At 37.6% G+C, this 576,716-nt stretch overlaps 3 protein-coding genes across 5 annotated transcripts; 2 read left to right on the top strand and 1 right to left on the bottom strand.

Moving 5' to 3' along the window:
* Positions 1-177,836: 177,836 nt before the first annotated feature.
* PLK2 (polo like kinase 2) lies at positions 177,837-183,864 on the bottom strand. The gene is made up of 14 exons (XM_079145364.1): positions 183,474-183,864; positions 182,763-182,870; positions 182,504-182,620; positions 182,191-182,320; positions 181,881-181,968; positions 181,310-181,405; positions 181,006-181,204; positions 180,769-180,916; positions 180,317-180,414; positions 179,870-179,999; positions 179,397-179,637; positions 179,147-179,276; positions 178,783-178,893; positions 177,837-178,630 (listed from the first exon to the last, which is right to left on the bottom strand). Exons 1-14 carry the CDS (start codon positions 183,732-183,734, stop codon positions 178,439-178,441), a joined length of 2,049 nt encoding a protein of 682 aa, XP_079001490.1. The 5' UTR covers positions 183,735-183,864; the 3' UTR covers positions 177,837-178,438.
* Positions 183,865-242,975: 59,111 nt separating this feature from the next.
* GAPT (GRB2 binding adaptor protein, transmembrane) lies at positions 242,976-246,809 on the top strand. Of its 2 annotated transcripts, none has more exons than XM_079143409.1 (2): positions 242,976-243,026; positions 245,020-246,809. In XM_079143409.1, exon 2 carries the CDS (start codon positions 245,028-245,030, stop codon positions 245,892-245,894), a length of 867 nt encoding a protein of 288 aa, XP_078999535.1. In that variant the 5' UTR covers positions 242,976-243,026; positions 245,020-245,027; the 3' UTR covers positions 245,895-246,809. The 2 variants fall into 2 exon arrangements, with proteins under 2 accessions (XP_078999535.1, XP_078999536.1); XM_079143410.1 differs by having other exon boundaries at positions 242,982-243,026; positions 245,249-246,809.
* A 57,364-nt stretch (positions 246,810-304,173) lies between these two features.
* On the top strand, positions 304,174-552,012 carry RAB3C (RAB3C, member RAS oncogene family). 2 transcript variants are annotated; one of them, XM_079144047.1, is made up of 5 exons: positions 304,174-304,391; positions 328,106-328,333; positions 430,481-430,599; positions 526,446-526,570; positions 550,013-552,012. In XM_079144047.1, the coding sequence occupies exons 1-5, from the start codon at positions 304,374-304,376 to the stop codon at positions 550,198-550,200; spliced, it is 678 nt and encodes a 225-aa protein (XP_079000173.1). In that variant the 5' UTR covers positions 304,174-304,373; the 3' UTR covers positions 550,201-552,012. The 2 variants fall into 2 exon arrangements, with proteins under 2 accessions (XP_079000173.1, XP_079000172.1); XM_079144046.1 differs by lacking the exon at positions 304,174-304,391 and adding an exon at positions 305,011-305,197.
* The last annotated feature ends 24,704 nt before the right edge of the window (positions 552,013-576,716 follow it).

Raw genomic sequence — 576,716 nt, 5'->3', positions numbered from 1 at the left:
CCCACAGGGACCAATATGTCATGGTGAAGACACGAGTGGGTTGTGAAGTAGGAGTCAGGGGTAGCTTCTTTGTAAAGATGGCATTCTTCTTTTGAGCCAAGACATGTATTGAGACTGACTGATGGAGTGGATGCCAGGCTAAGAGGCAAAAACAAGATTCATAGATGGCCTCAGGATTTTTGGCCTGTTGATTTGAGTGCAGGCTTGTGACATTTATTTTATTGGAAGCACAGTGGGAGGAGTGGTTTGGGGGAAATCTAAGAGGTCGTTCGGGGACATGTTATCCTTAACTTGCCTAAGATCAAAGGGGAATCTGGCTAGAAGGCTGTTCAACTGGAAGCCGGGGCTCTTTGTCTCCACTACCAAGTGTCTGTGCCGAATTGGATCACTTGTGAGACTCTTCCAATTCCAATAGTCTGTTATTCTATGAATCAGAAATCAAAGCAAATGAAAGGAGTCTAGATTAAAGAGGAAAAGACTATGAAAGACAACCAAATAATCAGTGGAGAGGAGAAAAGACCATTCACTTAGAAAAAAGGCAGAAGTAATTGTCCAATAAAGGAGAAGACATAATGAAAACGAAATAAGAACAAAATAGCTGCTGAGATGTACACCTTTTATTTCCATGAAAGATAAAATTTACCAAGGTAATTGATAGCAAACTTCTTGTTATCAAATGGCATTAAGATACTAATCTACACATGATGGTATTTCAAAGAGCTTTAATGTACACATGGTTTTTATCAAATGAGATATTCCCAAGACATCTCTTTCCCAGGACCAAGTGGATCAACAAACACACACCTGTTTTACATGTTTTCTGTGGTTTTTCAACATTTTCACTGAAATCATATACCTGACTTTGTATCTGAATATGACACCTTCCCCTTCTTAAGCCCAAGGCAGTAAGAGATATTAATAATTCATAAAAGTCTATCATTTTTAAAAAGAAGCAGAAATATGATAAAAAGGAAAAGATTATGACTATTCTCATTTAATAATTCTAAAAAGCATATTTCTGTGACCAAGAAACTGAAAAGTATGGGAGATGGAATAGATGCCTGAAAATGAATAGACTAATATTTTTGCCTTCCTATAGTTTCCATGGCTACAGGCCCATCTGAATTGCATTAGTCACACACTGCACCAAGAGAGAACAAAAGGAATTGGAAGAATAAATGACATCAGAGTGTCACAGAAAGGTAAAAGCAATCACAGATTCTTATGTTCTTGTTAAGGAACATAATTCCCAATATCAAGACCCCTTTGCTTACCCATCTCTTAAGTGGGAAATGCTTCTAGTTGTGCTTGGAAATGCTTATTAGGAGCCCAAAATTTTAAAACTGACATCAGGAAGAATTATCCAGTGTTGCAAACAAATTAATCTATTAGAGTCTATGTGGTAATTAGGACATTCAGAAAATTCTAATGTATTTATAGAAATTATAAATTAAAAGCATCCAAAGGGGAAAATGAACTGATTCTATTGATTTTATTCATTGCCTTATTGTATCAGTGTTAGTAATGCAGGTGAGCTACTGGCTTTTATTAAAATATCTGTCATATGTATCTTAAAAAAACAAATAGAAAATATGGATCCTAAAAATTATATATATACATATACATATATATGTATATATATATATATATATATTTATACCAATGGAGCTATTTGAACTATTGGTACAGATTTTCTGCTTCTTTTATGCATAAGTACGTTTCTGAAAAACAAAATAAAAATATAAATGAAAATCGAGGGTGGGTCCTGAATGAAATTCTCCACCTTCCAACATATTAAACACAGAATGATAAGAACCAGTTTGACCCCTTAAATGAGGTCAAGAATTCATGAACTCTCAACACCCCACTTCACACAGTGAACTGAGGTTCACAAATCCTCGATAAAGGAATAAGTGAATGAAGGTAAATGCAATCACTTCACTTCTCTTATTCTTCATTTTACCTATGGAAACCACCAATAATAGCAATAGTAAAAGACATACCATGGTTTGATATTGTTTAGTGAAATAAACCCCCAATAGACACAATGTCAAATGTTTATAAAGCTGTGTGTTATTTGCATTAAGTCATGCTAATCACAATGATGGTTTTGTTGATCAGATTGGAGGATGGATGCAATACCCTGGGAGAGATTTTTCCCTTAGAAGTCTCTGCTTTTTTGTGAGAGCATGATTCCCACATAAATCTTTGTCTTGTTGGTTAATGATATTGTCAAGATTTTTATCTTTGAAGGAGTTTTGGAATCTAAGTGTTCTCAATCATAAATGGAGCTTTTTGGCACTTTTCAGATGCTCAGGGAAGTTAAGATACCATGGCTATATCTTATAGCCTTCCATTCATGATTCAGACTTTCTTAATGAATTCAGATAGTCATGATTTGTCTTCATTTTTCTTTCTCTAGTTCCCCTTCCGTATGCACTTTTTATTGACACACCTCTCCTCTCTCCTCCTCCTTCTTTTTTATCATTTCCTCTATATCCTAGGTTCTTAACAGTTCCGTAGAGCAGATCTGGTAAGCCATACACATCTAAATATTTGCCTTTCAAATTCTAAGGTATGGACTTGGGAAATACAGGCTTAAAGGGCAACCTGATGGTAAATTTCCTTATTTTCAAGCTGTTGCGAATGACTGTTGGCCTTCTTCATCTGTCCGAAATTGTATTTCATACATGCAAACTATACTGATCATTAGAATACAAAGAAAAGTTTTGTTGTCTTGACTTGCTCATAATTCTTTAATTTCTCCAGGGCCAGCACTCTACTACCATTAGCTTATTAGGGCAAATGATGATTCTCCTAATTAAAGGCAGCTTTGATCTGGAAAGTAGTATACTTAGACTCTGCATGGGCCAGTTGAGGTCGTTAAACTCTATCTCAATGGTATTGGGCATTAAATCTGAAGCTCTGTGTCAAGTGAGGGAGTTTCGCAGCTCCTCCAGCTTCCTCTGCGTCACTGCTGCAACCTGTTTCCTGCTCACCTTGGCCTCTGCGGGAACCCAGTTGAGCATTTGGCAATTCTCCATCCATGTGGCTGGGGATGTTTCATAACAACTTCCGCCCTCTCTTCCCCACCCACCCACACAGTAAGCAAAGTTGCAAAGATGACTTTGGATTTTTCCATAGGGACTGAGGTGCATATAGTTTGGATCTGGCGCAGGCACTAATTAGTTTTCCATGAATGTTGTAGGTCTAAAATGAGAATAATTTACTGTTCTGAGCATCCTTTAATAATTACATGCATTGGAAACAATAAATAAATAAACTATGCTCCTTGATCTCATTCTTTTCAAGTTTCTGAAACTTAGAAGTCTCTTAATAAAATATCTCTTGAATGAACAAATCTCCAAAACTGGGACTATGGGATTTGCAAAGTGTGGGATGACAAGAAAGAGAAAAGGGACTCTTAGAATAGCAGAATACCAAATCAAGCAAGAGGTATTTATGGGGTAAATAATATATGTATAGTTTCTGATAATAGTAGGTTTTTTCTTCTAAATGCCCCTGAATATTTGAAGATTAATCTGACTACGTAAGAACATTTATTAGACAGAACCTACCTCATTGAGTTCCTAGCATTAGGCAATAATGGAAACATGATACAGACTTTTATTAGAGGGAATTTATGATTTGGGTTAAAAGAGAATTTTAACCAAATGCAGTAATTAGATGTTCAAAATTGAAGGTTCTGAGTATAAGACCTGGAGAAGGGGGAAATAACAATAAAAGATAGGATGATGAGAAGCATGTCACTGAAAAGTAGGTCTCCAGAACTGTGAGAAATAAATGTCTGTTGTTCATAAGCAAAAAAAAAAAAAAAGTAGATCAGTGGACTTTCATTATATACACAGCTGGTCTACACAAGCTCAATTGTATATGCTTGAAGAAAATCTTTTTTGAGATGGTGAAATAAAACAAATAATATGGGACATTCTGTTGTCCAACCTCCGCAGTGAACATGAGGCTGGCTTCTCCTGCAGTGCTTCTTTTCCCCTTCTGCTTGGCGCTTTTGAGCTCCTCTTCCTTTGGAGTCATTTTAGTACTTAGAACTTTCCTATCAGTGAGAGAGGGGAATTTCCAAAATAAGTTAGATATACTGATGATTGCTTTTAAGACCATAATTCACACACTAGGTTCAGCTTTACTTTTCAGATTATAATAATAAACAAAACAATATATTTTCTCCATTTGTAATCAACCAACTGTATAAAAAAATTAAAAGGAGGTAACTATTGTAGCAATTCATTGAGTGGTTGCTTGATTGCTTCACTTACTCATTCACAGTCATGTAAAGATCAAAAAGTTCTGCTTTTGCAAGACATACTGGGTTTTGGATATGTGTTTGGATTTAGTTTTTATGGAACACTAAAATGAGAGGATTTTGTGTTTTTTTTGGTGGGCATTGGTGTAAAAGCATACTTTAACATGTTTTTGTATGTTTACATAATAAAGAAATTTTTTTCTTGGCATTTTTAACATTTACAAAGACAGGTGACTTAATGTTCAGAAGACTTCATTAACAGACTTTTTTGCATCGGTGGAGTCAAGGCCTGGGATACTGATGAAGATAACTTTCATTATTTCTTTGCTGAGAGCATGACTTTGTATTTACCTAAGGATGTGAGATGTTTTGTCTATATTCACAGAGATGCAGAATAATCCAAATGCACAGAAGGGAATTTTTTCCTTTGCTTTGGAGTATGGTGATGGTGAGGGTTTACAAGCCATAGAAGATCGACCACTGTCTTTCACAAAGATGGCTGTACTTCCATTACCCCTCAGTGGGAAATCAGCAGACAGGGCTGCTGGCTCATGGGTGAAAGCAACACATGGAGAAAATGAGGAAGAAGAAAACCATTTCCACTTCTGACCCTGTCTCCTCACTCTCATATCTCTCTTCAGAGCATCTAAAAAGAACATTTGACTTTTGATGAGGTCCAATACCTCACCATATTAAGTATATGTAGTATAAAGGCTAAAATACTGTCAAATTTTACGTGAAATAATCCTCTTCACATACTATCCTAAGACAACTCCTTCAGGAGGCCCGAAATTTACCTGACTCTCTTAAAATAGACAGAAACAAAGCTAAAACATATTTGCCTGTATGAATACACCTTTGTTCAAAATTTAGTAAAACAAGTTTAAAAAACAAAACTAGGCAGAAGCAATGTGAATCTACAACTTGTACAGTCAGAAAAAGGAGAAAATGTACCCCAATTATGTATGATATATCAAAGTGCATAAATGCATTCTACTGTCATATATAACTAATTAGAACAAATAAAAAATTTAAAAAATTAAAAACTAGGCAGAAGCAAGTGATGTATGAGGATTCTTCCCTGAGATAGTCTGTTATAACCCTTGCTGTTATGTGCTCTACTGAGAATAGTATCACTTTTCTCTTCACTAAAAAGGGAATCAAAACATTTTCTTACAGCTTTTTCTACTGAGGCAAAAAAAATGATAGTTTAAACTTTCAAAGAATAAGATGATTCAACAATAGGAAAAAATAAAATCCAAATTTATTTTTAAAGAATACAGTATGATATAATTTCACAATACTTGGTCCTACCCTGTGCAGAAAAATAAAAAAGGCAAGTATTGCTGGAGTTGTAACATTTTAGTTTAAATTCTTCTGAAAATCAGAAATACATGTTTCAGAAAACGAATCATACTGATTTTACAATAAAGTCATAAAAGCCAAACTGAGTACCACGCATAAGTCTAGATATTCTTAGAGCAAAGCAATTTCAATCAGAGGGACAAATAATTCATAGAATAACATTTATTTTAAAAGTAAGGCCATATCAAAAAATGAAACCTCTACCCATAACAGCAAATTGTTAACCTTAAGTTCCAAATATAATATAGAAGCAGAATTCATAGTGGGGAGGGCTGGCCTTAATGAGCTTTTGCTGTAAGAAACTTGAATGCCTCCTAAATCAGGACTAAATACATAGTTGTACTACATAAATCTTCTGAATGGATGTTGTGATATACTTTGCCTTTCATAGTTTTGATTAGACTTTAAATTTTCCATGGTGGTGGAGTTATTTTAGAAGCTTTGAAGGAGACCAGCTCATGTTAATGAACAAGTTCAAGTGTATTAAGTATAAGAACGTTTGTTTTCTCTTCATAAGAGCTGGGAGTGTGGAAGTGAAGGAGTTTGGGTGGTTGAGTATGGTTCCTTTCCTCTTTAAACAGGATCAGCATTTTAAAAATAAGGGGAAAAGAAATGCAAGGATCTCTGGCAACTAGACAGCATTTATAATCTACTTCAGCAGATTTCTGCTAGGAACATCTGCCCCTAAACTAATGTTAGGCTGACTAAGATTGATTGTCACCCTTCCGAAAGGAATTCCTGTTTCCCATACACACACACACACACGCACACACACACACACACACACACACACACACACATATCTTATCTGGCAATCTTGAGAGAACCCAAAGAAATCTGGGAAACTAAGGAGTGAAATCTCAACGCTCCCTTTGTCACTCACCATCTTCCTTAGCAGAAAGGAAATGTATTTTCAGATTCATTGAAATTACAGACAATACTACCACTGCAGCTGTGTTTCAAAAATCTGATGTTAATACTACTAAAGACTTGTTTTCTTCTTGAGCAAAACTTATCAAAAACATACAGAACCAGATTATAAGATTCTATTGAAAACAGCCTACAGAATATATCACTGTTCCTGGACTGGAATTGTGGCTCAGAGGAAAAGCACTTGCCTAGCATGTGCAAGGCACTGGGTTCGATTATCAGCACCACATAAAAATAAATAAAATAAAGGTTCATTGACAACTAAAAAATATTTTTTAAAAAAGAAATATGTCACTGTCCCATCTGTCATAATAACACATGGGTTTATTGTTAGTTGCTGCTAACATACTTATTTAAGAGTGATTAGCTGCCTTGTGGGTATAGCAAAATGAGATTTTAGGAGCAAGAACTTGAATCTGAAGACAATTTCACACTTTTTATCTGACCTTCATCATTATGTATTATTGTATTATAACTGCTAATCAAGAAAAGAGCACTTAACACTTTGTGAAGTCTTTACTATGCAAAAGAAAAGGTAATATCAACTAGAAAAATATTAAGACTCATTAACATTCATAAAGCAATGTGTTCATATAGCTTTCACTAGGCTTGAAATTAAATTATTTTTTCTTCTAAATAAATGCATTTATTATTTGTGCAAGATATATAGGGAAAGCTATTGTCTCCACCTGGGAATGAGCTAGCCCATTTATACACAGCCAAGGAATGGATCAGCAGCAACAGGAAAGTGCATTTGAAGTGTCTCAGACCAGTGTCTTTCCTCCTTCTGTGTCATGTTAGCAACTGGAGTTGCTGCATTACAGGGGAAACTTTTATGAAAAGCAATTTAGCAACATTACAACAATCTTTAAAAGATTCATATGCTTTGCTTCTGTGCTTCCATATCTACAAAACATTAAAAATGTCACATAAAATATCTGCCTAAAAATATTAGGTGTGTAAAAACTGAAAACATAAATACCTAGCAATAATAAGAAAATAAGTAAAAAAGTTGTGGAACAGACATGTTCTGGAATTTATTGTAACCATTAAAATCATGTTTAACGACATGAAGAAATTTCAAAAGTGCATGGCAGGTGGAGAAAGATTCAGAAATATATATATATATATATATATATATAGAGAGAGAGAGAGAGAGAGAGAGAGAGAGAGACAAAGAGAGAGAGAGAGAGAGAGAGAGAGAGAGAGAGAGACAATATATAATCCTATCAACATAAAAGGCAATATATACAAACCTATATGTTTATATGATTAATAATATAAAAGGACATACTAATAGTATGAAAGAATATATGATAGTATAATATAGTATGCAAATATTAAATGACAAATAATTAAAATGGTTAGTTTTTAGTGGCAATATTGGGTGATTTTATAATATTCCCTTTAAACTTCTCTCACATTTTGTGCATTTTTTAATAATGACATGTAAGGCATTTTATTTTAATTTTGTTGTTTAAACTAAACTCCGTTGAGTTCATGTGAAGCCCTATACTTCTTACAAAAAACGGAAAATACTAGAAGTCTTTTATAAAGCACTACAATACTATTTCTATGGGAACTACAACAAAATTAATACTCAAACAAAAGAAAGTAATTCTACATTAATAAAAAGACTAAAGCATGGCAAAGAAGAAATCTTCCAGTATTTGGAATTTTGGAAGCACAATTTTAAATATTGCTTTTGTTGATCTGAGCAATTCCTGTTTACCATCAATACTGTAACCTTACTTAAAAATAGGTGTTAAAGGCAGTTTGGCAGTCAATTGAAACTTTCTTCCAAATATAAGAAGTTTCAAAAAAAGAAAACTAAAACAGAGAACACAGAACTCAATTCAAATAATCTTGTTTTAAAATCAAACTTTCAGAGATTCATTATTTACAGGTATTGATGGAACATAAAATTCTAAGAGAAAGTTCTCTGTGTTAAAAAAAATAAGAAAAATTCATTAAGATAATTGGGAGGATTTTTTAAAAATTTAAACTGCAACAAAAATTTAAAAAAAAAAAATTCTCTCAAGCAATTGATGGGAAAAGAAGCCTTAAAGCACAATTCTCATCAGAGAATTAAACATTTGTCATTTAATTTTTCTTGTTTTGTTATTTTCTTAATTCTCTCTTTCATATAGAATATAAAGATTTCAAAATTAAGAGAATTATAATATTTTACTATGCCCTACAACCACTCTCTCAGAAGAGGCAGGTGCAATTTTTAAGTTTTGCCATTTAATACGCATTTTAAAATTTTTGTAGCAAAACTTTTAAGGCTTTGGAATGATTTTACTGAGCTAGATAGTTTCTGGGTTTTATGAAGTTTGGGAGTATAACTTTTAACTTTTTCTCAAATAATTCTATGAGACTGCATGGATCCCAAGAGTTATATACAAATGCACATCACTGCTCTGGCTTTGCAGTGTGGGTATGTGGAGAGGTCGATCAAAATACTAACCTGCAGTTAGATAGGAGTGGGAAGTTCTGGGTGCTATCATAGAGTAAGGTGACTATGGATAACAACAATGCACTACATATTTTTAAAAGCTAGCAGAAAGGATGTTGAAAGTTTTTATCAGAAAGAAATGATGTGTTTGAAAAGATAAAGTTTAATTTAAAAATTGTGTCATATATATACATGTATTTAATCATTACTGGTACCCCAATCGTAGGTATAAGTTTTGTGTTTTTCTGTATCAGTTAAAAATAGATTTTTAAAAATATCATAAAATGCATATATCATAATCTTCATAGTATATTATTGAAATAATAAAGAAGTACATATTATAAACATGATTTCCCCATCTAAAAAGAACTTTATGTTTTTCATGTCCCTTACAGGCCTTTCCCTTACTTCTTCATCTTGAGAAAGAATCTCAGATAGAGGAAGCACCCAGGGAGAACTTACCCACTATTTTATTGTATCTGAGGATTATAAACAGGTGTGACATTATTGTATTTGAAGAGGATGTAAAGAACAAAAGTAAATTCTAAAAATGGCATTTATGGAATAATATTAAGGTGTTTGAAAATTTCTTAGAGGACCAGAGAAGGAGGAGATAGGAGCAAAATATTTAGAAACCTATTTAAAAACATGTCACAGAATTGACTCAATAGAGACTTCCTTCTTGTCCCCTCAATACCATTGTGCTGGATCACTGGTCACACTCATCATATTCCTTGCACAGTCCTTTCTGAAAGCTGGAGGTATCTACTACCAAATGGATATGAGAATATGTAGATACCAGAAAGCGTCAGGATACATTCTACATTACTTCTGCTTCTTAGTGCCTCACGTTTTATGGCATTTATGGTGAAGAATAAGGACTCACATAATATAGAATTTCCAGGCACCTTAAAGAGCAAACAAGCAAAGATTCTGCTGTCAGCATCATGAATGGCTAGGAGCTCTGACAAAACCTTCTGTTGCAACAACTAGTAGCTGAATAGGACATTCTCTGAAATAGTTTCTATCTCACAGTGTCCAGAACAAACCACTGTGAACAGAACCCATAGTTGTCGAGGACTATTCTGGGTGCTAGCACCCAGGACATTGGAAGGAGTAAGCCTGAGATGGAGCATGTAGTAGTCAAGGGTAGAAAACTAGGGACACCAGATGCAAATGCAGTATGCTGAGGTCAGCCGTGGATAGTGAGAAAAATTGGGAATCAGGGTAGTAGGACCTGTGGGCACTAGGGAGGGTGGAGTGGGGTTTCTTTGAGGTAAATTCCTACAGAAGCTCTTGTTGGGGTAACGAGCCTCATAACAGGTAGAACATGGAGAATTATAACATGGTATTCCTGCTCTAATCCAAAATTTACAAGAGGTATATTCATTACCTGCAAAAGTAGAGAGAAATCCCACAATTGTCCTTAAGGACTGTCAAAGAGTAAACCCTGGAGGTTGACAAACAAACAGAAACACCAGAGGGCAAGCCACTGTGAATTAAGATCAGGAGGAAGGAACAACAGGTATGTTCACCCTGCAAAGACTACAGATATTGAAATTGCCAGACATAAAATACAGAATGACTCTATAGGGCAACAGAAGAAATAGAGGTATGAGCCATTACAAGAATGACTGAATAACAGAAAACTTTCCAAATGAACACATTCATACAAAAGAAAAATCATTCATATGGAGTTTCTAGAAATGAAAATAAAGTTGTTGAAATATTTAAAATTGAACAGGTTGAGTAGAAACATTCAAAATTTGAGGAAAGCTAGTAAACTAAAATGAACACCTGGAATATTTACCTAGAATGAATACTTCAACATAGGTGCAAACAATGAAAATGAGATAATGATTCATAGGGGATTGAATGAGAAGGAATAACCTACAACTAATTCGAATACCAGGAGGAGATAATTCAGAAAACAGGCAATTTTTAAAATAAATTTAAGTATAGAGGGAAGAGGGGTGAGAGGGGTGGGGGGAAGGGAAAAATAACAGGTTGAGACAAACATCGTTACCCTATGTACATTTATGGTTATTACACAAATGGTATGATTCTACTTCATGTATAACCAGAGAAATAAGTTTTGCCCCATTTGTTTACAATGAATCAAAATAAATAAATTAAAAAATAAAAATAAAAAAACTCACCAAAATGAAAAAAAAAAAGAGTAAAAATATATTGCCTTAGCTAAAAACTAGAATAGAATTAGTAATTCAAAAGGAAAAGGGGAATATATAAAATTTCAGATCATTAAAAAAAGAGCTAGTTTATGGTATTTTTAAAAATATATCAAGATGAATATCAAATCACTATATCTTGATTCTTTCGAAAATATTTTTTATGTAATATCATGGCTGAATTTTAACATGTGTACTTTTAAAATTTGCTAGAAATTATGGACTTTGCTTATATTTAAATTTAATGAAAATAATACACATTAGCTTTTAAAAGTAAATAAATAAATTTAAAAAGTAAATCTAGTTATCTTCCAGGTCTGGTCAAAATATAGATATAAAGGTAATGAAACTAGAGAAGAGCACAGACAGAAGAGAACTTCTTAAAAGCAAAGAACAGAACATGAAAGCACAGAATAAAAGTAGACTTCACAAGAGCAACCATAGAAGTCAGAACACAGTGGATAATTATTAGAAAAATGAAAATTAATCCTTTTAAAATTGTTTTTATTTGTTCTTTTTAGTTATACATGATAATAGAATGCACTTTGACATATTATACATAGAGGGAGTACAATTTCCAGTCTTGGGTTGTATATAGTGTGGAGTTACACTGGTCTTGTATCATATACGATAATAGGAACGTAATGTCTGTTCCATTCTACTGTCTTTCCTATTCCCATCCTTTCTTCCCTTCCTTTCATTCCCCTTTGTCTAAATCCAAAGTACTTGTTGAATTTCCCCGACTCTGACTTAGCATCCACATATCAGAGAGAACGTTCAGCCTTTGTTTTTTGGGGATTGGCTTATTTTATTTAGCATGATAATTGCCAGTTCCATATGTTTACCAGCAAATGTCATAATTTCATTTTTCTTTCTGGCTGAGTAATATTCCACTGTGTATATATTCCACATTTTCTTTATTCATTCATCTGTTGAAGGGCACCTAGATTGGTTCCATAGTTTAGCTATTGTGAATTGAGCTGCTCTAAACATCCATGTGGCCACATCACTATAGTATGCTGATTTTAAACCCTTTGGGTGTAAACCAAGGAGTGGGAAAACTGGATCAAATAGTGGTTCCATTCCAAGTTTTCTGAGGAATCTCCACAGTGCTTTCCAGAGTAGTTGTACCAATTTGAGTCGCACCAACAATATGTGAGTGTACCTTTTCCCCCACGTCCTTGCCAGGATTTATTGTTACATGGAAAATCAATCCTTAATCTAGAATTGTGTGCCTAGCAAACTATAATTCAAAATGAGGACAAATGGTGATGCTATAGATAATCAAAATCTATGGCCAATTACAACCATCAGGAGACTTGCTCCAAGGGAATTTTTACATGAAGTACTTGAATTAAAAAAGAAAATTATCTAAGAACTATCGTCTGTAATGAAAGAAAAATGGTGAATCAGTAAACTAACGTTTATAGAAAAAATACTAATTTGAGTATTCAGTAAAAGAAAGGGAATTACTGAAATATTGAACAGCAAAAATGTGTACATTAGAAGTTGGCTAATTGGGACTAAAATGTTCTATAAATCTTAGTTTTTAAGGAAGGTGTTATGCTTTGAATATGAGGTGTTCCTCAAAAGCTCACATAGGAGAAAATGCAAGAAGATTTGGAGGAGAAAAGACTGTGTTACAGCCTTAACCTAATCAGTAAATGAATCCCTGATGGGATTAACTGAGTGGTAACTAGAGGCAGGGAGGGTATAGCTGGAGGAAGAGGTTCATTGGAGGTGGGGCTATGGGGTATATTTTGTATCTGGAGAGTGGAGTCTCTTTCTTTCTCCTGCCTGACCATCCTGTGAGCTGCTTCCCTTTGCCACACCCTTCTGCCATGATGTCCTGTCTCACCTTGAGCCCTGAGGAATGGAGTCAGTCACTTACGGACTGAGACCTCTGAAACTGTGAGCCCCTAAATAAACCTTTCCTCCTCTACAGTTTTTCTGGTCAGGTCTTCAAGTTGCAGCAGCAAAAACAGAGTTGCAACTGACTAATACAGAGGAAGTGGCAGATATTGTTCAATTTCTGACTTAAAGTTAAATAGCCTGGTAAAAATGTAATGGTAATGATTAAAAGAGTAATAATACATTCCTGGAATAGATATATAAACTTCTGACCATGTGAGGAATAAAAACATTTTTTAAAGGTAAGAAAGAAGTAAAAATATACTTAGAAAAAGCCAGACTAACAAATTAAAGAGCAAAATGGCAGGAAAAACTCCAGGTTTGCCAATGATAAAAACTACATACAAGTCACCAATTATGTAGAAACATACACATAAACATACACACATTTAAAATCATGAAAATCATTACGTAGGATTTTCTTTAAAATCCAGTTAGATGTTGTCTATAGGAAATATTCCTCACGAATAAGGCAAGTGACATGATGAAAGTATGTCGCTAAAGGAGACACGGCAGGCAAATAATAACCAAAAGTGAGCTAGAGAAGCTCCATTACTCACAGACCAGACATCCCTTAAAAAGAAAGAGTTGCCAGGATACACAATGTGTCCCCATAATGAAAGGTGGACTCCTCTAGGAAGCTCTGAAGGTCTGAAAGGACAGTTAAAACAAACACTTCAAATGTAAGTAGCAAGAACTGTTAAAACTGTATGAAAATTTGGCAAATCAGTCAACATAATGCAAAATATTATTAACAAGTGGACCTGAAAAATTAATAAAAATAAAGACTAGAACACTTTTGGTAAGCTTAATCTAATGGCTCTATATGGAAATCTCAGCCAATAGTTGGAAAATACTTGTCCTGCTCAGGGATGTTCATATTGTTTTTGAAACAGAATGGGTGGAAGACCATAGAGCAAATCTGAACACCTTTCAAAATTGTTAAAACTTATTAACATATGTGTAGGAGAAGCAAGTTCCACAAGACACTATGATACCATTTTTGTAAAATTTGAAAATAAGTAAAATACAGTCTATTTTATGCTACATGTATGTACACAATTTATGAAAGTATGTGACATAATTACATACAAAGAAACATGTAAGGCTATATATGTGCATGCATATGTCCGAGTATATATTCAGAGTATTTTCATTGGAGATTTAGGTGGTAGATTCATGGATATTAATTATATTATTAAATAATAAGAAAAAAATAAGTAAAATAAAAGTAACCATGTCTGGACAAATAATGATAGTTTTTTCACCAACGACTCTGATTAACCCAATTACATTCATGCTCAATTGAATCCAAAGAAGTTTAATGAATGAAATCTGTCCTACTGGAATTCCACAGATTTTATTCAATTCTGTTTTTTCTGTAATTATTTTACATTGCATTATTTAAAAAAAAAAATAAGGCATAGCAGTAGTATGGTGCATTTACTAGTGAGAGAAGGATGAATTTATTAGGGAGGGAAATCTGAATAATAAAACATGTATATTCAAAATTTGAAGTGACAGATTCATGTAAGTGGAAAATCTAGGCTTCCTGTGAAATTAGTCATATTTTAATAATAATAGCTAATATGCCAAATAGCTGCAAATTATTTACTCTGTGTACAATGATTCTACTGTTACATTCCAAGTTTGTGATGACTCTAAATGAGTAAGAGAGAAGGGGTGAAATGTTAAGGCACAGCTTAGTTTTTCGTCATTTCTCAGAGGAATCTTCACTGCCTATTTCATGGTAGTGTGGAAACATTTGCAGTGAGATTTGGAAGGCCAGGTAGATGAGCAGCCATATTGCTTTATCCTCAGGATGTCTGTGCATGGCATCCTACTGTTGCTTCTTCCTGACTCTTTTGATTAGGGGACACTGTACTCACACCTCCTGCAGCAGCAACCTCCAGATTTCCTGCCTTAGGGGCAGGAACATGTCAAGCTCAGTAATGACCAGCACCAGCTTCTCCAGTTAGTTCACCCCAGTCATCAAAGTGGGAGGCATGGCGGCAATGAGAGACAGATACGGGTTCCGGTCAGTCTTGTGGGTCCAAGCTCAGTCTTGCAGGTTCCAGCTTGACCTTGCTTCTCCCATTTCATTCTCCTCTGCCCTTCCTGGTTCTGTCCTCTGAACTTCAGGTGTCAGCAACAGACAGATCCTCATACAGACTGTGAAATCCACTCCTTGATGGTACTACATCCAATTTTCATAAAAAACCCTTTTTACATATTCCTCCCAGTTCTTCTGCTTTTCTGATCAAAGCCTGAATAGCACAGAGATCAGTCAAGAAAACAGGATTTTCATGGGTGTCACCAATTTAAGCTTCTATTTAGAAGCATTTTGGTATAGAAGCCTTTAGAGTACGGTTGGTCAGGGATCAAATTCCAAACTCCAAGTTATACCTTCATTTCTCTTTACTTTCATGTGTAAAATTCTGGTGATAATCACTATTTCCTACAGTTGATGAGAGAATCAAATTAAATACTATAAAGCCATTAGCCATTAGCCTGTTCTGGCTCTTGGTAAATGTCAGTTTCCTTCAACCCAGGGCTTTGCAGTCTTTAGAGAACAACTGGATGATTTCATTCATGCAGCTGACCCTTTTGGGGGGGGGGTTTTCTCTATAACTAATAGATTAATTCATTCCTGTGAGGGACCTCTTCTACATATTTTAGATCACTAAACGGAAGAGGCTTATTACTTTTTAAGCATATAAGGATACATCTCAAATCTAGGTTCCCATGACATCCAAAGTTAGTTTCCATGATGACTTCTGAATTGAAACAGAATTTCAGCAAAACTTCCTTTTTTCCAAATTACTGTGAATAAGTGAAACAGGGTACAAAATAAGGGAAATGTGATAAGCCTGGAAAAACTAAAAAATGCATTTTATGCATCCCAAAACAGTGGCCTAAATATTTCTGTGTGGATTTGTGTTTTGTTATCTAACGGAAAGTCCTTTCAGGATTCATGATGTCCATTTCCAAAAGTCTTCCCTGCTCCAACACTGAAGCCACTGCTTGGTATGTTAGGTGCTAAAAGAGACAAAGAATTCCTTTCCAAATATCAGGAGGCCATGCTATGTCCTCTGTTATGGTTCAGATGTGAGGTGTTCCCCAAAAGCTCATGTGTGGGACAATGCAAGAAGATTTAAAGGATAAATGATTTAGTTCTGAGAGCCTTTACCCAATCAGTGAATTCATCTCCTGATGGGATTAACCAAGAGGTAATAAGATGGCTACGGTGTGGCTGGAGGAGGTGGGTCCTGGGGTCACGGCTTCGGTGGTATATATTTTGTTTCTGTCTAATGGAGTCTTTCTCTGCTTTCTGATCATCATGGGTGCTGCTTCTCTCTGCCACACTCTTCCACCATGATGTTCTGCCTGAGGAATACAGCCAGCTGTCTATGGACTGAGACCTCTGAAACCTTGAGCCCCAAATAAACTTTTCCTCCTCTAAAATTGTTCTTGTAGGTCTGTTAGTCACAGCAGTGAAAAAGTTGACTAAACACCCTCTCAGAATGATGTACTATCCTGCCACTCAGACTCGCCACCTCCCATGTGCTATGCTAGAGGCAGCATTACATAAGACACACCAATGAAAGAGAAAATGCTTCCTTTCCCTTTTGGGGTCTGTGAACACCATTCCTTAGGTAAAATAAAAGAAGTTTTTATAGAATAATTTCAGTCCTATCAAGAAGAAGAATTATACTTCGAAATAGTTCGATGACATTAAGGAATGTTTAAGCCCATGGTTTTTGTACTGATTTTAGCTAAGGAACCCTGTGTATAAATGAAATACTAGGTTAGAGTCTGGTATGAAAATACAGGTAATCTGGTCACAGAGCTCTGCTCCCTGACCTCTCTTCCCCCTCTCCACCCTGACCATTCAAGGAGCGCTACTGAAAGTATTTTTTCAGATTCCTAAGGGCAATAGGAAGTACTGTTTGAAAAGGTCTCTTTAAAGGATACTGGCACAGGAAAGCACCATGATATGCTGAACTGAAGAGACAAAAGACCTGGAGTTGGTCTTTTTGTTTTGATTATACCTACCACTTACTAAGTGTCTTAGTCATGTTTTTTGTTGCTACTACAGAAAGCCCCAGACTGAGTCACTTATAAAGAAAAGAAGTTTATCTTAAAGGCTCATGTTTCTGAAGACCAGCAAGTCCAAAACCATGGCACTGGCATCTGTTCAGCTTCTGATATAGACCTTGTGTTGTTTCAACTCACGGCAGAAAGCAGAAGGGAAGCAGATGCACATAGAGAAGAGAAAAAATGGCCTAACTCCTTGGAAGCTTAACCAATTTCCCTGAGAAAAGCAATAATTCATACATGAGGTCTCTGGCCCCCATCCCATGATCTAAATGAATCCCATGAGGTCCCGTCTCCTTCCACTGCTGTACTGATGAACCAAGGTTCCAAATGCATGAAACTTTGGGGACACATCCAGTCCATAGCACTGCAAGACCCTTGGTAAGTCACTGAACATATCTGGCCACTCTCTTCTCAGGGTCAACACCATTTACTCACTAAGGGTTATCCCGTTGGTCACATCGGGAAATGCACGAGGAATCACTTTCGACACTTCAAGTGGAATATAAGTTGTTTGCACCTGCTTTTTCTCAAGTCCTTAACTGACAAGCATTCTCCAGAGTATTTCCTTCCACCCTTACCTCATTCTTTGCCTACCTTTTATTCACTTCTCTGGTGATTTCAATAGCACTTATGGCTTAAAATATCACCACTAGGCATATGATTTGCAGATTGATATCTACATCCCCAAATTTTTTCTCAAATTCCATATCAGAACTTCCAGCTGTGGCCTAAACAGCATACACTGCCAACCCCTCAGATTCAGCTGGTTTCATACCTATCTTCCCACCTCCTCTTCATAATTTCCCTTTATCGAATCACTATTTTCACCATAGAGGCTAAAATATCCCCGTAATATTTTTATCTTCTTTCTCTTGCCTAAACTCACCTCCCCACATGTATGTTCACAGCTGGTTAATTCATACTGTCCTCCAATTTCTACCTTTATTGCCACAGATTTTTCATGTTCCATCTTTATTGCCATAGATTTTCATGTAGGTAGTGAGTATCTCTTGCCTGAATCACTGTGACAGTTACCTAATTGATCTCCAGAATATCCTCCAATCAATGGGTCCTACAAACTACTCCAAATAATTCTTCATCATATACAGCATAGATCATGCTACTTCCCTTGCTCAAAAACATTTATTTTTTTCCTCTTACCTAAAGTGCTGAGTTCTTAGCATTGTTAATATAATCTTGGTAGGTTGCATCTTTACCTCTTGGAGGTATTTGTTTAAGCAAACAAGCAATAATTGTTACACATTGCTGACTAATCTCTCTGCTAGAGCTGGTTACTTCTGTTTCTGCATTCTAAGCCTACAGAGAGAAGCAATCAAGTGTGCTACATAATTTATACCCATTCAACCTTACTAACTGTAAATTCCACCTTTTTGCCCTCAAATTCTGAATGTCTTCTTTGCCTAGGACTTTACTCAAAAACATTGCTCTGTCAACTGTCCATGCAGTTTGTCTTGCCACTCTTCATAGCTGAAAAATTTTTATTTTAAAATTTTAAGTGCAAATATTTGTCCTTATAATGGAGCATGCCTTCAAATCTAAACCTGGAGCTGAGGAATATGCCTGAGTATGTGTCCCATCACACATGCCAAGATCTGATGTGTTCTTGCAAAGGAATTGAACACACATCAAGATTCTATCACTCCAGTGTGTTTCTTTGCACATAAAATGGCCTAATAATAATTGTAGCCTGATTTATTTTAGGATTTAAAATGAGAACATGCTCATTTTTTTAACTTCTTGGTCTTTGAAAAATGTCAGTATTCATTTATTAAATAATATTTTTAAAAATCTAAAGGAATACCTTTGCATAATATGACACCATAAACATAAGTATACATAGATGTCATCACATAGGTTTAGGATGTGAATGACCCAAGGATTTACCTAACAAAGAACCAATTAATGTATTTCTGCATATGCAACAAGAATACCTTTGTATTTTCCTTCGTGGTTTAGTGACTTCCAAGTTGCAATTAACAGAAGTGTCAGAGAAGATGATGTAACAGCTTCTTCATTTTGTACATAGAGAGCTATACCATCCATGAACCATCACCTCATGTTATTCCACCTACACACCCTTCAGTGCACCTGTGAATGCTGGGTGTTCTAGCATGTAAAAGCAAGGCATCCCCACGGACATGTAGGATTGAGTACTGTTGTAATGTCTACCACTCACCTGACTATGGGAGTTTAGACAATAAAGGAGGGGGAAATGCTCATCATTGCCTTTGTCCAGTGCCAGTAGGAACAGCTAGTTCTCTGAGTAAAGGACAATGTTTGTTGTTCACCAGTTGCAACAGGACACTGATGGCATACTCTAAATGGTTTAAACGAACACAACTAGGGATGGGAACAGGCACAGAAATGTGGGTGTGGTTAGGGAACTAGTAATGCACGATAAATACCCTAGTGACCACCACCAACAGAAAGCTGTTACAAGTCCTGGGTCTAAGGCAATAAGAAGCCAGAATAGTTACCAGATGCCATCAGAGATGGAAATAGGGAGGTGAGCCCACCTGACAGGAGCTCTGGCTGTAACAGAAACCTTGATTTACTGCTGACACTTCCCAATGGTAAAATCCATAGGTCAGCAGAGGGCTGAGGACCAAAGGGGTGCAGTCCATAATGGTCAGTCTCTAATGCAAGTTGAGAAAGAGAAGAATGGGTGATGATAAGACAAAGGGCAGGTCCAAAGAGAGAAAAAAACACATCTTTTGTAAGGGGATTAAAAACTATTTCGTACAATGGGAAATATTAGTTGCTTATCTTTCATAGCAACTAATGGTAAATCTTAACCATCAGTTTCAACAAATATATCTGACATTGCAGCAGCAACTTGACCTGTAGCAAGGCCAATAAACTTGGCTAACTTTATGTTTTCTGGATACTCTGGTATTTTGAGAGTGTTTATTCAACACTTACCATGTCCTGGACACAACTCTATGTGATAGATATGATTATTACCCCATCTCCTCTGTGTGCTGTATTCATTCAGTCAGTTCTGAGTACCTACTTGTAGTAGGCATCTTCTAGGAGATTAAGATGCATGAGAAAACAAGATCAATGAAGTGCTTGTCCCAGGAAGCTTACATTTCACAGTCTAAGAGTGATTAAATAATTTGTACAAGGTCACATATTCAGGAAGTAGTGGAACCTGAACCAAAACCCCGGTCACTTTGTCTTCAGTTTATGTGCTTCACCACTGCACTCCAGTGAATTGCACAGTTTTGCGAATCATCAATGATGTGACATTTATGGTAAGATGGAAATCCCTGGGGACATTTTCCCTTTCATTGCATTGTGACTGGGGGTAGTTAATTGTTTCCATAGGTCTAAGGCTAACTAACCACATCCCTTCCATAAACTTGAATGCAACTGTCATTAGGAATAGTAGGAGACAATGTCCTCAATACTTAAACGCCATGATTGTTTAAATGCTACTTTTAAGTTATATATGCATTCTACACTTATTGTATTCATTCTACACTTATTGTTTAATCTACATTAGCTCATGTACTACAGATGAGGAAATGAGATTACATAGAGGTTAAATGATATGCCCAGAATCCCAAAGATAGTAAGTGATGGAACCAAAGCTTAGACAGGTGGTACACCAGAATTACCTGTAGATTTTTTGAAAACATAGAGCCATCAGTTCCACCCTAGAACTTCTGAAGAAGTGTCAGGATTGGGTTGTGTGTGGGTGGTGGAGATGTAATAACTGGGGACCGCATTTTTAAAAACCCCACAGAAGTGCTGATGTGCTAGCACAATTGTAATTGCTAAAGACACAAAGCAGTCAACACCACAACTGCAGATTCAAAGTCTACCCACTGTGTTCTTTTCTTAAATGAATGCTATGTCTTCAAGTGGATTATTGATTATAACTAGGAATCTTTTCTTCATGTCAATATTCTGATGGGAATCTATATTCTGAGTCATGTTATTTGACCTGTTACTACCAGTTCATAAAATGCAGTTGAACAAAATGCTTTCTCTAAGACCTAATGTGAAAGTTTAAAAACCTTCTTATTTCACCTTTTGATTCACTGTGATCTGCACAGAAAAAATGGGAACATAGTTAAAAATAAAGACACCCCCTCAAGGTTTGGAACCGAGCACCTCATTCCTCTTCTACTTATAACCTGGGTTTCTCCTAATAATTCAGCTATGATAAAGACAAATTCACAAATAAAATACTTGAACATGGAGAAAAGTCTCATTCGTCATGATTACCACTCCCCACTCCACCAAGCAAACATTTGCTTCAAGTTAAGACTTCTTCAAAGAATGAGGATATGGCCAAAATAATAGAAGAAAAGTATAATAAAAAATGAGAATTGGTAGATTGGGACGTCCCTACTATGGAGACAAGGTAACTGACAGCAAAGCCACCTCTGATCCTCAGTTAGTAGTATACCGCCTGATGAGTTGAGAGACTTCTGCACACTGATTTTCGTACTCAGAGTGACCCTAACTGATATTCTTCATCTGTTCCTTACCTCTTTTAAATAACTTGCTGGACTAGCCTGCTGGTGATTTAGTTGCATTCAAAGGAAGGAGTTTTTAAAAACAACAATTCTTCTTTTGCACTGACCTTTAAAATCACCAGCATTTTCTACCTGTTTATTGTTAATGTCCCTGTGCAGCATAATATGGTTTGAAATCTGGTTATTCTTGGAAACATTAGTCATCACTAATACAGCATGTACTTTGGTTGAATTTAAGAGTCAGCACACCATTAGTACTCAAAAGAAAATTTTAAAAAGAAGAAGAAAGAATACCAGCAATAAACCAATTGCCCTTCTAATATTTGGATGACAGCTTTCTGGAAGACTAGTCACATGAATTTAAATTATTCTGTGTCAGGATAGATAAAGAACCATGGCAACTCAGATGAAAGACTACCATAAGTGAACAACCTAACTTTGAGCAAAGGACCTGCCTACACACAACAGGCATATAAGTGAGCACAGCAATAACCCCTGGGGTGATTGACAGCCCCAACATGTGGTCACACAGGACGTGTGTCAACTCAGAGCTCGGTCCTTACACCTGGATGCTTTTCCAACTCGAGTGCTCCTGTTTCCCCATTACTTTCTAATGGAAGCTGAGAGAGGAGTGAGGAGTGATACCAGGCAGAGTTGCTCCTTTGAGTTACTCACTGCCCACTTTTTCACTGTTTCTTGATGTTAACAGACCTGGTTTCCTTCAAAGACAGCCAGCTCTGGTCATCTTAAAGAAGAAACTCCATTCACTTGATCCAGATCTAGAGACTTCTGAGGCAGTATGATTGATGTTTTGCATACAGAAAATATTCTAATGTATTCAACAAGGAGGGAGCAATAGTAAGAGTGACGAGAAAGCACAAGTCAGAGTCAGAAATGTCTATCTAGATTCAATGTCACTCTGCCACCTGCCACATAGTCACTTCTCCACTTGCTCTCTGTTTCCTCATCTGAATTTGTGATCCCTTAAACCTATTTGAGAGGGGTAGTGGAAGAGAAAGAAAGATTGCATATAAGCCTGAGGAAAAGGCAGTTATTAATGAATACAAATAATAGTAATAATTAAGCAACATTATGAAACACACTGGTACCTTTCTCCTGCTAGTGCTTGCTCCATTACCTCACACCAGCCATGAGCACAAGCAGAAACTTTTGTTCCCTGTCTCCACGCTGGGGCATTTCCCATTTGCAGTGCAAAGAGAGATGTCTATCACAATGATGAAAATGGATTTGTCCATAAAGCAAGACAATTTTGCATGATTTCAGAAAACATCACATTGTGTCAGTTAGCAAAGTACTATTTTATACTGAAAGAGTCTCTTTCCATACTTCCTTGCATATGCTTAATGAGATTGCTTCTGAAATGTGTTCAATTTAAAGGTTACCTCAAAATAACTTTTAAATATGCCTGTCAGATTTAGGCACATTAACTTAAAATCAATCTTTTTCTTTGACTATTAAGCAATTGAGTCATATCCCTCCAAGAAATTAATCCCAAGCCCTAAACCTCACTTTTAGCTGAACTCATCTTTATTATTATTAGTTGTGTTTTTCTTATATAACGAAGTATAGCGATTAACTTTTTCCATTCTGTTTGTTTGAAAATAACTAACCTGGAGTACTTGAACAAGATATATGGTGAATTAAAAAAATACATTTCCTCAAATTTATTAAACAGTGAACATGCGCCTCAGGGCTCTGCTTCTCCTGCGTGTGCTTAAGTAAGAGCACTAGCATAGGAAGCCCAGTGTGCCAGGTTCCGGCTGCAGGGGACATACAGAGTCACTGTTGCAACACCCGCTATGATAGCATCAAGCTGCAGGCAAATTGTAACTAGGCAAAGAATCTTCTATATTATCTTCTTAAAACCATGAAGGTCATCTTTAAATGCAGAATCATCTTAAGACTTGTCATACTATTTATTGAATCACCTGGAATACTTAATTCTCACTGCACAACCAATGCCTTCCTCTCTCCCTACACACTTGTTTTGCTAAGGATGATGATTTGTAAGAAAAATATCTTGTGTGTTAGCTACTTGTCCAGCACTGTGACAAAATACCTATGAAAAACAACTTAAAGGAAAGGTTTATTTTGACTCATGAGTTCAGAGGTTTCAGTCTATGGTTGCTTGGTCTTTGGGGCAGCACAGTACATCACAGTGGCAGTGTGTGGTGGAGTCCTGTTCACCTCACGGCAAGGAAGAAACAGAGAAGAAACAAGAAGGGGCTAGGGTCCCAATGTCCCCTCCAAGGGCACTGTCCCAGTGACCTAACTTCCTTCTACCAGGCCCTACATCTCAATGATTCTACCACCTTCCGGTAGCAGTAGAAACTATTATCAAGTCTTTGTGTGGGAACGCTTCCAAACCATAGCATGTTGGAACCATGAGTCTAAGAATGTTAGTCTATTCCCTTTAAGGGTAAACATCAGCACTTATTTAAAGTGGCTGGGCTATCCTATGGACCACACTGTGTCTCTGAAAGTGATTCTCTGAACCTTGCATTATTTCCCACCCTGCTTCCATACAGAAGGAAAAATAGGTAACAGCAGAACTCCTCCTGATCTGGTGAAAATAACTTCAAATAGTGAAGGGGAGAAAATCACACAACAAATCCCAGAAAAGCATGTTAATCACTAAAAAAAAATGAGAAAAACTAAGGTGAATTTAATAATAGAGGAATACAGTTACTTCTCAAAGAAAAGGGAAATTAATGTATTTAGTTTGAAAGATATTGACTCATCCAAGTTAAATAATTTTTTTTTTATAATTAAAAGAAAAGTGCAGTGAACTAAATGCGGCCCCACCCAAATTCAGGTGTTAAGACCTTAATCCTGATGTGATATTATCTGAACATGGAACCTTTGGGAGTGATTGGGTTACGAAAGTGAAACCCTAATAATTGGGATTAGTGACCTTATGAAAAGAAGCCAGACAACCAGTTCACCCTCTTTCCACCAGTGAACACACAGCAACCTAGAAGAGGGCCCTCACCAGAGCTCTACCACGTTGCCACCCTGCACCAGAACTCTTAAGAAGTAAGTTTCCCTTGTTAATAAACAGTGCATGACACTCTGTGTTAGCAGCTGTACTGACTAAGGCAGAAGGCAGCTCCCACAGTGAACACCTGAGAAGGTGAAGCTGAAGAATGGCTGGCTATCGAGGGGGAAGAGTAGAGCCAGGATGTAAATGATCAGCCTGTGCAAACCCTTTCTAGGGCTACAAGGGTTATCTAAGTGGAGAGACAGATTATGTTCATCCGATATTTACGTATATCAGGTACAGTTCTGTGTTTTTCTCATGCATTATTCTAACTCAAAAAAGTCAATATTATATGATTTCCTATTTCATTTGAAAGGTAAATTAAAATGTGGCAAGATTGAGTATTTTTGTAACATCACACAAATGCTAAACAGAAAGTCTGCATTTAAACCTACACCATCTCCCTGATCCCAGCACTTTTATTCCATGACAACACTGGCTCCGCATGGAAAGTCTATTATTATGTGTCACATAGAATGCAAAGAACATTATCAGGATATTGTGATTCTTGGCATTTTCTAGTTATTAGCACTTTTTCTTTCTGTAACTGTATGCTTCTATTCCCAGACTTCAACATTCCCAAGAAGATAGTGAAAAATGAAGTTTGCCCTGTAGGCATACATGTATGCAAGGGATCAAAGTCAAAATAAAAAATGTAGAGATTTACAAAAGGATAAATATGAAAAAGAGATTTGTCAGACTCAGAGAATTTAAAATAAAAATTAGCAAATGATTTGATCATAGTGTCAGAACTCTGAAAGTCAGTAATATAACTTCTATATATATGCATCCAAGAATATTGATGTGTGAAGAATTCCACTGGCAGTTCTATGTATGTATTTGTGAAAACCTCTGGTTGAAGTATTGTTGTATGTTACCATACCAAAGCTAAGGCTAACAAGTTAAACACCAAATGACAATTTCTTGAACATGTTTTACATTAGCCAGTGAATGAGAGCTATGTAGCAGGTAAAGTTTGGGCAATTTTCCTAAGAGTCACAACCTGGTCACAAGGTCAAAAATGGGTTTTCCAAATGTCCCATTCCTTCCTTTCATCTGTCAATTTTCTGGGAGTTTTATTTTTATTTTTTTCATTTAGAAACATGCTACAAAATGGAACTTGGTTCTGAGACTAGACTTACAAGGAGAGTAGGGCTGAAATACTTTGAGAATGTGCTGTTATCATTCACTTGAAGATGAGGAAGTGTCTGTCCAAAGTCAAGCACTTGGTAAGTCTTAGAACCAGAACAATATGTCCTGGAAACCAGTGATTCTCAACTGGCCACAAAGGTTTTGTTCTCCCAGGGGACATTTTGGATTCCCACAACCAAAGGGAATAAACTGGCATTTAATGGGTAGAAGCCAAGGATCCTGCTACACATCTTAAAATTCAGAGGACAACCTCTCACAGCAAAGGATTGTCTAGTTCAAAATGTCAATAGTCACACAGTTGAGAAACTGCTCTAAATAATAAATTCAATACTCTTTCCCCTGGACCAAGCAGCTCTTCCACAATAACATATTTATTTTTAAAACATATTTATTTTAAAAACATGTGAACTCTGGAAAGTACAGAATCCCCAACTACCCATTATCCATCTTCTTTCCCAGGGATTTTGGTTTTGCTGTTGTTTTGTTGTTGTTGTTCCTTCATTTGAATAAATTTTTACTTAATCATAACTTACAGAAAAGAAAATGCACACCTCTTATGTTAGCATCTCAAATTGTCTTCATGAAATAAATAGACCTGTGTACTATCACCCAGATGGAGGTCGGGCACACTTTTACCATCGCAGAGACTCCCTTTTCTGAATGCTTCCAGGCACCGAAGTTCTTCACCAGAGTTTCCCAGTATCTTGACTTCCAACAACTTTTACCTGTATTCAAATTTTATATTGATAAAATCAGACAGTGTGATGATTTGTTCAACATTAAGGCTGTATGTTTTTTCATGTAGTGGTAGTACATTTTCACTGATGTATAATTTTCTATTAAGCATATATGCCATGATCTATTTATCTACATACAGGCTATTTACAGATAGGACAATTATGAATATTTTGGTTCACATTTATTGGTGAACAATGTATGCCTTTTCATGGATACAAATAGAAAAGATTATATACTTTAATGCTTACATACACTTGAATGGCTTTCCAATGTTTTACTACTTGACCTTCCTAGCAACAGTGTATGACTTCTCTCTCTCTCTCTCTCTTTTTAGACTTTCTGATGTATGTATATGAGCATGTATACATATGACATATATATCACTGTGATTTTAATATGCATCCCCAGATGATGAAAGGTGTTGAATAATTTTTATTCATCATATTGTATTTTTCTTATTGGCATGAACTTTTGGTGGTGTTTTAGATTGCAAATGTCTGCTCCTATTCAGTAACTTGTGTTTTTACTTTCTTAATGGTATATTTTCACAAATACAAGTTCTTAATTTCAATATGCTCCAATTTCTAAACTTTCCTATTTGTTTCCTGTGGTTCTCTATTGAAGAACACTTTTGTCCAATGAAAGGCGACAAAGATATTCTATATTTCATTGCATACATGTTTTTGTGCTCAATCTTTTACATTAAAATCGACAAATAACTTATAATTGATTTTAAATATAGCATGAGGTAGGAGTAAGTTATTTTTCTTTCTGTAATTTAATTCAGTTGGCCCAGCATCATTTGTTCCCAGACTGCTCTGCAATTCCACCTTTGTCACAAATCAAGTCCCCATGCATCTGTTTTTGGACTATTTTATCCCTTTGATGTATTTGTCTATTCTTGTGCTGATTTCATATTCTCTTAATTACCGTAGCTGTATAGCATATTGACAAGTCTTGTGTAAGTCAGGCAGCTTTATTCTTCTCCATAAATATTGTCTTGGCTATTTTGAGCCTTCTGGGTTTTCATTTGTGGCCACATTTATTTAATAAGCTAATTTGGAAAAAACTGACATGGTAACAATGTAAATTATTCTCTCAATTTGATTTTGTGTTTTGTGTTGAAATCTTGTACAGATTTCATCTGATTTATTTATAGGCATTAGGTATTTTTGATATAATGTTTTTATTTTAATTTTCTACTTCTTGTTATCACAGTGGAAAGATTTGTTGCTTATATATTAAGTTTGCACCCTGATAATTTGCTTAATTCACTTAATTGCTTAATAGATTTTCTACATAAACTATTATTTGATAGTGACTAATGATAAAGTTTTGTTTTCTTCTTCTTTCTGTGTTCACCTTTGTTTGTTTTTCTGGCTATCTTACACTGGCTAGATCTCTGACAACGCCAAACAGAAGTGATAATAAAAATCATTCCCTTATCACAGGGTAAAAAATTTTAATAATTCAACATCAAGAATAACATTTGTTTCATAGTTTCTAGGTATAAATATATATGTATTTTTATCAGAATAAGAAAGTTGTCTTCTATTTCCAGTTCAGTACAAGTTTTCTTTTGTTATCAGGGCTATTCAATTTTATAAAAATATTCATTTTGTATTGATTCAGGTGATAATGGATCAAATGGATGTTATTGTTCATTTGCTATTAATGTGGCAAATTATAATAGTATTTGCTTTTTGAATATTAAAGCAACAAATCCAACTTGCTCATAATGTATTACCTGCATTATACTGCATATTATTGAACGTGATTTGCTAGTATATTGTTCATATTTTTGCATATGTCTTTATGTAATAAAATAAATTCAGTTTTCTTTCTTTCTAGTCTCAGAAATACTTTGTATAATATAAATATTTCTTGCCTAACTGTTAAAAAGAGTTCACTGATAAAACATTCAAGCCCAGAGTTTTCTTTCCAAGACATACTTTTAAAATACATATAGAACATATATAATAAATATAAGCCTCTTTCAGTGAATTTTTTATTTTGGTTTCAGTTTTATAATTTATTTAGTAAGTAATATGTAAATATATCTAAATCTTCAAATTTATTATTAAAGTCATTCATAACACTCATTAATATATTAATGTCTATAGAATGTCACCTATAATATTTATTTTTCCTTCTTTTTATTTTCAGTCTTGCCAGAGAGTTAAATTTCTTTTATCTTATCAAAGAACAAATTTTAGCTTTTGTTGATTCTGTTATACATTTATTTGTTTGTTCTCATTCATTTCTTTTCTACATATATTATTTTATGTTTTTCAATTTTCTCTAGGCTTCATTTGGTATTCTTTTTGTAACATTTTGGGTTGTATTTTAAGATCGTTTGATATTTTTTTACTTCTCTCTTTTTTTTTTTTTTTTACTATGTGCACCTAAGACATACTTTTGTTGGATTTTCACTCTATGTGTTTCCCTCTACAGAATACGTTGCCTCACAATTTTTGAGTTACATCATTTGGTTAAAAATATTTTCTAATTTTCTCTAAAAGTTTTGTTCTTGACCAAATGACCAATGGGATATTTAGAGGTATATGTTATGATTTTAATATGAGGTATCCCCTCCAAAACTCATGTGTGGCACAATGCAAGAATTTTCAGTTGTAGTGATGAGATTATGAGATTTTTAATCTAATCAATGGATTAATCTACTGATATGGATGGGTGGTAACTATAGGCATGTAGGGTAGGATGTAGGTCATGCCTTTGGGGTTTATGTTTTGTCCCTGGTGAACCAGAGCACCCTATCTCTGTCTCTCTCCCTCCTTCTCTCTCTCTCCTTCCTGGTTGTCATGTCCTGAGCTGCTGTCCTCCTCCATGCCCTTCTGTCATTATCCTTGAGTCCAGAGCTAAGGAGTCAGTTGATCATGGACTGAACCTGTTGAACTTTGAGTCAAAATAAAGATGTCCTCCTCTACATTGTTCTGGTCAGGTCTTTGGTCACAGTGATGGAAAAACCAAAACAGTATATTACTTTATTTTTTAAACTCTGGGAAATATTCTAGAATTTATCTTTCAAAATGTGTTGAGATTTCATCTCAACACATTTTAAATTTTGGTTAATGTCAGGTACTCTTGCATGGAATTTATATTCTGCAACTTTTGACTACAATATTATACATAAGTCAATTGACTGAAATATATTATGATTTGGCTCAAATTTTTATGTGCTTGCTAACTTTTTTGATGAGTTCAGGCCACTAACATTCAGGGTTATTATTGAGATATGATTTGTATTCCCAGTCATTTGGGCTGATTTTTGGTTTTTAACTTGATTTGGTTTCCTGCTTTCATTAGTTTTTCCTTTAAGGTAGTTCCTCCCTTTGCTGACCTATGTTGTTATTTTTCATTTCCTCCTCATGGAATATTTTGCTACAAATGTTCTGTTACACAAGCTTTCTATTTGTAAATTCTTTTAACTTTTGTTTATCATGGAAGGATTTTATTTCATCTTCAAATCTGAAGGTTAGTTTTGCTGAGTATAGGATTCTTGGTTGGCAACCATGTTCTTTCAGAGCTTGAAATATGTTGTTCCAGGCCCTTCTAGCTTTTAGGGTCTGGACTGAGAAATCTGGTGATATCCATATTGGTTTCCCCCTATATGTAATCTGATGCTTTTCTCTCGTGGCCTTCAAAATCCTCTCTTTATTTTGTATTTTAGGCATTTTCATTATAATGTGCCTTGGTGTGGTTCTGTTGTTATTTTGTGCATTTGGTGTTCTGTAAACCTCTTGTATTTGATTTTCCATTTCATTGTTCAGGTTTGGGAAAATTTCTGATATTATTTCATTGAATGGTTGCTCATTCTTTTGGTTTATATCTCTGTGCCTTCCTCAATCCCAATAATTCTTAAATTTGTTCTTTTCATGATGTTTGGAGGTTTCATTCATGATTTCTTACCATCTTCTCTGTTTGGTCAACTTTATTTTCAAGATTAAATATTTTGTCTTGATTGTCTGAGGTTCTGTTTTCCAAGTGATCTAGTCTGTTGGTGATGCTTTCCATTGAGTGTTTTTTATTTGGTTTATTGTTTCTTTCATTTTAAGGATTTCTGTTTGGCTTTTTTTTTTTTTTTTTTTTTTTGAGAATCTCTCTTTGCTAAAATGATCTTTTGCTTCCTGCAGTTGCTCTTTAACAGTTTATCAAAGTGATCATTCATTGCCTGCATTTGCTCTCTTATCTCATCCTTTACTTCATGAATCATTTTAATTACGTAAATTCTGAACTCCTTTTCTGACATTTCTTTTACCGTGCTGTCACTGGATTCTATTAATTTAGAATCTAGGTTTGTTTGGAACATTTTCTTCCCTTGTTTTTTCATGTTGTTCACGTATCTTCCCCTCTAGCAGTGCAAATCTAGGGTATTGCAGTTTCCCCTCTGTAGACTTATAGTGACCCTACAGGTTTCCAAAACCTCTTCTTTATGGGGGATATCAATATTAGCAGCACCCAGTACAGACAATATGCAGCCCTAAACCCAATAGCCCAAATGAAGATGTTAACAATATTGTCATAATAAACAGAAAGGATGATTTCAATTATTATCTATGGTATAACAAATAGATTTATAATAAGGTCTGCAGTTTCTAATAGAGGACAAAGAGGATGGGGAGGAGTGTAGGATGTAACTGTTAATGGGATAAGAAAAGAGTATATAGAAGTTCTAGATTGTAGAAACAGTGAATGTAATCAAAAGAAGTTGGTTGTTAGCATGAGAAAAGGGAGAAAGAGACTCTGAGGAAACAGGTAAATAAAAGGAAAATAGAGAGAGCAAGAAAAATAAAGAAATAAAAACTTAAAAAATTTCAAAAAGGAGAAAAAAAATCTACACAATAACAGTCATATAGTATTCAAACCTCCCAGTCTTCAGTAGCCTGATGCATGAGAGGTACTTGACAATGAGCTTCCAGTCTCCAGGGGGCATCTCAAGATGGGATTTGCCCCACCTAAAGATGGGAGCTACCACTTCCAGGATAATCCAAGATGGATGAACTCACTTTCAAAGATGTTGGTGAATGGGGAGCTGCAGCTTGGGGGTGTGGACATGGTCCGCCGGGGGTCCTGGAGGCAGGGTGTGGTCGGTCTGGTTGAGGGGTCCTGGTGGCAGCAGCAGATGAACCTCAGCGGTGGATGATGGGTAGGTGAAGGGCAGGCAATGGGCAGGCAAGAGGCATGCGAACAGGCAAATGGCAGATGATAGGCACCAGTCAGTGAGTGATCTGCACTCAAAAAGTAGTTGATATGCTGGCAGACTGCAGGTGATCACAGTGGACAAATGGGGTAACCAGCAGGGGATCGATAAGCAGCAAAGACTGCCTCACAGAGAAACTGATATCCTCTACTTGAAACCCGAGTTATGGAGCAACAAGGAACGCAGCCTTCCTCTAATCCACCATCTTGGAGCGCCCCTTCTAACTTTTTTTTTTTTTTTACTGATTCCTCTGTTAGTTACTCAGAGAAGTGTTTTAAAATCTCTCATCGTATGTGTGTGCTTTCCTACATTTCCATTTCTGTGATTTGGGCTCTATGTGTTTTCAGAACACTTTCTTAGGTATACATATAGTTTGAATTATTATGTTTTCCTAGTGTATAATAATTTTATCTTTGTGAATTTTTTTTACATTTACCAGTGATTTCATTTTTTTTTTAATACTAATATAGCTATGCTGCCTCTCTTTGGGTTACAGAGGAACTAGAAAACATGAATAAGACTCAGTTGTAGACAGTGGCCAAGCTTAAAACACAGGACTCTTGACCCCTATAAAATTGTTATTTTGAGCCAGAATTTGCCAAATTCTGCATGTTTTCTGTGATATAACTGTTTTCTAAAAATTACCAATGTCATTCTGAAAAACTGTTTTCATTGATCAAATAGCAAAAAGTCAACTTATATTTCCTTATTAATAACTTATGAGAACTTTGAATATCTTAAGGTGCATTATTAATGTCCAACCTGGAGGGATGGTGTCCATCAGTTCTTCTATTTGCTAGACCATGGGTTCATTTTGTATTTTCCGAGAGGACCTGTCTGGGGTCAACATTCTACAGAAAAAGTGGTCAAGACTGCTGTAGACCATTAATAACAACATTGGCAAGAGCTAATATTTGTACAGCTTTTGTAGTTTTTTTGGAACATTTAAAATACTAAATAAATATGTCCAGTTTTTTTTTTTTTGCTGATTTCCTAGTGTGCCAAGTTTGTGTCTTCAAGTGGCAGTGCAGGTTTCAGAAGGATATATCGGTGGAGCAGTCACTCCATGATTGCATAATTACAAAGAAATATCTATGACACATAAAATTCTCATACATAAAGAAAGGATTGTCACTATTCATGGCTCATTAATTAAAGAGAAAAAAATCTGTAAAAAAAGTATATACTTTTTTCTGTACTGAGGATTGAACCCAGGGCACTTAACCACTGAGGCACATCCCCAGCCCTTTTGTTACATTTTATTTTGAGACAGGGTCTTGCTACATTGCTTGGGGCCTTGCTAAATTGCTAAGGCTGGCATTGAGCTTACCATCCTCCCTGTCTCAGCCTCCCAAGCTGCTGTGATTATAGGTGAGCACCTCTGTGCCTGGCAAAAGTGGAATTTTTACTGACACAAACTAGTCAGAAATCTGTGTGCGCACAAAATTAAGCAATCCATTCCCCAGATGCATATTAAGTGCCTACTTTGGGGAAGACACTGTCAGATATCATGAGAAAGGCAAAGCTGAGAAATAGACCACACAGTGACTGAACGTGGTGGATTCTCAATGGATGTTGAACAAATGTCTACAGAAAAAGAAAAAGAAAAAAAAAAAAAAAAAAAAAAAAAAAAAAGGGTGTGTTTTTCAATTAGTTTTCTTTCTAGAAGAATAAAGACAAATATAGAGATGAGAATAAATGACCAGGCTCAGTGGTGCATATCTCACCCGTAATTCCAGTAGCTCGGGAAGCTGAGGCAGGAGGATCACTAGTTCAAAGCCAGCCTCAGCCACTTAGAAGGCCCTAAGAAACTCAGCAAGACCCTATCTCTAAATAAAATACAAAAAAGACCTAGGGATGTGGTTCAGCCCATGGGTTCAATCCTGAGCACCCCCCCAAAATAAAAAGATAATAAGTTACACTAGAATCAAAAGGTACCTTGGAAGGAGAGAAAAAGAATCATAGTAAAACACAAAATAGTTAATATTTATGGAATATTTTCCATTTTCTAAGATTTCTATTTAATACCTTAGTCATTATTCACATGTTGCTATTGAACACTTAAAATGTATTCAGTGTAAATTGAGATGTTCTGTAAGCATAAAATGTCCATCAGAATTAATATGAAAAAATGCAAACTATTTCATAAGTAGCATTTATATTGCTTAAATTTTAAAATGATAATGCATTTTAAAACGTTAAATCAAGGCAAATATCAAAATTATTGCCACTTCCTTTTCATACCTTTTAAATTTGGTTTAGAAATCTTAAAATTATCTATGTGGCTCACATCTGTGGCTAGCATTACGTTTTTATTGGACAGCACTACCAATCTAAGAGCATCATGCTGTCTTATTTAATCTTCCAAATCATCCGAGGGGAAAAAAAAAAAAAAAACCTTGATATAAGGTGAATTGTAAATAAACTCTCTAACTTACACCATGAGTAAAGAACTTGCTCCACAGTCAATTACCTGGACACAGAATAAGGCTATGGGATGGATGAAGACAATGAATGAATTGCCAGGTGGAGTCAGTTAAATATCTTTCTTTAACCAAGTGTATTAATATGAACTTGTCAATTCTAAACTCAGTAATTTTTACAAATTGTAATGATGAGGATTTCCATGGGAAAGAGCAAAAGAGTGTTACTAGGTGTTATTTAAGAAACTAAGCTGTTCATCTCAGGTATTTCTGTTGCCATTTCCACAGTAATATCATTTGAAGACTGCCTAACGAGCTGTTTCAATTCTCCCAAAATGCAAACAGTAATTTTGCATGAGAGCACCACCCAGTATTCTCTTTCACTATGGAAAGGTCCTTCTTAGCCTTTGAACTTCTGGAAGTCTTCATTTAGATTTCCCATGGAGAGGAAGCCTCAGTGTAAGTTTCCACAGGTTTCTACTTCCAGGTGATATGCAAATATCAGCACAAAAGGCCCATGAGAGCAAATGATGGAACTTCACTGTGCAGCCAGTCATGTCTTGGCCCTGAAGTTGTTTAATCACAATGCCACATACAGTTAGGCACTGGCCAAAGGGACTCTGGGGATCACTCAACTGAGTGCCCTAAATCAAAGCCTAGAAAGTAGACTTCTACGGGTTAATGAAAAGACTTGGTTGATTCTCTCATGCAAAGAAAGAAATGGTATTTTCTGTAAATTAATGCAATATATATTATGGAGAAATGTTCATCCTGAGAGTTTCCAATCCTGCTTCATTGCTGGGAGTCAGCAGGGGTGACTTATTTGTGTGGTGCTAGCGTCTGTGCTGTACCTCATGTGTCTGAGTCGTCCCCTTCTAAACAAGGCAGAAAGGATTCTTGGCAGTACCCAAGGAAGCCGCTAGACATCAGGCAGGCTGTGCACTAATATTCAGCAAAAGGAAGCAGAGAGTCAGAATTTCACCTTGTGGTGAGCTTGGGAAATGAAGAGAGTGGATTTGAGATGACTTGCAGCATGGATGTGATTGGATTTTCTAACGTGGTGATAAAAGAATGATTGACCTTTAGGCTTCTGATGCTCTCTATGTTTTAGGGTCAAAACATACTCCAAATGGTCTCCTCAGGTGTCCATATGGAGACAAGTAGTTTACATAAATTTCTCCACTTAAGGAAAATACTTTATATGACATTCTCAGTTCTTGAATTTCAGTCAATTAAAAATTAAAAGAAAATTAATTCCCTGTCACTTTTCACATTTTCACATATATGTACACTTTAGGTTTCTTTGAATAATAAACTTTCTCAGAACATTTAGCATTTGATTTAATTCCACAAGTATTTGAATATAAGTAACAGGCTGTATCTGATGGGGAGGAGAACCATAAAAACTCTCTCCTCTGCTCTAGGAATTTGTGATAAACAACAAAACTATTCAAGAATGTGATTTTATGATAAGGATTAAAGCAGTTGAGTCTACATTTTGACTTTGATCTAACAATTTAATTTCTGGGAATTTAGATAATAGCCTACAGATATTTGCATACATGTGAAGTACCATATACTTTAGTGCATTTACTGCAACATCTGTCTAATAGCAAAAGTCAGGAAGAGAGTTCCAAATGTCTGTCAATAAGCACCTAGTAAAATAAAGTATATTATAGTTATATGATAGATATAACATAGTCATATTTTTAAATGTGAAAACTCTATGTGTATTAAAATGGGATTATATTCTTTAAAATAATATTTTCAAGAGCAAATGGCAGAATAATGTCTATGGTATGTTTCTTTTTACATTAAGGAAAAAGAAACATTCTTGTATTCTTTTACTAACAGTGTTCTCTTGCAAGGTGGCTAGAGTGGAAGGCAAGGTACTAACTTTCCAAATCAACTAGCCTTTCAAAGTTCTTAACATATCTTTGTGTTATGTATTCAAATAGTTACATAAAGTTTTATAGAGTTTTTTTGTTTTAAAAAGTTATAGAATTTGTGTTTTAAGGGAGAGGTGGAAGAAAAAGAAATAAAGGAAGCAACTCTTTAAAAGTTAATTATCAAAATAGTCTTTCATAAGCAAAGATTCAGGAAAGGCAATTTTACTTTTATGCCAGTAAAATACATCAGGCATGGGAGTGTTTAAGAATGTCTTGGTGATAAATAATATATTTAGTTGAAGGTACAGGAAAAAAGATAGATGTCCAGTTGAACAGATTTTCTCCATTATTCATATTGCATCACAGATTCTGGGCAGAACCTTCTACAAGGAAATCCCTCTAATGGAGCAAACACTACCCTGGGAACATGAGCAGGAAGTGGGAGAGATAAATCAGAAAAGCAAAGGGAACATAATTGACGCTGGTGGCAGCTAGAGGAAGGCAGGAGGATATCAAAGTTTTCAAAGAACAAGAAAAACAAGTCCGTTTAGATGACATCAGTGGGAAGAAAATAACTTAGAACACACCAACAAAAGATGCTCAAAGACCATTTGACAGCACTCATGAGTGCTATGTAGGGTAGCAAACTCTCCATATTTATTTGCAAGAAGATCTACTGTAATGAAAAAAGGGGGGCAGAGATTTTAATCTCTCGGCTGGAAAATATTTCCTAAGCACCTACTTTGCAAGGTACTGCCCCTGATGGGAAGATTTCTAAAATAAAGATCTGCCATTGGGGGGTTTACAGTTCACTTCCAAATTGAAAACCCTCAGATAAAAACCTACATTTAAATGGAAAAACTACATTTAAATGGAGTAAAATTGAAAGCATTCCCCCTAAAAACTGGAACAAGAAAAGGATGCCCTCTATCACCACTTTTATTCAACATAGTCCTGGAAACTCTAGCCAGAGCAATTAGATGAAACATATTAAAGGGATAGGAATAGGAAAAGAATTCAAACTATGACTAGAGCCAATGACATGATTCTATATTTAGAAGATCAAAAAAAATTCCACCAAAAAACTTCTAGAATTAATAAATAAATTCAGCAAAATTAGAAGGATATAAAATCAACACCCATAAATCAAATGTGATCCTAAACATCAGTGATGGATCCACTGAAAGCGAAATTGGGAAAATTACCCCATTCACAATAGCCACACAAAAAAATAAATACTTGAGAATCAATCAAATAAAAGAGGTAAATGACCTCTACAATGAAAACTACAGAACACTAAAGAAAGAAATTGAAGGAGACCTTAGAAGATAGAAAGATCTTCCATGCTCCTGGAAAGGCAGAATTAATATTGTCAAAAAGGCCATACTACTAAAAACACTGTACACATTTAATGCGATTCCTATTAAAATCCCAATGACATTTTTCATAGAACTAGAAAGTAATCATGAAATTCATTTGGAAAAATAAGAGACCAAAATAGCCAAAGCAATCCTTAGCAAGAAGAGTGAAGCAGGAGACATCACAATAACAGACCTCAAACTATAGTAGAGTCATAGTAACAAAAATAGCATCATATTGGCACCAAAACAGACATGTAGAAGACACAGAGACAAACCCATACAAATGCAGTTATCTCATACTAGACAAAGGCACCAAAAACATTCACTGGAGAAAAGATAGCCTCTTCAACATATAGTGCTAGGAAAACTGGAAATCCATACGTAACAAAATGAAATTAAACCCTTATCTCTCACCCTGCACAGAACTCAACTCAAAGTGGATCAAAAAATTAGACACTAGAGCAGAGACCCTGCACCTCATAGAAGAAAAAATAGGCCCAAATCTTCACCATGTCGGCTTAGGAATTGACTTCTTTAAAAAGACTCCTAAAGTACAAGAAGTAAAATCAAAGTCATTAAATAGGATAGATTCAAACTAAAACTTCTTCTCAGCAAAGGAAATAATCAATAACCTGAAGAGAGAGCCTACAGAATGAAGAAAATCTTTACCACATGCACCTCAGATAAATCATTAATCTCCAGGATATATAAAGAACTCAAAACACACACACACACAAATAACAATTAACAAATGGGCTAAGGAATAGACACTCCACAGAAGAATAAATACAATCAATCAACAATTACATGAAAAATGTTCATCATCTCTAGCAATTAGAGAAATGCAAATCAAAACTAAGATTTCATCTCACTCTAGTCAGAATGGCAATTATGAAGAATATAAGCAACAATAAGTGTTGGTAAGGATGTTGGGGGAAAAGGTACATTAATATATTGCTGTGGAACTGCAAATCGGTGCAACCATTAGGGAAAATGGTATGGTGATTCCTCAGAAAACTTGGAATAGAACCACAATTTGACTCAGCTATCCCACTCCTTGACTTATACCTAAAGGACTTAAAATCAGCATGAAACTACAGTGATGCAGCCACATCAGTGTTTATAGCAGCTCAATTCACAATAGCAAAACTATGGAACCAATCTGATGCCCTTTGACAGATGAATGAATAAAGAAAACATGGTATATATGCTTAATGGAATATTACTCATCCAGAAAGAAAAAAGAAATTATGACATTTGCAGGTAAATGGATAGAACTGGAGAATATCATGGTAGGTGAAATAAGCCAATCCTGAAATACCAAAGGCCAAATGTTTTCTCCCATATGCCCATGCTAATTCACAATAAGCAGAGGGGGGCACCTAGGAAAATATAGAGGTACTTTGGATTAAGCAGAAAGGAATGAAAGGAGGGGTGGGGGTATGGAGAGAGAAAGGATAATAGAATGAATCAGACATTATTACCCTATGTACATATATGATTAGATTGGTGTGATTCTACATCATGTGCAACAGAAGACTGAGAAGTTATATTCCTTTTGTGTGTCATGTGTCAGAATGCATTCTACTGTCATGTATAATTAGAATAAAAATAAAATTGGGGGGCTTTCATTTTAAAATATTAAGCCCTTTTTTCTGAAATCATCCCCTTAGGTTCTAGACTACAAAGATTTGTATCAAACAAGACTTTCTTTATTATTTTTCTCAGTTACTTATCTTTATGAATAATCTAAACTTTCACATAGATTCAATCTACTTTTGTCCAATGCTCAAAATACTTCATCTCTATACGTAAGATGTCTTTGAGTGTGTAAGTCAGCAATATCTCAGAGGATCTGAGATCATGAAAAGGTTAGGTTGAAAAAAGAATTCATTTCAAGGAAATACATACAAAAACCTAGTATCTGTTTAATCAAAACAGCTTTCCTTAAACCTAATCAAAATTCTTCCTGCAGCAATTCTGACTCACTTACTTGGCGTCTGCATAATTTAGCTCATCCCTTCATCAGAAGTATTCTTAACATAAACTGCAATCAAATTCTTCATCTAAACAAAACAAAGAGCATCAGTTCCCTAAACATCTACCCACCATGTCTCTAGAAGATGCATAACTTGAGTAAGGTTGCCTGAAAAAGATGTAGGATAGCCAGATAAACTTGAATTTCAGTAAAATAAAAATAATTTGAATATATTTGTCCCAAATACCACAGGGAACAAACATTGCATGGAATACACGTATACTAAAATGTATTCATTGTTTCTCTGAAGCTCTACTTAACTGGGTGTTCTGTATATCTATTTGCCAAATAGATTAAGGAATCTTAAATCTCAAAAAATTACTCAAAGGAAAGTTGAATATAAAAAGTAATCCAAATGTTTTTATTTTTAAATAAAAAAGAATGAGTATTACTTAATGCACAGCCCATTTAAAATTTAAATTATAAACTGCTTATTGGGCAGCTCAGAAGATCAGAAGTAAAAATTACCATTTCAGGAAGGTTTGGAGCATTTTACTTTCATTGGCTATCCAGAATCAAGGATAGAGGATCCTCTGGTTGGAGAAATTTCATGTCATGGACTATTGAAAGTTTTAAACCAACTCACTGCTTCATGTTCCCTTATTTGTAAGGAGGATAGTGTGTGCTTTCCTGATCATCTAAAGTATCAACATCAAGGAGTATTGTTCCTTTTGGGACAGGTTGCTTAACTTAGAAACTCTGTCAGATACTTAGAGATTCACTGATTCCTCCCTGATATGTGGCCCCAATACACTTGTGAGCACACTTTTCTATCTACCAAAAGATTTCTTTCTAGAGATCATAAAACGAAAACTGAGAAAATATCTGTTTAAAAGAAGAGACTAGATAATGAAATGAAATCTGAACTATATGCTAAGAAGTTTTCAGAGAAAGTAGAATACAGAGTAACAAATGAAACTCATTAAAAGACATGTATGAGGAAGCTGAGGCTGAGGGAGCAAAGATAAAATTGAAAAGTGACTAAAAAAAGTTTTTAGGGGAAAAGGTACAAACTCACATTGCTTGTGGGACTGCAAATTGGTGCCACCACTTTGGAAAGCAGTATGGAGATCCTCAGAAACCTTGGAACAGAATCTTCATTTGACTCAGTTATCCCACTCCTTGGTATATACCCAGAGGATTTTAAATCAGCATACTACAGTGATGCAGCTACATTAATGTTTATAGAAGCTCAATTCATAGTAGTGAAACTACGGAACAAACCTAAGTGTCCTTCAATAGATGAATGGATAAAGAAAATGTGGTACATATACACAATGAAATTTTACTCATCCATAGAACGACTTTATGACATTTGTCAGTAAATGGATGGACCTGGAGATTTTTATGCTAACTGAAATAAGCCAATACCCAAAAATTAAAGGCCAGATGTTCTCTATGATATGTAGATGCTAACACACAATAAGTCAGGGGAGGGAAGAATAGAAGTCCTTTGGATTAGACAAAGGGGAATGAAGGGAAGGGAGTGGGGAAGGGGAATAGGAAAGATAGTGGAATGAATTGGACATAACTTTCCTTTGTTCATGTGTGAATACAGGACCCGTGTAACTCCACATCATGTACAACCTCAAAGGTGGGATTCTAATTAGAATGTATGAATAATATGACAAAGTACTCTCTACTGTCAAAAAATAAAAATAAAAAATAAAATGTTTTGAGGGACTTGAGAACCATTAAATGCTAGAAGCAAGTATGTCTAATAATAGTAAAACAAAAATCAACAAATGTGATTAGTACTCAATACAATCAGATGGAGTAGATTTTAAAAGACAGTAAAATATGTAGATTTGACACTGTTCATTCATTTATCCATTCATTCATTTGTTTACTACTGAGTCAGTAAATATTTGCTGAGAATCTATTACATGTCACATATTTTCCCAGGTTCTGGGGACACAGCTGTAAATACAATCCACCCAGTTTCGGGTCTATGCAACCTGTTTAGAAAACTTGAAAATTAAATTGTTAAAAATAAAATGTGAATATTACAGTCCAGAATGTAAGAAATCATCACTCGATCCTTACAAGTAAAAAGCCAAACAAACTGAAGAAGTAACAACTCTTCTTGGATCAATCACAGAAGTGAACTCACTGGATAAACCATTCCTCTAAAAGTTATAACTTTTGTGTATTTTTGAATACACAAAAATCACAGTTTATGAGAGCAGAAACCCAGTAGCAGACATCTCTGTGGGAACTTGAGTCAGGGTAGGAAGACCCATCCTATAGCTAATGAATTGCAGGGCAGTGTGGGCAATTCTGAGAGTCAGCGACCCCAGCAAGACCCGTCATCAGGAGCCTGCACACTTGGTCATCTCCAAGAGTTCGACTAAAGTCCCACAGGAAGTAATTGAGAAAAATCCCTTCATGCTTCTGGCAGAGAGAAGGGAAAGGTAACCATTTCAAAATATGTCAGAGCATCCTGCTCTTCTTAAGGAAAGGACTTCCCAGCATTTGCTTTTGCAGTGTTCTGGATTTTTGCCATTCTAGTAGGTCCACAGTGGTATCTCATTATTGTTTTAATTCGCATCTCCCTAATGAAAAATCATATGGAATATCTTTTCATATATTTATTTGCCATCTATATTTAATTTTTGATGAGGTGTCTGTTCAGGTCTTTAGCTTATTTTAAAATCAGAATGTTTGATTTTTTATAGTTGATTTTTAAGAATTTTTGTCGATATTTTGGGTTAGCCTTTATTAGATGTGTCTTTTTTAAATAGTCTCTTCTGATCATGGCCTATCTTTTCATTCTCTTGAAAGTGTCTTTCACAGAACAAAAGTGTTCAATTTTGCCAGGCATAATGGTAAACACCTGTAATCCAGTGGTTCCAGAGACTGAGGCAGGAGGATCACAAATTCAGAGATAGCCTCAGCAATTTAGTGAGGCCCTAAGAAATATATTGAGATCCTGTCTCTAAATAAAAAAGAATAAACAGGACTGGGGATATGACTCAGTGCTATGGCACCCCTGGCTTCAATCTCTGGTACAAAAAAAATTAAAAAAAAGTTGTTCAATTTTAATGAATTCCAGATTACCAATTATTTAATTTATAAATTACATCTTTGATTTTGTATCTAAAATGTTATTACCATACCCCAAATCTGTCTTCTCTTATATTATTTTCTAGCAGTTTTACTGTTTCACATTTAACACTTAAGTTTATATTCCTTTTTGAGCTCATTTTTTTGTGATAGGTGTAAACTCTGTTTAATATTTTAATAATGGATACCTAGTTGTTCCAGTACTATTTGTTGAAAGACTATATTCACTGTATTGTGTCATCTTTGCTCCAAATGAGTTTTGAAAATGATTTCCTTCCAATAGTTAATGACAAAATCAAAGAATCATTTGAGCTTATTAAACCAAGAGATATTTGATGAAGAGCAGGAAAAATTTTGAAGGATAGCCTTATCTTGTAAGCCTCCTTCATATTAGGAAGCATTTATTTTGGGAAGATGGAAAGAGTATTCATAGAATTTTCCCTTTGTTTCACAATTTTGAGCAACTACCAAACACTGATCCAATTGTAACCAAGAGATCTAACAAAAATATTTTATTTCAGCACCCCCACCAAAAAGAAAAGAAAAATAAAACCTACACCAAAAGAATGATTTTTTTATACTATTTTGCCTCATTTCTAGTGTAGCTCCAAGCTTCAAGAACAATGGCTCATTTTCAAACATATCTGAAATCACTGAACATCAAAGAGGCCAAGGGGTAGCTAATATGGATTTCTGTGATTTTCAGTTTTATTGGTCTGTTTTGACCAAGGGCAGTAAGAAGTAGATTGGTTTGGTTGGTGATATTTGAAAACTATTGGAAAACATATGAAATAGAACAATGTTAGAGCATTCTTTATGAAATCCAGGAATTCTTGTAACTTCTTTTATCTGATGAAATTAAAAAGTAATCCATGATACAATGATCATAAAAGTGGGCTCAGCTCCCTTTCCTCTGAGAGAGCTCTGCCCTGTATTTTTTCTTTCATAATTTTATGTTGAAAGGTTTATTACAGATTTATTAAGATTTTATCCAGGAGAGAGTGATCAGGAAGCTGTAAGAATTTTTTAGAATTTTTAAAAACTTGGAAACATAACTAATAAACAAAAACATAGTCTTATTTCAATAGGTGCTTTGAAATGACCAGATTATTTTTCTTAAACCTAAGCCAGATTCAAACACAGAGATAAGATGTTTCTTCACTACTTAGAGCAAAAAGATATAATTTTCTAAAATCTTATGTGATCATCAAAAGAATAATGACCACAGAGATATGTATTTTGTTTTCTTCTGTTTTGTTTGCTTGTTGCAAAAGTATCAACAGAGGTTGCAAATTGTTGAAACTAAAACTTTTACTAGCTGAATTATATCTTTTTCTCTGTCTTCATTTCTTCAAGTGATTGAAATATTTACCTCTACCTAGAGCTTACTTGATTTTAAAAGGAGGTGGTTTTCAAGCAAGAATTTTGAATATTAGAATAATCAGCATTTTCTATTTTGGATGGCCAAGGTCCAGTGAGGCAAATGATCCCAGATTTTGAGCCAAAACCTAAAGCCTACAGGTCACTCATGTTCTATCTCCACCTCGAAAGATGTGAATACTGTCCACAAGATATACAGAATGGTTTGAATATGTTCTTAAAGAGATTAACATTAAAGGAAAGTCAGAATCCCTTGAGTTTTACTTATGTGTCAACAGGGTGCTCCCTCCTAGTGGGAGACCATGACACCATGATTGTACCCACCTGGAGGGCAGATGGATGAAAAGCCTGGGCAGCTCCAGAGGCAGTGTAGAGAGATCTCTCCAAACAGCTTTAATGGGAGGGCTCAGTGGACTTTCCATCCCACATAGGAAGCAGGAATGTGTTTAAGAAACAGGAAGCAGGAAAGAGTTTAAGAGACATCAACATGGATCCGATTTGCTCTTAGATGGCCTCATTGAAACTTGACCATCCAAAATATAAAATTGGGTTGGTTGATGACATGTCACTTGACATGGTTGGAGTTTTAACAAAGACAAGTTGGAAGTGATGCAAAGGAAGAAGAGATTTTCCAGGCAGAGAACAATATTTTCAACAGAGCAGAGCCTCTTTTTGACTCTCCCTACCAGACACCAACCCAACCAGGAGGCAGTAGTAAAAGGGAGACAACTCAACTTTCATTTTATGAGCAGTCTTTTTTAAAAAAAATTACATATTTTTAGTTATTGATGGACCTTCATTTTATTTATTTATTTATATGTGGTGCTGAGCACCTCACACATGCAAGGCAAGCACTGTACCACTGAGCCACAAGCCAGTCCCTCGTTTTATGAGCATTCATAAGCAGAAAAATAAATCATAAATCTCTGATATCACTTTTTCTTTTACCCTCACCAATGAAGAGAAAGAACCCAGCTAATGTTTTAAAATGCACCCCTCAGGCAAGCATTGCAAACTTCCATGGAACGTTTTCAGTACACAGGTCATTTCTACAATCACTACTGCATGTCAAGTGTGAACAACTTTGGGGCAAGGCAGTTTAAAGACAAGAAGAAGAGAAGAATCCAAAATGGAAGGTTGGTGAGATAGGATAACTTTCTTTGACTAGAAATCATCTTTCCTTTAGAAGATATTTAAGGGCCGGGGAAGGTTTACTTAGATCTTTGTCTTCTTAGTTCTTGGTAAATTGATTACTTTTCACAAATAAGATCTGAGAAATGAAATAATCCTTATTGTTTTGTGGAATTATGTTCCTATCTAGATGCTGAATTTGACTGTGACTTGCTGCCTAAGACAAATAGTTGTAAATGAAGAGCTGTATATTCAGCATCATGTATGTCACGTGTATGTAGTAGATGAAAAGCAGGATCAACTACAATGTCTGCCTTTAAATTCTGAATTATAGGAAGACTACTAACTATATCAGAACAGCTTAACTGAGAGCTGAACTGTGGTAGACCTATCAAAACAGCCAATTCTGTTCTTTATTTTATCATTTAAATATATTTTAAAATGTATTTGACGTCTGGAACTTAGGTGTGATAAAAGGTGCATCAGAATTTTTGTAAGATACTGTAAACATTTGTAAGAGATTTTGACTAGATCCAAGATGGCTGACTAAAGGGAGGCTGCGTTCCTTGTTGCCCCGTAACTTCAGTTTCAAGCAGAGGATATCTGTTTCTTGGTGAGGCAGTTTTTGCTGCTAATCGATCCCCTGCTGTTTACCCCATTTGTCTGCTGTGATCACCTGCAGCTGCCAGCATATGGATGCATTTTTCGAGTGCAGATTGCTCACTGTTTGGCACCTATCATCCACCATTTGTCTGTCTCTCACCTGTCCATCACCTGCCTTATACCTATCCATCACCAAAGCACGAGGTCCACCTCCTGATCGTCCAACAATAGTCAGCAAACTGATGGCTGACTGCTAGTGGAGCACCAGCTGCCTGCTGTTGCCTGGAAGTTCACTGTTACAGTACCTGCAGGTTTGATTACACGTGGCTGCTGCCATTTTGAGACAACAGCCAGGCCCCATAGGATCCCTGGCCAGACTGACTAAGTGCCATCTCCAGGAACCCTAAGCCCAACTGATCACTTCCTGCCTCTGGGACCCTCCACACCGACTGACTGCTCCCTGCTGCCAGGACCTCCAGACCAACTGATTGCACCCTATCACTGGGACCCCAGACCAACTGCACCCAGCCTCCAGGATCCCACAACCACACCAAACACACCCGAACTCCAGGACCCCTGCCTGACCAACTGCACCATGCCTCCAGAACTTCCAGATGACCCTGTCCACACACTGAGCTGCAACTCCCCATTTGCCAACACATTTGGAAGCCAGAGCAGCCATCTTGGATAATCCTAGAACCAGAGCTCTGATCTTTGGGTGGGGCAAATCCCATCCTGAGGTGCCTGCTGGACACATAAAGCTCATTGTCAGGTACCTCTCAAGCATCAGGCTACTGAACTCTGAGAGGTTTCATTACTATATGACTGTTATAATGTAGATTTTTTTTTTTTCTCCTCATTGAAAAATCGTAAGTTTTTATTTCCTTACTTTTCTTTTTTTTCCTTCCCCCACCCCTCCCACCCCTCTTTTCCCTCTATACAGTCCTTCCTTCCTCCATTCTTACCACCCTCCTTATCCCTAAACCTAAACATAACCCTAACCCTAACGCTAACACCTCCCACCCCCCATTATATATCCTCATCCACTTATCAGAGAGATCATTTGTGCTTTAGTTTTTTTGAGATTGGCCTATCTCACGTAGCATGATATTCTCCAATTTCATCCATTTGCCTGCAAGTGCCATAATTTTATCATTCTTCATGGCAGAGTAATATTCCATTGTATATATATGCCACAGTTTCTTTATCCATTCATCAATTGAAGGGCATCTAGGTTGGTTCCACAATCAGGCTATGGTGAATGGAGCAGCAATGAACATTGATGTGGCTGTATCTCTGTAGTATGCTGATTTTAAGTCCTTTGGGTATAGGCCAAGGAGTGAGATAGCTGGGTCAAATGGTGGTTCCATTCCAAGCTTTCTGAGGAATCTCCATACTGCTTTCCAGAGTGGCTGCACTAATTTGCAACTCCACCAGCAATGTATGAGTGTACCTTTTTCCCCACATCCTCGCCAACACCTATTGTTTCTTGTGTTCTTGATAATCGCCATTCTAATTGGGGTGAGATGGAATCTTAGTGTAGTTTTGATTTGCATTTCTCTTATTACTAGAGATGTTGAACATTTTTTCATATATCTGTTGATTGTACATCTTCTTCTGTGAAGTGTCTGTTCATTTTCTTAGCCCATTTGTTGATTGGATTATTTGTACTCTTGGTGTAGAATTTTTTGAGTTCTTTATATATTCTGGAAATTAGTGCTCTATCTAAAGTATGAGTGGCAAAGATATTCTCCCACTCTGTAGGCTCTCTCTTCACATTACTGATAGTTTCCTTTGCTGAGAGAAAGCTTTTTAGTTTGAATCTATCCAAGGTGTTGATTCTTGCTTTTATTTCTTGGGCTATGGGAATCCTGGTAAGGAAGTCTGATCCTAAGCCAACAAGTTGAAGATTTGGACCTACTTTTTCTTCTATAAGGTGCAGGGTCTCTGGTCTGATTCTGAGGTCCTTGATCCATTGTGAGTTGAGTTTTGTGCAGGATGAGAGATAGGGGTTTAATTTCATTCTGTTGCATATGGTTTTCCCAGCACCATTTGTGGAAGAGGCTATCTTTTCTCCATTGCATATTTTTGGCCCCTTTGTCTAGTATGAGAAAATTGTATTTATTTGGGTTTGTGTCCATGTCCTCTATTCTGTACCATTGATCTACCTGTCTATTTTGGTACCAATACCGTGCCATTTTTGTTACTATTGCTTTGTAATAGAGTTGAAGATCTGGTATTGTGATACCCCCTGCTTCGCTTTTTCTACTGAGGATTGCTTTAGCTATTCTGGGTTTTTTATTCTTCCAGATGAATTTCGCAGTTGCTTGCTCTATTTCTGTAAGGTACATCATTGAACTTTTAATTGGAATTGCATTGAATCTGTATAGCACTTTAGGTAGTATGGCCATTTTGACAATATTAATTCTGCCTATCCAAGAACATGGGAGATCTTTCCATCTTCTAAGGTGTTCTTTAATTTCTTTCTTTAGTGTTCTGTAGTTCTCATTGTAGAGGTCTTTCACCTCTTTTGTGAGATTGATTCCCAAGTATTTTATTTTTTTCAATGCTATTGTGAAAGGGGTAGTTTTCCTAATTTCTATTTCTGAAGATTCTTCACCTATGTATAAAAATGCATTGGATTTATGAGCATTGATCTTGTAACCTGCTACTTTACTGAATTCACTTATGAGTTCTAAAAGTTTTCTGGTGGAATTTCCAGGTTCCTCTAAATATATAATCATGTCATCAGCGAACAGGGATAGTTTGAGCTCTTCTTTTCCAATTCGTATCCCTTTAATTTCTTTGGTTTGTCTAATTGCTCTGGTTAGAGTTTCAAAGACGATGTTGAATAGAAGTGGGGAAAGAGGGCATCCCTGCCTTGTTCCAGTTTTTAGGGGGAATGCTTTCAGGTTTTCACCATTTAGAATGATATTGGCCATGGGCTTAGCACAGATGGCCTTTACAATGTTAAGGAATGTTCCCACTATCCCTATTTTTTCTAGTGTTTTGAGCATGAAGGGGTGCTGTATTTTATCAAATGCTTTTTCTGCATCTATTGAAATAATCATGTGATTCTTAACTGTGATTCTGTTGATATGGTGAATGACATTTATTGATTTCCGGATGTTGAACCAACATTGCATCCCTGGGATAAAACCCACTTGATCGTGGTGCACTATTTTTTTAATATATTTTTGCATGCAATTTGCTAAAATTTTGTTAAGAATTTTTGCATTGATGTTCATTAAGGATATTGGTCTGAAATTTTCTTTCCTTGATGAGTCTCTGTCTGGTTTAGGTATCAGGGTGATATTGGCTTCATAGAATGAGTTTTGGAGGATTCCCTGCTCTTCTATTTCATAGGATACTTTGAGAAGTATTGGAATGAGCTCTTCTTTAAAGGTTTTGTAGAACTCGGCTGAGAACCCATCTGGTCCCGGATTTTTCTTTGTTGGTAGGCTTTTGATGACCTCTTCCATTTCATTGCTTGAAATTGATGTATTTAAGTTGTGTATGTCCTCCTCATTCAGTTTAGGTAATTCATATGTCTCTAGAAACTTGTTGATGTCTTCGAGGTTTCTGTTTTGTTAGAGTATAGACCTTCAAAATAGCTTCTAATTATGTTTTTTATTCCACTCATGTCTGTTGTGATATTTCCTTGTTCATTCTGAATTTTAGTAATTTGAGCTTTTTCCCTCTTTCTCTTTGTTAGGGTGGCTAAGGGTTTATCAATTTTTTTTTTTTTTTTGCAAACAACCAACTATTTATTTTGTTAATTTTTCCGATTGTTTCTCTTGTTTCAATTTCATTGATTTCGGCTCTGATTTTTACTATTTCCTGTCTTCTACTACTTTTGGTGTTGGTCTGCTCTTCTTTTTCTAGGGCTTTGAGCTGTAGTGTTAAGTCGTTTATTTGTTGATTTCTACTTCTTTCATTGAATGTGCCCCATGAAATAAATCTTTTTCTAAGTACTGCTTTTATAGTGTACCAGAGATTTTGATATGATGTGTCTTTGTTCTCATTTACTTCTAAGAATTTTTTTATTTCCCTCCTGATGTCCTCTGTTATCCATTCAACATATAATAGTGTATTATTTAATCTCCAGGTATTGGAGAAGTTTCTGCTTTTTATTCTGTCATTTATTTCTAATTTCATTCCATTATGATCTGACAGAGTACAAGATAGTATCTCTGTCTTCTTGTATTTGTTAACCGTAGATTTGTGGCATAAAATATGGTCTATTTTAGAGAAAGATGCACGTGCTGCTGAGAAGAAAGTGTTTTCGTTCTTTGTTGGATGGTATATTCTATATATGTCGGTTAAGTCTAAATTGTTGATTGTGTTAGAGATCTATGGTTTCTTTATTCAATTTTTCTTTGGAAGACCTATCCAGTGGTGAGAGAGGTGTGTTAAAATCGCCTAGTATTATTGTGTTGTGGTCCATTTGATTTCTGGAATTGAGAAGGATTTGTTTGACGTACATGGATGAGCCACTGTTCGGGGCATAGATATTTATGATTGTTATGTCTTGCTGATTTATGCTTCCCTTAAGCAGTATGTAATGTCCTTCTTTATCCCTTCTGACTAGTTTTGGCTTGAAGTTCACATTATCTGAAATGAGGATGGATACTCCAGCTTTTTTGCTGTGTCCATGTCCATGGTATGTTTTTTCCCATCCTTTCACCTTTAGTCTATGGGTATCTCTTTCTATGAGATGAGTCTCTTGCAGGAAGCATATTGTTGGATTTTTCCTTTTTTTTTTTAAGTTTTAATTTTATTTTATTGTAAACAAATGGGATACATGTTGTTTCTCTGTTTGTACATGGCGTAAAGGCATACCATTTGTGTAATCATAAATTTACATAGAGTAATGTTGTTTGATTCATTCTATTATTTTTCCCTTCCCCCCACTCCTCCCACCCCTCATTTCCCTCTATACAGTCCTTTCTTCATCCATACATGCCCCCCTCCCTAACCCTAACTCTAACCCTAACACTAATCCTTCCCTCCCCCCATTATGTGTCATCATCCACTTATTAGCGATATAATTCTTCCTTTGGCTTTTTGAGATTGGCTTATCTCACTTACCATGATATTCTCCAATTTCATCCATTTGCCTGCAAATGCCATAATTTTATCATTCTTTATGGCTGAGTAATATTCCATTGTATATATATATATATATATATACCACAGCTTCTTTATCCACTCATCAATTGAAGGGCATCTAGGTTGGTTCCATAGTCTGGCTATTGTGAATTGAGCAGCTATGAACATTGATGTGGCTGTATCTCTGTAGTATGCTGATTTTAAGTCCTTTGGGTATAGGCCAAGGAGTGGGATAGCTGGGTCAAATGGAGGGTCCAGTCCAAGTTTTCTAAGGAATCTCCACACTGCTTTCCAGAGTGGCTGCACTAATTTGCAGTCCCACCAGCAATGTATGAGTATACCTTTCTCCCCACATCCTCGCCAACACCTGTTGTTGCTCGTATTCTTGATAATCGCCATTCTAATTGGGGTGAGATGGAACATTAGGGTGGTTTTGATGTGCATTTCTCTTATTACTAGAGATGTTGAACATTTTTCCATATGTTTGTTGATTGCTTGTACATCTTCTTCTGTGCAGTGTCTATTCATTTACTTAGCCCATTTGTCGACTGGATTATTTGAATTCTTGGAGTAGAGTTTTTTGAGTTCTTTATAGATTCTGGAGATTAGTGCTCTATCTGAAGTATGATTGGAAAGATTTTCTCCCACTCTGTAGGCTCTATCTTCGCATTGCTGATAGTTTCCTTTGCTGAGAGAAAGCTTTTTAGTTTGAATCTATCCCAGTTATTGATTCTTGCTTTTATTTCTTGTGCTATGGGAGTCCTGTTGAGGAAGTCTAGTCCTAAGCCGACATGTTGAAGATCTGGACCTACTTTTTCTTCTATAATCTGCAGGGTCTCTGGTCTGATTCCGAGGTCCTTAATCCATTTTGAGTTTACTTTTGTGCATGGTGAGAGATATGGGTTTAGGTTCATTCTGTTGCATATGGATTTCCAATTCTCCCACCACCATTTGTTGAAGAGGCTATCTTTTCTCCATTGCATATTTTTGGCCCCTTTGTCTAGTCTGAGAAAATTGTATTTATTTGGGTTTGTGTCCATGTCCTCTATTCTGTACCATTGATCTACCTTTCTATTTTGGTACCAATACCATGATGTTTTTGTTACTATTGCTTTGTAGTAGAGTTGAAGATCTGGTATTGCAATACCCTGTTTTACTCTTCCTGCTAAGGATTTCTTTAGCTATTCTCGGTTTCTTATTCTTCCAGATGTATTTCAGAATTGCTTGCTCTATTTCTGTAAGGTACGTCATTGGGATTTTAATTGGAATTGCATTGAATCTGTATAGCACTTTAGGTAGTATGACCATTTTGACAATATTAATTCTGCCTATCCAAGAACATGGAAGATCTTTCCATCTTCTAAGGTGTTCTTTAATTTCTTTCTTTAGTGTTGTATAGTTCTCATTGTAGAGGTCTTTCACCTCTTTTGTGAGATTGATTCCCAAGTATTTTATTTTTTTCGAGAATATTGAGAATGGGGTAGTTTTCCTAATTTCTCTTTCTGAAGATTCATCACTTATATATAAAAATGCATTGGATTTATGAGCATTGATCTTCTAACCTGCTACTTTACTGAATTCACTTATGAGTTCTAAGAGTTTTCTGGTGGAATTTCCAGGTTCCTCTAAACATATAATCATGTCATCAGCGAACAGGGATAGTTTGAGCTCTTCTTTTTCAATTCGTATCCCTTTAATTTCTTTGGTTTGTCTAATTGCTCTGGCTAGAGTCTCACGATCGATGTTGAATAGAAGTGGTGAAAGAGGGCATGCCTGCCTTGTTCCAGTTTTTAGGGGGAATGCTTTCAGTTTTTCACCATTTAGAATGATATTAGCCATGGGCTTAGCATAAATGGCCTTTACAATGTTAAGGAATGTTCCCACTATCCCTATTATTCCTAGTGTTTTGAGCATGAAGGGGTGCTGTATTTTATCAAATGCTTTTTCTGCATCTATTGAAATAATCAAGTGATTCTTGACTTTAAGTCTATTGATATGGTGAATGACATTTATTGATTTCCTGATGTTGAACCAACCTTGCATCCCTGGGATGAAACCCACTTGATCATGGTGCACTATCTTTTTAATATGTTTTTGTATGCGATTTGCTAAAATTTTGTTGAGAATTTTTGTGTCGATGTTCATTAAGGATATTGGTCTGAAATTTTCTTTCCTTGATGCGTCTCTGTCTGGTTTAGGTATCAGTGTAATATTGGCTTCATAGAACGAGTTTGGGAGGGTTCCCTCCTCTTCTATTTTATGGAATACTTTGAGAAGTATTGGAATGAGCTCTTCTTTAAAGGTTTTGTAGAACTCGGCTGAGAACCCATCTGGTCCCAGACTTTTCTTTGTTGGTAGGCTTTTGATGACTTCTTCTATTTCAGTACTTGAAATTGGTCTATTTAAATTGTGTATGTCCTCTTCATTCACTTTAGGCAATTCATATGTCTCTAGAAACCTGTTGATGTCTTCGAGGTTTTCTGTTTTGTTGGAGTATACATTTTCAAAATAGCTTCTAATTATGTTTTGTATTTCAATCCTGTCTGTTGTGATATTTCCTTGTTCATTCCGAATTTTAGTGATTTGGGTTTTCTCTCGTCTTCTCTTTGTTAGTGTGGCTAAAGGTTTATCAATTTTGTTTATTTTTTCGAAGAACCAACTATTTATTTTGTCAATTTTTTGTATTGTTTCTTTTGTTTCAATTTCATTGATTTCAGCTCTGAGTTTAACTATTTCCTGTCTTCTACTGCTTTTGTGGTGGTCTGTTCTTCTTTTTCTAGGGCTTTGAGCTGTAGTGTTAGGTCGTTTATTTTTTCAGTTTTACTTCTCTTATTAAATGCACTCCATGAAATAAATTTCTCTCTAAGTACTGCTTTCAAAGTGTCCCAGAGATTTTGATATGATGTTTCTTTGATCTCATTTACCTCTAAGAATTTTTTAATTTCCTTCCTAATATCTTCTGTTATCCATTCATCATATAATAGCATATTGTTTAATCTCCAGATGTTGGAATAGTTTCTGTGTTTTACTCTTTCATTTATTTCTAACTTCAATCCATTATGATCTGATAGAATACATGGTAGTGTCTCTATCTTCTTGTATTTGCTAACATTAGCTTTGTGGCATAATATATGGTCTATTTTAGAGAAGGATCCATGTGCTGCTGAGAAGAAAGTGTATTTGCTCTTGGTTGGATGGTATATTCTATAAATGTCCGTTAAGTCTAAATTATTGATTGTGTTATTGAGATCTATGGTTTGTTTGTTCAATTTTTGTCTGGAAGATCTGTCCAGTGGTGAGAGAGGTGTGTTAAAATCACCTAGTATTATTGTGTTATGGTCGATTTGGTTTATGAAATTGAGAAGGATTTGTTTGAAATACATGAATGCGCCACTGTTGTGGGGCACAGATGTTTATGATTGTTATATCTTGCTGATTTATGCTTCCCTTAAGCAGTATGAAATGACCTTCTTTATCCCTTCTGACTAACTTTGGCTTGAAGTCCACATTATCTGAAATGAGAATGGATACTCCAGCTTTTTTGCTGAGTCCATGTGCATGGTATGTTTTTTCCCATCCTTTCACCTTTAGTCTATGGGTATCTTTTTTCTATGAGGTGAGTCTCTTGCAGGCAACATATTGTTGGATCTTTCTTTTTAATCCAATCTTCCAGTCTATGTCTTTTGATTGATGAATTCAGGCCATTAACATTCAGGGTTATTATTGAGATATGATTTGATTTCCCAGTCATTTGGTTCATTTTTTAAATTTTGCTTATTTTTTTGACACAACTTGGCTCCTCCTTTATTTGACAATTCCTTTAGGATAATTCCTCCCTTTGCTGATTTGCTTCTTTGTTTTTCATCTCTTCCTCATGGAATATTTTGCTGAGAATGTTCTGTAATGCTGGCTTTCTTTTTGTAAATTCTTTTAGCTTTTGTTTATCATGGAAGGATTTTATTTCATTGTCAAATTTGAAGGTAAGTTTTGCTGGGTATAAGATTCTTGGTTGGCATCCATTTTCTTTCAGGGCTTGAAAAATGTTGTTCCAGGCCCTTCTAGCTTTTAGGGTCTGGATTGAAAAATCTGCTGATTGGTTTCCCCCTGAATGTAATTTGGTTCTTTTCTCTCACAGCCTTTAAAATTATGTCTTTATTTTGTATGTTAGGCATTTTCAATTTGATATGCCTTGGTGTGGGTCTGTTGTAATTTTGTATATTTGGAGTCCTATAAGCCTCTTGAACTTGGTTTTCCATTTCATTCTGCAGATTTGGGAAATTTTCTGATAGTATTTCATTGAATAGATTGTTCATTCCTTTGGTTTGTTTCTCTAAGCCTTCCTCAATCCCAATAATTCTTAAATTTGGCCTTTTCATGATATCCCATAGTTCTTGTAGATTCTGTTCATGATTTCTTACCATCTTCTCTGTTTGTTCAACTTTGTTTTCAAGGTTAAATATTTTGTCTTCAATGTCTGAGGTTCTGTCTTCCAGGTGTTCTATCCTATTGGATATGCTTTCTATGGCATTCTTAATTTGGTTTATTGTTTCCTTCATTTCACGGATTTCTGTTTGGTTTTTTCTCAATATCTCTAACTCTTTATTGAAATGATCTTTTGCTTCCTGTATTTGCTCTTTTAACTGTCGATTGGTGCGATCATTCAATGCCTGCATTTGCTCTTTCATCTCATCATTTGCTTCCCTGATCATTTTAATTATGTACAATCTGAACTCCTTTTCTGTCATTTCTTCTGCCATGCTGTCATTGGATTTTATTGATGTAACATCTAGATTTGTTTGCAGCATTTTCTTTCCTTGTTTTCTCATATTCTTCAAGTATCAGTGGACTGCTGAGATATTGCAGATTTCCTCTATTGACTTACAATGTCCCTGAAGATTTCTATATATATCCCCTCTTAGTCTTCAGTAGGCTGAAGTCTTGGAGGAAGTTGATAATGTGGTGCTCCACAAGGAATCTGCCTCTCTAATAGTGGTGGCCTTCAGGTAGGGTATATTCCCTGCTAGTGGGCAGAGGTGCCTCCACTTGTTGACCAATGGTCATCCAAAGGGGAACTAGGCTGCGAGGCTGAGGCAAGGCCTGTTTGGGCCTGTGTCTCTGGTTTTACCGTCCTTGTGGGGAAACCTCACCAGGCAGGGAAGACTCACCCGGTGTGAAGGTCTCGCTGGTCAGTTCCCTTCTAGAGGTTCCCCTCAATTTACAGCTACTGCCTGGGCTGGGCTGCCTTCCTCTGCAATGTTCCCAGGGGCCCGGCCCTACCTCCTGGGCCTGGGAGCTTCACCCTTCGCAGATGAATCTCCTTAGGCTGCCCCTCCTCAGAGAATCTGCCCGCAGGCCTGGAACCTTCGCTCCGCCCCTAAGCCTGTCTCTGTGCGGCTCTTCCACCAAGAAGCCTCGTAGATTCTGGGACCCTGCTGTTGCACCTAATCACCTGTATGCGGCCCCTCCTCTGAGCAGCCACCTGGGGCCCCGTACAATCGCTCTGAGTCCCAGAGACTCGCCACACGCCTCTTCCTCCAGACAGCTGCCCAGTATTCCGGCGCAGTCACTAGGAGACCAAGCAACTCACTGCATGCCTCCTCCCACCGACTACCCGTAGCCCGGGGCAATCAATCACTCCAAGTCGAAATGACCCTCCCTGTTCCTCCTCCTCCTCCAGGTAACCCCTCAGGTGTTCAGGAGCGGTTACTCTCAGTGGCTCTGAATCCACGTGACCCGCTGCACGCGTCCTCTGGGCAACCGCCCCGGAGCTCTGGTGCGGCCACTCGAGACCAAGCGACCCACCGCGTTCCTCCTCCAGGCAGCCCCCCTGTGTTCAGGAGCGGTCGCTTTAAGTCCAAACAACTCACCACTCGCCTTCTCCTCTGAGCAGCCACCTGGAGCTCTAATGCAGTCACTGCGAGTCCACACAACCCACCGCGCTCCTCCTCCTACTCCTCAGGGCAGGCCCCGGGGTTCAGAAGTGGTCTGAGTCCAAACAGCTCGCCACGCAGCCCCTCCTCTGGCAACCACCTGTAGCTCTGGTATAGCCACTCTGAATCCAAGCGGCCGTGCTCCTCCTCCTCTTCATCCTCAGGGCAGGCCCCGGTGTTCAGAAGCAATCGCTCTAAGTCCAAACAGCTCGCCACGCGGCTTCTCCTCTGGCAACTGCCTGTAGCTCTGGTATAGTCACTCCGAATCCAAGTGGCCATGCTCCTCCTCCTCCTCCTCAGGGCAGGCCCCGGTGTCCTGAGTCCACACAGCTCTCCTCGCCGCTCCTCCCCTGGGCAGCCACCGGAGCCCCGGTGGTTGCTCTGAGTCCCAGCGCTGTGCTGAGCGGCCTTGTTTACTATGCTCCCAGTTGTCCAAGTTCACTGCTCCAGCGGGGGGAGGGGCGTCTCGCCGGGCAGGTCTACTTCACAAGTTCCCTGCGTTCCGGGACCACCGTCCCATCCGGGACGCCTCCCCAATGGGAGAGACTCACCCGGCTGCTTTGAGTTGGTCCCAAGTCTCTCAATTTCTCATCTTTTGAATCCTGAGTCCTGGAGCAACATGAAATGCAGCCACCCTCTAGGCCGCCATCTTGAAACTCCCCTGGATTTTTCTTTTTAATCCAATCTGCCAGTCTATGCCTTTTGATTGATGAGTTCAGGCCATTAACATTCAGGGTTATTATTGTGATATGATTTGTATTCCCAGTCATTTGACTCATTTTTGTTTTTTGACGTGATTTGGTTTCTCTTTTATTTGGCTATTCCTTTAGGCTAGTTCCTCCCATTGCTCATTTGCATCCTTGTTTTTCATCTCTTCCTCATGGAATATTTTGCTGAGAATATTCTGTAATTCCGGCTTTCTTTTTGTAAATTCCTTTAGCTTTTGTTTATCATGGAAGGATCTTATTTCATTGTCAAATCTGAAAGTAAGTTTTGGTAGGTATAAGATTCTTGGTTGGCATCCATTTTCTTTCAGGGCTTGGTAAATGTTGTTCCAGGCCCTTCTAGCTTTTAGGGTCTGGATTGAAAAATCTGCTAATATTCTTATTGGTATCCCCCTGAATGTAATTTGATTCTTTTCTCTCGCGGCCTTAAAATTCTGCCTTTATTTTGTATGTTAGGTATTTTCATAATAATGTTCCTTGGTGTGGGTCTGTTGTAATTTTGTATATTTGGAGTCCTATAAGCCTCTTGTACTTGGTTTTCCATTTCATTCTTCAGATTTGGGAAATTTTCTGATATTATTTCATTGAATAGATTGTTCATTCCTTTGGTTTGTATCTCTGTGCCTTCCTCAATCCCAATAATTCTTAAATTTGGTCTTCATGATGTCCCATAGTTCTTGGAGATTCTGTTCATGATTTCTTACCATCTTCTCTGTTTGATCAACTTTGTTTTCAAGATTAAATATTTTGTCTTCATTGTCTGAGGTTCTGTCTTCCAGGTGTTCTATCCTATTGGCTATGCTTTTTATGGAGTTTTTAACTTGGTTTATTGTTTCCTTCATTTCAAGGATTTCTGTTTGTTTGTTTTTTTTCAGTATCTCTAACTCTTTATTGAAATGATCTCTTGCTTCCCATATTTGCTCTTTTAACTGTTGATTGGTGTGATCATTTAATGCCTGCATTTGCTCTTTCATCTCCTCCTTCAATGCCTGCATTTGCTCTTTCATCTCTTTGTTTACTTCCCTGATTGTTTTAATTATGTACATTCTGAACTCCCTTTCTGACATTTCTTGTGCTGTGCTGTCATTGGGTTTTATTGATATAGTATCTAGGTTTGCTTGGGACATTTTCTTCCTTTGTTTTCTCATATTGGTCAGATGTCAGTGGGACTCTGAGATATTGCAGATTTCCTCTATTGGCTTATAAGTGTCCCTGTAGATTTCCAGTGTATCACCTCCCAGCCTTCAGTAGCCTGAAGTCTTGGAGGAACTTAATAATGCAGTGCTTCCGAAGAAAGCTGCCCCTAGCTTGCTACTGGTTCCAGGCCTTGCAGCTGGCACTGTGTGGAAAGGCTCCCTCTGGGGGGGCCTGCTCTGAGAAGCAGGCTGTGTGGAAGGAGCCCACCCCCGGAGTGAGCAAGGCTACCTGGGGAAGATTCTAGTTGCCCTGCCCTGCTCTTATCAGGGCCTGCCACCCAGCCTGAGCTTCACCCAGTGGGGGAGACTCACCCTGTTGCTCTATTTTAGTCTGAGTCTCTCAATGCTTCCCCTTCTTGAAGCCTGGGTTCTGGAGCGACAGGGGATGCAGTCACCCTCTAGTCCGCCATCTTGGATTGCCCCGTGGAAAGAGCCTGCAGCCGGAGGGGGCAGGGCCGCCTGGAAAGTCTCTGGCTGCCCTGCCCTGGTCCCAGAGGCTGCCTATGGGTTGGAGCTCTCCACCGGCTCTTGGACTTGTGGCTGGCTCTGTGTAGAAAGGCTCTCACTGGGCAGTCTACTCCAAGAAGGTAGCCTTGAAAGGCGCCTCCTGCCAGAGGTAGCCTGGCTGCCCTTGCCTGGTCCCTGAAGCTGCCTGGGGGCCAGAGTTCGCCGCGCTGGCTCCAGGACTTGGAGCTGGTTCTGTGCAGAAAGGCTCTCACTGGGGGTCCTGTTCCAAGAAGCTGGAGAAGCTGGCCGTGTGTGAGAAGCGCACCACCAGAGTGAGCAGGGATACCTGTGGAAGGTTCTAGCTGCCCTGCCCTGCACTGCTAAGCCACTCCTATCCGGGCCTGCTGCCCAGGCCGAGCTTCACCCGGTGGGGGAGACTCACCCTGTGGCTCTATTTTGGTCCAAGTCTCTCAATGCCTCCCCTTCTTGAATCCTGGGTTCTGGAGCGATAGTGGATGCAGTCACCCTCTAGTCCGCCATCTTGGAACACCGATATCATTATTCATTTCTTTACTTTTCTTGCTCTCTTTTCCTTTTGTTTACCTGTTCCCTCAGAGTCTCTTTCTCCCTTTTTTGCATGCTAACATCCATTTTTTTTATTACACTCTCACCCTTTCTATTATCTAGAACTTATGTATATTCTTTTCTTATCCCATTAACAGCCACATTCTACATCCCTCTGCATCCTCTTTGTCCTCCATTTGAAAATGCAGATCTTATTGCAAATCTGTGTTTTTACTGAAGATAATATTTGAACTCATTCTGTTTATTATGACAATTTTGTTATTGTCCTCATAGGGGCTATTTGGTCTAGGATTGCATAGTGTCTGAACTGGACACTGGTAATATTGATCTCCCTTTAAAGAAAAGGTTTTGGAAACTTATAGGGCCAGTATAAGCCTATAGAGGGAAATCTGCAATACCCTAGATCTGCACTGCTAGAGGGGAAGATACATGAACAACATGAAAAAACAAGGGAAGAAAATGATCCAAACAAATCTAGATTCTATAGTAATAGAATCCAATGACAGTATGTTAGAAGAAATGTCAGAAAAGTACTTCAGAATATACATGATTAAGATGATTCGCGAAGCAAAGGATGAGATAAGAGAGCAAATGCAGGCAATGAATGATAATACCAAGAAGCTGAAAGAGCACCTGCAGGAAGCAAAAGATCATTTCAACAAAGAGATAGAGATTCTCAAAAAATACCAAACAGAAATCCTTGAAATGAAGGAAACAATAAACCAAATAAAAAACTCAATGGAAGGCATCACCAACAGACTAGACCACTTGAAAGACAGAACCTCAGACAATGAAGACAAAATATTTAATCTTGAAAATAAAGTTGCCCAAACAGAGAAGATGGTAAGAAATCATGAATAGAATCTCCAAGAACTATGGGACATCATGAAAAGACCAAATTTAAGAATTATTGGGATTGAGGAAGGCACAGAGATACAAACCAAAGGAATGAACAACCTATTTAATGAAATAATATCGGAAAATTTCCCAAACCTAAAGAATGAAATGGAAAATCAAATACAAGAGGCTTATAGAACACCAAATGCACAAAATCACAACAAATCCACACCAAGGAACATTAAAATGAAAATGCCTAACATTCAAAATAAAGTTAGGATTTTGAAGGCCATGAGAGAAAAGCATCAGATTATATATAGGGGGAGACCAATACAGATAGCAGCTGACTTCTCAACCCAGACTCTAAAAGAAGAAGGGCCTGGAACAACATATTTCAAGCTCTGAAAGAACATGGTTGCCAACCAAGAATCCTATACCCAGCAAAAGTAACCTTCAGATTTGAAGATGAAATAAAATCCTTCCATGATAAACAAAAGTTAAAAGAATTTACATATAGAAAGCCTGCGCTACAGAATGTTGTCAGCAAAATATTCCATGAGGAAGAAATGAAAAACAATAATGGAGGTCAGCAAAGGGAGGAACTACCTTAGAGAAAAAGCACTCAAAAGAGAAACCAAGCCAACTTAAAAACCAAAAATAAGCCAAATGACTGGGAATATGAACCATATCTCAATAATAACCCTGAACATTAATGGCCTAAACTCATCGATCAAAAGACATAGACTGGCAGAATGGATTAAAAAGAAGACTCAACAATATGCTGCCTGTAAGAGACTCATTTCATAGAAAAAGACACCCACACTAAAGGTGAAAGGATGGGAAAAAACCTACCATGCACATGGACTCAGTATAAAAGCGGGGGTTTCCATCCTTATATCAGATAAAGTAGACTTCAAGCCAAAGTTAGTCAGAAGGGATAAAGAAGGACACTTCATACTGCTTAAGGGAACCATAAATCAGGAAGACATAAAGATAGTAAATATTTATGTCCCAAACAATGGTGCATCCCTGTACATCAAACAATCCTTCTTAATTTCAAGAATCACATAGACCACAACACAACAATTACGGGTGACTTTAAGGTGCCGCTGTCACCACAAAATATATCTTCCAAACAAAAACCAACCAAAGAAAACATAGAACTCAATAACACAATCAATAACCTAGATTTAACAAACATATATAGATTATTCCATCCATCAACGAGCAGATTCACTTTCTTCTCAGCAGCACATGGAACCTTCTCAAAAATAGACCATTTGTTATGCCACAAAGCAGCCCTTAGGAAATGTGAAAAAATAGAGATACTGCCTTGTGTTCTATCAGATTTTAATGGACTGAGAGTAGAAATCAATGACAAAATAAAAAACAGAAATTACTCCAATACCCGGAGACTAAATAATATGCTATTGAATGAAACATGGATAACAGAAAACATCAGGGAGGAGATAAAAAATTCTTAGAGCTCAATGAGAATGATGATACAACATATCAAAATCTCTGGGACACTATGAAAGTGGTACTAAGAGGAAAATTCATTGCATGGAGCGCATTCCAGAAAAGAATGAAAAGTCAACAACTAAATGACCTAACATTACAGTTCAAAGACCTAGAAAAAGAATAACAGCAAAATTACCAGAAGACAGGAAATAATTAAAATCAGAGCTGAAAGCAATGAATTGAAACACAAGAAAGATTTCAAAAAATTGACAAAACAAAAAGTTGGATCTTTGAAAGAGTAAACAAAACAGACAAACCCTTAGCCATACTAACAAAGAGCAGGAGAGAGAAAACTCAAATTACTAAAATATGTGATGAAAAAGGAAATATCACGACACACCACTGTGATACAGAACATAATGAGAAGCTACTTTGAAAATCTGTATTCCAACAAAATAGAAACTACAGAAGACATTAACAAATTTCTAGAGACATATGCTCCTCCCAAACTGAACCAGGAGGACATTCACAATTTGAACAGATCAATGTCAAGCAATGAAATAGAAGAAGCCATTAAAAACCTACCATCCAAGAAAAGCCCGGGACCAGATGGATTCGCAGCCGAGTTCTACAAGACCTTCAAAGAAGAACTCATTCCAATACTTCTCAAAGTATTCTAGGAAATAGAAAAGGAGGATACCCTACCAAACTCATTCTATGAAGCTAATATCACCCTCATACCCAAACCAGGAAAAGACACATCAAGGAAAAAAAATTTTAGACCAATATCCTTGATGAATATAGATGCAAATATCCTTAACAAAATATTGGCAAACCGTATTCAAAAACATATTAAGAAAATTATGCACCACGATCAAGTGGGGTTCATCCCTGGAATGCAAGGATGGTTTAACTTCCGTAAATCAATAAACATAATCCATCATGTCAATAGACTTAAGGATAAGAATCATATGGTTATATCAATTGATGCAGAAAAAGCGATTGACAAAATACAACACCCCTTCATGCTCAAAACACTAGAAAAAATAGGGATAGTAGGAACATACCTGAACATTGTAAAGGCTATTTATGCTAAGTCCATGGCCATCATCATTCTTAATATAGAAAAACTGAAACCGTTTCCTTTAAAAATGGGAACAAGACAGGGATGTCCTCTTTTACCACTTCTATTCAACATTGTCCTCGAAACTCTAGCCAGAGCAATTAGACAGACTAAAGAAATTAAAGGATACAAAGAGGAAAAGAGAAACTTAAGCTGTCACTATTTGCTGATGACATGATTCTGTATTTAGAGGATCCAAAAAACTCCTCCAAAAACTTCTAGACATCATCAATGAATTCAGCAAAATAGCAGGCTATAAAATCAACACGCATAAATCTAAAGCATTTTTATATTCAAGCGACGAAACATCTGAAAGGGAAATGAGGAAAAGAACTCCATTTGCAATAGCCTCGAAAAAAATAAAATACTTGGGAATCAATCTAACCAAAGAGGTAAAAGATCTGTACAATGAAAACTACAAAACATTGAAGAAAGAAATTGAGGAAGTCCTTAGAAGATGGAAAGATCTCCCATGTTCTTGGATAGGCAGAATTAATATTGTCAAAATGGCCATACTACCAAAAGTGCTATATAAATTCAATGCAATTCCAATTAAAAGCCCAATGATGTACCTTACAGAAATAGAGCAAGCAATTGTGAAATTCATCTGGAGGTATAAGAGACCCAGAATAGCTAAAGCAATCCTTAGCAGGAAGAATGAAACAGGGGGGTATCACAATACCAGAACTTCAACTATACTACAAAACAATAGTAACAAAAACGGCATGGTATTGGCACCAAAATAGACAGGTAGATCAATGGTACAGAATACAGGACACGGACACAAACCCAAATAAATACAATTTTCTCATGCTAGACAAAGGGGCCAAAAATATGCAATGGAGAAAAGGTAGCCTCTTCAACAAATGGTGCTGGGAATACTGGAAATCCATATGCAACAGAATGAAACTGAACCCCTATCTCTCACCCTGCACAAAACTCAACTCACAATGGATCAAGGACCTTGAAATCAGACCAGAGACCCTGCATCTTGTAGAAGAAAAAGTAAGTCCAAATCTTCAACTTTTTGGCTTAGGATCAGACTTCCTTAACAGGACTCCCATCACACAAGAAATAAAAGCAAGAATCAATAACTGGGATGGATTCAAACTAAATAGCTTTCTCTCAGCAAAGGAAACTATCAGCAATGCAAAGAGAGAGCCTACAGAGTGGGAGAAAATCTTTGCCACTCATACTTCAGATAGAGCACTAATTTCCAGAATATATAAAGAACTCAAGAAACTCTACACAAAGAATACAAATTACTCAATGAACAAATGGACTAAGGATATGAACAGACGCTTCACAGAAGATGATCTACAAGCAATCAACAAACATATGAAAAATGTTCACCATCTTTAGTAATAAGAGAAATGCAAATCAAAACTACCCTAAGATTCCATCTCACCCCAATTAGAATGGCGATTATCAAGAATACAAGCAACAGTAGGTGTTGGAGAGGATGCAGGGAAAGAGGTACAATCATACATTGCTGGTGGGGTTGCAAATTAGTGCAGCCACTCTGGAAAGCAGTGTGGAGATTCCTTAGAAAACTTGGAATGGACCCACCATTTGACCCAGCTATTCCACTCCTCAGCCTATACCCAAAGGACTTAAAATCAGCATACTACAGAGATACAGCCACATCAATGTTCATAGCTGCTCAATTCACAATAGCAAGACTGTGGAACCAACCTAAATTTCCTTCAATTGATGAATGGATAAAGAAACTGTGATATATATATATATATATCACATATATATATACATATATGTATATATATATATACACACACAATGGAATATTAGTCAGCTATAAAGTATAATAAAATTATGGCATTTGTAGGCAAATGGATGAAATTGGAGAATATCATGGTAAGTTAGATAAGCCAATATCAAAAAACCAAAGGACGAATGATCTCGCTGATAAGCAGATGATGACACATAATGGGGGGTAAGGGGGCAAGAATGGAGGAAGCGGGGACTGTATAGAGGGAAAAGAGGGGTCGGAGGGGCGGAGGGGAAGGAAAAAAATAACAGAATAAATCAAACATCATTATCCTATGTAAATGTATGATTATGCAAATGGTATGCTGTTACTCCATGTACAAACAGAAACATCATGTATTCCATTTGTTTACAATAAAAATTTTAAAAAGTATAGAGAGAAGAAAAAAAAAGAAATTTTGTAAGACATGAAGAACAGAGAGAAATACACATTTTTCTGACACTTAAGAAGTCCTATCTCAAAAATGAAACTAACAAATATGTACCAGAATAAAAGTGATAAAAATATCTGCCAGTTATAGAAACATCTCTTTTGTCTAACTACTACTTATGTTTAAGTTTCTTCCATCCCTGAAAAAAATATATACACACATACACATACATACACACAGTCTCCATACACATACACCATGTATATGTATACATGTAAGCATGTGTACAAAATGTGTGTATGTGTATATATAGTATATATATGCATAGATGCATATGGAGTGTGTGTGAATGTGTGCACATGTGTGTATGTGAAGTGTGGGGGGATTAAAGTCAAAAGACCTGGGCTTAAATCTCAAGCTCGGCTACCTATAAGCTTGGTAACAATATCTCTAACAACACTGCAGGCACATCTCCTCTTGAAGTCTGGGCTCGCTGAGATCCTCAGTCACGGAGTATAAGACAGCCTTTACTCCTTTACCTTGGAGAGGTGTTGTGAACATTAAGTTAGATAATAAATAGTGAAATCACATTCTGGAGCTTGATTCCAGCTTCTGACTTACTGCTGTGTATGGTGAACAAGTTACTTACCCTTTCTATGCCTCAGTTTCCTGTTCAGTAAAATGAGCTTAAAATGGTGGGCCTGCATATGATTATGGGAGGATTTTACTTAGTAACACACTTAGTAACTTTTTCCTCCTAAAAGGGTTCTTTTAGGAGAATGCCTGGGACACAGTAAGATCTCCATAACTTCCATGCCCACCTTCACCACCATTGCCACCATCAGTGTATGAAATCACCTAGTGACATGCCCAATATGAAGTAGACATGCATTGGATGTTCTTGGAAGATCCCTGCTCTGTCTCACATTTGAGTTTTTATTCTAGTGGAATATGTCTTTCTTATTCTTTGTCAGGAACAAATTAGGTACTAACAGGAGCAGTTGGAATTTTTTTTTTTCCTTTCCAGTAAATAATTCCATGACTCTTCATTTCTGCTTCCTTTGACCATCTATTGTATAATGCAAACCAAGTTAACAGGTTGAAGAAAATGAAAACTCACTAGAAAAAATGGATCACCCAAATCAGAGGAGATTAATGAAATAGTTTTTCTTTATGTCCCCTTTTCTTTGGTGTTGAGTTTTCATTGATTTCTCAATTTCTTAACTTTTATGTAGTTTTAAGTTCTCAGATTTTCATTTTTTATTAAATTAAGTATATTACCATTTCCATTAAAGAAGTTACAGGAAACCTGACAGAGGGAAGACTGCTGGCTGTGGAGTCTTAAAAATCCACAAACCCTACAGACAAAGCAAGCATCACAGAGCTGGGCAGCTTAATTTAAATTATCTTCCTTATGAGAAATGATCCTGCATATTTAACAAGGAAACCAAGTGACATTCCCAGGACTTACCCACCTGATCATTAGCAGAGACAAGACAGGAACTTAATTTTCTCTGGTCAATTTCTGTCTTCTATTCCTTGGAGCTAACATACTTGTAAAATGGAGAAAAATGTACCTTCCCAACGAGGCTTTGGCATTTTAATTATAAGAATTATTATTAATTTGTAATAATAGTCAACAGAATGAAAGTCATTGAAGACTGCAAGGTGCTAAAACAAATAAAGCAGCAATAGCATAAGATTCCTAAGACTAGTAAAATCTTTTCTCTTTATAGAAAATTTCTTATAATAGTTACTGAAAATAAACCTGATAGCAACTGAAGTTTTAAAACAAGTTTCATATGGATAGTGTGATTAATTTAATATTTTTTAACTATAAAATTTGTGAATACAAATAGATGTAGGAAGAGTTTATTCTCTGGAATTATCAAGGTAGTGCTTGTTCTACAAAAATCTTTCCGATGGCATGTTTCCCTGCCTCTGCAGAATCAACTTTTCTGTCTTTATAATTTGACTACAAGTATACTGCAAGAGATTATAAGGAAAGGAGAAAGAATTCATGGTAATAGCGCACTATAAAAGGTGAACGCATTTATCTTCCAAGTCATAATGAGCTAGTTTCAGAAAGGCCTTTGAACTTGTTTCTGGCGAGTGGAAACATTAACGAGCTGGTTGTGAGAAGAGCTTTTGAACTTCTGGCAAGTGGAAACATCAGTCCTAACAAATCATCAGGAAAGCTCAGGTCAAAAGTGCAGCAGCAGGAAAGTATTTCCATCCATGGTTCAGGAAGATCGACAGAGCTGCATGAGCTATCATGTTTTTGCATATTTTAATCAATTTTCATGGAGTCTTCATATCCAGAAATGGATACAGATAATTACAGTATTGCTCAAGGCAATATTTTTCAAACGGCAGATTGCAGTAATCATGAAAGCAACTCAGTGAGTCTCAACTAAAACTTTAAAATAAAGATATAGAATGGAATAAATAGAAAACATTAACAGAAAACCCAGTAAAGGTTTATATATTCATAAGGATAAAAATTATTTTTGAAAATTCTACTTCACGTGTGTTTTTCCTTGGTCCCCCTGTAAAATGTCCTATTTACTGTGAGTGGTAGTCAACAAAACAGAAAAAAACAGTCTGGGGAATGTGCATTCTGACATGTTTGAATACAGATGGAGAGACAAAGGGCTTTGGATCTGAAGTCTGAGCCAGAGAAACTGCAGAATTAGATTGCTTTTAGCCCATTTTTCTCCAAAGTAAGATAGCACATTAGGAGAAGTGTGGTGAGATGAATTATTTTCTCTGTCATTTGTCTTAGACAAATTCCAGTATCTAGGAAATAATTTCTTCAATTTCTAAATGTAACACCAAGTTACTGTGTTTTCCTTCAAAGGGGCAATGGTGGTTTGAAAATCAGAATGACATGTGTCTACCTGTCATAACTCTTTTGCTTTGATAGAATGCTGCAGTAAGTTCACTATTTTGATGGAGACAGAGGGTTGCATTTTGCAGCTTGGATATTACTTAAGCCTCCACAAAAATTCCTTCAGTTATCAACATTTGCCTTTGCCCCAATTATTTCGTGAAGTGAGGGAGTCACTTGACACTCATGCTGGCTAATCATTTCAAACAATTGCACTTAAACGTGGAGGAAAGTTTGAAAAATCAGCTTAAAGAAAACCAATTTAACTCCACAACCAACTCATTTAGTTTGCATGCCTTTACTTTTCAACTTCTCTAAAATTGGTGTTGACTGGCTGATGACAATTATTCCTTATTGTATTTTATAAAAGACTATAAAATATGAATGAGTTACTTTTATACAGTTGGTATATGGCAATTTTAATTTGTCCTCAAATATGATTGAAAAACCTCAAGAGAAAATATTACTAGAGTAGCACAGTCCCAAAACTCTTACCAAGAGAATGGAAAAGCTCTTTATCTATGTTGTTCAAATGTCAGCTGTTAGTCACACATGACTTCTAAATATTTTTTTAATTTATTTAAATAGAAACTGTAAAATCTACATAGAGCCAGTGCTAACATATTGGACAGCATAGTTCTGGAGACTTTAATTTCTCTACTAGTTCAAAATAAATAAAAATCCTTTTTTAAAAAAAATTAATGTCCCACAAATGAAATCACTTATTCTTGATAGGGTGACTTTTGACTCCACTGTGTCAAAAGACACAGTGACTTATGAGACTTCCTCCTCACTGGTATCTCTTAATGGTGTCTTCCACATAGCAGGTTCTCAGTGAACCTTAGCATTGCTATTGTTACTACTATTATTAATTATATACTACCTACCTTTTCCCCTAAATTAATCCTTAAAACATAGGTTTATCAGCAGGTCGGGAGGATCTATTGTGATTGATTCAAACACTGAGCAGCCTTATTTGGGACAATGTTTTTCTAATTGCAGATCAAAACCCATTTAAACCTGTCTTATAGTAATCTTAGTAACATATAGTAGGTGGAAGGTGTATAAATTGTTTTCAACTTACTTGAGCAAGTCCTTTCACCTCATTAAAGACCAAGTGGATTTACTTATTAAATGAAGATTTAACTAGATCAAATGTCACAGATGTAATGCCTAGAGAATTCTGATGATCATTGAACAAATGAAGTAGACTGAGAATAACACCATAACTTATTGGTATGACTTGAATATTTAGGTCCCTCCAAAATTCATATGTGATTGTATTGAGGCGATAATATTAAGAGGTGGGGCCTTTGGGGAAGTGATTAAGTCATGATGGTGCTTTCCTCATGTGTGGATTAGCACACCAATAAGAGAAACTTCAGAGAACTTTTAAATCTTTTTTCCTTTCCATCCCTTCTGCCATGTGTGTCCCCTCCAAGGGACACAGCCTCCAAAGTGCCATCTTAGAATCATAGACCTGGCCCCCACCAGGCACTGAACCTGTCAACACATTTATCTTGGACTCTTCAGCCTCCATAACGGTAAGATATAACTTTCTGTTGTTTATAAATCACTCAGTCTTGGCTATTTTATATAGCAGCACAAAGACAGGTATGGAGGAGTCTATGTCAAACTCAAAATTTCATACCACACCTAAAAATATAATAATACCAACCAATTTTGGCATAGGAAAAGTTAGATCTTGTGTTCCTAAATAAATTGGCTTTTCAAGATAAGTCAAACTTTTAGATATTATGAGTGCTGAAACTAAATCCATTTCAAAGATGGGAGTAAAACCCAGCATGGTGGCCCGTGTGTGTAATCTAAACTACTCAGGAGGCTAAGGCAGGAGAATCGCAAGTTGAAGACCAGCCTGGGTAACCTAGCAAGACCCTGTCTCAAATTTAAAAAATAAGAATGGTTGGAGGGTTTAGTTTGGTTATATAGCATCATTGGTCTCAATTTCCAGTATTGAAAAAAAAAAAGTGAGTAAAGTAAATTTTGAGGTATGGATAAATATTACATTTCAACAAAGCTATTGAACAAACAACAAAAAATATGTGGGCCTGAGGTTCACCAGTTACAGCTTCTAGACCATTTTATCTTTAAGAATTTTTCTAGCTCTACTACTCTGGCCTTCTAGTACCTCTTCATTTCTTTCTTGAAAATATTAACTACATTTGTTTCTGAGAAGAAAATTTACTTCAAAGAGACACTTTTTGAGGAAAGAAACAATCTAGTAATGATCCACCTTTTCAAGTCTAGAAAGCAAAAATTCAAACTAGTTGTCAAAGAAATGTAAGCTCAGTAAGGACTGAGGTAATAAGCAACAAAAGTTTGAAGGAACAAAATGTGGAAACATAATCCATATGAACAGGTAAAGAAAAATAATCTGATTACAGAATAGTCCTGAAGGATTTTAAGGATATTTAAATATTCCAAAAATCTCATTCTTTTGAAAATGCTGAAATGCATGTTAATTTACATCTTTCTGGAAGTACATCATATTCTAAATCTTGAATAGTAAGTAGTTACAAAGGCGAGCTTTAACCAATTTCTGAGAAGGTAGGTATACAAATTAACCAAGGTGAGTTTTTTTAGACTAATCTCAAATAACCCCTACTCTTATTTAGACTTCACGTAAGTTCTCTGTATACATGCAGTAGTTACCTCTAGAAGATAATATATCAACACCTGTGAGCTCTAATCAAGTCAGATATGGGAATATAGGATGGAAACCAAATTTGGCGATAGAGAAATCTATGTACATTTTAGTTGTACTTGTCTTTAGTCCCTTTCTTCCCCAATTCTAGTTTAATCAATTTACCGAAAAATGTGTAATTCACAAACATATGAAAACTTAGTCTCAGTTTAAATACTATAAGTACTGAGTACTATTAAGTGATAATAGTACTGGGTAAAAGTACTATTAAGTACTGGGTAGAGATGTGGAGACTTCAAGTGCTGACCAACAACTCGTATAAATAATTTTCTTTTATGGAACTTTGACTTGTTCATTTGATTGAAACCTAATGTAAACCCTGATATTTTTTCATATGTCTTCTTCATCATTATAACCATAAATGATCTTTTTAATCTTTGGAACATCCTATGAAGCTGCCATTATTTTCCATAGTCTATAAAAAAAAATTAGAGAAAAGGAGAAAGAAGAGAGAAAGACTATCTTGTTCGATGACACAAAAATGGGTTCAGTTTCAGGAGCAGAACATTCTTAAATTTAAATAATTGACTAAGATTAAAACTATTAGAAACAGAACAAAACAAATGTTCTATTTAACTCCTTAATTTTATTCAAATAAATTATGTATTTAATATCAACCATAAGCCTTGCAAGGTGTGTCAATGAACACCATGGGGACAAACACTTGACCCTTGCATTCAATGTTTTCATTTTGATCTGTAAAAAAGAAAGCAGATAAAGGAAGATGAGAACGAACTGTGGGGGTTTCAGAGTCAGGACACAGAAGTCATCCTAAGCTAGGCCTAAGAAGGAGACAGGGCTCACTTTGCAGAGCCCCTGTGGCCCAATTCATTAGAATAACAAGGAGGTGAGAGTGTAGACAGGTAGATTGCATGAAGCCACTGGGCTCAGAACTGAAACTCAGATTCTGGACTCCCTGCCCCAGGCTCTGTATAAATCATATGCAAAACATGTATAAATAATATTTTATTTATTATTTTCCCTTGGTCCCAGGTTATAATTGAAGACTGGAAATTATTATACTTACCTGGTTCACTAGGTAATTTTGAACAATACTTCCCAAGAATATTAGTTACATTTTTTTCAAAGGGGCAAAAAAGTTTAAAAAGTGTATACTGTGGTGATTATAATTAACAGAGTATTATATATTTGAAAAATCATAAGAGCAGATTTAAAGTGTTCTCATTACAAAGTTATAACTATGTGAGGTTATACATATTAATTAGCTAGATTTATTCATTCCATAAGATATGTATATATATAATGTATATTTCAAAACATCTTTGTGTACACAGTAAATACAGACAACTCCACCTACTAATGTATGAAAAGAAAAAGTAAATTCTTTTCTCCCTCCTATAAATAGTATTATGTGCCTGATAGACACTACTCTGGGTATCAGAGGCTGCTAGATTTAAGACGCTACCCCTGCATCAGGGAGAGGACTTTTCAGAGGTAGGGAAGGAACACCGTGTATTATTGAATGCATGATGCCAGGGGTCAGAAGATACAGCATCGATTTAAATATCATTGAAAATGAAAACAGGCTGTAAAATAAATATTGAGACAATGCCTTAGCGAAAGGCACGTTCCACATATTAATGGCTAATACCAGCCTGTGCTGTTTCTGAATTATATTTCTCATATCAGCACATGTGGTCATTTTCCTGTCTTGAGCTACAGTTCTTAGCACTTGAAAGATCCTCCTTCTCAAATCACTGTAATGAAAACAGATCTCTACTCCATCCAGTTTTATTTTCCTTTCTTAATTCTTCCTTTTCCCATCAAGCAGTGCTTTTCAAACGCTAATAGACATATGAAATTGGGATCTTTTTGGAAAAACAGAATGTTTTTCAAGATGTCTGGGGTGGGGCCTGAGATTCTATAATTCTAACAAGCCCCCAGGTTCCCAGATGCTGCTGGTTTGTGGGTCACACTTTAAAGGAGCAAGTACATACGGCAGATTGGTGATTGCTTTGCAAGAGAGAATTGCGAGTATTCCTGAAATGATTAATAAATGCTTCAGTAAAATCAAATGACACTCCACTGCTCTGCATAAAAATCTTTTTTTGTTTCAGTAATGATTGTGGTCCTCCAAAAGACAACAATCACTCTAGTATATATGTATTGATGATGTAAAAAAGCACATGTTGGAAATGATAAAATACAGGTTCAATATGTCCATCATTGAATTGTGCTAAGCACCAAGCACACAGAAGGGCAGCTTATCAGATAATCGACTAAGACCACATCAGACCTGTACAGGGTACTATGAAAGCACACAGGAAGGACACCTAATCCAGTCTTAGAAGTGAAAGATTCACAATTGGGTGTGGAGAAAAATGGTTTACTGCAGGAAAAAAATAATGGTCATGATTCATATATGACCCCAAGGCTAACAGCTTTAGAATTCTTATATCCAGGGTAATATTTTTCTCCTCTCTGTTTTTACTACTTTGCCTAAATCAAGATCTGGACGTATATTTTCAACAGGTGTTCTCCTTGTCCATGGGGGCAAAGTTGACATAGTGCAAGGTAACAAATCATCATGCATCAGGAAATTAAGAAAAATTGGGACCTCGTTTTGTAAAAATTTCATACAGATTTTAAGTTTACCTTCCTGAAATGAAAGTCTGGCATGACAAAATATGCAACTGCAATCAATGACCATAGTTACTGAAGGTTTTTTGTCATTTGGTCTTCGGTGTTTTTTGTTTGTTTGTTTTAAGGTGCTAGTGAACTAATTACTTAGTGGCCTCCAAAAATACCCTGCACTCTCCATTTCAACTTTTTCTAAAAAGGTGAATTTCTTTTTCCTTTTTGAAATCTGCTTATAAGTAATAGATTTCAAAACTAAATAACCTGAGGTAGAATTGTTTACAAACTTGGATAGTTAAAAACTATGTATCCTTGGCTTTGAACCTATGAATTTAAGAAAATATATTTACAAAAATAGAGACAAATCTACTTTTAGAAGAAATTTAATCTTTTATGTCTATAAATTCACAAATATAAATGTATATGTGTACATATGTATATATCATCTTAAGCAACTTCTATTCAAGACTGTCATGAAAGCATTGACAGCATTTTAAATACTACATTTTTAGTTATATACATGTCAATGAAAATCCTTGATTATAACTTTATAAAAATTATCTTAATTCACTTTATCTTTTCAATGAAAGAATGTTTGCATCATGCCGAAAGTCATGTTTTTTATTTACTGGCCTTATACTATGCTGTGTATCAGAGTTCTTAACAAGATTAATAAATCATCTGTCTTAATTAAAAAAAAAAAAGAATGTTTGCATCATTATTTCCACCACTATCCATCAGATAGCAAATGCAAATGCTATCCAATCCATCAAAATTGTAGCATATGCATTGGCAGTCAAACTACTTGTTAAAATATAAATGATTAGATTCCAAAAAGACAAAGATTAGTGGTGCTATTTTTTTTTGTTTTGGTTTTAAATAAGAAAAATGTCCAAATTTGGGCTTAATGTATACTTTACAAGAGATCATAGGAATATCTAAAACATGATTCTTATGGTTTGTCTTAGACATGCTCATTAACAGCAAATGCCATAACCATATATGTTCTTTTAATAAAAGAGAAGAATAATGAATGATGTAGCCATCACTGTCACTTTCTGGTAAGAGGCGTAGGCTACCTGCCTTACTTCTCCAGGTAAGGATTACTCATTTCCTCTGACATCTTCAATGTTCTTCAACTTCAGGTGACATAATCTGTTGCTGTGGTAACTTTTCAAACTGTATCAAAAGACTGCAGATTGAAAGGACTCAGTGCCAACTTAATTTTGCCATGGCCTAGAGCCGCTGTTCTCTAAGTCTTCCAGTTTAGAAAGCATCCTGTTTAGAAAGCATCAGATGTGAGGTTGCCAACCAGCAATCCATTAAAATATATTAAGCAATCATTCATCTCTGTTAATGGTCCAGCTACAGATATTTTCTTCCTGCTGAGATCAGAAAGTGCTGTAGCTGTAGAAATCATGAGTTATTTTGGATGGCAGAATTCTTTGATTGTGTGCCCTATCTTTTCTTATAAGTTCAATGAGGCAGTAAGTACAAAAGAAGTCTAGAAAATGGAAAATAAAGAAATAGAAAAGCAAAATTGACTGTTTAGGCTGACCGGATTCTTCTTCTTTGTGATGTCAGGTCTCACCAAAATGTCAAATTTTAATTTTGAAAATCATCTCAATGCAAGTTTTCCTCCAAATGCATGACTCAACTACAATTACAAGGCCATCAGTTTTGTTTGTTTGTTTGTTTGTTTTGTTTTAGTTGGTTTGCCATTTGTAGTCAAATGGCCTGTAAGATATTCTTGACAGAATTTTCCCCTTCTATTTTACTGAACTTTCTTTTTGTTCTTTCATAACAGTAACTGAATTTGAGGTGACCATAAGTCTGACTTCAAAACATAAATAATTTTCAGAATCATCATGACATATTCATGAGATTAAGACCAATTAAAGTATTAGCATCAAATTTTTAAATAATTGAAATGGATCATTCTAAAAATTTCTGCATCCTCAAGTTTTTCCCATTTGTCTTCAATATCTTGGCTATTACTTATCCCTGTTGGATTTGTAATTGATTTCTGCAGTAGAACTGTGAACTATGTGAGGACAAGAATCATGTCCTCTTTACCCGGGGTCAGCAGAACATAGTACCAGCTCTTAGAGATATTTGATGACTATTGAAAAGAATGATTTTTTTAAAAAAGAACATTATTCTCTTCAATAAAAGATTTTGTGGTCTGGACAATAAACATACTGGTTATTTAACTACTTAATAAATGTGAAGGGCAGACATTTAGGAGTTTTGACTTCATAGGCTATTTGTGCCATTGTTTATTTTTTTTAAATAACATACATAAGCATTTAATTATTTGCATGCTAAGAATGTGCAATGACTGAATATACCTTCTTTTTCCAAATGCAGAACTTGGTATATTACTTTGCTCTTGGTTTCATCAAACAGATAAAGATACTATTTGGTACAGGTAAAGTGAAAGTATTTTTTCTACTTGATAGGTGGGTTCTCGAACTCTTCAACCACAGGAATTTTTATCAAAGCTGGCTTTGAAAACATATTTGGGAGCTATCCATGAGTGTTTTTCTATTTCATATTTTAGTTTTATACAATCAGTTTCACAGGGGCTCTGTTGTCATGGAGTCTAGAACTTTATCCAAGAGGACAATAGAATTCTCAATTATCCCAGAATGCCAATGCCATGTTGCTCGGATGCTATGATAATGTATGCTTTTGTATACAAGGATTAATTGTTTTCCTCTAAGTACCAGTGGGAAATAGAAATAGCATTATAGAGAGCTGTAAGGAATCTCAGGAAATAATCAGATCCATTCTCCTGTCACATCTGTGTTCAAAGCCCTTGTACATTGGAGAATTACAACTCACTATCCTGGTAATACCTGAACCTGGAGCAAGGAGAAGAAACTAATGTGTTGTGGTGGTGGTGGTGGTGGGGGGGGGGGGGGGGGTGATTATCTAAATCACTCAGAAGAGAAAAATTCCTGGGAGATTACATATGGGAGATCTTAACAGGCCAGGCCTGGAAATGACCCCCACCCTACTCACACCAGTTCACAGGTTCACATCTCTATGAAAGGGAACCTGAGAAATGCCATGTTATGTCTCTAGTTCAAAGCAGAATTAGAATTTATAGTCACATGAACTCTGTTTTCCCATGGTATTAATACAATAAATGTCTGTAAAGTCCTAATCTTTTATTTCTATAATCTAGTTGGCAGAGAAATGTATTAATTATGCATTCACAAACTATGTAATTCTAAACTGAGGTGAATGCATGAAGGAAAAGTACAGAGAGTACTATAAGAGTTTATAGCAGGATGTCTGATGGAGGGAGGGAACAGGCAAAGCATCTCTGAGGGAGGGACATCTGAGTTGTCACCTGAAGAATGAATGCTCTTGAACTATCATATCACCTCCTATAATTTGTACAGGGCAGAGTTGTCTTTCTTTCTTTTGTAGAATTGTCTCTCTTGTTGGTAACAAAGATGTGATAATAACCACTTAAGAAAATAGGCACATATCATATCTCCCATTACAAGGTCCCATTGTATGGTTTTATAGCAGTTTAACAGTATGTATTCATGCTTGGCACCCAGTCCCATGTTTCAACCAACTGCCATAACCAAAATGCAAACAATGTGGGTGTCCAGCTCTTTTGGAAACAGTATGGTCAGGTCCTCAAATCATGAGAGTTACTAGAAAGACTCAAGAAGAAGTAAGAAAGTGTCAGGAACTCTTGAAAGCAGTAAAGTTCTATGGAAAATTGGAAAATCATTTGGAACACAACAGAATCTCTAGTCTGCCTTCTCCAAGACCCTTCTCTCAATTTTTGTTTCTATCTGTTTCCATTCAAGCTACCCACACCACCTCTCCTTTCCTCTTTTCTCTGCTTCATAATTAATTCTTACCTATTATGTCTACTGACACATGGTTTCTGACTGCCACTTTCTTTCTGTGAGTTTCTTGGTTTGGAGTTATTTCATTGCCTGGGTCTGCTCATCTTTCTGCTGCCACTGTCTACCTGGAGGTTTTATATCCATTGTCCCCAAAGGGGTTGGTAACATGAATCATTGTTTTCTGGGCAACTTTTAGGTAGCAACCTTAGGATTATAAACAAATCTCTGATTAAGTAAGTTATGTATAGCAAAGATACATACATGCTTGTGACTTTCAGGATAAAGTATGAGGGCTCATTTTTGTTTCTAGCCAGACATGCCAGAGTTGTTCTCTTGCCTAAACTATTTAAAAATCAGGTACAATGTATAAAATAACAATGTTCAGGTGTTGAGCATCAGTCAGCAAAGAACAGTTACTCCTGAAAGAGGGGAACCAAATGAGGTGAGGCCTACAACCGATCCTGTTTACTATCTGGAAAAGTTGCTAGACCACAGCTAAGAGAGAGGGCCCAAGGCAGAGTTCAGTGGTTTCTATTATTTGGAGACATGGAGCTCAAAATCTGGGGAATCCAGAACATCTGTAGTTTGTGGGAAAAGAACTGGAGAGGAGAGCTGCACAGAAAAAGAAAGAAAAAATTCCAGAAACTTAGAGAGGGTTCTCCCCTTGGTATTAAACTAAATATAAATCAAAGCACACATGTGAGTAAACTACTCAAAGATAGAAAAATAATTGTTCAGAATTAGAGGGCACAATCTTTGTATCTAAGCCTGACTCTGACTTGGGAAAAATTTGTGTTCATACAGGCTAGAAATTTATATACTTAATGCAGAACCAGAGTACTCTAAAGATATTGCCTCAATAACAGGGAAAATGCAGCCCGACCCCAAAGGTCTAGTTCTACCTGACCAACCTGAAGATTGATTCATTAAATATCCAAGTGTTCTCAGATAACTGCATCCTAGAAAAAAGCTTAGGAATATTTAAGAGAATATAAAAATATCTAGCAATAAGAAAGGTAAAATTAACATTGTCTGGCATCCAATAAAAAACAAAACAAAAAAAATAAATAGATCATCCATGGACTATGGGGCAATTTATAACACCAAATATCTGTGTAATGGCAACTCTACAAAAGAAGGATTAACAGAAAACTATTTAGAGAATAATGACCAAGATATTTCCAAATGTAATGAAGACTTCAAAGGCACAAATCCAAGAAGATTAATAAATACAAGGGACAGGAGATCCCTTGTATAGAGGAAACTATAAAAAATCTTATTGGAATAAAATTATACACAACTGGGAGCAAAGAGAAAATCTTAAAGAAGACAGATGATATGTTATGATTTATATGTAGTGAGACAATGCATGAAGTTTCAGAGGATAAATAAGTGGGTTGTAAGAGTCTTAACCCAATCAGTGAATCCCCTGATAGGGATTAATTGTGTAGTAATTGAAGAGGTAGGGTATGGCTGGAGGAGGTAGGAAATGGGGCATGACTTAAGAGTATATATTTGCATCTGCCCAGAGAAGTCTCTGCTCCCTGATTATCTTGTGAGCTGCTTCCCTCTGCCACACTCTTCCACCATGATGTTCTTCCTCACCCTGAGTCTCAAGGAATGGAGCTGGCCTTCTGTGGACTAAGATCTCTGAAACCATGAGCCCCCAAATAAGCTTTTCTTCCTGAAATTTTTCTGGTCAGATCTTTTAGTCACAGCAGTGGTAAAAAGCTGACTGAAACATATTATATCATATATATATTTCATCTTATATTATTTCATCTTATAGGTGACATTTCAGAAACAAAGATAAAGATGGTGGCAGATTTCTCATCAGAAACAATACAAATCAGGAGATAACCAAGCAACATCTTTAAATTACTTGGAAAAAAAAATGGACAACTTGGAATTCTCCACCTAGTTAAAAAAATTAAAGGGGAAATAAGGACTTTTTCAAATGTGAATAAGCTTAAAGAACTCATCACGAACACACCTGAAGGAAGTCTTTCAGCTAGGAGGAAAATGATTCCATATGGAAGTGTGCAGGAAAAATGAAACAGGAAGGAATGTCTATTCATGTGTGGGTAAACAGTAAAGACTCTATTTTTCTTATTTTAAAAATAACTTTAAAGGACACGACTACTTGAGGCTGCATATGAGAACTCAAGTACATGGAATGCCTTTCTCAAAAGACTGAGTAGTTGATCATTTTGGTCTTTGTGCTTATTTACAAAGAAAGGGAATAAGAAGATTGTCACAGGAATCAATGCAATCTTATAAACCAAACATAACCAAATGAGAACCTCACTCCACAGCCTTTCTCCACTCTCTTACCTGTACCTTCCTTTCCTGAGAGCCTTTTCTCCACAAGTCTTTACCCTATCAGAGCCCTGAATTTTATAACTGGTTCTGGGTCTCTTTTCCCTAGAGGAGCCCTGAGTTCTAAAATAAATATTTTCCAATGAAGATGCTATTCTTTGCATATGTTAGTTAAGGGTTAGTCTTTTTCCCATTCTCTTATTTTACATTTTCTAACAGTTATAATTGTGTGATAAGATTTTATTTATTTAATCATGCATTTTAAAAAAATTGTCCATGGAGTTAGAAATATTTCTGTTCTGTTCAATTTGTTCCACTGTGGCCTAAAACAATGTGTACCCCCCAAAAGTGCTTGTGAGTAGGAAGAATGGAAGAAGAGAAGGAGGGGGTTGGGAGAGGAGAGAGTTATTTCACAGTATGACCATAGTAAGTAACTGGCAGTTTAAACCCTTTGGGTATTTGAATTTTAAAATAGAAGCTAATTTTTAAAAATCTAGACCTATTAAGATTTGTGAGGAGATTAGGACTTGTCCAAAGAAGTTCTTTGCTCAGAGTGAGACAGAAGTGCCAATTTCCAGGAAAGGGAATTTGTGAAAGAAGTTACCTCTTCCTAATAGTTTTGGTTTGTCCAATATTTCTGATTAAGAGAATTAGTTTTCTAAATGCATGAAGTTTAGCTTATATATGCTTTACTACTAAAACAGTTTGAACAAGGACAACAACTAATTGAACTGGCAGAGATCTTGGGGCACTTACCAAAGTTGGAGCAAGCAGTGGAAGGGGACAGGAAAAAAGAAAAGTTTGGGGATATCTAGTTTTAGGAATAAGTATTAAAGGTTAAAACACTACCTTCTTCCATCTCCTTGTAAGGGAAGCAGAATTGAAACCACAGCTATGTGGTCTTTGACAAAATTCAGGATGTTTTAAGTTTCCCAACATTTATTTCCAGTTTGACACCCTTGAGGATTTTCAATAAAGGTCTTATTATGGGAAAAGTCTGTTTTTCTCTCCGTATGGGGCAAGGAAGGAGGATTAGGGAAATCTGCCTCATTCTGCTTTGAGGTCTTGGAGTGAGAAAGGAAACAAAGACAAAAATTCCAAATGCTCAGATAAGTAGAGATAAGGGAGAAGCTTCTTCAAGAAACCCCAGAAGCATCTCCCTGACTTGTCTTTAGTACTTCTCACCAGAACAACCTCCCTCAAGTCAGGGTGAGAAGAAAGAAACATCCAGTTTGATCTCTAGCCCTATAAGTTGCTTGTTTAAATGCAGATTCCTGGAATCTACAGCAAATCAAGTAAATCAGACTCTTGGGAGGGCAAGCTCAGGAATCTGAATTTTTTAAAATGACTGCTTAGCCATCCTAATGCACAGTCAAGTTTACATCAGAATTCTAGAAAACAATTAAGATGATTTGAACAAGTGACATCACTTGTCCTTAGGTGGTGTGTTACTGGTAACACTGAAATAACTTTAGTGCCTAAATAGAACCTTACGGCCTAATTTTAAGTGTTTTGACTCTTTCTAATTTTAATATCATTTCATGAAGGTAGGAGCATTTTTCTTTAGGTCAATTCAGAAATTATTCTAGAACTGAAGTTAAACTAGATAAATCACATAAAAGAGACTTCAAAAACTGAGGTGAGGAATGGACTTTCACTGGCCCTTTTAAAATTAGGAAAGAGTGAACAAGAAGGCACATTTCTGAGAGTAAAAAGTGACATTTGCAGCAGAACCTTGTTATACCACATATAGTAAGTTTTGGAACTGGCTCTGTACTTGAGCCCTGGGCATTTACTTTGGCTCCAAGAACAGTAATTACTTCCTGCCAACTATTGGTTCTCGGGGCCTAAAACAGTGTGCTGTGTTTTCTTTTTTCATTTCTTTCTAATTAAAGGACTGGATAGACTACAAATGAGATTTATTCCCTTTATAACTCATATAATATATTCCAATTCCAAATGCCACTCTCCAACTGTGGCAGGAACCAGCATGTCAATCCTGAGAGCACTCTTTGTTTTTAATCAGCAGAGTGGAGACCTGAGGACAGAGGAAGGATATAATAACTGTTAATATACCAACTAATCTGTTGCTACATGTGTCTAACCCACAGGTTTTTTTATTAACCTTTTGCAACATTCTTAGAGAAACTCTTCAAGTTATAATTATTATACTGTGTCTTCATGCTTAATGTTCAAGCAAATTTTTAAGAATAATTTCTTTTTTGATAGTATTTGCAGAATTATTTAAGAATTAGTTACTTTTGTTGAGGCCAGTGCTATGGAATTTAGTCTTACTTCAGAGAAAAAGAGAAAGAGGTTATATCTCAGTCATATCTCTTGCTTCAAAGAAAAGCAATGAATTTTTTGTGATATGCTCACACTTCATTTATCAAAAGAGATTAAACCAAAAGGAAACAAAATTAATCTAAGATCTTTCTTCATTCTTTATCTCGAGACCAAAGTAGAGTTGGATATACTGTATCTTGTGCTCCTCAGTGTGGGGTGGGTAGCATTCATAATGGACTCTGGTTCTTGAAGAAACTGTAGAGATTATAGAACATTTTTTATTCTCTTTAGATTGTTAAAGTCATCTTTGAGAATTAAAAAGAAAACAACTTATATTCCTCCCCATTAAATTTCCATTGGTTATCAGTGAAACTAAGACTCAAATTCAGATTCTCTGATGATTTATCCTGTAAGCCAACCAATTATTCAAAATTAAAATGGACAAAGCCCTCCTCCTGTTTAGTACCAAAGAGGGAGCATATGGAGGCTGATGTACCTGAGCACAGACTCTGACTTCATTTACCATTTATGAGATTTTAGGAAATTATTCAAGCTCTCTGAGTTTTAATGCTTGTTGCACAGTGGTCTAGTCAGCACATATTTCAGCAGTTCCTTGGAGTCAGTCACTCCTTTATGGCACTGAGAATGAAGCAGTGAACGGGATGAGATTCTTGCCACCAGAGTGCATGTCCTAATGAGTAAAGACAGTAAACTTTGGAGTTTATGGAGTGCTATGGAGGAAAAGAGAGAATGGGGCTAAAGATTGCCAGGAAAGAGGAAGCACAAGCTTGTGTCATTTTAAAAGTAAGAGAGTCTGGGCTGGGGATATAGCTCAGTTGGTAGAGTGGCCTTGGGTTCAATCCCTAGCACCACAAAAAAAAAAAAAAAAAAAAAAAAAATTATAGAGAGTCTGAGAAACCATAGAGATAAAGGGACAGTTGCTGCGATATATGAGAAAGTGAGGGATAAGAACATTCTAGAAAAATAGCAAACCAACCTCCCTGTGGGGGAAGCATACTTGTCTATTGATGTGAGAGCCTGAGGTGGTATGACTGCAGTGAACTGAACCGGAATGAAATGGTAAGTGGGGTACGGCCTTGACGGGCGATTGGGGTGAATGCATTATAAGGTCTGTGGCCAGTGTTAGAACTTTGGCTTCTATTTTACATGACATGGGACGCTACTGCCATGTTTTGAGCAGAGGGGTAACATGACTGGACATGTATTTTCCAAGGACTACTTTGCTCTGTTAGAATAAACAAGAGTGGGACGAGAGGGCCTGTTAGGAGGATTTTGCAAAAACCCAGGAGAGAAATGATAATCAAAAGAGGGCAGGTTTGGAGTATAATTTCAAGAAAGAGCCAAGAAGATTCCTTGAGATTAGATGTACATTATCAGAGGGGTCAAATGTCAATCTAAAATGCTTTGCCCATGCTACTTGAAGGATGGGAAAGAACTCAGGAGATGTGATGTGGGTGCTGGGTGGATTTAAAATATGCTAATGAGAAGGATTTTAGTCATGCTAATTTTGAGATGTCTGTAGATCATCCGAGTGAAGAGAGTATGTGGCTTTGTACCTGGCATTGGAGTTCTGTCTAGGTTTCCCTTGGAGAATCATTAGCCTATGGTGGTTTAAGGCCATGAAACTGGAGAAACCCATCGGGGTACAGTGGAACTGGACTGATTCCTGGGATATATCAATATTTAGAGGTAGGGAAGATGTGCAAAACACAAACAATTAAGTTAGGTAGTCCAGGGCAATGAGATGACAGGAGAAATAGGTGTATATGATAAGCCAGAAATCAAGTGAAGACTGCCTTTCTGGTAGGAGGGTGTGGCTAGCTATTTGCCTTGTTACTGACAGGTCAGATAAGATAAGACCTAGGAAATGATCATTGATTTTAGCTACTGAAGGTAATGTGTAACTTTATTGGTATAATGGGGGAAGCAAAAACCTAACTGGAGGGTGTTCAAAAGATAATGTATACTTGGAAAGGAAAATTCCTAATAAACCCATAGCAAAATGAGCAGAAGTATATGTAAAATAGCTCTCAGAGAATGAAATGTATGTGTTAGACAAAGTTAAAAATCACAAAAATAACCTCAATTTCACTCATAAGAGGAATACAAAAATAAAACAATATTGACATACATTTCTTACTTAACAAATTAAAAACACACACACACACATAAAAGAAAATACAGAAGTCTGACATAATGCTATGGAGAACTAGGTTCTTCCATATATTGTCAGAAGGCAAAATGATAGAAGTCCTACAGAGGGAAATTCTACAATATATGTGAACATATTTTCTTACTCAGCAATCTCACTTCTAGAAATTAATCTCAAGTATAATCGGGCATATATATGAAATGATAGATGCCCCAAGGTTTCTTCATTGCAGTGTTACTTAAAAATGCCAAAACCTGGAAAAAATTTAATAGCCAGAATACTATTCAGAGTGAAACAGTATATATAAAGCTGAGTCCAGCAATATATACCTATAATCCCAGTAGCTTGGGAGACTGAGGCAGGAGGATCACAAGTTCAAAGCCAGCCTCAGCAAAAGTGAGGTGCTAAGTAACTCAGTGAGACTCTATCTCTAAATAAAAAATAGGGCTGGGGATGTGGCTCAGTGGTTGAGTGTCCCTGAGTTCAACTCCCAGAACCAGAAAAAAAAAAAAGTAAGGAAAAGAAAAAGAAAAAGAAAAACCCCAACTATGTATAGGATAAATAGATTGATATATAGATTATAGTAGATAGATGGATAGATAGAAGATGTAGACAAGACAGATAGTAGGTAGCCAACAGATAGGAGATGGATAAGAGTAGCTATATAGGCAGTAGACAGTAGATAGCAGAGAGACAGAGATAGTTATACACTTTAAAAAGAATAAAAAGCAAAAAAAAAAAAAAAAACCTATAAAATAGTTACCTATATCTGGAGGAGGGATATACAGAACACCATAGAAGGGCCGCAATTGAAATTTGACTTACCTACATGTACCTCATTTTATAATTTTGATTTTGAAACTATTGAAAGGTTTTACAAAATTATGAAACAAATCAAAAACTGAAAAGAATAAATAGGAAATAAATTTAGGTAAAAACAATTTTGGAAAACCATGAGAATAAAATGGACCCCAACTGTATGTCAAATCTTACATGCAGAGAAGAATCACTTCAACTGACTTTCCAATCTGTACTTTGTCTGAAAATCACAGGTGCATCCTTACTGGAATATATTCTAAAGGTAAAAAAGACAGGAAATAAAACTTAAACTATATTCATCAATATTATTGTAATATTGTAATATATTGTGAAAGCATTTTACACATCAGCATAAAGAAAATAATTATGTTGATATGATTGGTAATGACTTTTAGGTTAAAAGAAAATATATGAAAGTAAAAATTCAAAGAGGTCAGGTGAAAAGCCTATAATTTTGCATTTGAATTTGTAATAGCAATAAGAATTCATGACTAATTTTGTCTTTCAAAAAGAAAAACAAATCCCAAATATTCTATAGCTGTGTTCACAGAATAGGCTAAGAAGCTATGAAATACTAATTGTCACTAGTACCTCTAATGCCCAAATTGTGGTCTCAAAGGCCATTTCCAATGAAGGAACCAAGTTCTATGAAGATACTTCCCAGTTCAAATCTGAGGAAGGAAATATACAGGATGAGCCAGGAAAAAAAAATTTTTTTAACAAATAAGAAAGGAATAATGGGATCATTTTAAAAGGTCAGAGGAGCCTAAATGAAGAGGCTTTCACGAGAAAGAAAAGAGGGGCAACATAAATGTCAAAAAGAACAAAACATCAATAGTTCAAAAGGCATTAAGTATATAAAAATCAACGAATTCATAAAACACTCAAGAGAGAACATGTAAGTACAGGAACTGGAAAAAACAAACTATACAATCATTTTGAAGGTGTGAGTGCTCTAAGGGGACCGTGGAGAGTTTTGCTTGTTTGCTTCAGTGTGAGAGCTGTGACAGCACCCTGCAGGCTGATGGAAATGACCAGTGACAACGGGAGCCACAGCTTCCTGCAGCCAAGTCCAGGAGTAGGTGAGCTACAAGGGGATCCAGCACACCAGGCGAGAGCTGGTCTGGGTAGGAGCAGGGGCTCTGCGCCAACAGTGACAGCAGCAAGGGAAGAGGCAGCAGCTCACGGCAGGTGGCTGGTAGATGGGTGGGGAGGGTTTCTTCTGATTGCTTCAGTTTTCTCAGAGAAATAGAAATGGGAAGGACAATTGTGGAAATGGTATTTGAGGATTCAATAAGAGTAAAGATACGAAGTAGTTGTGTAGGGAGAGGAGAGAGGGAATGACTGAGGAAATGTAGTAGAATTGTTAGGCAGCACCAATAGCTCTGTGGGAATAACTGCTTGTGACTTTGGAAAAAGCCCAGGTGAAATGGTGGTGTGCTGTCCTTCAGTCACACTCAGTGAGTAGACCGCAGGTATGTGCACAGGTAAGTAAGGAAGTGTACTTAGCCATCTGTTTGAAGGTTGAGTTTCAAAAGTCTCACATAAATAATGCTTTTGTCAAGTGCTTTCATACTTATTTTTCTTCACTTCAATTTATTTCTCTATCAAGGAAATACAAAAGGGCAGGGAAAAATATAAAGGAAAAGAGATGGCATTCAAAATTACACACATAAAATATTTAGTAATACATTTAAAAAGGAATGGACGGGTCATTTATTAAAAAAAATGAAGCTAAGTTTTTAAAGAATAAATGTTGTCATGTCAATACTCTTCAAATTAATGTATAAATTTCAAGCAATCCCAGTAAAAAGTTTTTAAGACAGGACACTTTGGAATTCTAGAAAATAACTCTATGATTTTTTTGGAGAAAGTAAACATGCATGACTATGATAAAAATGGCCAACATGTCGAGGCCTCCCAAGCAGAGGACATCTAGCGACTTGGTAAGGACTGGGGCCTGCAGTATGCGCGGGTTGAATCCTGAATTCCGCTCTTGCATATTGCCTGGCTTCCCTGTGTTAGCAGTTTCCTCATCTGTAAATGAGTCTTCTGTTTATATCATCCACTAGAGTTTCAAAGACCTTGGGATAATGCCTGGCTCATCGCTCAATGATAGGTAGCATTTACTGGGTGTTATACATGAGGCATTGTTCTAAGCACCTTACATACATTTGTTTTTCTTCATAGCAACCTACAAGGAGGCTGAAGCAACAGGAGGGCAAAAAAAAGGTCCTAAGTTCACATGGTTAATAAGGGAGGGAGTCGATATAAACAACTGAACCCTTAGCCACTGCACTGTATTATAACAGGGAATAATATGAGAAACAAGAGCAAAGGGAAGTTACCTTACCAACAATAATACACAGTAAGAGAAAAACTATGAAAACAACTTAGCTACCAAAATGGATACATACGACAAAGTAGAATATCTAGAATTATATTCAGCACTATATCATCGTTATATAATAATTTTACTTTAAATAAAGCAAGTTTTTTAAAACAATGTTTATGTTGATCAGATTCATATACATGTGCTATATATGAACTGTTCACAGATAAAGGACAACTAGGCATAAAAAATCAATGAGTTGTTTATTTAGATTCATTTCATTCTGCAAAATGCTACTATGTGAATTAATTCCTTTTTAAAATGAATGGTAACCCAGATACTCTAGGTTCAGGAAGTTAAATTTGACTTACTCAAAGTATCAAGCCTGTATTTTAGAATTTTCAGTATACGTATTAGTTTTCTCCGTCTACCTTGAAGTGCTATAAACTGCATGGCTTAAATGATAGAAATTTTAATCTCACAATTCTAGAGACCCGAAGTCCAAAATCTAGGTGCCACGAGGGTTGCTTCCTTCTGAGGGCTGTAAAGAATCCCTCTCTTCTCCAGGTCTCTTTCCTTGACTTACCAATGGCCATCTTCTATGTCTCTTCACATCGTCTTCCCTCTACACGTCTCCAAATTAATATTTTCCCTTTTGATGAGGACACCATTCATATTGGATTAGGCCCATCTTAATGACTTTATTCAATTTGCTCACCTCTACAAAGACTTTACCTCCAAATAAGTTCACATTCTTAGGTACTGAGGGTTAGAATTCTAACATATCTTTTCTTGAAGGACTAACGATGCAATCTATAACACTTTGTTGTTTTTGTATAAGTAGCCAAGGACTCTTTTGAGAACTGTCCTGTTGACCTCCTTGATGTTTGCTAAAGCAGGTTCCTGTCAATTAATTATGTATTATCTAATCCTCTCTGAGAAATTAGTCAAGGTATATTTAAAACCCCAGCTCAACATTCTCCCAAGTGATATTTTGCATAAAAGCAAATCCTATCAAGATGAGCAAAACAGATTTCTTGGGCCTGGTCCAATACTTCAGCAGTAGTATAGAACGAACTTAGTGTTTCAAAAATTCCACCCTGTGAAATAAGCACAGCAATTCATATACAACACACTCCTTCACAACAACATGGAAATCACAACGGGGAAACAACCACTTCACATCCAAGGCAGAAGGAAATGGGTTAGGGAAACAGAGTTTGGGTGTGGATGAGAATCAGTGGAAATATGAAGGGTAGGTGGAATGTTTGTACCACAGTCTCAAAATATCTGGTGTCACAGTCCAAGAGCCAGTCTTGCCACACCCCCAAACCCAAGCAACACAGCTCTTCATACTACTCAGTGGAATATCTATTTGATTTGAAAGTCCTGTCAGGGTCAGCAAAATTATTCTCCTCATCAAAAAAAACTTGTAGAATTGGGGGATCTTTAGCTTCATCTCTTAGTCTCTTTCATTGCATTTTACTGGCAAGCACTCCCCTTTACCTCCATCCATTGAACCCACCCATTTCTCTACTTTTACACTGTCATCACTGTTGTCTAGGACTCTATCTATAATCCTGCCTCTGGCTTCACAACAGTCCCGGCTAATCTAGCCCCACAGAGCTACCACTCACCTGTTGCTTGCATGAATCAAAAGCTCATGTCGCTCCCAAGGTTCACCTCGCACCACTGCCTAACCAGATCCACCGCCTAACCAGATCCACCCGAAGCAAAAACAGATGCTCCAAATTGCTCAGGATTTTATTCATTCCCTCTGTACACACACTATCAATCTTTCTCCTCTTTTCTGACCCAACAGATTGTTTAGGAGTTGTCTACACTTAGGCCCCTTGTTCTGTGCTTGAATATTGGCCGGTAGTGCCTGGTTACATCAGTGGACTTCTTCATAGGCTGAACGAGGATTTTATGACATTTCTCAAGCAAGTACCTCAACCCCGCTGCCTTACCTGCTAGCAAATAGAGGCCTGATCTGAGACACCAGTGAAGAGGTCTACAAGGATTTGTGCATTTGAGGGTCTTTGCATCTTTCTCACTTTCCAAAGTTAAGTAAGGAGATAACTAGTTATTATCAAAGAAGAACTTCATGTATTGGGACAAATATAGACAATTTTAGGACATGATGAAATTATTTTGGTTCATAAAAGAATTGCATGGTTCTGTTGCAGACACAATGATGACCCAAGATTAAGGAGAGTAGTTTGTGGTTTAGAGTGAAGCAAGTCATTAGGCAAATATATGCAAATAAAATTCCTCCCATGTCCCTAATTTTGGCCAATCACCCTTCCTGATCTGTTTATTTATTGTTCTGTCGAGAATATGAAATATTACAATATATGGCCAAGATGAATTGGAAGAGTTAACTTTAGTCTCTCTGGTTAAGTTTTATAAAAACATATTGGGTGCCCCTGACAATCTTCCATGAAAGCAAACAACACCACAACCCACAGAAAATTGCATCTACCTTGACATGGATACTTGTCAGACAAAACTGTGAAATAGATGAAGTTTGAGTGTGAGGCTTCCAGTCCAAATACAAACTGTTTCTTTACTTCATCATTCTTTAGATTTTTCTAAAGAACATAGATTCAAGTCTTGCAGAATTCCACCAAGTATCATTGTTTCTTTTCCTGATTCCTATTGCTCGTCATGCCAACTTGTTCTGTTATCTTTCTTTATATATTAATTTGTTTTCCCATGTCAGATTATGAATCACTGGAGGGCACGACACCATTTTCTGTCTTTGTTCCTCCCACCTCTTCACACAGGTATTTTGACATAACCTGGTGGACTAAAGATGGAGTTCTGGCAGGGACTACTCAGTTGTTCATCTAGATTTGCTTTTTCTTCTTGGTCATAAAGCTCGACTACATTTCCTAGCCTCTTCAGCAAGAAAATGAAGTTCAGCAATATGTCACTTCCCTGCTTGTTCCAGTTAAGCCTCTGAAGTCTCTCTCTCCATGTTTCTGTCTCATTCTGTAAGAATGAGTCCTTAGGGTTTGATAAAACCACAGAAGAGAAGATTAGATCCTGAAATCACCTTGCTGTGGAAGCTGTCCACAGACCAGTAGCATCTTCCTGCAGCTATTACATAAGTAAGAAATAAACACTGATTTTGCCAGAGTCATCATAATGTAGATCTGCTTGTTATAGCTTCTCAAAGTAATTTTAGTGTTTCTAATAATTCTAGTAGAAGAAGCTTGAACTGAGCTTAATACTTGGCTGTACCACAATGACAATGATTTATGGCAAGTTACTTAATTTCTCTGGGCCTCAACTTTATAGCAACTACTTCTGTTAGTTTGTTGTTAAGAATTAAAATAAGTGCATGCAATCACTTCAAAACAGTGTCTGATATTTAGTAGCACTCAGTAAATATCACTTCAATAACACTCATGTCTGCTTAGAATTAATTCTTGACAGAATTAATTAATTAAGCAGAAGCTATATTGCAAGAGAAGCCAAAATATTGGCATCTTACTACTTTATTTTTGTTTTATAATAACAATTATAATAGAAATTCCTTGAAGATGAAAAATATGCTTATGAATAGAGTTACAAACAAAACTAAACAGGACTAAAAATGAATATTTAAGAATACTTTTTGAATTCTTAGAACTTTCCTACTGACAAGGGCTCAGATTTCAGCTTAGAGTTGCAATGGCTTTGCACTAGGCCAGATTGTGTTAAACAGAAAATTAGAAATAGACAATTACACTGTTTAGGTCAAAACTACCATCCCTTCTAGGTTGACTATTCAGTACTTGGAAAGTTAGTATGATTTCCTTTGAACATTGATGACTAAATGGCAAGTTGTTCACCTAGTTACTGGTTTCCAATATGGCAAAGCTGGAAGAAGTTGATGTTTGCTTGATCTGTTCAAGTTAAGTTTGGATGAAAGAATGAAGCAGTCATAATCTCTACTGTTGGGTCCCCCATACTCCTAAGAGCTCACAATGCACAACAATATCTGATGCAGCATGCAATAAGCAAAACTGAATAAAGCAAAATTTAATTAGGCATATATCTGAAGTCTGAATAAATCCTTGACATCTGCTTTTAGATAATTTTAGGCTTCTCAAATTAGTATGTTCATTCCTGTTTTATTTAACTCTATCTTCATGTTCAAAGTTGGAATATATACCTTATTATCATCTCCTAAATCTATTCATTTTATTTTCAGGAAAGTTAACATTAAAAAAAATGGGGAGTGGAAAAATGCAAGTGTGCAGAAATTTGTCCAAAGATGAAAGTGGTATATCTAAGTAAAACTAAGTATGTGATTTGAAATTATGCTATCCTCTGCTGTGATTTTTCTATCAAGAATGCCACAGATTAGATTTGGCATCATTTCTCTTTTATGTAAGAAAAATTATTTTTAAAGGCTAATTTTCAGTCTTCACCTCCATATCTGGAAACCAAATAACAGATTTTTAAAATTCACCAAATAAAGGTGACTGTTTAATACAGTGTAGCTTGAAATTGCAAAACCAAATAAGACAAAACAAAAACTAACCACCTAATGTCCAATATTGGGAAATGATTGAGTGAATTATGCACACACATACATAGTCACAGAGTGGGTTAATATTCAGCTATTGAAAACAGTGAAATGAATCTATATGTGGTTAGCAGGAGAGATATCCAAGATCTATTGTTTAAAAAAAGTTATAGAGTTATATGTATAGTCTAATTCCATATTCATAAAAACACAAAAACAAAATCTCCCCATATGAGTAAACGTTCATAAAGAAAGCTTTGGGAAAAGAAGCATAAAATCTTTTATGCTGATTACTCAGGGACCTGAATGAGCAGGGGTTGTGAGTAGGAGCCTGTTCACTTTTTGTTTGCCCTTTGTATTGTTTGGCAAATACAATAGGAAGGTGTTACAATCACAATTTTAAACTAAGAGTTTTAAGGTCTTTAAATATGGAAGGCATTCTTGAAATGTAAGAGGACAAGAGTTTCGACAGAAATGGTATTTTTTACACTTCCTAGATTTCACAAAGCTTAAGTACTCTAACTAGTACTTGGCTCACAGGTCCTACTTCCTGGAATCTACAAAATGTTCATGTGTCTGACATTCTATCAGAAATGAGGATTGCTGGAAACAATCATGGGAGCAATAGGTATATTCCTTTCAAAAGTAATGTGAAAATTTATTGAAACTTTGCATATAAAAATAGCTAAAGACAAGTTTATGTTAAGTAAAAGAGAATGATTTTTAATTATTAATAAGAAAAAGGACTCCCATGTTCTGTTAATTAAATGAAAGGAAAGGAGGGCAAATAAAAGAGGGAAGGAAAGAAGGAATGGAGGAAAAAGCATAAACAGGGTAGCTTGCTGCCATTTCTGCTGCTAGGGATTGTGGGGGGTCTTAAGAAATTAGGGTTAAAATGGAAGAGAAGCAGATGTGGTAGCAGCAGCCTAAGCATCCATAGGAGGTAGAGAGGGAGGAGGTTGAACTAAGAGGAATTTGAGGACTTGCTTATTTCTTCCTCTCCCCCACCAAAGCATGATGCATTTAATTGGAACTAAAGTTCTAGAAATTGCAGTGGCCCTGCAACTGGGTTGGTCCTACTTCCACCTCCATTACAGATGTGGCCACAGCCTGGAGGCATCGTGCATGTGCAAGAAGTACAGTGTCAGCTGGGGTGGAAAATTACAGCCAGCCATGGGAGATCCCAGACACCCTGTGAGTGTATGGAATGCCTGTGGGTGCCATGCTGATGACCTTTACCATCTTGTTGCTTCCAGTCTACAGCAGCTACAGAACAGAACTAGGTGCATACAGCAGAGCCCCTCCCCAGCACTGCAATGAGGAATGGAAGGAACATAACCTGGATTAAGAAACTTAAAATTTGAAGTGTGCCAGAAACAGAGAGGTCCAGAGGGAGGGCATCAGGGAATCACAAAGAGAAGGAACAGTTGTTTTGACTATCAACGTAGTGTGAGGAAGAGAGAATATAAAATATGAATTATTTAAATTTGAGGAATGGTCTTGAGGAAGGCAGACATTTCAGAAAGAAAACAATGTGATTAAAGAAATCAAAAAGGATTGTGAAATTTTTTATCCCTGCATTTTGGATGGTTTGAAGGATAGTACATTTAAAAAGCAGACCAGGGTAAAGACTTAGTTTAAACCTAAGAGGTCGAGAATTTGCATTTAAACAGTGAGGTCTATGTAAAGATAAAGAAAATGAGAGCTTTTCAGGAGAACAGGTTGGCAAGGAACCATGCCCCATGGGATTTTTAGATTTCCTCTCCAAATCTCATGTATTTGTATACTTGAGGATTTGGGGACCAATTCAATCTTTTGTTTTCAAACAATGCTTTATTCTAGAATAAAGTTTTTTTGAGGAGAATCCTGCCTTCTGGCTGGGCTTGTCATCTTACTAAGTGAGCTCAAAAAGCCTTCCCTAGGGTCACAAAAAGTGAGAACCTGGCCTATAAACTTTCTAAGCTTTTTTGACAACGAACTGAACATGGAAGCCACAGGTCACGTGCCCAGACAGCCCATCGGTGGGAAAGCTGGATTCCAGCTGAGCAGTGGCCAGTCTCTCTGACCCTGTCCTCTGCCTCCCCAGTTAGCTAAAGAGAAGCCTTCTGAGAGTGACCAAAAGGAAAATCACCCTTGTGACCCAGGCATTTAATGTTCATTTTTGGTCTGTGCCCTTCAGATTTCTGTTTTTATAATTCATTCTTACAGGCAATGAAGCTCAATTAACTTGTCTATTATAGGAACCAGAACCGACAGGGATCTAACAGAAAATGATGATACAAGAACAATGATCATATTGTTCTATGTTACCTAAGAGTCTATATCTAAATTCAAAGAGACAGGAATAAATATTCATCTAGGGCTTACTCTGAAGCGGAAGGAAATGTAGACGAATCACTAAGAAACAAAGATGCCAATGAATAGTCAACTAGTAAGACTCTCATATATCTGGCTATATCAATCTTCTCCACCTTCATCCTTCTGCTACCTTTAAGCTTTTAAAGTTTTGTTAATTTTTCCTAATGTGAAAGTATTTTGGACTGATGCTTTTAGTTGCACCTAAAAGGAAGGTAAATAAAGTTGAATACCCACTTTAAACTAAAATAACTAAATGCATGAATGTGAAAATTATTGAAAATATCTAACAATATTCAAAACAAAGATTATTATCATTTTAGCAGAATTAGAAAATCTCAGAGAATTCACTTAATTGTGGCTCTCTGAAAATACAAGTTACCCTGCCCAAAATCTCACAGATAAATCTTAGTTAAAATAGATCTCAAATTTAGACTTAGTCTCAATTTTCAAGGTCTTTGGACTTAGTTGTGTGGTATTGGAAAAAATTATTGAACTTAATGGTTGTTTCCTCAGTTGTGAAATGAGTGTCATACTAGTGACAGACTCATGGAACTGTTTTGAGTATTAAATAAATCATTGTATTTAAGGTGCATAGATGAGCAGGCAGCACATGGTGAATACTCTGTGAATATTAGTTATTATTACTTACTATCTGGTCTCTCTTTAATTTACTACTTAAAACAACATTTTAATGTGTTTGTATATTTAGCCACTAGAAATGTAGAATTTGGTAGTAATGAATTTTGGATGGAAATCAGGATTTTTTTCTCATTTCTTTTCTTTCCTTATTTCTAAAAATGACTTTGCCAGTGGTCCTCCTTTTTCATACATGCTTATTAGATAATCAATAAAGTTTGTAGTGAAGTAGATAAAATAAATGGAGGATGAAATTCATCTCTGTCTCCTGTTCCAAATTAGACATTGACTCCAGGGTGTGACATTCACTGCCATCATAATTATCATGACAAACTGATTAGGAATAAACTGAGCTGACAAATTGAAATAAGAAAAATACATGTTTGTTACTCATGCCTCACTTCAAAAGCCACCTCCTCAAGAAGCGTCCTCTAATTCCATCCATTAGAATGAGTTGCTCCCTGTTCCATGTTCCAGTAAAACTTTATTTTCAGGACTAATCATATCAGGTTGTGCATCACTCTCTCACTATCCTGGATTACAGACTCTTGGAACGCAGGGTCTATATCTTAGTCATACAGTTTCCAGAGTCCAGAATACTTCACAGAATTAATAGATGCACAATAAGTATTTGTTGAATCAAATTCAGGCCTAACTCAAAAATATATTAAAATATAAGCTTCTTTTCAAAATACTGCTATTTTCTAATTCTCTATCATGGACCCCAAACTGCTAAGTCTATAATGACCATGTGAAAAACATTATTTTCACTTTATGAGAAAAATTGAAGCTCAGAGTCTTTAAGGTTTTATTCAAGTGCAAAAATAGAATGTAAATTCTGATGCTATCTGATGCTGCTCATTGTTAAGAGGAAAATAGGGATTTAACAGATGTAATTTTTATTATTTAATCCCATATAATCCCTTCTGAAACAGGTTCTGACTTCAGGAATGATACCCCTTTTGGACAGTCATTTTGTACTATCTTAACCTTATTTTCTTAGATGAATAACACCAACGTTAAGATTGCTAATGCCATCCTGCATGAGGCAATACTGAAAACTCCACCGTTTTAGCCCTTGGAAAAGTACTTGTGGACAGACATGAATTGGTGACTTGAGTTGCTTTATTTGGTTGCAGTTGATGACCTGCCCCTTCATCTGCTGTGATACACCTCATGTAGGCTATCACAACGGTGCCCATACCGGTAGAGCTGGTCTGCTTGTGCTCATGGGATTGCTATCCAACTTTTCAGAACTGGAAGATTAACCAACTCTTTTCCAGCTAGAAATTCCACCAGCACTGCACAAATTGATGTATTAGTATCCAAGACAAGTTTGTTAAATTACTCTGGGACCTTGCAAAAGGTATCATACGGTGTCCTTTATATTCACTGCTTCCACTGGCTTTTTCAATCATATAATTTTGTCTACAGTTCTTTTTGTTTAATCTCTTAGCCATTGTATAGCCTCCATTTGAATATCCTTCACAAAGTTTCTGCCCCAAATTACTTATATAGCTTTCTCACTAACAATGCTGTCCATTTTAGCTATGAATGTATTGGGATCTGACAAAGCCAATCAATTAACTGCATGTTAACAAAACAAAACAGAACATACAAAAATGAAATAAGTATTTTAAAAGTGATTTAGTCTTTGAATTCAATGTTACCAACTAGCGTATCCAACTTGGTTTTCTTTCTTTTTTCTTTTTTTTTTTTTTTCTTTGAATGCCATGGTGGTTACCCATGGAAAAGCAAATGAATGCTGAGAAATGTTTGATAGTTTAAAGAAATCTTCTTTTAGGCAAATAAAGCCTAAAGCATTTCCTATTTTCAGTTTAGAATCAGTGTGAAATTTAGATAATCACGCCAAGAGAGCGATGGAAGCCACCCTGGGAGGAATGTAAGAGCATATCTATTAAAGCCAACTGAGGAAATGGCAGGCAATCAGGACAAAACCTAGCACACACCCCTTCAAACCAAAGGCAGTCTCTACGTGCACGAGCATGGGACAGCTGTGCAAATGCCCACACAGCACCAATCTCTAGTCCCTCCACCTCCAGCTGGAGAAGACTAGGCCAAGGCTTATGTTATTACCACTCACAGCAGAAAGCAGCGCCCCTACCATTCCTATTCTCCCTTCTCAGTGGGTCTGTTCAGCTCCATTTCCCCTGAGAGACCATTTCCTCACAGGAGCTTCAGTCACATGCTGTGAGCTTGTCTATGCTAGGGGCATGACGTACTGATTTGCAGTACAATTCTGTGGACTGTTGCCTGACTACCAGGGAATCAGGCAGACACTTCCCTGTGGATCATCTTCCCCAAGGAGACTGTACGTAGACCTTCAAACCCCAGTGGAACAATAGCTTACCTTGAAGAACCTTTTCAAGGAAAGAGCATCAAAGACATTTCCTCTTCTTCATCTTCCTGCTCAAGATGTATGTCATGTCTGGGTTTAACCTAGGGAAAGAAACAAAATAAGGAAGGGTGGAAACAAAATATATGGACAGGAGGCCCTAAATGACCAAAGCACCACTGTGCAGATGGTGGCGACAGGGTAAGGCCTGTGAGCTAATAAACACAGCTGGCCTTGGTTATTCTTCATCTGCTATAAATGGCTAAACATAAACTGGAAAGTTCATCCTTCAAGATCATGTCGATCAACATGTCACAATTTTATCAAATATTGGAAATGTTAAGTCTCTAAAAGGCAGTAGACAGGGCCAAAGGAAACCAAGTTGGGTTTCTTGAGGTTCTACTTGCATGTTCTTCTTAGCTTTTCACTGGATAATCACTTTATATGTGTAGTTGTTTTCATATGTAAAAATGGAAGTGGAAATGTATTGCTTAGGTGCGGAGAGGCAGTACAATTTAATATAGCACCAAGAAACACATAAAGAGTGGGTTCAACTGGGTGCACATCCAGACAATAAAAGGCAACTTTGGTGAGTCCTGTGAAAATGTGTTAATTATTTTTCCACCTGGGAGGCATCTTAGTGTCTAAAATCCAAAAAGGATAATGATCTAGACTGCTTGCAGCTGGGATGTATGTGGGCGTGTTTTTAGAACTTCACATAACTGAGAACTTCATAAGCTTTGGTTCCAACACCACTATGGCCTGCTTTCAACTTGACTCTAAACTGCCTCCAGTCCTTCCTGGGGCTGCTGTTTGCAAGGTCTGCATTGTCTGTTGCTTTAGGCTTAGTTCTTCTTCTAAGTCTAGTCCACCCTCAGACAGCAGCTAAATAGTTGACCAGTCTCCTAAATGTGAAGCCTTTACTTCATTTCAGTTTCTTGCTTGATTTTTATTTCAGTTTCAAATACAAAGATACTGTTACATTCATTTTAATTCTATCGAGATGAGCCCAGTCCTCATCTCCACCTATGTCCGGAAGCACAGGTACACATGACATATATTTATGAGATCAGGAAGATGAAGAAGAGGAAGCATCTTGGATACCACAACAAGTGCACAGGTGTGCACATGCATGCATGCACAAACACACACACACACACACACACACACACACACACACACACACAAACACCTCTTGCTTTATCTCTGAAATGGCCTGCTATCTCAAAGATACCTTTCCTTTAGATGTGGTCGGACATGAGAAGTGGGCTACAACATCATAACTATCAAGGCACCTCTGTACCCTAAAGGGCCTTCTGTTAGCATGTTCTTACCTGATCTTTTTCAGTTCGTGGTAAGTAGTAATATTTAAATTCCAGAATGATAGATGTCATAGGATTGCTTAAAGAGATAATTGACATTTTAATAGGTGGACACTTTTTTCTTTTTTGTAGCACTGAGTTGGCTTGTCTTAAAATATTCAGGTAATACTTTGTGAGTATCACAAAGGACTGGATCTCTGTACTGGTCTTGGCTCTGTTGCATGAGAAAGACTCATTAGAAATAGAAATGTGGGGGAGTACCTACTTGTCCTTACTGTCCCTGAGCTGTCCTGCCCAGCAGGTGTCACCTCCCACTCAATGACAAATAAGGAGCTCACAGTAGTTCTCCAGTAGCAACTCTGTTGTCATAATTATCAAGAGAGGGTTGGAGCCAAGAAGCCCAAATGCCATTCTAAGTTTGTAAATCACACAGGAATCCACCAGGTAGGGGTGATCCAGCAGAATCTAGCAACACACTGTGTAAACAGGGAGGAAGTGTTTGAAGTTACTCAGAAAAACTGACTATGTAGAGAGTCCCTTAAGGACAAGAAGAACAAAGTTGATGTGATCAGTTGGAAGAAGGACAATGTGATGATCCTGAGCAGACTTTGTTCATTCTCTTGATTTATCAGATCACAATTCCCCATCAAATCCTTCAAAATATCCCTATACCTGTGTATCACTCCTGTTCGTATTTCATAGACTCTTCATTGCTGGTTTTTAACAGTTTTAAAACTGATTTTGCTACCATATTCAGTAACCACATAGAGACTGTGGACCCCTGGCATGGTCAAGTTTCTTAAAAATAAATGTGTCCAACTACTTTAAATTATTCTGACTTCTGTGAAACAGTGTGAAAACAACCAAAGGATGATGAAGAGTTGTTTAGTTACCCTGTTTACTTTGTTACTATGAAGAACCTAACCATTTGGCTAATTCAGAGCCTTTCATTCTCTATGGAAAAAAAAAAAAATAGCCAGGTACAAATTACTGTATTTTCTTGCTTTGTGGGCATATTTTGCCAACATGGTAATGTCTTTGAAATCAAGTATTCATTGCATAATTAAATGAAAAGCAACATGCTGGCTCCTAGAGCATAAGTCGTGCTTTGTGGTAACTGCCTGAACATGTGCAAATTTAACTGTGTATAAATAAAGGTGTCTGTCTACCTATTGTCACCTCTATTGGGATATTTGCAATTGTAGTACCACCTATGGTTGAATTTTAATCACAATTGTGTTTCACTAATTGCTTTTGAAATACCTTAAAAATTACCATGATCCAGCAGAGAAATGAGAAATTATTAAATGCAGAAGGTTGTCAGCTTCCAGGCAGTGCAAAAAACAGGCAGTGGAAACCACTGAACACTCAAATGGCAGCACAGATTTTCAAAGTTTGGTGAGGTTGGTATGATCCACTCCAATGCTGATTAGCCTTATTACCAGGGGATTGATCCATTCCAGTAGCTTCTAACTGAAGTTAAAGAAAAGCTGTTTAATTTTCAGAACTACATGTCAATTAAATGCAAACTAACCAACAAGTTCAACAAATAGAAGCAATAAGGAAAAACAGTTGTCCATACTGAAGTCCTAGCAGTGCTAAGAATTTCAAGACTGTGAACAAAAGTTATAAAAATTACAGAGTAAGTTTAAAGGTGTTTTAAAATTGATAATGCATCTTAAAAGTTCTGTGAAAAGAAATAGGAGAATGGAAGGAAAGTTTACTCATAATACCCTGGTGGATGTTGATGGAGAAAGTGACAAAATCATAAATCTCACTTTTGCTTTGACATTGGAGATGGTTTGGTAATGTGTTCTTTAGGGCATGAATGAGAATATAGTCCCCTCTGCCTCATCTTCTATCTTTCTATACTCACCTCAGTTGAGCTAACTGAATTCAAATGCTAGCAATTACCTTTCTTACACTTTTAGTGATATGCTATGATTTGGTAAATAAGCATAGCAGAAGAAAATGGGGGCATCCTATACATCGCATTCCCTTGAAGTCCTGCTTCTTTTTTTGACCAAGAAATTAAAACAATCCTTAGGTATAGACTTCATAATCTATGTCTTAGTTGAGAGGAGGATGCAATTCTCTTCCATACTTCTTACTTGTATAATGTCTGAAATACTGCCCCATGTCTCCCGACTCATTTGCTCACAAGTAGGCTGACACAGTCTTAATTTGCTGGAAAAGCCCCAGTATGTGTCCAAGTGTTTCTTTCTACATTAATATTTTCTCAAACAAAAGCTTCCTTGATTGAATAATAAATTTTTATGCTCATGCTATACATACATGATTGCTAAATACACTAAAGAACTAAAAATAAAGAACAATCCCAAGCAAATACATGTCAATTCACTCAAATTCTTCACATGTAGAGTCAACCAACTGCCTAGAGAAAAATCTTACATACACATCTTGCACACCGACAGTACTTCCAAAGCAAAGGAGATAAGTATAAAACACTTTCATATTTCCAAAGCCTGACCAAACTTTTGGTGATAGAATGTATACTTATCGCATGTTAGATGGAATCAAATTTAGCACACAAAGTATATTACCATGAGTCATCCAGATGCTACATTCTCATAATGCCTCAGCCTGCTGGGTGAGTAGAAGACCAAGAACACATTGCCAACCAGAGCACATCTGGTGGTGTGCTCCAGATTCACTCGCTTCTTTAGGCAACACATGCATTGCTGAAAAAGGTGGCAATAGAGTGTAAATCTGTCCTCTTCTTGCCTAAGGACACTAAATACACTCAATACCAGGTCCAACTACTTCAAGAAACAGGGGTTTCTTGAAAAGCAGATATACCTTCTTTCTTCCTGGCAATGTTAAAACAAAACACTCTATTTATAGTTAATATTAGCAAGTTATCTTGTACAATAATTCATTTCTAAACAAATAGTCTTTGTCTAGAGTAACCAGGAGAAGAAGAATACAGAAAAACTCATCTAGATTGCTCTGTAAAGAAGAGAGGGAAGTGGGAACCCAGTCCTCCCACTGTTGCAGGAGACGTGTCATCTCTGTGACATTCCTACTCTAGGGAATCATTTCTCTCAATACAAAATTAAATTTGGGGGCTGCATTTCTTTCTTTCCTCACTGAAGTAATTCCATGTGTATGCACTTGCTCTTTTCTATTTTCTAGAGCTTTATTAAAACATTAACTGAGTTGGGTGGGTGGTAGAGTTTTTGCTTTAGAATTTTCTTCTACCTTTTATTTCACCACCATCTAGGATAATTGAATGTAAAAGGGTATGCTACTGGCAAATTTTAGAGATGCCAATTTTGTTAACTGGGTAGTTGATGGTTGAGGAAGACAAATTCATCTACTGCTCCATCTTTTTCCCTCTAGAGGAGCTGAACTGTAGACAAATGGAGCTTAACTTCCTTATCTCTTAAATCCCCTTCCTCGGGGCCTAATCCTTCAGGTAGACTTTTGCTCTTTGCCCAGAGTAGGACATAGTCCTTGCAAGCAGAATTGGTAACAAGTGGAAAGGACAATGATGAGCAATTCCACCTTAATGCGCCTCAGAATCTTGACCTATCCCTCCTCACCCAGTTACAAGGAACCCCACCCTCTACATCCACCCTGGCTTGGCATTTTTAATGTCTGTGGGATTTTCCAACTCCCCAAGTGACAGATGCAGAATGGTTAGGTATCTGCCGATGCCCTCATAACCTGAAGAGGGTTAGAATCAACCCAGGAAGGGGAAGTTTGATAAAATTCATTTCTTTTCTGCACTGAGGTGCCATTTCATAGAAAAATCAAATAATAAAATTAGATGCTCTTAAAGAACTTTTATAAATCTGGAGTTCTAGATAGTAAGGTAGCTGTAAATGTTCTGATTTCTTCTAGCACGCAAGATATATAATCCTGTATAATCTCAAGAATTTTGCAATTTAAAGATGCATTGATTCCCATAAAGTTTTGTTTTGTTTTGTTTTTTTACAAAGTTTTGTTGCTGCTGAGCATCTGATTAAAGCTAGATAGTTTTGATAATGCAATCTTTTCTATCCAAATCTGGGATATAAAAAAAGGCAGTTTAGACTTTCAAGACTAAAACCAGGATAAGCAGAACTTAACTTCCTTATGTCTTGTTTGTATAATAGCTCAAGTCTTGCCTATGAAGATGAAGAAATGAAGAACTTAGATTTCTGATCTGTGGTTATACAGTAATAGCTTTAACCTATATTGCTGCTAAATAAAGAACTGAAATCTACTTTCCAAAAGAGATGAAATAAGAACAGAGATTACAATGGTAAAGGCATTCCTCCTTCAAGAATAGTTATTCCAGATAGACCACATTCCTTGTCCTAAGACTGGTGGAAGGTGTTGGGAATGCCTCCTAAAGAATATGTATTTCCTGAGCTAGATTCCTTTAAGGATAGGTCTTTCAACATATGAGCTTGTATTAAAAAGGCACAGTGCCATATTCCAAATCCTTAGAGAATCCAGATCCCATTCAAATACAAATACACCAATTACAGATATATTCCTCTTAGAATCTAACATTTTTCTCCTTGAAAAAAACACTGGAGGCAGTAATCAAATCAAGTTTCAATATATTATAACTGGAATTAAAATAAATGTGCTAAAATCTTTCTAAAAAATCTTTGCAAACTTGGGTTTGTTGATTGTATTCTATGTTTAAAGAACTAAATAAACCTAATCTTATAATTGAGAATCAGTCTTTAAAAGGTGCTTATTATCTTTAGGAAATTGCTAGAAAACTAATTTTTAGGGGAATAGGCACTTCCTTCCTTCCTCAAGCATTTGCAATAAAGTCAGCTTATTTCTTGTAACAGTCATTTTAAATTAGGATTTTTTCAAAATCTGCTCTACTGACATATTGGGTTTAACAATTTTTTTATCGGACTTTCACATTGTAGAATATTTGGCAGCATCCCTCACCTCTACCCTTAAAGCCAAGTAGAATATTCCCTTTTTTTCCATCTGGTTGTGATAATCAAAAATGTCTGCAGACATCAACATGGTAAGTGTGGGAAAAATGGGTCACATGGAGTATTAGGTGAACACAGAAGATGGATAGGAGCAGACAAAAACTGGGAGAAATAGAATTAACTAGGGCACAGAAGTGAGTAGTAATGTGACATGAATTAAGGTAGGCAGTGTACTGCCCTCTGAGGGTCATGGTCAGGAGAGGTAACCGATCATAAGGGTGAAAGACCAACTTCAGTTAGTTCTTTTGAAACTGAATTTTCTCACACTCACACCTTTGTCATGGGACTTTTAAAAGCATCTCATAAAAATATTTTTGAATATTGACTATAAAATATCAAGTTCATCTTTGTAGAGGATAAATTTCATCATGTTTATGGACCAAGTATCTTTCTTTGCACAGATACATTTAGTTAAATGAATTTTTTTTTTTTTTTTTTTTTTTTTTTTTGTAGTATTGAAGATACACTGCTTCCTTTGAAATCCACTTGGAATAAACCCAAATCTACTTTGTCATAAATCCTTGCCCCACATTTTATTTTTTTATCTCAACAGGTGTATTAGCATCTTAGTTGATTTCTAGCTATGCTTGGTATTACATCAAAATTCTGGCTTTGAGCAGTGCTTGAGAGAAGCGATTTATCCATCTGCATTCTATTTTGGGCAGAGCCATTGACTCACAGAACAAGACACTTGACCTAATTGTGGCTCACTTGGGCCCAGCAGGAGATCTGTGGAAGCTGGGAGGTGGATTGTGACAGCATGGGCCTGTCATTTCCTGGTAAAAGGAGATTAGATTTAAACAGCTCAGGGCTCCAACACTATCATTCTGTGACTGCACTTGGGTTAGTCCTGTGGAAGCATTGCTAAAACAAGTCAAGTTCCAAAACACACAGTAAGAAACAGCCTATGAAACTGTCTGAAACCATCTGTCTTCCTTTTTTCCCTCACAGAAGTGAAACCTTTGCTCTCTGGTCTTGGCTTTCTCCGTTTTTGAAAGATACGGGAAAACTTCAGTTTCTCAAATATTTGCTAAATCCATTCTGAACTGAGCACTTGAAATTGAATACAACCTGGTAGATGGAAAGTTGACCAAGGCTTAATAGAGTAGAGGATAGGAATAAAGAAATATCATTTTGAGTCTTTGTAGTAAATACATGATGGAGGAAAACACAAAAGAGAACCAGCCAAGCAAGTCGGGAAGATTTGCAGTGGAAAAATCTTTAGGAAAGAGAGGCAAGGCATCCTGGAAGAAATTCTCTAGAAGTTGACTCTGTAAAATGGCAGGTAGTAAACCAGGTGAAGAAGATGGAGGAGAATGGAGAGCAGAGCAAGAACAAGAAGCAGCTCTGGGAAGCTGAGCATGTCCAGAGGGTGCAACCTGAAAGGAGGAAGGCAGGAAGCGTCAGGGTGATGACATGACAGAGGAGCCTGGGAGTCAGTGGTGCTGTATTTCCCAGGGCTGGGGAAGTGCTGAAGAGTTTTAAGCAAGAGCATGACAAATACAGACTGGGGTTTGTCGAACTCACTGTAGTAATCGGGGAGAAAACTCACCTAAAAGTGATACACCTAGAAATAAAGAGACTAGTTGGCAGCTTGCTGCAGTAATTGAGGCAAGGAATAACCCAGGTCTGCGCAACCACAAAGTACAGTGGAGAGAGAGAGAACAGCTCTGAGAAGTGTTGGTGCAACTAAGTTTGTGACGTGGTGAACTCCAACATGGTAGAGACTTCTTAAGAGGAAAGTTGGAAAGTGTACTTCTAATTAAAGTTAATATAATTATTCCACCTGAAAAATAACAATTCATGACGTTAGATAAGCACAGGAAATAACTCAGGGGTAAAGAGTAGAAGAAAAAGTTGCAAGAAAGGATAAGGAAATATAAAATTAGGAGTTAAAAAAAAGAGAGAGAATAGGCCAGATGTGGCAAGTCACATCTAAAATCCCAGCAGCTTGAGAGACTGAGGCAGGAGAATTGCAAATTCAAAGCTAGCCTCAGCAACTTAGCGAGGCCCCATCTCAAAATAAAAAATAAAATGGGCTGGTCATGTAGCTCAGTGGGTAAGCTGCCCTGGGTTCACTTTTCCTGGTTCAAAAAAAAAAAAAAAAAAATAAGAAAAATAAAAAAAATAGGAATAAAAACCATACTAGTTTGGTAACATCAGCTACCAAAAAAAGTACTAGAATGTGTATGTTTAAATATGTCACAAAGTATTCCACTATTATGTATAATTATAATGCACCAAATTAAAAAATATACTAGATATAAATCCATACCAGCAATTCAATTAGTATTCTTGCTAGAATTGCCAAATAAATAAATGTCAAGTATATGTGAAAAACTTAGTTCTAATTTATATGAAATGATTTTGTGTCTATTAAAAAACTGTGCACAGAGCTGGGCACAGTGGTGCACACCTGTAATCCCAGCAGCTCAGGAGGCTGAGGCAGAAGGATCAAAAGTTCAAAGCCAGCCTTAGAAAACAAAGAACTGTTCATAGGGTAGTGCTCACTGTATCCACATCAATAAGAAGACAAAACAGAAAATACAAAATCTGATTAAAGAGATGAAAATAGGTTTACAAGGAAACAGCCTAAATAGAAATACGACTGAAGAAAATTTGAAGAAACGTTTCTCTATGAGGATTATAAGACATTAAAAAATGGGAATAACTTAATTAACATGCTCAAGAGTTGGAATACTGAAGCCCTTCTGCCCAATTTAGAATCCTGATTCTGTAAGTTCATAGCTGTATGAACTTGAGCAACTTCCTTATCTACTCTCTCAGCCTCAGTTTCCCCATATGTAAAATGTGAAGAAATATTAGGAGGATACCTATGCTGTTGAGCTTTGTGAGAACTGAGTTTGCACAGAACTGAGTGCTTAGAACAGTACCTGGTACAAAGAAGTATTCAATTCTAGTTAAAATTAATATTTTTAGAAATGGAATTTGTTGCAGTTATAGTATTTGTTCCAGTCATTGATGATATTTTCATGTGTATGTGTGAGGCTAGGGAGCAGATTCTAGTTATTTGTGACAAAGCCAATTGTTTTGAGGATTTTATTATTCTAGGAAGTTGATTTCTAGCTGGGCATAATGGCACATGCCTATAATCTCAGAGACTTGGGAGGTTGAGGCAGGGGGATCACAAGTTCAAAGTCAGCCTCTACTTAGCGAGGCCCTGAGCAGCTTAGCAAGATCCTGTCTCAAAATACTAAACATAAAAAGGGCTGAAGAGTTGGCATGGATGTAGGGAAAAAGGCACACTTGTACATTGCTGGAGGAGTTGCAAATTGGTGCAGCCACTCTGGAAAGCAGTATGGAGATTCCTCAGAAAACTTGAAATGGACCCACCTTTTGACCCAGTTATCCCACTCCCCAGTTTATACTCAAAGCACTTAAAATTAGCATACTATAGTGATGCAGCCACATCAATGCTTATAGCAGCTCAATTCACAATAGCTAGATTATGGAACCAACCTAGATGCCTTTCAAAAGATGAATGGATAAAGAAACTGTGTTACATATAAACAATGGAATATTATTCAGCCATAAAGAAGAATGATGTTATGGCATTTGGAGAGAAATGGATGGAATTGGAGAATATCATGCTAAGTGAAATAAGCCAGTCTCAGAAAACCAAAGACCGAATGTTTTCCCTGATAAGTGAATGATGGTACATAATGGGGGTGGAGATTGCGGGGGTGAGAGAATAATGGAGGAAATTTAGATTACTTAGAGAGAAATGAGAGGGAGGAGGGGGCAGGGGTATGAAAGACAGTGGAATAAGACAGACATCATTAATCTATGTACATGTATGATTACACGAGGAGTATGCATCTACATTGTGTACAACCACAGAAATGAAAAGTTGTATCCCACTTGTGAACAATGATCAAAATGCAGCCTGTAAAAATAAAAAACAAATAATTTTTTTTAAAAAAGGACTGGGGATGTGGTTCAGTAATCAAGCGCCCCTGGGCTCTGTTCCCAGTACCAAATAAATAAATGAATAAATAAATAGATTTTTAAACAAAGTAACCTAATAATCTTCCCTATTACCTCCAGTCACAAGGTCCAGGTATTTTAAAGTAAGAGGCAATCCACAAAGAATGTGGTTTGCTCACATCAGGGTCCATTATGCAAGAGAGACTACCTGTTCCTCCATAGGAAATCTACTTCCTTCCCAGACATTTTGCAAGTGCAGCTTACAGGGCAGTGTTAGAAGCCTTTGTAGTTACCTCAGGTTTCTGAGGACAAAATGTAATATGTCTCCAATCAATCAAAATGCAATCACCATAGTTCTGTCAAATTGGATTTAGCCCAGTTTTGCTCAGTGTCAAGAAAAGATCATTTTTTGCTGCTGCAAACAGATTATAAAATATTAGGGCATACGAAACTAATTTTAGCTCTGTTGCATGGAATCTGTATATTATCTCTTGCTTTTGAAATTGACCCTGGAAGCCACTGTCAGACACATGTGAACAACCCAGTTCTATGGGATATATCTGCATTGAAAGATCAGCAACATAACTGTTTGCCTCAGTGAATATAATTGTCTTAAATGAGGCAATGACAGGGGAAAAAAGCAGCCATTTTACAGCATTTACAACCCACAATACCAGGAAAATTATGCTTTCAATCTGATGGACCCTTTTAAACTTGAGAAATACAGAACACACATTTACAACTGCAGTTTGTCTTAGCCAGTGTATGCTTCAACTAATGCAAGTGAATGACCACCTTTAAATAACAAAATTTTAACAAAGAAAAAAAAAAAAAACCACTTGTTTTGGCACCAGACATAATTAAAGATTTTGATTAAGATGCCATTTTTCATAGACAACACTTCTCCTTTCTCACAAGCAGATACCACCAACTGCAGTGCTTTAGGTTGATAAAAGCCAGAGTTCCACACTTAAGCTTTAGTGTATATGTTAATGTGTGGTTTGATTCTTATTTAGTTTGAAGCAACAACATGTGGAATGCCTCGTTTAATATGGCCACTATCTTTTAGAACTTTACAGAGCAGAAAAAGGGAAAGTCAATCTTGTCTTGGATATGTATGTGTTTCTTTGTGTGTGTGTGTGTGTGTGTGTGTGTGTTTCTCTGTGTATCTGTATTATTGATAATGTTGGCACTCCTACAGACTATCATAATAGACATTCTATATAGATAAAATATCTCCTAGTACTTTATATTAGAATATTATTTTATATTAATTGTCAGTAACTAAGTCCTTATTCCAAAGCAAACAACCATAAATTTCCCCTGTAATTGGGCTCATTTTTATCCTTCGTATGCCTGTCCCTCACTTTTTTCTCCTCCGCCACCACTCCTAATTCCTTCACCCTCGTTTTACATCATTTTTAATGCTTTTGTAACAGGGAAAATTATAAAGAATGTGTTTGTCTAATCTTCCAGAGCTTTCCAAAGTCTTAGCAAGCAATAATTTTTACGGAGATCCCATATTGTGTCCAGTGCTTCCTGGTGTTCTAAGAATAATCCTCGTGTACACAGTGTTTACAAACTGGGGAGAAAATGTAATGTATGTTTAACCACAAAATCTGAGAAACTTCCCAGTCAATCTTTTTCATGGAAGTCCCTTCTGCAATATACCAAAAACTGTAACTCCATCCTACTGATAAAAAGCATCTCAGCTCATGTTCCTGTGTTTCCTAGAATGGAACAGACTCTGCTTATTCACAGATCTAGTTATTATGTTTCTCTCCCAAATGAGATGTAAGAGGATTCTCTATTCTTCCCATTACTCCTAGTTTTGCTAACTTAATTCTTCTGGTACACAGGAGTTTCTTAAGGACTGGAAGTTTTCTAATTCTCTCAGGGCTAAGTCCTAGATGATTTCTTCTCAGTCTATAAACTTTCTCTGGGTACTCTGATCTATCTTCTCGTCTTATAGCTCTCTGTGACAGGACTCCCAGACGTTTCTGCCTAGCTCAGATCTCTCTTGAGCACCAAATGTGAGTACCCATTTACGAGCTCTCTCAATGCCTCAGAGGTCCTTCCAGCTCAGTGGCCTTCCTCATTTCCCTCTTGCCCCAAACCACTCTCTCTCCTGGGTGTTGTCTTGGTAACACCTTCACCCACTAGTTAGGAAAATCTCAGTTATCTTTGACTTCTCATTCCCTCTCATTCCATGATGGAAATGGAAGGCCATGAAGAATTTTTAAATATTTGGCATAAAGAATTAATTTCTTAAGTAGAAATGGCTTATAGTGATATATCAACTATATTGAATATTGAAGTAATCAACAAAAGGAAAACAGAAAGGAAACAGGTTTTAGCACGGTAAATGGGGGAATTTTTTGGACAAGAATTTTGGAAATAAAACATAAAGGAACAGACAAAAAGACATTTGAAGAGAAGAAGAGGTAGAAAATTCACATAAGAATATAACGTAAATGATGTAACCTAAATCTGATTGGTTTCAAAATGGTGTGGAAAATCTTGTTTTTGAAATCTTATCACTAGTAATTTTAACACCCTTTTTCCCCTGTTAGGAATTCATATCTACCATGAATGATTTTCAAATTTCCACTCCATATTCTGATTCTATTCTTTTAAAAATAAGAGTAGCATTTTTATTATCATTTTCTGAGATTCATACCAGATTATTTCATGCACTAAGTGACTGAATACAGTCCCAGACTAGTTTATGGGATATGAGTTTCCATGATACTAATATTTTGCTTTGAAGGTTATTTTACATGCTAATAATTCTGATGGGTAGGAAATTCTATCATTCATTCAAACCATAGCTCTCATGGGAACTAAATAATTATTATGAACAAATTGTGCTGGTTAAACCTTAAGTGGGATATAATAATGGTGATCCCTAATAGTTGTACTGCATTTAGCTAAAGGAATCCTCAAAGAACTATATGATAAAACTAACAGCTGAGAATATTTCATAAGCTTTAAAAAACAGGAGCAGTGAGTCTGTCAGCTGAAGTGTTGACAGGAAGGACAGGTACCAACTGGATATTTTAATTGATGGTTGAAGCTGCATGAGAAATAGGATTAATTGCCAAGGAACTGAAATGTAGCAGAGGCAAGAAGGAAAAGACATTTTTCTCCTCTCCAAGGAGTTGGGATTGTGGTTATTCAAAATTTATGATTATTTTCCTTGTCTTATCCCTCAAAATCAGAAGGTGCATTATAGAATAAAATAGATGGTAGCAAGAGAGAAATTGCAGGAGTTAATCAGGTTGGTTATTTCGGGACACCACATCATTATACTCTCAATCTGTTTTGGCTCTAACAAAGACCAAAACAGAAAAAAACAAAAACAAAACAAAAACAAAAACACAACAAGAAAGGACCCCAAACATAGCAATCTAATCAATAGATTTTTATTGAGAATATCCTACAAAGTCATCTTGGGGTAAATGCTGTGTGAAATGACATTCATGTAGCATTACAAAATCTTTAATATGAATTATTTTATTCAATCCTCATTAAAATCCTATGGAGTAAAGTAAATAGAATTAGAAAGTTTTGATCACAAATGCATAAAGTTCAAGGAGCCCTTTCACTTGCCCCAAGCTCCAGAGTCATTAGGTAGTAGTAAAGAACTTCTAACTAAACACTCCATGCTTTCCTCTATAAGACACATTATGTCCCAAGGCAAGCTTAAAATGAACCCTCAAGAACAGAGATTCCTATGTATGTTTAGTATTCAATATTGAGACACAGAAATAAAAGGAATAGGAAAAAAAATTGAGGACAAACGTTATTGGCAATTGGATAATTTTAATGCCGACATTCTGTTCTGGTTTTGATCTAAAACTTAATTACCCTACAGCAACATAAGCCTAAAGTCATAATCTCAGTTTCTACTTTGGCTCATTCACATCACCCATGATGTTCAACTGTCCTTTGTGTCCTTTGTGTCTGTGATGTTCTTACCTGCTGGACCCTAAGATGGTTAAGGAAGGGGTGACTAAGTGACTTGTGTAATGTCACGTGGTTTGCGAACAGTAGCACAGGGAGTTGAAGCTGAGCTGACAAAATATAAAACTTATACTCTTAACCACTATGCAATACTATATACTAATCAACAATCAAGTAGGTGTGCACATGATGTGTGTATATGCATGTGCGCACGCGTGTGTGTGTGTGTGTGTGTGTGTGTGAGAAAGAGAGAATAAAAGGTGATAACTTTTTTTTTTTTTCCCTGATTCTTACTTTAAAAAAAAACTAAATTCCTTCTGGCTTCTTTAATAAAAATTGAATGTATATTTTCAGCCATCTTAAATTCTCAATCTATAAATCATCTTGTGCACAGATACGTGAAATAGATCCCCGCTTTTAGCTTTCATCTCATTGTAAAAATTATGGCTACTATTTGTCTTTAAAAGATGATAGAACTTTACTTAAAAAGATGGCATTCCTCATTGACCTTAGAAAGCGTTTGAGGCTAAGGCAGTTCAGGAAGATGAAAACAAACATGCAAATTAAAACAAAAAAGAGAATGGCAAATGTCACAGTAGACTAGAATGAATGAGAGCTAACGGATTAAAGGTGTGTCTGTTCAGCTACATATTTTAAACCTCACGCAGAGACTTAACCAAACGTGAGTTTGTATTTTTCATGTAACAAGGGGTCCATAAGTAGGTGTTCTAGGCTTTACAGAAGTATGGGATGTCACCAGGGATTTATTATCTTTCCATTCTGCCATCCTCAGCATGGATTCTCATCTTCATAGTCACAATATAGCTGCTGTACTCCTGAGCATCACATGCACATTCCAGACAGGAAGAAAAGGGAAGGATGAAAGGCAAGGGAGGAATGCCAAACAAAACCTTTCCTTTCAAAACACCCAAAAGCCTCTGGAAGATTTCTATTGATGGCAAATGTATCGCAACTATGCATCCTCAGCATCTCCTCTTACATAACAATCAGAAAGTTTAGAGAAGTGGCCTCAGTGAACAAAATTAGGACTATCATAAAGAGAGTAGGAATGGATTTGGGGGAGGTAAGCCTCTTTATCAATCATGAAAAGATATTATTCATAAATAATATGAATAAAAATTCAAAAAAACCTACAGAGAACCTACAGAGAAACCACTTGAACTAAAAATATTAGATATAGGTATAGACATAGATATAGATATACCCGAAATTGAATTTCCATTACCAGTACAATTAGAAAATATGTAAAATACAAATTCCAAAGCAACTGAATTTATTTTATACCTAGAAATAAATAAATCTAGCAAAAGATGTAAGTACTCCTGAAGAATCATGTAAAACTTTATTTTAAAAGCATAAATAGTAGTAGAGAGCTCGACTAGCACACTGGTTTCAATCCTAAGCACAACGTGAAGGAAGGAAGGAAGGAAGGAAGGAAGGAAGGAAGGAAGGAAGGAAGGAAGGAAGGAAGGAAGGAAGGAAGGAAGGAAGGAAGGAAGGAAGGAAGGAAGGAGGGAGGGAAGAAAGGAAGGAGGGAGGGAGGGAGGGAAGGAAGGAAGGAATAAAAGGTAGGTAGGTAGGTAGGTATTGTGTCCATCTACAACTTTAAAAAATGAGAAAAGAAACATAAACAAATACCTGTATAAATGGACAGTTAAATCATGTTCATGAATGCAAGGAGTCAATGTTATTCTCATAGTAATTCCAAGTTTATTTATAAATTCCATGCAACAAATTATTTTTGTAGAGCCATTTTTTATAATTCTATTTTCTGTTAAAACTGATCCTAAAACTGAATTTTATGTTGCATTTTACTTTACAAAGGTTACTAATTTTAATGTAGTCAAATCTACCATTCTTTTCATCTACAGTTGGGAACTTCTATAGTGGATTATAATATGTTCTCTCCTACACTGAGGTCATATGGCCTTTTCAAATGAATTTCCCTGTTTTCCTTTCAGAATGAACAGTGACCTGGTGGAAACTGGTGACCAAATGTTAGGTTATAAGATAAAATTCTACAAATTTCATTGAGGAAGCATATCTGATAAATCCTCTTTGAGACCTTCTGAGTGAATAAAATGCAGGCCGTGTACACTCAGGTTCTCATCAGGCCCAGTGGCTAGTTGAGGCGGCCAATGCCAGCCTGTTCTAGAACAACAGCAAAATGTTTACCAGGAAGCTGAGGCTCCAGAGATGAGCACAGGCGGCTCTTCCTCAGCCCTCCGACTCTCATCTGGAACTGCCATCTTTGGCATGGAGTCCTCCTGAATTGGGACCACGCTACATCAGTTCCATTTTTATTTTTAACCAACATTCCCTTTCTCTTTAGGCTTCACAAATAATGCTTGCCCTCGATCCTTCAATATTTCTGTACATCAAGTTTTAGTCATCCTTTTAAATAATTCTCTTTCCTGAAATAGATATTGAAATATGTATGTTTTTGTGTATACACACATATAAATTTCTTTTTAAAATCCGATCCCTTGACTCTTCCATTTTGACTTCCATCAACAATTATAGAAATAATATCTACCAATATTGCTACCAGAAATATTTAGAGGCTGCCAAGCTCCTCTTTGGGAAACACTGATTGGCAGAACTATCTCTCAGCATCAAGTATGAGAGAGTTTTCTTCTTCCTCTTGCAATTTTCCGAGTGTTTATTCACTTTTACTATTTACTTCTCCCCAAACTTCCCAGGGCACCACTCTCAGCCTCCACCTCTACCTGCCTTCTCCTCCATTCACTCAGGAATGGCTAAACTGACATGGTAAACCAATCTGCACTGGTCGGTGGTGGTATGTTTGCATTTTAAGAGGACTTTTAATCCATCCTAACACAAATAACTAACTTTAATATGGATTATAAGGATGAAATATCTCATTCAGAACAGTTGTTGGGAGGCAAAAATAAAATCATGCATGTGAACATTTGTAAAAAAAAAAAAAAATGATAAAGCGCTAGGTGGATCTGAAGAGGGATTGTGTTCAATGCTATTACTGGCAGGCAGAGCGGGGGAGGGAGGTCAATGTCCAGACTTCAAGATGCACTACTTAGATGCTTCATACTGTAAGCTCAGGGAACTGGGAACAAGGTGCAGATCTAATTGCAGGAAGTCCAACATGATAGAAAAATTAAAACCAGTAAGGAAGTTAGAACATAAAATATATGCCTAGAGACCTTATACATAAGTCTAGTAAAGAGATTTGAGATGATCAGCTTGCTCTTACACATTCCACAATTACTGCGGATATACAATTGATCATCCATACAGCATGAACAGAGTGAGAAAGGAAGGGGCCTCCAGCTAGAAATCTGGGAAGCAGCTGTACATAAGGGTCAGGGCACACAAGAGTAGCCTGCAAAGGACACACTCAGAGAAAACGGAAGACAATCAGGATAAAAGGTCAGTACACCATCACTGTTGTTAATTGGCATTTTCTTTGTACCATAATATCTGCTAATCTTTTCAAATGCACTTCTTTTCTTCTAATTACCAAAACAACCCTATGAAATAAGAATTACACCATCTCTAAAATATAGACAAGATTTAGAAAAAGGAGGTAACTTACCTAATCCACTGAATTGATAACAGTCCTCTTGGGTTCTCTGGAAAATTAAACCATCCTCCCCAGTACTTCATATCAACCTGATCAACCAGTTTGCCATGGGTTTTGTCATCCCTCCCACCAGAGACAGAGTGTATTCCCTGTCTCTTTGGCTTTGAGGTTGGCCATTTGAGTTTTATAGCCAAAAGGAACGTGAGCAGAAATTGTAATGTACCTGTTCAAATTAGAACATGAAAGGCATTTGATATTTTCACTGTCTTTCTTGTACTTCTAGCATCATTTCCAGCTGGCTCTCCTCAACCTGGTTTTCAAAATGATTATACAGGAAACTTACCTGAGTTTCATCTGTACCTAGTTAGACCTTAGCTTAAAAAACACACACCTACCCAACATAGACTAGATCTGCAGATCCTGAGTCGACCCATAGTCCCGTGACTAAATCCACCTGAAATCAGCAAAGCCATTCCAGCTGTTGCCCTGACATATGAGAAATAAGTGCTTCTTGCCATATTCCATCAGGAGTACATGGTTCCTTGTTACTTGCATTATTGAAGGAAGAGCCAACTGATGCATGAATGAACCTAAGCAGGATGATTCCAGACTCTTGTGTCCTTCTCATACCTGAAAGATATCAGGAATATCAGAAGAGCTGAATCTTAAGAGAGAAATTGAAGACATCATGGTCAAATGCTGAAAGAGTAAATAAGATCATTATAAGGTGTATCTGCATTTTTCTCTGCAAATAGGTTTGAATTACAATGTGATACCTCAGTCAAACCAACCCATAGAAAAGCAGAAGGCACAGAAGTTTCACATAAGAGCAGTGGGTGTGGCCAACAAGCAATGCCTCCAGAAAGAAAACTTCCTTTAGACACCAGCAGAAGGGATGCTGTGGTTCCAAGTACAGCACAGCTATGTATTCCAACCCTAATGCTGAAACCCCTGGCAAGGACAACTAAGCAACACCAAGTATAGAAATCAGGCTTCAGTTAATTTGCTGTACACTAATGCCATTGCCTTGAAAATCCCCATGGGTAATGTATAATCCACATCCAATCACCACAGAGAACAAGGCAGAAACATAATCAGACCAGGTGGGTCTTATTCCACTCATTTTTATTAGACCATCATAGTATTAGACCTAGCAATATAACAACAGTGTATAACTTACTGTACAAAGTTTTTAACTTTTTGAATACAATCCTCAATAATGTACAATATTGCCAAAAAGATTATTTTCCTATTTGATACACAGAGAGTATACACATATTTGACTTGAGCCAAAAGCTAAGAAACAAGATTATAGCACAAGAAAATCCAGTGAGAGTATCAGGACATCTGAGTTTGAGTGCCAGCCAGGCCGCTAATGAGCACCGTGGCCTGACCTTACCCTCTAGATTACCGATATCTATAAAAGAAAGAACAAGTCAATTGTAATAGTTACTTTCAATTTGGATTGATTATGCAAGAGTCTTTCCATTCTAAAATTAAACAAAGCCCTTAAATATAAAATGGAACTCTTTGGATTAACTGAACTCCTAAGAACATTTTACTGAAAGAATGTAGGAATTCCTTAAAGACCATAATATCCAGAACTTTATAACCCATGACAACATTGTAATATGAAGAATAATATAACAAAAATCTCAACAAAAGAAACAATAAAGGTCAAGGAAAAAATTTTAAATAAAAATTTTAGTCAGAATTGGTAGTAAGAAACTTTGAAAAACCCTTGCCACAAAGTAGGAGGAATTTTGATTGACTATATTATATTTGGAACAATATCAGAGACTATATCATAAATCCACTGCCCACAGGTTACAGCGACCTTACAAGAAATAAATAAAGGCAACCCTGGGATTAGAAACCCTGGAATATTCCAGAAAGCTTTTTTGGAGGGCTTGGTTGAGTCCTGGAGGCCACCAGAGAATCAGGCATCACCAGCATGGATTAGGATGAGGAGCAGCTTGAGACTTAGGAGGGGAGCTTTGAGAGAAAGTGACAGACACTGAGGGATGGTGTGGACATGTTATTTTATGGCCTATCTTGTCAGTGTAGTCAAGAGGTAATGCTAACATGAGAAAGCACTTGGGGGGACGGAGAGGAATCCCCAGTTTGAAGGGAGACCTAAAGAGGATGATGTTGGACTGCGGAAAGATGGAGATCACTTTTATCAGAGCTTCACCAGGTGAAAAGCATGCGGAAGTGACTCTACTGGAGGTGGAGTGAGGCCAGTGCTTCCCTGAGGCAGGAGTTCTCACCAGTGTGACCAGGTCACCCTGATCTGGGAAGAATACTTTTTAAAAATAGAGGCATTCCTGGCATGAGACATAAAGTTTCTTCTTACCCAGAAGTCTTCAGCTCCATAATACAAAGGATCCAAAGGGCATAGCTACATGTTGTGTCTGAAGTAGAGATTAGACCTAGTGAAAGCCAGTCAGAAAGCTAGTCCCTTGTATGTGCAGTGGTCCCAGCCAAAAAGAAATAAATCGGCAGAGAAAAACCACCCTGCTGAAAGTGCATCCCATTCCTACTCCCACCTCCCCTCTAACTGGAAAGACTCATGATTTTGTTTTCATGATTTTCGTTCAGAATTCCAGGTTTATTTCTTTTCTTTTCTTTTTTTTTTTTTAGATTTCACATCTTCCCATTTGCCTTTCACCGAATCGAAATGTAATCTGTAATAAATAAATAAGTAAATTAATAAATAAACAAGAAAAAAAAAAGTAAGGCATTGAAAATAGGTCAAGTTCATTTCTTAACTGAAGATCTTGATTGGAGTCCAGAAAAACTGGAAAGAAACTAAAGATAATTTTTGTAGAATATTTGGGGCCATCTACCACACTTGGATAAGTTTGTCTTCATTCATGAGGAGTAATCAAAAGAAGGAAAAACACCACCATGGAGTCTATGAAGAGGTTCCATGACACGAGATAAACAAAGCATGGAAGGACACGGTGAGGAGGACACTTCTCAAGATGTATTCCAGGAAACAGAAGAAGATTGGTGGGAGAAAATGTCTTGCCTTTGCAAAGAAACTAAAGAAAATATGGTACAATGAAAAGAAAGCAATAAGACAAAGACTTAAGATAAAGTGGTAGCAGAGCTGAGATAGTTTTAAGGAGCAAAACCACTGCAGAATTTTAAAGAGTATTATTAAACAAACATCATACACTCAGTTTGCTTTGCAGAAAGTTGAATTGGAATGAACACTGCCTAGAAAATAATCTCTTAGGTTTCAGAGGAAAGAAGATGGATGAGAACATCAGAAAAAGATGAAACACATAGAGAACAGAATAAAATTAAATATAGAATTATTTATTTATTTATTTATTTATTACCAAGGATTGAACCCAGGGCCACTTAACCACTAAGCCACATCCCCTGCCCTTTTAAAATATTTTATTTAGAGACAGGATCTCTCTAAGTTGCTGAGGCTGCTTTGAACTTGAGATCCTCCTGACTCAGCCTCCTGAGCCACTGGGATTACAGCCACCATGCCTGGCTAATTTATTTTTTTTTAATATGAAAATAAATAAAGATCACAATCAAAACTACAGTAACCTCCCCCAGTCTTAAAAAAGAATCTTTTAGTTGAAAGGATTCTCCCTATCAGGCAGATTTTATAATATTTAACTGACATCTAAACATTGTCTAGGTAACATAGTAAATTAAATAAGACTATGAAAACAAATACTCAAATATAAAATAGGAAAGCTAATATTGTAATGTATAAAGCTGCTCCCCCACCCTTTCCATTGCAGCCATTTTCCCCGCCTCCAACCACTTGTCAATCTGTGAACATCCTAGCTAGCTATTGGTTCATCAGTCAGCTTGCAAGTATCCTTCTCCAATATTGGTCCCCTGTTAGCCCAGCGGAATTCAATTGCTTTACTGTAGCTACCCCTGCCATCTTTTCTCATCCTTCTGTCTCTCCTCCTCACTTTCTCTATCCTCCTGGCTTTCACACTCTCTCTAGCGCGCGCCCTTTCTCTTTCTCTTTCTTTTCCTCTCATTTTCTCTCTTACCCTGCAGGGAGACACTCTGTTTGCTTAATAAACTCCCTTATGTGATTTCCGGTATCCGGCGTGGTTTCCATGGGATTTCTTACAAATATCATCACAGAGGAAAAATTAGACATCTCATACAGAATATCAGATACCACTCACTGATGGAAATCATTATGTAGAGATTTGAGGAAAGAAATTAAAATCTGGAAATTTTACATTCATTCAAATTATGGTTCATATGTATAAGAAACAGAAAGACATTTTTATATTTGCAAAGGCTTCAGAAGAAAACCTTCAAAATGCAGTTCAAAAATTGTTGGTTTTTCCTCCCCACCATGAATAAAGTTATAAACTGAATGAACAGCGGAACTGATGAGAAATGAGCAATGAGTGCAGAAACCAGATAAATTACCACTAAAAAAAGGGTTACAAACAGAATGCCCTCCATATTTTTTTTGGTAAAACAAGGTAAATAATGTAAAACTTACAAGAATATAATAATAATTAATTGGAATAAATACTACAGAATTTATAGCAAAGGAAAAAAATTGGGGAAAGAGATACTTAAGTATATTAATTCTTTCTTCATGCTTAGTTCAATGAACACATTATATTACTGGCATTGGTAATTAGCCATTCAAATGAGTAGATTACATGGCAATCTTACTTCTTTTGGGTACCAATATTTTTTTCCCTTTTGTGGGGATAACAAAGTGACTTTTGGGTTTTTCTTCTAGATTATACTTTTCTTCTAGACCAGAAAAAATTTCACTGTGAATCAAAATCAGATCTTGAGGAGTATGATCGAGTGTAACAAAGCAAGATGCATAGCTACTATGAAAATATCCACTTTGTTAGCATCACTATTAATTTGTAAGGTATGAAAAGTAAAAGAACTTCAGAAATTTCCTAATTGTTCTTTATATCACTTGGTGAAAAGAGATTAATATTAATTTAACCAACAAGGAGATAAGATAAAAAGAAAGAAAAGCAGAATTGCTGAAGATAAAAATTATGCATTTCCTTTAATGGAAACTCATCTCTTGTTTTGGTACTGGGGATTGAACCCAAAAGCACTTTACCACTAAGCCACATGCCAAGTCCTTTTTTTTAATATAATTTTTTGATTTTTAATTTTGAGACAGGTTCTTGCTAAGTTGCTTAGGGCCTCACTAATTTGTTGATACTGGCCTTGAACTTGCAATCCTCTTACCTCAGCCTCCCAAGTTGCTGGGGTGGCATATGCCACTGCAACTAGCAGAAACTCATCTTTAATGCTATTCAAAAATACTTTTCAGAATATCAGATAAAATCTCTCATTTTGTTCCCTCTTCCTTATTGCCTGGCTTGTTATGGAACTTAGAGAAAGTGGTTATAAAATACAAGGATAATCCACTGGTGTTTCAACTTTTGCTTTGAACTAGAATATGTCAAGTCAGGCACAGGCAGAGTGAAGGCAATCACAGAAGTTCAGGAAGTCACACAAATGACACACCAGGTGACTCTCCCCTCTCCCCCAGCACATTTGATGCAGGAAACGATCTAATTAGCCTTACCAAATATGTCCTGGAGCATCTTAAGTGTCCTCTGGGGTAGCTGGTCCTATTGCTTTAGGTGTTACTCTGGAGCAATCTTTTGCTAATAGGTTACCCTAACCAGGGTCCAAAGGCAAGAAATATCCATTCTGAGTATCACTTTGAAAATAATAATACACCTTTTCTAAAAGCTCAGAAGAGTTTTCTGAGACAAAGCTCAGAGAAGTTCACTTACAGGGGTTGACACATTAAGTGGTAATTGTGGCCTTTTGATCCAAGTTTGAATGCAAAGCCTGGCACTCAGCACTATAATCTACTACCTCTTGAATTCACTAGAGACTGGGAACAATATTTAAAAACTCAAAAAAAGAGGCAAATCACATATATGTCTACTCTGTTCATAATAATTCTTGGGATAGGAGAAATCCTCAAAAATTTGGAAATAGGGTTTATATTTGGCAGGTCTTTACAGTGGAAATCATTTGGTTTTTACCTACTTTGAAATTTTAGAACTATTTAAATTGTTTAGTGTTATAAATTTTTATTATTAACTGATACACAAATAACACTAAAGTGGTACATATTAATGGTACAAATAATATTTGATACATGTATACGCTGCATTTATCTCTATTCACTCATTGAAACTATATGCACATCATTAAGTAAAGTGTCAATTTTTCTTTTCCTTTTTTTTTTTTTTCTTTTGGTACTGGGGATTGAATTCAGGGGCACTTGGCCACTGAGACACATCCCCAGCCCTATTTTGTATTTTATTTAGAGACAGGGTCTCGCTGAGTTGCTTAGTGCCTCACTTTTGCCAAGGTTGGCTTTGAATTTGAGATCTTCCTGCCTCAGCCTCCTGAACCACTGGGATTACAGGTGTGTAACACTGCACTCAGTAAGTGCCGAATTGAGTTATATCAAAGCAGATAACCAAATCAGATCATTCTTACCCCAAATTGTAAGGTGATTTTTGCTTAATTTTGTTTCTAATGTCTTTATTATCTTCTACATTAATCAAATTAACTAAATAACTATAATAATCTTGTGAGGTGTAGACTGCTGGGCATGAATCCTGATTGGCCTCATAGGAGTCTTCCACAGCATCATTCCTTACAGCGAATTATCCACCAAGCTATACCCATCTGACTTCCATGTATGCATGAAGTTCCATGTGCACATCCACAGTCCTCCCTTTCCACTATGATAATATCTTCCTAATTAAGTTTTCTGTAGTTACTTTTGCATTGCATATAATCCATTTTCAGTATCATAGAACTGCAATAATTTTATACAGGAAAACCTGCTTGTAATCTTTATCTTACAGCAAATTTAAACCCTTAAGAAAAAGAAATCATATTTATTAACCCCTCCTCATTGCCTGGCTAACACTCATTTAATCACCTTGCATTCCCTGTGGGAAGCCATTTCTGTATTCTAACAGCTAAATCCCTACCACACATTCACCAAGTATGCTGCTTTCCATGTTGAGGAAGGTTTTTATTACACTGATAAATACTCACTCAGTAATTTGTCTTCCTGACTGGACTGTAAGCCCCAAGAAGGTAATAGGAGTCTCTGTGGTCTTGTTACTGCTCTGTTTTCAGTCCTTAATGCTTGTTGCTCAATAAATATTTAATTGACTTGTTAGATTATAAGTATATAAATTTGATGATAGGCAGATGAATATTTGTTATCTGATATTTTCATGAAATATCAAAGGGGTCTCTGAGCTTTATTTTATAAACAGTGGTCAGCATTTATTGCTGGCTAAGGAGGCAAATATTACAAAAAAATTAAGGCTGTAAGTAAATCCCCACTGAGAGCTGTTGAAATCTCAAGTAATCTGCACAATTTCCATTCAAGTGACCAAAGCAATTTTAGCAACCTCAAGAAAAATCTACCTGTGCCAATAATTAGATTAAAATGAACTATTTCCAGAATGTTGACTCTGAACACTCTAATTTCTGCCAGGAATTGATCATTCTAACAGAACTATTTGTTCTGAAGAGAAGCACAAGTTCTTTGATACGTACTTAGACAAATTGTGGAAAAATAAATAATTGTCCAGGTCATAACCTCTACTTTTCCCAGCTAGACTGTTTACCTGGCAGTGTCTCAACTAGAAGTTTTGTGAATTTCTAAATTCTTTTGGTCAACCCTATACCACAATTACTTTTAGAAAACATGCTATTGTACTGTGAATTAGAAATACATATTAGACTGCTCAGTTTCCTTTATGAGAAATAAGAACTAAAAGCACAGAATAGAATAAACTACCGCATCTAACCCTAATTATTCAGGGCTAGTAGAAAGAAATATTAATTCAGAAAATGTAAAACTTAAGAGTTTACCCATCTATTTTGGGGTGGCCTTCTACCCCCCTGCATGTGGCCTTCATCCTCACAGCTTGTCCATGAGTTGAAGTGATGAGCATCACTTGACCTTGTAGCAAAGCAGAGGCAGCTCCCTGCCTCCAGCTTCAGGCTGGGTTTGGGTTCCAGCCAGTGATCTCTTAGTTCAAAGCAAACATGTACCGAATGCATTCTATGTGCCAGGTACTTTCATAAAGTGTGTTAACTCCATCCACCAAGCAACCCTTGATTATGTAAGTCAGTTACATCTCCGAAGCAAGCCCATGTGACAAGTCTAGATCACAGAGTACTGGACAGATCCAGTGTAGGGACTACAGACTTTGAGTCTGCTGAACCATGACTTCCCTTTGTTTGACTTCAACTGTTGATCTCTCACAGTTCCCTGGAGCACGTAGCATCTAGAGAATGCCATGGAGATTGAACAGGATTCATCACAGAGTGGTGACTAGTGAGCAGGAAGCTCTGTAGAAGGCAGCACATTTCTCTATCTCTCTCTGAATAAAGGAAATGTCCCACCTCTGCCTATGACTCTGGAGCTTCCTTGGGCTTCTTAGGGCTCTCTTAAGTAGGTCCTGTGGTTGCAGACTCCTCCTCACACACAGCTTAGCAAGCCTTCCTCCTGTTTACCTCATCACTGGAAATGACCCAAAGGTAGCAGGTGGCCATTTCTCCCTTAAATCTGGGCCTTAACAGAAAAAATAAAAAAGAAAAAAAGAAAAGATGAAAATCAACTTTTTTCTCTATACCCGAGATTCCTCCCCTACCACTGCACTCCCCCAAATTCTGAGAGTCATGGATGTAGATACCAAAAGAAATGATGATAGGGAAAATTGATCATTAAACGTTCTTTGCACATCCTGGCAGGTGAGGTGCCTTAGTTATCCTTGCATTTCCTGTCCTGCAACATGGTAATTATTGAAAAGCTTTGAATTGGATTGATAAATAAAACTTGAGTGTCAGCATGCTGAAGTTTTAGAATTTTATGCAGATAATTTACTGGAGTAGATACATAAGGAAGGAAACTGAGAGTAAATTATGTTGCTTTTGCTCCATTTCTTCTGTTTCCCATTATTTTTGTCCCTTGCATTAGTGTTTCATGATGTTTAATGCATGGGTAACCTCTGAAATGTCTTTACCAAGTTCTCCCTCATGCCATTTCTTAGCTCACCTTCAGTGGTCCCAGAACCAGTGTCATTATGTGCTTGAAAGACAACCAGATATGTGGAATTGCACGGCCAACTGGGGAATAGTTATTTATAGGAATTCAAGCTAAAGGTGAGAAAGTAGCATAGAAGGGGAGTGGAAGTACAGATGTGCACACAGGAAAAAGAAGTAAGAAATTGCAGAAAGAAAAGGGAGATTCTTGTTCCTCTGTTGTTAAGTACTTGTTATGGAATTCATTTAGTCAAATCTATTTCATTAAAGTGTTTTAGTTTACATGTACATAGTTGTCATAGAAAATAAACTACTTATATGTGGTGAGTAATTAAAAATATGTCTTGGATCCTTATGCTTGTGCCATTCAGAGTGGTAAAGTGACCTAGAGTTGCCTTGAATGGAAAGTGAGGCACAGTAAGTTGCAGATAAACATTCCAACTCTTATTAGAGCACTAGCCAGAATCCATCCCAAGATCAACAATGTCCCACTAAGTTATGATGGGACAGTTTTTGCTGTTTTATTTTCACTGTTCCTTTGCTAGTCCCTATACTTAAGTCTAGAAAGAAATCTTATGAAAAAAGGAAATCTTATGAAATAAATAATTTTATGTTCCTGTCTCATTAAGTGCCCATTTGAAATACATGCAGACCTTGCTGGCTACACCTAACATCTTGATTTTGCCTTCACCAAAATAAAATCACCTAAACAACAATACAGTTTTTGTTGTTGTTTTGGAACCTGGGATTGAACCCAGGGTACTTAACCACTGAGCCATATCCCAGCCACCACCCCCGCTTTTTTTTTTTCTTATTTTGAGGCAGGGTTTCACTAAGTTGCTGAGGACTTCCCTAAGTTGCTGGTTTTGAACTTGCAATCCTCCTGCCTTAGCCTCCTGAGCCTCAGATTGTAGAAATGTGCTCCCATACTCAGCAACAATACAGACTTACAGGTTCTTTTTTAATAATCGAGTAACTTTTTCCTGTACATATTCTTTTGGTATGAGTTAGTTAATTCCATTAAGCTATATTTGAAACCTATTTGTTCAGGGTAAGAGACTTTCCCAGAATTAAGATCACTAAATTGTACAACTGCAGAGGGTGCTATAAATTTGCAAGACTCCAGATCTCCAAACAATGAAGTCAATGGATTGCTTTATGACTTTATGTAACTCTCCACTAAGGGATCTCTAATTGTTCACAAGACCCTCCCCACCAGAGTCTTCATTTGGAAAATGATTCATTGAATTATCAACCTGACTGTCTACTAGAAACTCTTACCAACACTAAATGTTCTTTGCTTAAAGATATGAAAGATTTTTTGTGATAGAGTCTTCTCTTGGTCTCTTAAAGGCCTGACTCGTATAGTGAGCACTGGCCATCAATAAAAGGAAAAATACATTCCAAGAGAGCTAGAGAAAACTTTCCACTATTCTAAGAAAAATTCCTAAGAGAAAACCTTTCACAAATTGTCCCCCAGTTGGGCATGCTTCTGTTATGTTTCTGCACTTGGTTGTCCTAGAGGGTACCAGCGTGGACAAGCTTATGTTGCCCATTCAGCTAGAAAGATGTCAGCTTGGTCATTGATCTTGCCAATCTGAATATTGGAGGGCTGGTAGAAAGGTTTCTCATAAATCTTTTACACATAACAAGGAAATACAGGCCATCATAATTTTTATGATGCTAGAGAATGAGGCGATATAGTCTCTATTTGCTTATCTAAATGAAATTCAAGCATTTAAATCATAAACCTTTGTGAGTAGCAGGTAGATTCTCACTGTAAAACTGTACCTATGTAATGAGACATGCCAAGACATGAAGCATTATGAAATGATTCAAATATTTTATTGCTCAAATCTCCAGTGGAAGGGATGTGTGTGACATGGATGCAGCTCTATTGTATGAATGTATCGGTATGGAGCCCTTCAGAACATGAATAGCTGAAAGCTTTTGGATGCATACCAGTGAAAATATTTCTCATTGTCTATCATCCAAGCCCCTTTACCACCATACTTTCAAACTGACTGTATAGATTTGTGCTTTTGCTTACATCAAAATGTTGCTTATTTAAAACATGTTCATTCTTTAAATTAGTCATTAGCATTATATAAAGAATTACTCTACACTTGCCATTCAACTCCAAAAATTAAAGATGGTAGTCTATATTCTTTTATATGTCTTTCATCTAATAATGTTTCCAAGGCAACCATTATTTGCATGGAAGAGTCTGCAGTTCTTGTCAGATTGGGAATAAGTGGCTGGCTACTGGGTTTGGCACAAGGTGATAAAAATACCACATTAGGAACTGACACTTTTCAGTCTCCTTTTGTTTAGGTTTTAACGCCTTGAAGAAATTTGAATTTGCTGGTAAAACTAAGGCTTACATATTATAATTTTGACTGAGAAAATAAGCTATCTGCCAACAAGAAAAACCGAAACTCCACCCAAGGGTAATCATTGCTTTGTAGCTTGACACAGTGTTTTACTGGAAAGATGATTATCTCCTTTGGAGAACAGTCTTTTTCACATGTGAATTCCATCTGGTTTTATGAACAGAAGTCCAAACTTTTCATCAGCATTGTGATGTAAAAGAAGCCAGGTAAGGCTATTAAACCAAGTGTGTTATTGAATGCCATGGTTAGCAAACAAGGAGAGAAGGGTATTTCCAGCTTGGCAACTCTAGTTCTGGAGAGAAGCTTACAATCAATTTTCAATGGAGAAAACTATGATGGAGAAATAGACCCTCAATCCACAATATAAAACACAAAATCTGGGTGAACAGTTTTTGAAAACTGTTAGAAATAACAAAGTTCTCTGGGTCTGTTTTCTTCAAAGTGAGGAAGAGGAAACTGATTAGCAGCCCCATGGCCTGACTTTGGCAGGGTTAGGAGTCCTTGCTTGTCAGAGTTTCATCTTTGCCTGCCTGTGCAGGCAATCGCTGACTTGAGTGAGGAAATAGATAATGCCTGCAGCAGGGGAAGAACCAGCTATTCAGTCTTTCTACCTTCTTCCTCTATTTCCACCTCCTTCTCCTTTCTCTACTTTCTCTGCTGCCAAGAAAAGCCTATGCATGAGGCAACAATAATGCAACTCAGTGACAGAGGTAGGAAGGGCAGTTATGTGTACAGATATGTTGGGGTGAGGGGAAGTCATACATTATGCTGTCTTGGAAACTTGTTACTTTCCCTTCCACTAAAAGGACTTAGTAACGTATAAGTACTTAGTGGAAAGAAAAGTAGGAAGAATAAAGAAACTTCTTTAATTCCTAATCTAAGAGGATATTTGCGGCAGTATGCAAAGGGCCAGAATCCACTAGAAGACCCTCCTGAGTGGGTGCCAAGAAGAGCATCTTTTTTGCGCCTGCATGTGTTCACCCCTTTCCTAAGGTCCACTTACGTATTTGATTTTCTAACTAGAGTTCAGAAGTTTGGTCTTCACTTTCACTCCACCCTTCTGACAGATTCTTGTGTTACTTCATCATGGTTACTGAAGACTTTCTAAGCATCGACAATGAACTAAGAACAATGCAGACTTCTCTGCCCTTGCTTAACTGATGTATTCAGCAGATCATGCATTTGTCCAATTAGATTTTGAAAACTTGGTCTCTGCTCTGATATTCACCAATGGTACCACCTTGAGTACATTCTTTCACCTTTATAAGATCAGTAAATTCTAGTGTAAGAGTTTTTTAGACATTCAACCAATGCTGTGCATCCATAATAGTTAGTTGCTATTTATCTCCCCTTTTGAAAATTAAATAATTGTGCTGAGCCTCATTACAGGAAGATCCCATCAGAGGCAAATTTGTGAACTTAAGAAGAACACAAAGAGATGTGTGAATGGAATAACACTCTACAGGCACTAAGTAGAGGCAGGGATTAATGCTAATTCTGTGTTTTGTTATCCTGGTAATGTACCTGCAGTTTTACGAAGTTCTTGGAATCAACATCCCTTAACATCAAAGAAAGTCTCTAATGGAATGTCCAATAATGACAGACGGCCGTGACTGGAAGAGGTCTTCTCATGGAATGCTGGAAGATCTAAAGCTGAAAACTCAGTGGCCCATCCAGTCTCACAGATGGATGCAATCCTGCCTTGCAGCCCTGCTTTAAAAGATTCTGCTGTAGAAATCAAAAGCCCCTGCACGTGCAATATCACCTGAATTATCAGAGAAAACGTCTTTGCCAAGAAATATCTAAGAATTCATTCCCATGACCAATGTTCTCTATTGTGTTGCAGATCTCATCTGAACCAGAAGGTCAGGGAAGAGTTTATTACCATGTTTCTTGTTCCCATTTTGAATGAGCAAAAATCTGGGACATCAGGTACAGCTTAGTTTCTAAAAAACGTTGTTTTAGATTGATTACTCATGCAGTTCCAATGCTTACCTGTTCATCACAAGTATGCCTGATGTTATATCAAGGTAAGTATTTAAAGACATTTATGCTATTACCTTTTTTAACATTCAAGTCACATTTTAAATGCTTTAGAGATTTTCGGTATATAAGAAATTTTCTACTGGGAAGATTTTTCTCAGAAGGAAATGGTTCCCTAATTTACCAGTTTTGTCCACTTACGTTTTTATAGGTTGTGTTTGTTAAAGAAAAATACAAATATTTTGAGGAAAGTTCTTGCATACTCTGGATCTTATTGTGATGAAGTCTCTAAGACATAGTTTCTTATGTAAAACTAGAAGTATTTCTTCTGTAAATAATTCACATGAAAACATTTTCCTGGTCTGGCCTTTCCTTTTATGAAAAAAGAGTCATTTGTTAAGTATACTCTATAGTGTAACTACAGATGCTTTGCAAGATCAAGGGTGATTACTCATATGACATTCACCAAAGGTGGGGGGATCTAGAAACTAGAGGGGCTGTGGCTGGAAGACAGAAGGACGTAAACAGGGAAGGACTAGAAGGACCTTCAAGGTGGAGAATCGGGTGAAAGGTGTGAGTGCATCTGGGCAAAGGCTACAGACAAGGCTAAACACATGCTTTTCCAATCCAAAAACTAACCACCCCTTTCCTATTATTGTTTTCCATCAATGAAAGGATGTTCTTCCAACTACCCAGGCTTGCGACCTTTGAGTCATCCTTGAGTCAGAGATGCCGAGAATTTTAGAACTGAGTAAATTCTTAAAGGACACCTAATCCAGTCCCTTTACCTTGCAATAAGTATTGAGAACTCCTGCTTTCCGCAAGTTCACTTATGAGCAGTAAAACCAGGCCCAATGCTCTTAAATCTCTTAAATCCCTAATGAGTGTGCCCCTTGGCTGCTCCACCTGGTTTTCCCCATTTCTTCGCCTGTTATTCAGTCAGACACCAAATCCCACACAACCTCCTCAGGAAGCTCTGTCAAGTCCATCCTTTCTTTTGCTCCTACTCTAGGTTCTACTCTGAAATTACTTCCAAAAGTTGTTCTCTGCCCCAACCTTTCCATTCCAGTTCACCATAGCTGCTTTAATGCTACTTTGACATTAATCTGATCATGTTTCTCAAGAAGCCCCTTGTTAAATTCTAGTATTGGAATAATAAAGTGTTTGGATTTTAGATAACTTGGGTGCAAGTTTTACCTACTTCTAACTTATTTAAGCATCTTGGAATTCATTTTTCTTTAATAGTAAAATGGAAATCACAATAGTAAATTAAAACCTTAAAATGTGATTATAGTGAGGATGAAATGACCTTATGCCTATTAAATCACCTAGCAAAGCAAAGATGTTCAAAAAATGTAAAGTCCCTTTCTGCCATCTGACTCCAACCTACTTTCCAGTCTTATCTTTCACTGTCCCCTGAGCACACAGACCTCAGTGACTATTATATATTATTATATTGTATTATGTATTATGATATAATTATATGTATTATATCAATTATTGTATTAATATTATATATAAATATTATTCCTATTTCTTGAGCATACCCATTCCTTCCATGCAGTTGGTACAAATACTTCTAATTTATCATAGTCTGTATCTCATTTCCAGAAAAATATATTGTTGAAACAGGAAAAAAGTCTGAAGTTCTTAATCGCTGAACTCCAAACATGTCCTCTTGGGGCAGCAGCCTGTGGCCACATACCACATGGTCTTCTAGATGGGACCATGTCACCTCTTCACTGCCAGTGCTTCTGATGCTTACTGCCTCTCCTTGGCAGTCACCCAAGCTCATTGCAGTCACTGCTGCTGTATGCCTTCTATGGTCCCCCGTCTGACATCACCACATCCCCAGTGTGGCCCTCAGCTTTTCTCCCTTGCTCTATCTCTTGCTCGCTGACATATCTCATGCCCCTGATTAGTCTTAGCAAACACTGGAGTCTGTGAGTAACTTTGACTCTTCATCTTATCCACTCTGGTACTTCAGTTTCACCAAAGGGGAACATGGCTACAGGGATGTGGCCCCCGAGCAATCAATGACGCTCTCGCCCACCTCTTTCTGAGACTCTAGGAACTTGTCACACCTCCTTTATTAGGCTGCTTTCCCAGTTCATCACAAACTCCGCTCCTTCCCTCCCATGCTTGTGAAATCAGGGCCTGAGCTGCCCTTGGTTCTGATGAATGTCTACGCACATGTCATGTTTTCTTTTACTGTGGAAGAAGCGCTGAGCCCAACTGGAGCCCTATCCAGGACACCAGGCAGTCATTTTGCCCTCCATTATCATCTCTTCCCTCTTAGGTGCATTATTTAATCCCACTATCCTCACAATAACTGTTCTCAAGTCAGGGTTCCCACCCTCCCAGTCAACTGTTTTAACCCACATTAAGCACTTTACACTGTACGTAGATGTGTGGGTTGCACAGTGAAGCTGGGTACCTTGTTGAGGAAGCAAGCAGTGGCTTAAATCCAGTCCACACTCTTCTCCAAGCCTGACTGACTGTGGGCTAGCCCGGCCAGAAGCTGAGGCACGTTTTTAAAATATACACAAAGGTGTCAAGCCCTGCACTGATCAGATCAAGTAATATTTTTTCCAGGTTATACGAAGGCTCTGTGTGGGTCAGTACAGGCCATGTTAGGACAGGTGGAAGTTTGATAAATCCTAGCTTTTATAACTGTTATTACTGAGCCCGAGTAGGAAACGCCTTGAAGGGATCATCTCAGAACAAATTAGTGATTTATCAAGTGTTAAGGGCTTTAAGTTGATGGAAACATCCTGTATCACAAAAGAGAAGTATATTGTAATCTAATCAGACTGTCCTCAATCTTATTTTTATTGCCCCATAAACTAGACAGAAATAATACCTTAATATGGTTGTTCAAATTCAAGATCTTAAAACAGAAATTTTCTTTTAAAGAAGAAACAAGATCCTTATTTTAATTTTGAAACATATTATCTCTGACTTAGTTACCAGCCTGCACAGAGACTTGACTCATAGTAGTCCTATAGGCTTCCATAGAGTAACCATCAGGCATAGCACACTTTATTTTAGACAAGAGTGAGGAATAGTATGCTGTTTCATACAAAGAGGGACATGGAAAAAAATGTTTTCCTTCCCACTGTAAATGGTGCACAATGAAATTCTCAGACATGACATCACCAGTTTCTGGTTTCACAATGAAGAGTCTTGGTCGATGGGGCTGGTCAGCCCAGAAGGAGGAGGATATAGAACCAGTAAAAGAAAAGACAACTTCCAGCATCTGAACTTTTTTAACACTGGAGAACTGTTATTTTTTAAAATGTATCCATTTGAAATAACCTCTCCAGGAATTCTACAGTCTTTTTATGGGAATTCTACAGTCTTTTTAATCACCCTAAAGAGGTGATTAAAGTATTAGGATTAAGAAAAGCAAGTTATTCAACAGTTATCTAATGTGTAATATGTGATTATAATAAAAATGTAGAATACTATATTCCCATGTGAGACTTTGGTTTAGCTTCAAGGAAATTAAACAGCCATCAGGTAGATTTAAAGAAATGCCTAATGCCTATTGCTATGAACACTGTTTATGTTTGTGCCACTTTCAAAGTAGATGAAGAAAAGAGATATAAATATTTTAGTTTCAAAAAGTGGTTTAAAAATTTCCACTCAGCATACTGTATTCAGAGTCCAGGATTTTGAGAGACATGGAAGAGGTTAGCTGTAGTTCAAGGATGGATAAATCATGCATCAAAAGAGACTTTATGCTCAAATTTATTGCTCATAGTATATATGATTTAAGAAAAAATGGACAAAATATGCAATCATCAGGTAAGCCAATTGAAATATAATGAAATGTGCCTAATTCTGCAGTGAGTTTATTTGTTCAGTACCTCAAAATAGATTAAACACTTGAGCTGAGAAAATGCAGTCACAAAAACTCTAAACTGTTTGAATGGGTTTTAAGAAACCTCTGTGACCTAATAAACAAATAAGGTGTGGTGGGAACCTGAAGTGGAAAATCAGGATCCCAGCCACCACCTAACAGCACGTCCTCTGCAATAGGACACCCTAAGCCAATATCAACCAAAACAGCAGTAAAAATTTTAGGAGTCAAATTCTGACTAAGAAGAATGCTAATGTCTCACCACAGAGTCAGTAGAAAATGAGGAACCCTGTTTTTCCTGACCTCTAGTGGGAAGGAGAACCACTTCTTTTCCTCCATTTGCATACACCAAGTCTCCCTATACTACCACATGGAGGTATCCCTCTTGGAAATGGCTTGCACAGTGTAAGGGTTTTCTTTTTATAACAAGATGTCCAGAGGTAGGCAGCTCAGGGGACTTCACTGTGTCATTCAGGACTAGGCTCCTTCTACCCTTCTGTTCCGTCATTTTAACAAATGGCTTTCACCTTCCTGCTTTTTGCACTGTGGTTGCAAGATGACTCTGTCCAAGCAGGAAGGGCAAAAGTGGGGCATACCCAGTGGGGCAGCCGCTCTAAAGAACTTTCCCACCTAGAGACTTCCACACATGTTTCATTGGACAAAATAATGTCATATGGACACTCCTTACTGCCTGGGAAGCAGGAAAAAAAATACATTTTTTTTTTAAAAAAATCTGAATATATTACTTCTCCTTGCCAGATAGTAAGGAAGAAAAATAGGAATGGATAATGGGCAAACAGTAATCACTGCCTACCACACCCTGGTACCCAATAGTAAGTCATGACCAAAAGCAGACAGTTCAGTTTCTGTAAGCCAACAGCCAGCCTCAAGCCTGTCTAACCAAATCCAGGCAAGTTCCCTGATGAGTGCTACACATTTTAATAATGTTATGTTACCTTTATAACCACGTTGCAAAATAACATAAACCCTTCCAGCTGCAAACTTGGAAAATGAGAGAAAAGATTAAATCAAGAGAATGTTTCTGTTCTCACCTGCAGACACTGTTCCCTTGCTAATAGTTAAAGGTAATTTGGTTGGGTGGCAATGCACCAAGTTCCTGGTTAGGAGTCAGTCAACCAGAGCCACAACACAAATCTGTACTGCTGCCTGTTTTTGTAAATAAAGTTGTTTTTGAGCCCAGAGAAGTCACTCATTTATCTATTTTTACTATAAGATGTGCATAACTGAATAGCAACTAGAGACCATGTGGATTACAAAGCCTTAAACATTGACTGTGTGGCTCTTTACAGAAAATATTGCCTGCCTCCCACACTGCATGATGGACCATGGTTGGACTGACCCATTTATCATATGGTTCTCTTTCTCACTCTCCTTGGCCTTTAGGGTGGTCATAAAACTAAACAACTACTGGGACACTTACAGTGAAATTTTATTGTTTGCTCCTAAAAGGACAATGATAAATGCTCCATATTCCTCCCTCTTTATTCCTGTCTTGAATGGGGATACCAAAGCTAACAACTTGAAACATAGGGAAAAAGAAAAAAAGCACAGTAATAATAATAATAAACACAAAAATATTATCCTAGTATCCTTCCTCCACTAAATCCATGTTGAGAACCTCCTATTTTGTGAGAATCATAAATCCCTATTTGTATAGGTACTGTGGACTGTTCATATGATTGAGTGCTTCCCTGATGCTATGACTTAGGCCCAGAAGGGCCTTCAGATAACACCCAACTAAGCCCTCAGGAAAGAATGAAACCCAGTGCCTGTTATACACTATAGTGTAGTTATTTGAAGGGTTCCATACTTTTTCTTCTTAACAACAAACTTCATGGCATTGTAGAATAGCAGTTTGAGTACAAAGAACATCAGTTCTGCTCGGGTTGAATACTCTAACACTTACTACTACCTAATGTAGAATCAGTCACTTGACTTTTCCAGAAACCACATCCTCTGTAAAGTGGAAAAGACAATATTTCCACTTCATGTGGTTTTTATGAGGATTAAATAAAGTTATGACTGTACAACACTCAGCTGAAATAGTTTAAATTCTTGTTATCTGATTAATAAACTAATTTGAATTATTTTAGTTATCTCATTTATTTATTCAAAAGAAAAAGTGTTTAAGAAGTGATAAGTGTCCCGGACTAATTTTAAGCCCAGGGTGAAAAAAATCAATTTTTTGTTTTCTATGAAAGAAAGGGTATTTTAAAGAAGTCTTCTATTGGAAGCCTCGCCTCTTGAAATTCTACCTCCTCAAACCTTACTCAACTGGAAAATTAGTTGTGTTTCCTTCACTATGAAGGTATGTCTTTTTCTTCCTACATTTCCATGTATTCATTTAGGCCTCTTCTTTGCCTTCAGCTATAGTACTCAACCATAAATCTAGTTAATAATATACATTGAGCATCTATCATGTTAAACACAGTTTTACAGGAGATTAAAAAAAAAAAAAAAAAAAAAAAAAAAAAAAAAGAAAGTGTTTGGTTTTTCTGTAAGAAAGAAGCCAGAGTTCAGTAGGTAATTTTCTGCTGTTGACACAGGACCACAACCTGAGACACTTTGAGAATATGATAATTTGGGAGCCAGATATTTTTGTATATGTAATTGAGAGATGTTCAAATTGTTATATTGCATTTACTATGTATCCCATACCATATATACCCTCCTGTAATGACCCATCAGAAATTTGGGATTTCTTATAATTCCCACCCTCCTGCATTAAAATATGTTAATATTCTCTGAGAAGAATGAATAAATGCTATAAATAGACATGTCAATTCATGTCAACTTTAGCTGCCAAGTGATTCAGGCCAAGTAGCATTTTGTCACCATATGAATTATAATTTTTTTCCATTTTTTTCAGAACTTTAGGATTTCAGAATTGGAGAAAATATTTTCAACTTGTATAGACATTTCAGTAGCTAGACAGATGAACTAGCCGAAGTCAAAATGTCTTTTTTTCTCTTTGATCATTTTATCATTTAAATTAAGCCAAGCACATACATACTTGTGCTCTGATCTCTTTTTGTAAACTACACCGAAGACACTCAGAAAGATCACTGAAGTGCTTTTCAATATCTACCCCCCGACTCCAAATTTAAACCTGAGAAAATCCCAGCTCCAACAGCTTGGAAGGAAAGTTGGCTTTCTACTGACAGAAGTACATAAACAAATGTGACAAAGACCCTACTCTTACAGTTTGGACGAAATAAAAGTTATCTTTGTTACTTTTTTTGAGGATCTTGAAATTATGACCTGAGTAAACAGAATGAGCTCCTGTTCCATGATCCCTCCCCCTCCCCATTTTGGAAGAGCAATAGATATATGTCTAATGCCCAACAAACCTGAAAGGAATCAACTTCAATCATTCCTTCCTATAATTTCTTCAGTTTCAAATTCAGCTGGGTGTTGGGGGAACTATTCTAAACTTAGAAAAACATGTACTGAGCCTAACAGTTTTGAAGATCTCTGAAACCAAATAGTTACAAGACTGGAGGACAGACTGTTATTTATAACTATTGTTAGTGGGAAAGTGAGGTAAGATAAAGTTTGATAAAGTGTCACTTCAGGATAAACTGGAGTCAAAGTCAAAATAACAGACCTCTTGGGAAAATTGTGAGTCTGTAAATTGACCTCAATCTATGAAAACCATAAAGCTTTCATTTGAGTAAGCGTTCCACCTCTGGTGGCCCATTCTCCATAAACATTCTCAATTCAGTCTTACCTTAACTTTGAGTTTCTGGTTTTATTCATCTTCTTTTGAGTTAAAAGGCAAATTATTGTGTTTTCTTTTTTTTCTATGTTTTTTAGGCAGTTGGTTTTTGTGACATATTACCTTCGTACATATTAGAAAATGATGCTGACTCTGGAAAGATGATTCAGAGCAAACCTGAGGCCAAGTTGGCAGCCCTCATCTGCAGAGCACAAATCCTCAGGGGAGCTGCCATCAAAGAGATAAAAGTTTTGCATAGGAGGACAATTTCACAATTGGATCAAACTTTTAAAATCACTATTTAAAATTTTTGTTTTCTAAATTTCAGAGCCATGGTGTAAAGCAATTGTTCTTCCTCTTTAGTTACTATTGCAAATGTCATTGGTCCCAAGCCTCTTGTGCTGGTCAGTCTCCTTTCCCATCTAGATCCTACCTCCACTCTTTCTTACCCTGCCCTGGACTCCAAGGGGTTGACCTTTACTAATTATGACACAGGTCCCTTTTCCCCTGGTTAAGTTTGACCAATGGGACAAGAGAAGACTGGAATTAAAAGAGAGATAAAGGTTATTAGTTCCCCGGCCCACCCCACCTCACACACATGATTTTCCCCTGCTTTGCTGGATTCTAGTGTTCCACTAGGATTGTGGCTTTTCAACACTCAGGGGCCTTCAGTTCCATATCTCCATCTCTCTGACTCTCTAGCTTTCTTGAGATCCAACAACACTGCTCTCTCTGGTTGCCCCAAGTGGTAATGGTTTTCCATGGTTACCATTTCCAACAAGCTGAGCTATCCACTGCTACTTCCCTCAACCCAGCCCACTTTTGTCCAGAGTGGAGCCCATTCATTAAATTCTCCTCAGTTAGACCAGTGAGTATTCCAGCACACTCCTACTTCTATCCCAGGGACTCTTATGTTGATCCCATTCTTTCCATTTCCAGTCCCACTTGTTTACCCTGCTAAATGTCCCTCTCCTGGTTTCACTTCTTCAACACTCCTCATATTGCTTGCAGCACGATCTGATCATGTCCTTGTCCTCAAACCAGAGAGAACCAAGTCCCATACATCAACAGCATCAGCTGAGGGAAATTATTTCCAGGACCCCGATGGATACCAAAATCCACCAGTACTCAAGTCCTTAAATAAAATGGTGCTTGTTGTGTATACCCTATACATGTCCTCTGATATATTTTAAATAATCTCTAGGATATTTATAATACCTAATACCTTACCTAAAAAATGTGAAAGTTATGTAAACAGTTACAGTGTATTGTTTAAAAAATAATGACAAGAAAAAAATCTGTACATATTCAGTACAGATACAATTAAGTTGGCAGGGGGGGCGGGCATGGGTGGTTGAGTATTCAATCATTGATGCAGAAAGCTCAGCTAGAGATGGACTACCACTGCACTACATTTGACCTCTGCCCCTTCTCCACCCTTAACTCTGAGCAGCTGCAGCCCTGCTAAACCACTAACTGCTTACAGAACCAACATTCTGGGCTCATCTCAGCTCCTTGCTCTGCTCCTTCCACCTGAAAATCCCCCCACCCCATGTGAACTCACTGCTGAACACCTACTAAATATGTGAAGCCTCGGTCAGGAGTTTCCCTCCATGGTATCTTAGAGGGCTATCTTGATCCTTCACCATCTTCTTCTTACTGATATGCTGCTCTCTTCCATTTTATTGCTTTTGTTCCAGTAGCCTGTGGATAAATCTATCAGAACACCTGTAGGATTTTATTGTACTTATTTGTTCATTTGTCAATTTTCCCCTATCAGCACCATGAATATGACAGCCCAAAACCACATGACTGGAAGCAAAATATAGGCCCTTAATACATCAAAAGGAAAAAGTAAATTGAAAAAGGAAAGCAGGCACACCTGAAGAAAGTAATTGCCTGTCCCTTGTTGTAAACTCCCACACAGGACTTTCAGTGTGAAGCATGAAAACACAGTGAGTTTGCAAGTTATGAAAGGCATTAACATTTGTTGTCACAGAGATTTGGGGATACTTACTAAATCTTTGCCAGGATTTGAAAAGTACCATAGTACAATTAGATTTCTTATTGTGAAACTTGAAAAAATATAAAATTACCAAAAAAAAGTAAGGATCTTAAAAATAACAAATTTAGAAACAAAGAAACTTGAAAAATTAAATGGTCCATAATCCAAATAAGAATCAGAATATCTAAATGTAACTGCTTTTTTGCACTCAGTGTTCATTATTGCTGTACCAAAATGGAATTCAGGATGTTTTGGGTAAATTGTGGTATCATGGAGAATTTGCTTAATTAAAAAATACAAATTCAGATTAAAGAAACTAGAGTTTTTTTTTAAAAAATGACTTATTGAATCAATACCTGCTAAGCATCCTTTATAGGCATTAGTAATAAAATTGTGAGAGTAGTCATGGTTCTAGTTCCTGCTGTCAGTTTACCATCTAAAAGAGAAAGATATTTCAGCCAATTATTACATTTTTTTTGCTTAATATGTTCCTCTAATTGTTCTAAGAAATTTACAAAAGTTTTGTTTATTTAATCCTCTTCACAATAGATTTGCTGTTATTATCTCCCAATTTACAGATTATACAACTGACATACGGAAATTAAGAAACTTTCCCTAGGTCAGGAAGATAGAGAACCAGGATTCAAATTCAGGTAGTTTGAGCCAAGAATTTGTGTCCCTAATTACCTTGCTTTGTTATAACATCTAATAGGAAATTATCTGTTACAAAAACCCTCCTCCCAATTTATGTTAGTGTTCATGAGAGACCTGAGTCAATGGTGTAGAAAGATTTTACTCTTTGTCTAGACCCAAGACCTAAATAAAACATAGCCATCATTACATTTCCTCTCAGAATTCATTTATACCCTCTGTTGAACCAATATTTACTAGCTGCCCCATATGTACTAGACCCTGCCTATTATGGTCTGGATGTGAGGTGTCCCCCAAGAGCTCACATGTGAAACAATGCAGGAAAATTCAGCAAAGTGATTGGGTTTTAAGAGTCTTAACCCAATCATCAGTGAATTCATCCCTGATGGGATTAATTGAAGTGGTAGGATGTGGCTGGAGGAGATGGGAATTGAGGCGTAGCTATGGGGTATATATTTTGTATTCGGAGCGTAGAGTCTTTCTCTCTGCTTCCTGATCTCCATGATGTGAGCTGCTTCCCTCTGCCACCTTCTCCCATCATGATGTTCAGCCTCACCTCAAGCCCCAAAGTATGGAGCTGGTCTTCTATGGACTGAGACCTCTGAAACCGTGAGCCCTCAAATAAACCTTTCCTCCTCTACAATTGTTCTGGTTGGCACTTAGTCACAACAGTGAAAAAGGTGACTAAAACACTGCCCTAGGATGAAAACCCAGGAGAAGAGTGTCCTTGACTTTAAAGTGTAGGGGGAGGGGAGGAGGGAGTTGGAAAGAGCATAGCTATCCCCAGGAGTCGCTACCTCCTGTCAAGACAAACCTGTTTTTCCTGAGGCCCCCAAATTCTTTTTCTCCAAGGCCCCAATCTGCCCTCAGTGTGGTGGTCTACTGATAATATGGAGCAGGGGAGGGAATCCACAATAAAACATAACCAGTTTTGTGCTTGTATGTGCACTCTCAGTTAAACAAGCAGAGAGAAGGGATAGGAACCCAGTGGATTGGTCAGAGAGGGCTACTGAGAGCAGGTGAGGATTAAAGTGGTCTCAGAAAAACACACAAAATTATACAAAAGAAGCAGAGAAGGACAATTGTTTGCAGATCCTGTCTAAACCCTGTGTGATCCTTTAACTTTCCTGGTAAATTCAGACATCACAGCAGGTACAGATACAGTCTCTGTTTTCCTGACTCTTTTCTGAGAAGATGGTTAGAGAAACTCCTCTATCCCAGTCACTTCCATAATGGTTGAGAGCGTCCATTTTAGATTCATGGAGACTGCAGTTTGAGAATCACCTTATTACTTTTGACTGTATAATTTTGAATGAATTAGTTCTCCTTTTCTGATATCAATTTTCATAACTATGAAGACTTGATTCTAACAGTAGTATGTGTTTTTTGAAGTGATTGCAAAGGTTTAACATCATAGCACAGGTACCATGCTTGGCATTTGAGAAAGTGCCCCTCTGAATAACTGTTGAAGTTTTCAAAGACCTTAAGTTATTACTTGGATCTTTTTCATTTACAAAAACAATAGGAAAAACATAACACAGCACTTCTAAATGTGAAAAGGACTCACTTTTGCCATCAAGTCTGTGCGAATGCTGGTTGGGGCCTTTTTGTTTGAACTTGGTGTCCTACCTCTTCAGGCTTCCCTTTTCCTCTTGTGACCATGAGGCTTAAGTCCTCATTGTCCTGGAGTCCCCATTCAGGATGTGATCCTGGCCAATTTTCACAAACAAGTAAATCATGGTATGTGTCCCTGATGCCCAAGAAGCTTGACTCACCCTTCCTTAAGTGAATGAATAGTCACGTAAAGAAACATCACTTGAATTAAAGAAATTTTAACTAAATACTCAGAAAAATTCAAAGCATAACAAATTATGGTCTTACAATGTTTCATTTTGGCCATATTTTCAGTATTTATTGATAAAGTCTACTGATAAAGACTGTGTTGTCTTTATAGGACACCTTCATATTTTATTGTTCCTATTATTATTATTATTGTCTGCACACTCTGTATCCAGATGTCTTGAAAATTTATTAAACTTATTCTGTGGATATTAATACTGAAGCCTAATGGAATACCAGTGGTTAGATACAAGTTGATGTACATCCTGTGTGCATGAATACATACTCTTCACATAAGTTTCACTTTGCAAGTAGAATCAGTGTACATCAGCAAGGCAAAGAAGACTACCCCTTTTTTAAAAAAGTAAATTTTTTGTTCCCAATTTATTAGAACACCCTTTCTGCCTCCATGTTACCAATTGTATTTTTTTTTAAAAATCACAAAAAAGGAAGATTTTTGCCTTTTCATCAGCATGCTAGTGCTGAATTCAGAGTATTTTTGAAGATTGAACCTACATTGCTTTACATGTTTGTCTTGCAATCTAGTGAAATTGTCATGATAATGGCTTTCAAATCATGCGTTTTGTGACTTCATATTTCATGAACACTTAGTTTGCACCCTTTCAATGTGTAAGTGTACACTAAAATAAGCTTATGATTTACTTTATATTTTTAATTTTTAAAATTATGTACTCATGTGTTGCTTAACAATGAGGATACAATGAGTAATTTGACAAATTCTGTGTGATGCACTTTGCAAATAGAGATTAAGAAATAAGAGCTTATCAGAGTATGCTCCAGGATGTTAGAATGATAGAACTATTATGAAAAACAGCATGGAGCATTCTCAAAACAGTTAAAAGTAGACCTATTATGTGATCTGGCAATTCTACTTCTGGATATCTACCCAAAGGAAAAGAAATCAGAATCTTGAATACCTATGTGCATTCCTATGTTCATTTACAGTGTTGCTCACAACAGCTGTGTCCATCAGTGGATGAATGGATAAAGGTGTGTGTGTGTGTGTGTGTGTGTGTGTGTGTGTGTGTGTGTGTTATTTAGCCTTAAAAGAAGGAAATCCTGTTGTTTGTGGCAACATGGATTGACATTTAGGACATTATGTTAAGTGAAAAGTCAGAAACAGAATGACAAATATTGTATGATCTTACTTATATGTGAAATCTAAAGAAAATTCAACTCTTAGCAACAGAGAATAGAACAGAGATTGTCAGAGACCTGAGTTGGAAGGGAGTCTTTGCTCAAAGGACACACGGTTTAAAATGTAAGATGAATAAACTTTGAAGACTGAATACAATACAGTGACAATAACTAAAAATATTGTATATTTGAAATTTGGTAGAAGCATAAATCATAAGCGTACTCAAAAAGAAAAGAAATGCTAATGAATTCTGTGATGGATAAGTTAATTTGCATTATTGGAAGAATCATTTATAATATATATGTTTATCAAAATATCACATTATACCTCTTGTATACAATGTTGCCAATCACATTTCAGTCTTAAAAAGAATAGTGGAGTGAGGGACAACGAGTAGCAGAGTGGGATTAAGAAACTGGAAAATAATTAAAGGAACAGCAGTGCTAGTCCTTGGAAAGAGAAAACATGGTTGGACATATTGCCCATTTGAAAGTAAATGGGAAAAAATTTAATGCTCACCAAGTCTCTTTATCTGAAGGTTTGAAAATTTTACTTATTGCTTATGTTTCTTAATTAAAACTTCTTTCTACCTACTTTATGCATTATAAAAAGAATGAGTGAGAAAATCCTGTCCCCAAATGAATCCCAAGTCAAAATCAATTCACTGATTAGTATCTGTATAGTATCTACAAGATGCAAAGAATTGAAACTTGAGAAATTGAACATGCATTATACATTTTCTCATTTTCTCTTTGCTATAAAGAATAATGATAATTAAATGGATATTTCATTCTAACATCGTGACCTCATTTTAAATGTGTTATCTTTAGTAAGAAATTACAACAAACTATCTCCCATAATTTATATAAATTTAAATATTTTGCTTAATAGATAAAAGTTTGTTGTTTTGTTTTATACTAGTGTAGACATATCTTCTCCAGAAATGCAGAAATTCATTACTAAAGCTCTCAGGAGGTCGCCAGGCAGCTTATAGCTCAGAGATGAGAGGGAGTCATGTGGGAAAAAGTGGATGACATTTTTTGGCAAAACATTGACAATTCAATGTGAGAGCCAGGATGGGGCCAGAGTAATTGTGAACTTTCAGACTAACAGGACTGGTTGAATGGATAAAAAGAGTTAGTCACTGGAAAAGGAATACTAAAATAAACCTGAGAATTAGACGAACAGACCATAAGTTCAGTTTGGGATATGTCGCTTTTAATCTAATTTCAGGTCTCCAAGATGATTTTTCAAATAGACAAATACGTGGGTGTGAAGTTCTGAAAAGGCGTCAAAGCTAGAGGTTCATCACGTGTGTAACAATTGAAGCAAGGCTAGGGAAGGGCGTTTCTCAGCCTGTGTCTCAAAGAGCTCCCTCATGGAAAATGGAGAGAGAGGGAAGAATCTCGTAGTGGGAATTCAGTAGAAGTGAGATGGTGGAAAACCAAGACCAAATATTGAGTGTTTCAAAAGTCAAGGAAACTGATAGTTTCAAAAGTGAAGTTATGAGTGTGTCAGCCACCAGAGAGACATCACACAAGAATATAAAATAAAGAATCGGTTCTTCTGTGCTTATCGAAGTTTCAAAGCTTTTTTTCCTGGAGGAATTTAGTTCTACTTTATTGACTCCCTAAATCTCAGAATCATAGGAAGGACTGAGATTTTTAACCTCTTAGGATCATCATGAAGGACCACAGGAGGCTCAATATTATATATTCAAATCCAGAACAACATACAGTACTATTGTTTCCACATGTGGAAAATGATTTTTGTGAGGTTTGACTTTACCCAATTCTTTCAATTAAATTTGAGTGGTCCCTGTAGTTATCATGCTGATTTCTTCCTGAAAATGTAGAGTGAGATGAGCCTGATATTTCTAACAGTTCTTTAGGAACTTTGATAGAAATAAAAACAATTTTTAATAGTGTGCATATGAAAAGGAGGAGGGGGAAGGTTGAAGAATGACAGTAAGCAAATACATCATCTGAAGACTCAAGAGTACCTTTATTCATCTCTTTGTATTTGTTGTGATGTGTGGGGATGGAATGCAATAGCTTAGTTAATTTCTGGTACTCAATGCTATGACACATTGCTTTTTAAAGCATAATAAAAAAAGAAAATGCAAACTTGAACCAGAAAAGCCAAAATTTACATTTTAAGCAATAAAAAAATGATATTTCATCTTCGAAAGAAATACTGATGACTTTTTCAAGGAAATGAAAATTATTGTTGTTTGAAATTTTTTGATATTTTTCTGTTTATATGGTGCATTTCTTGATTCTCTTGCTTTGTTTTCATTTATTATTAGAACAATAATTTTAAAAAATTGTTTACCCTGTAGGCCAGGGATGAGCTCTCTGATGCTGTAGGGAGAAGAGGGGAAGGGGAGCTGCAGAATTTGAAAATGTGCCTGAAGCAAGAACAGAGCTGTATAATCTATACATCTGCAGTTAACACATGAGGTTGGTCATAGTTCCCCTTATCTTACAGATTCAGAAAGTAATAGATTATGTATGAAACTCTCCTGCTCCAGGGTGTGCTATGAGTAGAAGTTTTCCCACCTCTGAGCCAAAGTCCTCACTGCTCACTCCATGTGCTGCTTCCCACACAGAGCTTCAAGGCTGCCTGGGAGAATGTTCTATACCCCCAACATGACCTTTACTTACCTGCTAGGGAAGTTCCAGTTCTTCTATGTGATGATACAGGTATATTCTAATTTAAACCTGAAGAGATAATACATTTAGTTGAAAAAGTATGACATGAAATTGTCTTTTATGGCAGTTTAGGATGAGATAGAGAAATAAAACTTTATTGGACATCTGAGAGGGATGAAATATGAAACAAGGGAAAAAGAACATATCAAGGAAGACCTGGGATATCAAAAACAATTTCGTCTTAATTTTGCCTCCAATCAACACTGCTGAAGGAGGAGTCGCTGTGTTCTGATGGAACATTCCTTCCAGCTGAAACAATAGTAGGTTAGTACTAATACTATTTTCCCCTTACATAGGGTCCAAAACAATAGTTCTCCATTTCTGAAGCTATAACTGCAATCCAGGAAATAATGAGGACTTCTGGATAAGTTTTCTTTATGCAGTTAAAATAATCCAGGACACAATCCATTGAATAACTCTAAAACTTATTTTTTTTCAAGGTCATGATAAAAGAAAATTTAAAAAGAACGGACTAGTTCATGACCAGATAATGCCAGTTTTAGCTAGTGTCTTTTTTCATAATTTCCCAAATAGGACCTCAATAAATAGTCATCTTCTACCCAGCAGAATCTGATTCAGAAACTAACAGGTAAACATAAAAGAAAGACAAAGTATTTGGGAAGCAGCTGCAAAGTGCATGACCACATGTCACAAACGTGTGACCAGTTTTGAACTACAGCACACTGTTCTTTCTTGTATGTGGCATGACTGTTCCTAAAGGAGAACACTGCATCCTTAAAGTAATCACAAAGCTTTTTTAAAACATAGCCTCACAATGTTAAGTCTAAAAAGCTACAAGGCCAGATACCTGACTGAATGACACATCTTCAATGATCACAGAGTGATAACCCCAGGTTTGTTCTACTTGGTAATCTGAACTCAGGACTTTGCTTTTTCTTCATGAAGCTTTGCCTCAAATAGAACAAGAAATGGGGGTTCAGCGGAACCTGAATTCTTCTTAAGGCATTGCAAGTATTTGGAGATGAGGCTGTCTTTTCTCTGTGTGACAGAGACACAGGCCATAACCACAGGGCTGCTATTAGACCTCTGTAGCGATGGCAGCATTTGTTCAAATGCTTTGGGTTTATTGAAATGTTTCACATGCTTAACTTAATGTTTCACATCCTTAACTTCCTGCAGTCCCTTTACAGCTTTGTGTGTCCTTTCCTACTTAAAATTCCTACAAGGGAGATATAGCTGAACCCATAGCAGTAAGGAGGATTTGCACATGGGCTGATCAGAAGCAGGATTATTTAGTTACTGACCTGAGCTCAAGTTTATCATTTTACCATCTTTGCCATCATCATAGTTGCCAGTAGTTACAGGGTGCTCACTTTGTACCAGATATGGTGATAAGCACATATTAGCTCATTTAATACTTAAAATGATTAAAGTGGGTGCTATGATTGTAACAGTGGAAGTGGAGGTGCCCAAAAGGGTTAATTGTACCAAAGATCACAAAATGACCAAGTGGGACACTGGAATTCATCCTGTTTGAACATGAAGGTGTATGCATAAAAAGCACTGAAGATAGGGCCAGATAAATTGATTCAAAGCACTGTGGGTAACCTTAAATATTTTAAATGCTTAATTTTGTTAAAACTTTTATAGTTAAAAGTATCTGTACACTTTTAGGAAGTTGCAAAAAAGTAACAGAGAGGTCTTGTGAACCCTTTACCCAGGTTTCCCTGATGGTAACATCTTACGTAATTATGGTGCAATGTCAATACCAAGACATTGATCTTAATACTCATATTAACTAGGCTACAGATCTTATCCAGATTGCATCACTTTTTACATTTACCTGTGTGTGCATGAGTGCGTGTGTGTTTGTGTGTCTATGTATGTAATATGATAAAAATAATTATTTTAAACCCCAAAGCTTAACTCTGCAATTTTAATATGGTCTAACTGAATTTCAAGCAGAAAAAGCTTTTCCATGGTACAAACTCAGAATTAGTTAATATGACATGATCACTGAAAACTTTTTTAGACTGCCTTAATAGAAATTCAAGGCTCAGTGGCAACAGTTCAACTGTAGTACACATTGCTTAGGCCTCAGCTGGAAAGTGGTAGTCATTTAAGCCAAAAGTGACAGGACAAACCAGAGGAATATTTTTAAAAAGTGACTGAATGTTGAAGGTTGATAATCAATGTTCTGAAATTCCTTTCATTCAAAGCAGGGCTGAGAGAACAGGTACTGTTTGTCACTGAGAAACAATGAGCTAGCAGGCATCAAGTCAGGCTGCTTGTCCAACACCGTGTCTCACGTTTACCCATGATGCTTAGACAAACTGAGCACCACTCACCTTACCTTTCTTACGTGGAAAGTCCTATTTTCAGGAATTCTTCCATGACTCTTTTAGACCCTTCCGGGGTCTATATAGCACTTATGAAAAGACCCATGTAATTTAACCTAGTGTTTTTCAAAGATCAATGGCTTCAGTAATACCTGGAAATTTGTTGAAAATGTAAAATCTTGGGCTCTACATCAGACTTTCTGAATCTGAAACCCTAGACTGGAGCTCAGAAACGGTATTGTACAAGCCATCCGGTGAGCTGATGCATGCTGATTCCAGTTCTACTGATCCAGCACTTAACTTCTTGGAGCATTGTCACTTTAAGTATTAATATTCTCTCTCCCCAACTACTCTGACATTGGAATTGACCTTACCTGTACATACTCTTGCCTGAATGACTGTGGGAAGGTCATGGCCAGAGAAAAGCTAATGTGCCTCGGACACCAAGCAGTTTATTGGCTGGCTTCCTTATCAAAACTCAGGTCAAAGAACCCTGGACTGTCCTCGTAACCTCCTCCATCCATCTGCTATCTAAGAACTTTGCTCTAAATGCTTCCAGCTAAAGCTGTCTGGTTTCCAGAAAAGTATCACATAGTCAGGAAGTATTTATTAAGTAATTATTTCTAAGTGACAAGGTACATGATCTCTTCTCTTTAAGAATTATTTTTAGGGACATCAAGGTGCATCTGAAATTAGCTGGCAGGAAAATCCTGTCTCCCCTTTTCGGAGTCTGTGGGCTGTAGCAGTGAGGGCCAGGCATGAAGGAATAGGTGCTATCTGGCATGTGATTCTGGATTTCCTGAAGGGGTTCCTTGCTTCTTCCCTGGCCAAAAGGAAAGGTCGGTGGTTCTCAATCTTTTTGTTCCTGAGGACCATCTAGAAATGTGTTTAAGATATGCATGGTTTCTTCTGCAGAAATTCTGATAGTAGGTTAGTGCCCAGACTGACTTCAGTACAGGAGGTCTCCAAATGACAGTTGAACAAATCCCAACAAAACAGCCAAACTTGGAGTGTTCAGCAGAGCATGATATCCCTGTGACATGGTAGAAAGCAGAGGTGGCCATAAGTCATTTCCAATTCTTCCCAGGCAGGCATTAGGAACAATGCATATGCTGCCTCATAATGTACATGAATATATATCAACTCAATAGAATTTGTTCATTCAACAGATGCTATTATACATATTATGAGGCAAGATCAGTGCCAATGTGGTTACTGGGGGAACAAGAGGACCATGACACTTCCTCCACTCAAGAAAGGCAGGCAGATATTAACCATGTTAATGTAGGGAGGTGAGAAATACAAAAAAAAAAAAAAAGCAATATGAAGAAAATAGAAGAGGACTTACCTATTGGCCAGAGTTGAGGGGCAAAGAGATTGAAAGGACTGACCAAGGACTATAATTTATTCACTTAAATAACTCTCCAAATAAAGATGATTTTGCGAATACACTGAAAAATCACATCACTTTTATAACTTCCTTTGGAAAAAGGCTGAAGCAATGTAAATTTTCTTAATCAGCTAAAAAAATTTAAATGTTATAAAAGAAACAGCCATTTAAAAATATGTGTGCAGGCACATATATTTGTTTAAAGATAAAGACTATGTATAAAAAAAATAAACCAGAGAAGGCAACAAAGTTTTGATTTGGGGATTTTGTAATTACTGGTAATTTCTATGTTGTCTTTGCTGGTTGTCTGTATATTACACAGTACCTTTAATAAATAGATACTATTTTTGCAATCAGAGAAAAATAGTATTAGAAACAAAGCTAAGGCAGGCTATGCAAGAAAAATGAAGAGCATTCATATAAGGCAGTTATGAAAAAATATATTGAGTCAAAACATTAAGCATATCATCTATAGAAGTTAAAATTCCTAAAATTCCTAGAAATGTAGTCCACAGATCTAATTTTCAGTTGTGTGATGTTGGACTAATTACTGTATCTTTGTGCCTCAGTTTCTTTATCTGTAATATAATTCAATTGCACCTATTTTACTATGGAAATTAAATGAATTGATGCATATAGTAGGTTAGAACAAAGTTCTAAGCTTGATAAGCCCTCAGTAAATTTTAGCTATTACTATCTTACTGTTATTATGTGAAGAATCACCATCTTACTCCATTTGTGAGTCACCAGGTTGCTCTATAATATAAATAGATCAAGAGCTCCTTACGTTCTATGATAGACCATTACATTATTGAACAGCTTTACTTATTGACAAGCTCTGCTTTATGCTGAATTAAATATGCTTCCTTGGGATTTACCTCCATTGGACCTCTTTATTCCATTATATTGCAGACTACTACAACTTCTTTTTACAGACTTCTCCCCTGCTTGGCAACAGTTTTTCAAATGCTATAACAAAAAGAAAAAAGCAATAACACTTGCCTTATTCTTTTAAAGCTCTATCACATATATTATGTCATTTGAACCTCTTGGTACATAGGAAAAATATTACCACCATCACCATTTTATAGGTCAATAATTCAAACCTGGAGAAGTTATGGACTCATGTACGACCACAGCTAGTAAGTGAGGTGCTGAGAATTAAACATAGGAAGTAGAATACTTGCACACTGAAGGAATCTCCTGTGTCTTCAATTGCGTTCTTTTACTATTGTAGCTTGAATTTATTGTCAGTCAGAATCCGGTCAGGAAAATAAAAACAAGTCTACAACTTCCAAACATGGAAACTATAATACAAGAAATTTGGTTACATATGTGATGGAAGACTTGAAAAGTCAAACAGGGGATGTACAGGCCACCAGGAGATTAACAAAAGCAGGAACTCATTACCACCCCTAGGACCCAGAATCAGAGAACAGCAGTCAGGACTATACAATAGAAGTTGTAAACTAAAACCTAGCATGGACTTCCCTGCCCATGGGAATGAGACTCATAAGAGCAGAAGAGGGAATAAAAATGCTCTCGTTCCTCCTCCCTTCCCCCCTCAATCCTTAGCCAGAGTCCTGCCTTGGGCGAACATAACTGGAAACCAGGTTCTGAGAAAGTTAGGAAATACAGTTACTGAATACAGTTAATGAATTACACAGCAGAAGCAGAGAAGAGTCAGGAATGGACCTAAGAACAACCTGGTTGTTGGAGGCCCAATTCTTGGTGGCCATTCTGTCCTAATTCATATCGAGTTCATTCTCAAGATAGGCTCAGGTCCTTTTTCCTATGAACTTTTTTTTTTTTTTTTTCCTGTACTGAGGATCAAACCAAGGACCTTTCACATGCCGGGCAAGCATTCTACCACTGAACTACATCCCCAGACCTGTTTTTCAATTTTTATTTTGAGATAGGGTCTTGCTTACTTGCCCAGACTGATCTCAAACTTGTGGTCCTCCTTTTCAAAATCAAACTAATGCAAACATTCAAGTTAAAAAGTATCAAAATTATAAATAAGGACAGGAAGCAGGAGTAATTACAAGTTGTCAATTTTTAAGCCAGTTGCAAATTCTCCCTTCCATACATGTTTTTTCATCTATAACTGAAGAATATGATAATGTATTCACTATCTTTAAAATATTTTGATATATTATGTTCTAGAATCTGAACACTAATTTACTAACAGATGGAGAGGTACAGAAAAAATTCAGAATCATATCTAAAGCTTACGCAAAGGGGGATTGTATGTTTAAGAAAAAGAATTCAAATTTTCCTAAATATGTTCATATATGTATATAAAATTCATATATCTGTTATAGATGCATGTAAAAACCACTTTATACTAAATGTATCATCAACTCAACATCCTTTGCCGAATGCCCCAAATGTGGCCAACTCTGATGCTTCCTGAAAAAAGGGAATGTGAAGCACGAGGTGGGATGGAAATGGTGGTTTTAACTGAGTGCGGTTAAAACATTTTGCAAATTTTACAAAATGCATATGAACATGTTCTTGTGAACATGTTCTGCTGTTTACAAGGCCATGGAAGGGACCCTTGCAAGTAAAACTTTATTAATTTTGTGGTGAATCCCATTCTGAATTTAGAAAAAAACTTTAAAAATTCACTCACATCAAGTAAATTCCAGCACCCCTTCCATTGTGCATTAGACAGATCTTCCGTTGTGCATGACTAGAAAGATCTCATTTCTCCCTATATTTTTTTCTGAAAAAAATCCTTCTCTAAACATGAATGAATTGAAACCAAATATTTTGGTGGGTCCTGTAATGTCAAAATCCTACTCCATGTTGTATATCAAAGAGTTGGCTATTTCAGAGGTAGTCCAAAACAAAGGTGAGAGTCAACGTGGGTTTTATAAAGAAAATCTGCAAATAAAGAATCTCACTTTATCAAAATGTCTTATTTATAAAAATTCTTTCTCAATTAGCAATAAGAGACAAGTTCACAGTCAACTTTTACTAAAGAAAACAAGTATCTTGGTATAGCTTTATCTAGTCACCAATTGCAGAAGATCAAAGTGACCCAGCTTTCAATTTCCCAAAGATGGTCTTACTATTGGTACTTGTTTAAGGGGAGCTCATCTAAAAATAAGCATGCCTTTGAATAAGATTTGGATTTTAAAGATGTTTTTCAAAAATGCTAAATTAGATTACATAGAGGGAAAAAAGAGAGGGGAGTGGGTAGGGGTATGAAAGATGGTGGAATGAGACAGACATTACCCTATGTACATATATGATTACATGAATGGTATGAATCTGCATCGTGCACAACCATAGAAATGAAAAGTTGTACCCCATTTGTGTACAATGAATCAAAATGCACTTTATAAATAAAAAAATAAATATTACAAAATACTAATACCATAAGCTTAATTCCATAAGTGTTGTATTTTTTATGGTTTGAAATTCATTGTTTTCTGAGATAGTATCATTACTTTTTAAACAAGTTAGATACAGATAAAGGCAAAATCCTCTACAATGAACACTGTAATCAATGTGACAAGGTATGACAAGTGATAAGAAAATCTGAACAAGATGATCTATGTGTAAGAGATATTTTGGGCTGTTAATCTTGGAGATGGTAAATGCCCATTTTAGAACAAGAGGCACAGTCTGACTCAGCTAATCAAAGTACATTTCATTATTACTATTAAAACCACCCACAAACAAAAGATAGCTCCTCTTTGCTCAAATCATAACAACTTCTTCAATACCCCTAAATTTGTAAAATTTCCAGTTGACTCTGATAAAATAAAATAGGCATAGTCTCCTACTACTTGATATTTAAGCACTGAATTTGGTTATTTAATTGATGCTGAGTTTTGAACCTCAATGTTTAAAGAACAACCTGGAAAATTAAGATGTAATGATTTAGAAGTATGTCTTTGACACCTTAAGTAATGTAACACCCATGTCATTTTTATCAAGAGGGTGGTGTTACTTTGACAAGGACCTGATTTTTGTCAGTAGCATATAAGCACTATTTCTTGTGATTGCTATTCATTTTAATAAATGTTATCTATACTTTCAATACATTTTATAATTCTTGGTTTATCAGTACTATACCCATAATTTAATCTTCTTAGTTGTCCTTAGGGCATCTCTAAATCTTATCAGATTAAATATAACTAAAATTTTATTTCATTTTTTTCTCAACATAACTATACCTATCGATGGTAAGTATAAGTAATTTTTATGTAGCTAATGACTTCTTATCTCAAAATGATGGAATCATGGTAGCAAAAGGTGGGAAGTCAAAATATACTGATATTTGATACTAACAAATATCATTCAGTTGGATTCCGTTGACATGGGGCGAATATAGACATGGCACAAATATATTTATAACAACTTGATTCCTCATTGTCTTGTATATGTAGAAAAGACCAAGGAAACCACTTAAAATTCTCTCAGTTCACCATTCACATTGTGATAATGAGCTAGTTCTCATCCACATGATATTCAATTACTTGTGGATAGAAACAAAATTTATATCAGCATATTCATCATTGCACTTTGAAATAAGTTTTGGCACTCATTACTCATGAATAAAAGAATGTCAATGCGGTAAAGCCCTTTGAGGCAATTTTCATAACAGGAGGATTTATATCTTCAACCAAAACCTTCACCACCAAGGCATACTTGGGAATTGAACTTAATGCTTCCAGGTATCTATTTGAAATGAGGATAAAATTTAATTTTGAAGCTTTGTTTTTTTATTTTTTATTTCATATATTCACCCTTGAGGAAATGCAACAGATAAAATAAAGCAGATAAAAATTACTCTCTGGTTTGCTTTATAATAATTAAAATGTCTAGATTCTCATGCTGACCATATTCGCATATACTGAATGTGTGGAAAAAGATCAGATTACAAATCCTAATTGAGCATAATTTCCTATCTCCTGTAATATTAAATAGTTTATGGGCAAAGATTATTTTCAGAGACAAACAAGGTCCTCAATGTTGTACCTGCCATACATTATCATATACTAGAGGACTTTGCATCTTGGAGCATTTTTTTTTTTTTTATTGTAAACAAATGGGATACGTGTTGTTTCTCTGTACATGGCGTAAAAGCATACCATTTGGGTAATCATAAATTTACATAGGGTAATGTTGTTTGATTCATTCTGTTATTTTTTCCCTTCCCCCACCCCTCCCACTTGGAGCATTTTGATGAGTTTTACCAGTTGTTTCTCATTGTATCCTTTGCAGATTGTGTGATTACTCTCATCTGATATATAAAGAAATTCTTGAATAAAAATATTAAAACTATTGTTTACATTTTACACTAGGCCAAAAAGATCATTCTATCAGTGCAGCTAGTCCAATAATAGAGGTGGAAAAAGAACAGCTCGATGAAGACATTTGATACTATATGAATAACAAACAAACAAAAAGTAAATGTTTGTAGAGATGGCCTAAATGAACTGATTATGGTTCCTCAGTTTATAGGTCTGTAACACAAAAACTTCAGACATTGCCCCTGCCCATTTTGTGAATTACCTCATGGAGAAAAGATGCTCTCTGAAAGCTACTTTTTAATTTTTTTAAATTTTTAATGAATTTATTAATTTGTTCTAATTTGTTGTACATGAAAGTAGAATGCATTTATACTTTTTGGTAGATCATACATAAATAGAGTGTAATCTCTCATTTTTCTGATTGTACACATTGCAAGTCCCATTTTATGTACATGAGGTAATAATGTCTGTTTCATTCTACTATCATTCTTTCCCCCATACTCCTTCCTCTCCCTTCACTCCCCACTACGTAATATAAAGTAATTCTATTCTTTCCTATCCCCACTCCCCTTATTGTGAATTAGCATTCATATATCAGATTTGAAAACATTCAGCTTTTAGTTTTTTGGGATTGGCTTATTTCTCTTAGCATGATATTCTCTAACTCCATGCATTTACCAGCAAATGCCAGACTTTCATTCTTCTTTAAATCTGAATAATATTACATTGTATATATGCACCACATTTTCTCTATGGATTCATCTGTTGAAGGGCATCTAGGTTGGTTCCATATTTTAGCTATGGTGAATTGAGATGCTATAAACATTCATGTGGCTGTGTCACTGTAATATGTTAATTTCAAGTCCTTTGGATATAAATCCAGGAGTGGGATAACTGGGTCAAATGGTGGTTCAATTCCAAGTTTTCTGAGGAATCTCCATGCTGCTTTCCAAGGTGGTTGCACCAATCTGCATTTCCATCAAAATGTGTGAGTGTACGTTTTTCCTCACATCCTCATCAACATTTATTATTGCTTGTATTTGATAATTGCCATTCTGACTGGGGTGAGATGAAATCATTGAGTAGTTTTGATTTGCATTCTCTAATTACTAGAAATGTTGAACATTTTTTTCATATATTTGTTGAATGATTGTATTTCTTCTTCTGTGAAGTGTCTGTTCAGTTCCTTAGCCCATTTATTGATTGGGTTATTTGGGTTTTTTTTTGGGTTTTTTTTTTTTTTTTTTTTTTTTGGTGTTAAGTTGTTTGGGTTCTTTATATATCCTAGAGATTAATGCTTTATCTGAGGTGCCTGTGGTAAAAATTTTCTCCCAATCTGTAGGCTCTCTCTTCGCATTGTTGATTTTTTTTTTCCAAAAAGAAGCTTTTTAGTTTGAGTCCATCCCATTTATTGATTCTTGATTTAACTTCTTGTACTTTAGAGGTCTCATTAAGGAAGTCAGATCCTAGGCTAACAAAGTGAAGATTTGAGGCCTACTTTTCCTTCTAGTAGTCTCTGTCCCAGGGCCTAACTCTTTGATCCACAGTGAGTTGAGTTTCATGCAGGGCGAGAGATAAGGGTTTAATTTCATTTTGTTACATGTGACTTTCCATTTTTCCCAGCACCATTTGTTGAATAGGCTATCTTTTTTCCAGTGAATGTTGTTGGCACCTTTGTCTAGTATGAAGTAACTGTATTTATGTGGGTTTGGCTGTGTCTTATATTCTGTACCATTGGTCTACACATCTGTTTTTGTGCTAATACCATGCTGTTTTTATACTATAGCTCTGTAGTATAGTTTGAAGTTTGGTATTGGGATGCCTCCTGTTTCACTTTTCTTGCTAAGGATTTATTTGGCTATTCTGGGTCTCTTATTTTTCCAAATGAATTTGATGATTGCTTTTTCCAGTTCTATGTAAAGCATCATTGGGATTTTAATAAGAATTGCATTAAGTTTGTATAATGCTTTTGGAAGTATGGTCGTTTTGACAATATTAATTCTGCCTATCCAGGAGCATGGGAGGTTTTTCCATCTTCTAAGGTCTTCTTCAATTTCTCTTTTTAGTGTTCTGTAGTTTGAAGCATCCTTTTAAAAATATTTCTATATTTTTAGTTGTAGGTGGATGCAATGCCTTTGTTTGTTTGTTTGTTTGTTTTTATGTGGTGCTGAATATTGAACCCAGCGCCTCATACATGCTAGGTAAGCACTCTACCACTATGCCACAACTCCAGCCCAAAGGCTATTTTTTAGCCCCTGAAAGTACATAGTAAGTTTCATCCTGTGCATTAAAAAAAAAAAAAAAAAAAAAAAAAAAGCTTCTCGAAAAGGAGATTGTACCATGTTCATTTGAAATTGCTTTACATTAAGAATCACATTTTCTCCACCTGTGAATAGTTTGAAAAAAATAGTGGCTGTTATTTATTGAACCTGGACTCTGTAACCAGCCATTATTATAGAATAGCATACCAAATTCTCAAAAGGTTCATAGTCCTGCGACACAGATTTTATTCCTTATTTGCAGGGAATATGACCAAGAGCCAAACAAAAAAGTCAGACAACTTGCCTAGCCATGAAAGAGTTGGGATACACCTTGAATCTGGATTCAGTAGTCTGACTTTGGACATCTTCTACCATTAGCATGAGGTCAGTCACACAGATACGCCCAGAGGCCCACGACTTGATTCCAGGTAGAAAAGATACTGTGAGTAAAATGTGAAATAGTGGGTTTTCACTAAAAACTCATAAAAGAGAATACTTTGATATCCACACAACAGAGCACAGAGAGTGGGGTGGGTGGCACATTCTACAATGTGAATGTGCATTGTCACTGGAGATTCTGGCATATGTACCCTCACCTTGGCATAAAGAACAGGAAATTGCTTATGAGGGTACCTAGGAACAGTAGTACTGGGTGCATGGACCCTGTGCATGTCTGGACATACAGTGGTTGCAAGAGCAGAAGAAATCAAATGTCCAATAGCTAAAGAATCTAGAAGAATTTACATCAGTGTTTCAGTGAAAGAACCCCTTCAGATTCCAAAACCAAATAGAAGAGGAGAATTTCACTGGAAGCTGAAGGTTCCAAGAAGTTGGATTGAGAGCTCGTAACTTTAGCCATAACAGGTTAACCATAACTTTATCTTACCTATTACTCTGTTCCCTCTCTCACACACTGGAGCAATATAAGAACATGGATTTAGTTCCTAATATGGTTTAGACATGTTCCTGAAAATGCATGTGTTGCACTTATACATTGCTGGTGGAGTTGCAAATTGGTACAGCCACTCTGGAAAGCAGTATGGAGATTCCTCAGAAAGCTTGGAATGGACCCACCATTTGACCCAGCTGTCCCACTCCTCAGTTTATACCCAAAGGACTTAAAATTAGCATACTACCATGATGCAGCCCATCAATCTTCATAGGAGCTCAATTCACAATAGCTAGATTGTGGAACCAACCTAGATGTCCTTCAATTGATGAATGGATTAAGAATCTGTGGTATATATACACAATGGAATATTATTCAGCCATAAAGAAGAATAAAATTATGGCATTTGCTGGTAAATGGATGAAGTTGGAAAATATCATGCTGAGTGAAATAGGCCAAGCCCAAAAAACCAAAGGTTGAATGTTTTCTCTGATAAGTGTGTGACAATATCTAACGATGTGGGGTGACAGGGGGAAGAGAAGAATGAAGGAACTTTGGATGGTGTAGAGGAAAAAGGGATGGGAGGGGGTGGGAATGGAAAAACAGTAGAATGAAACAGACAGTATTACACTATATATTTGTATGATTCCATGAATGGTGTGAATATACATTGTGTACAACCATAGAAATGAAAAGTTGTACCCCATTTGTGTAGAATGAATCAAAATGTGTCTGTAAAAATAAAAAAATATTTTACTATAAATAAATAAAATGCATGTGCTGGAAATGATCCCCAAAGCAATCGTGTTGGGAGGTGGAATCTTTGGAGAGGTGTTTAGATCATGAGGGCTCTGCTATCCATGCTATTATACAAAGGACTTGCAGGAGAGTGTTCACTCTCTTCTGCTCTTCTGCCACCTGAGGACACAGAATGCAGCATTCAAGGCTCCATTGTGTAAGCAGACAGCTATCCTTGTCTGATGGCATTGCCTTATCTTGGACTTTCCAGACCCCAGAACTGTAAGGAATAAATTTCCCTTCTTTATAAATTGTCTAGTCTGTGGTATTCCATTATAGTCTGACAAAGACAGTCCCCAACAATGTTCCTTTTACATCATCTGATAAATAGCATTTTAAACATTCTTACTCTACTCATGGTATCTTTATTTTCAGTTTTTAATTATATGTGGACTCACTATGCATTATCAGAAGAATGCTATACTTTGATTAGCAAGGACTGAGTTTATCTCTTTAAAACAGCATGTAATTGTCTAGCCAAAGAAGTAAATTGACATTATAATTACTTTCAAAATTAATGCATGGGTTTAGGAAGTAATAAAAAAAAAAATCAATAGCAGCCATGGAGCTGTCAGGAAAGGGCTAGACCAGGGCTGTTACCCAAATCTTATCATTGGTATTTTTATTTTGCTTTATGTTTTGTTTTGTTTCAAGCTTCTGACATCTTTAGTGGTGCTGGGGCAGGGTGGTTATAGATAAAATAACTTTATTGCTTTTTGTGACCATGACTATTCTCAGCAATTCCTACTAAAGAGAAGAAAGAAGTACAGACATGGTCTGAAGGATTTATCTTCAAGAACAAAATTTTAGACAGATTGCAATAAGAGAATAGTTATAGCCTATGTCCACGTGCATACACACACATGTACACCCTTGAAGCATTTTTGTTCAGCATTAGCAGTATCAATAGTGGCATCATGGTAGGCAGCTGAGACAAAGGAACCCAAAGGAAAACTCTCATGAATAATGCCAAGGTTTCAATTCCCCACTGGCATGGAGGACACCGTCTACAATTCACTTATCACCTACCTGCCTTGAATGAGGTCTGGCCAATGAAGAGTGGCCTTGATGAAGATGAACTTTGGGTTCCTCAAGCACCACATGAATATTGTCACATCATCCTCCCTAAGATCTTCAATAGAGTAAGTTTCTGCCTGTGTTTGCTTTGCTGATGACATCCTTAGCACTCATACCACAACAGTAACAGCACTTTGTATTCCACAAAAATATTTTAGGCCTGTTGTCCCTTGAGATCCTCATAATACCTTTGATGTAGAGTTAAAGCAGCATAGTCCTCAAGGTCTAGGTGAGGACTTGAACTCAGGGAAAATCTTGGTCTGAGTCAAATAGTTGGTAAGGGACAAAGCCAGCTTCAGGACGACCTGCATACTTCTTTCTCTTGCCACCATTCCATTCTGGCCTTCCAGGTGTGGCCAAGATTCTGAAAAAAATTGACATCTAAGCTGCTGGGAAAATCCATCTAAGTGTTACTTCTCCCAGTGAATTCAATGGCAGTATTGTTCTTCAATTTTTTTGGATGAAGTGAGCAAAGAGATGAACTTCATTTTATTTTCTTTCTTCATCTTCAGGTCCTATTTATCACTGACTCTGCAATGATGAATAAATTGTTCTCTTCTGTGATGATCAATGTGTTTTTAAAATGGAGAAGATGATACTTACTGCTTACTACCAATACTTGAATGAAGAAACTAATGTTTCTGGAAGATTGTGAAAGGTGCTTTAGAAGCATAAATGTGACATTTATATTGAATACATCTAAATGTGATTTTTAAACTGAAATTAAAATTTCATCAAAATTCTGCCACACCAAGATATTCACAGTTTGCCATATTATTGCTATGTTTTCTTTTGCACTTTAAGCACCATGACAGTAAAATGGACACTGTAATTTTAGAGATTCTGCCACTTAAGAGCTCACATCTGGGGACTTCAATTCCCTTGTATTGCAAACTCTGCCAGATTCTCTATTTTACTTTCTACAGATATAAGCATTGTCTGTTTTGCTCTACATAAGTAACGACATGTTCTTTAGACACTGACTCAGAAAAAAAGTATAAGATGATGGTGCAGATTTTGCTTTGACACAAGAAATACTGCTGCACTACATAATCCAGCAATGGCACAGTGTTCTTGCTAGGCCTGGTGACTGTCGCATCTCAGTGACAGTCTTCATTAGTCAGGCTGGCAGGCCTCCCACTCAGGGGAACTCTAGGATGTATAATCTCTCCACAAAGAACCAAAGGTACAGCAGGCAGACAACTGATGTCTTCAAAATGAATGGCTCTACTTGAACAAGCCAGTTACTGGGGATAAAACCATTAAGCCACGGTAACCGCTGCAACTTGGGAATTTGATGTGGTACACTAATTCTTGAGAGGGTATTTGAAGATAAGAAGTGCAAACTGTTCACATTGGATTGGATTACCTAAAGCACCTGAACCAACAAAATATTTTCCATAAAGTTGCTATAGGCTATCAAGTTGAACCTGGAGATGCCCTAGATGCCACACAAGCATTTTTCTCAAAGAAACTGAAATTAACAAAGATTTTCATGAATGATCTTATACTATATTGACTGTTTCATATGCAAGAAATATTTTCTAAAGTGAGTGTGTCTTTTAGTTTTCCATGTTACTTTCATTTTTGGCGGATGAATTAATACACATTCTGAAAGTTTTCTAAGAAACTAAATATTCTAACAACTAAATATTCTCTGTAAAACACCTGTAGACGTGCTTTACTTACTCCTAATCAGTAGTGTTTGAGGCAAACAAAAAATTCATTCCATTAGAGGGATTTAATTCATTGATTTTGTTAAATATAGAAGGCCTAGTTCAAAGCACTAAAAATATCCATTTTCCCTCAGGTTACCTGTCATATTTTTTTGACACTTTGTTTAGGGATGTGCCATTTGTGTTGTTTTGCTTTATTTTATAAAGTGAGCAACATTTTCCCACAAACTTCTCAAGAAACTGTCCTTTCACTCATTTTTTACTCTCTAAATCAAGAACACAGGGCTTGGAAAATAATCCACAATAATTCCAATGGGGTCAATAGATTGGAATAAAAATAAACATTGAGATTCTCTCCACTTTATTGACTGGAAATTGCTTTGTAATCTCAAAAAACTTGCCCCCAAAGATATTTGATGTGTTTTCATAGCATACAATGGCAACAGTGCTAGATAAATAATATCAATAGGTTTAATACATTTTCTGAAAATTTCATAGTGCTTCATTGAAAAAAGTCACTGAAAAACAGTACTATTAAAACCATGTCTGTGTAATTGAAACAAATGACTAAGAAGAATTTAGTTACTATGGCCATTTTTCTTTCCTATGCTGAAACCCAAGGTCTCTTGCACGCTCTACCAGGGAGCTAGACCCTCCAGCCCCTACTTCGCCCATTATAATGCTGAACTAATTGCAGTTAAGAATAAGAACTTGGGCTAGGGAGATAGCTCAGTTGGTAAAGTGCTTGCCTTGCAAACATAGGGCCCTGGGTTCAATTCGAGCACTGCAAAAAAAAAAAAAAAAAAAAAAAACTCATATTCATCTTCTTTATGAGAATTTGAGTTCTGAGATGTGACTATAATATCTGTTATTTTTTAATTCACAACTTTTTAGGTTTTCAATAAAAATAATGACACAGTCCAAATACTTTTAAAAATATGTTGTTTTTTACATTCTTAAAGACCTAAACATATATAGCAAATCTTATTATTTAACCATTGTAATTCCCAATTTTCATGTCTACTTTTGTTCTTATCTCCAATACAATAGAAAGGAAGCTTCAAAAACCATGACATACTATTCTCATGCCATGAATGCTTAGAGAAAAGCCACTTAAAAACTGAGAAGCTCAAATAAAAACTTTAAATTGTTGTGTAGTTCATTACAGTATATTAGCTATGTCAACAAAACAAGCCAGCTGTTATAGGCCTATTTAAAGCACATTTTTACTTTTAGTTTTTAGCTAAGCCCATAAAAGATATCAATTCAATTGCAACTCTAAGTGAATAAGTAAATTGATAATGTTAGTAAGTTCAAGGTGAAATTTTTTGATGTATCTAGGGACTCAGAAGAATATCATTTTATAACTTCCTTTCCTAGATAAATAATTCTGACATCTTGGTATGTTTAGTTAGCACTGGCATTTCAGCTAATATTGACCAAAGAAGCTAATGTGGCTATTTTTAAACTCTTATCTCCATGTGAGTTTCACTACCACCCCACAGCATATTTTAAACATTTTAAGAACAATGAGATCTATTATTCCCAGAGCACTTTTCAAATTCATTCATTTATCCTCTCAAATTATTTTTCCATTTGTGTCCATGTAAAGTGAAGGGAACCACTTTTATTTCAAAATAGAACTTCACATTTTTATTTCACTCCATCCTCTTTGAAACTAGGGTGAAATAATGTTGCTGTTTAATATAACCATAGACCTCCAAGTTAAATTGACAAGTACTTGACTATGAGTCAGAGTTTGCCAAAGTTTAATGGATGGTGAAACTGAATCCTGCCCAAATACACTTCTTTCATTCTCATTTACCAGATGGTACCTGTGCCATTGACCCGTTAATAATTTTTATCACCGCAGTCACAGTGGTCTTAAGCACAGAGGGTTGAACTTCATATATTATGTAGCATGATCCAAATAAATTTGTGTAATCTCAATACACTTTTCTGCTCTCTGCTTAATGAAGCATAAAAATAAGATCAAAGACACAGAATGCAAAAATTTTAACCTGCCTTTCATAGGATAAGTGATTGAAATTAAAGGTGTGATAACGTGGGGAATGGATCATGCTATGTGAATATTAGCTACCTTAAATTCACATGGGATAACAATGAATATTTCACAGGGTAATCATATAATTCATCTTCTAGTTCTGGACACCTTTGACAGGAACAGGCATAGTTAAGATTTTCCCAAGTAAATAGATACACTATCATTCTCCAGGTATATGTGTCATATTTTTGGCAGTAGGGAATCATTTAATACTACTAATAAGAAAAAAATTGAACTATTTCATGAATAGCTAACCTAACATGTGCAAATCATGTAGTCAACATTGAGGGACATGTCTCAGTTGAACTGAAACTGTAAAATTTTGTTACAATTTTGTATAAGTAACAGCATGAGATTTCTTCAGTTCACATTTCCTGACTTCTTCACAGAACTGTATTACTATGTCCCTTCTGAAGGCATAATTCCTTTCCTTATTGTGTCATTAAAATAAATCAATTGAACTCTGCCCTTATACAATAATTTTTTAAATTTTAACTTGAAAATCTTGCTCTAGGCACTACTTGACCTTTTGACTAAAATCAAGCATAAAAATCATGCTCTATATGTTAAATTATACTCATTCACAAACTTTAATGGGTGGGTTCTTCCCAGGAAGCAACTTCATAATCTCTACAGCTGACTATTCAGCATAAAGGATTACCATTACACTCTCTTCTAAACCCTGAATGCCTTTTGCAAATCAAAGTGTACATGGACTAAATTTATTTAAAAACATTTCAATTTTGCCTTTATAAGGAAATAAAAATATGCAAATGTCAAGTAGTTCACCTCTTATTAACTGGGTGGAATGTCTGCATTGCAAAGTTATCTTAGCTACCTGGCCATCTGGTACATTTCTGGGCCATGAATTTCTTCCTCTATAAGGGAATTTTTCTTACTGAGAGAGATAAGAATCTAAGAACTCTAGAAGTGTGATATCATAGATGATGCTAAATTCTCTGTCTAAATAGTGTCTTTCTATCAGAAATTGCATTCCAGCCTATTTACAGGTTCATGATCTTTTCAAACTAAATTTGGCTTACAGAGGACTACTACTACATACTTGAAAAACAATCTTCCCAGGGGCATTCCGTATGATCTCAAAAGTTATTCCAAGAGGGCTGTGGGTGTAGCTCAGTGGTAGATCATTTGCTAGGGATGCATGATGTTCTAGATTTGATCCCCAATGCTGGGGGCGTGGGCAACAGTTATTCCAAGAAAAATAATGTGTAAGGGAAAATAAGTTTGAAAAACCCTTCACACATGATCCCTCTCTGAGGGATCATAATGCAGATATAGGATACTGAAGTTTCTGAGAAGTCTCAATGCAAAAAAGTTTGTTTAATTTTATTTATACCGGTGTTTTTCAACAGTTTGCCGGTAAGTACATCTTTCATGGAATATTTTAGGATATCAAAGAAATCAGGTATTCACACTTCAGTTGGGGAATTTTTTTCTAAAATACTTGACAAGGAACTGTAACCAAGAAAAGGCACAAAAGGAGGACTCCAAATGGGGGGAATGTTGATGTGACTAACCTTGAATTTTGTCAGTAACAAGAGAGTAAGTAATTGCTTTCACTTTGGGGCATTCCTTAACTTGGTTTCCTGAGGAATATGATGAATAAAGCAATTAATAATTGAACAGCCCTAATAATAATTCAATTGTTAGTTTAAGATAAATCTTTCATAACTTAATGTTATTATATGATATGAATATCAATGCCTAATCAGGTCAATATTAAAAAAGAGGTAATTAGCACAAAGAAATATTAATAAAGATAATGTTAAAAGAGGCAGAGGAGAAAACTTCACATTTTCATTTCTCCTCTTTAATATTTTTTGAACAATAAGAGATGACTTTAGTTGTAGGTAAAAAAAAAAAGTGGTCATGTTTTATGAATATCCTATTTTCAAACCAATAAAATCTAATACATTTTTTTCACTGTTCTGGGGTCCAAAGTTACTCTGTCACTGAGCTACCTCCCAGCACTTTTGATTTTTCTATTTTTGAGATAAGATATTGCTAAGTTGTCCAGGCTAGTCTACACCTGGAGATCCTCCTGCCTCAGCTTCCCAACTAGGTGGGATTACCACCTACTAGGTGGGGTGTACCACAGAGTTCAACTTAAATTTTTATTATTATCCTTGTTTCACAGAAGAGAAAAATAAGAATTGGTGTCTTCATGAAAACTCAACAAACAATTGGCCCAGTTGCTTCAGATTTGATATATTTGGTTAAAATTTCAAGCTTTACCTGCTACATCATGTATTTTCATAATTTGCTTATTTTTAGCTATGTTTTGATCTCATTGGGAATGAAATTTTTGTCATAATTTTTGTATTTTAAACAAAATGTAACTTGCATATTTTATTTGAGATTAACCATGTTTTTTTCACACATTAGATTTTTGAAAATAATATACATATTTACATATTTAATTAGATCAAATAATTTGGGTTTACTGCTATTCCTAAATGCATTTATAAAACCCCATTTGCAAATATGCTTCTAATTCAGTTTTTGAGTTTTTGCATTAAAGTAAAATAAAATTTTCGGCTGTTACCTATATCATTTTAACTTCGTGCGCGTGTGTGTGTGTGCACGTGTGTGTTCATTTGTTCCTGGAGAAGGAAAACCTAAGAGAAATACATTAGATTCTAGAAAACTTGAGACTTATTCCATTTCATTAATAGTCTGGAAAGAATATTTGTGTTTGGGGCTGGGGTCATAGTTTGGTGATAGAGTGCTTACCTAGCACATGTGAGGCACTGAGTTTGAACCTCAGCACCACATTAAAATAAATAAATAAAATAAAGGTATTGTGTCCATCTACAACTAAAAAACGTATTTAAAAAAAGAAAAATTGGGGGGGTTTCAAGATGGCGGCCTAGAGGGTGGCTGCATTTCATGTTGCTCCAGGACTCAGGATTCAAAAGAGGAGAAATTGAGAGGCTTGGGACCAACTCAAAGCAGCCGGGTGACTCTCTCCCGTTAGGGAGGCGTCCCGGATGGGGCGATCGTCCCCGAACGCAGGGAACTTTGTGAAGTAGAATTGCGGGCGAGACACCCCTCCCCCCGCTGGAGCAGTGAACTCGGACAACTGGGAGCATCATAGAGGAGGCCGCTCAGCACAGCGCTGGGACTCGGAGCAACCACTGGGGCTCTGAGCGGCGGCCCAGAGGAGGGGCTGTGAGGAGAGCTGTTTGGACTCGGAACGACCACTTCTGAACACCAGAGCCTGCCCTGAGGAGGAGGAGGAGAAGCGTGGCTGCTTGGATTCAGAGTGACTATACCAGAGCTACGGGCGTTTGCCGGAGGAGCTGTTTGGACTCAAAGCAACCTTTCCTGAACACCTGCCCGGAGGAGTAGGAGGAGGAGGAGGAGTGCGGTGGGTCGCTTGGACGCACAGTGACTGCATTGGAGCTCCAGGCGGCTGCTCAGAGGAGGAGGCGAGTGGTGAGTTGTTTGGACTTAAAGCTACTGCTCCTGAACACCGGGGGGCTGCCTGGAGAAGGAGCACGGTGGGTCGCTTGGGCTCCAGTGGCTGCACCAGAGCTCCGGGCGGCTGCCCGGAGGAGGTGTGCAGCGGATCACGTGGACTCAGAGTGACTCAGAGTGACTCACAGTGATCACTCCTGAACACCCAGGGGGCTACCTGGAGGAGGAGGAGGAACGGGGTGGGTCACTTGGACTTGGAGTGACTGCCCAGGGCTACGGGTGGTTGGCGGGAAGAGGAGGCTCGCAGTGAGTTGCTTGGACTCCTAGTGACCGCACCGGAACACCGGGCGGCTGTCTGGAGGAAGAGGCATGTGGTGGGTCTCTGGGACTCAGAGCGATTGTACGGGGCCCCAGGTGGCTGCTCAGAGGAGGGGCCGCATAGCCAGGCGATTAGGTGCAGAGCAGGGTCCCAGGACCTAGGAGTCTTCATGGTGGAAGAGCCGCACAGAGACACGCTTAGGGCGGAGCAAAGGTTCCAGGCCTGAGGGCAGATTCTCTGAGGAGAGGCAGCCTAAGGAGACTCATCTGTGAAGGGTGAGGCTCCCAGGCCCTGGAGGTAGGGCCCGGCCCTGGGAACTTTGCAGAGGAAGGCAGCCCAGCCCAGGCAGTAGTTGTAGATTGAGGGGAACCTCTAGGAGGGGAACCGACCAGCGAGACCTCCCCACCAGGTGAGTCTTCCCTGCCGGGTGAGGTTTTTCCACAAGGACGGTAAAACCAGAGACACAGGCCCAAACAGGCCTTGCCTCAGCCCGCAGCCTAGTTACCCTTTGGATGACCATTGGTCAACAAGTGGAGGCACCTCTGCCCACTAGCAGGGAATATACCCCACCTGAAGGCCACCACCCCTAGAGAGGCAGCTTCCTTGTGGAGCACCGCACTATCAACTTCCTCCAAGACTTCAGCCTACTGAAGGCTAAGAGGGGATATACTAGAAATCTTCAGGGACATTGTAAGTCAATAGAGGAAATCTGCAATATCTCAGCGGTCCACTGATACCTGAACAATATGAGAAAATAAGGAAAGAAAATGCTACAAACAAATCTAGATGCTACATCAATAAAACCCAATGACAGCATGGCAGAAGAAATGACAGAAAAGGAGTTCAGAATGTACATAATTAAAATGATCAGGGAAGCAAACGATGAGATGAAAGAGCAAATGCAGGCATTGAATGATCGCACCAATCGACAGTTAAAAGAGCAAATACAGGACGCAAAAGATCATTTCAATAAAGAGTTAGAGATATTGAAAAAAAACAAACAGAAATCCTTGAAATTAAGGAAACAATAAACCAAATTAAGAACTCCATAGAAACCATATCCAATAGGATAGAACACCTGGAAGACAAAACCTCAGACATTGAAGACAAAATATTTAACCTTGAAAACAAAGTTGAACAAACAGAGAAGATGGTAAGAAATCATGAACAGAATCTCCAAGAACTATGGGATATCATGAAAAGGCCAAATTTGAGAATTATTGGGATTGAGGAAGGCTTAGAGAAACAAACCAAAGGAATGAATAATCTATTCAACGAAATAATATCAGAAAATTTCCCAAATCTGAAGAATGAAATGGAAAATCAAGTTCAAGAGGCTTATAGGACTCCAAATACACAAAATTACAACAGACCCACACCAAGGCACATTATAATGAAAATACCTAACATACAAAATTAAGACAGAATTTTAAAGGCTGTGAGAGAAAAGAACCAAATTACATTCAGGGGGAAACCAATACGGATATCAGCAGACTTTTCAATCCAGACCCTAAAAGCTAGAAAGGCCTGGAACAACATTTTTCAAGCCCTGAAAGAAAATGGATGCCAACCAAGAATCTTATACCCAGCAAAACTTACCTTCAAATTTGACGATGAAATAAAATCCTTCCATGATAAACAAAAGCTAAAAGAATTTACAAAAAGAAATCCAGCACTACAGAACATTCTCAGCAAAATATTCCATGAGGAAGAGATGAAAAACAAAGAAACAAATCAGCAAAGGGAGGAATCATCCTAAAGGAATTGTCAAATAAAGGAGGAATCAAGTCGTGTCAAATAAATAAATAAATAAATAAATAAATTTTATTTAAAAAATGAACCAAACGACCGGGAAACCAAATCATATCTCAATAATAACCCTGAATGTTAATGGCCTGAATTCATCAATCAAAAGACATAGACTGGCAGATTGGATTAAAAAGAAAAATCCAACAATATGTTGCCTGCAAGAGACTCACCTCATAGAAAAAGATACCCATAGACTAAAGGTGAAAGGATGGGGAAAAACATACCATGCACATGGACTCAGCAAAAAAGCTGGAGTATCCATCCTCATTTCCGATAATGTGGACTTCAAGCCAAAGTTAGTCAGAAGGGATAAAGAAGGACATTTCATACTGCTTAAGGGAAGCATAAATGAGCAAGATATAACAATCATGAACATCTGTGCCCCAAACAGTGGCTCATCCATGTATGTCAAACAAATCCTTCTCTCAATTTCAGAAACAATATAGACCATAACACAATAATACTAGGTGATTTTACACACCTCTCTCACCACTGGACAGATCCTCCAAACAAAAATTGAACAAAGAAACCATAGATCTCAATAACACAATCAATAATTTAGACTTCACGGACATTTATAGAATATATCATCCAACCAAGAGCGAATACACTTTCTTCTCAGCAGCACACGGATCCTTCTCTAAAATAGACCATATATTATGCCACAAAGCTAATGTTAGCAAATACAAGAAGATAGAGACACTACCATGTATTCCATCAGATCATAATGGATTGAAGTTAGAAATAAATGAAAGAGTAAAAAACAGAAACTATTCCAACATCTGGAGATTAAACAATATGCTATTATATGATGAATGGATAACAGAAGATATTAGGAAGGAAATTAAAAAATCCTTAGAGGTAAATGAGAACAAGGAAACATCATATCAAAATCTCTGGGACACTATGAAAGCAGTACTTAGAGGGAAATTTATTTCATGGAGCGCATTCAATAAAAGAATTAAAACTCAACAAATAAACAACCTAACACTACAGCTCAAAGCCCTAGAAAAAGAAGAACAGACCAGCACCAAAAGTAGTAGAAGACAGGAAATAGTTAAACTCAGAGCTGAAATCAATGAAATTGAAACAAAAGCAACAATACAAAAGATTGACAAAATAGTTGGTTCTTCGAAAAAATAAACAAAATTGATAAACCTTTAGCCACACTAACAAAGAGAAGAAGAGAGAAAACCCAAATCACTAAAATTCGGAATGAACAAGGAAATATCACAACAGACAGGATTGAAATACAAAACATAATTAGAAGCTATTTTGAAAATCTATACTCCAACGAAACAGAAAACCTCGAAGACATCAACAGGTTTCTAGAGACATATGAATTGCCTAAACTGAACGAGGAGGACATACACAATTTAAATGGACCAATTTCAAGCAATGAAATAGAAGAGGTCATCAAAAGCCTACCAACAAAGAAAAGTCCGGGACCAGATGGGTTCTCAGCCGAGTTCTACAAAACCTTTAAAGAAGAGCTCATTCCAATACTTCTCAAAGTATTCCATAAAATAGAAGAGGAGGGAACCCTCCCAAAGTCATTCTATGAAGCCAATATCACCCTGATACCTAAACCAGACAGAGACTCATCAAGGAAAGAAAATTTCAGACCAATATCCTTAATGAACATCGACGCAAAAATTCTCAACAAAATTTTAGCAAATCGCATACAAAAACATATTAAAAAGATAGTGCACCATGATCAAGTGGGTTTCATCCCAGGGATGCAAGGTTGGTTCAACATCAGGAAATCAATAAATATCATTCACCATATCAATAGACTTAAAGTCAAGAATCACATGATTATTGCAATCGATGCAGAAAAAGCATTTGATAAAATACAGCACCCCTTCATGCTCAAAACTCTAGAAAAAATAGGGATAGTGGGATCATTTCTTAACATTGTAAAGGCCATCTATGCTAAGCCCATGGCTAATATCATTCTAAATGGTGAAAAACTGAAAGCATTCCCCCTAAAAACTGGAACAAGGCAGGGGTGCCCTCTTTCACCACTTCTATTCAATATCGTCCTTGAAACTCTAGCCAGAGCAATTAAACAGACCAAAGAAATTAAAGGGATACGAATAGGAAAAGAAGAACTCAAACTATCCCTATTTGCTGATGATATGATTATATACTTAGAGGAACCAGGAAATTCCACCAGAAAACTTTTGGAACTCATAAGTGAATTCAGTAAAGTAGCAGGATATAAGATCAATGCACATAAATCTAATGCATTTTTATATATAAGTGATGAATCTTTGGAAAGAATAATCAGGAAAACTACCCCATTCACAATAGCCTCAAAAAAAATAAAATACTTGGGAATCAATCTCACAAAAGAGGTGAAAGACCTCTACAATGAGAACTACAGTACACTAAAGAAAGAAATTAAAGAAAACCTTAGAAGATGGAAAGATCTCCCATGTTCTTGGATCGAAGAATTAATATTGTCAAAATGGCCATACTACCTAAAGTGCTATACAAATTCAATGCAATTCGAATTAAAATCTCAATGACGTATCTTACAGAAATAGAGCAAGCAATCATGAAATTCATCTGGAAAAATAAGAAACCCAGAATAGCTAAAGCGATCCTTAGCAGGAAGAGTGAAACAGGGGGTATCGCAATACCAGATCTTCAACTCTACTATAAAGCAATAGTAACAAAAACGGCATGGTATTGATACCAAAATAGAAAGGTAGATCAATGGTACAGAATAGAGGACACGGACACAAACCCAAATAAATACAATTTTCTCATACTAGACAAAGGTGCCAAAAATATGCAATGGAGAAAAGATAGCCTCTTCAACAAATGGTGCTGGGAGAATTGGAAATCCATATGCAACAGAATGAAACTAAACCCATATCTCTCACCATGCATGAAAATAAACTCAAAATGGATTAAGGACCTCGGAATCAGACCAGAGACCCTGCAGATGATAGAAGAAAAAGTAGGTCCAGATCTTCAACACGTCGGCTTAGGACCAGACTTCCTCAACAGGACTCCCATAGCACAAGAAATAAAAGCAAGAATCAATAACTGGGATAGATTCAAACTAAAAAGCTTTCTCTCAGCAAAGGAAACTATCAGTAATGTGAAGAGAGAGCCTACAGAGTGGGAGAAAATCTTTGCCAATCATACTTCAGATAGAGCACTAATCTCCAGAATCTATAAAGAACTCAAAAAACTCTACACCAAGAATGCAAATAATCCAATTGACAAATGGGCTAAGGAAATGAATAGACACTTCACAGAAGAAGATCCACAAGCAATCAACAAACATATGGAAAAATGTTCAACATCTCTAGTAATAAGAGAAATGCAAATCAAAACCACCCTAAGATTCCATCTCACCCCAATTAGTATGGCTATTATCAAGAATACAAGCAACAACAGGTGTTGGCAAGGATGTGGGGAAAAAGGTATACTCATACATTGCTGGTGGGGCTGCAAATTAGTGCAGCCACTCTGGAAAGCAGTGTGGAGATTCCTTAGAAAACTTGGAATGGACCCTCCATTTGACCCAGCTATCCCACTCCTCGGCCTATACCCAAAGGACTTAAAATCAGCATACTACAGGGATACAGCCACATCAATGTTCATAGCTGCTCAATTCACAATAGCCAGACTGTGGAACCAACCTAGATGTCCTTCAATTGATGAATGGATAAAGAAACTGTGGTATATATATACAATGGAATATTACTCAGCCATAAAGAATGATAAAATTATGGCATTTGCAGGCAAATGGATGAATTGGAGAATATCATGCTAAGTGAGATAAGCCAATCTCAAAAAAACAAAGGTCGAATGATATTGCTAATAAGTGGATGAGGACACATAAAGGGGGGAGGGAAGGGTTAGTGTTAGGGTTAGAGTTAGGGTTAGGGAGGGGGGCAAGAATGGAGGAAGGAAGAACTGTATATAGGGAAAAGAGGGGTGGGAAGGGTGGGAGGGGTGGGGGGAAGGGAAAAAAATAACAGAATGAATCAAACAACATTACCATATGTAAATTTATGGTTACACAAATGGTATGCCTTTAGTATGCCTTTACGCCATGTACAACATGTATCCCATTTGTTTACAATAAAATAAAATTAAATTAAATTAAATTAAATTAAAAAAAAAAGAAATTGTGTTTGAAAGAAGATTTAATTACTTCAACTGTGTATATGATTTGAACTAAACTGAAAATGCTGGAGCTCCTCTTGTGTCTTCTAGTCAGTTATCCCAGCTTATGACTAATTTATATTGAAAATATTATCATATACTATAATGTTAAATATAAATGCCATACATTTTTAGCTTAAAATTCTAAGCCTATTTTAATTACTAAGATTTCACTTTTTTTCCCTAATACTGCAGGTTGAACCCAGGGCCTTGTGAATGCTAGGCTAGGCAAACACTAGATGACATCCCCAGTCTTAAAATTTCATTTCTTGATTTGAATTATACTACTAATACATTGCTATGTATGATGTACTACCATAGAATTCCAATGCCCCACCTAATATGTATAGATTCTTTAACCAACATGGATTCCATTATTTTGATTATCTTTAATATTTACATGCTTAATACTTTTTTATTAAATTAAAAGAAATTTCACTTCTAAATAAACTATCCTGTTACTTAAACACTTTTTGTTTGTAACCTAGCTGATATTTCATATATAATCAGAGATACAGACAAGGATACTTACGGGAGGACTCTGAGAAAAGGAACATACCACACCCCATTAATTACTCAGTATAGCAGTGGTTTCCTCTCCTCAGTATGTATCTTCCACATGCCCAGGTTTGAGTCATTACTATAGCTATTCCGGAGCTGGTCTGTACAAGTTTGTGAAAATTGGTTGTTAAAATTTGAAGAATTGTGCAAGCCAGTTGTTAAACACAACCATTATTAAAAAACCAAATTGCATTTTAAAAAGGCAATAAACACTCAAAATTTATGATTACCTAATTATTTTTCTACTACATTTTATTATTATTTATTTCTTGAGGTCATTTATATCTGTTCCTCATCTGTGTGATGGAAATACAATGGCATGCTGCTGTGAATCTCTTTCCATCTCTATATTCTCCAGAGTGACATCACTCTGGTGTCTTGAAATCAGTCATGGTGAAAGAATTCACACTACAGAATCAGCAAATGCCAAAAATCAGGATCTTCAGCACCTCCCAACAAGCTTGTGGTGAAACATTCACCAGTGTAGCATGAGCTATGTCCTTATCTAATTCTCTGTCCACACTCCTCTCCAGGTTACTGCATCACTTGCTGGGACTTTGCATTTCTTTAGATCTTGAAATGTTTGAACATCTTCCCTGTAGTTACAAAATTCTCAAAATTCACATAATCCTATATTTTCACATTCTTTCATTTAGCAATGCCATGCAAAACATACAATAAGTTGATATCCCAGTGAAACTCTGGCACGTCCAATTACAGGTCCACAACTAACATTTTTCCAAAACTGATCTCAGGGGAATACAAAAGAAAGGTATTGTGCATTGTAATTCATTTAGGCCTGCTGCCTGATTTCTTATATACATTTCTTGATTCATTTCAGGTCTAGAAGACAGAATTTCTTCTAACTTGCATGATTGGGTTAAAATATCTAATCATTCCATACTTCATAGCGGAAATAAATAAATAATTTTGTTATTTTGTCTCATCTGAGAAGTGAGGTTATTATGCTTTGATCTATCATGGAACTCAACTTTGTTTTATATATAAGGTAGTATAAGGCTGATCCCCAGAGGTAAAATGCATGTATCTTATTCAATTGAATTCCAAACATTGATGAGCCATGATATTATATTCCAACACTGTGTATGGAAGTTTAACTTTTTAATTTGGGTGCACTAATATAATTAAATTGTGGCAATTCAGAGATGCTTTCCATTATAAAAGTTAATAAGGCATAAAGGAATGTTAGAAAAAAGCATGAATCTAAGCATAATGTAGACTAGAATTTCTTCCAAATCAAAGTAAAACAAAATGGAATCCATAGGTTTTTTTGTTTATAGAAGAGTTTTATTACAAACCTTTAAAATACACAGACTCCCCATGCACAGAATTGCACTGAATACCAATATTGACTTACTTGTACACCTTATGAAAACGCATCTATTCATTTTTAGTCTCACATATTTTCACTAGATTAAAATATCTATAATGTAAAAAAGTCCTGATAATGTTACAAATCACAAAGGACTAAAGCAAGAAAGAATTCAGTTTTAAATCACATAGGCCTATAGCAAATATGTCTTAATGCCCTCTACCCTGTGTTGTTCATCTTCCAACCTTCCACTGCCTGTCCTCCTGTTGCCTATTATAGCTCTTAGCAATTATGTCACTTTGGGATTTAAGAGGAAGAGAAGATAAAAGTAATATAAAGTTAATGGAAGAGAAAAATTAAGAAAGGTAGGGAGGCCATCCATTTGCTTGTCAAATAAGAAATTTGACAGGGAGATTTCAGATTCTTCCCCTCCTTTGTTCTGCAATGTAAGAAAGACCCTGGCAACATTTCTCAGACTGTGCTTCTACTGTCTTCAAGTTCATTTGATCGATGGGAGTCTGGAAGGTAAGAAGAATGAAAAAATCTAGACTATTTCTTCTCTTTTCTTTCATCACCCAAAAATGTAGGGTCATCTCAATCAGTGGCTATATCTGCTCCATGATCTCAATTTCCTGATATGCAGTGGCCACCATGGTTCTAGTTTCTGCCAGAAGATCACAGTTCTGAACTCCAAGAAATTCATTGTTTCTCTGTGTCTCTCCCAACCACTGGATAGTAGTGACATCCTGCTACTGCTAATATCTAGGTTGTCTCCCCACTGCCCAGGCTTCTGAGCCATTCCATCAGTTGTATACTGAAGAATCTCCATTAGGTGCCTTCTCTTTCAGAGGCCTAAAGGGAATTTTGTATTCCTGACTTGACCATGATTGACACAGAAAGGAATACTGGAAGAGGGAGAAACAAGAATGAGTCAATTATTTTCTTTTCTAGGTAATTAGGGTTCTTGCCATTATGGGTGTGGAAAGAGGCAGGGGAAACGCCATACAAGGATGGCTGTGAACACTTATTGAGCACCATTGGTGTATAAGAGCTTTATTATCTTTTCATCCCCACAGACAAGGAAACTGATGCTTAGAGAAATTAGGTACTTACTGCAGATCACATTATTATTCTATGGCAGAATAGGAATTTGAATTCAGGACTGATTTCAAAACTTTTCTATAGGAATATGTTTCCTACAAAGAAGACATAAAATTATAGTTCAAAATAGGAAGGATTGATAAGGTGTTAAAGAAGTAAATATTAAATAACCCAAGATCTAGGTGACCATCCTGGCCATGCCAATCTCAGTCGATAGATCAAAACTAGTACTTCTTTAAAGTTTATCTGTTTTTCTCAACTGATACCCTTCTAGGATTTGTGATGGCAAATGGAGAAATATTCTTGGGGATAAAGATGTTCATTAAAAACACATGTTTTTTTGGAATTGCTCTTATGGAATTCATTCAGGGTGTCCCTGTTTAGAAAGAGAATTTCTTTGAGAATTTTTTGGTCGTCCTCCATAACAAAGATTGATCAACAATGTTGTGTTTTGTAGAGAAGTCCTCTAAACTGAACACAAAAAGCAATGCTTTTGGGTGGAAGGGGTAACAAGAATTCATCCTTACATGTCTGTATACACTCCCTTTTAAGGTTATTCAAAATGCAAATTACTCCAAAATCTCTTGAGATACAGACATCCATATCCAAGTGTTTTCTAGATGTATTCAGGCATCCTGGTATGAGACTAAATCAGAATATCCTAAATTCACTAGATTTATCAGGCTATTGCTTCTGTCATCCTTATTTCAGGCCATACAGTACATACCACCTTTCTCTCCTTGACAGCTCCAACCAATCATCCTAAACACCATACTTTGTCTCAGTTTCCATATTCACCTAGGCTCCAAATCCTGTTAAAATCAACAAAGTCCCTCCAAAATCTATCTTTATTCATTCATTCAATATTTGACTGTTTCTTGCCAAGTCTGGGGCTCAGTGCTGAGAATACTGAAATGAATCAGATGGGCCAAAGGAGATACTAATCCATCATTTGCTCCCTTTTATTAAGTCTCAGGTCCTTTCTCACCTGGATCACAATATTAATTAATTTACTACTTGGGCTGTCTCTCTCCCTCTTGTTCCCCAACCAACGTAGCTTTGTACTCAGAATTAATTTTACAAATCTGTTATACAACACCATCTTGCTCCTTAAATATGTGTATGTGTGTGGGAGGGGAGGGATGGGTTCTTGTGGTGCGAGGGTTTGAGCCCTGGGCCTCATGCATGCTAGGCAAGTGCTTTGCTGCTGATCTACACCCCCAGCCCCTAGGTCTGAACAGCCTTCCAGATACAGTCTAAATGCCTTGGAATGCAGGTGAGACATGTTACATCTCTCTCCTCACTTTTACCTATGATACTTCAGACTACCACACCTACTTCTACCATGAATGCTTTCTTCCTTCTCCTTCTGGACATGTTATTCCCTTACTTAAATCACTCTTCGCCATCTTGTACTATTTAACCTCACTGATCTTTCAAAATCCAATACAAAGAATTTCTGCTCTGGAGTGTATTCTGAGTCCTTCCCATGCCTGGAGCTCTTTCCTCACAATTCCTGTTCCCTGTTCTCACAACACCCAGTGCATACCTTTAACATAATATCACACTTACCAGACTAAGAGGCAAATCTACTGCCTCCACCACTCTGCTGGGACTTCCTGTAGGGCAGGCAGAGGCTCAGATTCACTCTACAATGCCAGTGCCAGGCCCTGCCTCTGGTTCTAGTAGAAAGTAAGTACGTAAAGAGATGGGTAAGCATGTTCTGAAACCATAAAGAAATATACAGTCCCACAGTGTGAATCTCAAAAGGAAGAACATTTCTATTTGCAGATTCTTTTAAAGTTTCTCTTCTACTAGTAAAAATAAGATTCTACACTTTTGTATACCTGGTTTTTACTCAATTTTCTTCAGCTGTTACTTAAAGCCATTTAACAGAGGTTGAATTTGTGTGCACTAGAGAACACTGACCAACAGAAGTTAATGTAAGACTTATGAAGTATTCATAACAGATTCAGTTTGACTAACAAAGTATGCAAAGTGCAGAGTTTGTTAACAATTTTAGAAAAATTTAAGTGTACAACTATCATTTCTGTACTACCCTGGGAGATCAAATGTAAAGTCTTAAACCAAAGTGGGTTGTTTTTTCCACATGATAGTATTTTCCTTACAGTGGAATTATATTTGAACAAAGAAATTATTTACATCTTATGCAGGTCACTGTGAGTTCAGAGTAACAGGATGAGCAGCTTTTCTTTACACCTGTTGAAGAGTAGATTGCACTGAAAGAGAAAATCTTATCAGATTTGCCTCTTGGATAACTTATATAGTTTAAAAATTGGGCCCTGAAACAAAATTTGATTCCCATACCACTCAACCACCAGGCATGAAAAGGAAAATAAAATGACTTACTTTCAAAGCATTTCCCACTACTGGAATTATGTCCTACTACTGCCAGCGGCACTGGAAGTGTTTAGGCAAGTTTAAGCTGAGTAATACATTTAGGTGGTGTGCATATTATATAGCATAGAATTTTGCCAATGTTAAGATAAACTTCCTGTGCCTCTTGACACCTAATGACAGAGGTCTGTTTACACAGGATTACTCTGCCTTTCAGTTCTAAGTTAAATAAGTTTTGAGGAAATACTTCAGGGTTTTGGATTTAGTAGGAGGCTAATAGTTTAGTTGTAACAAATAGCATTTTTGTTATAATCTTCTCAAGAAAGTTTATAATTCAGGCATTAAAGACTGACTTCCTAGAAGCTATGTTTAGAAAAATTGAAGATCTAACTTTCTAGTATGCCTCTGTACCTAATGTCATGTCAAACAGTGCCAAGAACTGGCTACAAAATGAGGTGATGCAGTGGTGCATCGTACTAAAGACAGAAGACCACTATTTCTGCTTTTTCATACTCTTTATTGCCAACAGTTTAAAATGGTCAACATAAAAAAAAAAAAGTTTCATAATAAATACTGCTCTTTGGGCTGTAATAAATAAAAAGTTTATTAACAAGGAATGCACTTTTCCAGCCACAAGTGTATTCAAAAATAAACAAAAAAAAATTATATATGGCCATAGTTCACAGTTAAGCAGCCAAAAGCTGCTCTGATTACAGCCTTTAAACAACATGGGAGCTTCCTCCCTTCTCCCTCCCCTTCAGGAAGTATATTCACAGATCCAAGTCCTCTGGCTGAAATGCTCTCAACAGAGAGAAGTTAAGAGTCAATGCGCCTTTCTGCAAAATTGACTGAAAACCCCTTTAAAACAGGTATCTCAAGAAAACTGCACTCCGGTTCTCTCTTGGATTATCCAAAGTCAAGAACTGTATGCCTCAGCCTGGTCTGGTCCCACACAGTCCAGCAGGCCACAGAGGAATTGTTTTCGTACCACCACCTGTCCATCTTCCTCAACATACTCTAGATCATTCTACTGGCTTCCCTGTTGATCTCACAGTGGAAAAGAGGAGTCCCATAGGGTCCATTCAAAAAGTCTTTCTTTCAGTTACATCTCTGTAAGAGCATGTTCAGGGCATATTCCATTCGATTTTTTAATTCTAATGAACAGCCAGACATCAGTAGAGTTGTCAGTCTGAAAGTTGTAGATATCCTATCTTCATTGATGTAAGTGAGAAGATATTCTTCATTTTGGCTACAGATGATTATTTTTGTATGATCATGGTAGAAATTCACCTGAAAAAATAAATGCAAATGTTAGAACTCTCTAAATATTCAAGAATTTGAAAGTTTGGTCAAAAATTAAACTGGTTAGGTAAATACTATTTTTCTTTTTTTTTTTTTTAAATTAGGACCTGAACACGTACTTCTATATAAGGTTTACTTACCTGAAAGGTGCCGTCATTGAAAAGCATCATTAAGGCCTTATCAGATTTTAGCCACTGAAGGAGGTAGAGCCGAGGTCTTCGAATATCAGTAACACTAGGAAGATCGCCACCCTGGAAAAGATTAGAAGAGTGTTAATGCCTATGAAAATTCTGCAGTGTGCACTCTATTCTTCTAAGAAAATGCCTCTCAAATTTAAGTAAAGCATCCAAATGGTCTCAAGATTCCTAGCTTCAACTCCTAGAGATTCTGACTCAGTAGATCTAGGGTAGTGAGAATCTCTACTTCTACCAAGCTTTAAGTAATGCAGATGCTACCAGTTTGTGACTACTTCAAATATCACTGTTTCAAAACTATAATACTTACATCCATGAGGTTCTCCTCCATGTAATGAGAAAAGTATTTCAGCACCGTCACTTGACTAATGAATTGTTCAGGGGCATCTGTTGCAGGAAAAACAGAGCACTGGCCGAGCTCTGCATAATAGTGTACTGTTCTAAAAATCAGGAATGGTAGAGAAAAGGAAAAGAAAACAGAAACAGTTAGTCACTGTTTTCAGATTTCTTTAGCACAAAACTAGACAACTAATAGGTCTTCATTAATTGCATGCACTTACTTTTTGTCTGGAAGGAGGCTCATGTGAGCACCATTGTTGAAAAGGACACCTACAGTGTGGTCAGAGAGCTGGTACCCAAAGCCGTATTTGTTAGAGTAATCGACCCATTTGGTGACCCACTGAAATGATGTGCTCAGCTGCTCTTTGGGAATGCAGTCAGCTTCTGGCATGTTTTCCAGACATCCTCGAAGGACTCTTGCCACTGTGTCTGCAACACTTCCCATTGTGCTGTCTTCAAGGCCTGAAAAGTCAGAGCGATAAGTCACAAAATTTTTAACAATAACACCTTAGGCTCTGGTAGTTTCTAAGTCCTCCTCCCACTAATTTTAAAGACACAGATACTCAGGGTTATTTCCTGTCTTTTCCTCTAATTTGCTTCTATGTTAAATTGAGTTACAAAATACATTGACTTCAGTTACTTAGTATTTTGCATTGCACTTTTATTATTTAAAATATGATTAACAACCACTTACATTCACTGCTACTGCTGCAGCTGCCAAGCGTCCCTCTAACTATCATCCGAATGGCATCCCCAATCTGCTGCTTGTTTTCTACTGCAGGGGTTCCGGATCTGGCAACTGTAGTGGTAGGTGGCTGGAGTTCCTTAAAAAAGAGAAGAGTCATGCGATGAGTCAAGTATCTAAATCAATTAAAGGCTGAAATTCCAGGTTAGGATGACATTGTGGCAATTGCTGGGAAAGCTCATCAAAAAGCAATGGATGTAAGTCAGGTTAAAAGATACCCCAGTTACCCAAATGCATGCATTGTTAAACTAAAAGACATTATCTTTCCTTTCAAAAGTTAGGGAAAAAAATCTTAAGTAAATAAAACATGCTTGAGCCACAAATGTCCAAGTGCCAATTAAAAAAACTGGAAATGACCTAGAGTGTTTCCATACATTTCATTCTTTCCCAACATACCTCATCTGTCCTATGTTTGCTGGGTTGCTGAGTTATTGAAGTCTTTTTCAAATCATGCCTAAGCTTGTAAATTTCTTCATCTTCTTTAGACACTCTATCTGTAGATCAAGGGAAAAAATTAAGAGGGTCAGTCTATTTTAATAAGGTAGGAACCAAGTTAGCCCTATTTCCTCCCTGTGCATTATTACCTAGCTTATGAGCATCCAAGGCAAAAACAGCATTTTATCATTGCCATCAATTGCAATCATGCAGGAAGCACACTTTAGTGTTTACAAAACAAAAAGCTATTAATCACGACTCAAGGTGTAGATTTATTATGCCATAAATGTCAAAGGTCAATAGTATACAAACATACTGACTAAATTATACTACCATAAAAGTCTCTTTTAACTAATTAATCAAATTTAGATGTAATATTGGACACAGAAAGGGGGGGAAGTCTTATAACTTACTGTGTGTGTCAATATATCTTGCTTTGTCCTTTTTGCCACCAAAAAGAGCAGCAGCAGCTTTCTTAAAGAAATTCTTAGCTGGGCTTGATAAATGGAAATCTGGAACAGTATGACAACAGCTGGAAGAAAGTCTGTCTGGAGTAAAGCCCTGTGGAGTATCAGAAAAGACTTCAGTAACCTTTCGGGTAAGTGGGATCAATAACATGTAATAAAAAGTACACAAGACAGTGCACCAACCTGCAAAAAAAAGTCATGTCGAATGATGTCATCCAAACTGGGACGATCCTCCGGGTTTTTGGACAACATGCTAGCTATTAGGTGCTTAGCAGGAGCCAGCAATGAAGATGGCATTGTATATCTTGCTTCTCTTATACACCTGTAAGTTTCTTTCAGGTTTGTAGTTTCAAATGGGGGCCTTCCTAGCAGCATTGTGTACCTGTGTACAAAGAAACATATCTTTAGAAATGGTCCTAAAGGAACTCTGTAAGTGTTAAAATCTAAACCACATTTGCTTTTTATTCATTCTGGTGCATTTACTTACATTACACAGCCTAAGGCCCAAATGTCTGATTCACAGCCATGTCCTTGTTTATTAAGGACTTCAGGAGAAAGATAATTTGGGGTACCACATATTGTTCTGGAAAAACAAAATATTGAGATCTTGTTAAAAGCTATTCCATTGTTTAAATTTATTTCTTCAAATTAATTCAATGAGAAATAAAACCTTAAAAGTGCTATATTAAATTTCTATTTGGAAACATTTGACTTTTGATATTTGAACAATTGACATTTAATTAAATGTTGTTGGTAATTTTTTAATACTTGTATAGTATTATCAGTCCACATGACCAAGTGTTTCTAATGAAATGAAAATAGGGACAGTGTGGCATTTTTATACATTTCAGTAAAATATAAGACTTCTGTTTGCCTTAATTATCCATTTATATACATATAATATCCTGTCTAATCCATAGTGGGCCCTTGATAATTCTTTCTTTAAAAAATTGTTGGGGCTTACAAATTTTAATAACTTTTTTTGAAATATTAATTGGAAAACCATAAAGGCATATTTGGTACCCATGAAATGCTTATAGGATAAGTCTGATTCCTACCTCCTCCTGTGTTCCAAAGGTTCCAGTCTGGCTGCCAAACCAAAGTCTCCAACTTTTAGTTCCATGGCTTCATTAATAAAAAAGTTCCCTAGATTATAAACAAAAGAAAATGTGAATACCCTTGAAAAGATGTTCTAATTAAGCATGCACATATCCGCTTTGGAGGTAGCCAGTCAGTTATTCAATTAAAGTCATCCATTCAAAGGTGACTTACGTAGGCTAGATTCCAATTAAGAACACTTGTAGGTGAAATGAAAACCAAGAAAGAACACCTCTAACTTCAAAGTCTATATTGGAGTCAAGAACTTACCGAGTTTGAGATCTCTATGCAAAATTTCTTGTTCATGAAGGTACTTCAGTCCAGACACAATCTGCCTGAGGTAGTATCGTACTTCTGGCTCTGTCAACACCTTTCTTGCTTTTAAGATATGAGCCATCGACTAGGAAGAGAAGGGAAAAAAGAGGATCTGTCAAAGAAAGTTACCAAAATCAGTTTCTCTTTGCAGGATGAGTGATGAAAATGGTATAATTAAATTCCAGGGCTAAAATCCCAAATAAAATGCAATTTGAATATCACATCAGTTTTCAATAAGTGAATGTACTGAATAGGAGTTAGCACTTACCCTTCTACTACAGTATTCCAAGAGAATGTAAATGTTTTCTTTGTCCTCAAAGTAGTGGTAAAACTGCACTACATGCTTATGATGAAGTATTCTGTGAAGCTCTATTTCTTTGTCAATCTAAAAGAAAGAGCAAGATAAGACTTATTAGCCTCCCATCATCTCTGAAAGGCAGTGCTTACACATGCAGAAGACATTTTCCTAACAGGGTAGGGCCATCCCTGCACACAAAGAAAATACTTTGCTCAACAGTCATACACACCTTTTCCCTTTGATGAGGTTTAGCTACTCTGCTGTGAGGAATAATTTTTGCAGCGTAGACTTTGTTGTTCGTCAAATCTGTCATTTCATAACATTTTGCAAAGCCACCCTGAAAGGAAACAAAGCCGAGATGGAATTGAGCATGGTAGAAAAATGGAAGACCGATGTTTAAAATAAATAAATAAATAAACAAATAAAAAATTTAAAAATAAAAACGGGGGAAATACGGAGAATGGAGGGTGGACAGAGATGCAGTCCACTTTATAAAAGGTCCTTCACAAAAGGAAACACAATCTTGAAAACAGTAAGTCCAAACAGTTTCTCTTCTTCATTTACAAAGGGGAGCTTGATGGAGGGGTTTGGAATGGGGAAAGACGTAAAATAATAATAATAATAATAATGTCTGAAAAGACTCGTCAGAAAAATTCTCCGAGGAGCAGGTGCAGGGAGCTAGGTCCGGCAGGGAAGGACCATGCTCCTAGACTCCAGATGAACGCTTTTGGGCTGCGGGAGGCACGCACAACCTCCGCTGATGATGAAAAGCCGATCCCAAGCACACAAAAGCTGAAGGAGGGCAGGTGAGAGGCCCACCTCGCTCTGGGACCAGACGCCCGAGAAGCGACGGGAGCGGGGACGCGCGGTCCATCCCGCCTCGGGGTTGCCCGGGCAGACCTCCCTCCCGCCCGGCAGCCTGGCGCCCGCCGCTCATCACCTTTCCCAGCACTTTGCCCCGGCAGTAGCGCTTCCCCGTGGTCGGGTCGACGATAATCCGCGAAATCTCGGGTCCCGAGTGGGAGTGGTGGTGATGGTGGTGCGGGACCGCCGGGGGCACCTGCGCCTGGGGCTGCGGCTCCTCGGGGGGCTGCTGCGGCCGCTTCTTCTTCGAGTCCCCGCCGCAAGCCTTGCCCAGCGCCTGCTCGCACATCTTGGAGCTGGCGGCCGGCTGGTAGGTGATAGTCCGCAAAAGCTCCATCGTCGCCTCGCAGCCGGGCACCGCTTGCCGCCGCCGCCGAGGCGAGGACACACGCTCAAGTTGGCCCTGACCCTCGAGCCCAGATCCCTACAGCCCAGCCTCGCCTGACGCCCCACTCCACTTGTGCGAGTGGGACCGCGCGGCGAAGCCTTATATACGGGCCTGGCGAAAGGGGGCGGAGACCCGAACCGGGATGCGACGTCATGGACGACGCTCCGCCCACAGGCCGCCCGGGTGCTTGGGGCCGAGACGAAGGTTCAGACTGGTCGCTCGGGTTCCCCTTCGGGGCCGCGCGGCCCAGACGCGGGATCGAGAGTCGCTCGCAGCGACGTGGAGGCCGGCAGCGGCGTCCGGCCGTTCGCGAACCGCCACTCCAGTCTTCGAATGCTCGGAGCTTTGGTGTTGAAAACAGAAACCCGAGGGCCGACGCCCGGCCCCGCCCCCGCTGCCCTCCCCCTGCCCTGCCGCGGGGTGGCGGGGCCCGCGAGTGACCAGAGCCGGTTGGCGGCTGGTGTAAATGCAGGTTTCCTCCCCTGTCCAGTCCTTCCTGACCGACCCGCGACCTGACACCTGTGTCATTATGTGAGCGCCGGCGTCCATAGCACAGTCACGCAAGGCCGCACCTGGCCATCGGAAGAGTGGGAGCAGCTGCCTGTCGCTGTCACTGAACTTGCCGGGGTCTTGCGGAGGGCAGTGTGCAGGGGCCATGCGAGGTGAAAGGCCAGGGAGCAAAGAGCCGGACATTCCGGTCTCAGCGCAGTTTGTGAATGAGGGGCACTCCACCTCGCAGACTGGGATCCCCAGGGTCACCTGAGGCTCGTCTGGCCTCTACCCATCACCTTTGAGCGCGACCCTCTGTCGGAGGTCAGCCCTTAACCTTGGAGAGTGTTGCTGGCGCCCTGCGAAACCTTGGTCTCGCGTTGCCCAAAGATCCGAAAGCAAGGGCGCCATCCGGTGGAATTTCCCAGAAATGCGGTTAGCGGTCTGAGTAGGCAGTGGTTAAGGACAATGTGGGCTTTGTCGGTAGTGGTAAAAGTGTGCCCCGTGCTAATTAGGATTTTGCAACCAAAGTCATCTATGACTTATTCCGAGTGGGTTATTAAAAATGCGTGGTTCAAATGTCTCAGTAGGCCATGTATCAGCCCTGATGCCAAGAGAGTTAATTCAGGGCTTCCGGGATGGGGGATTTGTAGGGTGAAAGGAGTGAGCTAAATAAAACATGGCTTAATTTCTAGCTTCCAGATTTTGCTGTTCAGTTATACTAACCAAGGAGTACACCTTTTTTTTTTTTTTTTTTTTTTGCTCTGATAGCAACAGTGTAAATATTTATTGAGGACTCTTCAATATTTTGGAATGCCTTATGTAATCCTACAACAATTCTGAGGGAGAATTCTTGCTATTGTAGAGAAAGAAAAAACAATTTTCCCTCTGCCCTTCTAAGTTCTGGCTGTAGTCCCTGAAACAGAACAGATTACAAGAGAAAAACAAGTTTATCAACATGTATATCTTGCACATGTGAGAAATGATCAGAGGATGAATACCTCAGATAGGGCTTAGAATTTGGGCTTAAATGCCATGGTTAGCTACAACAAATGGCTGGGAAGACAAGTTTAGTGAAGGGAACCAGGAAAATTATGGTAAATAGGAATAAGGTTTGTTATTTCTTTGTTAAGTCTCTGATGTAGAGTCATTTCTTCTTTGTATAAAGGAGATGCTCTTAGGAGTAGAGATTTCTTCTAATAAATATGAATTACCCTTAAAAATGATAAATGCCATTTTCAGGGCTTCTCCTGTGTCTGCCATTTCTTAAAATAATTAGATCAAAAAAATCCTGATTCCAGAAGTATATTTTGGGTGACATATTCTGGTCTCGTGTGGTCATATCTTGAGGTGGCACGTTCTGCTCTCCCACATTATTCCCATTTTACAAATGAGAAAACTGGGGCCTAGAGAATTTTGGTAACTCTTCTCTCTATATATTTTTCATAGATCATCCAAGCTGTGTTAATTCAAATACGTGGGAATGGTTATATCTAACAGGATATGGTTAAACAGGTTTTGTCATTAGGTTCTAGAGACATTTGGAATATCAGATTAGTAATACACTAAAAGTACTTAGAATAAGGGTATGGTATCAATCAAACATTTACAAAGGCATTCTATCCCCAAACTTCTAACACAGTATGGGAAGGAGGCGTCATTGGCATTACAAAGTAGAAAGGGAAAGTCTTTTTTGTCACTTTCCTTTATGGTGACTTCTACAGTTCAGGGCAAGTCCAGACATGTTTTTCACAGGTGACAATAGACTTTAACCCCAAGATTATCAGGGCTTGAATAAAGGGAGGAGCTGGAGGTGGAAATGAGGAATTACATAATCTTCCCCTTTATTCATAAACCTAGGGATGACCTTTGCTCTCCAGCTTTATGCAAACCTGTTTTCTTCAAAAAAGGACCTTCATTTTCCAAAGCTACTTAGGTAGTTTTACACCATGTCTTTATTTTATTAGGTGGAAACACCTAATAAAACACACACACACACACACACACACACACACACACACACACATACAGCTACTTGTTTATGGCCTTCCAAGAAAAAAATTACTGAAGAATAGGTTGGTAAGAATTTTCTCATTATTTCAAGTATTTCTTTACCATGCACTGTTTTATATGCATTTTATCAAATTTGCTTCAGTATCTGATAGACTATTGGACACTTTATGAACATGAAGGCATTTAATAAAATATTATCCCTGTATAAGTCTTACCATGTCTCTAGTTTCTTACTGTGAAAATGTGATTTTTCGGGTTGTAGTGCCACCATGTGGACAGAATCAGAATTGTGATCTTCAGAACAAAAAAGTAAATAAATACACTTTCCATCTGTAAATGTATGAATTTAATGAAGAATCCCAGTAGGGATTCAGCCAAAATCCCAGTAGGGTTTCAGTGACAATTTTCAAGTTGACTGTAAAATTTATATAAAACTGTAAGGGATTAAAAATAGCAAAGTCACTTTAAAGAAGGATAAAAGAGAGAGAGAAAAAAGACCTCTATCAGCAATTCCGGTTTAAAATGCTACTGTAACAACTAAGAAAGCAACCAAGAAAGTTTTCTTCTCTCACCTTGATAGGTAAACTGACCAAAGGAATAGATTCATGTATATGTAGAACTTCGATATATGTCAGAGAAGTTATGATAATAAGAGAATGTTCAGTAGATGGAATTAGAATTGAATAGTTTTTCCATATAATAAAATTATTCAGAAATTCACATACCATTCCATATTACTTTTCTAGGGCTGTCAAAAAAATACCATAGATTGCGTATCTTAATATCAGAAATTAATTTTCTTACGATTCTGGATACCGCAAGTCAAAGATCACAGTGTTGGCAGGTTTGGTCTCCCCTGAGACCTCTTTTGGCTTTCGGATGGCAGCTGCCTTAGTGTCAAATGGTCTTTCCTCTATGCATACATCCCTGATGTTCCCTTGTGATCCAAATTCCATCTTACAGGGATGACACAGACTGAATTAGGGTCCATCCATACGAAGTCATTTAACCTTAATTATCTCTTTAAAGTCCCAGTCTCCAAATACAGTCGCATTATGAAGTACTGGGGATTAGGGATTTAACAAATTTTGGGAGACATAATTCAGCCCAAAATGTACACCATATACCAAAAATCTTCAGATGGAGTAAGGACTTCAGTGTCAAGAGCAAGCTTGTAAAATATTAGTGAAAGATAAAGGAAACTTTTTGAGCATACGTAGAGAAAGATTTCTTAAACAATAAGCAAGAAGCACAAACCATAACAAAAGCTTGGTAAATTTGACTAAATTAAAATGAAGGACTCTTATTCATTAAAAGACACCTTAAAGTAGAAAAACAAAAGATAAGCTATAAGGTGGTAGAAAGTATCTGCATACTGTTAACAGGTAGGCATAATAAAAGTTAAACACACTTATTTGAGCATTTGAAAGGTCATGCCTCAGGCAGCACCAAGCTGCAAGCATTTCAGCCCTCTATTCCTGGGACACAGGAGCAAGAGTAAGAACACACATTTGATTCCTTGAAGTGGGAAGTCCCTAGTTAGATGTTAGCTGGTGATTTCTCACGAGCAGGAGCTCTAGTTAGAGGTTATGTGGCAGTTTCTGATTGGTTGAGCTTGAGTTTGTTTTCTGTTTACATCAAGATTTCATTTGCTTAAGTAAAAACCTGAAGGATTATAGCTCTCAATCTAATGGACTCCCAAATACATTCTATATTTACAATGTATATGGCCATAAAATTTGGTACAAGAATATTTAAATAGCTCCTAGCAATAAATGAAGGGAAAAAAATGAGTTAAAGACAGGAACAAACATTTTCTAAAAGAGGAACTACTTGGATCCAATAAATGAGATTGTCCAAGTCATTAATAATTGGAAAATGCAAATCAAGACCATTTAAACTCATTCATTTCATAAAAATTAGCAAGCCTAACAATATCAAATGTTGGAAAAGATAAAGATCAACAATTTTTACAAATTCATACGTGAGTAAATTGATCATTCTTATACACTACAAGCCAGCAAGTGAAATGCCTACAGATGTTCACCAGGAGACATAAACAAGCATATATCATTTTTAGTAATATTGAAAAAATTTTAAAAGGAGATACAATACAAATACCCATAGATAGGAGAATGCATAAATAACTCATGATTCATACACTGTAATATTATAAAAAGCAATAAATGACATATCTATAAAATATGAATGAATTGATAATTTTGAGTTTTAAAAGGCAAATAAATGATTATTCCTTATAAATTCAAAAATGTGTTTCATTTTTAATATATATTTTTAGTTGTAGATGGACAAAATACCTTTACTTTATTTTTATGTGGTGCTGAGGATCAAACCCAGTGCCTCACATGGTAGGTAAGACTGTACCACTGAGCTAAAACCCCAGCCCTGAAATGTATTTGTTTTAAATATTTTTTTAGCTGTTGATGGACCCTTATTTTATTTATTTATATGTGGTGCTGAGGATCGAACCCAGTGCCTCACACATGCTAGACAAGTGCTCTACCACTGAGTTACCCCAGATCCTGAAATGTATTTCTTTAGGCATGCATATGTATATGATTTAAAATTGTTGTTGAAAAAATATAAACTTTGGGTACAAATTTTAGAAAAGAAAGAGGAAAGAATACATAAGTCCATGTATGTTACTGTCAATGATTGCATCCAGGGTTGGATTATAGGAATACTAAAAAAGGACATGCTGCAGAGACCAGTGGTAGCTATGTGATGAGCCAAGGCGTATGTTTAGTCTAAATCCAGGTTAAAGAAAATGACTTCCGATGAGCAATAATCTTTGATGAAGACTTATATTATACAGCTATTGAAATATTTAACAAAAACTATCTCCTTTCTTATTTCCTTTATCCATTCATCTGTGTAGCTACTATCATCTATTTTCTGCTTATGGTAGTCTTGTTTGAAAGTTAAACTTACCCCATTTGCTGTTAAACAAACTGCACTTACTAATCTACTGGAATGGATTTAGATCTCCCTCTGCTGGTACAAAGTGATAATGCCAATCAATGCTGTGAACCTAAAAGTTTAAAACATATTATCCTTTATGTCCTGCTACACAGCATCAGCAGAAAAGGTAATGTTCCTTTTAAAGTCTTTCTTCAGGACATGATAACTTTGTAAAGTCGATTTGTTTAAATTTCATAATTAAAAAGTCATTAAATGAGTATGACACAAAAATAAACTAAAATGTTCAGCTTTTGCTTGTTTTTTTGCATTCTTTATTAAATATTAACATGGGAAATTTGTCTCATTCAAATCTATTTTCTCATGGTACTGTGAATTGAGCACAGAGGTACATACTGTAACAGTGACTCCTTACTGTAACAGTAAGTGCTCTTACTCTGCCACGGTGACGTTTCTCTTCATCTTTCCCTCCTCCTCCCTAATCTGGGGAAATAGGATTACCTTTCTTCCTGATCCTAGGCAGAGTTATCTGCCCTTGAGCACACACTCACCAGAGGAAGGAAGTAATTCAGACTTGGGATATGGCATCTGAAGATCTAAAAAAAAAATACTCCCAAATTAACAAATGGATTCTGACTCTGGACAGAGAACACCCGAAATATAATCTGTGACTCACCTCTTTAAAAGCCCCTTCTCTCTCCTTCCTGGTCATCATGTGAGCTGCTTCCCTCTGCCACACTCTTCTGCCATGATGTTCAGCCTTACCTCAAACCCCAAGGCATGGAGCTGGCCTTCTATGGACTAAGACCTCTGAAACTATAAAGAATTACTGGCCATTTGCCTGTCTCTCGCCTGTCCATCGCCTGCCTTACACCTATCCATCTCCCAAAGCACAAGGCTCACCTCCCAATTATCTGACAACAGTCAGCGAACTGATCGCCGACCGCCAGTGGAGCGCCAGCTGCCTGCTATTGCCTGGAAGTTCACTGTCACAGTACCTGCAGGTTTGATTACACGTGGCTGCTGCCATTTTGAGACAACAGCCAGGCCCCATAGGACCCCTGGCCGGACTGACTGAGCCCCGTCTCCAGGATCCCTCAGCCCAACCGATCACTCCCTGCCTCTGGAGCCCTCACATCGACTGACTGCTCCCTGCCGCCAGGACCCCCAGACCAACTGACTGCGCCCTATCACCGGGACCCCAGACCGACTGATTGCACCCGGCCTCCAGGATGCCACAACCACACCAAACACACCCGACCTCTAGGACCACTGCTGGACCAACTGCATCCTGTATCCAGGACCTCCTGCTGACCACATCCACACCCTCAGCTGCAGCTCCCCATTTGCCAACACACTTTGAAGCCAGAGCGGCCATCTTGGATAATCCTGGAAGCCGGAGCTCTGATCTTTAGGTGGGGCAAAACCCATCCTGAGATGCCTGCTGGAGGCTTGAAGCTCATTGTCAGGTACCTCTCACACATCAGGCCACTGAACTCTGGGAGGTTTCATTACTATATGACTTTTATACTGTAGATTTTCTTTTTTCTCCTTATTGAAAAAATTCAAGTTTTTATTTCTTTACTTTTCTTGCTCTCTTTTCCTTTTGTTTATCTGTTCCCTCAGAGTCTCTTTCTCCCTTTTTTGCATGCTAACATGAAATTTCTTTTGATTACACTCTTACCCTTTCTATTATCTAGAACTTACGTACATTCTTTTCTTATCCCATTAATAGCCACATTCTACATCCCTCTGCATCCTCTTTGTCCTCCATTTGAAACAGCAGATCTTTTTGCAAATCTGTTTGTTTTACAAAGATAATATTTGAACTCATTCTGTTTATTATGACAATTTTGTTATTATCCTCATAGGGGCTATTTGGTCTAGGATTGCATAGTGTCTGATTTGGGCACTGCTAATATTGATCTCCCCTTAAAGAAAGGGTTTTGGAAACCCATAGGGCCACTATAAGCCTATAGGGGGAAATCTGCAATACCCCAGATCTGCACTGCTAGAGGGGAAGATACATGAACAACATGAAAAAACAAGGGAAGAAAATGATCCAAACAAATCTAGATTCTATAGTAATAGAATCCAATGACAGTATGTTAGAAGAAAAGTCAGAAAAGGACTTTAGATTATACATGATTAAGATGATTCACGAAGCAAAGGATGAGATAAGAGAGCAAATGCGGGCAATGAATGATAATACCAAGAAGTTGAAAGAGCAACTGCAGGAAGCAAAAGATCATTTCAACAAAGAGATAGAGATTCTCAAAAAAAAAAAAAAAAAAAAAAAACAAACAAAAATCCTTGAAATGAAGGAAACAATAAACCAAATAAAAAACTCAATGGAAAGCATCACCAAAAGACTAGACCACTTGGAAGATAGAACCTCAGACAATGAAGGCAAAATATTTAATCTTGAAAATAAAGTTGCCCAAACAGAGAAGATGGTAAGAAATCATGAACATAATCTCCAAGAACTATGGGACATCATGAAAAGACCAAATTTAAGAATTATTGGGATTGAGGAAGGCACAGAGATACAAACCAAAGGAATGAACAACCTATTTAATGAAATAATATCGGAAAATTTCCCAAACCTAAAGAATGAAATGGAAAATCAAATACAAGAGGCTTATAGAACACCAAATGCACAAAATCACAACAAATCCACACCAAGGCACATTATAATGAAAATGCCTAACATTCAAAATAAAGATAGGATTTTGAAGGCCATGAGAGAAAAGCATCAGGTTACATATAGGGGGAGACCAATACGCATAGCAGCCGACTTCTCAACCCAGACACTAAAAGCTGGAAGAGCCTGGAACAATGTATTTCAAGCTCTGAAAGAACATGATTGCCAACCAAGAATCCTATACCCAGCAAAAGTAACCTTCAGATTTGAAGATGAAATAAAATCCTTCCATGATAAACAAAAGTTAAAAGAATTTACATATAGAAAGCCTGCGCTACAGAATGTTGTCAACAAAATATTCCATGAGGAGGAAATGAAAAACAACAATGGAGGTCAGCAAAGGGAGGAACTACCTTAGAGAAAAAGCACTCAAAGGAGAAACCAAGCCAACTTAAAAACCAAAAATAAGCCAAATGACTAGGAATACAAATTATATCTCAATAATAACCCGGAACATTAATGGCCTAAACTTATCAATCAAAAGACATAGACTGGCAGAATGGATTAAAAAGAAAGACCCAACAATATGCTGCCTGCAAGAGACTCATCTCATAGAAAAAGACATCGACAGACTAAAGGTGAAAGGATGGGAAAAAACCTACTATGCACATGGACTCAGTAAAAAAGCAGGGGTTTCCATCCTTATATCAGATAAAGTAGACTTCAAGCCAAAGTTAGTCAGAAGGGATAAAGAAGGACATTTCATACTGCTTAAGGGAAACATAAATCAGGAAGACTTAACGATAGTAAATATTTATGCCCCAAACAATGGCATATCCCTGTACATCAAACAAATCCTTCTCAATTTCAGGAATCACACAGACCAAAACACAATAATTCTGGGCAACTTTAACACACCGCTGTCACCACTAGCTAGATCTTCCAAACAAAAACCAACCAAAGAAACCATAGAACTCAATAACACAATCAATAACCTAGACTTAATAGACATATATAGAATATTCCATCCATCAACAAGCAGATTCACTTTCTTCTCAGTAGCACATAGAACCCTCTCAAAAATAGACCATTTGTTATGCCACAAAGCAGCCCTTAGGAAATGTGAAAAAATAGAGATACTGCCTGTGTTCTACCAGATCATAATGGACTCAGAATAGAAATCAATGACAAAATAAAAAACAGAAATTACTCCAATACCTGGAGACTAAATAATATGCTATTGAATGAAATATGGATAACAGAAAACATCAGGAAGGAGATAAAATTTTCTTAGAGGTCAATGAGAACGATGATACAACATATTGAAATCTCTGGGACAATATGAAAGTGGTACTAAGAGGAAAATTCATTGCAAAATGGAGCGCATTCCAGGAAAGAATGAAAAGTCAACAACTAAATGACCTAACATTACAGCTCAAAGCCGTAGAAACAGAACAGAATAACAGCAAAAGTAGTAGAAGACAGGAAATAATTAAAATCAGAGCTGAAATCAATGAAATCGAAACAAAAGAAACAATTCAAAAAATTGACAAAACAAAAAGTTGGTTCTTTGAGAAAGTAAACATAGACAAACCCTTAGCCACACTAACAAAGAGAAGGAGAGAGAAAACTCAAATTACTAAAATTTGTGATGAAAAAGGAAATATCACGACAGACACCACTGAGATACATAACATAATGAGAAGCTACTTTGAAAATCTGTATTCCAAAAAAATAGAAACTACCGAAGACACTGACAAATTTCTAGAGACATATGCTCCTCCCAAACTGAACCAGGAGGACATATGCAATTTAAACAGATCAAACAATGAAATAGAAAAAGCTATTAGAAATCTACCATTCAAGAAAAGCCCAGGACCATACAGATTCTCAGCCAAGTTCTACAAGACCTTCAATGAAGAACTCATTCCAATACTTCTCAAAGTATTCCAGGAAATAGAAAAGGAGGGTACCCTACCAAACTCATTATATGAAGCTAAGATCACCTTCATACCTAAACCAGGAAAAGACACATCAAGGAAAGAAAATTTTAGACCAATATCCTTGAAGAATTAGATGCAAAGATCCTTAACAAAATATTGGCAAACCATATCCAAAAACATATTAAGAAAATTGTGGACCATGATCAAGTGGGGTTCATCCCTGGAATGTGAGGATGGTTTAACATCCGTAAATCAATAAACGTAATCCATCATGTCAATAGAGTTAAGGATAAGAATCATATGGTTATTTCGATTGATGCAGAAAAAGCGTTCGACAAAATACAACACCCCTTCATGCTCAGATTCAATGCAATTCCAATTAAAATCTCAATGACGTACCTTACAGAAATAGAGCAAGCAATCATGAAATTCATCTGGAAGATTAAGAAACCCAGAATAGCTAAAGCAATCCTTAGCAGGAAGAATGAAACAGGGGGTATCGCAATACCAGAACTTCAACTATACTTCAAAGCAATAGTAACAAAAACGGCATGGTATTGGCACCAAAATAGACAGATAGATCAATGGTTCAGAATAGAGGACATGGACACAAATCCAAATAAATACAACTTTCTCATACTAGATAAAGGGGCCAAAAATATGCAATGGAGAAAAGATAGCCTCTTCAACAAATGGTGCTGGGAATACTGGAAATCCATATGCAACAGAATGAAACTAAACCCCTATCTCTCACCCTGCACAAAAATCAACTCACAATGGATCAAGGACCTTGAAATCAGACCAGAGACCCTGCATCTTATAGAAGAAAAAGTAGGTCCAAATCTTCAACTTGTTGGCTTAGGATCAGACTTCCTTAACAGGATTCCCATAGCACAGGAAATAAAAGCAAGAACAATAACTGGGACAGATTGAAAATAAATAGCTTTCTCTCAGCAAAGGAAACTATCAGCAATGCGAAGAGAGAGCCTACAGAGTGGGAGAATATCTTTGCCACTCATACTTCAGATAGAGAGCTAATTTCCAGAATATATAAAGAACTCAAAAAACTCTACACGAAGAATACAAATAACCCAATCAACAAATGGGCTAAGGATATGAACGGACGCTTCACAGAAGATTTACAAACAATCAACAAACAAATGAAAAAATGTTCACCATCTTTAGTAATAAGAGAAATGCAAATCAAAACTACACTAAGATTCCTTCTCACCCCAATTAGAATGGCTATTGTCAAGAATACAAGCAACAGTAGGTGTTGGAGAGGATGTGGGGAAAAAGGTACACTCATACATTTCTGGTGGGGCTGCAAATTAGTGCGGCCACTCTGGAAAGCAGAATGGAGATTCCTTAGAAAACTTGGAATGGACCCATCATTTGACCCTGCTGTCTCACTCCTCGGCCTATACCCAAAGGACTTAATATCAGCATACTACGGAGATACAGCCACATCAATGTTCACAGCTGCTCAATTCACAATAGCCAGACTGTGGAACCAACCTAGATGTCCTTCAGTTGATGAATGGATAAAGAAACTGTGGTATATATATATACAATGGAATATTACTCAGCTATAAAGAATAATAAAATTATGGCATTTGCAGGCAAATAGATGAAATTGGAGAATATCATGCTAAGTGAGATAAGCCAATCTCAAAAATCCGAAGGATGAACGATCTCACTGATAAGCGGATGATGACACATAATGGGGGGTGGGATGGGGGCAAGAATGGAGGGACTGTATAGAGGGAAAAGAAGGGTGGTAGGGGTGGGGGGGAGGAAAAAATAATAGAATGAATCAAACACCATTACTCTATGTAAATGTATGATTACGCAAATGTTATGCTGTTACTCCATGTACAAACAGATACAACATGTATCCCATTTGTTTACAATAAAAATAAATTTTAAAAAATAAAAAAATAAAAGCCCCTTGTTCCTCCACATGGGGAGAATCACAGCCTCTGCAACATGAGTCCCTGTGTTTCTTCTTTGCTAGCAAAATAATAAAAACTTCTTTTACCTTTTACTCAAAACCATGTCCTCATTATTAGGTTGACAGTAGGGACAAGGAACAAGCTTTTGGTAACACTACTTTAACAGTGTTTTACTCTAAACTTTGAATATAGCCCTTGCTGCTCTGCAAATTCAATTTATTTTTTAAATGGATATGTTTATTTCTCTTCCTCTCTCCCTGCTCCTAACTAATCTCAGGGGAAACAGGATTACCTTTCTTCCCCATTTTATGCAAATTTTATCTGTCTTCAAGTACACACCCACGATAGGAACCAAGTAATCCAGACTTTGGGGATTGTACCAGAAGATCTCAGAAATGACTATCTCTCAAATTAACAAGTGAATTACAACGCCAACAGAGAACACGTGGAATATGGCCTTTGAATCACATCTTTAAAAGTCCCTTTCTCCCTGAGGGGCAGAATCACAGGCTTTGGGACAGGAGTCCCCTATGTTTCTCTTTCACTAGCAAAGCAATAAACCTTCTTTATCCTTTTCCTCAAAATCATGTCCTTATTATTGAACTGGCATCAGAGACAAGGACCGAGATTTTAGCCAACACTGCTACTCAGCCTGATACCCAGTCCTTTTCATTTTTATTTATTTTGAGTCTCAGTCTTGATAACTTGCCTAGGCTGGTCACAAATTTGTGATCCTCCTGCATCAGTCTGGCATTACAGGTATGCACCACCACACCCAGCTCATCTGTGTGTGTGTGTGTGTGTGTGTGTGTGTGTGTGTGTGTGTGTGTGTGTGTATCTGTAATATGTTACAGATATTCTTGTTCTTTTGGATTCTTGTAGTTAGCTTATCCTCCACATATATACTTCTTATATACTTCTGACATTTGTCTTCATTTAAGAGCATTTTTTTCCAAATGTGCACTTGAAAGATAACAGGAGAATTTTTTTTTGCTTATACTATCCAGTTCATTTAATCTAGACTCTTCAGAGTGTTAACAATCTTCGCCATGAAATCACATTCACTTGCAATTTTAGACATAAATGAGCATCAACTGGTAGTCCTGTTGCTGAAAGCTTGGTCCTTGTCCCCAGTGCTAATCCAATAATGAGTACATGATTTTGAAAAAATGGAAAAATGTTATTGCTTTACTAGTGAAGGAGAAAAACAGGGGACTCCTGTCTCAGAGGCTGTGATTCTGCCATCAGCAGGAACAGGGAGCTTTTAAAGAGGTGATCCAAAGGTGATTCCACGTATTCTCTGTAGGAGTTGTAATTCACTTGTTAATTTGAGAGATAGTCATTTCTGAGATCTTCTGGTACCATCCCCAAAGTCTGGGTTACTTCATTCCTATGATGGGTGTGTGTAAGGACAGATAAATCTAAGATAGAGAAGAAAGATAATCCTATTTTCTCTGAGATTAGGGAGGGGGAGAGATTAGGGAGGAGTAGGGAGAGGAAGAGAAAGAAACATGTCTTTTTTAAAAATAAATTGCTGTGACAGAGCAGCAAGGGCTATATTCAAAGCATGAAGTGGACCACTATTACATATATATGTTAGAAAACTTTGTCCTGTGATCAAAATACCTTACAAGATCGACTTAGAAGAAGGCACATTTATTTTGGCTCATGGTTTCTGAGGTTTTAATCCATGATCAGCCAGTTCCATTACTTTGGGCCTGAGGTGAGGCAGAACATTGTAGCAGAAAAGTGAGGTAAAGAAAACTGCACAATGTATGGCAGCCAGGAAATGAGTGGGTGATGAGCAGGGGTAAGATATATTCCTCAAGGACGTGGCCCCTATAACCTCTGTATCCTCTCACCATGACCTACCTGCTCACAGTTTCCAGCATCTCCCAGTCACCCACCCAGCAATCCACAGATTATTCCACAGATGAGGTCTGAGCCCTCATGATCCAAAGTCCCAACAGTGAACACCTGAGAATTTGTGAAAAATTCCAAATAATAACCATACAGCTTATTAGATTAATAGAACTATTGCAAAACACTGTTCTTAAAAAAGAAAAATTTAAATTATTAAACTTTAAAATGTAGAGTGTTTATCAAACTCACACTTGAAAAACTAAAGATATAGAGAACGCAGTAGCAAAGAGCACTCCATCTCTCTGGATGAGAGTTTGCTGACTGGTTTAACCCACGCATGCCCACTCTTTTGTAACTTCAGGGACTTCTTCCCCAGTAACAAAGCGATGCATGTGTAAAGTTGTTCTTTGTTTCAAATGTCCTTCTCTCCAGTACTTTTTGTTTCTCCCTGTGAAGTCTCTTCTGTAATAAGCAAGACAATCACAACTCACATTTGCAAAAATTCTTCAGACCAGCTACTCTGGAACAACCATTAGCAGGAGTCAGAATCTATGCCCATCTAGCCATCAGCTGTTGTTGACCTTATGTTATTCTTCTCCCATGGAATCGAGCTGTGTTTACAACTACAGTCACTCTTTAGAATGATTTATGCTTCACGTATGAGCTATGAGTATTTTCAAAAAGTTAATTTGAATCTCTCTCAATCTAGAAATGGGATAATAACCCACCAAATAGGGTTGTTGTGAGGATTAAATTAAGTAATCTATAGAAAATGCTTTGCAAGTTCTTGGACTATATTGTGTCCAATAGATATCAACTCTGAGGAACTTCTATGGCAATGACTGTATACTTTAGCCTTTTCCCTTTCTTCCCAGAATTGCTGTGGACAGAGAATGGAAAATAAAACCACAATCTTCATTTTAAGTGAAACTAAGAAGAAAGATTCTAAAATGGTGTGGGTCACTATCAGAAACAATGATAGTTGTTCAAAAATTGTATCTAAAAGGCTGTCTTAAATAAAAATTGGCTCACACAGAAAAATGCAAACCTAAGCCTAAACTGCAGAATATATGAAAAAAAAATATGGAGACTGTAATGTACAAAGCTGCTCCCCCGCCCTTTCCGGTGCAGCCATTTTCCCCGCCTCCTAACTACTGTCAGTCTGTGAACATCCTAGCTAGCTATTGGTTCACCAGTCAGCTTGCAAGTATCCTTCTCCATTACTGGTCCCCTCTTAGCCCAGTGGAATTCAACCGCCATCTTTTCTCTCTTGCTTTTCTCTCCCCAGACTCACTTTCTTTCTCCTCCTCGCTTTTCACACTCTTTCTTGCGCATGCCCTTTCTCTTTCCTTTTCTTTTCCTCTCATTTTCTCTCTTACCCTGCAGAGAGACACTCTGTTTGCTTAATAAACTCCCTCATGTGATTTCCCACGTCCGGCGTGGTTTCTGTGGAATTCCTTACAGAGACAACACTGCTATCAGGATCTATGGTTTATAGATGAAGCAGTGGCTACCAACTAGGACAGCTGTGCCCCCTTCTCCCCAAGAGGACCTTTGAAAATATTCAAAGTCATTTTAGGTTGTCACAACTGGAGAAGGGAATACCACAAAGGCTGCTAAACACCCTGGAATGCACAAGAAAGCCATCCACAGCGAGGGATTACCTGACCTCAAATGACCCCAAATGCAATCGTACTACGGGTCAGAAACCCTGAACTAAAATAGTGCTCAGAGGTAAATTCATAGTCTTTTTATGAGTATTTACTTATACGGATATGAAGAAAAATCAAAATAAGCCTGCACATAAAAAATAGTAAAAATAAACTGTTAGTTAACCCAGACTCCACTAATCTCCCAATCCCCCATCAAAATAAAGGGGAGGCAGAAAGAGAAAATATATTTACACAAATTAACCACAGAAGAAATTTAATTTAATTTTTTTTTTTTATTTTTACAGGCTGCATTTTGATTCATTGTACACAAATGGGGTACAACTTTTCATTTCTATGGTTGTACACAATGTAGATTCACACCATTCATGTAATCATACATACACATAGGGTAATACTGTCTGTCTCATTCTATTATCTTTCCTTCCCCGACTCCCTCCCGCTCCATTTTCCTCTACACCATCCAAAGTTCTTTCATTCTTCTCGCTCTGCAACCCCCACCACAACCCTCCCTTGTTATGTATCGTCATCTACTGATCAGAGAAAACATTCGGCCTTTGCTTTTTGGGCTTGGCCTATTTCACTTAGCATGATATTTTCCAGCTTCATCCATTTACAAGCAAATGCCATAATTTTACTCTTCTTTATGATTGAGTAATATTCCATTGTGTATATATACCACAGATGCTTTATCCATTCATCAATTGAAGGGCATCTAGGTTGCTTCCACAATCTAGCTATTGTGAATTGAGCTGCTATGAACTTTGATGTGACTGTGTCACTAGTATGCTGATTTTAAGTCCTTTGGGTATAAACCAAGGAGTGGGATAGCTGGGTCAAATGGTGTTTCCCTTTCAAGTTTTCTGAGGAATCCCCACACTGCTTTCCAGAGTGGCTGCACCAATTTGCAACTCCACCAGCAATGTATGAGTGTGTCTTTTTCTCCACATCAATGCCAACACTTATTGTTGCTTGTGTTCTTGATAATAGCACTTCTAATTGAAGTTAGATGAAATCTTAGGGCGGTTTTAATTTGCATTTCTCTAATTACTAGAGATGATGAACACTTTTTCATATATTTATTGATCACCTGTATATCTTCTCTGAAGTGTTGCCCAGTTCCTTAGTCCGTTTATTGATTGGGTTCTTTGTATTTTTGGGGTAAAGTTTTTTAAGTTCTTTATAATCTTTGGAGATTAGTGCTTTGTCTGAAGCACTAATATAAAAAAGATTTCCTCCCACTCTGTAGGCTCTCTTTTCACATTATTGATTATTTCCTTTGCTGAGAAAAAGCTTTTTAGTTTGAATCTATCCCATTTATTGATTCTTGCTTTTATTTCTTGTACTATGGGGGTCTTGTTAAGGAAATCTGGTCCTAAGCCAACATGATGGAGATTTGGGCCTACTTTTTCTTCTATTTGATGAAGGGTCTCAGGATTAATTCCTAGATCCTTGATCCATTTTGAGTTGAGTTTTGTACAGGGTGAGAGATAAGGACTTAATTTCATTTTATGGATTTCCAATTTTGCAAGCAACATTTGTTGAAGAGGCTATCTTTTCTCCATTGTAAGTTTTTGGCACCTTTCTCTAGAGATAACTGTACTTATGTGGGTATATCTCCATGTCTTCTGTCCTGTACCATTGATCTACCTGTCTATTTTGGTGCCAATATCATGTTCTTTTTGTTACTATTGCTTTACAGTAGAGTTTAAGGTCTGGTATTGTGATACATCCTGCATCACTCTTCCTGCCCAGGATTGCTTGGCTATTCTGGGTCTTTTGTTCTTCCAAATGAATTTCATGATTGCTTTCTCTATTTCTATGAGAAATGTCATTGGGATTTTAATTGGAATTGTGTTAAATCTGTATAGTGCTTTTGGAAGTATGGCCATTTTTATAATATTAATTCTGCCTATCCAAGAACACAGGATATCTTTCCATCTTCTAAGGTATTCTTCAATTTCTTTCTTTAATGTTCTATAGATTTCATTGTATAGATCTTTCACCTCTTTGGTTAGATTGATTCCCAAGTTTTTTTTTTTTTTTTTTTTTTTTTTTTTTTGAGGCTATTGAACGGAGTTGTTTTCCTCATTCCCTTTCAGATATTTCATCACTTATGAATAAAAATGCTTTCAATTTATGTGTCTTGATTTTATATCCTGTTATTTTGCTGAATTAACTTATTAGGTCTAGAAGTTTTCTGGTGGAGTTTTTTGAATCCTCTAAATATAGAATCATGTCATAGGCAAATAGTGACAGCTTGAGTTCTTATTTTCCTATTGATATCCCTTTAATTTTTTTAGTCTGTCTAATTGGCTCTGGCTAGTATTTCAAGGATGATGTGGAATAGAAGTGGTAAAAGAGGGCATCCCTGTCTTGTTCCAGTTTTCAAAGGGAATGCTTTCAGTTTTTCTCCATTAAGAATGATGTTGGCTGTAGGCTTAGCATAAATAGCCTTTGTTGTATTTCATCAAGCATTTTCTTGGTATCTATTGAAATAATCATATGATTCTTAACTTTAAGTCTATTGCTGCAATGAAATACATTTATTGATTTCCAGATGTTGAACCAACCTTGCATCCCTGGGATGAACCCCACTTGATCATGGTGCACTATCTTCTTAATATGTTTTTGTATGCAATTTGCCAGAATTTTGTTAAGGATTTTTGTGTCTATATTCATCAGAGATATTGTTCTAAAATTTTCTTTCCTTCATGTGTCTCTGTCTGGTTATGGTATCAGAGTGATATTAGTTTCATTGAATGAGTTTGGAAGGATTCCCTCCTTTTCTATTTCCTGGAATACTTTGAGGAGTATTAAAATGAGTTCTTCTTTGAAAGTCTTGTAGAACTTGGCTGAGAATTCATCTGGTTCTGGGTTTTTCTTGGTAGATTTTTAATGGCTTGTTCTATTTCATTGCTTGAAATTGATCTGTTTAAATTGCATATGTCCTCCTGGTTCAGTTTGGGAGGAGCATATGTCTCTAGATATTTGTCGATGTCTTCTATATTTTCTATTTTTTTTTTTTTTTTTGGAGTATAAATTTTAAAAGTAGCTTCTCCTTATGCTATGTATTTCATGGTGTCTGTCATGATATTTCCTTTTTCATCACAAATTTTAGTAACTTGAGTTTTCTCTCTCCTTTTTTGTTAGTGTAGCTAAGGGTTTATCTATTTTGTTTACTTTTTCAAAGAACCAACTTTTCGTTTAGTCAATTTTTTGAATTGTTTGTTTTGTTTCAATTTCATTGATTTCAGCTCTGATTTTAATTATTTCCTGTTTTCTACTACTTTTGGTGTTGTTCTGTTCTTTTTCTAGAACTTTGAGATGTTATGGTAGGTCATTTAGTTGTTGACTTTTTATTCTTTTCTTGAATGCACTTCATACAGTGAATTTTCCTCTTAATAATGCTTTCATAGTGTCCCAGAGATTTTGATATGTTGTATTATCATTCTCATTTACTTCTAAGAATTTTTTATCTCCTTCCTGATGTTTTCTGTTATCTATGTTTCATTCAATAGCATATTATTTAGTGTACAGGTGTTGGAGTAATTTCTGTATTTTATTTTGTCATGGATTTCTAATTTCACTCCATTATGCTCTAATAAAACATAAGGTAGTACCTCTATTTTTTGCACTTACTAAGGGCTGCTTTATGGCATAACATATGGTCTATTTTAGAAAATAATCCATGTGCTGCTGAGAAGAAAGTGCATTCCCTCATTTATGGATGGAATATTCTATATATGTCTGTTAAGTCTAAGTTATTGATTATGTTATTGAGTTCTATGGTTTCTTTGTTTAGTTTTTGTTTGGAAGATCTATCCAGTGGTGACAGTGGTGTGTTAAAGTCACCCAGAATTATTGTGTTGTGGTCTATTTGATTTCTGGAATTGAGAAGGATTGTTTGATGTATATGGATGTGCCATTGTTTGGCGCATAAATATTTATGATCATTATGTCTTCCTGATTTATGGTTCCCTTAAGCAGTATGAAATGTCCTTTTTTTATTCCTTCTGACTAACTTTGGCTTGAAGTCGACTTTATCTGATATAAGGATGGAAACCCTGCTTTTTTACTGAGGCCATGTGCATGGTAAGTTTTTTCCCATCCTTTCACCTTTAGTCCATGGATGTCCTTATCTATAAGATGAGTCTATTTAAAGAAGCATATTGTTGGGTCTTTCTTTTTAATCTAATTGGCCAGTCTATGTCTTTTGATTGATGAGTTTAGGTCATTAACATTCAGGGTTATTATTGAGATGTGATTTCTATTCCCAGTCATTTGTGTTTATTTTTGGTTTTTAACTTGACTTGATTGATTTTTCCTTTAAGGTAGTTCCTCCTTTGCTGACCTCCATTGTTGTTTTTCATTTCCTCCTCATGGAATATTTTGCTGAGAATGTTCTGTAGCGTAGGCTTTCTGTTTGTAAATTCTTTTAACTTTTGTTTATCATGGAAGGATTTTATTTCGTCTTCAAATCTGAAGTCTAGTTTTGCTGAGTATAGGATTCTTGGTTGGCATCTCAGGATGGGATTTGCCCCACCTAAAGATGGGAGCTTCTGCTTTCTGGATAATCCAAAATGGCTGCGCTGGCTTCCAAATATGTTAGCAAATGGGGAGTTGTACCTCTGGGCGTGGGCATGGTTGGCCTGGGGTCCTGGAGGCAGGGTGAGGTCTATCAGGTTAAGGGATCCTGGAAATGGGGCTCTGTCAGTCTGGCCAGGGGTCCTGCAGGTCCTGGTTATTGTCTCGAAATGGTGGCAGTCATGTGTAACCAAATCTCCGGGTACTGTGACAGTGGACTTCTAGGCCAGTAGGCAGCTAGCAATCCGCTAATGGTCTGTGGTCTGTCTGCAGTCTACTAGTGGACGATCTGTAGGTGGACCACCGGTGGTGTGTGATGAGTAGGTGAAAGGCAGGCAATGGGCAGGCAAGAGGCAGGCAAAAGGGCAAATGGAGGATGTTAGGTGCCAGTCAGTGAGCAATCTGCACTCACAAAGTAGCCAATATGCTGGTAGACTGCAGGTGATCACAATGGACAAATGGGGTAAACAGCAGGAGATAGATAAACAACAAAGGCTGCCTCACTGAGAAAGAGATATCTTCTGCTTAAAACCAGAGTTATGGAGCGACAAGGAACGCAGCCTCTCTCTAGCCAGCCATCTTGGATCTCCCACAGAAGAAATTTAAAGACAAACCAGAGAATACATTATTCTATGTGAATAGCTTGTGTTTAAGATAAGAGTTCTTAAATAAATATTTGTTAAATATGACTCCAGAAAAAGCCAAAAACCGAAACAAACACATTCCCACAAAGAAGTACAGGAAATTCTCAAAGATTTCCATCATCTGAACAGACCTGAAGTCCAGATGACTTCACAGGGCAATTCTTTGAAATTGTTAACAGGCTTTCAATACAACTTTAACTGTTTCAGGTCATAGAATGAGAGCAAAACTTAGAATTATTTCTATGAACCAGGCATTAAATCAACAGCAAAACAAAAATCACACAAATAAGACAGCAGATAATCTCACTTATATCCTTGAATGTCCCCCAAAGGTCTGGGTGTTGAAGGTTTAATCCTCAGAATGGTGATATTAGGAGGAGAGGTGGTCTAATAGAAGGTATCTAGATCATTGGGGGCATATCCCCAAAGAGGAATGTGAGACCCTAACACTTTCAAAAGTTTGTGTGAATACACCGTATTGGTGAAGTTTTGAAGAAGCAAGTTTTTCACACATTGCTGGTGGAACGGAGGCAGGTACAATCTCCATAAAAAGTGACCGGGCAGAATCTATCAAAACCAGGAGTTTACATATTCTCTTACTGATAAGAATTTATCCTATGGACATGATCCCATATGTAAAATGATAACTAAGAGATATCAGTAAGTGATAAAACATGCAGGCTTAATCAAGGCTGATGCCTGCTTTATAAATAAGGTTTTATTGAAAAACAAGCATCCTCATTCATTTGCTTATATAGACTCATTGACTATGGGTGTGTGCATACTACAAAAGCAGAGTATAGCTGTGACAGAGATGGTCTGGTCCTTACAGAAGGCCTGCCAACACCTATGGCACAAGATTATCCACTGCAATATTGTTTGTAACAAAGACTAGAGTCAGCTAAGGTCCTGTCAATGGAGCACGGGTTAAATGAGTAATGGTATATCTGCGTTTCCATCATGCAGTGGTAAGAACACATGAAAAAGCTTTTTAAGGATCTCCAATGTAAATACTGCAAAAAGCAACTATATAGCAGTGTATAATTTAGCAAAGCATGTTTCCTTGGAATAAAAAAAGAAGTTAAAAGCAGATTTTTAGTCTTTTTTTTTTTTCTTTTTGTAAAATTTTTTTTTTAAATTTATTTTTATTGTAAACAAATGAGTTTCATGTTGTATGTTTGTACATGAAGTAAAGGCATACCATTTATGTAATCATACATCTACATAGGGTAATATTGTTTGATTCATTCTGTTAATTTTTCTCTCCCCCCACCCCTCCCACCCCTCTTTTCCCTCTATACAGTCCCTCCTTCCTCCATTCTTGCCCCCCTCCCACCCCCCATTATGTGTCATCATCGCTTATCAGCAAGATCATTTGTCCTTTGGTTTTTTGAGATTGGCTTATCTCACTTAGCATGATATTCTCCAATTTCACCCATTTGCCTGCAAATGCCATAATTTTATTATTTATAGCTGAGTAATATTCCATTGTGTGTGTGCATATATATATATATATATTTATTTATCACAGTTTCTTTATCCATTCATCAATTGAAGGACATCTAGGTTGGTTCCACAGTCTGGCTATTGTGAATTGAGCAGCTAGAACATTGATGTGGCTGTATCTCTGTAGTATGCTGATTTTCAGTCCTTTGGGTATAAGCCAAGGAGTGGGATAGCTGGGTCAAATGGTGGTTCCATTCCAAGCTTTCTGAGGAATCTCCACACTGCTTTCCAGAGTGGCTGCACTAATTTGCAACCCCACCAGCAATGTATGAGTGTACCTTTTTCCCCACATCCTCACCAACACCTATTGTTGCTAGATTTTTAGTCTTAAATATGCATAACACAAAAGTTCTGAAAGGATAAATAAGAAACCGACACTAGGATTTTTCCACTAACTCATTTTTATGTTTCTTTTTTGCAAGTTGATTGTTTTCTTTCCTGGTCCTTTTTGTGTTTTAATGTTTGAACTGAGAGTACATCTCTATTCAAAAATATATACAGAGATAGTTTTTAATAATAGAGTGAAGTCCTCAAAGAGCCCTTCCTGGCCTGGACTCTGTTACTCTCTACTGTCTGATCAAGATTTATGAGAGGGGGGTGGGAGGGAGGCAAGAATGGAGGAAGGAGGGACTGTATAGAGGGAAAAGAGGGGCGGGAGGGGTGGGGGGAAGGAAAAATAATAGAATGAATCAAACACCATTACCCTATGTAAATGTATGATTACACAAATGGTATGCCTCTATTTCATGTGCAAACAGAGAAACAAGTTGTACCCCATTTGTTTACAATTAAAAAAATATTTATGAGATATGCCTTGCTGTATATTAATTATTTAGTAGGAATTTTCCCACCACAGGTAAGGAAATTTCATGAGTACAGACACATTGATTAGGTCAGTGCTAAATTCCCTGTCTAGAACAGTATATGACAGACTAAGAACTACATTATTAAACATAAAACTATTGGGAACTACAATACTAATACTAATAATACTAATAATAACTACATTATTAAATATAAAACTATTGGGAAGACTAGCAACTGAAAGAATGGACATTTTTTTAAGCTGTCTGTTTTATCTCAACTCCCTAAGGTTTCCCTCCCAGTAATGGGAACAAAGCCCTTAAAGCTGTTCCAGGAAACAGCCCCAAACAGAGAGTAAAAGAGTAAATTGAGCCTGATAGCCAGATAGTGCTCAAACAGTAGGATTACCAGAAACTATTGACCAGAATCTACAGCCTGTTGTAAAACATTGTGAAACATTTTGTCAGCAAACCCAGGCCCCCTTTGAAATTTCCTGGCAGCTTTGTTCCCCCTTTTCCCCCTTTCATGTGTGACCCCTCCCGATGTGTGGTTTCTGCCTTTATAAACCTACAAGATTTTCTGCTAGGGACTCGACTCCTCGAGTTGGGTCCCAGCGCGCTGGAATAAACACCTCTTGCGGTTTGCATCAAGTGACGCCTCCTGCGGTTGATTGGGGTTGCCGTCCATCCATGGGACAGAGTTGGGGTTTCCTTTTTGGGGGCCTTACACAACCACCTAGGTATGATCTTGCACAGATTACTTAACCCAGTGTCCTCTTCTGTAACAAGGGAATTATAGTATTTTATGAGGTTATTGTTATGGTCTGAATCCTCTCCCTCAAATCACATATCAAAATCCTCACCCCAGATGATGGCAGAATAGAGGAGGTCACATTTCTGGATGCTCCATGGAATTGATACCACTGGTGATGAGGCCTGCTTCTTCAGATGTTGAAGTGTAACACCAGAGAAGCACCCTGAGGCAAGCAAATGAAGGCGGTTTTATTTAAAGGTAGTAACAGACTTCTCCTGGGAGGGAGAAGAGGGCCATGGCTGGTGTTCTGGTATCCCAAGAGATGACAGTACCCTGCCCCTCTTATAGACTAAAGTTTTCTTTGTTCTCCTACTCTCTCTCCCCACTTATCCCTCTCCTTCCTGCCTACATGACTAGGCCCAGGAGATGCAGGTGAGATGGTAAAAAGGTCAGACACAGATGGGCAGGGGGAGGGCCAAATGGAGTGATCAGGCAAGTAGGGGACCAGGAGGTATTAATTAGCAATTCTCTGCCTGCAGCCTTTTGGAAAAGGTAGTATAGGCAGATAACCTTGGTGATCAAAGGGCTCTGGAGACTGACATTCCGTTCTCCCAGGGGCGATTTCTGACTTCCCAGACTCAGATGGCCTCCATTTCCTCCATTTGACCTGATCACCTATAATTCTGGCTTCAGAGTGAAACCAAGAAAGCAGACAGGCAACTTCTCTGCAAGGTGGATGAACAAAAAATGGGGAGGGGGGATTTTACAGGAACCTAAAACTGGACATTCAAAGTAGACTTGGGATACAGGTTGGATATAATAAAACAAGGAAAAAATCCCCAGCTGCACAGCCATTGCCACAGCAGGGCGGGAAGCTCCAGTCAGAGGGGTCGCTAAATGAGCATAGTAGAGGGATAAGGGAATTAAAGGAACCCACATTTTGGGGAGGCCTGAGGCGTGTATGGGTAGGGAGTGCTTAGAGACAAAGGACATTGCCCAACAAACCTGAGGGATGCACTGCGTGATATTCAGGCTGTATGTGGAGAACAAAGGAAGGAACCATTTTGAAGCCTCAGCATAGGGATTGGCAACTCAGGAAGCCTATTCCTGGTAAACCTGAGTTTGGCCAGAAATATAGGCCCAGTAACACACCCTGAATGAGATGGTGTGTGCTTAGTGACCAGGAGAAAATCAAACATGGAGAGAGGGGAAAACTGGGAAGGGAAGCCCACCCAACTCTACCCCTCCCCCTCCAATCCCACTGCTTGCAGGACTGGCTGGGAGAGATGTATCTGTTCAGGAATTTGGAATGGTAGGGGCAGAGAAATTGAACCTAAGACCAAGAAACTTGGGGTCTGCAGATGACATAGAGGACTAAGAATTGACTCTCCACCACATGAGTGGAACCCAGGGAGATCCCTGAGGTAAAGTCTTCCAGTGTGGACCAGCAAGTACAGAGCCATGGAGGTGCACTGATTTAAAATCTCCAAACCAACTGGCATTCAGCAAAGAGCCTAGAGCCCTGCTAAGCCTAAACCCTGCCTCTAGGAACTCTGCCTATGGGCTTACCTCTCACTCCAGCAATCCAGAGGGCAGAGCATCACACACCAGAAGACCCCGCCCAAAACTGCCGAGAAGAGAAGCTGAGAATATTTTGAACTCCAACATAAAAAATGCATTAACTTTTCATCAAGATTTTTTTTTTCTTTTCGTTTTTAAAATTCTTGTTCACTGTTTAATTGTGACCTTAATGGTACATGGACATTTATACAGTTTCTTATTTTTTTTTTCTTTTCTTCTCATCTCTAACAGTTTTAAAGCAAGTTATTTTATATGGATCCATTTTTCATGAACTTAGGATGTTTAATTAGCATATTTTAGTTTTGTTTTTTATTCTTTTATTTTTTAAAATGTTTTCTTTATATATTTTTTCTCCTGTTTCCCTTGATTGCCTTTTTTCTTCAGCTAACATCCAGTCCCTATTGTTCTCTCTTTCACTCTTCCATTAATCTTTTACTTCTGTCTTCTCTCTTCCTCCCTCCTAATCATCACATCCTATATCACTTCTGTTCTTTCCCTATCCACCTTTTGAAAATGTAAACCCTTTTGCAAACTTGCTATTTTTATCATAGACAATAACTGGTCATCTCATTTCTGTTTTTTGTGATAATTAACACTGTAGATGTCATAGTAGGAACTATTTGGTTTAGTGCTGTAAATTGTTTGCACTTTTTGTTGGTATTTTCTGTTTTCCCCTAAATAGTGAGATAATGGAAAACTTCAGGAAAACTATAAATCCAGAAGGTAGAAATTCCACTGCCTCAGATCCATACTGTTAGGTGGGTAGACACACAAACAACATGAAGAAACAAGTGAACAAATCACCCCAAGCAAACCAAGATATTCCAATAACATATTTCATGGAAGAAATGTCATATAAGGTATTCAGAATATACACAACTCTGAAAGAAAATGGATTCCAATCTAGAATCCTATACCTAGCAAAATTAAGCTTCAGATCTGAAGATAAAATAAAAATCTTCCATGATAAACAAAAATTGCAATAGTTTGCAACCAGAAAGCCTGTACTTCAGAATATTCTCAACAAAATATTCCATGAAGATGAGATGGGAAAAAAAGTAAAAACCAGTGAAGGAAGAACTACGCTAAAGGAATAGTCAATCAAAGGAGGAACTAATTCAAATCAAAAACTAGAAATAAACCAAAATGGCCAGGAACACAAATCATATCTCTATAATAACCTTGGACATTAATCACCTAGACTCATCAATCAAAAGTCATAGACTGAGAGACTGGTATTCTCTGAAGTGTGGAATGGAGGGCCGAGCACCCGCTGTGCATGCTCGGAGGTCTTTTCCCCCAGTGCCACTGATGAGGGCACCACTGCCGTCGCCAGAGGTTTTCTGCTGGGGCACAGCTGCCCCTGATGCTGCTGCTGCAGGTGCCCAGATGTCTTTTTTCTGGGCGCTGCTGATGCTGTTCATGCTGTCACAGTGACTGTCACCTGGAGTCTGCTGTCCTTAATACTGCCTCAGACACCCACCTGCCATCTACGCTGCTGTCGCTGCTGCTGCTGCTCCCGCCAACACTGGTGCTCCCTGGAGGTCACCTGGAGGTCTTCTCTCTGGGTACTGCTGCAGCTGCAATCACAACAGACACCGATGCCACTGCTGTAGCAGTCCCCCCACCTGTTGCCCATGCCACTGGCAGAGGGCAGCTGCTGCTGACCCCCTGCCTGCTGCCACCCACTCCTGCTACAGCCACTTCCACCACTGCCCGGAAGTCCACTGCCAGGGAGGGAGACTCCAGGTTTGCTTGCATGTGGTGCATCCATTTTGAGATGCCGACCAGAACCTAGGGTCTGTTGGGGTGTTGGTGGATTTGCTGTCACTACCATCTTGGGGCACAGATGCCCCTATCTGGGGACACCAGCCAAGACCTGGAGGTTCAGTGTTGGGGTGCCTATGCATTTGGCTGCAACTGGGGTCTTCCTCCTGGGAGTGCAGGTTGCTACCATCTAGTTACTGTCTCTCAGGTTTGCTCATCCCTGGTGGTCTCTCTCCAAATTCCAGTGGCATTGAGATCTTGGGACTGCAACATGGCCGAATCCTGGACATCTGAGGCACAGATTGGTAGGATAGTGACTGGGTCTGCCAGGGCTGGTCTGGGCCAGGCAGTCTTGTGAGAAGTCAGAGTCAGGGCTGAGAAGTTTTTGGATGCTAGCAGAGACAGTTGTTCAATTTTCAACCAAGATTTATTTTATTTTGGCTTTTTTCTTCTCTGGCATCTCTTTCCACTTTATTTGGAGCAGGGTGTTTTTTGTGCATCAGTTCGTTGAAGACAGTGATATATGTATGGTGTTTTGCAGTTCTGCTGTATATTCATATATTTTAAATTTTTCTTCTCTTTATATATATTCTTCCTCTTGCTTGTCTGTCTTCCTAGATTCTCTTTCTATCTTTTCTCCACCTAACAGTCAATCTCTGCTGGTTCCTCTTCCACTCTTCCTGTGGATTTTTGCTTCTGGTTTCTCTCTTTCTCCCTCATGAACATCATGTCCTGCACCGTTTCTGTTCTTTCTTTGCCCACTATTTGAGATTGTAAATCCATTTGGCAAATTTTCTGGTTTGTGTGTGTGTGTGTGTGTGTGTGTGTGTGTGTGTGTGTGTGGACAGCGATTGAACTTATTATCATTGTTGTTTATAGTGAGAGGGCGGTGGATGTCTTGTTGGGAGCTATTAGATTTGAGGCTATATATTGCTTGCCCTGGGTGTTGTTGTTACTGGTCTCCCTCTTAAAGGTGGGATACTGGAAATCTTCAGTGACAATACAGGTTAGAATCTGTACTGCCTCAGATCCATACAATTAGATGGGAAAACGCACAGGCAACATGAAAAAACAAGGGAACAAAATGCCACAAACAAACCAAGATGCCCCAATAAGAGAATCCACTGACAACATAGTAGAAGAAATATCCAAGAAGGAGTTTAGAATGTACAGAGTTAATCTGATCTGTGAAGTAAAGGATGGTATAAAGAGTGAAATCAAAGAGAAAACACAGGAAGTGAAAGATCACTTCAATAAAGAGTTAGAGATTGTGGGAAAAAATAACAAGCAGAAATCCGTGAATAAATGGGAAATGAAGGAATAAATAAACCGAATTATAAATTCAGTGAAAAGCATCACCAACAACAGACTAGACCATTGGAAGACAGAACCTCAGGCAATGAAGACAAAATATTTAATACTGAAAATAAAGTTGATCATGCAGAGAAGATGGTAAGAATCCATGAAGAGAACTTCCAAGAATTATGGGATAACCTGAAAAGACCAAATTTAAGGGTTATCAGGGTAGAAGAAGAAGCAGAGATACAGACCAAAGGAATGCACAATCTTTTCAATGATATAATATCAGAAAACTTCCCAAACCTAAAAAATAAAATGGAAAATCAAATTCAGGAGGCTTATAGGACCCCAAATGTACAAAACTATAGCAGATCCACACAAAGATTTATTATAATGAAAATGACTAAAATACAGAATAAGGATAAATCTTAAAGATCCTGAGAGAAAAAAAGCAAATTACATATAGAGGAAAACAAATTCAGATCTCAACTGATTTCTCAACCCAGACCTGCAAAGCTAGTAGATCATGGAACAACATATTTCAAGCTCTGAAAAAAATGGAGGCCAACCAAGAATTTTATATCCATAAAAATTAAGTCTCAGATTTGAAGATGAAATAAAAACTTTCCATGATAAACAAAAGCTAAAATAATTCACAATTAGAAAGCCTGCACTACAGAACGTTCTCAACAAAATATTCCATGAGGATTAAGTGAAAAAAAAAAAAAAAGTGAAAACCAGCAAAGGGAGGAACTACATTAAAGGACTACCCAAAAGAGAAACTAAGTCAAATGAAAAGCCAGAAATAAATCAAAATGACTGGGAATACAAGTCATATCTCAGTAATAACCTTGAATATTAATGTCCTAAATTCATCAATCAAAAGACATAAACTTGCAGATTGGTTTATAAAACAATACAACAATATGCTGTCTCCAAGAGACTCACCTCACAGGCAAAGACATCCATAGACAGAAGGTGAGGGTATGGGAAAAAAACATATCACTCATATGGATTGTGTAAACAAGCATTCTCATATTAGATAAAGTGGACTTCATGCCAAAGTTAATCAGAAGGGATAAAGAAGGTCATTTCATTATACTGAAGAAAATTTTACAGCAGCAAGACATAATGATTGTAAATATTTATGCCCCAGACAATGGAGCATCTATGCACGTCAAACAAACCCTTCTCAACTTCAAAATCAAATAGACCACAACACAATAATACTGGGTGATTTTAACACACCTCTCTCACTGCTGGACAGATCTTCTAAACAAAAAATAAAGAAACTATAGAACTAAATAATACGATCAATAACTTAGATTTAACAGACAAATATAGAATATTTCATTCATCAATGAGAGAATACACTTTTTTCTCACAGCACATGGATCCTTCTCTAAAATAGACCATATTTTATGCCATAAAGTAAATCTTAGTAAATACAAGAAATGGAAATAATACCCTGCATTCTATCAGATCATAATGAACTGAAATTAGAAATCAATATAAAATAAAAAAATAGAAGCTACTCTAACACTTGGAGACTAAATAATACACTACTGATTGACAAATAGATAGTAGAAGAAATCATGGATGAAATGGAAAAAAATACTTAGAGGTAAATGAGAATACCAATACAACATACCCAAATCTCTGGGACACCAAGAGGAAAGTTCATTGCATTGAAACCATTTATTAAAAGAATAAAAAGCCAAAAAATAAATGACCTAACATTACATATCAAAGCCCTAGGAAAAGAAAAACAAATTAACATCAAAATTAGAAGACAGGAAATAATTAAAATCAGAGCTGAAATCAAAGAAATTGAAACAAAAGAAACAATTGAAAAAATTGACAAAACAAAAAGTTGATTCTTTGAAAAAAATCAATAAAATTGATAAACAGTTGACCACACTAGTGAAGAGAAAAAGAGACACAACCAAAAATACTAAAATATGTGATGAAAAAGGAAATCTCACAACAGACATAACTGAAATATAGAAGATAATTAGAAACTATTACGAAAATTTATACTCCAATAAAATAGAAAATATTGATGACATTGACAATTTTCTAGAGACATATGACCTACATAAACTGAATCAGGAGGTCATACACGATTTAAACAGAACAATTTCAAATAATGAAATAGAAAACACTATCAAAAGCCTACCAATTAAGAAAAGCCCAGGACCAGATGGATTCTCAGTCGAGTTCTACAAGACCTTCAAAGAAGAATTAACACCGGGAGTTTTCAAGATGGCGGCCTAGAGGGTGGCTGCATTACGTGTTGCTCCAGAACTCAGGATTCAAGAGAGGAGATATTGAGACGCTTGGGACCAACTCAAAGTAGCCGGGTGACTCTCACCCCCTGGGGGGGCATCCCGGATGGGACGGGGGTCCCGGAACGCAGGAAACTTTGTGAAGTAGAACTACCGGCGAGACGCCCCTCCCCCCGCTGGAGCGCCATAGAGGAGGCCGCTCGGCACAGCGCTGGGACTCGGAGCAGCCACTGGGGCTCCGGCGGCTGCCCGGGGGAGGAGTGGCGGGGAGAACTGTGTGGACTCAGGACACCGGGGCCTGCCCTGAGGAGGAGGAGAGGAGCGTGGCCACTTGGATTCGGAGAGACTGCACCAGAGCTGCAGGCGGTTGCCAGAGGAGAAGCCGCGCGGCGAGCTGTTTGGAATCAGAACGACGCTTCTGAACACCGGGGCCTGCCCTGAGGACGAGGAGGAAGAGGAGCAGCCGCTTGGATTCGGGTGACTATACGGGAACTACAGAGAAGTTCTGGCGGTTGCCAGAGAAGGGGCTGCGTGGCGAGCTGTTTGGACCCTGACCACTTCTGAACCCCGCGGCCTGCCCGGAGGAGTAGGAGAAGGAGGAGAAGGAGCGCGGCGGGTCCTTTGGACTCGCAGTGACTGCATTAGCGCTCCACGCGGCTGCTCAGAGGAGAAGGCGAGTGGTGAGTTGTTTGGTCTTAAAGTGACAGCTCCTGAACACAGGGGGGCTGCCTGGAGGAGAAGCGTGGTGGGACGCTTGGTCTTGAGGGACCACACCAGAGCTCCGGGCGGTTGCCCAGAGGACCCGTGCAGCGGGTCACGTGGATTCAGAGCCACTCAGAGGGACTGCTCCTGAACACCCGGGGGGTTATCTGGAGAAGGAGGAGGAACGGGCAGGGTCACTTCGACTCGGAGTGATTGATTGCCCCGGGCTACGGGTGGTTGGTGGGAGGAGGAGGCACGAAGTGAGTTTCTTGGACTCCTAGTGACCGCACCGGCATACTGGGCGGCTGTCTGGAGGAAGAGGCCTGTGGCGGGTCTCTGGGACTCAGAGCGATTGTTCGGGGCCACAGGTGGCTGCTCAGAGGAGGGGCCACGCAGCCAGGCGATTAGGTGCAGAACAGGGTCCCAGGATCTAGGAGGCTTCTGGGTGGAAGAGCCGCACAGAGACAGGCTTAGGGCGGAGCGAAGGTTCCAGGCCTGTGGGCAAATTCTCTGAGGAGGGGCAGCCTAAGGAGATTCATCTGCGAAGGGTGAGGCTCCCAGGCCCAGGAGGTAGGGCCGGGCCCCTGGAAACTTTGCAGAGGAAGGCAGCCCAGCCCAGGCAGTAGCTGTAAATAGAGGGGAACCTCTAGGAGGAAACTGACCAGCGAGACCTCCCCACCGGGTGAATCTTCCCTGCTGGGTGAGGTTTCCCACAAGGACGGTAAAACCAGAGGCTCAGGCCCAAACAGGCCTTGCCTCAGCCCACAGCCTAGGTCCCCTTTGGATGACCATTGGTCAACAAGTGGAGGCACCTCTGCCCACTAGCAGGGAATATACCCCACCTGAAGGCCACCACTCCTAGAGAGGCAGCTTCCTTGTGGAGCACTGCATTATCAACCTCCTCCAAGACTTCAGCCTACTGAAGGCTAAGAGGGGATATATATAGAAATCTTCAGGGTCATTGTAAATCAACAGAGGAAATCTGCAATATCTCAGCGGTCCACTGATATCTGAACAACATGAGAAAACAAGGAAAGAAAATGCTGCAAACAAATCTAGATGTTACATCAATAAAACCCAATGACAGCATGGCAGAAGAAATGACAGAAAAGGAGTTCAGAATGTACATAATTAAAATGATCAGAGAAGCAAACGAGGAGATGAAAGAGCAAATGCAAGCATTGAATGATGAGATGAAAGAGCAAATGCAAGCATTGATTGATCACACCAATCGACAGTTAAAAGAGCAAATACAGGAAGCAAAAGATCATTTCAATAAAGAGTTAGAGATATTGAAAAAAAACCAAACAGAAATCCTTGACATGAAGGAAACAATAAACCAAATTAAGAACTCCATAGAAAGCATATCCAATAGGATAGAACACCTGGAAGACAGAACCTCAGACATTGAAGACAAAATATTTAACCTTGAAAACAAAGCTGAACAAACAGAGAAGATGGTAAGAAATCATGAACAGAATCTACAAGAACTATGGGATATCATGAAAAGGCCAAATTTAAGAATTATTGGGATTGAGGAAGGCCTAGAGAAACAAGCCAAAGGAATGAACAACCTATTCAATGAAATAATATCAGAAAATTTCCCAAATCTGAAGAATGAAATGGAAAATCAAGTTCAAGAGGCTTACAGGACTCCAAATACACAAAATTACAACAGACCCACACCAAGGCACATTATAATGAAAATACCTAACATACAAAATAAAGACAGAATTTTAAAGGCTGTGAGAGAAAAGAACCAAATTACATTCAGGGGGAAACCAATACGCATATCAGCAGATTTTTCAATCCAGACCCTAAAAGCTAGAAGGTCCTGGAACAACATTTTTCAAGCCCTGAAAGAAAATGGATGCCAACCAAGAATCTTATACCCAGCAAAACTTACCTTCAAATTTGACGATGAAATAAAATCCTTCCATGATAAACAAAAGCTAAAAGAATTTACAAAAAGAAAGCCAGCATTACAGAACATTCTCAACAAAATATTCCATGAGGAAGAGATGAAAATCAAAGAAGCAAATCAGCAAAGGGAGGAATTATCCTAAAGGAATTGTCAAATAAAGGAGGAAACAAGTTGTGTCAAACAAATAAATAAACAAAATTTTAAAAATGAACCAAATGACCGGGAAACCAAATCATTTCTCTATAATAACCCTGAACGTTAATGGCCTGAATTCATCAATCAAAAGACATAGACTGGCAGACTGGATTAAAAAGAAAGATCCAACAATATGTTGCCTGCAAGAGACTCACCTCATAGAAAAAGATACCCATAGATTAAAGGTGAAAGGATGGGGAAAAACATACCATGCACATGGACTCAGCAAAAAAGCTGGAGTATCCATCCTCATTTCCGATAATGTGGACTTCAAGCCAAAGTTAGTCAGAAGGGATAAAGAAGGTCATTTCATACTGCTTAAGGGAAGCATAAATCAGCAAGATATAACAATCATAAACATCTATGCCCCAAACAGTGGCTCATCTATGTATGTCAAACAAATCCTTCTCAATTTCAGAAACCAAATAGACCACAACACAATAATACTAGGTGATTTTAACACGCCGCTCTCACCACTGGACAGATCTTCCAGACAAAAATTGAGCCAAGAAACCATAGATCTCAACAACACAATCAATAATTTAGACTTAACGGACATTTATAGAATATTCCATCCAACCAAGAGTGAATACACTTTCTTCTCAGCAGCACATGGATCCTTCTCTAAAATAGACCATATATTATGCCACAAAGCTAATGTTAGCAAATACAAGAAGATAGAGACACTACCATGTATTCTATCAGATCATAATGGATTGAAGTTGGAAATAAATGAAAGAGTAAAACACAGAAACTATTCCAACATCTGGAGATTAAACAATATGCTATTATATGATGAATGGATAACAGAAGATATTAGGAAGGAAATTAAAAAATTCTTAGAGGTAAATGAGAACAAAGAAACATCATATCAAAACCTCTGGGACACTATGAAAGCAGTACTTAGAGGGAAATTTATTTCATGGAGCGCATTTAATAAAAGAAGTAAAACTCAACAAATAAACAACCTAACACTACAGCTCAAAGCCTTAGAAAAAGAAGAACAGAACAGCACCAAAAGTAGTAGAAGACAGGAAATAGTTAAACTCAGAGCTGAAATCAATGAAATTGAAACAAAAGAAACAATACAAAAAATTGACAAAATAAATAGTTGGTTCTTCGAAAAAATAAACAAAATTGATAAACCTTTAGCCACACTAACAAAGAGAAGACGAGAGAAAACCCAAATCACTAAAATTCGGAATGAACAAGGAAATATCACTACAGACAGGATGGAAATACAAAACATAATTAGAAGCTATTTTGAAAATCTATACTCCAACAAAATAGAAAATTTCGAAGACATCAACAGGTTTCTAGAGACATATGAATTGCCTAAACTGAATGAGGAGGACATAAACAATTTAAATAGATCAATTTCAAGTACTGAAATAGAAGAAGTCATCAAAAGCCTACCAACAAAGAAAAGTCCGGGACCAGATGGGTTCTCAGCCGAGTTCTACAAAACCTTTAAGGAAGAGCTCATTCCAATACTTCTCAAAGTATTCCATAAAATAGAAGAGGAGGGAACCCTCCCAAACTCATTCTATGAAGCCAATATCACACTGATACCTAAACCAGACAGAGACTCATCAAGGAAAGAAAATTTCAGACCAATATCCTTAATGAACATCGACGCAAAAATTCTCAACAAAATTTTAGCAAATCGCATACAAAAACATATTAAAAAGATAGTGCACCATGATCAAGTGGGTTTCATCCCAGGGATGCAAGGTTGGTTCAACATCAGGAAATCAATAAACGTAATTCACCATATTAATAGACTTAAAGTCAAGAATCACATGATTATTTCAATAGATGCAGAAAAAGCATTTGATAAAATACAGCACCCCTTCATGCTCAAAACACTAGAAAAAATAGGGATAGTGGGAACATTCCTTAATATTGTAAAGGCCATTTATGCTAAGCCCATGGCTAATATCATTCTAAATGGTGAAAAACTGAAAGCATTCCCCCTAAAAACTGGAACAAGGCAGGGATGCCCTCTTTCACCACTTCTATTCAACATCGTTCTTGAGACTCTGGCCAGAGCAATTAGACAAACCAAAGAAATTAAAGGGATATGAATTGGAAAAGAAGAACTCAAACTATCCCTGTTCGCTGATGACATGATTATATATTTAGAGGAACCTGGAAATTCCACCAGAAAACTCTTAGAACTCATAAGTGATTTCAGTAAAGTAGCAGGTTACAAGATCAATGCCCATAAATCCAACGCATTTTTATACATAAGTGATGAATCTTCAGAAAGAGAAATTAGGAAAACTACCCCATTCACAATAGCCTCGAAAAAAATAAAATACTTGGGAATCAATCTCACAAAAGAGGTGAAAGACCTCTACAATGAGAACTATACAACACTAAAGAAAGAAATTAAAGAACACCTTAGAAGATGGAAAGATCTTCCATGTTCTTGGATAGGAAGAATTAATATTGTCAAAATGGCCATACTACCTAAAGTGCTATACAAATTCAATGCAATTCCAATTAAAATCCCAATGACGTACCTTACAGAAATAGAGCAGGCAATTATGAAATTCATCTGGAAGAATAAGAAACCCAGAATAGCTAAAGCAATCCTTAGCAGGAAGAGTGAAACAGGGGGTATTGCAATACCAGATCTTCAACTCTACTACAAAGCAATAGTAACAAAAACGGCATGGTATTGGTACCAAAATAGAAAGGTAGATCAATGGTACAGAATAGAGGACACGGACACAAACCCAAATAAATACAATTTTCTCATACTAGACAAAGGGGCCAAAAATATGCAATGGAGAAAAGATAGCCTCTTCAACAAATGGTGCTGGGAGAATTGGAAATCCATATGCAACAGAATGAAACTAAACCCATATCTCTCACCATGCACGAAACTAAACTCAAAATGGATTAAGGACCTCGGAATCAGACCAGAGACCCTGCAGATTATAGAAGAAAAAGTAGGTCCAAATCTTCATCTTGTTGGTCTAGGACCAGACTTCCTTAACAGGACTCCCATAGCACAAGAAATAAAAGCTAGAATCAACCACTGGGATAGATTCAAACTAAAAAGCTTTCTCTCAGCAAAGGAAACTATCAGCAATGCGAAGAAAGAGCCTTACAGAGTGGGAGAATATCTTTGCCAATCATACTTCAGATAGAGCACTAATCTCCAGAATCTATAAAGAACTCAAAAAACTCTACTCCAAGAATTCAAACAGTCCAGTCAACAAATGGGCTAAGGAAATGAATAGACACTTCACAGAAGAAGATCTACAAGCAATCAACAAACATATGGAAAAATGTTCAACATCTCTAGTAATAAGAGAAATGCAAATCAAAACCACCCTAAGGTTCCATCTCACCCCAATTAGAATGGCGATTATCAAGAATACGAGCAACAACAGGTGTTGGCGAGGATGTGGGGAGAAAGGTACACTCATACACTGCTGGTGGGGCTGCAAATTAGTGCAGCCGCTATGGAAAGCAGTGTGGAGATTCCTTAGAAAACTTGGAATGGAACCACCATTTGACCCAGCTATCCCACTCCTTGGCCTATACCCAAAGGACTTAAAATCTGCATACTACAGAAATACAGCCACATCAATGTTCATAGCTGCTCAATTCACAATAGCCAGACTGTGGAACCAACCTAGATGCCCTTCAATTGATGAGTGGATAAAGAAACTGTGGTATATATATACAATGGAATATTACTCAGCCATAAAGAATGATAAAATTATGACATTTGCAGGCAAATGGATGAAATTGGAGAATATCATGCTAAGTGAGATAAGCCAATCTCAAAAAGCCAAAGGACGAATGATATCGCTAATAAGTGGAGGTTGACACATAATGGGTGGGAGGGAAGGGTTAGAGTTAGGGTTAGGGAGGGGGGCAAGTATGGAGGAAGGAACTACTGTATAGAGGGTAAAGAGGGGTGCGAGGGGTGGGGGGAAGGGAAAAAAATAACAGAATGAATCAAACAACATTGCTCTATGTAAATTTATGATTACACAAATGGTATGCCTTTACGCCATGTACAAACAGAGAAACAACATGTATCCCATTTGTTTACAATAAAAAAAAAAAAAAAAAAAAAAAAAAAGAGTACACAGGATGTGAATAACACAAGTACAAGTTTGAACCTCTCAGAAAATAAAACAAAGATCATGAAACTATAGTAGAAGTTCATTCAATTACTTAAACCAAAACATTTCTGAATATCATGTGTCAAAGTCTAAAAATAGATCCCATGACTAGGGAAAATAAATTGCACATCCAATCCAAGAGCAAATCTATATGAGCACTATATTATTATTGGATGTTGGGGGTTGGATTAGATTTCCTTCATTTGGATTGTCCTACATGTAATCCAGTAAAGCTCCAATTCCTGTTTGTGTCAGGGTTTATGTGGTAGGAGAACTGTTGACTTTCATTATTTTGCCAAATTTTGCTTTGAAAAATCTACTGACATTGAGCCTTGAGGCTCACATTCCAGTTCTTGGTTTCCAGGGCACAATTGTCTATACAGTACTACCAAAATACCTGATCAATAACTTGAGCTCCATTATGGACAAGAACTTACAACTAAAGCAGTTGCTCACCTCCTAGCATTCATCTCCCCACACAGATACTTAGTTTGTTCAGTACAGTTACCTCTAGCTTGGACAGGGAACTGGCATCTTTCAATCTCTGTGCTTCCACCTATACCCGACCTTCAATACTCTTCACACCCACTAATCTGGGTTAAGACCTCCGGTACCATTCACCTTCCCCTACATTTTTACCTTTTCATTCTCTCCATTTCACAACCCCAAATCAAACATTTGGCAAAATTTTGTTTTTGAAATCATTAAATTTGTATGATCTGAGTCACTCTCCTTGTTTACAATGCTAACCAAGCACACCACCCAGTATTTAATTGTTCAGGAGTATCAACATCTCTCATGAATGATTCTGACATGTACATTATCAGCACACTTCATTCAAATGAGGTGTGTTGAATGAGTGAGCTTGGTTAGTATAATTCAAGCATGTTGATTAAAATTGGATCATGGTTTAATGTGTGACTGGTGTTTACAAATGCAAATATGAAATTTTGTTTGAATAAGAATGACATGTGAGGTTCTCTGTGTGCAAGTTTGACACATATTTGTGAATCAATTCATTTTCCTGTGATTAAAGACTTTCTCATTTCTGTGGGTAAAAAAAAAAAAAAAAAAAAAAAAAAAAAAAATTAACACCCATGCTTCTCAAATTATTCCATGAAATAGCAAAGGAGGGAACCCTTCCAAACTCATTCTATGAGACTAATATCACCCTGACCAAAATCAGGCAAAGAATCATCAAGGAAAGAAATTTCAGACCAATATCCCTCATGAATATAGATGCAAAAATTCTCAATAAAATTCTGGCAAATCGCATACAAAAATATAGTAAAAGGTAGTGCGCCATGATCAAGTGGGGTTCATCCCTGGAATGCAAGGTTGGTTCAACATACAGAAATCAAAAAACATAATTCATCACATCAATAGACTTAAAGACAAGAATCATGGGATCATCTCAATAGATGCAGAGGAAGCATTTGACAAAATACAGCACCTCTTTATGTTCAAAACACTAGAAAAACTAGGGATAGTAGAAACATACCTCAACATCATAAAATTCATATATGCTAAACCCAAGGCCAACATCATTTTGAATGGAGAAAAATTTAAAGCATTCCCTCTAAAAACTGGAACAAGAAAAGGATACCCTCTTTCACCACTTTTATTCAACATTGTCCTTGAAACTCTAGCCAGAGCAATTAGAAGAAAGAAATTAAAGGTATACAAATAGGTAAAGAAAAACTCAAACTATCACTATTTGCTGCTGCTGATTCTATATTTGGAAGATCAAAAAAATCCACCAAAAACCTCGAAGAACAAATAAATGAATTTAGCAAAGAAGCAGGATATAAAATTCACACCCATAAATCAAATGCATTTCTATACATCAGTGATGAATCTACTAAAAGAGAAATTAGGAAAACTACCCCACTCACAGTAGCCTCAAAAATATAAAGTATTTGGGAATCAATTTAACAAAACAAGTGAAAGACCTCTACAATGAAAACTACAGAACAGTAAGAAAAGAAATTGAAGAAGAGCTTAGAGGATGGAAAAACCTCCCATTTCTTGGATAGGCAGAATTAACATCATGAAAATGACCATACTACCAAAAGATTATTCAGATTTAATGCAATTCCTATTAAAATTCCAACGACATTCTTCATAGAAATAGAAAAAGCAATCATGAAATTCATTTGGAAAAATAAGTGAACCAGAATAACCAAAGCCATACTTAGCAAGAAAAATAAAGCAGAGGGCATCATAATATCAGATCTTACATTATATTACAGAACCATAGTAACAAAAATGGCATGGTATTGATATATGGACCAGAATAGAAGACACAGAGACAAACCCACAAAAATATGGTTATCTCATACTAGTCAAAGGCACCAAAAACATACATTGGAGAAAAGATAACCTCTCCAACAAATGTGCTGGGAGAACTGGAAATGCACATATAGCAAAATGAAATTAAACCCCTAATCTCTCACCCTGCACAAAACTCAACTCAGAGTGGATCAAAGACTTAGGCACTAGAACAGAGACCCTGCACCTAATGGATAAAAAAGTAGGTCCAAAACTCTACCATGCTGGCTTAGGAACTGACTTCCTTAACAAGACTCCCAAAGCACAAGAAGTAAAATCAAGAATTAATAAATGGGGCAGAATCAAACTAAAAAGCTTCTTCACAGCAAAGGAAACAATCAATAACATGAAGAGAGAGCCTACAGAATGGGAGAAAATCTTTACCACATGCACCTCAGATAGAGCATTCATCTCCAGGATATATAAAGAACTCAAAAAAATTAACACCAAAATAACAAATAACCCAATCAATAAATGGGCAAAGGAACTGAACAGATAAGTCACAGAAGAAGAAATACAATCGATCAACAATATATGAAAAAATGTTCAACGCCTCTAGCAATTAGAGAAATGCAAATCAAAACTACACTAACATTCCATCTCACTCTAGTCAGAATGGCCATTATCAAGAATACAAGCAACAATAAATGTTGGTGAGGATGTGGGAATAAATTTTGGCAAGGATGTGGGGGAAAAGGAACACTCATACATTGCTGGTGGGACTGCAGATTGGTGCAACCACTCTGGAAAGCAGTATGGAGATTCCTCAGAAAACTTGGAATGGAACCACCATTTCACTCAACTATCCCACTCCTCAGTTTATACCCAAATGACTTAAATCAACATGCTACAGTAGAGCAGCCACATCAATGTTACAGCAGCTCAATTCACAATAGCTAAACTATGGAAGCAACCTACGTGCCCTTCAACAGATGAATGAATAAAGAAACTGTGGCATATATACACAATAGACTATTATTCAGCCATAAAGAAGAATAATATTATGGCATTTGCAGATAAATGGATGGAATTGGAGAATATCATGCCAAGTGAATTAAGCCAATCCCAAAAAACCAAAGGCCGAATGTTTTCTCTGATATACAGATGCTAATTCACAATGGAGTGGGGAGTATAGAGGTAATTTGTACTAGACAAAGGGGAGTGAAAGGAGGAGGAAAGGCATGGGGATAGGAATGATAATAGAATGATTGGACCTATTACTCTATGTGCATATATGATTACATGACCTGCGTAACTCTACATCATGTACAATCTGATGAATGAGAAGTTATATTCCATTTATGTATGATGTATCAAAATACATTTTACTACCATGTATAACTAATTAGAACAAATAAATATATATATATATATTTACAAATAATGTTGGATAACACTAACCTGAAGCACCTTTTTAAAAATTTATTTCAAGTTTATGACTATTTACTTTGTTTAGAAATTTGGCTCATATTTGTATATAGTAATTCAGAAAGTATAAGTTAGTATGACTTACATGATTTAGTGAAGAATGTCAAGGGCCTGATATGATTTTATAGATATTCAAAGTCCACTCTGGAATTTCATTTATAAATAACTTCTTTATATGGAATAAAGCTTGGGCAACTTGGCTGTCAGAGTCAAAAACCATGAATACTGGTGCAGATCACCTCACTTCTCTGAATCTCATTTTTCTCAAGTGTAAAGCAAAAATAAGTGTCCCTGCCCTGCCATGTCACAGGAATGTTGAAGGAACATGCAAATTAACAAATACAATAGCATGTGATACATAGAATATTATCTTACACATTTAAAGTATGACATATGACTATTATTTACACCAGCCTCTTCAAAGATGGTTTTAAGTGAATGACATCACCAAATCAACCATAATATATATGATATGTTAAATGATTTGTATGCATAAAAGATAAGATTAGTGTGTTGCTCATAGGGGGTTCCTAGTTCACATTTTCATATAAATAGTCATTAATAAATAAGAATAAAAAATATGTATGGAATGTGTGAAGACATTTTTAGGCACCTTGTTCCATTATAATCTAAAATTAATAAGCAGTAGCTAACGAATATTTTGGCAGCTTTACTAGTGCTTTATAAACAAATGTTAACAATATTTATATTGTATAATATTCATACCTGAATATGCTTGTCTCTACAGCTACTTAGTTGCTGGGGTTTTCAAATAGTTTTGATAAAATTTTATTATAAGATTTCATATTATACTAACAAATTGAGTTGGTTTCTGTTGAAATGTAAGATAGATGGGTTTCATATCCCCTTATCTTCTCAAGGACACCTATCCCAATCTTCAATTCAGGTAAAGAAGGTCAAACCTTTTGTTTTAGCAGAGGAAATTTCTGTCTGGACACGTTACCTCATCCCATTCTTCTACTTATTTTAAAAGCAAGTAGCGAAGGCCACGTTTATAATGAAGTGAAATAACTAAACTGTGGAGTATTAAATTCATATATTCATGACAGCAGCCACAACAACAGCAAGGAAATCCTCACCCCAAGGTGTTGATATTAGGAGGCGGGCCCTTGGGAGGTGATGAGGTTGGAGCCCTCGCGAGTGAGATTTGTGCCTTTATAAAAGAGGCCCGAGAGACTCCTTGCCCCTTCCGCCATGTGAGGACTCAGCCGGAAGGTGCCGTCCATGAGAAAGCAGACACCAAATCTGCGGCTACACTGACCTTGGACTTCCCAGCCTCCAGAACTGGGAGAAATGAATTTCTTGATTAGAAGCTACCCATGGGTGGTATTTTATCATAGCAGCCAAACAGACTAAGACAATTGCGGTAATGATTAGGTAAGGAGAGAAGGCAAGAGTGCCTAGCACGTAGTGAGAGGTCAGTGATGTTACTGCTCTTTAATACTCAGGAGAAAGAAAGGGTGAGAAAAAGAACTTCCAAGGGCAGGAGGGATGGACAAGGGGAGTAGAGAGACACTGTCTAGCCCCAGCATCGGAATTATCTACTGAATTGCACCAAACTGACTGGAGCTGTCAGGAAGGAAGAGCAACAGGTAAGCATGTTTGTTTGTTTGCCTTTTTCTTTTCTTTTTTCTTTCCTTTTCTTTTCTTTTGGTGCCGGGGATTGAACTGAGGGGTGTTTAATCACTGTGCCACATCCCCAGTCCGTTTTTTTATATATGTCTTTTATTTAGAGACAGGGCCTCTCCAAGTTGCTGAGGCGGACCTTGAATTCAGGATCCTCCTATCTCAGCCTTCTGAGCTGCTGGGATTACAGGCATGAGCCACCGTGCCGGGCTTTCATTTTTGAGGTGGGACAGTGAAGAAAGAGAGAAAGAGAAAGAGTGCCTGGGAGGCTGTCGCCATCAGACAAAGCAGAAGCTATCCCTGGTCTGGGCCTGAAAAGAGAGGGAAGCTGCCGCTTCAGTGCTCACCTGCTGTGGAGGGGTAGCTCTGCTTCCCTCAGTGCCTGCGTGAGGAAGTCAGAGTAGGTCAAGGCTCTGCTCCTGAAACAGACATCTGGCCAAAGTTAGGTGGCTGTAAGTGACTGTGTGGTGGGGAGTGACAGGCCGTTCCTGAGAAGCCCAAACCCACTCTCCCTGCACGATTGCCCTTCTGCTCCCACATCCACTCCTAACTCAGTCTTGGGGATCTGAGGACTACAAAGACCAAGTGGAAATGTGAAAGGGAGATGGCATTCCTGGGAGCGCAGGGACTTGGGCCTGACTCTGGGGGTTTGGTATGGTGTCTCTGATCCAGGAGCTCCAATCCTTCTGAACAGAGCAAAGCCCTGACAGAGAGCAAGAGAACAGGGCTGCTGGCTCCTGTGGTAGCAATAAAGGTAAGTGGTCATGGCATGTAGGGAGCAGGGAGCCTTTTAAAAGAAATTATTAACATATATGGAAAGGTGGAAAGAGGGTATAATGACTACCCATATGTTCACCACCAAATGCAACAACTTTTTTCTCCCCTTTTAAAACTATGCTACAAATATTGTAATACCTAAATACTTCAATATGTATCTATTAAAACAAGGAAATTCTCATAATTATAATATTTTCATCATACCTTTACAAATAATAATTCCTTAATATCTAATACGTAGTTCATATTCACATTTTCCCACTAGCTCCCCAAATGCATTTTGTGACTGATTTGTACAAATGAGGAATCAATCGAAGAACATAGGCAGCATTGTGGTGTGACTCCTAACTCAATTAATCTGCAAGAGTAATTACTTACTCCTTTTGACTTTTCAAAGAGACCAGGCCAGATGTCTTGCAAAATGCCATTTTCCCATATGTTTTATTATTTCTTGGTAGTTTAATGAAAGAATTCTTTTGTCATCTGTATGTCCTTTAAAGTTGAAGTTAGAAATGTGAACCTATTTAGATGTAGGTTAAGCATGTTTTAGTATGAGTATGTCATCAAGAATATGGTGTCATTCCCACAGCACCCCGTGAGGAGGCATGAGTGTCTACTATTCCTGATAGTCCTGTCTGAATACTGTGATAAAGCGGTGACAGCCAAATCTCATCATTACAAAGGTATAGTGCTTGGCAGATAATATATGAGTTAATATGGGAAAAGTTTTCCACTAAGCATTCTAATAATTTGATCTTGCATTGATGGTTGCTATTGGGATCAGTTAATTTATAGTTGCAGAATGGTGATTTTCTGCTACTACCCATTCTTTCTACATTTATTATTCAGTATTCTCACAGAAAAGTATTCCATCATCAACTGGAACATTTTGGATTTTTTTTTTTTATTTTATTTAGAGACAATGTCTCACTGAGTTGCTTAGGGCCTTCTAAGTTGCTACAGCTGGCTTTGGACTCGAAGTCCTCCTACCTCAGCCTCCTAGGTCACTGGGATTAGAGGTGTAAATTTTTAATTCATTCCTTTTAATTGCTATGTCTCAGAAAAAGGATTTGGAGTAATAATCACTCCACTGTGAGCACGAAATTTTTTATTTGAATGTTTACTTTTTTCTAAGTATTATTGTCACCTCATGGATTTTTTTATTTTGGGTTATTTTAGTTAATAATATTCACTATTTTTTAAATGCAGTCCTATCCAGGCAGCAGATACACATTTTTTCAAAATCAGGAATTTAACCTGGCATTTGCCAGGACAAATTCAGTGTATAGTTTTATTTAATTCTAATTGTATACTTGTCTCTTAAAATGAAAATTATATTGTGTAGTATCAGTGACAATCATTTATTTATTTTATACCTATCACACACAAAAAGATTTCAAAATAGCAATACAATATTGCTATTAACACTAAAACTACTGAATTTTTAAGTCTTCTGGTTCTTAGAATGTATCTTCCCAAAGGTTTTCAGTAAGAATATTATGTTCTAGAGTCATCTGTCCTTTGTGTGATTGTTAGATTTTTATATAGGTAGTATCTTTCCTCTAAAATATTCTAAATTATAGGAATTAATATTTTTGAATATGTAAAACATTTACATAATTCAGAAGTCAAAATTATATAAAAATACACTCTAGGAAGTCTTCTATTTCTGTTCACTGTGGTCTCCTACTCCCATCCCTATCAACTGTATATTTTCATTATTTTTTGGTTTACTTTCCAGTAGGTTTTTTTTCTGAAGATATAAGCAGTTATCTAGCTCCCTAGCTACCTACCTACATGCACGAATGTTATAGCTTTATCTACATACTTTTAATTTTCCTCCTTTCTCACACCATAGGTAATAGAATATTCACTCTGCATTTGCACAAGGCTCATTCTTGAATCACCCAGAGGTTGGGCAGAGACAGAAGGGCCCATTAGAAGACTGGAATTCTGTTTTTATATTAGTCCATTTGCACTACTATAACAAAAAATATCATAGACCGAGTAATCTATAAACATTATAAGTTCTTTGTGTGTGTGTGTGTACGTGTATGCATGTGCCAGGGATTGAACATGCATACACGTGGGTGCTTAACCACTGAACCACATCCCCATCCCTTTTTATTATTATTATTATTATTATTTTGAGACAGAATTTCACTGGGTTTCATACAGTCTTGCTAAGTTGCTGAGGTTGGCTTTGAACCTGTGATCCTCCTGCCTCAGCCTCCAGAGTCTCTGGGATTGCAGGCATACACCACCATTTTTCATAGTTTAGAGTCTGATAATTCCAATATCAAGGCTTCAACAGGTCTGGAGTCTGGTAAGGGTTGCTTTCTCTTTTCAACAGGGCACCCTGCTACTGTGTTTTCCAGATTGGAGAAACATTGTGTCCTTAAATAGAGAAGGGTAATAGAGCTGAACCCTTCCTGAGCGAGAAGGGGTGCAGTACTGGAAATGGAGAACAGAGGAGTAGGAGAGGACCACTCTTACCATCCTCCCATCCCAGACTTCTTAGGAGTTTTTAAAGTGTAATTTTATCAATGCTTCCCATCCTCCAAGGTTTATATATTTTCAGATTTCATAGTGAACAAGAATTAAAGACTCCTTGTTTTCTAAAACTAAGGATCAAAAAATGTACAAGATCAAGGCATTCCAGGCAAACAATATTATTAGCAAATTCTTGTGATGCTACAAGGTAAAGGCAGAGTTTATTGAGTTGATATAGAGGAACAGTGGTTTTCAGTTTGTTTGGCCAGTCCCACGTGGCACATAAAGATGTTCTGTTAGAGAGTAGACTGGTACTTTCAGGAAGGCTGTCCACAGAGGAATGACACAGTTAGAAGTCACCCACTCAACCTTACTTAGGTTGTGCTGGTCTGGAGGATGAAGGCTTCTAACTGCACAAAAGTCACATCTATAGCAAAGGCAGTAACAACTGGGCAAGTATGCGAAGAGTGGTGTGACAAAGAAAAAGAATACTTGGCCAAGCCAAGGTTTTAGGCCAATAGAGGGCAGCCTTCTCCAGGTTTTGAATGTCAGCCTTTGCTCCTGAAGCGCACTGGTGTTCTGGTATTTTCTCCCATGCACATAATACAGGTGTTGAACATAAACAACGCTGGGGACTCCTAAAAAGATAAGGCAGATTTGAATCAGTAATAAAGTAGTGTGATAGGGAAAAGAGTTCGATGTGAACTAAAATTGACTATGATTGGCGCAGAGTGACTGGACGTTTTAAAAAGAGAATGAAGAAATCGAAATCGTGTGGGCTGAGCCGGGGCTCAGTAGAGTCAGGGAAGTGGAGAAAAATCACAAAAAGCAGGAAGCCAGTCGTGGTCTACCGGGAAGAGCTGGGTTTGCTGCTGGCGCTTATTGAAGCTAGGTTCCTCCCCTCCTCTCTGGGAGAAAGGTGCTGTATCTTTTCTGGAGTCATCTGGAGCAATCTGAAATCTTTTGGCCCCCTTGAGGCTTTTTATTCTTTGTTTTTTCAGACAGGCACTTTAAGAGGGCTAGGATCATTCCAGGGATGTGGCCATGGCCTGTTAGAAATTGTGTTAGTGTTCGTTCAAGATTTTGTAAGCCAATGTTGATGTTCTGTGGAGAAGGCGACTCAGAAGGACTTGGCTAGAGTTTGGTCAAGGAGGGAATTTCTGTCTCTGGGTATACTAACATTGGTTTTGTTGATGAAAGCATAAGTCCACTTCTCCTCTACCAGTAGAGTAATTTCCTTGTCAATTACTTAGTGACAGTAATTCTAGTTTGGAGTTACCTTACGTCCTCAATAGAATTTGGAAGACAAATGTAGAAATAGCTACCTCAGTCTTGAGGGAACCGTTTGTCTTGTTTTTGTCCTTTAAAACAATGCTCAAGAACTGAAGCATTCACCTGGGCTTCTCCTGCCCAGTATCCATTCTGTTCCTTCTAGTCAAAACCCCACACTATCCTTTAACTGTCCATGGGGTGGCAGGCCAGTGGGGGTGGGGAGTGGCTATTGTCATTCCTTTCCTCCATGGTATGGCAGGTGGGGTAGCCTCACCTAACCCACTGGGGCACCCAGATATGTGGACACACAGGCTGGTCCAAGATCTGGTTTGAACCTCAGGCCAATGACCAATCCCAGGACTTGTGGAGCTGTGGGGAAGATGAGCAGACTTGCCCAACTGCCATCTGCACGTGCATTGAGCCAGCAGCTACAGGGGATCCCCACCTGGTGCAGGCCCAGAGGAAGGGGAACCAGGGAAGGGAAGGAGAGACTGACAGCTGAAGACATTTCTCAAACCCCCAGACGGAACCTCATCCTATTTGTTTTATTTTGGTTTATCATGAAATAATTCAGATACTCAAAATTATTATGCTGTACACCCATGTACCAACTAGGCAGTTTGAGAAATAAAATATTAGCAATGAAATTAAATTCATGGTGTTAGCACAAAAAGACCAGGTAGGACGGAAACCTCACGAATCAGCTGGGCTGTTTATTCAGAAATGAAGTTTCACCCAGGAACAGGGGATGCAGGGATGAAATGACCCAATTCCCTAGTGGAAAATGAACCACTGAACAAAGAAAGGGACTGGGTTTATATAGGTTATTTTGAGGGATGGTCTAGTATGCAAATCAGTTTCCTTGGGCACTCAGGAATCTGAACATTTTTGGGGGCCGGGGGTCTGGGGGCAGTGTCTGGAGAGGATTTACTGTAGAGGAGATTGGGGCCTCCTGGAGACTGTTTCTTTAAGGATGATAAGACACCTCCTTCCCATCTGCAGTGGGCACCTGGAAAACATTTGTCTTGGGAGATGAAGGCTCTCAGTGCATGGCCTTCTTCCTCACTCCCTCTTCTCAGGCCTCCTTGTCTTGGGGAACTTTCATTCTCCATATCTATTACATAGGATCTTCAGTTACACAAGTAACGGGATTCCCTTATGGAAGCCAGCTGGAATTTGGGTTCCATCTCTTGAAGCAAAAGAACTTAAATGGAATTTACATTTAAGTTCAATGTCCAACAGAGCCTGACCTAAGTCAGCCTAAAGGTGCAAAAATCAAAAAATATTATATAATAAATAAATAAAAGCACAGGGTGTCTGTAATAATTTTAGTTGCAAAAAATGGATCCTATTCAAGCTGATTTTACACACTGTTTAAACACAAGGATAGAATGTCCTTGATACTTGCCCACCCTTGACTTGTCCTGATGACATCCTGTCTGGATGAGCTGATGGTCCCTTTTACCCCATGGACCCCATGGTTCTTCCTTGACCTACCTCTAAAGGCCACACTTAGAAGCAGAAAATACAAAGCAGAAAATATTCTGACCTTGGATGTCCATCAGATAGGCAATGTCTGGTCTACACTGTGCTCTGCTTTCACACAAGAAACGTGTGCTTCTTGTGGCATTTTCCAGTCCTGTTCAACTGACACCAGAGCCCCCTGAAGGGCTCTAAACTCTTGGCAAGCTGGGACAACTGTAGCCCCATAACTCTGGGCCACTTTTCTTTCCTGGAAGCTGCATCTAAAGGCCAGGATCTCACTATCTCTACACTGTCATATTCTGTCTTGCTCTTCAGTCTTCCAAAGTGATTCAAAGATGCAAACTTAGGCAGTATAGCTATTAGAAAGACCAGAAATGGTGGGGCACAGTGGAGCATGCCTATAATACCAGTGGCTCAGGAGGTTGAGACAGGAGGATTGAAAGTTCAAAGCCAACCTCAGCAAAAGTGAGGCCCTAAGCAACTCAGTGAGACCCTGTCTATAAATAAAATACAAAATAGGGCTGGGGATGTAGCTCAGTGTTTGAGTGCCCCTGAGTGCAATCCCCAGTATTTTATTTATATATATATATATATAACTTAGATGGTGGTTACTCTAGAATTGAGTGTTAATAAATGTCAGGGGTGGGACAAATGAAGAATTCCAAAGTAATGGTGATTTTCAACTCCTTTACTTGAAGAGTTAGTGCATTGATAAATACTTTAATATTTTTCTTTAAATTCTTTTTGTGTGCATGTGTATATACATGCACTTGGGTATAAAATATACATATGTGAAGATGTTTCAGATACTCTTGCATATGTACTCATGTCTAACACCAAAAAAATTCTATTGTGTCAGTCCAAAGTTCACACTCTCAGAATAATCCTTATTTCTTTCATTGGTCAGTAAGCAAATTGACACATCACACACGACAGAAGGGACATTGCTAAGAAGTCGAACAGTGAAGGACGTGGTCCCTCTTCTCATGAACTCAACACTAAGGTCACAAGGGAGTGAAAGAATAGACACAACCTATCCAGGTATTAGGGAGTGCTCTATACTGTTGTGACATCAGAACAGGGGTATCAAAGTGAGTGTCAGCATGTACCTGTGACAGAAAGTGACAGTGTTTGGGGTTGGGAGTGAGTGAGTGTGTGGGTAGGGGTGTGGGTGAGCAAGGGTGTGCACAGCAATGTCTTCATGCTGGGTTGATCAAGGAAATGCTCCCAGGGGGCTGGCCCCTGAAGAGGAAATCTGAAGGATGATGCGGAGAAGAAAACTGCGGTAAAGGGACACCCTGTTGCAGACCCTTCTTGCAGGGAAAAAACAGGTGTCTCTGGAGTCTAGTGACTGGGAAAGAAGCAGGGGGGAGTAACAGCAGGAGGCAGGAGCCAGCCAACAGTCCACACTCTGTCCTAGGAATTGGGGTTTAATTCTAAGATGAGAGGAAACCATACATGGGGTCTTATTCAGGGCGATGATGTGATCTGATTTATAACCTGAGATCTATCACCCTGTCAGCTTGAAGGATAAGGCACTGTACAATAACCAGTGTAGGATAGGAGAGCCTATTCATGGCCATTGCCTTCAGGCAAAAGGTGATGTGGTTTGGAGGAGAGACATGTCCCTGTGTATGCAGCAGCCTTTTTTCTGAGTGGGCAGCCTCTGTTTGCAGCAACTCACTAAGCTCATGGTTGTTCCTACTATTTTCCCTAAGAGCAACAAGAGTCGCATATTCAGGCCTCACTTTCAGCTTGCCAGTTCCTGTCTATAAGCTGTACAAAAGCCTCTTATTTATGGGCTTGGTGATCTTACAGCTAAGCCTCTCATTTTTATATCTCCTCCATTATTTACTGAATCTCCTCATACTGCATTAGAACCGAGGCAAGGAGGGCCTGGGACGCAACTGTGTGGCAGAACACTTGCCTAGCGTGTATGAGGCCCTGGTTTTGATTCCCAAAACCATCATGAAAAATGAACTGATAAACAATCAACAAAACAAGACACAGAACCAGTAAGAGCTGTCAAATCTACCAACCTTCCAAAGTCACAGCTAATATCTTTAATTCAGGTCAAATATTCTGAAACAGATAGGATTCAACTGTGTACCCTTTGAAATCAGCCAGATTTCAATTTGGGACTTCATTGCAGGGATTTGGATATACACAGGAGGACACAGGACTATAGACGTGAGAACACAAGCTCTGGACTCAGTTCTCATAGTTCACATTTGAGTTCGAGCTCTGACATCAGCTCTCTGACATCAACTCTCTGACCTGGGGTAGGTAACAGCCTGACCAGGCCTCAATGTTCTCATCTCTGAACCAATGAACAATACCCATTCCTATGCTTATCTGAGGATTTAAAAAAGAAAACCCCTGTAAAGGGTTTAGAGAGATATCTGACACATGCCAGAGTGTTCAATAAATGTGAATTATTAGTGCTATTTTAGCAAGGATGTAAATTCCTAGTAGTGTATTTTTTTTCTGCTGAACTTTGGGTACTTTTCAGATTTATTTTTTCTTTTGCAACATTCTTAAGTTCCGTTTGGTTGTGAAGCAAACTGAAAAAAAGAGTTAAATGGTTTACTGAAGATGATATGGCACAGAGTAGGAGAAAGTTAGTTCAAGAAAGGTCTGAGGTTTTATTACTGGCTTTGCTAGGGACTTTTAAATGCCTAAGGAACTTTTAAAAATATTAAAGCTCTAGCTACCCTCACCGAGATTTTACATTATTTTTGTGACCCAGAACCTAAGATCAATATTATTAAAGCTCTTCAAGAGATTCTAATAAGCAACTAGAGTTAAGAATCATCAGCCCCCTAAATCCATTTTAGAGATGAAAAAATTGAGGTACTCTGTGAACCACTGGCCCCAGATGGCTAATATCAGCAATGGGGATAGACTCTGAGGACAATAGGAGACAGATTTTAAATTATGATAAATTACTATTTAAAGGAGCATATTACAGTGAGAGACAACTATCTTAAAAGAAGAAAGATCAATATGACTTTAGTCTAATTTATTGTTAGTATAGCTAATGAGAAGATGGAGATCTATGCAGAAGCACAGAAGCAGGATTAACCAAGCCATTGCTGGTTGACCTGGGACCATGAACCATTTATGCCCCATGCTAATGTTCCAGGTGAATGTTCACCAATGTTCGTCTGAAGATGGATTTGCTCCTAATATATGTCTTGCACAATGGGAGAAAATGGGGCTCTGATTTCTAGGACCCTTGTGGACAGCCGCCCCCATTCCTCTGTTAGTGTTGCGTTGTTTTCTTCACCCTCTACTACTCCATGTGGGAATAGAGTTAGACAAGGCACCATCTCATTTTGTTAAAGGAGTGGATCAAAAGCAGTTACTGCTCTGTCTCCCCAAATTTCTTGCTCAGACTCACTGTCAAGCAAGAACACACAGGGTATTAAGGAAAAGAGCTCAGAGTAGAATTTTCCTCTGATGAGCTAGTCTCCTCACCAGGTCAGAAATGGTAATCGTGATCCATTGACAGTGTACACGGAAGAGTCATCTCTGTGAATTCTATTACTTTCAAGTTTAGCCTGAAATACGGTTTGAAATTTTCAAATCTGACCTGTTATCTTTATAATTATGATAGCTTATCTTCGGCCTCTCAAAATATACTGAAGAATTTGGCAGGATTAAACAGTGATGAATTTGGAGCCTATTATTAATCCCAGATTATAGTACTTGTCTCCTCAAATACACACAAAAATCAGCTGAACTTGTATATAGGTTTTCTGAACTGAGAAATTGAGCACAATCCGAGGGGCATGGAATCTACTTAAGGAATGATAAATCATGCCACTTTCCATTTCATTCATAAAGAACTAAAATGGTTCGATTTTTTCCATATTCAATGGTTCCTCAATTTTTTCAATGTTTCTTTTGATCTGATGGAATAAAAGGGGGAACATAGGGGAAGATAGTGAATGTCATTCAACTGAAGTTGAAGCAAGACTCGGCCATGCTATCTGATCTGCAGAGCAATTAGGAAAGACTTATGAGGAAATAAGAGACCTAGATGAAAAGGAAGTATATACTAAACATGAAACCCAATTCCACATGCCTCTGAATGTGAGGACAATCATTCTCATATGCTTTATTCGTATTTAGTAGAATTTGAAGGAACTTGGGGAACATGACATCATTGTTGTCCTATAGTTGAAGAAAGCAAGATTTGGGGACATTTTACTTCTTGCTCAAGATCTCAATTTTCATAAGGTAAAATTGTTTTACACCACTGTGTTTTTAGGGCATACATGACCAGGGGGCAGGATATAGCCCTTCAGTGAGTTAAGCTGTGCCAATGAGAGATCATACTCATGATTTCTGAAAGTAAAAACCCCCTGTTTTGAAAGGGATGAAGCCCAAGATTTATCAAGAAAATAGCTCCTATCTTCATTATCAACAGCAATGATCAAATAAAACAAAAAGTATATCTACTTTTGTCTATTTTCATGATTATTAAAAGAATTGTCCCTTATTATTCATTTCCAATTTGTTTTTTTAATCAAGATACAGTTGACATAGGGGCCACAAATCTTCAATGTATAGTTTAATGAAAGACTCCATAGAGATACACAGAGTAACAACCACAAGACTCACAGCACAGAACATCTCCAGCATCTGAGAAGGCTAGCTCATGCACCTGTAGGTCTATAGCAACCTCACCTCTTCTACCTCTACCGTCTATATCGATAAGTAAGCTTTCATGATTGTGATCTCATATAAGTGGAGCCACACTATATACATTCTTTTATGTATGGCTTCTTTAATTCTAAGTTATGAGATTCATCAATGATGCTATGCATATAAGTGGTTTGTTCGTTCTCATTGCCTTGTATTATTTCTTTCTGTGAATTTACTGTACTTCATTCACACATTTAATAAAATAGCTGATGGGTCATTGGGTTATTTCTGGGTCTTTGAGGTCTGCTAAGTAAAGATGTTATAAAGATCAATGACACTTGTTTCTGCTAAGCATTTACCTAGGAGTGGAATTCCCAGGTGGGTTTTTTTTTTTTATTTCTAAATTTTATTTGGTCTAATTAGTTGCACATGACACTAGAATGCATTTATGCATTTTGATAGATCATACATAAGTAGAGTATAATCTCCCATTTTTCTGATTATACATATTGTAGGATCACATTGGTCTTCCAGCAAAAAAAAAAAAAAGAAAGAAAAGAAAATGTGAAGAGACAGCCTACAGATTGGGAGAAAATCTTTACCACCTGCACCTCAAGGATATATAGAGAACTCAAAAAACTTAACACCTAAAAAACAAATAACCCAATCAATAAGTGGGCTAAGGAACTGAACACTTTACAGAAGAAGATATACAGTTGATCAATAAATATATGAAAAAAATGTTCAACGTCTCTAGCAATTAGAGAAATGCAAATCAAAACTACTTTAAGATTTCAGCTCACTCCCAGGTCTTTTAATTGGTTTTTCTTTTGGTGTCTTCTTCTTAAGCTCTAGACCATAATCTAACATTTCTAAGTTGCAAGTGAACCACAGTAATACGTACCATTTAGGCCTGAGAAGTGTTCCCTGTGGCAGACCTCATGGCCTGAAGTGATCCACACATAGATTAACACATTTTATGGTTCTCTATGCCTCCAGCCATTGGGTTTGTTCTCCCTGGTCCATCTTCCTAACTTCTTGATGATGTAAGAAGAAAAAAGACAAATATCTTGAAGAGGACATCAGAAGACTCTCTTATGGAGAAAGTATCATGGTGTAGGGAGGAAGTACTGGGTCAGCATCCAGGGACTAGGTTTTACATCCAGGCTAGGTTTCTATTTTGGGGCTGGAGACCATGGAGTAAATAGCAGCACCACCTGCACCTCAGTCAGAATGTTCATTTGTATTAATATTCCCAAGCCTGGCTACAAATCAAAATGATTTTGAGGAGATTTTAATGTTCACATTTGATACAAAAATGGTGCATGTTAGTGGAAAAACTATCAAATATTACAAAAGATTATCAAGTAAAAAGTAAAAATTCCTCCCCTTATAGTTTGTAAAATAAACCTTTCCCCTATCCAGAAATTCCTTGGTGTTGCTCTTAACATTTAAAATAAAGATGCCTGGGCCCCACTTCAAACCTAATGAGGTAGAATCCCAAGATCCCAGGAATTTGCAATTTTAAAAACTTTAAGTGATTTTGATAGAGTTTCAGGTTTGGGAATGAATCCTAAATAATATCTGAGATCTCTTCCACTAAAATCCATCCACCCCACCCACAAACTGATGTAATTTAAGTCTGCCAGCTGCTAACAGGATTGTTCCTCAGCACAACTAAAGAACAATGGTTATATTTTGACCTTTATTAAAATTTACACAGCTCCTCTGCCCCTATGGTGAAAGTATACTAGTGGAAGGCAGTGGTGCATTCCATCAAAGCTCTGCCTGTCTTTTTTGATTAATCTTATAAAGCAATCAGTATTAAAGAATTTGCTAGCCACTAAATGTATTGCCTTTGCCAGGTAAACAACTTTATACTAAAATGTAGATTCCCATAATACCCTGAACAAACACTATGGAGCTTTGGGGTTCTTTACAGAATAGTTAAGAAAATTCTGTTCATCTTCCAAGCTTTCAAATAAAATCCACATATACAAATATTGTCCACATCTACTATCATTAATATTACTCAGTTCAGATGCTTAAAGAAAGTACGTGGTTAATGTAAATTACAGTAAATTAATTGACAGAGAAATTTCTAGGAACTTAAGGTACAAGTGAAGTGGTTGACATTCTCAATTAGTAGGAAAGGGAGTTCAAATTCAATAAATTATCCAGACAAAATTACACTATATTACAATAAACCCCCTCCTAAGCCCTTTATCCCCCATACACATAGAAGTGTAGAAGAAAAAGCATAAAAAAAGAAATCTAGACATAGTTATTGTGAATAAAAAATATATAAAAAGAAAATTAAAATGTACCTTGGTAACTCAAAGATCAGGAAGTTATAAAGCATACAATTCAAGATACAAAACCAATCATAAAATAAAATTATATAATAATTCTATTTTAATATATGTAGCATTTTTTAAAAATAAATTTAAAGAATGACTATTTTCATTACCTTTAAAAGATTCCTGCCACTCATGGTGGCACACACCTGTAATCCCAGCAACTCAGGAGTCTAGAGCAGGAGGAGCACGGGTTGGAAGATTGTAGGTTTGAGGTTAGCCTCAGCAACTTAGATCCTCAGCAACTTATTAAGATCCTGTTTCAAAAATAAATAAATAAAAATAACTGGAGATGTAGCTCGGTGGCAAAGTTACCCCGGGTTCAATCTCCAGTAATCAGAAAAATAAAAATGAAAAAAAATTAAAAATAAAAAATTTCAGCAGGTATGGTGACATATATCTGTAATTCCAGGAGGCTGATGCAGGAGGATTGCAAGTTTGAGGTCAGACTCAGTAACTTAGTGAGGCCCTAAGCTACTTAGCAATACCCTATCTCAAAATAAAAAATAAAAGGGACTGGTGATGTGACTCCATGATTCAGCATCCCTGGGTTCAATCCCCAGTACCAAAAAAAAAAAGTCCTACTTGAAGAAGGTGCCAGGCAATCTCCTTCCATTTATTTATAGAAAAATTATTCACAGGAAAATGAAAGCAATAGGGATGAAGTAAATTTCTTTAAGGGCACCCTTTGGATGACATTCAGTTGTCCTGACCTCTAGAGCAGATCACATATTTTCATACAAATAGTATTTTTATGACATTACATGCAGATCATACACAGGCATGTATGTGAGCATATTATTTAGAGGGGTGGCTAATATTGCAGTTAATTATCCTATGAGAGTATAGAGAACATAAAGTTCATAGCTTCATGATTTCTCAACTTCCTTCACCCTGGGATCTTTGTCTAGAAATCTCCTTTCCATTCTATAAACCTTGTCTTAGCTCTAGCCTTTCCTGACCACCCTGAGCTGGAGGCCTCTTTTTCTTGCTCCAGCTGTCCCTTGTCCATAATCACATCTTTCTTAGCCCTTACCACCTTGATTTGAAATAATATGCGGGTAACAGCCTCTTCTCTTAATTTTTTAAAATTTTCATCTTTTTGCATTGGGGATTGAACCCAGAGGCACTGAATCTATCCCTAGCCTTTTTTCTTTCTATTTTAAAATATTTTATTTTTATAGACTGCATTTTGGTTCATTGTACACAAGTGGGGTACAACTTTTAGTTTCTATGGTTGTGCGGGATGTAGATTCATACCATTCCTGTAATCATACATGTACATAGGGTCATGATGTCTGTCTCATTCTACCATCTTTCATACCCCTGCCCCTCCCCACATCATTTCCCTCTGCATAATCTAAAGTTCCTCCATTCTTCTCTTAACCCCCACTTCACCACTCCCATTATGTATCATCATTCACTTATCAGGGAAAACATTCAGCCTTTGGTTTCTTGGAATTGGCTTATTTCACGGAGCACGATATTCTCCAATTCCATCCATTTGTCTGCAAATGCCATAATATTATTCTTTATGGTTGAATAATATTCCATTGTGTATATATACCACAGTTTCTTTATCCATTCATCTGTTAAAGGACATCTAGGTTGGTTATAGTGGAGCCCTTTTTATTTTTTATTTTGAGACAGGGTCTCACTAAGTTGCTTCGGGCCTTGCTGAGTTGCTGTGCTGGACCTTGAACTTGTGATCCTCCTGCTTCAGCTTCCTGAGTCTCTGGGATTACAGACGTGAACCACCCTGCCCAGCTTCTCTTACATTTTAATAATACAGGGAGCTTATTCACTCTGCATTCCTGTAACTTAACATAAAGTTTCATACAATATTAGTGCTCAGTATATATATTGGTAGGACTGTTCTTCCAATGTCAGATTGGTACTTCAATCACTAAATCCTCTTCTTTCAAACCACCTTATACAAAGGGTATGGTTGAAGAAGTTCCAGTACAATTTAAAAGGCAATGTTCCCATTAATTTTCCCAGTTCACCTGTTTAATTATCTGTGATCTATCTAATTCAGCATTTCCCATTTTCGTGTTGCAGGGAGCCAGGTTCTGAGGGATGGTGCCATTAAATAAAGATTCTATGTGGGAAACATTACTCAGTCTATGAGGGTAGCTAACATAGAGGTTCAGGACAAAGGTGCTAAAGGCAAGCTGCTGGCCACACTCAGTATGAGTATTTTACCTCACTTTGCTTCCATTTTCCTGCAAAACAGGACTAATAACAGTGCTTCTCCCATAGGGCTGTTATCAGGATTTCCTGAATATTCCACTAAAGGTTTAGAAAACTTGGTAGAACACTTGTTAAGTGTTAAGAACATACCGATTACTGTTATTCAGCAAAGTTAAACAGTTCTTTTACTTGACTTGGCTTGGCTTGCTTCCTGTAGGACTGCTGAGGGTCTTTCATGTTCTGTTGAGCCCGTGAATATCCATGGAAGTCATATTTCACAAATCTACTCAGTGGGAGACCCACTAGCATATCCTGAAGCAGTGTGCCTCAGAGTATACTATGCAAACTTCTCCTTTAATAAATTTAAAAGCATATTAGTATTGCCTGAACTAAAATTAGAACACTCATTAGACAGGTGTAAGTTGTGGGCATTGGAATATCATATTTGAAATGAAGAATGTTCTAGAAATCATATAAAGAAACAAAAAAAAAGACGTGTATTACATTTAAAATCTTTTTAAAAATGAAATACAAGAGAAACAATGTCAGTTGATTCTAAACTGAGCATTGCAAATATTGCTCAAAAACAGTAGACTGATTAGGCTTTATGGACCCTTTCCTGATCTACTTGAAAAATGATTACCTGTTAAAGATGAAGAGCCAGATTTCCTTATTCAAAAACTTGTGCTGTTTATCTTAATTCTGGCATACCTGATATGAACTTCCTCTAGAATCAGGAAACTTTGCAAGTATTAAATAATCTGACAGGAGGAGATGAAGAAGAAGTAACTGACCCAAGCGAAAAAGAGGAACAAGTTCTAAACCAAAAGCACACACTTGAAGCACAGTCCGAAGAATGAGAGAGAGCCTGGCACACCAATCCTGAGGTAAGGAAGCACTTATCAAAGGTGTTTGGGATAGTGAAAAATGATGAGAAACAAGTTCACTTTAAATTAATTGATGACCTTTTACCTTATCCAACACTGTTTTTAGAAAAAAAAAATGTGTCTGGTGGTCATGGGGGGGAAACCAGATTACTTGCTGGGAGCGATGCTCATGTTTCTTTACAGGCATAGATGCTCACAGGTCTGGGCTTAGGGTGTTTTTCTGTGTGTGCCTTGCTTCCCAACAGAAGGGCAATATCTGGCTCTATAAATTCCAGTTTGTCAACAATTTGTGACTTTTATGACAAATGGGTAATTATTAGGTCAATCTGTTGAAAAAGTCTTCTTCAAATGGGACAAAATTAAGTGGATATAGTTGTTAAGTTATATTTGAAGGCTCTTGTTTAAAGCATGTTTGTCTTATAGATCTGGATTTGTGTCTCACAGGATTTTTTCCCTATGAAGTTATTTTGAGGAAAGGGAAAAATGCTTTTTTTCTTTTCCTGTAAAAAACCTTCTTGTTGTTTATTTCAATGAATACCTTGTAGACAAACAATGTTGATATTAGGAATGTACTGGAATGTCTGCTCTGCATAGAACAGCACAGATGATAAAAATACATCTCCTTTTGGAACTCAAGAGGTCAATTTATTACCTTATCTTCAGCTGCCAATGGAATAATAGTTGGCTATCCCAAGCCCTGACCCCATTTCTGTTGTAGACCTGTACCTCTTTAAATGCTTTTTAATTTCAACCAATATTTGAAATTTATTTTGTAAATTTATCTCAAATATTCTGGCAAATAGTTACTTAAATAAATAATCATTTATACCACAAAATATCATAAGATCAGTTCTCATCAGTTTTGCAAATGAAAAGGGATCCTGATGGTAAAAGACATTTTGCAAACTTTTACCCTGAGCACAAACCTCATGTCTGGTCCCATAAAGGAGGAAACCTTACATGGTGACCATATGTTCTCAACCTCAATGTACTCCCCAGAGTTTTGAGGACATCGAAAGTTATGTAGACCTGGGCTTCTGACTCCCTATTTTATCAAATAAATTTTATATATTAATTATGTTCATATTCAGTTAGGTTATATGAAATGTCAAATGGTAGATTTGCACACTGATATATTCTAACCTGGAACAAATTTATAAAAGTTCACTACTATACATGAGTGCTCACTGAAAGCAGGACCCTACCTGCTGGATTTTCTTTATTTTGTTTATTATTACTTTTGTTATTATAAGCAGATTTTGTATTTATTAACAAATATTTAATAAATTAATTCTTCTGTGATTAGTGCTATTACTGGTAATGTAAAATCATTAAATATGGTTCTCAGCCCTCAAAAAAACCCCTGAGCTAAGCTATACAAATATAGGAATGAATACAATTGATAAACTTTTATAGATATTTGTTAAGAGTAATATTTGGGAGAAATATGACTCAGTCACTACTTAGTTGTTAATGAAATTGTTTAACATTTTTAATCATCTATGTTATCATCTGCAAAAGGAGGATAAGAGTAGTACCCACTTCAAATGGCAGTTGTAGGATTAAATGAGATAATTGATATAAAATTATTTACAGGCTGATTCAAAAAATACTATTAATTTGATGAGATTCAGTAGATGATGATAAATACTGTTAGAAATATTGGGTGTAGGGCTGAGGAGATAGCTCAGTCGGTAGAGTGCTTGCCTTTGAAACACAAGGCCCTGGGTTTGATCCCCAGCACTGCAAAAAAAAAAAAAAAAAAGAAATATTGGATGTAACTATTTCTATGTTTAATAAATATGTTTAGTCTGAAAATATATATTAATAATGTTTTGTTGATAAATCATAATAGAACATTCAGCCTAGTTGAATGCTTCCCGTTTATCTATTCTTTGATATATGTTGGCAGTAGTGTATTGGTAGATGTGGTAGAGTTTTGATTATGATACATACTAAATATGCAATTAATGCATTTTTTAATTTACAACAGGTTTCTGGATGGCAGATAATTCAACCTTTCTCTTCTTGAGTTTTCTACTCTGCTGTTATCTTCCACTCACTTCAGCTTCATTTTGTGATTCACTGATAGAAAAGAAAGTGGAGTGGAATAAAATCCCCCCTGATACAGTCCAATTGTACATTAATGGCTGCCACGTGAACAGCATCCAATACAAAGAAAGCCACCTCTCAAAACAAAGTCTACTCAATCTCACCTCTAGGTGCCTCAGGACTTTGCCGGATAATGTTTTCTCTGATCTGAAAAATAAATGCCTAGAAAAGCTTCCAAACTCATTTTTGAACGGTATTAGGCTGCAAGGAATTACATCTGTCTGTACCTGTGAGTTTATTACTGACAACTCCAAACCACTGAACAGCACTGTCTGTGCAGCAATGTTGAAAAGCTGTGGAAACACCTCCGTGGCCATTCCTCTGGGCATTTCCCTTCTAGTTCTCTTGGTGGTCGGTGGGATTGGGTGCTTTTGGTACTGGAAACACCATAACACCACCAGATTTACTTTACCGAGGTTTTTGCAGAGGAGAAACAGCAGGAAAAAAGACTTTGCAAAAACACTCTGTTTGAGTCCCCACATTATTGGCTCAAAGCCTAAAATCTCAGTTGAAACCCAAAGCCACAGATCTTCTGTCAGGGGAACTAGGATGCAGGCCAACTATGAAAATGTGGAAATGGGGCCTCCCAAGACTAACAAAGAAACTGACAAGGTACTCTACGAAAACACTCAACAGACCAATTTCAGAGAGCACGTGTATGGAAATGAGACTTTCTGTGACTATTATAACTTCCAGAAACCTGCTGCCTCTGGAGCTCAAGATGAAGATATCTACATCCTTCCTGACTCTAATTAACTTTTCAAATACTGAGTTTCTTTGTTGGAAGACAAATGTGCATGGGGACATCAATGGTGCTGATGTTCTTGTTGACTAAGTTCTTCTCATGAAATCAGTAGTCTCTCTACATCCACCCCCATGGATTCTGCCTATGTGCATGAGTGTAGATTCATCCTAAATATCCTCTCTTCCCTTCTTCTTGGATTAAATCTTTACCATGTATATTGATTTTTCCTTCTAAATATTACCTGTCTTTTCTTTATTATGTCTTTTCTTTGTTTCTACTTCCACCATCTTTTTCTGATTCAAGATTATTGTCATGGTCTCCTTACGGGTCTTCCTGTCTCTACCCACTCAGTCAATTGCCCTTGATGCTGCCAGATTTATCTCCAGAAACCACTCCCGTTGGCCACATTACTCCTTCACTGAAAGCCTCTTAATGCTGCACTTTACAAAAGACACAATGCTCATCATTCCAACTCCTGCATCGTGATTTTTTTTATAGTTGATTCCAACTTAATTTTCCATATGACATCTTCTACTTAACCCTAATTTCTTTGCAACTATCAGAATCATCTCAAAACCTGCCAAACTCATTTCTTCCATGGCTCTCACCGTCCTGCCTCAGATTATAACTCTTCCACAAGTCTTGTGAGTTATCTCAAAGCTACATTTACCTTTTTATTTTCTAACATCCTATAGGTTTTGCTGCCTGCTCTATTCTTTTGGCATTAAAAAATGAATATGCATATGAATGTTTGCTATGGTATTTTATTACTTACAGTCACAAGTGAATATCTCAAATTCCCACTCAATGGAGGGTAACTGCCTCATGTTCATCTTAGCCCCACTGCCATTATATGAGGCACTAATTATTTGTTCACTTGACAAGAATTGAATTGTATTTTTTTGTTAAGTAGTTTGAGAAGAACCTAATAAATTCATTCATTATTCATCCCTCTAAGGAATATTTATTGAATATCTTCTATCTCCTTGTTATTGTACTATGCACATGAGGATGGGGAGGAGGGGTGGATACAGTGGTAAAAAGAGTGAGTCTTGAACACGTTCTGTCTAGTAGGAAAGAAAAGGCAATGAACAAATAACTAAGTTCATTATGATGCTATGATATTTTGTTTCTAAATCAAGGCTTTCATATGCTTCCCTGAATTACTTGACCTGGGACTTTGCAAACCTCATTTATTTTTTGCCAGGTGGATGCATGTTAGGCTCTGCTGATGGAGGGAGTGTGACAAGAAAGATTTGAAAGCAAAAGGAAGCAAGAGGAACTTGGACTTCTAGTCCCCCTTGTCACCCTCCTTGCCATTATACCAGCATCACTAGTTGCTTGGAATTTCTAGTTTCTTCTAATATTCCAGAACCAACTTCAATGGACCCTACTGGAGGTGCCAGCACCAGCTGGGCAGCACCCTGCCTTCAAGCTTGAGAACCAGCTCTCAGGCCTCCTCCAGGCTCCAGAGGTACCAGCAGGAGACAAGTGACACTCTCTGTCTATTCATAAAATCCCCAGTCTCGAGGGTGGTCATAACTTCTCCCTGCATGTGCTAACTCTGTGGTACCTTTTGTTTATTTCACTCATCCAGTTCCTGTTGAGCTCACTCTCTAAATTCTGTTAAAAGAAACTGCTTAGCTTTCTCTTTCTCCAAGTCAACCTTGAATGATACAAACGAGAATGATAGTGGGTGCTTTAAATGAAAAAGGCATTCTGTTTTAGAGAGCAATGGATTTCGGTTTTAATCAGGTGGTCAAGAGGCCTGTTAGGACACACGTAAGGAGAGACTTGAGGGTGTAACGGAGCTGTCCATCTCCACACGGTGCATGGAGGGTAAGAATGGGAGCAGTGTACAGAGAACTTGGGGTGTGGAAGATTTGCTGGTGCTCTGGGAACTTACAGAAAGCCACTGTGACTGCAGCTCCCTGAGGGAGGGTTGAAGCGACATCTGATGGGTTAAAGGAAGGAACAGCAGACCACGCAACTTTCAATAGGTCTCAGCATGTGACATGGACATTGTCATAGGTGTCTTGGTATGGGGCTTAACTCTATAATATGGGCAACTGGAGTCCTAATGGGCTTTAAGCAGAGGAAAGACATGATAGTATTTGAATTTTTTAAAGAGTTACTGAGCTGAAAAAGAACTTCACAGAAAAAATGAAAGCGGGTGGGATTGTTAAGCAGTTTTTAGATTTAACTTAGACAGGAGTAGCTGCAGAGCCAAGAAAGACATTAATAGTACCGCCTGACCTGTTCTTCAGAGGAAAAGGCACAGGGCCTTCTGATGGACTCAGTGTGTTTATGGAGGAGGGGTAAGACTGGGAATTGTGGTAAAGGGATGAATCTAGAACAGCCACCTTTTTTTCTGGCTATAGTCAACAGGGGCAATTATAAAGTACTTTACTGAGACAGGACAGATTTAAAGGGGAAACAGGTTTGGAAGTCGCACAAAGCAATGTCTATTTATAATCTTATTCTCTAGAATCATGTGGCACAGATACCACCAGGTGAAGGAGTGATAAGAAAATCGTATTTGACCTTTAATAGCTAACCTGATAGAAGGAAGAAAGGGAAAAGGAGTTGTAAGTAAAATTTGACTCAACAAACTTGCAATATTTGCTATAGGGGCAAAAATCAGTTTGGAGGTATGTTATTTTGATATGTTTTGAAATACGTCCTGAAACTCAAGTGGAAATATGTGGTTTGCACTTGTAAATACACATGTGGAATTGGAGGAGAAGTCAAGCTGGAGATGTAAGTTTAAGAGCCTTAAGTATTGAGGTGGCATTTGCAGGAAAAGAAGTGGAGTGGTCACTTGGGGAGAATCACAGGGAGCCCAGAGCAGGTCATTAAACAAGGAAGAAGAAAAGGAACCCAGAAGTCACTCCCAAGTTGCAACATTTTTGAGACTAAATTAACAAGCAGAATCTAGCTACAAAGGTTAAGAAAGAGTGCCCCGAAGAAGTAGGTAAATTCCTCTAATTCCTAAGTATAATGGTTGAAACTGTGAAATATATGACTTACTGACACTTATCCATCATAGTTAATTATCCAAAATGTCTAATGACAAATTTTCAACAAACGGATTTAATTGATTTTTGTTTTCCATTAATTATTCTGGAACATCCCATCTAGAGATTTAGATAAGCACTTCCATAGGCGTGGCACAGCACTCAGTTTTCATGAAGTAACGAGGAAGAACCACAATAGGAAAAGGATTGGTTCACACCAGAATTCTTCAGGTTACTTTCCATGGAAGGGTTAAAGCAGAGGGGGCTTTCTCCTCATGCTGGCCAATACCTGCCTCTTTGGGGATTTGGTTATCATGCCTCTCCTGATGTCTCAGAAGCCCACCCAGGTGAAATTCTTAGTTTCAGGTTTGTGATGTGGAACTTTAGCATGAGTGACTCCATTTTTTTTTTTTTTTTTTTTTTTTTTTTTTTTTTTTTTTTTTGGTTTGCTGGGTTACTGGGGCCTAGTGCAGGAGCTCCGTCCAGATATCTGACCTCCCATAATTTTGTTTAAAAATAGGATTCTTGGTTTATCTTTGGGTATTCTCTTTGACTGGAAGAGATGGTACAACCTGTGTAAAAGAAGTACTCAGTGATCCTTTGCCTAGTTTTTAACTTTGACTTACTTTTAAAATTAATTGTAAGTTTTTTATCAAATGAAAACCTCTCGATTCTTAAATCACTAGCAGTGGGGACATAACAAGGGAAATAGAGGAAATTGTCTTTCAATATTCTCATTTAACCATGCATACCTTCCTTCCATTCCTCATCCTCTTTCTTATTCCCTCTTTGTCTATCATGTTCCCGCCCACACCAGTTCTCCTCTTCCTCCCCTCTGTCTCTTTCTCTGCCTTTCAACTTTCTGTTCCCTGTTGACATCGTTTATGATAATATTTCTCAACCTTAAAAACTTGAAAGTTAAATTTGTCCACTACAGATAAAGATGACAAAAACTGTTGACCTCTCCTGTGGATAACAGTTTGTAGTTGTCTCATATTATTAGTACAAGTAACCACATGCACCACAATTAGAAGAGGAAGCATGCTGGGGGTGGGGAAAGGAGGTAGCAGCATCAAATCTCTTGAGTGTGAGTTTGCTACATGCTCACAGAAATGTACGTATGCTCACATCCTGTGACTTACAGCCAGTATCTGTTACAGTCTGTGGCCAATGTCCCGCAACAGAGAGTACAGGGCTTCTTGACCTTACTTTCAGCCTGACCTTGAAATTCTACTGCCGTCTGCCTTACGCCTCACTTTCCAAACTATTATTGATCTACACAGCAAATGAAATTGTGCTTATCCCATTGAAAGCTTTACTCTAGGACCTCCTGGTTAATGCCAGATACAACAAGAGCAGGAATGAAGAAGGGAAGGTTGAGTATTGCGCTCCTTGGATAAAAGAAAGAAATCAAGGAGAAGATGATGCCTGTGCACACATTATTATGAACTGTGTTATGTTTGTTTCTCCCTGAAATAGTTATGCTGAAGCCCTGTGTTCCAAAGTCCTGGCACCTGATGAGGGATAATTAGACGAGGTCATGGGAGTGGGCTCCTCCTGATGGAATTAGTGTTCTTATAAGAAGAGAACAGTTTAAATGTGCTCTCTCTCTCTCTCTTCTCCCCACCCCCTTCACCACATGAGAATATGAGTGATAGTCAGCAAGCCAGGAAGAGGGCTATTTCATAGAACCAAATCTACCAACAGCTTGATCTGGAACTGCTTAGCTTCCAGAACTGTGAGAAATAAATGCTTGTTTTAACCACCTGTTCTGTGGGATTTTGTCATAGCAGTGAGCAGTTTAATTAATTAACTACGCAGCAGGGATTGAACCCAGTGGTACTTAATCACTGAGCCATAGACAGGATCTCACTGAGTTGTTTAGGTCTTTGCTAAGTTGCTGAAGTTGTGAGGCTGGCTTTGAACTTGCAATCCTCCTGCCTCAGCCTCCTGAGCCACTGGAATTACAGATGTGGGCCACTGTGCCCAGTCGAGCAGTTACTTTCAAAACTGCTAATCTAATACACAAGTACAGTCTACAGACTGCTAGTAGCCCAATAGCTACTTTTTAGTGCCAACCTTATGAGATCACCTTGTGGCATGTGCTTGTGCGACCTCTTCTCCTCTTAAACTTGTTTGAAGCATCCTTTTCTCTTGTACGCCATCAGTATAGTGGTTCCCTCATTCCCTGCAATTTTTCCTAGATACTCTGGATATTTTTATCTGGACTCTCCTGCTTCAATGTCCTTTTGAATCATATGACATAGCTAGCTCAGCACCTACTGCTTAATTCTATGGGGTGTCCTTCGGCCTTTTGAAATTCAACATTAGCCAAACTAGTAGATTGACAGTTCAGTTTGGGGCGTCATTCAGAAATATAGATGGAAATAGTTGGGATGTAAGACTCAGAGATGAAGGGAAGGTGTCCATTGCCTAATTAGTTGCTAATAATTTAACAATCTGATAGCTCAAAAAATCCTGGTTTCAATACGTTGTCTTCAAAATATCATGACATCAGTATACTACCTACTAAGAGACTGTGGTTTCAACCTCAGTGCCTGGTTCAAACAAGTAAGATTTATCCCTGTGGTCCCCGTCCCTGAAGCCTAGTGGTTTTACATTTGCAAAACTATATAACTTCTGCTCCTGCCTGCCTTTGAGTGATGAGCTCTGAAACACAAGACTGTATATGCAGTAGCAAAAAGTAGTCCAGAGGCAGTTAGGCGACTGGCTGGGGGACTTGATTGACAATTACAGATGCAGAGCAGAGATTGGTAGTGTCCCTTATTTTATCTTTTTCAACACTTTTGTTTACTGCCTATTTTTAAATCTTAGAATAGTTATATTGATTTGGACTTAAAAACTGATTTTTAACAGAATAAATTGTGTGGAAAAGAGTCACACCAGGGTTTAGAGAATTTGTCCACTTTGAGTAAATAGATATTCACTTATATTCTTCTGAAAGATAGGAAGATATAACTTGAATGAAATATCTCTTGAATAAAAAGCATTTTCTGGTATGCCTGAGAAGGGATAGACAGGAGGCTGCAGAACATCAAGATCATGAATATAGCAAATGACTTTAATGACCAAATAGAATAAAGTAATTTTAGCCATGGAAGCAAATATTTATCAAGTGCCTATGACATATCAAGTACTGGGAGGACTCAGGGAATTCAACAGTGGAGAAGGTCAGAGAAAGAGACCCTGTCTCAGTCGTCAGAGAGATGGTGATCTACAGAGGAGTTCTGATACAGAAACTAATAAAATGTGTCCTGATAATAGTATGACAGGAACACATGGTATAAAGGAAGATCAAAGCCAGATGTGGGGTTGGGAAAACTTCCCTTGCAGAATGTAAACTGAGACCGGAAGGTCAATTAGCAGACAACCACGGAGATGTCGAGGGAATGGTATTCCATAAAGAGGTTAGCATGTGAGGGTCCCGAGGACAGCAAGGCTGGAGTTTGAGATGACTCTAGATTCTCCACTTCCCATAGCACGTGGGATCTGCATAAACTGCAAGCCTCTCTAGCCAAGAAAGCCTGTTGAAGCGTCAGCAGCTAATCAAGGTAGGGGTTGCCTGCAGGCATCAGCTCTAAGGGTGGCGGCTGGAAAAGCCGAATTCTTCTCCACTCCCATCAAGCGGTGTGTTGTAGCTCTTACTGGCAGGCTATGCCCTCCAACGTTGCACCAGACCTCAGAAGCTCACAGCCAACTTCTGTCCAGGTTCTTGACTCATGAATCTAAAGAACGAAGAAGGAAGAGTGAGTGCAAAAGAGTAGCATTTATTCATCTGAGAGGAAAAGACACATCACTCTCACAGCCCTAGAGGGAACTGGATAGGGGTTGCTGCCGGAGTGTGCTAGTCTAGGGGTTTTTATAGCACTTGGGTCAACACCATTGGTCCAAATTTATGCTAATCAGGGTCTGAAAAATGACTAATGCTATTGGTTAACTCTTGCATCTGAACTTTCACTCAGGTCTGCTCCGCTTAGGTTTTCTTGCCACTCACCTGCAATTCCAGCTTCCCAGAAGGTTGAGTTCAGGGGACTGTGGATGCTGGGGTGTTCCGAGCCATAGCGCTGTCTGGAGTGCGCATGCTCACCAGCCTGGGCACTGTGAGATGACAGGTTGGTGTGCCCTGGTTTGTCTCAGCCCTGACTTGGAGTGCCTCAGACCCGGGCTGGCAAGGTGGGCTCCTCACAGCCGGGGCACACGCTTGCTACCTGCACTTGAGCCCACCTGACCTGCCGCTCCACCAATCCACTACTGCTTCTCTGTGGGGTTTAGTGGGATGGTCATCCAGTTCAGCGGTGAGAGCCCTGTCAATAGGGTGACTTCACAAACAGGAAGGAAAACAAACATCACTTGGGTATACAGCATAAAAAGGGAGAAGAAGAGGAAGACAATACCTATGCGTGAAGATCTGATGGTATAGGGTTTTGCATAACAGGTTGCAGAGTTTAGACTTTATCCTAAAAAATCCAGTATCTGTAATATCAGAATATGGTCTTGGAGGCTGAAATAATGCTGATGTTTTCCAAAAACCACAGTCATTCATTGCAAGCGAAAAATTTCCAATCTGCAATAAAATAAGGAAAACAAGATTCTGACACCAAGGATATAGGACTTGATTCCCAAAAGCACATGCCTGTGAGTTATAAGATTTACAGTGCTCTCCAGCATTTTGTTAAAGCCTCCACAGTTTTTCATCTAAATTTGGCTTCTGTACTTTTGCATTCTGAGATTCTCCCAACAGAGATGAGAATTAAGCAAATGAGAGAGGCTCGAACAAAAGGAAGCACAGAAGAAAGTACATTGCCAAATGCAATCATGGCTGATGAAGGTGTGACTGCAGTTATTGACCTGTACTGTCGCCATGGAAACTAAAGCTCTGTGGCCTGGCATGGTTTTCAAGGACAGATTGGCTTCAGTGGATAGTTAAGACTAAAAATTACAGAAGTTGGATCATTGATTGCCACACGCATTCTAAATTCCTATTAGTGACAGAAACAATGGCTTCCTGAGTCTGACGTGAACCCCACAGTAGTCTTGAGCCTCTTAAAAGCAAAAGATTAAAGGTCAGTAGAGGGCACAGGTTAGCTATTGCCTCAGGCTCATTTTTTTTCATTGAAATATAAAAATGTTTATTTGGTTATTAGACTTAGTGGCGATACAATTCCTTTCTTTAGGTATTGAAGAGTTGTCATTCTTTTTTCTTCTTCTTTATTATTATTATTTTTTATTTTCACAGACTGCATTTTGATTCATTGTATGTAAATGGGGTACATCATTTCATTTTTATTGTTGTGCACGATATAGATTCATACCACTCATGTAATCATACATGTACATCGGGTAATGATGTCTGTCTCATTCCACCATGTTTCATACCCCGCCCCCTCCTCCCTTTCATTTCCCTCTATGTAATCTGAAGTTCCTCCATTCTTCTCTCCCTCCCCACTCTCCCACCCCCATTATATATCATCATCCACTTATCAGGGAAAACATTCGGCCTTTGGTATTTTGGGATTGGCTTATTTCATTTAGCATGATATTCTCCAATTCCATCCATTTATCTGCAAATGCCATTATATTATTCTTCTTTATGGCTGAATAATAGTCCATTGTGTATATATACCGCAGTTTCTTTATCCATTCATCTGTTGAAGGGCATCTAGGTTGGTTCCACAATCTAGCTATTGTGAATTGAGCTGCTGTAAACATTGATGTGGCTGCATTACTGTAGTATGCTAATTTTAAGTCCTTTGGTTATAAACCGAGGAGTGGGATAACTAGATCAAAATGTAGGTCCTTTCCAAGTTTTCTGAGGAATCTCCATACTGCTTTCCAGAGTGGCTACACCAATCTGCAACTTTCCAGCAATGTAAAAGTGTGCCTCAGGCTCATTTCCTCAGCTCCTCTCTATACTAATTGTGATAGCCACAATTTAGGAGGAGAAATACATGTAAACAGGTGTTATCTATTAACATGACTTTTAAAGAGATTATATTAGGAGATCTGAAACTCATCAAATAAATACAAACATGTTAGGCTTTTCTGAGAAGACTGAGGTTCACGTTAGTTGCCTCAAATTGGAGTACTTCTGAACACCAAGTACCATAATGAGGTTTTATGTGAATTATCTTTCTTCATTCACCCAACAACTCTGTCTTGTAGTTATTGTTACAATTTCCTCTTTACATATGAGATGATTGAGATTTAGGGAAGTTAAAATTTGTCCAAGTATCTTAGAGTACAATTTTCAAAAACCGTATTTCTTTCCAGATGTTACAGCACAATTCTCCTAGAAACCAACCTAAGTGCCCTTCAACAGATGAATGGATTTTTAAAATGTGGTAATATACACAATGGAATATTATGGAATATTACTCAGCCATAAAGAAGAATAAAATTTTGACATTTGACAGTAAAGGAATGGAACTGGAGACTATCAAGCTAAGAGGAATAAGCCAGACCCAGAAAGTCAAAGGTGGAATATTTTCTCTGATATGCAGAAGTTAGTTCAAAATAAGGTGGAAAAAAGAAAAGAAAGGGAGGGAGGAATTCTGTCAAAATATAAGAAAGTTCAGTGGAGTAGGAGAAGGGGATTGAGGGAGAAGATCAAGGGATGGGATAAGGGGAAACAGTGGAAATAATCTGACCTACCTTTCCTATATACATATATGGATCTACCACAGTAAATCTCACTATCATAAAGGTTCATAAGACACTGATTTAAAAATAAAACTATAAGTAACAGAAAGATCAGAAGAGTAGAGCAAAGGGCACAGGGGACAGAGGAGAGGAGAAAAAGGGGAAGTACTGGGGACTGAATTTGAGCAAATTACATTCTATGCTTTCATAATTATGTCAAAATGAATTCTAAAGTTATGTGTAACCCACCCCCACAAAAAATTTAAAAGGCAATATTTGAGCCAGTCACCCTGATGGAAGTAACTTGCTCAGGATATTTTATCAGCAGACGATCATAAGCATTATGGAATTTCAGATCCAGAAAATAACTTGGAAATCTTCTAGATGAATTTCCTCATTTTGAAAATGAGAACAATGAGCATCAGAAAATTTATGTGGTGTCCCTGAAGTCTGTCAGGAAATTAAGACTAATTAGGACCAGAATCCAGGGCTCCCAGCTTCCAGGTGATTTTCAACTACTCTTGCTGCCTTTCTATTGATTTTATAAATACAGAGGGTGTTTTCTTGTTTGTTTTTGTTTTCCTTTCAAACCCAGGTCTTTCTCCCCAACCGCCCCCCCTTTTGTGTGTTTTGTTTTGTTTTGTTTTCTGAATGACATTTTAAAATTTGGGCATATTCCTCTGTCTGCATCTAGAAACGAATCTGGGTTTTCCAAAGGGGAGCAAAGCTGATCCTAAGAGAGCAAATAGTTTCTTAATGCATGTGGCTCTTGTGTGGCTACAGCTCAGTAATGAAGTCAATCAATCAGGAGTGGAGTGGTGGACACTATGTCCTCTTCTGGTCATTATTTCCTAAAATATACTCTTTTGTCGTCTTGTCTCATCTGGCAGAATTTGTCTAGACTATATACACTTTTAACTCAATTATCTGATAAGAGGGGAAAAAAAAAAACACAGCTAACAATAGAGAAGCACTCTGTGTGGGACAAGAGCATCGCAGTAAGAAGGCTGGGGAGCATACCTGAAAGGACTGGTGACAAAGCAATTACCCTCCAGGTGCATGGAGAGAGTCTGGTCTTTTTTGCTCCAGAATATTGCAAAGCCTCCAGGAAAGAAAACTTATGTCATTTCAAATCAGAAGAAGAAAAGCTGAGAAAACTCACAAAAAGGAATGAAGAAATGCACAAATGGAGAAGGCTTTGATAGGGTCACATATCCTCCTAGGTAGAATCATGAGGGAAAGTTCTGTCAAAAGTGGGAAACTCAGCTCTCTACTAGGGCGAGGCAGGGGACACAGCTGTGAAGTAGACCAACAGCAGGGCAGTGGGAGTGAGCATTGTAGACTGAGCAAGAGAAACAGCTGCTCCAGTTGTTGTCTTTTCAGACCTTAAGTCCCAAGAATCAGGAAACAAATGTGTCCCTTAACTCTGCACCAAGACGTAGTGCTTGGTGCTTGGATTTCTAATGCCTTAAGTAGGGATGCAGAATGGGCGCATATGGCTTCAGTTTTGCTTTTTACTAAAAGTAATGTCTTACAATGCAAGCACATGGACTCTTCAATGCATTCAAAACTATACATTTTCAAGTATAGCTGGTACTACAGGAAACTGGAAGCGGGATTTTGTTCACTTAAGAATGATTTTCATTTCCTCTTTTACTTGACTGCATTACTTAATATATCCATATCATTTTCTCCCACATGTGTTGAAAAAGAAACTGTAGAGTTTATTTAGGCCGTATCTTCTTGGCTGCACTTGGTGGAGAAAAATAAAAGCTGTAATAAAGATTGTATGTTTTCAACATGTAGACTGAGACCTTACTTTTGACTCCTTTTCAAAGCCCAGATTAAATTCTGGGTCATTTTGAAAACTTTCTTCAATACTAGCAATCCAAAATAGTTTATCTCTTTTTGCTTTTCTTTCTTTTTTCTATTTTTCCATTTGTCTAGCCATCCAATCAACCAGCTAATATTTATTGAGGGCCTATTAGCTACTAGGTATTATGATAGAGACTGAGCACTCAATAATAAATTTAAACATACAAAAAATACTTTACAGTCTAGATAAAATACAAAAAAAAACACAAGTGCTTAATTAGAAACACAAATAAATGCTATGAAGAAAAGAAACATGGTAGGATGAAAGCTTATAATAGAAGAACTTGAATTTGATTCATTCAGGTATTCAGAGCTAGCTCCTTGAAGTGTATTTCTAATGTGTTAATTATTTAAGCAGAATTCACCTGGTAAGAAAACAACAATTAATGACTGCCTTGCTATGAAAGAGACCCATTATTATAGAACATTATCATTTGTGTTACCTTTTTTGTTTAAAAGAAAGGTCAAAATATTAAATTGCTTTGAAAGGTTTTTAAATTGCTCTTAAACATAAGTGGAAACAAAATATTTTTTTGAGAAAATTTCATAAAGATTTGTTTTGTATACAGGCAGAAATATCTCTAATTTAAATAATTCTAGGCAATGCAATAGAGTAGAACAGTTAAATACTTTAACATACAATAGACCTCTAGTTGAAGCACAACTCTGATAAACATTAGGTAGGTGGCCCTTCTGACCCAGGAAGTCCACAGTTGAGAAGTAAGAATTCTGGAAGACTGCTGAGAAAACTTATACTCCATGTATGTATAATATGTCGAAATACACGCAACTGTCATGCACATCTAAAAAGAACAAATAAAATTTAAAAATTGTTTAAAGTGAATGAGAAAATGCATGAAAATGTCCCAACCATGAGAGTTATTCAGTAACTGAGATACATATAAAAGATTAATCTTCTCTTACAATTGTCTCAATTATATGACCTACTTAGGATTACATTTTATGATGTATTTTTCAAAGACTTTTTGCTTTCAAATATTTTGTTTAATAAAATAAACTGTTTATTATATAGCCATCCCTTTTGAAATTTTCTGCAATCATGCACTTATAACTAAAATTCAGAACTTCTGATGAGCATGATTATACTATTTAAACTTTCCAATAAAGAAAAAAAAATTAAAAATTCAAATAGCTACCCATCATGTGAAGAATCCCTTAGCAGCATGTTTTTGATCAAATTTCTTTCCAGAAACATCAGGGGCAAGAATGTTGAGCCAAGAGCAAAGTTAAGGAAAGCTGAGCTGGAGATAGAACAAGGTGTGTGTCTCTCCAACAGCTCTGAGGGCCTCAGTTGGATTCTATCACACACACACGCACGCACGCACGCATGCACGCACGCATGCACGCACGCGCGCGCGCACACACACAATTTAGCTAAACTCCTATTGTCATTATGTGTCAAGGAAATATTATATATGTATTTTTAAAGTCACATTCTCTGTTGTTTCTGAAGTTTCTTTTGATTCTAGCAGTTAGGTCACTGGCTCAACATTGGGTCTGATTTTTTTTACAACCATGAGTTCTCATCTTATGAAACTAAGCATGTATTATTTCAAGTGTTCTAATACTAAGGGTGTTTGCAATATGCACAGTTCAGTCTACATTTGTGCCCCCCAAAATCATCAGTTTTTTGTGTGCCCTGCTCCCTCTTCTTTTTTTTTATTTTTATTTTTACAGATTGCATTATGATTCATTGTACACAAATGGGGTACAACTTTTCATTTCTATGGTTGTACACAATGTAGAGTCACACCATTGGTGTAATCATACATATACATAGGGGAATACCGTCTGTCTCAATCTATCTTCCTTCTCCCACCCCCTCCTGCCCCATTTCCTCTACACCATCCAAAGTTCCCCTATTCTTCTCTTGTCCCCCACCTCTGCTTCTCTTCTTAGTGGCTACTTTTCATAAGCTGCCCGCCCTGGACCATTATTGAATACTTCAAGGAAATCTTGTGACAGATGCCACAATAAACTCATATGGGCAAGGACCCAGTGATAGAATATGAACTCTTTTCAATTACCAAGACTAGTGATAAGCCCTGGAGTTACTTTCCCCTATGCCAACTGGCTAGCACGAGTGTGTGCACTTGCCTATGGGTAAGGCTGACAGAAGAGGCTGTTGCCTGAGTATAAACCAATAAAGAAAGTAAAAAACCCCACTTATTCATCTCTCCTACCTATCACAGAGCCTGAAACTCACACCATTACAGTCCCCCCTGCTGCTAGGAATCTCTGAATGTCTTTGTTTAAATGTACATATTCTTATATGATCTGCCTTAAGACATTATCCACTATTACTGTTTCTAAGAGTTAATGTTTGTGCTAAGTGTCAGTGGTTTGGACCAGAGTTACCACACATTTGGGGAAGCACTTATGTGCTTTCTTCCAAGACAAGTGATAACTTAATGCAGGGATTCTGGAGGATCTGGACTAGGTTCAGAGGGAGGATTCCATGCAACTGCCTGCAAATTCAGACATTTTGGACAGAAAGATGTTATTGAGAGAATTAGACAAATATCTTCAGACTGTTTCTACATTCCTACTTCTGGGTTCCTGATTGTCCTTTATAATGCCTGGCTTACACCAACATGTCTGCTCAGTTGACAGCATGTCTTACTATTCTCACAAGTTTTCTGCACAATATCAAGCAGAAGATAAGGATATGATAAGGCATGTCTCTGCTCTTGAGCAGACTGGAGTCTACTGATGCTGTAATAAGTGCTATCCTTAGTAGAAATACAGATTTATAGCTATGAGAGCAAAGCTGAGGAAGCCTAATTCTGCCTGAGAAGGCAAAATGTGTCTTCAGAAAGAAATTCAGATTCAACTGAGTTTGGGGGACAATGTATGATTTTATTACCTTGAAAGATCCTGCAAATACATTTTTTCGAATTAAAGTATATGTATTATATGCTATGCGTTCCTGGGACTATTAGATACTAGATAGATAGGTTTTGATATGAGAGAAAATCTGAATATGGGCACTATGGCAACACATCCAGTTACTGTGAGAAAATAAGGAGCATTACACTAAGTTCTGGGCTACCACAGTTAGAGACAGTTTTGATGTCTGTAGAAAAAGTGGGAGAGAGACCTTTCAAGAGGTGGGAAGCTGGTAAAATAAACACAAATGATCATGTTTTCTTCATATTTTATAGGAAATGTGCATGTGAGTATATAAATAGACATTTGAATGGAGGGACTTTAATAATGGAATTGGTTCTAACGGTGTTGCGGAACCCTGAAACAAAGACTAAGTCTACTCAGGATTCTGACTTGAGCAATCCATTCCCTCTGCTCAGCAGTGTGAGTGAGGTGAAATGGAACTGCCTGAGGTTACCGCCGCCCTGAGACTGAGCTGGTGGAGTGGAGTTGTGTGAACAGGAACCAGGAAGCAGCTGGGCAGACACCGCATCGTGCCAGTGCTGCCATCACCAGGGGAGGCGGCAACGGAGAGCAGAACTAGTGGCTTCTTACTTCACCCCACGGTTTAATCAGACAAAAAGCCAACTGGCAAGGGAGTCTGAGAAATATAATTTGCAGGTTCCCATCTCCGTGGCAGGGAGAAGAATTCAGAAAAATGACTGTGGAGTGAAGAGACAAGTCAGTACCCAGTGACCACGATCCCTGTCTTAAAAATCACCCGTCCTTCCTTTCTCTTCCCAGGTTTCCACCAGCAAAGAGCAACAGGAGGGACATTTGTATATTTGTTTTGATTTTCATCTTGACCTACCTACATGTTTATATCTACTCATGGGGACGGGGAATGGTTCTATGTACTGGAAATAAATGAAAGAAAGTTTGAATAAATAGAAGAGACATAGGTTAAGGAGTAGACAACCCTTTAAATAAACCAAGCAGAGAGGGCTAATAATAATTATTTACAAAATAATCTTTTCCATTTCCAATCTCTTCTTTATCAATAAAAATAAAATAAATAATATATTCTTTTGTTTTATAAATTGACGCTTTTTTTCTTATCAATAATCTATCTCCCCAGTCCGTCCTTTCTTTCTTTCTTTCTTTCTTTCTTTCTTTCTTTCTTTCTTTCTTTCTTTCTTTCTTTCTTTCTTTCTTTCTTTTTATTTTGAGACAGGATTTCACAAAGTTGCTGAGGCTGGTCTTGAACTTGCCAATGCACCTCACATTTATGATCCTCCCTCCTCAGCCTTCCAAGTTGCTGGGATCTAAGTGTGTATCACTGTGTCCAATTTATGCTCTCTTTTTAATGACTTGGGTCATTATATTTGCATTACTCCCACCATTAAAAGGTTAAATAGAAATAAGATATATTTTTCTAACCCAATGGAATGCCATATAGCTAAATCTAATAATTAGCTATTCAGGTTGATTAAATATGATCTATGGTACATATTAGAAAATAAGATGCATCTGTTTCAAGGGAAGATTATATGGCTAAAGATTATAGAACAATAACAACTGGAAAGCCTACCTAGATAACAAAGAGAAGCCATATAGCAAAAAAAAAAAAGTCTGAGTTTTCACAAATAAAATTTATGAAGGATTGTGTTTTGAACAATAAATAATAGCATTTGTGGCTATTCAAAAATTAAGGAGAGAAAAATGAAGTTAGGGTAAAAACAGTAAAAATATTTCATGCTTTTGCTGTTTACATCTCCATTTCCTTGCGATAGCACTGAGTTTTAAAAGCATAGCACACTAGTGATACACAGCGATAGAACACTCTTTAGGGTATATTTTGAATGGTAATTGGTATCACTGGACTGAAAGTTGAAAAATTAGGTGATGAAAGAACTTGGAATATGCTAAGGTTTGGATGTGAGGTGCTTTCAAGAACTCATGTGTGAGACAAAGCAGGAAGGTTTAGAAGAGAAATTATTGGGCTATGAGAGTCTTAACTCAATCAATGAATTAATCACCTGATGGGATTAATTGAGTGGTAATTAAAGGCAGGAGAGGTATGGCTGGAGGAGATGGGGCACTGGGAACATGGCTTTGGCATATATATTTTTTTGGCAAGTGGAGATCTCTCTCTTTCTGCTCTCTGATCATCATGTGATCTGCTTCCCTCTGCCACACTCTTCTGCCATGATGTTCAGCCTCACCTTGGGACCTGAGGAAAGGAGTTGGTCATCTATGGATTGAGACCTTTGAAACTGTGAATCCCCAACTAAACTTTTCCTCCTCTACAATTGTTCTTGACTAAGAGACCTGAGTCTCTTAGCTGCAGCATTGAAAAAGCTAACTAAAACAGAATATAAAGCAAATTTCTTATCCTTACAATTGCTCTACAACATTATAGAAGTGTTCCATATATGGGGGGCACTTTGTATGATGTTGACTCTTTTTTTTTTAAATGCCTTTATTTTATTTTCATGTGGTGCTGAGGATGGAATCTAGGGCCTCACACTTGCTAGGTGAGCATTCTACCACTAAGCCACAACCCCAGCCCCAGTGTTGGTTTTTAATAGGCATATTTAAGAAGTAGTAAGAACATCACTATAATCTCACCTCTAAAGATGATGTCATAAGTCCAAGAATAGTGTCTTCCATATCTTTTCTCCTGCTATTTCTTCTCCCTGGAATGATCTTCACCCAAATATCTGTTTAGACTGTTCCATACCTTTTTTCAAGGCCAGTGGCCTATTGGCTAGATTACGTCATTCACTTAAAATGCTAACAATACATAACACAGGAAGAGTTATATGATTTAAGACATCAAGCAACCAAAAGGTCTCAGTTTTAATAGGTACAATTTTAAAATTTGGTTGGTTATGTATTTGCATGGTTCAAAATTCAAAAGGTACCAGGAGATGTAAGGTTTTCCCTCCTGGTCATTGTGTACTTCCCACTCTGACTTCTTGACATCGACAAAAGCAGCGAGCTCAGGGGCCTGACTCACGCATTCGTGGGTGGATTACGTCAGTGGAGGATGAAGCTCTCTTTTAATAAAAATGGGGAGAGTTTATACTCCCACAGTACAAATGCCCCTATGACCTCTTACACAATTTAATGGACTATGATATTTAATTTTCAATTTCATGCGGATAATAAAAAGAAATCTCTGGAGCTCCAAGATGGTACATTGTGGTATATGGTGTGAGCATTATTTCTTTGGGGAGCATTGACCCATTCTTTAATGTCTGAGGGGAACACATAATGTAGAGGAATACCCAGGACTATGTGCATTAAATGTAATGGTCATTTTTAAAACATACACATTTAACAAATGAAAATTTGTTGTTGTTTTCTGACTTTTTGCTCTTATAAATAGTAGTACAATGAACATATGTGTCTTTCATATCTGTATATAAATGGATACTTCTAAAGCTGTGATATTATCTTGTAAGGGCAAATTTACAGAAGGCATTTTGATATGATAAAATGCCACGTCTTAAAGTTATCTTTTCCATACTGCCAACCTGGAAAAAGACCTAATTCTCATGCCCTGCCAAAATCCGTACATTCTTCCTTTCCTTATTCCCTGGACCCTGCCACCACCATCCCCTGCCCTGCCCAGTACTAGGGAATGAACCAGGGCTTGAAGCCCCAGTTCTTTAATTTTTCTATTTTTATTTTAAACAAATGAAACTTTGAAAAGAAAGTTTCACAAATATGCAAATATAAATAACACAAAATAATTAAATTTTCTTAATTTTTATTGGTTCTTTTTAGTTTTACATGACAGAGAAGAATCCATTTTGATAAAATTATACAAGCATGGAATATATCTGATTCTAATTAGGATCCCAGTCTTGTGGGTGTACTTCACAGTGGGATTTACTTAGGTATTTTCATATATATGTACATAGGAAAATTATGTCAGACTCATTCTACTGTTTTTCCTATTCCCCCTCTCTTCCCTTCAATGTTCTTTGACTAATCTACTGAACTTCTCTTTTTCCCCTCCTCCTGCTTTATTGTGGTTTAGATTCCACATATCAGTGAAAACATTCGACCTTTGGTTTTGGGGGATTGGCTTATTTCACTTAGCATGATAGTCTCCAGATCCATCCATTTACTGGCAAATGTCATAAAGTCACTTTCTTTAAGGCTAAGTAATATCCCATTGTGTATATATACCACAATTTCTTTCTTTTTATTTTTCTAGATCTTTTTAAAATTTTTAAAAAATTTTAAAAATTTGTTCTTTTTAGTTACACATGATAGCAGAATGCATTTTGACCTAGCATAGATACATGGAGTATAACTTCCCAATATCGTGGTTGTATATGATGTGGAGTTACATGAATACATGTATAAGTTATGCCCAATTTCTTCTGTCTTTCCCACGCCCATTCCTCCTCTCTTCCACCCACTATCCCTGTCCAATCGGGTGAACCTTCACTCCTCCCTCGCCCTGCTTCCGCATATCAGAGAGAATATTCCACCTTTGATTTTGGGGGGAATTGACTTATTTAACTTAGCATGATAGCCTCCAGTTTCATCCATTTACTGGCAAATGCCATAATTTCATTCTTCTTTATGACCAAGTAACATTCCATTATGTATATGTACTACATTTTCTTTATCCATTCATCTGCTGAAGGGCACCTAGATTGGCTCCATTGCTTAATTATTCTGAATTGTGCTGCTCTAAACATCAGTGTGGCTGTGTCACTGTGGTATGCTGATTTTAAATCCTTTGAATATATGGTGAGGAGTGGGATAACTGGGTCAAATGGTGGTTCCATTCCTAGTTTTTTGAGGGATTTCCATACTGCTTTCCAGAGTGGTTGTGCCAATTTGGAGTCCCACCAACAATATATATTTTATTTCAGTGGTTGGTGATTTCTTTAAGTACTTTGAACTTCCTAAAAAAGACAAAATTTGCACACATACTCAAATTCAGCATATTTGTTATTCTACTTACATTTAAACCTGTTCTACTGCTTCAGTACTATGGGTTTAACTCATTTCTTAATTGCTTCATACTTGATGTTAATATCTTTTTAGGAGTACTGCTAGACATATACCAATAGCTATAATATTATTTTGATAACTTGTTGGGATTGAAGTAATCGTGCCACATCCCAAATTAAAATATTACCTTCTCAGACCACCCGAGGATTTTAATTGTTAATAGATCTGCAAGGCATTGACATGCTTCAATAGAGAAGGAGTTTGGCTACATTTCCCAAGGTATGTTTCCTTTAAGTGAACACATTTTGGTGTTTATTTCACTGCCTCTTTTCAGGCCTCACTTATTGTGTAGACATTGTTAATGTCCTTTTGTTGTCTTCTGTTCCCCCCCGCCCCCCACATAATATAAAGATATGTATATTAATTTAACAAAATTTCTATAGTTGTAAATGGAAGACTGCTTTTTTAAAATTTATTTTTATGTGGTGCTAAGGATCATGTATTCACACATGAATACATATTTAAGTGCCTCACACACGCTAAAAAAGCACTCTACCCCTGAGCTACAGCCCCAACCCCACATAATATATTTTTAAATGCTCATTTAGCTAGGATTACACAACCCATAGTCCTGTCATTTTGATATGTTGACCTAGTCTGTTAGCATTATTAAAAACTGTAGCAAGTATTACTTGTTAGGATCTTATTATTATCAGTGGTACCATACAGGGGCTTCTTTACTTCCTAGGATATGGAGGATTAGCTATAGATAGCTCTCCTTATTAAGGACATTAGCTTATTAATTATGCTGGAACAGTGCTAACCCTCTCAATGTGGTTTGTTTGTGGACACTGTGACTGTTCGGGTTTGGATATGGAAGGGTTGGTCCCCAGTGCAGTGATGTGCAGAGGTGGGGATTCAGGAAGTGATTGGATCATTAGGGCTCTGACCTCATCAGTGGATTAATCCACTGATAGCTGAATGGACTGCTAGGAGGGGGTGGACTCTAGGCGGGTGGGACATGGTTAAGGAAGTAGGTCACAGGAGGTGTGCCTTTGGGGAGCGTATCTGGTTCCTGGGCCCACCCCACCCTCTATACCCTGGTGGTCAAAGCAGTTCCCCTCTGCTGCCCCCTTCTGCCATGATGCTCTGATGGGGAGCAATAAAGTATGGACTGAAACCTCTGAAAACATGAGCCAAAATAAATCATTCCTTCTGTATGTAAGTTGTTTTTCTGAGGTGTTTGCCAGAATGATGGAAAACTGAGTAACACGGTAACTGTCTGTCTAATTTCTTTGCCACCTGATTTTTATGTCGATTTACACGTTCCACTTCATTCCTTCTCAGTCTAACAGGTTACAGGTTTGGTGTTTTTCAGAAGTGCTTGACCTTCTCCAGGATTTTCACACATGGAAGCAAGATCAAGCCTACTCTTCATAAACAGATATACGGAGACATAAAAATGAGAAACTAAATATTTTTACATATAGTAGTAGCTTTTCTGTATTTGTTGAAATCAGTACCAACCTTACACATACCCTACTATATTTCACAGGTGTCCAGATAATTATAGAAGGAAAGTCTTGTGCTAATTATAATGTCCTGTAATTTACTGTCTTGGCTAAATAATTAAGCCTAATTTCAATCCTGCAAGCAATTTGATTTTTGAAGCTGATGACCTCATTTTCAGAATGCATTTTATCTGCATCTCATCCCCATCCTTGGGTACTCCTGGATGCCCCGTGTGCAGGGCACTGGGTCTCATGTTGCATTTGGTTTAATGTTCTGCTGTCACTCTCTTGAAAGTCTGAATTATTTTTGAATAGGAAGTTCCGCATTTTCATTTTGCACTGAACCCTGTACTTTACATACCCAGTCCTGCCCATAATGCATGAACTTAAGGTCCTGGTTTCTATACACTTTTTTTTTTTTTTTTTTTCATATTCCAATGACTTTTCATTACTTTTAAAAATAACTTTATTTTATTTATTTTTTAATGTGGTGCTGAGAATCAAAACCAATGCCTCACCTGTGTCTAGGTAAGTTCTCTACCACTGAGCCACAACCCCAGCCCTCCTATGCTCTTATTCATTCCAAGTTGGAGCAAATTCTTAGCATGTATCCTTCTAAAGAATAACAAATTATATAAAATCCTAAAGACTCATAATTTATGATTCAAATCCTATATAATATCCCTTAAACTGAGGAAAATCAACCTAAAATTAGTATCCTAAATATATGACTTATTACTAAAAGTCCCTGAAAGACTTAAAAACTTCAGATTTCTGGACTCTTCCACAGAATAAAACAAAATCTTTCTGGCTAGAACAGAGAAATCTGTACTTTAAAAAAAAATATCTAGAGTTTTTTGTTTTTTGTTTCTTAACTTGTTTGTTTTTAACTGGGTATATGGAACAAGAGATTTCATCAGGTTGTTGCTATTTATGATCTGAAAGGCTTGTGTTAGCAAATTTCATCCTTATTAGGTATCACTTTGGTAGGGCTTCTGCCTGGATTGGAAAATCCACCAACTGGTACTCACCAGGAGAGAATTAACAGCTCCTACTCTTATCCACCATGAAGGTGAGACCTCGTGCCCCTGTATCAGACTAGCTAACAAGTCTAGGAAATACTGGTGGATAAGTCTTTTCTAATTTCTCGCTTTATCACCCATTCTCCCCATTTCACTATTTCCTGTAATAACTACCGACATACGTTCAGTTTATTCTGATTTATTCTCCTTTCTCTTCTCTGATTCTGATCTTAACTACAGCTGTTGTACCTTCTGCTCAGCCTTGTCATTTTTGTGGGAGGAAAAAAAAAAAAAGGCAAACAGCAAAGCAGAAGCAGAAGTTCCATCTTCACGGCACCTGTGCAGTTGCTGGAACTCTGTCGACACTTATTCTGCATTCGTTCTCACCACAGGCTGGGTTATTTCCTCCTGGGTACTTTCATGTAGGTACAGAGGCCAGGTCTGGGGGTCTTTCAAGGAAATAGGACCCGAGAAAAGTAACCAAGAAAGTAAATTTTGACTCTGAAATGCACAAAATAAAACTCCAAAAATCAAAATTTTAGTAAGTGCTAAAAAATGCGTATCACATTTACTTGATTATTACTATTAACAACTACCAAAATTTCATTTTGTTTGAAAGTAATTAGTAGGTTATCTTTTCTCATTTTGCAAGAATGCATCATAATTGCTGAGAAAGCATAAAATAAATATCTGTGGTGTCCATACTGATACATGAGTTATTGAATAAAAAATTTAGATATATGTGATGTGGAACGTGATAATTTTAAATTGTTTATCATAGCATACAGACATCATCAAATATAAGACTACAAAAAGTCTACTAAAAGTCCACTAAGTTCTTTAAACCTCCCCGCTAGGGCAAATTGTCTTTAGCTTCTCATCTGTGCTTTAACAAAATTTGCCAAGTAAGATTATAGTTGGCCCGGTAGACAACTACCACAGCCTTCTACGTCATAGAGGTGATTTCAAATATTTTTCCAAAAACTTATATAATACTTCAATATATGAATATTTGGTGATAGAAAAGCATGTAGATCAATAGATGAAAGAGAGAAAGGAAGAGAGGGAAGGAGGGAAAGATGATAGAAAAACTACTCTATGCACCTCAGAAGCACCAGGAAGCACTGCAAAACTGATGTTATGTGGAAATCAATTTGTAATGTTTTGAAAGAGTGGGAAAAGCTAAAACTTTGAAGGCAAACTTGAGAGTTAGAGAAAATAATTGGAAAATACCTATAATGCAGTATCCTATGTAACGAATTTTTACAATTCAATAATAAGACAAAAATACCAATTAAAAATGGGAAGATATATAAACACTTTGCCAGAGAAGATACATGGGTGACAAATAAGCACATGGAAAAAAAAATTTCAACATTATTAGTTAATAGGGAAATGCAAGTTAAAAGGAGCTACCACTTACATGCCTTCTTAAATGCATTACAATTGAAAGGGCTTCATACCAAGTGCTAAAGAGGCTGAGAGCAGCTGGGACTTGCCTAGGTCACAGGAAAGCAAAATGGTACAGCCACTTGTGAAGAGTTTGGCAGTTTCTTGTCAAGTTGAATTCTTTTTAACAGCTCTCTTACACTTTTTGCTTTCTGCATCATCCCCAAGGACTAGAAATGTTTTCTCAGTTGCTTTGGCAAGTATTCTTAAAATTCTTTTGCATTTCTTTGCAGTAAGATACTGGTATCATTTAATTATGAAAGTTGTTGGTGATTCCTCTAAAAATCTTAACTTATGCAACACATAGCTGAGTGAGTTTGCAGTCCAGTGTTTGTGTCTTCGCCATACTGTGGATTCTGTTTCTCCTAACTTTATTCAGATGAACACATCTCTTTTTCAGTCTAAAAAGTTACCTTTCATAGCTTTGAGGTCTCAAAAAACAGTGAATGTATACTCTTTTACAAGAATCTTATGCAAATTTTTGAAGTGAAGCAAACAGTTTTCTATTTGGCATTCTTATCTCCCCTTTCAACGTGGCTTTCTTCTTTCTCTTCTCCTTTCTGGACATCTTTTCCCATCTCTTTTCTACTTCTAACTTCTTGGCCCATATTTCAACTTTTTTTTTTTTTTTTTGTCTAAAGTAATGTGTTGGCTTGTCACCAAGGAGATAATCATCCTGTTGAAGGAACTTAAGCCCTGAGTCGTGGAATTTGAATATCGTTGGCAAATTGACACGGAGTGAATAAGGGAAGGAAGAAGGAAAGAGGGGAACCAGGAAAAGGGTTTTCCATATTCTCTCTCAATTAATATTTATAGATTATTAACTACTTCACCAATACACTGGGGAGGGCCTAAGCCTTGGCAGATTCATTGGAGAAGGTACTTCAGTGAAAATGTGACTACAACACACCATTTGAATATCTAATGTAAAAACCTGCCATTTCTATAAGGTTTAAAAATGTCTTTCAAAAAGGTTGGCAAATATTAAATTGAGCACATTTGGGGAATCCATGTTTTGTAACATGCCATTATAACTAGTTTTGTATACCTTTATTTTGAAATTTCTAGTCTTAGAATTTCTAAAATACAGCAACTCAGAAAGTGAATTCCATTTTTTTGTTATTATTTTTATTCAAAACAAATAAACCCAATATCTGTATGTATTTAAAAACAAACATTAAAGATGTTTTATCTTGTTTAAGAAAAACTTGATGAGGCTATGCTCTTATCCTGATTTGTTTCTTAGACATTTGTTTATCTCCCCAAAACGAACTGAGCCTCAGTCCCACTCTCTCCTCCTGTGGTTTCTCCCTCCTTGGATTTACCATGGGGTTCTAGGGAAGGCTGCCTTTGTCTTCTGCCTATCCTGACCACAGCGCTTTCACTCATTAAGTTCATGGCATCCACTAAGATATCACACAAGCTACTTTCTGCACTTTGAGAGCAAATGTGTTGCGTGGTTAAAAGTATGCACTCGGAAGTCAAACAGAACTAGGGTTTACCGCTCTCCCTGATCCTGCCTTGTAGAGCCCTGCTGAGCCTCAGAATTCTAGCAGTACTAACAATACCATCTTGCTCACAAGACAGTGGTTATAACAATTCTCTACTAACTTTGAAACAATTCCAAATTGTTAGAATATCTCAGAAATCTTCTGAACATCCTAGATTATGAAGAATAAAATATTGTGGATAAAATAAAGCCTGACCCTGTGTAGATGTAGATGTATGATTACACAAATGGTATGCCTTTACTTCATGTACAAACAGAAACAACATGTATCCCATTTGTTTACAATAAAGATAAATTTAAAAAAATAAAAGAACATAAAACCTGATTTCTCTAATTTTTCAAAAAATATTTCTATACTCTTTAATTGTACAGCATAAGCTTCCTGAGGGCAGAGAGCATATCTGTTTGGTTCAGTGGGTGCTTCATTGTATCCAAATCAGCAGACTTGATCTTCTCATCCTTTTGATTACTCTATCATTTTTTAAAATCAGCAATTCTGGCAGTTACAGATAAACAAGGAACAGAGATAGTGGGTGAGTGCTAAGAAAGGGAGGGAGTTTGGAGTCAAAAGGTGATTTAAACAAGATTGGTTATGTAAGTTATATCAATGTGAAAGCTCAGGGATGAGCATATGGAGGTCATCATCCTACTTTCTCTTGATTTGGTTTTTATTTGAAATTTTCCATCACATATTATACACACACACACACACGTGTGTGTGTGTATATTTATAAACATACATGTGTATATCCATAAAGTATGCATAAAATATGTGTGTCCAGCAATAATAGAAAGGAAAATGTGTGTTCATGTCAACAAAGGTGGGAAAGAATAGGAAAAATTGGATAATCTTTTAATGTGTAATTAATCTAGTTGCTTTGACTTTACAATTAGTGCAAGTTAGATGCCTGATGGTGCCAATATTACTGTTTCAGCTTAGGTACATTCGTTGAGAAACTGTTCTTGGGTTTTTAGGGGGCCTGATATATATAATCCCTTTTCTTACCCAAGTTCTTCATTGATGAAGAAAGTCAGAAGAATAAGGCAGATGAAGTGCAAAGTTCATCATTTATTACCGATATTGGTCATTGGGTCTTTTGAGCAAGTGAGACTTCTTTTTTCCTTTTTTGTACCAGAAATTGATCCCAGGGGCACTTACTTACCTACACACATTCCCAGAGCTTTATAATATTTTATTTAGAGACAAGTCTCTGAGTTGCTTAAGGCTTCACTAAGTTGCTAAGTCTGGCTCTAAACTTGAGATCCTCCTGCCACAGCCTCCTGAGCCACTGAGATTACAGTTGTGCTTCACCATGCCAGTTTGACCAAGAGAGCTTTCTAATCCGGAATTCACACACTGAAGGATTTACACAGACAGAAGCACAACTGGTATCTATCACTTTTCCATGTGGGAGCTGTCCCTATAAACGTGGGGCTTATAGCAAAGTCAAATGGGAGTCTCTGTGAAGAACTGGATCTTATAAAAGGACAGAAAAAGAAGGGGCCCTGAGACATTCATGCCATTTCTCTTTCCCCACTCACAAATATCCCTGGAGAAGTAAGTGAGAGGTAGAAGTCAAAAGCTAAGATTTATCTATACACATGGAAGGAAACATGAATGGGATATGAGAATACCCCATTAAATGACAACTGGAATCTTTTGCTAAATAAATCAATAGAAAGGCAATATTGCAGTTCTAACCACTGACCCTTTGTTAGGTCAGATACTGCCTTTATTTTGAGTGTATTTGAAGACTCTGTTGTGACCCCATTGAGTTACCTTGCATCTTGAGATTTGCTTAAGATCATTACACTCTACAAGAGTACAGAAGCTCTATGACCTAAAAGGAGAAGGTGCCCAAGAAGTCTATTATTCCTAGATCTGGTTACATAACTGCATTCAATTTTTTTCAATTTTTTTGGTTCAGTTCATGCCTCACAGGAAGATTGTTTCTGCTATACTGATCATGGTTTTGAAAGAGTGTTTAAAATTCTAGTAGATATCCCTGGCATAGGAACTTTTACTATATAATATTACTTTGGCATATATTTTCAAACTGATTGGTCATTTTGATGTTTACCCTTATTATAACCTCAAATATTCTGTAGCCTTGGTTAAGAATTGAGAAACACACTTTTTTTCAGAAAGATATTGTCCCGTGATGCCTTCATGACTCTCAGCCCCAGCCATGGTCACCTTTTGTCACATAAGGAGATAGTGCCTCCATTTGAACACTTTCAGCTCTATATTTGCAATTCCCTTATGATATTTATTCCATGGTTTGTTTTGTGCATACTGGGGTCTATTCTCACCATTTCTGCAAAGTGACAGATTCCAAAAGGACAGGGATCATATCCTGGGTCAATCGTTTACCATCACAGTGCCTGGCACTGAATAAGTGCTTAAAAAATATTTTTTGAATGTATGAATAATCACATGGTAAAAAACAAATTGAATTTCCTATCATTTTTTCCAGATGGTTTGCTGTGTTTCTCTCTTACAATTACTATTTTTTACACAAATCTCTCTGCCACCAAACGTCCTTTGGTTTTGCATTTTTTTTCTGATAGAAAATTTGTTGATTAGTATGTAATCCTGCTTCATCTATTTCCTTATTCTCTAATCTCCAGACTTTTAGACTTAAAGTATAACAACAAAGAGACAAAGAGATTTGGAAAGAGAAAATAGACTGAGTTTCAAACACTTTGTGTATTGTTTTGTGAAACTATTACATTACACAATAGTTTAAAATATTTTATTATGTAAAAGAGCTTTTAGTGAAAACACAGAAATAATTGGACTTGCATGTGACTGACTCTCTCCTTTTTACTTGAAAGCACTTTTAACATTTAAAAAATATTTTATAAATATTACCAACTGCCTAAATAGTATACATATTTCACAATCTATTAGCCCTTCATTCTTACTTGGACTAACACCTATGGTCAGTCTCCTCTCATATTTAGATGTGTTTTCTATTACCATTGGAACATTAAATAGCATGCCTTTTCCCTTTGTTATATCACCTGTAAATAGCATCTCAACATTTTTAAGTTAACTGCTCATATCATTATTTTCACCTAAGGCCACCTGTGAGTGCACATAGCATATTTGCATCAATTAGGAAAATATACTCTTCCAGGTGGACTCAATCCATATGGGCAGGAGAGCATGCCTCTTCTCCCTGGTGTCAGCTTTTAGCCCTCATTGTATCACCTTTTTGCAGTACCAACTCTGCAGTCATACACAGAGTCCTGATGTCACCCTTCCTTCCCCCCTCTCTCCATTTCCCACTATTATCAATTGTACTTTTTAACCTTTACAGTGCTGCTTTGTGGTCCCAAACATCTGTACTTTATTCACAGGTTGAATGTTGGTGTAAAGTATTTGTATTACTACACCAATGCTTTTTCACTGTAGAAAAGTTAGTATTTACATTTCTTTTCTATTGTGTAGCTTCTTGTTTCCCTGAAATTGCCATTTTTCACTTCATTTTTCTTGACCTTTCTCCTCCTCTCCTCACTTGGAGCCATCTAGGCTGTTGCTTCAAGCTAGACTAATTGACCTTGGCACTTGCTGCATGTGGGAATTTTCCAAATTGTTTACTTGAGCTGAAGCCCTTAGTTCCTGAATCTCGTGTCTCCTCCCTACCCTGTCTGGTTTTGCAAGGCTGGAGCAGAGCCTCACGTAACTACTGACAAAAGGAGATGATGTTTCCTACTTACTACACATCTAAACTGTCTCCTCTTTGTCATGAAATTTCCTTGTTAATTTAACTGTGAGCAGAATTCTAGAGAAAACACTTCTCTTCTTAGAATTTCCAGTCATGGCCCCACTGTCTTCTTGTACCAGTACAGGAGATGAGATGTGTATTATTAGTAAAATCTCATTTGTTTTTTCTAGCCTTGTTCCATCATAATGCCTCTATACAAATAGAAATTTGAGCATGTTCTCTTTTCCTTTACTGCTCTAAAATTTCACAGGGTTATTATCTAGGTGCTGTTCTCCTGAAAATCACCCTTCATGGTATTCTAGTGAGACTTTTCCACATAACATTTTGTGTCTTACTTGAGCTTGGAAACTTCCCTTTTAAAATTTATTTGATGATTTCTTCACTTCTTTTTTTTATAGATTTTTCGAACCTAATCTAAGTTGGGTATTAATTGCTTGGTGGTAGCCCTTGTTTTTTTTTTCATATTTTTACCCTCTTGAGTTTGAGAGAAAAAAATAAGTTCTGGAACAAGATGGCATGGATAAAACCTTACCTCCCCACTTCTCTGTGTGACCCATTTCTTGCTTAGATATCCCTAACTACAGAATGGATTAGCAATGTTAACTCACAGGATTGTTCTGAGGACTAAATGAGGTAAAATATTGACAGAGTAAGCACATAATAAATGGTAGTTATTACTTGAAATAGTGCAACAGCAGTTAGGCTCAGAGACTCAAGTGGGTTTTAATTGTAACTCCTTAATTAAGTGACTTTAGGAAAATTGCTTAATCTCTCTATACTTCATATGTATGTATATATATATATATATATATATATATATATATTTTAAAGTCCACCATACCATTATTTGCATGATCCGCTTGCTGTTTGATGAAGTGCTTAGAACAATTTCAGGCTAGGTAGAAAATTTAAGTTATTTGGAAAAGTTCTTTGACTTTGTTTTTTAAATCTAATAATGACTTATATTTTTTCAATCTTATTTTTAATTTTCAAGATCTCTTTCATATTCTCTGTTAGTTCCTCTTTCATAGAATTCTGTTTATATTTAGTGGATACACTATTGTCTCGAATTTCTCTGAAGAGACAAATTTTATATTCTCTTTCCAGAATGTGTTTCTTTCTGAGAAATTCTTAAAACTTGTACATTGCCTACTTTGACTTTCATTTAGAAGTCTATCTTTAAAGACCTGGTTAGTTTTCATTTTTGATTTTGTATTTCAGAACAGGATCAGGCTATCTTGGGGTTCATGTTTATGGTTACTATTACTTTAAGGGGAGTAAATAGCTGATCATGGAGGTTGGTATTCCCCCCAAATTAGAGGACACAATGGACTTTGCTTTGGTATAAAAATATTCACACTGGATGCCCAAATCTTCTCAAATAGTTTCTGTTCAGTTTCTTTAGGAAGGAACCCTCACGTCTCCCTTCTGGGATAAATGCCTGTCTCCTGGTTTTCTTAATCTATTGGTTGGTAAATTGACCACTCTGTTTTCATCCCTTCCATTGGTCCCCATTCTCACTCCCTCCATTGAGTCTTGAGTCTAAATCCTTGCTAGCGCTCCACCCGGTGTGATACTGGTTCTTTGGGAAGCAGCACACACAGCCTGAATTCTAGGGTGCAGCTTCCCCACACTTATCCTCCAGAGCTAGAATCACCTGTTTCTTTGTGCTTTCCAGAAACTTATCAAAATCTCTTTTCAACTTATAGTCTCTCTCCCATTCTGTTGTGATGGGTGGATACACTTTTTATTTCTTTCCTACATATTTAATGAAGACTTAAGAGGCAGAGGAGATAAATACAGGTGGCTAATCTGCCATCTTTAGTAAGCCATGCTAGAAATGTATTTAGAAGTATCCCTTCGTTTTCCTCAGCCTCACTTAGACCCCCTCAGTCTTAGGCTTAGTTATACATCATTTTCAGTTATAAAACATTACAAGGAAGTAGAATGTTCAAGGGTAAAGGCGTTTTTGAAATGTTAGAGCGCAGTGGCTCCTTCCTCCTGATATCTCATAGCTTGGCTTTCTGAGTGCCAGGAAGCTTTCCCTTGTTGGCTTCATGCCATATCTAGTCTCCTCTTCATTATTAAAGTAGCACCAAGAAGGTATAGTTCCAGGGATATTGGCAGTATGCACATTTTCTATTGGTAACTCACATATCTCCTCTCCCTTCCCAAAGTCCTATCTAGTTTCTTAAGTTGATTGATAGGATCTAGATAGCTTTTTAGAAGTACCATTTCATGCAGTATGGAATAGAGCTAACTAGCTGGTGGAAACTGACCTGACATTTTGTCAGTCTCATCTTGGAAAAAAAAAAATGTGATGAAGGCGTCCTACGCATGAGGAATATGAGATGTGGTGCAGAACAGGATAGACATTGTCCCTCCCATCGCATAGCTTCATTCTCTAGGATTCCGGTTAGGCTCACCTAGTTCTTATCAGCCTCTCTGACTTGAGCATCTTTCAGCAGAATGCACTTGGAGTCCCACCTTTTATTAAAAAGGAAAATGTGCCAGTAGGTGTCACACAGGAGAGAGCTCAGTGGCATTTTGTTGCTCCATGAAGAGCTGTTGTTCACTCTCTCTACTCCTAGGGACTCTGAGTGGGCAACTGATGAGCAGAGTGTGTCACCAACTGGAATAAATGTACTTAAAAGTTCTTTTCTAACATCCACCAGCAACTCATGGTGGGCATTGAGAGAAAGTTTGAATTACCCTTCCCTTAACTGTGCATTCCGACCATCTCTTGTTTTTGTTAGGGAACCTCTTGTGGTTGATTCTTGTCACATACAAATGAAGTCAAAGTACCAAGCTGCTGTTCATTATCACAGACTCTGCTCAACTTTTTAATCACTCCAAAGTTCCCTAGCTGTCGCAAAAAGAAGGCAACCTCATAACTGTTCCATTTTAAATTCTGGGCATAAAACACTTTTGAGATGACATAGCATTTCTTCCTTTATTTTCTAGGAGGCCGGCAGCCGCTAGAGGCCCCCGGAGTCCAGAACTCAGCAATGGCACTGGAATGCTAAACAGCTCTCAGCAGTGTAATAAGCCCAGGGCCAAGTGTGGGGGTGATTAATCATTCTGGAAGTGTGTATTTGCCAGTCATGTCCACATCTAGCATATTAAACACCCGCAGTCTGTTACATAGTCTATATAAGCTTCTTTCCTATAGTGTACTGTCCAAAACTAACCATCATTTCTGGGTTCATCTGTTCACTTTTTATCCCTTTTCTATTTCTTTTTTCCTAATATTCTGCTTCAAAACAAACTCTCCAAGCCCTAGTCTCTTGTGAGGGAGATGGCATACTGGCAAAAATGACTCTGCTTCCCTAGTGTTAATAATACTCATTCTTATTCAGTAAAGGATCAGCCTAAGATGTTTTCACTCTGTCCCATGAATAGTAATGCTGAGCCCTGGATTCTGAGTCAGGTGGGTGGTCCAGGCTGGGAGGGCTGGGCCACACCTCCACAGTCTATCTCACCAGTGCTCAGGTACCCAGAGGTCTAACTATGGACAGACTTAACTATCTTGTTCTCCACACAGGCTCCAAAAGCAGATGGATACAATTGTGTATAGTTTAATCTTTCCCAGGCTGGGAACCAAGTGAACTGCTGAATGTATCAATGTGTTATAACCATGGACAAGAGGAACATCTTCACCTCAAATCTTCCAGGTTAGGAATAAGGAGCACTGGGGATTTCCCTACTAATGATTCACTCAACACTGAGCAATTGCAGAGACAGTTTACTCCTCACTGAAGTTCATTCCATTTCCACAATGCCTTACAGCTAACAGGTCTCAAGGCTGGGAGTCAATTTCTCTTTAATCCATCTTCATCATGACACCATATCGTCCTCCTTAAAACAACATTATCACATCAATCTTTGACCCCAAATACTTCAATGACTCCTCATTATCATTTGGCTAAGTCTAACATTCTTACCATCCTGTTCAAAGGTTCTCCATTATTTTTTCTCTAGTCAAAACATTTCTAGTGTATTTTCTAGTTTTATTTTTATTATTTTTCAAAAAATACTTTTAGTTCTAGATGGGCACAATACCTTTTATTTATTTATTTATTTGTTTTTATGTGGTGCTGAGGATAAAACCCAGTGCCTCACTGGTGCTAAGCAAGTGTTTCTACCACTAAGCCACAACCCCAGCCCTATTTTCTACTTTTAAATCATTCTTTCATTCCAAAGCTCATCTTTGCAATATAGTGCGCCTACTTGAAATTCTCCTGTAGTTTCTGTAACCAGGACTCTAGTCAGTCATGGAAGCTCAGTATTAAAGAAGTTCTCTATTTCTGCCTTGGATGGGGAGAGCACCCAAACCAACAATGAAAAATTCTGGTCTTTGAGAGTGATTCTGTCCTTAACAGGCTTCTCTAATGAGGCTCTGAGAGTCCCCAAATACAGCAAATATGTTTGTGTTGTAGTGCCTAAGGTTTTCGCTTTTAGTCAGTTGTTTAAGATACCCAAGAGCTTTGAGACATTTCACCTTGTCCTATCCCAGTGGTTCTGAGAAGCAAGTCACGTAAACTTTAGTGGTGAGAAATTCCATTGTTAGCAGTTTATTTAAATATTTCTCTAAAAAGATATACAATTGTGATTATTTTAAGAGAGCACTGGTAGATTACTGCTTCTCTGACATTACAGATATTGACTCTATGACTGAATACAGATATTGATTCTATGACTGAATACATTGTTTATGTTGTATTTTAGATTTGCCCAGTTGTCTAAGTCACTTCAGAGAATAATATGTCCAAAGTGCTGTGGGAGAAGGTCTTTAGATTTTTGATCAGGTTAGTCTGGGTCATGACACGATATGAAAATATCAAGACTGTTTTCTTTATCTATACTTCATCCAGGGAAAATTTGGGAATACCTAGTTCAGCTTTTTGTAGATCTTAATTCTTAATCTTCTGTTTCTGACGCAAATGCCTTTTTTGTTTTTGTACTGGGGAATTGAACTCTGGAGCCCTTAACCACTGAGCCACATCCCAGTCCTTTTTTATTTATTTTTTAAAATCTTGAGTCAAGATCTCACTAAGTTGCTTAGGGCCTCCCTAAGTTACTGAAGCTGGCATTGAACTTGGAATCCTTCTGGCTCAGCCTCCCAAATCACTGGGATACAGGCTGCCCGACCATTCCCAGGTTAAACAATACCTTTGAAGTTCAAAGAGAAGCAGTTGTTTTCAGAAGTTGGACTTGGTTTATACAGAATTTGATACAGCCATTATGACTTTCTAAATCTTAAAGAAAACATCTTGCACGTTAACTCTGATGATTTGCTCCCTTACTTGATTCATTGTACCTTGATTCAGTGGGCCACTGACCACTTGCTTTATGACACTGTTGCCCTATTTTAATTCTGGAAGGCAACAGTTAAAACAAGCTATTCCCTCCCACATCCCAACATGGATACTTTTACCAGATCATGGTAGTTTGCTTGTCTTGAATACATACTGATGCTGCACACTGACAGAACTGTGAAAACCTGAGTACGAAATTTACAAGGATTCATACTGGATGCTGTTTTTGTAAGGTAGTAGTTGCTATAGCTGGGAAATAAAATGGAAGGGAATGAAAGAAGAATTAAGTTTTTTACATTTACAAATTTAACGTATGTTGAGGGAAAACTTATTTCAAGGTTTCAATTTGATTTAACTTGATTTAATTTAGATCATTGTGAGACAAAAATGCTTGTGAATTACTAGCTTTTAACAATAGTAGCAATATTTAGTGTTATTTTAGGTGAGGATTTATATTTAGAACTGATAATCAGAGGAATTATTTAGAGAAACACACACACACACACACACACACACACACACACACACACACACACACTGTGAGATCTAAACCATGTAGCATTTGCCAGAATGCAGGACTATAGCTCAGCAAAATGATGCAGACTTCAAACGTTGGCTACCCAGTCTGAAAGGCCCTCATTACTAAAATTGGAATGCACTTCTAAGCCAGAGAAGTCCTGAAGTGGGCAAATAATTTATATAAAAGTTTGCTTTTGGGGCTGGGGTTGTGGCTCAGTGGTAGAGTGCTTGCCTGGCATGTGTGAGAACCTGGGTTCAATCCTGAGTATCACATATACATAAATAAATAAAATAAAGGTCCATAGACAACTAAAAATTATACAAAAAAGAAACAGCTTTTGCCTATGTATGTGGTTTACTCTAATTCATTCCTTCTTTAGGTCTGTTTTTTTGTTATTTAATGAAAGCTCTTTATTAGTCCATTTTCTGTTGCTATTACAAAACACCTGATGCTGGATAATGTATAAAGAAGATAAATTTATTTGGTGGCTTAAAGTCTAAGATCAGGCATCCCTGTCTGTTTGGTCTCTGGTGAGGAGCCCCCTGGTTGCATCACAACATGGCAGGTAGCATCATGGTGGGACCATGTGAGAAAGGGAGAGATCACATGGCAAGACAGGAAGCCAGAGAAATTCAGGGGTCAGGCTTGCTCCTTTTATGGTATCCCATTTTTATGAGAACTATCTCACTTTTTGAGATTAGCACTAATCCTCTTCTAAGGCGATGCCCCATGACCTAATCACGTTGCACGAAGTCCCACCTCCTAAAGGTTCTAGCACTTCAATACCAAACCTGGAGCAATGCTTCCAGCATATGAAACTGGGGGACACTCTCAAACCATAGCAGTCACCTTAAACTTATCAAGTCATCAGCCAAACATCACAGCTGTGACATTGATTTACTTGCGAGGATAAGCTGTATTGTTTCGAAAGTTTTCCACCTCCCCAAGACACATACCTTTACCCCTCTCCATAACTAGAACTCAGGTAGAGCCTAAATGGACACCTGGAAATCATACATGAGAAAGTGGCTAAAGTGATAAAATTTATGTGATATATATGTGTATGTATGTACGCATATATTATATGAGATAAAAATATCTCACATAAATATACAAATATATATATAGCTGTATGTAAAACAATATATAAACAATAAAAAACAAGTTTTAAAATCACCTGGAAAGTATCAAAGCAAACAAAACATGAACGCCCAACCTTACCTCCAGGAGATGTGGTTTAGTGGCTCCTGTGTGGGAGGTACAGCCAGCTACTAAATGTTCTGCAGATGATTCTGGTCTGCCTCCAGGTTACTAACCCCTCACCCAGATGATTCCCTTCTCTGGCAGTCACTTTCCCTTGCAAGTTGTCCAGCCCACTGATGTTGTACTAAAGCCCCAAACTCTGTTTCATTCCAGCCCTCCTGTGTGAGTCAGCCTTTCATCTCTGTGACCAAAATACCTGCCATGAACAACTTAAACAAGGAAATATTTGTTTTGTCTTATGGTTTCACATGATCAGCTGGTTCTATTGTTCTGGGCCCAAGGTGAAGCAGAACATCATGATAAAAGGGCATGGTGATGGTACAGAATAGAATACACATAAATACAGTTACCTCATACTAGACAAAGGTGCCAAAAACATACATTGGAGAAAAGATAGCCTCTTCAACAAATGGTGCTGGGAAAACTGGAATTCCATATGTAGCAATATGAAATTAAACCCCTATCTCTCACCCTGCACAAAACTCAACTCAAAGTGGATCAAAAGCTTAGGCAGGAGACAAGAGACCCTGCACCTAATAGAAGAAAAGGTAGACCCAAATCTCCACCATGTTGGCTTAGGAACTGACTTCCTTAACAAGACTCCCAAAGTTCAAGAAGTAAAATCAAGAATCAGTAAATGGGACAAAACCAAACTACGGGCTTCTTCACAGCAAAGAAAACAATCAATAACATGAAGAGAGAACCCACAGAATGGGAAAAAAATCTTTACCACATGTGCTTCACATACAGCATTCATCTCGAGGATATATAAAGAACTCAAAAAAAATTAACACCAAAATAACAAATAACCCAATCAATAACTGGCCAAAGTAACTGAACAGACATATCACACAAGAAGAAATACAGTTGATCAACAAATATATGAAAAAATGTTCAATATCTCTAGCAATTAGAGAAATGCAAATCAAAACTACACTGAGACTCCATCTCACTCCAGTCAGAAAGGCCATTATCAAGAATACAAACAATCATAAATGTTGGCAAGGATGTGGGGAAAAGGAACACTCATACATTGCTGGTGGGACTGCAGATTGGTGCAACAACTCTGTAAAGCAGTATGGAGATTCCTCAGAAAACTTGGAATGGAACCACCATTTCACCCAACTATCCCACTCCTCAGTTTATACCCAAAGGACTTAAAATCAGCATTCTATAATGATGCAGCCACATGAATGTTTATAGCAGCTCAATCTGCAATAGCTAAACTATGGATGCAACCTAGATGCCCTTCAACAGATGAATGGATAAGCAAACTGTGGTATATATAAATACACAATTGGATATTACTCAACCTTAAAGAAGCATGAAATTATGGCATGTGCCGGTAAATGGTTGGCACTGGAGAATATTATGCTAAATGAAATGAACCAGTCCCAAAGAACCAAAGGCTGAATATTTTCTCTGACATTTGGATGCTAATTCGTAATGAGGTTGGGAAGAATAGAGGCATTTTGGACTAAACAGAGGGGAGTGAAGGGAGGGGAGTGGGCATGAAGGTGAGAATGATAGTAGAATAAATTGGACATTATTACCCTATGTGCATATATAATTATGACCTCTGTATCTGTACATAATGTACAACCAGACAAATGAGAAGTTATACTCCATTTATGTATGATGTGTCAAAATACATTCTACTGTAATGTATAACTAATTAGAACAAATAAAAAACATATTTTTTAAAAACGGGCACGGTGAAGGAAAGTTTCTTAGCTCATGGCAACAGAAAGCAGAGAAAGGAGGTAGGGGAAAAAGGCCAGTGAAAAGATATAGGACAAAGACCTACTTCCTCTAACCCCATCTGCCTGCAGTTTCTACCAGTTTCTAGTAGTCCATTCAGCTACAAATGGGTGCATCCATCAATGAGGTCAGATAATCCAAACACTTCCACAAAGCCCCACCTCTGCACACTGCTGCACTGTGGCCAAGCCTTCAACCACCAAGCCTTTGATGGACCTTCCAGGTCCAAAACATATCACCTCTTCCTCCAGTTCCTTCCCTTGCTCCTCATTACTGGACCATTGTCAGTTGTTCACAGAATATCTTCCACAAGTGCAAAAAGTTCCATTATGCACAATAGTAAGCTCTTATTATTAATTTTAATGCTGGGGAAATATTTTAATGAATCTTAAAAATTGATACATAGCATAATACATAAGAAGTCTAGATTTGCAGTGTCAGAGACAGGACCATAGGTTGGAAAATATGTGTTTACTTATTTGGGATGAAAAATTCCACAGTTGGTGGTTCATGACTATAAAACTGAAATTCCAGCAACAATACTTTATTTCTTTGGGTTCAAGAAGTGGATATTATTAGAAGGCAAATCTTCATAAAAGGGAGGTTTTATGTAGGATTACCTTTCCTTCCTAGCAGGTGGACCAAAAACGGAGAAGACCTGATGCAGGTTTGGCAGAGAGAACTGAAAACACTGGGCATTTCCAAGAATCCCCCAAATGAGGAGAAGCCCATGTACAGCAAGGAGTGAGAATGCTGAAAACCAGCACATTTTACTTCACCATTTTCCTGTAAAAACTCTGTTTTAAAGTGCACGTGTGTGTGTGTGTGTGTGTGTGTGTGTGAATATGTGTGTGCACGTGTGCAAGTATGTGCTTGTGAAATATGTGTAATAAAGCAGGGAAATATTATTTAAGGTGATCACTCTCTTCTATGATTAGGTACTTATCATACAAATAATAATCACTTTGAAATTTTAAAAAGGAGGAATGAGGAGAAACATTCAAATATTAAAAAGCACTATAAAGTTAAAAAAGGTAAAGAACTATAGCAGTAACATTCGAATATACAATGAGATTAAGAAATAAAAATTAAAATTTCAAATATATGCACATATTTGTATTCATGTACCTATGTGTATATATTGTATTGTGTAGTTGATGATAAAGATGACTTAAAATTACAAAGTCATACACAATGGAATATTACTCAGTCTTAAAGAAGAATAAATTATGGCATTTGCCGGTAAATGGATGGAGTTGGATAATATCATGCTAAGGGAAATAAGCCCACACCAAAAAACCAAAGGTCAAATGTTTTCTCTGATAAGTGGATGATGATACATAATGGGGGGAGGGATGGTGGAGAGAGTAAGGGAAGAATGGAGGAGCTTTGGATTCTGTAGAGGGGGACGAAAGGAAAGATGGTGGAATGAGACAAACATCAGTACCCTATGTACATGAATAATTATATGAATGGTGTGAATCTACATGGTGTACAACTGTAGAAATGAAAACTTATACTCCATTTGCGTACAATGAATCAAAATGCATTCTGCTGTCAGGTGTAACTAAATAGAACGAACAATTTTTAAAAAATAAGGTAGAGCCAGGCGTGGTGGAGCATGCCTGTAATCCCAGTGGCTTGGGAGGCTGAATCAGGATGCTCTTGAGTTCAAAGTCAGCCTGGGTGCTAAGCAACTCAGTGAGATCCTGTCTGTAAATAAAATACAAAATAGGACTGGGGATATGGCTCCGTGGTCTAGTGACCCTGAATTCAATCCCTGGTACACACCTCCCCACAAAAAAATCAGGTGAAAATATTCTCATTGACATGGAAGTTGAAGTATGATGCTTTTATTTGACAAAGTGATAGACATATAAATAACTATGGAAAAACTGAGTGAGGAAAAGAGGTTGTCTCTAGGGGGATAGTATCAGAGATAATATTTACTTTGTCCTTAAATACTTAGAATAGTTAGTATCTAAGTTATACTTATAATTTGCATAAAAATACTTTATCGTTTAAAAAGGCAAAGATGAAAAGTGTTTCATCCTGGAAGTTTGTAACACAGTTCTAATTTTCTTTTTTGACACAATTTTATTATTACTGCAGGGTTTGAAGGAGCTTAAACTGCTTATAAAATAGAAGACCAAGGAATATATATCTGTATCTAAAAAGATGAGTCCCTAAAATCTCAAAAATATTGAATAAATGACATAAATTCTAGTTTATAGAATAATATGAGCAAGGGAATTGTTTTCCAGTAGAGTAGACACAGTTGGTGAAACTCACCTAATTTTCATCAGGCATGGGAACCACAAGTTAGGTTGGAAGAACTTATTATTAACATTTCATGTTCAAAGAGGTCAGACTACATGGAAAATAAAGTTGTTTTTTTGCCAGTAATTATTTCTGTCCTTTTCTAGGAACCATCCAGCGAAGATTGGAAATGTGCGTGGAATAACACCGAGGCTGGTGGAGGAGCACACAGGGCTGGCGTGACCTGACAGCCCACACAAGGATTAAAGCAGCCCTGTGTTCTAGCAAGTCTGTGCTTCTACTGCTAAGAGAAGCACAGAGAATCAGATAAATGCCAAACCCATAATTCACCTAGACACCGCTTTTACACCAGCGAAGTCAACCCAATTATCTCAGAGCAGGGATGATGGGAGGAATGCATGAGGACACATTAGGCAGCTTCCATGGCAAAAATAAGATGGAGAAATACAGAACTTACCCACAACCACCTCTAGGGCGCTCATGGCTTGTAGCTGACATCAGCCACCAGCTGCTGTGTCTCAGCTCAAGATCCCTTCCCAGGACTGCAGGACCATTCTCCTAGAGCAAGACCCATCTTCTAGTTAAGTTTTGTGTATGCTATATCTTTATTCAAACTGAAGACTCTCCCATAGGTCAGAATTGCTCCAAATAAGGAGAGCCAACAGTTATGTTTACAATATGCTCACACTACTGTAAGTCATTCACAGTTACGAACATTCATCGCTCAAAATCCCAGGCAGTAGTTACTTTTATCATTTCCATTCACATGTAAGGAAGCACAGCCACAGAGAAATGGGATAACTTGATCAAGATCACACAACTGGAAAGTTGGGATACTAAGAGACAAGGCCTTCTCTTTTAACTGTCACTGTGTTTTGAGAGAGTAAAATGGCTTAGTATATGCTTATTGCTATTTACAAGGCTCTAACCTCTAAAATAAGGTCAATATGCTGCGACACCAATGCTCAATTGCTAAGCTATGGAACCTAGCTGCCCTTCAACAGATGAATGGCTAAAGAAAATGTGAATATTACTCAATGGAATATTTAAAATGGAATATTACTCAGCCATAAATAAGAATGAAATTGACTGATAAATGGGTGGAACTGGAGAATATCATGCCAAATAAAATAAGCCAGTCCCCCAAAATCCAAAGGCCAAATGTTCTCTCTGATGTGTGAGGGAGGGAAGAAAAGAAGTTCACTGGATTAGGCAAAAGGGAATGAAGGGAAGGGAGAGGAGAAGGGAATGGGAAAGACAGTAGAACTTTCCTATGTTCACACGTGATTACACGACCAGTGTAATCCTGTATCGTGTACAACCACAAGAATGGAAGGCATACTCCATGTATGTATAATATGTGTCAAAATACACTCTACTGTCATGTATATCTAAAAAGAAAAAATAGGGACAAGTGTTCCCAAATCTGACTAAACAGAACAATACTTGACTTCTGGTAGGGTGAAGATGAAGAGGAGCAGGGATTAAAAAAGGATTGAAGAATAATGAAGAGAGAAGTGAAGGGCTCAGTCATGAGAAGCATGGCCACAGTGGAGAAACAAATTACAATAAACCCACACAGTAGATGCAACTTGGCAAGGAAAAGCAGCTAATATGCGACCCTGCCACGTGGGTGAAATCTCCCATGCATCATGACCAGCAAGAGAAGCCAGACACAAATGGCTGCATTCTGTGTGATTCCATTTACATGACAGTCTGGTAAAAGCAAAGCCTGGGAATGGAAACCACTGGTTGTCAGGGCTGAAGCTGGGAGTGAGTATGATTAGAAAAGTCTGTCAAGGAGTTTTGGGGGAGAGTGCAGAACTCTCAGAAGTGTACACTCTAGGACTGGGGCTGTGGCTCAGTGGCAGAGCGCTTGCCTAGCACGTGTAAGGCACTGGGTTCAATTCTTTATCACATACAAATAAATGAATAGACTAAAGGACTATCAGCATCTAAAAAATATTTTAAAAAGAAGTGTATGCTAAAAAGGGTAAATTTTACTGTATCTATATAATACCTCGATGTTCAAATATACAAGATCCACAAGACAGAGAATAGCTTCAAAAATACTGCTCCACTCATTTGGCATTCAGTAAGTACTGCGGTTAGATGTAGTGTTCTCTCTCTGTACACAGTCCTGTTCATGATTGACATTGCATTAGTTGGGAATATGCTTTGCAACTGTGGGCTTAAAAATTGGTTCTAAATTAAGGGGTAGAAAGTAAATAATGATAATTATGGATTATAACCCACTGATTTAAATAAAAATACTAAGACCATAGTGATATTAAATAAATAAATACCTAAATGAGGGAGAAGAGAAAGTTGTTCCTTACACTAGAGTCCAATTAATAAATGTTGATGCAATGACAGAGATTTTGAGAACCATCATTCGGGGAGAATAATCCTAACTTTTTTGCTATCATGGTTGTAACTGATCCGACAAGAATCATCAATGGATTCTAAACCTTACTGGTGAATGTTTATGGAAACCAGACTATCTCAACATACATCAAAAAAGTGTGTTTCCACAGAGCACTTATTAAGGGAAGACAGTGAATATACAGATATAAAAACCTTAACCAATAACCATGGCTAACACTGCTAACAGTGAGACATACTGGCTTTGCACACCCCCTGACGTGGTATTGTGGGTATATTTGGCTTGGTGCAGTCCTGTCCAAAACGCACACTCTGATTCTAATTAAGAGGAAACCTCAAACAAGACACAACTGAGGGACATTTCATAAAATAACCAGCCCGAACTCTTTGAAAATGTCAAGTTCAAGAAAGTTAATGAAAATATGATCCAGGAAGATGAAAGAGACAGGACAATTGAATAAAATGTGTGATCTTTGTGATTGGATTTGTGCCTGGAAAAAAGAGCAATAAAGGATATTATTGGGAAAACTGGTGAATTTTGAATATGGTCTTTCAATTATATTCATGCAAGGTTTTCTAAATTTGATGAATATACTGTTATGTAACAATACCCTTACCTTTCTCTGAGATGATTTAGCAAAACAAACTTCTCACTATGTATGTGTTTATATGTACACACACAGATATATGTACACACATATATTCACACACACTTGGAATGATAAAGCAACTGTGAAAGCGTTTAGTAATCAGTGAATTGAGATTTCTTTGTATTCATCTTGCAGTTTTTCCATAAGTTTGAAGTTATATCTAATTAAAAAGCATGTATCTCCCACATCAGTATTCAGGGAAGTTAAGTAATTTACAAAAGGTCACAAATCTAGTACATGGTTACAAGCAGAATCTCAATTCTGGCTGGTCTGACTTCAAATATCACACCCTTTCAACTGAATCGTACTGCTACACACAATTAGCCCAATAGTCCATCTCTGCACCTCAAGTTTCGCTACCAGGGAGTATACAACAAAGAAGAATTCTATACATAGTTCACATAACAGTTCTAATGAAAGCAGGTCAGCCAACACTGGGAAAATGCCACAGAAATATCGAGATTTTAGGAGCCAAGCAGGAGACGAAGACATCTGTTCTTATCAGTATTGGCTTGTTCAATGAATTCATCTTCTGAGTTCCTAGCAGGAAATAGCACTGGAGCCCCCAGCTGCAATGAGATGTTTTATTTGCTGAGGAAACCAGTTTTTTCCTCATTAGTCTGTGTATTTGGATGTTACAGTAGCAACATGAAAAGAAAAAAAAATTCTTAAAGTTCTTTAATATTGTTGAGAATCAATGATGGACCTAAAAAAGAGCTGGCATTTGTGGAGTCTGACTATGTATCAGACACTTTCTAAGCACAGAACCCATGTAAACTCATTGCATCACCACATAATGTTGCTAGTATGATTTCCCCTCTGTGTTCCAGATAAGGAAACCAGGGCACCAAAAGACTCCTTAATTTATATCTAAAGAGGGGAAAATCCATTTTCATTGGTCTGGTTTTATGATACACATGCTAGTCCACTATTCTTTACAGCCCCCTAAAGGGGGGAAGGGGAAGTGCATGTTAATGTGTGAAGCAAACTATCTTCAGGGTTATGGGTGTATTTATGGCTTAGCAACAATTCTATCTTCTCTAAAGACAGAATGATAGGTCACCTGGAAGCTAATTAAACATGGGTCCTTCTCCACCACTGACATAGAAGAAATAATACCATTTATTATTTGTGTTGAGTGATGAACATATATATATATATATATATGTGATACCTGACTGCTTTTCATGTTGCACTTAGGACAACATGGAACACGTACCTGGGCATCACAATGATGATGTGCTTGGAACTGACAGGATCACACATCACCTTTGATCACCTTTCTGGGATGTGTGATTTTATAGATTTTTTTAGTTTTTACATTTTAACATATCTGTAATTGAGATGCAATTTATAGTTGATAATGAGTAAGGGTTGATTGGCAGAGTTTTTTTTTTTTCTTTTCTTCTTAATACTAATGAAATAATGGTGTTTCTTGCAATTGATGGCATCTTAGAATTGATGAAATATGCTAACCTGTTCCCCTCACCATCATCAAAGAATATGGACTGTTTAAACTGCTTTTTATTCTTGGTTTTTTTTTTTTTTTTTTTTTTTTTTTTGGTCAACAAATCATATTTGCAGTATTGTAATAGACATAATGGAAGTTATTGAATTTTGAGTGCTTTTTAGATAATGTCGTGATAACATTAAGAATTATCTCCCAATTATTAAAAATGTACTGTAGAATCCTGTATTGCATTGATATTGTAGGAAAATCTGTATTCACAAATGTATATTCTTGCTTCTTTTAAGGTATTTGCTATAAGATGAAGATCAATTGAAAATACTTATAAGTGTAATAGCAAATGCTGAGAACTCTTTTTTTATAAATCCAAGCAAGTTAATTTCATCTTTTCAATGGATTTGAATTGAATAGTTATTGTGTACCTGATATGTGGAAGAGCCGAAAGAGCACACAACTTACAACACAGTTGTGCCTAGAGAAATTCAAAGTCTGTCACATCCAATGTGAATTGATTCCCTGAGGAAATCTGAGAGCTCATAAACAGTGCAGAGCATATATGTTTTTACATTTTTTTTAATTTTTAATTTTTTTCTTTTTACATATACATGACAGAGTATATTTTGACATATTATATGTACATGAGCAGAGTATATATTTTTCCTTTCAAATGTGCCCAAAAAAGAAAAAGAAAACAAACTTTGTTACATGAAAAAAACCACAAGTGATATGACAATGTTGATTCAAGTAGCAGAAAGTGGATATCTCAGATGTACACCAGGGATGTCCTTACAGAACAAAATAATTCATGTATTCACTCATTTCACAAATATTTATTGAGCACCTACCCTGTAGTAGGTACCAAGGTTTTATGGGATGTCAGTCTTGTCCTCTGGCCAGATTACAATCAAACAAAAATCTGCACCTTGCTGTAAAGGTATTCTGTAAGTATGATTAAATTCCTAATCAGTGGATTTTAATTAAGAAAGATTATCCTAAATAATCTGGGTGGACCTAACTCAAGGAGTTGGAAAGCCTAAAGAGTGAAGCTGAGGCTTCCCTGAAGAAGCAATTCTGCAGACTGCAATTCAGTACTCACATCCAAGAGTTCCAATCTGACCTCCTGATTGCCAGCCCTACCGATTTCAGAGGGACTCAGCCAGTTCCCACGATCACATAAGTCAATTCTTAAAACAGATCTTATAATATGTATTTCCTGTTGATTCTGGTATTCTGGTTGAACTCTGAATGCTACATACACGAAGAGAGAAGGACACAAAAGACAGGAACAGATTTTGTACCAATTGTATGGTTTGGTGGAATCGTCATGGGAGTACCTATTGCTGAGCAGTTTCATGATGGTAAAAGTAGAATGTGTTGGGAGGACATGTGGCCTAGATTTCAGAGTGGAAAGGGTAAGGAAAGTTTCCCGGAGGTTAGATTAATTTGATAGCTAAAAATCAAGTATGAATCAAGAAAGCAAAGTATGTATGTGTTACAAGGACAGTGGTACAGTGTTCCAAGCAGAAAACCTCCCCTGTGCTAAAAGTCTAGAGGCAAGAGGCACTTGGAACTATGAAAGAATGAAAGAGACTCCATAAAACTGGTGCAGAGTGAATGTGTTGGGTGAGAAAGGAAGACTAGGGAATAAGTGGGAGATACATCATAAAATGTCCTGTAAATCATGTTCAGTGGTTAGGCATGGATAAAGCATTAGAGAGTTTAAAGAACAGGGAAAATTTTATCAACTTTAGATTTTAGAAAGATCGTTAAGATCACAATGTGGGCTGGGCACATTGGCACATGCCTGTATCCCAGTGGCTCTGGAGGCTGAAGCAGGAGGATCAAGAGTTCAAGGCCAGCCTCAGCAACAGTGAGGTGCTAAGCAACTCAGTGAGACACTGTAAATAAATACAGAATAGGTCTGTATTTTACTGAGAGACAGTGGTCTAGTGCCCCTGAGTTCAATTCCCGGTACTTAGGATTAAAAAAAAAAAAAAATCACAATGTGCACAATGGATAGGGAAAAAGTGAAGGTTGAGAAGAAATGATACCAGTGACTGGCGATGGTCTAGCCTAGGTGGAAGTAGTAGACACAAAGAGGATTTAATTGGGGATTTATTTAGATAGCAGCATGGACAATACTTGTTGATTGATTGGATTTGAGGAATGAGAGAGATTTACTTGTTGATTGATTGGATTTGAAGAATGAGAGATTTACTTTCTTTGAGAATGAAGTAGCTGAACTTGCATTCTTGTCCTTGGATGCAGTAGAATCAATTTTCAATGCCTGCAGACCCAGAGTAAATAACAGTTTAGCAAATTTGTGTGGTCCATGACTTAATGACTTATTTTCTTTTTATTATTTGTCTCAGCATAAATAGGCCTCTGATTATGCAGATCAAACATTGTGATGTTTCTTGGAACACGATAACTTTTTGCCAGAGGGTATACAGTTCCTTCTGAAAATAAAGTAATAAATAAACATTAACCCTAGTGGGATTTTTTTTTCCTTCCTTAGTTCCAGACTCCTTCTGCCATAAAGTTAAAATATAGGGGTGTTATTTTAGAACCTTTAAGCTACTAAATCTTGTCACCAGAATTCTAACAATGAGTTACAAGGGAATTCTGTAAGAAGCAACAGTATTATTCAGAAGTTAACAAAACATTACTGAAATACCCTTGAAGTTGTTACATATAAATTTATGAATCATTACAGAAAGGGTTCACCTATAAATATTCTATTTTCCCATCCCCAACCATGAAAGTTCAAAATAGTATTAACAACATATTTTCAACCAAAAGTTTGTCTTGAGAATTAATTATGAAATCAATATTAAAGTGATTTGTAAATGTCAAATAGCCCCCTTAATAAGAGAATATTCTCGTTATTTTATTGATCAGAGTTTTTTGTCAGGCAGGGCCATCCTGCCACAATGTTATAACCCTGCTTAAAAAAAAAATTCCTCATGAACAATATATTTTTTTAATCCAGATAAATTCAATCAGTCCAGAAGAGTTCCAGCATCAATGAAAACAGAACACAGATTTAGGTGTGGATACAGAAGGAATGTCACCAGGGAAGGAGCCTTAGGTCTTGGTGAATGCTCATGGTAACATGAGTGACTCCTTTTAGTGGTGACATTCCTGTCCCCAAGGTTCTAACTGCTCGGTTCCCATAGCAACCAGAGTGCTGAAATGATGACCCAGGAATAAACTTGTATTTTCTTAGACGGTTATTAAGCTCCATGTAAATTATGGCTTCTTTAATAAAACCGCATTCCATTTTGGGTTTTCCATTTGTTGTATATGTGAGCCAGTATGTTTTGCCTTTGATGTTGTTTCTTCATCTATGTAATGGGAGCTATGATAATAATGCTTTTATTGCAGTTACTACAAAAATATAAGAAATTGTTACTTTATAACTTTACTTTTATCTCTCAATTGTTTGATAATCTCACTTTAAATGACTTGAATACAATGTTATAGAATTATTAAAAGGAAAACATTTTGTTTGGACCTAAGAAACATAATGTTAAAAAAGGCAACACGTGAGCTTTATGTATGACCATGAACCTAGTGAATCCCAGAAAATACTCTTACTTTTTAATAAGTAAGAATATATTTCCTCTTTTAAAATTCTTATCTAATATGACATTTCAACTTTCCTACTTTTTTCACTGATCATTTTCTTAACTCAGATTGTGGAAGTTAAGATTGAGATTCTTGGCAGGAAGGCTCTACTAGATTTTATTCATATTATGCATCAAATTAGGGCAATTGGAAATTTGTGTGCTGGCTTGTAATTTTTATTTTAATTCAGAAACTGAAAAATTCTGAAGTTGCAAAATGAAGTACCAAACCTACTTCTGTCAAGTTACAGGGAAGATCCAAGAGTTTCAGGTATCATTCTACCCATAATCTCTACAAAAGTGCAGGGATCCTAGCTCACCCCCATGACAGGGTGGTGGCAGGGTGAATGAGCATGTAGTTCTTGAGTCAGAACACCACTGCTTATGAAAAAACAATCTTCTTAAATTTCCTGTGCTGCAATTGATTTTCTCATCTACAAGCAAAATTATCTTAATATCTCCCTTGTGATTTTTATGAGATGAAAATGATAACATATATTAAATGCTGAGTAAGCCCTCCCACTTATTAAATGTATTGCTAGACTTCTACCTAAAAAAATAAAATAAACTTAAGCTTTGTCTGAAAGTGTCTGTGAATCATAAGCATGAGTCCACAATTAAACTAGCAATCTCAGCATCAATCATCCACAAGTGTATAAAGCATAAAGTTCATGGTGGGGGGGGCAAGACTGTCTTGTCTATCCTTATTCCTAAGGTCATTTGAACTACATGAGTCAAATTATTATCATTTTGTGGATTCCATGCTATCGAAAGTACCAAATAGCTTCCACTCACCTGACTTCGAGTCTTAGGCTGTTGAGTACTTCCAACATGATATTATTTCATCTCCCTCATGTTCTGAATATGAAAATCAATTCTTCAAACTCTTGTATAATTTTTCATCTTTGTTATCCTGTCCATCAACCTCTTTTGCTGCAGACAAAAACAAGAAACTCAAAAAGGATATAATGGAGTGAATTGAACCAAAATTTAATTTTCTTTGGTTCAATTCAAATAGTGTTGAAGTTCTTAGGTCTGAATGTGATATTCCAGTTCAGCTCAGCTCTTCCTGAGATGAACATAATTCTTCCTCAAGAGAATTCAGAGTTAATAACAGCAAACCAAGGACCGAGGTTGTAACTCAGTGGCAAAGCACTTGCCTAGCACATGTGAGACACAGGGTTCAATCCTCAGCATCACACAAAAATAAATAAATAAAATAAAGGTAGTGTGTTCATCTATAACTAAAAAAATATTAAAAAGAAAGAACAACAAATAAACAACCACAAAAATACTTCCTGTAAATGCATGCATCTACAACAAAATATCTAAAGGGAAAACTCCCTACTTGAAAATTCTTATAGTCAATTATATCACAAGGCAAAAAGGGTGACTGACCAATTATTGTGGCATGCTAAAAGCCACATAAATTGACAGTTTAAGAATCTTCAGCCTGGCTACTATTCAGTGAGTGCTTTCCTACCAAGATATAATGATCCATTAGTCAAGAGATGAAAAATCGACACCAGAAATAACATTGCAGAGCATGAACATAACCTTGGCCAGGATTTAGAGGCATAGGACAGTGCATAGAGGAAGTTTACTGTTTGTTTCCATTTCCCAATAGAGTGTGACCGACTCTCTCGGGTTTACCTGGGACTTTCCTGGATTTGGCACTGAAAAGCCCAGGTCCCAATCCCCAGACACGTATAAAACAGAATGGTTGGTTTTTCTATTTCCCAGAGCAAGTTAGTTCTACTCCTAGCTATGTATACAATGTAATTTTCAGGATTCCAAAAACTCCTACATTTAAAAAAATCAGCAGCATCTTTATCAACTTGAAGAATAGTACTTGAGAAGAAAGAAGTATAGTTATATCCATAAAATGACTTTAAATCCTTCCGTGGCTTATTGGTGACATTGATCTTTATACATCATTCGGCAACAGCCAGACAGTGCCAGATCTCTTGCCACTTACTGTGGGAAGAGAGGTTGAAATCCAAACCACTTCTAAACATCCCAGTAAGAGCTGTGATGTGGCAGCTCTGAGATCTGTAGCAGCACAGAGGAGAAAATACCTGGAGTCTGGAGGTAGAGAAAAACATCTCTTGAGTAGAGACAGCTAAACTGAGATCTTAAAATAACCACGACCGTTCAGTTCTTTGGTGGCTAGAAGCCACCAAATCAAGCCTTGTTCTGGGGTCTGGGCCAGAGAGATGGGTTTTCCTGAATCTCATGTGACCTACCAAGAGTATAAATATTCAAATATACAGACCATGTGGGGCTTGGAGTTTAGCTCAGTGGTCACTTACCAAGCATTCACAAGGCCCTGAGTACAAATCCCTAGCAATCTAAAAGCAAACAAACAAAAAAATAAAGGGCCAGACAGTGTTATATATTCCACTTGTATCTTCTACAGTATCAAAAACAGTAGTGGTACATATTAGGCAGTTAATAAACTTTTGTTAACTTGATTAATGAAAACATTGGTGGTGGAATTGTTTACATTGGAAATCAATAATCAAAGCAGAGGAAAGGGAGATGATATATATAGAAGTTACTCGAGGGTGTAGTTAAAATTCGATGATACAAGTAACCATCCTTACTGTGCAGTCCTGAGCAGAATACGAATGTGAAAGTTAAAATGGGGAAATGGAGTTGGAAAACAAACCTGTGGTGAAAGTTACAAAAGGTAGTTGACATGAGGAAGACCTAAGTTAACATCATTTTACCTCTGATACCTACAAAAATTATTTCATTTTGACTTTCAGTTTACTCATGTAATGGGTAAATATACTCCAGTGTCTCCTACTTTATCTCCTTCTCCACCCTTCTCCCTACTGCTCTACCTTAGGAGACTGATTCCTTGGGCTGTGTCAGTAGGTGGGTGGCTCTGGATACTGATGGGGTTCAGCCAGCTGGGAGTTAGCAGGAGTTAACAGGGTGGGAGGATTGGTTATTTCCTTCCCCTGCAGACTCTATACTTAACATCAGCTTTTCCTGGTTCCAAGTAATGCTTTTCCTGCGCGATGGCCATCCTCGCTGGAACTTTGTACGGGTTCCCTGCTGCTCCTGGTCCCGGGGCACCACATTCTCCTTCCATTGGTTACCATTAACCCTACCCATGTTTCTGTAAATAGCTCCTTTACTAAATTCTCTACAAATTACCTAGTTTGTGCCACCTGTCATTGTAAATGCTCTTAAATTATATGTAGTGCCTAGCACAGTCCTGCGGAAGTCTTGGATAAATGCAGCTATGTTGTGCTCCTTCTTCTATTCAATTATTAGAGGATTTTTGCTTAATGTGACTTTTAGTAGTTTAATATGATTCTCCTTAAAGAGGGCTTTATAATTATAAAGAAAAGCTACTGCTTACATAAAAGTCATCTGCAAATAAAATCAAGAAATTGTACTTTCCAAAACCCATACAAATACAAAGAAAAGTGTACTTCAGCTATAATTGAAACTGCAACTAGAGTTGAATGTGAGCTTTATAATGTTATTCTCTTCCTCCTCTTGTTTATACTTACCTGCTCAGACTACAAAAAATATAAAGGAACAGATAGAAGAAAAACATACATAAGTTGTGAGAATTCAGCTTTTTTTTTTTTGACATAGATAACATTTTTGTGGACGAAATATTTCTTGCAAAATTTTGTTTTGGAAATGCTATTTTGAGCTTAAGTCTCTTTGAAATTTTGTGACAAGGGAGATGACCTGAGAATTTAATGTGACAGATTAGCTACTGAGAAATGCATAGGTCTCTTTTTGCTCTGTAGGTTGATCATGGAAGAACGAAAGATGCTGTCTCTTTGCAGTAGGAATGACTAGGCCCGTGAGTCCTGTCTAGGAATTCTTATTGCCCTCAACTTCCAGGGGTAGTTAACAGCCAGAAGGAAAAGTAATCAGCTGTTGAGGGTGTGCTGGAGGAATTTTCCTGAACACATCTTGTCTTTGTTATTAAAAGCTTAGGCCTATGTAAATATAAAATTGGATTTCTCAAAGAGAAAATCAATAAGAAAAGGTACTGTGATGGAGGATTAAGGCAAGCCTTCTGGAGCTTGCTAGAGTCTTCAAAATGAGGAAGATAGTGGGATTTTTGGTCCAAAGCAGCACATGGACAGAGGCTTACCAGAATGCAGAGCCCCTAAAGAGGTGGAGATTCCCTAGCTATGCTGGCCTGTGTGTGGTAGGTTGCAACACTGATTCCATTCTCCATATTTCTCTGCATCCAAGTCCTTATGGATCTCTGACTCTGCTTGGCATGTGATAATAAAGCTACCTGTGTGCAATTAGGCCACGTTGATCTGAAGAGGAGCAGTGTCAGGAACCATTGCAGATGAGGGAGATGCCCAGCATCCACCATATTCTGTCCAGCCTCTGCTCCATGGTTCTTGTGAAATCCAAGGAGGAGGAAGAAGCAGCTCCCCCATCTTTGCTCCTGCCAAATCAGTTGATAATGAACTTTATGGCCATCTTAACATGTACGGACTCGGATGAAATATAATTTTAATTAGGAAGATGTGGGGTTCTGTAGCTTAATATGTAACATTTTAAAAAATAAAATTTAAAATATTTCCCAACCCCTTATGTGAAGGAAAAAGCCTTATATTTCAATCCTCCTTAGACCTTATACCCTGTTTCTACGTCAGTGAAAGATAATCATCAGATCACACCTTTCTGGATGAGGATGTTGATTTCTGATTTAATGTGGAGTAATTTCCCAATTTTTGAGATAAAATATGGTCAAGTTATGAGGTAGCAAATAAGTGTTTAAGTTCAAAGTAGTAATGGTTGAAATGTTGTACATTTAGAAAGAACACTGGACTTGAAGTCACATGAGTTATAATTAGTTCTGGCTCTTGCTAATTAGAATGATATTATAGGACTCATTACTCATCTTAAGCTCTTTGTTTCTTTGTCTTCAAACTAACAAAGAAGTACTAAATAATCTTTAAGTTCCTTTGAAATTCTATGTCTCTCATTCTTCTATTATTATTATTATTATTATATTATTATTATTATTATTATAATAATACCAGGGATTGAACCCAGGTACACTTAACCACTCAGCCACATCCCCAGCTCTTTTGTTTTTTGTTTAGAGACAGAGTTTTGCTAAGTTGCTGAGGCTGGCTTTGAACTTGTGATTCTCCTGCCTCAGTCTTCCAAGCTGCTGGGATTAAAGGTATGTGCCACCAAGTCTAGCTATGTCTCACATTCTATATTTACAATCGATGATCTTCCCAAACACATATATCTTGAGATATTGACTCTTCCATAACATATCTTTAAACTGACTACTCTCTCCTATAAAAGTTTAAAGCAGTTACTGATGATAAGAGCAGTCAGGCACCTAACCATGCACCTAACCTCTGCCACTAAGGTTTTGTTTAGTTATCTTTCACCCAAATACATGCTTGGTCTCTTAGACTAACTCGGACCCTCCTTGAGGATGAGGATGGAAACCTTTTTGACTCTCCTCTTTAAATTATAAGAGGCAAACCTAAAAATATTTTAATGAAAATTGTTGACACACATAAAATTTGAGCATATTAATAAACTACAATGTACTTTCAGAATAGTTGTCTTTTCCCCAGTATTTATGATGACATCAGGTGAACTACAGAGTTTTAGCAGGTTTTTGCATTATTCTGGCACTAATTTCTTATCCATGAATAAAATGGTTTAGCTCAGTATCTATAAGATCCCTTCCTAGTATACTGTTCTTTTAAAAATTCTGTTGAAATTCAGGACGTGGCTGCTTCTTAGGAATCTCATTCTTAGCTGGGTTTGGCTCTGAGAGGGAAGCTTGGCTTAGAGCCGTACTGAGGCAGCTCCAGGCACACATGCTGCTGAAGGCATGCTGACTACTGACCTGGGTACTTAAGCTGGGTGCCAGCAGCATGCTCTCCAGTCTGAACGCATCAACTCTGTACCAGTGTGAGACATCTGAAATATGCTACCCAGGGCTATTCTCTGTCCTCAGAGTCAGCTTATTGAATTGTTTCTCTTTTACCAGGTCAAAAGCCTGTTGGAGAGCCTAACATCTAAACTGCACATGGTTAAGTTAGGGCTTACTTATACAATTGTTATCAAAATTTATACTAGTATTGTAAGAGTAATGACTTTTTGTAAAGATAATGAGAATTGTCTCTTTGGAGGTAGCCCCACATTTATTAAAGATGTAGGGCACATAATACTTACCAATTTGAAACCAATAGTTCAATAAGCATTTTGCATGAAGGGTAGGGATTATTGTTTAGCAGAGGTTATGTCTTGGATAGGGAATGTCCCCCAAGTTTTGTGTGTTGAAGGTTTGGGTTCCCCAGTAGCAATGTTTAGAGGTGGAGTGTGTTTGGAAGTGATTAGGTCTTGAGGGTACTAATCTCATCAGTGGATTAATCTGTTGATGGATTCTTAATTGAATGGAATATTGGGGAGGTGGAAAATGCAGAAAGCGGGGCCTGGTTGTAAGAGGTGAGTCAATAGGGGTCTGCCCTGGAAAGACACATCCTATCCCTGACCCTTCTCTCTCGCCCCCCTCTCTCCACTTCTGCCCTACCCGGCTCTCCTCCACCACACCCTCCCTGCCATGACGTTCTGTTTCACCACAAGCTCACAGGGAGGGGGACAAATGACTGTGGACTTTAAGTTGTTTTTCTCAGAGGAAAAAAAAAACATTTAAAAGAGGAAAGATATGTTTGGGCTCATGGTTTTAGAGGGTTCAGTCTATAGTCATCACTTGAACCCAGTGCTAAGGGCTTTTCATGTATTTTTCATTGTACTAAACCAAATGGATGGATATTTTTTCTGAAAATGTGGGCAGTTTTCAAATTAGAAAGTATTGCTTTAAATATATAAGTAATCCTATAATTCCATCAGAGACCTATAGCTGTATCCTCATTCTCACATGAGGTCAACAGAAACAAAGTCCAGTAAAACTTCTAAGAGATTATAAAATATATTATTTTTAAGCAACATTACCTTTTATGAAAAAAATCATGGTTAAGTGTCTAGATTTTGAAATCAGATAACCCTGGTTTTCAGTTCCTGGCCTTAAGCAAAATACTTGTCCTTAACCAAAATACTTGTCCTTAGCCTCATTATTAGATTTGTTCTCTGTAAAATAAGGTTAATTATATCACCTTGAAATATTATTAAGGATTAAATAGAATAATATATACAAGTGCCTACAACTGAACAGGTGTTTAAAAGGGTGGCTATTATTAATAGTACCAAATTTATGCTATAGAAAGTATCAGTTTCTTTACACTTGGTTGTAATGCATTGAATTTTTTTTTACAAAGTACCTTACTAATAATGGTTATTTATAATGTTGAAAACCTCATGAGTAGGAATGAGTTAAAATAATTTTTCCTTTTAATTTAAAAAAAAATCAATACTGCCATGGGAATACTTAATTTCTTCTAAAGGGAACCTGAAACAATCAATAGCATTTCTTGGTATGGATGCTACATAAAGTTAAAATCAAAACCAACCTCAAATATGGTGAGTCAGACAAAGGTAATAGGGCTCAGACCAGAATACTCCTGCAGAAATATTTAAGATTAGACTCATGTCCATGAACTGTGGATTTTTTTTTTTCAAACTGTGAATTTGAGTCAGGTAGTGAACTGTGAGGCAGGTAGTGAATTCCCAGAGGATGTCCTTAATCCTTACACTAAACCTCACTAGTTTCATTTTTCTGCTTGAGTCCTAATATAGGCAGAAATGCAACATGAATACTAGTAAATCAACAACAAAGAGAATAGTCGGTAAATACAGGGGAAGCAAAAAGCCAGTGTCTGAACAGGGACGTGGCGAAGAAAAGTGAACCTGAAGGCAGAGATAGAGTGCTCAATCCAGCTGTCCTTCTGATTGTCTGCATGACTCTGAGGAGGTCACCTACGCCTTCTGGGCCTCAGGACCTTTGGACCTGCTCTACATCCTGAGATGGTGAGGTGTTCCTGTCACACATTCTGCGAGGTTCACTGGTGGCCACCTTTCCTTCTATTAAGTTAATTCTGATATTAACTCCTTTTACTATCAACTCCTAGTCCCAGATTCAAATGTAAGTGAAGAATGTTTACCTCTTACCGTGTTTCCTCAATAGGAGCCATGATATTCTAACTTTTGGGTAATCCCTTGATTTTAAGGATTGATTGCAATTAAATTAAAAGAGAGATACTGGGAGCAAGTACATTTTAAAATCAGATGGTTATATTTCAGTACAACTGCAAAGGGGAGGAAGCAGTAACTTTTATCTTATAGTCACACTGATGTCCTGTAGTAGATGACCAGCTGCCTCCCAGAAGCTTGTTCTTCCCTTCTTCCTTTGTAACAGAATTCCTGATTTTCAGCTGGGTACATGTTCACCCAGAATGAAGACATTTCCTAGACTCCCACGAAGCAGGTATGGTCATAAGACCACATTCTAGGCATTGGAACGGAAGAGCAGTGGTGCAAACTTAAAGGGATGACGTATTGCCCTTCTTTATCTTTCTTCCTTTGTGTTGAGTGGAATGTAAACATGAGAGCTGGAGCTGTGGCAGTCATTTGGTACCCCTGGGAATGAGATTCATGGTGGCCTCCTATCAAGCAAAACTGAAATATTCTTATGCTGCTGACTTTCAGGAGACATTCAGTTCTGGTTTGATTTTGTTTCTTTAGCAGACTTCTGACTAAAATTTATTTATTTTTTCCTATCCACTTAAATGTTCAAGTAAAGTTTTATGCATAAGACAGATCTAAGTTCCCAAAGTCCATTTGCAAATTTAGTTTTTTAAACTTAATTTTCATGGATCCCTCCACAAACAAAAGATACATTACAAAATTAAGGATGTATGTCATTTTAGTAAAATGTTAAGAAGGGATAAATTTCTCAAAGAAAAGTAAATTTTTTAAGTTGAATTTTCATAATATTTAAATATGTTTTATGTTAGACTCTAAATTCCAAGAATTTTCTTGATAGCAGAAAAACTACAGGAAATTGTTCTGAAGAAAGGTTGTCTGTAGTTGTGCAAATATTAAATGGTAATTCTATGCATTTAAGTGTCAGTACTATTTAATTGGTATTTTTCTTGGAAAAAAACTCATAAAGAGATACACTCTTTAAAAAAACAAAGGAGATACACTCTTAGATATGTCTTAATAAAAAATTTCCACGAGTCTTACTTTCAGTAAGCTTCTACCATCAAACATATTGATATAGAATTCCCTTTCACTTTTCATTTTGTTATTGGCTATTTAAAATTAATTTTTTCTAATCATTACATAATCCTCCACTAAGCAGTGAGCATTTTGAAATGTATTTTCTGAGTAGTTATAAAAATTCTTTGCCTGGATGATGTCACATTACATTCTCATTAATTGCAAGTTAGCAGACAGATCTTAGATTTCTTTAAAAAAACAAACAAACTTTAATTAACCAAATGTTTTGAATATAATTGTTTCCCCACACAGTGTTGTTGCAGTAGTAGGCCATACAGTGAAATTTTCGAGGTTTGCATCTTAAAATGTGGTTGAAAAATTCTTTCATATGCATCTTTTAAGGTAGAGTTTCTCAAGTTAAGGTAAAGGAGCCACTTGCATCAGAATTGCTGGGGTGTTTGTTTAAAACTCCCAGACCTCTTATCAGAAATAGTCAATCAAAATCTCTACATATAGTTTGAAAATATGAATTTCAACCCTCCCTCCCAAGAGATTCTCAATTGCATTTAAGTTACAGGCCCTCCCTTCAACTGCTTTGTCTAATGCCGTGAAGTTTAAAGCTGATTTGAGTTATTCCTTCCATGACTCCATGCAAACATAATGATCGTTTCCTTTCCCGCTCCACCACCAATACAATAAATTTGACCTCATGCCAAGATAGGCATCATTGCTGGATGATCAACGTTTCACTCTTACGGGGAGAGAGGGGCAGTCTTCTGATAGGTACAGAGGACATAAATAGTCATATAGGGTAGTCATTTAATGGGAAAGGATAAGTGTAACAAAAGTACAGTTCAGAGATTTGAAAATCATGCTATGAACTAGTCTAGAAGGAGTGCGATTGTAATATAAGGAATGGCTCTGTGCTAAAGAAAGGACAGAATAACTTAATAGAGGTCTCCCATCTCATTCCCTGGCGGTGCTCCTGGGCTCTGGTGATGAATGTGTTCATTTTATGTGACTTGCTTTGGATAAATAACCCAATGCCCTATCAGCTCTCCAGCTAGCGGCCAGCGGTGGGTGTGTGTGCGCACTAATGACGGTGGAAGGTGCCTGGGGGAGGGATTGGGGAGGGGCTGCCCAGCGCGATCGCCCCTGACACTTCCTAAGAGACTCAGTCCTTTCTCTGCAGCTGCCACTTGAAGACTCCACGCTTCCCCCACCGGAGGAAAGCAGCCATCCATCTAAATCAGCTGTCCTATCCACGTCCCGCGTTTCTCTCTCCGAGAGCCGCTTACCCCTAGCTCTTCCATTGTGTTGTGTCTTTTCAGTTTAGCCCCGCTTGCTGCGTAAGACTTTCACCTCCTTTGCTGCAGGGAGATTTACTCCATAGTTTCCGAACCTCCAGTTGCAATGGAGCTCTATGGAAAGGTAAGCAGAAGGGAGTTCCTCAGTGTATTCAGGGAGAAATCTCGCTTTCACGGACTTTGGGATGTGTGTCTGTCTCTGTGTTTGTGTGCGCGCGCGCGTCCGCGAGTCTTCTCAATGCATTTATGCATTTATTCTGTATATGTGAGCCTTCCTTTCTTTCCCGTGTTTGTTGAATAAAATTGTAAAACCACCCCACCCAGCCTATGGAAATGTATAAACTTTTCCGATCTGGGATGGGGAGAGGTAAGGCAGAGAGTCCTAGAACGCTTCGTTTGTATTGGAAATTATCATCGAGACTGTGCTTCCCAACCAAGGAATCACAGTCTGGCTTCCAAAGGGGATAGTTAGCAAAGAAAAAATCTCCATCCGAGAGGACTGGGGTTAGTTTTCGCCGGAGCGTTGCAAAGAAATGGGCAGGGGAGGATAAGAGCGATAATAGCCAGGAGCGACCCAAAAGGATAAGAAGGGAGGATTCGCGGCCGAGTGCTACGGGAGGAGCGAGCCTATTTAAAGTCTTGCTTGCTTGCCGGGAGGTGTAGTTCACCGCTGGCCGGTTTGCATGAAAGACCTGAAGGACGAGACTACAGCTCCCAGGAGTACTCGGGGTTCCTGGCCAGTACGCGTGTGCGGCACCAGGAGAGGACAGCTCCGGTGCTGATATTGGAACCGGTTAGCGAACCCCAAGAGTGCAGTGTGGAGCGTGGAACGCGCTGGCTGTGCACGCTTCGCTGGGAGTCCGGGCCAGCGCAGCCCCAGCAGGAGAGAAAGAACATTTGCCTACAATGAGACACGAAGCGCCCATGCAGGTGGGTCTGTACAGAAAGAGTGGTCTTGGGAGGATTTAAGAGAGATGCATTCCCCTCGTTCAGGGCACAAACTGTGCTCGACCTAAGGGACGGTCTAGGTAGCCATCCGTGGAGAGGCGACTCTGTGATTCGGTCCTGGGGACAGATTTGGGTTCTGTGGGTTTCGTGTGACTGTAATTGGGGCTGTCTTAATGAGGGATATGGGTGTTCATTATCTTTCCCAGCTCTGTAGGGAGAGTGAGGATATCTATCGAAAATGAAAACCCTTGCAAACAAAAGTCAAGGGAACATGCAGTCTCATATTGGCATTGATCATCCCTCTTGGTTTCCCAGGTTTGTGATTGCGGTGTAAACTCGGAGATTTAAAGCCGATGAGTTAGTTTAGATTAGGGGTTGAGAGCTCTCTACCTGAGTTGGGATAGAGAGAATTCTGCTTGGTTACAGTTGCATTAAGAAAAGGGAAGCCAATGTTAGGGTTCTCAAAGTCCCTTTTCTTCAATATCAGCGGAAAATAGCAAACACGTTCAGAGTTGGCTTCTCCCAGAGCTATGTCTGCCCTTTATCTATGTCTACACAACTGGTTTACTCCTTTTGTGATAACCCGGTTCTGAGCTTTCCTGTGTGAGGTGCTCATCTGCTGTGCATTTGGGTCCCCATTTCAATCACATTCTTGGGTTTGTTTCCTTGAGAAATGCAAACGACTCCGTGCAAAAGTGTTTCTGCCTAAACATCTTCGCTTAAGTTTTGTTTTCAGGTAAAAGATAAGTGATGTTTCCCAGGTCTGTGTGCAACCAGTTAACGCTAAACATGAGCCCGTGCGTTCATTACCCACGCAGAGTGATCCCATTGCATAACAGCAAAGCGTTTTATGAATGGGGTTGAGAGGAGAATAGAACACACCATTTGGAATGTGTTCTCTCTTGAGAACCCTCCTTTGCCGCCAAACCCAACAACTTAAATATTTGACATTAATCCAGTCTTAAACATTTCTCATGGTTTCATCATGAATCCAGGACTTTAAACATATACTTTGATTTACTTTTGATTTATTTTATGGGTTGTGTATATTAAGATACACTCACTGGACTGTTCAATAAAAAAAAAAATTATAGAATTTAATTGTTGGTTGAAGGGTTATATAATGGAAACCCTCAAATTACCTGAAGAGTTATTGAAAGTTTGGTATGTTCCGGGGAACATTGACCCCATTGTCCATGTCCTGATACCTCTGTTTGTGACTTAGCTTTTCATTATAGACCTGATGTGAAAAGAATCTAGGCAGACAATAAGGGTGCAGGCTGTTGCAATCAAGACATGTTGGCTTATGATAATTTTCCATTCCTGGAGTTATTGCCAAAAGCCAACAGGCTAAATTAATCATATTTGATTATAAGTAAACATTGGCAGTAGATTTTAAAAGCCGGTTGTTACACTTGGCCATTTATTTGTGTATCAAAACATCGTGTTGTACATCTTAAATTTATACAGTAAGAACTTTTCCAAAATTTAAAATAAGGTAACTCATTAGTACTTGTAGTAAACTCTATCAAAATAAATTACTAAACAAATAACCAAATCGTATATTGATTTTTATTTTCTTTTAAGTGTTGCTTAGAGTGTTCAGAGGGGTCATTGAATGTTACAGAACTGTACAAAATTGGTGCCTTAGAAAATATTTGAAATTATTTCATGTGTCTATCACTATGTAGTAGGCATTGTAATGTCCTGTTTTAGGACTTAAATGAGGAATTAATATAAAAATTAGGTTTGATAGAATTAATTTGCCCATGTATAGAATTATTTCCCAAATTTATGGTGCATTTTTATTCATTGGACTAGATTCTTAAAAATTTGAAAGTTTAAAATCCCAAATGTCATCATGAAAAACATGTATATTTTAAGAAATAACTTTTTAAAGTACATTTAATTAAAGCACATACATTGATTCAGTTTATTGTTGTGATGGTGAACTCTCTTCATAATAATTAACAGATTTTTAAAAATATGATAGGAAGAATAAAAAGTATAAGCATGATTTAATTTTTTTTAAAAAAGCAAGTAATGCCTCAGCATCTGTACTTCTAAATCATAATCACATTTCAGGTGACTTGAAGTATGAAAATACAAGAAGACAAATAGTTGACTCTTTTATTTTTCATGTAAACATTGAACAATATCATTTAAAATACAGGCCCCAAACATTTTTCACTAACAGATGAGTCACAAGCAAGACCGTATTTTATAATTCAATTATCCCGAGATCTTTTTCTTTTAAAATATTTAGTGTATTTGTTCATGTGAAACAAAATTAGTTTTTTCATAGGTTAAGTTCCTAATTATTATATTCTTCTTAAATCAAAGATGGGCTTAAACTATATAATGTCCTTTTAAAATCATTTATTGTGCCTATATAAATAGCTTGGTGTTTGGTTCAAAGTAGTTGCCTTTGATATATGCATATTTTGTGAGGAATATTTTCCTCTAAATTGACAGAAAAGGGGAAATAATATTGTGTTTTAATGGTGACTACTAAAATAATAGGTAATGATAGTCTGAGATGTCTGTATTTCCTTTGTAACTAAATAACTAGAAATAGCATGTCGTAAGTGTTCCAGTTGATGAGTTTAGTATTTTAATGCAGGAGATGGTCCTTTGCATCTTCTCATGCAGTGTGTACATAAATCCTGAGGGCCAAGTAAAAGGGGAAATAGGAGTGCCCATGACTTGAAGGCAAGGCTTTGGCAAACAAAGTGTCCCTTATTCAGAAGCCAGATTGAACAAATCCCAGTTTATCTAGTGCCTTGTCTGTACCAGCCATTGTGGTTGGTATCATATTCTATTTGTGTGTATGCATAAAACAATCATATATATGATTACATTTATATTAAACTATTTATATATATATTTAAAATCTTATGTGTTATCATTACCCCAATTACAAGCAAGACAACTGGGGCTTATTAGGATTAAATAACTTTTCTAACATTTTCCAACATTGGAGAATCAAAATTCTGCCTGATCTCTCTTGTCCAAAATGCCCATGTTTTTTCCTCTATTATTTTGGGTTCCCAAGAAGACATAAATGGGTTGGTTGTGTTATGAATAAAGTCCCTAGTGGTAAGTATGATTCATTCACTTGGCTTAGAAGAGAGAACTATATTGTCACTATCTTCAGTTATAAAATAATCCGCTGTAAACTAAACTAAATGCTTGAGAAGGGCCAGTGTTTTAAAGATGGCTTGCTTTCCATCTCCTGAATTTATACTCTTTTGTAGGCTGGCTTACTCTCTTGCAGGATCAAATTGGAATCTGTTGTCTCTGCCTACATGCTTACTCTTCAGCTCTGTTAACACAGGCTTTCTGGATCATCTCACGGATGCCCAGTTGTCTATTTAGGAAACTTCAAAGAACAGTATCTTCCTAAAGCATGGTGTAGAGTGACAATAAAGATTGTTTATCCCAAGATGGGGGCAGATTGAGGAAAGACTGTAGAGCAGAATGAAAATGAAGTTTAGGTGAACACAGATAGATATTAAATACGACCTGTTGTACACCAAACCAAATTACAATGAATTAATGTTTAAATATCACTGTTTCATTTGGCTGTGGAAGACTTATGACCTTTTTACATTTCATTATTGTTGAATTCCTGGCCATCTATCCTACTATATTAATGTGAAATGGAAATTTAGTTCTCATTCCTTACAGAAACAGGAAGTCCCTAGCTGACATTGGAGAAACAAGAAATTCTTCCCTTCTTTATCTAGGTCAATTCTTCAAGATTTCACCTCACTTCTGAAAAGGAAAGTAAGAGGTCAGTTAACCCATAGTACAAATTAACTTTTATGGTATAAGAATGGATTTCCACTGGACATGGTGGTGTGTGACTGTAATCCCAGCCCCTGGGAGGCTGAGGCGGGAAGATCAGCTCAGCAACTTGGTGACATCCTGTCTCAAAATAAAAAAAGGTATATAAAAAAGTGGGAGTGTAACTCAGTGGTAAAGTGACCTGGGTTCGATCTTCAGTATCTATAAGAAAAAAAAAAATGTTTTCATTTCCACTTTTTTTAGTCCAAGAAGTAAAGAATTTATTATAGTTTCCCACCACTTTCTAAGCTTGTATTGGAATAGGAAATTTTCTCTTGATCATAGAATTCCAGGAAGGAAATATATTTTTATGTTGAGGAATGAGTTTCCTTGGGACTGCTCTTACACAATTCACTGAATTTAAAAAGTGTTCTTGTATATATTAAAGGTTGTCCACCCATTTCCCTTTTTTTTTTTTTATTATTTTAGTTCAGGTGACCAATCTTAATAGGTTACTCCATTACTAAGGACAGCATGGCCTGTGAAGATTAAATCTTTGTTATTTGGAATTTAAATATTGTCAGTATTTTTGCTAATTGATTTATAGTTTTATTTTGAGATAATACTTATATAAATTAGGTGCAAAAATTTTAAAGTATTTTTAGTTGACAAATAATAGTTGTGTATGTGGGCTACAATGTGATATACTGATATTTGTATACATTACAGAAAAATTCATCAAACTAATTAGCATATTTCTTACCTCAGCAGTTTGTTGTTTTGTGCTGACAGTGTTTAAGATCTATTTTATTACATTTGAATTAAACAGCTTATCATTATTAACTGTGGTCACCATGTAACAGATCACCAGAACATTCCTGCCATACAATTTAAACTTTGTACCCTTGCTCAACAGTTTCCTCTTCCCTACTTCTCTCCTTCCCCACTAACCTCTGGTAACCACGTTTCTACTATTTCTAGGAGTTTGACCTTTTAGACTTCCCATATAAATGAGCTTATACAGTGTTTGTCTTTCTGTGCCTGGCTTATTATATGTGTAAATAATGTCCTATAGTTCTAGCCATATCACAAATGACAGAATTTTCTTCTTTGTTGAAGCTATGTAGTATTCCATTGTGCTTACCTACCACATTTTCTTTATCTCTTGCTCTGCTGAAGGACATCTCTACATCTTAGCTATTGTGAATAATGCTGAATTGAACACTGGAGTACAGATAATGTCTTTAACATTCCAGTTTCAGTTCCTTTGTATGTATACCCATGCTACAGTTTGGATCTGGACTATTCCCCAAAGACTATTAAATGCTCATCCTCATGAGAATGCAGATAGCTCTTTGACATACCAATTTTAATTCCTTTGGATGTGCATTCATGCTGAAGTTTGGATCTGCAATGTCCCTCAAAGGCCCATGTGTTAAAGGCATGGTACCCAGTATGCTACTATTTGGAGTTGGTGGAACCTTTGAGAAGTAGGGCTTAGTGGCAGGTCTTCCAGTCATCAGAGAAGTGTCCTTGAAGAGCTTGGTGGGACCCTGACCCCTTCCTCTTCCTCTCTTTCACTTCCTGGTTAAGAGGTGAATGATTCTGCTTTGTCATACTACCTCGGTGATGTGCTGCAACAGGGGAACTAGATCATGGACTGAAGCCTCCCAAACTGTACGTCAAAATATGCCCTTTTTCCTTGTAAGTTAATTTATGTCAGGTGTTTGTTATAGTAATGGAAAACGGACTAATACAACCCAAAAGAATTACTGAATTATAAAGTTTTTTTGATGAAATTCCGTATTACTTTTCAAAATGGATTTATAAATATTTCCAAAATGACCATACTAAATTACTTTTCCACCAACATTGTGCGAGAGTTCCCTTTTCTCCATATCCTTAGCAATATTTGTTGTCATTGATATTTCTGATCATAGACATTCTAACAAGTGTAAGGTGATAACTCATTGTAGTTTTAATTTGCATTTCCCTAATGATTAGAGATGCTGAGAATTTTTTCACATACTCTTTGGCATTCAGATTTCTTCTTTTGAGAAATATCTGTTTAGATCCATTGTCCATTTTTTAAAATTGGGTTACTCTTTTTTATGGTATTGGGTTCCTTGAATTACTTATATGCTTCATATAGTAGACCCTTATCAGATATATGGTTTGCAAATATTTTCTCCAAATTCATAGGTTTCACTTCATTCTGTTACTTGTTTCCTTTGTTGTGTAGCAGCTTTTTAGTTTGATTTGATCCCTTTTGTCTATCTTCATGTGTACTCATGGAGTTAGGCTGACTTTATAAAGCAAGCTAAGAATCACTTCTTTTCTCCTCAGTTTTCCAAATGACTTTCATTGTAAGACTGGTGTGTTTTGTTTCTTATTTAATAAGGCATTGGAGCCTATAGTTTTCTTTGTAGGAATTTTAATGACAGATTCAATTTCTTGGATATAGTAGCATCTCTATATCTATCATTATTCATCTATCTTTATCTTTCTACTTTCCTTTAGTGTATAATATTAGACTGAATTAGTCCCACAAAGGAATCCAGAGTCTAACACTGGAACATGTGAAAAACTATGTTATATACCAAAAAGCTCTTAGCAGATGTAATTAAAATAGGGAGATTAACCCAGTTTATCAAATAGGTCCAATGTAATCACATGAGCTCTTAAAAGCAGAGTACTTTTTTGGTTGGAGTCAGAGAGATGTCACAGAAATAGTTTCAAGACATGGGAAATATAGTTGACTTGAAGATGAAGAAAAGTTTTATCAAGAATCTAGGTAGGACCTCAGTCCTATAACCACAAGTGACTGAGTTATGCTGACAACTTAGTTTGGAAGTGGAATCTTCCCTACAGCCTCCAGATGAAAACCCAGCCCAGCCAATACCTCAGCTGAGGCCTTGTAAGGTCTTAAAAGAGTGAGCGCTGGACCCAGCAAAGACGCTCCACGTCCAGAGGTCTGGTTCAAAAAATAATAAGTGGATGTGGTTTTAAACAGCCTTTATGGCAGCAATAGAATACTAAATATGCATTTATAAAGTTTTCTATTTTATCATGTGTTGGTTTTGAAGGTCATCTTTTCACTTGACTTTCCAATTAAGTTATTCACAGTATTTTTATTATCCTTTTGATTTCTCTAGTATCTGTAATGAAATCTTCTTTTTCCTTCTTGTTACTGCTAATTTCAATTTTCTCCCTCTTTCAATTGTTAGTCTTTCTAGATGTTTATCAAAATTAACATTTTCAAATAACAACCTTTTGCCTTTAACTTTTCTGTTGCTTATTTTGTAATTGTTTTTTTTTAATAATTGATTCTTACTTTGCTAGAAACTTTATTTAGCTTTTCAAGTAAAAGTTTAGACCACTGATTTTAAATATTTCTTTTCTTCTAATAAATGTAAGAATGATCAGTCTTCCTCTGCATACTACTTTATTTGACTCATAAATGTCTGAATATAGTATTTGATTATATACCATTTTGAATTATATGCTCATTTTCTTGGGAATTTTTTTGTTTAATCCATGGGTTTATACCTGTGGTTAATTTCAAAATACTTGAATATTTCCAATTTTATTGATATTGATGTTTAATTGAATTTTATTGCTAGAGAACATACTCTGCAGGATTTCAATCTTTTGAAAATTTTAGGCTTGTTTTTCAGCCAGCATGTGGTCTCATGTCATGAGCACTCTGTGCACTCACGTGGGCCACAGTTGTAAGGTACAGTGGCCTGTAAATGTCAATTAGGTCATGCTGTTGTGTGCTGTTGCTAAGATCCTCTGTATCCTGACTGATTTTTAGTCTATCTATTCTATTACTGAGGAAGAGGTTTTCAAATTTTCAACTATATCAATTTTTCTGTTTCTCCTATTGATTCTTTTAATTTTTTCTTCATCTATTTTGAAGCTCTGTTAGCAGGTGTACACACATTTGTAGTTGTTCTGTCTTCCAGAAGGATTTTCCTTTTTTGTTATTGTGAAATGTCCTTCTTTATCCCTGGACTCCCTTCTTTATCCCCATCTTTAAGTCTATTTGGTCTGACATTGATACAGATACCCTTGCTTTCATAATAGTGTTTTCATGGTATACATGAATTTTCATATTTTTACTTTTAACTTGTGTCTTCAGGTGTAAAGTATATAAGTCTTGTGATCAGTGCATATTTGAACCTTGCATTTTAAATCCAGCCTAGAGAAGTTCAGTCTTTTAATTGAAATTTTTATTCATTTTCATATATTACAATAGTCATTGAGGTTGAATTTAAAATCTACCATTTTGCTATTTGTTTTAAATTTATTTTATGTGATATTTTCCGTCTGCTATTTCTTTTGCCTCTTCATTTTGCTTAATTGAATATTTTCGAATATTTCAGTTTCTGTTGGCAGTTTTGAATATGTACCTTTGCATTTTAAGCATTTATTCAAAGGATTATTATATGCATCTTCAAGTTGTTATGCTGTCTAGTTAGACTTAATGTTATAATATTCATATAAAATAAAGTGACTTTGCTATGATATTATATCTACCTCCTTCCTGTTTTCCTATTTGCCATTTCTGTTGCTCTTCCTGTTAATCTGAGTTTCTGTATGATGTCATTTTCTTTCAGCCCAACCTACTTTCTTTAGGTTTTCCCATAGAACGTATCCGTTGCCAACATCATCTCTCAGTTTTTGTTTATCTGATTTTTTAAATTTTACCTTTGATTTTGAATGAGAGTGTTACTGCATATAAAACGTCTCATGATTTTTTTTCCAGTACTTTAAATACATAATTGCATTGTCTGCAAACCTCCATTATCTTGCAAAGGCTGCTGCTCTTCTTATTATTGTATTTTTGTAATAGTGTCACTTTTTTTTTCTCTGTTTAAGATTTTCTAACTTTGAATTTTAGTCATTGAACTGTGATGTGGCTACATATAGTTTTATTTATATTTAGCCACCTTTAGGGGTTGAATGAGCTTCTTAGACATGTAAGTTTATCTTTTTTTGCCAACTCTTTGAAGCACATTTAATATTACTTCTTCAAGTGATTTTTCATCCCATTATTCCCTTCTTATTCTTCAGAAACTCCAACTGCATATATATTTGAGTTCTGATGCTGTTCCACAAGATATTGAGGCTTTGATAATTTCCTCTAGGTTTTTCTTTCTGTCACATTGTGTGATTTCCATTGATTTGTTTTTAAGTTCAGTGCATCTTTTGCCTTCTGCAGTCTTTCATTAAGGCTACCAGGGATTGTTCATTTCAGTTATTTTACTTTCCTTTTAGACTCATTATTAACTCTGTTTACAGTAGAAACATGTTGCCAAGTAATGATAAATGCTAGCTCTTGGAATGAGAGATTTGAGTATTAGGAGAGTTTAATGATACCCATTTATAGTATTGTGCAGAAACCAAGAAGACAAACGATTAACTAAGCTTCTTATAGGAAAGGTAATATAGAAATGTAAATATTAATTCTAGTGCTTTGGATATTCCTTGTAGGTTTTTTGGGGAAATGTTTATGTTACCATTTTAATCTCTATCATTTAATTATATTTCTGTTGATGATTTTTTATGTGATACTATAATTTTGTGCCTTTAAAATAAAAATTGTGAGCTTCAAAGGAAACAATCAAGAACGTGAAGAGAAAACCTAGAGTGTGAGAAAATCTTTGCCACCCGCACCTCAGATAAACCATTTATCTCCAGGCTATATAAAGAACTCAAAAGACTTAACACCAAAATAACAAATAACCTAATCAACAAATGGGCAAAGGAACTGAACAGGCACTTCACAAAAGAAGAAATATTATCAGTTGACAAATAAATGAAAAATGTTCAACATCTCTAGCAATTAGAGAAATTTAAATTAAAACTACACTGAGATTTCATCTTGCTCTAGTCAGAACAGCAATTTTTAAGAATACAAGTAACAGTAAATGTTGGCAAGGATGTGGGGGAAAAGGTACACTCATACATTGCTGGTGGAACTGCAAATTGGTGCAACAACTCTGGAAAGCAGTATGTGGTATGCAGATTCCTTAGAAAACTTGCAAGGGAACCACCATTTGACCCAGTTATCCCCATTCCTCAGTCTATACCCAGAGGACTTAAAGTAAGCATACTATGGCACAGTCAGATGTGACTTTTTTTATAGCAGCTCAACTCACAGTAGCTAAGCTATGGAAGCAATCTAGGTGCCCTTCAACAGATGAATGGGTAAAGAAACCGTGGTGTCTATACACAATGGACTATTACTCAGCTGTAAATAAGAATTAAATTATGTAATTGGCTGGTAAATGGATGGAACTGGCAACTATCATGCTAAGTGAAGTAAGCCAATCCCAACAAACCAAAGACTGAATGCTCTCTCTGATATGCAGATGCTAATTCGAAATAAGGGGTGGGGGTAGGGAAGAATAGAAGTAGTTTGGGTTAGGCAAAGGGGAAATGAAGCGAAAGGGAGAAAGATGGGAAAAGGAAAGGCAGTAGAATGAATCACACATAACTTTCCTATGTTCATATTTGAATACACAACTAGTTTAACTCCACATCGTTTACAACCACAAGAATGGGAAGTTATACTCCATGTATGTATAATACCTCAAAATACATTCTATTGTAACTAGTCTTCCCTAGTGTCCTCCCCTTATTGTGAATTAGGTTGAATCTTATGGTATGAGTTATATCTAATAAAAAAGAGACTGTCCTGTTCAAAGAAAAAAAATACATTCTACTGTCATATGTACCTAAAAAGAACAAATAAAAACAAATAAAAAAAGATTGTGAATTTCATGACCCTTTTTGAAATTTGAGCAAGTTGCAAAATTTTAAAAATAAAATAATTTTAATAATTACTTTCTCTTGCCAAATTATATCTTCCTCAATAGCTTCAATTGTGCAGAATTCAAATGCCTTATCCAACATCAGTGCATTTCAGATTAGTTTGAAGTATCATACCAGTTTAATGAATTAATGAAGTATTTTTCTAGCCACTAAACTTGAAGTCATAGGATGGAATAATCTAAGTGTTCTGGCCTCTAAAGAATGATAAAAAGACTAGATCAGTAGTTTACTGATTCACTTTCCAATAAGCTGGTTGGTTTGATACAGCATTAGGAATTTAGGCCAAGCCTCATTCAGTGTCTATTTGGGCTTCTGAGAAAAGTCTGAAATGATAGACACTTAGCTCCTACAGTCTCAGCTTTTTATGTCGGGAAACAAAAATTGTACTCTAACTTTAAGAGGTAAGGCCATGTGGTTCGCATCATTTCTTTGCTGCTTGGTTTAACTCTAGCACGGTGTAGATTCATGTCTGTTATTTGTTGGTCACTCAGTGGCTCAGATGCATACTTGGTCTTCAACTCGAGAAACCTGTAAACCAACACTGATGAGTAATTTCTGCTTATGTGGTCATAGCCCAAGGAGCCTTACAGAGCTGGAAGAAAGGTTTCATTAAGCACCAACTGGCAGACCATGATTCTTCTGTGACATTCATCTGTTGCACTAGAAATAAAAGATGGCTGTTCTTTTGAATGTTTGATTCATTGAACACCTGTCTGTGTGGCAGGACTGATGAAAAGGAATAATAGAAACTCAGAACACCTGTGGATCTGAATGTTCTTTTATAAATGTGCGTGGATGGGTTTGTTCTTTGTAGTAAATAATAGTAGCAGTAGCTTTTAAATGAAAAGCAGGGATGATTATAACTAGAAAATTGGCTCTGAAAGTCTGTCTAATTGGTAGAGTCATACAGTCTGGAGACACAAATGCAGATACATGGACTACAGAGGCACCAAGTTCCTATAAGTGGTCTAGATAGCTCCTTGTCTCATAATGCATGGACAACTAGGTCTTGTCCTGGTAAATAGAAAAAGGAGGAGAGTTATCAGGGTCCAGGAGGAGTGTTCATAGAAAATTCTTAGAGGTAGTTTTCAGAGATTCACATGTTTTTAAAATGTCTTAAAGTATTAAAGTTTAATGTTTTGAAAACATCTAAAGATAAAAATTTATTCGGAAACATATCAGTAATGGAATTTAGGGTTATTTCCCCCTTAGTAGGAACTTGTAGGATTTTTTTTGTTTATTTTGTTTTGTTGTCTTTTGTGGTTTCTTTGTTGTTGTTTTTGTTGTACCAGAGTTTGAGCCTAGGGGTGATTAACCACTATGTCACATCTCCAGTCCTTTTTATTTATTTTTTAAAATTTTTGAGACAGGGTCTCACTAAGTTGCTGAGGCTGGGTTTGAACTTGAGAACCTCCTGCCTCAACCTCTCAAGTGCTGGGATTACAGGCAAGTGCCACCTCGCCCTGCTCATTACCTATTTTTAGAAGGGGTTTTTCTACCCATAGTACTGGGTACACCCATTGTTGACATTGTATTTTTTTTAAATAATTATTTTATTTATTTATTTTTATGTGGTGCTGAGGATCAAGCCCAGTACCTCACACATGCTAGGCAAGTCAAGTCTCTGCCACTGAGCTATAGCCCCAGCCCATGTATTTTCTTCTCAAAGATATTCTTATAAGAAATTTCCATCATTTTTTGGTCTCAGTGTGGTCTCCTTCAGCTGTGGTGCTTTCTAATGGAGTAAGGGGAAGTTAAGTACAATTTTGTTATCAGAAAAAGTAAACTACTGAGAATTCAAGGCCACTTTCTGCAGAGTTAAGCAGAGCAGAGTTACATATGCTTTGAGAACATGATGACTGTGTCTTTCTTGGTCATATCTTCTCCTAGTCTGATAAGCTGCTACAATGAGCTTGAGCACTGATCCTCAGAAAGTTGTCTCTCACCACAGTATTGGTAATTGATGAAATACGTTTTCCAGAATTCAGCTCCCCTGGCAGGGGGTCTTTGTACGGTGTGGCACTTGCTTGCTAGAGTCCACATCATGATGGTGAGCTCTGCTGTCTCTGTGCAGGCAGGAGGGTGTCTGATGAATGCAGTACCTGAGGATCCCATTTCCAGTACCCCAGGATCTTGGTTTAAATGTCAGATTACTCACTCTCCTCACATATAGATCCCTGAGCATTGACCTACCCTGGCTGACATGTGGATCCAGTGAATTCCAAGTCTGACTGTTCAGAAGAACCATATGAGGAGCTTTGATGATTACTGATTCTTGGCCCCACTCTAAATATTTCAATTCTGCAGAATTTGGGTAGCATTTTCCATGTTTGGGAATCTTGGATCAAGTATCCCCTAAAGGCATGTAGTTTTGTATTCCTGAAAAAAATATATCCAACTACAGAAACAGGTACTTGGGAAAATGATGTGTGATATTTCTTGCTGCCAAGAAATGGTGAGGAAGCTTATGTATACTTTATCCTTATCCACAGGAAAAGTTTGGAGGGATTTTTTCCATTTTGTTGCTGAGAGGCCCTTTCATTTTATAAATTGGCATATGCATAAAGAAAGTGTGAATGTCAAAAATGTTTGATGGTTTTTCTTGTGTTTTAAAATTAATTTTGTTTTTTCAAAGTCACATATGGAGGAAATGGTTGCTTGGCTAATGGATGTGGGAGTTGGACTTTCAATCAATCTCCAGTATGCCTGCTGCAGACACAGCTGGGATGACCAAGCATGCAATCTAGCTAGTTAGTTTTAACACTGGAAGACATGATGTGAAACCCCCAGGAAAACTAGGATACTTGGCCATCTTAGCCACACCCCATTGTCAAGGCACTTATTGTCTCCAGTTCCAGAACCATTCAAGTTTCTGCAGAATCAGAGTTCCTGTGGGCTTCTGCAACAAACTTAGGATTCCACTTTTTCTAATTCATTCAGTTCCAGATCCCAAATTCCCGTTGACCTCTCTTTTCTACTCTTATCTCCTATCTAGTATTTGTCCACAAGGATATCTTCTTTTGTGAAAACCATTTATCAGGGCTGGGGTTGTTACAGCTTAGTGAGTTGCTTAGCATATGTGAGTTACTCGGTTTGATACTCAGCATCACATAAAAATGAATAAACAAAATAAAGACTTTGTGTCCATCTACAACTATATATTTAAAAAATCATTATTTTTGAGGAGTTTGGAGAAAAGATGAAGATAACCACCATGTATGTAAGATTTATACACACACACACACACACACATTTATACACATACATATATACATATGCATGTAAAATCATATATATGGCTTATAATTTTGAAATGGTGATATAGTAGATTTTGGTGATTTGCTGAATTATCAGAGGTTGGGTTAAACTTTACCTAAAAGGAACTCCATGGCTATATGAGAGGACAGTGTCCCCACTACTGGAGTTTCTGGGAGTCCTTTTCTCATCATATATTACTTGGATTCTTTCCCTTATTACTTTAAACATAAAACTCAGGTCTTTCTCAATTTTTACAAAATTCCACTTACACTCATGGATTTCCTGAGTTTAGTAGGTGTTGTGTTTTAGATATGAGGTATACTGCCAAAGTTCCTGTGTGAGACAGTGCAGGAAAGCTCAGATATGAAATGATTGGGCTATGATAGCCTAAACCTAATCAGTACATTGATCTCCTGATAGGGATTAACTGGGCAGTAACCATAGGCAGGTAGGGTGGGGCTAGAGGATATTGATCACTTGAGGGCATGATTTGGGGATCTATATCTTATCCCTGATGAGCAGAATGCTCTCTCTGCTTCCTTTTTGCCACGTCCTGAGCTGCTTTCCTCCCCCAAACTCTTCTGCCATGATGGTCTGCCTCACGTTGGGCCCAAAGCAATGGAGTTGGCTGTCTATGGACTGAGATCTCTAAAACTGTGAGCCACATAAACTTTTCTCCTCTAATTGTTCTTGTCTGGTATTTTGGTCACAGCAATGGCCAACTGACTAAAGCAATAGGTTTTAATACTGAGTGCAGGCAGTGCCATAGGAGAGGGTCCATTACACCTCTCTGGCCTTTGCCATGTTCTCCTTCCCTCAGCCTCCTTTGATCACAGATCACAGAACATGTCTGTCTGACCTTTCAGTCTCTCAGCTTCTGCCCTGGGAAGCATATTGATGAATGTTCTCTGTCATAATATTTGAAATTAGAGATACAATTTAAAGTGTTAATTTTAGTAATTACAAAAACCGATGACAGAATGGACATATTGGATGTCAAAACCCCTTGTCCTCTGAAATTAGGAGATGAGGAGAACTATATTCTGCAAAGCTGACCATTTCCATTTTAGAGAACAGCATTGGTGGGAGTTAGAAAAAAAGGATATGTCATGTGCATCATTTCAGTGTAAGAAAGGGATATCAAAGAGGATGATGAGACCTTTAATGGAGTATTTAACACAAACTATTTTATTTTGATGACCTGCAGAAACCTGCAGCTCAGAAGACAACATCAATGAATATGCCAGGGTTTACACAAGTAGCATGGTAGCAAATATCAGAACTGGGATTCCTTCTCAGCAGCCTGAGTGCAGAGTGTGCGCTCTTTACCCATGCTCACATCACATGAGAATATGGTGTGCTCTGTATCACAGATGTGTCTGCATGCATATCATTTCAGAACTGCTAGACAACAGATGGAATATTTGTTGTTTGTTTTTTTCTTCTCTTCATACTGATTTATAAGGCCTAGGTGGTGCTCACCAGCATCCTAGGACTGACCCTCTGGCTTTAGTATCTGAGCATGTGCAGAAGCTGCTAGAATGAGGGCCATACGTCATCACTGTCATCAGGATCACAGTCCCAGGGTTCTTCTAACCACTGCACGCCCCTCTCCTTGCTGTCTTCTCTCTGTGGTCTGGGTGTCCTTTTACCCCGTTGCTGCTCAGCCCCATTGCAGACATTTTCCCTGTCTGAGAACTCTCTAGATCCGGACCAGAAGTGAGCTATAGTATGTGCTGAGAGAAGACTAGACATGATATTAATAGGAAGAGTTTTTACATGGTTTGCTAAACTTTAATTTTTTCTTGACATTCTTGCTGTATATATCTACAGATTTCAAAGCAGGTCAGTAACAATTATAATACATTAAAACACATACACACACAGACACACACACACAGGCACACACTCACACACACAGTCCCTAATTTATAATGGTGTGATTTACAATTTTTAACTTTATGATAGTACAAAAACAACATACGTTTAGTAGTAACTGTAATTCAGAATTTGACTTTTGATCTTTTCCTGGGCCAGTGGCTCACAATGCTGGACAGCAGCATCAGTAACCCTGATCCCATCAGCCCCACAGTCACGAGGGTAAACAACTGATACCTGACATTACACTGCAATTCCAAGTGGGTTCCATGTACTAAATGCATTTTCAGGTTTATCAGGACATATTAAGTTGAGCAGCATCTCTTGCCCTCTCTCTATACACACATACTTATGCCTGTGCACATGTATGCACACAGACATACAATTTAGATCATATCTCTTCAACAAAAAAAATGAAGGCTTTCTAGAAACAAAGAGAAGTTCTCTTGCCTCTTCCAATATTCTCCTCTGTGCTCTGAGTTTCTGACTTGTTCATCAGTTGAAGGGCAGAATGGACTAGCTGAGCCTGTGTGTCACTAACTTTTGCAGAACATGCTTAGTCCTGGCAATGAAGGTTCAGTACACAGGCTGCGAGGAGTGAAGATAATCTATTGAAAACAAGGACCATTTTCCTTTGTGCCCTCTAAAATTCCTTTAACTTCATCTTTAAAGTGGGGATGATGACTCCTGGGTTTGTATATAAGGAGCTTGAAAGTCATCACTTCTGTCTTCATGTAAGAAAAAAGCTGAGCAAACTGAAAAGTAAAATTCTTAGAGCCTGAAGTCTCTGAGCTAAAAGTTGCTGCCCCTTCTCCCCCCAAACAATGGAAAGACAAGGTACAGAGAATCACAATTGAACAGAGCTGAAACTTCCATGTGGATAATTCTTAGGTTAGGAAAGCTTAAACTATAGTTGATGAATTCCTTGGTGATGATGATAGGCAAATCTGAGAAGGAAAAATTCCAAAGGTGTTCCAGTCTTAGGGGCCCCTTTACACTTTTATGAATTTTGCCTTTAGGAGCCTTATCAGGTCCTCAGGGTAAAGACCAGAGGCACATTTTATGGTTTCAGCAGGGGGAGAAGGAAAAGTAGCCTGTTTGAAATATGCTAGGGTACTGTTTCAAAAATGTGAGTCCCATTCGTTAGACCTGCCAGGGTAGTGAAGGGATTGGGGGTGACATGCATACAAAGCATAGTGCCTGTACGAGCTGTGTTGCTGTTATAATGTAACTGTTTTCTTGTACATAAGCTGTACCTTATCCACATCTGCTAAAGAGGTGTGCATAAGAGGTCCACAGAGAGGCTTAAAGGACACTATGAAAGGAGAGCTTCAGGAATACTTTTAAAATACATGATTTGCATGTTGCAAGAACTAACATAATTTGGCACACTATCATACTGTCCTGTGAGTCTTGTGAGATGCTTATTCATTCTCTGCTAAAAAGGCAAAGATGATTTCTGAAGGCTGCCCTACTTCTTCAGTCCATTTACTTCAGAAGACGGGGTTATAGTTTAGATCTGTGTCTTGGCCACACCCCCTTCCTGGGAATGCATCTTCTCAGCTGGATGGTGACTTGTCAGCTGTGACCTAAGTAGAGTCTTATTGTTTCTCAGCTGGCTCCTGTCAGAGCAGACAGAAGCAGACACATGGAGACATTGCTGGCCAGACATTGCACGGCAGAGAGCACCACAATCTCAATCCATTCTCAGAGACACAAGGAGGCAGGTGAACCTGTGTGCATGAGGTCTTTGCCAGAAGAAGTAGCCTGGGGTCCAGATAACAGATGTTTGGAAGTCCTACTGTTAATATTTTCCTTCTTGGCTCTAAAACTTTAGTCTTTGAATCTCTCAGGAATGATTATTATTTTTCTTTTTCCCCAGATAATAATGATTGAGATTGAAACTACCATGTTTCTAAACTTCCAATGTGTATATCTTATTCTTTCTTAGACCCTTCTAAGTTCAAAGAGTTACATTTTTTCATATTTTTTTTCTACCTTTGGATAATTTATCCTTGTTCCTCCTTCCATTCACCCTTAGGCTGTTGTCAGTAGTCATCACTGAACATAGTAACTTCCAAATGACTTCTTTTTCTTTTTTGGAAACTATTTTTATTAGTTTTGACGGATCTTTATTTTATTTACTTATTTATGTGTGATGCTGAGAATCCACTCAGTGCCTCACACATGCTAGGCAAGTGCTCTACCACTGAGCCACAACCCCAGCCCTGACTTCTTTTTCTTATTAGATTCACAAAATGGCTTAGTAAAGTTTAGATTCCCTTCCCCCACCTTGGCCCCCATACTGAGGATGGAACCCAGGACCTCACATGTGCTAGGTAAGCGCTCTACCCCTGAGCTATATCCCTAGCCCAGTACTTTAGATTTTTAAGTACCCAAGTGAATTCATTAAATTAATCATTCCTCCTTAGTTTGAGAAACAAATGTCAAAAATTCTAAAGTAGACTTTGGTTGCGTATGTTAGTCAGAGATAATCTCTGGTTACTAGAACTTGTTCAGTAGGACCTTTGGGGAAATTTGAATCGAGATTTAAAATGGCACTTCAGTTAAATCTATAACCTGTTAATGAACTTAGAACAACTGCATAATTGCTTTCCAAGGCAGTGACTCTCACAAGTCAAGGATGAACTGCAAACATTCTGAATTCTTCAGTAACATATTGTGGAAATCTCATCTATAGATTTTTATATTCAAAAGGTTAAAAAGTTGATTGTGATTACCATTTTGATGAGGGTCTTAGATGAAAATGTAAAATGCATACTGATGAAATTTAAGAATGATACAAACCTGAAAGAGCTAAATAATATTTTTGATGAAATGGCATGAAATTATCAAATCAGAATTGAATTTTAAATGAAAAAAGCAAATATAAATGTTAATAAGTTCTATAAGGTCAACACTTCCTTAGGAAAAAGTAACTTTCCAAGTGTAGGATGGGAAATGGGGAGTCCTGTGTTCCTAGCAGGTAATGTGAGAAAAGAGCTGTCATTTTAGGAGACTATACAGTCAACTCAAGGGTGGTGGGTAGTCTCATTGTACTGTGTTGACCAGAAATACCTGGAATATTGTGACCAGTCGTGGGTGCCACACAGGGGAGTTGGACAATCTGGAGGGATGTCAGTTTTAACCTGACAGAATGTATGATAGTTTTCAGCCCTTTTGCCCTGTGTGGAGAAAAGGGCTAACACACTTGGGATCATCTAAGCAGGAGGAGGAAAGCTTATGGAGCCATGATTGCTTCCATCAGATCCCTGATGGTCTCTAGGAGTCAAGGGAATTGATCTCTTGGTTCAGAAGGCAGAATCTACAACACACTGGTGTAGGACACAGAAAGGTCTATCTTCACTATAAGAAAGAACTTTGCTATAGTGGTAGTTCCTCAGCAGCACAACAGGCCACTTCACAGCATGGTGAAGCTCTAGTCACTCAGCTTGGAGGGTAGGTTAGGATTCTCACCTGAGATGCTAAGATGATGTGAAAGGGCCTCTCGGTATAGGTGAGACATTGCACTGCCCTGAAAATCTTTCACAGATCAAACTCCATTGTATTTTCTTTTTTGAAATTCAAAATCAATGCTGTTTCAAGATTTACTTTTATTGATCTTTCATGAAATGTGATTTGCTGCCTGTGAGATAACTTTATGCCTCTTCATGTTTTCAAATTTCAGCTATATGTTCCCATACAAATTTGATAATATTCACATAACTTAATATTTAGAGGTTTCAATCAGTCTGCATTGTGACTGTCTGTCAGCCCCTTTGACATCTGTGTGCTGTTAAATTGCTTCATTTCTATTCTCGGCAAGATCATGACCGTCTCTACATTTTCTGCGTGAGGATTTGTTTCACTATTCTGAAGTTGACAAAATGCATATTTGCATTCCCAATGCACACTTTTGGTCATTTGTGCATCATAGGGATTCAAATCGGGAAATAGTGAACACACAAACCAACACAAACAGTCTTCAGGAATGAGTGGGTTAGTACATTCTTCTGATCATTTCTTCCGAGGCTCTTCCCTAATGAGAATTCCTCTGGCTACACATCTCCCGCTGCCCTGTCTTCCTCATCGTGAACACCTTCTTTTGCTCCCATCACGTTAGAATCTACCAGTACAGCAAGGTATATTAGCTCTCAAAATTGCAGATTTTGCTTTTCCAGTATGTTCCTCTCCATCTATAGCCCCACAATTATATATTTTAAAGTCTACACACTGATGATGCCTGTATGTCTTCAGTTCTGGAATGAATCTAATTTTGGAACAGAACCTGGATTAAGAGCAGCCATCTTTGTCACATTTTCTTTTAAAGCAACCCGGAAATCCACAGGCCTCAGATGGAATATCACCTCAGGGCCCTAGAGTGCAGCCTCTGGCAGGCTGAGGACGTGAGCAGCCCTAAGAAATTCAAACTTTGTCTTGTCTGACTGCAGCTTAACTGAACATTCTGAATCCAGAACCTGGAATTTAGGATGGAAAAAAATGCAAAAGGGCCTTCTTAATGAAGTCCATTTGCAGGACTGTGGATATTGTTACTTTCTCATACAGTGCTTATTAATTGGTAAAATGGATATATCTTCAGGAATGACAGTGGCAGACAAAACAATTACCTGGTTTTCTGGGCATCGAAGTCATCAGAGTAAAATTCATTGTTCGAACTGATAGTTAACAATTGTAGCTCTGTTTGCTCTTGGTTGGCTGCCCGTGCTGGGGGAGGTTACCTTAGCATGTGGACTGCTATGCTGGCTAGAAAGGGGATAATATCTGCCTGGTTTAGATGCCAGTTGTGCCCACTAGCAAACATTCCTCACAAATTGTCAGAATTATTAGATATACTCATGATTGTGTGGATTTTAAAAGAGAAATACTTAAGCTTATATTTAATAAGAAAATGTAGGTCAATCAGATTGTATTCTCTCTTACACACACACACACACACACACACACACACACACACACACCTTATTTCAGGTAATTACCGTTATCTTACATGAGCCTGCCTGAGCACTGTTAACTGTTTCTAGCATTCCACCATCTGCTTGAGCTTCTTTTTCCATCCTACTCCCTGTATTAGTTCATTAAAAAAATTTTTTTTTTAGTTGTAGATGGACACAGAACTTTATTTATTTATTTATTTATTTGTTTGTTTATTCATTATGTGGTGCTGAGGATCCAAGCCAGTGCCTCACGTGTGCTAAGGCAAGTGCTCTACCACTGAGCCACAACCCCAGCCTCTATTAGTCCATTTTCTGTTGCTATAATAAAATTCCTGATTTAGGATACTTTATTTACAAAGTGGTTTATGTATACTCGCAGTTTGGAGGTCCAAGAGCAAAGTGTCAGCATCAGCTTGGCTCTGGGGAGGGCATTTTGGCTATATCCAAACATGGTGGATGGTACCACCAATAGTGGGAGTGCATGCTAGAATGAGAAATTACATGGTGAAACAGGAGGCCAGAGTGATTTAGTGGTCTAATTTTCTGTCCTGGGAGCTAATCAAGGTCCCTTGAGAACCACATTATTCCTTTCTGAGGGTAGCAATCCCAGTGACCCAACCACCTTCTACTGGGTCCCACCTCTTAAAGATTTTACCACTTTAGCACTGCCACATGGGGGACCAAGTTTCCAGCCCATGAGCTTTGCGTAAACACTCAAATCATATCCAATCCATAGCTCTCCCTAACAGAAGGACTTAATTTTTAATTAACTTTTAAAGAAATGAAAAATAGACTATCTAGCCTGGCATTATTCAATAGAATTACCTGCGACTATGCCAACATTTTGTACTTAAAGTATCTGATATGGCTATTGTGTAGTTAAAACATGGCTAAGGTGATTGAGGAAGTAAATTTTAAATTTCATTTAATTTTAATATAATTTAAATAGCCATATGTGACTAGTAGCTACCATACTGAACAATATAGCATCATTGAAGAATTAACAGCATCAGAAAATGTACTGAGTAAAAGCGTTACTCAGTGTGATTTGCCATTTTGAAACTTTTCTACATTTAGCTGAACGAAACTCAGAAATAATATTATATCAGTTTTGCTAGATGTTAAAATTATTAATGAAGAAAAATCAACTAAAGTATTTATAGTTAATAAGAGATGATTCTCTCTTATATATGCTGATTTAAAAATCTGTTTTACAGATCTGTCATCTATGAGTTTCCTAAGCACTTAAAGTAAGATTTTTTTTTTCCATTTCATGCAGGAGAGGAAACTAGTATGCCAGTTTAATAACAAAGCCAAGACCGTCCAGCCAGTAAGAGGTAGAGCCAATGACTGGAGTCCAGGGAGGGTTCATCATGATGCTTTGCTCCATGAACATTCCCAGTTGGTGTGGTGGAGTGTGGTGTTCATTAGGAAATTGGGCAGAGTCAGAAACATGAATTCTGGCACCAACTGCCTGATTTGAATCCTGCTACTACCACTGGCCACCTGTACAAACTTGAGCAAGTGGCTTCTTATCTCTGAGTCTCAAATTTTCTCATTTTAATATGGAAATAAGAAAGGCATCCACCTCACTGGGTCATAGTGAGGGTGAAGTAAGTTAACAATATCTGGCACATTGTTTAAGCCATCAGACTTAGCCATCATTATTTTTAATTTGAAACAGACTGTCATTTGTAAGGATACTGATTTGATGTGACATTAATAGGTGAAATACTTTGGGTGTATTTTCCAAAGAAATAAGAGAGACTAATAATTTAGATAATTCAAAAAGAAACACCCTGCTGTTTAGTCATTTTGGTGTCTTCATCGCTGAGATTGCGAGTTTCAGAGCTCTGATGGTCTGACCGATTCCTCACATCTTTGCTTTTCATGTTACCCTTAGAGATGTCTCCTTTGGTGTCTTTGAATGGTTCTGAATGTTGAGCAGTGACAAGCACCAACACAGCTGGAAAGAGCTGTAAGATTTGCAGTTCTGTCTTCCAGCAAGGAATTATTGCCATGGATACCAGCATCAGAGAAAGACTGGGGAGCACTATCCACTTGCCTCCTGAGTGTCTGACATCTGTTTCTGGCAAGACCAATAATGAATGTGCTAGTAGTTTATATCAAATGGGAGACTGATGCACACCTGTTTTTCCCCCCACAGATGGCCTCTACCCAAGATGCCAGGTATGGCCAGAAAGACTCCTCTGACCAGAACTTTGACTACATGTTCAAATTGCTGATCATTGGCAATAGCAGTGTGGGGAAAACATCTTTTCTGTTCCGTTATGCGGATGACTCCTTTACATCTGCATTCGTCAGCACAGTTGGGATCGATTTCAAAGTAAAAACTGTATTCAAAAATGAAAAGAGAATCAAGCTCCAGATTTGGGTAAGTGACTTTGAACTGACAGTGTTCTTCATTCTGGGCTGTTGGACATATAAGTGTGTCAGGGAAAAATTTCTGCCTTTTTCTGTCTCCATGGGGTCTGAGTGAGCTTTGATTTCCAGTTGCTTTGTGGTAGAACATTCTGTTTCAAAGATAGTAGGGTGACACCTTTTGAAGGCGTGGAAACCAAATTATGCCTTGTTGTCAAGTGATGCTTCTTAACAGTCTTTAGAAGGAGAAAAACGCTAAACTTCTGTTGTCTTGTGGCAGAAGGAACAGTCAGTGAGAAGTCCAACTCTTTTATGAGCTGTATGACCTCAATCAAGTCTGTTTTTCTGTGACATTTCTATGGTCTATAAAATAGGCAATGTGGATCTGGCCTTTTAGGTTCCATGAAGTAGCCTGCCCTGGGCATTCTAAAAGAGAAGGTTAACAACCAAATTACAGGAAAGGCTGGGGTTAATTCCTTCACAAAGTCCCAGCTCTGACTTTGTACATGGTCTATTGATAGTTCACAAACTTTGTGTCTTCAACTCTAAAAGCTTTGCTTACACCTTCAAATGAAACAAAGTGTTTACTTGAAACAGAGTCATCTCCAGGTAGAAAATATCCCACAAGTTTTGAACAATTTGGCTAGCTTTCTGCCTCCTCCCACTACCTGAAGATCAGACGTTTCTTAATTAAATTGTTGAAATAAATTTAGGAGACGTGAGCAAAAAACAAGAAAAGAAGAAAAATGTATGTGGGTTATAAGTCCAAGGTAATAATGAGAGGAAGTATCAAGAAGATCAGTGACACCACGAGGGATTTAAGTAGTAAATATTTTATGGACACCAAAATAAGTACTTAGGCAGAATGTTTCTGCAGTCAATTTTGGCTCCCTTTTCCTGTTCACTTGTCCCTCTACCACTCACATTGATTCCCACTATTAACAGGCATGTCCCAAGAGGAGTTTTCTCCCTCCTTCCAAGATACTTCTAACAGCTGGTGCCAGGATGTAGGACTGATGGTATGACCTCTTTCTTAAATATGGAAAGCTGAATGAACGACAAATCCCAGAGCATGACTCAAACTTTATCATTACCCTATGTACATGTATGATTACATGATTGGTGTGAATCCACATCGTGTACAACCACAGAAGTGAAAAGTTGTACCACACTTGTGCACAATGAATCAAAATGCAGTCTGTAAAAATAAAATTAAAAAAAAAAACAAAAAACTTTTTTTTAATGAAAGAGTCATGTATGAAAATATTTATATAAACAGAATGACCTTCAAATTTAAACATGTGTATACATAGACAGGTGTCCTCTTACCCAGTTTACAACGGGTTGTTAGTGTTTCATTTATTCGGGCTCAGGTGTCTTGCAACTCATAGGAACTCATAAGAACTTGGACAGTTAGGTCTTAGAGCATTTTCATTGCTCCACTATCTCCTGAAGTCATTTTGTTTGGGAGGGTGTGTGGTTAGGAGCTTGACTTCAGTCAACGTAGACACCAGTCCTACACTCACATGTATGGAGACGGCAAGAGCCACATCAGGTGCTTTCACATTTGGGACCTGGTTCCTCCTCTTTTGAGCTTCAGGCAACCAACCATCATATGATAAATTTTATGATCAGGTTTAAGAAAGGCCCCTATACTCTCAGCATCTTTGGTGTGTTGAAAATTAATTTGGTAGCCACACATCTCTTAAATCCATAACAGTGTTTTTTCTGCTCATATGAAAGAACAATCATTCATCTGGCTGAAAGTTCCTTGTTTCACCTCTCTTCTTTGTCTTAGAAATATTTAAAAAATGTTTGCTGTAATCATTTAGACAAAACACCAACATGATGTGTTCAGCCAGTCTTAAAATTGTTAGCGATTTTTTCATCTAGATTTTTGACAGAAATTCTTTGTTGTGATACAAGATCACCTATCGTTAATGTAAAGCAGATATATTTTGAATAATATAAATTATTTATCATACTTAAGAAAATAGTTTATTTAAAATACAATGTTGATGCCAGGCCAGGGCTACTTCTTTTCACTATTCATGACATTGAGTTTCAGTGATTTCTATCAGTGTCTTCCTTCTAAATGAATACTGCTCTTCTCTGAGCAAACCAAAGCCCAACTGGGACCCTCCAGTTGCTTTCATTCTGTTACTTTTTCATGCTTCCCAGTTTCTATAACTTAACACAATGCCTCTGACACAGAATTCTCTTCTCATTTGTCTCTAATCCTCTATAATCTACCACTTTATCTAAAACCTCTAGGCTTCTTCATAACCTGGAACTTCATTCCAGGGCTCCTTTACCTTCCTCTGGGGACACCCACACCCCACTCAGGGTCAGTCATGCACACAGCTTCTAATGCACAGAAGTTTAGGGATGTAGACTTACATCTATTATACAGTACTGTATATCATCTGGTCTACTGGATTATTAAATACTTTTCAAAAGAAGTAGTATGCAAAGATTTTGGGCTTGCTGACCAAGTAAGTGTAGTTAGTGGGAAAAAATTATGTTTATATAACAATTATAATTTCTACAAGCAGAAACAGTGTACACAGCTAACAATTATTGAATAAGCATTCTCTATGCCTTATCTTTTAATTCCCACGATAACCCAACTTTGTATTTATTATAACTCCTCTTTTACCTGAGAAATCTGAAGGTGGAACAAGTTAAATAACTTGTTCAGGGTCATATCCAGTGAATGGTAAAAGGGGATTCTAGGATAGATCCATCAGATTCCAATGCTGGGTATGTGCCGCTTCACCACTGTGCAGATACGATTAAGAAGTCTTGAATATGGTGGAGTTTTGTGAAGATCACTTGGTCAGTACATCCTGGAATATTGAAAATGTTTTTGAAAGAGTTTGACCATCTCAATGAATTGCAGCATCCAAAGGGGAAACATAATAAGGAGTTAACACAGTGATATACTTAAGAATAGGGGTTCCTATAATTACTTGCTTTATGCTATAATGTATTTGTGCTGAAAATCCTTAGTTGAGTATAATTCTTATTGTTTAACAGTGTTGACAAATCATTTAGTTGGGAATATGTTTAATACTGATGGTTTGTCATCTCATTGTTTTAAGAACCAATTAACTGCTCTTCCAAGCCCATAGTATTTTTATGCACTTATATTTATTTTGCAACTAAGCTGTTAGGATGTTCACATCATCTTAGCTTATTATATATTTCTAAGTCAAAGAAGCAAAATAGTTTCATACCATCCAAGATGGTATGAAATAGTTTCATTTCAATCCAAGATGAAAACCATCTTGGACTAATCCACTGTACTATATTACCTTTACCAAGATAGGTCGCAGATAGTGATATGATTCTGATAATTCTATTAATGTTTAATTGCCCATAAATAGAACCAAGCTAGGAAACCAAGATCCAGAGAGGTTTAGTGATTTGATCTTATAATTAGTGCCAGAGCATTAGACTTTTTGATAAGTGGGCCAGTCTCATTTCTACCATACCAAGATGACACTCAAGGTAAATGTTGTTCCTGAGAATTGTAATAAATCTCACATCCAGTAGCCAGTGGAATCTGCTAGGCATTGAAAAATTAAACTTGAAGCCAGATTTCACATAGTATTTTTAACATGTCAAGGAGGGAGAGCCTCAATGACAATACTCCTCCGTTTTTCTGCCACGATGGCTTGTCATGTGCTGCATAGAGAATTTTCTGATTCCACAAACTGTATTACTGGATTTTCACCAGTCCACCATCCTACTAAAGCATTTTAACTGCTGCTAGAAATATTTACATCTCTTCCTGGACATGTTATGTCTCCTCTTTATGGAAGTTAATTACCACTGTGGAATAAACTTGTTTAGAGAAAGTCATTCTTCATTTGTACTTAGTTATAAATACATTGCATCCCATATGTGTTTATGGATCTCTCTGTCCTTTGCCATCTTAACATTTCTTATTACACTTTCATCTTGTTATCATTTTTATGATTCTCAGAGCAAACATTTTTTAAATTTCAGGTTCAAATGTTTGGGTTGTTTTGTGTGTGTGTGTGTGTGTGTGTGTGTGTGTGTGTGTGTGTGTGTGTCTGCTTATTGCTACTAGGAATGCATTAGAGAGAAATTTATGATGACTTTTCACTTTAATTATAGAAAATATTTCACAGCTGGGATCTATAATATTTTGCTTGTGGTTTAGGAAATGGTTTATTTTAATAAAGGCTACGTAGAGTCGATTTCTTCTCAAAGATTGAAAAACAGTATCCATTGCTAAGAATATCACCTGTATTTATTTTCAATGTCTAGATCAGTAGTACAAGAACATTGAGGCTTAGAAAAATGCTTGCAAACTATGGCAATTACTGAAATTTGACTTTCTAGATGGCCAAATGTGACACTATGGTTCCCTTGAGTGAATGACAATTTCCTTTGCTTTTTTTTTTTTTTTTTCCCTGTTTCATTGTGTTTACACTCTTCAAGTCCAAAACTCAGGGTTAACTCTAACTAATGGAAAGCTTAACCTGCAAAATACATAGCTCAGTTAGAGGATCTAGGTTTAAAATATGCAGGGGTAGATCAGCAGAGGGGATTACTATTTCCTTCAAAATGAGAACAGGCTTTTATTACTTTTGCTTTCTCTTTTTCCCATTCGCACTCTTCATGACTTCTTGTCTTTTGTCTTCCTCTTTCCCTCTTCCCACTTCTCCCCCTCATTTCTGAGCTCTGATCAGTCTGAGTTAAAGGGAAACTCATCCTCAGGGTGTTCAGAGGTCAGGGCCACCTCATAGAGATGTTCACACTGTGCACAGGACAACAGCACCAACCAAGGAGTCCACTGGGGCAGCTCTCCAGTCAGAACTTCACCTGCTGAGCCTCCTGCTTTTGTTTAGAACTGAGCCTATCTCCAGGAAGGGGTGCCTTTTCCTTTTCATAAAGGTGCTATCTGCTCATTAGTTATGTTCTGACTCCGCTGTGTGCAACCAAAGGTGATTTTTTAAAAAATTTTATTTGTTCTAATTAGTTATACATGACAGTAGAATACATTTAAGCTTTTTGATAAATCATACATAAATGGAGTATAATTTCTCATTTTTCTAAAGGTACATATTGTAGGATCACATCAGTCATGCAATCATGTATGCACATGAGTTAATAATCTGTTTCACTCTATTATCCTTCCTACCTCCATACCCCTTCCCCTCCCTCTAATCCCCTCTCCCTAAAGTAACTCAGTTCTTCCCTAGTGCATTGTGATTCATGGAGCAACTACAAATGAGAGCAGTAACTGTGTTAGAATCTAATAAAAGAGATGGTATAAACTTACCCAGCAGAGAATAACAGCTCTGTTTCCCTAGTGGAGGCCTAAAGAAAGAGGGTATTTTAAAATATGTTTTATTTCTCTTTAGGTATGGCAAACCAAACAGATCAGGAGATAAATTTCATTGGAAAGAGTTGCAAAAGAAAGGTGCATGATTAGGGTGCACACAGGTGATCAGAAACCCCATGATGGTCAGGGGTGGGAACTGTGGAAAAGAGCCTCTGTTTTAGTCAGATTTTTTTTTGTTGCTGTGGCCAAAAGACCTGACAGGAACAACATAGAAGAGAAAAAGTTTGTTTAGGCTCATGCTTTCAGAAATTCAGTCCATACACCTGATTCCATACACCTGGGCCCAAGAACATCCTGGTGAAAGAGCATGACAGAGGAAATCCGCTCAGGACATGACAACAGGAAGGGGAGAGAAGGGGAGAGGGAGGGAGGGGGAGAGAGAGAGAGAGAGAGAGAGAGAGAGAGAGAGAGAGAGAGAGAGAGAGAGAGACACACACAGGGGACTAAATATACACACCAAAGACACACACCCAGTGACCTACCTCCTCCAGCCACACGCTACTTGTCTAACAGTTACTACTCAGTTTAGCCACATGAGTAGATTAATCCATTGGTTAGGTTCTACCTCTCATAATCTAATCATTTCACCTTTGAAAATTCTGGTACTGTCTCACACATTAGCTTTTGCAGGATACCACATACCTAAGCTATAATAATCTCATTCATGATTTGTGCAGGAAAGAACAGGAAAGCAGGCTTAGGATTGGCTAATTTGGCTGTCCCTAGTTGTCTGGTTCATGGTTCTGGGGTGATAGGGCACGTCAGTAGTAGCTCAGAGTATGGGAGTCCTGTAAGGGAGATGGTTTGGTTGGTTTGCCTTGGAAAAGCACACACTAATGAATTGTTTACTGTCTTTAGAAATGACTAACCCAGAGAGAGCAGTTTACCTAGGATCAGTGAGGCCTTAGATGTCAAAGCATCAGAATAAGAAGTAAATAAATAGAATATTAATACAGAAAAGAGGTTTGCAGAGCCCTATGGTCAGCCTCTGTCACTGATTCTGCCCTGGAAGATGCTATAATTCTAAACACTGTCACCATAGGTCTGTATATTTCTGTGTCTTAGTATTTGGTTAGGAAAAGATCTCACAAATTTGCTGGCCCAGCTGTCATTGAGTATCAATGATACCAATAATATCACTAATACCAGCAGTGTTTATTGAGCTAGTGCTGACCCATAAAGAATGTACTTTATATGCATTTTTTTAATAATTTATTTTTTAGAACAACCCAATGAGTAAAGGTGGTATTGTAGGTCTATTTTATACATGAAGAAAAAGAGAATAAGAAAGGGTACAAATGTTGTCCAAGGTCACCCTCAAGATGTCAGCAGCAGGATCCCAACCCTGGTGCTATATGCAAAGCTTCTGTACTTGATCACAGTACAAATGAAGTCCAGGGAGGCCAAGATTTGTTGGACTCTTCAGGGGATCCGATATGAAATCCTGCATAACTTAATCCTGAGCAAATGCTTTTTCCACACTATATAATTGCTCATTAGCTTTCAGTATTCCCTTATTACCTGTTCCAAGAAATTATTTATAGCTTGAGAAACAAAGTAAGTTGGAACTTACTCTGCGCCAGCAGGAGCACTTTGTGCATTAACTGTTTTGTGTTTCAAACACATAGATAAGCCCAGTAGGATGACCTGGAAAACATTCATCTGACTTCTTTCTGTATGTTCTGAAATGCCTGTTTCCACGGTTGGGGAACTTGCAGTACAACCGAGAGACTGGAGTAGGTGCAGGTGGGAAGATATTCTTGCTCGTGACCTTGGTATTCTGAGCTCTTTTAGCTCAGTTACCTGTCCACTGATTTCAGGGTGGGGTTCAAATCATCTAGGCTGTTCATGAGGAACCAACATGCTCTGTCCAGTCAAGCTCTTCAAGACAACCAGCGAAGCCAGTGACAGCTGCCAGGGCCATTCTCAGTGCTGTCATTTGTATGCTCTGTTTGCCATCACTCTTCCTCTGACTTAACATCTGCTTCTCCTGAGAGATCGAGAAAGGCAAGATTTCTTTTCCCTTCTGAAAAGAAGCCGATACGGTGTGCAGAATGTCAAGATGCGTGAAACTGCTCACTCTGCCCGGCGGCTGAATGCAGCAGCCCCTGCACCCCATTGTGTTTAAACCACTCTTCTCAGCACCGACAGAATACAGAGGGTGGTGCGGGCTGTGTTGTGGGCCGAATCGAGCTTACTAACTACGTGAGAAGACAGCAAAACAAATGTGATACAAAGGATCACCCAGTGGATCAGTGACCTTATTCCATCAAGGAATAGAGTGGCCCAGCTGCAAGAGCAGAGCCTTTGCAGTCTCGTGGTTCAGGGTCCAAACGTTGCCCCTGGTTCTTGCTAGCTGGGTGACCTCAAGCCCTAACTCCTCCATACTTCTATTTACTGATTTGTGAAATAGGGAGGAAATAACACCTACCCCACAGCTGCTAAGTATTTGCTATTATAAATAATTACACTTAGTACAATACTAGTCACAAGATGGGAACTCAACAAATGTTATTTTTCTTCTTTTCTCAAAATAGTATCCCAATGTTCAATCTTTTGTACTGTTTAGCAGTTAAATTGAATCAAATACTTGTCAGGTGCCTACTATGTGGTAGGTGTTGGGGATACAACAATGAATGTGCTGGGTCTGCTATAGGAGCTCACCGTCCAGTGGGGAAATAGAATTCCAGCTGCTGTTGTAAATGACCCAGAGTGCCTGAGCACAGGGTACACAGGAAAAGATGCTCAACCCAGTCTTGACGCCGGGCTTGTTTCCCAGGGCATCAATACCTAAGCCAAGAACTGACCAGTGAAAAGGAATTATTTGGTCATTCAGTCACTTAATCAACATTTATTCAGTTTTCACTGTGTGTCAGACCCTATGAAGGAATTTGGGATTGAAAATAAATTAAGGGCTGGGTTGTGGCTCGGTGGTAGAGCACTTGCCTGGCATGTGTGAGGCTCTGGGTTTGATTCTCAGCACCCCATAGAAATAAAATTAAAAAGAGATCCATTGACAACTAAAGAAAACAGTTTTTAAAAAAGAAAGTAAATTAAAACAAACAAACAGAAAACAGGGCTGGGGTTGTGGCTCAGTGGCAGAGTGCTTGCCTAGCATGTGTGATGCACTGGGTTTGATCCTTGGCACCACATAAAAATAAATAAAGTTATAAAACACACACACAAAGTAAATAAACGAAAACATACAGAGTGTCTAAGTGCCATGGAGAAATAATCTGAGAACTTTCATAATTGAAAAACAACAGTTGAGGAAGGAGGAGCTGTCTTAGATGATCAAGGGGGTATATACAAAGTGATATTTGATCAGAGACCTGGGAGATAAAGAGTGAGGCATTTATAGAATGGGGGTGAGCTGTCCTCTTGAACCGAGAGGAAGAGGTTTTGTTTTTGTCTGTGAGAGTCACCTATGGAGCTTTTATTGCCTACCTCTTGCTTATCAATTCCTGGCTTTCCTCCCATATTTCCATCCTTTTGAGCATGGGTAAATTTAAAATTACCAGGACCTGAAGCTTTTACAGTTTGATGATTCATTTTGAGGAAAAAGACACAAAAATATCTTTGGTAAAAGTGACGGGAAGCAGATGACCATGTGAACACATTGCTGGGGCCCTCGTAGAAGGAGCCTCAATCCCCGTCTTCACTCAGCTTCTTGGTAATTCATCTTTACTTTTGTGGAAAATGCTTGCATGTCTATGGGAGCTGAAGGACGTGTGTGGGTGCTGAGAAGCACTTTAATTAGTGAACACTAAAGAGGAATATACAGTGGGAGTGTGCGGACAAAGGTGTCAATACAGTTGGAAAAGGAGGGGCTGTGGCAGGAAACTAGACTCCAAGACTCTGTGTATCAGTGGGGAAATGACCTCATCTCTCTAGGTACCAGCTATCCAGTCTGTAAAATGAAAGGGATGAATTAAATGAAAACACAACAGAAACCAAAACTGGCATTCAATGGTCCCTTCTGAGCCAGGTAGAGTTCTTTATGCTTTATAGGTAGTAAGGAAGAATCCTACGAGATAGCTTCTACTCTTACTTTCAATTTGCAGATGAGGAAACGAGGCACAGAGAATGAATACCTTGCCCAAGTCATACAGCTAACAAGCAGCCAGCAGAGCTGAGGGTGAGCCCCTAGTGGTGGGGCTTTCCCCTTAACACATTCTGCTACACTCTTGCTCTGGACCAGACTACATGCTGCTTGCAACAGACAGGAAATGTCATTATTCGTACTGCTCTTTTGAAAGATATGAGGAAACTAAAACTCAGAAAGATTAGTAATCTCCTCTTGGTTTCATAACTCTTTTGACTGCCTTTAGAATAGTGTTAAACTTTATAACTTTAATTAAAATAAAAAATCTGAAGTGGCAAAAATCCATGGAGAAATAATATTTCCAGAAATGTATGTGATAAAAATAAAGAAATCAGGACATTATATTCTATCCAGATCAATATCCTTCATGATGCTCAGCTGAGTTCTTACAGTACTTTTATGGCACTACCACTAAGCAACTCTCTAACCTTCTAACAACTCCAAGAACACCATCTTCGGTAGCACAGAATGGAAATTCTGCATAACTGAAGTTTCATGTAATTGAAGCTTCAAATTGCCAACTTTAAATAAATTACATATTTGAATGAAAATCCTCTCATCTAACATGTGCTGGACATTTACTTACAATAGGAAGATTAAGAAAAAGAAGCCCATGAACACTAAGTACAAATGTACTTGGGATGACTTCTCCACTTGGTAGTGGTCCAGTGATGTTATCTGTATTCTTAGACCTACATATAGTTTTACTTTGCTTTCTTTAGAATCATGTCTCTAGCTGTGTTCCTCTTCTATTCTGAATTTTTTAACTTCCATTATATTGATTTCTTATAAATGAAATTTCTTATCATTATTAGTCAAATTGAAATAAAAGTGACTTGCAGTACAAGTATGAGAATCTTTTTTTTATTGACATGCATGGATGTTGCTATATAGGTACTAGGAAGTCTAAGTTGGCCTCATAGAAGCCTCTTTTTGCTACTCTCTGTGCATTTATATAAACCAAAATGTTTAGTCCGTACTAACACATTGGTGTGAGTTTAGCCTTATGCCTATTCTGGAATTGCTTGGATCTAAGTGCCCATAAAACAGTAATGTCACACTGTGGTTTTGTGATTAAGAATGGACTCCAAAGCCCATCTCTCAGAGTTCTAATCTTTGTTCTATGAACTTTAGTAAGTTAATGAACTTTCCTATGTCTCAGTATTTCCTCTGTAAACTGGGGGAAGTTTGCTTACTGTCTTAATAAAAAAGGTTAAATAAAATGGTAATCATGATGTTCTCAGCAGAATACTTGGCAAGAAAAGTAAGTACTCAATTAAAAAGCCATTATTATTTCTCATGTCCTTTATTTTGCCAGCATGAGCATCACATATCTAACTCTGTACTTTCTGGAACTGCAAATGGACTTCTTGGGTTATAAATTTCCAGTTCCAACACAGGCAGGTATTTATGTGAAGAACTTTAATTTCCGGCACTCTGATACGGTAATGACATACATAAGCGTACTGACAAGGTGAAACATCTTCTGGTAACCCAACTTTCTCTCATCAGCCACTGGTAAATTCTAATACGCCCCCAGTTCAATCAGCTGTGTTGTTGAGGTTTTTCCTGGTATTTTGGAGCCATCTGTGCATTTAAATGGAGTCATCAACTGCACAGGGAAGGCAAACCCATACAGCTTGTTTATTAAAAGCTCATAAAACTGATGTCCTGTTCTAGAACAAAATAATTATAAATCATTGGATCCACAGTGAGCTGTTATTAAAATGCTAGGGTATGATTTCCTCAAATGCTGTCTACTGATGCTGGCAGCTTCCAGTCTAACATGTGAGCTGAGCTCTGCCTTTGCCATCAAGTCACTAGTTATTATTTTTCTATTGATATGTTTAAAGTTCTACACAGCTGACCAGTTATCCTGGTGTTATGTAAACACAGCTTAAATTATGGTGCAAATTAAGCATTAATTACTCCATATATTTATTTTTTATTATATAGTATATTATTATATATAATATATTATATATTACATATATTATTATATATATTATATATATTTATTTATTTAGATTTAAGGGAAAAAAATAGAGCAGTTCCCTAGTTGGATAGCAGTATATATATTTCCCCTTCTGCTTTTACTCCCATAGCACTAATATTGCCAATCTGCATTATCATTGTGGTGATTGAGCCAGTAAGATAAAAGAGATGTCAAACCTGAGCATCAAGTGATAGCAATCAATTTGCTCAAGCAACGATTTTTATGAAGCAATGGAAGGAAGCTGACCATTTTTTAAAGCAGCAGGATATAAATTAAATATAAAGCATTGTGTGAAAAGCAACAAGGTTTAAATTAAATATGAAAGTACAAAGACGTGAAATTAAAAAGAAGTGAAGTGGATAAAGTGTCAGGCAGGATTATGGGGACAGACACAGGGCAATTTAGGAGAGTTTAGTGATTTTGCAAAGGTCTATGCAGGATTGAGGGAATAAGGGATGGTGTAGACCCCAAAGTTACCATTAAAGAATCATTGCCACCTTTTAGGAATGAAGGGAAGGAGAAGCCTCTGTTACTAGGGCCAGGAGACACCTGTAGCTACAAGAGTAGGGAAGGGACATTAGATGAGAGCCTTGGTCTTTACAAACACTGCCACTGCCACTTAATGGCCATCAGGGAAGGGGACATGGTAATAGATGCCTCACCTCTCATCATCCAGCCCTCTGGTCTCTTGCTTGTGCCTGTGCTTGGCTGATCCCAGTCTAGGGTAGTCAGCCAGGATGGGAACTCTCTGTTTTAACAGTTTGTATGTTAGCACAGAGTAGGGTGGGGTTGAGTACAGGTTACTTCTAGAAGGCAAAGGAGTATATTCAGTAGAATGAAGAAGGTAACTTTGTTAATACTTTCTATATAAATATTTCAATTATTAAATAAGAAGGCATAGAGGCAAAAACACTTTAAGGAAATAAGATTATGACTTTCTTATATTCATAACCTTGATAATTTGAAAAATACAATAAATTGTACAATTTGTATTTTGTTTTTCATTGACTGTCCACCTGATCCTCTCTAACTTCCAGAGGGTATTCACTGGATAATTCAATCACACTCTCAAGATACTGCTATTTAGGTGGCTCTTTGAACAAATATATAGCCATTGATGGCTCCTTCATAAATTAATTTTTACTCAAAACTAGGTGAATGTCCTGATAGAAAAGAATACCAGAGTGTCCTCAAAGATACATTCATCTCAGAGATACCCTCTTTGAGATTTTCCGATAGCCTTTTTAAAGAGAAAACAAATGGCCCAAGAACTTCAGCAACAAAAGCCCTGAGGCTTATAGGCTTCATCAGAGACCAGGAGAGCCTGTGTATGCTATGTAAGGACAGGGATTCAGGGCCAGACTTCACTCCGTGAAGCCAAGCACATTCCCTGCCATTGAGCAGTGTCCCCAAACACGACTACTCATGCTCAATGACCTCTGACAAGTGTGTACCCAAAGGAAGAGTAGGGCAATCCTTTATTTTTTCCATAAAACTAGATTTATTCCATTTTATAAAACATTTTAAATTAAAATAATATTACTTATTATAATTAATTTCTTCTCATCCTTTTGGTAATCTGGTAGATTTTTTAAAAAAAATATTTCTCACAGAAAAATAAATGGAAATCCTCTTTCAGTTACCCATTTATTTTTATCTATTCTTAACATTATTTTGATCTTGGAAGCCCAAAAGTCTGGGAACCAGTGACAAGGAGGGGTTAGTGGTATTGACCCTATGAGCCGGACAGTATAGAGAAGATAGCCAGGAAGCTCACAGTAGTCAAACAGCTACTGGTACAGCTTTCTTAAAGCATCAGGCATTTCTGAGTGATTGCTATGTGCTGTGCAAAGTACTAGACTCTGGAGTCAGGGATCCAAGGGTATTTCAGTTTCTTACCTTCCAGTGACTTATAGGATAATAGCATAAAAACAAGTGTGGAAATAAAGACCAATCAAGGAGCTGGGTTTGTGGCTCAGTGGTAGCTTGCTTGCCTGGCATGCTTGAGGCCCAGGGTTTGATCCTCAGCATCACTTAAAAATAAAATAAAGGTATTGGGTACACCTACAACTAAAAAATATATATTTATATATAAAGACCAACCAAGTAAGAATATGCCTGCTGTAGCAAAAGAATCAGCTACCATTACTTGCATTTGGCAGAGTCTTAAAGGCAGCCAGTGCAGTGGGAGAACTTTGTACCTGGGGGGTTGGCGGGGGAGGGGACCTTCAGGTGTGCCCTGATCAGAAACTGTTGTTATGGAGAAGCTGTGAAGGGCCAACTAGAAGTGCTGTGTTCTGTCCTATGAAATTGGTTAGGGGTGCATATTGGTCTTTCTTTGACCCTAAGTTGGAAGAAGGGTCAAAACTTAGACTGCCAGTTAATCATCAAGTACTGGTCTGTTTGTGCTGATGGTTACATAAGTTTTTGTTCAGCTTCCTGGATTGTCACTGAAGAGAGCAGTGTGACTTCTAGCAGGCTGGCTTCGTGGGTTGTTTACTGTAGATAAGGAGGTTGGTTTCCTGAGCAGTTTGCTGCATATTGTGGGTCAAAGTCCTATTTTTATATTTTTTCTGGCTATTATTCATGTGTATATTTAGTCTCACATGGGTAAGCTAAACACAAGGACAACTTAAGAGCAGGGAGAAAGTTGGTACAAGGAAAAGTAATGAGTTTTGAGTGTGAAAGTTAGATTCTGGGCAAATTGTTTAAATCTGTTATGGTTTGTTTTAATTTTCTATAAAATGAAGATAATAACATTTGTCTTATAAGATTGTTTTCAGAAATAACATTTGTAATGTGCCTCTGATAGTGTTGTCACACTTTTTGGACCCATTTATACCCACAAAAATTATTGAGGACACCAAAGACTTTGTACATGATTATGCCTATTGATACAGCTATGGATATTACTATAGTAAAAACTAAAAGTGAAAAAATTAAAATATTTTTTCTTCACTTAAAATAACAATAAATCCATTGCATATAAATAAAAATAAGGTATATTTAACAAAAAAAATGGCTACAGGTTGAAAATCAGTAACAGTAGTAGAAAAAAGACTGTTACACATTTTTACAAATCTAACAAAAATGTGGATTTTTACATCTGCTTGCTTGTTCGATCTGTTGCTATATCATGGGTTGTGTAACCTCTGGAAAACTCCATTGTATGCTTGTGGAAGACTGAGAATGAAAAAGGAAAATGATAACTTCATATCACTGGAAAGTGGTTTTGACCTCAGAGAACCTCTGAAAGGGTTAGGGCCCCCAGACCATAAACCCTTATGCCATAGAATGTGCTCGAATTTTCCAAGTGACTTGTACAAGTGACACTCGATTTCTGGAGAGGCCATGGTTCCTGTGCTAGTCATTGACCAGTCAGTCCTCTGAGAAAAAATGGTGCTGAAAGTCCCCAGTGGAACTCTGCTCCGGGCCATAGAATGTGCTTAAATAAATTATTAATAATGTCAGCAGAGGATCCCAGAAATGCTGGCATATGTCACCTCGACACTTCTTTACAGAGAGGCTTTGTGTCCATGCTTAGAAAACTCCCATAGGCTGACAGATCAGACAGGTGATCTTAAGACAATAAGTGACTTTCCTGGAAGCCAGGTTTGAGGCTAAGGGCAGAGTGTGCTTTGCGGACAGAGGTAAAACCAGAGGAGTATTTTACTTTTCAGCACTATCTGAACCAGAGAATGAATTATTGAAAGCACAAGCCCAGGTCCTTTATGCCTGGCAATTATAAGCTATAAGGCAATGGCCAATGGAAAAGACTAGAAAATAGGTCCTTGACCCACCCTCATGGTCAAATCTGGCTCACTGAGCAAGTGTCTCCCCAGTTATAGGAAACAAGCCAGGTGATGTATATGATGGATCCTCCTTCCCTCCACCCCCACTTAGTTTGCAAACTGGAACTGGGGCAGAAGAGCCATTGGGTTTCCTGGCAAAATTCTGAAAGACAAACATAGCTGGGAAGAACAAACTCCTAGATCTTGAAATCCTTGTTTTCCAGAGTTTATCAGAAAGTAAATGTCAATTGATATGAAGTTCTGCACAACCAGAAGGCTAATGTCTCAAGTATTCTAATGGTATTCAAGTCTTAAAACAGTGGTTTGTTAACCAAAGGAGTAAATGAGCTTTAGCAGCAAGTTGAATGGTAGGGTCACCTTCCCTGGACTTTTCACATTCAACCACCTAGGAAGAAGGCCGACCCAGACTCCTGGCATATTACTGACACTTTACCATAAATGAAGGGGAGAAATGGACTGATAAAAATAATTTCATTTTGTTTAAGCTGATATGAATCTATCTCTATCTCTTGCCCTCCCCTTCTCTCTCACAGTTCTAGGGCCCTGTGCATACTAAGCAAGTGCTTTACCAATGAGCTACACCCACAAGCCCTTGTCCTTCCCTTTTAAGGAGAGGAAATGTCTGAAGGTCCCTCCCATTCCCTTCAATTTTTCAAAGCAATTAACCTTTGGGTCAAGACAAAACTCGAAGGATTTCATCTCTACCCCTTAATTCATCACAAGTTTATAATCGATTGGAAACAAGAGAGTGAGAATTGACAGCAGTTTTTTGCATTTTACTGTATGGCCAGATTCTGTGAATGCTATAATGAGGTCCCTATCTGTGGTTCTGAGAGTTAAATCCAAAACTGAGTTTTATAATAACTTAGCTACAAAAGGTTGTGAGCAGAGATTCAGGGAGAGAGGCTCCTTGCTCAGGGACTGGTGAAAATCAAGACCTGATAACACCTTTCAGCATGACCTTGATGCAGGACTGGAGTAGCATGAAGGTGATTGTCTTGTTAGGAAGCACTTAACTTTGCAGGTGGGTTCATTTCAGAGTGTACGGTATATTAGTGTGTGAAAGCAACCAAAGAAGGCTGTAGAAAGTAGAGTCCTGGGTGAACAGTTTTGTTGCACTGGGGCTAATCAGCATGGTTATTTCGCAGAAGAAGGTCTGGTCAGTGGCATAGAAATCTTGCTCCCTCCCAACAACAAAATCTCTTGTAAGATTATTTAGGGAATTTTTAAAAAATGTAAACTTTAAGTCTCATCCCAGGCCTACAGAATCTAAATCTCACTGTGAACAGAACCAGGGACTCTAGATTTCTCACAAGCTTCCAACAATAACTCCCCTTCTAAGGAACAGGTCCCAGGTATTCTGACATAACCTCCTGTCACATTGTGTCTGCTCATGCTGAGCTGAAGGTAAGTCTGCTTTAGTCTTTTTAGATCAAGGATGGATATGGGGAGGGCAGACTCAGGTATTCTTTGCAGACCTCTCCTCATTTCTGAAGCCAAAGAATAGCCTTAGGTTGGCCCAAATGTGGCTGCTGGCTGGAGGCCTATTCTTTGGAGTACAGAGGCCTATTCTTTGGGGACCCAGAGTACATAAACCTGAAGAATAATATCAAAGTATCAGAACTTCCAACACATTCTGTCTGATAAAAGGTTTATTTGCTCCTTCATCTCCTCTTCTTTCCCGACCAGTCTGTCACCCTTTCTTTTCTTCAAGGCCAAATATGATTTTACTCCCACTGGTTGCTAATTTTCTCTGTGGTTTCTTCTTATCTCCTCTATTCACTACATTTTTAGATATTGAAGTCTAGAAGCATTTTTTTCTTCTATTCCTCTTCAGCTTAGTTTTCAATTTTGTGTCTTTGAACATGTTCTGAATCAAACAGGGAGGTTCCAGAACTATCTCTATCTCCAGCAAGGACAGGTTTGTTTCCTTAAGCTCTGGCATTCGCTAAAGTGATTCTCAAATGCCCCCCACCCCCGCCCCACCTTTAAATTTAAGTCATAGAGTCATGTCTTCAAGGTCTCAGTGACTTGAGGAAACTGACCTCTTTTGAGCATGGCAGGGTAGGGAGCTCAGAATACAATTAGTTTTATTTCCCAACCCCTCACCCAGACAAAGGCAGAGAGGGCTTAGCTTAGAAAACCCTTGTTCTATGGTATCTATTAGAATGTGGGCTGGGACGCATAGGACACATCTATCCTTAGCTCCTTTCATGAAGTAACCCCCCTGGGAGGTGACAGATCTTATGGAGACCCCCCAGGATCACTTAAAGTTAAGTGATAGGAAGAAAGTGGAGTGGAAACGTAAGCTTAAGACATTTCACTCACAGTGGACTCTGCCATGGCCCTGGTATTTTCTGTTTTTGTGTGATGAGGATTCAGTAGTGCCAGGAAAAATATTTAACATGGACATTCTTTCCAGATAAAGAAGGAAAACAAACCAAGATGAGACCAACAGTTAATACTTGCCATATCTGAATAGAAGTCCTACTAACACAGATAATTCAACAATCTGTCTTTCAGATGTTGACTTTTTATGTGTTTTTTTTCTTTCTACTAGGTTACGTCCCTGGGAGATATCAGTACACCCTGAATGCCTGAATAAGCATGGTTATGTCTAACAGGGTTGCAATTGTGTCATTTATTCTATATACATTATTTGAGAAGTCTGTGTGGTTGTACCCCTAAATTTTATTCATGTTGTTTTAGTAAGCTTTTCTTCACCGTGACAAAAACAATTTAGAGGAGAAAAAAATCTATTTTGGCTCATGCTTTTAGAAGATCAGTTTATGATCTATCAACTCCCTAGCTCTGGACCTAAGATTGTTATTGAAAATTCAGTCCTTGTCCCTGATTTCAATCCAATAAGAAGGACACAGTTTTGAGAAAAAGGGAAAAGAAGGTTTATTGCTTTGCTAGCAAAGGAGAAACACACAGAGGACTCCTGTCCCAAAGGCAGTGAATCTGACCATGAGCAGGAATAGGGGGCTTTCATGGAAGTGATTTAAAGAGAAAAAGATTAGGGAGAAGAGATCAGGAAGAAGATCAGGGAGAAGTTTAGGGAAAATAAGATCAGGGAGAAGGTCAAGGAAAGGGATGGGAAAAAAATGTCAGTTTCAAAACAAAAAGGGATATAGTCAAAGCATCAAGTAAACCCCTGTTATGAGGCAGAGCATCATGGCAGAAAGGCCTGTCAGAGTTAAGTAACTCACCATGAAGGAGAGAGAGAGAGAGAGAGAGAGAGAGAGAGGGAGGGAGAGAGAGAGAGAGAGAAGGAGAGAGAGAGAGAGAGAAGAACGCACTTGGCTTGCTGGAGACAAAGTATCAACCCCAAAGACAAGAACACAAGCCCCCAGTTACCTACCTGCCTGTCTACAGTTACCACGTGTTAATCCATACCAGTGGATTAATCCATTGATTAGGTTAAAGATCTTGTAATCCAATCGTTCCACCTCTGAACACTCTTGCACTGCCTCACATATGAGCTTTTGCGGGACACCTCCGATCTACCCCGTAACACACACAGTTTCTATTCTCATAACCATCACCATTCTTCATTTCCATTATTTCAGTTTTTCAGGTTGAGGGATATTTATTCGGTCCTTTGAAATACTGGAGGGGAGGATGCTCAGAACTCTGCACTGGCCCCAGAGCCAGGGCAGCATTCTGCTTAGGAGCATGGGTTGGAAGTTAACCTGCCTGGATTCAAATCCTGAATTGGCTGCATTCTAGAGCCTTCTTCACTTCTCTTACATACAGTTTCTTTATCTGTAAAATGGACATAATTAGAGTATCTGTCTTATAAAATGATTATGAGAAATAATCAGCATAAAACATGTAGTTCACTTAGCATAGCACTTTATAGAAAATAAGACTCAAGAAACTTATTTGGTCCTGCACTAGTTTTTATGTGTGACTTAGCCCAAATGAAAACACAGCAAAGTTAGGCTTTGTCACTTTGAAATTTTCTCCTGTTAAGAAAAGATTACTAAGTCAGATTGTCCCAGAATTACCACCCAAGAACATACTGCTCTGATTCCCTACCCACAAAAAACAAGTTCTGCCAGATGCTGGGCACCCTCCAGTTATATAAACTATGGGATCCATAAAACCTGGGTCTAGCCCTTGCTCCAGGGTAGTGGGAGAAAAGCTGAAACTGCAGTAGCAATAGGTTGGAGGCTATCGATTCACATTAAGAAAAGAAGTCTTTCAAAATAAAGACTCACAGCTGTACTACAAGAGCAGAGATCTATAATGATCACCCAGTCATTAGTGAGGAGGACAGAATATGAGATAATTTGTACAAAGAGCAACAATTTTTGGTAAAAGTGAATTTTTTAATTCAATCAATTTGAATGTCACAATAAGGCAAATGTTTGATGTAAGATCACTCTGAGAGGTGACAAGGAAGTTTGTTATCCCTTGTTCCAAATGAGTTAAAGGAATGAGACATGCTACCCATCTAAGAGACATAAGAGTGAACTACAGTCAGCCCTCAGTAACCAAGGATTCTGCATCCTCTGGTTCAACTAACTGGGTCTCAAATATTTAAAAAAAAAATTGCATCTGTAATAAACATGTATGGATCTTTTCTTATCATAATTTACTGAGCATACAACTATTTGCATAGTATTTATATCTCTTTAGGTATTATAAGTAATTTGGAGAAGAATTAAAGTAGATGAGAGGATGTGCCTAAGTTATATGCAATCATGACACCGTGTCATGTGTCTTGAGCACTGGCAGAGTTTGGTATCCAGAGTCTTTGGTCCTGGACCAGTTCTCCCCTGGTACCTGAGCTTGAGTGCTCATAAAGGTGCATAATGATCATCTGTATGTACAGGTGTTCAAGTCTTCTCTCTTCCCAGAGGATTAAGTAGGAAGAGATGTGTTAAAGTAGGGTAACAAAAAGCTATGGCTCAATGCATGAGGAAGCATGTCTTTTGTGAAACATGGTATGGTTACAGTCGAACCTCAGTGGAAACTCTCTAAATGAATTCATCTTAATCTGAGTATAATGATTTAAAGGAAGCACAGTGGTAAATTGATGACTTATAAAGGTTCTTGTCTCCAAGAAAAACCTTTTTTGGGGGGTGGGTGTTGTTTGGCATGCAGAACAGATCCCTGAGCTTACAGGAAAAATTTCTAGAGAATTGAAATTGAATATTTTTAAGCCAGACAGAATTGTCATCGTGGGGATCAAATTCAGACTAATTGTGTCTAGACCTAGAAATCTTCTGGGACTTAGTTGGTCAGGATGGGAAGTTGCATATCCTCAGATTCTTCCTGGCTGCCTCTTCTAATCCTTGAAGCTACACTCTAGAGCATTCTTTGTCTCCAGAAGAGCCATTCCCAAGCTTTTGCTTCTATTTCTAACACTGAAAGGGAAATAAATGACCCCTCTGTTACCTTTTGAGAAGGCAATCAATGATCTCGAGTTCTTTAGATAGCAGCTAAAGTATGGGGGTTGGTAATGAAATAACAGGAAGGAACACGAATTACATTTATGTTAATGTGATATTTAATTCTGATTATCTTACTTATAGTTGTGTATGGGGAGTGCATTAAAGAAGACATTGGAATAGAGTAGAGAAAGGGGATGGAGAGGAAGGGAGTAGGAGGGAGCTTGGGGAAGTACCAGGGAGTGAAATCTACCAAATTACACTATGTCCATGTATGAATATACCACAACGAATCCTATTACATATAATTATTACACACTAATTAAAATAATAACAATAATAGAAGACAGATCAGCAGATTCGAATCTAGTAGATCAGGGGAGGGAGAAAGAGGGGGAAAGGAAAGGTACTAGGGAACAAGGTTGATCAAATTACGTTCTGTGCATAAACAAATATGGCATAATGATCCCCACTATTTTGTGTAATTATAAGCACCAATAAAAATAGAAAATATTGGACATTTCTGAGCACATTAAAAATGAAATGTCATCAGATTAGAAAAATTAGAAGACCAAAGAGAACATAGCATTATATTAATTATCCATTTGGCTCATTGTTCTCAAATTTGGAAACTTGGGACAGCTGAAATAATTACTTTGATTTTGCCTCCACCCTCTAACTTGGAGACCAGCTCTTCTTTGATGAAGCAAATATGTGGAATCAAAACATACTTCTTCAACTGCTCAGTTTCAAGTAGGTCTTTCTGGTATCCTATTCCTGTGCTTCTTCATCCTCCATCCCAGTTCTTCAGTAGATGTGCTCCTGCCCGGGGTCGTAAGCATCTATGTCCTTTCAGAAGTGCACTCCTACCCCAGTTGCTAACCTCAGCAAACAGTAGGTGCTGATCAAGCATCATCATGCCTTGGACTCTGAATACTCTTTTGACTCTTGTCCTACTCTATTCTCTTGAGGCACCATCACCATGCTTTGGTGCTCCTGTCCCTTTATTTTACTTTGGCTTCATTGATCTGCTTGCACTCATGTTCCTGGGTTTTCTGATTTGACTTCCCATGCCCCAGCCCATGGTTTGGACTCCACAGCCACCAACGTGCTTCTTCCAGTCTATTTGAAATTATGTTGCTAGCTTTCCCTAGTGAGGAAAAATGAAACAGAAAAAAAGTCCCAGACCAGGAAGAAAAATGGATTATCCACAAATTGGTGGATCACGTGTGTGATGTTGTCCTCTTTCAGTTCAGGGGGTCCCTGTTGCATTGAGAAGGCAGAGAGGGACCACCAGGTAGAATGGAATGCAGGGAACTTTTCAATCTTTTTATGTTTGTTCATGTCAAGTTCTTTCATTAGAGTATTTCTTAAGTTTATACCTTTGCATAATTTTCTACATATTCACTATATCACCTTAAAATGCTGAAAAATCATATTAGGGGCATATGGGAATCAGAACTAATATTAGGAAACAAACTTTTGATAATAGATCAGGTTACTATTTTGTCAACTACATAACTAGTGGATAGTAGCCATTGAAAGCATTACCATCATATTTTTCTTTTAAATTCAAAGAACAATTTTTCCATTTTTACTTTCCAGTTCTAGTAAATTTTAATACTTCTCTTCCAATTTCCCACCCCAGGTATTTTATTATGTGCAAAGATGCCATATTTGGAACACAAAAGGTTTATTAATCTTTAGACTTTCTGATTTTTTTAAGACTCAAGAAGGAAAATAAAACAAGTAATAAATATGCAAGATCTACATTAGTTCTGTGCTTGCTTTTCTTTATCTCTAATTCTGTCTTCCTCTGCCTCTTTGTTCTCTTGATCTGTATCTCTCTAACTGACTAGATATTTATTATACCTGTGTATTCTGGTGCTAGAACCATAAAACATCTCAGCTTTCTATCTCTGATACCTTTGAATTCTTTCTGGAATTTTCCTACAATAGGACTTAACTGAAAAAGAGCAGCAGAGTTCAGAGAAATTAAATTTTGGATATACTAAAAACTTCAAAATTAGAAAATTCCTTTAAACTATAAAAATTCTAAAAAATAAATGATAGAAACAAAGAAAAAGTAAAAAAAAAAAAAAAAAAGAAAGAAAGAAAGAAAAAGTAGTGCCACCCACTAAAGACTTAGTTATAATTATCTTTAATACTGAAGTAAAATTTTGGAGGGGTGCCTGGGGATCAAACCCCAGGCTTCATGCATACTAGACAAATGCTAACCACTGGGAAATACCCTCAGACTTATCAAATAAATTTTTAAAAAATAACTGACTTTTATTAGGATTTTAAAAGTACATGTTAACTGAAGAAAATCTGCAAATACATACAAACGGAAAGAAATGTTACTAACAAAAGATAACTATAAATACCTTGGCATATAACTTTGTGATTTTTTTCTATATGTATATTTCATATTTTAAAGATAAAATACTGGCTATATCACCAACTGTGTTTTTATTTATATATTAAATATATATTAATATATATATTATTTATATATATTAAGAATCTTTCCATAGTATTTAAATATACTTGGAAGCCTGGTTGTAAGTGATAACATAGAAATCATTTATCTTACCAATCTCTTATCTCTGGCTTCTCTCTCTCTCTCTCTCTCTCTCTCTGTCTCTCTCTCTCTTTCCCCCTCCCTCCCACCATATCACTCCCTGGCTCCTTCGCCCTCTTTTTTTTTGGTCCTGGGGATTGAGCCCAGAGACCCTTTTTATTTTTATTGAGGTGGGGTCTTGCTAAGTTGCTTAGGGCCTTGCTAAATTGCTGTGACTGGCCTCGAATTTACCTCCCGAGTTGCTGGGATTACAGGTGTACGCCACCGCGCCTGGCTGCTTTATAAATAATGAGAATTTTCAATGGTATGAACACCTCTTGGTGTGGATAAATTCCAAGTTAGAGAATTTAGGGGTTCTCACATTTATGTTGCCAAGTACACATCCTGAGGATCAATTTATACTTCCAACAAGAGCAAGAGATACCATTTCACTGAACCCTGTAAGCTTTGCCATGACCATTCTTTTGATTGACAATTTCAAATACAGTTTATTTTCCCTTTCATCTTTTGGGGTGTCTTTTTCCCATTGTTTTGCATTCATAATTTTTCTTATGTAAGCTATTAACTTTTCTTACTGATGTGTCACAGTTTTCCTTCCTACAAATAACCTTGTGTTTCCTGCAAATAAGCTTTCCTAATTGTTTACCTTTGATTTTATGACATTTTAGACATACTTTTTCAAAAAAGTTATGAAGTCACATCTATCAATTATTTCCTTAAATAAATTAGTGCTTTCAGCAGTGTGGAGATTTCTTAGAAAACTTGAAATGGAACCACCATTTGACCCAGCTATCCCACTCCTTGGCCTATACCCAAAGGACTTAAAATCAGCATACTACAGAGATACAGCCACATCAATGTTCATAGCTGCTCAATTCACAATAGCCAGACTGTGGAACCAACCTAGATGTCCTTCAATTGATGAATAGATAAAGAAACCATGGTATATATATATACAATGGAATATTACTCAGCCATAAAGAATAATAAAATTATGGCATTTGCAGGCAAATGAATGAAATTGGAGAATATCATGCTAAGTGAGATAAGCCAATCTCAAAAATCCAAAAGACGAGTTATCTCACTGATAAGCAGATGATGACACATAATGGGGGGTGGGAGAGGGGGCAAGAATGGAGGAAGGAGGGACTGTATAGAGGGAAAAGAGGGGTGGGAGGGGTGGGGGGAAGGAAAAAATAACAGAATGAATGAAACCTCATTACTCTATGTGAATGTATGATTACGCAAATAGTATGCTGTTACTCCATGTACATACAGAAACAACATGTATCCCATTTGTTTACAATAAAAATAAATTTAAAAAAAAATTAGTGCTTTCAAAAGAGATGAAATACTAATATCCAAACCATCCTGAACTAATAAATACATGCTCATCCTTTTGAAATTCCAATCCACTTTACAATTTATGTAAAATATGTTAGATATAAGCATAATGAAAACTTCAGCAAAGACTAAAAACCTGTGTAACAACAATGTCAGAACAAGGACACAAAACTTAGAATTGAAAATGCATGAAATATGTTTTATATATCACCTTGGGCATCTGAATTATATAAAGGAGAAATTCAAAGGAGGAATATGGAACACTGTTAGAAACTCTCAGTTTCATTGTTTGGAGATTTTTTTCTTCATTCAGTAGATGTTTGCAAGCAGGTGCCTTCAAGGCCCTCCTCGGGTTCCTTGGCCTGCTTCTAAGGTTTAACCCCAGCTGGGCAGATCTGTGCATGCTCGGTGGCCTTCCTTAAGTAGACTACACTTGCTCTTCTGCAGTCTACCAGGGCTTTGTCTGACAGCTCAGCTGAACAGATCTATTCTTGCAGTTATGGCCTGGAACTGCAGTACTGTAGTCTCCTTCCCCCCATCCTTCAATAACCCTCAGTTAATGGAGGACAGAAACAAGTGAACAAATCCTTTAGCCTTGTGTCTTACAGGTAGACGAGTCTGGAACACTTTCTTATGCTTTTTAGGATTTATAGCAGTAATGAGACATCCTTGTTTTTGCAGAAAGAGTGAGACAAGAAAGTGGGGAAATGACAATGTAAAGATATATATATATTTCTTTTGGGTGGGGGGTAAAGGGGCACTCAACCACTAAGCCACATCTGCAGCCCTTTTTTTGTTTTCTGTTTAGAGACAGGGTCTCCCTGAGTTGCTTAGCACCTCGCTGTTTCGCTGTTGTTGAGACTGGCTTTGAACTCGAGGTCTTCCTGCCTCAGTCTCCTGAGCCACTGGGATTAAAGGCATGCATCACCCCACCCAACCCATAAAGATATGTTTTCTATGATATTCATGAAAAATTATCAAGGTCATGGATAATATGTCCTTATGTTATCTTCTCTTTTCCTGTCTCACTTCTCTGTCTTAGTCAGCCTGGGCTGCCATAGCAAATACCACAGAACAGGTGTTTAAGCAACAAGAATTAGTTTTCTCACAGTTTTGCCAGTTGAGAAGTCCAAAATCAAGGTAGTGGCAGATTTATTTTCATTTGAAGGCATTCCTTAATGGTGGTCTTCTTGCTGTCTCCTCACATAACAGAGAGAGGGAGAGAGAGGGCTTGTAAGCTTGGGTCTCTCTTCTTGGAGGGATGCTAATCTCGTTATGGACGCTACCTCCTCATAACCTCATCTAAATCTAATTACCTCCCAGAGGCCCCACCTCCAAATATAATCACATTGGGAATTAGGGCTTCAGTGTGTAGACTGGGGGGGCACAAAGCACTCAGCACATAATATTCCTTGTTGCTTCACTTGTGTTTTCCAGGATCACCTACTAAATAAACCACTTACTTCCTAGTTCTCTTCTTCGACTATCTGTGGAGGTCTCAGATTCAAATAAGGTCTTCTTATAAGCCTATATGTTAATGGCACTTGGATGATATAAAATCATATGTTCTCAAGGATCTGTTTTATAATTGTAATTCTTCCTTCCCTAATAATCTTTCATTGTCAGGGATTCCTAGTATCTCTAATCTTTGTGTCCTGACATTCTGCCAAATAACCAATGATCTTTAAACATACTAAAGAAACTCACTACATAAAGGGAAACTATAATACATGCAGGTATAATGTACATGTTTGCTCATTCTGAGTATTCTTTTTGCAAAGACATAGTCCATTCTTTGTACCTTCTGACAGTGTTCAATTTCTTCCCCACCCCTTTCCCAACCAACTGTGAATAATTCTTCGCGTCTGTTCCCGAAATCAAGTCATTCCTGGCTCTTGGAATGAATGACCCTCCAGCTGCTGGCAATAAATTTGTCTGCCTGCCCTGGAGCTGTTTTTCACTGACCTATATCTCTGCCAGAAGAAAAATATCAGGAGTCACTGCATATGCACCAGAATTTCCAAAGTAGGGTAGTCAACACTGCACCCATTTCCCAAAATCCTATGTCTTTAAAATAACCTCTAATGTAGCATTAGGAAGGGAAGATTCATGCTATGAAATCACTTTGAACTATATTATTCTTGCTTGGATAAACATTTATCCCACAAATGCCAGGAAGGTTGGCAATCACCATTGCAGAAAGGGTTCCATTAAAATTTATGAGCCAACATACCATGAGGAAGTAATTATAAATAATAATTACTTCCATGACGCTTAATGCTGTTTTTATTTGAGGCTGCCTTGCTTCAGGTAATATGTAAGATGTAACTGAAATATCTGACTCTAAAACACTCTCATAAGCACAGCCAAAGGATGCTGAAATAGAAGAGAATAAAAACTCAAATGTCTTTCAGGGACATTGTTTTCAGAAAAGGTGCCCTTTCTTGCAGAATGCTAACCACATTTCACAATATTAAAGAATGAGGACAGAGTTTTTTTGTTGTTGTTGTATGTAAACTAGGACTGTAGTGCAATATCATAATCATACTGAATGTCTAATTATGAGAAGGGGGAGGCTTCCAAAAAGAAATTTAAGTTGAGTTACATAGTTGTATTTTGCACTCTTGTTCTGGGAACAAGAAAATAAGGATTCTGTTCCTAAGATCTTTCCTTGGATTTGGATTTATTCGATCAAATGAAGGATACTGGAGTCATGTTTGTGCTATTGATCTCCCTAGCTGGCTGACTGTTATCAACTATAGTCAGCTTCATTTAATAGTTTTTGGTATGATTTGGAAACTTGCTATCAAAGAGAAGTGATAGATAGATATATAGATAGATAGATAGACAGATAGATAGAAAAATGAATTGACCCCAAAAGGAATGGAGCGTTGTGTGCTGCTGACTCAGGCTATACTCAGTAGTCAACAGAATGCAGAGATGGTGCGGCACTTGAACACTTTCCTGTCCCCCAAACTATCTTATGCTTCACTTTTATCTGAGGAAAATAAAAATCAACCCTGCCAATTATAGTGCAAATCAGCCCAGAAAGAGAAGTCATTAAGAAAAACAGGGATCCACCTGGACACAGCAATAGAAGAGATTTTGAGATTGTGCCCTAATATTTTCCATTTTAGTGTATGTATATATTATTCTCAGAAACCTCAGTAAACCCCAAACACCAATATCCTCACAGTATAATACACCAGAATTTTTAGAACAATCTCTACATTTTCCTTATATGCAGTCTCTAGCTTAAAAATGTACACGGTCTTCAGAGTGTTAATTTTTACATCATTTGGAATTTCAAACACATTTCCCCACTTAAAGAATATTACGGAGAATATTCTTAGTTTCCCAGTGGAGCTACAAATGCCTATATAAATCATTCATTATTCATTCATCATATCTTTATCATTCATTTTGAGAGTATTCTACCACAGCCCTGTCCCCATCCCTAGAAAGCTTGTGACTTTTTGACAATTCTTGATACCAGCACAGAATGGGCAGCCAAAGCTGTGCATTTCCCAAGGTGGGCATACTTCCCAGTGCCAACATGGGATGAAGCCTTCGAGCTTTGAGGACAAAGAAAGAGCAGTTTGTGGAGCCTGTGCCTGTGGTGAAGAGTGGAGGAGGGTACTTCTTTTGGAGGTCTTGAAAAAGGTATGTTCAGTCCTTAAAAATATTGACCCAAAACTAGTATATTTAACTTACATTCTTTTGCCAAGAATTAGCAAAATAGCCATAGCTAATACTAAGAGATGGGAAATACTGTCTAGCTGTACAGGTTTTGGTCAATCACAGTAGACTGTGACCATTCCCCTCCCAGACTCTCTGCCCTCACTGCTTTCTCTCCTTCTGTCAGCATGCCTGAAAGCAACTGCCATCTCCTTTCCTGGGCTTGCAGTCAGCATTCACCTCAGTTTGGCTTCTGTCCCCTCTGAACAGGGAAACTGTTCACATTGAGGCTGTAAACTACATCCTACTTATCAGTATAAAGAGCAGTTCCAGTCTCATGTACTCCTCTCAGCCATTTTCTGCTTAGTCTCCTTTGGATTCCATGGCTTGAAGGTTTCCTGGTTCTTTCAGGTCTCTGCCCCCCCCCCCCCCTTTTTTTTCCTAGTTCTCTTATTTATTTTTTTGGCTCATTTTATTGATATTGGGGCTTTCTGGGGGTTTCCTTTGATCTTTATTTTAGCCTTTGCTTGGTTTTCCTATGTTGATCTATTTATAGCTCTAAAACCTTAACTCTGATCATGAGCTCTGAACCATGCAGAGGCCCCCTCTCCAGCTCTATACCACAGCTACTCTAACTTAAATTCTAACACGGAACTAAGTTTCGCCAAAAATGATGGACCTTTTCTCTCTGATCCTGATGTCCTCAGAGGTCATAATGATGATTTAAATGTCTTCTACCTACCAAGCACTGGGCTAGCATCTTACACACTTCATACCATCAAATCCTCACAGCACTCTGTGAAGTCAGTATCACTGTCCCTATAAGGGACGACTGACGCTCAGAGAAGGCAAGTGCCTTACAGTCACCCAGTCAGTAAGTGGCAGAGCCAGGACTGAAATCCCCATCATAGAACTCATACTCTTAACGTTAGGCTACTCTGACTCAATTTCTCATAAAATGACTAACTGGATCTTTTGTTGTTCTATTATTCCACGTATAGCATATCTTAGAAGGCAGAAAATGGTGGGAAACGAAAACAATATTGCAGTAGATCAGAGGGAAAGGAGCAGGGTGTGGGGGGAGGGGAGGAAAGGGGAGGTACTAGGGACTGAATTAGAGCAAGATATACTCCATGCGTTTATAATTATGCCAAAATGGATTCTACTGTCATGTATAATAAAAATACAAGCAAAAATATTGCTTTGATAATTTAAACATTTCGATATAGATGAAAATTAGTAACAATTATCTTAATTTTGCAATCTGCATTCAATTAGCTTTATGACTTGGTAACACCGTGGCCAATTTAACTTACTCCCTGTTTCTATAAACAAATAGAAGAGCAACTCCTCAAGTTATGCAGAGAAAGAAAGCAGGCTATCCTTTATTTGGGTCCTAAAATCAGCCATGCATGACGCCAGAAGCAAAACATGACTTAAAATTAGCTGGCTGACTGTTATTTGTGTTATTTATCTTAAATTCTCTGAAAAAGGAGTATTCCATATTGAAGTAATATTAGGGCTTTAAAAGGACAATGCCCCATTAGTTATTAGGATTCTGATTATCTGTTAGAGTGCTCAACCACATGCCCCATACTGGGGAAATCTAAGATTCCAACCCGACAGATATCAGATTCTTAATGATATATAATCGGTAATTAGCTGTACAGACAACTGGCAAAGTATCATATTTTCCTTTTTTGAAATGTAGGCAAATTGTACTCAGTTGAAAACATACATTAAAGAGTCTGATTTGGCTTCCAGGTCAATTCATGATTGAAAGTAATGCTTTTCTATTTTTCAAGTCATTACATGGGACCTTCTAAATTCTCTATTGTAAATTGCCTATTTCAGAAAACATGCCTTTGTGTGGCTACATCTTATTAATTTCTATACCACTCCTGAAAAGGCTTCCTGCCTCACTTTCTATAAAATAGTTCATTAGCCATGCAGGGATTTTACTTGAATACTACATTTACTTTTCACCCCTGGGGATATTGCAAACAGCAGAGTGAGTTCCCCAGGGAGGAAGCAGTGAGGTTTTGAGAACAATTAGAAAATAAGTATCTGATTTTAAAAATGTTCTTGGTTGCAAATAACAAAAGAGTACTGTGGTACTAGTAGGTCAGCAACATTGTTCTTCTAGTCTTTTTCACTTTTTTTTTTTTTTTTACACGATTATTCTAGGCAAGTCACATCTCAGTTTTCTCTAATAGGAAAATACACTGTGAACCTCAGGGAGCAATATCTGTTATTGTTGTTGTTATAATGCTTAAAATTTTACTGCTGCTTACTATTGAATCCTGGGAGGTACAGTGAAGTTTGTGATTAGGTTTAGTAACTGCACTGAATAGACCTGTGGAACAAATGTGAGAAGAGCAGTTAACAAAGATCATTGATATGAGAGAGGGAGCTAAGGTCGAGGAAAAGTCAGTGGATCCAGAATCCAGCAGAAGAAATATCCAGACTTGGTACCACCATGTGAAACTTCATGTGAGCTATTTCAGTGTTCTGGACTTCAGTTTCAACTTCCATTGAACTAGAATCTAAAGCTGAGATTTCCCAAGTCCCTTTTGATTCTAGTATTCTATGATTCAGTAGCAATGGCTCAAGTTAAACCATTCATCATGTTTAGAATCAACATTCAGAAGGCAGTCAAAGATCCCATCAAGCAAATGGTGTGACTTCATAATCCAAAATGGGTCGTAGAAAGATGTGTTAGGCTAGATCAGGGGCAGTCAGCTCACTTCCACCCTATTAGCACCATTACTTTCTTTCTGAATTTTCCAGAGAGGAACTGAAACACAGAGAAGCTATGACATATGCCCTAAAACACAAACTGATGAATGGAAGAGCCAGGATATGAACCTAGGGACCCTGTGCTTTTAACGACCACACTCCCCACAAGCCAACATGGATCAGATATATTCTAGAAAATTTACAATGTAAATAACAGGTAATGATTCTCTTCCATATCTTTTTTTTTTTTTTTGTAAGTTTCAGAAAACAAAACAATAACAAACAAAAAACCCTCAAACTCCAAACAGTTTAAAAGGTGGAGTTTTAAAACCCACTTTATTAAATAGAGATGGTGGCCTAGGCATGAGTCCCAGAGAAGGCATTGGCCTCTCTTGGCCAGCCTGAAGCAGCAGCTCCTCATGAAGCCTGGAGCCCTGGGGATCAGAGCAGAAGACCAACTCCTGCAGCACGGTTTATTGTCTGCTGGTTTTTGTTTTGTCCCCATCTCGCTAACTAGATGAGTCATTCTGAGTGGTGCTAAGTGAGGAGTAGACAGATGCCAGGAGCATCCAGCTCCCAGATGGAAAGGAAGACAAGGGACTGAGAAGAAATATTTCCAGCCTGTTTCTCTCGGTTCTTCTCTTATCATTTATTTCTTCATTTTCGTCTTATTTCTGGCATTAAAAATATGCATAATATTTTGACCACCAAGAAAAGAAATTGCTGCAAATTGTGCAGGTGGAGTCCTTGTTGCAGGCGTCTGTGCCTTCTATCTTTTTCACCTTCCTAAGTGGGTCACTGCAGAAGGATCAAAACAGCTCATAGGAGCACACAGTGTGGAGAAAGGCTGTCCCAGGAACCACAGTGACAACCAAGTGTTGATTTAACTATTTGTTGGTTGATAACCAAACTGAGTAAGTCAGGAACCAAGTAATATTCATGAGAAAATTAAAAGCAACTGTCATTTGAGGAACTTAATTTCCAAGAGAGTGTCCCAAGCAGTGGACACATCAGGAAAGGAAAGGAGGTGCTGACGTGGCAGCCAGTAGACATATTGGGCTCTAGTGAGATTAGGTCTCCCTCTGTGGTGTCTGCAGCACATCAGCAAGTGCTGCGGACTGATTATTAACACCACAGCATACAAATTGAGAGATCACTGAATTCTAATTTTCTCTTGTAGCTTTCCTAAATGGATGTGTAGAGCATATATTTCCATGACCAATCATGTGTCTCGCTTCTAATAGGAAAAATATGTTTCAGATTTACACAGATGCATGAAATACAACTAGCTGGAAGCATGGAAAAAGAAACAGCACCAGTTATTCTTCATATTGGGGCTCTTTAAGGCTGTCAGCAAAATGAGGGCATAATATTCATTCATCCACCCACCCACCCACTACCCATCCAAACAACCTACCAATTTATGTTATGAACATCCACTGATTTCCAGGTACTGTGGTCAAAGAAATAGATCTGTTTTCTTAAAACAGTCAAGAGCGAAAATAAGAGACAGGGTTATGAGTGTAATTTGTGAAGGACTAGAAGTAGCCAGGTAGGGGTTTCATGGAAGCATTTCTGTAGGAGTATAGGAACATTTTCTGGAAGAATGAATAACTTCCTTGAGTTCTGAGGTCAAATAAAAGTTAATTGGGAGTGAGAGGGCATGGGAGGGGCAGGGCATTCCAGGTAAAAGGAGCAGAAGGAGGTCAAGGTGGGCATGGAGTTCCACTTAACAGATAATGCGGACGGGAGCGGTCAAGGAGGGACTGAAGTGAGTGACTGAGGCTACTCTCTCCACCCAGGAGAGGAGAGAGTGATTCCAGAAGCAAACTTCCTCAACCCTCACTTTCCCCTATTGCAATTTGAGCAGGGCCATGGGGTCTCTGCAGCCTATGGGAAATCCCACCAGTTTAGAATCTCACTAAGGCCATTTTTGTTACAGGTTTCACAGGAAAGGTAAGAGCCTACTGATTTCCCCACTGTGCATTACTCTCCATTACTGTTTTAGGTTTTTCTTTGAGTAAAAGGAAGCCGCAGGGCACCAGCCATCCCTCTCCAGGGCTGGGTTGGGGACCCGCCTCTGTTCTCAAGCCATCTTCTCTTATTGCACCTAGCACTGTGTGTGTCGTAATTGGCACTTCATAACAGCTTTTGTCTCAGTTTTGTCTCAGTTTCTTGAGGGGCATGAAAGGATGTATTTATTCATTACCATTGTGTTCTTAATGCCTGGCACGGTGCCTGGCACATGTTAGCACTTCGTCATGAGTTAGCTGTTCTGATGAATTTTAAGAAAAGCAGTTTTATGTGAGGTTTCCTAGGAAAACCCCTGCGGATAGGGCAAGTTTCACACATAAACCATAAAGTGAAGCAGATACAATGGTCTCATGGGTGCCTGGCAGACTTCGAGACCTAGGGGAAGAGGGAGCACAAGACTTTTCACTAGTGTGTGCCAAGCTGTTGAACCTGTGTGGGGAGTGCTGTAAATAGGAGGGCAGGGTATGCAGTGGAAATAGAAGGGATCAAAATCATTTTGCCTCTAGCCTCCCTCAGTCACCTCCCTCACCACTTGTGGGGGTGGTAAAGGTAGGCCCCAAGCACCAGTAGCCTGCGTTTTAGGGCCTCCATTAAATAGTGAGACCAGTGATCAGTCATGGCCAACACATTCAATTAGGAACCATGCAAATAATTCTCCACTAGCTGCCCGCTAGGACCTCACTGTTACCATTTTAAAGTGTGCAGAATCGGCTAAGGAGAATAATGATCAACATCCTATGTTGCAGGCTGTGATTGGGAGCTCTAGGTCCACCCAGAAAGCATCCAGATGCAAAGGAGCAGTGTGTTCCTGGATCCAATAGTCCTCTTTAGAAGCTGGATCGCAGGGCAAATCCAGACCCTCTATTTTGAAGAACTATTGAATAAGCATGTAAGCCAATTAATTAAAAGAAAAGTCAGGCCTGAGGATGACAAAAATCCCTACATGTCAACTTCTTAGTTAATAAAATTCTCCAGCTATTTTCTGATGAACAGAATAATAGCTTTTAACCCCCAAACTTTGAGTTCTCTACTTTGGCTGGCAATTTATGCCTTCAGGCAACCTCACAAGAATATCTGAGAACAGATGGTATTGTGTTGAGTCCAGGATAAATAAGTACCATAGGATTTTTTTTTTTAATGACAGTGAAGTTGAAGATAATCCCAACTCTCAGATTTAATTATCCACACAGCCTCGCATGTACCTGAATTGACTAAATAGATCTAAATTGACTAAATAGGTCTAGAGATGGAAGGTCACCATGTTCCTTTGATATAGAGTGCAATATGATACTTTTTAAACTGCCTCATATTCTCTTTATATCAGCTATTTGAAATTAAATGAATATTATTTTCCATATTTTTTGTGGATGAAGAACAACTAAAAGTCAAAAATAATAAATGATGCAATCTGGGGAAAATAACTCTATTCTTGTATTATGAAAACCACAATTTTCCTCTAAAGGTTGCTGCTAAATAGTTCCATGGGTCTGATCAGGTCATTTCACTTCCCTGAGCTGCTATCCCTCATTGGAAATGAGGATTAAAATGAAAGTCACCGAAGTCCTTTTAAAGAAATGAAGCCCAGTGATTCATGGAGAATTCTGCGTCATACTGGAATTATCAGAGGACCCCAGGTTTGTCTTCATAATTGCCTTCTAATTTAGTTTTTCTCAGCACATTGCTTTTCTAGTAGCAATGACTTCATTTATTCATTCTCTTAACCAACACTTACTGGATGAGTCCTGTGGAATCTGTGCTATGAATATAAAGATGAGCAAGATTCTTCTTTCTCTCTCCCTTATAGAGATCACAATGTAATATGTGGTCTTGTGGGTTTGGATTTGAAAAATGAGCTTCTCAATACAAATGGAATTGCTTCAATTTTCTATAACACTAAGGAGATCATGCTCTAAAACGCTAGAAGATAAAAACAAACAAAATCCTCTATTTCTTAAAAAGATGTAATCAAAGGATCGAGAAACTTTTTGTTTGAATCATTACTTAAAAGTCTTTATAGAATGTTTGGCACTTCTCAAGGAGACAAGTGAATCTGGAATTTGCTCGTATTCACCAATATGAAATGAATGCATTAAATACTAAATTATTTTATGTCATGTTTTTTTTTTTTATCAGAGTAGGATAACTGGTATAAACATCCCAAACCTGAGGAAGATGATACAATAAAATTTAATTTCTTGGTCATGCAAAGTCCAATTCTGATTTTCCTGGGGAGTTCTTCTGATTTCTTTAAGTCGTTACCCGAGATCCCAGGATGCTTCTTCCATCTTATTGCTTCAGCATCATGTAGCCTCAAGATTTTCCTATAATCAGTGAGAAAATGATCTTATACTTAATGATTAATCACTATGACTGTGAACAAAGTATTCCTTTCCTTCACATTTAGTTGGCAAGAATTAGTCACATGCCCACTTTGCTGAAAAGGGAATCTGGAAATGTTCTGGCTGGGAAGCCACTTCCTAGCATAGGTCTTTGTCATTCAACCATACTGCTATGCTAACTAGTTGCTTTCTCAAATTCCCTAAGCATCTACCACCAGCTGGTCCACTGGGAGCTCCTGACCTCCCCTACAGTCCAGGCACTATACACCCAAGAAGAAGTGAGCTCTAGATTATTTTAAAGCTCTGCCTTGGAATCCCTTCGGATTGGTGAGGTCACGTTTGTTATTGAGTACTAAATATTTTGCATTGTATCTGTATCGAAGTTCTGTATCCACATATCTTCCCAATTGCCTTTTTCCAATCTCACTGGCTCTAACTTGCTGTGTGATCACTGATCTCTAATTTCAGATCTCAGTCTCCATTAGGGGGCTCATTTGGACTTTATAATTGGTACCTACCTAAAATTTTCCATCATCTCTTGCCAAGATACAGACTTACTTAGACCCTCACTTAGCAGGGTCTATCTTATTCTGTGCTCATCTCCTTCCTGAGTCTCCTAATCACTGAATAGAGGAGTTGAACATGCTCCCCCCAGGAACTTCATAATCTCCATTAGCTTTCTGGGTCTCTCGTCGTCACACTCCACCAAGCCAGGCACAGGCTCCTGGCCTTTCCTCTCTTATAATCTCCCTGTCAGCCTCCTTCCAATAAAGAGATTATTTTCATTCCCACCTCATCAAAAGCTATCTGGCCAATATTATGTTTCCTAGGAACTCTGAACTCTATTAGCCAAAGTAATGAGCATGTCTCTGCTAATGTTTTAATGGTCTGCCCATCCCAGACAACACATTTGCTTGACAATTGGAGACAGCTGAAGATAAAGGCTCTGCAGCACTCTCTGATGTTCTTTCAAGCACTACAGTAGTGTCAAGCTACACAATTCCTTCCTTGTCTATGACAGGCTCTGATTTATTCTGCATTTCTGACTTCCTGCCTTTCTGTTTATAATTTACAATTTATATGCAAAGAATTTTCAGAATCAAATCACCATGATCCAAAAAAAAAAAAAAAAAAAAAAAAAGGAAAGAAAAGCCCTGCATAATGTTGTCCATGAAATACTGATTACCTGGATTTTAAAATCTCAACTCACATAGGCCAGGAACATTTTAAATGGACATAGTAAATAGTGATTTTGCACCAGATCACATTTTCTTAAATATGATATGGTCGTTTCTATATCTAATCTCCATTCATATTTAAGACATGAGATCTATCTTGCACTAGTGGTTTAACTGAGTCTAGGGCAAAAGAAGGGACATGAGAGAAATAAAATGAGAGAGCAAGAGAGGGATAGGGAAAGAAGGCTGATATAACTGAGAAGACTTACACCAAAGGCTTATGGTCTATTTGGAATAGTAATTCTAGGGGTAATGAATGTTATGTTCACTTGTGCTACTCTTAGCAATCAAAGAAGATTGTAAAAATCCAATGAAAATTCTATTTTTGAATGGAAAGTGAGGAGTAATGAAGGAAATATTTAGCAAGTAATATAGTAACTAGTTGAGTAGGTAGAAACCCTGAGAGTTTTTGACATGTCATAATTGGCATGTGTGTTAAACAATATTAATTCAGCATAACAGAGTCCTTTCATAATTCATCAACTTTCATAATTATAGTTGTAAATTATAACTAGGGAAGCTGCTTCTAGTAAAGTAAATATGGCCACATTTGCTAAGCTTCTATTATTATTTCTGAGTCCTTCGGAGCTGAGTTTCTGCAAATGGTTTGAGTACAGGTATTACCATCCATGATTTCCCTATGAATTATTGAAAATTGCCTAGGATCCCTGGGATACACTTGGAAAATAACTCCCACAATATTCTTATACCTGCCAGTCTAAAAGAAACTAACCTTGAAGACAGAGGAAAAGGGGAACCTTGAACTTGAAATATAGAATAGCTTTGAATGTTTAGGTTAAGCAAGATCACTCATGATCCAGAGGAATCTCAATCCTCTGAACCTCAGTTGAAATGGACATTTGGTTCCATATGAGCTAGTATTGTTTTCATTGTGTAGCTTGCACTAACATTCAGAGTCTATAATATGTACTGACCTGGGAATGAAACCTACATGATCATCAATAGGAGCAGCAACCCTAGAGCTTTGTCATAAACTGTGTCTCAGTTATTACAGAGTTGTGAGAGGGAAATGTTGATCTCCTCCAGCCATTGCACAAAATCATTGATCATTTGCTTGATCATCAGTGACAATGACTGCATTTTCCTAGCCTCCTCTCTTGCATGTTTTCTGGCACTACAGAGTGAGTAGAACTGTGAGACTCTCAGTGATTCCTTGGATTGGTTGTCTTGAAAGTGATGGGGATGGTGGAGGTGATGAAAATGGTAGAGGTGGTATTCATTCTAAGGGATGCACAAAGCATTAGCAGTGAATATTTTAAAATGTATTCATACCCCTAAAATACATTTTGTGTATGTTTCCCTAACATATTAGTACAGTAGTGTTGTATATAATTTATCACATGTGTCAACCAGGTAAAACCATGCATTTTGAAGACTTTAAATTTCAATCCCATAATAAATAAATTCATTTATTAATTTGTTGTTCATCTAGCACCTGTTTTTGTGCCAAGTACTCTGCCAGGCATTGAGAACAAAATGTAAACTAGAGAAACAGAAGCCTTACACCCAAAGCTTACAGTCTATCTGGAATATAATTCTAGGGGTGATGAATGTTATGTTCACTTAAAATAGAGCAAATGGTCTATTCTGGGAGTGGGATCAGGGAAGGAAGGCTTCTGATATATTATTCTCAGTTTTCTTTCGAAATTGGAATATATTTTATAATATTCTCTAATGAATTGCCCCATAAATTATAACTTCCATAACCAGTTTATATTCTCTAAGGAAAGGAAGGTTTTTTTTTTTCCTCATAAAACTCAATGCGTTATATATGCCCTTTTCTCCATTATCTACAGTAGAGATGAAATCATTGTTACATGAAATCTAAGTCAGAAGTTTTACTATAGCTCAGGGTAGAGCATGGCCCAGAGGCTTCCTTATTCTCTTGGGAAATAATAGGAGAGATGCTGTTAACTGTACATTCCAACTTGCAGGTCCAAAGCTCTGGCATTGGTATCTACATACCTCCGCATCTATGTGTATAAGTTAAGATTTTTTTTCTTGATGAAGAAGAGAAAAGAAAAGATGACATAAATTTATTGATGGCAGTTTATATGAACTTTTACATATTAAACATCTAAGATAAAAATAATTAGAATTTATAATGAAAATAGTTTTTAATAAAATGTATCCTTCAAACATTAGATTATTTTTAGTTTAAAATTATTATTATAAAAGTGTTATTAATCATTGTATTGTGCCTAAAATAGAGTTCCTTTAATTTTGTTTTAGGAATTTCATAAGCAGATATTGTGGTAAATATTATGTGATTATTTTATTTGTATAGCAGACGAGAGGATGTCTTAAGAATGAATTATCACAAATAATGAATTTAGAAATTGAATAGCAGTCCACATACATTCTTTCTTTATGTGCATATTAATTATTTGTTACTTAAAAAATATATGATATGGTAGTTTTACCTTATTTTTATTTTGCAATGTTCTCTTGACTCTTTCCTAAGTGTATTCTCCCATATAAATTTTATTTTGCTTTAAATACCATTATATTTTATAAGTGTTATAGATATTTATTATAAAAGCTTAAAATAATATAGATATATTCAAAGAAGAAAATAAAATTATCAAAAATTTTACTGCATGCATATAAGAATATTATTTTTTATAGCATATCCTTCTAAATTTCTTTATATACATTTTTGCACTGGTTGCATAGATGAACAATTTTATATAGCTAGCATCATGCTGTACATTACTCTTGAATCTTCAATTTGCTCAATAATATTTCTGTTAAAACTATTTCACATATATTAAGGATTTTAATTCTTTGACACATGAATTACAGAAGTTTTTTCAACTATCTCCTTTAATCAATTTTCAATAAAAGGAAAAATCATTTAGAAAGTAATATACATCTATGATTTTAAATATATTCATCTATGCTTCCTTCTAGTAATGTAATGTTCTTTTGACATTTAAATCTTTAATTCACATAGAAACTATTCTGGGTAATGATGTATTTATATAGATTTATTTTTTCCCAAGTTAGTAACTTCTTGTTCCATTCTATTGACTGAATAATTATTTTTTCCTTATTGTTTTGGAATGCCATTTTTGTTTTCCATTATATGTAGAGCTCTATTTCTGTACCCTGCTTCCATTGATCTCTCTGATTCTGTGCCAGTACTTTGGCTTTAATTACTCCATCTTTATAATAAGTTTCAATAACTGGAAGGTCACTTTCTTTCTCCATGTCATTTATTGTTATAATGCTATTTCCTCTATTATCCTTCCAGATAAACTTTAGAACAATTCTGAAAACTTCTGAAATAAAAATTGATTGGGATTTTATTTTTATTACATTGAAGCAATTCAGGAAAATGTTAATAGTTTTACAATAGTTTGAAAAGATATTAGTAAAATATTTAGTTGGTGATGACATCAAAATACAGGAGAGATGGAGAGGCCAAAGAACAACAATTTGCACCTCAATGGCCTTTAGATGGTAGTTTCAGCCATAGAAAGATAAAAATTTATCCTCATTGAAAGAAAAAAATTATAGAGTTTTGTGCATACCAAGCCCTGCAATCTTCCATTTATATGAAGTCTACTTGAAGTTCTCATTATTAATAACTGCAGCCTGAAGAATAGACACAGCATTATAGATTAAATAATTCCAGAAATGAAATCCAGACATTCATATAAAATTCACATTTTATGACTTTCTGAATAACTTATTGGTTTTTCTTCCTTTGCTTCTCCCTCACCATCATATTCCTGACCTGGTTTCTTCAGCTGCACTTTTAGTAGATGAGCTGATTTGGTTTAAGTATTTGATTTAAAAACTTGGAATAATTTAAGGGTTTCCAAAGGATTCTTAGATCTACTGCTGGACTATATTATGTCATGTAGTGTTTTAGTCAGCTTTTTTGAAGCTGTGACTAAAAGACCTGACAAGAACAATTTCAGAGGAGGAAAATTTTATTTGTGGGCTCAAGTTTCAGAGTCCTCAGTCCATGGACAGCTCCATTCCTCAGTGTTCGAGATGAGGCTGAAGAACATCATGGCAGAAGAGTATGGCAGAGGGTAGCCTCTTACATGATGATCAGAAACAGAGAGAAACTCCATTTGCCAGATACAAATTATATACCCCAAAGGCACACTAACCATACCCTACCTGTCTTCAGTTACCACTGTTAATCCCATCAGGAGATTAATCCTCTGATTGGGTTAAGGATCTCCTAACTCAATCATTTCTCCTGTAAACTTTCTGACATTGTCTCACACATGAGCTTTTGGGGGACATCTCACATCCAAACCACAGGTATGTAGTGAAGTATGCTAGGAGAGTGCAGTTTACCAAAGGAAACCATTTTTAAAGGCAGATTAAAAAGGACTTTTCATGATCAAGGATTCATGGGTTCTTTCTGGAGAGTTCAGCAATTTGGAATATATTTTTTAAAATGTATAAAGTTTTATTTATAAGAAGAATTTAAAAAGTTTCATCTTATCCTGAAGTATTTAAAGCCAACTTTTCAAATAAGTTATTTGACACAGTATGCATCTGGTTATTCCCTTAAAAATTATAATTTACATGTTTGAAGTCACAGGAACAATTTTACTTCTGAGAAGATAATTATATAATTAATTATCAAAATGAGAAACTATTTCAGAAACTGCCCACTGCGATGAAAACCCACTAACAGGCAAACCATGTATAAATCAGGCAGCAGTGAAGTTCCTTAATATCGTTCTTTTTCTGTCTTCCTCTCTCTTTCATTCATGGCCTAAAATTGCATTTGAAAAATCTTTGCATACATAACAATTTTTCCAAGTATGTTTAAATATATTTCATGGTAATGACTCAGATGGGTTTGTTGATTTATTCTTTCATCCTGTATTTCTTGAGTGCCTATTGTGTCCCAGGCACTGTCACAGGTGGTAGTGATATTGTATTAAAACGCCTTAGAGGGCTTATCTTTTATCTTAAATAATACTAAGTAATACAATGTAGAGCTATAAGCCTATGCTTTCAGATAGTAATAAAAATTTCATGCATATATCTATCTATATAAATATATGCACATAACATATATACATGCTGTGTCTCATGTTCTTTCTACATAATGTCATCTGTGATAGCTATTATGCAGAAAATAAAGCAGAATAAAGGGGACAGAGAAAGAACTATAGTATCAAGGTTCCTTTCTAAAACCAAAACTTTCCTTTCATGCTTCCAAAATATGCAGAGTAATGAAACCATATATGACACAAGCTTATATCATAATTAGGATACCAAACTACAAACTCTATGGGAGTACTACAGGTAAACTTTCCTCCTGTAGCACCACTAAAGTTGAACCTCATGCAATGAAGAAATGAGTGGGGTGTCCTTAGCCAAAGGATTTGCAGCATGGGCATAAATTGGAAATCAAGGTGGCATAGAGTGGCAGAATTGTATGTAAAAGATGTATGTTTTAAAAAGTAGAAATAACAAACTTAAGAAATAGAGAAGGGCTGAGCATGGAGGCGCATACCTATAATCCCAATAGCTCAGGAGGCTGAGATAGGAGTATCGAGATTTCAAAGCCAGCCTCTGCAAAAGTGAGCTGCTAAGCAACTCAGTGAGACCCTGTCTCTAAGTAATATACAAAATAAGGTTGGGGATGTGACTCAGAGGTCAAATGCCCCAGAGTTCAATTCCTGGTACCCACCCCAACACATACAAAAAAAGGAAGAAATAGAGTAGGAATAGAGAAAGAGAAAACTAAGATAAGCTATTTACCATATGGGTAATAATTGGGAGGCAGAGATTTAGTTTAAGCTTAATAAACTAAATGGAAAATTAAAGAGAAAGAATTAAGGTCATTATGAAAGGTAAAGAATAAAACTAATGATTGAATTAGAAATGCAAACCCTGCTAAGTAACAACTTTTTATTTTAAGAGCTAAGAAACACATTATTTGGAGAATGGAACACAGTAAATAAAATAACCTAGAATATGACAGAGTTGAGGTCAAGCATATCTGTCATATCACTGCTGTATTGTGACATCATTTTGTTTCAAAGAAAGGCTGATGAAGTAAAACCCAGTTCTTACGTGGTCTGTAAGAGACACACCAAACAAAGGGATTCAGAACGGCTCACACTGAGGGATCTGCAGAGATAGGACAAGAAGAAAATAGCAATTTTCATGTAGTTTCCACGCAGAGTCGAATTCTGGCTTAAACCAAATGACTGAGATAAAGAAAACACTTTACCTCTATCATACATCATGGCAACCAGTTAATAATGTGTTGTGTATTTGAAAATTGGTAAAAGAACAGATTTTTTAGTGTTTTTATTAATGTATCATAGGTATATATAATTATGGGGTTCATTTTGACATAATCATACATGCATAGAATATAATTTGCTCCACTTCAGTCCCCAAATTACTTCTCCTTTCCCTCCCCTTCCTCCTCCCTTTATTACCCCTTTTCTAATTCCTTCTGGTTTTTTTTTTTAATTTTTAATTTTTTAATTTTTTATATTTTTTGGTACCGGGGTTTGAATTCAGGGGCTCTTGATAAGCCACATCTCCAGCCCTAGTTTGTATTTTTATTTAGAGATAGTGTCTCACTGAGTTGCTTAGCACCTCACTAAATTACTGAGGCTGGCTTTGAACTCAAGATTCTCCTTCTTCAGCCTCCCCAGTCTCTGGGATTCCAGGTGTGCACCACCATGATGGGCTATTTAATTTTTTTTTAAAGCTAGTGATTTACAGATATACATAAAGGTGAAATTCATGGTGGTATATTCATATTTTAAATGTTCTCACCAGAATAAAAATGATGATTATGTGAGGTGGTGTTATGTTCATTATCTTGAATCAATCTTTCTACAACAAGTACATATAACCAAATATCACTTTGTACACCATAAATATATACAATTTTTGTTTCCCCATAAAAAATAAAAATAATTAAATTTTAAAGTTAATTAAATGTAAATGCTAAAGGCCATAATTCACAATAAAGTTGTATTTTTAATATCTGCACTTCAAATAATGCAGCCCCTTTATAAAGCTGAAATGGGCAAAAGCACAGTATATATATATATATATATATATATATATATATATATATATATATAAATACTTTTTTTAAACCGGGAATTTTTTTAAATTATTTATTTTAATTAAAAATCATAAATTTACAGAGGGCAATATTGTTTGATTCATTCTGTTATTTTTTTCCCTTCCCCCCCACCCCTCCCACCCCTCTTTTCCCTCTATACAATCCTTCCTTCCTCCATTCTTACCACCCTCCTTATCCCTAACCCTAAACCTAACCCTAACCCTAACGCTAACCCCTCATACCCCCCCTTATATGTCCTCATCCGCTTATCAGCGAGATCATTCGTCCTTTAGTTTTTTGAGATTGGTTTATCTCACTTAAACCGGGAATTGAACCCAGGGTCTCTTAAGCACTGAGCTACATCCTCAGTCCTTTTTAATACTTTATGTTGAGACACGGTCTCACTGAGTTGCTTAGGGCCTTGCTATATTGCAGAAGCTGGCTTTCCAGATCATCCTGCCTCCACCTCCTGAGAGGCTGGGATTACAGACATGGGTCACTGCATCTGGCTTACTATTCTTACTCTATAGTTGATTCAGTGGATAACAGTGAAATAAGCATGTAATCATAAAGGAAACAATGGCACAACTGCCTGAATAGGACAGAGGGCAGCTGTGGGCCAGAAGTCTGGAAAGAGCCGTAGGGAAAATATGATGGTTGAGAGACATCTGAATGCTGGTGTGCACCGTGTGTTGATCAGGAGAGGAATACAGAGAATCAGAAAACAGCAAGTACAATAGCTCCCAGGTGAGAAAAAACCTGGAGTTTCCACAGAACAGCAGGTTGCTAGTGTTCAAGCATAGCTTCTAAGGGGAAGAATGGTAGAAGGGGAGGTGGGAGTGGCAGGGGCCAGTCCTTTGGCTGTAAGCTGTAGTGAGGAGTTGGAATTTCTTTCTCTGTGACAGGGGAAGAAGGGTGGTAGGGTCTCACGGAATGCACCTTGGCATAAAACAACAACATCTAACCCTTGCCTATCCTCTGCATTTGAGCCAGAAGGTAAGTTGTCATTTTGTCTTGATATATATATCCTCTAATTGCTAGTTTTATTCTTAACAATAATTATAGCAGTTATTTAATGTAATGCACATAGTTTGTGGCAAGGTTCACGAAAAACTTTTAAAATGCAAGGAAAAAGTCACTGGAATAAAAATTAACTTGTCCTTTGTTTCAGAGTGATAGTGTCAGAACTAATTAGTAACAGGGAGTTAGTGGATATCATTGTACACATAAAAGTAGAAGGAAAAAGTTTAGGAAGAATAATTACTGTTTTTTGTTTTGTCTTATTTTGTAACTCTAGGGGATACCATTATCCCCAGCTTGTAGTAGGACAGATTAAAATCTGGAGAGGCTAAGGAACTAGCCCAAGATCTACCGGGTAAGTAAGTAAGACATTCAGAACTTAAACTTAGTTCTGCTTTTGTCTTCACTAAGTGAGCATTGGAGAAAAGGAGGATTGTGATTTTAGGAAGAAGAAAGAAAAACTACTTTTAAAAAATATTTGGGATGTTATTTGGCAACCTACTAAAAATAATGTCATGATTAATGCAAAGATCAAGATATCCTTTACTGTTTGCATCAGTTATCTCTTGCTGCCTAACAAACCATGTGATAGTTTAATGACTTTAACCAACTGTTTATTCAGCCTTGTATTCTATGGGTGAGCAATTTGGAATGGTCTCAGCTGGGTGGCTCTTCTGGTCTTAGTCAAATGCTCTAATCATGACGCATCTCTGATCAGCAGCAGGGTGGCTCCACCTCTGAGAGCTGACTGGCTATTGGCTGGGCAATGAGGTAGAGAAGTGAGGCTCCTAAGCCAGGTATATCTCACCAACCAGCAGACTGCCCTGGATTCATTTTCATGTGCATGCTTGCCCAAATTGAGAGAGGGATAGAGAGAGGGAGGAGACAGAGAGGGAGAGACCGAGACAGAGACAGAGAGAGAAACATGCAAGGCTTCTTGAGATCTAGACTCAAAACTGTCACATCATCACATCCATTGGCCAAAGCAACCCTCAGGTTCAGCCCAGATTCCATGGAGTAGAAAAATGGCTGCCACCTCTTGATGGGAGAAGCTTCAAAGTGACATCATAAAAGAAGCATGCACCACACAGAGGGGTTTGGAGAATTGTGCCTATTTTTGCAATTTATGATATTAGCAAAACAACACAAAAGTTGGTAATAACATAATCACAGAAAAATCTCAGTATTGCTATTTGAGATAAACATATGTACATGTATGCATACATATATGTATGTATATGCATATATGCACATTATACAAATTATATTTTCAGGTAACTTATTTTAAATTAATAAGTATACTGAACTGAAATTATATCTCTCCTGCTGGATGAGGTATTGCCTTCCCTACATATATTTTCTTTGGTCCCTATTGAGAATTTATGCCTATCACATAGTAAATTCTCAACAAATACTGGTGAATAATTTTTTGTGGATTTTATTATATGAATGTCTTCCCCTTTGCCTGAGAAAGAAAGAAGCAGTCTTCTGTTCTTATATCACTCATATTTGTCAATGAAAGGAATGGACATAATTGGTTTTCTAGGGAACAAATATTATACCCTCCCAGAGGCTCCAGTGGACAAGACTATTTAGAAACACATTTAGTGCTCATACCTGAAAAATTAGTCTACTACATTCTCCAAGAAGATCCAAGTTTCATTTTCCCTAATGGCATTCTTATAGAAAAAAGTGGTAAAAATTTGCCAATATTAAACTTTAAAAGAAATAATAAAATTAGCTTTTTCTTAAGCAGTTGAAAAATTGTTCTAATTCACTGGCATTGATCTCATGATTATCAGCTTTGCATTTAAATTTTTAATATAGTGATTATTTTGGGATGCAATAAACAGTTAAAAAATATAATATTCCTAACTTACTACACAAATCTTATCAGAAACCTCTGTAAAGTAATGATATTTTAGTGTTCTAACATGGAATTCTAATTTTTATGCCTTGCCTGGAATATGAAAAGAGATTATATAGTCCCTGAAACTGTTACTCTGGGGTTAACTTCCTTCATGGGAAGTGAAACATTTATGCCTGTTACCATCCACCACTACTCCACACCATACGGAAATAACGGTAGGAGAAAAACACAAATTGATCTGAAGATATCTTCATTATGTTTCCTGGTCTTGGAGCAGTAACTTGTATCCTATGTATACCTCATGCTGTATTGTGTTGGTTTTTTCCCAAGACCCCAAAGTAGGCAAACTGTCTATTTTTTTTTGCGGGGGGGGGGGGGGAGCTACCAAGAATTGAACTCAGGGGCACTCAACCATAGAACCACATCCCCAGCCCTATTTTGTATTTTATTTAGAGACAGGGTCTCACTGCGTTGATTACACCTTGCCTTTGCTGAGGCTGGCTTTGAACTCATGATCTTCCTGTCTCAGTCTCCTGAGCCACTGGGATTACACGCGTATACCGCCACGCCCAATTCAAACCTTCTCTATTTCGACCTTAACACCAGTCCTATTCTATTACATAATCAGATGTGGAAAGGAGCTCACATTTATCCGTGTAATTAATACTAACCTGACAGACCAATCCTAATCAGTGATTTGCAGTTACTTCTTTCTGTGAAGAAAGCTGACTAGCTCTTCTGTGAGGTTCTACTTGAAGCTGCAAGCCTCCAGCTACTTGCATCTTATGAATGTAGTGTCTTAGATTTCTCGATTTTCAACCACAAGGAAAAGGGAGCGAGCACACCTATTCTTAGCTTCCCTAGATTGGATGTAAATTAACCTTACTTCTCTGGCATTCCATTGGTAAGATGAAGTTATAGGACCTGTAGAGAATGGATGCATAAGCATGGGGGGATATAGTAGAGCACCTGGAGATTAGTTGAACACTGACAACCTTTGACACAGAGAGGTATTTGGAGAACCTTTATTAACATGAACAGTATCAAAAATAAGCATGATAAGGTCCATGCCCCCTCCCCCAAAATTCATTTCTTATTTTAAGTTTCCATTAAAGTCTTAATTGTAAGTATTTCATTTCTCTCATGAAATAAGCAATAGGATATTTGTAAGCATGTAAAAGCATAGAAACTAAAGTATACCTTAAAGTATAGCCATATCTCACAAAGTCTTCTTTAGAAATTTGTCATCTGTGGTAAGTACCATTATACTCAAAGCAAATTCAAGAGTTATAAATGATTCATCAAAATATCATGTGGAATCGTGTGCATATCCATATCCTACCTTTTTTTTCACCATGACATTGCTAATATACATGTCCATGTTAATAATTTCCCATCCATAGCAGAACATTTGGTAAAAACTCAGAGGAATTGTTATTTCCTGGAATCAAACATTGGCTATTTAAAAATATTCTTTGTGCACATTTTTCCATCTTTTCCATTGCATGCCTAACAAGCCACTCCAATAATAAAAACATTAAAGATCCATCTGAGCAAATGACTTGTACCTGAGTGAATGGAGAAGCCCTAGATGCAACATTTAACTTTGATGGGACACCTCAGATCTTTCAATTGGTGACCTGTCTGTGCCCAGTGTGTCAGCCATGCTTGAGCTGCCAGTGACGGTGGAAAGGGGTCCTGGAGAATGTTACAGATGCACTACTGTACTCAATCCATTGATCCTACTCTGAGAGTAACTAATTGTTGTACCTCTCCTCACCCAAGCTTCCTCTGAATGTATGTTCACATTATAATACCATGGAAGCACTTCTGGGGAAAAGATGGACAGAGAGCTAAGGGAGCAAACTAGGAAGAGCTGTAGTAAATGCAAAAAGATGAATGTCAATCATTTTCTAGCACGAGTAGAAAAAGATTTGGCAGGCGATGAACAATCAGGAAGGAAATAGGTAGCACTTCCGCTGCTTCTCCTTTCCCACATCTCACTTCTTCACTCAGTGGAATCAGGTCAGAAAGGGTGAAATATCCTTTAGAAGAAAGGCTGGCTTTTTAAATTTAGTTCTTTTTTTCTTTTTTTGCCATTGATCTTCTACCAGACAGCTCCTTGGGGCCTTTGGTTCTGCTGTCCCATTCTGTCTTTTTCTGGCGGAGGGCAAGAGGACATTGTATGCTTTTCTTGGAAATTGTTTGGAATTATTAAACTCATAGAAATTATCTTTCTCTAAAAGAGTCAAAATGGAACCTAGGGCAGAGAAAGCAAAGATAACTGCCACCAATTTTCTGCATTTGCCACCAATTTTCCCAGGAGAGTATCTTAGTTCAATAATTAAAAACTAGGATTATAAAGTTTTCTTTGTGCTGATTCCTGTCATAGAATAGGTTGCATTTGAATGTCATCTGCAGCTTCAGAGTTATTTTCTCCGTTCTTTGATAAGAAGAGATGATGAAGGGAAAATCTATAGTGATGTAAATCATATTATTTGTGGCCATTCTGATATAATTATTGAACACTGCACAAAGTGCCTTGATATTGATTCTCACAGAAGTCCCACGGGAAGGTGTTAACAAGACCATTTCTCACTGAAGAAAACACCAGTTGAGTAATTGGCCTAAATGTCACTCAGCTTATAATGGAGAGTTAGGATTCAAGTTCAAAGAGCTGGATAATTCTCAAAAACCTTATGTAGAGCAAACAAAGCCAGGCACAAAAGAAGCTTATTGTATGATTTCATTTATATGAAATTCTAGCACAAATCTAGTCTAAGCTACTATGATAGAAATCAGATCAGCGATGGGCTGGGTGAAGATGGGAAGGGACTGACATCAAAGGGGCATGCTGGCACTTTTTTGGAATGATGAGTGTACTCCATTTTTTAATTGTGGTGCAAATTAACCAAGTGTGTTTTTCTCAAAACTCATGGACCTGTATGAGAAATGAATATATTTCACTCTTTGTAAATTTTTCCAAATAAGGTTGATTTTTTTTAACTTAATGATCCTATCAATATAGTACACTTTCCTCAAAGAGATGCCGTTACCAAGAAAGTAACTGTCTGTGATTACATATAGAAGAAAGGAGCAGAGAATTGCTCACTTTTGAAGAAATAGCTGCTCAGGTTCCTTTTGTCTGAATTATCCAAATTAGTACTTTTTTTAAAATAATTATCTGTTCTAATTTGTTGTACATGACAGTAGAATGCATTTATACATTTTGATAGATTTTTATTTTCTACTTAACTACCAAATGTTTTACTGTGTGTAACTAATAGGGACAGTTAATAAAAATTATGTCTAAATGTGCAGAATGTGCACAGGGGAGAATTCAAGTATGCTTTTGTTTTCTTTTAGAATTAAAAAGAAAGCATATTTTAGAGAACTAGAACTTTCAGATGATTGCTTTAATTTTCACTTACATCTGGAGATAATGCATATATATGGATAAAACATTGTTGGCCACTGTCTAACTCAACCCCAGTAGGAAATATAGGTTATAAAATTTATATTGGTTTAGATTGAAGATTAGAATTAGTAGAGTCATCCTTGGCACAGATATTATGCCCTTAAATATACGTCACAAAGAAATATGGATAAAATTTCTTAATTATTTGTTTTAAAAATAATTTTCAAAGAGATCATCTTTTATCTAAGAATTTTAAGCTTACAATATTAAAATGTAACTGAATTTATTTGGGTGAAATAGAGAAAGAATTACCCAATGTAATTATTAACTAAAAGAAAATATTACTTGGATCAAAGATCTGAATGGACATTTCACCAAGGACATGAAGGCACTTGCCACCATTAGTCATTAGGGAAATTAAATTAAAACTATAATGATATAATGCCATGTACCTGCTAGAATGCTAAAGCAAGCAGAAAACAAAGATCAAAATGTAACAAAGACAGAAAATGCCCCATGCTGGCAAGCCTGCAGGGCAATGGTAATGCTTACGTCCTGTCTGCAGGAATGTGAAGTGGTAGAGCTACTCTGAGAAACAGTTTGGCAGTCTCTTATTAAACTAATCAAGTATTTGTTTTATATCTCCATGGTATGATCATTATGCCTTGGTGTTGCAGGCTTTCCATAAATGTATTTGAGAATAAAGGAATGAATAAACAAAGGACATTGAATTCTGTTTCACATATTCAGGAATAGAGACATAGAATAAACTTATTTTCTTGGAAAACCCATGAAGTCATAGAATGCTGCTCTTCCAGAAACTCACTGTGGTCCAGAAGTTGCATTATTGAACGTACCTCTCAGAGGAGGAAAACTATGTTCACAAAAACTTAGCAGCATTATTCTTAGTCTCAAACTGGGAACAATCTAGATTTCCTTCAGTGGGAGAGTCATTAACCAAACTGGTGTATCCATACCATGTAATACAACTCAGCAATAAAAGAAAATGCACTGTTGATATACACAACAACCCAGATTTGTGGAGTATTTGTGGCCATTCCCTCTTTAAGACATTTCTATTTAATGTCTCCAGCCTTTGGATCTTAGAATAAATAGGTTACTCTCTCCCTTTAATAGTTGCTCAAGTGTCTTTTTCTTTATTTTTAAATTTTTAAAAAATTTTAGTTGTAGATGTACACAATATTTATTTTATGTATTTGTTTATTTATATGTGGTGCTGAGGATCGAACCCAGTGCCTCACTGGTGCTGGGTAAGCACTCTACCACTGAGCTACAACCCTACCCTCAAATGTCTCTTAATCTCACTTGCTCACTTAATATCACTGCAAGTTAGAAGAGTCTTTATGCATACCGCTGAAAGAATCTGTACATGAAATTTAACACAAAAAAATCAATTCATGCCATTTCTTCCAATGAGAAAGGTTAATGGACATGATTTTCATAGAGGCATACTGTAGTAAGATCAAGAGAAGAGGTAGGTAGTACCGGATGCCCAGTAGTGTTGTAGGAGCTATGGGAATAAGAGCTAAGGAAAAAGTGTGGAGTGCAAATTTGGTAGCAATTACTTTCAGTTGCAATGATTTTTTTAGTTATTTCTTTTAAGCTGTACTATTGAGAAATTAGGTGCCATGGACCTGCCTTCATCAGAATTCCACCATAACTTGGGCCCTACCAATAAACAGAATGCTGTTCATAATTTCCAAAAAATAGTACCAGTGAAGTAGTATAGTAAGTTATCCACTAAATGCTCTTGAATCCATATTCTTTCATTTCTTTGTTACTTGTTTCGTTGATGGACTCTCATTTTGGAAAACTCATGTCAACGCAGGTCCCCAGGACTGCTTCTCATTGTGTTAGTCAAACTCTCTGTCTTATTCATTTTACATCTTCATGGTGTCATCATATTGCCTTGTTGAAACCATTAATCAGTTTACTTTCTGAAACCACATGAAGTCATTGAACGTTACACCTTTAGAAATTCTTAAAGAAAGAAATCAGGGGGAAATATGAAGAATCATGGAGACCAGAGCCTCCTCATGAAATTCTGAAGTGACCCAAAGAATACTTTTTATTTTTATTTGTTGTATTTTATTTTATTTTTTGCCCACATTGCCTACTCCTCCATGTTAGGTATAATAGATTTTTATGAAGAGATGATGAACTGTACAATATTTTAATTCAGCACTTCTGGCAGATTCCAACAAACAGCAGTGAGAGAATGAAACAATGAGTAGGCATCTATGATTATTGGGTTAAGGAATTGTACAGGGTGACAATCATTGTCCCTCAGGAAATCCACACAGCCCAATATAATTGACTTCAATTTATCATGGTTTTAATGTCCATGTTTCCCCAAGTCAGCTAGACTTTATCCAGTTGGAATTAAGTCACAAAAATATTTGATGCACTTTGTGCTGGTAAATGGTTGTTGATAGATAAGGCAAATAAGCTCTTAGCTTGGGTGAGTGCATAGCCCAAAGTGTGTAAACCTTTCCAGTTTAGGTTTAGGTTTCAATTGCCAGGGGAGCATGGGGAATATTTCTCGAACTTGAGTGTAAATGGGAATCACATGGAATTTGTTAAAGTACAAGACCCTTGGGCCCTACACTCTGATTCCATAAGACCAAGGTGGCACAAGAAGTGTTTCTGAGGTGCAACCTGACCATGCCTGATTGGCACAGCACAATCTCTGAAGCACACACTAGGCCATCCAGTTAGCCATATACCCCAAACTAGCGAGGGTGTTGCTGTTGAAACTCTTGTCTGAAATGTAGGTGGAAATCAGTCAGAGACTTGAGCTGAGCTAGGAGCAGGAAGGTCTCTACCTTCCTCAGGAGGAAATTGATTTCTCTGCAGACAGAAATGAATGTGACGCTAATTATGTGTGAGATGACTCAAAGGATAATAGACATGATTCTCAGAAAATGGTGCTACAAACTTGAGTGGAGACATGAAAACAATAGTGAAATGGTGATGTGCATGGAACATCAGACCAAAGCCAAAGATTTCTTTAATTGCATCTGAGTCTTCGAGCATTTTGTCCTAGGGAGACAGCCAATTGCTATTAGCATTGGAAAACAAAATTATCTGATGCCTTTAGGCAGACTCCATGACGTGTAAGTGCACTTTGTGAAGTTTTAGCAGAACTTTGTTTTCTTAATCATCCCCTACCCCTTACCAATGCGATCACAATATATTAATTGAGAACAAAAGACCATTAGTTGTATACACAAAGGGAAAAAATAACAAGGTAGAATTTGTAGATGGTAGCAGTGTGCCTTGTTATGAAATCTGATTTCTTAACCTGCTTTATAACAATGTGAATTTATGTGACCAACTTGGAGCAAGTGGCACATAAGCAGAAATCTCTGTGGATTTCTGGAAATCCTACTGTTTTTTTCTGATTTAAATAAATAAAGGGTGAACTTAGCTCTGTCATGCCGTTGGCCACTTTGTGCTTCTTTCCTGGAATGTGATTGTGAGGTTTGGATATGTTGGAGCCCGTCTTGAAAGAGTTAGAACAAATGCTGAATAAAAAGCTGGAAGAACCTGGGACACTGCTGACCTCATGGGACTTCCATTCAGCTCTGGGCTGTCTATCCCAGATTTCTGTTGATTAATAAAAGCATATTCTTTTGGTTAAGCAGCTGTGATTGTGTGCATGTTATATGAAACCAAACTAAATTCCTAGCAGATGAAATGGGTGTCATTTACTTATTATATGCTAGTCGCTTTTCTAAGAATTTTATGTCCATTTTATCATTTAATCCTGGCAGCATTCCCATGAGATATATTGTTCTATTTTTACCTAAGGCTTCTAAGGAGAATCAATAGCATTTAAAAAATACAGCTGTAATTACACTAGGATAAATTTACTTAAGTGAATTTGAGTTTTGTTTGTTTTAACCTGTCTTTTTTTTTTTTTTTTTTTTTTTTTTTTTTTTTTTTTTTTTTTTTTTTTTTTTTTTGGTGCTGGGGATTGAACTCAGGGACACTCAACCACTGAGCCACATCCCCAGCCCTTTCATGTATTCTGTTTAGAGACAGGGTCTCACTGAGTTGCTTAGCACCTCAATAAATTGCTGAGGGTGGCTTTGAACTCTTGAACCTCCTGCCTCAGGCTCCCAAGATGCTGGGATTACCGGCATGAGCCATCATGCCTGGCTGTTTTAACCTGTTTTGACTCCTAAGAGAGTCTCTTGACATCTAACTTTATAGTGATATTATTCTACACATACATGTTGACTTATAATTTTCAGGCTCTGCTTCCCATTGGAATGAAAAACAGGTAAAACTTCTTGCATAAGAAGCAGTTTTGATTTTATAACATGGGTGTAGACTATGGAGAAAGTCTGGCTAGAGTAGAAATAGCCCATTGTAGGTGCTCTTGGTATAAACATAGCTAACTCATGCACATTCCAAAATGGATATGATATGCCAGTGTTGCAGACAGTTTCATTAAATTTTTGTTGTAACTGCTTACCTTAAAAGTTTCTCTGTGTAAGTCACATTTCTTTATTTCCTCTAGAGAAAAGTGATTAGAACATTAAGTGGAGCAAATTGACCTGAACATCAGAGATAAATAAAGAGAGAAATTAGCTTGCAAAGAAATGGTTCACACTATCTAGAATGTATTCGCAGTTTGGGTGTGGGGGTGGAAGGTTAGGATCCTAAGAGACAAATTGAGACTTTAATTTTAAATTAGATTTTAATATCAGTCTAAAATTATAGTTAATTGTCCTCAAAATAACTGAATATTTCTTTGGTACTGAGTGTTCCACAAAACCATTATTAAAACTCAACTAATGGTTTTAACAAATCCCACAGCCAAGACCCTTTTTGGAAGAGGATCACACGAGTTTATAAAATCATATCTTCTTAGTGCACATGAAGTATATAGTAATGAGGTATAATTAGGGTTAGACCATAGAAACATCAAATTTTAAAGACCACAGAGTATTTAGCTTAATATATGAGTTTACAAAAGAAAACCATTTAGCTGAGAGGTGGATGTTACCCCTGCTGGTATCTAAAGCAGGACTTTCATTAGAGGCTCCTACTTATCAGTTAAGGATTCTTTCTTGTCTTCTTTGCTCTCCTGTGGAAAGAGTCCTGTGTCAGTCTGCTTAGACTGTTTAACAAAACCTCCTAGCCTGGGTGCTTAAATAACAGACATTTGTTCTTATAGTTCTGGAGAATTGGGAGACTGAGATCAAGGTGCCAGTTCATTAAGTTCTTGGATACTGTCTCTATTATCGGCTCAAATGTATTGTCTTCTTTCTGTTTCTTCCATAACAGGAGGGTGGAAGAAGAAGAAATCTCACGTCCTTTCTTTTTTTATGAGGGTGCAAATCCCATCATGAGGGTGTAACCCCAAAGACCTGATCTCCAAAAAGTATTATTTTTGGAGTTATGGCTTCAACAGACGAATCTTGGAAGGAACACAATTCAGTCCATAGCGACTTCCCCGGTACTTTTTCACATTATAAGTCTCACTTGATTTATTTAGCTTTGCAACCATAGCTCAAGCAACTGATGACCTTCACATGTGTCCTTTGTTATTGTTGGAATCAAATTCCCATCCCCAATATGGTTACATGTGTTAGCATTTCCCTTCAGCAAAGAAATAGAAATTGAGATGTAAGCTCATGTCCAGAGCAGTGCCCAGTCATGCCCGTCTACACCCAAGAATACTGCAATGTGAAGGAGAATTAACTCAGAAGCTAGGCTCAACTTATCAATTCACTTCCCATCAACCTCCCTTTGCCCTAAATCCAAGGTACAACTGACAGTGATCGTATAAATCCTGGTTCCGAGGTCAGCTACTGCCTCATGCCAGCTCCATTGATAACTAGTTTTAAAATTTAGCTTAAGCAAGTTAATTTTAAATTTATCTTGAGCAAGCCACTCTTCCTGTCTGTGCTTTGATTTTTTTCATCCGTAATATGGATATAACAATATAATTATGGATATAACTCCACAGAGTTATAAAAGGATGAAGCAAATGATTCCAGGAATTGGAGTTTGATCCTAGCACCGGTGTCTGTCATGATCCTAAATACTACTCATTAGGGCAGATCAGGTCCCCAGTCAATCAAAAGCACATCATCTAGTTCTCACCAAAGAGAAAATAAATTGATTCTTTCTAGTTATCCATGACAGTAGAATCCATTTTGATATAATTATATAAGCATGGAATATATCTTATTCTAGTTAAGACCCCCATTCTTGTGGATGTACATGATGGTGGCATTTATTGTGATGTTTTCATATATATACATAGGAAAATTATGTCAGAGTCATTCCACTGTTTTTCCTTTTCCTATCCCCCTTCTCTTCCCTTCATTCCCCATTGTCAAATCTACTAAACTTCTATCCTTCCCCTCCCTCTGCTTTATTGTGGGTTAGCTTCCTCATATCAGAGAAAACATTTGACTTCTGGCTTTTTGGAACTGTCTTATTTCATGTAGCATGATAGTCTCCAATTTCATCAATTTACTGGCAAATGCCATTAAGTCATTCTTCTTTATGATTGAGTAATGCTCCACTGTGTACATATACCACATTTTCTTTACCAATTCATCTGTCAAAGGACACCTAGGTTGATTCCATAGCTTAGCTATTGTGCATTGAGCTGCTCTAAAAATCCATGTGGCTACTGTAATATGCTGATTTAAAATCCTTTGCCTATATATCGAGGAATGGGATAACAGGGTAAAATGGTGGTTCCATTTGTAGTTTTTTGAGGAATCTCCATACTGCTTTCCAGAGTGGTTGCACCAATTTGCAGTCCCACCAGCAGTGTACGAGTGTACCTTTTTCCCCATATAAAGATGAACTCTTATTAAGTAAACCAGTATTTTCCCTACGAGTGATTTGGAGACTTCTAAATTATGTAATCTTTCTTTGCCCTCAACCTCTTCCATTTTGAATATTTGGAAAAGAGGCAAATCAGCCATTTATACCATCTTTATGAGCATTCACAATTGCCCATATCCACAAGTCATCTCTGTGCCTCTGTCCTGCATTCTCAAAACTGTTCTTGTTTTTGTTTGTGTGTTTTTGGTAGAGGAGGCAGTTATTGAACCTTTCAAAAATCCTGTTACAGCTATTCTACTTCCTTCTATTCATGGACCCCCTGGGAAGGTTGGTAGTGATAAATCCCTCTATTTTAAGCATATATACATTTCTTAAGGACATTTTCCAAAAGATGGGTTAAAAACTTTTTTAAAAAACCTTGGCTCAGAAATAATTGAAGAAAAAATGTGCTAAACAACAAAATTGATTTGTGATCAACATCTATAGAAAAGACACATTTCTTATCAACTGTCTTTCCCTTTTTGGTGACTTTGGACTTCCTGAGCTATGCTGAATGTGATAATATTCTAACTTAGCCAAATCTCTCATAAGAATCTGCCAAATTTCAAAGAAAAGTTATGTAATTATGCATTTTCAACATGAGAAAAAAAGTTAGCTTGCATATGAAAACGTGCCTTAAATGTGTGGAAATGTTATCAAAGAAAAATCATGTATTTATCACCTCAAAATCCAGATGCTATAAAACTGCAATTCTTACTTGTTTAAATTATCTGCTTGAGGTATAACTCTTCAAGTAAGTTAAGCAGAGGCCTTATGCCTGCCTTATATGAGAGTTGGGACTTTCTGTTTCATTAATTACATTTCAGAACTTGACCAACTTCAAGGTCAAGCTCAGAATCTATTGTCTCATTTCCACTACTGACTCAGTCTGACCTTGCCCTGATGATTCACAGAGCAGTCTCCATGTGCCTTACCTACTCAATACAGAATGACATCTGTGAAGTCAAACGCATGCCAAAGCCATGGCCATCATAAACTTTTCAGATAGGTGGTTAGAGCAGAGGAGAATTGATTTCTGTTTTCTGTTTGTATAAGTTCCAACCCCTCTGGGTCCTGGTTATCCTCTATCAAGTGGTCAGGTTGAATCATTTACCTCTAAGGTCCCAGTCTCTGCTCTTTCTATGCTTCCTCAAAATTCACCAACAGTGGTTGTTGATAATAATGGTAATATCATTGTTTTCCTGAATAATAATACTAATTGTGAAAATCCTAAGATTTATCAATGCCAAATTACTCTAGGTGCTTTATCGTTCTTAAAAAACAAACTTATGCCATAAGTTCTTTCATTATCCCCCTTTGAGTGAAATAACTTTAGAGCTTAAGTTGTTGCTTTGTATTTTAAAATATATAGATTAATGTGTTTTTCAGCAAATTCAATAATTCCTGGGTTTTTTTATTCAAACCTAAGTAATATGGTTGTAGTATTAGTCAGCTTTGCATTACTGTGACTAAAATACCTGAAAACAACAACTTAATGGTGGAAAAGTTCATTTTGGTTTCATGGTTTCAGAGTTCTCAGTTATGGTTGTCTAACACCATTGTTCTGGGCCTGAGGTAAGGCAGAATACTATGGCATAAGGTCTTGGGGGAGGAAAACTGCTCAGTTTATGACAGCCACCAAGCAGAGTGAAAGAGAGAAGCCAGGGATAAAATAAAGTTCAAGGCTATACCCCTAGTGACCTGCCTCCTCCAGCCACACCATGGCTGGCTACAGTTTTCACCCAGTAGTTCCTTCAAATCATTAATTTATCCAATAGATTAATCTATCAAATGGGTTAAATCACTAATTAGGTTCCAGTTCTCATAATGTGCTTATTTTACCTCTGAACATGTCTGCATTGCCTAAACATGAGCTTTTGGGGGCATGCCTCATATTCAAACTATATCAGTTAGATATAAACCAACCAATGTCTAGTGGACTTTTCTTTCTCCTACTCCATTGAAGAAAAGGGAAATGATACATAATGCCAGGTAATCATGTTTTCTGCTCAATCCATCTGAAAATATATGGATAACAGTCAAAAAGTCCTCACCAACTACAATGGCAGATAGAGTTTGTGTGGTCAATGCGATGCAATAATGCAGTATGTAAAGCGCAGTTGTTTCTAAAGCATACCTATGCTCCTGCATGCTAAGATGCTTTACACTGAATAATGCTGTGTGTGTGTGTGTGTGTGTGTGTGTGTGTGTGTGTGTGTATCTCCTGTTCCATACTGGAGATTGAACTGAGAGTCTCATGCTAGGGAAGCACTCTAGCATGAAGCTGAATCCCCAGCATGTAGCGTATTTTAAAAGCATAGAACTTTTCCTTACAAGTTTCAATGTGATAGAAGATATGAAAGCAAATTCAAACTTGGGACACCAAAGAAGATAAAGATAGAAAGCATACATTTCTCCTATGTTACTCCTTAGAAATTTGAATTCTCTTTGAAGTTAAGGCAAGTATTGAGATGAAATGTTGACATAAAAAAAAAAAAAAAAGATAGAGCTCTTTACAAACCTGAACTCTATTTCAATTTGGAATCACATGAAAAATGACCCAAAGCAATGTGACTGTGCACCTCCATTTATTTCCCTGGGGCTCCGAGGACCCTTTTGGGTACATGCCTTGCACTTGGTTGTGAATCCTACACCTTCAGGATCATACTGAGGTTTTGAAATTGAGCCTGGAAGTCATCACTGCTTGTGTGTGTCTTGCATTGAACAGCTTTCTCCTGCTCCTGCTTGGGAACCCCAAGCAAGTTTTCCTCCAACCACAAATCTGTCTCAGCCTCAATATCTACCTTTCCATAAGACTTCTCTATGAAAACTACTTCATGTAGTAGTTTTACCCATTAATATCCATTAACGTAGGCTCTTTGAAGCTAAATTTCAAATGGCATTAAATATATCTCTTAAAAAGAGAAACATTCTTTTTTCTCCAAGATGAATTTTCTTCATCTCTGTCCATACTTCCTTGACTGTACCTTTACCTAGCTCCTACCTCTGCAAGAATAATGCAGTTAGACACTTCCAAGATTCTTTTGTAGAGACAGGATTTAAACTTCTACATATTGTAATTTAAGTTTTCTGTTTCTTTCTCCAATCTGCTATTCAAATTTTCTTCTCAGCAGAAAACCTCGCCATTCTTCGTTTCCACACATGGCAGGCATTCAAGCATAGCTAATGGGAGTGGCACTTATGCTGAAAAGAGAAGGAAATGTGCTTTCCAACATGCCCTGAGCATCTCCAACCAGAGGCCATTTGTCTTTTATCCTTATTTTTGTTCTTTAAAGCAAATTACTACTAAAGGAAAACTAAAACCCAAGTTAGTAGCAACCCCAACTATTATTGCACAAATCACTGGATTTGATCATTTAAGGTTTAGGGTTTCTATTAACAGTATTTCTCATGGTGAATCTATGATAATATATCTTCTAAGTTCACTGTGGTTCTTTTCTTTTTATTGGTGCAAAATAGTTGTACAGAATCCTGGGTTTTCCTGGCATCTTCTACATGCACAGTCTTACCCACATTTCTAGTTTCCTATCAGTGACTCCTCTGCTGGCATGCACTTTCCCTTCCAGGTGGTTCTCGCGGGCGGAGCGCCTTTCCATTCAGCTGAGTCTCTTTTAGCAATCCCCCATCTGGTCCAGGGAATTCCTTGTGCATCCTCAACCTGAGGCACTGTGGAAGGATAACCCTTTCCTTATACAGCTGGACTCTTTGCTCTGCCAGGCAGCTTCCTCCCACTAGCCTTTTGCCTTTAGACTCATTTCAACAAAGGAGTCTGGAAAAAGTTCTGTGTCCCCGAAGCTTAAGGAAGCACAGATGAGGGTCTGTGAGTTGTTCCTTATTTAAAAAACAGAAACAAAAACAAAAACAAATCCATAGCACCCAGGCAACCTCCTCTCTAATTTCTAAAGAAGCACAGCCTGCCTGAATTCTCACCCTTGCTAGATTGGGTTGGCAAGGACGAGAATTCAGGCTACAGGCAGGGGATAGGCTGATCTTGGCAAACTTCCCCTTGGTCACTCCCTTTGCAGTTCTCCCATAGAGGACTCTAATACCTTGTTAGCCTGTGAAGACTCGATGGCTATTCTCCTCCACTTTGGAACCTCTAGTGAAATTCCAACACAAGAAATTGTTTTGTTTTATTTTCCTTCCCAGTACAGATTTATTGTTAATTTATGTACTCAAAATTATTAATATTTTTTATGGCCTCTCGTATTTATGTCTGCTTAGCATGACCTTCCCCATTTTGTATTGCTTTACCAGGGCCACTCTAACAAAGTACAAGTGAGTGATTTAAACAACAGAAATGTATTGTCTCACAGTTCTAAAGGCCAGAAGCTTGTGATTATGGTGTCATCAGAACTTGGGTACCCTGGATTTTTTTGGAAGCATCTCTCCCAGGCCTAGGGTTTGGCAGTTACTTGATTCGTGGAGCATAACTCAAGTCTTCAGACAGTGTCATGTCAGTGTCAAGTTTCCCCTTTTGACAAGGACACCCATCGACTGGATTTGGGATTCATTCTACTTCCATAAGGCATCATTCTAATTTAACTAGTTGTATTTGTAAATAGCTTCCGTTTCCAAAAAAGGCCATAGACTGAGATACTAGGACTGAATTTAAACATGAATTTGAGGGGAGCACGACTGAATTTAAACATGAATTTGAGGGGGAGCACGACTCATCCCATAATACATTGCAGCATTTATTAAAAATTTTCCAACTTTCTATAGGATTTTCAGATAGATAGCTGAGTAATATTTTTTTTTCTTTGTTTTCCTCATCCATGGTCCAACTGAAGTGAATTTTAGTATCAGAAATAAGACAGCGAATATACGTGGATATTTTACTAAAGAGTTAACACAAATTATGTATCTTATCTCTTTTCAGAACCATGGCAAATGCTTAAAACATAACCAAATAATAAATGCTTTTTTTTATTGTAAACAAATGGGATACATGTTGTTTCTCTGTTTGTACATGGAGTAAAGGTATACCATTTGTGTAATCATAAATTTACATAGGGTAATAATAAATGCTTTTAAAATGAAATCAAATAACTCACCAAAGAACTCAAAAGCTGAATTTATCAATAGATGATAGCTTATGTATTTGAACTGATAATTTTGCACTATTTAGAAATTTGATTTTAGATTGGGAAGAAATCTGAAAGTGACAAAACCCATAAAAGCACTGATCCAAAAGGATATTGTGTTAAAGAAATGTCACAATTTCTATCTATTGAAGTAAATGAATGCAGTTCCTGTGACTCATCTTCTTTACTAGCCCAGAGAACAGGGTAGTGACCTAGAATTGAAGACTGATTTCTAAAACAGATCTCAACTTTTACTGAGAGGCAATAACTAGGTTATTGATGTGTGTGTATATGTTTGTGCATGGGGGGGCATAAGTCTACATGGAAGGAGCACACGAGAGGAGGAAGCCCAGAAGCAGCTAAGGAAATTCATGAAAGTATTTGTAAGCAACATTTTAGAGCAATGACAGTAAATCATTGTTTTGCATTTATTTTGAGTATTTTAAGAGACTAATTCTATTTGATGGTGCTAAATTTATAAGTATTTTTCACATAAAACATGAAAGTCATAGGATACTTTCTTATTGCTGTGACCAAAAGATCTGACAAGAACAATTAAAGGAAAAAAAGTTTACTTGAGGGCTCATAGTTCCAGAGGTCTCTGTCCATAGGTGGATGAACTCATTCCTTGGGGCCTGAGGTAAGGCAGAACATCATGGTAGAAGTATGTGGTGAAGGAAAATGGTTCACATGATGATCAGAAGGCAGAGACTCTACTCACCAAATACAAAATAAATAACCCAAAGGCATACCCACTAATGTCTCACCTCTTACAGCCACACCCTACCTGCCTATAGTTACCACCAAGTTAATCCCTATCAGGGGATTAGGTTAACACTTTCATAACCCAATTATTTCCCCTATATATATCTTCTTGCATTATCTCATACAGGTACTTTGGAGGGATACCTCATTTCTAAATCAAATATATTGGAATATATTGAACACTAGGGTTTTTTTGTTTGTTTATATGGTTGTTTTTGGTACACAGGATTGAAACCAGGGGCACTTAACCACTGAGCCACATCCCCAACCTACTTTTATGGGTTTTTTTGTTTGTTTGTTTGTTTTTGAGAGAGGGTCTCACTAAGTTGCTAGGGCCTCACTAAGTTCCTGAGGCTGGCCTTGAACTTGCGGTTCTCCTGACTCAGCCTCCCAAGCCACTGGGTAAACACTGGGTTTTAATGACTACTAATGAAACTTATGTGGGTCATTTCTGATATTTGTAAAACAGACACAAACTTGGAGTATTATTCTGTAAATGGTTGAAATTTTCACAGTATAATTTATATTCATGTTTAAAGTGGTGACAGACACTAATTTGTATTTTGAAGGGATCATGTGACTCCAACTAGACTAATGATTAGCTTCTGTAGGGGAAGATTTTCAGGTGATCAAATGACAAGATAAAACACTGACTTCATGCATGTGATTACATAAAAATAAGTCAGGAGGTTATCTCTTAGTGAAACAATTTTTTTCTTTTAGCATATTTCTTTTATGTCTTAGAAAAAATATTAATATGCTAATATTTAGAAACAAACTCTTTTCTTACTAGTGAATATTTTTTCCTATGCCTAACAGATGTATTTTAAACTGAATAAAATTTAATGCCTCTCTGTGGTTTGTAAGTCAGAATCAGAACCAGAGTATCCAAATGTGAATCAGTCAGCAAACTTACATGGGCCTTTTTTTGCCCACAAAATAAGCAATATTTTCTTCAAAGCCAGTGAGCAGCAAGTATCTCCTTTAGGAAATGGAATGTTTGCTTTTGGAGACAGAAAAGAGTGCTGAACTTGTTCTTTTAGAGGTTCAGTTTGTCAGCAGATGTTTTTTCAAATTTTTACTTCTTTCTTTGGGAATCTAAAATCCCTTCATCTGAATATTTTAAATAGCAGATGGTCACTACCTTATGAAGTAAACAGCAAAATGTATCTTGTTTATCAATTGTAATCAGGGAAATATGGCACTAATTTACATAAAATAAAGGTATCAAAGAAAGTAAAACAGTCATTCAATTTTTGAATGAGGGTTCAGAAGTTTCCCATTTAAAGAAAATGGGGAGCTCAGAAGCAACACTAGCAATTCAGTTACTTTACCAGGTCATCTAACCAAGGAGAAAAACTTACAATGTCTGGAAACCAGATCAAGAAAGAGTCAGAAAGATCATCCTTTTTGGAATAAGGTGACTTTACATTGTTAAAATGCAAATCACAAAAGAAATGACCTGAATACTTGTATGTAGTACCAGAAAACAAACAAAAAACAACAAAACTGCTAAGCAACTAATTAGAAAAAAAAAGTCAGTGTTATCCATAGCATTAGTTTCCTATTGCTCTTACAAGTTACCACATACATATTTGAGCAACATACATAGTATCTTGCAGTTGTCAAGATCAGAATTTCAAAATCAGTCTCACTGGACCAAAGTCAGGTGTCAGCAGGGCTTCATTCCTTCCTGAGGCTCTAGGAGAAGATCAGTTTAGCTTGCTTTTTCCAGTTTGTAAAGTTTGTAAAAGTTTTGCACTCCTTGCCACACGGTCCCTTCTTCCCTCTATCATCACATTTCTTTCTTCTCCGACTTTTCTGTGTCCTTGTAATGAGGACTCTTGTTATTATATTGAGCCCACTCAGATATCCAAGATCTTCTCCCCATCTTAAGATCCACAATTTAATCACATCTTCAAAGTTCCCTTTTTCCCATAAACTTATATTCATAGGTTTAGGGCATTTGGATGTGAACATGACAGAGGGGCTAGTAGATAACCAATCATACCACCACAACCCCCTTGCTTCACATCCCGGTTTAAAAAGAATTACATTGAATAACATAAATGTTAAGGCAATAGGGTTAATTTTTCCTTAACATTTATTATAGTTTGGATGCGAGGTGTCCCCTGAATGCTCGTGTGAGAAAACGCAAGAAGGTTCAGAGGAGAAATGATTGCATTATGAGAATCAACCCAATCAGTGGATTAATCCCCTGATGGGATTGAGTGGTAACTGAAGGCAGGTAGGGTGTGGCCTGGAGGAGGTGAATCACTGAAGGTATGCCTTTGAAGTATATATTTTGTGTCTGGTGAGTGGAGTCTCTCAGCAGAGACTCTGATCATCATGTGAGTCACTTCCCTCCACCACACTCTTCTACCTTATCATGAGCCCTCCTCAATGGAGCTGGCTATCTATGAAATGAGACCCCTGAAATCCTGAGCCACAAAATAAACTTTTCCTCCTCTAAAATTACTCTTGCCAGGTCTTCTAGTCACAGCAGCAAAAAAAGCTGACTAAAACAACATCCATAGATCTACTAATAGAAAACTGATTATGTTTGTGGGGAAAATACATGCTATTTATGTCAGCATTATTTATATTAAGATTTACTTGTTTATAATCCCTAAAATAGATGAAAAGATATGGGCACCAAAAAAGTAGTCTGGTACTGCTTTCATTGCTCACTTTATTTCATTGTTTTAAAAATATTAAATTGACAAATGGAAGTTGTGTGTATTCCAGGTGGTAAACCAGAAACAATTACTGCCTGAATACTAGACTCTTGCCAGCATGAAGATTTGCTTTATCCTTTAAAGGAAATGAAACTGGTACTAAAATAGAATATCATTTTGGGAAATTGAACAGGCAATTGAACCAGAGGAAAATTTGTATTGTGATGAGGTACTTTTATTTCCCATGAGAAAACTTTACATTTAAATGGCTACTATTAGGCAGTCTCCACATAAATTAAGATGAAGTAGTTTAGGACTCCCATAAACAAACACTCTTTATTTTGTTGCTCTTTCCAGCAAGAACAAGCTATGACTGTCAGAACAAATATTTAATATTAACTGCCTGAGCCATGGTGAAGACAGAGGAATCATATGTACTTGGTTCTAGTGGTTGGAGTTCAGCATACATGATAGAAAAGTTAAGAGAGAAAACTTTTGAAGCCACAGTATCAGCGTAGAAACTGATAATTCATTAGAAAAAAGGGTTGATTGGGGTCATCAATTGGAATGCTTTTCAAAGATTGATATGACTGTCATGTCTTAGGTGCAGGTAGAGATGATTAAGGAAAAGAAATTAATGGAGACTTAGCAAACTATAGCTTAGTTAATGCTAGAAAAGAGGAAGAAACAGATTTGAAGCCCTACAAAGGAAGCATCTTCATGATTTAGCAATTTATCAGCTGTAGTATACAGAAGAGTGCAACTCCAACAGAAGCAGGTTTCCAAGGTTCAGATTTTCAAAACGGATTATGGCATAACAAGAAGTGAGATATCATGAAGACAAGTGGGTGGGTGTGTGTGTGTGTGTGTGTGTGTGTGTGTGTGTGTGGTGCAGGGGCATGTGAGGGTTAGGTTTGAAGGTGTTGCATATGAGTTGTGTGCAGACATGCAGTGATGGTGTAACTGAGCTGCTCAGAGAAAGTTCAGGAAAAGAGGTCAGGATTGGAAAGAAAAATGAATCAACTTCTTAGTGGTTATATGCCTAAGGGATTAAGTATGAAAGTAGCTGAAGATTGACTTTGTTATTCATTTCATAATTAAATAGACTTTGTGAACTTGGGTGGTTTAACTACTCCACCATGCTAAAATAGGTCTTTATATTATCTCAAAACTTGGAGATTGAGATCAACTAGTCCTGATGATAATTTACAGCTTCACAAAGTTACAACACCTGGGACTACATTATTAACTAATAATTCCCTTTGCTTTTAGTTTTGTGCAACAAATGGCTTCTTACTTTACTAAAGTAGGCCATTTTTTCTCTTTGTTCTTGCTGAATTATCTTCATCATCATACCTTCAGCCTACTTTAAGAAATATCGTATGAAACAATTTGGCACTATTTTATATATGTATGTACAGTGTTGTTAAGGACACTTTATGAGGTTACACAGTGTCTTCCCTATGAGGAACCACTGAAAGAATATCTCTCTGGTCCTGGGCTCAGGAATATATGTGATTCTGATTCTCATGATCATACTTTGTTATTTTGTAAACCAAACACTGACTCTTAAAACTCTTCACACCATGTATATCTCCATGAATTGACTGCACAGAAGTACAGAGATAAACTTGTGCCTGCTTTGACAAAGTTTAAACCCTTAAAGCATGTAATTTGGGAAAAACTTTTTAAATTCCTTGTTTTATCTTAGATCGTTTGCACGTTCTTTTCCTTCTGGTCTGCATTTTGTTGTAGTAGTTAATTTCTACTTAAAAGTAATATTTACTTTGTATATATATGTATATATATATATATACATACATATACATGTATACACTATATATACAGTATGTATATATATTTTGTATATATATAAATATTTATGTGTATATATACATATTTGTTAGGAACTCAGAATTCTCTTTGCAAGTGGTTACATATGTCTGCATTTTAGTTATATCTACATATAGCCAGGCACATAAAGTGGGATGATTTATGAATTTACTATTGCTACAGGAACAGATTACCACAAATGTAGTGACTTAAAAAAACACAAATGTATTATATTATAGTTCTGGAGGTCAGATGTCTGAAATTAACTTGTGGGGCTACATTCTTCATGGAGATTTTGGGGAACATCCCTATCCTTATATGTTACAGTTTGCAGAGAACTCTTGTATACTTAAAGGTTCATGCACCTCCAACATCTTTAAAACCAGCAGCATGGTATCTTCTTTCTTCCTTGAAATCAGTCTCCTTGTCATAAAAACTCTTCTGACTACAAAGGACTCATCTAGAAAATGCAGGATGATCTGTTCATCTCAAGGTCCTTAACTTAATTATACCTGCAAATTCCTTTCTGGCAAATAAGACAACACATTTATAGGTTCCATATTCATAGGATTAAGGCATTGTCCAGTTCTACCACAGACAAAATAACTTCTTCTCTGAGGGAATTGGTCAATGTGCATCAGCTAAACACATTCATCTAGATAGTATGTGGAGTGACACTGTGAGTTAGGAATTTTTCTAGGATTTCAGGAAATGCAGATACTGTAGTGAATAAATTCAGTAAGTTTTCTGCTCTTTAGGGGCTTAGATTTTATGAAAATAAGGTCCCAAGAATATGGAAAGATATAGATGTGGGTCTAGACCATTCAGAGATGTGAACATAGTTCCATGTGGCAGTGATACAGTGTGAAGAAATGAAGTCATGGTGAGCTATGCTAGGAAGTTTGTACTTACTCCTCAGAAAATAATTTCCAAGGCAATGTAGGGGAATGGTTTTATACACACATACATACATATGTATGTATAAAATTTGAGAAGAGTCTTGTGGCTAAGTAATGAATTAAAGGTAAATTAGACTGGTGGTAGGAAAACCAATCAGGAAATCTACTTCAATCCAGGTGAGAGGAGATTAAAGTTGAATTAAAGTAATAGTATTGGATGAATCAAGAAGTAGAACAGCTTAAGACAGGACAAAAATGAAAATATCATTATGTAACTGTGGAGTGACCTACAGAGTCAAAGTTGAGAGAAAAAAAATGGTAAAAGATAAAAAGATACTTAAGTGGGAAAAACAGCCATAACAAGGAATCCAAGGTCTGCATAAAGTATAAAAATAGATGAACTAGAGTGCCTATGTGATAAAACTGGAAAGAATGTAAGTGATTGTAGTCATAGAGGGGAAGTTTGAGTTTAAAAGTTCAAAAGAGATGCAAAGCACATGACCATTACAATGGTCAGAGGACCAGGACTGGGATGTGAAGGTCAATGGTGATACAAAGCTCAAGGAAAGAGAGGCTGGCAAGTTAGATGAAGCTTCTCTTGGGACCCTGACTTCCATTATTATGAGAAGTATGAGCTCAAGGTGGGAAGAGATTGTGTATGAGTGTTCAAAAGCTTCTAATGAACAACCATGAGTGGCAATGATTGAGGGAGGGATGACCAAGGAGCTTGGACCTCAGTTGAACAGAGTAATAATCATCTGCAAGCAGCAGACAAGGGGCCAAGGGTCACCACCCCATCAAACAGTCTTAATCACCAACCATTAATTTCCTTGGGGAAGATTTGGTTTTACTCAAGGCAAGGAAAACATATGTTAAACAAAGAAGTCGGGGTTATAGAATCATTTGTTAAACAGAAGGATGTAGGAAAGGAATTCTGGTAAAACAGAAGCATAGACACAAGTACTTCTCTCTTCCACTCTCTAAAATCCCAGTAAAATAACAGACAAAGGGAACAATAGTGGAATAGTGAAAGCTTCTTAGAGTAAAGAAACTGACTTTCTAGGTGGTGAAATTGCAGCTCAGGTACCAGGAGAGAATGGATTCTCCTTGCTGAACATGATAAAATCTCAGAACCTGAAAACACCAGGTACCACAAAGGGTGCACGTGAAGGAGAGTCTGATGGAATCTGACATACTTGATTGACCACATGATGATAGTGTTAAAAGTCCAGTGGAGCAATTAGGAAGAATCAGTCATGACTCCATAGACTATGAAGCAAATGCAGAAAGACTAAACTGTTAACATCAGGACAGTTTTAAAGCTGAAAAATCAGGATGCAACTTCTCTCAAAAATTAAAAATAATCACATAGTTATAGTAATGTAAAAGAGAACATTTGGTTACATCTATGTTATGTGTGTTGATCCAATTTTACTGAGAGTTGGGAGGGAAAAGATGGTTGGGGTAGGGATATCAGTGAGCTCAATTATCCTCCACAGTAATTGAAAGTCAACAGTTAAGTCTCATATTGACCAATTAGAAATAGCAAGGAAAACATATTATTGAGACATACAGCAGCCAAGATTGCATTGCACAGAATGCTGGGGCCTTGAATGTCATTTTTCATAATATGCTTTTAAAACTTGGTGTACATAGTATTATGATTAAAATTGGCATTTATTGAGATTAAAAACAAAGTTTGAGAAGGAAAGTAGGAGATTGACTTAGGGGAGAGAAGCACAAAGCAGAGGGAAATATAGATACCTAGGAACTTACATATATTTGGTCATAGTATATGAAGCATATCTTTGCCATTAAGACATCCCGTAGCAGTTATGAACAGTACCCACCAAGAGCTGCCACTGAAACTTTATTTTGATTTGAAGAAAATTTATTTTGATTATCTACTGTATTGTACATCAGATCAGAATGTAACTGAATAGACAATTTTGGTAAGAACCATACTGAAGTATTGAAGCGAACATGCTCACCAAGCTCCAGGGAGCAAACAAGTCCACACTTTAATAACTGAATGCTCACCAGTGCTTTTCAGGGAAGAAGAGCAGGGAGACTGTGGCATGCCCACCGACCACACAGGATGTCCCTAGTAGCCTGAGACTGCAAGTCAGGGTGTCTAAATTTTAGTTTTCACTCCTTGGTATTTCAGTGTCCCTGTGTCCTAAATGAATCATCCATTCAAGACAAGGGGAAGGCAGAAATGTGGATGGGAAGTGGAACCTTGTGGAAATAATGTCAAGAAGGAAAGAGGAAAAACAACCTGAGAAATTGTATAATTAATGGAGAAGAAAGAAAATAAATAAATCACTGTGGGAAATGGTTTGGTTGGCATCTTTGGTCATTTTTATTGATTTAATCATTAAAATAAAATTTTTTTTATACAAAGATGTAAAGATCCTATTATGGATTTGTTCTTATACAATGGATGGCAGTCATATTTTGGACACTGAATTTAAATCCTCTACAAGCAAAGTGGAGAAGAAGGAGTCAGAAAATTGACTAATGAAACAAAAATTATGAACAAAGTGACTAGCCTGTTTTAAAATAAATAGATAAAATAGAAAAAAGAAAGAACATATATCATGAAGACAAGGGTAGGAAGGAAACAGGAGTTGGGATCTACCAACTCCTACCACATCATTAAATCTCTGTCTCATTCAGAGACTGGGCTCTTCTCTCCCTGTCCCCATACCTATGAATCCCTTAAGGGCAGGGATGTGTTTTTTGCATTTGTCTATCTGCTCTATCCAGTGTGGTGCTTAGAAGGTTGTAGGTTACTCATAAGTGTTGATCGAACTGAACAGGACTCAGTGTTGCATTTCTTCTTCCCAATTTTCTTTCCCACTCTAAAATTAAATCTTATCATGGGTCATGTTTACTAATAAGAACTCAGTCCTGATTTATTCAATAAAATTTTGTCTAAAGATGAAAGTTACAGGGGAAACTGAACCAATTATCTGTGTAATTTAGGTTATAAAAAAGGTATGTATGTTATACAAATTACTTATATAACTGTGTAAACTATTGGAAATATAAATACCCAAACACCAAATATAATAATATAGCAACAGTTGCTTCTAAATTTTTCTCATGTTAGGTATAATTAACAACTACTATTATGACCAGTGAGTCTTGTGGCCATATCTTTTCTTTGTTCTGTCTGTCTCTGGTTTCCATTCTCCCACACCCCATCACAAACACACATGAATTTAATTCTCAGGACCGGATCTTCTAATAAAATGCAGGTAAAGAATAGGAAGGACTTTTATCCCTTTTACCATGAAATAAATTTACAAATAGCAGACAACCTCTTAGTCCATCTAATTGTCTAGTCAAATGACCATTAACACAGTCAACAGTCAATTGGAATAGGTAGAAGCCTTAATCTGTTTAACAAGTTCTACCTGAAAACCCTACCAAGTTTGATGCAAATTCAATAATCCTTAAAATAGAGCTGACCAAAAAAAAAAAAAAAAAAAAAAAAAGTGATTTCTAGCTCAGTGACCTAGAGCTCAAGGACTTTTTCATAGCTAACAACTCTAACTATCCACTCTCCAGTGAATAATGAGAATATATTCATCTTTATTTACTTTAGTGGATAATTGGGAAGATAATCATTCTGTTAGCCTTCATGAGTTAGAACCCTTCTAGAAATGATTGTGGTTCATTTTGTCCACCCACTAGATACCAAAATAACCTGCTTTCTTCATAAAATGTGCATTCACTCTTCAAATCATATTTTATGCCAAGTTTTAAAAGAGAGGGAGCCATGCCAGAATTAATTTTAGTTCTATTTTTTATTTCTAGTGCTAGCGCATGGTAGACAGCTGGAGGGTAGTTTCATTTAAGTTGATTTCTTCCTTGTCAGTGTTTCTTTTCAGATATGAATTAGCTAGAATAGTGCTGCAACTGAAGTTAACTAATTCTGAACAAATAGCAACAAAAGCAACTGCAATTAAATACAACCCTGTCAACACTTCAGTAATATGCTTTGTGGGACAGTTAACTTTTTCCCTGTGTTTAGGAAATATTAATTATGTGAATGTTAGCAAACTTCACCTAATAAATCCATATGTGGCATAAATTGATAAACTCAACAAACAAAAGGGAACTGATCCAGATAGAGAAATAAAAGGATTAATATTATTACAAACTATAATTTTTATAATGAGCCAGATGCAAATGTTAATGCAGTTGATCCTGTGTACAACATCCACTAAAATTATACTAAAGAAAGGACATGGTTGGGCATTTAGGTGTCCTGGTATTTTTTCTAGTCATCTTGTGTTATTTTGTCTTCTCCAATTTATGAAATTTAGACATTTACATTGAAAATACTTGTGCCCTAAGTTCATGAATAGATTTGATATAGTTTTATTTGGTTTATAATCTTAATTTATTCCCCATTTCCTCACCTTTCTGCCATGTTTGGCACTGTGTTATTCCCAACATATCAATTGCTTTAATTCTGGTGAGTGCTTTAGGAAGAATAAAATGTTTCTAGAGAAATGACAAAAATCAGTTTTCTTGGTGCTAAGTGGTATTTAAATTTTTTTTTCAGTAGTAGATGGACACAATATATTTATTTCATTTTATTTATTTATTTTTTATGTGGTGCTGAAAATTGAAACTAGTGCCTCACACATACTAGGTAAGCACTCTACCACTGAGCTACAACCCCAGCCCTAAGTGGTATATTTTTAATCATTTGTTTGCTATTTGATAGAAGCTAACAGTTTTCTGACTCCAGAGCTGGGTATTCTTATGTTCTCTCCAGAACTTTAATACAGAAGGAATCTCATAAAGGCATACACAGCTTGGTTAGCTTTTTCCCATTAACTTCTTCTTCTAAACATCAGAAGCTCCTGGTACCTCTAAGCCTGGTGACCAAGGGCTCTTTATGCAAGTAGCATATTCTTTAGGGCAGCCATATGTGCCTTGGAACACCATGATTCTCCCTGCCTTTCACTTTAAGATAAATAGTAAGATTCTCAGAACCCAGAATAGATTAAGAACCACTCCAAATTGCCTGCTTCAGTCTTTGACAATGAATGTAGATCTTTCAGGTCTGTAGGCATGATCTTATCTGATTGTTTTCAGAGTATAGCCTGGACCATTTTTTAAAAGACAATTATGAAGCCCTTAACTAATATAACATTCTGCTGAAAAGGTTTAGCTCCTCCTCTCTCATAAGAACATGTTGATACCACTGTTTCTCAGGTCAAAGATACTATAGAAAGATCAAGAAACATGTTCATTTCACTTTGCAACACATCTTAATTACGTTGTGTTTTATTGATATTTCTTTGATCTTTTGAGTCAAAGAATTGATTATGGATTAAAATTTGGCTATATTGTACATTCTTGCTTATTAATGCTAATAACTAAATGCTACTCAGAAAATTAGTTGAAATGGTCTCTGATGTCAGTGAAGTCAAGTATTTATCTGATTTGGTTTCACCTTTTTGATAATTGTTGTCTTAATAATTTGTTACCAGTAGTTGGTGAATTGGATATCCCTGCTCTATTATAGAGAGTAGACTGACATTTATGGACTTTCTGTATGCTAGGCATTATGCTAAGTGCTCTGTGTAGTTCTCATTTAATCCCCACAGAAGTCCTAGGAAGTTGGTGCTATTTTTATTCCCACTTTTACAAGTGAGAAAATTGAAGCCTATGAGATAGAAGTAACTTTTCTAATTTAATACAGCTTCTATGAGGTGAGACCAAAATTCAAGTCAGGAACTCTTAAACATGTATTATATTATATAATACTGTTTTCTTAATTCAAATTTGGTATGGACAACTTATTCTGCTTCCTAGTGCCAACATAATATTTACAACAGACAAAGCTAAAGGAAATTTTAACAATTAATTCCTAATATTTAACCAGATTTGGGCTGAGATCCTCTAGCAACTTAAATTTTTCAGCAACATACTTATTTGAAGCATGAATTTAAGAGCCCACTCCATGAAGTAATGCTTTAGCTCAAGATATATTTTAAATAAGTGTTTTATTAAATAAAAATGTACATGGCTCAGGTGAGTTTCTGGTTATGATTGCTCTAAGACTTTGGGGACAGGTAGTTAAAATCAGTGTATCACACCTCATGGTCTTAATCACCCAATTATCTATGTGATGGAGCAGATGCAAAAGTATTTCTTTAGGAGAATCACAGTCCATTCTCAGGCACACTTCAAATGGTGTGGAACTAGCCTCTGTTCTAGCTATTTCTCTTAGCAGCCTCCCAACTTTCATAAGAGAATGAAACCTTTCTACTTGTTTGTATGTCTGCCAAAATATATTGCTTGGTGTTTACATGCCATTATAGACCAAGCACACTCCAGACTAGATTCTTATCTAATTTTCTGTCGCCTAATATTTGCCAAAAGTTCAGTGTGTGAAGCAGTATCTTGAAGTTTGCATGATCTATTTTTGAAAATGCTTCATGATCCGTTCCTTGAGTTACATATGCTAGCAGGAAGATGCATACGCATCCATAAAAACTGCCTCCCCCTAGCAGAATGATTTTTCTAGATTTACCTTTCTCTGTAAGTCATAGAAATAAGATAATTAGAAAGCAACAAAGAAAGATTTATAGGCCTACATGGCCATCTTCTCTACACTGAAAATAAATACTTCTAGTTAAGTAATTCTATATTCATTTGTGTTGGTCTGAACTTTTTAAAATTTAAAATAATTATTTTTTTAAAAATAGTAACTGAGCACATTCATATTTAACTGTGAAACAAATTTTACCAAAACTCAGTAGCTTGAAGTATGTTGATAGCTCTCATAATTTTCATGGGTCAGAAGGTTGCACAGGGCCCTTGGGGATCATTCATCTCTCTCCAAAGGATGTCTGTTGAACCAGATCGTCCAAATTGGCTTCTGCATTCCTGTGTCTGACACCTCAGCTAGGATGGCTATGACAGCTGGGATTGGCTACAGTCACTCAACTGGGGTCATGTATTTGGGGCTGCAAATTTCTCTGTTGACTGGGTTCTTTAATTTTTGTCCATGCAGTCTCTGGATCTTTACCTCCGCCTGTAGTCGTTTCATGTGGTCTTCGCAGTGGAGAACCCAGCTATTTAAATGTCAACTTAGACCCCTCAAAGCACAAAAGTTTAAGCTGCTGGGCCTGCTTAATGCTTAGAGGTTGAGAAATGGCACAAGGGTACTTTGCTGCATTTGTTGTTAAAGAAAGTCACAGGAACAGCCATGGTTAATAATCTATGGAAGGGTGTTAATGCCAGGAAGTTTAGTTAACTGGAGAGCACAGAACCTACTGACTACCATAATTCCATTGGTTATAATACAGTGATGTATCTAATAGCATTTGTAGTAACTAATAAACCCTATTGCCACATTTAAAAAGTATAGCTATGAATCATGAACAAAGGCCATCATTGATGATAATTTACAAAAGTAGGTTTTTATGTTAAATAAACTTCTCTTTAGCCATTTTTATGTCTAGTTTATTAATAGTAACTCTATATTTAACTCACAAAGAACCCACAAGTTAAGATGGTTTGTACTATTTCCACTAAAAGAGATTTAACCTAAAAACCTTTGAAAAGCTGCCCACATTTTCTCTCATAAAAGTTCTATAAATCAGCTAGGTAATGAAGAAAGAAAGTGATGTCCTGTGCCATGGTATGTTTAATTTCTACAGTAAAGTTTTGTAGCATGTCATTTAGTTTGGGAATTTAAAATCACCAGAATCTCTGTTTATAAGGCATGCTATCTCTATGTCTTGGAAAATTAAAGACTGACAATCAATCTGATAGATAACAAGGATTATTATTATTATCATTCTCATTGTATTATCACAGTTAGAAAGAATATTGGAGGAAACGGAGAACCCACAGTACATGGAGAGGTTATAAATTTAATGAAAAACTTTTCTTGGTAGCATGGAAATATGGCTTAGAAAATGTAATTCATCTTATAGATGGAAAGAAATTTGTGTGATAAGGTATGTGATGAAACGAAACTAGAGGAATCCCTGAAGAGAAAGCATCCTTATTTGCAGTTCCCAAACTTGATAGTCATCTGGTTGTAGCATGACTGCTTCATCAAAGCACCCATAAGTGTGCTGGCGATATAGCCCATCACGTAGAGTGCCTGACTCCCATGCTGGAGGCCTGGGTTTGAGTCCCCAGCACTGTGGGATTGTGGAAATAACAAACAAAGCAACCATAAGTTCATTTCCTATTGTCAATGACCACTTATTATACCATTTCTAGAGGCAGTTTGGGAAGTATTCCTAGATATATGGGGGATCTCCACAGTAAGTTATAATAAGCACACAGAACTCCTTTAATATGAAGAACACATAGCTATGGAAACAGAGAAAAGAATGAGGTGGTCAACTTCCCATTGCTGGGACAATAAAGAGTGTATAATGTCAGAGAAAACTTGTCAAAGAAGCAATATTCACACTGCTTTGAAGCATAGATAGGGTATGCTGAAGGGTGTTGTCATTGATTCCAAAGTCACACCCAGAAAGTCACAACTCTCAATTTATTATTCCACTGTAACATTCCTTCTCCATTTTCCAAAAATCCTGCCACTATACACACTCACCATAAGGAAGAACTTGAAACGTGTAATGTTCACGGGCTCTGTGTTCCTTCTCCTCTACTGTGATAGATTTAATGGAGTTAACCTAAGGAGGGACTTGATGGGAGGTCATTATGTGACAATTGATGTCACTCTCAGAAAATCATCTCTGTCCAGCCTCTCAGCATTAGGTAGAAAATGCCCCAGGTATCTGAGACACATGGCCATTCAATTTTTAACAGATTATAAGTTTGAAGATTCCATAGCTTTCCTTGAGATATATATCTAGTAACTGTTGACCTTTTAGAGTCAATCAACTTCTTCCATACAAGTGGAATATTTGCTGAGGGTATGTCACATGCTAAGCAGTAGGAGTTCTAGATTTTCAAGACCAAGCCCTTGGACTAAACAATGCATAGTAAGGTGTTTAATATAAGCATAAGACTAAATGGAGTCTTTTCATAAATGATCAGCTACATTCACAGAATTATAGTCTATTTTTAAATTTTTCTGTAGTAGGTGGAACATATTTTGGATTCAGAAATTTCAATACCTAGCTATTCTTTAGCATCTAATTTTCATATATCTGTCTTATGACAGAATTTTAAGACCATGAGTATGGCACCAAAGGTACAAGAGTAAAGATGAGTTGAATGCATGTTTTCTTTCCTGTTCTTTATTTTCTATATTGGTTTTGATTCTTTTCCTGAATTGTATTTAAAGTAGGATAATAGGTCATTGGGTTGCATAGGATTTATCACCATTATAGTGATTAGGAAAGAGATAAAGGAGTCAGCACTTTGAATTTATAGTCTGAAATGGGCAGAGAAGCAGAAATATGTAGACGGGCTCTGTGCAGCAAGGCCTCATCTTATGAATTCTGTATTGATCTGTCAGTGCAATGAAGTAGTACCCATGTAGAACATGGATATCGCCTTCACCATAGCACCATTTGTGAAAGGTTCTGGGACAAAGACCATTGTGTGAGAATGTTCTGGTAGATACCTTCATTTCATGAGATTCAGAAGCAAATAAAAATAGGTTCGTATGAGATACCTATTTGTTTTGATAATCTTGGCTTCAAAAGTGAAGTGTTATATCCATTTCTGCTGTTTGGTTGTAAGATGCGAGGGAGGTTTGTGAACAGGGAACTGTGCCCCATGGATGCAGGATTTCTCTTTTGGCTGTGCTGATGGGAATGGGTTAGGCTGCCTCCTGCATCTTAGCCATTGTGTGGTTTCCACTATCTGCCAGCCCATTTCTTTTCTGGCATGCCAACACGTGACCACTGCAGCTGAGGGATCTGTGAGAAGTAGAATCGGTGTCATCAAAATATTTAACAAAGTGACTGGTCACAAATTACCTGGGTGAGAGAGTTTTTCTATTTTAATAAAATAATTGTGACTTTTATACTGTCAGTATAACTGTGAGTTAGGCTTTAATATTTATATTTCTTATTCTTTTTGCTTTTCACAGTTCTGTCACATTTCATTTAAGTTGAATTTAATTTTCCCACCCATCCCAGAAACTGGCTGGTCCCATATTGCTCTCCATTCTCCCTTCTGTTCCCACCTCACCTCCCCTCCTATGCAAAGTGTATCTTTGCAGCTCCAGTAGGAGTTTCCAGTTCACCCAGTGAATAATTTAAAAGTATTTTCTGAACACTTTCTGTGTGCCAGGTACTTTCTTCTGGTTATGAACTGGGGATAGAGCAGTGCATGCGAGAGACAGAGTCCTTGATCTTCTTGAATTTGCCTTCTGAAAAACGAGAGTTCATGTCAGATGGCTTGACTTTGAAGAAGGGGTAGTAGAAGATGAAGTCTAAATTGTTTAGGAACCAGCCATGTGAGACTCTGGTAGAAAAGTACATTAGGTGTAGGAAAGAAAAAGCTGTTCTCAGGCTCTGTTCAAGGAAAAACTGGTAAGTCTATTTAAGGAGAGAAAGAAGGTCAATATGGCAGAAATGAATGAGTGGGTTGAAGGGGAGAAGATGGGAGGGGAAGGTAAGAAGTATCTGTGTCCTTATAGATTATATGAGAGAGTTTGGACTGTATTTTAAGTTCAGTGGGAGAGCTCCTGAAGTGGTTGAAGTTTTACAGGACTATCTGCTGTGGACGAATGCGTAGTGGAATGTTTTCTGCCTTTGTTCATAAATGAGCTGAAGTTTCTTTCCCCAAATTTGAGGAGAGCTGAACAACCAGAATGTTGGAGACAGAGATGGGATGTTTGTTTGGTAAAGAGTAAAACCCACAGGAAATGCAAAGTCAAGGAAAGAAGCAAGGGAGGTAGGAGGAGATGCTGCTCTCTCAGCATTGATACATGCATGGGGGAAACCAGCAGAAACACTTTACCATCTTTTAACTCACTGATAGGAAGATCTAGCTGCAAAAGGAAAATATGGATAATTACTAGACATAATAGACTTATTGGCATTCAAACAAAATGAGTTTTGGTACAAAGTATCTTTGGAGGGAGTGCATTTGTGTCCTGTCACTGAGAGATTATGGTAGAGAGGGAGCATGGCTTACACTTCCTTATGCATTGTATCTAGAACTTAGACACCCAGGGACTATTAAATGGGAAATGGGTACTTCATCTCAGTGTAGATATACTTGTGCATAATGTACTTTTGGTCTAGAGTTTATCTATTTTCTATTCACCTATGATGTCACTGAAAAGATACATCAAATAAATCTCATTTTTACCATGATTTGATTAGTATGAGGAACTGGACTTCTTGTTCTTTAATCACAAATGAATCATTCCACTCTTCTCTTCACAAAATGTAATTTTGTGTTCTGAAGATTCATCCGCAAGCACATTTTGGGCTAGAGGATCAGAGTCTAGACTTCAGCTAAAGCACAATGTCATGTTTTTCCTTCAAGGTCAAAACAGCCAGGAATGAGTGGGTCTGCTGCACAATTCCTGTTTAATAGATGATTCTGTTGTGTCTAGCAGGAAAATAGCTCCAAAGGGATGGAGACTTAAAAACGAATAGTGTATGCAATCCAGCAATGAAAGAATAAGGTTGAATGTATAATTTAAATACATTTGCAAACATACACACTCATCTTTTTTATTATAATGTTTCATAAACTCCAAATCTAGCTAAAAGAATTCAATGTGCCTTTAAATATATAGATAATACTTTGGTCAAAAAACAATGAGTTGATATGTCACTAGCCAGAAATGTGAATATTAATTTGCTAGGAAGAAAATAATATTCAAGGAACAAAAAGAAAAGAACAACTGACTAGAAAGTTCAGGTAATGATATCTTCATCCAGTAGCTGGGATTGCATTTTAATGTTAAACATAAAGTTTAGCCACCCACCACCAAGACAATTAAATTTAAGTAGGGAAAATAGTATGACATTTAAAACATATTATGTTTGCTCCTGGATTGTGACTCATATGTACCATTTTTTCAAGGTTTATCTTATTTGATTTTTAATTTTATTTGTTCTAATTTTTTGTCCATGACAATAGAATGCATTTATACATTTTGATAGATCATACAGAAACAGAGTACAGTCTCTCATTTTTCTGATTATACACATTGCAGGATCACATTGGTCATGCAGTCATACATGTACCTGAGGTAATAATGTCTGTTTCACATGTATCATTTTTTATATAGTCAAATTGAGATGACTATTTAAATATAAGTAAATAGAGAGAGGCCCCATAGCAGTCCCTTTATTGTCACCATGTGTTTGATGAGATTCTCCCTGAGCCAACTTCTCTGGCTTTGCTTTTACATTTCTATTCCTTTGTCAACTGCAGTGTCCAAAAGAAAGTCTCAGACAATGCTTGTGACTCCATAAGATACTTGTGATTTCATAATTCTTTAGAAACTCAAAATGCAATTTCTTATAACCATGTAATCTACCTGAACTGGGAATTTAAACATTCTTGGTTTTGAACTATGAGAGAAAGAACTTAATGAAAACCATGAAGATTTCCTTCTTTTTACCCAAAAGTATCAAAAACTGCCATATTTTGTTCATTGTTTTTAAATATAACAGATATTTCAACTATTAAGTGACTAGGCTAAGAAATTGTGAAGTGAATTCCAGTAACCGCCTCTGCTTAGCATTACCCTAAACGGTCCAGTATCAAGAGCATAGATATTCCTCCAGTACAGAGTAAACCCTCAGGTGCAGAATCTTGTCATAAACCAGTGAGCAGAGATGGAGGTCTTGATAACTGTTTCGTTGACAGCATACCATACCTATGCACAGGGAGGGCTCTTTGATGAAAAGTCAGTGACAGGATTTCCTGAATGAGCTCAACACCCAGTCTCCCCCACTAAGCCAGTTGTCCTTGAAAGAAGAACCTCACTATTTTATCTTTTTTTCTCTTTCCCTTTTATTCCTAGAGTCAGCCCACTGCAATGGATTTTACTAGTGTTCAAGAATTGTCTTAGGAATATATATTTATTTATATTTTAAAATTTTTTTATTCTAATTAGTTATCCATGACAGTAGAATGCATTTATACATTTTGATAGATCATACATAAATGAAAGGAATATATATTTTAAATTAGTAAAAATACTTTAGAAGACAACAGTACCATCTTTGCCTGTGTTTCATGTAATTTGATTTTGGAAACTTCCAGAAAATATTAAAATCCAAACTATATGGATTCTCTACACATTTATTTTCTTTGACATGAGGATTGGAAAGAAGCAAGTAATGCAACATGTGGGGGACAGTGTGCACCTATGTTAATTCTATGAATAGAGTATGCTATACTTTGGATCTAGAATGTCTCTCCCAAAGCTCATGTGTTAAAAGCATGGTTCCCCAATGCAGCAAGGTTCAGAGGTGGGGCTTCTAGGCAATGATTAGATCATGAGGGCCCTGACCTCATCAGTTGATTAATCCAGTTGACAAATTAATAATTTGAATAGACTTCTGGGTGGTAAGGGTAGGCAGATGGGGTGTGGCTGGAGGATGTAGGTCACTGGGGGTGGGTCCTTGGACTATGTCCCTGCTTCCCCTCTCTCTCTTTCTCTCTCTCTCTCTCTCTCTCTCTCTCTCTCTCTCTCTCTCTCTCTCTCTCTCTCTCTCTCTCTCTCTCTCTCTCTCTCTCTCTCTCCTGGCTGCCATGAGCTGAGAAGTTTTCCTCTCTTAAGTCCTTCCTCTATGTTTTTGTCTTGTAGGCAGCTAACCATGGACTGAATCTTTGAAACCATGATCCAAAATAAAACTTTTCTCCTCCAAATTATTGTTGTCAGATGTTTTGGTCAGAGCAATGAAAAGCAGACACAGTGTAACCTATGTTAGAAGTCGGGAATTTAAATGGAAGGTGCAATTGGTAACCTTGATTACCCCTAATGCCCTGAGCCCTAACTTGCTTATTTGCAAAACAAGGATGATATTCCTGTACATCTCACCACAAAGTTTGCCTAAGATCAAGTGAGACGAGAAGATGCATGTCCTTGTACTTTATGAACCGAAAATGGCTTCATAGTTTTCAAAGTGTCATTTTTTGGTATAGTTTTTATATGGTTAATTTATGCAGGTACATAAATATGTGTGTATGTGTTTGGAGGAACACATTTTACAGCCATGCCACTGGGAAAAAGTTGAGGACACCTAGTTTGGTGAACCCAGTAAGAAAAAATATATGAACCTAGTCATTAATTCCTCGTCTATGGACAGACTTCCAAATTGTTGAAAGGGGAGACTTTTATAGTATTTCACTTTAAAAACCTTTTGTACTTTCTTTATAAAATTCCAAATTCAGTAGTTCTTCAGGTCTTACAGATTTTTGTCTTCCAAATACCCTTAGAATCTCTCCCATTTGAAGGGCAATTTATGTCCCAACTATGCTATAAATTAATTATCATTTCTCCCTATGATTTTGCAATTATCTCAAATACATATGTATAACATATTACATATCTTAACATTTTATTTTGTAGGTTTATTCTGGCAAATCTGTTCTCATAGAACTTGTGCTTGTTTCCTGCTGCTGTAACAATCCAAATTTAGTGGCTTAAAAATCACACAATTTTATCTTACAGTTCTGGAAATCAGAATTCCAAAGTGTGCCTACAGGGCTGTTCCTTCTGGAAGTGCTGGGGAGAACTCACCCCCATGCCTTCTCCAGTGTCCAGAGGCCCCTGCATTCCTGGGCTCCTGGCCCCTTCCTCTGCCTTCAAAGCCAGCAGTGTAGCAGCTTCAAATCTTCCTTCTCCCTCTCTCTCTTCTCTCCCCACCCCTCCCCCGCCACCCGCCGCCTCCTTTGCTTTTATTGGCACATCTTCTCTGAACTCCCTGACTTCCTATTTCCCTTACAAATGGTCCTCCTTATGATTAACCCACCTAGAAAATCCAGGATAGTAGCCCTGTTTATTGTTAATTCAGTCACCACCTGCAAAGTCCCTTTGACCAGGTAACACATTCGCAGATTCAGGCATTGGAACATGGACACTTTCTAGAGCCATCATTGTATCAGAGAATTAGAGTGGTCTCTTTCTGAGATACAAGTCTACTCCTGCCATTGCTCTGCCTGGGGCACTCATGATTTCCCAGGCCTCAGCAGCAACTTCAAAACTTATTTGACCTCAACCCCTAATTAAAGATCTATTTTACATCATGAACCAATTTACACTCATAGACTTACACGGAAGTATTCACAAAATGGTGTGATGCACTCTGACATTTTCTGTTCTATCCTATTAATTTAAAAACTGCTGATCATCACCCACTTCAGTGAGTTGCTGGTCCCCTAGCAGGTTGCAAGCCACAGTTTAAGGGTTATTGTCTTGTAGGTTGTTCACTGTTCATGCAGATTACCTGTAAATAGGTGTTTCCTCCCATGCTTTGTGCCATTGAGACCATCCTTAGTCCAGCAAGGCTTCCGTACTGACTTCTGATAGACTCAGCTTTAAGCATCTCCTTCTTAAGGAAGCCTTCCTTGATTTCCTCCGGCAGTTAGGAGACCACACTCAGATGCTTTTGTCCACCCAGCCTTGATGATGTCTCTGTTGGGGCTTTTGCTAGGTAGTCTCTTTTTCTCTCTCTCCTGTCTCTCTCTTCTTTCTCACTTTCTCCTGTTTTTCTGTCTTTTCCTTCTCATGAGGAAGAGAAATGTAAGAAATTTTTAATTAAGGAACAAAGGGATGATTGGAAATTATATGTGGCACTGAAATTTGACCTCCTCTGATGAATAACGTCAACTTTATTCTCTAAATAGATTTGAGGGAAAAAGAAGTCTTTATTTGAAATTATGATTGTGACAATATAATGTTAAGGCAGATTTCCAGAGATTAAGCTGGGATTCTGAGAAGTTGCTTATTTCTTTCCAGTCTGAAATACCATCTCAAAGAGAGATCTGCAGAGCTTCCACTGCTGAATTTTCTGGAGGGTTCTTTATCACAAAAATCCCCATGGCTACTGCTGCCTGCTGATTCTTTAATGATGGAGTATGACAATTTCCACTTCTAACAAGTTTTGATGCATAACAAAATTTAAGGATCACTGCACTGAAACTCGTAACACCCTTAAAAATCAATGCACCAAATAAGTTTTTAGGGGCCCTATAGTGTTATTAAAAATGCCCCCTAGAAATCAGTTCCTTTAAAAAGGTCTGACCTGATGGAGTGTTTAGACTGAAAGAAACCTTAAAAATATGAAATGGTGTGATGGGGCACACCTGTAATCCCACGGACTCTGGAGGCTTAGGCGGGAGGACTGAAAGTTCTAGGCCATGCTTGGCAACTTGGTGAGATCCCTGTCTCAAAATAAAAATAAAAATAACTGAGAATGTGGATCAATGGTAGAGTGCCCCTGTGTTCAATCCCATGCAGGAAAAAAAAAATTCAATCATGTCTTTGTAATGAATAAACTGTCAAGATGAAGTGACCTCCCTAGAGCCATAAATTTGTTTGTGGAAGAATCAGCCTTTTACCCAGGAAGAATCTCTGCCTCCAAAACTAAAGCTGATTTCTCTCTCCCAGACTGGGGTAGGCTTCAGTTGCTCCACTAGATTACGCATTCCAAGCCACTGTTTCATCACTGCAAATGCCATTTTAATCCTTTGCTTATTTATTTTCTAAAGACAAATCCTGAAATCAATTTCCTTATAAAGACACATTTACATATTTAAAGAGAAACACGCCCAGCTTTGAGATAATTATGAAAACCACAAAGCCACAAAATCTCCTCTTTTAACTGAATACTGACTGCCAAAGTTTGCCGGTGTTCGAGGTTTGTTTGGTGGTCCATAGTCTATACGTTTGCCTGCTGGTACACTTAGATAAGAGGAGGTAGTAAAGCCTCCAAATTAAAGTGCTCTGAAAGAATGAACTGCATAGATATCTTTGTTTCCTAAGAAGGAAATAATTCTTCTTACCTAATGAGGTGAAAATGACCTAAATAACTGAATAAAATCCCAAATATAGAACCTAGAAGGCACCACAAATCTTGTAGTAAAGATACACAAAAACATAACTGTAAATAAATCTCCATTGAATGTGTCTGCTGCTGAAATTCTTCTCTATTTCTGAACTATAGTTATACAAAAGTAATTTAAAAAATGATGAACAGGTAGAATGACATTTCCTTAACCAGACTACTTAGGATGCCATCTTTTCGGAGCTCTTAAGGGGATCTAACCTTCCTGTTGCTTTTTGCTGTAATCTTTATTCACTCTGGACATTTGTTTCCAGCTTAAATTAAGAATGCTAGTCCTATATGGCTAAACCCCAGGAAGCCTGATTTGGGGGACAATGTTGTTCCAATGTTAATTAACAATAAGTAACAATAAGAAACAGAAGGTACCAAATCAGAGTAACTAACTGTTGAGTTTCCTTCTACTTCACTTCAGAGAAGGTAAGTTCACAAAAAGAAACAGCTCAATGTTATATTCAGAACCACTTTCATTAAAGCAAAAAGAATAAATCATCATTGTTCACAATTGCCAAGATCCTTTTTTCCAGGATCTTTGATAATGTTTTTCTAACCATCTGGCTATTTATAGTATTACATTATATGTCACACAAAAGTAAGATAGAAACTAGGTATAGTAATGCATACCTGTAATTCCAGCTACATGAGGGGCTGAGGCAGGAAGTTCACAAGTTCAAGGCCAGCCTAAACAACTTATTATGACCCTGCCTCAAAACAAAATAAAAAAGGTTGTTTATGTAGCTCAATGATAGAGTGCTTGCCTAGCATGTGTGAGGCTGTGGGTTCAATACTAAGTAACCCATACAAACATACACACACATACACACACACACACACACACACACATACACTCACATACAAAACAAGATAGCTAGAAAGATATTTCTCCTGAGAATCTCAGCTCTCAAAGTACTTTTAGAATAAGTGAAAGAAAAACTATATCTCATAGGATATTTTATTTTTTTATTCTTATAAGTACACAAAGCAATCTGCCTTCAGGAGGCAACCAGTTTCTCACAGCAGCAGTTGTAGAGAAGTGTCCCATCATGTGAGTCAGATTCTTCCAGTTTATGATGCAGGGTTTGCAATATTGATTAGGCGGAATCACAGGACAGCTACCAAGTTTTGGTTTCCTTTTATAAACTCTTAAAATATGATGATGAATTCTGCATCATGGCATTTGGATTTATTAGGAAAGAAAACAAGAGACACTTGAATACAGAGTCCAAGATAAAATAAACATGTGCTTCAGTGAATCTTTTAAGGCTAAGAGAAGGGGTCTTTTGAAGGAGATGGAGCAGGTCTTGAAACTGTGGGTTAGAATTATATGACACCCAACTTAACAATTGAAAGAGCCCTGAATAAAATTACTGATTCCCTAGCATTTTTGTCTCTTTCCCCACCTTATAAACTCTCTTTCTGTATCCCTTCCTCTCTCTGTGAAGAGGCCCTTTAGATCCTAATTTAATTTAACTTGTGTCTGGAAATGGAGCAAATTGAATTTTCCTTATTATTCTGCTTATGTAACAAGTGTCTCTCCTCCTGTGATAGGGAGATAGAGCGGCATCTGACCCCGTGTTGCTCAGTCCACCTCCTCTTGCTCTCACGTTGCTCTTGGTAGCTTTGCAGTTCATTTAATCATGGCAGAGACTGGATACAATATCTTCAGTGCTTCCAATATAAATTGTGATTTTCTGACTCTTGATATTTCTGTGATGGTTTGGGGGATATTTGGGATAATTTTTATCATCCAAATAAAAATAATCTAGTGCCACTTCCTATATGTATAATATGTCAAAATACACTCTATTTTCATGTCATGTATACCTAAAAAGTACAACAAGAAGAAAAGAATATAACCGTGTTAAAAAAATAATCTAGTGTTAACAACCACTGGGTGACATAGAAATAAGCATAAAGAAGACACTGATTAGAAACCTTTTCCATTTAAGAGTAGCCCATGATGATCACCTTGAATGTAAGTTTGAATTTACCACTATTTGAGAAGAGAGATCAATCAATTCTAGCTGCACATTGTGGGATAATAGCCTTAGATTCAGAAAGTTAGAGTGCCCTCTGGATAAGCATATTTTTCAACTGCTGTTTTGGCATCTATTCCAAATTTATATCTTTATTTAGAAATAAATAGCTAGTTTTCTTCATTTCCTATCCTATAAGCACTCACACAGTAATAAATGAGTCATTAGAATATAAAGAGATTTGCAATAGAATGAGGATATATCCTTTCGCAGACTATTGATTTCAGATCATAGCTGCTAAAATATGAACATCTTTAAAATTTAATCTCCCTATCTTTCACAAATGTTTAAGAAAGTCTCTTTTTTTTTTCTTGTGGTTATAGTATCAGTGACATTACTTTTAAATACCGTGTTTCTGCAAGTCTGATATAATCTACAACTTGCCTCTTGGATATTTTGGCTTATTGTCCAACTCTTTTCAGAATGAATAACTTTCTTCTAAACATGCATGGCATTGCTCATTGACCCACATGGTAACATCTCCAGTGTTGAAGTATTCATTATTTCATGGAGCAATTATGTTTTATTAGTAACTCGCTCTATTTTGAGTAATAAATCTATATTCCCCCTTTATTTTCACTGTTGAAATAAAGGGCTTTCATCCTTTAGTAAAGTTATCTTGGAGAAAGGCCCAGCTACATTTCAATCATTATTTGTCTGCTTTATTCATAGAAGTTTCCAATTTTTATTGGCTTGACTTTGGCAGAAAGAAATCTTAAAGCTCACAGATTTTTTTTTTTTTTTTTTGCCTGTCAACGTCAAACAAATTTGAAGGCCATAACTGTAGTCTCGTTTCCATTTAAGAAAAAAGGGTTGATATTTTAGCAAGGTATAGCAACATATAATATTTCCTATTCTTTGGTTGTTTACCATCTTATTCAAACAACAGTGGTTTAAAGTCACATCTTTAAAAAATCATCCAGAAATCATATTTCACAGCAGTAATGTTTTCACAATTCTATAAAGACTTGAAAATCCAAACCATAAACATGAAACATATTGATACATATAATATTGCGTATGAAAAGAAAAATTTTTTTAAATGAAAGAGCAATGTTAACATGTATTGATTTCTTCTTATATCTGAGTTCCTGGGCTAACCAAGTCACTTGTGTTAACATGTTTAATTTTCATAATGACCTTAGATCTTTCAAAGGCCATCATTTTACAGTTGAGGAAACTGAAGTGTAGAAAAGTTAATTGGTTTGTCCAAGATCTAACAGCTGGTAAACAGTGGATCTAGAGGATCATAAGTCCTCTAACCCTGCTGTCTCTACTCCTAACAGTTGCCCAGTGTTGGTCAAGCTACCAGCATCAGAATGACCAAGGGCACTTGGAGAAAATACAAATTCCTAGACTCCACTGCAAAATCTACTGAGGAAGAACTCACGAGAGTGCAGTACTATGTTAATTGCCAAATATAATTTATAAGGAGAAAATCATTCCTAAAATGTCTCTGAAATGAGAGGCAAGGGGACTCCCCACTCTTTGTTCCTCCAGGTCAAACTCAGAGCTACATCAGAATTCAAAACTTGACTCCAAAAGGAATGAAAACCCACCTTGCCTGGTCATGTTCTCCAGCTGCATGCTGTAGTCTTTAGGTATTCAGAAGCATCCCTTCATCTTTCTATAAAGCATGATGGATGTGGACAAATCCAACCTTACATTCTTGCCCATCTGCCTGCCTCTCACATTTGTGAAATAACTCAGCAGGTTGAACATGTAGTCAGTGGCTTGAAACAGAGGGAAAAACACAAGAGGATCAGACCCTGACCTTATTAGCACAGCATGATCATCAAGCCTGGCAAAATCCATCCAGGGTGGTGCCCAGTTGGAGAAGTTTCCGTCTTTCCTGTGGGAGAAAGATCAGTAGATGCCAGTGCATCTGCTCTCTGATTCTGCTATCAAGCTATTCAGGCAGCAGAGTCTGTTTATAGGGTAAGAAAAATACATTAGTCTGGCACACAAGCCCTAGAAGAACTTTTTGCGCTGAAAATGGGAATTTGAATTATAGTCAGAATACTAAAGCCCTCTCAGGATTTTCATGCCAGGAACCACATTGTCAGTGAAATTTTAATGTGGGAAAAATGCTTTTATGGACTGCCAGATTGTTTGGCAAATAATTTAAGTCTACTTGTTCTATTTGTAATGCAGTGATTTTTATAACTTTTTACTATAAAAATTTTTGAAAAACCAGATTTTGCTTTATACATGGATTTCATTTCCCTATCAATAATAATTTTCTATGCCCTAATCAACCTTCCTTCTTAAATTTACAATGTTAGCACATGGTTGTTTTATATACTCTGTAGCATCTGTCTGCCTGTCACTTTCACACAAAAAGTTTATATAAGTTCTTTCTTGTTTGTGGCATTTTACCCTTATTTTCTGTTGACTTAGAAATAAAGGGGTTGATTAATTTGTAATGACTCCTTGAAATTTGTTTTTTTCTGACTTAGAACTTGACCTCCAAATAGAATTCAGACTGAATAAATTCTTTAGATGTTGTTCTAGTTAGACTGTGTCAAGTCTTAATGCATTTGACCTTTATCTCAGATGCTATTTACTGTTGACTTTCTGGTCAGGTTTTATCCTTTTCAAAAGCAAGATCCATAATAACATGTGGAAGGGTCCGTGAGTGCCACTTGGTTCACTTTCCCCTCTCCACCCTCCTTCCACATTCCCAGAGGGACAGCACCTGCATCGTAGAGGAGAAACACCTCACAGTCCAGTCCTTGAACCAGGATGTTTGCCCTTCTCGCCTCCCCAGTCCTTGCAGCCAATGATCAGACCCCATTCCCCTCCAACAAAATCCAATTCTGTCTTAAATGAAAATGCATTTCTGCTCTATCAAAAATAACTTTAAGTCTTCAAAGTTGATTGAAAGTCACTCTTCGGACTTGAGGCTTACAGAAGCTTCTTTGAATTGTTTTCCATGACAACACCTCTCAGTACTTTCTTAATTATTTTTGTGCCTGGCTTCTGAATCCCACTTCTGATTCCAGCTCCTCCAATTATGAAACTGAGCACCAGTCTCATCTCTACACTTATGTCTGATCAGAACTGAATAGTAAATAGCTTAAACAACAATTAAAGCCATCCCTAGATGGTTTCAATGGAACCAAAAAGAAGAGCCAGAGAGCCAGGGTTTGTCATCTGATTAGCTATGTGATCTTGAAGTTTCATTTGCAATTACCATTAAACTTAGGAGGCCATGGATGTCTTTTTTCCTCGTAAAGTTTAATATTACACCATCTTACATGGAAATGTGAAGTCACAAAAGTCATGTGTAAAATTGCTCCAGGTTGTTGGAGACCTCAGTCTGAGTGTCCCTGTTTCCAGAATGCCAGGCAAATGGTCTTCATATTTCCTCCTGACTTAATTTATAAGATGGTACTGAGCAACTTAAAATTGCCTTAGATCCTTTGGTCGTCCGTTTGATTGTATATCACGTTACTTTCCCTTTCTTTCTTTCTTTCTTTCTTTCTTTCTTTCTTTCTTTCTTTCTTTCTTTCTTTCTTTCTTTCTTTCTTTCTTTCTTTCTTTCTTTCTTTCTTCCTATTTCTTCCTTCCTTCCTTTCTTTTTTTTCTTCCTTTCTTTTTCTTCCTTCCTTTCTTTCCCAGGAATAATTGAACCCAAGGGCACTTTAATCACTGAGCCACATCCCCAACCCCTTTTTATATTTCACTTAAAGACAGGACCTCTCTAAGTTGCTTAGGGCCTCTCTAAATTGCTGAGGCTGACTTTGAACTCGTCCCTTGCTACTGGGATTATAGGCATGTATCACCCACTATTCCTGCTCATCTCCCTATGTTCTAAAAAGTATTTAAGATGGAAAGGTATTTTAAAAGAAATAAATAAGTTGGACCCACTTTGAGAAATGTATTTTGGAGCAAGTCAAGGATCCTTTCCACAGTGGGCACCCTTTCAACGACAGCTCTTTCTTCCTGTGCTCTTCCCAGAGTCATTTTACCTTCCCCTTGCTCTCAGTCAGCTGCCTGCTACATGTTTGCTCTATATAGAGTCTGCAGTAAGACACTACAGCAGCTTCTATTTCTTTAGCATCTGATTTCTGCATTTTGATTTACCATTACATCTGTGTTTTGGAGACCTCCTTTGTCAGACATATATTTATTATTAAATGATTCTTATCAATCAAAGTAGTTTGTGTTGTGGGAATCATTGCTTTAATTTTACAACACCTCTGTAATTCATTAGATTTTAGTTTCATTGAAGGTCAATTATAAAAGTAAAAATTTACAGAAGACTTTAAAGAAATCAATAAGCACAACAAAATGATTGTTGAGATAGGAATTTAGTTGTGTATTTCATCTTTGAATTCTCTTCTCCTTCTTATGGATGGGGAAATAGAGAAAGAAAATGAGTATGTGGACACTGGTTGATCCTGAAGGATAAATATTTTTTCTCCTCCCTTGGAGGTGGGTTGAATAAGGAAAAACATGTGAGTGATGAATCCATTTTTGTATTTAATATACTTTCTATTGGGATCTGGCAGGCTAGCCTTAATTCCTTACTCTAGTTAACATGATCAATAATAATGATGCTTATAGCATTCGTAGTGTGCAGAGAATTTCTCTCACTGGGACTTGCCGTTCAACTCAGAGTTAGGTATTGATTTCATCTTGGAAATCAGGAAACTTAAGCTCAGAGGTGTTTTGTGACATTTCTAAAGCCACCCAGCATGAGCAATTCAGAGCCAGGGTAGAACCTCCTGAGATCTCCCTTCAAAGCCCTTGTTATTTCCTCCATACATTGCTGCTTTGAAAAAAGGGGAGTCTTACTTATTGAAAACTTAGTATACACAAGAGGTGTTTATACATATCTCTTGTCGAATCCTAATGACCTTAAAATGGTAGATAATGATGGATAATGTTATCACTAAATGGTAGATATCACTGTTCTAGCTAGAAAGTGAAACCCTAGAAGAGTTTAATTACTTGCCCAGGGTTATAAAGCTGGTACCAGGTTATAGATTATGTTTTTTCTCTTCCATTCAGAATATGAATTCTGCTCTAGAATAAACAAAAAATTATTCTCATTACTGCCCTTTCTTCAGATACTCTAGTGAAACATGGGAGAAAAGTGATGAATTTTCAGATGCCAAATAAAATCTCTATAATACTTCAATGTTATTTTGGTCCCTGTAATGATAAAGGAGTAAGGAAATGTACAAAGAGTAAACATCAGTCAGTCTTTTCATTTTCTGACCCATTTCCATAGTCTTCCCCATCATAATTGTGACTGTCTGCTAACTACCTCCATCAGCCCATCTGGCTGATATCTGCCCATCACTGGGAATCTACACCAACTGTACCTTTCCCTGGAGCTAAGTCCAGTTCTTTATGATATGATGACAGCTCTAAGGATACACTGGACAAGAGGATAGCATAATACAAGGAAAAAGAGAGAAAATGAAGATCAGAAGCCTGTGCAACATCTTTGAGAGAGGAACAGAAAAGAAGCTTGCAAAGGTCACTGAAGAAGACAAGTTAAAGAAACTGAAGAATAGAGAAAGCCAGGCCCTAGAAGAAAGGATTTAAAGAAATAAAGGACTGTCAGTTGTACCATGTTTCAGAAATGACAAGCAAATTAAAATTAAATCACTAAATATCACAATGAGGAAAGAAGTCATTAATTACTTCAGCATAAAAAAATTTCAGTAGAGTATTGGGACTAAAAACAGCTGGAATTGCTTGAAGACTATGGAGTTGGAAACAGTGCAACTGGAAAAGATCAAAAGCACATTGTGAAATCAGTGTTAAGAGCCAACTAATGTGAATGAAAAGACTGATATTTATTCTCTTATATATATATATACATATATATGTGTATATATATGTATGTGTATGTATATATATGTATAAATGCATGTGTATATATGTATATATATGTGTGCATATATGTGTGTGTGTGTGTGTGTATATATATATATATATATATATATATATACATAAAACCTAAATTCCTCAATATTGAGCCTAATATTCAGAACAATGACTAGACTTTGTGGAGAAAGCTGAGTTTTGGCATGGCCTACGTCACTTTCTAGTCCTGTGACTTAGAACTGGTACCTAATCTCTTTAGTTCTGACTCATCATGTGTGAAATGGTCTAATCCCTCAGAATGGGTAAGTGAAATGATATACATGAATGTGCTTTGAAATGCATGAAGCCCTGTTTAAATCTACATTCTTCATGTTGCAATACTTCATTGGCAGCTGATTTGGTGAAAAGCATAAATCACTGGTGTTAAATATACATTGGTATTACTTTAATCTAAACCCTGTTTTTAGTCATCCTCTGCCTGGTACCCATGCCCATCTCCAAACCATGATCTGAACAAATCCTGTCACTGTCCATTCATTTATCTCTTATTTAAAAAAAAAATGCTAAGGCAGCACATAGAGGATTTTTAGGACTGTGAAACTGTATAATAATATAATAGTGTATATGTGTCATAATAGGTATGTCCAAACCCATAGGATGTATAACATAAAAAGAAACTCTTATGTAAACTACAGACTTTGGGTGATAATGAAGTGTTGGTGTAGATTCATCAATGGTAGCAAATGTACCACTCAGGTTGTAAATGTTGATAAGGCGGTAATTATACCTGTGAAGGAGAAGGGGTATAAGATAAATCACTCGCTTCTGCTAAAATTTTACTCTTAACCTACAACTGCTCTAAAATATAAAATCTGCTATTTAAAACAGAATCAGAGGCTCAGGACCAAAGAGCCTAATTTGAAATGCCCTTGTCATATCCAATTTAACACTCATATTCTTCCCTTACGGAAAATCTGGCTACATTCCCAGATGCTGCTAGTCTGCTAGTGCAATAAGAAGAGGAATTTGATCTACTCTTTCACCCTTTCTGTTTTTCTTTTTCCTATTTCTTGCTCTTTCAATATAAGGGGTGGAAAGAGTGTAGGGAGATAAAGAGAGAGGAGATGATTCTACTTAGGTGGACATTCAGTTATAAGTCTCTCTTGGCTTCTTCAGGGAAGCCTGCCCTGCAGCCTATAGCTTCTGAGTGACGGGCATCTGATGCAGGTTTCCTTGTGCAAAATCTCCTGGAGCCCTACAGGGCCCTCACTGCGTAGTGCATGATGTGGAAGACTTTAACCTTCCTTCAGCTCCCCCTTGCCCTTATTATTAGTATGTCATAGCTTCCCACACCTCGTCTTACAGACAGGCCTCTTGGAGGTGGGTGAATGGCAAAATTTTCAAGTATAGCTACTTCCTGTGTTGTTTATTGATCCATAGGCAACTCACATAACTTAGCCATCATGCTAACCTGGGGGAATTCAGGCCTCTCCACTGCCTCCCCTGCTCTCTCCTGCTATCTTTCTCCACTTAGCAAACACTCCTGTACAAATGCAGATTAACAATTCCATTGCTTAAGCAGACATGTCTCACCAGTCAGCTGGCTCATGGCTGTGCGAGTGAAAGCTGTCATTTCTTCGTTAGGGGTCTAGTTTGAATCTTAGTTGCCAGTTTCTAGAACAACACTAAAAGTCCCACTCAAAAATCTGTTATCCTTGAAAATATACCACTTTTGCTATGATGCATGCATTTTATATTGTGTTCTGAGAAAAAAAAATCTATTACAACCCTGACTATAAGCTCTAAATTGCTTGCATTCAAGTATTTATGCCCCAGATTTTGAAAAAGTTGAGCAGAATCAAAATCCCACTGGCAGAAATATGTCAAAAAGATTAATTAGAAAGAAAGCAGAAATGGTGACTTGCCCTGCCTTTGTGTTGAACAACCTTAGAAAGCAAGCACTTAAATAAGATGTGTGGAAATGCCTTTATGTGGTTTTGATTGTAAATTTTATTAAGGTCATGAAGAAAGTTCATCTGAGTATTTAAGTGGTATTTACTGAAAAGTGTCTCCAACTTTCATGAGCAAAACATACAATTGGTAGATATGTCAGGGTATTACTGACAGTGGAGTCAAAGGCCCCCTATAAAAGAGCTATATATGGCTTCTCTTCTCTGCTAGGAAAGATGAATTACCATGGTAACACTGCCATGAAATAATAGGTCAAGTTTTATCCTTCTGCCTTGGGCTGATTTTATTAGATTTTACTTAGAAGTGGATGCCATTGTAAAATGAAGGTTTTGGTATTTCAAAGCTGAACATCATGACAAGAAAAATGTGATCAATAAAATCTGCTGGTGTGAAGAAGATGGATAAAGGACAATAGGTAGGGAGAACATTTAAATTGATCCAAGAACTGTTTAGAAGCTGGTTTATTAATGCTCTCTTCTGAAATGTGGGCTTGTTTTGCAGATGCTTATATAACAAAGTGTGTGTAAATGAATTCACATTGACTATTTGTACAAGATCAGTAGGGAAAAGTGGTTTGTAAATTTTGTTTTAAGGAGGATTAACTGCTGCAAGGAAAAAAGTTCCTATTTCATTCCAAAAATAAATATGCAAAATGAAAGCATAAAATATTTAAGCTTCTTATGTTGCTTGCTATTTTTATAAGACTAAATTTAATGCTGCTTTATGCCTATTTATGGAAATGAAAAAATAAACAGAACTTGGGGGAAATTACATCATACAAAAGAAATGATGTGTAATAATCAACATTTGATTGTTTATATTTTTGAGAGAAATTTGTCTCCGTAATCATCATTTTAAATGTTTTGTGAAACAGTATCACAATCATTTGGAGATGAAATTCCAACAAAACTAATGTATCATTTTTGCCCCATCAAGCAATACTGTTTAGTCATTCTAATAAGAATGACATGTATTAGAATAACCTGTATTGGAATGGATATAGCCATATCAATCAATAGATAATCTAACTTTTAAGGAATCAAGGTATAGCACAACACTTTTTAAATACAATTTAACCTAAGTGGGAGTATTGCATTTTAGCATTATCTTTTCTGATTTCACAGTGAGACTAAACTTCTCCACTTACAAGACCACTTATAATTTGCCATATTCATTTTTCTGTAACATAGTAAGAGGTGTATGTGTAGCTATGAAATTCGTGTTGCTTTCTCCCTGATTCTGAAGATTGCAAACTGGGTACAGTGACTGCTGTAATGAAGTATCACACAATGGGTGGCTTAAAATAGTAGAAATGTGGCCAGGTATGGTGGTGCATGCTTGTATCCCAGCTACTAGGGAGGCTGAGGCTGGAGAATTGAAAATTCAAGGCTGGCTTGGGCAACTTAGCAAATGCTTTCTCAAATGTTTTTACAAAAGTAAAATGGGGCTGGGAACTTATTTATTTCAGTGGTAGAGTCTTGCTTAGCATGTACAGAGCCCTGGGTTCAATACCCAGTACCAAAAAAACAAAACCTAAAAACAACCACACAAACCCAATTTTTTTTAAGTCTCACAGCTCTGGAGGATAGAAATCTTAACTTAAGGTGTCAGCAGAGTCATGCTCTCTCTGTCTGCGCCTAGCTTATGGTGATGGGCACTCCTTTGCCTTCCTTTCACAGAAGCGGAACTTACGTAGGAGCTACTGGCATAGTCTGACAGAAGCATCACTGGTCTCTGCCTGTGCCACTCCATGGCCTTCTCTGTGCTTCCTCTATGTGCAACTTTTTTTTTTTTTTTTTTTTATTAAGACATAGGATGAAGACCCACCTTAATCTGATATGACCTCGCTTTATCCTGATTGTGTTTGCAAAGACCCATTCTCCAAATAAGGTCACATTCACAGGTTTGGAGAGGAGACCTTCAACATAGCTCTTTGGGGAACATAATACCCATAGCAGTAACCATGAATTAGAAGGCTTCATCTAGAGTTCAGTTGTCTCCACTATAATTTTAATGTGTTATTGTGTCTGGTTCTTTTAAAAAAAATAATTTTAGTTGCGGGTGGACACAATATCTTTATTTTATTTTTATGTGGTGCTGAGAGTTGAACCCAGAGCCTCATGCATGCTAGGCAAGTGCTGTACCACTGAGCCACAAGCCCAGCCCTATGTCTGGTTCTTTAGAAACAGTTTTTCACAACTTTTAATCTTTTGTGGATATGTAGGAAATATGATGTTCTCATTAATCAAATTCTCTTAATGGGTAGAATTTTTAAATATGCAATATATGCCTAGAAGAGAGAGAATAAGTTTATCATATCGCTGCCATGGTCCTTAACTAGTAATAACTTCCCTAAATGTTTGTTGAATGACTTATAAATGAATAAGTCAGTTAATATTAAACTATACTGAGCATAATTTAATTTTCCTTTGATGTTTCCAAATGATTCCTTCAGGTAAAAGGTAGCAAAATATTAGTTATAAAATCACCACTTGCTTGAATTCTAAATGACCACTTATTCTACTTCAAATCTTTGTGTCCAAAGAAACTCACTAGTGAAAGTGTGTTCTGTCTAGAGTTACAGCCCCCCCACTTTTATTGACTCCCCCCTCTTTATTACATTATTTTCTTTAGTTTAAGTTACTTTGTTGATCAATTAACAACAGTGCATTTGATTTGCTTTCTCCACTTATAAAGTTACTTATTTAAACATGTACTAGGATTTTATGTCCTTTGATCTATTTTTACCTGTCTAGATAGTCACTGATTGTATTTTGATTGTGGTGATATTTATTTGAGTAATGGCTCTTTCCATTTCCCTTTAATGCAATACAGGAAGGAGTAAAAACCAAAACAAGAAACAAATTACAATAAAACCCATACCTTACATATGAAAGCAATTTCCTGAATCTTGAAACTGTGTATTATCTCTGCATGACTTCAGAAGGGTTTGAGAATGCCATACATACACTTAAAAAAAATTTCCATTGAGGAAGAAATTTGAAGGCAAACAAAGACAGAAATGCCAAAATTTTAATTGAAAAAGTTCCTGGCTACTACTTATCAAGCTGCTAATGTTTTCTGTTTTACAGTTCTTTTCCTGACAGATATTCAATTATTTGCTAATCAAACCTACCATTAAAGCCAAAAATTTCTCCTGAAATATGATTTGGATATCAAAATATTTAAATTAACTAAAATGAGTTTATTTTTCTTTAAAAAGAGGGAAAAGAAAGTTATTACTCATGGAAGAAAAAAAATTCATCTTTTAGTTACATTTATCTTTCTCATTTTCTCTGTGAAAGATTTCCAGTTGTGTTTTTCAATCATTAGATGCTTGCATTGATAGAAAATCAGCAGGTTTCACCGTTTATTATATTCATCTGGGGGGAGGAACTAGGCAAGCCAGTGTTTGGAGCCAGTTTCCTGAATACAATGAAAAGAGGCACAGTATATAGTTAGTTATCTTCTGAGACTGTTCATGTTGAATTACATTAGTGGCACTTGACATTATAAAATGTTCTTTTCTTTCAAATATAACCTTCTGTCCTCATTAGTAAATGTCAACTGTAATGAAGTGTTTTTCTGACTTATTTTCTTCCTGATATAATGGAAGAAAATGCTAATGAGTTTGTAATCCAGAAATTGTTTTCAATATCCCAAACCAATAGAATCAACTTAGTGTCTGTTTATTACATTAGTTTTTATTCTTTATATTTTCATTTAATTTGGAGGGAAATTTCCTCTTCGTATTTCTTATTACCCTTTCTCTACTTGGTACAATTTCTTATTCTCTCTGAGAGCTTTTAGGTGACAAATACCTCCAATTAGATTATGTTTCCAAGTTCAAATCAGAGTAATGTTGAAGATCAGGCCTCTTGCTGTGAGTTAAGTACTATCTAAAAGCTTTTACTTTTTTTTTTCTTGAAAGCTGTTCCTTTTCTTACCCCCCACTCTCTTTTAATTTTGATGTAATAGCTGTCCAACTCTGCAATTTCTAGCAGCTTCCTGTAACATTTCAATCACAATATAATGGAGACTTGATTTTTTTCTGCTCTCTCAAAGATTAAACACACCCACAAGGTGATATTGATGCATTTGGTAACACTTGAAGAAGTTTCACGACTGTCACAATAAAGTCAACATCTTACGGAAAAAGGGACACTGTTCCCTGGAAAAGATCAGGAAGAAAGAAAACAAGCCACAGTTTTCCAACACATTATTCAGTGTCTGTTCAAAATGTGCTTGACAGGAAGGGTCTAGGTCACCTTTAGCAGCGTCTGCAGTGCGTTGGCTGTGTCCTCTCTTGAGAAATCAGTGGAAAGCTGTATGTACAGAGAAGGCAGCAGGTGTGGAGCCCGTGCCAGTGCTATGCAGTCAATGCCCAGAAGATATCCTACCAAGAGGAACGCCATTTAACGTTACTTCACAGTAGGCAAAATTAGAAAAAAAAAATTTTTTTTAAATAAGAAGGTTATATTTACAGATAATATGTTCCGGAAAATAGGAATCCAAGCCAAATGTGGGAACATCTTTAAGTAGACTGACTAGTTATAAGGAAGTCTGCTCCCTAGAGAAGCAAAACATATTACAAAATCTCTGACTACGCCAGTTTTTTTGAAACACAGTCTTTGGGAATTTGGTTCTGGCATTTTATCCACATTCTCTATTTTGGTTAAATAGATATACTGTTAGCCACATTAAATTTAACAAATAAAAAGATGAAGATAAGCATGACTAAAAATATTCAGATAGGGCTGGGGAGATAGCTCAGCTGGTAGAGTGCTTGCCTTACAAGCACAAGGCCCTGAGTTCGATCCCCAGATTTAAAAAAAAAAAAAAAAAAAAGATCCAGATAAGCTTAATATCAGCTCCTTTCTGCCTTGTGTGTTTGGCTCAATTATATGGAATATGCTATCTCTATCATCTATGTTTTCATCTGTAATATTTATAAAACATAGACAAAGTATAATAAAATATTCAAATAATTGCCAGGTAATTTCTATTATATTAGAATGTAATTAGGAAGCATTGCATTTCTACTATGAGGGTTTTGATTAAACTCCTTTTACTAATTAGTCATTTATTCGATTGTTTATTAATAATTTTTGAATATTTAATTTGAATATTTAACATTTTTCTTAATTATAACACCGCTTTGCATATGAAAGATATTCATGTTTGTTGTCTCTGGAATAAGACAAACCTATTTCTCAATTTATCATTCAATTTTCTATCACCTAAATTTTATTTATAACATTTTTTTAACTTCAAGAAATTTTCAAATACTGAAATTTGTTTTTTCTTTTTATTTTCTGCCATTGGAAGTCTGTTGTGAAAGATCTTCCCTACTACTTTTGCTTCGTTTCTGCAGTTTTGGATAGAGTGATTTGTTTTCATTTTACCATTGAAACCTTGTTTCTCCTTAATACTACATAACAAAAATCTTCTCATAAGCTCAACCTTATCCTAATTCCAAGAGTTGAATACAATTATTGTTGGCTTCCTGGAAAGTTATACTTTTGGCTTTGAGTTGCACTTCATAGCCCACATTTTCTATATTCTCTACATTCACTGGTCCTCAATGTCCTTTGATTGTCTTTCTCTAAACTTACAGAATCAAAGAGGACATACCACACACGTGAGGAGGGAGTGGCGAATGGTTTGGGGTTTCTCCTTGTTGCCATGGTGGGGTGGAGGCAACCAAGCAGAGGGTGACTATGGGGAGCAGCCTCCTATCCAACATGAGCAACTGCCAATAGTGACTCTATGAGACTTACCTTCATTCTGATGGTAAATATTAGCTCTCCCTTCAAGGCCTATTAGATCTTAGAGGCCACTGGAATACACTTTGCAAACAAAAGAGACACCTCAGGAATAAGGGGCGAAAGAAGATCCAGACTGAAATCAAAAAGAAAGATAGCATTTTGTCCAAAATGCTAAGCATCAGAGTTGAGTCTCCAGGGCAAGTGGCAAAAGAGAAAATCAAGGAGCATTCACATTATAAATGATATCTCAGATCCTGAGGGAACAAAGAGATGGGAGTTGATTGAGTGGAGGAAACATTTCTTCAGCTACACTGTATGTGATATACAACAGCCATTTCCATAAAGTGTCTGCCTCTGATTCCAAGATGTAAATGTTACATCTCTTTTGCAGGCATGCAACCCCAGTAAGCTGCTCTCTCCCATCTTGGGTTAGCTAAGCTCCCCACTTTGCAGCAGTGAAAGCCAGTACTTGCCATTTATTAACCACCGTTTGTGTGCTCTTCTGTGGGAAGCCTGATATATGAATCAGTTCACGTAACCCTGACTTGCATTCTAAAATTCAGAAGGATTCAATGTACAGAGCTTCAGAAACTCGATCATGTTCCCTTAGCTATCTAATGGGAGATCAGGAACCCAAACTCAGCTGTCTAACTCAAAACCCACACAGCATGAATTTTTATTCTCATTTTATAGTTGAATAAGGTCAGATTGAACTGTGGGCTCCCTAAAATCAGAAACATTTTCATAAACTTCATTTTTTCTGAACAGTGGCTTATATTAGTGGATTAATAACATAAGGAAGGAGCTAATATAGTCTTCTGGTTTTAAACTAAAGACCCACAAATTTTAGACATGTATACTTTCTATTTTTATTTCCTATAGTTAGATGTGGCTTAATGGAAGTGAACATATGTAGAAGGTACCTTGAGCTACATCTTTCCCCCCAAAAAATTTTTTCAGAGTATTTCAGAGTTGTCATGAAAATCTTTAGGAAAAACAAGACAGAAAATATAGTTTTACATTGCCCATACATTTCTGATTCTCTGTTGTGATGGTTTGTGAAGTTATTAATCACTTCCAAAAACTGTATTGCCGTATTTCTTCTTTTTTATAACTATCATTTTTTAAAGTATATTTTCACTTGTAGATGGCCATAATGCCTTTATTTATTTATTTATTTATTTAATGTGGTGCTGAGGATGGAGCCCAGTGCCTCACATGAGCTAAGTAAGTTCTCTGCCACTAAGCCACAACCCTAGCTCTGTATTGCCTTATTTCTGAGAGATTGTTATTGTTCTTTTTTTAGGACACAGCTGGCCAGGAAAGATACAGGACCATCACTACAGCTTATTATCGTGGGGCCATGGGCTTTATTTTAATGTACGACATCACAAATGAAGAATCCTTCAATGCAGTGCAAGATTGGTAAGTTACAGCAAACACTGCCATTAGGAATAAGGATGGTTTCCCATTCAGTTCGCTCTTCCTCCCCAAAGCAATGACTACACTGCAATGTAATATGTGTGTTTATTATATACTGCAATCTCACTCTGCTTCATAAGACAGAGAAACGATAGCTGTGCTCTGAACCATTATCAAAGGATTGGTAAGAAGTCATTCTGGTGATTTTTCTTCATTTTTGTTCATTTCAGGACTTCACATCCTGTCATGCTTATTTCTGTGGAGACTAGTGCATTGCTTTTGATTTTTTTAATAAATAAGTGATGTTTAGAAATTTACTGTTCAAAAATAGGGATCTAGAAACAGTGGCACACAGGCCAAATCTGGCCCACCACTTGCTTTTTAAATAAAGTTTTATTGGAACACAGCCAGGCTCATTTGTTTATCATCTATGATGCTTTCACACTGCAACAGCAGAATGAAGTAGCTACAACAGGAACCATATGGCATATGAAGCCTACAGCATTTTCTATCTGGCCATTTACAGAAAAAGTTTGCCAACTGGTTATCTAGAAGATTTGTTAATTAGGTTATTCATACTGAAAACTTTCAAAGGACTGGGGTAAAGGGAAAGGAAAAACCTAAACCCTCTCTGACTCATGGCTCTCTCCAACCTTCCAATAATACTCTGTCCATAATGAGTATGATTTGCAGTGGGGATTACTGAAGCAGCTGCAGATTCCCTCATCCTGTCCCACCAGCAACTCAGGAGGGGACAGAATAACCAAGGAGTGGTCATGAATTCCTGCAGCAGAGATGAAAGGGGCTGTTTTTCTCTGGAAAGAGCCAGAGTCTAACTTAGGCTTTCTGTGATACTGGAGGGGAGATGGATCTCCCATTGGTTATGGTCAGGACTGAGGAAAGAAACTGACTCTATGTAGTCACAGTTCATGTGTGGGGGTATTGATGGGCAATGAACAACTAAAACAGTGTTCTTGCTTTGTAGTTGCTTTTATTCTCTAAGTTAATTTTATCCAAAATGATATTTCGTACCTACTTATTATCAGCTTGTTGGGGTCAGATGTTTGCTTTGCTTTGCTTTAGGTTATTTATTTTAAATTTTTCACATGGGAAGGCACATCTTTCTTATACACAATGTATGAAATAATAATCACTGACAATGGAAAATTAAAAAATAGTTACAAACTGAAAAAAGATTAGGATCTATATAAAAAGTAATTATCATGCATGGAAGAACACTTAAAAATCTTTATAGAATAGTGAATATTATAAAATTGTCAGTCGGTTTTCTTCAAATTTATGCAGAAATTCAAGGCACTCCCAATTCCAAATCAGTGCATTTGGTACAAAATGGAATGAAATAGAAAGTTCAGAGATAGACACAAATCTACATGTGGATTTAGTTTCTGATAAAAGTAGTGTTTGAATTAGTGCCAGAAAAGATTGTTCAGTGTATAGTGTTATGGTATCTAAGTAATTGCTGTGCAAAACTGTGGCATATATATGTCATGCACAATGGCAGTTTTAACCTTGATGTTTAACCACTGCTGGAAGTTGTTGAGACGCTGTGCTCCCAGGTAGGAAAGGTTCAAGAATGAAGTTTCAGACTTCAGGGTTCCAAATTCTGTTTGCACCTATAGTTTTTCGTGCTCTATTGTTTTGTTGAATGTGATTTGAATACATGGAGGACATGTTGAGCTCATTAAAACCAAATGGCAATAACATCAGGAACCACACCACCAGTACCCCTGACTCTGGCATCAGAGGAGACAGGGAGGGGCTCAGCTTCTTCACGCCTCCTCATGCCTTGCCCTCTGCAACCCAACAATCCAACTATAATGCACATCAGTATTCTGCTTCCTCACATGCCAGCAGACCCATCTGCCACATCCCAGTGTTCTTACTTTTCACATTATCTACTTAACCCTATTTGACTCACTCTTTCTTTTTCAAGTTCTGTTCCAATCTTTTGAAAGATACCTTTTCCAGATTATTGTTGTCTCTCTGTGACCACTCCTCTTTCTCCTCCAAATTGCATCCCTTCCTCCCCTCAGCTGAGGATAAGTGAGTCCCCATAACTTTCTTCATGGGTGTGTTCTCTGTGTCCTTGATCAACTTACCATTTTCACAACTCCATTCATCACGTTTGGTATTTTCCAAATTTAAATTTCTTCTGTCCTCTGTCTGTAAACTGCTGTCCTGCATACCCAAAATATTTCTCCACCTGGACATCCTGTTGGTGTCTCAAAATCAATTACCTTCACCTGAAACTGCTCATTTTCCTGACATCATTATTTCTGTTCCTTGCAACCAAATACCCTACACTCAGAGTCCACCGTGAATCCCACTCTAACTTTCAGTCATCCCAGTCTGGGGTCAGGTCATACATGCTGACTTTTCTGAATATCTTTTGACCTACTCCTGCCTTTCCATTCCTTCTTTAACCATCCTTACTCAATTTCTTACTTCGTTTTGCTTCTACTCTCATTAGAACTTTCTAACTGATCTTGTTTGCTTTAGATTTGTTTCTGTCCCAATCCATCCTATCCCACTGCTGCTGTAAGATTCTTCTAAAAAACAATTCTGAAGATCATGGAAGACCCCTATCCAAAAGTCATGACTCACCTTGCCTCCTGAAGTAACTAAAACTTTCCCCACCCTACTTCAGATATACCACATCATGATACCATTATATATGGACAGCTTCATTTCTCACTATTCCAGAGGCAACAGGAAACATTCATTGTTTCTGGAACCCAGCCCATACTTCTCAATTTTTATACTTTTTTCTTTTATGCAGCCCTTGGCTTTGCATATATTTTTCTACAAGCTCCTACTCCACTTATCCCGGTTGACAAAATTTGTCCAAAGCCAACAAAGTCCATCATATAAGCCAGCATTTACCTACTCACTTTTTTATCCACAATTGTCTGATCATTGGTTTATTATTTTTTTTAATTTGTTCTGCAAACATTTATTGAGCACATACTTTTTGAGAGCCAATCTGCCAGACATCGTTTTTAGAAGCTATGCCAGCATTTACTATCTAAGTTAGTGGATCCACCATCATCCCATTATCTGATGCCAAAATTTGAGCCAAGACTGATTTCTCACTTTTGCCCAACACCTTTCACTAACCACAAGGTTCAATCACTTTGGCTTTTTCAATGACTCTTAAATCTATTCCTCTCCTTTCATCCTAGTGCCACGTCCTAATTCAAACTGTCACATAGGAACTTTCTTTTTTAGAAATATTTCAGGTGCAGTATAATTATACATAATGGTAGCATTCATTGTGATATATTTGTACATGCACATAACACAATTTGGTCAATTTCATTTCTCATTACTTTCACTTTCCCTCTTCTCTTCCCTCCCCCTGATCTCCTTTCTTTACTCTGCTGTTTTCTTTTCTATTTTCATGGGCTTCCCCTCCCCTTTTTTCCTTTCTAACTTCCACATGTAAGAGAAAACATTTTTTTTTTTTTCTGGAATTGGGGATTGAATACAGAGGAGCTTTGCCACCAAGATGCATCCCTATCGCTTTGTATTTTATTTATTTATTTTGCAATTCTGGGTATGGAACTCGGGATGCTGTACCATGGGACTACATCTCCAGCTCTTTTTAAATTTTTATTTATTTATTTATTTATTTTTTAAATTTTGAGACAGGCAGCTTGTGAAGTTGCCCAGGCAAGCCTGCAAGTTGCAGTCCTCCTGCCTCAGCCACCAGACTGGCTGGGAAAGTCACGAACCACCATGCTTGACACATTGAGGAACTTTTCTATCTTGTCTCCTCCTTTCCTTTTACTTTAAAAATAAATGTTAGTAATGCCCTGTCAGTGTTTATGGGAGCATATGTGAATCACCTGTGGAGTTTTGACAACATGGACACCCCACCTCCACACTACCCTACTAAACCACATTTCCCATGGCAAATAAGGGCATAATTTCAAAGCCATACAAAGAACTCTGAAACCCATTTCTGGTCAAGACCATTGGTTTAGAATTAAATGCAAACTACTGTGATAGATAATGTACCTCCACGTAGCTATTTCATTACCATCATTTCCTGCCACTCCCTGCCATTGTCTCTAAGTCTCCACCAGATAGACCTTTTCTCAGTTCACACAGGTTTCATTCTTTCACTGTGTTTGTTCCTTTGCCTAGCATAGCTTCTTGTTACCATTGCAAATTTCTCTTCACTTCTAAACTCAGCTCAAACGTCAGCACTTCTATGGAGCTTGGAAGTACATTGCCGCCCCTTTTCCTATCCATCTCTGTTCACAGCGTCCACCCGCATCCTCGTCTCTGTGTCCATGCTAAGTTAGCACTTTCTGCAGATCAATGAAGAACCTAGTAGCTAGGTTATTGTTTCCTGATTATGTTTTGTCATGTGTATTGGATTTTAGGTTCATTAATCTTTTATCCCCATGTTTAATACAGTACAATCCAATATATCAATATGTGTTCTCTTTTCTATTTTTTTTTGTGTGGTAAAATCCACACAACAGTTTACCATTTTAACCATTTTGGTGTGTCCAGTTCAATGGTATTAAATGCGTTCATATTATGTAACCATCACTACCACCCAACTCCAAAACCCGTTTTATCTTGCAAAGCTGATACATACTTAGTAATATAATGTGTTAATAGTATACTAATAGTACACATTAATAGTATAGTTTTAGTTGCCACTAAACAGTAATTCCCCATTTCCTTCTCCCCCTAGCTCCTGGCAGCCCCAATTCTCCTCTCTGCCCCTACGATTTTGACGACTCTACTTCATACAAGTGGAATCATACAGTATTTGTCTTTTTGTAATTGGCTTATTTCACTTCTTTTGTAGTCCTTAAGGTTTCACCAATTTTGTAGCATGTGTCAGAATTTCTTTCTCTTTTAAGGATGAAGAATATTCCAGAGTATGTATATACTTTATTCATAAATATATCTGTGTGTGTGTGTATATATATATATATATATATATATATATAATACATTTTAAAAAATATCCAAGGAACTATAGAGAATTTCATTCTTACCTAATTTCGCAATGGAAAATATGAAAATTAGTTCAGAATGGCATACTTAGGAATTCAGGGTTCTATTCTTCCTCTCAACAAAAGATTTAAGTTTGTATGTATTGCTACTATGACACTAATTATTTTCAGCTCGTGTTTTCTTAAGTATATACTCATGTTAAGTCCTTATTAGACTATAAATTATTTGTAAGGAAAGACATTCTTACTTGTTTGTATTTGCTCTTAACATAATAACTAGCATAAAATGGGTATTTTTAAAATCATTCTAAATTGAAGTAAAGTAAAAAAGAAAAAAAAGCACAACTCATCAAAAACCTTGGGAAATGTTTAAGGAATAAGAACAGACTTATATAGTTTAATAAAATACAATGGAGGGAAACGATCCAGGGCAGCAACTTGAACTTGCTTTACCTAATGGCATTATTGAGAGGTTGGGGCAGGGGTGGGGAGGCTTGCTGATATTCAGGGATGGCCTACACCACAGGGACTAAGGTATTCCCAGAGAAACAAGCACAAAGGGACACATTTTTTAAATTACTGGTCTCCAAGTGCTGATTTTTAGGGTTAAAAAATACAGAAAAATATATAAAACGAAAAGAAAAAATTAAATAGAACCGATTTGCACCTGATTTTTCAGATACTCTTCCAAAAAAAAAAAAAAAAAAAAAAGGTACTTCAGTGATACAGAAAGAAAAAGAAAACCTGTTGACTGTGAGTTCAACAAAATCCTTTAACTATAGGGAGAATTAGATTTGTTACATTTCTTAAAATTTTATTACACACAAGTGCTTTCTGTTTAAGATAAGACAAGTAGGGAGATTTTGAGAGAATAGTGGCAGCTAACAGATTGGAAAAAATGGAGGCTGTTCCTTTTTAAAGATGCATTCGACTATGCTTTGAATTTTCCAATGTGATTTATTTGAGGAGTTATCAAATCATCATCTTTAATTTGGCCAAAGTCCCCAGTTCTATAAAATTAATACAAAATTAAGCTTACTATGAACTTATTCATAAATTTACCTAGAATTTATGGAGTTTCAAAAAGAATGAGAGAGACTAAACACAAAAGATGGGTTTTAATCATGTGGTTAACACAACAGGAGTACAAAGTAACTACCCAGAATCAGGAGAGAATGTTCATTTTAGCCATTGTTCCCTAGAATCAGGGAGGAAAAAGCTTATACACTGATACTTTATTGGCAAGTACAGTACCAGGGAAGCAAGTGGTGGCTGACTGGCCATTCGTACCAAAAACTGCACCCTGGCTATGGTGTTCTTCAGATGCACCTGTTGCTGAAAATGCATGTAATCACCTTCAGGACCTGGGGTGATCTACCAGATCTCCATTTGCTTAAACCTGCAGTGTTCGAGGGAAAAAAAACTGCAGGTAGATATAGAGGCAAGAGCAGCAATCTGATGGTTACCTGGTCTTGGGGAGATAGAAGATACCTCTTTTGTGAAAACCAAGCATCTGTGCTTGGAATCTTCCAATAGGATTTATTCAAGAAATAAATTAATGAATGACTTTTTTTTTAAAGAAACAGGTTCCAAATAGGTTAAATAATTACAAAACAACTGAGATCACCTTTGAAAATCCAACTCTCTTTGAAGATTATTTTTCCCCCAGAGGACTTACAGTCGGAGAATTTACAGGGTCTCAGTTGGAACGTGATCTCAAATATACGGAATTTGGACAAGTTGTCCTGGTTCTTTCTAAAAGTCTGGCACTGTGACTCAAAATGTCTACACATGTTGCAGTGCATTTTAATTTGATTTAAAATCTTCCCCATCCATGAGTTTAACATCCTTCTATTATAAATGTAGCAGGGCCACAGGCTGCTGTGTTTCCTGTTGGAGAACGTCATTGGCTTATACACCCCCTACCCTGCTTCTTATTTATTTACATTTTGCTTTTTATGACACAGTGAAGAACTATAAATATAAGGGATTTTTTTTGAAGCAGTAAATCTGGTGAGCAGATTGATATCCACCAGACTGTGGATAAAAGTCTAACACTATCTTCCCACGAATTTTAAATAATTCATTTCTGTGACATTCAGGGTACCAATGCAGATGTGCTAGAACCAGAGTGAAATTTCATCTTCAGACAGTCTCTTCCTTGGAGATCTCTATTTCCTTTCCCCTCCAAAATATATATAGGACCCTTAAGGTGATCTCACTTTAAACACAGAAGAATTTTGACCTGATAATAACTAAGATGTGAAGAGCAATTACTAAGCTCATCAGGGTTCCTAATCTCTTCCGAGGTTCCTACCAACTTTCAAATCAGTTGTGTCACAGCTTGGAGGGGACAGTGACATGATTAAAGAGGACATCTGACCCCAGACTCTAACCACTACCCCACATAGGACCTAAAGGGGTTTCTTCTGTCTCCCTGGATGTTGATGACTATATTTCTTTTCGTGGGTCTGACCCACCATCAAACATTTTTTCCTGTACAGATAACCCTCGGTTGTATTTTCCATATTAATAAATTATAAAACCCAAAACTTGGGAATTAATCTTAATTCCTCATTTTCTCAGACCCCACATCCAGACTTTCAAAAAATACTGTCATATCTTGGATCTAATATAAAAAATGCAGCCTATTGTTTTTATTCACGGTATTTAGGACCTCCTAAGTCACTACAGACACTGAGTTAGTGAACACCACACCGTGTCCCTTAAGATAACACAGGTCTGCAAGCCTCTGGTCCCACATTTTGCTTATTATTACATAACCATGTTTTGTGTGTGTTTCTGCTGAAAGACACTTTGTTTAATACAAGGCTGATTTGTTAACATTGAACTCCTGACAAAAGTGCCATCACTCACACCTAGAGGAAGCTTATTCAATACCCATATCACCTCCCTGAGACACATCACAGCCGCCTTGTGCCCAGCAACACCAAGCGGCACTTTAGCACTGTGCTTAGGGTCCATTGCACACAGTGCAAACAAACAAAAAAGCACAGCAAATGTGAAAAGTATGGCACCAAACAGACTGTAAATAGGTACCTGTTTGCAGTATGAAATCTGAAACCAGAAAACAGGTGGCCCTATTCAGTCTCAGGATGTTTTCAGGTCCTGGGGGTTAGAGCTTCATAGTGCTGCTACTATTTTGTTGTTGTTATTTGTTTTTGCAATGAGGTATTAGAAACAATTCAGCACACAACACCTTGCTGTCACCTGCTTCTGTGGCCATGATCTCTTTTCTGAATTGTTAGAATAGCCTAATTGGATTCCCTGCTTCCACCACTGCCTCTGTTCCTAAAATCTTCCCAGAACTGGAGCAATACTAAGCTTTCTGAACTATAAATCAGATTGTATCACTCCTCTGATTTAAAAGTTCAGAGCATTTCATTTCTCCCAGATTGAAGCCAAACTCCTTACAATATTGCATAGGACCCCAAGTGATTTAACAGTGCTTTTCCACCCTCACCTACAGCTACTCTCCCTCTCTGAACACTCGTTAGCCACAACTGCTTCTTTGATATTCCTAGAGCATAGAAGACATGTCTTTATCTCAGAGCATTAGCATCTGTTACTCCATTGCCTAGAAGTCTCTTCTCTGGTAGCCATATAGGCCCCTCTGACCTCCTCACCTTCTTCATGTCTTCTCTGTAATGTCACCTCCTCAGGAAAGTTTCTTCATATTGAAGACCCTATTTCATGTTGTACTTCCTATCCACTCTCTCTGCTTTATGCTTTTTCCACAGCACTAGTCATCTTCTGACATATTTATAATTTACTTCTAATCTTGTTTACTGGCTGTCTCCTCAACAAGAATTCAAGCTTCCCTGGACAGGGATTTCTGTCCCTTTTATTCAGTATGATATCTACTGGGTCTGAAATAGTTCTTGGCATGTACAAGATATTCAATAAACATTTGTCAAATGAATGAATGTATGAATTACAGAAAGAGAAGCATGTAAGTCTGGGTCTTATTCACTTTGGGTCTCTATAATCTAGCACACGTGTAAGCACATATCACTTATATTTTTCAACAAAAAGATTGATGATTAATGGCTGAAATAATGTCAGACCATCATGAAGAAATCATATCAGTGATCTCAATTCAAATCATGTAAGGTGACACTGCCTATTTTGTTTTGAGGGGGAGGATACTGGAGATTGAACCCAGGGGTAGACTAACACTAATCTACTTCTGCAGCACCTTTTTTTTTTTTTTTTTTTTTCTTTTTGAGACAGATTGGTCTTGATCTTGAGATCCTTCCGCCTCAGCTTTCTGAGTAGCTGGGATCACAGGCATGTACCATTGCACCTGACGGCACTGCCCAATTTACCAAGACTTTGACTATTTAATGAGACTCCACCCCTTCCCAGAAAGATAGACAGGATATGTGAGTAGGATTGGAAAAGAGAAACCAAAATGTGACTTATCTTCCAGATTGGGCAGTGTGGCTGCTTAGTTACTATAGCACGTTTCATCCCTAAAACAGTTTTGCTTTATTTGTCTTGAGGGGAGTGTATTGTGGAATGTGTCAGTAAAATTAAATTGCAGCACCTAGAAAGAGCCAAACATGTCATCTAACTCAAAGGGAAGTTTCTACTTGTCCCTTATGGGCTTTGTTCAAAGTTCCTCTTATGATTTCCATCCAATTGGCCAACTTTCTGCTTTTGGGTTTTTGTTTTGCTTTGCTTTTATTGTTGTTTTCTACTCATTCCATTTGCTGCCTTGGACCCAACAAATTTCCCAGGCTGGCCCCTAAACTAACAATTAACTCCATTGCAGAAATGTAAAAAAACAGAAAGAGGCCTTTTTTTTTTTTTTCTTTAAAAAAAATATATATATATATATTTATATAATATATTTATATATATATATATTTTTTGGTGGTGCTGGGATTTGAACCCAGGGCCTTGTGCTTGCAAGGCAAGCACTCTACTGATGGAGTTATATCCCCAGCCCAAGAGGTCTTAATTAAGCATTTCATTTACCCAATGTCTGCCCAGACCAAAGAAGCAAATCTGGGTATATATTATGGTGACAGAGAATTATGTTTGTATGCACAGGTGTGGTCTTTGCTAAGAAATAGCAAATGGCTTAAAGACTGAGGCTTGCATAAGCAATAAATATGCTGATTATATATGCAGAAGGAGGTCAGGGCATAGAGGAGACATTTGTACTGTATGACTTCGAAAGTGATAATATTTCTTAAATATTGACATTAAAGTGAAGAATAGAAGCTAAATTCTGGTAGATGCAGCCTTAGCCCAGTCAGGCTGTATAAGGAATTTAAAGATTAAATAAAAGATTTAGACACTTAAGTCAAAGGTATGTAAATATAATTGCTATTTGTTTTGTTTTACTTGAATTCTGAGCTCCTCTGGTATCTATTTATCATATCATCTCTTCTTTGAAATTAGTTACCTACCTTTGGTGGTAGATTTGCTTCATGGACAATAATTATACCTATCACAGAACTTCTCATAAAAGGATACACTTTCTAGCTCCAGATATTCAGTTTGGTTCCTAAATAGTACTGTTAATAACTGACATTTCAAAGTAAAGCTGTGGGTTATTGATGATCTCTCTTGGAAAACAGTTTTAGGCTTTAAAAATGAATGGTGATACTTGTGACATACTTGGATCCTCCCAGTGCCTTCAGGTCCACCATGAACATGCTTTCCATCCAGTCTGCTTTCGGACCTCAAGAATATGTTTTATACCACCTTCTTCCTAACACTGGTATTTGTTTTGCATTTGCCCAGTCTCTAAGTAAGTATGTACTCAGTCACTGCCTTGTGAAAAGAGTACAAGGATCAAGTCTTCTGAATCTAAATTGACCCAACCCCAGCCTAATCTCTACCTATTCCACGTCTAGGACACTGCTGCACTGCTTTTTATTCTAGGTAGAGAATTCTGGTGCTCCACTTATTCATTTATTTTTGGAGTGACTTGGTCATTTCAAATTTGCAGTTCAGTTAATTAAGGCAATTATCTTAATTATCAGTTATAAACCAACTCTCCTATAATCCCTCTCCTTAACAACATCCAAAAATTAAAGAAAACTATTTAAAAGAGAAAAGTAGAATAACAGCACATTAGTCATAATCAACCCAGAACATAGGTCATGGTCTATGATGTCTGATTCCATTACTTTTAGACAGAGTCCATCTTAAGTGTTCTCATCTTTCCTTTCTGCTTCATCAGAGTAAGAGCAAGAATCATGGTGTAAGTAAAAGAACCTGTAAGCAGACCAACTAATGTCACAGTCTCTGTGACCTCAATCTCCTGTTCTTTGCTCACAGAATGACACCTGAACAGTCTCACTTAAATGTTACATCCTATAAACCAATTTGTACTTATAAATATCAAATGAATTTTTAAAATAATATTCCCTCTTGTAACATACTGAAAGCAACAACTAATGGATGGCAGAAAAGGGAAGAGATGTCACAAGACCTGAATGGTTACCTAGGTGATTTCAAATTTTTGTTTAATTAATATCCTTAGCCATTAAAATGTTTTTGATCAGTCATCCCAATGCATGGCTACTCAAAGATAGCCATACTCAAGGTCCAGGGCAAAGCTCTTCCCAAGTTTGCCCTTACTCCAGTCACAAATCTGTAGTCCACCCTAGAGTCACCCTCACTTCAGACCAGCTAGCTACAAATTTAGAATTTCCCATGACTGTTCTTGGGTTCAGTAGTCACAGAATTCAAGAAAATGCCACACTTGTAATTGCAACTTTATTATCACAAATAGATAGAAATCAGAACCAACCAGAGAGTGAGATCCATAGGAAGGGATCTGAGAGAGTTCTAAACCCAAAGCTTTTGAAATCCTCAGGGACATATTACCCTCCTGGCACATTGATATGTGACACTATGCAGAATATTGACCACCAGGGAAGTTTACCAAAACCTTGGTGTCCAGAAGTTTTATTGTGATACTATGATATATGCATAATTGGTTGAATCACAGTTTACATGATTGAACTCGATTTCCAAACTACCTCCCCTCCTTGGCAGTGGACCTAAGACCACATGGCTCAAAATTCCAACTGTGTAATTATATTTTTGTTCTTTCTGGCATGTCCAGCTCCTATCATGAGTCACCTCATTAGCATAAAATAGCAGTTATTCTGGAAGGAGCCCACCATGACAAATGAAGATACTCCAATTGACTTGGAAATTCCTATGATGTAGAGGAACAGAGAACAAAGGTCAGGCAAATGTTTTATGACATGTCCATTTTATTTATAAATAATAATCACATCTATAATCCAAATTATAAATTATAAAATATAGATGTTCAAAAATGGCAAGTTAAATATTTATTTAGAAATCAATAAAAAACTGGAACTATGGATTTCCAGCATCCTTGTGAAAGACTGTATTGTAGGAGACTCCCCTGAAAGTACCCTACCAAGGAGCCTGTGAGGACAACTGAAGTGCACATCAGATGCAGTGTCCCTAGCTTGTCTCCCTGGCCCTCGAGTACTCCTGTTTGCATCTCACATTCCCCTTGACCTTCCTTCCCATTCTTGCCCTTGTTGGTGTCCCAAATGTTTCTGTGCAAATCAGTGGCTTCCTTTGCATTGAAGCAAAATATAGTGATATCAGTATGACAGGGTCATTGTAATATAGCCCTCATCAAAATGCCTGTGTCAAAATGTCAGAATGGCCTCTTCTTATTAGCAAATAGTAGAACAACAAATATTTTGACCTCCATTCTATCCATAACCCCATCGCTCATCAAAACCCTTCTTTCAAATTCACATCCTTTGAATTCCCCAAGGCTTGATACTAAACATGACATTTTTATAAATATTCTACATGGCATTCAAGGAGTTAAGTATAATAGAAACTAGATATCTCCAAGCACTTCCTAATTGCATATCAAATATTTAAGTAACTTGAAAACAGAGGCTTTGCTACAATTGAAATTATTTTCTTATCATTCCATTTTTTATAAACTATGAATTTTAAATATGCGTATTAATATGGTAATTTATGTAAATCTTTGCCTTCATATTTTATATTCTGGAGATGAGTCCTTTCTGAATTGATGGAGCACAGAGGTTTACATTCTGTGACCTTATAATATGTACTGAAAAGTACCAAATATGACTTAATTTATGTAGCTGAATAGGACAGCTTATCATAGGAAAAATTTCCTTAAGCAATGAGGAAAACTTCCTTTCTTTTTTTTTTTTAATTTTCTCAATTTAAAACTAACAGAGATTGGAATCTGGGGAGGAAGGGAAAAAGGCAGAAAGAAGAAAGTCCATGTGAGAACAGGGTGTTTAGTAAAAACTCCATTTTGAGAAGGAAAAGAGACAAAGAGCAAAGAGGCCAAGAGTCCCAGGGCTGGTGAAGAGAACCCCGGAGGTTTTGAAAATGGTTACTGAGGTCCCTTGCCTCTGTGAGAGAGAAATCTACCAGACTCAGATACCATGTAACCTTTGGAATTGGACAGTACTTAGCCTTTCTCAGTTTTTCTTGACTAAATCAAAAATAAGGAAAGAATTCCTAACAGACAAGATGGCCAGGCCATGAGGAATAGAGAGAAGAGGTACCCCAGCACTGGAGGGCTTTTAGCCCTTAGATCTGTATCAGCGGGTAGTCTACCATCCAGGCTGCATGTTAGAATCACCTGGAGATCTTTTCTGGAGGCGTATTTCCTCTCAGTGCCAGCTCAAGCATAATCTTTGCCATTGCAAGCCTGGCATGGGATAATTTTAAAAAATCTCAAGTGATGGTAATGTCAAGTCACATTGAAAAGGCACAAGCTTTCCCAACATAATATTTTGGTCACATATTATTGGAATTAGGACTCTTGTGTATTAATAGTAATTTTCTGGGAAAATACAAATATGTCTTTTAAGTTTCTTAACCTTTTCTGAAGCCAGATTTTGCGGAGTGACTTCTTATTCTCCCACCTCTACAATCGATGCCTTAAAATTTGGACAGGAGCTTAATGCTGATTGTTTGGCAGTGTTCTTCAGACTCTGTGTTCCACATAGACACACAGCAGAGTTTGGGCACAGATCAGAAATTCAAACTGAAATATTTGGACCAACAGGATTGAGGTAACAAGTTCTGTGGGTCATCAGCAAACAGGACCAGTGTTTTACCAGCTGCTCTCTGAGACAGGGGCTTATTCTAGACTTTCTCCCATCAGGGGAAGGATAGGTTTAAACCTATGGGATGAATCTAGAAGTATCCCCTGGAAAGGGTAAGAGAGGCAATGACGAGAAATAAGTTTTTCTACCAAAAATTTACCATCAGTGTGACCTCTACAGAGTTCCCAGGACTTGTTGGCCGTCTGAGAAGCCCACAATATGTTGTATGTATCTTACATGATTTTGTTCAACCAGAAGTCTTATTTTTTCTTTCACTGGAGGACGTTTTACATGAAGTTCACAGAAGAGAATACCACAATTAACCATATCCTGCTTTCTCGGACTCCAGAATTCAAAGAGAAAGTAAGACATGCAGTGCCCTCGTCATTAGGCCAGTGTTACTGAAGCAAGTCCCTTTTTATCCTGTCTTTCAGCCCATGTCTTCCTTCACCCTCCCTTCCTATTGCCTGGGCTTTCACATCACCTTCTGATTTTCAAAGCCCCCATCCTCCCAGGCCTACCTCTGGGAAGTAGATGAGGTGTAATGACCCATTCTGGCCACACCCAACCATGAGCTGTTACTCATAGGAAATCTGCTCTCTGCTACCTCATTTGTTCCACGAGGATGCTGGTCTCCTTTCCTTTCTGCTGACCTCTGCATCTTCCCCATCCTCTACAGATCACCTCAACTACATGCCCCATCCTTGGGAATGGGGATAAGGCCTGGTGAGTCCAGCCAGGAGGCAGGTGTTCCTTAAATACCTTCCTTTCCTGTCTTGTGGTCGTGATCTGTTACCCCTTTAGGATTCCCTTATACGGTCCCTTATGCATCGCATAATCATGTCTCTTTCATTCTGCCTTATGGGATCACTGTTTACTTGTCCATTTCTTCCACTATGCTTTAAGGATATTTTTGTTTTTGTTTTTGTTTTGGTACTGTAGATTGAACTCAGGGCCCTTGATCAACAAGCCACATCCCCAACCCTGTTTTGTATTTCATTGAGAGATGAGGTGTCACTGAGTAGCTTAGTGCCTCACTTTTGCTGGGGCTGACTTGGAACTCGCCATCCTCCTGTCTCAGCCGCCCAAGTTGCTGGGATTACCGGTGTGCACCACTGTGCCTGGCTTGCTTTAAGGTTCTTGATGGATGAGTAGAAATTAGGTTCGTCCCTATGTTACCCAAATTTCTCAAAGAACCTTACACTTAGCAGACACTCAATTAATATTTAACTGGAAGGAAGGACTGTATAGAGGGAAAAGAGGGGTGGGAGGGGTGGGGGGAAGGGAAAAAAATAACAGAATGAATCAAACAACACTACTCTATGTAAATTTATGATTACACAAATGGTATGCCTTTATGCCATGTACAAACAGAGAAACAACATGTATCCCATTTGTTTACAATAAATAAAAAAAGTAATTATAAATTAAAAAAATATTTAACTGATAAAAATGAATGAAGGAGAAAACAAGGATTCCTGACCATCCTTAACCTACATTAATCCTGCAGGGTTTTATCTTTATCTAAACAACTCCCTTTTTGCTAATTGCTTTGATACTTTCTAGGGATTAATTGAATTAAAACAATTCACAGGATATATAAGTTGAAGATTAATGTGATAAGGTCAATGGGAACATTTGTACTTTAAAATGACAGTTTGGTATCCCCAGACTAATTTCCAATTTCTGAAGGATTTATGAAGAGCATAACCAGAAGGGTCTTTGTGCTCCTTACTGAAGCTAGGAAAAAATAACACGAAAAAAAAAAAAAAGAAAGAAAGAAAGTAAAAGAGCACCACCTCCCATTTCAGGCAAGTTGCCATCCTTTCTGTAAACTAGTGGGTCAGGGAGTCAATTCACAGGGTAGCATTATTTGAGACATTCTCAGGAAGCCCACCTTTGTCATCCCCTTTCCAAGGAGCTCCACATTATGTGGGATCTAAGGGAAACAAAGACATCACTGAAAGGGAGGAATGGAATTCATACTGAATGTTCTAACTGGGAATCAGGAGCAGCTAATGAAGAGGGTTGCTGAACATATATGCCCACACACGTAACCACCCTTATGCTATATCAAGAAAACTACATGTGGTAGCTCCAGTTCAACACGAAGGACTTTGATTTATGACTTCTCATTAGCAGCCACTACACAGTGATGTGGTTCTCTACCATGCTGCATAATAATTAACTCATCCATAAAGTACACGTTTGACAGCCAGGATGGAAAGCAATATTTGTTGCATGCTACCTCTGTGGCTGCAAAGGGAATTCACACAATTTTTCTGAAACCAAGAATCTGTTTATCTTGATGAAATAAGGAAGTGTTTCATCAAGATGTTTTGTGAATCAGATGTGCTAACAGATTCTGAAAGGATTTCAAAACTGCAATACTCTGTAAATGTAGAAATTTTTTTATTTCAATAATTACTGTTGATGCTTATTTCATTGATTCCTGTTTCCAGATCAGAAAACTGTTTGATTGATTCCTTGTGCTTGACAACTTAGTTGTCATTCAGGAGACTCAGACCAGTAGCTATAAGGCAGCAGAAAGAAGTATTAAAGCTATGACTTAACACTCTTAATTATTCTGGCAGACACCTCAAGTCCTCTAATTCCTCTCAGTAATTAAAATATAGCCTGAGTAGATACAGGTCTCATTGATCCTATAGCAATAACAAAACCACCTACATTATTTATTTATACCATTGTTTCTGACCAAGTATTTTCTAAATGCAATTTGTAGGCAACAAGAAACACAGGTTATGATACTACTTGAATTTTAAATAGAACTTAGTAAGGTTGTGCAACTGCAAATAAGCAAACTATCTAGGTAATTGTGAATTTCACATATAAATACATTTTTAGTATAAGTATTCCTGTGCTTTATTTGGGAGAAGAAGTTATTTGTCTTTCATGTAAAATTCAGATGCATTATATATATTTTTTTTTATATTTTATATATATTTTATATTTTATATATATATTTTTATATATTATATATATATATATATATATATAGGTAATCCTGGTTTTCTGAGATCTACAGACAACCTGAGTATAGTTGAAAAAGAACTAAGACAATTGCATTTTGAAATTTATCTATTAAACTTCCCTTTTCACTTCTTGCCATCTGCCTCTCCCATTTTCTGGAGGTCACAGCTGGTAACCAAAAACTTGCTATTATTTAGTCAAAATATTTATTAGTTCTGTAAAATCATATGAGCTTCCAAAGACTGCAGTGAGAAACCACCACAAAGAAGATGGCACTCGTGGGTTCATTGTTATCTGTACCAGGGCACCCAACCAGGCTTATCTCTCTCAAGCTCATTCTCATTTTCATATATATCAATACAATTAAAAACATTTAATTCATCAATACAATTAAAAACATTTTCTACCTTGGAATAATAAGGTAAAACTGTATAAATCAAATCATACTCAGAGCTAAGTCATACACTTTGTAAATATTCACTAAACATGTATTTTAGATAACATCAAGTATTACTATCAAGTCCTTAAAAAAGAAGTCCTAAGACTTAGATGGCTCCAAATGAGATTGGATGCTGCCTGTGGTAAACACTCCTCCTTATTTAATAAACATACGGAGTCAACTTTGGGGTGGGGGAGCCTATTCTGTGTGTATGTGTGGCTATAATGACAGAAGGGAGCAGCACACTCAAAGCACCCATGAGGGAACTTTAATGCTCTCCTTCCTACCCCAGCCTCAACCTTATTAATAGAGTGGAGTGAGGAGATTCTTTAAAAGGGACTTAGGCTATCCCACATTATCCATAAGGATTGTAAAGGGGGAAATGATCCACACTCTTCCAGAGAGAATTCTGGGAAATACTAAGATCAAGAAAGATAATCAACACTTTGAAGCACTAAAATCTGTGCACATTTTGTCCTTGTGTTTATCCTTCATATTATAATTATCAGTTTTTAGTCAATCTCTCTGGTAGACTGAGAATCCCCATGAAGTCATAAAAAGCTGCCTTGTTTTGTGTTTTTCCATTGTCTAGCCAAGTGCCTGAGTCACAGCATGTGCTGTAGTTATTTCAAAAATTCTGAGACACATTGTTCTAAAGTAGAATATAATTGAATTGGAAGATCAGTAAAACACTCAACTCTCTAATTTTGGAAATGGTCATACCTCTAATTGTGTTGGCTTGCTTACAGCCCCAATATTATAATTTACAGTGATCCATGAGTGTGTGTGTGTGTGTGTGTGTGTGTGTGTGTGTGTGTGTGTGTGTAATAATATGTCCTAGACATTCATGAGGAAGAACTTGGGTTTAGGGAATCATTTGAGGTAGGGATGTCTAACTCTCCATCAGACTTCCACTCCTCCTCGCATAGCACAGTTACTGGGAGTTAGTTGCAGTCAGCGACTCCACTTCCCATCTTCTTTTGCATCTAGTTTTGCCATGGGATTAATTCTCAGTAGTAAAAGGCAAAGCAAGGTATGCCACACCATGATGGTTAAGAAGTGAATGTGCTTCCACCATCCCTGTTTGCCTCTTTCAATGGGTTTGTTGCAAAATGTTAGAGTCCATATGGGAAAGATGGTAGAGCTAGAAGATGGAAGGAGTACAAGTTTCTAGAATGAGCCCTGGAAAAGAGGCTTCCCCAACCTATCAACCCGAAACATTCATTGTGAACATTAGATGCACAAGGAAGAAAATTCTACCATGTCTCAGCCATGGGCTTGTTTGTTCCAGAAAATAACCTTACTCCTAATATACATAATAAGTAGAATTTTACTTTGTATTTATTTGTTTTTTCCTTCTATGATGTCCTAGAAGCAGAAGTTCAGACTATTTATTCTTGTAGGTTTTCCTTTCCATCTTTCTGTCTCCATGCTTAGAAAAGTGTTCTAGTTGAGGAGTCATGCTTCTTAAATAATTTCAAGGTTGTTCTCCCATGAATTTTCTTTTCACTTAACAAACATTTATCTAGCACCCATTATGTGAAGTACACTCTCTGCTAGGCCTTGGGACTAGAAAATGATTAGCTGATGAATTTTTAAAAAGACGTAGACACATAAAGGATAAATGACAAGGAAATGCAATCAGAAATGTCACACCAATAAGAATAAGTCCCCAGGAACAAGTAGCAAATTCTATTGTCTTTATTTGAAGCAGAAGAAAAAAACTTCATAGAGAAGGTGACCTTGAGTTAGGTCTTAGAAGAGGAATACAAGACTTGTCAAAGGATGTGCATCACTGTTCACAAGGTTTAACCATTTGTATAGGAAGGCAGGATACTACCTTTGATGTTACTCTACTGGTTTGTCATGTTCATCAGGAACAACTTTCCTTTATTTTACTTTTAGCTTTCTATTGAATAAAGTCTCCCATTACCAACTTTGTCACTAATGATTTATTCTTTATTTTCAATATCCATATTTTCATTTATAATTTTAATTTGAGAATTTTTAAAAAAACTAATTCCTCTAGGCCATTTGGAAGTTATGGTTGTTTATGATAACAGATATTTTTGTCCATTTTTAACCTATGTTTATAATCATCACTTATGTATTTGTCTATCATTTTATTTTATATCATGTTTTAATTTATTAAATTTATAGACTTAGTTACATTTTAGGGGTCTATACTCTGTTCCATTATGCCAGTCTTCTAATTTTAACTGATGTCATATAATTTTGACAATTGGTGCTTTAAAAATGTTTTTATGTATGGTATTGATACCTCTTCAATGTTAGTCTTACATTCATCTTCTCAACTTTATGCAGTGTTCTCTCTGGCAAGGGACTATTACTCCAAAATAAGAAGTTTTAAAAGTGATAAAATGATCGAGAAGGGATTTAGAGGCCAAGGAAAAAGAAAAAGTAAGATATACAGTTGGTGCTTCTTCTTTCTTACCATAGTAAGTGCTTCAGGGGAAGCAATCTCATTATTCTTTATAACTGTATTTAAGACTTTGGAAAATAGATGCATGATATTTGTGTAGGGTTGAATCATTGCCTGGCCTTGGCTCATTTCTCTGCATGTCAGTAACTCTATTAAAGAATGAGTTAGAGAGGAGTTGTATTCAGCAACTGTTGGTAATAGTTGTAGAAACTCTAATAAATATTTATTATAAAGCATTGGAATTCTTAGGTTATAAAGGTTTTGAAAAAGAAGAAATGGAATTAGGTCTCTGTCTTGAAAGCAATTGAATATAAGATTTCACTCTGAATTCTTTTAATATATATGGAAATTATTCCCAGTCAGTAGAGTCTTCCTAATGAGATTGTAAATCTTTCACTTTTCACCTTGTGCAGATTATTTTGATGTATGTCTTTATTTTAAAAGAAAGATTTAAGTCAGGTTTGATTGGGACAGGGTTCTTTACTTCTAAAAATAAATGTGTACCATCATGTAGAGATCTTGAAGGTCACTGTGTTTGTGGTTCTGCTCCTAGAACAAGAAAGAAGTCTGAATTATCACAGGAATCCAGGAGTAGAAATGAGGAGTGTCTGTCATGCCTCCACCATCAGACCAGAGCTTGAAGACACAGAGTTGGCACTTAGCAAACATTTTCAGGTGACTGGCATGGTGTCAAGCATGAATCACAGCCAGTGAAGCAGCTCATAGGAATAACCATGAGTCTGGGTCAGGGAATCCAAGAGAAAGTCACAAAACCAAACATAAGACAGAGGAAAGCAAGAGGTTTGGACCCAGCCATGCAGGGTGGTATTCAGGACAGAAGGAGATTGACCTCTAGCCTGGCAGTATAATGCCTGCATATTAAACACAAAGAACTTGTGAGAGTTCATCATTTATTTTGTTGTCATATGACTAAATTCCAATTTGAAAATACAATGAAGTCATAAAATAATGCTTATTTTATCTTACGAGTCTCTAGCAATATTAGTTATAGTCTATGAGAAAACAACTTATTTTGATTGACTTGACCTTGTATTTGGAGAAATAAAGTATTTCTTTATTTTTCAGAATTAAATCTATCATTTCAGTATTTTTTAAATAAAGCCATGGGCTAATGATTTAAATGTAGGTCAGATAAGTAGTTGTTGATTTTCCTTCATTTGAAACCTCTCAAACATTGCCTTTTCAACTATATTTCAAAAGGGCAGAGTTAAGAGCAATAAAATATGAAAGTAGATATGGAAATCAGCTTTCAGACTTGGTATGATTTTCTTTTTACTCAGGAATTTTGTTAAAGTTCTTTAGAACTCTAGACTTAAACTGGTAATAAAATTATTGCAGAAATGCAGGAATTTTTTTAGTTAACTCAAACTATTGCACATAAAAGCTTAATTTTAGATAACTACATACTAGAAATCATTTCTTGAACCTACTTGGTAACTTTCAATTTTCTGAACTCTGTAAATATTTGGCAACAAATCTGTCAACTAGGCAATGTCCCCTATTGGAAGAAATATTGGCCCCAATTCACAAAATACTATTGCTACAATTCAGTGCTTGGAAAAGACCAAGATATCAGGCTCAAATGGTAGACAAAGGATTTAGAAACACAGTCAACCATGAAAACTCCCAACAGGACTGAGTCCCAAAGGTATATCCTTAAAGAGTCATGCTGGGGTTTGCTTTGTGCAGAATAGGTCCAAAATCACAGTGCAGAAAACTCGTTAAGTCAATGACAGAAAATGACATTTGAGACAACAACAAAATAGAATATGTTCTGCCTTGAACATCTGTATATGTTCATCTTGAACTCCTACCTTTAAGGTTTTGTGACTCATTACCAGTGATTCCTGTTAATGGAAATTCTTAATAGTTGTTTCTTTTGCTTGATTAAAATTGGCAATGTGATTGCTGATGGACTTTCTCCAACTCTTAAGTGAAATGCCATACAAGACAGACCTGTGACAGCTTTGAGGGAAAGTACAAAGCTCTGAAATTTCTATTTTGTTCAATTTTATTCCTTTTCATTCACTACCTAAAATGCAGATTTATTCATCAGTTTAAAATATAGTGTGCTATTTGAATAATGTAATCATACACCAGCTTGCCAAAAGATTAAATTATGGAAATTCATTTCCAATCTGAAAATAGTTATTGATGAACCAGCTACTTTAAGGAATTAGATCAAATGCTTTTTGGTCGTTGCAACACAAGCCACCATTTCAGGATGCCAGGTAGAGTCAGTTTTAACCTTAACCAATAATAAGCGGTTAATAACAAAAATAACAACCAAAAAAAAAAAAAAAACACACAAAATTACATGGCTTTTGGAAAAGTAGTTAATAGGATGTTTTGAGCCTGTTTAAACTTCCTCCAACATTCATAAATATTCATTGACTCAATTAGTTATTTGAAGCTTATTGTTTTGCTGCTGATCAAAAATAATTATCTCCTAAGGTAGGTGTCCTGTCTGGAGACTGCATTTATTTTGAAATGTGTGAAAGAAACTAGTGAGGATTATCACTTTCTCTATGTAGAGGCATCTTTTAGGTAGAGTATAGAATTAACTTTCTCTGACCCAAAAAAATAAGAATTAGAGAGAGAAAAAGAGAGATTTTGTTCTCCTTGAGGTATGTGCTGTTTCCTGATTCATAAATCATAGTTCTTAAGAAGCAACCCATACTTCTTAAAAGTAAACTTTAAGAAATGCCCAGTAAATTCTCATCCATTAATAAACTAGTTTTCCAGAACTTCCAGTTTCCATAAGATTGTTCAGATCCAAAGGAACCTGCACTGTGCCCTATCTCCCTCACCCCTGTGGTCCTTCAAGGCAGGAAGAAACTCCTACGCTTTTGGAAAGGTCATTCAGGAGAGCCACTGCCAACGGGAAGGACGTACGTGGTGAGACTTCAGCATCTATCTCCAAGGGAGAAGTAGGGAAAGGAGAACCCTCACTGACTGGCCCTGTCCATAAGAGGCCCAGAGGCAGGAAGTATGGGACAGATGACAAGCAACAAGAACAGAGCAAAGGGAGCAGAGTGGAGCTCAGAAAGGCAGTGTTTCTGCAGCTTGGTTATTTTGGGGATGCAGTGGTCTTCCTAGAGCCAATGGACAGCGGTGTGTGAGAAGAAACCCCGGGTACATCTACCCACCCAGCTCACCAGCAGCCCCGCAACTTCCCCCTTACCCAAACTGAAGCTCTTTAAAGATTTTAAGTATAAAATTAAAGAAGGAAAGACTATTGACTTATATATAATAGTCTATTTCTCCCTAATTGAGATTTGCAATTCACAAACATAATTATTAATGACTAGATTCTGTCCTTCACAAATGTTTTATTAAAACTGTCACTGAAATATTTATGTAACATAAACAATATAATGATCATGACCTAGAGATCCTCATCAGAGAGGTAAGAAAGCTCCTCATTGTGAACTGAATCTTTTTATTTCTAGTTGGGCCTTTCCCAAACTCTATTTTTATCTTTAGTTTAAACCTTCCTAACCCAGACACCATACATATATTAGGTACTCGATAAATGCTTGCCAACATGAACCAAGATCAGGGCGACATCACATTCAGCATGAATGAATGAACATACATACATATGAACATGAGCACATATATAAAACCCAGGGCCCGTTTGGGAAGAAGACACTAAGCAGAAGTTAAGTTTTGCCTTTGGGAGGCAGGATCCACTTTCCCATATCAAAAATAGTAATGAGCCCAGACCAAGTTTCACAGGACAAAAATTCATACAACTGTACCAGCTACAAAGAGCCACAACAGCAAAGGGAACCACAATAATTGTTCATATCATGTTCAATATATTAAACCATGTTCCTTCATGAAACAAAAAAACTGAGGTACAAAAAAGGTAACAAACTGCACAAATCGTGTTCTATCCAGTATTTACTACAATGAGCACTTTTTCTAACCACCTCCATCTTGGTCACCCAGTGTCATTCTGGTGTTTAGAGAGGTGAATCTAAATCCCTTGTCTGCTTTGCTTTCTTTCTTTTTCTCCTTTTTTTTCTTTGACTCCTTCACAAATCATTACAGGCTTTTCTGTCAGTTTAAGTTAAATTCCAAGAACATGGGCAAGGCAAACTAAAAGATAAAGAAGTGAGAAGAAAAATCAGATTGCCTTTAAGAAGGTGAATTTAAGACAAGCAGCTGGAGCTGACAGATGACATCTTATCATCTGCAAATCATTCTCTTATCACTTACGCAACAACCCTAGAAGAATGGCAGCCACACTAGGCTTGTGACAAAGAGGGCTGGAGCAAGGGCACATGGTATAATTTCCAGAAGGAACTGAATGACAGTGCTACTTTCTGATTTCTTACGCTAGGGCAATGTCTTTTGATGTTCTGAATTAATGTGGCTGTAAGCCTGAACTAATCTGACATAATAAATGCTTAATTGGCTACTTCCAATTAACATTTCCCTTTAATCTGACGATTTGTTTTTATCTGACATAGATTGCTGTTCCTTAGGGCAGGATGCACTGTGTGTATTGTGTATCATGAAATGATGTTTGGGTTTTGGGTATAAGAATAAACGGCAAGTCACTCCTAATAATCCTGCGTATGAATACAGAAGTGACTGTATCCCCATGGACTACTGCAAAACGTCTTGCAGGCTGGACCAAGCCACATCAGGACTGCAGGCAGGCAGGCAGGACACAGCAGGAGTAGCTAAAGGCTCTGAGAGATTGCAACATTGGGGGCGGGAAGTGCCTGCTGCTAGGACTTGTGCTGTGGAAGAAAACCTGCTTCTCATTGGTGATGGTGTTTTCCAGGCAGCTGGTAGTCACTCCCTAAAACTTACCACTGGACCCCATTTTATAACCCAAAGAACTGCTAAATGTGGGGACCACTGACTACAATGCCATAGTTTGCAAGCTTTCACATAATCCCTGACTTTATTTGAATGGAAACCAACTTTTAGGATGTATAATAAGATAATTCTAAAATCTGTGATGTAAAAAAAATATGACATTATTAACCAGATGAAATACTAAAACTCACTCAAGTATTTTAGTGGAAAAAATTAATTGTTATGAATTACTGATACATTTTGACATGTGTACCCTATTTTTGCTTTTTATTTCAAATTAATTTTGATCATGTAGATAAGTTGCAAATATAAAAATAGTATAAAAACCACTCAGCATTAGCATTTCGTGCAATTGTCTTTGAGATTCATTTATTTGCCCCACTCCTATTTTCTCTTTCCATAAAAATTATTATATAAATATTACATAAATTATTATATATATAAAACATTATTATCTACATATTTTTATGAACAAACTGAGGGTAGATCACATGCATAATGGTCCTTTACCCCAAACTTCAGTGCATATTTCCTGAAGTATGGGTCCCAGTAGAGTTAGCAACTTTAATATATTTGACATTGATAAAATACTTTAACCTGCCTTATATTCCAGTGTGGTACATAGATTCAATAATGTCCTTCATAGCAGTTTCTCCTCTGGTGTAAGATCCAGTCTGTGGTCAGGAATTGCATATAATTGCCATGTATTTTTGGCCTCTTTCAATATAGATATTTCTATGGCTTTTCTTTGACTTTTCTGACATTTGGCTTTTCTTTGACATTTTGGAAGTATAAATTACCAGCTCCCTTCCAACTTTTTAAAAATAAAGCATTCCTCACTTGGCATTTATCCAGTAGGTCCTCATGATTACTTTCAGGTTATGCATGCTCTGTCGGAATGGTGCAGAGGTAATGTTGTGTCCTCCTCACTGTATCACATCTGGATGTACACAATGTCCATCTGTCCCTAATTGGTAAAGTTAAGTTTAATCACTCAGTTGATAGTTTTATGATTTGCCCTCTCCGTAATTACTGCACAATTTTCTCCCTTGAAACTAATAAAAAGTCTGTTGAAGACACTTTAAAGCCACACTAGTATCTAGTTACTCATCAAGATTTCCCTCTAGACCTAGCCTCCATTGATGAATCTTGTCTAATCCAAACTTTAATAAAATGCTTGAAAAATTATGATTTTCCAATGTCAACATCCTCCACATCTGCCATCAGTTCTCAGAACTCCTTTTCAAGCCCAAGATTCTCCTTTTAAATAAAAGGATAACAAATAGTTGTTATCCATATGAACCAATATATATATATATATATATATATATATCCATATGAACCTATTATAGTTTATAATTTGCAATAAAATTTTAACTGAATTATTCATTTCTCATTTATAAATATATAAATACATATTATGTATATTCTTATGAACAAATGTTTGAAGATAGCTACAACTGAGAAGAACCTTTTTAAAATATTTATTGGATTTTTTTGGTCCTTTTCCATGATCACCTTCCATCTGATTTGCAGCAGCCTCATGACTAGGCCAGACCACTTTCTGGCTGTTGCTGCCTTCATAGCTCCAACCTTTTGATTTGACTTTTCCAAGCCAAGAATGGAATGAATGTAACTTTTACAGCAGATTATAAAAGATAAAGTAGCCAAACAAAAACACTTTATACTGAACATCACTTCTGTTAACCTGATACTAAGAAGAATGCACCACAGGACAGGACATGTGACCAATGGTGATAAGTCACCATACCTCTTCTCATTGGAAGGTAGACTTTGAGGAAAGATACAAACAATTAAGCAAGGTACTGTGATAAATATCAGGACAATGGTTAATTTAAGGTCTGAGGGAGAGTTTACAAGGGAATTCCAACTCCAAAACAGGTTTCTAGAAGTGAAGCTGATCCTTAAGGAATGCTTCAAGTATCCAGAGCTCACAGGCTATTTCTTGCACCCAGATGCAGCTCACGCAAAGTCACAAAGACAATGCGAGCATACACTCTGATTCCTGAATTCACTATGGTATCCCCAGCATCTGGTACATAGTTGAGAGTAAGTCTTCGCCAAAGAGTGGTACATGCCGAAGGGATATTTTGTTCTCAGAAGAAAAGTTAACCTTGATAAAGTTCAATGTAAGTTACTTTATAATATTTAGTCTATGAGGTTCTACTTTCTTCACGTTTACATCCACCCTGTAGCTTTAATGACATGTTGAAGAGGAGAATGGAACATGGACCATCTTAAAGTGTACGACATTAATTTTTTTTTCCTGATACCTTTAAATGGGTGAGTTGTAAAACACATTATATCCAAGAAGAACTGGCTTCTCTCACCCATTTAATTTTTCCAATTAACTGAAAGCCAGGTTGACTTGGCTCGGGTTCACTCTTATGGGCAAAATTTAGCATCGTGATCATGGATATTGATTAATTAGTGATGAATCATTTAACTTATAAGGGCATAAACTACATGATGGTGAATTTAGAGGATGAAAATTAGGTCACAGGGTAGCAGATGCTGTTCTCTGTTATTAAAAATGTCACAACCAGAATGAAAGTAATGGAAGCAGCTGAGGAGATCCAAGGGTAGTGCTCCTTCCTCTTCAGTCTTGCTTATCTAGATCAGAGACCTCATCCAATCCTAACTCCCTGCTCCCTTCTGGGGCCGTCTCATTCACCTAGATTGCCCTGGGTAGGATTCAGGGAACGGCAACCTATTGAGCAGGATAAATGTGCGGTAGGTTTTTGTGTCTGTAGGATTTGGGTGTTTACATGAAAAGCTTAACCTGTTACTTTTCTACCATGACCAGAAGGGAAAATAATGGAGGTCTGGGGACAGAATCTCTCTAAGGTAACATGCAAGTGTGAGTTCCAGAGCCAGAGGCTGAGCTCAGTTCCCAGTGTTACAGCATAGCCACCGATTTCAGGGTATCTCATTCTTCATTGTAAAATAGGAGTTTAAAATGGGCCTGCACCATGGGGAGAATTGTCATGAGGATTAAACAAGATCACATATGTCAAATATTTGGTGTGACAACTCTGTGATACTCTCTAGGCCTCACTGAAGCAGTGTAATTCTCAAAAATGGGATTGCCGAAAGCTGAAACAGGACTGAATATTACCCCTGATAGGATGTGCCCATTCATGTGCACAGTTTTTATTAACCAAGCAGTTGCTCTGTGCTTCCTTGTGGCCTGCTGTTCTGGATTCAGAATGTCTTGTGTAATCGGTTAATAGAGACTGATGAAGAACAAGAAATGTGTATTACTGGAAGAATATTTTCAAGAGCTCACGATGTCATAATTCTTTACTAGATGCTGTGGCATGCATCACTACAGCTTGATTTCTGCCTTCAAAGAACTTAATGTGTCTGGTCACATCACTGACACTTGTCAAGTGATTAGCATGACAGGCAGTGGATGCTATTGACTGGGATTAAGACTCCCAAGTGTGTTACTTAAGCATTTTAATTTTCCAATGGAAAATAGTATCCATGCTTTTAAAAAGCAGTTTATGGAACAACAAAGAGTTTTGGTCCCTGTGGATGTCTTTGAATAAGGGCCTGGGCTGAGAGTGGAAGGCCGCTTTTTGTTTATTCCTTAGACTTTTGTGCTGGTGGAATTTGTTTGTACAATAGGCATTTCATATTTTTTAATTATCAAAGCAAATAGAATAATTTATCTTAGTAAAAATGTTCTGAACATAATTCCCTGAAAAAAGCTCAGTTTATTTCATAATATGAATGATTTTTACCTGATAGTTATATAATTTATTCTTTCATAACAAATGAAAGTCATGTAATTAATTAAGGTAAGCACTTGCTATACTTGTATGTATTTTTTACTTAATTGGGGTAATAAACACCCCATCCATATGTTACTTGCTCTGGAAAAAAAATAGGTCAACTTCCAGGATCTTGTTTCATATAAGAATTTAAACTGTTTCCAAGGAAACCAGTCATATCTCTAGAATGCTTAGCTAAGCTTGTACCTCTTTCTTCATTTTGAATGCTCAGCTGTTTTCATTTCCTCATAGAAACCTTGAACTTTTACACACACACACATACACACTGGCTGACTAACTCTGCTCACTTTCCATCAAGGACAAAAGATAAAAGATAAAACAAAACTAAATATATGCTTATTGATCTCTAGATTGTTTAACACAGCTCTTTTATTATTGTTTCTATCTTTTTGTACTATAAATAATGACAACCAAATGTTTTAATTGTTCATAAAAGGAAACACATTAATTTTGTATGAATTCTCAGGTAACTACTCTTCAATTTATGACCTTCCTTTGTTCTTGTCAGTTTTGTTTCTCTCCAACATAGATATCGAAGCCCTAGAATATCAGTAATGTTTAGTAAAATACTAATATTTTTGCTTAATTTGCTAGAGCAGTGCTGTCCAATATAAATAAAATGTTAGCCCCATGTATGATGTTTGATTCCCTAGTTGCCACATTTAAAAACTAAAAGAAATAGATGAAATTAATTTTAATGTATTTTATTTAATCCGATTGATCTCTAATAGTCTAATGTCAACATGTGTCAGTATAAAAATTATTGAGATATTTTTTAAAAATTCATTTTTGTACTAGGTTTTTGAAATTCCAGTGTGCACGCTACATGTGCAGCGCCTGTCAATTTGAATCAGTTAGTGCAAATCCTCAACAGCATGTTTAACTGAAGGTGACTGATTGGACAGTAGATTGAAATGACAATTTTAAAGTAAATATCATTTTATTACTGAGATATTTAAAGATGTAGTGTATTGTGTTGCAAGATTGTCTTTCTTTCCTAAAATTTGGTTTATCAACAAGTTAATTGACTTCCTGAATGGAAAATATTTTAACTTTTCATAGACATTTGTTCATCCTTTTGATGATTTTTTTTCTTATCAATAACTAACCATCCGAGAAAACTATGATAAAATGTTACTTACTATCTCTTAGAAGATAATCTTTAAAAAAAAATAAAAGCATGACTTCTATACAGATATAAAATGGATACACATTAAAGAATTTTGACCCATATGATGTGAAAGAACCAGGAAGCTGTTAAAATTGGTTCAAAGGAAAATATTAAAAGATGTATAAATTTATATGGAGTTCAGCAATGTTGAGATGAATTACAAATGATGACAAAATTGTTTTTTTCTATAGAAGGAGGAAGTCAGTTAAAGTACAACCAAGTAGTATAGATTTACATAGTTGTCAGTTACAAGTATTTATAATGTGTTGCAAAATAACTAAAAAACAAGAAGTAGGCTAAAATTCCATAATCCAAAAGGGCACTATACATGGTGCATGGATTTCTATTGAAACACAAAATTGTTTGTAATACTCTGATAATCCATTTTAAACCACTAAGCATCAGGTCTCAGCTTTACCTCAAAATTATAGAGCAACCTTAGACAAGCCAGAGAGATGCTTCATTTTGTTTATTAACAAACCTCAGAATAGAATTACATGTTCTCTTAGCCTCAAAAGGAAGATCTCTAAAAGTGCTTTATCTCACCCCCCCCCCCCCCCGATTAATCCAGAAACACTGGAGAACAGAGCAGGCTCCCTGTAGAAATCAGTCTCTCAACACTAAATGAGCTGGTCTGTTTCTTTTCAAGCAGTTTTGCCACCTTCTGGTGATGTCATTGAACGTGTATTGTAAGACTTTGCAGGTTGTCACAAAGAAGCAGAATGACAGAGCTCCTCATACCTCCAGTGCTTACCACTCTGTTTTCACTCCCAGCAAAGGAGTATTCCCACCTTGTTAGTTTATAAGATGGACATGTAGTAATAGCATTTGCCTCTCCACAACTTATGGGGGAAAAGCACAGTGTTTTAGAGTAAGAAAGTCATTTGTTTTCACTCCAACAAGGAGAACAGGAAATAGAATGCTGCTGATATTCTAATGCATAGAGAAATGACCAATGATATTAAAATACGAAGCAACTGAGTCATGGGAAATTCCTGTAACAGAATGCTTTGGTGGAAGGGCTGTGGATTGGAAGTCCACAGAGTCTCAGGGTCTGCACCCAACTTTTCTGTCTGAATTCTTCTTTTGGTAAACCTTTCAGCTTGCCCTAAATGAAGTCATTCCCTCTGTTTGGAGAAAGTTTATGTCCTCAGAAAGTAAGAAGGAAAGTGTTCAGACCATATTAAAGTGAACCTGATTGTTAGGCATCTCTGAAACTTTGGACTCTCCAAAAAGATGTGGAAGTATAACATGCACCATCAGAAAGGGGACAGTCTCCTTCAGTTATTCCTTCAGACAGAGAATTAGCAGTCTCCCCTTCATGCAGATTTACTAGCGACTGACCACTAAAACTGTTTCTGAATCTTGCCCCCATCCCCTGTGCCCATGGTCATGGCCAAAGATCCTAAGAACTTGATGGTGGGCCACGGCACTTTGAAAGTAGTTGCCGTCTGGACAAAGCCTTGTTCTGGAGACATGGACCCAGCAGGGTCACTTTTACAGCTCCCAGTCCTCCAAGTGGAAGAAATCCTCCCCTGGAAGGCAGCAGAGGACCTGTTTTCCAGAATGGTTCTCACTTGGTGAAAGACATGTTATCGCCAGTCCACATAAGCCATTTGCAATTAAACCAATGGTTAAAAGGCCATGCAGAAAATGCACTACCTTTAAATGTTTAAAGGAACTAGGAAGATCTCCAGAGTGGAAGAGCACATGCTTCCAGTCTTTAAATGAGGGTAAACTTAGTTTGTCAATCATGGTGGGACTTGTTCCATTCCATCAGACTGTTCTTGTGGCTTTAAAGAGGTCAGCTCACTATAACTTGGCACATTGTGCTCCCCTTTCTCCCATAGCAGGACATCATGGCAGAAGAGTGTGGCACAGGGAAGCAGCTCATGTGATGATCAGGAAGCAGAGAGAGAGAGGTCTTTACCTTCCAGATACAAATATATAATCCAAAGCCACACCCCAATTCCCACCACCTTCAGCCACACCCTACATACTCCAGTTGCCACTCAGTTTACCCCTATCGGGGGATTAATTCACTGATTGGGTTAAGACTCTCACAACCCAATCATTTCTCCTCTGAACCTTCTTGCATTGTCTCACATGTGAGATTTTGGGGGAAACATCCAAACCATGACATTCCACACCTGGTCCCCCAAAATTTCACAACCATCTCACAATGCAAAATACATTTAGTCCATTCCCAAGAATCCCTGTAGTCTTAACAGTTCTGAGAATGCTCAGAGTTCAAGTCCAACGACTTCTCTGAGGTTCAAGGCAATCTCATAGTGTATGCTCCTATAAAATTAAAAGAAATTTACAAGTATCCAATATGTAGTGGTACAGAGTAAACATTTTAATTCACAAAATTAGGGGCATAGAAAGGGAAAGGACCAAAACAAGACCAAAATCCAACTGGGCAAACAAGTCCTATAGTTCTGTGTTTGGCATCTGGAGCACAAGACATAATGTCCTCTCCAAAGGGCTTATGTAGCTCTGTTCCTGTGACCTCATTGGTTGCAGCCAAGTGGCCTTTCTCTTGGCTTATCTCTGCTCAATTCCTGCAACTTTCCTAGGATGATGTCCCATGTTACTGTTATTTCTTAATCTTGGAGGTCTCCACAGCAGCTTCAGCTTCCTCCTCAAATCTCCACACCTTGCCCTCTCAGGGAGAGTCCACAGGGATTCCATCCCTGCTGCACTTTACCTGGTCTCCCAGGCCTTCCTTTGAAATCTTGGTGGAAGCCTCCATGACCCACTAACTCTAGCATCCTGCATTCTTGTAGAACCAGCACTACGTTGTTGATACCAACATCTGCTGCCACCTCCACCAGTAGCCAAGCTTCCAGGGACCTGGCTACAGCAGGCTCTGAGTGTCTGGGTGGCTGAGCACGCTGAAAAAAACTTTCTAGGCCCCTGTGCAAAAGAATTTTCCCTTTTACTCCCTTGAGCTTGAGATGGGTGTGGTCTTTCCAACTGAGATCATCTCAAGCCATCTTTCTTACCATCTCTGGGCAAAGTCTTTAGCATTTCTTTAGTGGCAGGAATGTCTTTAACAACTGCAACTTCCTTAGCCCCAGTTTTACTCCCACCTTTCAATTCCAAGTTTTCCAAGTCTTTGCTCTCCTCTCTGCTCCTGATTATCCCAATAAATTTGGTTAAAAACTGCCAGCAACATTCATGCCACCACCTGAATGCTATGCTGCCTAGACATTTCTTCTGCCAGAAGGAACTAGCTTACATGATAATCAAGAAGCAGAGAGAGAGAGAGATCTCTACTTGCCAGATACATATACCTCAAAGCCACACCCCAATTCCCACCCCCTCCAGTCACACCCCCCTCCACCACCACTCCAGTTACCAAGCTGTTAATCCTTATCAGGGATTAAATCACTGATTGGGTGAAGACTCTCACAACCCAATCATTTCTCCTCTGAACCTTCTTGCATTTTCTCATGCATGAGCTTTTACAAGGAGACCTCACATCCATACCTTAACAAAAGATAATGATTAAGTCCTTTCAAGGCAGCAAATGGCCAAGTGAAGAGGTGGCATACCCAAGAGTCCTGATGTTTTTAGAAGTGTGTTGTCAGGAGTATGAGAGAGAACCTTGGTATGAACAGATACTGTTCAGCTAAGGAGATGTTCAGCCTTCAGACTAGATAAAGGCATGCTGCAGGCACACAGAGATAAGATGTGCCTGTTCAGGTATAGCCTAACACAGTCCAGGATATCAAGTCTGATAAACCAAAGGCCACAGGTTTATCAGGGGCAGGAACTGATTCCAAAATTTCAGGTGAAGGATCATGGGGAAAGAGGAAGAAAGTAGGAAATAAAATCCAGGAGACTGAAGACAGTATCTCTGAATATAAAGCACAAATGTTGGTCTACAAAATCCCACCAGAGGTCATCATATCCTTGACATGGGATTCGTCATCAGTGGACAGACCAGAGTCATTTCCTGCACGCTGCTGCCCCAGGCAACCTCAATAAGTAGGTGCTACTTATTCAAGAGAAAGTGGAGTTATTTGTGGAATCTTTACAGTGCCTATATGAGGATATTGCTTTGTAAAGAGGGTAAGCAGTTTTATACAGAGTTGAAGTGGTACAGGGAGCCAAACATTAGAAATTAGGCCAAAGTAATTCACTTGATAATTTTCAACTCTGAAAGGTGGGCTGAGATGATGCCAAGCACTCTAGCTTTATTCCGTTATAGAGTTCTGGCAGACACCCAGCTACTAAATACCTAGCCTTATTCTGAACACTTGTTTCATTCATTCATTAATTCAATAGATATTTATTGAGTACCTGCTATGTATCAGACAGTTAGCTCTATGTTGCAAAGGTATAAACAAAACACAGTCATTGCTCATTTCAAGCAAGAAAATAAATAATACTTTGCCATAACTGCAAGAGACAGAGACTATAGAGATATTTAGGTTAAAAGTGAAACATTTCCTTTTTTGTTCTTGCAAAGAAAGAACATCATTTTCCAAAATAATGAGAGACGTAGGGCCTAAGGGGAGATAAACATTCTGCTAATGTCTCGATTGGCATTTCGTATGGATTCAGTGGATTCAAAGCACTCAGCTGGATAAATGTGATATTTGTATCCACTAAATATTTATTAATCACCTACTATACCCCAGCCATGGGAATGCAGTAGGCAACAAGGAAGACATTGAAATGTATAGTCAAATAGTAGGGGAAGAAAACAGACAAAAAACAATCATGAGCTATGAGAGCTATGCTACAAAATAAATGATAATTTTGGGAAAATGTACCTTGGAGGCTGCTGTAGACTGGTTAGTCATGGGTGGCCTCTCTGTGGGACTGACATGGAAGCCAACTTTGAATGACAGGAAGGAGTCAGTCTTTGGGATGGAGGATTGCAGCTCACAGGTTTTGCAAGACCCCTTTGTCTAGACCTTATGCAGTGAACCTCAAGAAAGTAAGAAAAGGAGTATAACTGGAGGAGTAGGGCCAGGGTCAGGGCCAAAGCACACAGAGGGGAGGAGGGGCCCACCAGGAGCACGCTGACTTTGAAGTACACACAGGGTAAGTCTCAAGGAGCTAAGGAGTGAGCAGAGGCACCTGGATCAACCAGGTGCTCAGAGCAGGAGGAATGTCTCCTGACCTCAGTGCCACTCTTCTCACGATTATCACAGTGGCACACTGGAAGGTTTAAATTATATTTTGTCTGAATCTGATTTTATGAATATGTTTGTTATATGTTTCTATATTGTTGGGTGGATGTGTTAATCACTCATTTGACAAAAAAAAAAAAAAAAAAATTGCAGACCTACTGTCTGCCAGGCACAAAAAAGTCTAACTAGAGAAACAGATGACCAATAAATCAGCACATAAACAAATAAAATTAAAAAATAATACAGTATGAGATGGCGATCCATCCTACACAGCAAATAAGGCTGAGTAAAGGGATGTGGCCAAGGGACTATTGTAGATCCAGTTCCTAGAAGAATGACAATGTAGCAAATCAGAAGGATGAGAGTAGATGATGCCAGGAATTTACACCTTCCTGAAAAAAAAATAAAGACAATCCTGACAACTATATCTTTTTAAATTTTATTAATTTTTTTAATTTGTTCTAATTAGTTGTATATGACAGTAGAATGCATTTATACATTTTGATAAATCATACATAAATGAAATGTAATCTCTTCTTTTTCTGATTGTACATATTGTAGGATCACATCAGTCATGCGATCATATATGCATATGAGGTAATATTGCCTGTTTCACTCTATTATCCTTCCTACCCCTGCACCCCTTCCTCTCCCTCACACCCCCCCTACCTAATATAAAGTAAGTCTATTCTTCCCTAGGGACCCCACCTTTCTGTGAATTAGCATCCGCATACCAGAGATAACATTTGACCTTTGGTTTTTTGGGATTGGCTTATATCTCTTAGCATGATATTCTCCAAGTCTGTCAATTTACTGGCAAATGCCATAATTTCATTCTTCTTTATCTTTAACAAAAAGAGAAAAGACATGTTGTCAGAACTGGACTTGATCTGAGGAAGCTTCTGAAACTCTGATTTAATCTTTCAGTGCATAATTTTATTAGATTTGAACTTTTTATTTATTTCTGCTTTTATGAACCTGCTATTCACTTGTATCCTCATCTATAACTTCTACCAGGAGGTGAAATAGCTTATGTGTGTTCCCTAAAGAGAAATTTAATCATCTTCAAGATTCTTCAAGCTATGAATTTACATTTAATATTCTCCACCAGGGAATACTAGTAATATACAATTTTTTGATGAGATTATTTCTGATAAAATATGAATCTCTAAAGAGTGTTAATGAAAAACAGCCACTAAATCACATGTAAGTGTTCCTATACCTTAAAATCATATTCCATGAAAATCTCTCTAGACGCATCTAGTTAAGAAAAATATAGTATACAGTAATGAGGTTGCAATTCATTTCATCAATGATAATTGTAATTATCTTTGCTGGGTTGTTTCTATGTAATTTAATTATTCACTTCAACACAGAATAATATTATTAAAGAATAAGAATGGTAATTATTAATATGTTCTACCCTGGGGTGAGAGTAGAATGTTTAATTAATGAACCACCTACTCACTTACTTTATGGATGACTCATTGATATGATGTGTGCAACATAGCAAGCCTGTTAGGTATTCTTTCCTGCTACTAGGTTATCCAAATCATTTTCTCAACTAGAGTGGGAAAGAAGTCACTGTGTATATCCCAGAAATGATATTGGCAAAGAAACTGAGTAATCAGTGGAACAGCTTGGAACAGTGTTCATTCTGGAGGACTGACAGATGCAAAGGAAGAACCCGGCTGTTCAGGTCTTGAAGCAAGGCTCAATACAGCTCTGGTTTTCTATGAAATGGCCTACTTCTTTCCCTCAGAGAGTTCCTGTTTTTGAGAGTTTCTGAAAGATAAAGCTTCCTGAATCTCTTATAAGAAAATTCCTTTAAAAAAAAAAAAAAAAAGAAAATTCTTTTAATAAAATGGCATTTTGTTATAGTTCTTTAAATAGACTATGGGGACTCATGAAACCTTAAGCAGTAAGGAGTGAAATTTTAAAAACGTCATAAATTTTCCTATACTCTACAGTCTAGTCCAAATAAGCTCCACAATTATTATTAATTATCATAATTAGTCATAACAATTCTTTTTTACTCAAAATGTATAATTTTTTTTTACCTTCTTAGCAGTCACATAAAATTCATAGGCATCTGTTGAAGACAAAACTTAGTAGTTTAGGAATATACTGCATCCTGAAGCACACTCACACACATAACTCACACAATACAGAATAATTAATAAATTCACAATTTTGAATTAAAGAATAGTTGAAAAATATTTTAAGAACAGTCCTGTTTTAGGAAAGATAAAAAGTTTGACTATATAGGTGATCTGGCCCATAGAAAAGTAAATACTTACTGTTATACGTGAATATGGGGGGACAAACTCCCATATTTTGATGTTACCAGCTCCTGCACTATCAAGATCAGTTAGATGACATGGATGTATCTTCCTCAGGACAAAAGTCATGAGTGACTTTTTAAACTGCTAAAAAGTCACTTGGCAGTTGTTTGTTGGAGAAGAGACAATGCTAGATACTGGGTGAGTAATCATAATTCATATGCATGTATATTTAATAGTTCATATAAATATTATTCTACATCCATAATAAGCCCTGCTTCAAAGGAGGTCCATTTGTTTGGGGAAGAAATAGACATTTTCCTAAATATTAGGAATTCACATGAGACAAAACCCTTAAAACTCTTGGCTTGAATAAAGAATCCATCAAAACCACAGCCTCGTTTTTCCTTCAGGTACAAAGAAAGAGGTAGGAAAAATTTTAAAAATCCTTCTCTTCTTGGTTACTTAAAAAATTTTTAAGCAGTTATACCTTTAAATATTACTGAGAAACAGTTACTAGGCAAGGGAATTAACAAGATATTCAAAATTTCAAAAGTTACTGGTTAGAATTTTCAGGACTGCATGAAAATTTCCGGAGTCTAGGTGTTGTCAGTAACTTTTTGTGTAAGTAACACTTGCAAGGAAAGGTCTTAAAGTAGCAGAAATCAGTAAAGAATAGTTATAGTTACACAAGTCTTCTCATAGGGTCAGAGATTAAGTTTAACACTCTTGAGAATGTCTCAAGTTCAAGATTCTTTCTTATGAAGCAAAATAGTCTTTGAGTATTTGTGTCTTCGGGGAAAATGGAAATGTCTTTTTCTTTTGCTTGTCTTGTCTTGTTTTGTTTTGATTTTGGTTGTCATTCCCTAGGCATGTATCTAGATAGCATTTACATTGTATTAGGTATTAAAATGAATCTAGATATGATTTAAAGGAAGAAGGTGTGTAGATTATATGCAAATACTACACCTTTTTATAAGGGGCTTGAGTATCACTGCAGTTTGATATCTACAGGGGTTTCTGGAACCTAATGCTCCTATTAACAGATAACTATATTTTGTTAACAATAGGAAACTAGTGAAGGATTTTACGACAGGAATTAACTATGAATCTTATTATGGTATATAAAATAGAGTCAGCTAGCACATGGTGGTTAGAGATTTGGATAGGCAGAAACTTTGAGAGGGCACTATTGTCTAAGTAGCCTCTTTATTTTATGTAGAAGAGCAGAAAATCAATAATGGAAATAGACTCTGAATATTAAGAAAGGGAATAACATACCACAGTGGCAACAGCTCTCCCCAACCATTCGAGAATGTTCTCCAGGGCCCATAAATCTTTTCAATTGTCATAAGAACAAAACAGACACGAGGACAAGCTCAAGGCATCTGCCCTTTGATGTGACATCCCATAAAAGCACACTCCAATGTATTCCCTTGGACTCTAGATACTTCTAACTATTCCAGAGAGTTTAATTCCAATAACAATCTAATTTTTGCATTCTCATTTCCAGCATTCATATATTGAAAATCCTAAATTGCTTAAATTTTGCATATCAGGTAAAAACAATCATATAACTATTATATAAAAAGTCATAAAAATATTTTGAAAAGACAAAGAAAACACATTATGCATTCATAGGGCCATGAAGCCAGTGTGAGAGGGTCAAGGTCAAGGAAGGAAGGAAGGGCAACCAACAGAAGCAGGTATTTTATGTATTTCATGCACCAACTGATGGATCCTGACCCAGAAGTCCATTAAAAGAGATTCTTCCAAGAGAAGATCAGACATGCAATACTACTCATGCATGAGTAGTGATTTCATATAGTTCTAAGAAGGCCAGGTCAACAGTGTAATAAGCTAACCTGGCCCAGTTCATGGGTATTTTAAAACCTGTCACATAAAGAGGTTAAGGCAAGGTGAGCCTGGAACCAGTAAATTACCCAGTTATAGATCTGGCACAGAATAGAGTACTGGTCCTAGTAAGTATCCAAAATTATGACAATGGAGACTTACATAGGGAAGGAGGTTTGAGAAAGTCACTTCCAGCAGTAGAAGAATATCCTTGAAAATATAAATAAGGGACTCTCCCAAATGATCTTGGAGTTGGATTAGAGTCATTCTCTATCAGAAACTACTATTGCAATGAAATTGATCAAATTATACTGTTCTATTTTGAGCTTGTATGAACACATGATGATGAATAACTCTATAATGTATAATTATAAATTATATTATGTACAATTATGTACAGTAATAATACTATTCCAGATCTAAAAATAGAATATTGTTCTATTTTGAGCATTATGAATACATACATGCAATTTTAAAAATTACATGTATAATAAATAAATTATAATGAATAACATTATTATGTACAATTATAAATGTACAATTATAAATTATATTATGTATTATTATGAACAATAAAAACAAAATTGAAGAAAAATACAGGGATCCATCTTTACTTTAAAAAATACCATTGCCTGTTCTAGAAACAAAACAAATATGATCCACTACATAATGGACTGGAAGTGTCCAATGAATAGTAAAGGATCAGTTTCCAAGATGTCATTGTATGAAAGTTAGGTAGATATCCCTTTCAGATAATTCATGGAAAGTAAAGAGAGAAGGCCCCAAAGAGATATTCCAATATTTTTGATATCCATATTTTGTGGAGCAGTTCATACTAGATATACTTGATTGAGGCCAATACCAGTTCAAGAGCCCCTAGGTGAAGGAAATGCAACTGTCAATCAGTGGCATCCCTCAATCAGTGAGCAGTGTCAAGATGGAGAGGCAGTGACTGATAGGTTAGTTGACTCCCCTACTCTTGGTCCTCCCATAGCATCCTCGCCTCGCAATCTCCAGGACCAATTTATTCCAACCATCTGCTTTCATCTGCTTTTGCTCCCAGGCTGCAAATGCTGCTGGAGAAATTAGGTACCTGTGCCAGTTGGCACCATGACAACCTCAGCTAAGCCCTCCACACTGCTCAGCAGTCTTTTCATGTGTTCTAAACACCTTCCGCTTACAGTGTCCAGAGCAGCTGTTCTGAACTCCCTCCACTCTCCTCCAGCTTCCTGTAGCTCTTCTCTCCCCTCCTTCTCAGCTACTGACCTTGCTGCTGCCTCAAAGAGAGAATAGAGGGTATCACTTCTACACCCCTGAAACCCCAAACGTGTCAGGGGTGCAATGAATGAATGAATGAATGAATGAATGAATGAATGAATGAATTCAGTGTGAATGTAATTGGTACATGTTGAGTTCTCTTCCTCCCTAGCCTATATCAGGATCTATCCTTTCTTCACAACTACTAGAGGGAGAGAAGTCTCTTTCTGCCTTTGCAAAGCCAGCTCTTTCACCTAAACTCTCAAATATATCTGCTCCCATCTCCTCCAGGATCAGACTTTATCTTTTAGTGCTCTGTCTTCTGTATCTCTCCATCTTTTACACTTTTGAAGTTGGAAATACCCTACACCTGCTTAAGTTCCTGCCTCTCTGTCTCGGTCTCCTCCAGTTAGTATGCACTGAGCATTTACCGAGTGTGAGGCACTATTCTCAGCACTACAGAGGTATTAGAGGAAGAAAATATTTAAAACTTTGTAGATGTTCAGACAGGTTTGCTGAGGGTGAGGACGACGATGCCTACCCAGCGCGCTTACCCAGGCATCAGAGATTGAGCTCTGAAGGCATGGATCTAATTTTATTTAGGGTTGCACAGGACATATATAGGCACATTATCCAATCAGGTTAACACGCTCGTTAAAGTATAACAGAGTCAGCCTATAGGTGAACTATACATCGAGGGTCCAGGTAGTGTAAACAAACCAAGCATGCCTAAGCAATTCTGCCCAGCAACAGGTCTGAGACAAAGGACTGGGGGAATGGTAAGCTCCTGTACACAGCATGAGGCAAGGCAGTGCTGGCAAGCTCACATCACAGCTTTCTGTGATGCATGTCAGAATGAGGCCTCCCCTCAGTTCAAACTCAGCCTCAGCAACTGCAAAGACCTTCATTCCATGGCGAGTCTTTACCATTACCTCAGTTTCTCTGTTCAGACTGTTTGGCTTACTTAGACCATGGTGTCAGTGACTGCTGTCAGATAAGCTTGAGGAATGTTCCCTACAAAACTTCTGCCCATTAATGAAGGGGAAGCACATAATATCCTAATGGGAGAAACAAGTAAATTTAAAATGGATATTTATAAATGACTTATGAGAAAAAGTGAACAGCGAAAGGAGGCAGCGTGTTTTAGGGAGGGAGAGTGGCTGCTACTTTCAACAGAGCAGTCAGGTATAGGTGATGTTTAAGGCAGGATATGAAGGAACACAAGGAGTAAACCTGGTAGAAAATCTGCGTGTAGAGCTGAAGAAACAGTCAGTATTAAGGTCCTTTGACAGGCGGAGTGATCTTAGCACGAATCAAAGAGCAGCAAAGAAGCCTATGAAGCTGGAGCCTAGTGAGGGGTATAACTGTGAGGTTATGGATACGAGGTTGCAGGACCAGGTCCGGAGGACCTGTGGACCACAGTGAATAAGTACTTTGGCTTTTACACTGGGGAAATCAGAAGTTTGTAGGAAGGTTTAGTGCCGAGCAGTGATGTGATCTAAGGTATTTACAAGGCTCTGACAGGCTGCTGTGCTGTGAGTTGAGTACAGGGTGCAAAGGAGGAAGGAGGAAGTCTGGGAGGGGATTGCAGCCATCCAAGCAGGTTGCATGCACTGCTGCATCCTCATTTGCCACCACATTTGTCAGAGGGCGGTTTCACTCATTGATTCCACACTCTGTCCTCATTTAATCCTATCTAGTTTCTTTCTCTACTGCTCTTCTAAAAATTCTTTTAGCTAAGGTCACCAATGACTTAAGTACCAAATGCCAAACCTAGAGGCTTCTGTAGAGTGTCAGTTCAGGGCTAGAGCAAACCCAACCATGTCTTGACCTATTAAAAGTAATACTGAGTATAAGGATCCCCCGCCGCAGGTGCCATGAAATCATGGCGGCCCCAGAGACATCAGCTTCTCTTTTGCGTTTCCTTTGAGCAGGTTTGCAAGTTGAAACTTGATGGGACTGACAGGTCATGGGAGTGAGTGAAGGCACTAGAAATGGAAAAACACGGTAGATCCTTCTTACTTCCACGTGATAAGTGACACATGGAAAGGTGGTTCAGAGCTGCCAGGCCTTCCCATTCTTCAAGAGAATCCTGAAAACAGAAGTTTTATGTGAAGTGTGTTCACTTTTAAATGTTGGTAACTAACAATTTTTTCCCTTTTTTTTTTTATTTTTACAGACTGCATTTTGATTCATTGTACACAAATGGGGTACCACTTTTCATTTCTGTGGTTGTATACAGATGTAGATTCACACCATTTGTGTAATCATACACGTATATAGGGTAATAATGCCTGTCTCAGTCCTCTATCTTTCCTTCCCCCATTCCCTCTTGCCCCATTTCTCCCTACACAATTCAAAGTTCCTCCATTCTTCTCTTGCCCCACCCCCTGCCATTCCCCTCTTCTATATATCATCATCCACTTATCAGAGAAAACATTTGGCCTTTGGACTTTTGGGATTGGCTTATTTCACTTAGCATGATATTCTCCAATTCCATCCATTTACCAGCAAATGTCATAATTTTATTTTTCTTTATGACTGAGTAATATTCCATTGTGTATATAAAACCACAGTTTCTTTATCCATTCATCAATTGAAGGGCATCTAGTTTGGTTCCACTATCCAGCTATTGTGAATTGAGCAGCTATGAACATTGATGTGGTTGTGTCACTGTAGTATGCTGATTTTTAAGTCCTTTGAATATGAACTGAAGAGTGGGATTGCTGGGTCAAATGGTGGGTCCATTCCAAGTTTTCTGAGGAATATCCATACTGCTTTTCAGAGTGGCTGCACCAATTTGCAGTCCCACCAGCAATGTATGAATATGCCTTTTTCCCCACATCCACGTCAACATTATTGCTTGCGTTCTTGATAATAGTCATTCTTATTAGAGTTAGATGAAAGGTGCCAGAAACATACAATGGAGAAAAGACAGCCTGTTCAACAAATGGTGCTGGCAAAACTGGAAATCCATATGCAGTAAAATGAAATTAAACCTCTATCTCTCACCCTGCACAAAACTCAACTCAAAAAGGATTAAGGATCTAGGAAGTAGACTTGAAACCCTTCATCAAATAGAAGAAAAAGTAGACCCAAATCTCCATCATGTTGGCTTAGGACCAGTTTTCCTTAACAAGACCTCCAGAGTGCAAGAAATAAAAGCAAGAATCAATAAACGGGATGGATTTGAACTCAAAAACTTTTTCTCAGCAAAGAAAACAATCAATAATGTGAAAAGAGAGCCTACAGAGTGGGAAAATTATCTTTTCCACACACACTTCAGACAGAGCACTAATCTCCAAAATTTATAAAGAACTTCAAAAATTTTACACCAAAATTACAAAGAACCCAATCAGTAAGTGGGCTAAGGAACTGGGCAGACACTTCACAGAAGAAGATATACAGGTGATCAACACATATATGAAAAAGTATTCAACATCTCTAGTAATTAGATAAATGCAAATTAAAGCCATCCTAACATTTCATATCACTCTAATTAGAATGGTTAACTTAATTTTTTAAAAATACCTATGGACCAAACAAAATACATCAGAGTCATATGGAAACAGTAGGCCACCAGTTTTCAAATATTCTTACAGGAATTGCTAAGTGTGCTGATGAAGACTTTGGCCTGACCCTGGATTTGTCCTCTATAAGGACTGAGTAAGTGCCAATGATAAGGGTTGCACATGATTTCCCCAATTCCCAACCTTGAACTCCGGCATGTGACTCTAGACGTTGACACTTCCCATATTGAAATCTTGTTTTCTCTTAGTTTTTGGCATTGCTTGGCCAGCTTGGTAACTGTGTATATTGAATCACACACTGATTTTCCTACCCATGGTTCCTTGGCTGTGACCACTCCACTTCAGTTCTGCTCAGCCCACTTTGCCCCAGACATATCAGATTTCTTCATGGTTCTCTCTGCAGCATGTCACTTTCTCAGCCACAGGTTAGGTCGTTCCTCCTGTTTGAAACACTCAGGTCTAGATTCAAATCCTCGCTTTCTCATCACAGGATGCTTAAGCTTATGAATGTCATGCAACCTCTCAATTTCCTCATTCCTAAATTGGGAAGTGTCAAGAATCATGCCTGATAGGTTTATATAAAAGCACGTACTGTTTTAGTCAGATGGCAAGAAGTAACTAACTTAAATAAAATAACATTCCTTTTCCTTTCATCTCCATCACACACTTTCCCAAACTTTTCATGATTGGTCATCTTCCTTTCATGCCTTTAGTGTTGGTGTTGCCTCCAGAGCTCTGCCTTTGTATCCTCATCTCTGTCTAAGGGTAGCACTTTTTCTTCCTTCATTTCAAAGAATGTCAACACTCCAAGGACCTCTAAGTATAACAAGGCTAACCTGAACCCCTCTGTTAAGGTTTTCTTTTTTAAAATATATTTTAGTTGCAAGTGGACACAATATCTTTTTGTGTATATATTTTTATGTAGTGCTGAGAATTGAAGCCAGGGCCTCACACATGTGAGGCAAGCACTCTACCACTGAGGTTACAGCCCCAGCTTGTCTGTTAAGCTTTAAACCCATTTTTCTGCTGAACTCCTGAGCACCTGGGTATTTCTGCCCTCTCCTCAAATTCAACACAGGGAAAACATTCTGTCATTTCCTTTTTAATCTTCTATCTGATTCACACTATTCCCTTTATTTTCCTCCTCAATAGTAATACTTGCTCAATAGTAATACACCACAAAATCCTAGTGGCTTAACACAAGAGAGCCTAGTTGCTTGTCCTCATCCATTGGATGAGTCCATGGCAGTCTCACAAGGGTGTACAGGTTTTGTTCAATGCATTTTTCAGTTTGAAACTCCTGTCCTAGAGAAGGGGAAGAGAGAGAGAGAAGTGGTATGTTTGTCACTTCTGCCCACATTCTGTTGGGCAAGACTCAGACGCATGACCCCAAAGAACTACAAGAGTTTAGGAATTCAGCTCTGTACTCAGAAAGAGACAGAGAAATAATTATATTTCGTCACTTCTAGGACTTCTGTGATGTTATCCAGTTGTCCAAGATAGAAATTTGAGAATCAATGTCCACTTCATGTGTTGGATCTCAGTAGCTCTACTTCAGAAAAGTCCAGCACCTTCTCTGTGATCTATATCCTTATCACGGCTCACTGGTGCTCTTGACACACAGTCTCCCACTTTCCAGTGGCATCCTGCTGCTTCATCCCGGATAAGAGCCAATCTTGCTCAGGCTAGGTCAGCCCTTGCAGATCGGTCTCTCAATCCCTTCTGCAACTTTCTTGACACTATAGACCTAACTTCCTTTTTCCTCCAAACAACTAGGTGCCAAACTCTGTGTGTACTAGGAGCATTTCTTTGTCTAGAATACCTAACCCTGCCTTGACTGTCTCAAAAATCTTCTTAGAGCATCAAGACCTATCTCAAATAATACTTTTTCTTTGAAACCTGCCCAAATCCCTTAGAGTTAAAATGTCTATATCCAAAGCAATTCATATAAACTCTAGAATTTTAGCATATTTAATTACAGAAAATTTGTATGTCAGTATCTCTCAAGAGTGGGAATTTCTTGAGGGGGAAGGACCATGCCTTTTGTATAATTCCATTGACCAGATTTATAATCCCTAACTCTTATGCAAAGCTTCTACATTGTGGGTGCTTAAGTTTGGTAAATAAACAAATCACTCTTGTGCATATTAAAACTGTATTTCCATTTTTTGAAAACTTAGGCTATTATTTTCCTGCACTTCAGAGTTTTATTATTTGTGTTATAGGAATTATTAACTCCAAATCTCATAGGGTTTAGGAGGAGAAATTATTAATAAGTGAGGTTTTTCATTAGCCAAATTAGCAGATTTTTCTCTGAAGATTATATGGAATCTTACAATAAGTCCTTAACCATATCTCAACATGATTTGGCTAACTTAACTTAGGATTTCAGAATTTTACCTTCTTGGTTTAATTGGTTTTACAAATAGTGAATCTCGGAATCAGTAAAGGCTTGCTAAAGGACAGTGGGGATGTATTGCTCATCGGTGAGTTTGTTATTTCCTCCACTTCCTTTTATATGGTCATGCCCAATAAAGAAAGAAATGAAGGCAGGCCAAAGCTGTGAATCTCAATCCAATTCTTCCTATCAAAGATGGTTGAAGCCATGAATGGGCTCTGGTACTACCTATTATTTCAGACTTGCTTGCTTTTCCAGTCCTACTTACCACAAAGAATTAGGAATGAGCCTCACTGTTAGATGGGATGTGCCACCAACACTATCTAGCTTGCCCATTTTTCTGCCTCTCATACCCAACCACAGTGTCAAGGTAGTGAATCAAGATTATATATAGCCATGGCCTCATCTATCATGTCCATGTGAATGACTCTCAAATATGTGGTTTGAGACTCCCCTACAGTGTATTCTCTCTCTGTTTCTTGCCAATTCCTCTCAGATGACCCTCAAGAATCACTTCTCAGGCATGTCAAAACCAAACTTAATCATCCTCACTTCCAAGCCTACAGAAACTCCTGTCTTCCCTTGCTCAGTTAATAATACTGTTATTCTCCCTGTCCAGCAGGATTGAAGCACAGGTCATCTTTGGCAGCTCATTTATCCCATCAACAATAATTTATTAAATAATGTTCATTCTCTCTCTGCTAAACTACTACCATAAGGTCTCAAGCTATTTTTTTCTAGAGAAAGCTCTTCAAGTACAGGCAGCCCAGAGCTGTACAGTCAGAACATCTGCCTTAAAAAGGAGCATCGAGTTCAGTGCTAGCAAAGCAAAGTCACAAAGACAGGCTGACCTCTTTCAGACTCTTGTTTCTATGTTACTGACTATCTCCACTGTCAGGCCAAGCCTAGAAGACACAGTGAAACCCAGGGTTTTAGAAGGTCCACAACAACCACAAAGAATGAACTTGTAAATTTATCAAAAATGAAACCATTAGAGATAGTTGGAAAGGTAGATATACAAGATCTTAAGGAAGATTTTAGAGGATCCAGAACTTTATCATCAGTAGATGGTGTATGTACTGGGCCATCCAGCTATCTAATTATTACAATGAGTTTGGAAGAGGTTAAGCATTATGAAATGTTTGGGAAACATTAAAACATAGCCTTAGCCATATTTCTTAAGGTACATAGTCTTATAAGCAAGGTAGGTAATTACTTCAACCTATCCCACTGTTAGAATCAGATATCTAGAAAGATCTGTCTGGGAGCATGTTGCTTACAAGAAGGGAGATGCTATGGGGAAAAGGAAAGAACTATGACATTTGGGGTACAAATATTTTGGTGTGGGGGCCCTCTCTGAAATAGTCATCAGCACCAGAAAGGTATTTCCTGCTGAAATGCGTCCAGGGGCAGAGACTTAGAGGAGGTCAGTAGTGTTATGAAAATACTATGGGAAGCAAACTATGGGCAAAGAGCTAGTGGACAAATAACAAAATGGTGAATAAGTCTGTGGACTGTGAAGCATTGAGACTACAGAGGGAGAAGGAACAGGAACTCTGTCTAAATGGCACAGTCCCCCATCCTGAAAGGAGATGAATTTCCAGAATGAATAATTTAGATAGTGCCACTACATTTGGTTTCCTGAGAAATCAAAGCATTATGATTTGGAAGAACTTGGAAGGATTATACATTTGTACTCACTGATAGGAGAGGCCTGGAGCTTAACAGGTTATGTATTTAAGTATAACAAATTATAATTTAAGTATAAGAAATTGTTATTTATTATTATAACTACTCCTTTGTTATCAGTATCTCTCCAAGTCCTCCTTTCTAAGGACATAACATTGATCTGGATCCTTCTTTTTAATTTACAGTCTATCTCCCCAAATCCTCTAAGTCTGAATGTCTTGTTCCTTTCTCCAGGGCCCTGAGTGTCTATGGTTTGCTATTTGCTTATGCACTTGCCCGGATTATTATCTGTATGAACTATTTCCAGTACAGCCAGCAAAATGCAGTCCATGACTGTGGAACGCAGCAGCTCTCTGCCTCCCTAGCCAGAATGAGCCTGTCTCAGGTATTTGGAGTGGCCAGGTTGTAGCTGATATAATCTGTAGTCTAGACTCTCCTGGAATCTTAGTGGTGTTGGAAACAAGAGTTACTAAGAACAGTGCTAAAATTGGGAAGCCCACTGTAAAGAAATTGTAACTACCAGGATATATCTAGTATTTTATTATTTATCACCTGAATAGCAGTCCTCATCTTTATATCAGTGAAAATTTCATTCAGATCCTCTTCTCTTCTCTCCAGGATTACAAATATGTTTTTTTCTGAACTATACACCAGCCCTATTTCTTTTTTTCTATTGGCTATTTTACTGGTTATACATGATAATAAAATACACTCTGGCATAATTATAAAAGCATGGAATATAATTTGATAACTGGAACTGTATCTTTTTTTCCAATTCAAGTAAATATGTAAACCAAATTAAAAACCTCCAGCAAAAATATTCATAGCTGCTCATTAATGTCATGCCTGACTCCACACAGTGTGGCCCTCTACTATTAACTGTTCACACATTTTCTTTAGCTAGAATAATGGTCTTTTGCTGCGTAGATGTAAGTGATCAAAATCAATACATACATATTTTTTTCTGTGCTATAATTTTGTCTTATTTCTTTTGCCTAGAATTTTTAAAGTTTCCTAATTTGTTTCTATAATTCCAATCACTTCATTGCTTTTATTTATTTATTTATTCATTCAGTGCTGGGGATGGAACCCAGGTCTTCATACATGCTAGCATTCTATCCCTGAGCTCTGAGCTCTACTTCCAGCCCCGTCGTTTCTTCTCTCAAACGGGATTCTTCATTTGAACATTATTTCAGAAATAGTTTTCTCAGTTCTTAACTAGTACCATTCTAGATTCATAGCAAACGAATTATTTTATTGCACAATTTTTTGGCTGAGATATTGCTCAGAGGCAGAGTGCCTTTTTAGCATGCCTGAGATCCTGGATCCAATCCCCAGCACTGCAAAAAATAAAATTAATTTAAAAAATTGAATAAAATGTGTGTGTGTGTGTGTGTGTTTATGCTTAAACAATATTAAGGCTTAATTTTTAATTGAAAAATAAAATGGGGAGGTGGAAAACTTTTCCTAGGTTAACCATCCTAAATCACTAACTCTGTGTTATCTCCTTTCTGAAAATCTGTCAGTGGCTTCCGATTATCTATAAAATTAAACTTACACCTTTGGCATGCAGGGCCCCATAGAACCTCAACATACACTGAACCTTTTATCTTCTCTAGCCTGTCCACTGGGCTTCTTTCTAGTTCTCTAACCTAGCCCAGACAGAGACAAAAAGCACTCTGCCTCCTTCTTCCCTCCATACTGACCTGGTTCCTGATTCGCTGCTCTGTGTCATTTTGCTCATCTTTCAAGTCCAAGCTCAAACATTAGATGCCACATGAAATCTCTCCTGGACTCTCACTTCTAGCTAATCTGTACCAATCTTACTTTTTAAAATTTTGTGGTAACTTTCAGTATTGAATACCTATTTTATCAACTCCTCTGAAATCTTCCTAAGGGAGAAAAACATGTCATGGGTACATTTGCATTCTTCACCCCTTAGCTTCATCACTTGAAGGTGTGATGCTAATAAAGCTCTGGTGAGAGAATGGGTAGGAGCCACCACCTGTACATTGCCACTTGTCTACTGTGCACCACAGGTTCAGATTTCAGCTGGGTAAGCAGGCAAGGCCTGGAAGAGGGAAGTATCTATTTTTGTCAACTTTTGCATTGCTGTGACCAATATACCTGACAACAACCACATAAAGAAGAACAAAGGTTTTTTTGTTTTTTTTGTTTTTTTTTTTTTGGCTCACTTTCTCACTGCATAGGTGGCAGACTTCATTGCTCTGGTCCAGAGGTGAGGCAGACTGTCAAGGCCAAAGGGGTTGGAGGAGAAAAGCAGCTGAGAACATGGCAAACAGGAAGCAAAGATAGAGAGAGAAAGAGAGAGAGAGAGAACTCTTCTCACTGGGGACAAAGTGACAAAGCGTAAAGCCCAAGGCATACATCCAGTGGTCTACCTTCTCCAGCTGCACCCTACCTGCCTACAGTTACCACCCTGTTAATCCATCAGTGGAGTGGATTAATCCACTGATTAGGTTGCAACTTTCATAATGCAATTGTTTCATTTCTGGGTGTTCTTGCATTGTCTCACACATGAGCTTTTGGGAGGACACTACAAATATAAACCATAACAGCATTACTAAGTAAGTAAGCCTCTCTCTACATGCTTGCATGTCACATGAAATGGTGTGATGCCTTAAACTTGCATCTAAAACCTGCACCTCCTCCACTTCCTCTAATAGCATCAACTCAAATCTACCTTAGGTTGTGCTCAGAATTTCTCAATGCCTGCTTTAATACTTTGTATACAGTACTTAAGTAGCACCTCCAAATGTGAACACTCATTGTGCCCACTGTTTATATAATTGCTAGTCTTTGCCAGTGAATGTTTAATATTTATTCTTGTACTTAAACATAATGTATTCCTTTCTAATGACTCTTACAAACAGCTTTCTCCAAAATCAGCCCAAACATGAACACTGAGCTTTATTTTTCCTGCTCAAATACCATTTCAATGATTATAACAATTTTAAACTTTGCATGTCTCAAGTATCCTGCATCTGGGAATTATAAAATATCGATGGGACATAAGTCATGCAGTTATGAATCGGTCAGCACTTTGCTAGGAATGTGAGCTTTACACCCAGAAAGCATTCATAGTCCTTTGCACCTGATCAAAAGATTGAATGATGAGAATTTTCCCAGGAGCCAGGTTCTACATTTGCCTTTCAGATTTAAAATGTGAAAGTTTTTCCCCTGTAACAGCCCTTGATTGAATATTATGTCCTATAATGTTATTTATTTCAGTGGCTTCAGTTCTTTCCTGCTAGAAAACCACATAATTCCCCTCAATTTTCAGGAGCTGCAGAATGTTGACCTTTAACATTATATATTCATACATATTCCCTTTTGCTTCAGGTATGTTTTATCATCAGTATAGTGGTGGTATGTCTGAATGAGTTTGTTCCCTTACCCTTTTTCATCCTGTCTTTGTTAGAAATTAATTTAGTGAGAGCTTATCACAATGCATATATGTTTAAAAAACCTAACTATTTTTCAAATCATATCTGTAGCACAGATAAGATTTTTAAGAAAATTTCCTATAGTAAGCTCATCAAGGGAACTTTTTTTCCAGATTAAAGGTTAAAAAATATCTTCACCTCAAGCTCAGCAAAGTAAAAACTCTTATTATCTTATTTTTGTATGTTGAGGAAATCCACATTGACTTTTCAGTCTTTCAGAATATTGGATATTGGAGATATAGGAATAAAGACCACATGTGTGAACCATTTAGACAAAAAGATTCCTGGTACATAGTATAACAAAAATGAATTTGTGTTTTGTTCCAAAGAATCATAATCTTTTTATTAAGATATATTCTGGATAAGTAATTTGTGTTTCTGCTAAAACTGATAAGACACACAAAATATTATATTTTAAGTAGTTCCCTCACAAAGTACTAAAAAGGGGAAAAGCAGAGAGTTTTCCATAGGGCACTTGCTCTGGATCAAATGCTTCTAAAGTAAATATATTAATAAGCATGCTGTGACCCCTGAAGGCCCTTGTCCTATGGGCATGTTTGGGCACATGGCCAGGTGTAGCCTGGAAATGCATTTGGGGATTACACATCAAAAAATATTTTCCTTTCTTCTCTCTTTTCCTGTTATCTTCTAACAACAATTTCCTTTCACTTTCTTGGGCAAAGCAGGAATCTTGAAAATTATTGTTTTTGACTAAGTGTTGGCTGACAAATCCTTTCATAATCAACAGGGAATTTTCGTGCTGCCTTAAACAAGAGAGACCCGTAAGTGGAAACGGGAACTGTCTTCAGCTGTGTGTCAGGAGTCTGCGGGTGACCTGTGAGAGGCACTCTCGTTAGTGCTCTGGGGTGTTGTGCCTGGTTCTCGTCTTGTGAGGCTCGGGGATTTATAGGTCCAGCATGACAAGCAGACCTCTGTCTGCCCGGCTCCTCTCAACTGGGTCAAGGCGAAGGTTCACCTGCCTCTCTTGTTTAAAAATATTTCTTATAAATAAATAAGTTAGAAAATCTCACCCATCTCAAAAGTAAGAAATGCAGAATATACACCATCATGTTTTTATTTTGGAGACCCTGGATTTATGTGTATGGCTACTTTTTCATTATAGAAAACAGTATTTTGCAAGCCTACTACTACTACGAGTACTAATGGTAATAATAATAATATAATAACCCAGTAAATGACCTTCCTCATATTAGCAGATATATTCCTTAAGCTGGAAGGGAATGTTGGAAGGGAGGGAGGACATGGAAAGACTTAAGGGTGAGTGTAAGGAAGAGAGAAATCACCCTAATGCTGCTTCCCATCACCCCATCATCATGCTTGAAAAGAGTCAGTGAGCTTTTAAGGACCATTTGCTCCCTTTGATGTGCTTTGTGAGATGCAAATGAACATATCTAAGACTGTGCCTCAGTTATAAAGGAGAGTGAAGGATGATCTGTCTCACCCATAGTATTAAAGCTGTGTCTGCCCATTACTCATCCAAATCCAGGGTGTCTTCCACAGGAAACCAGAGAAAAAGGTAAGGATGAAAAGTTGGACTCAACTCCGCAGCAGTGGGAGGTGGCTGGATTCTGCATCTAAAAACAAGGGTGACTATTCCGGTTTGTTCCAGACTGAGGGGAATTCCTGGGACATAAGACTTTCATTCTAAAACCAAACCATAACCCTGAGAATTGGTCATCTGAAAACCCAGAATTGAAACTCTCATCACTGCCAAAGTCTTCCAAATCCCAGACTTTCCAAACTGGCTGAACATTTGAAACATCTGGAGAGTTTTAAACATAACTGGTGGTGGTTTCTTACCAATGGAGCATCCAAACGTACTGGTCCGGGTTCCTGCCAGACCATTGAGAATCCTAAATGGTCCCCCAAGTCACCAGGTGATTTGAATGTACAGACAGTCTGACAAACCCTGTATTTATGTTTTCCAAATTACTTAACCTCTCTGAGCCACAGTTTTTCTTTTGATAAAAATTTGCCCTTCTTTTTTGTTTCTTCTACGGCATCTTTTGTAAAATACTCAAGTTTCCCAATCTGGAGTGCTGTAAACCGAAAGAGAGAACTCAGTCACCTGAGGATTTTGTTAAAGTGAAGATTCTGATAGAGTAGGTCTGAGAAGAGGCTGGAGAATTTGCATTTCTCCAAGCTACCTGGCCACACTGGTACTGCTGGTTCATGGACTATGCTCTGAGTGGTAGGATATAGGGTATAGAACATCAAAGGATGAAAAGTATTGCTCAAAATAATTTTCCCTTTCCTTTAAAGACTAGAGGAGTCATCAAGGTGTCATTATGGAAAACAGGAAGAGTTATAGGGAGAGAGACAATGGATAGAAATCTCAGCCCTTCCTGAGGTTTTGAACTCCTTCTCCATCTTCAAGTTTGGCTACTCTTCTGAAGTCCAGGGTTTAGGGATGCATTGGACGGGGTGGGCTGACCTAGCAACCTTTTCCCTAGTGGTCCCCTCTTAGATAGAGAAGGAGAGAAGGCAGCTGCACAAACCTCACTCTTTCCTTCTTCTCTACCCTCCTTCCCAGCCCACAGCCCAGGAGAAACTCACTTAACTCATTTATCATTTCATGATTCTTCAAGGCTCTCTGTACATTTCTCTATGAAATCCCTAAGTTCTCCCAAATATTTAGACTTTGGAAAAGAACATTCAGGAAAACGTACAAGTTATTTTTATTTTCTCCTGGACCACATGGGCTCCCTGTGGTACTGAACTCCCCTGGTGCCACAACAGAGGGGCTGGGAGGGAGTACAGGAAAAGAGAACAGGCCAATCTCAGAAGAAAAGACAGTGAGCCCATGTGTCAAAATATGAACCGTCTACTTTTGTGAGGAGTAAACACCATCAGGTTTATTTTCTGTCCCCTGCCCCAAACAGAAGAGATCCACACAGGAAAGATAAGTGTGTCACATCTGCCTGGGACAGAGGTAGAAAAACATCTGGACTTTTGAGGATGTTGGTGGCAAGAAGAAAGCAAATTAAGAAACGCAGGAGGCAGGAGTTCAGCTCAGATATAAGCAAGAAAGAGCAGAGTTGGGGGGAAAAAAAACAAAAACTGTTCTACCTACATACAGACCTCAAAGGAATGTATCTACCAACCTCACTGAGCTAGGACTCAATCGACTTTAGAAAGAGCTATGGTTTGGATCTCCAAATGTTCCCCAAAGACCATTTGCTAAAGGCATGGTTGCTAGCCTGTGGTGCTTTGGGAGGTGGTGCAACCTGCAGGAGACTAGATCTAGCAGAAAAAGTGAGGTCACTGGGAGGCAGGCCCTTGAAGTGGATACTGTGACCTCATTCACTCATGCCCATTCTGTTTGTGTCCTGGCTACCATAAGGTGAGCAGCCTCCTCTACCACATGCTCCCCATCATCTTTCCTGCCTTTCTACAGCCCCCAAAACCACAGGATTGAGACCTCTCCTCTGAAACTGGGAGTAAAAATACATCTTTCCTCCACTAAGTTGATTATCTAGGGTATTTTGTCACAGCCACGGAGAACTAGCACAGATATCATGCATAACAATCACAGTAATAGTAACACTAATGTCATCAAACACTTTTGGTCTTTGATGAGCATGGCCACATTTGCATCTGAGGACTGTTGAGAGCTCTGTGACTAGGTCGGCAGGAATCGCTCCCTCTCTCCTCAGGTGACGATGCTAGTCAGTGCTATTGGGTTATCAGTTGTCCTAACTCCTTTTCCAGGGTTCTGAATCCTCCTCTCCACTATTGTTGGTTAGGTACTCCAGACCAAACTGGGATCAGGCCTTTTCTTTTTTGTACAAGAATAGATACTATAGATAAAGACAGAACTGTGCAACAGAAACGAAGTTTGAAGGAAGAGAGCCAGACAGCGAGAGCAGCTCTGCCTGCCTCTGCCAGCCTGGTGTCACCAGGTCATTGTTTATTTCTTCACCAAGCCTGCTATTAACAGTAGGCCAGAAAGCTTTGAACTTAACTGCTGTACATAAAGCAAGCTGTTCACTTAATCTGCACATTTAATTCAGCTCACTCTGCATGCTGCTCCAGTCTGGCTTCCTTCCATATAAGGAGTTCACGGTATCTTTCTGCAGCACCCCTGCCTCTGTCTTGAAAAACAGCCAAAGATGGCTTTGTGTTTAATGCATATGCTGTAGTCCGAAAGCCCCAGAAGTACTGCCACCACCCGCCAGCCAGGTGAGTCCCGGGTGTTCTGTTGCTGTTTCTCCTTCCAAGGAGAACCTGCTGAAATCTCTTATTTGGTGGTTTATTACAATATGAATGAATGAAAAGAAAACCAGTTTAATTCTACTTGTCTATATTGGGAACAAAAGCATTCATGTGTGTATAATTTTCTGTTTGTGAAAGTGTTACTGGACTTTGCTTTAGTGCACCTTAAGACAGATTTGGTAAAAACTTTAGGATACTTCTCAGTGGAATCTGAATTTTTGTATGCCTTGATACAGTGCCTAGTATTGAATAGTGAGGGATGGGGAAAGGAGGGATATTTTCTCACTGTTGTGTAATGTTCTCTTTGAAATAAATACTGTCAAAGTCTATGCATAATCATAGTGTGCTTGAAAGATGCCACGAGGTTAACTAGATGGTTTTATTTTGGTATTATCACAAAAAAGCAATACTCGCTGTAGAAATCTCACATTTTGGATAATGGTATGTAAATGCATCATATTCCCTTTTCCCTAAGCGGTTTCTCTGGTTTAATGCCTGTCAAGGTTTTGTGAAAATATCTGCAAAACCAGATGAGGCCGCTGAAATGAGGGTAAGAGTTCAGAGATTAAGGAACAGGCTCGCTTTAGGGGTCTGTGCTAAGGATCATGGACGTATGCATGGTGGGGGCAGGGGTGTGAAAACCTGCAGCTTGGAGAGAAGAAATAGTCATTAGAAGCTACAAGAAAAAGAAAATGTAGTATAAATATAAAATTGGGATGATAAAATTTAGATGCTAAACCAGGCCTTAGTGGAAAAAAACAAAAACAAAAACAAAAAACAGAAAACAACAACAACAACAACAACAAAAAACAAGGAGCCACTGTCTTATTTGTGGTGCCTTATCACTGATGCTACTCTGCTTTGGGCACCAGCTGTCTCATTTAGAATCCATTCTTCTCACAACATTAACCAAGGTGAAAATACTCTAAAACCCTGACAGAGGAAGACAGAAGCTTCTGATATAGTGTACATACTCAGGGATGGCTGTGAACCCCAGACCAGATACCCTTAAGACTATTAGTTGCAGAATAATAGAAATTTACTGATGTTATTGTACCTGTGACCATGTGCCTTATTTCAGTTAATATCAATATATTGAACCACTGCAGAGTAGTTGGATATGTATTTTATTTGAATTATTTCATGCCTCATCCAGTCTTCTCAAAGTTAGCTTTCTTCTCAGTTTTACAAATAATAAAAATTAAGAGTAAAGGAAGTATTGTATCTCAGCCAGGGTCACATGGGTTACTAATGGAGGAGGCAGGATTTGAACTCAGATCCAGCTGACTGAGAAAGTCTGTGTTCGTTTCACTTATATATAGCCTCTCTTCAATTTGAAATTTTCATTGACTTGCAAGATAGGAGCAGATGAGAAAAGGGACATACAAATATGACCGATTTCTTGGGAAAATTGAAACAACACCTTAAGTCACTAACCCCAAAATGTTTTGATATGTTGCCTGAATTTTCCAGTAGTTGAAATATTATCTAGACAAATCAGGGAATTATTTCTCAATGTTGGTTTCACATTTTAGCAACCTAAGGAGCTTTAAAATATACTGATGCCTCGTCTCCCAGAGCTTCTGATTAAATTGGCCTGAGGAGCAGCTTGGACACCACCGGTTTTAAAAAGCACCCCAGGTGATCCTAATGTTCTGACAAATTGATAGTTCCCCTCACAGTCTTTCCAAAATCTAGAGCCATTAATTCCACTGATCCCCAGTTCCTTCTGCTAGGTATCCTTCTGGCATCTCAAACTCAACGGGTACAAAACAGAGTTTTCTGTATTTTCACTTTTAAATGGGATCCTCCTCGTCCTACATGTCTTTTCTTTTTTTCTTTGTTTCTTAATACAAGACATTGGTTATTGTATTGATGGAAGTAAACTCATCATTCTAGGTTACTAATTTTCATCTCAGTCCTAAAAGAAAAAAAAAAATAGACATAACGATAAAATGGCTGCTTTATAAAGTCACAGTTATACCATGAAATTCCCAAAACCTAGCACATTCAAACACCCATTTGTATTGCAAGAGCTTTCTCATGAATCTTCAGGAAAGAAGTGATCAGATTAAGTGCTCTACATCAGAAAATTAACTGGAATGAATATGCGAGTCATTGGCCATCGAAAGTGAGTCAACCCATCAAATTTCAAATAAGTTTTGTGCATCATTTACTTCTTCAAGGTGTAGCTTTTATTTAATATTCACACATCCAAGGAATGCCAAATTCCACAGGGAAACAACACCAATACAGCTCCCTCTGCCTTCAAGTGCTCTCCATTGAATCAAAGGGATGGTATTTCCATGGGTCAAAACAATACATGAGAAAGCATAATACATGGCATATGAGAAGACTAAATGAATGTCCCTGTAGTAGTTAGGATTATTTCTATTATACTCATTTGCTTGAAAATGCAACTCAATTCCCCTGAAGGGAAAAATCAAGACATTCCTGGCTCAGACAACTGAAGAGCCCAGAGATAGTCCAGCATCAGATGTAAGTAAATTCAGAACTTCAATGGTGACAACAAAGGTCTCTGTCTCCCTGGATAAATTTCCTCCTCTCTCTTTTCCTGGTCCTGCTCTGCCTCAAAGCTGACTTTACTCAGTCAAACTCTTTCCCTGTGGTAGTCCCACAAATCTAGATTTCGATCCCCTAGCTCTCAGTTCACCAAAGTCATTTTCTCTCTTACGGAAACCTTAAACAAGCCTTATGATTTGGGGCTTATTGAACCCACCCCCTATGCCCAAGGGGACTTGCTTGACTAGCTTTTACCACAGGCTCCCACCGGCTTTCAGGGAGAGCTAGCCCACTCCACCCATATGGGACTCAAGGGAAGAAGGGCAGATCCACAGGGAAAATATAGGTTGTTACAAGAAGTACCAATTCAGCGGGACAAAATTGGAAATACCAGTCTCTGTAGGTACAGAAAGAAAGATAGTTCATCCATCTGGGGAGAAAACAGGATGTTCAAAAAAGTGAAAGTTGGGATGAATGTTGGAAAATAGCCAGGGTAGGTGGAAATATAGAAGGATTTATAAGTACTTAATTTCCAATGGTGATATTTTTGTTGAAACATTATTCACATTCACCACTGACCTTTTCACCCTCGGACTCTAAGAAGCCATTTGGTCATCTGATGCTTAGATAGAAAGGGGTTCCTTTAAAAAAAAAAAAAAAAGGCTTTATTTGTACTGAAAGAGACTATATATCCAAGTATTCAGAAAAACAAGTCTAAACTGTTAGATATCATATCTTTCAAAGGGAGAGTTTCCCAAATTTGAATCTTTTTACATGAGATTGAATTGTTTTCATTGAAACTATAAGAAGTTAGCATATTTAATGCATTCATACCTAATGTTTTATGATCTATTTCTAGCAAATAATAAACTTGTCCTGCACAGTGACCACTCTTGTTCTGTGACTTCCTTAGTAATCATTCTCTAACTAGAAAATCAGAAAGGATCAATATGCACTAAATTTTTCTTGTCAAAAATCAGAGCCATCTTGCAGTTATATAGTGGAAGGAAGGTTCAAGATGACACTTAGGAGCAGTGTGGTATCAGGAAAGATTTTCTTTCCAGTGCTAGCCTTCCCTATAGTTTTAGATAAGTAATTTCATAAGTAATGGTTTACTCCTTTCTAACATAGAGATAATATTGGCCATGATGACTGACAATAAGATCGTTGTGAAAAGCAAGTGGAATCATGTCAATGAAACAGCTTTGTAAATAGCAAGTACTGTAAAAACAAATGTGAGGTGGTGGTGTATGGCTTCAAAAGTAACATGTGAGGAGATCAGCTGGTAATGACAGTCCTGTTTTTTGGTTTGGTTTGTGTGTATGTGTGTGTGTGTCTGTTCGTTTTGGTTTTTGTTTGTTTGTTTTACTGCAGGCCACTTCCACTTTATGTTCATAAAATCTACCAGCAGAGCTCATTTTAATGCTTTAGAAACAATAGGCAAAATTCTCTAATGGTTTGCTTTGGAACACGTAAAGTTGATGACCTCTACATCCAGAACATTGCCAGGAATTAAGGAAAAGGCAGGAAAGAATAGCTTCGAAGCAGCCGGCGATAAGAGCACTAGAGCCACAAAGGGTAGAGGTTCTTTGTCACGCAGGGTGGGCACAACACACAGGGGAAGAGCAAGCTCACTGGCTGGCAATGGTGGTCAGAACCAAGCATCTGGGGAAGCCACGTGCATGGTAAACAGCAAGAATTTGTTTGTTTGTTTTTTTCTTTTTGTACCAGGGATTCAACTCAAGGGCATTTAACCGCTGAGCCATATCCCAAGTCCCTTTTTATATCTCATTTTGAGACATGGCCTCACTAAGTTTCTTAGGGCCTCGCTAAGTTACTGAGGCTGGCATTGAACTTGCAATCCTCCTGCCTCAGCCTCCCAAGCTGCTGAGATTATGGATGTGTGCAACAGTGTCCACATTCAGCAAGAAATTCTACAAAAAGAAAAGGGAAAATGGGAAAGAGCAGAAGACAGCAACAAAGACAAATGCATTTACAGATAAGAGTGGAGAGGCGATTAGACCCAAAAGCAGCAGCTTCAAACCACAAAAGGGACGTGCAAGGGAGTAACAGTGTCCCTAGGCTGACCACCAGAGCAGACTGTTTCCTAACAGTACTTCCTGTGGACCACAGAAGTATTTTCGTTTAATAGTTATGAAGTGAAATCATAATCAGAACCAGAAATAAATGCAGTAAAAGTTTTCTTATACTGAACTTGTGTATATATAATCATGCCAGTACAAATAAGTGAGTGAGCAATCTTTGACTGAAACCATTGTGGTAACTACTAAATTGTATATTCAATCACTTTATTTTCTGATACGTTATTTTGTTTTTTAAATAAATAACTTAAAATAAAAATAAACTTCAGTTTAAAAGATATTTTCAAATTCCACCAAGTATTTTATTGGTGTGCACTAAAATTCGTACTTGCCAAACAAAAATAATACACCCTGTAGTTCATATTCTATTTCACTGTTTCTAAATGAAAGTACACCTTAAAAACTCCATATAGAATGAGATGTTGAAGTATCTCAAGTTCTGATTCTTTTTTTTAAGTATTGCAGTATTAAGGTTATGCACATATGTGTGTGTGATTTTGTGTATATTAAAACACAACAGCAAATTGGTAGAATTTAGACTAACAGGAGTTTTGAGAAAAGGACTATTTCATCATTGACATGATTTTGCTTGTCATATTTTCTGGCACATGGCAATAATGGGAAACATTTGGAGTTTTTATTGTTTGAAAATTTTCTATGCACAATGCATACTTTTATTTGCTTGCACATGAGAAAAACCCTTGCTGCCACAGGAGGGTCATCAGTGGCAGAACAGAAAATATTTGGATCGCTCCACAGAGAAGAGATGCACAAGCTCTAAACTCCTCAGTGGACCCTAAGGCTTTGCTGAACCTTAGTGCCAGACTGAAATGAGCTCTCAAGTTGATTCCATTACTTGATCCTCCAGAACCCTCCATAAACAATACCAAAAGAGTGGCTTCTTTCAGAATTCACTTCATGGGAAAGTTTTTTTTTTTTTTTTTTTTTCTCTCTCTCTCTTATGTTTTCTAATAAAGAGTAATGAACTTACTTTTTCATTGGCAGACAGAGTTCAGAATAAATGAACATAAACATATCTTCACACATGAATGCACCTATACCTATGGATATGCACATACAGACCATAGGTAATGAAACCCAAATGTGAAGATCTTTTAAAAATTTGATTTCTGGACATCACCTTTGGGAAGGTTGGCTCAGTATTTCTAGAATGAGTCCCAAAATCTTTAAAAGCATTTTTATATTTCTGATGATCATCCAGGTAGAGGAATCACTGGTGATAGATTTGCTTTTTCCTGGTTTTGTGCTCATAATGTTCTACTTCAGTTAAATTTCCAGCATCTTGGTTTTACATTTCTATTTTGTCATTTCATCATCTGCATTCTTTTTTCATCTTGGAGAGCCCCTTAATATAGAATTGGAATTTAATTCTTACAGGAGGAAAAAAAATCTTTCCCAGCTGAAACCATGTTTTCTCCCAAGGGTGCATGAAGGGTGTCAAGCTACAGGTTCTAGAGGCCAGAGCCAGCTGCAAGTTCCTCAGCAGGTTGTATGTTACATGTAAGACCCTCTGCCCTAGGAGATCACTGAAGGACTTTCCATATCATCAGAGTGGTGAAACATCATGGCACTTTTCATGTCTTTATATTGCAGTATACTATGTTCTCTATCAAAAGTACATGAAACCATTTCCTTAAATAATTTCCTCCTGTCTCCTTTTTTTTTTTTTTTTTTTTTTTGGTTTTTTTTTTTTTTTTTTTTTTTTTTTTGTGGGGAGGGGACATTCAGACAAAATTCCAAAGGAAAGAGGAAGAAAAGTAGGTAAAACACAAAAGAGAGAATCTTCTGGAAAGCATGATGTATGAATTATCATACACTGATACAGTAAACTAGAACACATCTTCTGGATCCTCCAACCTGTAGTCCAGATTCTCTAATTGGTTATGTTTTGAAAAGTCATCTTTTGTTTTAATTTTTAAATTGTATTTGTTCTAATTAGTTGTACATGGCAGTAGAATGCATTTTTACATTTTGATAGATCATATATAAACAGAGTATAAGCTCTCACTTTTCTGATTATACATATTACACAATCACATCAGTCATGCATCTTTTGTGGTCTCTCTTTACTAAAAATTAAATGCTGATCAATGTGAATACTAACTAATCAATACAGTTTTATTATGTAAAGATCATTGCTTTTGATGACTTATTTTGTTTTATTTTTTATTGGTCCTTTTTAGTTACACATGACAGTAGAATTCATTTTGATATAATTATACAAGCATGAATGGATCTTAATGACTTATTTAAAAATGACTATTAAGTGCTACTAAGTTAGTTTTAAATGTTTCTAACACCTTTGTGAAAGAAGTTTTCATCACTTTTGGCAGATGAAGGAAGTAAGGCTCAGAGAAGTTCAGTAACTTTCTCAAATTATTCAGATAATAAATGTGGGTCTTAGATTTTAGGGCACAGAGGAGACTCCTATAAGAATCTGTTGGGAATGCTGAGCTCTTTCCGGAGATTCCCTTCAGTAGGTCTGAGAGCCTAGGTGTCTGCATTGTTGAGACTGATGCAGGGAATTCTCTGCTGAAATTCAGAAAAGGTTTGTAGGGTGGGTCTCCCACTCTGAATGACAGCACAGAGTTCAGGTAAAGGAAGCCCCCAACCTTGTACTATTTCTGCTGTATCACATGGCTTCTGTGCCCCCCAGAACTCAGGCTATAGGAAGTAACACCCCACATTGATACCCTGGCCTGCTGGGCAACTGTCTACCAGAAATCTTCCTAGCAAAAAGTGAGCAATGTAAAATGCATATTGAATGCTGCTTAGAACCAAGGGTCAAAGAGCTTTGTGAAAAGTATTTAAAAAATAGGAGTTGAGGGAAAAGGCCCAGGAGAAAAGAGAACAGGTATCAGTTTATTCTGTTTATTGATTCTTCCAGTCCCAATCCATGGTGATTTCTATTAATGGACTGCACACTCACCAGGAACTGAGATGGTATTGGGAGCATAAAGTACAAGCATAGATATAGAGAAAGACAAAAGAGAAGACAAAATGGAGGGCAGCAGCTACGGAGATGGGGAATCTTGAAAGTAGAGTAAACCATGGTTCAGTTTGATAGCATGTTTGAGTGGTCCACCAAATGTCTCATCAGCTTCCTCAATCATTCTCAGGGCAACTGCAAATCATGGGTCCAGGAAAAGGACACCTATTAGATCTGCATCTCCTCCAGGCAGGTTTGTTGATCTAATAGGTGTGCCTAGCAAATGCCCTTTCCTGTGAATTCAACCTAAAGTGAGTGGAAGGAGAGATATTAAATTCTAATGGGAGTTAGGGAACTCCAACTTCTGTGTTAGACCCCTCAAAGTTTATTCCAAGTTGCATAAATATTTTAGGCAATTCCTCACCTATGAAACTAAAAATTTCATGGACTATATTTGAAGAAATTGCTATTTGGATTACAGATGCAGGAGCACTGTATATCAAATAAGGCAAAGCTATCAAGTTCTATTGCATGTTAGGTATATGTGACATGACATGACATGTAGTTTCTCTGAGCCTCAGTTTACCCAGTTACAATGTGGTGGTTATGATCCACTGCACAGAGTGGTAGGGAGAATTGTATGAATAATCTTCTTGTATAGAACCTGGCAGATTACCAGGATGTCAGGATGTAGCAGGGTCCTGGCAGGGTCCTGGCAGGAAACAGAATCCATCCCAGATGGTTCAAAGAAAGAGACTCTTGTAAAGAGATTATTTACAAGAATGTTGGCAGAGATAAGAAAATGGGTAGTGAGTCACCTGCAGACTGTCATGGCAGGAAACCTCTAGTGTCCTGAAAGCTGAAGCAGAGAAGATGAAAAGAATATTAGCTATCTCCAGTGAGAGGAAGAGCTATGGAGGACAGATCCATAAGAGCTGTGGGGTGGAGAAACCCACTACTCCCAGAGAAGCAGGGACAGTGACCTTTTTCTTCTCCCACTATCTGAGCTCCTGCTGGAGCCTTCCATTGCCTTATCCAACTAGAAACCACACGGGTAGAAAGTACAGTGATAGAGTTCCCAGGTGACAGAGTGCTCAAGAGTCAGCTTCACTGGGCACAGAGCAGGACGGAGATAGGCAGAGAATGCATAGAGAAGGAAAAGGTACACAGATCAGTAGTGGTTATGTACTTTGCAAGATGTATTAATTCTGGAACTCACACACTGTCTCTAAGATATATAAATATCCTCTAGCATCCTAAGAGAGTTCATGTGCTTCCCATTACTGTTCTCCTCCAAGCTTGCTTGTTTATGTAATGGCCTTTCAAACACTGGAACTGCCACTCACTGGGAAGGATGAGCCTCTCCCTCCCTTCATAGAGGTAGAGAATAGTCAGAGTGGTGGAGCTTGCTGGATTTATGGGTGTGTAGCAGGGATCAGTAAAGGAAGTATCATGCAGTGGATCTTAACATGGAAGCAGTGATGCGACTGACTATGAGCAGCTGTGAATTGTTTGCCTAGTCTATAGGTAGAGCTAATTTAGATATGAAATGTCCCTCAGAGACCCATGTGTTAAAGGCTTGGTCACAGTCAGTGACACTATTGGGGGTAGGTGGAACCTTTAAGGGGTGGGCCTAGTAGAAGGAAGTTAGGTCTGTGGCACCTGTCCTTGAAGGGAATGTTGAGATCCTCACCTCTCCTGGCTGCCAGGAGAGGAGCTACTCACTCCTGCCATGATGTACTGACTTGCTTCAGGACCCAAGGCAATGGAGCCAACTAATCATGACTGAAACCTATGAAATTGTGAACCAAAATAAACCTTTCCTCTTTTTAAGTTGATTTATCTCAGGTATTTGGTATAGTAACCAAAAGCTGACTAATACATGAACCATTTGGATCTTTAAGAACAAGGGAAATTTCTGGGAATTCTTTGGTCAGGAAGTACCAAATCTTGATCTGAGCAAGATTTGGAGATTAGTGTGTGCTCTGCTACAAATTGACACTTTAGCTTAAATTGACACTTTAGCTTCCAGCACATAAGATAAATTAATTATCATTATAAATAATAGTTACTGTTTGTTGATTATTGGTATGGTCCAGGAGTTTTAGATACTTTTGTTTTAACCTTCATAACTCTAAATATAGATATTATTTGATTATAAAATATTACATTTAAAAAGTAATGATTTATAATGAAATTCAAAGGAGGGTGCTTTTCTTTGTAGGTAATACATGTAAAAGGAAAAACAGAGTATCACAAATGTCCAACCATGAATGTAGTAACTTAGTCAAACAAAGGTTATGAATGGATAAAGATATTAGTGAATAGAATATTCACAGCCTTGAAGCATCATGTCATAGGTTAGTTACACATTACAAAGAAAAAGATTTATTTACAATGTAAAAAAATATGACTGACAATATATTATTAACCAATTGAGCAAAGTTAGCATCATCTCTAATGAGACAACTGACACTGCGTGTCTTATGGAGCATGTAATGGGAAGGAGCCAACATCTTATATATAGTATTCATATTGAAAGTGTAACCTGAATCTGGTTACAAGGAATCAGACAAATTCAGACACAGGACATTGTACAACTGGCTTGGACTGTTAAAAAATGTCAATATCCTCAAAAACAAAAAAGAGTGAATACTATAAATTAAAATAGACTACAAAGATGACAGCTAAATGTAATATGTGAACCATAACTGGATCTTTTGTCAGAAAAAAAGTCAGGTATTAATGCAATTCTGGTCCATGTATGGTGACACACACCTGTAGTCCTAGTTGGGGGGTGGGGGGGAGGCGCTGAGGCAAGTTCAAAGCCAGCCTCAGCATCTTAGCTAAACCCTAAGCAATTTAGCAAGACCCTATCTCAAAATAAAAATAAAAAGTGCTGGGGTGTGACTCAGTGTTTAAGTGTCCCTGGGTTCAATCCCTGGTACCAAAAACAGAAAAGAAAAAAGACAATATTGGGATAATTGGAAAATTTTGAATACAGACTACACATTAGTATCCAGATCAGATTTCTTCATTGATTTAATGGAGCTGTGGTTAGGAAGAAGGCTGTCTTCTGTTCTTAGGAGATAACTGTGAAGCATTTAAATGTCATCAAACCCACAATTTAACTTTTAAATAGTTCAACAACCACCACAAAATATTATGTGAAGGAAGAGAAAGCAAATGTGGCAAGATGTCAACAACCGATGACCTTGGGTAAAAACTAGATGTGTGACCTCGACTTGTCTACAGGCTGAAAGGTTTCAAATATAAAGATTTGGGAGAAAAAAGTACTAGTATTGACCCCACTATTTAAAAAATAAAAACTGAGCTTGAGTCCCCTGGGCTATTCCATGCTAGAGCAATATCCAAACCCAAATCTTTCAGATTCTACTAAACCCTTCAACACATCCTGGCCCTTAGGGGGAAAAAACATGTGAATACAATCAGTGTGAAATGACCTTTTAAAAGAATGTCATTTACTTCTCTGAATTCCTCCTGACTGGAACAGACAAGGGCCCTTCCCTTGCTGAACAATGAGGATGTAGGCTTGGTTTGCAGGTGCTCTCCCTCTTCTCCAAACCCGCACCCCAAGCACATCCTTCTATGAATATTACAGAGAGCATCTTGTATTCATTCAATGTCAGTTGTTACGGTCCAGTGTAAATTCTTGGAGAATTCTGGAATCTAAATTAAGTCTGAGTTTTCATCATCTCTGGTCACAGAACCTGGCAGACAGCAGAAGATGACTTTGAAGACAACTTTGATAGAGGTTAGTGTCACACACAGTTATTGTGGATAGATTTACACTGATAGCGCCAGAAAGAAAAAGGAATGAGGAAAGGGCATTTCTTCAAACCGGTTGGTTCTATTTCTTCAAAAAGATGAGCTATTTATGAAAACAGCAATGTGCTTTATCTGGTGCATGAGAGGAGATTAATCATATAACAATGTACCCAACTGAATTGGAAAGTATCTGTCTCGGAGAATGCTTAGTCCATGTCCTTGAATTTGGAAAAAGCTGCCTAGTGTCCCTAGTGAATGATGGCTAGAAGTTTAAATTTCCTTTTATACCTCATGCTGCTGCATAATAATATACTCCTAAGGCATTTAGTAAGACTCTCATTTAAATGTCGTCAGTCAATATAACCAGGCACACAGGAAATACATTATTTGTGGTTCAGGAGCCAACGCCTGACTTCTCCCATGTGTGGGTGCCCCCTGTTTGTACTCTACATTTCGTCCTCGCATTCTGTGAATTGCTGACAGGAGCCAGATCTTTTTTTGGAAAGTGTTTTGTGCAGAGGGAGGGAAAAGCTCACAGTCGGCTAGTGGTGTCATTAGCAATTTTGTTCTTTGTAGAGCAGGAAAATATAATCAGGGTTTTTAAGCTATTAATTCTATACGCCAGTACTTCCCTCCCACTAGGAAACGTTTATTTTCTCCATCCCTGAAGATGGGTGTTTTTTAATGTTTAAGCAAATCCCTGCCGTGTCTTTGTCTCCATAAGTATAATGAAAAAGCTGTGTTTCCGCACTGCCTGTGGTGAGCACATCAGGACTCAGCCTTGTGCTACTGCTCAGCCGCCACACACCCAGGGTGAAGGGCACAGAAAAATCACATTCTGTGAGGGACCATCCACATTTTTTTTTTTTTTTCTAAATGAAATTCTTAAGCAAGCTTAACAGAAATGGGTGGGAAAGCAATAAAGAGAATGTGGGTGTCTGGACAGAGTCAGCATCCCCAGGAACTAAGTTTAGCTCATAGTGACCTTGAGGAGTCCTTTCATCTCTCTGTGGAACTAAATACAACTATATGGTTTTTCAGGCTTTTCCCAGCCATTCTTAGTAAAAATATGGGTTTACCACATCGATTTGGAGCTACTTTCTTCCTACCTAGAATGATTGGCATTTTTCTCATAGTCAGTGTATTCTGCAGGATATTACCTCGTTTGCACTTGGGTATAGTTCTGAAGGTCAGCACGGACAACACACTATCAGAACAACTGCAGAGCCCTAACACTCGTGGGAACATAGCACCCATACAAGGCATTTGGCTGAATGTCTCTCTACTCTCCAGAGCTCCCAATCTCTAGAGCTGCAATGCTTTCTCTCTTTCTTAGATTCTGCAGGATTTCTAGCAAAGAAAGATATAAGTTCATGCTTGAAATGGGAAGCAGCAAAGCTAAGACCAGAAGTCTCAAAGTTGCAAGGATCATCTCTACAGCTCTGAGCAGTTAAGTGTACAGGGAATGATGAGCGGTGGGATCAGGGATCACAACAGCTTACATCAATTCTCCAAGCAGGTCAACACATGACGCTGTCAGCCCTGTGGTACCGGTGTGAAGGGAGAACCAATGGGAACCAGAAAGCCATCACTAAAGACTAGATACCTGCAAGGGTTTTGAAATTCTAAAATCCTGACATTCTGTCTCATTGGGCATGGCGTTGCCTCATACTCATAGTATGGGTAATCACAGAAATTATGGGACTTACATCTAAATCCCAGGGAGTCTTCTATTTGCTGGCTGGAGGTCAACCCTCTGGAGTTGTACTACTTCCAGCAGGTCATAGGCCCACCCTTGCTTTGCCCAAACTTGAGCTCTTGAAATGGTGCAATGTAACAACTGGTGATAACAAAACAACTTTTCTAGAAGACAGAAAAGATTATCTGGGGATGTGGTCAATTCATTCCTCAAGTAAATTCTGAAAAGTGTCAAGGCCTCCAACCTTTTGACTTTCTAGTCATCACTCCCTTAACAACTCCCTTAACATGGTGCCACCACAGACAAAGAGCAAAAAAAATGTGGAGCTTCAGTCTTTTCTATTCTCCATAAACCCAGCATCCCAACTACTAATATGAAATGTGTGAAATTTTACCATTGATATACAGTGTTCCTTCTGAGTGAAGCATCAGACAAAACTTTTTCCTGTGACTTATTAGTCTAATAGAATGCAAGATAAATTTAGAAGACTTAAAAATCTAAGGCCTGAAAACAAATGCTGTATTTGAAAAAAAAAAAAAAACTTCACTTAGTTATATTAAATCAATCTGACTTTTACCCACACTTAGAAACCCTCTTAACCCTAACTATTATATATTAGCTTTGTTTTTCTTTTTTGTAATGGAATCCATATATGTTACTAATGGCCAATACACATTAGTTCCAGGTTCAAAGGCATGACAAATAGGCCTTCTGCCAGGTTTCTTTATTGTTTGTACTTATGAGAAAATGTATTTATAGGCCAGTAGCTGTGTGTTCGTGTTCCCAAAGGACAGAGAAATCATCCAGAAACTCCGTATGCAGAGAAGAACTGTCAGCTCATACTTAACAGTCATTGCTGGTGACATAGGAATGATAATGACTAGAATGGTATATTTTAGAAATTGTAGCTCATCTTGGAAGTAAGCAGTCAATCACTTGATTCCATCTGCTGCTGGTGGGGGAGGGGGTGGGAAGAAAGGCCCTAAAAAAAGTATTTTCTAGTTTTCTGTGGTGGGCTAAGAATCTGCATAAGGAAATTAATGTGAGAGTAGAATGCAGTAGTCAATGGATGCATATAAGGATATACACTGAATTCACGTAGGTTTAGATAAGAATTCTGTATTAGATAATATGAAAGCGAAGCTATTTTAAGAGAAGGCCCTCAAATACAAGGCTAAATAACACAAGACATTGTTTTTCTACTTAATAGCACAACTAAACTAGAGGACCTTCCACAAAGGTCGTACACAGGGACACAGATTCTTTCTAACTTGCTAACACAGTCTTCACCAGAGTGCTAATCTCACCTGCATGTTGGAGGTTGGGTCACAGGCTTGGCCATATTCCTGAAAACAGGGTACAAGAGGTGGCCAAGGACAAGCACTTCCTTTTGGACAAGCAAGATGAAAGTTTTTTCTTCCATTTTATACTGATTCCATCTACGAGGGATTAACTATATCTAACTGTGAGAAGGCTGGGACACGGTGTCTCCAGCTGATGACTATGCCCCAGGAAGACGGAAAAAAAAAAAAACTGATTTGGAGAGACTAAACAGCAGTCTGCTGTTTGACTTGCAGGTCCCCCTATGGAGTCATTCTTTTTTTCAACTAGACTTCTGATGCTAGCAGTGTTGAGCTGCCAGCTCCATTCCATGAAATACAACAACCACCACCACAACAAATGTTAATGAAATAAAACCAATTCACTACCTGAGGCTAAGAGTTTAGGTTTTGGGTTTTCTCTGGTGAGATTATGAGTGCCTTTTTATTTTTATTTTCAGTGATGGTCCAAAGTGGAAAGTAATTTTTAGTATCCTAGAGTCAGTTGGATATCCACTGAGGTGTACAGAGGACTTACCGATAAACCTATGCTATTCACTGTCAGCAATAAATAATTCTGTTGCAAAACCGGCTCTATATTTGTAGAAATGAAAACAGATTCTGATCGTCTGCATCAGTGCATATTCTCATGACTGGTCTGCTACTGCAAATGATCCAGGACTTTGTTAGTGTCATATCCGCTGCACTGTCTTAGGTAGGGTGATTAATTGGGCACTCAGGTTCAAAAGCATAAAGAAAAGGCTTAAAGGATCGGCAATGTAAATGCACCTAGAACAATGAAACTTAAAATAATTAAGTTCATTCTCTGAGTTTCTTAAAAATATGAATTCTTACAATCTGTCAGGATCTTCGGCTAATTGTTCTTTTTCTAAGTCTTTTTTCCAGGGATTTCTTCAGTATAAATTATTGGAACATGTCTTATCACAACCAATATTTTCTTTTCTTTTCCCTTCTAGTGCAAAATGTAATGACCAGTCATCTTTCTCGTTTTCCTCTGCATTCAAGTGCCAGGAGCCCCATGAATTTTAATCAGCTTTTGAAATCAGAATGTTTCTTGCATGCTTAGATTTCCCACTTCTTTTCCCAGAACCCTGACCTTGAAGGGTCCCCAGGATTTAGCCAGTTCCATTGAGGTTTCTTCTCCCATGGGCAAACTCCCAACCAGGGAGGGGGTCTGAAAAGCTGCTTAAGACTGAAATCAAATCACATGAGTTCACAGTTGGTTTCTTACACCCAAAGAGATTTTTGTCATATCTAACACCATTGCTAACACATCTTTAGCACTTTATTTGCTATAATGGCAAGTTTGGGAAGTAGTGTTAAGTGAAAGCTGGTTTGGTCTGAATACTGCAGGGTAAAAAATAATCACTGTACACAGTATGTTGTGTGTGTGTGTGGGGGGGGGGTGCTTGCCTCTGTTTACATGTACCAATAAATGCTATCAGCCTTTCTTCAGAGCAATATCCACGCATCATTTCTCAAACTGTAGCATCCCTGGTGCTAATAAATGCCTAAAAATAATATTTTTGTTTGTTTATCACCCTATTTTTCCTTTTGCATTTCAATGTCCATTGATGAATATTGGTTGTTCCATATTATTGTACATATAAAGTATTGCAATAATATAAAGAAAACCTGGGGAGAGATAAAGGTGTTTTTAATTAATTTAAGTTCAAATTTATCCAGTTATCTAGATTCAGGTTCAGAAATAGAGTGGTCCATTTTTACACAACTGCATTCATTCAGTCTGTCATTTACTAAGTACTTAATTGAAGAACCACAAAACACTTTGGAAAAGACAAGGACATCTAAGATACTCTTCCCATTTTCAAAATTGCAACTCCATATCTCAGAAGTAAAGATATACTCAAACAAAATATTATATAGCAAGAATTAATATTCTTTAGAATTTAAAGAGCAGTATGGACAGCAGGTATTAAAAGAACCAAAGAAATGGAAAATGCCACTTGAATAAGATGGTACTTGAGCTGTGAGCTGAAAGGTGAACAGAGCTGAGTGTGTGGAGAAGAATAGGAAGGCATTTCAGGCAGAAAATACAGAAGAAGATGCCCAGATGACAAGTGGAGCTAGTTTGGAAGAGAATGAGTGCCTTGGAGAATGGAGGAGTAGTACTCAAGAATACTGAGATGGTAATAAGAGAGCCCTGCCTGGAAAGGAAAAGTGCCAGGAAGGTGTCTGTGACCCAGTGCAGAGTCTACCCACTTGGGAGCTGGCTACTATGGAAATATGGATGGGAGGATGGCTGAGGGGGGAGGGACCATATATAACCAGGGATGTAACTTTTTCAGTTTAATGTCAAACATACAAATGTTTGAGTTTCTAGCAAGTGGGTTATTTAATCCCCCCATTTTTTCCCCAAATATCTTCAAACATCATGATAGTGAATAGATTCTTCATCTCCAACACACGTATTGTAAGGGAAGGAGTGAGAAAGGGACTATCTAATCTTCTGGGCTGAACATTCCCATCAGAGTGAAGGGTGACAACTCTGGATCTAAACTCCCTGGAATTGTGCCCCACACCTCCATTATTGGTCGTGCCATTCTGGGCAGGATGCATAAACTCCCTGAACCTAATTTTTACACAACAATAAAATGAAGATAACATTAATCCATCTTGTAGGGTTACTATAAATATTAAATTTCACCAATGGTAAGATTTTCAGAAAAGCTCCTATCGTATATTAAGTGCTCAATAAATACTCATGATTGAGATTATTTTAAGGAGGAAGAAAGAACCAGGCAACCAGTAAGTTGGTTTTAGGGTGAAAAAAGGAGGGACAGACCTAGTGAAAATCTGATTACCTTGGATATATTTAATGATAAAATGAGTTGGGAAATTTTTGATCTCTCAAAAAACCACAGAAAGGAAATCAGAATGTTTAAACCTGTCCCATTTATTTGCAAACCTGTATGTCCTCCCAAAAATAGGGGGCAAGCATGATGATGTTGTTTTGTTGTTGTTTAATCCACAAAATGCCCCCTAAAAAAAAATCATTCTACCAAAATTGTCTATTCTCATGGTATTTTGATTATAAATCTTTTTTGCTTTGTTAATGAAGCAATAACTGTAATGTTCAGCTGTGACTTCCTGATTTTTGTTTCTTCAAAACTACCTATGTAGCTAAGTAGCTATCTGGATTTCATTTGAACCAGTTAAACTCTAACAGCTTCTCCTTCATACCAGGGTGAAGCATAAGTTCCCTGGGCACATGATTGTTTAAGAAATTCTAGTAAGGTACAAGGGCATGTGCCTATAATCCCAGATTATACTTGGGATGCTGAGGCAGGAGGATCTTGAAGTCAAGGTCACCTGGACAACACAGCAAGATCCTGTCTCAAAAAAAGAAAGGAAAAGAAGAGGAGGAGGAAAAGGAGGAGGAGAAAAAAAACCCTTTGATTTCATTTGAACTGCGTTTCTCAATAATGGCACCACTGACATTTTGAGTCAGGTTGATTCTACATCGGGGGATGGGGGCAAATGCCCTGTGCATTAAAAGGCACTTAGCAGCATTTCAGGCCTCTGTCTAGGACACCCACTAATTTTTTCTTCCCCTAGTTTGACAATCAAAGATTTCTCCAGACAAAAACACCATCAGTGAAGAACCACTATGTTACAACTATATTGGATGGAAACCCATTGCATATGTCTCTGTGGCCAAAATTGGTACTGATACTTTTAGCTAAATAAAGTAAACCAAACCTTCCACAAAATGGACTTGCCTGTCAGAAGGTAACCATTCCTCTGCCAGTACCAATGGCTGGTCAAGTGGGGAGCGAGGAAAGGAACAAAGACAGCAGAAGAATCAGAGATGCCTTTATGACTTAGCAGGTTTGAAATGTCCTTTTCTAATGAACCAGAATGTCCCAATTGTCCGGTCAGCACATCTTTTCTGCTGCAGAATGGGAAAATAAAGGGAACAAATGTTTGACTGTTAATTAGCCAGTTTTCTTTTAGGAAAGATTAATTTCTCTCTCACATTTTCATAGCTAATAGGCATGTGAATCCATTTGATACTTGCTGACCTTGCTCTTTCTGGTGTTATAAAATATTTTATTTGATTTTTGACTAATATGTATTAACTGAACATATTAATGCAGTTCCATGGATTATTTCAACATATGCATAGATTGTGCACAGATGAAATTGTAATGTGTTTTTGAAGACTGTAAGCAGGATGTCAGGCAAGAGGGCATCGTGGCCTGGATGGGGAGTGGGACCTTCCTAAATGATGATGACGTGTCTCTGCCCAAAGAGTTAATATAGCCATCATAATTTATAAACTCCATAAAGATTGGTTTTAGGTAACTGGATATATATTGTCATCTGTGAGGATGTCAAAGGCTGCGTATTAGGCTGTAGTTACTCTCTAGTGGGTCTAGTTCAGGTGGCTCTAACAAGATACCTTAGACTGATGGCTTAAAAATGTGAATTTATTTCTCTCAGTTTGGAGTCTGGGGATCCAAGATCAAAGTGCAAACAGATTCAGTTCCTGATGAGGACTTTCTTCCTGGGTTGTAGGGGACACCTTCACGCATCCTTACATAGTGGAGAAAGAGAGACCTCTCATGTCTCTTCTTTTTAGGGTGCCAACCCCATAATGATGGTGGCCCACCCCCATGGCTTCATCTACACCTAGTTACCTCCTAAAGGCCTGCACCCCCACACTACCTTGCATTGAGGATCAGGGCTTCAACAGGTGAATTGGTGGACAGAACAGTGAGTGTACAGCACAGTGGGCACTACACAGGAAAACAAATGAAGAAAGGAAAGGGAAATAGAATTGTCTATAGGAAGAAATAAATAATAGTAAATGTAGAATTTTTAGACTCTGTTAAGCAAATTTAATTAACTCAAAATTCTAAAACCCTAGAGTTTACTAAGGTATTTGATCACTGTAGCTGTTCTTAGGAAAAACAGGTGAATTGTGAAACGACACAACATGATGCGGCATTTCTGGAGAAACAGAGACAGTGCACAGAGGATAGTTGCAGAAAGAATAAATACTCTTTATCTGACTCCCAAGGAGAAAACCAAGTGCTCAAAGACAAGGTTAAAGACAAGAAAATTAGATATTTGTCTCAGGAAATAGAAACTAACATTTTCAATCACATCATTGAGATATCCCCTACCTCATTATTTCAGGTTAATCTGGTCAGTAAACCCATAGGGCATATCTTATGTTTATGGGTAGCTAGATGAAGTGGCCCAAGAGGTCTTTTCAATTTCTAATTTCTTTGACTTGTAACACAATTAAGTAACTTATAATGACAGATAAGTCATAGAATTACTTTGAAAGCATGCTCCTTGTATTTAATTTGTATTTGATTCAGACTTAAACCTAACCATTTTGAAAAGCTTTTTGTTCACTGAATTATTTTCTGCTACATGATGGATATTCTTTCTTTCCTGTTCACTGTGATATTATGATTTAAAAAAAAAAAAACATGTCTAGCCATAACCACTGAGGATGCTATGGCTTCCCCTGGAGTTAGCAACATAATCATCTCTTCTGCTCTCTCGACTTAGCATTTTAACAATGAGATTCATAAAAATCCATTTGTAGAGCAAATGCCTCAATAACTCTAGTTATATGTTTTCTAGTGCAATTTGGTGGCCATGGCTTTCTTCTTCCCTTTCTGCATTTACTTTAACATGGGAAAATAATGTGATTAACTTCTCTAACAAAAGACATTCTAGTGTAAGAAAAGCAGAGCAAAAGCCCAGTAGAGTCAAGTATGTGAGGTACCCAGGGATGCTGATGCTCAGTGTAGCTGGAACACTGAGCATGAATGCAAGGGAATATTAAGTTCTGACAACAGAATTGACAAGAGAATCGCAGCTCCAATATTGAGTTGACATATTCAATCTTGACTAAAAATTGTTTCTTCTCAGATAGCAACAGACATCTCTAGAGAATTATGGCTGCCCATGAAAACATAATTTTGACTTAAAAATAGCAACAAGAATTTGTACCTGCAACCTCCATGGAGGTAGAACTTTGATGAAGGAAAAAGGGGTTTCTAGCTTTGAAAGCGCTTTTTTTTTCCCCCAAGAAAAATGCCTAGTAAAAAGCACAAGCTAAAAATATAAAAACAATATGGCCCTAAATTTTAGCATTTTTTAAAGATAATTATAGGTAGGTAAGAAAAAGCAATATAAGAATATCAAACTCTATAGGAAACTCCCCTCATTCATACTTACCCTCACTAACCTCAAACTTAAAAATGAAAACACGTTTGTGTCCCCCCACCAAAATTCATGTTGAAGTCCTAATCCCCAATATGATGGTAAGTAGCAGTGGGGTTTCGGGGAGGTAATTAGATTTAGATGAGGTCATGTTGGTGGTTCCTCATCATAATGCCGTTGGTGCCCTAATAAGAGACAAGGCATCTCTCCCCCTACCCCAACCCCTGTCTATCATATAGGGATGCACAAAGGTGTTCCTTGCAAACCAGGAAGAAAGACCTCACCAGAAATGGTGTCTGCATGCCCTTTAACCTTAGATTCCCAGACTCCAAACTGAGAGAAATAAATTCCCCTTGCTTAAGCCACCCAGTCCAGAGTATCTTGTTACCACATGCTGAGCTGCATAAGGCCTGCTGTGTAGTAGCTACAATAGTATTTAGTAACAATTGATCTTTCTGGAGTGGATAAATTATGAAGGGAGAAACTCTAGTTATATCAATTTTATTGTTTACAGTTCTTTCATTTCAAATTGCTTTTGGTAGAGAAAGTCTCCATGGTGGTAGTTGGAGAAATAAAGCAACCTAGAGCACGCAGGATGAGACAGCTGCCTAGAAAAAGGCAGGATGATAGAGCTGCTGCTCCTTCTGGAGAGAGCACTAGAAGCTGAGCAGGGAAAGAAGCAGAGCCTCTCCCTCCTCCTTCTGTTCAGTTAGCTCCCATTGAAAACTAGCTAGCAAGGCAGCCTGAGAAACAGGGACTGCAGGACCAGCCTCTACCCATACAGAGCACAGCACAAGAAGGGCAAGGAATGCATTCACAAACAAATAGGCAAATGACTGACATCCAGAAACAGCTGGGCAGGAGACTGAAGTGCTTCTGTGTTTTCCTAGAAATGACTTGTGTTTTGTTTTGAGATAAGGCTAATACTAGTTAACACAATTCACTAAGGGGACATGGTGATATTGTACAATTTCTTCTGAAGCAGTAAAGGAAGAACATGCATGTATTTCAAGAATGATTTTAATACGTGCATGAGATGCATCTTCATTTAGTTGATATATTGCTCTCACATCGATTGTAGCTTGCTTGCTTTCTTATTTTAATAGTGGACTTCTGGAACTTCCCCTACCAAAATGGTGCGACCATGACCTTGTCTGCCTCCAAGGAATACAGTATAAATACAATCCTCTGATCATCCAGAGGCACAGAGAGCAGGACTTCATCTATAGCATCAGAACTGAGCATGGGGTTCAATGAACTACTAGTCCACTGTGTGATAAAGCATTTTAGCAAAAGTGCTGTGGCGGGTATGCACAAGCTGCAGCCGACCCATTATGGGATGCGTTCTTTGAAGTGCCATCTGAATAGCAATTACTCTCTGCACCAAGGGCAAATGCTAACTGTCAGGCTTGGCCTTTTCATATTTTCTGCTTTCCTGAGGCCAAAGTTCTGTACAATGACAAAACCCCTTTGCTCTTGTTCATTTGAAAACCACTGTCATTTTAAAGGTTATATTATGTGTGAGAGGTAAGTGTGTGTGTGCCCATGTGCACGTGTGTGTGTGAGAAAGATCATTATTCAGTGGTTTTTATGACAATCAACATAAAAATGCTTTGGAAGCATTTAATAGGAGGAGTTACAAAGGTAAACGTCTTACTGAAAGAGAGCAGGTAGTTCCAACTCTTTACAATTCATTTTACCAGAAGCCAGGACCTAGGAAAGGGAGAGTAGCCACCAGTTAAGTTCATTACTTGGCCATTAGGATAATCTTTCCTTGCCTTCCTGCTCATTAGTTTCCTGTCCTCCTTACTCCCTTCCCCTTCCCAGTAACTGCCCCATGCTTACACCCTACCCCATTTCTCTTAGCTTATTCCAGGACAATCTAAGTGAAAATCACAGAAGGCATGGCAGCTCCAGGACAAATCCCCAGACCCTCCCTCTCTCCACTGCCCCAAGGCTCCTACCTTCATTACTAGGCACAGTGTCCCTAGCCAGTCTCGGTTCATCATCTCCCCTGACACCCTCCCCCAGCAATTCACCTGAGAGACCCCAGCCCTATAAGAGCATTCACAATCCTTTGGATCCTTGCAACAATCACCAGGGGCCTCTGACTGAAAAGGCTGCCACTCACCTGCCTCTCTAGTGAACATGGCAGCCTGAAGGTAGGGACTGTACCCTACTTGTTTCTATCTCCTATACGTGTGGTCTGAAACCAGCTGCATCTGCGTCACCTGGGTGCTTGTTTGTAAAGCACTCTCAGGTCCACCCCAGATCCCCTGAATCAGAATATCTGGGCTTGGAGTACAAGAACCCGTGGTTCTAATGCCTGCTAAAGTTTGAAGAGCAACGCCATGTGCTACAGACACCAGTGTCTTGTGCATAGTAGTTGTTTCATCAACACATGCTGCTTTGAGTGTCTGTGGGAACACAGGGTGGAGGCAGCCTGCGAACTGACAGCAGAGACTGCATCTTTCTTCTTTAAGACTGAATTGCCAGCTTTTTGCCTAATGCCCGACATTGCATAATGCATTCATTGAGTTGAAATTGAATAAGGTAGTATTTTATTTTTTATTTTTTTCTCCCACATCAACATTTTCCAATTAGAGGTTACAAATATCAAGAAAAAAATCACAATAAGTACTTCTTAGAGAATGGGTTTGCAATACTATCTCAATACCATATGCATAATTATATCAGTTTACCAGTGATACTAATTCTTTCCACATAATATAACACTCTAGGGTTCAAGACTTGAAAATCTGGCAGGAAGATGGGCAGACTTTGTTCCTCCCTCTTCGAAATCAGGAAGCAGAGATTCAGAGAATAGTCTGGTTTTCCTAATCAGGTACAATAAAAAAAAAAAAAAAAACAACACCTAGAACCCAGGGCATTGAACTTCTACTCCAGTATTTCAATTCCATTATATATTATCCAGGGTTTCTGGTATTTTACCCTAAATAAATCTTCATTTTTCAGTTTCTTCATTAGTAAAATGGGGAAAACAATAGTACATACCTTCAGAGTTGTTCTAAGAATTGAATGAAATGACGTCTTTGAAATAGTTAGCATACTGCCTAAAACAGAGGGTTTAATAAACGAAGCTACCCTTTCATCATTATTTATTTATTATTATATATTTGCATTTATATAGTATAATTATTACATATTGATGGTTTTTGTACCCCACTATCTCCCACAAGAGAGACCAGTGCTCCTTATGTGAGTTAGCAAGGACCAGCATCTTCCCAACCTCAGAAGGCATTCCTTGCTCGCTTGAGGAGACATTTAAGGAATCCAGGGATTTGCCTGGTGGGGAGTGTTTCTCAATGCTGCCCTCCAGTGGGTCTCTACTGGTCTGAGGTGTGGTCACAGGGCTTGCTGCCCTTCTCACGTACAGGTTGTTCAATCATTCCAAACACAAGCCTTCTTTCATAAGATAGTAAGTTATTGTGGTCAGTTTTTAAAAATAAAGTAGAATCACAACTTCCATCTACATATAGAATAAACACATCAAAGATACTTAACTGATGGCTTAAAGATGGAACTGTTAGGATGCTTCCAGGACTCTAGGGAATAGTCAATAAACATACATAGAGGCAATCAGGAACACTAGAACACATTTACCAAAGTTGCAAAATGGGTTAATATCCACAGGCAATAATCAGTTGGCTTCCACCAGACCCCATTCATTTGTATTTCTTTCTTTCTATCAGCAAGTGCTCATTTGTATTGTTACCAGTTTTCTGCCATCTATGAAGTCTTAAATTAGCTAAAAGATGAGGAAAAGTGGAGTTGACCAGGAAGGACATGCTATGCTGGAATGCTGGCCATCTTTTTTGCCCACTTCAAAGTCTTTCCCAATCTTTCCTGACAGTGGAATGTCAAAAGAGTAGTCTAGTGTTGGAGACTATTACTATATTCAGTTTACTTGTTTTCCTGCCTGGAAAAGAGACTTTTCCTCTGCTCCAGCACGAGGACTATGAAAGGAAAATAGAAATTTCTGATATCTGATTGAATGCAAAGCAGATAAGAGACCCTAAGTTTGGCTTCCTCTATAGCAAGCCCAAACCACTAACCTGAGAAGACCACATGTCTTGCCAAAGGCCTTTAATTCCCCCAGGGACAACACAGTCTTATCACATTTGAGAAAATGTGTATTTCTATTAACATGACTTTGGCCTTGTTCCCTGTGAAAGAACAACCCAGATATTCTTGTGTTGAGCCACATCTTAGTCACACCTGCTCAGGTCGGACTTCCTTCCCCTCTCTTGTCTAGAGGGTGACCCTTGCTTGACCTACTTGGTATTATTTATTTTTTACATAAAAGGAGAGAGATGTCCAGTTGTTCCTACCATACATATTTTTTAAAAAATAGAGTTTGACACTTTATGAAATAAAAATGAGATCAGAAGTTATAAGGGAGGCATGATGGAAATGGGCAAAAGTTGAATTTAGACTGTAAGGCCCCCAAAAAGGAAACCCCAACTCTGTCCCATGGATGGACGGCAACCCCAATCAACCGCAGGAGGCGTCACTTGATGCAAACCGCAAGAGGTGTTTATTCCAGCGCGCTGGGACCCAACTCAAGGAGTCGAGTCCCTAGCAGAAAATCTTGTAGGTTTATAAAGGCAGAAACCACACATCGGGAGGAGTCACACATGAAAGGGGGAAAAGGGGGAACAAAGGAAATTTCAAAGGGGGTCTGGGTTTGCTGACAACATGTTTCACAATGTTTTACAACAGGCTGTAGATTCTGGTCAATAGTTTCTGGTAATCCTACTGTTTGAGCACTATTTAGTCATCTAGCCCAATTTACTCTTTTACTCTCTGTTTGGGAACAGAGAACAGCTTTAAGGGCTTTGTTCCCATTCCTGGGAGGGTGACCTTAGGGAGTTGAGATGACTGGGAGGGTGACCTTAGGGACTTAAGATAACTGGGAGGGTGACCTCAGACAGCTTAAAAAAATGTCCATTCTTTCATTTCCCCATTTTCTTTTCTGGTAAGTTCTAATCATGGAACTTCTGTCTCTATATACTCTTCTCCAAAGCTATTTTCGTGGCGGAGGGACTGGTATTATTGCCTGAGCATTAGTACCTGTACAGCACTTATTCTTTCCCTGATGAAGGTAACTAGGCGATTTCAGGCAGGCAAGAGCCAAGGGGGCGGGCCACCAATTAGCAGCCCCTTGTTTGCAGTCCTTGATAAACAGTCCTTGATAAAGGCAGGTAAATTTGGTAATCAATGGCCTCCGGAGATCCTTGACATTCCATTCTTCCAGGGGCAGTCTCCAACTTGCAGAGACAGATGACCTCATGGCTTCATTTCCTCGATTTGACCCGATCCCCTATTTCTACACTAACTACCTATTCCCAATTCTGGCTTCATTCCCCCCTTTAGCTTTAGGAACCCATAACTGCTTGTTAAGAAAATGAAAAGGGGCGTCGGTCATTCTGGCTGCTTCGAAGCTGAATGGGGGCAGCGAGGGGCAAGCAGTTTGGAGTTCCTTCTTTTTAAAAAATCGGGTCAATCGAGGGGTCCCAGGAAGAAGCCTGGTTGGGGAAGAGCAGGTTGTAAAGTCATCTGGGGGTGGCTGCTTCTATGATAGAAGAACAAAAAGACATGAGTACTGAAATGAGATTAACACAAAGTAAATGTTGCAGCATCTGAAATATGCCACTGAGTATCATGAAAATGACAGAAGTTAATCTCTCACCAGGAGGTGGAAGAACTGAGAAATTGTTCCCATAACTAGGCCTAGCAAAGGCTGGAGAGGACAAGGCCTTTATTTGGGGATTTTAACATTGCCATAGATGTCCCCCAAAAATATAGTTAAGCTACTTAATGTCATCTGATTTTGTAAAATTTTGTAAAATTTTGTAAAATTTATTGGTATAACCTGTGTTTAGTAGAGATCTCTATACTTCTGTTACTTAGGAATAGATAATCATACTAGCAAACATAGATTAAGTCTACCTGTGTAGCTTAGGAAGGTCTGCAGGCCTTAAACTGACTAAAAACTTCTGACTCTGGCAGTTTCTCTGATAGTTATCAGGCACATTTGCTGAAGAATCTTTCTTTCATTTGTAGCTTCCAGCCTTTATTCTAGTGGGCTAATACAAGTGTACATCTTAAGTTACATTTAATTATTATTTCCTTTAAATGCCCAAGAATGGCTATATTTTGGTTTTAACTGTTTTGCTGGGTATCTAAGATCAAGCTCGTCAAATTGACCTGGTTTCTGTCTTGTTAAAGAGTCAGCTGAGTCCCACAGGGGTCACTCGTACAGAACTTAAGAGCGGCTCCTTAGCTCCACCAGTGACTTTGGTTAGGCAGGGTCTCTTGATGGGGTGACTTCCTTTAGAAACATCAAGGGATGTTTCCCCTTTTCCATGACCCTCCTCTGCAGCAGATGCACTGGATGATTTTTCATCCTCTAGTCAACAATCTCCTTGATCAGGAGGTTGTGTGACCCAGAGTTGCAACGCTCCTTAGAGAAGTTCTCTTATTCCCTGGGTTCAGGCTAATGTTGAGGGCAAGACCCAAATATGGACTTTTCTTGACCTCTGTATTTAACTCCAATTTCTAAGTTTGATCTTAATTATCCAGCAAGCCAGTCTCACCAGTCATAAATTAAGAGTAATGGGCTTTAACTTTGATGTCCATAACTTTACAGTTATTTACCCTTTTATCTAACTGGAGTCTGCATTAGTACTGGAAGTTACCACTATCTATTCTATAGGTGATGGCTTATTATCACAAGTTACCTAGGTTGTTTGTTCTTGGAGCAGCTACTTCTGCAAAACATTAACAGGTAACAGTTTTACAAAATGAAATTAGCAAGAGTAAAAAAATATATTCAGCTTGTATAATAGCTATCTTGAATTTCGATTGAGAACTACATTCTATCCCCTATTTGAGATCACAGTACTTTTACAACAAGAACCAATCTTTTGACTATAACTTTAAATAAGCTGAAGTCTGGCTTATTTTGGAGTCACTCTAACATGCAGTAAGGTGGGAGGCAGAGCCTTATCTCAGGTAAGGCAGGGCTCTTTACAGATCTTAAGTGTTCTAATTCTGATGTTGATCTTTGCTTCTTCCTTAAATATCATTAAGTAGTTTACATATACTGTTTCCTGAGTCTATATAAACTTTATAATTAACACAATTTAACATAGTATCTAAAACATGAATCAAAGAAAGGCTGAAAGAGCTTTTGTTATTTCCACAATCCGAGAGTGCTGGGACTCGAACCCAGGCCTCCCGCTTGAGAGTCAGGAACTCTACGTACGAGATGAGCTAAATGGCCTGCACTGAGAGAGCTTTTAACTTTCCTTTTGTGATTAAATGGCAAAATGTTTTCATGTTTCTTTCATGTTTCACAATATTAACCTTTAAACAAATCAGACTCTAATGTTTAGAAATACATTTACATTTGAAATTCTTTATCTCAGTGTAAAAAGTAACAAATTTTACACATACCCTATTGATAGCAGGTCCTATAATAGAACATTAAATGATAGAAATAAATCCCCAATAAAATTTACTCTTTATAAGTTTAAGATTACCATTACTGACAAGTTTAATCTGGAGGATAGCAGAGCTTAATAAATTCCTTGCTTTAAAAACTTGTGGTCCTGAAAAATATGAACACATTTAATATACAACTAGTGACCATTTCACAAATACCTTGACACTTTTATCTTACCAAATTGAGTTTTTAAAGAGAAATGTATACTCTGTAACAAAGTACAATACTCTATAATAGTTGTTTAACCATAATTGTATACTCCCCAATTTTTAAGACTAATTGTTCTAAAGAATAAAACTTAATAGACACAAAGTTAAGAGTAAATTAGTGTTTCAAATCCTTGTCATTTTACCATGTCATTCTACCATATAGATTAAACTTTGGTTTATATCAGAACGTTAGTATTTCACCTTAGGAAAAACCTTCAATAGTTTTAGCTGTCTCACATACATATAACCAACTTAGTTACACACAAACTTGTTGAAACTTGCCTTTTACTTACACAGACTTTCTTAGCACTTACTTAGACCCTCATGTATTTCATCACACAAGCACTTTCTTACCCAGAAACATTTCCTTTTTCCTTTTACTAAATATATTTCCATACCCAGAACCTTTTATTTTCTCTTTCCTACTCGTTGACCCCTTTTTGTTCACATTCTGAAACAACTCTTATGAAATTTCTGAATTTAGATAAATTACTCTATTTTAATAAGATTAAATATTCTGTTGTTTATAGTACTCTAATTGAAACACAGTTGAAACTTTTGGGACCCTTTGTATATAGAATTGCACTTGTTAGGACATGACTCTTAGTAACCTTGTTTTTAGTTTAGTGATGACACAAAGCAAGTTTAAACCCTTTTATTTACCAACCTATGAAAACACCAATAATGTTTAAGTATGATACCCCATGGAATTTAAGGAGTTAAAAGTACTCGATGTTATTTAAATGTTATTAGCATTTTAACTTTGTAAATTAATCAGATGTCTCTACAAACACATTAGAGTAATCCCATACATGTTAACTCTAATTCACTTATTCTGTAAAAAAAACCAAGATATCAGACAAGTGTCCTGAACAGTATTTGCTGTCTCTTCCCTGTTGAAGAAAAGTCCTAGAAACAATTGATATTAGACATTTTATTAACATCAATATTTTATTAGCTTGACCACCTAGAGACTTGCAAGTTATTTTCAAAGACATTTTACTCTTATTAGTTTACCCAATTTGAACCTTTTTAAATCACGTGAATTAAAAGTATCTGGATCCATTTTTAAATCTTAATTTTAGGAGCGCTCAGTTTTGATACAGACAAAACATGACATCAGACAGCACAACATACAAATAACACAAAATCAAGCCCTTGTAACTTCATAGGTGAATCTCCATTGCAGTGTAACAGATGTTCAAAAACTCTAGTTGAATAAAAAATAGAACTGGTCAAAAAAATCATGAGCTCAAAAAAACATATAATTAAAAAAAACCAAGAGTCCTGGAAAAAAATCATACGGCCGTTAATTACTTTAGTAAAGTACCATAAAATTTACTTTGCTGGAGTTTTAAAGACTCTTTTTACCTTTTCTTTCCCTGGGTTTGAGACCGGTCTCCTACTGAGCCTTTAGGCTTCTTTTATTTATATTTCAATGCAAGCCTGGACTGAGATCTGGAAGGATCTAACAGGTTTTAACAGAAACTCTGTGTCTAAGGCATTTTAGCCATCTCATCCGGACAGGTTGGATGTTAAAATTATGAGACCTTATTTTTCATTACTTTTGAGACTGAAGCTACTTTGCTAAGTTACCCTTTAGGGCTGTTGGGAGGGGGAGTCCAGAGAAGGAACCTTTGGGGTCCACCCGAGAGTAGCCCGGGCCCAGAACCCCCCAGTTGTTCCAACCCTTCCTCCACCTCCGCCACAAACACACAACAGAACCAGATACAGACAGGCGCCAATCTCTGATCCACCAATTGAACCCCATCAGCGCCCTTACCGACGGAGACTACCAGGCGTCCCTGGCTCTCCTTCCACCCTTAGGGCGTCCCCCAGGGCTGCAACCTGTGGCCCCCCAGGCACGTCTACCGGCCACTGTCCGGCCCCTCTCACGAGTCACCGAACGGCTGCCACCGAAACCGAAAGCGCGCTCACAGAACCAGACCAACTAACAAAACACAAGACAAAGACAGACAACTTCGGGGTACCCCTTCTTACCTCCAAGGTCGACTCCGCGGATGAGGGGGGGCCGTCTTATCCCGGGCGAGCCCCCAAATGTAAGGCCCCCCAAAAAGGAAACCCCAACTCTGTCCCATGGATGGACGGCAACCCCAATCAACCGCAGGAGGCGTCACTTGATGCAAACCGCAAGAGGTGTTTATTCCAGCGCGCTGGGACCCAACTCAAGGAGTCGAGTCCCTAGCAGAAAATCTTGTAGGTTTATAAAGGCAGAAACCACACATCGGGAGGGGTCGCACATGAAAGGGGGAAAAGGGGGAACAAAGGAAATTTCAAAGGGGGTCTGGGTTTGCTGACAACATGTTTCACAATGTTTTACAACAGGCTGTAGATTCTGGTCAATAGTTTCTGGTAATCCTACTGTTTGAGCACTATTTAGTCATCTAGCCCAATTTACTCTTTTACTCTCTGTTTGGGAACAGAGAACAGCTTTAAGGGCTTTGTTCCCATTCCTGGGAGGGTGACCTTAGGGAGTTGAGATGACTGGGAGGGTGACCTTAGGGACTTAAGATAACTGGGAGGGTGACCTCAGACAGCTTAAAAAAATGTCCATTCTTTCAAGACTAACAATGTAGATTCATATGTGGTTCAAGGTAGTTCCAGGACCATGTGGACAAAGACAGCTTCTTGAGTCCTTGAAAGACATCCTCAGCATTGGCTGTCAGCATCAGGCCTACTGAAGAGAAGCAGACCAAACAGACCCTTTAGGCATATCCAGTTCTGCTCGTTCCCACACACAGCCAAAGGACATTCATATTCAGGGGTTTTGGTTTTCCCCAGGAGATATATATTTTTTATTTTGAAAAGATAATCGAATATTTAGCATATGAATTTCTTATGAAGTTCCACATCCAATGAAATGTAGCCACCTTCCCTCCTCTCCCTGTGGAAGGAGACAGCATGTTATAGAAAAGCATTCACCAGGAGCCTCAGGCTATAGACCGTGCCTGTAGGGAGTTACATCATTTTGGGGGAGTCACTTCCTATCTGGAGTCTCACCTTTGTCATCTACATAATGAGGGAGCTGGAGTAGTACCCTTCCAAAACAGCTACTCCATGATGTTGAGGTGCTAAGTGGCTCCCTGAGGTCATCCTGACTATTAGTATAGGATCAGAAAGGAAAACGTGACTCCTCCAGACTGGAGGGGAGAGCTGGTCATGGAGATGGCCTTTGCAAGAAGCAGAGGTGCCAGCACTTGCCTTTCCTTACTGAGGACTCTGTCAGGGCACGAAGGACCATGAAAGACCTGAGCCAGCCACACATCCCAAAAGGGGGGTGCAGTGGGAGCCTTGCTGTCACTTGAGATGATGATTCTCTTCCTGTCTGTGCTGTTTTCGTTTTATGCTTATATTCTGAATTAACTGGACTTTTTAGGCATTTATTCTGTACTAGACATTCAATGTGTCACTTCCTGATTCATTCAGTCATTAATTCAAAGTTATTATATGAGCCCCTTCTGAATGCTGGAGTGACAGTAACAAGCAGTGTGGTCCCTGCCCCCACAGTAGTTGTAGTCTAGGGAGGATATGGATGAGTGAGACAGTCATGGTGAGTACTGGTCACATGTGGGCCCACATTAGGAGTCCCTAGTCCAGAGAAATATGTGTGGTGTGTCTAGATGGGAAAGAATGAGAAAGCCTGACAGAGGTGATGGTGTGTTTCAGAGGGATGGAACATGTGACGACCACAGGTAGATTTCTTGCAAAGCTAATAAAGCCAAAGTTTGGTAATGCACCAGTAAATTGGGTCTTTCAAGACAGGAAAAATAAACAAACAAACAAATGTAACAATCAGTGCTTTCAAGGCCATTACTACCAGCTCCAGAACACTGCTAAACTTTAGGCCCCTTACCAGAAGATCCCCTGCTGAAAATGTCTTAGTAGGGTTGCCGCAGAAGCAGGATGTTAAGATAGAAACTTGAATTAAAGTCATTTAATTTGAAAGTACTAAGAACATCCATGGGGGTTGGGGAAGTTAGCTGTGGAAGGGAAGACAGCCAATAAATGATGTGTTTTCAAGCCAGCCATCGCTATGGGTACCTAGAGCTTAATCTTGTTAGAAAATGCTGGGAATCAATGAGATAGCAACCTGGGGAGAAAAGGAGATGGGGTATTTATACACTGACTCCTGTCAGTGGTTGGCTGAAGGCTGCTTCTGGGTGTGTTATTTTCTTGTTACATTTGGCCTTCCCTGATGGGCAAAGTGCCTTTCAATTGCTTTGGAGAAAGCTGTAAAGCAAAGAGATGCAGATACTGGCAGTTGGAAGTCAGCCAGCAAGCACAGTACTAAGTCCTAGGGGATAGGGACAGAGCACCAACAGCATCTGCCACGAAATATCCTAAACCTAATTTTATATCTGTAAATTAACATTTTTTTACTTAAATAGGCTCTCAAATTTTTATTAATTCTAGGCATCACAAAACCTGAAACTACATAGTGGGTGGTCCTTATCTCTGAAGGTGCAGCATATAGGGAAATTTAAAGAAATTAATAAGCTCATATCAGAGTTGAAGGGAGGGAGGATAGCAAGAAATCAAGCTAAAAACAGACACCAACACCATATGAAGAATTTGGGGTTAAACTGCACACTGCTAGGTTTGGTAGAGATGTGTTGGTTTCTGCAAAACTCCCATTGGCCCTGGCTTCCCATTTCTCCTTTCTATGATGGGCTCTTTCCATGATGGAGACCAAGAACACACTGATGGAAATTCACCATGGCCCTGATGCCTGTTGCTCATGGTGGCCCTCATCAAATCTCCTTATTTCCTATTGGTCAAAGCAGTTCACTTATTCAACAGTCATTTGGGTGTGGAAATACAGTCCACCTTAGGACTTAGGAGAGAAAGTAATGACAAAGTGCAGACAATAATGCGGCCTACTGCTAGATCTTCACCAGAATGTCAATAGTGGGGATAGAGAGATTTTTGATAACTTTAATTTTCTTCCTTCTGCTTTTCTCTATTATTAGAATTTTTAATGGTAGTGTGACAATTGTACCAAAACACATAAACTTGTATCTTTAAATAATAAGATGATATCAAATATTTGAGGATCTTTTATTCCTTTTTTAATATATATATATATATATATATATATATTGTTTTAGTTATAGAAGGACACAGTACTTTATGAGGATCAAACCCAGTGCCTTTGCACATGCCAGGCAAACTCTCTACCAATGAACCACTGCCCCAGCCCCTAGAGGACCTTTATTCAAGGATGCTTTTAAAGTTTTTTTTTTTTTTTTCTTTTTGAAATCTGTTAACTGAGTTAATGTACATATAAGAAGCCTATTTCCTCAACTTCCTAAAACAAATGCTCATTAACATTTATACCGTATCAAGTCATTGGTTTTTATGATGTTTATTTCTGTTTCCTTGATACTACTCTTTCATTTTTTAAATTTCTTTATTTTGTATGTATAAACTACCTGAAAACACTTTGTGGTCTTAGGTGAGAAATAAAGAAACAGATCACTTAAAAACTTTTAAACGAAAGAGCTGGGAAAGGATCATCCCAGTGATGTTCATCCCTGAATGCACATACAAATCACCCAGAGAGAAATTTTTTAATACCTCTGATGAAGCCCCTGGAGGTTCTGTTTTAATTTATCTGAGTTGGGATAATGTTTAAAAGTTTCCCAAAAGCTGAGAAAAAAATGAATAAATAAATGACTAAACTAAGTAGAAAAAATAATAATCTTGGGGCTGGGGTTGTGGCTCAGTGGTAGAGTGCTTGCCTAGCATGTGTGAGGCACTGGGTTCGATTCTCAGCACCACATATCAATAAATGAATACAATAAGGTCTACCAACATCTAAAAAAATTTTTTTTAATAATAATAATCTTATGTAATAATGAGCAACAGCTGGTTGGGAAGTTTCCTTACAAACTTGAAGTATGCCAAGATACTGAAAAGCTAAGAGTCCTAACATTGCAGAGAATAAGGGAAATGGATGCAGCGGGGAAATATTAGCTCACAGTATGATAAGAGTCTGCTTCTAAGATCTGTCTGCGCTTCACTGAATGAGAAAAAGCTAGCAGTCCGATTCCTCACTTTTCCCACATATAGCCTAAATCAGACCACGGGACACAATTACTTTTCTGGATCACTGAAGTATGTTTTGTAGACTGTTCTTCAGAACATTATGACTAAAAAGATCCCATAATTCTGTATGAGAAGACATTGAATTTGTAGGAAATTACGTACATACCCAGAACAGGAGAGAAGGATTAGATATATTGTAGGAATTTGGTTTGTTTTTTACAGCTTTCCAGACTTAAATTATTTTATTCCATGCAGAGTTCAGTTAGTTATATGCAAAATTAGTAAAATATCAAAACCTCTTTTCATCTCCCTATGCCAGTTTCAGCTTTTTTGAGATTCTGCTTTCATATGTGACAATAACTGAAATGGGGGTAATTATGCTTTCCTTTTCTCTCTTTCAGGGTTATATATAAATATTGAGAGAAGGTTCAAGGGTGCTTTTGTTTTATTTTGTTTTGTTTTAGCTAAATGGCAAATAAATAATGGATATTTTAGTAGCTTTCGTCTGGTACTGGTAAGGACTGAGTTAACTGCAATTTGCACAGTAACCATGGTGACTAGCACAGAGCTGCTGATTCCATTAATCTTGTTGAGATTAACAGTAAATCCCAAAGGATCTTTTGCAATGACTCGGAAATAAATCATCTTTTCACATGTATATTATTTGATGACAGTCACTGCCTTTAAATGTGGATCTCTACCCAACAAAGAAATTATACAGTCCCTCTAATTAGGTGATTGGAAACTCATTTCCCAAATAATAAGTTTTATAAAATACATCAAATGGCCAAAAAAGTAAATACATATAAATACCGCATGAAAGGAGACTTTTTTCAACAAATATGTATTGTAGTCCTGATAGACATAACAGAGGAAGAACATGTACTCCCAGTTCTAAATATACTTATGTAGCAGCTGAGTGTGTAGCTCTGTGGTAGAACATGTTCTTAGTATGTGCAAGGCTCTGGGTTCAATCCCCTGCATGGCAAAAAAAATTCCTTACACAGAACCTCAGCCTGGAGATATGAACTGAAAATAAAATTTGAGGTTTTTCATTGAAAAAATTCTAATTACCATATTATAGGAATTAGAAAAGATGAACTGGATTTGGGAAGAGGAGCATCTGTCTGTCCAAGATGGGACTAATAATGTGTTCTATTTATAAGGGAATATTTAGAAGTTTGAAAAGTACAGTGTAGCCTTACCTAAAACCATATTTGTCCTGCAACAGCCCCAGAGTAAGTAAAACAAAATGTGCCAACTTCATTTTATAGGTGAAAATACAGGTGCTCAGAATTATATCAGTTTCTAAAACGAGGTGAATAAGTTGTTATGATTCTGAAGTGGAAGAAATGGGAATTGGATTATTACCCCCAACATTCCTCTGACCTAAATTCACAGTATAATGCAGATGAAATATGCACACCTCTGGATCTTACTCTGCTCCTGAGACTCATATTTCCTCATCTTCAAAGTTTTCCTGAGTTAAGGGAATAACCTGAGCCCCTATATCAACCTATCATACAGAAGAAAAATACCAAGCACAAAATCGCATTTTACAGACCCAAAGACACACAATCGTTCTTATAACAGTTCTGACATTGGGAGGTGTTTTGTCACTTGTAGTTTATTGCAGTCACCATGTAGTAGTGGATCATTACCTGCCTGTGCACCAAATTGGTCACAGGTGTTTAAATTGTCGTTACCTCAACTGGGTAATGCAGTTGTCACATAATTAGAGAGTTATTGTGTTTGCAGGAAGGGGTATAAATTTGATAATAGTGATATGAATAATTTGTATTAATAACCATACCTTCATATTTTCTTGCTAACCAACGACCTAACTCTCTGCAGGACCTAAGAATGGAAAATACCCACAAGCAGATAAAGTATGCTAAATTTTATTGTTGAGATAGGTGTAACATGATTATCTATCAAACACTAAGCAAAGCAACTAAAGGCCAATAAAAGTAAATAAATAAATAAAGTGTTAAATTCTTCAGAATACATTAAAGAAATTTCTCAAAACAATAAGAAGCTAAAGTGACTAACAAATGTGTCAAGCAGGCCTGTTGTTATACTATAGTTTAATTTGCCACAACTTTTCAATCATAGCCATTATAAAAGAATTTTTATCTTGTTATTTATGACATCTTAGGCTACATTGTTCTGACTACTTCTTGCTATGCCTAAAGCAACCTTCCCTGCTCTGCTGATGGATAAAAATGTTGGGAAGTCCAGAGCAATCAAAAAACCAAAGCCAAACATCAAGCATTTACAACCCTGATTTCCATCAGAAGATCAACCAACTCTGATGGCAAATCAATCTTTGGTCACCTCTGCACAAATGCCCCAGAAAACAATTTTTATTTCATTAAAAAAGAAAATTAGAAAATGAAAAAAGAAAATTAGACTCCATTGACTTTCTAAGCTTTCAAGATAATGATTCTCTATAATACTGTGGTCATTGTAGAAAATATTTATATTTTTTCTTGGCATTTAGAACTTAAAGGTGGTTATGTTAAAATATTGATTAAGAACAAATGGTAGGGGCTGGGGATATAGCTCAGTTGGTAGCGTGCTTGCCTTGCAAACGCAAAGCCCTGAGTTCAATCCCCAACACCACACACACACACACAAAAGAACAAATGGTAGGTTATTCTTATAACCTCATGGCTAAAGAAAAAGTATGTTCTTATTTTCATATATTTTTATTAGGTGTTAAGGAATGGAGAATGTTGCATATACATAAGTGGATGATCTGTAGTAATAGCCCAAGCTTCCGTGGGTTATTGTGTCAGCAGAACTGAGCTACTCAGATGTGTTTAATGGTAGAAGCAGCCATCCTGTTTGTGGGTTAACGGACACAGTCAGCTAGTGGGTGCTGAGTTCTGCCCTTCCTTGACCTTATCCAGGGTACATCCTTGGTTAAATTTTTGCAGTCAAAGGCTGTGGTAGGTTGGTGTTGCCAGGTTAGAGAAGTGCTAATTTGCCTCAAGGAAGCATTTGTTCTCAGGAGACTCCAGAAGCCCTGTTATTTACATCCTAGCCCCCACTCCTTTTCACAGTTATGACACCCTCCTCTGAACCCCATACCACTAATCTTATATAGTCATGTTTTCTAGCTGTGTTGGCAGTGTTGGAACTTTCTCCATTAACATAAGAACTCTACCTGGGGCCTTTCTAACTATTGGCTAGCTCTTGGTTTGCAAGAGCTAGAGAAGCAGAAGGATAACTTTTAAAAATTATCTAATGAAATCTAATCCATTTTCATATCCTCCGAAAGATGCTTTGGACTTCCTTTGTAAAATATATTAACATTTGAGATTTGCAGTGCATCTAGGCATGAGACATTTTTTACACCTCAATTCACTATGAAGTCATCATTTTTTATATACTCCACAGCATAAGATGTGGTGAAGAAAAAGCAGAGTTTAGAATTTTTGTCTTTATTTCTCTAGTTCATGGTCACAGACCAAATCAAACTGCTGCTAAAGGAATATACCATTAACTCAGGTATCAGAATTAGAAAGTCATGGAGACTATCATGCTAAGTAAAATAAGCAGTCTCAAAAAAACAAAGGTAAAATGTTTCCACTGATAAGTGGAAGCTAACACACATTAAGCGGGGAGAGGGGAAGAATACATACAAAGGGGAGGGAAGGAAAGGGAAGGGAAATAAGAAAAGGAAAGACAGTGGAATGAATCTGAAACAATTTTCCTGTGTACTTAAATGAATACACCATAGCGAATCCCACCATCATGTTCGTCTATAAGAACGGGGTCCTGCTGAGCAAGGTGGCTCATGTCTGTAATCTCAGCGGCTTGGGAGGCTGAGGCAGGAGGATTGATCACAAGTTCAAAGCCAGCCTCAGCACAAGCAAGGCGCTAAACAACTTAGTGAGACCCTGCCTCTAAATAAAATACTTTCATATTTTATGGTTGGGGATATGGCTCAGTAGTAGAGTGCCTCTGAGCTCAATCCCCGGTACTCCCTCCCGCCAAAAAAAGAATGGGGTCCTTACTAGAATAAGATATATTCCATGCTTGTACAATTATATCAAAATGAATTCTACTGTCATGTGTAACTAAAAAGAACCAATTTTTTTTAAAAAAGGGTTGGAAAGGTTATTTCTTCTAGATACTTGATAAAATATGCTTTGCCTCTGAGATATCCAGGTGGAATCAAGAATCTATTAATTTCATTTGGAAGCTTGTGCTTGGTTCAGGGGCTTCTGAAATAAAACCTCCTCTGCCTCTTAGCGCTTTCCTTTCTTCTCTGGAGGAGAAACCATGATCACATCTCCTTGAAAGCTCTCCAGCTGCAGTTCAAAGCCATTTACTTTTTTATTCTCTCTTCACGTTGAGAACAGTTCATCACTCTTTTCTGTTCAGCCAGAAAGACTTAGTGATTGTTGTAAGACCATTCCCAGACTGCTCTTTTTGACACTTTAAAAGTCTATTCCTTCAAACTTTAGTCATTTGTTTAGCTTTTCAACATTCTGGGATCTCCCTCCTGGCTACCTACCCACTGGACAATGTGTTTCACCCACCTATCTCATCCTGTTGTTTTCAGGTAACAAAGAGGGAGGATTAATGCAGGGCTTCTTCTGTGGATGGCCAACACACTACCACTATATTTTTCAAACATCTGATGAGTCATATGGACACATTTGTAAGAGCACAGGTGTGAGAACCACATTGCTTGGGTGTGATTCCCAGGTCTGCCACGGCACTAGCTGTGTGATCTTGGGCAAGTGATTTATCCCCTCTGCCACACGTTCCTCATCTGTGAAATGGGGATAGCATCCCCCGTGAGTTATTCTAAGGATTAAATTAATGTAATATATATAATATATTTACAACATCTGCCAGTGAAAACAACAAAGATCATTACCTAAGTTTCAAAATCAAAATTTTTCTATTTGTGACATGATCTATATGGGAGCCTTATTCTGAATTCCAGATGTCTTATTTACAGTAACTTAAAATGCTAGCCCATTGCATTGCTATTTTAATATTAATTAAACTGGCATTTTTCTCTTACAAATAAAAGGCCTCAGTATTGATCAGTTCTTATGATTTCTTTTGTTTTTTTTTTTTTTTTTTTTTTTTAACTTATGCTGGATTTCCTAAGCCTCGATTGCCTTAGTTCTTTAAGTTGCTATAGAAAGAAGGAGAAATGATGTTTTTGTATAAGGGGCTGTAAATAGGATGAGTAACCATCTCCATTTACTTGGAATTGAGAGGTCTCTTGAGATATATTACTGCTAAAATTGGGCACATCGTTTGCCCACCATGGTGGTTAGATGCCCTAGCTATAAAGGCATTACATAAAGCAGTGACAGAACAGGTGGAGAAGCATACTAATTTCATCAAACACAAAATAAGTCTTGGTATAATACCACTGTTCTTCTGATTTGTTGTTTCATGGTGCTGGGGATTAAGCTCAGGGTCTTGTCTTAGCTGAGCATGTACTCTATCACTGAGCAATACACCAGCCTGCTGCCTTGAGTTTTGACTCTAACCATCCCTGGTGAGAATATTAAGGGCAAGATTGTAACAAACTACTTAATTCTAAATGTCAGGCATTTGAGCTTTACTTTTTGCTATTATGATCATCTTGGGATAGATCTCTCCCCCTTCATTTTATGTTGCTCTCCTTTCCTCTGATCATTTTGTGCTTGTTATTTTTCTTTCAGGTCAACTCAAATCAAAACATACTCTTGGGACAATGCCCAGGTTATCCTGGTTGGGAACAAATGTGACATGGAAGATGAGCGGGTCATCTCAACCGAGAGAGGCCAACATTTAGGAGAACAACTTGGTAAGAAACAAATTAGCAAATTAACAAGAAGAGAACTTGGTAATTATGTGTAACACTAAACAGAGTTCCAGCTAAACAGCAGGGTGACGTTCCTGAAAAGTTTGTCAACAGACTGGAAAGCAGTTCACATTCTGAACGTGATTTGTACCTTTCCTCCTACTTGCTGTGCTATCGATCAAATTCAAGCACAATTACAGAGGCAAAGCTGATATTCAGAATTTGGTCTTAGCTCAAGGTTTCTCACTCTTATTCTGTGAGAAACATGGATTGTGCCTTTCCCACTATTTTGCAGGGGGTTGTTTCTCCATACACATCATTTTGCTTTGGGTAAGCATTTTATTGTGTACTTATTGTTGTTCTCATTTCTGATGGGGTATGGTAATGCTAAGAAATACATCATGTCCTAGATTCCGGTTCTGTGGACATCATTGATAAGTCATGTTACCATTACAAACCATTTTAAGGCTCAAGTTTCTCATCTCTCAAGAATGGGTCTCATAACCTGTGCCTACTTAACCAAGCCCTTATAGATAACCTCAGCTGAAATGATATGTGAGCCTCATTTAGACACATACGTGAGTGTTTTAGAAATAACAAGGCCATTTCAAACACAACATCTTGTATCTGAAGGGAAGCATACTGGGGTAAGGAGGGTAGAGTTTCTGTGTAAAGGAGTGACTAATGACTGGTTAATTCAAGACATTTTTTATTAAATGTTTTATGTCTGCCTTTGTGCCAGACATCTTGGGGAATACAAATAAATATGATCTACAGTCCCTGTGCTCATTGCTGCCAAGCAAGCGGGGAGACTAGACATACAAGAAGTAACAGGACAACCATAACAGGTCAATGAAGAGATGATGACCTGAAAGGCAGATGCCCAAAGGAAAGGTCCAGAAAGAGGGAAGCAGACACAGGGAGAGAGCATTGCCATGAGGGGGTTCAGGGACGGAGGAGGACAGTGGGCAGGCGAGGAGCAGACACTACTGGGAGAGCAGGTGGAGATGGGCAGTGCCTCTAGGAAGATGAGTAATGAGACAAAATGGAGATCATGCGGACTAAATGGCAAGGCATGGAGACAGCACTTAGAAACTGCCCCAGAAGAAGATGCATTATGTTTGAAGGACACTGTGGCACGCAAACATTAAGAGGAGCTAAGTTGAAAGAACGAGTAGAAAAGTTAGAACCTGTTGTAAAATTGCAGGAGTTGTGGTCTGAGAGCTGGAATTTTGTTCCCATCATTATTCTGAGGAACATAGAGAATGTTGAGGGATTCTTATCAGAGTAGAGTCAAACTTTCCAACCTTTTTGCCCAGGACCTGCAGTAAGAAATAGATTCAATCTGCTAACCCAATGCCTGCAGATGGGAAAGTGGGGAGAGAGGAAGAAACAAGTTTTCACAAACTATATTTACCTTCACTAGATGAGATTCACTCCATTCTCTGTCTTACTCTTTCTGTTTTGTAATGATGATCTCAACTCCCAAGCAGATCCCTGAAGGGAGTCTCAACCTACAATATAACAAAATATTGCCATAAAGTGGGTGATCTGAATTAGTCTGCTTTGGTTGCAGTACAGTCAGGCAAAGCAGAGACCCTCAGAATGGATCAGTCCATCCCTTGGTAATCTCAGAATGGAGCTAAGTACAGTTTACTCTGAGAGCTTGGCAATTTCCTCATGAGATCAACGGGCTCATTACTTTAAAACTTATCAGTGCATAACCGTAAGAACCTCTGCCAAACATTCTTAGAGCCACTTATGAAAAAGTCCCACAGCTGAATTCTGGTCCCATAATAGTCTCTCCTTTTCTATCAACTTAACAATATTTTAGGAGGAGTCCATAAACTTGCAACCTTTCTTAGTACCTCAGGAAGATGGGAATAGAGAATAGTAGATCCCCAAGGAAAAGGAGCAAGGAAACCTGGAAGAGCATTGGCAGAGGGACTTCCTCAGGACCATCTCTTCCCTCCTTGTATTTTCTTGACTACCCAAGTATAGGCCATGCAGAGAAAGAAAGCGCTACACAGACATAATCTGTCTCTGTAAATAAGCCTGAAACTGCTTGGTTACAAGAAAGATAGATCAAACATTGTTCCATGTCATTTCTGCCAAGAGCAAGGTAATAAGTCAAATATTTTCCATGGTAACACAGTACTTGGGTGCTGAGATCAGGTTTGGAAGGAGTGTGAGGTTGGTGAAAATACATCGGAAGCATGACTTTCCCTAGAACACCAGCTGCCACCCCCATGTACCCTCTTCATTCACTGCACAGATGTGAAAAAGTTTCCAAAATGTGAGGCAGAATTACTTTGAATTGTTTTATCTTTCTGTTCAATTTCTTCCAATGGTTTCTAATTGATTTTTTTGCTCTCTATTCAATAAAAAAAAAAAAAAACAGCAGTTGTCATAGCAACCAACACATGTGCATTCTTGGAGAGTCATTTACCTCCTTCAGTGTGGTTTGCTGTCCTCATGATTACACATGCATCTATAAATGATCAGGAGAGATCATTTATTTTAGGGATGGAGGACAATAACACCCAGAATCTAAATGTAAAGGTTTTAAAGAACTTTATTTTTTTTTTAAATTACTGGTAAAAATTGTCTCTCTAGAGCACCGTCATACATGCACAGAGTTAGGCATCATTTTTTTAAAGGTCATTACCACATCTTGGCAGATGGCTCAAAATAACTGGTTTATTGACTGGGTTACAATAATTCTCCATTATGAGTGGTTATATCCATACAACATTTTCTCATCCTAATGAGAGTTTCTGGTGGAAACAAGTTGTAGCTGAGATCTTTAAATTTCTTGTAGGGCCAATGCCCTTGCCAATTTAATTTTGTTCACCAAACATTTATTAAGTGTTGCAATATTGCAGGTCCTGAGACTATAATGACAAGTAACCCTATCTTCCAGAAATCATTATAGTGAGGGTGACAGACTATATGGACAAGGAGCATTTTTTCCTGGCCTTCCCTCTGCTAGCCATTTTGTTTCATTTGATTCTGACAAGCAACCCTTCTTTACAACACTTTGGTTTCTATGGCATGGTGCTCTTCATTCTCCATAATCCCTCCAGCCATGTGTTCTGTCTCCTTGGTAGACTCCTCCTTCTCTCGCTTGTACTTTGGTTTTCCATCCGTGGATCCCACTTTTCAACCTCTATACCCTCCCTTGTATATTCCCATTCATTGCAAGATTTTAATTCCATCTACTTGTTAATGACTGCCAAATTGTGTCCCAGTACTGACCTCAGGATCTAACCTCAGCTTCTTCTGTCCACCTGCCAGCTCTATATATATTCAAAACTTATGATTTGGGGTGGTTGGCTACTCATCTGCAACTGCATCAATTGCACCCTCATCCACCCCAACTTGGACCTGTTGCATAAGAGGTTTTGAAGTCAAAGTCTAGGAATCTACACTTTTTAGCAAATACTTTTGTAACATTCATACAATACCAAATTTTTAGCACACTGACTTCCATGGCAGGGCATAATTATAGAGTATAGTAAATTGCTGCCAGAGCTCAACATTGTCCTATAGATAACACTATTCTTCCCTTGCATGTTTTCAACATTAAGTCTACAGGCTTATACTCTATAACAACATGTAAGAATGTCATGTTATTTATATTGAATTTATAATATGACAATTACATATGTACAATCTCAACATTTAAGTATAAAACTACTTTGTAAGTATAAAAAACTTTGTAAGTATAAAACTACTAAATGTTAAATGAGAAAAGTGGGACATGTAATTAAAGATAAAGATTGTCTTAAAGTAGAAGTAATTTACCTGGGGAAGAGAATGAAAAAAGAAATTTATGGAGGGAAAGGGATCTATATTGCCTTGAAGTCATAAGGAAAGAATTCTTAGCTGTGAAAGAACAGAAAGTCCTAAGTTTCCCAGAAATATAATCAGAGAAACAAAGACTGTGGATAAATTAAAATTACTTTTGGAAAAGAAGTGATTATTTTTATTATCAACTTGTAAGGAGTCCGTTTTGATATGTTTTTAAATTTATACTAATATTTCTTGCTAAAGAAAATAGAAAGTGATATTCCCAATTCCTCTCCAAATGATTGTCATGCCATATGGATGTATTACTAAATTCCTATTCAACCCTGCAACATTCTTCCTTGTTCCGTGCAGAGACCCCATGAGGATTTCTAAAAGTCACAAAATATTCCTACACTTTGTCATCTTTCCAAGCTGAACAATTTTCCTCCCCTTCTTTTCATATTTAGTGACGTTTTTGTTTTGAGTAATCATCTGACAAATATCTTTTAAACTCCTATATAATGATGATGAATAGTCATAACACATGTCTTCTCTTTTGTGGAGCTTAAAATGCGATTTATATGTCAGAAATTCTCTCAAATATCATGAATGCATAAATTAAACAAGGTTGGAGAGCAACAGCATGTATATCTTGAAGGATGGAGGAGGAGTATGAATTTCTATGAGAGGACAGTTGCTTCTAATTTTAGGAATATAAAGACTGAAAAAAGACACACTCTATGTCTACAAACTCTGAAACATGCTGATTTGATAAAGATTGGTTTCATTAAACAATTCCTTCAAGAAGTGTCTTGAAATAGTAAGAGGTAAACCTAAGACAATGAAAATGGATACTCTTTTTCCATACCAATACACTAATGAAACCCAGTTATCTCTGGAGGTAACAGGTGATGCAGGCAGAATAAGTAATTACTTTCCAAAGAGTTCAGAAAAATCTTGGGAGGCAGATCCTAGAGAGGGTTTGGATCCATCAAGAATAAGAGTTTGAGACTATTGACCATGCTGCCTTATATGCCCTGGCCCCACTCTTGGAGAAAAGACCATTGAAGTGAAAGAAACATCATTATAATCCAGATAGGAAAATCTATCTTCTTGATTTCAGTAACCATGATTCTGATTGCTACTGAGTGACCCCAGGGTACCTGATTGGGAAACTCTGAACCTGGGATTCTCAAATTTGTTTCTATGAATCTTTAAGCATAAACCACTCTTTTCTCTCATTGCCAAACCTGGAAGAGAGAGAAGGCTAATAAGTACAACGTGAAATCACGTGGTCATAGGAACCCTGAACTTGGATCCATATGGTCTGACCAATTCAGGCAAAGTATACATTTTCCGGTATGTAAAATGACAATAGTAAGCTTACCCTTCCCAATCACTAAGCTCCACTTCAGGTATCATAACCCTGGCACAACACTGAGGTACAGAATTGGTCTTAACTGAATTTAGTTTTCTATCTTAAAAGTCTAGAAGGAAGTTAAGTTTATATGTACCTGGGAAACCTATCTAAACTCTGTTTATGTACTCTTCAATCTTCCAGTGATTTTCATGATCCAGTGAGAGTCCAGAAAATGGAATTGTTCTCATGGATAAATTATCTTAATGCAACATTACTCAAATACATGCTTTTTCTTTTTGAAATGTGCCCAGCTTTTTGGAATTTTCCAAACTAAGAAACTAAAAACTCCTTAGCCACCCATCCTTGTGCTTTTTAAGAATCCTCTGGAAATTCTTGGTGCCTCACTCTATGGGCCTTTAAAAATTACACTGAAATGTTTAGCACTAAATTGTACAACAATTTCGTAGTGCTTTTAAAGCATTGTTTTAGGGAAGCAGTAGGACTACTTAAGGAAGTTCTCTTTTAAATAACTAAAAATTCAGGCATTATAAAATGTGCAATCTTGTCTTTTTCTGTTGTTGAGAGCCACACCAGACTGCCCTGAGATTGAAGTCAGCAGAGATGTAGAAGTCATAGGTAGTAGGCCTTGGAACATGGAGGGGACTTTGCTTACCTCTCAGAAAATTCAGATCAGGCAAGACCAAGTCACAGGCAGGAAAACAAATCTAGAAGAAAGATTGGATCTAGAGGAAAAGTTCTTGACCTTGGCTGCACATTTTAATGACTCCAAAAGTTTTTAGGAATACTAGCACCCAAACTGCATCCCAAGTCAATTAACTCAGAATTTTTGGGATGGTTCCTACTCATTAGTATTTTTTTTTTAAGTCCTAAGTTACTTCATTGTGTAGAAATGATTGAGAATCACTTATCCCAGGCGGAAAAGATCGAGGGGCACATTAGCCTAAACAACCAGCAGAAGGAAGCTGTACTTGGTTCAGGAGCTGGACTTTTAGACAGCTTTATGCCACCTATCCATGCTCTCTAGTCTCAACCCCATGTGGCTAATGGGTACACATATTTTTCAGAAGGCCTTTGAGGATGAGGAAAGAAATGTAAGCTTGTATCATCATTAGTGAGCCCAATGAGAATTTAGAAAGTCCATTTGAAATTGTATAAAATTCCACTGAGCTAAAAATAAATGAGCCAAAACTCTCTTCCCAAACTTCAGTGGGGTGGAGGAAGGAGTGGTCATATGTAGCTTGTAAGCCTATTGAAACTCTGTTCTTGGATTCCACAATCTTCCAGGAGTTTGTTTGATTGTTTATGGAGACAGGAGATAGACGCTTCAAAGCAGAATTCAGGAATACATTACAATATTTTATTCATTTGCTCACTTATTCATTCATCTATTCATTCTTTCATAAATATTATTGAGCATGAGCTATCTATCAGGCACTGAGACTAAGGGATCAATAAGTCCAAAGTCCTGCCCCTCAAGAAGATTCTAGTGTAGCGAGGGGACACATAAACAAAGACTTCTAAAAAGTCTGTATGTAGTGCTACAATAGTACAGACTCATGTTAGAGGAGCTGAAGGACATCCATCTGACTGTTTTGAGGTTCTGACAGAGGTCACACTGAGTAAAGAGTATTTCAGCCAGTTCTTGAAGAATGCATAGGAGTTTTTATTGTTATTTTTAGATATACATGACAGTAGGGAGCATATGATTTTTAAAAAATATTTTTTAGTCATCAATGGACCTTTGTTTTATTTATTTATATGCAGTGCTGAGAATCAAACCCAGTGCTTCACACATGCTAGGCAAGTGCTCTAACACTGAGCTACAACCCCAGCCTGAGAGCACAAGATTTTCCTAGATGGACAAACAGGTGACGGCCCCTCTCTGCAGAAGAAACGGCACTATGGAGAAATCTGAGCTCAGAAAAATTGGCATATCATGGGGAGCCTTGTTTGCAGGGCTGAAGAACTTGAACATGTTTTATACATGCTGAGGATCCAGCATCAAATTTTAAGCAGTGGAGTGTCAAGATTGGATTTCATTTTAGACCTTTTAACATGACAACGTTCCCAGAATTTGGGCATTTAACAGCAAAGTACAGAAAGAAAATATTATTAGTATATTAACTTCTTTTTTCAGTTATTGGGTATGTTTTGTTAGTCCCATATTACATTATGTACACATTATAAAACCAGTATTCATATATTAGAGTGCTGCTGAATCCTTTTTTTTTTTTTTAATGTAAGGATTGTGCAGTCAAAAATTTTTGAGACCCACTCTTAGAGGATGGATTGGAGGGAAAGAATGGGAAGCCTGGGGTTCAACATGAGGCAAATGCAAACATGTGAGATGCACTGAGGGCCCAAACTGGGGGTTCTCAGTCTGGACAATCCATTAGAACTCCCTGTGGAGCACTTTAAAAATCACACCAGGACACACACACACACACACACACACACACGAACACAACATACACACACCTCGTATGTACCAGGTAAATCAGAGTCTCTGAAGCTGGGGCACAAAAACGAGTGTTTTTAGCTCCTCAGGTTGTTCTAATATTATGAAATCAGAGCTGAAAACCCCAGATTTAGGATGTCACCATGGCTGGACTGATGGTGTTGAAGTGGAGGACCATGTGCCTAAACTAAGCAGAGGCAATGAAAATATGAGTGAGAGAGGTTTTTCACACTATTTAGGTAGCAGAACTAATAATACTTGGTGACCATCTAGATCCTGGAGTCTGAGGAGATGGAGGCACAAAAGATGACCCCAGGTGTCTGGCATGAGAAATTGATTGAAGCCACCATGAGGGACAATTTGGGAGTAAAATCAACATGTTCACATGCAGAACAGAAGACATCCAGTAGAGGCAGAGGATGGAGAGTCAGGAGGATGAAGATATTTGAAGGAGAGCCACAAGGACAAATGAAACAATACCTAGAAAACAAAACCTTAAACCTAAGCACTCAAATTCTGAAATCCGTACTTTTAAAGATGACAGTGAATTACCGTCTAAATGATTTGATAAGCGTGAATCCACAGAGGGCAGGGAGACAATGGAAGCGTGGAAGTTCTTAGCAAGGAGAGGACTTTGTGTGTTCATAGTGCAAATGGTCGCTTTTTAATTTCTTTTCTATGAAATTAAATTAGGTTTTTAAAATTTGCCCCCATTAAGTTCATTTTTTTGAACAAGTAAAGCAAATCACAAGAACTGGCTGGCAAAGCTATCTTTGTCTGCATAGTTAACCTCTTAAGCAAAAAACTGCCGCTGGTTTAATAGTTTGGCAGTGCACGCATTTGTTTACTAATCTCGTTTCATGGACTTCAGCCTGTCATTAGAGAGTGAATTTGGCTTGTCAAGGGCCATTTAGTTAGTTGGGACATGGAAGCCAGAGGACCACAAGCAGCCCCAGTGGTGGACCTGCTCCCACCTTGCCCATTTTCAAGCTTTCCTCTTAAGCTCAGACCCGCAACACTGCCTGCAGCTATCTGAGTTTAATGAAGGATAATGTTTCTTCCCTTCAGTATTTTTTTTTTTTTTTTTTATTGTTTTCTTCTTGCCCCAGCAAAAACAATTCTGTAAGGAAGCCAGGTTGAGGAGTCAGCAATTTGAATGAGGATAGCATTGCCCTGAAGCCTATTTTTAAAACTCAAACCACCTGCTCTAAATTTTCACTGACTCGATTCTTCAGCAGTTTCTAAAGATTTATTTAAATCCTAATTGCAGTGTTTATGAAAGAATGGGGATTGCCAACTTCTGGATTCAGCAGGGAGGCGCAGCGATGCTATTTAAATATTCTAAGTACCTGGCTGCACACATGGTCTATGGAGCAGTACAGCTAACCTACCATTTTTCTCCTGGCTCATATTCTATTGGGCTAAGTATTCCCAGGAGGGATAAAATAAACCAAAAGCACACTTCCTTCTGGTCCTTATCTCCCTTGAGTCCCCCAAGTCCTAGTAACTCTTCAGCTGCATCTTATAACATGATAGATCTCTATTCTCTTTACTGGCAGCTGAAATCCATTCCTCAGAAAGTGTCTGCTCCTTCTGAATAAAGTAACCACTCAAGTCAGATTGCCCAGGACAGCCCCAGTTTATACTCATTTCCCAGTGTGAACATAATCATATCCCCTTTCAGTTTCCAAAGTGACTCAGTTTGGATGAGACGTGTTTGGCCTCCTAGCCCATGGCAGCTCACCCATGCATCCCTGAAATGGAATACCGCACTTCTTTTTTAAGCTCGGGGTTCTCCAGTGGATTAACTCACAAGACATAGTAAATCTATATTTTTCTCATTGCTTTCTTTACCCAATTTCACTGAGGCACGTAGTCCTTCCTATACTCCTTCTTAGTAATCCAGCTCTCTACCAACATTTGACCCCCCAGGGCATCTCCATTCCCCTGGTTCCAGCTGCTTCAAGGGCTGCCAATGTGCAATGTCTTCTTACCAAGGAGCTCCCCAGATTCCATTGCACTCCTACCTTTGTGGATCAAAGCTGCCTATCCTCTAACCAACCTCATATTCACATGGCCTCTGCCCCATCTCGCAAAATTGTCCATCCCTGATTTTCCTACTTGAATTTGACTAAGAATGCTGACCTTGCTCCTTGTCTTAGGATAATCTTCCAAGCTGTGCCCTCTTCCTAGTCAGAAACTTGCAGATCCATTTTGCAAAAATGTTTTTTGTATGTTTTTATTAGTGCATTATAGTTATACTATTATAATAGTGGGGTTCATTTTGACATACTCATACATGTGTGATTTGCTCCAGTACCCTGTATTTCCTCTTTCCCACCCCTTATTCCCCCTATTCCCCTCTCTCTACTTATCTTCCTTCTATTTATCTATTTTTAATTGACATACATAAATGTGAAATTAACTGTCATATTTATATATGCACATAGCATAGTTTGGTCGATTTCATTCCACAATTCCTCTCTTTTCCTGTCCCACCTCCCTCCCATTCGATCCCCTTCCTTTACGTCACTGATCTCCCTTCTATTTTCATGGGCTCCACCCTTTTCCCCTTATTTTGCTATAGCTTCCACATGTAAGAGACATTTTACCCTTGATTTTCTGAGCCTGGCTTACTTCACTTAGCACAACAGTCTCTAGTTCCATCCATTTATCAGCAAATGCCATTTCATTCTCATTTATGGTGAATAGCACTCCATTATGTAAATATACTTTCTTTTCCATTCATCTGTTGATGAGCATCTGGGCTAGTTCCAAAACCTGGCTATTGTGAATTGTGCTGCTATAAACATTGATGTGCCTATATCACCATTGTATGCTGATTTTAGTTCTTTTAGATAAGTATTTAGGAGTAGGGAAGTTCAGTCATATGATGGTTCCATTTCTAGTTTTTTGAGGAATCTCCATATTGCTTTCCAAAGTGGTTGTGCTAATTTGCAGTCCCAACAGCAATGTAGGAATGTACCTTTTTCTTCACATCCTTACCAGTATTTACTTATTATTACTTGTATTCTTGATGATTCCCATTCTAACTGGAGTAAGATGAAATGTCAATGTAGTTTATTTTTTCTTTCTTTTTCTTTCTTTTCTTTTTCTTTTTTTTTTTTTGCAGGGGATAGTGGGGAAGGTTATACCAGGGATTGAACCCAGGGGCACTCTACCACTGAGCCACATTCCCAGCTCTATTTTGTATTTTATTTAGAGACAGGGTCTTACTGAGTTGCTTAGCACCTCGCCTTTGCTGAAGCTGGCTTTGAATCCTCGATCCCCCTGCCTCAACCTCCCAAGGCATGCCTCAAAACTGCACCTGGCCTCAAAGTAGTTTTGATTTAAATTTCCCTGATTGCTATGAATGTTGAGCATTTTTTCATATATTTGTTGACCATTTGGATTTTTTCTTTTGAGAAATGTCTGTTTAGTTCTGTTGCCCTTCATTCATTGAGTTACCGCTTGGTGAAATGTTTAAAAATGAATCCAGTTCCATATACCTGAGATCTATGTGAACTGCTAAATTCAATTTAGGGGATATTCTTTTTTCCTATTTTCTTTTATAGTGCTAAGGATTGAACCCAGAATTTCATGCATGCTCGGCAAGTACTCGATCACTAAGCTATACCCCCAATTCCTGGTTTCCTTTTCTATTTGATTTTTTTAAAACAACACAAAAGTGTTAATATCAATTTTACCAAAAATTAAAGTCAGATATAAGAAATAAGAACAGCATCTTCTACATAGAACTGAATCTACTAAGTGTTGGGAATTGAGAGAACTCATATCAAGAACTATTTGGCATGCTGTATTGGGAAATATATACTTGGTGGATACAGTTGGCCGAGGCCCAGTTCCATCCATCAGCTTTACATACTGACTAATACTGTTTCTTTCTCTTGGGGTAAAATTATTAGTACTGGGAACGGTAGAGAACAAATCACACTCACCAAACTCACAAGAGACTGAATTCTAATTTTAAATGCCTGTTATTATTTGCCAGAGTTGGGATAATAGATGCTCCTTGACTTACCATAGCATCATGTCCACATAAACGTATCCTATGTTGAAAATATTCTAAATGCATCACATGCCCCTGGCCTACTGAACACTATAGCTTAGCCTAGCCTACCTTAAGCATGCTGAGAACACTTACATTAGCTTACAGTTGGGTTAAATTATCTAATACAAAGCCTATTTTTATTTGGATAGCTCTTGTGATTTATTGAATGCTCTACTGAAAGTGAAAGCATCATCTGTAAAGTTAAAAAATCCTAAATGGAAACAGGGTTAAATCAGGGACTGTCCATATTCCTGTCAGATAATCATCATCCTTTAAAAAAAAACACTTTTAAGAAAGACAACCAGTTTCATAAGGTCCTCAGTGGCTCTAGATATCAGCAAAGGACCCACATGATGTTCATATATTTATTTCCTATTCTATTAAGTGCTTACTACGTGCCAGGCCCATGTCATTAAGGAAATGCCTCTGAGTAAGGACAGTGCTCCTTTGTCCTGTGGAGTGGAAAGCAAACCTGCACGATCGCCAACTCAGTACAGCCACCCCTCCTCTCCCGGACCACCTGCCGCAGTGCATGCTCTACATCCTTGGCTTTCCTTACCTTCATTCCAAGCAAATCAGCTCCATTCTCTTCTCTGCTTTAGTTCACCTCTAAAATTTTAAAATTCATTAAATCACAACTAAAAGAGAGCTCTTGCCCCATATGTTGGAAATTTTGGAGAAACCCTTGTTCCTCTATGGATTTTTGGGAATGTCCCATTCTCACCAGAATGTCATCTGTTAGTTTTTTCTTGGGCTAAGGTACTTCTGCAGATGCCTAATCACATGTACTTTGTAGCATTTACTTAATAACTTTTTTCTTGGCTGGTGACTTTTTCTGGTCTCTATCTGGAGACTAGATGCCAAAGATACACACTATTTGGTGCTCAAGGCACCTCATCCCTCTCCACATATAACTAAACTATGGTATTTCATCCATGAAAGTCATCAGCATAGATTTCCATATTAAATCTAGGCTCAGCACGCTTTTCTGTTTCTCTCTTTTGCCGTTAACTTTCACTAACTGGCATGCAATGGATTAACTTTATTTGACAAGAAGTGGTCATTCTAAGAAAAAAGTTTAAAAACATATTCATCCTCATCTTGTCCTCTGCTTTGAGAGGTCAGCGAACAAACCAGTTGCTTCTGGAAAGAAAGTTCCTTTTCCAAACAAAAGCTTTATCAAGAGAAGGAATGAAATAGCTACAATTTCCAGAATTCATCACCATGTGAAGAAAAGTCATCCAGGTGTTGCTTAACACTGCTTCCTGCATCTGCTGTGGATGGGCGGGCTGGGCTGTGTTACCTTTGAGAGGAGCTAGAAGTAGACTTTGAGAGGAATTTTCTGATTTCATGAATTGGTAAATTGAAAACATATTATCCAGGATGGATAAGACTCCCCACAAAGTTTTCACGCAGGCAACAGTTATTATTTTGTGTTTGGAGGGAGCACAGCCAGAATATTTAAAGGTAGACATTAGGAAGGTGCAGAGTTTACGAGTGCAGGCTCTAGAGTCAGACTGGAGTTCATTGCCACATGGGACTCAACCACTTTTCCCAACTGCAAAAGGAGGATTATAAATGTACCTACTTCCTGGAGCTGGTCCCAGGACTAGGAAATAAATGCAAAGTGTCTAGTATAGCCCTGCATGTATTGTGTACTCAATAAATGTCAGTTGTATTTAAGATTCCTTATCCTTGGATATCACAATGAAATCTCATTAATTAGGGCCCCCCCACAGACTTGAAAATGTACTACACTATTTGCTCTATTTCACAGCACCTTCACAGCAAAGATAACATTATATTCTAATATATGCTAATTAATAATGCATATAAATGTTATTGTAAACTTCTAATCCTATATAAATAAACATTTTTTATGTTTTTGTCGACAATTCATAAATAGATTGGACTGGAAATTGTCTCTTTGTCTCATTGAAAGCCTACTGAAATGTTAAGAAATTACAAAGGGACTATTAATCCGATTTAAGAGAACAAACCCTTTTCCAAAAAACACTTAGTACCATCTGCATATAAATAGTCACTCTACCAATCATAAATGATCCTTATGTCTTTATTAAAACCAGTCTCTCAGAACCTTGACTTCTCAACACTTTTAGAGTTGTTAGTTCAGGTATTCAAGTGTAACACCCCTGCACTTTTTCCAATTTTTTGGAAATGTATCTTTTCTCATGGGTGAATAGAGCTGGTTTAATTTGTTTTATATCATGAATTTCCCACGGGGGAAAACCAAAATGATATTCTGTGGAATTCCATGCTTGGTAAACTCCATCTAGAAATAATGTGGCTGACAAAATTGCTCACAGCTTTAGTCACTTCATAACCATGAACAAAGGAAAAAGTGATTCCCTCTCCTTCCAGGTCTCCGTTCCCACCCAGTCAGCTTCTCCCAGACAATAGTCACCAATCTTTTAATTAGCCAACATATGCCGGATATCTGCTCATGGCACTGTGTTAAATATTTTCAGGGATATGAAAAACTCCACCTGGGATGCACAATCTAGCTAGGGGACAAAATACACCTACTATGGAGGGTGGCAATGGCTTCATGGATAGAATTTCTTTCTGGAGTGATGAGGACTTTCTGGAATTAGTGGTAGTGGCTACACAACATTGTGAGCATACCAAAAGCCACTCAACTGTACACTTTAAAATGACTAAAATGTTGGGGTTTTATGTTTGTGTTTTACACCTAATACAGAACAGCAACTAAGTTTCAAATATATGCTACCATATATATGAAGAACTATAAGAGAGCAAGCAATGCCCTGGATAGCATGATGCCTTGGATATCATAATGAAATCCCATTAGTTTGTAGCCCTTCCCCTGGGGCTGCAGACATCAGGGGAGACCTTCTAGCAGAAAGGGAACTCAGATCTGGAAGGCTTCAGTCTCAAATATCTAAAGGGGACAGGCGAGTAATATAAATAATTAAATGAATAAGGCAGCCAAGTATAAAATTCAAACACAATTTTTAGATTAAATACATAGAAGAACGTTTTCACAAAAGAAATAGAATATTTTCTCCTTTCCCTTCAAACAAAAAGCCCTTTCTGGTGAAGCTTCCATTTTCCCACTGTTAAAATGATGAGAGCACCAAGAAACCTAGGTGTAAGTGGAAAGAGCGCTGACAATTGGCATGTGAATTTCTTGTCAAAGAGACAATTGAGAGTGACAAGGACTGTGGTCAGATGGAGAAAAAATGATGACCTCTTGAGGTATGTCAGTTACAGAGAGCAGGAATGCCATCACAAGCTCACAGGATTGAATATTCCAAGATTTAAAGATACTCCAGAATCTGACTATGTTTATGGGAAGAAATCTTGATTTTTTTTTTTAACTGTGTTATGTGAATATCAGTGAGCTTAAGGGACTTCCAGTCTTCAAAAAGATATTTCCCCTTCAGGCAAGAGTTCAGTTTCCCAACTTTGCATTTGTCTCTGCCTTCACTCTTTTTTTTTATTAATTTTTTTTTTAATTTTTACAGACTGCCTTTTGATTCATTGTACATTAATAGGGTACAACTTTTCATTTCTATGGTTGAACACAATGCAGATTCACACCATGCATGTAATCATACATATACATAGGGTAATACTGTCTGTTTCATTCTACTATCTTTCTGTCCCCCACCCCTTCCCACCCTATTTTCCTCTACACCATCCAAAATTCCTTCATTCTTCTCTTCCCCCTGCCACCCACCCTCGTTATATATTGTCATCCACTATTCAGAGAAAACATTTGGCCTTTGGTTTTTTGGGGTTTGGCCTATTTCACTTAGCATGATATTTTCCAATTTCATCCATTTACGAGCAAATGCCATAATTTTATTCTTCTTTTTGGCCGAGTAATATTCCATTGTGTATATATACCACAGTTTCTTTATCCATTCATTAATTGAAGGGCATCTTGGTTGGTTCCATAATCTAGCTATTGTGAATTGAGCAGCTATGAACTTTGATGTGACTATGTCACTGTAGTATGCTGGTTTTAAGTCCTCTGAGTATAAACTGAGGAATGGAATAGCTGGGTCAAATGGTGGGTCCATTCTAAGTTTTCTGAGGAATCTCCATACTCCTTTCCAGAGTGGCTGCACCAATTTGCAACTCCACCAGCAATGTATAAATGTGCCTTTTTCCCCACATCCATGCCAACATTTACTATTGCTTGTGTTCTTGATAATAGTCATTCTAATTGGAGTTAGATGAAATCTTGGAGCGATTTTTTTAAAGTTGGCCCAAGATTTAATTTTCAACAGTCTGGTCTGTGGCCAGATGTAACACACCACAGACTCTAGCTTGGAGTCTCAATTGGGAACGAAAAGAGGATGCAGGATGTGCTTCACAAGGAGACTCACTTAGGCAGAGCTAAGTGTTGAGTCCATCCACCAGAGGAGGAGGGAATGAGCTTGACTGAAGGCGGGGTATAGGGGTGGCTCCTGGTCTGGGGCAGATTGGGCTGGGGAAGTCCATGGAGGAGGAAGGGAATGTCAGCTGTAGACTGTGGATTTTATTCAACTGAGAAGGATGAATTATATAGCATGTGCAACCCTGACCCCAGCAAGCTCAGATGCCTCTTCCTCTAGTGCTCAATCTGAGCTTTCCTCAGCCAGACATGAAGTTGGTGAAGCTTGTGTCTATCAGGGGAAGGACAGGGAAGAAGCCTACCCTACATTGGCCAGAATTAGTCCAAGATATAGAATAGCCATTGTATGGTTTCAGAATCCTACCATTTAGTCCTGTCTAGCTAAAGAAAGGAATGAGAGAATGAACTCCTTGACTTTTTTTTACTAAGCAACACTAACCTTTGGCTAAGTTCCTATTTTTGCTTCTCTCCAACTTCAGCCAGTTTTCTTTGGCCCTTCTTCAGGAACGTGGGTCAAAAGCCTTACCCACTCCACCTCATAAAGTCTGCTCCAGGCTGGGGCCCAGCACGGGACAAGCTTAATATGGCAGTTTGTCCTGCTGCTCACTCCTGGTCCAACTGTCACTCACCAGACAGCCGAATGACCTTTCTTTGCAGTTCTGGTTCATCTGATTCCAAAAGGAAAGGGAAGATAAGACTTCAGAACTGCAACTAGAATCTGGAAATAGAAGAACTTATTTGGGAATTTGGAAATAGAATCTTAAGAACAGATCATAGGTTTTTAATTAGAAATTAAAATGATTTACTGCATTATTGTTTTAGTAGCAATTTTCCAGAAAATAAAAACAGCAATTGTGATTTTTCTTTCAAAGTGAGGTTTTAAACTTCAACTGGTGTTTAGGAGTTTCCTGGAGCAAAAAAATAAATAAATAAATAAAAGCAAAAATCCTGCAGAATAGCTTATGAAAACAAATGACACTTCACAACATGGGGTAGCTGTTGATGTGTGGAAATTAATTATGTGTCACCTATAAGATTGTTTTAATGAATGCACTGGAGAAAGAGGCTGAAGGGGTTGGTTAAATGTTCGTTGTTGGAAATGTGATTATTATCATTAATTCAGTGCAATCATAAGTAGAAAGGACTCTCTGTAGAATGCTGTGACATTTCAGTACTCTTCATGTGCCAGAGTGACAGCCTGGAACCTGCCACCTCAGTGAGCAACATGCTTTTGGCTTTAAGATCCTGTGGGTTATCGGTCTGAAAATGTGCCAGACTTCTCCAATGCTTCCTTTGCTCAAAGGACTTTCTGAGAGCAAACCATAGAGAACAGTGCCAGTAAGCCAGACTGGTGCCACCAACCACGAGGCATGGGATTTGTGCTCTTCACGTTCACTAGCATGTAGCAGAGTGTCCTTCTAAAGAAGCAGTTGCTCTTCAGCCTCTACTGAGGTCAGAACAAAAGGGTCAGACTTAAATGCCTGCAGGAAGAAGGGCTTATGTTATAGGGGGAAGATATTTTCTATTGGAGGATTCAGTCTGTCACTGGAATGATTTCTTCAATGGCATGAGGTTTCCTTCTGAGAAATGACCAAGGACAGTATAAATTCTCACTCATTTATGACAGCAATTCTTTTCTTTAAAAATACATAAGCTTTATTGAAATATAATTCATATGCCACAGAATTCACCCATTTAAAGTGTACAATTCAATGGTTTTTAGTATAGTCACAGTGCTATACGACCTTCGTCACAATCAATTTTGGAATATTTTCATCACCCGAGAAATAAACCTCATGCTCATTAGCATTCACTCCCCACCATACTTGATAAGCAACCACTAATTTAGTTCCTGTCTCTACAGATTTACCTATTGTAGACATTGCATGTCAAAGGAATTGTATATCATGTTGTCCTTTGTGTTAGTTTCTTCCAGCATAAAGTGTACCCTCTCTGAAGCTCAGTCACATTTTAGAATGTATTAGTTCTCCACTACTTGCTATGGTGAAAGAATATCCCATTATATGAATATGCCACATTTTATTTATTTATGTGGACTGTTTCTACTTTTTTGCTATTATGACTAATGCTGCTATAAACATTTGTGTATGAGATTTTATGCAGACATGTCTGTTCATTTGTCTTGAGTGCTTAACTGTGGAGTTGCTGGGTCAATTGCTTGTTTAATCATAGGAGGGACAGTCCAAATCTTTCCAAAGGAGGCTTTATCATTTTAAAGTTTCCTCCAGCAGTATCTGTGGATTATGAATCTTTTTTTTTTTTCTAATTGTGGTAGAATACATATAACATAAAATCACCATCTTAATCATTTTGAGTGTACAGTTCAATAGTGTTGCATACATTCACAGTATGGTACAGATCTCCAGAACTCTTCACCTTGCAAAACTGAAACTCTACATCTGTTAAATAGCTCCCCATCTACCATTCCCCCAGTCTCTTGTGACCACTATTCTACGTTTCTGTAAGTTTAACTACTCTATTTACCTCCCATAAATGGAACAATATAGTATTTTTCTTTCTGTGACTAGCTTATTTCACTTAGTATAGTGTTCTTAAGATTATCATAGCACGTGTCAAAATTTCCTTCTTTTGAAAGTTAATTATATTTCTTTGTGTGAGTATAACACATTCTGTTTATTCATTCATGGGTAGAAGGACACTATCTTGGTTCTACCTTTTGGCCATTACTAATCATGCTGTTGTGAATGGGGGTTCACCGAGGAGAGTGAATCTTAACCTTCCGTTTGTGTAAGAAACGTAAGCAGACTCTCATGAGTCTTCTGAAGACCCTTCCCATAACCTCGATTTCACTTTAGGATGTCTGGGGTGGAGTTTAGAAGCTTTTAAGCATTTCAGGTGTTTCTAACGCAGGTGTGCCTCCAATCCTAAGAAGTCAGGGCATAGAATCACACCACGTGGGCCTTTGAATAAAATCTGGTTCACACCTTCTCTCTGCTGTTATATTCAGTGACAATGCACATCAAAAGTGGGCACAGGGCGGCAATGAGACTCAGTGGTACAGTGCTTGCTGGGCAAGCATGAGGCCCTGGGTTCGATCTCCAACACCACACACACATGCATAAAAGGGGGGGGGGGCACAAATTGACTTTATGCTTCTTCCTTAGCACAGCTCACACATTTTTCCAAATAAAATCTTTGCAAGCTTCAGTCTGCCTCCTAACACCAAGGAGGCCTGAAGTAAGAGGTCATTTATAGTATCCCACTGTGCCTGTAATGACTTTTGGAGAGTGCAGGAGTAATCATTTTAGGAACAGGCATAAGGAAGCCTAAAATAGAGATATGCCAGGCCACAGGGCAATGCCCATCTAACTCAGAATCAATGTCGCCTCTACCAGAGAGAGAAATTAGGAAGCTTATGATACAGGAGGAGTAAGCAAGGAAGATCAGAGTTTCCATGGTTAAACTGAAAGTGTTCACTGATTAGTTGATGAAGACATATGTGTGCTGAAATTATTACTAGCAGATGATGTAGTTAGGGACAGGTGTCCAAGGCTGGACGCTAAATTGGTAACCTATTTATCAGAAGATCTTTGTCGGACTGACAGCCAGCTGGCTGTGTGACCTTGGGCTACTTATTTGATCTTGCTGAACCATACTTCCCAACCTGGTAAACTGAAAGTGATTTTCAGAGTTTTATAAGTCTCTGTTTCTGAAGCATCACTGAACAACGTGCCAGCTTGCCACTACTGTTGGTATTTACAGGGTAAAGATTTCTGAGAAGCTCCTGGAAAGCTAATATTGCTATTGTTGAGTTTAAAATACTGAGCTACAGGGGGAGATAATAGCCATGAAATCCAGTGAATTAGTAGAAAGAGAAAGGCTGGAGTGTTTGGATTTGTGGTTATGATTTCGACCATGTGCTTCAAACACTCATGCAAACAACTTAGGTAGGGGGTATGAGTGGTCTCCCACACAAGTGACCGAAAGAAGACCCTGATTCACCTGAGCAGAAAATTGTGAACTGCAATTGTAAACTTCTATTTTCCCTGAATCTAAACAACTAAATGATAAATACTGATTGTGAGTTTAATCTTGAGATGTTTTGGTTATTTCATTATACGAACAACTTATGCTATTGGTCAGTGAGAAGCACTCTAATTTCCAGAAGCTGTTACATCTATAATTCTGTACTTCTAGAGAGAGAGACAGCTATAATAATGACTAGCTTGATGGATCATGTTAAGCAATACAACATACAAGATACAAAGAACCTTTTAAATAATTAAGAAAGATGGTTACATTTGGTTCGCCAATAGTGTTAAATCTAGTTAATTATGTTCTAATTGTTTTAATTGATGAAAACTTCTGATGTATTTTCTGATTATTAATTAGCCTAGAACTTAAATTTTAAATGGAACAAAATAGTAGCTCACTTTAGCAGGGCATCTGGAGAAGCAGGAGTTAATCCTTCACATTTCAGCCCTGCCATTTTCTAGCTGAGCTAGGAAAAGTTTTAACAAATTGCTCAGCCTTTTTTTTTTTTTTTTTTTTTTTGCCTCCTTTTCCTTATCAGTAAATTGGAGGAAATACATGCTTTGAATAGTATCTCTAAGGCAGTGATCACTCAATGTTGGTTTATTATTACTGTTGTTATTGTTTCTAGTTTGTTTGGAGCTTGAGCTCACATTTTCTTACTTGAGCCTGAGAATAACCCTGTAACACAGGTAAAGCAAATGTTATAAATAAGACAAATGGAGATTAAAAATGTGACTTGCTCACAGTTTCAAAGCTAGTAAGTATTGGTAGTGGGACTATCAGGATGTTTTGGCTGATAACCAAGACTTGTTACCATTTCCTGTTCAATCATGCTGGGGATATGAGTGCCGTTCTCTTCCTGGGACACTCTCCTGAGTAGCCATGTGTTCTTTTTTTTTATTTTTATTTTAATTAAAAATCATAATTTACATAGGGCAATGTTGTTTGATTCATTCTATTATTTTTTCCCTTCCCCCCACCCCTCCCACCCCTCTTTTCCCTCTATACAGTCCTTCCTTCCTCCATTCTTACCACCCTCCTTATCCCTAACCCTAAACCTAACCCTAAACCTAACCCTAACCCTAACACTAACCCCTCCTACCCCCCCTTATATGTCCTCATCCGCTTATCAGCGAGATCATTCGTCCTTTAGTTTTTTTGAGATTGGCTTATCTCACTTAGCATGATATCCTCCAATTTCATCCATGTGTTCTTAGAGTCCCACGTTAAGATGGAGAAGCTGAGGGCATTCTAGATTTTGTGATCAAGAATCATTTTAATGACGTCAAGTGAACACCAGCATCGTGGAGGTCTCAATGCCTAAATTAATGGAGTTGCACTTGGCAAAAGCTGTGTGAACACCTTTTTATAACAGCTTATGATACATGCTAATAAGAAAAAGAAGTATTGACAGACACGATGACAGAATTCAAACTGTAAATGAGAACTTTGTACCAAATTCTGAAGTTCTTTTATTCAAAGTATCGGGAATCTTGACTACTTCAGTGGGTTCGTGGTATCTTGTGACACAAATACTAGGAAAATCCCAAGAAGGATGCAAATAGTTCTGGTATCTGAGCAACAAAGATATTGCTTAGATCCATACTTTCCCTACCCCAAATCCAGGCCCAGTTGTTGGAAGGTGAATGATCTAGCCTAGTTGTAAAACATTAGCTAAGAGATCTCTGCTGATACCAGATGGCCATATCAAAGATAAAGAAGTGTATACTATAACAGAACTGCATAATCATTGACCAAAGAGACAAAATGAAAGAGAGAGAGAGAAGCCAAAGATAATTTGAAATATTCACCTCTATTTTGTAGAACCTGGGTCTGCTCTTGTTTTTTCAGCCCAAATCCTGCCAATTATTCACTTGGATTTCAATAATAGAGCAGCTAGTGAAATTCAAGCTCAGATTGAGTCATCTAATCAAATAATATCATAATTAAATTAGAAATTTTGACTCATGATAATTGTTTTTTTCTGTTATCCTCAATGCTAGTTTAAAAAAATAAATAAATATTTCTAGGTTATCCGAGAGATTCTGACACAGATGCAAAGTGTTAGTTTGTTCTCTCTCCCTTCGGCCCTAAAGAGCTGGGATGAAATCACCTGATTTAATCATTTGGAATCCATGTGGGTCCTCTGAGATAGGACCAGATGTAACCAGAGGATTTATAGGGTGTAAAATTCAGAATGGATTAGAAAGCCTTTCTGTGTTCAGCCCAACACATCCTAAATCAACATCCCCTGAATGGACCAAAGCAATCTTTGGCTGGCCTAGTGGGGAAGTTGTCATGGCAACTGACTGGCAAGCTCCGCCAGTGGAACGTGAATGCAAACAATGGAATGATAAGACTGTTTAGAGCAGCACACTAAGGCCGCTTCTACTCAGGTACAGTGACACAGCGACACTTCGACACTTCGGAAGAGTGAAGCTGTCGCTGCATTTTGTACCTTCATGCAATTTTGGCTACTAATTTGATTTATCAACTGTCCTTTCCAAGTGCTTGGTTTAAGAACATTGCCGCTGATAGATAACAGAAGCCGTGGGAACACCAGGACCCAGTAGGTAGATGCGGTGCCACATACAAAGCCCTGGAGCACTGTTGGGCTAACTATTCAAAAATTTCCTAAAGGAGATTGAAGCACGCTTACGGCAAGTCCTATGACTCTTTAGTGCCACCTTGTGTCCTGTTAGATACTGAGCGTTTACTGGAAGCCTCTCTCAACCTCATCCCACCGGAGAGCAGCAGAGCAGAAAAAATTAGAGCTGGATTACATTGGACATTGGCAATCACTTTTCCAACAAAATGTGCACAGGATATCTTGTAAATCTCAGATTGATTAAAAAATGAAGACAGTATCTTTGTAGAATGTGGAAATGGGAAATATGAAATGGCAAATAATACCTATTTTAGGAAAGGTTGGAAGTGGCTCCATGTGGGCCCGTGTTGGGAGGAAGTTTTCAAATACAGACTCAGTGTATAGGATTCTTAATGTTATTATCCTTAATGTTATTATTCTTAATGGCATTACTAACTCTTGCAAAGGAATACTTTTTAAAGCCTGTTCAGCTATGCTGGTAGCATAAATGTATCAAATAGAGAAAATTATTCTCAATTCTATTTCATAACTCCCATTCATGGCCCATGGGTAGCAGGATGGTAGCTTGGCTCAAATGGCACTCATGCCCATTTGTCTTCTCTTACCCAGATCAAACCCAGCTGTCCTACCACCCCACCATCACTTTTTCACAGTTCGAAACCATAATCAAATCCCATTTAATTTCAGAAATGTGAAATGACCAAGGTGTGTTTCTGTGTGTTTCCTCCAGGGTTTGAGTTTTTTGAAACAAGTGCCAAGGATAACATAAATGTCAAGCAAACCTTTGAGCGCCTCGTGGATATCATCTGTGACAAAATGTCAGAGAGTTTGGAGACCGATCCGGCCATCACTGCCGCAAAGCAGAACACAAGACTCAAGGAAACCCCTCCTCCACCGCAGCCCAACTGTGGCTGTTAGTGCCCCTCCCACATGGGCAGCTCCAGGGGGCTTTGGTTGCCAAGAAACAGCATTCATAAATGGTCTATTAGCCTTCACTTATACTGCCTAATAATTATTTGAAGGAAGTCTTTGATGTCAATGGCCCATACACACATTCAAATCATGGGAGATTTACTGTGTTAATATGTGGCAAATATGTGATCTTAAATTTGTAAGGATTATTCATCTATAAACATCTGGTACTTGCATGTGACTTGTTATTTATTTGTCTTCAAGTTTTTTTTTTTTTTTTTTTTTCAAATTTCTTCTCACTTAAGCTACTGCTGGAACCTCAGACTAAATTTCACTACATCTGACTTTTATGCCATAGATTCAACTTATACTGTTCACCTGTAGAGATGATGAACAAGGAGTTGCTTGAATGTGTATGTGTGAGCAGGGGGAGATATCAGAAGACTTAATTTGTTTTACTCTTAGCTGAAAATTGAGTGGAAATTTTACTCCTGATTAGGGACAATGTCATAGGTCTGTGAAGTTTACTACTTGAAAGTGTATCTATTTTTCATTCATAGTTGAGGAGGCCATTGACCATAGATAAATTAAAATATTGTTTTTAAGGTCCTTGCCTAAGTCATTAATATTAACCTGACTGGAACTAGATTTAATCAGTTACTTTAACTTGTATATTTAAATAAACAAATACCTTTCCCCGGGACTGCTCTTTCCACTGATTCTACTCAGCTTTCTGAATGTTTGAGGGCATTGAGCAGATGGAAGAGTATCTACTGGAAGCCAGTTATGCAGTCAGCATTTTAACCAAGAAGGGTGTGAGTAGTTATAGAATTCCAAGGCCTGAGCTCCCCTATTTCCTTAGTGGCTTGCTCCCCACCACACACTCCTGCACCACTACCACAACTTTCTGGAACCATCAACTCTCGAAACAGAGGTTAGGTTGAAGCTTGTTAATGCTCCTATTCCTGTGGGATATAGACTTGCTTCCCCAACCATTGCCTTCTGCTCAAACCTCAGCTATGTTCTTTGACCTATTGAGAAGCTGTCTGAGCAGTGTTTCGGTGGGTCCCAAATTGAAGAAAAACTGTTTTCCTCTTTACTGTTTTTCAGTCTGGGTGTTTGTCATTCTAAAGCATAGCCCCATTGTGTAAGTCTTTAAACATGCTTACTTTACTCAGAGAACACTTCGTAGCTGAAAGTTCCAGAAATATTTAGCAATTTGAAAAAAGGAAGGGAATCGTTCGAACATCCAGACTTTTTTACCCCAGATTTTCTGAAAACAATATACAAATTACAGACGACAGAGTCCACTGCTGCGTGGAACCTGGTGAAGAACTTGGCATCATGTCAAAGTCCAGCACTATTAACAGCTAGGGTCTGGGGAGGGCAGTGGCAGCACTTGAAAGATTCCGAAGGACACGTCCATTCTCTGTTTTAGGTGGTTGTGTTATTCTTTTTTTTTTTTTTAATCTCTTTTCAAAAATAGAGAAGCTCCTCATGAAAATATTTGGTGCATGTTTATTGGTCAAGGATAGGAAAATATGCATATATCAAAAGAGATTTCTGGTGAATAAATGCCTACAAATCGGAACTAGGTCACACACATAATAACTTAAAAGAATGGAAAGAGCATTTGGAGTTTTAAAGCATATTCATGCTCCTTTTTTATCTTTCTCAGTTTCAGTTCCACTAATTGGTAATAAACTTCCACTTTCAAGAGTGAAGACAAGGAAACGTTAATGTTTTATTAGATTTTAATGGGAAAGCCTAAACCAAGTGTTCACTTACATAGTGTCAAACTTTCCAAAGTTGGACCACTGTCCCAGTCAGGGGAGAGCGATGCAACAGTACCCCAGGTGTACTGTGTCCACTTCCACCCTAATGGAAGTGGAGCCTTCCTCGTTTATTCTCAATTCTGGAACTGCCACCCTGTTGTGAATTTTATTGCAAAAAATTCAATGAGAAATTTCCAGAGAGGAATGTCATAGAACTCAAAAGGAAACACACCCATATTCCTGCTGTAACACATGCAGAGAGGAGTGAATATTCTCTATTCCTAATCTCATCAAGATATCCTGGTTTTTAAAATCAAATTTGGCAAATAGAGCAACCAACCCAGAGTTAACTCAGTGAGTTTCTATTGGCATAAAGTTATACTATTTATAAATGATAGCACTATAATGCCAGGGTATTTCACCCATCTGGCCAGTACACACATGTACACACATACTTACACAGTATGCCTGTATCCACAACAGCCCAACTATCTACAGGCCATTTTTACCATTGCCTAACCAAATTTTTACCATGCCTAACTAAATTTGTACTTAAAAGAACAAGATGCCTTTAAAAGTATGCACTTGTGTTAGTTTGTAAAGCTTACACATCTTTTCTTATCCTCAGTAAGGCAATTAAATCGGTATTTCAAGTCTAAATTTCTCTTCTTTGTTCATTACCTTGCCATTCCCCACTCCTCAAACTACAGTTAGGAGTAAATCTCGACTGCTTCAGGAAGATACTTCCAAGAGCTTTGGGGTTGGTACATCCCTTTATTTTCCTAATACAATTAAGAAATTGGATTGGAAATTATTTCATTTAAAATTGACCATTCTTGAAGTGAATCTGTATTTCAGTCTCTTAGAATATGAATGGAAGGTGTACGAGGTGCCCTAAGTCCCTTGATGCTGTTTAATCATTAGCCTCACATCTATGGGCTGATCAGAATTACTTCAGGACAGTGAGTCAGTTCCTTGTGGCTACTCCCACGGAGCAACTACTACTGGCCTGATGACCTTCTGATGACTGTAAGAAGCAAAAGTTTCATATACCTCCTCTTTAGGGTCAGTTGAGGTTTAATATCGCTTTGATGCCTCGTATATAAGTGCTAAGATTTTTATTTGAACAAGGAGCTTTGACGATGCCTTCAATTTTAGCAGAAAGGTGCAAAGCACGGTGTTGATATATGTGAAATACAAATTCTACAAAATTACAGCTTACGCTACTTAAGACAAATATATATTTCACCTTCTTAATGCCTACCCAGATTAATTTTAGACCTTCCGTTGAGTTAGCACGTTAGCCATTTCTTCATGAGGCAGTTTAAACTTGCGATTTTAACTACACTATGTTGACAGTAGATTTTCAGGTATACAGTGTTCTTCTTTTTTAAAGGTAATGCATTCCACTATTAACTGATCTTCCATGAACAACAGTCATCTTGGAGTGTCATAGTTCATATTCAGTGGTTCATTGTGATGTGCTTTCTCCAACATGTATCTTAGTGCATGGCTAAGGTTGTCCTACCATCTTAGTTTACTGCTTGGCATTTGTGGGACTATAACAACAACGTATCCACACTACCAAGCCTAGCAAGCTGAGGTAGCAGCTGCATGTGAAAAACTGTAATGTACATCTTATTTTAAAGTCATGACTGAAATCTTTCTAGACCAAAAAGTTAGTCTGTTTGTTAATAATCTTCACAGCACAGTTGGAGTGCTCAGTCAGGTATTTTGGTGAGACAGACTTGGGAGCTGGCCTGGCTAAGGAACCCTTTCTCTTTCAATCACCGATTGTATGACAGGTCCCTGGAACTCTTGTTCCTTTGTGTGTAAGCTCACTCAGTGTGCTTTGTCAGGGTGCCACATGAGCAACTAGACCCAGGTGACCTTTCTAATCATGCCCTGAAAAACAGTCTACTGCTCTGCTCAGTTCTGCCTGTTTTAGTAGTTTGGTAGTAAGGAAACTTGCTGATATACTAAGCCTTTTAGCATTAAGGTCAACTTTTTCAAGTTCTTTCTATTTTAGATGAAATTTTGACCGGTCAGTTACAGATATAAATTTGTTTAATACCCTGGAATTTGCTGGAACAAATTGGGCAAAAGATAGTGTTTATGACCAGAATCTTCCCCTCACCTTCATTGTCTTCACCCCTACACACTTCTAAAGGGCTCAAGGTACTAGAAATACAGTATTCCTTAAGGAGGCAAAAACACGTTGGGAAATTTATCTAAAATGTATCTACTTATTGTTGTTGGTATTTCATAGATAAATGTATTTTTAAACATTTCTACAAATGCTTGAAACTCTTGTCAAATGATATTTCCCTTTGGTAGATTGAAATAGTTTCTCCGGGGCCGCAAACATTGCAGCCCCTCCCAACACACACTTACAACCCTGATACCTTTTTTAGTGGAGGCAAAATTCCATCCATGGTGCTTTCTCAGTGCTAGGGAAAAGGAGGTGTTTGCTAAGTGCCAACTGTAGCTCACATCTTTTTTAAAAGGCCCAGGAATAGATTCTTCACACTGATTTGATGAGTCTGTGTCTGTGTGCAGAAAGAATTCCCATTAAACAGAGGGCAAAGAGAATGTGCATTCCACAAACATTCTAGATAACAAATGAACTATTTCATAAGCTCACAAACAGCTGGAGTGTTCAGATCAGATCATCTAGATAATGGACAAATTGAACATTTCTTCATGTTTCTCTTTTGTACTTCCTGATTTGTTTTTGTTTTCATCTGTTAAAAGCACTATCCTCACAGAATGACAGTCCTAAGAACAGGAAATTTCATCATTTATCTCCTTTCTGCAACTATTATTGGTGGAGTTTCAACCTGTCATTACTTGCTAAATTGAGGCTGGGGGCTTACCTGTGTATTTCATTCACCTGTGTTCATATTTTCCTTCATTGTGGACAACTGAGAGTTGGCTGTGACTTTATCACTTAATGGATATATTTTTATATTCCTGTTATTTGGGGCCAAGGATCACTTAAGTTCATGAGTACTGTTCTTATAGACACAATGGTACATGAGGCACATAGACACCTGGCCTTTCAGGGACGTGAGCATGACCTACATCTGACTAGTGATTCCATATTCCTCCTTGTCAAAGTGAAGTTTGGGGATGTTTGCTGTGTCGATATGACAATTTTTCCATGCATTGTCTCATCATCCATAGGCAGTGTGCTGAATGAAAACTGTCCTGTAATTCCTGTTAATATATTGTTAATGTCAGATGTGATGTGATACAGTTGGACTGTCCAAATGTACAACTATTTAATGGTGTTTGTAGAACTGAAATGTCTTAAATGTTGCATGAAATATGTTCTAAAAATAAATTTGTTTTCTATTTTTCAACACCTCAGAATTGAGGGTTCATGGGCCAATAAGTGCAATATTTAATGACTTACTCAGTGTATATAAACTAGTGTGCAAAAGTGAATTATAATGAATGTGTGAGATGCTTTGATGGCTGTGTGCTTATTCAAATGATTTCCTGTAGCAGTATTTGTCTAGTGGTGCAATTTATACAGTAAATATCTTATTGGTGTCATGTGAAACTCCTCTGTGCCTACTTCAAAGTACTTTTTTTCCTATAAGACCAAATGTTTAGTATCTGCAAATACTTGTCAATTTTATCTTTTGGAATTGTGGATTTTATTTTCAAGACAGAATAACTGTGAGTTTATTTTATAAAAGCATCCCTTTGATAATTCAGAATTCTTCTTAAGCCTCTTGTAAGAGTGTACTAAGCAACTAATTTAGATACTATGGAAAATATGTGCATTAAGAAGTGACTGTTTTTCTTTTCAAAAAGGTTGATCACATGTTATGTCTACTAAGAATTTTCACTCTTGAATTTGTATGTATGTTTTATTGTTATTCAATATTTTACTTTGTTTACTGCTTGGACACTGTCAACCCTGGGAACTCTTAACAAACCACTGTCTTTTTAGATTATAGCTGATGTTATATTCACTTTCAATTCTCAGTTGTCCACACGGGTGATATAGGAGAAACACCAGTATCCTTAAATCACTTTGGAATGTCTTCATAAACTCATATATTCATCCTCATACCCCCTTAGTTAATCCCACATTTGATGATCTGGAACTTCACAGAGACCCAAAATCCAGAAATGAAGCCCAGTTGATGGATTATCAAAAGCTATAAATATTTATATATATGAAGGCTAAGTTAGGTCAACAACTTTAAACTCCTAGTTGCCATTTCAATTTTTAAGGTAAAGCATCATTTTAATATTGTACTTCTTTTTATTTAGTTAGCTGGGTAAATCATAATATCCTTAGGAAGAAAAACAAGTTACAACTTACTCACGAAAAATAATGAGTACAGTTGGTTCTACATGTTAAAATGTCCATACATATTAAAAAAGGCTTCAGTTCTCCCTATGTCACTTGACTAGGAACTGACATGTGAGGATGTGTCAGTCACATTAAATGGTTTTGGACTATGTGGGCAATATGTGGCCTGAATTTAACTGTGATTGAAAGTTGCATTCAGCTCTCAAAACCCACAGAAGAAATCAAGTGAAAGTGGACAAAAGAGGGAGACTAGTGTTGTTTTTGTGCCAAATTTTAGAAGGAAAAAGAAAAATGTTCTAGCCAACAATAGAATGATAATTTCAGGGTGTGGTTAAAAGTGTCATTTGTTGTAACATGTTAGTAAACGCCACATACTCAGTACTATGGAAATCAACCATGGAGGAGGGATGGTTCCTGTCCCTAATGAGAATGAGGGGGAAAAAATGCAAGATATATTCGAAATGCTCAGTTATGTCAGGAGAACAGAGAATGGGGACCTGTAAGAACTGGAAGAGTCAAGAGTGGCTCCACAGAGGAGGTCAGATATGGTCCTGGAAAAAAATTAGTGAGGAGATTGTGCCAGGCTCCTGAGTGGGAAAGACCACAGTATGTTCCCTGTAAATGGAAGGGTGACAGAGCTGGCAGCATTGATGATTGTTTTCTCCTAACAAAGTGGCCCTCTGAGAAACCTCAAATGACCCCAGTTTAGCTCCCTGTCTTTTTGTCTCCATGAGGATGACAAAATGTCCTTTCCCATATTCCTCTGTCCTGAGCAGCCTCATGCTCAGCTGCAAAACCCAAGATGCTTTAAAGCCACATTAGAACCACTAATTTAGATATTTGCCAATGCACAGAACCATAAGACATTGTTTAACCTAATGTCACCCAGGCAGATGTGACCCAGAGAATTTTCTGTAGCTCCATGTTTCCTGTAAAGGGAATTGGGAAGTGCAAAGATAAAGGCCCTCCCTTGTAAGCGGGCACTTTTGGCTCCTTCGCAGTGACTGCACTGTGGAACTCTTCTTGAGAAAATACTGACAACAGCTTAATGCTTTCCTATAGTGATCGTGATGTTTAGTTGAAAACTACTGCTGCACAGCAAATATTGTGACTTCATATGTCCACAGGAGCACTTGTCTGGGTTTAAAGCTATAAAGTGTATTCACATTGTGAAGTTTTAATTATCTTTATTGAAATTAATTGTGTAAAAAATGGTATGTGTGCTATTAGGTATTCAGTTTGTATGTGAATTCTGTATGGAAAGTGGTTTCTGTTCTTTGAGTTTATCTTGTTTTATTTTTTAAGACTACAATAAATATCTAAGAGACTATATTCCTGCATTTCTCAGCTTCAGTTAAATGGATTTTTTTTTTTATCTCCTTTGATATCTATTTTTGTTTCATCAGCAGCCTAGGTACCATATTAAGCTTGAACTGGAGACAGTATTAGTACAATTTTATTTGGGCTCTGAGTATCCAACATGTGAATTTGGAATGAAGTGGAGGAGGAAGGTCTAATACTTGCAATCTTGTAAGGTGGGTAGCTTTTTATGTGACCTATGTTCTTGACTTACAAAGGCCTTGGTTGTAGGATCAAGAAGAGCTTCTAAGGGTATTAAAAAGTCACCTTGGCTACCTGAAGGTTCTGTATTCCTATTCCAGAGGTCTAAGGCCTGATGATAACTTTGCAACCCACTGGCACAGTCTAGAAGAGGAGCAGTCACCAGGGGCAACACATGGATGAATGGATGAGTGGCACACGCCGTTTATAATGCGCAGTGCTTGATGCAGTGATGAGGATGCTGCACTCTCCTTGTCCACGGACCTCAGGACAGATACCAATCCAGTCACAGCACACAGACACACTAGTCGTTTTGAGGTGCTTTGAGCAGCACTTCTCTCTGGTTCTAGTCTCAGGCACACTTGACCTCTTGATTCTCTCATTTCTCCTTCAACTTCTCACCCGCTACTCACTCACCTAGTCCAAAGAACCTTTAGACTGGCAGAAATGGACTCGTTACCTTTTCTTCATAATTGTTTATTAATCCCCTCTCTCCTTTAGGTGTAATTTTTAGTTTAGTTGTCATATATTATATTCTCTGTGTAACGCATAACTTCTCTCTTAAAGCAATTTTGCTAACTAAGTGGAAGGAACACAGAGGGTATGGGGGATATGTGGAAGGTAGATGTTGGAGGAACATCTGAGTTAATATTTTAAAACAACATCCCACCAATTACAATATAATTTGATGAGTGCAGATATAGAAGTTAAATACAAGCTGCTATGTTTAGGATGATAATCAAAATTCTGGGAGTAGAGAAAATGGTATGCAGGTGAATATTTCAAATAAGAAAGGAAGTGAGCTCACAAAGAAGCCTTGAAAAGGGAATAGCACTGTGTTCTGACTATGGTGCATCCCCTCTAAAACTCATGTGGTAAGGCATTAGGAGGATGAAAACTTAATCCAACTGTGGCGTTCAGAGATGGGGCCATTGGGGTGACTTTGATTACACTAGATCATGAGACTGGCATCCCCATGATTGCATGCTGGTAACTTTGCAAATAGAGAAATGAGAGCAGTGGCTGCTCCCTGCTTCTTGCTATGTGAAGCCCTGTCTCAGCCTAGATTCCAACAGCAAGAAGGCCATCACCAAATGCTACCTTCCAACCATGGACTCCGATAAACTTCTCTTCTTTATAACTTATAGTCTGTGGTATTGCACTCTTAACAGAAAATGCACTAAGGCCATTGACCAAAGAGATGGACAGACAATTGAGTGAGAGAGAGACAGAAGAAACTAAGAGAGATCAAAGTTCTGAGGAAGAATTCATCTAAATTTTCACATGATATAAAGTGGTATCAAAATTGCCAGTCAACTTGACAAGAACAGTTTTAGATGGGAGCAAAGGAGAATGACAAATCACATCAGGTGGAGAAACAAGTGGTAACAAGCAAAGGAGACAAGTTATTCTTTCAGATAGTTCAGACAAAGGTAAAAGAGAGGGTTTTTGAATGAGGATTGTCAAAAATTGTTTAATTTCCAAATGGAGACTTACATTTTATATGTCAAAAAAAGCTAATAAAGATAGAGTTTAAAGATATGAGAAAAAATATCAATATCATCACCCACGTCCACTTGTCCCATTCCTACTACTACTTCTTCTTCACCTTATCAAGACTTTCTATGCAGCTGTCTTGATTTTTCCCTGCCCTAATATTTTCACTGAGCTGTTGCACAGTTTCCAACAAGCACCAATGGCAAAATCAACAAAAGCTATCTGTTTTGAGTTTTACACTATAACAGGTATTTGAAGATCATCTTTTTATTATAATTTACAAACTAACCGAGAAATGGACTCCCTCATATGGGCAATAGTTAATGTAACAGAAATGAGAAATAGTCTCTTAAGTAGTGGCAAGCGCAATTGAGGGGTCAGATTGCTCACCAAAACACATAGCTATTTGCTGGAAGGGGGAAGGCAATCTCAAGTTTCTAAAAGTTGGTGGACACTCCTTTATACTCTTTTCTCCTCAGTGGGATGCACCAGCTGTGATGCATTCCCTGCAGTATACATTACTTTAGAACAAGAATAAATGAGCATATCTCTCAACATCTTTTTGCCCTTGCTTCCATTCATAGAACACAAAAGTCAAAGGACAGGGGTCACCTAATGGAGAGCAAGCAAAAATTAAAAGGGCATTTAAAATAGAACTTTAGCAGCAGTAGTGGTGTTGATATGGAAATTTTGGAAACTGACATAGCCATAGTCGTGGCAATGAAAAAGATGACATTCACAAGAGACCATCTGTTGACTAAAGCTAAAGGGGAAGTCAGGTTTTGCATTGGGAGATAGGAGGTGAGAAATAGAAAGTCTGTGTGGCCCATTTTCACAATGTCATATTTGGCTTGTAAAAGTACCTGGATGTAAAAAGGCAGCTGGAGGAGAGAGAAGATTAAAAAGTTACCCAGAGTGTAAAAATTCACAGCCCCTTGACAAACAGGTGAGAAGAAAGTCCCCCACCCCACACACCAGACCAACAGAGATAAACTGTGATATGCCAAAAGGCGCTCAATCCAAGGGGATGTTCCTGCCACAAGAGAACAAAGGGAGATGGGGACTACCAAAGGTATATTTATTTAAATAACCCAATAGGACACCAGAAGAGCTAGGCAAGTTTGAGAAAACAGTACATCCCATAATACCCAGTTTAAGGAAGAACAGGAGGTGGGACCTTTCACTCTAGGGGGTAAAAGGCTGGTTGTACCCAATCTGTGTCCCTGATCACCAGGCACCTATCTTGCAAGACTGCTGTTAAAGTAAAGTCTCACTTTTTGCTGAACCTTGAGTGTCTTACTCAATTCTTTGGGCTTGGACAGGTGAGCTTGTTTCTTACAGGAGGGATGGAGAAAATGTTTCATACTGACGGAGGTTTGAGCGAGTTACTGAGAAGTCAAAGGCTGTCTTAAAAGAAGTATGGGATGTCTTATAAATTGTATTACAGTCTCAGGTGCCATGAAATCAAACCCTAGAACAACAAATGGACTTTTGATGAACACTCTTATGATTTTTAAAACTAAGTTATCAAAAACTGAAAGGAACCTAAAGAAAACACCTAGAACATTGCACTTCTCTCTCTAGTTTAAAATACAACTACTCTTAAGCTCTACTTGTACATTTCCTGAGAGCACTTTTCTTAACAGCCTCCTAGAGTACTATAACTATCTGTAAAAGGCCCTTCCATGTTTCTCTCACGAAAGTCTGCCCTTAAGCAGTAAGGGTCTAGAATATTTAATGTCTTGTATTGTTGATCGAAAGACAAAAGACTCTTTCAAGGACAGTGTGATATTAAAAATATAACAATAGCTCTTTGGAGTTTATTAGTCATCATTTACATTCGATCTCCATGCCATGCCCATGAATAAAATGATTTTAGTCTAAAGGATCCTTCCTTTGAATTTAAAATGTAAAGTGTCCAATATTCAGACCACCCTAAAACCACTCCACAATCTGACCATTAAAACTGAGTACAGTTTTGTGGTATTTCCAATCTTGTCTTGGGTTTTGGTGTGTTTTATTTCACTCATCTTCTCATTTGATAAGGAGTAAATTTGAAACCCTTCCTTTGTCAGGCAGGTAAGGTTAGTGTTTCCTTATCCTCTGAGGTTGTTTTCCACAAGATCAGCAGGTGAGCCAGTGGTCAGCTCCTACCCAGCAGGGATAAGAATGACCCACCCTCAGCAATCCTGGGAAAATGACCCAGACATCTATGCTTCCAAACTTAGTTCTAGCTCTAACTTGACCAATGAAATTGTAATCTCTAGTAAGGAGAATTGAGAATAAGTATTTTTAAAATGACTTATGTGGTTCAATTTTGTGAAATGTTGAAAATGACAAGAAAATTTGACACAGTTTTCCCAAATATGGAGCAAATTAGAGCTTTCTTTGCAAATGAAAAATTATCCAGCTCTTCAAGGATCATTAGAGTTGCGCTTCCACTAGTTCCATATTCTTTCTTCAGGAATTATCAAGTTCAAAAGGAGCAGCTCCCTAATTTATATTATGTTTGGCATTTGCATGTACAAATTCAATCCTTGGCACAGCTAGTTAAGCCATAGTAGAAATAACCCACCAACCAAACCCATGAAAAATGGGTTTACTTGGTGAAATAAAAGCCTTAAATCAATTTAAGTTTTAAGCTCAATTAAAGGTCACTATATCTAATAATTCAGTTCTGGAGAATTTATGAAATTATGCAAAGTTTTTTTCTGAACAATCTTGCTTCCTTGCCTTTACAGGCAACTTTCAGACTAAATTATTTTAGATACATTATTAGTTTCAGCCTGAATTGTTTAAAAAGTTGAAAAGAATTTTCAAAATTGTTTGAGAATTGTTATTAGAGAAGTTGGCACATCTTTTATGCCTGAAATCAGCCAAATTCTAGACATTTCTGTCCAGAAATATCAAAATCCTTTATTGGAAAGAGAAAAGGATATAGCATAGAATAAATAAGAAGATGCACTTAAATTGGATTTCCTTTGACTCTCTAATAGACTCACTTAAAAACTTGGAACTTCTAAAGAATGATGATTTTTTTCACAAATTTTGAAAATATGTCCTCACCCCAGAATGCTCACCCAGCATCTCTCTAGTAAGCAAATCGAGTGCAGACTTTCCAATGCATGAGTTTCTCCAAAAAACAAAGGGTTTTCTCCATCCTTGCTACTGTCAGAAGCACCTTGATAAAGACCATAGCAACATCAGTGCCAATGCCCTACCATGGGCTATATGAACTTTCATGGATTATGAACACTGTGGTGCCTCTTGTACACATGTGAGCTCACTTGGTTATTACAATAGCACTTAAAGCAAGAAATTACTATTCTCGTTTTTGTTTGTTTGTTGTTTTTTTGCTAAGAAACTTGGTAAAATTCAAACAGTTTTCCTTGCTCATTCATTCACTCTACAAATATTTTGGGGGCACAGTTTTAGGTACTGGGGAATCTGCAGGAACAAAAAGCCCAAAATTCCCTGCCCTCAAAGTTATATAAAAGAGGTGAGACTTCAACACAGATGTTCAAAGTCTGCCTCCCTAACCACTGTGCCCCGGTTCTCAAATGTTTATGGGAATAAATACCATCCAAGAAGCTTGTTAGTGAGGCATATGTACTTCCTGGGGATCCAAATTCAGAAGACAGAGGAATCTGTGTTAAACAACCACCACATGCAATTCTAAAATACATCATCTGGAGCCATACTGGGAAACCTTACTCCAGGTACATTGATATAATACCAATGAGGATGGTGACATATTTTTCCTCATTGTACCCAATCATGTGCATCCTTATTCTTTTCTCCCCCAAATTATATGAACTAGTTTGACTTAGAACTTAATCAATATAGTATGCATTTATTATCATGAGTATACTGCTGGTCTCATGCATGAGGTTGTTTTAAAATATATTCTTGAAGTTTTTAACATCTGTTGTGGTTTAGATATGAGGTATCCAAAAGTTTACGTGTGAGACAATATGAGAAGGTTCAGAAGAGAAACAATTGGGTTGTGAGAATCTTAACCTAATCAGTGAATTAATGCTCTGATAGAGATGGTGATTGAATTGGTAGGGTGTAGCTGGAGGAGGTGGGAATTAGAGGTGTGGCTTTGACCTATAGATTTGTATCTGGCAAGTAGAGACCTCTCTTTCTGCTTTCTAATCATCTTGTGAGCTGCCTCCCTCTGCCATACTCTTCTGTCTTGATGGAACTAGCTGTATATGGACTGAGACCTCTGAAACAGTAAGTAATTAAATAAACTTTTCCTCCTCTACAATTGTTCTGGTTGGGTGTTTTAGTCACAGCAGCACAAACGTTGACTAAAACAGAAATTGGCACCAAAAAGTGGGGTAGTTGCTGGGACTAATTTGACCATGTGATTCAGAAGCTTTTTGAGCTTTTTGGAGTTGGTAGGAGGAATTTTGAGATGCTTAGCAGTGCAAACTGGAAATGCTTAACATTGTTCTAAGCAGAGCTTAATGGTTGATTCTGGTGGGAGCTCAGAAGACTAGAATGCCAATAGGATCATGGACAGTGAAGACAGGGTTCAAGAGGGTTCAGAGAAGCAGAAATCTATTGGAATTTGGAGTACAGGCCATTCCTATTGTGTTCTGTCTGAGAAGTTGTCTGCATTTTGCCTGTGTTCTGAGACTTTCTGTGAGACTGATTTTAAAAAGCAATGAACTTCTTAACCTGGCGGAAGAAATGACTAGGTGGCACAGCATTCAGGAAGTGGCATGGATAATCCTGGAGGCTTTTAGCCAAGTTTATTATATATTCAGGAGCAGACAGCCAAGCAGAGATATTTGAAAACTTGAGTTTGAAAGGCAGGAGTAAAATGGGGCTAAAGAAGTTGCAGTTGTTAATGACTTCACTGCCACTAAAGAAATGCTAAAGACTTTTCCCAGAGACAACAAGAAAGATGAATTGAGGGCATCACAGGAGCTGGCAGGACCACACCCATCTCAGGGTCAAGGGAGTAAAAGTGAAAATTCTCTTGAGAAGAGACCAGTGGGGAATGCTTCTTGCACAAGGGGGCCTAAGAAGTTGTTTTCAATGTGCTCAGCCACCCAGACAATCAGAGCCTGATGCAGTCAGGGTCCCTAGAGGCTTGACTACTGCTGGAGATGGTGACAGACCTTGGTATCAACCACATGGTGGTGGTTCTTCAGGAATGCAGGATGCTGGAGTTAGTGGGTCATGGAGGCTTCCGCCAAGATTTCAAAGGAAGGCCTGGGAGGACAGGCAAAGTGTAGTAGGGTTGGAGTCGCTGGGGGCACTCTCTGAGAAGGAAAGGCTTGGAGATTTGAGGAGAAAGCTGAAGCTGCTGTGGAGACCCCCGACATTAAGAAATGCCAGTAACATGGGATATTGTCCTAGGAAAGTTGCAGGAATCGAGCAGAGATAAGCCAACAGAAAGGTCACTTGGGCTGCAACCACAGGGACAGAGCTATACAACCCCTTTGGAGAGGACATCGTGCCCAACACAGAACTACAGAACTTGTTTGCACAACTGAAGTTTGGTCATGCTTTGGTCCCATCCCTTTTTTCTATGTCCCTATTTTTTTAAGTGGAAGAGTTTACTCTGTACCTTATGTATTAGATACTTGTAAATTTCTTTTAATTTTATAGGAGCACACACTATGAGATTGCCTTGAGCCTCAGAGAAGACTTTGGACTTGAACTCTAAGCAATCTCAGAACTTTTGAGGCTACAGGGACTCTTGGAAATGGACAAAATGTATTTCACACTCTGAGATGGTTGTGATCTTTTGGTGGCCAAATGCAGAATGTTATAGTTTGGATGTGAGGTGTTCCCCAAAAGCTCACAGGTGAAACAATGCAAGAAGGTTCAGAGAAGAAACGATTGGTTTGTGAGAATCTTAACCCATTCAGATAATTAATCCCTAATAGGGATTAGCTGAGTGGCAACTGAAATGGTAAGTGTGGCTGGAGGAAGTGGGAATTGGAGGTGTGGCTTTGAGGTATATATTTGTATCTGACAAGTAGAGGCCTCTCTGTCTCTGCCTCCTGATCATCATTTGAACTGTTTCCCTCTGCCATACTCTTCTGCCATGATGGAGCTGGCTGGCTATCTATGGATCAAGACCTCTGAAACAATAAGCCCTTAAATTAACTCCTCCTTCTCTATGATTCTTCTCATTGGGTCTTTAAGTCACAGAGCAAAATAGCTGACTAAAACAACATCATTTTCTTCAAAGAATAGAGGTGAATTTCCCTTCTCTTCAATGCAGTCTAAACCTAGTGATATGGTTTTAGCAAATAGAATAAAGAGAAAGTGGTGATATCCTTCAGAGGTTAAGTCACAAAAGCCACTGCCAGTTTCCTCTTCTTTATTCTCTCTTGGATCTCTCACCCTTGGGGAAACTAGCTACTACATTACAGGGACATTTAAGCTATTGAAGGCTTCCTATCAATAGCAAGCAAAAACCTGAGGCCTTCTGCCATGGGTCTTGGGAGGGAGTCATCAAGGCACAGGATCCCCTACCCTTATTCAAACCTTGAGGTGTACACAGCTCCCATGATATCCTGGCAGGAACCTCATGACAGGTTCTGAGCCTGAACCACCCAGTTAAGCCACTCCCTAATTTCTGATCCATGGAAAACATAAAATAGAAAATACTAGTTTTAAACCACTAATTTTTGGCACAATTTATGTTATAGCAATAAGCAACTAATAGGACAGGTGCATAAAAATGTATTAAATTATGTAACTTTAAATATGTTCATTCTGTCATATGTAACTCAAGGCTGAAAATACAATAAATAAATAAAGGCATCATTAAATTAAAATATAGGTTGAACATCCCTAATCTGAAAATGTGAAATGTTCCAATATCTGACATTTTTTTGAATCAACATGACAACTGGAAAATTCCACATCTGAGCTGATTGATGGATAGCAACGATAAAATGCTGTTGCTGTTGCTTGTGTTTATGCAGATGCAGGCATCTTCTCCATTCTCCTATACTGCTCAGTTACCCTGAACACATTCTGTTTTCACTGTGTTAATGGTGTGATCCCAAATAAACAAATAAATTCCCAAAATCTGAAATCCTAAACACTTCTAGTTCCAAGCATTTTGGATAAAGGATACTCAACCTGTACTATGATACAGTATTGAAAGAGTATTTGACTTTTCAAAAGATGATAGTGAGAACTGAAATCATGTGTGTAAGTGGATTTTTGGGAACACAGGCAAACATTCCAGGAAGAATATGTTATGGTAACTGTACATTAGAAATATATACCCTGCCATAATTATTGGATTCATACTTCTGCTGGTTGTCACGACTTTTTCCTTATTCAGCTCAATGACTTACAATAACCTAAAAAGAAAATGTGGACACTAGATGGCTTCTTTCTAACAGTAGCAATGTTTTAATTCAGTACATCCATTCCTGTTTATTCTAACAAATGGGGCAAGAAATAGCTCTGGAATGACACAGAAAATTCTGTTAGATTTTGAAGAAAGAAAATAACATGAGAAGGGCACATTGTATGTGTAATGCAATGCATATGTTTATAATTTGAATACAAATAGAGAGGGAAAGGAAGTAGAGATAGCATGACAGAGACAGACAATAGTGTGGTTTGGTACTCAAGTTTTCTTTTTCACCCATCATGAGCATGTTCCCAAGTTATGTCCCACACCAATGGTTTGTTGTTGTTTGACTGGGTGGATTTTTTCTTGCTGGGGATTGAGCCCAGTGTCTCACACGTGATAAATGTGCCCTTTACCACTGAGATACACGTGCAGTCTGCAATATTACTAATGGCTATATTTCATTTTAGTACAGATGGTGCAATTTTTATAGGTAATCCCCCCCTTTACCTTAGAAACCTCAACCTCAGAAAAGTTAGCTTCCAGCCTTTCAGTCATCAGTACTGCTGTGATGAACATCTCTTAGCTATATGGCTTGGCTTGTGTCTTTTTTTAGGACAAATTTCTGAAAGTAAAAGCTCAACATGGATGAACATCTTTAAAGCTCTTATTACACATTACCAAATTGCTTTCTAAAACGATGCCAACTTACAGACTTATTGGCATTATTTAAAAATTCTTGTCTCGCCACATTCTTGCAACATGTGGAATCTTTTTAATTGTGTCATTTATTTTTCATGAGTTTCTGAAGTACTTTAAATATATTTTTGTCATTCCCACAAACACTCTACACCGTATTGTTTCCCTCATTGAAAACATTTTCATTTGATGGCAATGCCCTTTTTCAAGCATGGGAATGTTCTCTAGTCATCAACATGAACATGAATGTGTATGGTTTGGCACCAATAGAAATTAAGCAATCAAATCTCAAATAACCATTGAATAATTTTTTACTAGGAGATACATGTCAAATCACTTTGAGGGATTGGACTGTAGCTCAGTGGTAAAATGCTTGCCTGGCACATGTGAGGCACTGTGTTCAATTCTCAGCACCACCTATAAATGAATGAATAAAATAAGGGTCCATCAATAACTAAAAAAATAAATTAATTAATTAACGACAAATGAATTAAGGCATTTTGTCCATCTACACCTACAAAAAATTTAAACAAATAATTTGCTTTGAATAGAATAATATGTGAGAAATGAAGGTCCAGGGATCAGATTCGCATTACAATCTAAGTATGTAAGAAATCAAAGGTAATTCTCATACACTAGCTCCATGGAGGAAGAAAGTTTACAGTGTGAGCTCAATAGGATGCCCAGTAGGCCCCTTTTCACTGGAAAAATTGCTTAACATTTATGGGAAGTTGTAAAAGGCAAAAATCAAAAACATGTACAACAAATTAAGTTTGAGGAACACACAATAGTTTTCATCAGGGTTATGGTCACCAGGCTCACCACACATTGGTCTCTCACATTGTGCTTTACATTAATTGTCTCATTCAGTCCTCATCAAACTGCTGAAGTGTGGCCATTACTTATCCTGATAGAGAGTAGTAGGTGAAATAACTGAGATTTGGGAAAGGTAAATAACTTGCCCCTGGGGAGAGAAACAGGAAGTGGTAGGGATAGAGTTTAAAGCCGGGTCTTTGTAACACAATCCTCTACTCTGCCCTGCACACAATTATCAGAGATGTGATACAAAGTTTTCTTAGACTATTTTCTTTGTAAAGATATTGGATTGGAGGCAGTGCAAGACAATAACATGAGTGTAGGCTTTGGATTTGAATATACGTAGATGTGAATATTGACACTGGAGGACAGATTCTAACATCTATGATCTTCATTTTCTTTATAATTGCATACCAAACTGTTGTGAGGATTAAATGACATGATGCCCAGCACAGAGCTCAGTATGATGATCAATATGTGTTAGGTACTGTTGTTTATTTGTGTACCAGTTATATGCCCAAGTTAAAAAGGCAGAAAAGAAACATTTGCATTCAGATGTCACCAGCAGAGGGCAGAGTAAGAATTTTTGTGACTTTTTAAATGTCAATTTTGATAAGGAAAACTAGAACACAATGTGAGTGCAGCATTTAGACAGCAGTTAATAATTCTTAAATCTTGAGCATGGCTCTAATATACCTAAAAAGAAAAAAAGTTACATCCAAAAGAAATAAATTAAACAACAAACTATTACAGTATAAATTTAATTTATGTATTAAGTATTTTCAATATAATACATCAGTTATATAAATATTATTGAATTAGGAAAGTTTAATACCAAGAAAAATATAATTAGGAGGAATTTTAAAGTTGGAAAAGTAATATCCCTATAATTATTCTAAAATATGATGAAGGAATAAAGAGAATAATGAGACTGAAAGGTTATACAACTCATACAGTTCTCCCTGTTAAGAATTGAGAGCAACAAAATGTTTTCCAGAAACACAGTTAAAACTTAGAAAATCAGAGAACAGTTCGCTGGAGGGGTGGAGACATGCAAAACTAATAAAGACTAAAACAATTCCTAAAACACAGATTATTCCTGAGTTATCAAGGACTATCCAGGGAATCTGCCTTTCCAAAGCAATAAGACCAGCCATTCCTGACTTCTTATCATTCTCACTATACATTAATATGTAAGTTTCCTCCAGAAAGGCAGAGCGTACTGTGGGTCAGATGTGTCAGCCACCAGCTTAGTGCTTTAGGTCTCTTTCAGGAATACCATCATTGCTTTGGAGGAACTTGTGGTCAATGATTGTTAAAGAAACTTATTTTAATGATGTTTTCCATGTAAACTGGTCCTCTACCAAGTGTGATTTTCTCCTTTAATTACTTGACTTTTCAAACAAAACTTAAGTCCTAAGAAATTGTCTTACCTTATTAGCTAAGAATGACTTCCCAAGTCAATACAAAAGGCAAACCCTCACATTCGCTAGACTCAGAACAGCAAAGATGCTAATAGACTCCTGGGGAAACCGACATGGGGACAGAGCTTCTATTAGGTGGACTGCCCTCACTTCCCCCTGGACACCCCTCAGGTGTGCAGACACTCAGAAACCCTCCTGTGACTTCAGGTCCCAACTGCCAATTAGGAAGCAGAAGTTCATTCAATGGAGCTTACTGCACAGGGCTGGTGTCCCTGAGAGATTCTCTCAGAATATCCCCAATGCCCATCTGTAATTCATCCAAAGTGTCAGAATTAACTGGGGTGGGGATGGGGGTGAGAAAGATTGTTACAATCACACATCCCAAGATCCACCTCAGACCTACTAAGTAAAAGTTCCCAAACTGAATGCTTATAATCCATACTTCAAACTATTATTTTAGATGAATCCCATAAATCCCAGATCTTAAAACTGCTGAGCTAAATGAGAGTTAGCAAGTTGGGTATAATAATGACAACGATATCAACTTTTGCACAGTATTTACTGTGTGCAAAGTGACTTAAAGTACATCTTTCCACTGAACCATCATAGCTGGCCTTTGAGTTAACCATAATATTAAGAGCCTACTGCTATTGATTAAATATAGGCATTATATTATAGAATTCTCTATGAAGTAAGTTCTGTTAAGCTCTTTATTCTGGATTCTAGACAGGGAACCAAAGTTTTAAAGAATGGTGTGATTATTCAACATCAGATAGAGAAGTGAATCAAGGTTCCCAGACCCTTGTTAACCCCAGATCATGACCTTTCTCACATCGAGCACTGCCTTGCTAACTTCTGAGGGAGACAGAGCCAGGTCTTATCCTTCAAAGTGAGGAAATTTAGTTTCAGATAGTCTAAGGTAACAAGAAGATCCAGCTTATTTCTGAGTATCTGATTATTAATTACTTTGACAATAAAATTCTTTGGAGGCATATTGAATATTCAGGTCATTATTTTCAAGGTTGTTTCTGAGATACCTGCATTTGGAATTACTTATCAGGCTCTGGCAAGAGTACCAATCCATCCATACTCTTTGTAGGTTTTCTTGAGACAATTTTTTCACTGAAGATATGATGAAGAGATTGATGAATTTCTCTATAGCCACAGAAGAATAACCCCTGAAAGGTGAAATCCTTGGGCAATAGTAAGTTTTCAGTGACAAACCTTAATTTCTAAAAATGGCCACAATAACATCTACAGCTCCACTTGCAATTTAGGATCTTGCCACTCACCCATCAAGATGTGGGGTCTGGGGCTGGGATTGTGGCTCAGTAGTAGAGCACTTGCCTAGCATGTGTGAGGCAGTGGGTTCAATCCTCAGCACCACATAAAAATAGTAAGTAAATAAATAAATAAATAAATAAATAAATGAGTTGGAGTCTGTGTGTCCTCCCCTTGATCTTAGCAGGCTTTTGCCTATGCTAATCAATAGAATTAGGCAGAAATGATGCTATGTGACTTTTGAGAAAGGTTACAATTTCTGAGAAATGCTAGAACTTCTGCTTGGCTCTGTCTTTCAGGGACATCTACCGTGGACACAGTGAGAAAGTCCAAGTTAACCCACATGGAAGGGAAATGGTCCTACCAGCCAGTAGCCAGCATTAACTGCCAGACAGAGAAGTGACCACACTTCACATGACTCTGTCTTTGAGATTTCCAGCCACCTAAAATCCTATATGAGGCCTAAAAATTTTGGGCCAAAGGTTTGCTGGTTCCTCTGTATCTTGTCCAAACTTCTACCCCACAGAATCTATAAGCTTAAAAATCATTGTTTTATTCCACTAAATTTGGAATAATTTTTTACACATAGTAAATGGAACTCAGATCTTAGTGAACTCTTTCTTGATCAGCTGGCATTCAATGTTGTGGTTTAGACATAAGATGTCTCCCAAAAGCTTACGTGTGAGACAATGCAAGAAAGTTTAAAGGTGAAACGATTGGTTTCTGAAAGCCTAAACTAATCAGTGCATTAATCCCCTGATCAGGCAGGATTAACTGGGTGATAACTACAGGCAGTTGGTGTGTGCTGGGGGAGATGGATCCCTGGGGGCTTGTCTTTGGGGTATATATTTTGTCATTATTGAGTAGAGATCTCTCTCTCTCTCTCTCTCTCTCTCTCTCTCTCTCTCTCTCTCTCTCTCCCCTCCCCACTGTTGTGATATCCTGATCCACTTGCCTCCATCACACTCTTCCACCATGATGTTCTGCCTCACCTTTGGTGCCAAAGAATGGGGTAGTGGTCTATGAAATAAGACCTTTAAAACTATGAGCCCCCAAATAAACTTTTCCTTCTCTAATTGTTCTTGTCAGGTCTTTTGGTTATAACAACAAAAAACTGGCTAAAACATTCAGTAAATTTTTCAGAGAAACAATTGTTTTAAACTGAAGCAAACAACTCATTAGTGGGTATTAAACTTTTCACCCAAAGTACCCCCTATGCACAATTAAATGAACAAAGGTATACATGCAACACAAGAATTCTTTCAATCTCTGATTTCATCTTTGAAGTCCATATTATGTTTCATTTTTTTTCTGTATCTTTTGTTTTTCTTTTTCACAATCAGGGCAAGTTAATTCTCCAGGAAAATGTGCCATTTTTTTCCTGGGAGATTGCAAAATGGCATGATTACGTCAGCATGGAAACGCATGGATTTGAGTACTATTTTGCCCAGGATATTTGCATTTTAATAACAGACTGATATTTTGAAATATTTTTAGTTATAGATGGACACAATACCTTTATTTTATTTATTTATTTTTATGTGGTGCTGAGGATCGAAAACACTGCCTCACACATGCTAGGCGAGTACTCTACCACTGAGCCACAATCCCAGTCCCAGACTGAGTCTTAAATTCTAAAGATAAATCTATAGTTGCACAGTTTAGTATCAGTGGCGGGAAGCTTTCTGAAGAAGAGGTCAGTTATTTACATTTCTGTAAAATCATATGAAAGAAGCTGGCACCCACTTTATCCAAAAATAAAGCATACATTCAACTTGACCCCAGGAGCTTCTGATATAGAGCAAAAGGAATTTGGATGATTACCAAATTTCTCTTGATTGTCAAATATGAACTGAGAAGAATGAAATTTTATAGAGCAAAGCCCAATAACATGACTTGTGAAATGTATTTTAGGCTTTCTAAATTTAAAGGGAAACTGTGGGTAACACTTTGTATACAGGGGAAATGATCTTGCTGCACATGGGGAGGATGTCAACAAACTAGCTGAATGTTAATATGGTGAGAAGTGAACTCTACAATAGTGTTTTAATTTACAATATCTTTCAGATTTTCTAGACACAGCCAAGTCACCAACTTGCTGTGTGATCCATGAAAAGTCATACTTTCTGGTTCTTACAGCTCATCAAAGTAAAGGAGTTTGAATCATATGGTTAAGTGGAACATTCTAGAATTTTTCATGTCCAAGACTTTGCCTTCACAGAAGCCTTAAGAAGACTTACGTAGTCCCACAGAGAACGACTTTAGAGAACACCTGTCCTTTATGACAGGAATGAACTTTCTATCATTCACAGGTTTTGGGCTAAAAACTAATAGAATCTAATTCCAGATGGCTTTTAAATATAGATTTTCCTCAATATAAAGAAAATCGCAGCTGGCACTGTGACACACACCATGGACTGTGGAGGCTGAGGCGAATGTACAGAAAGTAACACAAGTCCCAAGCCCATCATCAACTTAGTGAGACCAATCTCAAAAGATAATAGAAAAAGTTTTGGTTTTTGTGTTTTTGTTTGTTTGTTTGTTTTTGTTTTTGTTTTTTTGAGACATAGTCTTCAGAAGAAAAGAATAGCTCATGGATAAAGTGTCCCTGGCACTACCAAAAATAAATAAATAAATAAGAAGAAAATAAAATCCTGGAAGAGGGATGGGTTCCAGGGCTGATTGAAACAGTATCATCCAGTACTAAACAGCATCATCCAGACCAGGATCTTCCGGGCTTTGGAATTTACTCCATCCATATACAAAGAGCCAGATAGATTCAGTGGAACCAAGCATCATATCCAAAGAAAAGGGCACAAGGAAGAAAAAAGAATACCTCCTTCTAGAACGTTTTCTCATGTGAGAGATCTTTCCCACAACCACCACTAGGAGCAGATTTCTCCTATGTCTCTGGTCTGCTTGATCAGAGTTAGATCATGTGCTCCACTCTGAGCTTATGACTGGTCAGAAGAACGGGCTCCCTGGTTGGACTGAACTAAGCTCTAGAGCGAATGGATATTGAGAGTCAGTCTGAACATATACTACATTTCCCCTTGAGCTCGGTGTCATTCTCCCATGAGCACTGGCTGCCCTATCTTTCTTCTTCTATCACATAGCCACCGAGAGCATGAGTACAACTGTTGTTCCTAGGCAATTGGCTCTCAGCCCTGGGTACTGAATTACCTGGAAGTAGGGGTTTTTTGGTTTGTGTTATGTTTGTTTTGGTGGTGCTGGTGTGTCAAACCCAGGGTTTCATGCATGGCTAGGCAAGAACTGTACCACTGAACCACATCTTCAACTCCTGGGAGGTGTTTTTAAAATGTTGAGATTTCGTTTCATCCCATTTCAGTTCTAATTGGGCGTCTTGAAGACGAGGTAAGTTAATCCTGGTGTTGTCTATGAGTCTAGCTAAGTTAAGGATGACACTCAAATCTCTGACTGGTGGGCAATGTTCCTGTCTCTATGGGCTTTTCTTCTCTTATCCCATGCAACTCTGTATCGGTTAAAAAATGTGATATTAATTGACTCCACTTTCTAAATTCTTGCCTTTTTATGGAGAATAACAAAAAGGTCATGTTTTATATCAACATTTTCCCCCCCAATTTGTCCTATTTGGGGGTCTTCTTCAGACGGAATTGGAAGACTGCTATTCAGTTCTAAGTTGCATTAAATAGCCCCTAACCCAGTTTTGCAATGAGTGGAATTTTGGACAACATATTTCATCAGAAAGTCATGTTAAACTATAATCTGACATATTACAATGTACGTGGATACACCATTTTGCAGTCAAACATACAAAGTTTTAAAAAGATGTTCATTCCTTGATGTATTTTAAAATAGATCTCAGGAACCCTCAAGGTAAGCTCCTACAAGAAGAAAAAAGAACCTACACAACCCTGCCCCTCCTATCTCCTCAGAGGGTGAAAGACACCTAACATTTACATCTTCATTTCACTCTGAAATCAATGATGAGTTTAAAACATCCAGTTGATGCTCTACCCATAACACCCTATTGTTTAACCTGCTCATTGCAACTCCTGTTAGCATAGAACCGAAAATGTTGAAAAGTCATGGGATAATTCTCTTAAGTGAAAGTGAAAATATGGGGTCAATTAGGAAGAAAAACAGTAGTAATATGGAAGTAAACTGGGCAAAGAGGTACTATTTCCTCCAAAGAGAGAAACCACTAAGAAAAGTACTCCTTCTGTGAGCAGATGGAGCTGTAAAAAAAAAAAAGACAGACTACCTCTTGCCTGAACTCAGGTAGGAGGAAGTAGCATACTTGAGTAAAAAGCCTACTAAATATTTAATACACAGAGTTTATGAGATCATTTCGATCTTCACAGCTTTATTGCTTCCTGCCTTTTGCTTTTCTTTCTTCCTTTCCTCCATAAAGAAGGCACTCTCGCCCATTCACAGAACTTTAACTCACTCCCAATGCAGCCGCTCCCCCAACTACTCTACAAATATCTTCTTGACCTTTCTTGCTTCTCCAACCCAACTTTTCTGCCAACTACTCAATCCAGCTCTTGTCCCCTGATTTTTAATAGCTCTCTGCATGGTAATAGTATCCTCTGGTCACCCAAAGTTGAATCCCTAACTCCCCAAAACCCACTTTTCCCTGTCCCTAATGTCCAGGTCACACCAACCTTGGTCTACTGGTAACACCCTGGGGGTCATAGAACGCAAACTCCAGGTTCATGTGACCTGCAGTGATCCTGGTTACCTCCAGTGCCAGGATTTGTGACTATCTGGAAATTATTCAGTCTCTTTGTGGCTCAGTTTCCTCATCTGTAAAATAGAGGTGGTGATAATGCTACCTGAGTGGGTTGTTGTGAGGACTAAATTAGGTTCACAAAGGACTAGCTGAGTGAGCACTCAGTAAGTGTTCACTTATTTCACATTCAGGGCCTTATCATTGCATGTCCCTAGCTTGGCACCTTCTTCCTAGCTGAGTGGACACCTTAATTCTCCAACATGACTTCCATAGCTCTCAAAGATAACTCTTTACTCCCACTCCACTGCTCAGAAGTCACCAGCAACTCTTGTTGAGAGTAGTGACGGAAGATGGGAGAGCAGTTACTGCGATCAGGGGTCTCTGATGCCCTTATGGCTGTGGCATGCCCAGTTCCTGGGAATGTTTCTGTGTAAGGGCACAGGATGCCTAGCTGCCATAGCAATGCCCTGCATGAGGAGGCTCTGTGCAAGAGCCCTATCAGTTCTAACCTTGATCTCAGGCACACAGCTCCCCGGAAGAAGGAATTCTTATGCTAGACCGCCACAATGTTTCACCAACTCTGTTTCTCCAGTTCCTGCCTGCCTTCTAGTAACTTTTAACAATGGACTTTTTTGAGAGCTACACAAATCTCCTAACATTGCACTTTGCAACTGTGGCTTGCAACTGTGGTAAAGCTACATAGACGTCCTAGTTTCTGTAACTTTCCTGAATACAAAGAATAATGGTTGCATAGTCTTTAACCTGATAATGAGACATATACAAATAAAGATTGCTGGCATAACTCTTTAGATCTGCATCTCCATCAGAGAGCAGAGCTCCACCTGATCCCAGCTTAATCTTCAAGATCTGTGTTTGTGAATCTTTATTTTCCAATCCCTCTTCGCCCCTCGCTGGACCTGAGAGTTTGGTTGCGCTGGTCGCGACAGACTCTCACTTGAAGAACTTCAATCCAGCCTCCAGCATTGGCATCTGCACCAGGTTTTCAGTTTGCATTTCTAGTTTTGTGACCTGCAATCAGCATTTGTCAACTCCAGCTTAACCACATCACCGCCATTCC

The sequence above is a fragment of the Sciurus vulgaris genome (genome assembly GCF_902686455.1).
Source record: "Sciurus vulgaris genome assembly, chromosome: 6".
NCBI lineage: Eukaryota > Metazoa > Chordata > Mammalia > Rodentia > Sciuridae > Sciurus > Sciurus vulgaris.
The sequence above is the reverse complement of the archived record's forward strand: the minus strand, read 5'-3'. Positions and strand labels throughout refer to the sequence as shown.

What these genes read in the sequence shown, in the direction of transcription:
- PLK2 (XM_079145364.1), bottom strand. Translation starts at nt 183,734, where the DNA reads ATGGAGCTTTTGCGGACTATCACCTACCAGCCGGCCGCCAGCTCCAAG. An exon ending in GGGGCAAAGTGCTGGGAAAG is followed by an intron (nt 182,871 to 183,473) that starts GTGATGAGCGGC and finishes GTTTCCTTTCAG; the next exon opens with GGTGGCTTTGCAAAATGTTA. An exon ending in CCTTTGGAACACAGGAGGAG is followed by an intron (nt 181,406 to 181,880) that starts GTAGGAATCAGA and finishes TTGTTTTTCCAG; the next exon opens with AACAATATGTGGTACCCCAA.
- GAPT (XM_079143409.1), top strand. Translation starts at nt 245,028, where the DNA reads ATGGCAGATAATTCAACCTTTCTCTTCTTGAGTTTTCTACTCTGCTGT.
- RAB3C (XM_079144046.1), top strand. Translation starts at nt 305,174, where the DNA reads ATGAGACACGAAGCGCCCATGCAG. An exon ending in GACACGAAGCGCCCATGCAG is followed by an intron (nt 305,198 to 328,105) that starts GTGGGTCTGTAC and finishes TTCCCCCCACAG; the next exon opens with ATGGCCTCTACCCAAGATGC. An exon ending in ACATTTAGGAGAACAACTTG is followed by an intron (nt 526,571 to 550,012) that starts GTAAGAAACAAA and finishes TGTTTCCTCCAG; the next exon opens with GGTTTGAGTTTTTTGAAACA.